The sequence below is a fragment of the Maylandia zebra genome, linkage group LG9, assembly GCF_041146795.1.
Source record: "Maylandia zebra isolate NMK-2024a linkage group LG9, Mzebra_GT3a, whole genome shotgun sequence".
NCBI classification, from domain to species: Eukaryota; Metazoa; Chordata; class Actinopteri; order Cichliformes; family Cichlidae; genus Maylandia; species Maylandia zebra.
In genome coordinates, this window is record NC_135175.1 from 29053907 (window position 1) to 29558539 (window position 504633).

At 39.7% G+C, this 504633-nt stretch overlaps 2 protein-coding genes across 5 annotated transcripts; both read right to left on the reverse strand.

The window, feature by feature from the left end:
• Positions 1 to 8346: 8346 nt before the first annotated feature.
• Positions 8347 to 474497, reverse strand: LOC143420332 (uncharacterized). Its single transcript, XM_076888313.1, has 3 exons — positions 473486 to 474497; positions 9397 to 10055; positions 8347 to 9320 (listed from the first exon to the last, which is right to left on the reverse strand). The coding sequence occupies exon 1, from the start codon at positions 474285 to 474287 to the stop codon at positions 473748 to 473750; it is 540 nt and encodes a 179-aa protein (XP_076744428.1). The 5' UTR covers positions 474288 to 474497; the 3' UTR covers positions 8347 to 9320; positions 9397 to 10055; positions 473486 to 473747.
• On the reverse strand, positions 202669 to 394690 carry LOC101477649 (cadherin-18). 4 transcript variants are annotated; one of them, XM_076888311.1, is made up of 12 exons: positions 394670 to 394690; positions 274999 to 275531; positions 255990 to 256284; positions 251726 to 251845; positions 241126 to 241293; positions 239914 to 240101; positions 239024 to 239277; positions 228019 to 228155; positions 224930 to 225051; positions 222337 to 222454; positions 209930 to 210181; positions 202669 to 203501 (listed from the first exon to the last, which is right to left on the reverse strand). In XM_076888311.1, the coding sequence occupies exons 2-12, from the start codon at positions 275227 to 275229 to the stop codon at positions 202996 to 202998; spliced, it is 2391 nt and encodes a 796-aa protein (XP_076744426.1). In that variant the 5' UTR covers positions 275230 to 275531; positions 394670 to 394690; the 3' UTR covers positions 202669 to 202995. The 4 variants fall into 4 exon arrangements, with proteins under 4 accessions (XP_076744426.1, XP_076744425.1, XP_076744427.1 ...); XM_076888310.1 differs by lacking the exon at positions 394670 to 394690 and adding an exon at positions 327219 to 327284; XM_076888312.1 differs by lacking the exon at positions 394670 to 394690 and adding an exon at positions 301159 to 301179.
• Positions 474498 to 504633: the final 30136 nt, after the last annotated feature.

Sequence of the window (504633 nt, forward strand, 5' to 3'; positions counted from 1 at the left end):
TGGACTGCTGACTGACTCAAAGATGACTTGAACACAGGCCGTGGGCTTAATGCATGTTATCCTACAAGGAGTGGTGCCACCCGCTCCCGTCTGATACAGCTGAAGCATGTCGTACTGCGGCGCTGTGAGAATTTAATAGAGGGAAAATTGTTAGGTTGTGTCTGTGCAACACAAAACTGGCTGAACATACAAAAAGTCATGTCAAAATGCAGTTACCCGTGAGGTAAAAGCCAGCCCCTGTACTCCCACCACTGGCAGCTGAAGTGGAGTTTGAAATCGTTATTACAGTTTTTCTTTTTTTTTGCCTTTGCATCATTGCAAATGTTATACAGGAAGAAGAAGAGGAAAACATAGCTATTTATTAACATGCCAGCATTATTGTATTATTTAGTATTATTATTTAGATACACATGAGAACAACCATCTCTAGCGCTGTAAGAGAAAAAGAGAAAATTTCCAGTGAGGAGCAGTTCTCTGGGAGAAAATACTGCTGTCTGAGGACAGACAAGAAGAATGGCCAGTCTGCTTCAAGCTGGCCATCAAATAATCATCAAATAACCACTTGTTACATCAGCTAGGAGCTAAACGCAGGAAACTGAGGCTACAATTCACGTGTTCACCAAAATTGGACAATAGAAGATTGTTAAAATGTTGCCTGGTCAGCTGAGTCTCAATTTAATGCTAAATTTCAAATTGTTGGGTCAGAATTTGGTATGAAAGCCTTCTATTACCAGCTCAGACTTTAGACATGGTGGTATAATGGTACAGGGGACTAACTGAATATTATTGCTGATCACACTCACCCCTTTATGACCTGCATATAATCCAGGATAACACGCCATGCCACAAAGCTTGAACAGGACAATAAGTGCACTGTACTCAAACGGCCTCCACGGTCACCAGATATCAAACCAAAAGAGCACCTTCAGGGTTGTTACATTGATAGATGTGGTGAATTCAACATCATGCATGTGCAGCAGTACAAATCAAAATCTGAGAATGTTTCAGCACCTTGTTGAATCTGTGCCTGAAAACCTAAAAGCAGTTCTGAAGGCAAAAAGACAGTCAAATCCAGTGGTGCATTTAACTTTTATTTTTTGACTTTTTCATGTGAAAATGAAAATACAAGGTGAGTTGCTTTTCCACACTTCTGTTGCCCAAATCATTGCTTAATTCTCCTGGATGTACTCCATAAATGCAGTGCAATTGCTGAGTATTAGGAAGTCAGGAGATCATATTTGATTGATGTTTTCTTGTAGACAGCATGTCTGTCTACCAATATAACATCAATATACTCCTGGCGAACATTCCTGTCTGCTTTCACAGTCTGAATTTAGTATACATGAATTCTGAAGAACACTAAGCATAACACGCTGACTGAAGTGCTAAAATAATTACTAAAAAAATAACCATCTGCTGCCCAAGCCCTATCAGATAAGACTGCACACACATGGACACACATACACTCTTCCTTGGCTGTAATCCTCCGTCTACAGTGAACTCCCAGGGAGAGGTTACTAACAGACGTGCTGCTTGGATCTACGGTGTATTAGCCTTGATGAGGATGCAGTGGTGTTTAGCAACGAGGGGCTTCTGCCGTGGAGTTTGTACACTACATTAGCATCTGCTGGGCCATACGATAGGAGATAAACCTGAAGCAGGCGCGATGCATCTTCATTAAAGTCACCACCTCGCAAAAACACTGCCAAACACTCTCTGTGGCCAGATGCCACCTTTAAGCTTGGTTTGTTTGTTGTTGTTGTGGTTTTTAGAAACGGGTTTGACATGGACAAGCGAGAGAGCCTCAATTTGGGAGAGCGCTTTGTGCTGCTGCCAGGTAAATTTAGACATCAGTCTTAGTTAAACAATTACATGCTAAGATGGGAATTTACATAGTTTAATGGCAGCAGGGTACAACTATGGAACAGGCTTCTTTTCCTGCAGCTGTAATGCGTTAGTCAACCATTCAGACAATTTCTTCCCAGTATTACTCTGTCAAACTAAGTTTGTATACTCTGGTGGAAATAATGTGTTTCTCTTTCAGAGGAAGACACGACTATGGACCATGTCTTATGTGATAGCTGGTTTAAATGAAGCTTTTCCATTACAGAAGCTCAATACACTATGGCAAGTTATAAGATTAGTGATATGCTCCGTTCCCATCAGCTTGTCATTATTTGGCCAGTTTGCAATTTCCATTAGCTCTTTGTTGTAGTTGTACTAGCAGATCATCACTGGTTTACATTTCTAGCAGTCTTAGTAATGATGCTGGATGAATTATGTTTGAATTATGTGACTTTAGTGGACCCACAAATTGATTATTGATTATCAATTCACAAGCAGGTAAGGACCTAAATTTAGTTCATGAATATTCCGATAATGTTCAGGATGTGTAAAACATTTAGAAGTTAAACTGGTGACAATAGCTATGAATAAGTTAAGCTGTTTTGATGTGCTTGTTATAGCAATGGTGTCATGATCCTGGGTCTGCTGACCCAGCGTTTTGTGTTTAGTTTATGTAGCCTTCAGGTTTCCTAAGTTTATCATTATCATGCCTAGGTGTTACTAGTTATTTTCCCCTCGTGTTTCCACTATGTTAAGTCTCCCCTGCTTTCATGCATTTTATGTCTGTGGCGTATGTTGTCAGTCCGGGTTGTCATGTTTATATCTCACTGTTTCCTGTCTTATTGTGAAGAGGTCTGGTGTGTCTGTGTTCATCGTGTTCAGTTTTACTCTCCCATTGTCACGTCGTTATGTTCATGTGTGTCAGCTGGTTCCCCATGTGTTGCCACTTCCCTCATTATCCTCCTGTGTCCATTTAGTCTGTGTGCTCTCAGCCATTCTTTGTCAGGTCGTCTGCTCATCCATGTCTCATCTCCAGGTACCCATGTCAGTTCACTATGGTTAAGGTTTTTCATGTTTTGTTATTAGTTCACCCAGTTTAGGTTATTGTTTAGTTTTCAACGATGCCCTATTATTTTGTACCCTCATTACTAGTCTCATTAAACGGCTTGTTTTGTTAATCCACACCACGTTTCGGTCTGCGCTTGAGTCCTCCTCTGCAACACATACGGCCTGCCCCAGCCAGACTGTGACAGTACGACCTGACCACTATGGACTCAGCAGACCGCGAGCTTTACGAGCGTCGGGAGGCAGCCTTCGCCCAGCTGGAGGAGGAGCTCCGCTGGAAGCCGTGGCGTACCCCCGACTACGAGCGCATTTTCCACGGGACTCGGCTAGCTCTCGGAGGTCCCAAGAGCTGCCAAAAGTCCCCGCCTGTTGCGCTGCCTGCATCTAAGCCTCGCTCGCTTCAGGTGGGAGTCCTCCGTGTGGCTTCAGGCGCTCACGCTCCAGCCTCGGTGTCTCCGTTCTGTGCACCAGGGGCTCAGTCGCTCGCTCCGCCGGCTTCCTCCGCTCGAAGGAAGCGGCGCGCCCGTCGCCACAAACTGGACAATGCCGAGCTCACGGTGGTGAGTGAAAATGACTTTTATTCTCACGTCCCGTCTGACATTAAAAACAATCGGCTCACTTCCGATCCATGGGGAATTTCCCTTATGGATGACTACGTGGACTGGGAGGATCCGTTTTGTTTTACTCCCTCTACACAGGGAGGGATGAAAAGCAATTCCCGCTCGCCTAAGCCTGCACATAGGGTTAAAGGACAGACTGTTAATTACGTTACCAGGACAAACACACTCAGTTCCACTTCCGTCTGTTCAGGTTCTGTCAGGTCCGGTTCAGTCATCCCCGAGTCAACCCGCTCTGCAACTGTTAACTCAAGGATTTTGAAAACCGTTAAAACTAAGACTGCTAAGGCTAAGACTGCTAAACATGAAGTGGACAGCGGGTTTATTTTTGATAGATCCGTGTTTGTCGAACCTGTATATGTTGACCCTGAGCCTACTCCCGTTCCTGCTCGTGTTTCTCCTCCCGGGGCAGCTCGGGCCCAGCGTACCTCTGCACCCGTGTCTGTTCCTCGGGTGGGGGAGACTGAGGCCCAGTTGGCTCCCGCTCTGGTTTCCAGGCCAGCTGAGGCTCTGACCCTTTCTGCACCCGTACCTGCTCCTCGGGTGGGAAGGGCAGTTGCCCAGCCGTTGCCCGTACCTGTTCCGGTCCCCAGGGTGAGGGCAGCCAGGATACAGCCCGTCTCCGCACCCGTACCTACTCCTCGGGTGGGAGTGGCTAGTGTCCGGCATGCTCCTGCACCCGTCCCTGTCTCTACTGAGGGCTCAGGAGAATTCGGTCTGCAATCCACGCTGCCATTGCTACTGCATGCCTTTCAGTCGTTAGCCCAGTCGTTAGCTCTGTTAGCAGCCCGGTCCATAGTTCACTTTCCTGTGCTTCCGTTAGCTCAGCCCTTAGCCCACTGTGCAGCTCAGCCAGCTCCCCATTGTTCAGCTCAGTTATTTGCTCAATCACCTGCTCAGCCTTTTGTTCAGCCAGTAGTCTCGGCACCTACTGGTCCTGCCACTGCTTCTGCTGGTGGGCCCGAGGAGCCCGTCCAGCCTCATGCCTCGTCTGCTGGAGGGCCCAAGGAGCCCGTCCAGCCTCATGCCTCGTCGGCTGGAGGGCCCGAGGAGCCCGTCCAGCCTCATGCCACGTCAGCTGGGGGTTCAGGAGAACCGCACCAGCCTCATGCCACGTCAGCTGGGGGTTCAGGAGAACCGCACCAGCCTCAAGCCACGTCAGCTGGAGGGCCCGAGGAGCCCGTCCAGCCTCAAGCCACGTCAGCTGGAGGGCCCGAGGAGCCCGTCCAGCCTCAAGCCACGTCAGCTGGAGGGCCCGAGGAGCCCGTTCAGCCGCCTTCAGATTCTGCTTCTGTTTCACCTGGTCCAGCTTCAGCCTGTGCTTCGCCTGGTCCAGCTCCAGCCTGTGCTTCGTCTGCTGCAGCTCCAGCCTGTGCTTCGTCTGCTGCAGCTCCAGCCTGTGCTTCGTCTGCTGCAGCCTCCGAGTCTTCGTCCTCGTCTGGTGCAGCCTCCGAGTCTTCGTCCTCGCCTGGTGCGGCTTCATCAGAGCCTTCGTCCTCGCCTGGTGCGGCTTCATCAGAGCCTTCGTCCTCGCCTGGTGCGGCTTCATCAGAGCCTTCGTCCTCGCCTGGTGCGGCTTCATCGGAGCCTTCGTCTTCACCTGGTGCGGCTTCATCGGAGCCTTCGTCTTCACCTGGTGCGGCTTCATCGGAGCCTTCGTCTTCACCTGGTGCGGCTTCATCGGAGCCTTCGTCTTCGCCTGGTCTGGCTTCATCAGAGTGTTCGTCTTCGCCTGGTCCGGCTTCTGCTTCTGCCTTGTCTGGTCCAGCCTCGGCCTCAGCTCCTGCTTCGCCGTCGCCTGGTCAAGCTTCAGCCACTGCTTCTGTGTCGGCCTCGCCTGGTCCTGCGGCTGTGTTGCCGCCGCCCAAGCCGCGTTTTGCCCCTTGGAATCGCCGGCCGCTTTCCGGGCCGTTAGCTGGACATCGTTACCATCGGGGTCGGCCCCCTGAACCTTCGAACTATGACTTGCTATGCCGTCGGCCCCCGGGCCGGCCCCCTGATCACATGGACTATGACTTTCTGGACCGTCACCCTCCGGGTCGGCCCCCTGAGGAGTCGTGAACTGTTCCCTGCACTCCTTTGCTTTTGGTGGACATTTTGGTTTTGTGGCCTTGTTTCTGGCCCTCCGTCCTGGGCCCCCGCCGCCCGCCCTTGGTGGGTTGTCTTTTTGTTTTGTCTTTTCGGGGTTTTGGGCGTCTGGAATCCGCCCTTGAAGGGGGGGCTCTGTCATGATCCTGGGTCTGCTGACCCAGCGTTTTGTGTTTAGTTTATGTAGCCTTCAGGTTTCCTAAGTTTATCATTATCATGCCTAGGTGTTACTAGTTATTTTCCCCTCGTGTTTCCACTATGTTAAGTCTCCCCTGCTTTCATGTATTTTATGTCTGTGGCGTATGTTGTCAGTCCAGGTTGTCATGTTTATATCTCACTGTTTCCTGTCTTATTGTGAAGAGGTCTGGTGTGTCTGTGTTCATCGTGTTCAGTTTTACTCTCCCATTGTCACGTCGTTATGTTCATGTGTGTCAGCTGGTTCCCCATGTGTTGCCACTTCCCTCATTATCCTCCTGTGTCCATTTAGTCTGTGTGCTCTCAGCCATTCTTTGTCAGGTCGTCTGCTCATCCATGTCTCATCTCCAGGTACCCATGTCAGTTCACTATGGTTAAGGTTTTTCATGTTTTGTTATTAGTTCACCCAGTTTAGGTTATTGTTTAGTTTTCAACGATGCCCTATTATTTTGTACCCTCATTACTAGTCTCATTAAACGGCTTGTTTTGTTAATCCACACCACGTTTCGGTCTGCGCTTGAGTCCTCCTCTGCAACACATACGGCCTGCCCCAGCCAGACCGTGACAAATGGTGCATTTGCGCTGTAGCTAAATACAAACTTGAAGTATTTTTACACAACCATTTCCACCACATTCTGCTTTCTTATACCACAGGCAAATATTTACTAATACTTTTAACTGTTATGTATGTTTTTGTAAAATGTTCATTATAGACAAGAAAAATATATGTTGAGATTATTTCCACCATTCAAAACTGTTCAAATTTGTCACAGACTGACCAGTTATGGTTGTTAAATATCAATCACATATTATTGTACATGTCACACAGTAAAATTTAAAGCTATATTTAACTTTGATGATGGCATGCATTCAGTATTCATGCAATGTCATAATTATTTCCATCCAGTTTTTATTCTGGGAGTGTCACTAAAGTCCTCTCCAGTACTTCCCAAAGACATCCCAAAGATTCTCCGTGTATTAATGTGTGGACTCTGTGGAGGCCAAGCCATGTGGGAGCATCATGTCGTGACTTCTGAGCCTCTCTCTGTTATAATGTCTGTAAATAAACTGCTGAACTGTTTCTGGTCTGAGTCCTGCGCTTATGTCCATATTTACTAAGAACTTCAGAGTCACAGATTGAGCACTTCTGAACAGGTGAGTAAACAAGTAGGCTGAATTTTGCCACAGAAGTGTATGTGTGGGTAGATTTGGCAGAAGTAAAGATAACTGTGATTGGTTGAGGTTGTTTTAAGTCCTGGGCCCTGTTTCAGGAAGCCGGTTTAGAAAACTCAGAGTGAAAAACGATACGCAGGGTTGAGTAACCCTGAACTGTCCAACTCGGAATATTCGGTTTCAGAAAGGCTGATAACAAGTAGTTCAGTCAACGCGGAGTTGCTTTAACCCCAAGTGAAGCGCGCGGACGAGGATACATAAAGCCCTGATCAGTGGAGCACAGATTAAGCGAGTCACCATGGAGACGGAGGGAAAGAAGGCGCGGTCAATGTATTTTACAGCGCTTGAGGCCGAAATTCTGATGGCAGCATATGCCGATAACATGCAAATTCCGCGGAAAAAAGTAACACAGCGACAGCTGCAAAAGAAAGTGAGCATGCATGGCAAAACATAGCCGACAGAGTCAATGCGTGAGTGTTAATTTAAACATTGATCTAGGGATTTCCACCCATTTAACACGTTATTTTATCATATGTTATTTTATTTGTTATTTTATACATTTTATTTTGTGATGTGATGTGAGCGCAGGTGCAACCCAACAGGCCCCAAACGTTCCTGGCAGCAAGTAAAAATGAAATATAAAAATATAGTCCAAACAGGTGAGGTGTAATTGTATTATGAGCCATAGTGCTTGGTCTGTTTGTCCCATGTAAATCAATTGCAGTTAGAGGCTACATTAATTTTCTGTCTGTAAGCACTTATTGAAATTATCTGAGCACATTACAAGTACATATTTGCTTACTCTGTATGCTCAAATGTGACCCGTTATAGCCAACAGAAAAAAAGCGGAGGCCCGAAAAACAGGTGGGGGTCCTCCACCACCACCACTCACAGAGGCTGAGCAGTTGGCCCTCAGCCAAAACAGTGGGCGCCCTGTGGCTGAAGGCATCTCTGTGGGGACATCCTCTGAGTCAATAACCCCGCAAGACACAAGTGCCTACATAGGGGGTAAATTCAAAATAATACATGATGTGCATACATCCTTTCTCCACAGTCACCTTTGCAGTGCCACTCATTCATCTGATAAACTCTTAACCATAATGGATTATTTTGTAGTGAAGTTATTTTCCTACTGATTTTGCCTTCCCTCAGTCTTGGTTGTCTTTGAGAGCATAATGACAATGAAGTGTAAGGTGATTGGTATGTTTGTTAATTGCCATTTGGTCCCTTGTAAGTTATAAGTGACCTGTATAAACCTCATATTCTATCAGTTGATGGTGGTGGTGTACTGCATCTGGTGCAGCCTCCTGTTGAGCCAGACCAACATGCAGTTGTGAGTAATACTCCACAGATTATATGAGTTTACAGTAGAACAGCAATGTTGTTTATTTCTTTACTACAGGAAAATAATGAAGAAACATTGACAGCTGTTACAGAGGAGGAAGCAACAGAGACACTTTATGAGGTTTACATCTTTTAATACTTTGTGTACAGGAAACACAGGTGACCAATAAAGCCAGTTGAACAAAAAATCTGTTTATTCTTCTTTCAACATGTTGAGGTGATGGGTCAAAAGAAATGATTGTGACATATGGTGTCTCTGACTGCTCTTCCATCTTGTATGTCCGTGGGAGGGTCAGGATGTTCATGGTTTGGATCACTGCTGTTTGGTTCAGAAGGACAGTGTTCTCCTCTAATTGTGGCAATGTTGTGAAGAATCACACATGCCACAATAATGTCACATGCCCTTTCTGGGGTGACCCTGAGTCTTTGCAGGCACTGGAACCGGGCCTTAAGCATTCCGATAGTCATTTCAACTCTGGCTCTTGTCCTGCAATTAGCCAGATTATATCGCTGCTGTGGGCCCGGTTCAGGGTCAGAGTAAGGGGTAAGCAAATAGGGTACATGGATACCCCCTATCACCAAGCAAGTAGCCAGTGAACTCTCCTAAGACAGAAGGATACACTTCAGTTCAAATGTCCCTGAAGCAATTGGTCTTTATATATTTTAAAGTATTTTCAACTCACCATGTCCAAATTTTGTGCTCAGTGTACATTCACGGAATATTTGTGAGTCATGGACAGAGCCTGGCCACTTGGCTTCCACATTTGTGATAATGTTGGCAGCATCACATATGATCTTCACAGTGCAGAGAACACAAATTAGCATCCATTACTATAATGAAATAATTTGTTAGTTTGAAATGCTACAGGGAACTATGTACCTGTACATTGATGCTGTGGAAAGACTTCCTGTTCACATAGTCTCCTTCATTTACTGAAGGAGCAATGATTGGAATGTGAGTACCATCTATACAGCCAATCACGCCTGGGAACCCTGAAAATAAATGTACAATTTAAGTAGTAGTTCAAATATCACCACATCATAAATTAAGTTTTGGTCATCCTGATACCTGCAATTTTGTGGCATCCCTCTTTGATGAATCTTGTGGGTCTATGACCGGGGAACACCACAAACGTGTACAGGAGACGTTTCAGTGCAACTGTAACATTCCTGACTGCCCGACAGACGGTAGCCTTGGAAACGTGCTCAGCTTCACCAATATTATACAGAAAGCTCCCGTTTGCAAAAAACCGAAGTGCAATACAAATAATATGTACAGAACTGAGAGGATGTCCACGATGTGTCACATGCGTAATATATGGCCTGAGGATGTTATCCAAATAAATTATAGATTGTGCTGAGAAACGGTAACGTTCGCACAGACAATCATCAGGAAATGATAAAATGTCCAAACGCGCTCTAATCACTCTCTCCCAGCGGAGAGCTCTGCGGAGAATTTGGGCTTCACGATCTACTGGCTCTTCAAGGAAGGGACACGCCATGTCCGACACTTCCTACTGTCAGGTTTCCGACAAAGGGGCGGAGACAGTCAGGGTTAGTTGTAGTAAACCTGCTAGGGGGCAGGTTAGCTTCACGGCGTGTGTCGTCATAGTGACTCACTCAGGCTTCAGCTGAACTCGCTTTGTGAAACCGAAAACCCAGAGTTTTCGTTAACTCAGGGTATACTTACTCAGTTTTTCCACTAAACCGGCTTCCTGAAACAGGGCCCTGGTTTGATTGCTTACTTGTTTACTTTGTTATGGCAGGCTGCAGGGAGGCAAGCAGGCAGGCCAGAGGTGCTAAGGGGAGGTGGAGGTGAGCAATTGGTAAGTGTTTCTCTTTTGAGTAGAAGTAGACTGGCTCCAGGATACAGTTGAGTTGGATTTGCAGGAGTCAACTTGAATTTCCCCACAGGGAAGCATTTCTAGCCGTCAAAACACCAAATGATTACTATGAGACACACAAGAAAGTGGAGTTAGAAAATTCCGAAGGCAAGAACAGAGGGGGAAACATTGGTAGCCTAATTACTACCACTGAGGAGGCAACAATCTGGCAGATTGTGGAGGCTCAATCGGCTCTTTAAATACTGGTTTGATGAGTCGATGACAAGAGCCTGTGAAAACTGGAGGGCCCGCCTGCAGATGAGCAAATCTAAAGCGCCAGCCTACTGCTCCACCTGAGAGGAGAAAGAAAGAGAAAAAAGAAGGAAAACAAACGTATCTTGCCGGGACCATGACACTTTCACAACTGAATGCTGCTATTGCCATTTTGGAATAACTAACAGGAAAAAACCTGGTTGTTGTGAATTTTTAGGCAGGCAGCTCACCTCATTGTTTGTTCACATTGCTCAACCTAAACATCCAATGTAATGGATGATGTAATGATGTAATGTAATGATGCTGCTCTACTCTAAGTCTTTTTTTGTACTGAACTTTTGTTCTAAGCAAATATACAAGTTCTTTTATGTCAAAGCGACTTGTATTTTGAATGTTGGTATAATGTCACCTATTAATATTTGTCATCTAAGAATCTGGACAATAAGTGACATTTATAAGGAGAAGGAAAAACCAAAGCCAAAGTTCAAGGACCACTAAAACCAGAAAACTATTCAGACCTCCCCTTTTCACGGGTTTCATGATGATAAGACTGCTGTAACTTTTCATTCACCTGAGATTCTGTAACCAGCCATCAATTCGCCCACCTGCTGAGCATCCCAGTATGATAATTTTTGGGAACAAGAGTAGGTGTGTGGGGATAAAACACAGTACGTCTGATGAAAGCAAAGCCTTGTGGACTGCATTAGACAGATTAAAGAAGCTGAGATCACCTGGTGAGTCTTGTCACAGTTTGAACTGATCAAGGAAAATTCTACTAGTCCAGATGATTTACTTCAGAGGGAGAGACATCTTCCCGAGAAACACTGATCGGTCACCCTGCGTCTTGCAACTGACATTTCATCTGTGCTTTGGGATGATTGTACTTTGGCATTCATTTCATTCAAACAGAGAAGGTCATTGTTGTTTGTTCCTAAACTCAGTGCTGAAACACAAAAACAAAAACACAAAGCAGGTTACTTTCACAAAAGAAGACAGTCATAGATCATAGCTTATCTCTTTACAAGAGGAGTTCAAAAAGAGATAATCCATATAGTTGATTGCCATTACTGCTGATGTGCAATCCTTTCTTGCTCCTATGCTGATTTGGGCCACACACACTGGAAATTGTACTGCGAATCCACAACAAAGTCTTAACAAACACTTACATGGTTCAGATCATGAAATAACTTTTAACATAAGGGGAAAAATACCTGAGAAAATACAAAGTGAGGAGTGCATTCTCAGAAAGCTATCTAAACCTAACTGATCTCTGTGAAAAAGTAGCTGCCCTCCTCCATTGTTAAATCGTGGATCAGATGTGATTAACCATATTTTTTGGAAAGCTCAGTTCATGTTCACTGGCCACATCCAGGCCTGATCACTGCCAGACCTGTTTAATCAAGGAAACATTTAAAAATAACCTGTACGATAAAGTGAAGTAGGTTAAAATCTCAAGAACCAACACATTACTCCACAATCTAAAGAAACTCAAAAACAGCTGAGAAATGAAGTCATTGACATCGATCGGTCTGGAAAGCCATTTCTAAGGCTTTGGAAGTCCACCGAGCTATGGTGGGATTATCATCCACAAATGGAGAAAAATTGGAATTGGTAAACCTTCTCAGGAGTGTCCAACCAAACCTACCAACGCTACCTCATCTATTACTTAACAAGAAGGTCATAAAAGATCCCAGGACCGTATCTAAAGAACTGCAGGCCTCACTTGCCTCAGTTAAGGACAGAGTTCATGATTCAAGATGACCATAAATGGCATCCACGACACGAGTTTCAAGGCAAAAAACATTGCTGACCGAAAAGAACACAAAGGCTTGTCTCACATTTGTAAAAAAACATAAAAAGTTTCTAAAATTGACGGCGTCTTCATTAATCCCATGCAAACGTACACCTATCTGGAACAACCCTGACATATTACAAAACAATAATATGATAAACTTTTCAGATTGGAGTGATAAAGGAATCAAATATTTAGAACATATACTAGAAGGAACAGAATTTATTTCATTTGACGGACTAGTTACACAATATGGGATCAACAAGAAAAGATTTTTAGAATATCAACAAATTAAATCCATAGTAAAAAAGAAATTTAAACCGGGTCAAGTTGAACTACAAACACCACCAAGTGTGGTTCAATTTCTTACTCTTAAACCCCCCAAATTACTATCCAAAATATACAGAATGCTTTCTAAAACAGATGAATCAATATCACTTCCTATTGCAAAATGGGAAGCGGATTTATCAGTTAACTTAGACCTAAACTTCTGGTCTCAGATTTGCTTAAAAACCTTTCATCTAATTAGAAATCCCAGTCTTCAATTAATTCAATACAAAATATTACATAGAGTACACTATACAGGTCATCGGATGTTCAAGATGGGCTTTACGTCTACCAACAACTGCTCACACTGCCAAACCAATTCACCGGACAATTATATCCACGCTCTTTGGTTCTGTCCACCAGTTCAGAAGTTTTGGCGCAAGATATGTGAAGACTTATCGAAGTGTCTGAAATGTAACATTCCAACTTCCCCCTTAGTGTGTTTGTTGGGCAGCTTAGATAATGTCACTTCAGAAAAGAATATCGCCCATATGGTTTTCACTGCCCTATGCATAGCCAAGAAAACAGTCCTCATGAACTGGAAAAATAAAAATAATCTTAATTCTAACCAATATAGAAATTATCTATTAGATTACATTAGTCTTGATACAGCCTCTGCCACCACATCAGATCAATTGCTCTGGGCTCCTTTGATCAGCTCCATCACCTAGTGGGGGTGGGGGGTCATAGTTTGGTCCCGCCTTCACTGTTGTGATTGGTGTGGGGGTAGGGACAGGCTTAGGGCGTCGGGGGGTTCCCCGGAGGCATCTTCCTTGGGGGGCTCAACCCGGGGTAGCGGTCATGTCCGGTTAGGGGCTCTGTTGGCTCTCCGGTGACTGTTTCCTCGCAGCTGCGTGCAGCGGGGCTAGGGGAGGGTCTGTGCTGACAGACGTGGGTTACTGACCTGGTAGCCTGGCTGGCCCTGGGTGGGTCCGGGATGGGCGTGAGGTTCTGGGGGCGCTCCGTCTCTGGGCTGGGACCCGGACTGGGCCTCGGGGGCTTGGGTCCTGGTTGGTGTGTTGCCGGGGTTGTGGGCGGGTGGGTGCATGGGGGCCCAGCCCTGGAGCAGGGTGCCGCCGGTGCGTCGAGCCACCTGGGGGGCTCTTCAACTGGTGGGGGAGATTGTCACATCTTGCAGGAGCTTTCCTCTCCTCAGGAGCTCCCTCTGCAGGAGGGGGAGATACAGGAGAGGTGGAGGAAGATCTCAGCCTGGGTGTTTATTGTCTTATGTAGTCTGGAAGATGAGTGGATGGTGGGGTGGGTGCAGTTTTCTCTGTGGTGGGGTTGGGTGGACTGTCCCGGGCTCTGTGGGGCCGGGCGGCGCTGCTGCACTGGGCCCGGTCTGGATGGGCCTGGGCCCCCTTTCCCTGGCGGGTCGCGGAGTATGGGGGTGCCTACTGGGGTCAGCGGGGGAGCTGGCCCCAGGGAGGGGTCACTTGCCCCTCCCTTCCTTCCCTCCCCATCTCCAGCTGCCTCCCTCTTCCCGCTCCACCACAACCACCCACACATGCAGGGCCTTGGAGTAGGGGTATGTCACCAGGGTGCAGAGGAGGCTACCCCCCTCTGTCCCCTTCTGGCTGCCTCTGCCTCAATTTTATCCCACAACTTAGACATTCACATTACTCACACTCTCATTACACATACATATAGGATCTTGGGGGTGGGCACGATACACGGAGTCCAAAGTACCATCAGGGTGTACACCCCACCCCTGGCATCGTTGCCCACCTCTCAATTTTAAATACACGTAGACATTGAGGGCTAGCAGGAGGGACCATGCGCTTACCTGCTGCTCTCTGGCAGGTAGCTCCAAGCCCTCCTGGGTTTTAAATGCACCTTAGAACACACATGCATCAACATTACAATGAGCGGGTGGAGGGAGGTTTGGAGTCTTCTCTCACCCCCGTTCTCTGCGACCTGCTGGAGCAGGGGGGCTAGGAGGAGGAGTTGGCCGTCCGACTGCGGTCTGGAGTGTGGAGCCTTCCTGCTGCTGCGGAGTCGGGGCGGTCTGCCTCCCCCCACCGCAGGGAAAAGGGAAACACCACCTGGGTCTGGGTGCAGTTCCCCCCTCCAGGGGCGAGGGCACCTAGACCCGGTTTGTAGAGTACGCTTGGGGAGTGTGATCGTGTGTACAACGTCTCTTTATGTCTGTCTCCACGTTGGTTGAGTGTGGAGTAAGTGCATATGAGAGCATGAGGGTGGGAATGGATGTTTGTATCTGTGTGTGCCTGTATGTCTGTGTCTATATGTCAGGTTGGGTGTCAGGCGCCACCTCTCTGGGGACATCTCAGGCCCTCCAAGGTTTGGAGGCCTATCTCCCCCTACCACCACTTCCCCTGCCAGTGGCGGACCCCCTCAGACATCGGTGCGTTGGTGGTTCTTTGTGTCCGGGGATGGGCGTCCAGGTACACACCGGCTCACTCCTTGGCGGCCGCTTATCGGGGCCTGGAGCCTGGGGCTCGCTCGGGCCACTTCGGAGGTGGGGTGCCCCCGGCCTCTCGGCCTGGGGCTCGGTCACTCAGGCGCAGCTGGCTGCCGGCGGAGCTCACGGGCGCGTCACTGCAACTCCCCCTGGCTTCTGCTCCGCAGCTGCTGAGTGAGCCCTCATCTGGGACTCTCCTCAGCTCTTTCCGGGACAGTGGCGCAGCTGCCCCTCTGTTGGTCTTCCTTGGTCTCTTGTGTTCTGGGGGCCTCTGGATGTCTGGAGTTTTGATCTCCTCCACACCTGCTTCACGCCCTGGAGGACGGGGCTGTGGCCCCCCCACACCCTCTAGCAGATTATTACATGAAGGAACCTTTTAAAAAAAACAAAAAACAAGCGCGTCCATGCTCACAGGTGTACACACGGGTGATCACACCCACAAACTACACCCTTTTTGGCTCCTACCTCAAAGCACACTGTGTTCTGTTGATCTTATGTGCTGCACAATAATGTTTAACATTTAGTATTTACTGTCATATTCCCATATATCATTGTGATGTTGTTACTCTTGTTCTCTTCTGCTTGCTTTCTTTTTTCTTTCTCAGCAGGTGATCCAGGTGATTGATATATGCATTTTTTTTTCTCTGCCCGTTCTGTTGGTTTTTGTCTTTTGCCCTTCTCCCCCGTCCCTCTTCTCAGCTGTTTCTCTTTCCCTCTTTCTTTCTCCCCTTCTTTCCCCCAGTCAAGTCTGTCCCGTATTCAGTAAGTGAAAATAAAATAAACAATAAAAGGTGAATCAAATGGACCATTACGGCAAGGCTGGGATGGTCAGTTTGGTAAAGTAAATCCGTTGGGCATCTTTCTTTGCCTTTAGACAACAATTCTGATGGCAAAAGAGCCAAACGGGACAGGCCAAAAGAAAAAAAAAAAAAAAAACATAAAAAATGCTGACTTTTGGAAAAATATTCTGTGGACTGATCAGGCATCAGGCATAAAACTAACACAGTATTTCATAAAAAGAACATCAGAGCAACAGTCAAACATGGTAGTGGTAGTGTGATGGTCTGGGGCTGGTTTGCTATTTCAGTCATTCTACTTCTGGATGACTTGCCCCAATTTGTGGAACCGTGAATTTTGCTACATCAAGAAAATCCTGAAGGAGAAGGTCGAGCCATCAGCCGGTGCCCAGAACATCAAGCGTACTTAGGTTATGCAGCAGGACAATGATCAGAAATCAGCAAATCCATCTCGGAATGGCAATTTTGGAGTGGCCTTATCAAAGTGAGGTGCATTTGCATGACTTGTAACAGTTTCATGTCACTGAATCAAAACAATTCTGCAAAGAAAAGTAGACTAAAATTCTTCCACAGTGATGTGAAAGACCACTTGATCACCGTTTTTGCTACCAAATGTGGAACAAGCAGTTAATAGGTCTAGCATACAATTACATTTTATACATTTCTCTTCTTTAGTAGAGGCTGTTGTTTACATGACTAATGCTTTACAAATGTTTACGTAGGTTTTCTAAAATGACAGTTGCTTGTGCTCATTCACGTTCATTCTTGTGCTGGGAGCAAAACTACGCTGAAGTAGAAGCTAATACAGACCCTGAAATCAGAAGCTCTACGAATCTGTCCCCAGGCCCTGCAGATACCTCCTCAAATAATTCGCACCATTTTCAGCAGAATTATGAGAAAAGTTCCTCCAGGTCCAAAAATGCGCCTATTATTTACACACATCTCAGCACAGCGAAGGAGAGCTTGGCATCATGTCCACTTCACACGCACTTCAACATATCAATAAAGCATATGGGAAATTATTTTACAAATCAATAACCACACACATAATGCTCCAGTGTGAGAGATTGAGCTGATGTATGCCCACAGTGAACAAGGTCACATACCCCCTCAGACTTGCTCAAACACACTTCAAATCCATCAAATTAAATTCGATAAAAAGCCTTTGCAATTTAGCAGTATTCTCAAATGAGGTTCTGAGAGACCAGAAAAGGGGCAAGTACAGTTCAAGTTCAAAGCCAAAGGCTCATCTTTCATGCTGTGGCACTGAGGGACACGTTTGTTCGCTGCTGCAACAATGATCTGTCAGTGTTAATGAGTGATGAGTGGAGATTTATTTTTGCTGCAGTGCTGCGTTAAACAAATCACTTCATAATCCAGTCCTATAATATCCCCTATTATAACAAGGATGCTTATATCAGTATGAATGAGTGGGAGAGACACACTTGCAACCAAATTATTATTTGGGCGCTCGAGGGTGGATGATTTTGAGGAATTTACAGAATACATTTTTAAAGAAAAAAATGACAAGAAAATGTTAAGATCTCATTCTAGAGGTCATAGGGTGAGAAGGATGGTACACCCTGCATCTGTGCCGTAGGTACGTCGTAACAATAAACCCACATGACTTGATTGAATGACTGTAATTGGTCCATTCACTACTGTAATGTTCTCCTATGCATTTCCAGCAAATCTCTGGTCTCATAGGGCTCCCAGGATGCCTGCCATCGAGCCCTGTTGTGCTAGTGTCAGCAACATATGCACAACAACTTGAAAATGTGGAGGAATATTAAGTTCAGCAATGAGTCCCGATTCTACCTACCACAACTGGATCATAGGGTCAAAGTGTAGAGAGGACACAGAGCATGCTGTGCTGATTGCTGCACCAATAAGTTAACAGCTTTTGGTGAAAACAGTGTGATTGTGTGGGACGGCATCTATCAAGATGCAATTCTGCAACCAGTGGCAGTCCCATATCTTCACAGTCTGGGACTGAACTCAACATTTAGGAATGGAGAGGATTGAATGGCCTGCCTGCAGCCCTAACTGCAACCCCATTGAAAACTTTGGAATCAGCTTGGGCGAACTGTTCCTGCCAGAGTGAACAACACAACCACACTGGCTCACTTACAACAAATGCTTGTTGAAGAATGGGATGCCATTCCACAGCAGTGTGTGACCAAGCTGGTGAGGAGGAGGTGCCAGGCTTTTATGGATGTGTATAGTTCTTCCAGATGTTTCCGAGGCACCTTTGTTTATTAATTGAGTAAGTGGTTAAGATGCCAATATGCTTTGTATCTTCAGACTTCAATAATCTAATCCAATCAACGATACTATGATAGTATGATCAACAGCAGAAAAAGCTTTTTTCAAGATTGGACGAGTTTTTTTTCATCGGGACAACCAACATTCCCAACTCTGCTGCTTAACCCAGAAATGCATTTTCCTTATAAATATGGGATAATTGAAGGTGAAATAAACAGGCTTTCCCATTCTATTACCGAGAAGCATTGTTTCAACCAAACATATATGTCATAGTCTGGCTGAAGCAGACTGTGTGAGGTGAGGAGGTGGACCCAAGTGCAGACACTCAAAACTAAACTTGGTTTTAACAAAGGGTGAGCCATTTATTGGAGGCTGATAAAACAGTACAAGAACAAAGATGAAGGTGAAACCAAGCAATAACCGTAATTGGGAGAACCAAGTTTAAACATAAAAAACCCTGGAACGTGAACATAAAAATAGAAATCTGACATGAGAAACCCGAAACATGAAGACTTGGCATGACATGGTAGCAAAGCAGGACGAACGGACGAGGGATTGAGTGAAAACACAGAGACTAAATACTCACATGAGGTGATCAGGGGAAGTGGAAACACCTAATTGAATGACACAATGACGCCATAGGGGAAGTGAAACTAAACACACTGAGCATGGAACACCAGACCTCTTCAAAATAAAACAGGAAACCTAACGGGACACAAACATGACAAAACAAGCTTGATGACATAGCACGTGCAGACATGACACACATAACAGACTAAGACATGCTGACTTAACATGGCGAAGTGATGAGGAACACGTACACTATAAATGCACAGAGAGTAAAAAGGGAACTGGAGATGAGACAGACATCACAGAAACACATGAAGGGCAAGAGAGACTTAAACACAAGGGGTGATGACGCAAAGGGGATCTAAAAATCATTGAACTAACACGGCAACCTTGGCGAAATAGAATGAGCTGAACTTAAACATAAACCATAAGCCATAAAAATATGAGGCAACTCAAACAATGGGTCACACGACCCAGGATCGTGACAATAAATGTCCTTACTTTTTGTGGTAATTGTATATAAAATTAGCAGAACATTGGTTCTACTTACCGCCTTAATTGCTGTGAAAGCAGTAAGGATATACTTAGCTTTTCGCACACTCCTTCTGCATATCCACCCAACACCTTCTCTGTCTACCAGTGCTCTGTGCCTTATTCCTTGTAATGTTTCTAAAAATATAAATAAATAAAAGAATGGCTAGAGTCTGAAAAGAAAAATCCCCCCAAAAAGAACTGCTGAAAGACTACTGCAGGAATAAACATGTTCAAATCAAACAGTCCCTGACATTTAGAGCAGATGCAGGCAGCCTCATACTCCTTGCACCATAGAACATGGGCTGCAGTGACATCTCTATCTTTGATGACAGTCATTTCCACTGCAACTATTGTTATTCCAAAGTCAGTGATAGGGTGCTGGTTAAATGGGAAAAAAAGCTTGAATTCAGTCCCATTTTTCACTGTTCTTTTTGCTATTTGTGCAGGGTGAAGAGGAGAGAACAGATAAACAAGCAGTGTTGTTTTGCTATTCTTGGAAACCGACTGTATCCACCTGTATCATGTTTTTATTCAAAACCAATTTCTAGAAAATGCCAAACAAGAAGCCAGACAATGAAAATGTTCTGTCTGCATAATTATGAAGATAGCTCTGCAAAGGTTAACAAGACTTGATTCAACAGCCATCAATGCATAACACAGACTCTGCATTTATTAGGAGAATACTTACTTTATCTTACCAGAAATACATTTGTATGACTTGTGAGAGTTCATAACAGTAAGCAAAAGTGACCTTCAAGCATCTCCTGGGGCAAATTAAGCTTGATATTTTTTTTCCAGATAAAGTTGTAAATGTGGTAAGTAACTCCAGGTGTTAAAATTCAGACGATGTTTCAACGCAATTTGCTCAAATAGTTTTGCCATTCAGACACAGCTCAAGTGGCAATCATAGGCATGTTTTCTCTTTGTCAACATGTTTCTTGAAAAGCGGGGGTGCTGTCCAATTTCTGTGAATCCACACAATTCCCAGTGATCATTTGTCAATCAGACATTGTGCATTTGTGTTCTGTCTTTTTAGTTGGCTTTCTTTTGAAACGGCATTCAATCCAGCCCCCTTCACCAGAAAGCAGCCAGGCTGCTGCTCTTGTTTGTTTATTGTGGTTCCATACTTGATGCATTTTCCAGTGAAAGTTGCTCATCTGACGAAGGATGCTGAAGACAGTTTGATTATTATAGCTATAAGCTTAAAAAGAAGAAGAAAATTACATCGAATTTTCATAATTGTGTTTCTGGTGGTTTTGTTAATAATTATTTCAAAGAGAAGACCTTTATTTGCACTTTGCCAAAATAAGCTCCCAGCCTTCCAGTCTCTCGCTCTCATTTTTTTTTATTAAAGATTTGGTGGCCTGTGCATCCTGCATATAAACAAGTAATGATAATTTACCAATTATACTTTAAGCCAGGTTTGAAAATTTGTACAAGAGTTAGGATGTTTATGAAACAGAGGCTGCCTCATAGTGTGAGGTGTTTCTCCACCCAGCTTAGGCAATGAAACATGTTTACAGTCTGCCGGTCCAAAATAAAATGATAGGGATGGCTATTCTGCAGCTGCACACCATCCCAAAAGGTTTGTACTTTAGTTATAGTGAAGTTTTTGTGCTTTTATTTGCCTTAAGCACTCACTAGAGGGTATTCATCTCTACAATGTACCCGTTAAAGTCTATTAATCGTTTCTAGCATCAGCGCATAAGTCAGCACCTCACCCTCTTCTTCAAATATGGTCATTTACTGTCCCCCCCCCCACACACGCACACACACAAAAAAAACCCAGACTGAAACAATATGTAAATCTGACTCTTCTCCCTCCTACTTATCGTGGTAGAGCTGTTCAGGCCTTTTGCTATGTTTTAATGTCAACACACCTTCAACTTGTACTCACCTGCCTTGTTCTCTTTCTTCCTAGGGAAATTACCTGCCAGCTTGCCTGTCAGTGCTGTTCACTGCCTCCTTGTTGGAGGAAAACACACGCGCAAAACCAGCAAGATTGAGTTGAGTTACCAGTTTAGCTGTTTTGGAACTCTCTCATCTGTTTTGTACTTCAGGAAAGTTGGACTTGGGTTTGAGCAGACCTTTTTGTCCATATCTTCATTAAAAACCTTTGAACTTCCATTTGAACGATCTGCATGTGAACCCCTCTTGCTAAACTGCAACAAATTAAGTTTGATTTCAAATTTCAAAAACAAAAAACCCCCAAATAAAACAAAAAAAGTTACTTGGTCTTGCTGAGCCTCTTCCATGTTTTGGTAGCAGTCTGGGTGTGAGCACAGAGCAGCTGCAGGGTGTCCTGTTCAAAGTGATGCTTGTTAGAAGATCATCTTCCCGACAGATGACAGATAATTTATCCCATTATTCATCCTTTTGCACCCAAACAAATGTTCTCACTCTCTCATCTTTGCAACAGAGAGAAAAAGAATTCATATGTGAAGTGCCATCATCCTCATTAACTTCAGTTGAAACTTGACTGGAAAAGCATGTCATCCAGAAAGACTGGATGACATGAAGAAAAACCCCTTTTCCCCTCTAACTAAAAGAGTCTTTATTAGCTCTTTTAGTTTGTTTTTAGATTAAAACAATCTAGTTTCAGTAATTTACTTCAAAAGTAAAACCATTCACAAACTTTATAAAGTGCTATTCTAATCCCGTGGATGAAGAGTAGCCATGCAAAATGAATTTAGTGCATGGAAAATACAAAAAAAAATCCTTCCCTCCCTCATCTGTTTTGTTTGAAAGCCTATTTTACGATTGGTTTAGTTCAATTTAATTAAATTTAGTTGAAATAGCAGCAAATCACAACAATAGTTGCCTCAAGGGACTTTATACTGTAAGGTAAAGACTCTGCAATAATACAAGGAAAGTAGAAAAACACAAATATCATATGACCCACTATGAGCAAGCTTTTTGGTGGCAGTGGGAAGGAAAAATTCCCTTCTAGCAGGAAGAAGCCTTGAACAGAACCAGGCTCTGGAACAGGCGGCCACAGGGTATTCTAGAGGCTACTTTTTTAAAAGCATTTTTGTCAAGTCAGTGTAGAGAATGGATAGAAAAGAGGGGTGTAGACTGAGGGTAAGTAACATACGCTCTGGGGTTGACCTAAGTGGAGGTCCCTCAGTGGGACTCAAAGCTGTAAAACGTGAGCTGTAAAACTGCTCAGCCAGGTTAGAGGCTCCTGAATCACAGACACATCTGTCAAGAATACCTACCTGTGGATGCTTGCTTATTTCTCTAACCTTTTGCACATTTATGGGGTTAAGAACTGTTGTAAATCTGCAGAGAAAATTGAGCTAGTTAATTCTGCAAGGTCACAAAATCAAACTACAAGTCCAACAGGTCAGCTGACCTCAACACCAGACCACATGAAGTGCTGGCTCAGCCAAAATCCTTTTTTGAAAAATCACATAGCAAGTAGTCTTTTTAAGTTGCTTTGCACCTGCAAACCCCTTGGCAACCCATTTACACCTGCCTCCATTCATGCTACATGTGACTTGGGGTGTTTTGACACCTGCACCGTTTGGCAGTTTAAATCAAACTCTGTTTTGCGGAGACATGAACAGTCTAATTGAACCCTGGTGAGGACCCCCACCCCCTAGACTCCTCAGACTACTGTAGATAGAAACATACATTTTTCTTTCACTATATTGATCTAACTGAAAGGTATTTGCTCAACAGGCCAAAATTAAAACGAACACAGTGAAATGAAGCCAAACAGAAAAGTTAGCTTTTCTTGACATGATGTGAAAACTAAATTTCTCAATATTACTTTTTCTTGCCTTTTAAAAAACTATATTCCATATATATATTATTATCGGAATATCATATGAATATAGAAGTATGCTGTTTTCTGGGGTGACTCTGGTATATGGTAACAATATGTTGATAAACCTGAGCTATAAATCACTACATGGTAGCATACATCTTTTGAAGTGTCCTCAGTTTACTATCTCATCCTTTTCTTGGTTCTGCCTTTTTGTGTTTTGAATAAACAGCACAATACTTAAACTCAGGCCCTTTTCCCTTATCTTGACTTCCATACCGTCCTTGCTTATTGAAGTCCAGGGTTTACAACTTCATAAAGCTCAAACACTTTATAAAGATAACTATCCGTGCAAATATTCAGGGTTTTTTAGACCTCACTTGTCCTACAGCCGTGGGACTATGGGATATCACACTCTGGGAATAATGACTTACACTCCAAAGCATAACACTTACATCCATATGGGCTTGTTGGTTTTCTGGATGACCACGTTTATATTGTGGATGTCTTCAAGGCATGTACGCTTGAGTCAATAGGTGTTGCTGTGCTTCTCTTATTTCTTTAAGACCTCGTATCAATAGAAACACTGTTCAAAGCTGCCATTTATGGAAAATGAATAAGTGTATGTCCTCACCACTTAAATATAGGTGTAGGGTATGTGCAAGAAGAACATTGCAGGAGGAAAAAAAGCTTAATGAGGTCAAAATAAACATAATAAAGTCAACACCACATCTTACAACTCACAGAAAAGCTTCTACGTAGAAGGCCACTACATAAAAGAGTCAGCTGGTTGATGTAAGTTTGAATCTTTTTAAATAAACAAAAATGAAAATGACTTGAAATTTAAATTAGATTTAAATATTAAAAGATCTATTTGTATAATGAGGTTGGCTAGTCATTTAGTAACTACATACTTTCTCCTTAGACATGATTACAGTTACACATTTACATTTAATTTGTTTCTACCTTTCATATTGATTATAGTTTGGGCAAATACTCTCCACAGAATTCTTGTCCTTCAGAAACCTTTTTCTTTTTAGATTTGTTGCCCACTCACATTCATTTATGCCATCTGCTCCTTTATTTCAGAAACTGAAGATTCTTACTATTTATAATATCAGTATCTATCAGATATGTGTCTTTATTTGAGACATATATTTAATATATATTCTAGCGAGGAAATATCGCTGAGCAGCTTAAGACTTACTTTAATGTTAACTCACAGCTACAGTCTTACTGAACTCTTTATTTGACTATATTTCTCACTTGTGGAGGTGAATTTTCTATAAGATTTAATGGTTATAAATAATGGAATGGTTTTTCCATTTGTTAAAAGTCAGTTCCTCTATAAAGAGCTAAAAAAGGTGTGTGAAATACAATCTAATCCATGTCCACTGTGAGCGACCATCTTTGAACAGAGGCGGGGGTTTACGACACCAACTCTCTGCCATCTATAATCCAGTTTTGAGATCCCTTCCCAGACGCCTTAACGCCCACTCACATCCTGGGCCATCTGACCTCAGGAATTCGCATGATAGGGTGGGGCCAGGTTTCACAATGAACACACCCGAAACTCTGGCTGATTGGGACCCACACCCAGTTTCACACCTTGGCTCAGGCGATTAGAGGATCATCAGGGGGTCCTTTTGTCCCTCTGTGGGGGGAAACTCCCACTAGGTTTATATCTGGGACTCTCCACCATTTGACCTTAGAACTGAAGAAGCTTCTCGGATGAGAGGTGAAACGTCTTCAAGCAACTTAAAGAAGTCCAGACGCTTTTCTTTGCAAGCTCCTTTGACAATCTAATCGATGCTTTGTAACTGCTTTTCAAAAATATTGTTGCTCATGTTTCACTCATAGAGATGTGTATCACTTCTACCGCACAGCTATGAACAAAAAAATCCTTTTTTTCTTTCTGCCGTGTCACCTTAAAATACATTGCGAACCTTGAGCACCACTTATTAAAAGATTTAAGTGAGTGTCTAAATATTTAAGCGTGCATCTTTACTTTTGACCTTAGATTAGAGACAAAATAAATGCAAGCTTGTGCAATTATTGTTTTTTTTAAGTAATTAAAGATGTATGCTGTAAATTTATTGTATTCTTGCATACTTCTTGTACTCCTCCCGCACTGTATGTTATTAATTTTTTTAAATCTTTATCATTTTTTGGTGATTTTTTAAGTTATGCAAAGCAATTTGCTGAAGTCAAAATTAAAGGAAAGCCATGGAAACATGCTAGCAACCAATGCAACCAGCAAGGTGTTTTTTGTTTTAGCAGCTCTTTGCAAACAGTTTCACTTTACGACTGCCAGCAATAACTTGCCTACTGGTTGGAGAATACACATTTTTCCCTTAACCACCGGTTGCTGCCTCAGGATCGTTGATCAGCCATTAGACTTGTGTCGCTTTTGCCTAACAGATTTGAACCAGAAAATCATCAGAAATACAAGATGCATCACCCCCCGCAGATGCTATATCAGGCTGTTTATTCTGATTGAAGTGTTTACATGGAGCCTTTTCTATTCTGTTTGAGCTCTTAAATCAAGCATAATCAAAACATCAGGATCTAGTGTTTGTAATTTGCACACGTATATATCAACTAGGGTTGCCAACCGTCCCTTAAAATACGGAATCGTCCCGTATTTCGAAACAAAAGTACACGTCCCGTATTGAGCTAATAAGGGACGCACTTTGTCCCGTAATACAATGAGAATCAAAAGTAGTCTATAAATGTTAATGGAATTAACACTTTGTTTGAAAACATAATTCCCAGCCCCTCTCCTGCTTTGTGACCAATGAGCTGACAGCACACTTATGACAATTCGAGTATGACAATTCAGATTACCGCTCATCTCATTGGTCGAGGAAAGGTCGCTTGCGGAGAAAATACCGGAAGACAACAGATGACCACAACAAGAAGCATGGCCAACAGGGGAACAAACGCCGACTCTGCGGTGCAAGTCTCGGATGACAGTACACCTAAAGCTGGGCAAACACTGTGCGATTTTTTTCAGTCACGTTATTCAGCTCCTGCTCAAACTGCACGATTGACTCGCAGGGGTTAGAAGTTCGTATGTCACGATGTACTCTCACACTATACCGCCTGGTGCTCTGATGCGACCTGAGTGCTCACACTGTGCCTCCATAACATGAAGGTTATAACAGAAAATCTGTCGCTCGCTCTCTCTGTCTTTCACTCACACAGACACACCACTACAATCAACTTTGCTAAATTGCTAATGAAAAACATTGATCAGGCAGCTGTGATTGAGCAGCAGTATAAATCCAACTATTTTCACGGTTGTTGTGGTCGTGATAATTTTGTGAGGCCACATCGAAAAGGCTCGGATGAGCTTTCCAAAGTTCTACAAGTTGTGCCTCCATCGCTTGTGTCCAGATCACACGCTGCACAGCCTTGCTGCTCCATCTTTTTCACCAACGTTTACGTTTGCGCGTGAGCAGTGTGAGCGCCTGTGGTGACACCCTCACGAGCGATTGATGATCAGGAGCTGGTCGTGAGGTGTTAATCACTTCTCGTTACCCCACGTATACTACACGACGCACGATGAAGGCCAAAATCGGTCCGATCACTCAAAAATCGGCTCAAAATGGGCCAAAAATCGCACAGTGTGAGCCCAGCATTAGAGCAGCAATGTTTGTTCCCCTCAGAGAAAGGGAAGAATGGGAAAAGGAAAACACCTGGCTGGAAAACGTTAATATGGGCATGTGCAATGAATATCAGCGCTATGTGGCCAGAAGTGTGATAATATAATTTATTTTGTGTAATAAACAACTGCAAGGATAGATGATTACAACAAATTGATGACTAATACATAAAAGTAATACATAGATGAATAATGATGATGAGTTAAGATGCGTAATCATGGGAACAAGCGGGATTACAAACAGGAGCAGCTGATTAGCATTAGAAAAGCTGAAATAATACCTCATTTGAAGCCAATTGTACTAAATGCACTAAATGTGCACTGTTACAAGACTATTTTTCTTTCTATTGTTTTCTATTATTTTAAGTTAAGCAGGACAGAGTTCTTTTAAAGAAAGATTTACTTATATTCTCAAAAATTAAGCATGACAGGCTTCTGTTTAAGAAAGAGACCTGTTTTACTGTGTTAATGTTGTCATTTTGAGCTAAAAATAAATGGCTAAATGATCATTTGTTTCACATGTGTTCACAAAGAATATGCATCTACTTAAATCAACTTCAAGTCAAATGGTTAAAAAAATAATTTCACACACAAAAAAAGAGCTAGAAAATTCACCACACTGGGAAGGGTGAAGACAACTGGGTCGCCCGGCCCTGGCCACGAGGTGTCCCTTATTTATTTTTCAGGGAGTTGGCAACCCTAATATCAACACAGGAATGTCCTCTACTTTATGCAGCTATATATGATTGAGGTCTAGTCAGGGGCAGAATGAAGGACTGGCAGGTGTGTATAAATGCTGCAACTGATCATTTCTATCATATCATCCTCTGGTTGTAGGTCTGGGAACGAGTGACATGCCTCTGCTTCGCTGGATATGCGCCATTCCGGGCTAAACGAATGATGAAATGAAGCCAGATGGGAAAAGAACAAAACAGCTTCCTGAGAAAAAAAGGCAAAGGAGTGACGGAAAAAAAAAACTATGAATGTCAGCCAAAGTCACAGGAGAGTGCACCATTTCATACAATAGTGAGCTCAATCCTACAAAAAAAAAAAAAAAGAAACAGCAGAGAGAAAAGTTACACTCCAATGGCCATGAAACTATTGATTTCATAGAAAAAGACTGCTGGAAAAGCAAGCACAACTTCTCTCGGTCCTGACAAGTCTTGTGCCTGATCATTGTTTTCAGGGCTGCGGCTGAATTCATCCTGTTGTCTTTATATTTGTGTGACACTTCACATCAGCTTGCAAAAAATAAAAAAACATAAAAACAACTCTACATCGTGCTCGACAGTTTCTCGAGTGTGAAAACATTAACATAGCAAAGCTGTTGGAACGCTTATTCATTTCCTGCTTGTTTTCTGTATTCAACTAAATCCCTGTCCATTACAGTATGGTTTAGCACGATCAATGACATTAGCCGTCAGGGGTCACTTTAGCCTTGCATGTGCTGTGATTGCTATGTAGATCAACCAGGAAGCTGTCTGTGACATTATATCTGTCTCATCAGATTGTGATTGATGAAACTGGTTGACCAAGGTTAGGATCATGATATTTGACCTCCACTGTTAATGTGCGAGAGGGAGAAAGCGAGATTAATGCACTTTAATAAACCAGTCACAGCAGTGCTGTTATGGAGTCTGACATACGGTTTCATAAATGGCAGAGGTTAACATGCATCTTTGCAAAGCTTTGCCCCCGATGTTCATCAAACAGTAGGGTTAGTTGAGCAGAGCACACTAAAACGATATTGTGTGACAGAACTTCATGAGCATACAAGGACACGTTCATTCTAAATCGTGCCTTCTGGTCCTTCAAACGCCATAAAGAATAAGCCACTGATTCCCATGTGATTCATGCTGTCACCAGCTCTCCTTAGCATGGATACTATTGCCCTTTTTCAGCACAGCCTGACACACAGCACAGCCCTACAAACTCAGAAATAAGGGAGGGATGCACAAAGGTCACCGACTGACAGGACTAAGACATATTGTGCCCCGAGGAGATCCTCTGAGAGGCAAGCATCTTACTGGCTGCCTTATATTCATGAAAATCGCCATTAGTATTCCAGGACAACAGTCATGCTTCACAAGTCATTTAAATACGCTAAGATTTCTTTTTCTTTCAGGTGTCATTAATGGGAATAGCTGCAGGCGGACAGCATATTATGAGTTTTTTGCTATATAAGAAAAAGACTGCAGGCCATTGAGCATTGTTGCCTGTGCATCGATCTGAGCAAGAGGACATTCAGCGAAATCAATACGAGTGTGTGGAAAAGGATCAGCCACCTTTTCAAGCAAATGCATTGATTTACAATGAATGGCAACAAGGAAGCTCTCCTGGGGTGAAAGAAGTGTCCAGATCTTATAGTAGTAATGTAGTAGTAATGACATATCTATTATGAATTCATGATTTGCTGTTAATGACAAATCCAAAGAAAGTTTTTATCCAGCTCCTAACTCAGTGATGCAGAAGCAATTCAGTCAAATTTATTTTAATGTTGAAATTGAATAAATTGCAGAGGATTAGTTGGCCTGTAATTAGATGCAATAGAATTAGTCATGATAATCATGGCTAACTCATTCCATGATTTTGGGTTTCTCTTTCCCTGTTGTCAGATTGTCTTGGACTGTTTACAGTCCGATGTTTCAGCCATTTCCAGTGCTCCTCATGTGTTCATTTTCTTGTGTATGACCTTTTGGAGTGTTTAGCGGCTTTGCCTTTTTCCCGTGCCCTCTTGGATTGTTTGCTTTACTATCTTTACCACTGCCTGTTGGATTAGAGATTTGAATGTACTCGTCTTGCCTCCTGTGAGTGCTGCATTCATGTCCTCCTACAACTCAGGCCATTTTGAGCAGTAATATATATGTAGCAGAGGAGAAATAATACAAATTAAAACAAAAGAACTAACGGATAACAACACTAAGCATTACTGTTTAACATACAGTATCTAGATGACTGGAAGTGGTCCTCAGATTCTTTTAGGAATGACGCTAACTGTATGAGAACCACTGTGTCACAGTCTGGCGGAGACAGACTGTATGGAGTGACGAAAAGAACCCAAAATGCAGACACAAAGGAACGTGGAAAAAAACTTGAATATTAACAAGGCAAGCCGTTTATTAAGGCTGGTAAATGATTACAAAACAAAAGGCAGAGGTGAAGCTAAACAATAACTTAAACTGGGGAAACTAAAGACAAACATACAAAAAACCAAAACATGAAACCTGACGTGGATACAAAGATACCTGGACCCTGGAACATGGAAAGGTGGCACAAAGGACCTCGGACAACCTGACAATGAATGAACAGAAACACACAGACTAAATACACACAAGGCTGATTATGAAAAGTGGAAACACATGAGGAAACGGCTGACACTAATCTGACATAGTAAGACAAAGGAAGCAAAGCCAACTGCACTGACATAGGACGCAGACCTTCAAAATAAAACAGGAAACATGAGACAGACATGGGAATATAAACTTGACAACATAAGACGTGTAGGATGAAACACATAAAGGGTGAGGGAAACTTTAATACAGGGGTAGAAAACAAAGAGGAATCTAATAAACAAATGAACTTAGCTAACTCAATGAACTTAAACATCAACATCAAAAATAAACTAAAACTTAAAATGTTGGTCAACAGACCCAGGAACATAACACACTGGTCTTCTGAATGAGTGTTGTCAGTCGTGAAGAATGCACCAGAAGATCTCCTATGCTATTATGACCACATTTCAACCATTCCTACTGTAGTGAAAAGACTATTATTTCCATTTTTAGATATCTGATGTCATGGCGCTGATCACTGGCCTCCTCACACTTGCAAACCTATATGTGGAAAAAATGAGATGGGAAATGCAACAGGAGATACCAACAAGAGATATGAAAGGGGGAGCTGGGGTACAGACGGGTTGCCAAGTGGCTTGCAGATGCATAAGAATTGTGGGCAAGTTCAAACAGTTTAAGCAGTTTTGGGTTTGTTTAGTTTAGCTTTTGGTATTTCTTGTTTCCTCAGTGTTTCTGCATTAAAACTACTGCTTGGTAATTTTAGAAGTCATTTGGATTTAAAAGAAGAGATGCTCTTAAAACATGACTTAAGAAAGCTTAAGGTAATAATAGTGAAGACTTCGACCACACACATTTTCCATGTACTTCTTCACATAAGGGACAATCGTCTTACATAATTTACATTTCTTTCTGTTTCTGTTTTTGATAGCAACCTATGTGAAGGTTCAAGAAGGTCGCTACTGGCAATATCTATAGGCTATTCATTCAATAGACTATTCAGTGGAATGATGACATTTTTATAAATACATATTTTTTCTCAGGAAATGTAGCTGACAATTTAGTAATTTAAATAATTACATTTACTACACAATTTAATTACAACTTCAAAAGTAACTACTTACTCCCAGTATTGACTACACCTTTGCATTTCCTTTTTTTGGCCAAGAATGAACCTTAAATGTGGTCAAGTTCAAAGTATGTTATTAAAGTAATATAAAACAGAAATACTCAAGTACAGTTCTATCTCTAAAACACAAAAACAAAACGAAAAAAATCTTCCTTTATCCAATGTTTTGTTTTTATAATTACTTGTCTGTGTTTGTTTTTATAGTATTTAGCCTCCAGCCTAAAGCTCTAAATGCACTTTAAATGAAGCTCGAAATACACTTCCCATTATATACTATGCTCAAAAGATTGGTAAAAGTTTGAGACAGAAACATGTTTCAGTGCTAATTCCCCCCACACTGCAATAATTTCATGATTCATAAGCCCTAGCTGACTATCAAGAAACCAGACGTGTATTGAGAAAGAGCTTTTAGTTTCATCAGAACCGCACTCACTGTCCCTCAGCATCTGTGTGGATGCTTTGTGTCAGGGAGCCTGAGGGGGGAGCAAATGAGATGAGACTCTGATGCTGGCGGTTAACTCAATGTCTGTGGGGAAAAGGGAGGAGGCGAAAGATGAGACAGAGAAAATGAGAGGCAAGAGAGATGCGAGAGAAGACAGGAAAGAGGGGGAGATGAGAGAAGGTGAGGTGGTAATAAAGAGAAGAGACTAATACAGCAGAAAAAAAAGATGAAAGAAAAAAAAAGAGCCAACTGCGTGGGACAGACAGGCTGAGGCTAAGTTTAGAGAGTGCAGTGCATGCACTATGCACACGACATTAAGAGTTTTAAATGCAGAGCAGCTTTTTGCTCAGCCAAATAGCTTTTACAAAAAGTCTCTTTCCATGTTTGCAGTACTTGGGATTCGGTGCTGCACATTTCCTGCCTGTGGACATTAGAAGAAGATATTTATAACTTGGTAAAGGTGCAGACTGAGTGAAATAAGGACTGGGATATTTTACAGTTTAATGCCACAGTATTTTGCCAAAAGTATTTTCCTATGATTGTATTTTCTTTATTTATTTTCATTATTGCATGTGTTTGCTCTGTGTTGCAGGATCTGTGTCGTGTACTGTCAGTCTCTTCTAGCAGGATACATGTCCTGGAATCCCTGAAGTACTTTCTGTAGATTAAACAAGGGAATGGCCAAGCATCTAATGGACGAGATGCAATAGGAAGTGCATGCAAGCAGTTTACATAACCATGGGCCAGTGCTTCCTTTAGAATGACTACTTCATTTATATAATTCTTACCTTCTTTGCAGTTGCAGTAGCAAACTATAAATACTTCATTAGCAACCTCTGATATAATAACTGTCAGAGTTATACTGCTGCACCATTGTTATTGATGTAATAGTTTAGCTAGAGAGACAAGAATAATATTTCCCTCGAAAATGCCATGCATTGAATATACCAGATAAAAATAATTTTTACATAGGTCAAGTAAGGGTAGTTTCTTCCACTATAACAGTGTTTCGCAAATGGGTGGATTGTATAGGGAGGTTAGATATATAGTACCTTAGAGGTACTTTGGAAGTGCATAAGCCATTTCTTTTTATGCTAAGTCTAAGAACATTACTTGAATGCAATTCCTAAAATACCTAAACAAAAATTGGTTAAAACATTTGAGTTTATTTCCGTTTTTAGTTTGCCCATTTGTTGAAGTAACCTCTCAGCTGCTGTAAAACCACGAAAGCAAAAATACATTCGCAGACAGTTTTTGATAGTTAATGAGAGAGAAAATTGCTTTTCGTTTTTGGTTGAAATATAGAATCAATACAGCGAAAAACACACATTCCACTTCCTTTCCTGTGATGACTCAGTTTCTTTGCTTCATTTTGTATTAGACTGCCTGGAAAACAGTCTGCTCACTGAAGTTACCGCTCTCGTTTTCCCTTTGTTTTGCCCAAATTTGCTCCACTCCCACTATTCTTAACCGCATAGCTTTTCGTCACATGCCAGGTGTTCAGCTCTTTTTCATCTCCGTGCTCTTTAAAAGAAACACAGCAGCAGGGAATAGTGATGGGGGAACATTCTCTCTCTGATAAAATGAAAAACATGCTAAACTTAGCACTTTAAATTTGAGTTTGCTTCCCTAATTTACATGTACTTTCTGGAATTTATCTTCTATATGCAGATGAAGTGTTTTGTAACATCTGGGGGAATGGCATTGCAGCAAGAGTAATAATGATTTAAAAACAACTCAGACTGCTGTTTGTAGAGTTTAGCTTTTAACACCTGCTAGTCTTAATGTTGGTGGAGTGCTTGCTGGCTGTATCTTGGACTTCCTCACTAAAAAATAATCTTAGTCTTGGCTCAGCTAACTACCTTCAAATCTCCATCTCCCCTTTGGGACTTTGTCACTTCTCTTGTATTATGTGCACTAATTAATGCAGAAGACAGACTGAAAAGCTTTTCAAAGCAAATATGTTAGTATGCCTGCTAAAGAAGGAAGAAACAAACACACGATCTGGTTACAGACCATATTGTATGTTGTTTTCATGAAACCTTTTTTGGTTATATACGTGAAAAACAACGATGGATATTGATTTTAAGCGTCATGACTCCAACCCTGACAAAACTTAAATTAAAGGTCAGGATATAGAAGTCATTGAGCTGTACACGTACTTGGGCCTATAATTGATAAAAGGCTGACCTTTCAGTGTAACACCAATATTATGTGTGTGGGGAAAAACAAAAGACAACAGTGGCTTTTTTTCTTCTTTTTTTTGGTCTGAGGAAACACTAAGTTCAGTGTTGGCAGGTCCCAGATGGCTCTCTTCTATCTTTTACTGAGTCGATTTTTTTACTTTGTGTTTTATCTGCCAGTATACCTGAATCAATACAAAACAGAAAAACGCACTAACAAAAGGTGATAAAGGTCTGTAGAAGAATCACAGATACTTGACAGAAATGTCTGTCTAAATTGAAATCAGCCTCACAGCAATGTGTAATAATTACATCGCTGAACAGTACTTTTATAGCTGAACAATAAAAGCTGTGAAAAATGTGAGACAGAGTGTTTGTAGGCATAATCTTAGACTTTGTCTTTCCAACCAAATGACAAATTGAGCTTCTTGAAATGGTCTGCCTTTGTCATAGCCCTTGCATATTTGTTGGTTTTATTGTTCTACTTTGTTTTTTCTGGCTTTTCTGTTTATTTCTGCCTTTTGCATTCTCCATGATTCTCAGTATTTGTCATTTCTCCTTTATTTGCTTCCGATTAAAATGTTCAACTTACTTTCTGCGCTTGTCACTTATGGGTTTACTTCCTGTCTTTGTCATCCCACCTCTGATTTGCTGATTGTCTCTACTTGTGTCAAGTTTCCCTCATTGGTTTCACAAATGTCCAATCTGCCCTTTGTGTTTATGAAATTTCATCTCACTATGTTAGTGGCAGCATACAGGTTGCCAGGAAACGTTGCCAAACCAGTTGTGAAGCAGGTCGGAAACTGGCTGGAGAGCATCACATTGCAGCACTACAGGGCTCCTTTCACACAACAGACTTAGGCATGTTTAAGTAGGTAGCCACTTATAACCAACAAACAAACGTAAATATATGGAGACTGTCACTGCCTACATTATTGTATCACCACATTGGCAAATGATAGCTGACGAGAGCAGTCCACGAGGTGCTTAAACCTTTCAGAGGCGGTGATGCAGCCAGCCTGAGAGCAGCTGGAGCAACCTGTCCCATGGAAGTTTAAGATATCAATATACCACAAACAGTGGGGACACAAGTCTGTGGCAGGCTGTTGAGACAATAAAAGGCTGTGTCCCAATTCAGGGTCTGCACGCTTGAAGTACACGCACTACGCGTACTACGTACGGTGCGTACTATAAGTACGAGAAGTGCGGAAGTGGGAGGCTTGTGAAATGGGACGGTATACGCTTCGTCGTGCTGTTCAGGTTGCCTAGCAACCATGATACTAACCGCGAGACACGTTACATACAGCATTGTGTGACAGAAATGAAGGAGAAAAATGTTTTGTTAGTCATTCATTTTTGTCATGACATCACTTTGATTAGTTGAGTATCTGAGGCTGTAAAACATGATTGTTGGGCTTCATTTCTGTACTGAACAGTCATTTAAGATTAGTTAGTAAATAACAATTAGTTAATGTTGTTCATGAGACTAAAGTCATCTCACTGTGGTAATGTAAATATAATATGGCCAATATTATAGTATATATATATATATATATATCCAATATTGCCACTAGGTGTGAATGTGCGAGTGAATGTGAGCGCGAATGGTTGTCTGTCCCTGTGTGTTGGCCCTGCGACAGACTGGCGACCTGTCCAGGGTGTACCCCACCTCTCGCCCTATGACAGCTGGGATAGGCTCCAGCGCCCCCGCGACCCTGAAAAGGATAAGCGGAAGCGAATGGATGGATGGATGGATGGATGGATGGATGGATATATATATATATATATATATATATATATATATATATGCAAGATGTGCAAGATGCTAGCAGGCAAGGCACACATGGAACGCCATAACCAAGTGGCCGGCATAGTGTACAGGAACATCTGTGCCGAGTATAACCTGGAAGTCCCGAGGTCAAAGTGGGAGATGCCCCCAAGGGTGGTGGAGAATGACCGAGCTAAGATCCTGTGGGACTTCCAGATACAGACGGACAAAATGGTGGTGGCTAACCAACCGGACATAGTGGTGGTAGACAAACAGAAGAAGACGGCCGTAGTGATCGATGTAGCGGTTCCGAATGACAGCAATATCAGGAAGAAGGAACACGAGAAGCTGGAGAAATACCCAGGGCTCAGAGAAGAGCTCGAGAGGATGTGGAGGGTGAAGGTAACGGTGGTCCCCGTGGTAATCGGAGCACTAGGTGCGGTGACTCCCAAGCTAGGCGAGTGGCTCCAGCAGATCCCGGGAATAACATCGGAGATCTCTGTCCAGAAGAGCGCAGTCCTGGGAACAGCTAAGATACTGCGCAGGACCCTCAAGCTCCCAGGCCTCTGGTAGAGGACCCGAGCTTGAAGGATAAACCGCCCGCAGGGGTGTGCTGGGTGTTTTTTTTATGTGTGTATATATATACATATATATATATACACACATATACATATATCACTGACTTTCAGCTTGTTGTGTTTGTGGATATGTGACTGACTTTAATTATTACACATTCGCACATAAAGAAGTGACGTCATATTCAGTACTTTTGACAGTTCACTCTTCGGCCGCTCCATCTTGTTAGGGAAATTCCACATACATAAATGTAAATTTCAAAACTCAACCCCATTATTTAATTTGTTTTTGATTGAAATTGAATATTACTTAAACTCTCTTAAATTAACTTCCAATAAAAAAGGTTTATCATTGATTGAAATTCATTCAGAAATGTTTAAGGAATGAGCTGTCACAACTTTCAAATACAAAGTTGTTATGAAGTCTGTCACATTCCCCCCTTTTTTTTCTTTTTTTCTTTTTTTATCCTTTATTTATTTATCCTTCTTATTTCATTGTACTGTATATTGTTACTCTTATTTGCCTTGTATGTCTACTGCACAAACTGAACTGGAATGACTGACTGTTCGCTTTATAAGTTCAATAAAGTTAAAAAAAAAACAAAACAACCTCTTCGGCCGCTCCCTTCTACCGTATTTTGCGGCAAAATTATCCACACCCACCGCCGCGCTATGAATTGTGGGATATATGGGACCACGAAGCGTGCACTGGACCACGCTTGATATTTGGGGAAATCGACGGCGCATTTGGAGTATGCATTTGAAGTACACTTCGAATTGGGACAGCCGTCGTCGCGTAGCGGTGACGTAACCGCACTTGAAATGCGTACTTCAAGTGTGCAGACCCTGAATTGGGACACAGCCAAAGACTACAAACCCCTGCCACAAATCGCAACAGTGACTCCTCCCCTGCATAACATCAAAATCTTCTGAGCAAACTACAGAAGGCCAAAACACCAAACTTGCACACAAGACTCCACTCCATAGTAAATGAGCAGATTTGGTATCTGCCACCAGCCAGCACTAAGAAATCTTTTGCCAACTCTGTAGTTGTGTGTTGAAAATCTGCAGACGAGTTTAGAGATGCCCTCACACACATTTTCAACACCTCTTTGAGCCATCCAGCTGTCCCTACATGCTTGTAGCTACCAGCCTGTTCCACTGACTCCCACCCTCCCTCCCACTGGACCCCTTTCAGTTTGCGTATCGTGCCAACCAGTCGACTGACAATGCAATTTCCACCGTTTTCCACTCAGCTCCCACTCACCTAAAAAGATGTGTGTGTGCTAATACTGTTCATAGGTTTCAGCTCAGGATTCAACATCCCCCAGCAGCTGATACACCAACATTGTCAGACGGCCCTGAAAGCCTCTTTTTGTAATTGGCTGTAGAACTTCCTTAATGGGAGACTGCAAGCAGTTTAGGTCAGCAACATTGCATCCAGCACCATCACGCTGAGCACTGAGCCACTCCACGGGTGTGTGCTCTTTCCGCTGCTGTTCACCCTGCTGACTTATGACTGCTCCTCAAACTACAGCACCACCATCACCAGTGGTGGGTCTTATTAACAGTAATGATGAGACCAACTAGAGAAGTGACCATCAGCGGGAGAGCACATCAGAGAGGACCATCCCTGGGTGAACATCACTGCCAGGAAAGTAAAGCAACACCTCTACTTCCTCCACAAACTGATGAGAGTCAGAGCCCCATTACCCATCATGTGTTCCTTCTAATGATGAGCTAATAAAAGCATCTTGACCAGCTGCATCAGTATGTGGTTTGGAAACTCCATCGCCTCCAACCTCAAAACCCTGCAGCGCATAGCAAATGCAGCAGGAAAGATCACTTTTGCCTCATTCCGCTTCCATTTACCACACCCGCCCAGCCTGCAAAGCAATCAGCACTGGGGGCGTCTACACCCAACCCTCACACAGCTTCTTCAGTCTTCAGTACCTTCCCCCTTGGGGAGAAGACACTGGAGGCTCAGTATATCCTGCATCAGACTGCACAACAGCTTCATCCAACAGGCTGTCAGGAGGCTGAACTCTCTCCGGTCCCTACCCCCTCTCCTCTTCTGCCCCCTAGAAAGACTGGACTACACACAGACACACCCTTATTTTCAGTGCCAGCAGATTTACAAAAAAAGTACTGCTGCTGTTTACAAAAGATTACACTGTTGCTTTTTTATATATCCAATCTCACAGTATTTTTTTCTTTGTATTATAATGCATATAGACATCACTACTATATTTAGGCTTTAATTATTTTTGCTACACAAACATAAGTCCTTGACTGTGCCTTGTTTTTGTCCTCCCTAGCTCCCAGGGGGACCGTGTATTTCTCTGTCTTTTTATTTATTCTTACTTTGTATCGTGTTTAGTCAGGGGGGATAATATTTTGATCCTGTGTATATCCTGTACACATGGCAGAATTGACAATAAAGCTGAGTTTAACTTTCACCTGTCAGTTCATCTGTTCTCCTCCTGTTTTACCTGTTTGTGCATCATATGCTCTTAAGGCTGATGTTGTTTGTATCTGCCCTGAGGACTTTTTTTGATTTTGTAAGTTCTTACTGCAACCTGGGTCTCAAAATTAAGAGCACACAGCAGATTGGAGAGCAACATACTTACCTATTGTATAAAAAATGTGCCTACAACAACTGTGATAATGAAAAAAAACTTTATGAAAGAGAAACAGCACCTTAACACTAAAAACAAAGAAAAAAACTAAGAGCAGGATGGAAGTCTGCCAAGCTTGAACACATGAAGAACAACTTGCTTCAGTTAAAAAGAAAAACACCAAAACTTAACTTGGTCTGTAGAGTTGGCATTTGAGTTCTTCTTTTGGTAAAATAAAGCAATTTTAACCCAAACTGTAACCATTTAATAAAACTAATTAAGTGCTCTTGATACCCAAATCTAACAAGTTAGTGACTGAAAATGAGAATGAATAATAGTAATACAAAACGTTTGTGGGGGGGGTTAGTGGTGCCGTGCAGGGAAGGCGGACACACCTTCCCGGGAATCACAATAGTGGCTATAAGGAGGGGAATTAATGTTATGCGTTTGTTGGTTCTCTCTGACAGCTGAGAGCTGCAGCAGAACTTATAAAGTTGGCCCAAAACCTTGATCTGTTGACTTGCTGTGTCTCATCCACACCACAACGTTTTCACAATGTCGAATTTTAATATGACGATTTGTGGTTAAAATAACTTACAATGATCACATTACCATACCTATTAAATAACGGGAATAAAATAACAATAATGTCATCAGTTAAATTAATCAGTAATTCAGTTATGTTGTTGTTTTAATCAAATAAACCAATAAATCAATCCAAAACCATACAAAAAAATTACCACAATTAACTTTATTATCACAGGCACATTATAAACACTGTATTCCATTTTTAAATATTATTTTTGACAGTACATGGTTACTTAGATCTTCAGCTGAGTCTGTGTACATTTGCTTCATGTGATATAACGTCTGACAGGAGAATGCTATTGATTTATTCTGGCACAAAAGCAATGTTGACACAACATTAGGAAACATACTCGTGATTCAGTTGTATTCAAATCACAGCTGAAAGACAGAGGCCGTCATTTACCAGCACTTGAATGCATTTGTGCAAACATCGTGTTCCTGTCCTCATATACACCCTGGCTATCTGGGATATTTACTGGCTCTGTGTTGGTGATTGTGCTTTCATTCTGTGGCCGTCCTGCAGTCACAACTGTTTTCTCTCACACCGTGTGAGCCAAGCCCCGCTGCGACAGTGATTTCCAAAATAGTGTTTGTGTCACAGTTCCTGGGAGTCCTGTCCCTCCTCAGAAACAGACATGATTCTCTTTTCCAAAAGCTCTAATGGGTCCCCTGTTTTTTCCTTGTTGCAGCACCAGCAGCAGCCTTTACAAGTTCATCTTTGGGGAATTTTTTATTTCATTTTTTTCTTTCGAGCTGCTCTTGCGGTGGGGATATGGAGATGTTCAGAGTTTCTGCATCTCAGACCACAAACCCAGGCTTTGATGGATGTCATGTTTCCTCCAGAGGTTTTTGCTTATGGTAGTCACTATCCATTTGAGCTCATACCGCCATTGCACATTGTGCTGTTATGTAATGGGCTTGTTGTTTTATGCAGAATTGACTTATACACTTATTGTGGGGATAGGTTAATTGATTAATCCAAATTGTCACTAGGTGTGAATGTGCGAGTGAATGTGAGTGTGAATGGTTGTCTGTCCCTGTGTGTTAGCCCTGCGACAGACTGGCGACCTGTCCAGGGTGTACCCCGCCTTTCGCCCTATGACAGCTGGGATAGGCTCCAGCGCCCCCCGCGACCCTGAAAAGGATAAGCAGAAGCGAATGGATGGATGGATGGATGGATGACTTATACACCATATTGTAATGGAATTTCTGTGTGTGTTTTGTTTCGTTTGGGGCCTCGCTTGTTTTCTCGTCTTACCTCAGGTCCTAATGCAGAAAGCAATGCTATCCTGGAACGTAATTAAGTGCCTCTAACAGCTTGCCAACCTGCGATGTGTCTGCACTGACATTTGTTGTGGGTTTACCCCTCTGGCACAGAAAGCCACTGTGAGGAAAGGCTCATATGTCCCAGTGTTTGGAAGCATTATTAAACACAGAAGCACCTCATTCACCAGCATAACTATCCAGTTTTAGCAGGCTGTTAATGTTTATATATGTTTATATATGCCCAAGAATTCATTCATTCTTAGCCAGAAAAATAAAACATATCCTCATTAATTTCCAGATGGTACTTGATCACAGTGACCAATGCAATCACTTTATTTTTTTGTTTAACAAAGATGGACTTTGTTTATTAAAGTAACACCAGCTGCATACAATGAAACAGGGAGAATGATTGGCAGCTCTTTGGAATACAGGCTGCTAATATAGTCTTAAATTTTTTTTTAAACGTGGAACACTTAAAACAATAATTTTCAGGCACACTAAAGTAGCTGCAGGGGAGCCAAAATCTTGATATAATGACAGTTGTAATGGTAGTGCTGTCTCAATGAGAAAGCGCTATCATGGGAAGCAATTATCATTTTAAATGTGAAACAGTTTAAACTCGTTGAATGAAGTAATTAATAGATTATATATTTATAGTGTGTAGAATTGCCATTGCTGTTTTGGTACAAGACCACCTTTTCAGAAGGTTTACTTACCTTTCGAACAGTGTAAACAATGTAATACGTCTCTTCAAAGCAGTTGCATACAAAAGAGAGGAAAAAATATGAAAGCACTTCATCACTGCTATAACTGAAATTTAGTCTAGGGTATTTGGACTTCTGATTGTTGGTTAATGTATTTCAGATGAGGTTTTTGTCCGGTGTGTGAGCTAAGGTGAGGGTTAGTGGTAGAGTCTGTGTTAACCTCCTTCCAATTTAATAAAATGTTTGCTTATTTGGAAAAAAACAACTGGGACACTGAAAAACGCACAACAACCTTAGCTGATAGTTATAGTTGAAGGTTATACAGAATATGCACTCCTATATAACAGCCATAATAAAAATACACTCCAAATCAAATAAAGCCAGGATACTCTGATCAACTAGACCTGAAATTCAACAAGAGCCAGTAGGTTTTTTTAAAGTGTTTTCAAATATTTGTGAGACTTGGGAGCACTGTTTACTTAGCCTGGCAAGGCAAAGGGCACTGTCTCAGCTGAACTATGGACACGCACACACATACATATACTGATACTGATAAGCACTCACTCACGCATCACCCTCCCTACCCCGGATCCAACGCCACCTCCAACGCTTACCTCCCCTCTGATGTGGACATCGGGTCAGTTGGAGGCGCGGTCGAAAGATTGCAGCGGTCCCAGATCAGATGTACACACTGGAACTCTTTCCCATGTTGCTGTCTGTGTTTATTGTGCTATGGTGTGTTGACATCTGTGCATTCCTGTATTATCCTTCTGTGTTACACATTTCGATGTTTTTTTTCCTCGCTACCTAGCCTGACCTGTCTCCCCAATGTGATGTTTGTGTATTGTATGTACGGTCGGCAAGGTCTGTCATCTCGGTTGTGGGCAAAAGACCACAACTGACAAATAAAGGCTATCTCATCTCTCATCACTTATGTAAAAAAACACTACGTTGTTCCAAAGATTAGGAGCCAACACAAGCAGCTGGTTCACAGACCACAGTTTTATTTCAGGTAAGCTACGCTGTCAAGCTCTAATCTCATGCAGTTCAACTAATTTCAGTGCAAGTCATCATGAGCTAATGGCTCATTTGATACCCTTCAGTGCATCCAAAGCATGGTAAAGCATACAGAAAGCACTTGTTAGGTTGCTTTAGCCTGCTTATAGTTGATAAGCCACTTTGTAACCCACCTCCACCTTTGTTTTTCAGCCCAAATCAAAGCTCCCAGCCACACAGCCCTGAAGACCTAAAGAACATTGAAACATCTTCTTGAAAATAATCTGTATTTGCAAACTAAATGAGTAGTTGCTGAAGTTGATGAGTGAAATCAGTTCCAAAGAGGGTACTGTAGCAAAAACCTTTTTGTGAATGCTTTGGTTGCTAGCAGATAGCCAGGGTTGCCTGTAGAGCACTCACATAATACTCACTTAAATATGAACTTAAACTTGAAAAGTGTGACACAAACTTGAAATAGAGAACGTAAAAAGTTCTGTCTTAACTATGCAACCATCACATTTCAAACTTTTACTGTTTCTGGTTTGCGTTGCACTTTTCAGAGTTTTACTACTGCTTAGCAAATAATTTGTAAGAAAGTTGGAGCAGCCATGCAAACTACAAGCAACTGAAGCAATTTGCTAATGACGAAATGAAATGGAAGGTTTTTGGTCCTCTAGCACTGTATACCTCTTTGCAACTTCCAGCAACCTTCAGCCTACCACAACCACCTTCCAAATGGTCGAGGAGTATATATTCTTCCCTAGTGACTGGTGGTTGCCAGGGGGTCTCTAGAACTGTTTGACTTGGGCCTAGCTTCATGTCAAATTGTCACTAAGCCTTTTGTTATTCCGTTTGAGGGGCTTCTGCTGCTCCCCTGCCTTGTGCTTTCCATATATGTGTGTGGAAGGGAGGGGAGGTCCCAAATCTGAGCCATGCTGCCAAATATAAATGACTACAGATGGAAATAACAATCTTCTTTTTTACTGTAGTGGTCCTGACTGAAATATATCTTTTGTACTTTTCACTGTGAAAGCATTTCACACTAGCCAAGCAATTTAACACCTGGATAACTGGGCACTGAGTGTAAGCTAATTACAAAATGCTCTCTTTACTGTGCCAACACAAAAAGGTCTACTTGTGTTCATGTCATCAGAGGAGCAACAGGATCTCCGTGCTACTGCTTTGAGCATGCACTTGTTTCAAGCGCATGCTGAGGGGAAAACAATAAATAATGGAGACTATTGCCACTGAGATACAGGGTGGGAAGGTGTCACATCAAACATTAGCTGTAGGTGGAGGGGGGCAATTACAGAGCAGTGCCCTGATGAATATTCCCAGGACCGCTTGTGAATTAGAGTCTAAGAAACGACAATAATCTGTTCCCTTGGCCTGCCTAGACAAACGGCTGTTTCCCTCTAGCAGCCTTGCTGTCGCACGAAAAGAATAAGACCTACCTACCTATTGAACCCATATATCCACGACGGCCTCTTCAGACTCTAGGAGAATAAGCTGATGGAGTTGTCAGTCTCTACCACATCACACTTGATATGGCCTGAATGCAGATGAGCCATTGACAAATTGCTTTTTGCCAGGAAGTTCACCTAGAGGTAAAAGCCCCAGGTTCACTCCACACAAGCATGGGGGGAGTGATTTATAAAGAGGCAAAGACATGTCTTTGCATTGACAGGCGCTTCATCAGTCCAGATAGGGTTTCATGGTCAAGTAGAAGGCACTGATGCATTGAGAGGAGATTGCCATCCTCTATTTTCAGGGCCTTTGCATTGCAAACACCACCAAAATAATATAAGAGGTCATGCCAGGTGACCCATTTAGGTATATCATCAATGGCAAGACTGGTATTAAATCTTTAGAAAAACGAAACAAAAAATCCAATTAAAACAGCTCAACTAAATAAAAGATCTTTCAGTTTGCTATATGAATGCTTTGCATCATGGCAAAGAACTAACTAATCACCAAAATGCTACTAAAAGCATACAGTGCCAGTATGCTGCTGCATTTGATGACACGCTCCTTTACCTTAAAGTCAATCCATATATATGCTCTTTTAAAATATTGAACTTTACATCATAAATAATCACTCAATTAAACTGCAATAAGCACTAAAGTTTGCCAACACATGCTGAGGTAGCCACTGTCCATCTGGTAGGCTTCACCTCAGGTTACTCAGCTAAGATGGTTTACTGTAAAACGTTATTTAATAACCTTTATTTAATATCACCTATGATGAGTGATTGAGACCATCAACTGAACAGGAAAGTGTTTTCCCAACAAATTCTATAGAACAAGACCACCGGAGTGGATTGGACCCATTCAAGACATAATATGTCCTTCCAGATTCACCAAAGCATGTTTCAGAATCATTCCAGAAACCGTTCTTCAACTTCCTATGTAAGGTGGAACAGGAAAAGCACAGAAAACTACTTTTAATTTTCAAAATAAAAGACCCTGGAAGACTGCGCGCAAAGATGAAGCAAATCTAGCTTTGAGACGTCACAGACATGAAGATGGTGTATTTGAGTTGACTAAGGAAAAATGTGCACAAATGTTTCAGTGCTTGATTTCACTCTTGGTTGTGTGAATGTGGCATTTTCTTTCATCACTCTATTCTATAAAGCATATTTGTGTAGTACAAGAAAAAACGAGCAAATTTATGAGGAAATTTTGAAATATAAAATAATGAGATATATATGTATTAAAGATAATAAACACATAATAAATATGAATATTAAAGAATAACACATATCTAACAAAGAAAAGCTCCAGTCTGAATTTAATTTTGTTTGTTTTCTGTGAAATGCTTTCACATTTTTTAAAATCTCAGTTTCCATTTTCTTCCGTCCTCCTGTTATATTCTTCTTCGCTCATGTCTTCGATGCTGTCTTTGCAGACCATACAGACGATACTGCCCCCATAGATTCCTGTGTGTATTGCAGTTACAAAACAAATTTAGGTGGTTTGAGAATATGACACGTCTGCGAATTTTTATAGTCAATGTTACTGATTTTGGTGATGAATCATTGCAGTTCTACGTTACAGACAGCCATGTTTTACCAGCCATTGCAATAAACTGTCACAGCTGGGCAGGGACTTAAGGCATTACTGAAGACTACTGTTGATGTGATGTGTGACAAATTTTTCAAATTATCCTCAGATGGAACATTGGCTAATGAAATTAATGGGTAACTAATTACTTCTCATGTTAAGTAATCAGCATTGAAATGTAAATACCCTTTCAGTTAGTAAATAGTATATCATGAGTAATTGATACATTATTCGTTTTAGTTGTCCAACATGAAACATTTGTCTTTTGCACACAAAAAGGAAGTTTGTAATTATTTTCTTATCCTGTTAGCCCAAGGAACTGAATAAAAAAATACCTGGATTAGAAGTTAAAATTGAATATGTTCAGAAAGGGTTTGATCTGCCCGTGGTGCTAAATCAAATGCAAAACAAATTAAGGTTCAGTATAATTAAGATGTGCGTTATGGGACTTTTATGTTTTTATACTTGGGTACCTTCATGACATGGAAGCATAAGTAACATCAGACTAATAATACGTGTTACTTTAATAAATTAGTTGTAGGTCTTGATATTTTCACGGGCTTTTTACTTATTTTACATTTTTAAAGCTTTTCTAATCCTTTTGAAACCAAGGATTAGAAAAAATAGATCAATATCGAAGAGAAGTTAAGCACAATGTGAGTGACACTTAGCGCCCGCGGTGCAAACCTTGCTGTTCATCTAAATAATCTACTTTCATTAGAAGAGAAAGAGAACCACAGAGGGGAGGGAAACTAACTAGCCTGCTGTGCTGTGGTTGTACAACTGTGTTTCCCTGCTGGTGTTTTTGAGCCATGTGATTGACTGGGATCTGAAGCGGGAGTGAAAGTGGTTTTGAATCGGCATGAAAAGAGATAATGACAACAGAGATGGGGGTGATATTCAGACTGAGTTTTCATTTGTCACTTATCATGTCTTCCTCCTGCTGTGAGTCTCGAGGTAACGTGGTGAAAGAGCCACTTTAGGGATACACAAAAACGTACATCTCCACACACTGGAGGAGGATATTAGACTTCTTTTTAATGAACAAAGGGAAAATAATGATTATCATTAATGGGCTTGGGGGAGGAGGGCAAGTCAATGGGAATGCTTTTCATTCTCCTCTTTAGAGTCACTGAAGAGTGATGCGTCTCTCAGTAGACTGTTGTTAATGTGCCATCAGGGGCTTCAGCAAAGCTACTAGCAATGAATAATAAGTTTAATGATGTTTGTTCTCTGTGATGACACATCTACAGCGCTGGATAACCACTTAGTATTAAACCACCTCTCAAATGCTGGCACCAAACCACTTACATCGCTCTCCTCATTTTGTTATTTATTGTGGTGCATCGGAATATATCTCATGCTATAATATTTCTGTCAAAAATTGATTCTTCTTTCTGCAAAATTATGCACAATTATGACCCTCCCCAGTCCCGTACCCCCCTCCCTTTTTACTGTCAGGAATCAGGCAGCGTGTGAGTAAATGGTTTCTCATTTCATTCAAACTGCCTTGAATTTCAAATAATATGACCTTTTAAATATGCCCTCCCATTCCACAGCTATATGATGGTCCAGCAGGTATTTGAAAGGTTCAATTGACAGGTGGGCACAATATGACTCAGTCTGCATGGGCATTTTTATTGAAATACCCTTTTGAATGACAATGAGCATATGACCCCAAACGTTTTTTTTCTAATTTACACCAAGTGATAAAATGATAATAGCCATTAATTAATATTTCCCCCCCACGATTGTTGCACTTGACTCCATTCGAGACTTTCATCTGACTGCGTGCATTATACCCACCTACACATAAAAGCACTCATTCAAACTCATTCGAAAGTACAATTTCCTGTGGCAATTGTAAAATATATATACTCTCTCACACATACACTGAAAAAGTAACCGAGGACACAAAATGCAGAGATGTGAGATCCAATAACAATAAAAAATGCACTTAATATCAGAAAACGGAATATTAGAAACAGCAAACATTTGTATCCGTGACCACACAATCCACTTATATATTAAAAGATCTTTTATTATTGCTTGTGGCAATGTTAATAAAACATCATTGATTATGCACTTTAGCTGATTGTGCACTCAACCACAAGGTCAGTTCTATACAAGAAAGAAGCACAGCGAGTAAACCTTGACAAAAAGTAACCCCGTAAGTTTGCCTCACTTTAAATTATTATCTAAATATAACAGGTAAATGTTAAATAAATTTGCAAATGACTGATGAAATCATTAATTATGATGTTTTATATTGAAATATCTACATTGATGTACAAAGGTCCCTTCACACCAACCATTACTCCTGCGTTGAAACGGCAAATTGGAACTCATGCAAGTTTAACGTGTTAAAGTGTTAACTGATCATTCGAATGGGCCCTTTTCCAATTATGTTAGCATAGCTAAAAACTCTTGTGCTGATTAACTGAAATTATTGCTGACCAAAGCAATAAATTTGGTTAGTTGAGTGTCTGAATTATCAGCCTCTGTGGATTTGATCATCTCAGAAATGACAAAAAGAGGATTTCTTACAAGATAATGCCTTACTCCTTCCGCAGAAGGGCAGCAGTTTTCATTTTACATGATGAACTTGCATTAGGTAGTATAATGTGAAGAGATGCAGGAGTGATGGTTACCAAAATATGGGCATTTTACAACTTAACATACAGTCCATGAAAAAATGTCACAAATGGACGACTTCAATTATATTTACAACATTTCTGTTAAATCGAATGTGATATTTTCATGTTTAGCAGAAGAAAAGAAAATTGGATATTACTTAAAAAAAAATAAAAGCATTATTCTACAATAACAAAAATGTGCTACTGGACAAGGAAAGTTCTACAGGAGATCTAATAACAAAACACACATTTTTAAATTAAGACCCAGTTAGTTCATTTCAGTAACAACCAAAGCAAACCTCCAAGAGCAGCACAGGTTAGTGGGTCAAAAATAAGTGCTTACACATGACCTTCTCTTCGGACAGCGTGTCAGTTCTGATTAATGAGAAGCAACCGAATCTCTATGTTTCTGTGGGAACTTTGCATGATGCATCTTTAACTGCGTGTATTGTTTTCTGGTATTCTGGCTTATCTCAAAATCCAATAATATGCATGATGGGGTAGTTTGAAATGATCAGTTGGCTTCTTATGTTAATGTAAGCATGAATGACCTGTAACTCATCTAGGGTGTGACCCACCTCTCAAACCAATGACAGCTGGAATTGGCTTCAACCCTCCTGAGACTCTAAAGCGATTGGATGTATGGAGGGTGAACGCCTCATTTTCAAATTTCTGGGGACTGTATGTAATCTTGGAGTTTGGGGCAGCTATTCTGTAGATAAATCTGACACTTAAAGAGGGCTGCTTTACTACACATTACTACAAATATAGAATCTGTGTAACAGCTGACATGATCTGCTATGTCTAAAAGGACACAAAACCTTACAACAGATCCATGTTAATGAAGTTATGCCACTTATCTAAACACATATTTCTTAAAGCTACTCTTCCTTATTGTAAGATTCAGTTGTTAATCTAGCACAGACAATTTAATGTGGCATTTAAGAGAAGAAAAAAGAAGAAGAAAAACACAAAGTCTACTTTGCCTGTAATTTCCAGTACAAGATGCTAACAAGGATGCAAGAATAACAAGGATATTCCATGTTCAGTTAAGCTCAGTTCAGTTTAATTCTGCTTTCTAACATCAATATAGAAACACTGTTGAGGAACAATAACGTCTGTGGCTCAGCTCTAATCATTAATGTAAGAATGTCTAAAGTCAGAGAAGAAGAGCTGCAGGACAGACCTGAAATTTTGGTGGCATCCTGACAGCCCTGAGCCACCCACCATGCAGAAAACAGAAACACTAGCAACAACTACCACAGCAACATCAGACACAAAACAATATTTTGGTGCCAAATCTGATGCAATTTGCAGTAAATTGGCTGCAGCAAACCTAAGTAAATCCCATTTGTGTGATTAATTTAGACACTCTCTGCACAAAATTTCATCTGCAATTATAACAGTGTGCATTTCAATAACAAAACTGATAATGCACCTCTTTAACAAATCCTGAGAGCAGTGGGTTTTATGCTGATGCAGATATTTAGGATACAATGGCCCAAAAGCTTAAAATGTAAACTTACATTGGGGAAATGTTTAATCTTATAATGTTTAGTGTGCTAAGAGGCATCAATTGAGATTTGAAGACATCACGCACACTTTCTCCAACACTATTTCTCATGCCGCATGTAACTGCATTAACGTCAACGCTACAGGTGATCAAAAATTAATGAGCTGCCCATTTAGCAGCAGCAGCAGCAAAAACATTATTGTTATGCAGCATAAAGTGGTGTTGGTGAGGAGCTTTAGCTAAAGACTATTTCCCTTTTAGCTCACATTGACTAATCACACAAGAGATCAGTGGTTAGAAGAAGGAAAGGACAACAAGAGAGAAAATGAAGGGTCAGTGCAATTAACCTCATAGATGTGTTTACCATGCTGGAGTTTCTATAGATACCATGCTGGCTGCTGGCTTTAATTGATCATGGCAAGGGGTTGTATATAATATGCTCATTTTAAAAGCTTAAAGGGGTACAGCAGTAGCACTGTGTAAACATGGAATTATATGCTAATTAAGAGTTTGTTTTAATTTAATTATATGCATAAACTGGACAGAGTTTCTCTTTGCAATGTCTACATTTGAAAACAGTACGGAAACAAGTTTATCCTCATGTACACAAGAGGGTTAGCTGCACATCAACAATGGTCTTTCATGATATGAGAAATTCTTATTTCCATCTAATGGATTTAAAATCCAATCAAAATAGATTTTCATTTTATTTTATTGTATTTTACTTATTGTTTTGATGAAAGGAAAATGGTGCTGAAGTCCAGTTTGTGTTGGCACTCTCTCTGCTTTCTATTACAAGTGTGACCACCCCCAGCGGCTTTCATGTTGACAGAGAAATCTACACTCCCGCTTGTCTCCTGCTCAGAAAACCTGTCACACAGTGTACCAGTATGTATCAACTGTGCGGTTTATGAAGCAGAACTTACAACAACCCAGCTCAGGGAGTCAGCATGTTTACATGGCTGTTAGGAAAATTTGCTCATCGTGTATGGCTACAAGCACTGGATGGTAAAATGTTAACACTTTGTCAGTTTCAAGTATTGACAAAAATTAACATCCCAAAAGGCACTGGCATGATGTCAAACCCCCATGGGAGGTGTGGTAATTGAATTTAGTTATTTTGCCTTTGTTAGAATGACACGCTTTCAGTACCGTGTTCATGTTAGAATACTGACAGATGCCTCGATGATGTTTGAAGTACAGAAGACACTGAACAATACAGGTGGGAGTGAAATTGTTAAGACATTGCTTGTTTAACCCAATTTCAAGTGGATGATTGGAAATGTATAAATAACAAATATATTTTCATTTCTATTTTTTATGGCAAGGAAAAAAGATAATAGCATCTATATTAGTTAACATAGATTGTCATATTGTCGTTGCATTTGCATGTACTCATATTCGCATGGTGACACAGAAAAGGTATAATTTTTTCTGTTTGGCTCTAATCTGCTGCCAAGTCTTTTTTAGCATTAACACTGCTGGAACTGCAGATACTTGAAGAGATTTGAAATTTGATCAGCTAGGCTGTGTAAGCCTTTTATCATCAAGAGTACCTATTCAATTAGTAAAATTAATTTTACTTTGATCTTGTGACAAACTAAGACATCATGCACTCCATCATAGGAGGGGTGTACCTTCTCCACCCCATTGCAGGCAAATGTTTTTTCCTGTATTTTTTTTCCTGTTTCAGAGGCATCTGCTTGTGTTTATTCTTGTTTCCAAGTTTGAGGGGGGGGAATGTATTTTTAAAAATGCAATATGGCTTCAGTGTGGGATCCAAAACCAAAGGGTGGACCCAGGGTCCATTCCAAAGTAGAAGAGATCCACAATAAAATATATCTAAAGAAAGATACCCGATTGGTATATGTCAGGTATAGCCTAACTGTCCTTGCTAGGCTTCTGTGAGAAATGTACATCTAATTTACATCTAACTAACTCCTTTTATCCCTGGACTGCAACCTTCCACACCATTCAAGTCCACACCATTTGTGGTATACGTCGACCTGACATAGGTTATGTAGAAGGTTGCGGCAGAGGCTTGAAATGGGTTCTGGTTTGACATGGATCTGACCCAGAAGTATAATACATGTTATAATCTAAAACCAGTGCTACAAAACGCCTGCATTTTTCCATTATCTGGACTAACTTACCCTAAGATCAGCAATCAGGATAAGCAGTCACGTGAAGCTGGTCATCAGCTCACTCAATAAACCCAGGGTTTGCCACGGTGGCCCTGAGAGGTTAAACTGACTCTAACTTAAGAAAAATCCAGCAAAAACACATAAATCAAAATGGAAGTTGAATAAAACACAATGGGAAAAAAATACACTGAAAAAATGATAATAAAATGGAAACGTTTTTGGGGGCACAATAACTTGATGGACCAGCTGCGGGAGTGACAGACACAAAACATTGCGCCGAGACACACTCAAAAGAAGCAAAGGGCAAATCAGTGTTTCTTAATTGGATGATTCACATAATACTGTAGATACATGTTTGCTATTAGCTGTTTACACTTAGCTGTCACTTCCGCAGCTGGTCTGTCACATTATTGTCTTCCCAAAAGCACTTCAGTTATCTTTCATTACTTTTTTCCTTAGGTTTTTTTTTGTGGCCTTTTTTCTATCTCCGTTGTGTTTTATTTTCAACAGATCAACAGTTTGGTGCTTTTGTAGCGTTTTTCTATTTGCTGATATTCTTAAGCTGCAGTTTCCCGTGTGCGTTCACATGCATGGGATGGAGTTGGTAGGATCGGACCAATTGCAAATATGGATATTAATATTAGATAAAAATTCTAATATTAGAAACATATGAAGAGGTCCATAGAGGAAAGAAGAAATAAAGTTGTGTATAAGAATCAGGGAATCAGGGAAATACAAAAACACTAGACACTATTAAACTCTACTGTCTGCCCCTGTGGGGCATCATAGGTTACCATGACGATGTACGTGATCCACCTTTGGAGAGCAGAGCACCTAGTGTTAGCTCTGCAGTTACCTGGATGAAACAAAATCCTGCTTTGTTGTGGAGGCCTTAGAAGACTGGTGGTACAGCACCACCAATTAACAATCAACCTTGCTTTAAAGGAATCACAAGATCTTTTTTCCCAATCCAAATAAAATCTGGACACAGCCTGTCTTTTGCTTTGGGTTTACAAAAACTGAATTTCAAAAATTTTAATGGTACAACGACGTTAAATTGTTGTTTAGCTCCTTCTTGATAAAATGGATAGCATGGATCGCTGTGTCTAACAAAATGTACTGAATGCAGTCTTGTAAAAGTAAAGTGCCATGTGTGAATATATACAACAATGTATTTTGTATACATGTGGAGACTCACAGCTTTATTGCACTCATTAAAAGAGAAGAACAGCCTTTGTACAGTTGGCTGCTGCTGCTCTCTCGAGTATTGTATTTGCGCTAGCCTAATCTTCTAGAGAATGATAATGGCTGCTGGCTGCTTTTAATCCTGCAGAGATTAGTCAGGTTTGATTTTCCATCATCATGAACCAAGCTGGACGTGGCTTTGCGAATGCTCACATGTGATGACTACGTCTAGACCCTGCTTTTTCCACGAAAGCGAGTTCAAGTGAGCTCACAAAAATCCCATCTGGTATGCCCTTTATAATATATCAAATAGATACAAACACTTGTTTTATGTTTGATATTCAGGCTGCATGGAAATGCCTTGGAGCTTCCTTGTCTGCAGCCTTGTACACAGAGGTAGGACATCTGAAATGCATGATGTGTTTAATCAGAGCATGCAGACACAGAGATAAGGCTGTCAGCCAACATGCAGGCTCTGTTGTAGTCTGACAAACATCCTATAAACTCACATTTCGAGAATAATACCTTCTGTTTACACCTTACACCATAAGTTACAACAAAATCAATTTTCACATATATGCAAGGTTACATAATTAGTGACCTTACTTTGACAGAGAAACTGAAATATTTCAATGGAAACAAGAAGAGGATCCCTTGTAACGGCAACAACGTCATGACGAGTATACCTTGCTTCTGTTTTTTTTTGTTTTTTTTGTACAAAACCCAAACTCACAATATTGTAATTTGTGTTCTTGCAAGCGTATGGGTTTCATACATAATCATAACTGTTATGCATTTCCTTCTGCTATTCTTCCGTGTCAGCTGTCAAAGTTCAAAGGCTTTGAAATATTTGCCAGAGTCTCTTTGAAGAAATTTAAATTTTACATGCCCTGTTGATTTAAATACAATCAGGCAGAATATGGCTGCGTTTGCACAACAAAGGGAGAACTGTTATATGCCAAATAAATACAGCATACGTTCATAAAACAGGAGAAGCACTTTTGAATTATTTCACTTGAATTATTCATGATTTAGTAACACCTTGCACACTCTCGTGGCCAGTGGTAAAACCAGGAGCATTTTTGGGTGCATGCTGTTGTTGTTGTTGTCGTTGATTTCAGCTCTGAGCTGAAAGGCTGAGCACTGACAGCTCAAGTATGATTGTTATTCCTCCAAATTGGTGCAGTAACATTTAGTCTCTTCTTCAACGTGAGCCCCAAATTTGCCAAAAGTAATAATTATCTTGTTCCAGTGGTACCATGGGCGATGACATTGCGGATCTGGGCTTAATTTGCCGCGTGGAGATATCAAAACGGGTGAAGGGAGCATTTCAGGGTTTTTACATGTGCAACCAACATGTGCGCAGTGCAGGGCCTCAAGCGTGCTTGTATGGTCTTCATTTAATGTCTGTGATCAAAGTATGTTAGAGCTACATGCTACCGACGGCTACAGATGGAGTGTGAACCTCTCACTCCGTAGTGCCGCTGGCAACTCTATCCAAACTCATAATATTGTGAAAGAAAGAAATACACACACACACACACACACACACACACACACACACACACACACACACACACACACACACACACACACACACACACACACACACACACACATACATATCAAAGACCTGCACACAACCTTCAAACAGACACACACATACTGCAATATCTGCCTTTACCCATGCTGCTGTTGTTTTTCTCCTCAGTTTTCAGGGGTCTAAATCTTTGGGTATGTGTTGACAGCAGATTGGGGGGCACAGCTGGTGTTCCCCTGTGCCACACATAGTGCCAGTGGAGATGGATGCTGAAGCCTAATGTATGCGGGCAAAAAGAAATATCGAATTGTAGAGGAAAATGGTAGAATGAATTTTCAGACTTGTCTCTGGTGCTTTTTGGCTTTGTGTGTGTGTGTGTATTTCTTTCTTTTTAAATTCATTCCTATTTTGTTCAGAACTGTGTTTAATGAACAAAAGACCTACAGGAACACGTGTCCTCTCTGTTAGGACTGTGTTTTTCTTAACCTAAAGCATATGCTCAACCATTTTATATAATGCTACTACCGAATAAACTTACAGGTCTTTCTAGAAAATGCACAAGGTCTTGGCCGAGTAGAGGCACTTGTTAAGGCTGATAAGCTTCGTTGGATTAGAATCTTACTAATGATTTTATGGGAATTTCTATGAGTTTGAGCAGTTGTTATCAGGACTTCGATCCACAGCTTCTTTCTGGGTGAAAATCTTCAAAGGGCTCAAGAGGCAGAGGTGGTCCTTAAATCAGAGGCTTCATAATTTGATCCCCGTTTTCTCCTGTCTGCTAGCTGAAGTGTCCTTGGCCAAAATATTGAACCACAAATTGCTTCTGATACATCCATCCACACATATTAGATAAAAAGCACTGTTAGAATAAAGCACTACACAAATATTGTGTGTCTATGTGACACATGCTGAAAGTGGGTTGTAAAATATTGTAGAGTGGTCTCAGCGCCATATAAATGCTGTAGTAGTAAAACCAACACTGTGGAGATACATGATTTTATAGGCTTTTTCTTTCATGACTTAGTGTAATAGATGGGTGAAGTGAATAGCACTGATCACCCTAATATGCTGCAATGTTCTGCTGGGATTCTTTGGGTCCTGCCAATCATTTGGCTTGCCATAACATTTCATAATGCTTTTACACGTACCACCCACCTAAACTTTGCAGTCCCAGCTGACTACACAGAGGCAACATCAGACCCAGAAAGCATGTCCTGAACAACATACTCCCTAGATCTCATTCCAGCTGATCATCTGTGTCCCACAAGCATTCCCCACAGAACCTGAAGAATATGCTCCTGACATCCCAGTGGCAGAACATCTTGGAGGTACTAGCTACATACCTTGACAGCTTAGAGCTGTTTTGGCAGCTATATTTTGGGATTGTAACCATTCCAATGCTACTTTTTAGTGGAATGTAGAAGAGCTGGCCAGATGGTGGGCTAATCAGTGTCTCTACAGAGGAAAAATATCTACGAAAGAAAAAAAAAAAGATTCTGATTGCACTGAGTAACTCACAGAGGAAACATTGTGGCTAAAATGATGTGCGTTTATGTGGCGTAATATCCTAGTAACAAAAGATAGGAAATGGGAGGCACTTTTACTACTTGTATTTAATACATAAATACAAGTTTTACTTTTTGTTTTTCCAACTGTTCAGTCAACCTTTCCCAGAGTGGCGGAGCTACACCTTCCTAATGAGAGGGACACCGGTGTGCCAGCCTTGGCTGATGAAACGCCTGTGCTAAGTGTCCAGGTGAAATCTCACCCTTTATAGCATGTGTGACCAGCTGGTGCCCTGCATTGCTGCCATTTCCCCTGGCGTCACTCCCAGCCTCTCAGACCAGGATGAGGCTGCTGCTGGGTGTTTGCACCCACAGCCCCTCCTCGTAATGGCTGATGAGGCAAATCACCTTTTCCTCTTTGATCGCGGCAAAGCCCAGCTGCCTCTCATCCACCGAAACTGCCCAATTAATGTTAATCAGTTAATCGACACTGTGAACCGATAGGCCAGGTTGACAGAGATTCAGTGTGACAGTATGTAAATGTAGGGAAACAACAGATTAGACACAAGATGTCATAGGGTATTAGCGATAAATAAGTGGCATCAGGGTATTGGGATTAATGCTATCAGTGCCTGGAAGCATTCGTTTTGACAGAAGAAAACGTGAATATAAGGTTTGTGGCCTTACTCTCTGTTTAGTTGGATAGTTTTCTTAAATGGTTTGAAGTGTTTAGGGTTATGTAGAGGTTCTGCTTTGTTAGAGTCATGTTTTTTTAGGTCATGCATAATTTAAGTCCCAAGTTTTCTCACATGACTCATATTAAGTATATATCGACAATAATTAATTACTATTATTGTATTCTTTTTTTAAGGAGTTTTACAAGGTGAACTTTTTTATTGCCTTTCAATATTTTTCTTTTAAAACACTGACAAAAATCCAAGACTCATCTTTACAGCTTTGGTTGTAGGATAGAGAAAATTAAGCTTGCACAGCTACACATAGAAAATTAAGTTTGTTGTCTTTGTAACGCAGTCACTGACTTCTGTGAGTTCGATCACTTTGTTGGATTGTTTTTCAAGTAAACTCGGTTATTAACTGAAACCCAATCTGAGGATTTATGCATTTTTCTAAAAACTGATCCTCTGACAGCAACTAGTAGTAACTACACACAAACATGTATTAACAAGTTTTATTACCTTTAGTGTTTTCAGCAGAGAATTCAGGGGTCAGTTTGGCCAGGATAATGGCAGTTTGATAAAATAGTGTAATCATTACGGCAAAACCTTAGTTTTCAGTAATATCTTGTCTCTAGCTTTAATGTTGCAATGGAAGCTTGTGTGTAATTTTAATAGGAAGGATCTGTATTCATTCCTGTTTGGGCTGCTAGTCTATTCATTACATCAGTTTCACGTTCCCATGCTGTCAATTCTGATATCATTACTCTGTTTCAATCATGTTCTTGTCTGCCTTCTTTGAGCTAATCGGCCTCTGTTCTGTATCCGTTAAATCTCAGTCTCTTCTGTCATTCTGCCTTTCATTCGAGAACCCATCTTCTTCCTCCATCCAAACTTACTTCTCCATCATCAAGTACATGGACCCCCACGGTAGTCCTGTCCTAATTTATATCATGCTTGGACTCTATTCTGCTGTGTTATTTATCAGAGTCTAATAGAGATAATACATAGCTTATTAATCAAATCCTTTATCTCAATAAATCATGTTCAGTTTCTTCTAAACAATCTCATTTTCTGACTGTGTGAAGCACCAAAACTCATGAAAAATAAAAAAAAGCTGACTTGTATATTATTATTATATACTTCAGTTGTACTTTGTGTTCTGACTTCTATTGACTGTTGGCTGACCTTTTGACTTCCTAAACTAATTTAACTAATGTATTCTCTTCAGTGAGTCAAAGAATCAAAGAAGAGTTTTATCATCATCATCACATGCAGACACCTTGGACACTTGTACTTGTTCCTTTTATACAGTCTTGAAGTCTGCTTGGAAGATGCATTTGTATGGCGACTTTGTAGTCTAGGTCACAACAAATTGTTGCAAAAGTGGATGTCGGCACGGAGCCAGATGGAGCCATGCATACTTATTGGTGTGAGGTTCAGCTCACATCTACAATGTCAGGGAAGGCGGTGTAAGTGCATATGGTAGATTTGAGACAAGGTAACATCAAGTGACACATCACCATCCTATGCCTTCAAAGTGTGGTTCAGGTCAGGTTTGACCCAGCAGAAGAATTCCCTCTTAATGAGTGTCTAGACTAAATTTTGAACTACATTTTTTAGAAAATATACAATTAGAAAAAAAAAATCTACTATCACAGAATATATCTTGCTTTAACTAAAACATGAAAACATAACTGACACACTGACTTATAGATATTTAATCGAAAGTGAAAATGACATTCTGGTGCTGCTGGATTTTATCATATAGCCATGTAAAAACTGTTAAACACTTTTACTATGTGTCAGCGATATGTCAATGAGTTGGCAAGTGCATGCCGTTTGTTGTATATGCAAAAACTGTTGGATTCACACCAACTGTGCTGGAATAAGATATAAATAGTAGACGGCAAGAATAAATAGCAAACAGGATAAATATATACAATAAAGAGGGACATATACAAAACAAGAGAAATATATATACAAAAATAAGAGAAAGGCACACATTAGAGAACAAAATAGTTGCAAAATGCTCAGAAGTAGTTCAAAGAAAAGACTTGGTCTGAGTGTGTAAGTGGCCTGAATGATGAGGGTTACTGAGAACATGGCTCAGATCATTGAGGTGTGTGGGCACGGGTGGGGTGTGGAGGGATAGCGTTTGTTGACACTCTGAATGGCCCAGGGGAAGAAGATATTTGTGAGCCTGGAGGTGTGGGACCTGATTGACCTGAGATGCCGACCGGAGGGCAGCGGGTCAAACAGGTGGTGGGCAGGGTGCAAGGGGCCACCTATTATGGCTCTGGTTTTCCTGATACAGGAGCATCTGGCGATGGCCTCCAGGGGTGGCAGTAGGCAATGAGTTTTTGTGGCCATGTTTATTACCCTGTGCGCAGCCTTCCTGTTCTCACTTGTGACCCCCCAAACACCCAGGCAGTAGGAGAACACACTCTCCACTGAGAAGTGATAGAAGGTCAGCAGAACCAAGCAAAGAAGGTGTTGAGCTCCTCTGCGAGTTTGAGGCTGGTGTCGGGGGTTGTGGGGCTCTGGCCTTTAGAGGTGGTGAGGGCTTAGATGCCTCTCCATACCTGGCGGGGGTTGTTATCAGTGAGGGAAGCCTCTATTCTCCTCCTGTAGGCTTCTTTGACCTGTTTGATGCCCCTCCTCAGGTTGGCTCTGGCAGTGCTGTTCAAAGAACTTCACTCGTCATTCAAGGTTTTTGATTAGAAAAAACCTGGATGGTTTTGGTCACTGTCACATTTTCTACACAGCACTTGATGTAGAAAAAGACAGACTGAGTGATGGTCTTCAGGTCCTGGTGTTCAAAGATCACCAGTCTGTTAGATCAAAACAGTCCTGTAGCTGGAGGAGAATATCATCTGGCCATGTTTTAATGACAGTGACTTATATAGTGACTTGAGTGACTTAAACAAAAATGAATGCCCCGAAATGGACCAGAACAATAGTGGTAGTTGAGAGCGGTAAGACCTAACAAGGCAGAGTTTTAACCTTCTTATTATGTTTAGGGTCAATTTGACCCATTCCAGTTTTTTGTGTTGACCAAAGTACTGGTCATCCTTTCTTTTTCTTCATGAAAGTTTATGACTTTTCCTTATCTGGGGTCATGAACTGGTGTGTAAAATATGGACACATTGATGTTGTGGGTCAAAATGACCCACAACATTATCTTTGTATACAAACACTGCAGAGACATTCCACAACACATCAAAGATGATGTTGCGGGTCATTTTGACCCGCACACTTTTATGTAAGTAAAAAGTTGTTCAGATCCAAAATAAACATTTCTCTTTGATGTACTTTGTTTTGACTGCTTCTGAAGACCCTGATGTATATGCGAGAAACTTTCCCCTTTTCTTGTCACTGTTCTCATCTCATTTCAACACACCAAAAATGAGCTCCAGAAGGTTGACGACTGAAGAGGCTTTATCACTGCTTTTCAACTGGGATAGTGATGAAGAAGAAGATGTTTCAGAGACTGAGGATCTTTCACCTTTGTTGTATAACCCTGTTCCCCACATTACTGTTGATGAGCGCCTTGTCCCATTCAGGGGTCGATGTCCTTTCTGACAGTATATGCCAAACAAGCCGGCCAAGTATGGCATCAAAATATGGGCAGCCTGTGATGCAAAATCTAGCTATGCATGGAATATGCAAGTGTACACTGGAAAGCTACCTGGAGGAGCATCTGAGAAGAATCAGGGGATGCGTGTGGTGCTGCAGATGAGTGAAGGGCTGCAAGGGCATAACATCACCTGTGACAATTTCTTTACATCCTACTGGCTTGGAGAGGAACTTCAGAAGAGAAAGCTGACTATGTTGGGAACATTCAGAAGAAATAAGCCAGACCTTCCCAGTGAAATTTTGAAGATGCAGGGAAGATCTCTGCATTCCTCAATATTTGTTTTCACTGAGAAAGCAACAGTTGTTTCATATTGTCCAAAGAAAAACAAGAATGTTCTTGTCATGAGTACAATGCACACAGATGCATCTCTGAGCACAAGAGATGACAAAAAACCACAAATGATCTTAGACTACAGCTCCACCAAAGGAGGAGTAGACAATCTTGACAAAGTCACAGCGACATACAGCTGCCAGTGCAAGACAGCTTGTTGGCCCTTGGTAATTTTCTACAACATTTTGGATGTGTTTGCTTACAATGCCTATGTCCTGTGGACTGAAATCAACCAACATTGGAATGCTGGTAAATTGTACCGACCTCGCCTTTTCCTGGAAGAACTGGGAAAAAGTCTTGTCACTCCCAAGATCCAGATGCGAGTCAGACCAGCTCGATCCCCAGCAGTAGCTGTTATTGAAAAGGTCAAGTGTGCACCAGCCAACCAATCTGCAGTGGATTCAGTGGATACAGGTGTAAAGAAACGGAAAAGATGCCAGGTCTGTCCCTCATGAGAAGACATGCAAAAAAATGAATGAAATGCAAAAAGTACATCTGCAGAAAACACACAGTTACTTTCTGTCCATCATGTGGACAACATTGAAAATGTTGAACACTGAAAAACGGAGAAAATCGGGCAAGTTGAAAAGAAATGTGTTTGTAAAGAAGGAAAAACTTTTACTAAATTGTTTTTTAAAATAGCTATGGAAAATCAAACCGTGTTGTATGTCTGTGTTCTAAATGTTTTTCTAATGGAAAACAAAGTTGTTTCGTCCCCAGCAGGGCCTCCTCCTGAAGGTGCCTGTGTGGGTGTGTCCTTCATTCTCTTCTGCCTGAGGTGCCACCTTTTCTTTTACACAGCTGACTCTCATCAGTAATTAAAGGGATTTAAGCCCAGGGACAGGTGAGCTCTGGGCCCGAGTGTCATGTGAATGGTTACAGCTAGGTGTTTGCAGCTAGTGAGCTGCGTGTCTGTGTTTGCAGCTAGTGAGCTGCTCTCTCCTTTTGACTTATGTTTTTGCTTATTGAACAACGCTTGAGTTTTGTTTGTTTCCTTAAATAGTGATAGCGGCTTGTCTGTCTCTTTTAGTTGAATATTCATAGAAACTTTAATAAAACTCTTTAATTTAACTATTTTGCCTCTGTCTCCTTTTTCTGACCCGGACACATTTTGTTACTTCCCCCCTCATCGCCTAGACCCCTTTTAGGGGGCACGTAACAAAGTTGCTATTGTTTTATTCCAGTTTTTTGACAATTCTGAGTGGATTTACACAGTACGGGTCAAAATGACCCGCAACATAATCAATGTGATTTTTTTTTTCAACATAATACAAGGGTTAAGAGCCATATGGAATACTGGCCAGGGGTTCTGAATTTTCAGTCATCTCCTAGGAGGGAGGGGATTCCTGCAACACACACACACACACAGCTCTTGCTTGCCCACCAATTTTTTGGGCCATGGAGTCATTTTAAATGAAATCTTCCACTGTGAATCTGCCTGCAACTTGATGTGGAAGTACCTCAAAGTTATCTTCATCAGAGGGGCTGTAATCAGAGATTTTCTCCACGTTGTCTTCTTGCTCTGAAACATTCTCTCCGAAATGACTTTTTGCTTCCTTATCTTGGAAGATCAGATCATCGGGGTCTTGCACAGTAAGGCTTGCTGCCATAACCTCAGTCACTGAAATAGCAGCTCAGGTGTTTTTATAATCTTATACTCTTTTGATCTGATTTTTTTTTTTAATTTTTTTTATCTCAGGTTAAAATAAATTAATCCTGATTTAATTTTTAGATTATTAAATGACATTGCAGATGCTTGCACTTGTAGAGTCTCATGTCTGCATCAAGAAACCCTCTCACCTCTGTTCCTCATGTGGACTATATCATGGACTTCCCATGATCCTTGGAAAACCAGGTGCCACTCTCTGCTGATATATGTTCAAATGGGAACACAGACAGCACTTGGGACAGCGTCAGGGTCCCCTTTGAAATTTTCCTTAATTTGACCCTCACTGGTTGATCTAAAAGCCATCTGAATGGATACAGGTAAAACTTGATCAGGGGCAGCCTCATTTGTATCACTTGTGCAACAGTATCAGATATTTTCATTCTTTGTGTATTCTGGCTCACTTTTAAAAAGCTGTTACTTCAGGTTTTTGCCAGTGACTTTGGTCGTTTCTGTTTGTGCATAGATGTCATCACCATGTTTGCAGTTTTCATTTCCCGTCTTTTATTTTTGCATGATTTCATTTCATCAGAAAAAAGAAATCATTTAGGATAGATAATCTTTCATAATGACCATGAAAGCCTTTATTTGGTTTTGTCACGGTTTCTGTTTTATTGTCTTTTTTCTGTGCACATAATTTTTTTTTCTAACAGTGCACAGATTTTGTTTTACTCTGCTTACTGTCAATCATTTCACACCCACTGTGGACTAAAAAAAAAGAGAGACAAAAGGTCTTCACCAGAAAATAATTCCTTCACAACTTATTAAAAACAAAACAAAAAAACAACTGTTTGTTCGTGCCATATTTGACAGCTGCTTGATTTGCCTGAACAATCTAATAAAAATGACAATACAAAATTCTATTTTCAAATACTTTGAATGACAAAAAATTAAAATAGGTCAAACAAATAGAAAACACTAAGCAGACAGCAAGTCTAAATGGCACATGATCTTCCTTTTTCTCCTTTGTTTTTGTAAACTTGCCTTGAACTCAACTGGACCCAGAGTTGAAAAGTACGACTGATCCGCAGTTCACAGCAGGTGTCCTGATGCCATCTTTTAGATTTCCCCCCTTTAAGTGCCACGGGACAAAATAAGTCTGTGGGTGTTTATACCAAAAGACAGTGGGGGAATTTAATCAGTCCTAAACATACTTTCTGCTATACAACTTGTAAACTAATACCAGCTTACGAGTGTATTCCCATTATTATAGTAATATTTTTTCGCCCATGCTCACTTTGAAGTCGACTCTGTGAAAGCCACTCTAATCTCCACTGATTTTTAGCAAAGCATGTTTTACTGTGAGAAATAGCTATGAAAAGGGGGATATAGAAAGCCTTTGAAGCTCCACTGACTAACACTTGGATTTAGACCTAAATAAAAAAAAGTATGATTTATTTTTCTCTTTTAATCTTTTGCTTTCTGCCAGTCTGTCTTCACTTTGCAAAAGCTTTAAGTGGTGATTCTTTATCTAGTAGAAAGCCAGATGAATGTGGGACCAGACAACACATGTGAGCAAGAATGGGATTGCTGGGCAGTTCAATATATTTCCCAGAAAAAGAGCAAGATATGTTTGTGGATTAAAACATCAAAATCCAGGTACAGCAAGACAAAAGTATAAAAGGAAGGCTTAGAAAACAAATATAAGGAAAATCATACAATCCTTAAAGCTTCCTGACACTTTGTGAGGAGTTCTTTGGAAGTATTCAGGAGGGCTTTTCTCATAAAAACACAAAAAAGGCTGCATTTCACTGAGATATAATGTCTGTTTTTGTGCTCTGTGTCTTGTTTTGTGAGAGCGTACACTGGAACTGTGGTAATTGGGCCAGAGAGTCGATCAGCGTGAGGTTTTTTTCTGTGGGGTGCCTGGTAAAGAGATCCCTACTAAAATATTCAGAAGAGAAGAGATCTTGCAAAGAATTATAAACTGACTGTAGCTTTTAGTTTGGAGTGCGAGTTAAAATACGAGTCATTTGGGGGGGTAAAAAATGTGGTGAAGACCAGCTGGCTCACTGGAAGGAAGCTGTGGTGGTTTTTGGCAGCTCACAGGTGTGGATGATGAAATCTACCCACACAGGTGTGTTTTAACTCGCACAGTTGTTATAGCATACTGGCAAATTAGAGCTCTTTACGGGACTGTGTGGGCTCCCACAGACTGACTGACTGACATCTTTCCTATATTCTTTCTTCTTTTCAGATCTGTATAAACACCTTATGTAACAATAGACCATATAAAAGACACCCTAATGTGAAAACGCATGCAGACCTGTACCTTCTATCTCTGTGGGCGGCATAAAAAAAAGTTTTTATTTTTTCTCATATCTTGTCATTGGTGTACTGAACATCTTTTAAAAATAAGTTTCTAATTAGGTAGATCAAAAACAGGGTCAAATGCTGGGCAGCACCACAGGAAGCCTGGTAGAAAACATGCAGAGAGCCAAACTAAACTGCTCTGCACTTATATGCCACTTTGATCATTTTTTCTGAGTTCTGAATAGGTGATGGAGACTAAAAATACAGAAGTGATGGTTAACCATAACAACCCAGTATTAAGACTATAATATACTGTTCAAGTCAGGTAAATTAAAAGACACAGTTCAGTTTTCTCCTTTTGTGCATTCCTATGTATGACTTCAAAATTACACCGTTCAAAATAACTAAAGAAGACTTAGAATACATATATATATATATATATATATATATATATATATATATATATATATATATATATATATATATATATATAACAGTCATGCTATCTATACTAATATGGACTGGGTAATGACTTAGGAATGAACGGATGTCACATCACTTGATGGAGATGAAAATGATCGACTTACAAAATGTTGAATTCAAAGACACCCTGAAAATCGAAGCGAAAAAAATGATAAGGCAGTCCATTTTAATGAAAATTCACTGCAACAACTTAAAATGGTACTAACTGACACAATTTTTTAGCCTTGGAAAATTAACTAAAATAAAATCAAAATATTGAGTAACATGATTAGTATAAGTATCTGTTAGGTAAAAATAAAAATGAATAATAGGTACTTACCTGATGAAACTTTGATCCTTCTGTGAGTATGCTCCTGCATATTCACGTGTCATGTGTACTAGAACGGGCGGATCAATCCAACTACTGATATCCGATCAATAATTTGTTTCTATCCTCTAAGTTCAGCATGTAGCCCCCGAATTGTGTTAAGTAAATTACTTTTTAGGAAATGAAAACATATGTGTGCTAATTTATATATGGAAGAGAATTAGGGCCACTGAAAAAAAAAATCTGACTTTAAAGTCAGAATTCTGAGAAAAAAGTCAGAATTCTGACTTTAATCTCAGAATTCTGGAAAAAAAAATATTTTTTTTCCCCAGTGGCCCTAATCCTCTTCCATATTTATATCCTATTGCACATTTAAACAACAGAAGTTGAACCAAAGTGCTCTACAAACAGGCACAAACATTCCTATTATCAAAGAACCCTGTTTTAAAAATACAGAAAAAGCTGAAAGGTGTGTTTTTTTGTGATAAGCAATTATTGTGGAAATTTAAAAAAAAAATCACAGTTATAAAATTTGCTTATGTAGGGAAGAGCAATATCTGATTTTAACTACCACTTAATAAGTTAAAAGTATCGGTAAAAGTATTGGGCATGGCCCTGTATTTATTTGGTATCTGATCGATATCAAAATTTTGCAGTATTGTGCACCACTCACATGTGTATTGCGCAGGTAGAAGCATCCGTCACTGTTATTCTGACACATCATCTACTCAGCTTTGCTCTCCTTGAAAATATAGTTGAAATTGCTAAAAATATTTTGCAGTAGTTTCAGTTTGAAAACACTTATGTGGAGGCTGGAGGAGATTAAAGGATGCAGGTCTGTAATTGTGGTTCAAAATATGAGATTTTTTTCAGTTGAAAAAATTGACAAAATGGATTAACTGCATGCAAACTGACTTGCAATAATGAGCTGTTAGTTAGTCTGAGAAACCTGTTAAAATGAACAAGGCCAAACCAGGATCTTGTTCATTTTTACAGTCTGATCAGACTCCCTCTGGTCAGTATGATTATTTTTTATGCTGCTTACAGCAAATAAAACAAATATGCCCATTGTCTTTGTTTTTCCCCTGTTCCATCTTATATTTACTAGCAAATACATAGTTCACACTCACATCAAACATAAAATTATTTTTCCATTGTTGTTGAAATCTAACAGACCAGGGGATGTTTTTCTACTTTATGTAGATTAGAAGCAATTTTCACATTTTATTTTTAAATGTCTGCCATTTTTAACTGCATTAATAGATTACAGTACATAGTCTTATGTTATATGATTTCGTCACATTAAATTGAATCAAGGGAATATTTAAGCTTAAGCTAACTCTAATAATCAACTCCTGTGTGGACTGTAGGCATAAAAAAAATCATCATATTTATACGTTTTTCCTTTGATAATTTTATTGGGAGCACTGGGCTTTAACACACAAATGAGCTTAGCTCAGCAGACTGACGAGGCAGATTACAGATGCTGAAGAAAACAGAAAAAAGGCATCTGTGATTTATAGCTGTGGTCTCAACAAGGCCAGGCACGGAGTGAAGTTGTTTACTACATGCCACCCTCTCCAGATCTAATTCTCTGTCACTCATATAGAGTTCATGCAGGTTCGGGTGTGTTGGGGATGCTCGCTCTGCAAAAGAATTTGCATTTTAACCAGTAATTTAATCTTGCATTGAATTCGAAAATCTTAAGGGAGGAATGCCTTTGATAAAGTGGAAGTGGTCTCTCACTCTCACACTCAGCAGCATCCCGCACACCAAGCCACGTAGTTATGACAGGCTCCATTTTTCATAATTCTGCCGTTTGATTACAACTGCATGATGATTGATGACGCCCACTCGTTGACTTTAACGCATCATGCTGGGTCTTGAGGTGGTATGGCAGGTTGTCATGGGGAAGTGGGAAAAATCTGAGTAAGTCGCTCTAGTATGGTGGTGAATAACAACAAGTTATTTAATTATTTATGTGTTTATATCAGATTTTTTTTAAGTTGTATAAAACATTTTTTTTATTACTACTCGCACTTTGAAAATGAAATGGTTATGGATTTTTGACCAGAATACATATAAAAATGTATATATAAGCACCCATTGAGGTGTCTTCCAGGCATATATTGGCTCAAGAGTTTGCAGTTTGTCTTGTAATTGGAAGGTTGCTGGTTCGAGCCGGGGCTTGGGCAGTCTCGGTCGTTGTGTTCTTGGGCAAGACACTTCAGCCGTTGCCTACTGGTGGTGGTCACAGGGCCCGGTGGCGCCAGTGTCTGGCAGCCTCGCCTCTGTCAGTGTGCCCCAGGGTGGCTGTGGCTACAATGTAGCTGCCATCACCAGTGTGTGAATGTGTGTGTGAATGGGTGGATGACTGAATGTAGTGTAAAGTGCTTTGGGGTCCTTAAGGACTAAGTAAAGCGCTATACAAATACAGGCCATTTACCATATATTTTCCTGTACAAAGTACATAGATAACTCCTGACTAGTTTTAAGTAGCCTATTGCAGAGACTGCTTTGATGGCCTGTTAGTTCATTAAACAGCACATCTTTTGTGTCAGATAATTGCACAAGAAATGCTTCAAAAAGACTCAAATGCAAGCACAAGGTCCAGATCAGTCACTTGTGAAACAGCTACCTGTTATAGCCACCGTCCACCTGCAACCTTTGCACCTTAATACAAAACCACATCAACATACTCTTCACATGGATGATCTGATATCCTCGTGTTGGTGTTGTTCCCAGACCATCATGAAAATGTTGTCCCAGGTTCAACATTGCAAGTGACCAATCACATTGTTGTGACGTTATTCTTTTGCGCGCCAAGCCATTCGTGCATTTATGAAATTCCAATGTTGCAAGGACAATATCAGTTCTGCTTACTGTTTATTAAAGGGTTACGGTTAGGGTTAGGGTCAGGGTCCGTTGATCGGCAGACAGAGGCGGTTTCACGCAGCTTTAGTACAGTTTTTTGTTTTACGGCGGTTTTTCCCGAAGTCGCAAAAGTATGACGTCACAACATTCTGATTGGTCACTTGCAATGTTGATCCTGGAACAACATTTAGTATGATGATCTGGGAACAACACCAACACGAGGATATCAGATCAACCCCCTTCAAATACAAGTCCAGAGAACTGAGTCATGGAAACAGCCTCAAGTGGTGACTTGCAGAACTGCAGTTTTATTCATATTTTCCTATTTATACATATACCCTTTATTTAGATTTCAATTTGGAAATAAGAGGAACTTCACACGCTTATACTGTATTATACTATAACTTATTTTTGCAAGCTGTTCCTTAACTACATTCATTTCATCTCTGGATTTTGTCCATCAAAGCCCTGTTATCAAAAGTCACAGACTGTTCCTTTTTGGTAGCACTTTTTTCTTGCTGATCTGAACCTCTTTTTTAGGGGGAGAGTACAGACTGGTGCACGTCTGGGCGAAAATATATGCCTGGAAGCTTGCTTTTAAATAATTTTCATTTTATCCCACAGGAAAGAAAGTGTTTGACAGGCACACAGAAGGAAGAAAAGCAGAGGCAGGTATAAATTATCTTATATTTGGGGAGACAAAAGGTAAACTCTCATTTTAAGAAAAAAATATGTGTAGTCACAACAGGCTTCTATTAAATTTATGGGTGCCCATATTTTCAGTATTGGTGCTGCTTTGCTTCAAATCTGACAAATAAAGCCAGGCTTGCTGTCTCAGTTAATATTTTAAAAAAAGTCATCGCTGAATTTCATTTTAGAAATTGCCATTGTGGACCTCTCTGTTTTTTTATTAGTTAGAATAGTAATTGAGGCATAAAATAAATCAAGATGTCTGATTGTAAATGGGAAAAAGTAATAATAGTGTAAGTAAATTCAGTGGTGTCTAAGGGTGTAATCATGAGTCAGAGGTTTTGGTGTGTGACAAAATAAAAATTACAGCTGAGTGTTAGACTTTTTTGGAGAAGCCCTTTTATTAGCTGTCTTGGTAACTGTTTTATGTTTGTGTGTCAGTTTTGGATTTGGAAGTCGGGTAAAAATACTGGCAATTGTCAGTGCTGCTCTTCAGCCTCCTAGCAGCACCTGTGGTAAAACTTCACAATCCCATGTCACCTTACTCTTAAGTTATTGCATTAACAAGATTTTCAGAAAAGTTGACCTCCAACCTTCGACCTTTAGGTTACTAATTTGAATTTGTCTAATAGTTTTACTAGATACACCTACAGTATCATTTTGAAGTTCCAATGTCACCTTCTTCTCATATCATATTCACAAACTTAGATGTCCACGCTACCAACCTGTCCACCAAGTGGCATGACGACAGTACCCCAGCAGTTGTTTTCAGCAGGGGGGTAAAAACCGGGCTGTGTCGCTCCCTGTGGTGCCTTTACCAAAATTAAACTTAAGTAAAGGAGCTAAGTCCAAAATTCAAGGTTTAGACCTGAAAATTAAAATGCCACATTTCCATTAATAATAAGTGGTTGCGCTCATCATATGGGAATGTTACATTTTTGCTTTTCTGCATTGTTTCTCCTCAGTGAAATGTTTTGTACTGTGTTGAAGATTTCCATAACAATTGTGTTATGTTGTGATGTTAAACAAAAGTTTTTTCCCCATATGAAGATATACAAAAAAAAAACTTTTCTATTTTCAAGATGATGCATAGGTTTTATGTTTACCAAATCCAAGTAATCCAAACATCTAGGCTCTCATGAGGTTCGAGTCTGGTAATGATCTTCGTAACTATTCCTTTATCACACAGTCTGACTTGCTCTGAGGGAAGTCTCTCCAGGGTGTACCCTGCCTCCACCCTGTGACAGGTAAGCACCTCCCCCACCAGCAACCCTCATTTGGAAACATGGAAGAAAATGAATGATAGACCTAACTTGGTCAGGAATCCCTTTCTGGTCATAATATCCAACAACCATTACCCAGTTAACTGTTATCTTTTAACAGGAGAAAGAACAAAACTTTACAATGAACTTTACTTTGGTGCGGCAGATGTGACACTTACATTATTCAAACCAGAATAGAAGTCTGAGACCTGTCTAGGGATTTTTTTTAGTACTCATTTTACCTTAATAAACATTTTTCTTTTCACTTGCACTTTGTCTAGGTTTAGTCACTAAAAGTGTTTCAGTAGATCTAATAAAAAAAGTGTTTTGAATACACTTTCACAAAAATGAATGCATTTTTAGCAGAAGACTTGTGCATCCTTGGCTACCACTGTTGTACGTCCCATGACCGTGCGGTTTATTTCAGAAGCTGAGATACTCCTATTGACGGCATTCAACCATCCTGCATAATAAGAAATTACCCTAAAGACATACCCATGTGGGATCCCACAGCTCCTGACCAAGCATCATTAAGTGAGCATTCACACTGACGACGGAGAAAGATGGCAAAAAATGTTACTGCTCCTGCGTTGATGTTCAACTTGCTCTGTTGTACTTTTTCAGCTGCTCTCAGCTCGTGATTTCTTAGTTCTAACCACTTCCTTCCAGTCTTTCAGATATTCATATTTTCACTGAAATAGCAGAATTATTTCTGCAGAATGTTACAATCTGTGGCCGCTGCACCCATACTTTTTACTACTGCTTGTTTTCAGTGCTGCACACTTAATCTTCTTTTTTTGAATACTCACTACTAATGAAAGAAATACTGCTTTCAAAATGATGCAAGTTTATTACAAAGATATGGCATATGAATGCTGTATAGCTGGTTATAAAGAATTGCATTCTCATAGCACTTCAACCTTTCCTCTACAGAAAGGTAGAGACCATGACCATGCAGAGAAATATCAGCCTCAACAGTGTTCAGTCTCCCTGTCTGTGCTTATCAACTTACCCTTTTCCCATTTCCACCTTATCAAAAATAATTATCTCTATTCTTGGTGCCTCTCGCACTCTGATTTTTTATTTTTTTAAAATCCAACTATAACCTGTTATCGCATGTTGACTTGCACACAGGATTTATGTCATTTGTCACCTTCCTAACATGCAACCCGCTATAGTTTATTTCTCAACCTCTCCACACCTTCGTGATCCCCGTCTCCTTTTTTGTGCTCTCCTGGGTACTTGAAAGATACTGCGGGAGGTTTGCTGCAGTTTAAGGCTAAGAAGCAGAAGGGAGTCATCTTGTGGCCTCCACATGACCTGCTTCTGCTGGATAAAAAGCCACCGACTGGCCTTTTGATCTAATGTAACAGGCAGAGAGTAAAAATGATGGTTTTACTGTCACCCTGTGTGCAATTTATTTTTCTTGTTTGCTCAGACCTTTGACATATGCATAGAAATGGCAAATCAGCTGCAGGACAAATAATTATAATACAAGATCAAAGAGGAAACATATCAAATTGAAACACCTATAAAAACCTGTGATGATGTGTTAGAGATTTGGTTTTCGCCTTGATAAATACACTGAAGGACGCCGGGCCCTTATGACACTGTGGCTGTGTCCCAATTAAGAGACCACATGCTTGAAGTACGCATTTTGAGTGCGATTACGTCACCGCCACGTGACGACGGCTGTCCCAATTCGAAGTGTACTCCAAATTTCCCCAAATATCACGTGTGGTCCGGTGCACGCTTCGTGGTCCCATATATCCCACAATTCATAGCGCGGCGGTGGGTGTGGATAATTTTGCTGCAAAATACGGCAGAAGGGAGCGGCCGAAGAGCGAACTGTCAACAGTAAATACTGAATAGGATGTCACTTATTTATGTGCGAATGTTTAATGATGAAGAACATTAAAACATTACTGTTGGCCACATGTCGGCAAAGTTATGTGACATTACAGGGAGTGCAGAATTATTAGGCAAATGAGTATTTTGTCCACATCATCCTCTTCATGCATGTTGTCTTACTCCAAGCTGTATAGGCTCGAAAGCCTACTACCAATTAAGCATATTAGGTGATGTGCATAGCTGTAATGAGAAGGGGTGTGGTCTAATGACATCAACACCCTATATCAGGTGTGCATAATTATTAGGCAACGTCCTTTCCTTTGGCAAAATGGGTCAAAAAAGGACTTGACAGGCTCAGAAAAGTCAAAAATAGTGAGATATCTTGCAGAGGGATGCAGCAGTCTCAAAACTGCAAAGCTTCTGAAGCGTGATCATCGAACAATCAAGCATTTCATTCAAAATAGTCAACAGGGTCGCAAGAAGCGTGTGGAAAAACCAAGGCGCAAAATAACTGCCCATGAACTGAGAAAAGTCAAGCGTACAGCTGCCAAGATGCCACTTGCCACCAGTTTGGCCATATTTCAGAGCTGCAACATCACTGGAGTGCCCAAAAGCACAAGGTGTGCAATACTCAGAGACATGGCCAAGGTAAGAAAGGCTGAAAGACGACCACCACTGAACAAGACACACGAGCTGAAACGTCAAGACTGGGCCAAGAAATATCTCAAGACTGGTTTTTCTAAGGTTTTATGGACTGATGAAATGAGAGTGAGTCTTGATGGGCCAGATGGATGGGCCCGTGGCTGGATTGGTAAAGGGCAGAGAGCTCCAGTCCGACTCAGACGCCAGCAAGGTGGAGGTGGAGTACTGGTTTGGGCTGGTATCATCAAAGATGAGCTTGTGGGGCCTTTTCGGGTTGAGGATGGAGTCAAGCTCAACTCCCAGTCCTACTGCCAGTTTCTGGAAGACACCTTCTTCAAGCAGTGGTACAGGAAGAAGTCTGCATCCTTCAAGAAAAACATGATTTCCATGCAGGACAATGCTCCATCACACGCGTCCAAGTACTCCACAGCGTGGCTGGCAAGAAAGGGTATAAAAGAAGAAAAACTAATGACATGGCCACCTTGTTCACCTGATCTGAACCCCATTGAGAACCTGTGGTCCATCATCAAATGTGAGATTTACAAGGAGGGAAAACAGTACACCTCTCTGAACAGTGTCTGGGAGGCTGTGGTTGCTGCTGCACGCAATGTTGATGATGAACAGATCAAAACACTGACAGAATCCATGGATGGCAGGCTTTTGAGTGTCCTTGCAAAGAAAGGTGCCTATATTGGTCGCTGATTTGTTTTTGTTTTGTTTTTGAATGTCAGAAATGTATATTTGTAAATGTGGAGATGTTATATTGGTTTCACTGGTAAAAATAAATAACAAAAAACAAATATATACCCATTTCAATTAAGTTGCCTAATAATTATGCACAGTAATAGTCACCTGCACACACAGATATCCCCCTTAAAATAGCTAAAACTAAAAACAAACTAAAAACTACTTCCAAAAACATTCAGCTTTGATATTAATGAGTTTTTTGGGTTCATTGAGAAGATGGTTGTTGTTCAATAATAAAATTATTCCTCAAAAATACAACTTGCCTGATAATTCTGCACTCCCTGTAGTAATGTGTGTACTTTCAGCGTTAACTTGGTTTTAGAGCCTCTACTTCAAAATATATATATATAGTTGATCTTAATCTTACAGAGAATGTGATGATTTTATGGATAATTAAAGTCAGTCATATATCCACAAACACAACAAGCTGAAAGTCAGTGATGCTGCTCGGTTTGCAGTCCTGAATATCACACAAGCAGGATTCACTGCACTGTTAATGTTAGTTATGTTATATTGCTGCCTCTGTTCGGTGGTGTCGAGCCAAACGGACTTTAAAGTGTGTTTGAACGAGCTGACGGTTCACTCGTTAAGCTGTAAGAAAGATGCTTTAATCACAGGAGTCGCACATGTGTCCACTGAACCATCTGGGAACTCTTCTTGTGTAGCACTCGTAATAACACAAACACTAAATCCTCCGTCTCTTGTGCTGTTTTGTAGCAGTGTGTACACCTGAGACTGTCACCTGTCTGTCCTGCACTCTCTCTCTGTTTCTTACTCTCTGATTGTGGAATAAAAGTATGAACATGTATTTAGAAGTTACACTTGTGTTTGAATCCTGCAGCTTATCACACATTTGATTTCAAGTTACATATAAGTTATATATATATATATATATATATATATATATATATATATATATATATATATATATATATATATATATATATATATATATAAAAAAAAACACCCAGCACGCCCCTGCGGGCGGTTTATCCTTCAAGCTCGGGTCCTCTACCAGAGGCCTGGGAGCTTGAGGGTCCTGCGCAGTATCTTAGCTGTTCCCAGGACTGCGCTCTTCTGGACAGAGATCTCCGATGTTATTCCCGGGATCTGCTGGAGCCACTCGCCTAGCTTGGGAGTCACCGCACCTAGTGCTCCGATTACCACGGGGACCACCGTTACCTTCACCCTCCACATCCTCTCGAGCTCTTCTCTGAGCCCTTGGTATTTCTCCAGCTTCTCGTGTTCCTTCTTCCTGATATTGCTGTCATTCGGAACCGCTACATCGATCACTACGGCCGTCTTCTTCTGTTTGTCTACCACCACTATGTCCGGTTGGTTAGCCACCACCATTTTGTCCGTCTGTATCTGGAAGTCCCACAGGATCTTAGCTCGGTCATTCTCCACCACCCTTGGGGGCATCTCCCATTTTGACCTCGGGACTTCCAGGTTATACTCGGCACAGATGTTCCTGTACACTATGCCGGCCACTTGGTTATGGCGTTCCATGTATGCCTTGCCTGCTAGCATCTTGCACCCTGCTGTTATGTGCTGGATTGTCTCTGGGGCATCTTTACACAGCCTGCACCTGGGGTCTTGCCTGGTGTGATAGACCCCAGCCTCTATGGATCTTGTGCTCAGAGCTTGTTCTTGTGCTGCCATGATTAGTGCCTCTGTGCTGTCTTTCAGTCCAGCTTTGTCCAGCCACTGGTAGGATTTCTGGATATCAGCCACCTCCTCTATCTGCCGGTGGTACATACCGTGCAGGGCTCTGTCCTTCCATGATGGTTCCTCGTCTCCCTCCTCTTTCTTGGGTTTCTGCTGCCTGAGGTATTCACTGAGCACTCGGTCAGTTGGGGCCATCTTCCCAATGTATTCTTGGATGTTCGTTGTCTCATCCTGGACTGTGGTGCTGACACTCACCAGTCCCCGGCCCCCTTCCTTCCGCTTAGCGTACAGCCTCAGGGTGCTGGACTTGGGGTGAAACCCTCCATGCATGGTAAGGAGCTTTCTTGTCTTTATGTCAGTGGCTTCTATCTCCTCCTTTGGCCAGCCTATTACCCCAGCAGGGTACCTGATCACGGGCAGGGCGTACGTGTTGATGGCCCGGATCTTGTTCTTACCATTCAGCTGACTCCTCAGGACTTGCCTGACCCTCTGCAGGTACTTGGTGGTTGCAGCTTTTCTAGCGGCCTCTTCATGGTTCCCATTCGCCTGCGGGATCCCCAAGTACTTGTAACTGTCCTCTATGTCTGCAATGTTGCCTTCTGGCATATATATATATATATATATATATATATATATATATATATATATATATATATATATATATATATATATATATATATATATATCATAATCTGATCTGACAATACATATAATATTGTCCATATTATATTTACATTACCACATTACCACAACTAGATGATTTTAGTCTCATGACCAACATTAGCTAATTGTTATTTACTAACTAATCTTGAAATGACTGTTCAGTACAGAAATGAAGCCCAACAATCATGTTTTACAGTCCTGTGGTCTCAGCCTCAGATACTCAACTGATCAAAGTGATGTCATGAGAAAAATGAATGACCAACAAAACACTTTTCTCCTTCATTTCTGTCACACAATGCTGTATGAAACATTTTTCGCAGTTAGTATCATGGTTGCTAGGCAATCTAAACAGCGCGACGAAGGCTAGATCCCATTTCACAAGCCTCTCACTTCCGCACTTCTCGTACTTATAGTACGCACCGTACATAGTACGTGTAGTGCACGTACTTGAAGCGTGCAGACCCTGAATTGGGACACAGCCTGTGTCTGATGAGTGAGAAAGATGCACAAGTAGGTGCTGGGTTGATACCCTTCCAGCTCTCCAGCCACAGTTTCATCTCCACACATTTGAGGCTGTGAAACATAACAAATTTTCTTGTGACAGCATGTATGGATGTGCCATTCTGGAAAGGCTGAACTCCCTTTAAAACCTAAATAGGCTTCAGGAACTGTCTTGTGGTACTAAGAAGGTTTTAGAGATAACTGAGGTCCAGAATGTTTTCTCTTGTATCATTTAAGCTTTTGTGCTCCAGTGACCAGTGGAAAAGGCTGCACTTTTTAAAGAGACGCAAGGCTTTCACACACTGGATGAGTGAAATCCGTTCAGATGTTTAATGCTTTAAAAACAGAATTGAGACTCACCTATTTGTAAAGCAGCCAATTACACTGCCCGTGTAAATTCGCAAGACAAATTTGCTGAATTAAGTTTTTTGCACTAAGCTCAATTTTTGCAGATTTTCAAGTCCAAATAAACAGATCTGACCAATCAGACCACTGCATTTGCAAGCGCACTCGCTCAAGATGCTGGTGCTGAATATACAAATAGTAAAATAATACCTGTCACGTCTGAATGGAGAGATTGTGGACTCAAAAGCAGACACTGACAAATGGACTTAAATTGAAAGTGTATTCTTAATTGTGGCAGGAACAGAACACAAACAAAAGCAGAAAGCAATTAAGAACTAAGAACTAAACCTAAACTAGGAGCAACTACAAAAACAATCGAGAACATGAACCCCTGAGCCGAGGAACCTGGACCATGGAGAAATGCAGAGGGTGATACACAGACAATCCAGCAACAAAGAAAGCAAGACAAAGGGCCTAAATATACACGGGCACAACAAGGGAATGAGACACAGGAGGATAGCACAGCTGGGAGAAATCATACACAACAAGACCGGGGAAAGCAAAACTGGAAAAAAACGCTAATATAGCACACGAGACTGTCAAAGTAAAACAGGAAATACAAGACCATAGAAACCAGGATCACTAGACGTAGCACAGAACACAGGGGAGGCACATTAACAAAACCTAAAGACTTGAAATCACCAAAAATACTAAGGAATAACTAAAGGAAGTAGAAATACAACAGACTAGACCATGAGAAACCACCTAATCACAGAACATGAAATAATCAAAAACATCAACACAACAGACCCAGGACCATGACAAATACCATTTTTGCCCCAGACACACAGTTAGATGCTTCTCTGGGTCAGTCAGCTTTTCAAAATTATTTATCTTCCTCCTGAGCTGTGGTCTCAGTTCTGCAAACAAGAATTCAAACCTCCCGCCCTGACACGTGCATGAAAGCTGCCGGGATTCAGCTTCGCTGTCCTTTTTTTCCTTTTCTTATTAAAAACAAGACCTCAGGACCAGATCATCACTTAATGCTTACTTCCTTTTGTCACAGTGTGTTTTTTGAGGACAAATTTGTGTTACGTGGTAAGTTCAGATCCAAATTCTTTGTCACTTTTTCACAATGCTTTAAGCCTGAAGCCTAGAGCTGCATTACAATAAACCCAGAAATGTAGAAAAATGTAAAAGCCTTTCCAGAAGCAACTATGCATTTCAAAATATGCAAGATGAGTGTTGTGTCTATGTTTGTGTAAAACAATGAAAAAGGCAGATATAAATAGTTTATTCCTTCGCTTGAAATGAAAATAGCACAAGGTAAACAGTTATGTACTCAATGGCTCAGGCACTCCTGTGTCTGTGATTCACTCCTCCTTTCTACACCAGGTAATTATCTTTATCTTTTCCACTGTCTTATCAATTGTCCTTTCAACATAAAAGCAATCTTGAGTCATTGATTTGTGTCAGTTTTTACTACCTTAGTTAAAAAAAAGATAAGGAAAAGACAAAAAACTGATTACTGAGGTCCAGACTTTGGTTACTTCTTGCTACCATCAGTGACAAGCACACTGAGAAAATGCGAAAAAATTAATAAATAAAACTGTTGTCACTTTTATTTGCATCAAAGCAGGTGAAATGAAGTCACAATGGTTTACCTTTCCAACTGAACAGACTCATAGCAGATATCCCTGAAATGCTAATGGATTTGTGTTATACTGTAATGATTGAGTTAATTATTTGGAGCTCTGTTTATTCACATAGTTCAGAGATGAAAAAAAAACACAACAACAAAAAAAAAAAACGTGGCCGCAGCTGCTGTATGGAGAACTTAATTTAGATTTGAAATTCATGCTCAGAATGCATTATCTCTTTATGAGTCAGAATACTGGGGACGTTTGAGTATTATTCAATACTAAAAAAAAAAGCATAACTGGACAGGATGATTTTTTAAATTCACTAAAATAACTTTAAACTTGGGGTTTTATACAATTATCTGACAGAGCACGGGGACATTGAAATTTAAGCTATTTATTGCGTTTTGCACATTTTTGAAGGATCTTGGGGCTTGTACTGTATAGATGTAGAAAAATGGCCATGCATACAAAGCACACTACCTTGACACCTTAAGTGGGCGATCGGCGTCAAGTATTTGGTTTGTTTTAAGTTATGGACGAAAAGATTTTAGAATCCATCGACTGACCTGCTAATGTAGCCTGCGGGAAATACAGCAGTCTAAGACTTGCTCTTCTGTCCTTAAGCTTTATGGATCCAGTTACATGTAAAGAGCATATAAAAAGGTACATTTTCTTCAAAAACAAGACAATATTTTAAGTCCTGTTTTTGATCTTCATATAAACTGTTTACCATTTCATCAGATCCTGTTTAAGTATGAGTGGTCAATACTGAAACCCATTGGTACCAAAAGTCTTGTCCTTTTGCTACATAGGCTGCATATCGGTGTACTTTCCTGTGAATGTTCTCGCTCAGCTTGTTGCAGTAGAACATCCCACTGACCATCTCACCCCGAGAGAAATATTTTCTTCTTGTTGCTCACTGCTTGTTTGTAGACCCAGCTCTCGTCACCAGTGGTACAAAATTAGGATCAATTTATAGCAAGAGTTGATATTTCTCCCCAAGTTTGAAGTCAGCAGACAGTGTAAGTTATAAGGGGACTTACAGAGAAATATCAGCCTCTGTGGGAGCTGTCTGGACATGTCCGGGATTGGTCTGTAACTCTTCACCATGTGCACTGAAGCATCAAATGTCAGCACAAACTCAACAGATCCCAAGCAGGCCTCCATTTTTTTTTCATTAAGCAAACGGCGAGCTGCAGGCTGACATCCACAGAAGGATCCTAATGATCTACTTGTGGTTTTTCAAAGTGGCAAACGCCATTAACTAGTTTCCCAACTTGCATCATCCTTGTATGGAGACAGATATATTAAAAAAGTGGACAATATCTGCTTAAATAAATTATGGATGTGATTTTGACATCAGCATTTAACCATATTGATAATCTCTCTTTAACCCAAACCAAGTTCTGTGATTAACACCTCTTAGATGAAAATGACAGTTAAAGTGTTAAATCACAGGGGGGGGATAAAAAAAACAACAACAACATTTTGTTGATTAATAGTATAATCAAGGCTAATGTTTATTTATTTTTTCCGTGCATTTTCAAGAAATCACATTTCACATTTCATTTAGCAAGTCAGACAAAATGTGTTATAATCATGATGAAAATGACTGAAACAACTCCGAGTTTGTTTCTAGACAACTTAAAAAATTTAGCTTTTTTTAAGTTCTCATTTTATAGTAATGTAAAATGTTACCACACGGTCTCAAAGTGATATGTTGGTACAAGTTCGTTTAACAGATAATGCATCATTGAACATAAAATTACTTTTTTTTTGTCACATAAAAAAATGTCCGTCTTCAGGATGATGAATCCAAAGATTGTCCCTTCACCCACACACACCACAACCACCACCACCACCACCACCACCATATCCTGTAGATATAGTACAATTTGACATATAGCTTCCTTTCCCGCCTGACAAAAATCTGTCCAGGAAGCATACCATTACTATTGTCAAATTGGGACTGCAGTTTATAGCTCCATAATACAGTCATCACTCATGCTGTCAGCGACCATCACATGTTTCATATTAGCTCTTTTTTTGACACTGATTTATTCCACCGCTTTTTCAGCTGCAGAGGGGCAAAAAATAAACATCCAGTCAGCATCTGTTGTGCCAAACTGTCTTTGGCCAGCACAGTTTTCTTTTAATCTTTATGCTTATGGTCACACAAAACTTGAGCTTTTGTGTACCAGGTCTTCCTTTGTATACTTTCTCATGCATTTCTCTCCATACTTAGTTTCCCTCTTCTAGACTTGCTCCTGTTTTGACCCATCCTGAAAAATGCCATTTGGCAGAGAGGGAACTGCCTTGTATCCTTATATCAACTGTATAGCCCAGGCTTTTGCTGTACCCATCTGCTGTGGAATACCCATAAATAATGTGTGACAAAAGGCTGCGTGGGACAATCCTCAGCCTGCTCATTTGACCTTTCGACAAAGAGAAACTCGCTGAAAACAAACAACTCCCCTTGACACAAGGACGCAATCTAATTTGGTGCAGAGAGGCTGAAACAAGGCTTTCCATTTCAAAGTCTTTTGGGGGAACTGATTCCAGCTCAGCACACCCACATCAGGACTGGCACATTGAGCCTGAAAAGAAATCAATGGCAATGGGTTTAAACAGTCTAACCATAATTGGGCTTATAGTCTAGAACCAGTGTGGTCTTTGGAAGTTTTGTAAATACCAACAGAGAATAACAATCTGAGTGAAAATGGCTTGTGCATGTCTCGTTGTGGCTCATTGATTTTTTTTTGTCTGGTTTTATTATTTATTTATCCGCTGTTTTGTGCATGCTTCACAGAAGCCTGCAGGAGGAAGGCAAAAGAGAGAGCGAGAGAGGGGCTCTGTGAGTACATCATCCCTTGACATATGAACATGTTTAGGGGTTTTGTCCTGTTCACGTGAACTAATGATCAGCACTACAGCAGCACTGAGCAGACACCTTGATGTACAACATAAGAAGTACTGCACTGACCATGTGATCATCATCTGGTACATCACTGAAGCGAGTGTTAGGTAAAGAATTAAAACTAGGAATGAAAAGGCAGAAAAGAGGCCATTTGTCTTGAGGTGCTTAGCAGCGTCTGAGACTTGCTTCCACTTAAGTTTAGCCTGACAGTTACACCGCACCAAAGGGACACAATGCAGAACAGAGGAGACTTTAAATATTGGATCGTACAAACACATCTGAGTGGAAGCAAGAGGAGGCTGGCAACTTCATTTGAGTCACTTGAATGGTAGACTCCTTTACTAAGGGAATTTGGCAATCAAGGGACCCATCACCTAATTTTTTTTTTCTTCCTCTCTCCAGCGGGATCTGATTAAAATGACCTCTGGTTTCAAATAGAGTACAATCAGATGGGATAGATGCTAAAGAAAAGCAGATTCATATATATATATATATATATATATATATATATATATATATATATATATATATATATATATATATATATATATATATATATATATAGGCTATATAACAAAGATGTTATTATGTTTACAACAACACACACACACACGCATATATACACACATATAATCGAGAGTGACATGACCATATATATCATAATATTTTGAGGAGGTACAATAGATGTGATAAGTGCACACATTCAAAATGTTCTAGGTATAATGGTAACATCAAATTGGATATAGATAAGAGAACTTGATATTCAAAATATGTGGATCAAATGATATGTTGCTTTTATAAGACGTTATAGACGTATAACATATGGCTCAGTTTAGCCCATTGGTTGCTAGGTCACGTGATAACGTGATAAGGCCAGAATCTCGAGGGACCCAAAGATGTGTCCACACAGGAAACAATTAGCTCACTATTGACCAACCATCACCTTTAAAGCAATGCATGCCCAGTGAATTGCTTCCTGTATAAATGCACCCTGAGCTGTACCTATGTACCCCTTTGGTTACTTAACTCCTGACCATGTAGGACGGCTTTGCAAACAGACAGACAGATATTTTATGTGTTATTAAAAGATAATTTCCACCTTTTTGTGGACTTTTGGTCTCTGGAGGTTTTTGGGTTTTTTTGCTCCACAGAATTGAATTCTTAATACTAGAACATACACTGATTTTTCTTCTGTGTGTTTTCATCTTTATAGCAATCATTTGTATCTTGCAGTGAAGGGAGAAACTGGAACTTCCATACAGGCCAGACCTTTTCACTCAACATCAGTGGCTGATCTTAGTTATTTAGCTATTGTTAAAAAATGGAAGCAGTCTGCTTTCCCCTTAGCAACAGCCTTGTATATTGCGTTGGTTATTAATGTGATGAGTCCTGCGAGACTTTGACTATTTCAGACACTGGGGGATATCCTTTGAGTCTATTAGAGTGATATCCAGTGCATTAAAATATGATGCAGTCGTCCATATTTGACAATATAGGAGTGAGACTGCCCTGTTATTTGCAGCAGGATACTCGCAGTTTTTGAGTGGACTGTTAAAGCAGTTGCATCCGTGTTGTTGTGTGTATGCATATGGAAATGTGGAAATCTTTTAACTTAACACCAATCCTCATGAAAGTGTTTTAGCGAAAATTAAGGAACAAGATGTAAGATTGATTGTCTTCAGGTTTATTTCACCGTGATTTCACATCATTACACATTACAGGTGTGTAATAGCAAGCAGAATCTGTAATTGTATGCAGTGTCAGAATCGTGGCATGTGGGTGTTTTGACTTGTCTTAAATTAAAGGAATATTAATCTAAATAATGTGACAAACAGCTGAAAATGGCATATGCAATTTTACATAATCCAGTTTCTAGGTGTGAAAAGGACTCTTAGCATAACCACATCCACAGCAGATAAGCTGAATTTCAGAGTTTGTTCTCATTTCACAAAATGCCATGAGGTTGCCTTACATCTTATAACATTTTGCATATTCACACTAAATTTAATAGAAGTGTTTTCTTCATGCCACGCGGGTCTGTTAAATGTGCCATGTGGGATTCTGTGGCATTCACATTGTGATAGGTAATGAATCATGCTGAAAAATGTTTTCACTAGCTGTGGGGTCTGAAAGATATTTGTAACCTGTGGCCCAGCCAAGCACAACAAAAATGTTAACAATTGCATAAGGCCTGGAATAAAAAATGGGTTTGATTTTATTCAATGCAGGGTAATTGGAGCCGAATCTTGTTGTTCTGTTTTCTACGTTTTCGCTGTGGCTCCTGCTGTTTCCTGAGTTTCAGGAGACCCAACATCCTCATAGACAGAGTATATTAAAGCCTGATGGAGAGTAGAAGCACAAGATGAGTTTCATGAGCATATTAAAGGGGGAATTCACTTATAATTTTTTATATGAAAAAATATTTTAAAAGGTGTTTTTGGATGTGATCTTTGGCCCTCTTCTGTGGAACCAGCTCCCATTTTGGATTCAGGAGAAAGCCAACTTTCTAGTCTTAAAATTAGACCCAAAACTTTCCTTTTTGATAAAGTTTATAGTTAGGGCTGAATTTGGTGTTCCTGAACCATCCCTTAGTTATGCTGCTGTAGGCTCGGGCTGCAGTGGGATTTCATGTGATGCACTGAGCACTTCTTCTCTACTCACCTCTTTTCACTCCCCGTGTGTTTTATATGCCACTGCTGCATGTCATTACACTCTTACTCTGTGTCCTGTCTCTATATGCTCTAATTTTTCTCTCCTTTTCCCCCTCATCCCCTCAACCGGTCTCGGCAGATCGCAACCCCTCCCCGAGCCTGGTTCTGCTGGAAGTTTCTGCCCATCAGGCCTGATTTAGACTTCTGCGGTGAATCTTTGTAGAGGCTACAATGTAACCTATGTAAGTTGCTGACGATGTTGCCAGCATTTATGCTCCTGCTGGTGCATTATCTGTTAATTACAGTGTGATCATGTCCCAGTGTGGTAGCATACAGAAACAAATAAAATGCAAGGACTTCTTCCTTCCTCACATTCTTTGTTTTTGGGGCTTTCCTCTTCTTTTTACATTTCCTCATATCTATTACGATTATTTCACAAATCTCCTTCCAGAAAGTTATGGGAATTGTGAGTCCTTATACTATATTCAAAACTGCAGTGAAAAAATAGCAGGAAATGCAAAGGAAGAATCAACGGTGCTAAACAGGCCTGTCACAATAGCATAAATCCCCTGTTATAATGTTTTACTTCTCACTGTCACAGTCACTTGATTGTTGTGGTTTTCCCCAGTGCTGTAGGATCTTTACATAAAGTGTCTTGAGACGACTGTTGTTGCGAACCTATGCTATGTAAATAAGCTTGAACAGAATTGAATTGAATTAATTTTGTGTTTTGTATAGCAATTTTTAGTCTTTTTACACTGTTGGGAGTTTCACTACCCGTCTTTGTCTCTGCCCTCATTAGTGTCGCCTGTGTTTAGTCTGCCTCACCTGTTTTCCATCAGCTAATTACCCATGAACATGTGTGCATATAAAGGCTACATGTAATATATACACTCTCAGTTTCCTTTAATGTGCTGCCAGGTTTTCTTGTGTATTTTGTATTTAAACCTTAGAATCATTTCCTAGTGTTGTGCCTTTGGTCCTTTCCTTATTAATGACATCTGGCATGGTCTGTGGACTTTGCATTTCGCCTGCTTTTCACATAGTTTTGTTTGATTCACCATGTATGATCTCTGGTTGTCTTTTGGATTAAAGATTTTTAGACATATTTTGCTTTGTGTGGTGCTTGTTAAAATCCTAAATGTTGGAGAAAGGTCATAGTTAACTGCCTTTAAACCAACATTAAAAACAACAACAGCAGCAGCAACATAAACAAAACTATTTCCTCATCATAGAGAATTCTTTTTTTTAGGAATTACTAATGAAATGCTTTGGCTAAAATAGCAGCATCCCATTCTCTGCAGCATGTTTAGAATCTGGAGTCTCTTATAATTCCCAGCCAAAGCTCCAGTGCAGTCAGTTTTCAGCCCAGCAGTTTCATGCTTGAGACCAGCATTTTCTTTTGGTAGGTTAATTGGAACAGAACTGTCAGTCCATCTAATTAATCTCCTCTGTTATTTAATTATTGACACATTCCTTATCAGTTTTCTCAGCAACACTAACATCTGTTGTGGCTTAGGGATCTTCTTCTATCACTGTTCCCTTTTTCTTTTTGCCTTCACTCACCATCACACTCACAACACTAAAAACAACATTAAAAGAGTCAAAAAGCTGTAGGCACTGTAATTTCATGGAGACAGACCAGCTACTTATTAAATGGCTTAAACATATTATTTAGTCCATACATTTATTTAAAAGCAGTTTAATATGCAGAAGATTGAGTTTGTGCACGAAAGCTTGTGAGCATCTGCATTTCATGTAGTTTTCTTGTAAATGTCTAGTTCTGTGGTTTGTATACTGTATGTGATGCAGCATCCCAAAACTTTTATTTATTTATTTTGCTTTTTTATTTTCTAAGAACTTCTGCAAAACAATTAATTCCATTTATCTTTGTTTATTTCCATGAATTTTCAACTTGGATATATTGAACTTTGTCTGTTCTTGGAATTTTTGTGATTTAGTAGTAGTAGTAGTAGTACTACTACTACTACTAGTAATGATGCAAGTAGAGTAGAGTAGCGACTTGTAGCGGGTTTGTAAATGATTAAACTTCAGATAAAAATTCCACTTGCTTTACAAAAAACGTCTGATCAGTCACAGTCCACACGGCGTCATTGCCACAGGCTAAGGACAAGAAGTTATCCGCATCATTAAAGCTGCATCTACACTGGAAGTGATGCTTAGCTCATCTCTTTGAAGCTGACAGCTGGTTGCTTGCAGACTTGTAACATTTGCTACCAGTGGATATGTCAGTCAATAGCATCCTATGCTCTCATCGGTATTGTCTTCATTTGCTCACCTAGAAGTTTAGAAAAGTTTATCTCAGGAGTCCAAGATAAACTTGGTTATTTTGCTTGTAGTTGCTTGAAGTCAATATCATTCACTTTCTGTGGTGTCTAGGGTGCATTTCTCTGGTCAGGTTCCACCCCTAGACATGTGTAGTTATGCTGAGAGGGCTTTTTCCTTTTACATGTGAGAGGTTTGTGGGACTAGGATTTAGGGGATACATCATGCATTATTTATTTTCAATTTATGTATCAGAAACTGTACAGTACCTACATTTGATCAAATGTAGCTTGAGAGATATCTACAGACAGATACCTTAAGATAAGAAATTGTGGACATACTGGAAAGTCTAGTTATTCTTGATTGTCTCATTGCTTGTCAGTTTTTCTGTGTAGCTGGGATTCTCATTTGAGTCTTTGGTCAGCTTTTCATGTGCTTACATGCTCATAAGTCACATATGTTGTTCTGGTATTGTCTTTGTTATCAGTTTTTTGGCTGAGACTAGAAGAAATTATATAGTTTCTGCGTTTTGGGATTTGAAGCTTATTTTGCATGATTTAGGCTATGCAAATAAACTGCTAATCTTTTTTTGCTCATTGCCTTTAAAAAATAAATAGAAAGTTGGGAAGCTAAAGCAACTTTTTTAATGATTATGGAAGAGGGCTATTCCCACAGGTAATCTGATCTATTCGTATCCAGATGCAACGATATCACAACTGTTTAGAATGTAATGTGTAGCCTACTTTAGAACAGATTAACTAACATAATAGTCCATTTATTCTGCCTATTTTGTTTACAACTGCAGCACCGACCCACCATGAATATTCCCAAAGCACCCCAGTGCTTCTTGCTTCTGTTGTTGTACATGCTTTTAATAACTTTTTGTTGTTGTTATTGTTTTTTGTATTAAGCTAAATCATACTATACTACACATATCACATTGTTGGCTATTTCCCCCCCTGTAGTTATGTGATTAAAACAGTCACAGAAAGCTGCACTGTGGGTAAATAATTAGAAACATATTGTATCAAAATATGCTTCCCTTCTTTCTACTTTCTTCATTTTATCTTCAAAGTAATATTAGTAACAGATGTACAAAAACTATTCATGTCACTGGTTCAGTGACACCAATGCAGTCATTCGCTGTCCATCACTAATTACTGTCACCACAATTGCTTGTTTGCTTAATGAAATATTTATGTAGACGCTCTTCCTATTTTTGTTTGGGATCACTTTAACAAGCATGAATTTATAATGAATTGCCTCAGAGTGGCTCAGGAGACAGCTCAAGTGATCACACAATAATTTGCTGTTGCAATTACAAACCATTGTTCACCTAATAAGATGATGGGAAAATAGAATTTTTGCGAACTCCCACAATGTACCGTGGCACATTGTTAATTATGGTGTCGACTGGCAAATTAGATATATAGGTCACTGCTCTTGTCACTGACCAGACAATTGACCGGCGGTTCATCAACAAATTTATGTCAGACTGTCTTTAAACGCACCTTGAGCTTGCAAACAATAAGCCTGATGAAACATCAATGATGAGTTTGTGCAGTAATTACAGTTCTACGTGGCATCGTTTTAATTACATTAATGGTAATGTAAACTGGGGTAAAACTTCTTGCTTGCAGTTGCTGCTCACAGACAAATGTCTTTGGAGAGAGCTAAATTTAAGTCCAGCAGTGTGCGAGATCCCGGTTGTACTGCTAATCAGTGTTTGGAGACAAAACCCAGGAGGAGAAATGTGTTGTTAGCCTCAACATATACACTGGTGCTTAAAAAAGATATTAAATGATGACACGAAGGGGCACGCAATCTTCAGATGACTCGCCTTTTAAAGCTTCACGCTGACTGAGAATAGCTGCCTGACATGTGGTTCATGTGGGCATCAGGGCTCTCCAAGTCATCGCTCCTTGCAGAGCACACAGGGCAGCAAATGAGAGCGCGGGGAGTGATCAATGCAAATTACTGACGAGGCCACACGAGTCCGTAGGTGGGGGTGGAGGCGGTAGTGGAAGAGAAGGAAAAGGCATGCAGGGCGATGGTTCATCAGCAGTGTTGGCGGCAATAAAATAGTCACAGTTGACATCACAGGTGATAACAGACTGTTACAAAAGAGATTGGAAGATATCCTTAGACAGTGATGACAGCTCGAGTTGTCTTTCTCAAATTGGCTTGCAGTTTTGGTTTTGTTTACAAAATGCATAAGAGCTCCACTGTGTAGGCATCACACCAGTTGGAGGGAGCAATCAATCACACCTGTAATTAGTTTACAATGACTGAAAAATGATAAAATCCATTAAATCACTAATAACAGGCTTGCATAACTGAGAGACAAAAGACATTTGTCAATGCATTGCAAGCTCCCATGAGTGTTACAATTGTGTGGCACACCCAACACAGGGACAAAAATGTATCAGTCAGCAATAGTTTAACTCTTCAAAGAAATGAGTTGAGTTCAACTTGGACAATTAAAATATGTGTCCAAGGCAATTAGGGTACATGATTAGGTTAAAATTGTATTCATCTTAAGATGAATCAATGTGGGCAAGTTCCAGATTCAAATTAGATCATCCTGACTCATTGAGCTGCTTTTATGATGTTAAAAGATGTTCCTCCACAAATAAATGCAATTGTAGGGCATTTTGTGATATTTAGGCACCAAAATGTTTTTTAAAGGTTAAAATACACTACTGCTCAAAAGTCTTTATGTTTTTCTATGAAAATCCAAATAGGTCCAGTGATGTATTTAAATATGTGCAAGAATACATGGAAATATGTTCTTCTAATGCAAAAGAAGAGTTTATATAACTCTAAACAGTTTGAAAGACAATATTTGTTATGGCCACCTTTATTCTTTAACACTGCCTGAACTCTCTCCAGCAGGCTTTACTGGAATTTCTTTAATTAGTTCTCCGGGATTCTTGAGGACATTCCATTCCATTCTTTGTCATAAGATCCCACACTGCTTCAGGAATGTTATGCTCCAGGGTCTGAGGGCAATTAATAGTTTTCCATTGTTTGTTTGTTTGCTTGTTTTTTTTGCCTGTCCCGTTTGGTTCTTTTGGCATCAGAATTATTGTCTAAAGGCAAAGAAAGATGCCCAACGGATTTACTTTACCAAATGGACCATCCCAGCCTTGCCGTAATGGTCTATTTGATTCACCTTTGTTTTTATTGTTTATTTTGTTTTATTTTCACTTGCTAAATACGGGACAGACTTGACTGGGGAAAAGAAAGGGGAGAAAGAAAGATGGAATCACCTGGATCACCTGTTGAGAAAGGAAAAAAAGAGAAAACAAGCAAAAAAAAGAGAGCAATATAATAAACAACATCATCGCGATAATCTATGTGAATATAACAGTAAATACTAAATAGTGAATATTATTGTGCAGCACGTAAGATCGACAGCACACAGTGTGCTTTGAGGTTGGAGCCAAAAAGGGTGTAGTTTGTGTGTGTGAGCACGCGTGTGTACACCTGTGAGCGCTTGTATTTAAAAGATTCCTTCATGTAATGATCTGCTAGAGGGTGTGGGGAGCCACTGCCCCGTCCTCGAGGGCATGAAGCAGGTGTGGAGGAGATCCAGGCTCCAGACATCCAGAGGCCCTCAGAGCACAAGAGACCAAGGAAGACCAACTGAGGGGCAGCCGCGCCACTGTCCCAGAAAGAGCTGAGGAGAGTCCCAGATGAGGGCTCACTCAGCAGCCGCGGAGCAGAAGCCAGGGGGGGTTGCAGTGACGTGCCCATGAGCTCTGCCGGCAGCCAGCTGTGCCAGAGTGACCGAGCCCCAGGCCGAGAGGCCGAGGGCACCCCACCCCCAAAGGCACCCGAGCGATTCCCAGGCTCCAGGCCCCAACAAGCAGCCACCAGGAGTGCGTACCTGGACGCCCATCCCCGGACACAAAGAACCACCAATGCACCGATGTCTGAGGGCGTCTACCACTGGCAGGGGGAGTGATGGGGGAGATAGGCCTCCATACCTTGGAGGGCCTGAGATGTCCCCAGAGAGGTGGCGTCTGATACCCAACCTGACACATAGGCACAAAAATACAGGCACACACAGATACAAACATCCATTCCCAGCCTCATGCTCTCATATGCAATTACTCAGCACTCACGCAACGTGGAGACAGACATAACTAGACACTGTACACACAATCACACTTCCCAAGCGTACTCTATACCCCAGGTCTAGGTACCCCTGCCCCTGGAGGGGGAAACTGCACCCAGACCCAAGTAGTGTTACCCTCTTCCCTGGGGTGGAGAGAAGCAGCATTGTTTGTTTTTAAAACCAAGTGTGCTTTTACTGCATTGGCAGTGTGTTTAGGATCATTGTCTCACTGAAAAATGAAGCCTTTGCCAATGTGGCTCAGATCTGACAGTATGTTTCTGCATTCACAGTTCAATTCTGAAAGATCCCCAACAACACTTTCTGAAAAACAATGTAAAACCGTAGCAGAGCCTTCACTGCTCACCTCACAGCCACAAAAAAATTAAAATTTACATTCATCACTCCAAATTTTACTAACAGGTTCTTTACAGCCACCCTTCCATTGAATTCTTTTCTGATGAGGCTGTAAAGAAACATAGATTGATCAACTGAAGGGCCAGGAACTGTGTCTAATCTTTACTCGATTGTTTCTTTAAATACTGTATGACTTTTGTGGAGCAGATTTTAGGCCTGCAACTTCTGTCCAAAAGAAAAATTCTAAAACACCTTCAGAGTACGATTGCTCAAGACCATTTTTAAAAAATTCCAAGAAAGTGTGCAAGAAAAATATACAGATACAATCAGTGGCTCAGGACTTCTGTATATAAGTAGGATACTGTCATTTGTTACATTGTCCAAATTCATTTCATCCCTTAAATGATACCTTAAAGTTTGACCTTCTTTTTCTCCACCCAATGTTTACTTTAAATGCAGTCTTTATTTGCCTGATCCACAATTTAGTTTTACTTTATCATCTTTACTTTTAAACATCCAAACATTTTGTCATCATTTACTAAAGCCCCACTAATGGTTGACTTGTGCAGTCATCCAATAAAAATAAAATAAGGTGATGGTTGATCCAAATGGACAATGCATCAGTGGCTAGTCATGCTATATATGAGTAAAAACACATGCAGCTGAACAGTTAATGTGCAGAAGCTGAAAAGCTATCTCATTGCATTAAATGAAAAGCTGCACATGCAACACTTTATCCTCATTTTCAGGCATTCTGTTGTTCAACATTACATTTAAAATCGTTTTGACATTTGTCTTTTTAACTGCTGTCTCGAGTTGGATTTATCGCTTGGATTGGATTGATGTTTTTTAAATCATTATAAGTCAGCCCAGTGGTTCTGCAGTCACCATGGCTCAGTTCTGTATGCATCGTTCTCTATGATTTTTGAGGACATAATCAAATCATGTATTATAGACTGGAGATCAGATGGAAGAGGGCATGTGTCATAATAATTTGAGGATAGGAAAGTGATCTTTTCTTAGTTTGTGCTGGCATTGCGTGCCTGTCTATGAGTCATAAATCAGACGACTGTCAACTGAAATTTGTGGAGTTTTCATGAAAATCCATACACAATAACTAGTGTGGTAGATAAGTGAACCGCAGCTTAACACTCTGTTCACAAACCTTTTATTCCCCCTGTTACGTCTAACAGGTGCCACGTGTAGTTTTTAATTCCCACCTGTAGGACACCCTGCTGAGGACACATCATCATCATTGAGCACAATGAGCCTGACTGCTTCGATATGCTAAATCATGCAGATAGTTAACAATGCATAGCAGCAGTTCTCTTTTGTTTTTGTTTTTGGCAGGTGTGAAGGCTCACCTTACTGACTTCCTGCTCTGCCTTTCTCTCTCTTTTTTTTGGACAACAGCCTGCTTGGGTCATCAGAATAGCAGCTGCACTTGAAAGGTGAGACTGGTTAAGGTTACAAAGGACTTTTTTAAGCAACTCTGATTCAATACTTTTCATGTTCCCACATTTTCTGACTCATCAGCAATATATGCTGCTATGAAATACATATGTATTAAGAGTAATTCATCCATTTTGGGGTTGTTATGGCGTTGGAGCCTATCGAAAGTGACTCAGTGTGAGACGTAGGGTACACCCTGGACAGTTTGCCCGCCTGTTGCAGAGCTACACAGAGAGACAACCCACCATTCATATCTACGGCCATTGTAAAATTACCAGTAAACCTAACTTCAAAAACAGTCCCAATTTCTTTGGACTGTGGTAGCAAACTGGAGTACCTGCTGCGAAAATACAAAGTCTACAGAGAAACGTCTATTCAAGACAAAAAAACTGGCGCTGCACCTTTATAAGTGTGTAGTTATTAAACCTGCTTCGATACAGACTCGATATTGGAGGGCGGATTGGAATTAGGTCTCTGACATTTTCTGGGCAGCCATCCACTTTCCTATGGTTCATTGGGGGGCTGGTCCAAGGGTTGGCACAGCGGTTTCTCTCTGTCACCTAACAGCAAGAAAACACATGCTGGAACATGATACTGAAGTTCCTTTATACCCGTGTCGAGGTTTTCTTCACAGAAGTTTTAACCGTGAAGTCATTTTTGCAAAGTTATGAGATCTACAGCAACACATACGGTCAGCTTGACCCATAGTGAATCTGACCATGTGTGAATTTGCCGAGGTCACTGAGAATGGAAAGTTCTGTAGGAAATTCTGTTCTGTAGCTGCACCTCTTACAAGTGCTTTCAGCTCCAAAAATGAGTTTCAGTGAACACCTGTTTGTCAGAAAGCTTTTGAGGAGGTTAAGGCCTTAATTTATTCCCCAGAAGTTTTGATTGTCTCCTGAATAGATATGCCTAAGCAAGTGGATACTAACGTGGGAGCTCAACTCTTTCCAGTTGAATGAGTTAGTTGTTGACTAAAGGGTAGAACATTTCCTTGCCTTTTCTTAGTCCATGTAGGGACATTGGGTTGGAAAAGATGATGCTATGACCTGAAATCACCTGTCATTGCATTGTCTTTTTGGACCACTTCTTCTTCTTGTTGCCCCAGTTTATTCTGGCAACATCTTGGGTGAGTCATCAGAAGCCGCTACACCTCTGAAAGGTGGGGGTGAATAAGGTTGCAGAAACCTGCTGTTTTAGGTCATGCTCTCTCTCTTTCTGCACAGCCCTCCACTTTTTCTGGGCCTCGGTCGGATTTCTACTTTATTTTTAAACCATTATCTAACACTTTTACATTCATGTTAAATCACCTGGCAGTACTCATGCCTTAGACTTTCAGACCCCACTGTAAGTTTGAGAAATGGTGAAATAAACTGATTGGATAATTCAATCATTTTTGTGTGCGTCTGTTTGGGCTCTCACATGGCAAGACACTTCATTACTGGCAATGTGGAATACTGCGAGTGTTGAGCCGTGTGGAGCACAGAGGTTTGTATACAGCTGTAAGCCACTAGTGAAGTATGAAATAAAACATCAGCTCCTCAGAGTGGACTATTCATTCCGAATGCTGAGATTATCACCTCTCTTTCTCGACTGAAATGCAATTTGTTTCCTGTCGGGAAAAAAGTATGAAAGAAGAAAAAAAAAAAAAGGACAAGAATGGAGAACTGGAAGTTTGTAGCTTATTAGAATGCAAATGTGCTCCGGGGTGAGGTTTTGCCAGCCGTTATCAGTTGACATCACAGGGAGAAAGTCACCGCTGTGACTCATTCAGGGAAACATGACATTTAGGAGATAATCGGTCTGTCTTGCTACAATTGTTCTTCAACTTTTCTGCGGTGTGAAACCTTCACACGCTTTTTCAGAGGCTATCTGAGCTGCATAACACCCTTTGTCCTGTCCTCTGGCAAGGTTTTGCTGAAAGGAGAGAAAACTGTGGAATATGAGCATCTGATAGTGATCCATATGAAAGTGGTTTAAATTTCAAATGTACAGAGTGTGGATCCTCAGCTGTTTTTGTTCTGTGTCTCTATTTTTGAAATGAGGAAGCGTACAATATCATCAAGCCCCCAAAAATCAGCTAATTTTGAAAAACAGCGAGATGCGGAAATGAGCAGAGGTTAAAGTTAAAAAAGAAAATGTTTTATTCTTTTACAGCCGATAGTGTATTTAGTTTATCACTGTGCCAAATACGTCTCCAAGATGATTTTCCTGCCCAGCTGCAAAGTGTGAATTGCTCTCCCATCACAAATGAAAGAGAGAGAGATCCGTACACCCCCTCACTCTGTGAACATTATAGACAGTTTGTGCTGCATAATTTAACTCCATCTGTGAAGAAATGTGAAGCTTGAGGAGGGGGAAAAAAAGCCGTGAAAAATATGGTCTCCCGTGTTCTCTAAGCCACTTTTCTTGCTGTAGATGGGTGGTATAATAACATTTTCTATCAGTGACAGATAGACATTTAAGGTAAAGAAATGTATGGAGGCGTACAAAGAAGCAATTTGCAAACTTAGGAAGTCCTTTTTTTGAACTTTTTTTTATTCTTAAGACTTCATTTAAGATTTATTCCTCTGATGACTCATCAGAGTTCCTCAATATTCTTTATGCAGCTTACCTTTATCCTCTCATCTATAAACCAACTAGAATAACAAATACATCTGCAGCAACATATTTCCTGACTCTTTAAATTATTGTACAGTGTTTCAGACTCAGTGTAACTAATACTGGCTTCCACCATAAAGAGAGGATTAGAGGAGCGAATGTCATAGGTTTAATAACAGAAATCAAGACTCTTGATGAAGGAGATCCAGTGGGTCAAATTGCTCAATAATCAGGTGCATCTCAAATTTATTAATATATTCAAATACATATTTGAAAATTTTATAAGCCGCTAAACTTTAAGCCCTGGATCCCTCCAGACTTACAGAGACAGTCTATTAAAAATAAATAAGCTGTATATAAAAAACATTGTTAGCCCAGTACCATTCAATATTGTAGTATATAAAACTATAAGAATAATTTATTTACAAACTGAAAAAATAAAACCAACAAAGACTTCTCTAAAAAGTTATACTTATACTATGTTTTCTAATATTTTGAAGAAGAATAGTATATACCACAGCACAGCACCTTCATAGCATAATAAAATGTTATGTAAATCATTGAGACTGGTACCTGCATTTAAATGTAGCACAAAGCAAGGCCAGAGGAGACAGCATAAATTGAGAAATAGACTAGGCTCATCTATGTTGATACTGTTATTTCCATTGTGGGTAATTACAGATCATAGAGCTGATCAGTTGTGTTTGCATCCAAAAAATCAACACGCTTGTTTGTTTGTTTTTTTGCCTTGAAAGCATGAGTACTATATGAGAAATGAGGGATGGATTCAGGAGGAAACGACACCATTGCGTGCTCCCTCAAAACTCTTCATAAAATCCAATCGTCAGCGATCCGCGGTTTGCACGCAACAGCTCCGAAAGCCACGTGTTCTGTGGGGAGCTCTCTTCTCATCAGGTCGGCTAGCTCTGATCTGTGAGAGAGGTGTGTTTCAGTTCATTACAGCTTTGTCTTGCTAATTTGATTCTCAGTTCAAATGCACAGTGTGATGCAGCTAATCAATAAATCAATCAAAAGTAATAAATCAGAGCTCTACTGGAACAGTTGGGAGGTAACTCACTCGATCCACAGTGGACACAAGCAGATACACTTCTGAGAAGATCTTCAGTTTAAGTTTTGCTTCACGAAACTCGGGAATATGGAAAGTGAGACCAAAATCAATCATAAATAAAAATAAATAAATATAATTGAAACCGAATCCACTTGTTAAGGATTTTTGATGGCCAAAGTCCACTGTGCATGTCATGATTAAACAACACAAGCAGGCCCGCTCTATCCAGAGCACTAATTGCTGCAGTAATTAAAGAGGCCTCAATCATCCTCACCTTCAGTTAGGCATGTGTATAAAAGCCGGGGTTGTATCTGAGGTTGAAGCCGAGTTAATGAGGTTCACAACACTACAGAGCGATGTTGTTTCTCTTGTTTTTTGCCCAGTGCTTCCACTCCACTGACCTCAGCTCATTACCACACATGAGAAAAGGTGTCAGTGGCGATGTGACCCCTGTGGTCCGATTCATTACCCCACATCCTGCCGCCTGCCTCCCCCAGGAACAAGCCGCACATTCAAGATGATGGTGAGAGATAGCAAAGGAAGTGGAAGAGTGATAAAATCAGAAGGAGAGGGAAAGAGAAATGAGAACACACAATGTCCAGAAGGAGGTGTCTCACTTTGGTGAAGGGGCTGATTAACAAATGCCCCTAATTTATGATCCGTTCATGATGTATTGCCACATTTGGGATTCTGCACAAGTTGCGGAGGACAAACAAACTTGGAGAACTAAGACTTTGTCATCAGAGCATCAGCAGTCGATGCAAAATATCCACAACGTGTTCTGACCAAAGAATAATCAAGTGTGAAATTCAGCGTTGACAGGGCTATGTTTAAAAACCTTTCAACACAAAGGATTACACCAATTCCAAAAAAAAAAGAGAAAAATCGTGCTGCAGGCTTTGAGCTGTCCTGTATGGAAGTGTAATTACATCAGTGTCTCCATACGAATCAGCACAGTGAGGTGCAGAAAGCCCGACACATCATCTCTCAGCGGTGCTAAATTAGCTTTTGGAAGTGTCATGTCAGAGTTGTTGGACTCATCCTCAGCAGGAATCCTTCCTTCCTTCCTTATTTTCATTCTTATTTCTCCCCCTCGACCTGTCAGCTCTCATATCGCTGCTGCAGTGTTAGACGAGGCCTCTCACCCTACAGAGCATTGCTGAAACCCTGTTCTTCTTTCCCTGTGGCAGCCTGTCACCCACATGCACCCCATCCCATCACTCCTCCCTCTCCTGTCTCTTTATTTCCCATTTGCCTATCATTTCTTGGAGTGTTTGCAAGCAAGCTGAAGGAGCAAGCAGATGACCTACGCGTGCTAGCCTATAACTTGCTCAAACAGCTCTTGATTCCTCTATTTACCATTCCCCCCTCCTTCTCTCTCTTTACCTCGCTCTCCTCCCTTCTTGTCTGTTTCGGTTGATCCCACAGTCTGTTTCCTTGTCTACATTGTGGTATCGTCCTCGCTTCGAGGTCACAGAGTGAGACACCGCCAATCCTCCAAGAAAGCTTAGTCTAATCACCCTTCCTATGCCCCTGTTAACTCTGTGAGATTGAGGAAACAGTTGAAGGTGCACTACTAATGAGGATATGCTGTGTTTCCTCTCAAGGTAAAATTGGCATATATGGGGGTAGTTCTGATTTAGTATACAGTAACTTGGATTATACTGCAGCAATAAGAATTGCTGAGAAGTGGGAATGCAGTGAAATAACTCAAAACAAGTCAGATGGAGCACGAAACACAAGCAAAACCTTCATGATCAGAAATGCTATAAATAAACCACTACTTTATAATGAACAAGCTTTTGAGCTCTGAGAAGCAGGGGAGAAGGTCTAAGGAGCTAAACATTTTCAGGCAATATTTTATCCTAAAATACTTTAAAAACTAAGTATATTTCTACAGGTTATCTAAACAATGCATGTGAATAGGCAATGCCATTGTGGGTATTTATGCTGATATGTCCAAAATGCTTGCTGGTGGAGTTTCTGCCTCAAGTTTCTTTGTGTACAAAGCAAACTAAAAGAGCATCAGCGAAAAAAAAATGAAGAAAAAAATTGCAACACAGAGCTAAAAAAAGATTTTCGAACCAAACGAGTCTATATTGGTAAAATTCAGATGATTATGAGTAAGTCAGATATGATCATTAGCCTAGTAATATTGAAGCTGTAACGACAATTTGCTGTTACCTTAAAATCAAACTAATAATGTGAGTAATTTCAGACTTGCAGTTCTTTAGATGTTGTTCTGGGTTCTTTTTTGACTTCCTGGATGAGTCGTCACTGCACTCTCTGAGTAATTTTGGTTGGTCGGCCACTATGGCGAAGGTTCACCACTGTTCCAAATTTTCTTGTTTTTTGGATATTGATTCTCACTGTGGTTTGCTGGAGGCTTTGTAACCCTTTCCAGACAGACAGATGTCAGTGGCTTTCTTAGATTGTGGCATGATGTGTTGCTATTTGTGATTTTTTTTTTTTTTTTTTTTTTAAGCCTATTTCACAACTCATGTGCATGGTAGTTAACCATGTTATCTTGCTTTTCATTCATAATGAATACCCATGCATTTAATGGCATCCCAATGGGGGTCTTCGGTAATGAATTCCATCACATGTGTGAGGCTAACAGTTGTGAGCACGAACCATCTGAGCCCTGCGTTACATTTTCTCTCATGGAAGAGTTACATTTAAATTTCCAGTTGTTTACACAGTACATTTATATATAACTGACCAGTTATAGCTCTTGGAGTCCATGTTGCAACAGCATAAAGCTACATTTGTGGGAAGATTTATATAATTACAGTACACCATAGGGTATGTGTCTTGTATTTAAAAAGCACAAAGTAATGTACTATCTAAAGCTTTATTTAAACAACGGTTCTGTGTGGCTGCTTGAAATTTCTCCCGATTAAGTATTGTTACTGTTGTTGTTTTGGTGCTTGGTCGCTGTAATGTTTTTTGCTTTATCAGTCTTCTTTTATGCAGCTTAAATAAGTTAGTGCTGTAAGTTTTAGGGGGTTCTTGGTCCCAGGAAACAGTGCAAGCCATGGAGCCACTGTGGTTCATATGTTTGACGGTAAAATATGCCGGGTACTTTCTAAGAGTGTGTCAAACTCATCAAAAGTTTGATATTTAGCCAAGTGACTTCATCTTTGCACTTGATCTGAATTGAGGCATCTAAACGGAACCACTGCTGTGAAGACAATAGAAAGGGTTTGACTTCTTTCGCTTTCCTTTGAATTCTGCTCTCCCTTATGCTTGCACTGCCCTGTTTCCCCCTTGTTTGTCACTCCTATAAACAGTTCTTGATCGCTACAGACAGAGAAGGCAGCCCCATATGCAAAGAGTGCAAGCAGCAGGAGCAGCATGGAGTGCTAAATAAGACTTCTTTACCAGGTCTCACTAATGGGAAGGCAGTATGAATTCTACAGCTTCTCCTACCATAGTATTTCACTTCCCCTTTCTCTAATGGGCTGGTGCATGCCAGACAAATGAGCGTGCCCTGACTGGCCAGGGTCCAGTTCCTCCCCTTCTACTGGAATGACCATGCTCATTATCTCATTTTGCTCCGTGGTCAATGCAAACAACACAATCCACACTTTTCTTCTGAACTTCTCCTTCTTCTTTTTCTCTTTCTAGGGATTCTGAGCCATCTGGTTCTGTCAGTAGTGGTGAAATGTGAAGGTTGGGTGTGGGAGGATGAATGCTATCAAAGGGGCCTGTCCTGCACTTGATCAAGGGAGAAATCCTGCAGGTGGCTGGCTGCTTGTCTCAGGAGTAACATGGCCAGAGGCAAGAGATCCACACAGGAGAGGTGAGACGATGATTTCTGGGTGGAGTCGCGCACAATATGTGGATTTTTGAGCTCAGTTTGAGTTGTTTTTATTAATGTGTTTATTAATGAGCAGAAGAAAGAGAGGAGGACTTTTGTTTTGATTTTTAGATGTTGTGATATTTCCCCTGTGTAGGCTCTCACATCAATTACCTGAAGTCCCTGGCAGCCAGTGCAACAAATGGAGATCCCAGTCGCTCTTTATCATAGCTCTGACATTCAATATTAAAAATATATTCAAGCATGATTGTATGTTTGATGGTGTTATTCTATGACTGTGTCTGTGGGCTGCATATCATTTGGTGCATTTGCAGAGGCAAACATGAAATGTTATCCCTTCCAGCGTTCACTACTCTTGAAGATTTTTTAGCTGCTTTTCATCCTCACTGTTGTATCTTTGCAAACAAGGCGATTTGGCTTGTGTGTTGAATTGTTGTTTGCACAGAAAATGTGCGAGACACGAGTCAGAGTGTGGTGTAAATCACACATCTTGTCCGGCAAACTCGCATTAATCTCGTTTGTTCCTTTCCATTATCTCTGCATCTAGCTGTCTAATCATAGACTCCAGGGGCAGAACTGCATTCCTCCATATCAAACAAGATAACTGCACATTGACAGTCAGAAAATAAAGTGCTGATGGCCCCTGACAAAAAACTTGATAGGGGGCATCACTCATCCAGCACTTAATCCCAACTGTGATCTAGAGTACCAATTAACTATGCTGTAAAATGGCTTCAGCACTTTAGAAATGGCCACCACCAGTGAAATGGAGTTTTCTGAGGGTACAGGCAACAATCTCTCTGGGGGATTTAGCTCCTTTTTCAGAGTCCAGATCAAATGAAAAAGGAATCATTCTGCAGAGGGAAGAATATGACGCATGACTAAAGGGGATGAGGGAGCCGGTGGTGGGGATTTAAAAAAGGCCAAAGGGAAGTACTGTAATGAAAACTGTAACAGTTGGAGGCTGGCTCTGGACCAACATGGACTGTACGAGGAAGCAAATATTTTAATTGAATTGTATTCTCAAAGTCCGAATGACCACGTCCAATAACAACTCAAGGGTTCATCAAGAAAGAAAGGTGGATTTTATTTGCATTAAAATGGTCTCTGTTTCAGAAGTTATGTAAGTTATGTTTTCATCTCTTTGCAATGCCGGAGAAAAGTGCTGACACACAAAAGAATGTCGCCAGTGAACTATTTGCACAATCTGTCACTGTGGTGAAGAATTAAGCTTATTTGGTGTTCACCTCAAACTCACAAGTGGTTCTCTAACCATCATCTAAATCAAACGGTGAATTCATCCATTTTTCTTTTTCATTCAGCGAGTTTGCCACCTGTCATAACTACAGCCTACTCTCTGGTTTTGAAGAGCTTAAAATGCATCTTATATTCTTCATCAGTGGAAGACTGAAGAGTGAAGATGCTGAAAACCATAGAAGTAAAAAAAAACAAAACAAAAGTAGAAAGTTTAACGTAGAATACAAAAACATGAGGCCTCCTTGCTACATAAACTTGCATTAGAATATGTGGCTCCCCCTTAACAATACAGTGGCCACACTGAAGCAGAAGACAGCGGGGCCGAGAAATAATGGTTACAAGTGTTGCACAAGAGTAGAATATTCCACAAGTATAGAAAAAAAATGTGTATTAATGTGTGTGTGTGTGTGTGTGTGTGTGTGTGTGTGTGTGTGTGTGTGTGTTGTTGTTGCAACATGTCTAAATGCATTGAATTGCTGCTACTTGATTGGTTGCTTAGATACTTGCAGTTAAACGGGCATAGCTAATAAAGTCTCCAACACTGATTTTGCCTATGGTGCCACACCAGGTCCCTGCTTTAGCCATGCCATTGATGAGAATTCTATTTTATGTTTTCCATCCTGCATTTAATGAACGCTGAAAAGTTAAGTTGACCTCACTTTGTTTCGCAGCAATTAAAATTTAGAAAAATAAAGATAAAAAACCCTCAAAAGCAACATTCTTACCCAAGTGTAGAAGAACTCTTTTTAAACAAAATTAGCCCAACCACAAGCTTTCATTTCTTTCATTTCCCGAGAAATTCATCACATAAATTTGATTTATGAGAAATTATGAAGTTTATCAGAGGGTACAAGATATGTATGTCCTTGGTAATAAAAGTTTTTTTTTCCTGACATTTACTTCGACGTGAACTATTCTGTACTCTCTGTATCAGATATTTTAATGTGGCATTAATATTTAAAACAGAATGAATTATTATTATGTGGATTTCAGCAGATTATCTGAGGAAAAACTTGGGTCGCTCATATTTATTCCTCTGACTCTTTCCTTTAATTTCTCTGAGTCCCATTTTAAATTTGCATCCAGTGTTGGCTTTTCTTTAAAACTATTAGCAGTGATTGGGGTTGGGAGTTAATTGCATAAGGTAAGATTTCTAAACAATAAACAACTTATTTGAATCGTTGAGACAAAAAAAAATAAAAAAAATTAAAAAACAGAAATTCACGCGACCTTGTGAATTATTTACTAAAAAACAAAGACAGTGTAGCATAATATTTTTGATTAATATTTTAGCCTTTCATGGGTGCATCATTTATAACATAGTCCAGGGATGTTTTCCCATGTTTCATTCCAGGTATGGTGCCATTATAATGACCACACTTGTACGTAGCTGATGTTGTTGCCTCTACCTCTGGCAGCCGCTGGAATAATGAGCCACTGATGAGTCACACCATGACAGCAGTGCAACTCAATTACCCAGCAACAACAAACACAGACCTGAAGAAGTGCAGTCTAATGGTCCTAAGGAGAAACAAAGCGTCTTGTTGGGCTGTCTAGTAGCTTCGAGATTTGTTTGAACGCCCTTCCTCATCAACTCCACTAAAGCACCTAAAGCAGCGCAGAGGTAGCGACGCCGTTCATTTTATATTAATGCAAATTTGTAGAGTTAATGACTCAGACATAGAGTCAGACATAGGCACCGGCATCCCACACTACCACACATCAAACATTTTGTAAACTTGTAATATCTTTCTGTTCTTCTGGGAAAAAAGCACTAGCGTTGGTCCTAAAGGTAACTTTACAAAGCATCATTCATTCACATCACGTGGACCAAAAGTTTATTGAAATCATACAAATTTCATTTGAATATTTTTTATCCGCAAAGTCATAGACTCACTATTATTGCTACAAACAAGATCATATGCACGCTCTCACTCTTTCTGGTTATTTACTATTGAAGAGGGCGAGGGTGGCTCTCATTCACACAGAAAGTATGGTGGGTGTTGATTAATACAGGGCATCAAATTCAAGTTGGCAGCCCCGGAAAAATAAACAGTCCACACTTTAATTAACTCTGCAGAAGAAAGAGTATGACTAAGTCAATATTTATCACGTCTGGCAATGGAGGCCCACGCTGGCGTCCCCCGCTAGGCCCAGCGCTAATTACCTGGAGGCCAACAGGAGCGCCGCGCAAAAATGATGAGATGTACGCCGGATTGTTTCTTAAATTTCCCCCAAGTGCCAGGGGTAACACAAAGCAATCACATCAAGGAAAACACAAACACAGGCATACACACCTACTATTTTGGTAATTGGCTCGAGAATGTGGGCAGATGAAGAGATGCATGTTTAAAGACTGTGTTACGAGAAAGAGGTGGTGCGGTAACGTAGGACAACTTCCGCATGTGCTTCCAACTGATGAGAAGGACTCGATTAGGAGCAAAACCTCAAATTGTTAGTCAGAAAAAAAAAACAGTCAGGGAAAATCCTGGTTGTTTTGCTTGCTGCTGCAGTTTAAAATGTACATGCAAACACAGAAATTGAAGGTAGGTTGAGCTGCGCGCTTTATAATAAACGAGTCTGCAAATAGCTGGCGGTGGGTAACAGAAAACAAAATACTGGGAAGCATTTGTTTTCCAAGCTCCCAAGTTTGTACGTCGATAGTGAGTGTGCTGTGAGGACAGCGAACCAAAAAGAAGATATCATATTCCCTCCGCACAGCATGATGAGTTGTCTTATCTACCACTGGGGAAAACATGCGTCTTTGAGGGAATAATTTTAATTAACTCCTCATTTAGGCATTTTGTCTTCAGTATCTCTTGCTTCCTTTGCCCCCGCTCTCTTCTTCCTTTCTTTTTCCCTCTGATATGAAATGGTTTCAGGCTCAACTTGCTGGTGTAATTGTCTCCAAAATGGCGCTATGAAGGTCGAAGCCGAGTAAGGGTCATTTGAATAATTTGATTATGGTAAATTTTTTTAACCTGCAAAGCTCTTAATCCTGTGGCGAACAGGGAATGTTAATGAGTCACCTGCCTTGTTGTGCTCACTGATAACAGAAAGGGAAGAAACATTCAGATTTTCTTTCTTTTTTCGGGGCGGGAGGGGGAAGCAAACTACACAACATCCAAACACACGACTTCTAAATGGCGTGCTGAGCTCTTTGGGGTATTATTTCCAACAAAATCATAATTGCCCCCAGCTGTCACACATATGTAGCGCAATAATTCATAAGCAATTAATGAGACAATGTGACCTCAGCAGATAGAACAGGGCTTCGCTCTCATCAGTTATCTACTTGCCAGCGCCACTGAAATAGCTGAAATGGAGCTTAACACACACTGGGGTATCCAATTTACACTTTTGAACATATCAGAACCTCAAACGGAGGAACTCCCTCAAAAACGGGAGAGAAAAAATGCTTTTCAGAGGGAAATTGCCTTTTTGGTAAAGGCACAAAGTGCACTCCTTCCAGATGTAAAATTGGGCCAAGACCATTTTTAAGAAGTAGAAGATAGGCCTATTGAATATCACTGTAAGTGCTAGTCAATCTTACACTATGAGCCTTGCTGTGAAACCTTCGTTCTTTTTTTCCCCAGTCTTTTTTTTCCAGTCATTCTTGTGTTGTAGAGCTCACTAACAGTAATTGAAGAATTTCCATCATATGGATGATATTCTTAAGAAAGAACTGACAAAACATTATCAGGGCAGGGTGAGAAATTTTGTCAAAATGCCTGAACAGTTATCATCATCCAGAGGTAAATTTCTGCTAACAGAACAGATGGACAGCACAGCATTTTGAAAAGGCATCATTTCGTAATTTAAGTAGGCAGCAGGATTTCACACTTTGTTAATTTGTATTCATTGTGAAGCTGACAGACAGACCGGCACAGGAATTTTTTACTGAAATATTCATTAGAATCCCGCAGGGCTTGTACCACTAAGACACTGGCATAACAGAGAAAGCAAATAACATCCCAACTAAATTCATTCAGGGTAAACATTTTGCCCTTCCAAACAAGTCACAATTACAGTGACTTAAGAGCTGTTCTCCCTTGGTGTTTATTTTCTCACCAGGAGAGGAAGGGAAACCGAATTCTTTCCGCTCTTTTCAATTTGAAAACAGTTTTTATGACAGTCTGGCATGATTAAATGCATGCTAATGTCTACTGCTAATGCAAATGCATACTAATAGTCTCAACCCCCATTTAACAATTCAAGATTGAGTGCTTCGTTCTTATCTCAGCAAACGTGGAAGAAAAGTACACAGTGTGCTCAAGATAAAAAGACACTTCTTTTGACTAACACGACTCAAATTGTTAAAAAACAAAACAAAAAAGGGGGGGAAAAGTACATTCAAGACGAGCAGTTTGATATCACACACACAACAAGTGCAGGTTTTGGAGTTCACTGTCTCACTCAAGGACAAGGAGCTTCAATATGCAGAGTGGCAACACATTCTCATTCCCATCACTTCCATTCTTTCAGATGCCTCTAGCAAAGATACAGCAAAAGAACAGCTTGTGTTCTTTATTTTTTGTGCCCTCGTGCACTGGCCACTGCAGTATTAGAGACCAGGAGATAAAAATGATATCAATGATAAGGTTCGTGTCCTGTTTAGTAGACATTACATTACTAAAGTTTTAGGGTTTTGTGTGCTTTATTTCGACTCGCTGATTAGCTTCAGTTTTATCTGCTTTCTACTTTCACTTTTACTTGCTGCTCTGTTAGGTTTAGGCCCTGGAAATGAGAACAGCCTGGGGCTGACCTCATTTCAAATCACTGACCTTCCGATTAGTGGAAGACCAGTCTACTGAGCCACAGCCAGCCCATACTGAGGGCAGTGAATGCTCATCACTGGCTTAAGACCTAGGATTGTCAGCAGAATTCATCCGGAGCCACGAGTAGCTCTGAAACACAGGTTTTCAGGCAGTTTTTCTTTCTGTCATTAAGTAAGTCTCCATCAGTACTCTGGCATGAGCACAGCAGCTGGTAGTGTGTTTACCACAGAGTCTTTGGAGTTGCGATGCCTCTGGGTGTTCTGGTCCAAAAGGGACTTTCCATTGCTGGAGGGCAGTCTCCAAGAGGCCTCACTGGTTTCTGTTCATACCAAAACTGATGAATTTCAATTGGATGTATGAATATGCATGTGTTTTGACTGTGTTTCTTATCTCCATGTTGAATAGTGAAAATCGATGTAACTATGGCTACACACTGATGCAGCAATTGAAAGAGTCCCAATTCTGATGTGTAATGTCACCTGTGGCACAGATCTGATGTACAAGAGAAACATAACAATGCATGGAGACACATTTGTTTTCCATTCTGAGCTGCACTAGGGGTACAAAAATTGGACCCCTAGGCATGCAAATCTGCAAGTGTCTCCATGACGTTACATAAATATTACATGATTAACCTGAAAAAAATGTCATGATTTTTCAAGCCCATGGCAGCTTGGCTGTTAAAGTGTTGGCATAGATGCCGGGAAGACAAATGATGGAAGGAAACCCAACAAAAAAAAGAAAGAAAAAAACCCTAAAATAATTGGTATTTTGGGAGATGGCTCCCAGACTCGGATCTTAAAAGCAAAGAACACATCAGAATGTGTTAAAAACAGGAAACAGGAAAATTGTGCCTGCCAGACATAATTTTCTTGACAGTTAAGTTGAACTTGTTTACTTTTTTTTAGAATCAATTTATGACATACTGAGGTAGATGGAAGCTGTACAAACCAATTATTTAATGCAAATTGAGTAAATGCAAATGCGTCTGCATGTTTTCATTTATTTATTTACTCCCTTTTCACAAAGAGAATGCATATTAAAAATCATCTTTGTTTTTGATATATACAAAATACAAGGTTCATCCATGTGCTTTTTGAATGTATGTTTGTGAGGGGCAGCCAATCAGAGGAAAGTTAGGGAAAACAGTGCTTTGAGACTGTGGCATAACTAAAATTACTGCGGCCATGTGCAATGATTGCTTTATCTTTGGAAATATTTGCTGTAATTATCTGTGATTGCAGTGATTAACTGTGATCTGTTTTTGATAATATGGCAACTATTTTTGATACATTTCAAATCTTTTGCTGTCTGTTGCCAACTACAGTGTCCAACAAATTTATTAGGCCAACTGTCATAAAACATGAAAACACAAATATTTTAGAAATCTGTCAAAATCTTGTTAAAACTAGAAATTACACTGTAATTTATTAGGAATATAACAGACTGCATTCATGTTTTTGTTCTTAAATCTGAGCCAGCACACTGAACTTCTGAAAGTCAGAAATTAATCAAGCATAACAATGAACCATTAAAACTAATTTTTCTGTTCAGGCATGCACATAAAGCAATTTAGCATCCTCATCAAAAAGTAATAATGTAGTAAGAACTATTCTTCTGAATTTTCTTGTTAAACAGTAAATGTAAAATTTCATGGATAACAACAATAAATATATTTTAGCATTGTATATATAATTTTGATTACAGACCTTGTGCATACAGGCATTGCATAAACATAAATTAACAGTACCAATACATCATACAATGCATCATGTATACAGTAATGTCCATCGCTCCACCAATGATTCCACTGGCCCCTGTACTGTGGAAATGATAAATATTTCTCTTCATACTGGCTCAGTTCCCAGCTTCTTTAAACAAGCTGTTGTTGAGCCATTATTAAAGAAACCTCACCTGGATCCATCTCTTCCTAACAGTTATAGGCCAATATCCAAATTGCCTTTTATATCGAAGATTTTAGAAAAAGTAGCAGTAGAACAACTTAACTATTTCCTGGATAAAAATGCTGTTATGGATACTTTCCAGTCTGGTTCTCGTAAATTGCATTCCACTGAAACGACTCTGGAGAGTACACAGTATGGACTCCACTGATTTTTTTAAAAAACAGCTGACGACATTTTTATTTAGAAAAGCATTTGATTAGTTTCCTCTTATGTTCTTTTTATTGTTTTACATTGCTGTTTTATTTACTGTTATATTGTTTTATATTTCCATTTCTTGCACTTTGTGGTTACTATCTGTGAAAAGCGCTATAAAAATAAATTTTACTTACTTAAAGTAACTGAAATCAGCCAATCACGAAGCAAGCGTGCAGGAAGAAAAACCAACTTTGTTTGACTTTTTTTTCTTTCTATCCACCTGGTGTGCAGATGACTATTGAGCCTTTGTAACACAAGTAATAATATAACTGTAGCTGTGAGAGTAATGTCCTGTAATTATTAAATTTAGTAAAAAAATGTGTAAAATTACTGTGTTACTGAAAAATATACTGTGTTTACAGTGACACGTCACTTTGGAACATCCAACACTGGTCTCTAAACAAAACAATGCCACGAGACAATACTTACTTAAAACATACAGTATATCAATAATCAAATTAAGCAAATGTAATCCTTAACTTACTGAGAGGATAAAAAGCAAGTAAAATTACATATTAACACACTTACTTTTTTCACAGAAACAAAGCGTGTTAAAGTGTGATAAACATCTGGCTGCAGCATAATGACATGCTTATAATGAATGCTTCACTGTTATCAATGACCAACCCTGATGTGTGGGTGTCAAAGCCCTGCAGGCCACTTTGCGTTGAAAAATGATCCAGGACATGACAGTACATCTCCATATATACAATCTCATTTGTTTACTGTTCTAATAATTGGGAAAACTGTGTTGTGGTTGTGTTGAGATAAGCTCTCGCTAACCTAATGCATAATTTGTGGAGGTGAATTTTGCTCAGCATTCTGCTCAGTAAATTGCTCAGCGGGTTTCTGGCAATGTGTGAAGAAGAATAAAAGAGCACTGCTGCCGAACATCAGCTCTAGCTGGCGAGCTGTATCACAGCCATGCTGTTAAAACGTGTCTGCACTTCCTGGCCAGAATTTAAAAAGATGTAACATGTAAAGTAAGACATTTATTTTTATTTTAAAACAACGTAGGAAACTCGTACCGTAGTTCTTGTCAAGTATTTAACTGTGTCTGGGTTTGGTCTGTTTAGAAAGCCTGTATCTATATATTTGATATTGTTTGGTTTTTTTGTAAATATACAGAAAAGCACAGATGCAGAGGTAATATAATGTATTTATGTATTCAATCCATTTCCAATACTAGTCATTTGGTGCGTATTTACACATGTAATTACTTAGGATTTCACTACATATAATAATAGTTGTAGGTTTTAGGTATGTGTTTCTATTTTTGATATAAAACAAGTAAGAAAATGAGCCTGTAAAGCAACCAAAAGAAAACAAAGCAGTCATATTTATATAGGAACTACCAAAGTGAGTTAATTGTACCTGTACTGCATCCAATGTTGCCTCCAGCTGATGCAATGGAGATGCACAGACACTCGTGAAATTGTGAAGAAATGTTACCCCACGGTCTTTCTGCACATTCATCCTTCCTTCCCTTTTATCTTTGACAGGTATTCATGGATGCAGATGTCAATAAAGGCAGCACGATGACATAAAAAGGAGCGCAAGTTTGAGCAAGCATGAACAGAGTTCCTCTTTTAAGTGGCAGGTAATTCAACATTTCAAACAGCTCAACAAATATCAGCAGACCAGACTGTTTTTGTGCAGTTTGACACACAATCTGTTATGTCAGCTAAAGGTACAGTGGCTTTATTTTTCACAGAGGAAACAAAACATTAATGTGTGGCATCTTCACTCAGAGGACAAGAGAACAAAAAAGATGATTTTTCAAAAGGAAGTACTGTTCAGAAACTGACATTTGTTAAACTGGAAATGTAAAGGTTGGATCTTATGTTCTATCTTTATCTGTCTATCTATTCTGATCTGTAGATCATCTGTTTTGAAATTATGTCGTTATTTCATAATGTGAAATGCTTTCCTGGGTGTTCAGCTGCTAGTCTGTTCTCGGGGTGGCTGTAGCTCAGGTGGCAGAGCAGGTCACTAACTAATCGGAAGGTTGGTGGTTTGATCCCCGTCTGCTCCAGCCCAGTCTGCATACCAAATATCCTTGGGCAAGATACTAACCCCAAGTTGTTCTCTAGTGCATCCATCGGCATATGAATGAATGTTAGACAGCAAGCACATCCATAGGAAGAGCATAGAAAAAAAGTGCAAATGGGTGAATGAGGCAAGTTGTGTAAACCGCTTTGAGTGCTCAGAGTAGAAAAGTGCTATATAAGAACCAGTCCATTTACATCATTTCCTCCGTCCTAAGCTGTCAACCTTAATGCTGACATCATTGCTCTAATCCAATCATCTTCTTATCGCTTCAAACAATCAGCTTCCATTCTGCTATATTATATTGAAATTAATTATTTTTCCCCACTTCACCGCTCCACTGGCTTTTAGAGATCCCTCACCTGCCAAAACCCACTGTACACAACTACAACAGTTAACAAGAGTTAATGTTATGATTGCAGGCTAGATTTAGATAAAATATCTACCTCTGCAGTTTCCCTCTCATACAATTTACTGTTCAGTAACTAGTTGCAAAGTGTTAAAAACTGGTGATGCTAGATGAATGAAGTGATAAATAAGTGCCAGGTTGAGGTAATTTATTAAATTATCAACAGAAAAGAAAATTCTGCGCTTTTTAGATATCACAGTGATGAACTCCCTTTTTTCATGAGCAGAACTTTGATCATCTGATGATATTGATATAAATGGTTTAATAACAGAAGCCTGAGAGGTAATAAAGTATGAAAGAGGAGAGACAATCATAACTTGCATAAGCAATGACTCTGTGATAGTAATCAGTGTCTGATTTGACTGAAGGTTTGTCCCTAAGAGTTCTGAGTGGTTGGATGGTAAAAGTAGCATAACTATTTTGAAGACTCCCATCAAATGTCTGTGCTGAACTATTGGTTTCCACGCTGTAAACTGAATCTCTGCTATAGAAGCTGGTGTGCTAGTGTGTGTGATTACTGGGAACAGATGGAGATCCACTTCTGATTCTCTATTACCTGAATCTAGACTTTAGTGCCTCCTCTTTTAATTAGCTTGACAGTCATGATGTACTTTTTTAGCTTTTATGAAAAACTACCCAGCAGCACCTGGTGTCTCATTCATTTCTCTTACCGCTGAGCTGAGCTGCTTAGAAATACCACAGTCTAATGTTTGCATCTGAACTGAGGCACACACTGGGTTAAGTGTCATACCCAATTTCTCCAGGATTCACCAAATCTTCACTCGCTCTCACTTTCATTTTTCTAGATACTGAGCTGCTGTCACCCACCATACTTCCAATACCTAAGAGTCAGCATATCATACTCAGCACCTAGGGATAAAAAAACTCCATCTTCAAGCAGAGACTGAACTGAGACTTCTTATTCGATGTGTGTACGAAAAATGTTGGCAGTGTTGTCACCTAAGCTAAGGTTTTCTCCATTCCTTGCATCTTTTGCCCTTCCCGTGTTGAAATCAGGCCAGAAATTTCACCTTTTTATGACTTATTGTTTTTGCTGAGCTGTTACAAACGTTCCTTTAATTGTACCTTTAATTCACTCTGGTGGTGGCCTGTTCTTGCTTGTACCTTGGCAGTGCCTGACGTTAGCCCTATTAGCACGGGACCGGTATTATGCAGGGATCTCACTTGATTAATGAATTGCTCGCCAACCTCTGTGTTTCGCAAAACACTGGTGATAGTATAATCCGGTGAAATACCTTAAGCGTGTACATTTATTAACACTACAGGATGGTATAAATTAATGAAGTGTAAAAGTAAGTGAGACTGTCAACCAGTCACGAGTTCAGGTATTCTCAGGAGGCCTTTGCCTTCGAAGCAGGGAACTGTGGCTGCAACTACAAGCACAGCTGATTTTATACCAGATTAAAACCTCCAACAATCTCAGCAGTTTTTATAAGTCACCACATGTTCCCAGGTAGTTTATAATTGGTCCTGTGTGATTAGAGCTTATGTTAAATAAGCCTACAGTAGCAGAAGTCTCCAAATATTCCCGCTGCCAACTCCTGGATTCAGTTGCTTGCTCCCTCGGTGTGGCCAAATATGATCTGAGCGGCAGCGCTGGCTCCAGCCTGCAATGTCAACATGCGCTTTACCAGGATAAGTGAGAGAATTTTCCACAGCGGGCAGCTAAAGTTAGTTATTTCTGACTCATCTATGCAATCGGACCAATTTTAATTCTGTTTATTTTTTCCTCACATTCCAATAAAATAAAAGGAAAAGGCTAAAAAGGGCGGCACGATAAAATCAGACGAGATCAAGAATGTTATCAGGGCAAATCCTCTAGTAATTATGTAGAATAATGAGTTCCAATGCACTTCAACAATCTAATAAAAGACATCAATGGCATTTCCATTTTCAGATTTTAACTGGTAATTATAGCAGACCGAATAGGCTAAAAGCTGGTAACGGATTTCTCAAGAGTCTCGGCTCTCCAGTTTATCCACAGAAATCTTGATGACTTGTTAAGATGGAAATGTCTCCCGACACAGAAGTAGAATTATCCAGTCTTACTCTCTGTGTGTTCAGTGAAGTCAAAAAGGTCTGTCAGTGTGAAGCAAATTTCAGATGTTTTAACATAGACTCAGACTTTAGTGAAACACGTCACTGAGTCTACCCTCAGCAATGTCCACACTGAAGATAATGAGGATGGCCATCTTGTCCTGCTTGTTACCCTCAGCTCTGAATGTGCAGACTCATACAGAGAGACAGTGACCGCTACTGAGGCCTGAGATACTGCCTGTGCTGTATTTCATGTACTCAGCTTTCAACCCAACCACACAAAAAAGGGCTTCATTCAGAAACATTTGTATGGCTGCTTTATGGAAAAAAAAAAGCTTGCCTGTGGCTTACTTTAAAAAAGCATATTATTAATGGAACCTAAATAGAAGCTAGACCAAGACTTGGGTACACGTAATCTGTGTACAAGGTTAAAACTGGGTCACATTTGATGGAAAATGTTTGCCTACAAAGGTCACATAGTATCCACTACTATATTTTAGTATAATTACACATAACCTTGAATTTCTGGCAAAACAGCCCTTTATATCTCTTCTTAAACATTTAGCTTTTCCATATTTAAGCGCATAACACAACGAGGAGCAGTTACGAAACTCAAAGCTCATTAATTCTAAGCTTTAATAACTCTAACCACATGATAAATAACAGAGGATACACATACACAAATAATTAACACCTTATTCCTTTGTTTAAAAGGTCACCATAGTCACTTGTTTTAGATCATTAATGTGGCTTGGAGCTTTCCTGTTTTCCTTCACTATCATTATGTTTTTTTTTCCAGATTCATAAAGTGGCAGAGTTCAGCAAAAAAGTCTCTAAAATCATACCAAAAAACCAAATCAGAACGTTTGTCTTGTAGTGACTGACTAGACTGTAAATAGAGTGAAATGTTCAGCAGCTAAAACCCCAAACGTTTCCGTTCATTTCCTTTCCAAACCAGACCTGAATGTTGGAGTTACATTTAGGTGCTCAGACTCTAAATGAATGCTAATGCTGTGCTGTGCCTGCTGAATGGGTAAATGAGCAGTAGTTGTCATAGCACCCTTATGAGGTGATATGTCAATACTGCAATCCCCCAAAAGCCCCTCACCCTCAACCATCCACACATGCTTAAACAAAAACACCACAAACAAATAAGTTCATATCAAGACTAGCAGGCTCTGAAATCAATGTGGTTTGTGTACTTATTTACATTTCAGCTTTTCCTGGATGCTTAACTCAATAAGTCTTCAATTCATCCCATCAACCAATCAGCCTTTGGCTGTCACTTCAGTGTGCAGTCGATGGAACCAGCTTCCACTTTCATTCAGAATCCTTCTACTTGACGCGCTCTTTCCTCACTCAGTCTTTGTTGGCGTATCTTTTTGTGGACACCCCTGCAAAAATTTCAGGTATCTCTTGGATGTTTTTCCTACCAGGCACACTGTAGAAAACGATTCAATTTTAAATAACTTCATACGGCTGCTTTCTGTCAGCATCTCTTGAAAGCAATAATCTTGTCCAAATCTAGCGTCCAGTTGAAAGTCACAAATACCAAACCAATTCGTAGAGTCCTGACTCTGCAACTATTCATGTCGTTATGCTTTCTTCTGCTGAGCCACTAGGCAGCACGTTCAGCTAGAAGGGGCATAAAAAACAACGCAGGCAGACAGACAGCAGCGTGTTGCCACAGCAGGACTCCATCTAGGAAAGGGACTGTTGAAAGCACATTGCCCCCATTCTGTTATAGGCAGTGAGGGATACATGCTGTTGGCATTTGAATGGGAATTCAAACCTGGGCAGCATGGATCTCTCTCTCAATATCGCTCTCTTTCCCAAGGCATCCTTTGATGATAAATCATTTGCGTCTTTTTTAACCGTGATTTCTGTCATGAGCTTATATTACTTGTGCTGCAAAACATCTGTGGCAGGTGAACCCCAGATGCAGATTGCACAACGACATGTAAAATGTCACAGTTGACTCGTGGATGGTCTTAACGCACCAAAGCTGGTGCAGCCCGGGCACTGTGCCGTAGCTGTCATACATGGCACGTTGGACAAATGATGCCATTTATTAAATGTCAGAAGATAAAATGATTCAGAGGCATTTAAAGGGTACTTTATCAGGAGTTACTGATCTGGGGCGATTGTAATGTTCTTCTCTTTTCCCATTTTCTGCTTTGAGGTGACAATAAGACCATGTTAATGAATTCCTCCTATGTGCTGCTATAATGTGGTGTCATCTGTTCAGTAATATTGCCTCTTTGACAACGGGGCCATCAGGCCGTGGACAAATCTCCCTGACGTACCACAAGGAACTAATGATGTTCCACTTTCTAATCAGCTGTCATATCCCATTCTCTTGTTGAACACATGACTGGTTTTTATAATTTTTGCAGGTTCAAATGAGTATTTAAAGGTCGAATTGTATTTTGTGAAGGATAGAAATAGCAGAAATCACTGTTAAATGTCAAAGTCAAGCTATCAGACTTTCTAATCAGCCAATATGGATCTTGATTGCTCAACCCATTTTTCTGGCTTAATGAAATATTTTTGGTTAAACACAGTCTTCACTCTTCCCCCCTGATTCATCTGACCATACACTATACATGTATTAAAATCTTTATTAATAATAGATGTCAGTTGTGGTTATATTGCACTGCTCCTGCACTGTGAAGAGTAGCCAATCAGAAGAAGGCTGGGGCTGAAATGAGGGTGGAGGGTGGCATGTTTCGGAACGAATGAACTGAGTGCATCAACAACCAGTTTAATCTATCTAAAGATTTTTTTGAACTATGATTAATGCAAACTTATAGTAGTATTAGCCTTTCGGTTTTTCACACCCCCACCCCCTGACTTAAGTATTTCCGGTCAAAATTGAGCAGTCAGTTTTAACAGCTCTTAAATCAGCATAACAAACACATTTTTCACCACTAAATCCAGTTCAGTGGGCAGATCAATGGGTCATTCAATGGGTGGGTGGGTGGGTGGGGGGGGGGGGGGGATTTGCATTCATTTCCTATGGATATTGACCGGCAACACCACAGATGTAACAAGGCTGATTAAAACGCTCACAATTCATTGAAAAAGGTGCTCATCACTTTTATATATTCAAGTCCGCAGTGTGGAGGATGTCATAAAGCCTTGAGGCAACCAGATGTAAAACACAATATTAATGATCTTGTAAATTGGGGTGATTTGACCCAATCACGACAGGAAGGGTAGTGGTAATAGTAGTTATAGTGGAGTCCAAGAAATGAAATATTCCAGCTACAGTAGGGCAAGACTTGGGACACACCCAGGTCACCACGTGTGTCACAGGGGTAACCGCGGGAGACGAACCATCCACACTCACATTCACACCTATGGGCAGGTTAGAATCAACAGTTAACCTAACCCCACTAACTGAATGCCTTGGGAGTGTATAAGAAAAGGCAGAGTACCCAAAGACAGAACCCGCACAGGCATGTGGAAAAAATGCAAAATCTATACTGAAAGGTCCCGGCTGAATGTAAAGGTGCTAACAGAACAGTGCTAACCACTGCGCCATAATATATTTTTACAATTTTTTACATTATGAAGTGGCACACAAAGCCATAACAAAATGGAATACAAGATTCTTCTGTCCAAGTGCTTACAACATACTGTACTGTACTTAACTTAATAGTGCTTTATGAGGCAATAGTCCAAGCATGCACTGTATTGCATTTTACATTGCATTCACAAAAAAAGTTCACTCATAAAACTTTTTAGTCCTCCAAGTTTTTATTGTTTACTAACAACATCTTGCATCTCAAATAAGACATTAAAATGCCACACATGGTTCCACCTCTTTAAAGCTGGTAAAGTCTGCAAGCTATATTTTTTATTTTATTTAAAGAAGTTTAAAAAAAAGTAAAAGAGAGAAAATACGATCTCATAAATGCAGATGGCAGCAAGACGGTAGAAAAGCATTGCTGTTAGCCTGTGGAAATCCCTAAGAACAAAAGCATGAGCATCCATCAGGCTGCCGTTGAATAGAGCTCCCTCTGGGGAGCCAGGGCAAACAGGCCTCTCTTCTCTCTGTCTCTGCTGCAGCACTTGATACATAATAAGGATCAGCCCTCCTAGCTATCCGACTGTGCACAAAGAGTAAACAATTACATCTCTTTTTCATGCTAGGGAAAGAGCTGGAAAGCTTCAGTTAGTATTCGGCTCCCACCTGGTATTTCCGTGTTGAGAGAGAGAGAGTGAGAATATTGGAACATCGCCTTGACCTTGCTGGCAGAGATCTCGAGAGATCTTTCATGTTACACGACAGGGGGAGTAACTATATCCACTGCACAAAGTCGTAGGCTAATTGTAGATTTGAATCTTGAGCCTGACCAAATGACACTTGGAGGAAGGAATACAAATTAAGTGCAGAGTGAGTGCTGCAAAAGGAGCTGGTGCAGGACGTGTTTGAAGAGCATCTGCTGTTCAGAATTTTGTTTGTTTATACAATGAATAAGTCTTGAACGTTAAGGGGACAGTACACCCCCAAAATTAGCATATTTTTTCCCTTTGGCCTTTAGCACTATTTATTCATCTAGACTTTTTTGCTCTAAATTGCCCCATTCTGGCTCCTCAAATGTCTGCCTTCTGTTGACTATATTGGAATTAAAGATCACTTGGCAATAAATAAATACATAAACAAATAAATGGAGTAGCACAGTAGCAGTGACTCTTTCTAGAAATCATACCCAGGTTACTCAAAGAAATCCATATACCTTGCTGTGAGCAGTTTCATGTAGCAATATTTTCTTTTTGTTGCCTACATCTTCCAACCAAAGGGGACTCAATTAATGTTTCCATTGTGTCACACTGTTAAGAGTGTGAGCATCAAGTAATTGGTAGATGCTGTCTTCATTCTGCACAGTGTTACCACTGGCAAATGCAAAGGTTCCTATGGGAAATTGCTATAAATAAGGTGAAATATACACACTGTAGAGTTTGTTTTCACATGACCCGATGCATGACCTGTAAAAAATCCCCCCATTATTCAGTAACTTGCACAGCCACCTTTAGCAGCAGTAATAGGAAAAAAAAAATCTATATCATGTTATCAATCTCTCACATTGTTGTGGAGGAAATTTGGTCCACTCTTCTTTGCAACATTGCTTCGGTTCATTGTGATTTGCATGCATTCAGACACTCCCCACAAAGTTCTGCCACAACATTTCAATCAGGTTCAAGTCTAGACTTTGACTGGGCCATTGCAACAACTTGATTCTTTTGTTTTTCAGTCATTCTCTTGCAGATTTGCTGGTGCACTTGTGATTATTGGCCCTGTTGCATGACCCAGTTTGTGCTTTAGCAATTCTCACGGGCTGCCCCACAGGCACAGCTGGTGTGGAGCACCCAGAATTTTGTTGTACATGTACAGTGACAATAAAGGGCATGACTTTTCTTTTTATTGCACAAAAGAACAGGAGTGAGATGGTGCAAACTGCATCCAGAACAGAAATAACTGCATTATACTTCTAACAAAATTCTGACTGTTTGCAAGCACATGCAACAACAACACACTAACTCTAAGCTAGCCAAGAACCCAGAGTGATCTTAAAGCTGAGTCAATGCAGACCCCAGCTCAGCAGCTGGACCCTAAACTTCAACAGGTAACAAAAGCATTCATTTGCAATCAGGCTGCAGCCTATGCTTCTACCTGTTCACGTTTCTACAGCAGCATCACCATGGCATTCACTTTGAAGTCTCTTTGTGCTGATTTTCATCTTTCCTCTGTGCTGTCAACTTTCTGTTCATACATAAATGCTAAGAAAAAGATTATGTGTTTCCTAATATGGATTTGTGTTGGTGTGTGGGGCTGTAGCCTATAGGTTTATATTGTTAAATACTAATTATGAGACAATGCAGGTCATTTTATGTAGAAATGCAAAAGTGATGTGTTCTCCGTAATACGTGTAATACAGATTTTTGGAGAAATCCTAACACCAATCACAACAAACAGAGGACATACCTGCAACATGCAGAAACATTTGACCACACAGGATCCAATTCATTTGCATGAACGTAATTTCTTTGGTATACAGCTTGCAGATGGTGGAGAATCAAAGCGGAGCCAATGAAAACCCGATGAGAATCGATATGAAAATTGATCATGGAATTGCTAAATTCTTATTAATTCCCATCCCTACTCACATTTTACTCAAGAAAACCTGTATATAGTGGAGTTTATGGTCAGCTCAATGACTGCAATGTCCCACATCCACATTATTGCCCTATGCAAAAATATTACTTTGCACTCAAAATGACTGTTAAATTTAAAAAAACAAGCATTTTGATCTATTTTTGTTCTCCCAACCCTGCTTATGCGAGTAAATCAGAGTAGTTTGGAAGCAATGGCCCTGTACAATCACCATACAGTTTGGATACAATCTGCAAAATTGCCCCAACCCAATGTTTCTCTGTAAGGAAACATGTGAACTTCCAGGTAAGTAAGTGTGGGAAGACAGAAGCCTGTACCTCTAAGGCAAGAAATGTGTAGAAATTCTGACTCCTTATAGAAAATGAAATAAATCCTCTGTGAGGTCCAAGGAGGAAGCCAGAAGAGGAAAATGTTTAAATTAACAGTTTAAAATAGATTGGGGCCACAGCTGCAGTGATGCAGACATTGCATCAGTCCATCTTGCTGGAAAGTGTAAAAGTAAAGCGGTCGATTTACTGGTCGATCTACGTCTCCATCCTCACCTACAGTTACGAGATCTGGGTAGTGACAGAAAGAATGAAATTGTGCAAGCAGCAGAAATGAGCTTTTTGGCTAATGGTCATTATGAAAACTGTAAATAACCACCAAAATGCAACAATAATAATTGTAATTCTAATAGTTCTTAGCTGCTACCTTCCAAAGAAGTCAAATTTCAGTCTCTTTTGAGTTGTATTGAATTTTAACAATTAACATGGTAACTGAGGCCTCTAAAATCTGATATGTAGCTCTTGGGTTTCTTGCTTTTTCTCTCAGGGTTGTATGGTTAGCATGTTAACATGCTAACTTCCAAACTGGCAAAACTTCTGCTTTTATAGAGGTGCTCCCACCTGCAAACTTTTCTTTTCTCGACACAATAATAACTGAGTGAGTGGGAACTGAAATAACCGTGCAAGTTTGATGTTAAGGAGCCTCCGTTGGGTTTTATGAGTGAAGGTGGGAATGATATCAACAGCTGAACAGGTTTAGCTATAAGCCCTACTTCTTAACTCATCCCTCTGCAGGGTGCTTCACTGTTCAGAGAGGCCATCTCATGACCAAAGGTAGCAGGTTCAAGCTCTATGGGAGAAGGCCTATATGCAGTCATTTAGCAATAGTGTGCTTGAGTAATACATAGAACCCCTACCTACTCCATCTAATTGTAATTCACCCATCGGGGAAGAGCTGAATCTAAGAGCTTAAAAGGAAAAGAATCCCCCATGGATACCTTTACACCAGTAGAGTAAGCCTAGTGAAAGTTCAATCAGGAAGATGACTTCATTGACAAATTATTCATGTTTTAATTTGGAAGAAGAAGACACAACTCCCTTAGCTTGCATCATCCAATCAGCTCAGGATTCTAGACTCACAAATCAATGCGGTTTTTATTACTTTGTACAGATCTACACCATCACACTATTGTCAAGGTGAGGGAAAACCATGATTTCCTACATGATCTGTATTGTATCTGTATCTGTATTATAGAGGACATAAAACAGAATCTGCCATTAGCAGTCATTGGAACTTGATCTGAAATGTTATATTTGTACAGAAAATGCCTGCTATTTTATGTAAGTTACATTTGACATTTCATATAGGTAAAATACAATATCCTCTTTGCTTCCTCATGAGAAAAAACATTGGTGTACAGTTGCCTCCAAGATTTGGCTGCAAGATAGGCAGAGAATTGTTGTCAAGCGTCTCTTTTCTGATGCCTTTCTTCGATGGCCTTCGAGTTCAGCTGAGAAGATAAAAGAACAGCATATGTGCATTCTCACAAAAGGTTGACAGTCAACATTGTCTTCCGGCTTCAGCAGGACTCCCATGGGTTTCCTATTATCTTCCCTGAGATGATGATTTCAAACTCAGTCAGTCCACCAGCTCAAACTAGGCTGCAGAATGCTGCAGCAAGACTTTTGACGAAAGCTTCTAAATTTTCACATATAACACCGTTGCTCATGCAGTTACATTGGCTTCCTGTTGAATTTAGAGTCCAGTTTAAGATTTTGGTTTTAACTTTCAAGGCTCTTCAACAACAAGCACCACCATATATCATTGAACTTTTACAGCCCTATGCCCCTAGTAGGTCTCTGAGGTCGAGTAGTCAGGGCCTACTTGTCATTCAGTATACGAGACTGAAAACTAGGGGTGATAGAGCTTTTGCTACTGTGGCCGCCAGACTGTGGAATTCCCTTCCTCAGGACTTACGATCCGCTGATTCATTGATTACTTTTAAAAAACAGCTAAAAACACATCTTTTTAAAACTGCCTTTTGCTAACTTTGTTTGTATTTTGTCTTTTTAATCTGTTATATCTTGTAAAGCACTTTGTGATCTCTATCTAGAAATGTGCTATATAAATAAAATTTTACTTACTTACTTACTTACTATAAGGAAGAAAAATAACACAGTGTAAGAGGAGATAGAGCAGCTGAAACGTGATGCCTTTAAGAATTTTTCCTTCATTGTGAATTGAACGCAGTGACCATTTTGACCTTGCCAGATATCAGTTGTTTAAAATGTTCTTTCCATGACTCCTGACTACAGAGGGAATTTGGTGTTCTATAGAAATGTTATCTTAGATGTGTAATGCTGAAAGACAGAGAGAATTGTGTGCTATTCTTGCTCTTTATATACAAGGAAAGAGATGACTGTTTTCTGGCTTTGAAAGTCATCTTGTGCACTCAAATCAGCAAGGTTGGTTTAGCTCTGTCAAAATAACAAGGCCTCAGGCCCCAGGCTGCATGTTTCCATGTTAAAAAAAGGAGAAAAAAAAATGTGTTGTAGGTGTTTCTACTCAGACCTTGACATCAGAGTGTTGTTACTGCACACAGACCATGCTGGGAGACAGGGTGTATTTGTCTGTATGCAGCCACTGCAACAAGCTAACCTGCCATCAGGAAAATGATCTTATAGGTATTATCTGAGATCAAGCCAAATGTCTGGGTTCATCCCAGTGGAATGAAAACCTGAACAACCTGGCACTGGGTCATTTTTGTGCAGATTGCTGTGAATGCAAACAGGTAGTCAAGCTAATGCAGTGTCATACAGGGTGGCATTAACTAAAATTAATGTGGATAATTAGAGAATAATTGAATCTGAGGAATGTGAGGTGACCTTTACTGTTGGAAGATGCTTTATTGCCTGCCCCAGTGAGGCATGTTCTTTTGAAACAAACAGTGTGACATAATTTACAGGTTATGGGCCATCCTAATTTACTTGGACCATCCTAATGTCACGAGTATACTTGGTTACATCCAGGTAATTACTGTGAGTCTACCCTCACATAAATGTGTGAATAATGACATTAGCCTCCAAGCTGCAGGCTTTTACATTTTTCTTACTTTTTGTTAATGTTTGGTGTGTTTGAAAAAGAACTTTAGTCCACTGTTTTCACTCATTCTTTTTCCTACCAGCTTTCTTTTAACTATAATCAGTACAAAGGTTTAAAACGAACCTATGTTTTTGATTTAAAGAACTCTGGGAAGGTTGTTTAAGAAATTGTAAATGTATGTGCTTGTTAAACAGCCCTAAAACAATGTAAAGCATATGAAGAGTTACTGTTTACTGCTTCCAAGATCCTGGTCTCTGGGTGCTTTGCTTTCCTCTTACTATTTCCTGATGTTCCCGCCTTTTATGTCATTTGCTGATGTCTGAGTCCTGCAGCTAAGGGATAACCTTCTAGGTCCTCCATGAGCTGGTTGGTTGAAGCTGCAATTCAGAGTGCTCTGTCTTTTCTCTATGATATGTTTATTTAGGTTTTATGTGTTCTTTTTAATTCATTACTCTTGATTGATGCATTCTTTGTTTCATTGTTTTGTGCTAAAAAAAAAACCTTGTAGGGGAACATTGCGTTTTTAGTTTGATCCTGGAATTATTAGAGAGTTGAGTCGTGCTTTCCTTTTGTCAAAGTTAGTTAGCTGATGACATTTTGTTTTAGGTCATGACTGTTTTGCTTGCTACATTGGTCTTGGTTCTCTTTGACATTAATTGATTTTTAGTTGATTGTTTTTCAACTGAGTTTTATGCTACTCCCCTTATGCCCAGATCAATTTAGGGATGTACAGTGGGGCAAAAAAGTATTTAGTCAGCCACCGATTGTGCAAGTTCCCCCACCTAAAATGATGACAGAGGTCAGTAATTTGCACCAGAGGTACACTTCAACTGTGAGAGACAGAATGAGAAAAAAAAATCCATGAATCCACATGGTAGGATTTGTAAAGAATTTATTCGTAAATCAGGGTGGAAAATAAGTATTTGGTCAATAACAAAAATACAACTCAATACTTTGTAACATAACCTTTGTTGGCAATAACAGAGGTCAAACGTTTACTATAGGTCTTTACCAGGTTTGCACACACAGTAGCTGGTATTTTGGCCCATTCCTCCATGCAGATCTTCTCGAGAGCAGTGATGTTTTGGGGCTGTCGCCGAGCAACACGGACTTTCAACTCCCGCCACAGATTTTCTATGGGGTTGAGGTCTGGAGACTGGCTAGGCCACTCCAGGACTTTCAAATGCTTCTTACGGAGCCACTCCTTTGTTGCCCGGGCGGTGTGTTTTGGATCATTGTCATGTTGGAAGACCCAGCCTCGTTTCATCTTCAAAGTTCTCACTGATGGAAGGAGGTTTTGGCTCAAAATCTCACGATACATGGCCCCATTCATTCTGTCCTTAACACGGACCAAATACTTATTTTCCACCCTAATTTACGAATAAATTCTTTACAAATCCTACCATGTGGATTCATGGATTTTTTTTTTCACATTCTGTCTCTCACAGTTGAAGTGTACCTCTGGTGCAAATTACTGACCTCTGTCATCATTTTAAGTGGGGGAACTTGCACAATCGGTGGCTGACTAAATACTTTTTTGCCCCACTGTAACAGTGCTAAAGAAGTTATTTGAGTTCCCATATCACTTGCAGCCATTCTGCTTTTCTCATTTTCCCTATTAGTATCCTCTAAGGACATGTCCTTCCTGAGACTTCTGACATTGAAATTTATTTTCTTACTATAACCATCTAACCAACTAAGGATGGCCTCGGTCACGCTGGCCAAGAGAATACTTGGCAACCCTCGGCAACCACTGGGAAAAGTGCCATCAATTTCAAATAGATGCTGGAGGTTTTTGACAGTATTTGATTGGTAAAGCCTGATTCTAATAGTTCTCGAGATCAATTACTGACTCCCTGGTAACCACTGGTTACTAGACGAAAGTCTATATTCTGCTACTGGTTGGGAAAGGGTAGCTGGAAGTTTTGGGCAGTAGCCAGCATGAAAACTAATTGCAAAGAGAAATACTGCAGTTGCATAAATAAAACTTTGGTCATTTAGAGGTTGCTGCAGTCGCCAATAGTTTGCATGGAAGATGCCAGTTTGTCCGAAAACACAAACTACTTGCTGAGGAGTAGAAATACTCCAAAAAGGGTGCCAGAAATGGAAAACTAAGGCTATTTGACAAAGTAAAAGTTGACTCTTTTGAAGCATGTGGGATTGTAGGTACAACACTGAAGGCAAACATTCTCCATTTCCAGTTTGTGTCCAAGTTTTTCAAGTTTCACTACAGAGAGTAAATGGTGGGTGTTTGGAAGTTATCATTTTCCATGTAAACTTTGCCATCTGCTACCAGATTTCACCTGGTAACAGCCAGCTATCATCTGCCAACCAATTGGCAAATACCTATTATCCCCTAGTGGTCAAATGTTGCCTCATCATGTTTATGGCACACCAGTCTGTAGGTCTGTGTGACTAAGGCCTAAGACCAGTGATAACTAGCCAGTAAACAGTGATCACAACACTAACCTTAACCAAGTAGTTTGTTTCCTTAGCTTGAGCAAGTCTGAAATATCATGTCAAAGGTGAGAAAGGGCTTGACTATAAACAGTAGTGCCAAGAAGAATCATTACTGTTAAGCATATTCATGGTATCATAATTTGTCTTCTCTCTACAGCTATGGAAAATTCTATTTTCTGATTATGGGAATATCCTCCACATGTACATCACCAGAAGAAAGACAGCGCCCACATTCAACACTTCAATAAGTTAACACAACACTTAGAAGCCAGTTTTGCCTGAAGATAAGCAGCATCTACATGAATGTGGGATTTAAAAAATATTGTGTGTAGTCTATAGACAGGCTAATCAGTCAGTTGCCACTAAATATCATTAATCTGCAAACAGCATGAGGAACTGTGAGAGTCACGGGTAATAGACAAGTCTGACGTGTTGGTGTGTCTGCCTGCAGGTTAGAATATGATCAAAATTTAATTGTAGCCAAAGCTATGCTTCACAGCAGGCATTTCTATGGGGTTCCTATTACAAAACTGTTTGACATAATTGTGTTTACGTTATTATAATAAAGGCATTAGAGAGAGAAGTACTGTCTGTCTGTGTGTGTGTGTGTGTGTGTGTGTGTGTGTGTGTGTGTGTGTGTGTGTGTGTGCGCAGAGAGCTGGTCAGGGGTGCGTGCCTGATCCATAATAATGGGAAACAAATGAATCGGATTAAAATAAATACAGTTATTTCAAAATATGTGCAGAGTTTCTGAATTAGGTTTTAAATGCAATCATACATACTTGAAGGCAGTGCAATGCAGTGCAGTGGACAATGCAAGATCAGTATTTTCATGACCAGTGAGCATTCAGACCTTAATAACACTCTTGAAACAAAATAAAAAAAGTTGCATAATAATGAAGAGGTTGCAGGTAAGTGAGGCGGTAGTTGCAGCACAAGATTGTAAACCATGCGGGTTTTTTCGTGGAAGTGTGGCTGAGAGGATAGAAGCAGACAGAGCAGAGTGCAAACAGAGACAGCTGGTTAGGATGATGAGGAGAGCCCGGTCGAGTCAGAAAAGCAGGCAGGCGGCATGAGAGCGAACCACACAAGTAGGCTAAATGATCCAGCAATGAGTAACTGAGAAGAGGGGGTTTAAATACAGCATGCTGATGGGGTGATGAGGAGTAGGGGACTTGGCAGCGGCAGTCAGGAGCAGGTGAACTGGCTGATGCAAGAGAAGCAGTTTGCTACGCCTGAAGACACATGAAAACAAACAGGAAGCGAGTGAGACAAACACAGGAAACAGAGGAGGCAGGGAGTTGGGAAGGATGGAGAAAGAGGGGAGGAAAACTTGAGGCATCGCCTGACCCATGACATAGCGAGTGCATAAGAATATTTATTGAGGTTAACAACAGCGAAGGACTTTAGACCCTGTGTGAAATGATGAGACCCCAGGTGAGTTCTTTGGAAGAGGACCTGAGGGGTATACTATGAAACGAGATTAATGGGTTAGTGAGGTCTGTTGAGCCCGAAGATAGATTTTATGGGGTTTTTTTGTTTTTTTTTCCAATGTCACAAAGGTGGCTCCCTTTTCTGCTAGCTAGTTCCCCGTGGTCAGTCGCTGAACACATAATCTGCTGCAGGGCACAGTATGTTCAGAAATCCAGTTAAGAATTCACATATGAGGACGTCGTTTCAACTGATTCTTATCCTCGTAGTCTATTAGTCTACGAGTAATGCAGACTCTTAGGTGAGGACTCACAGTTAATGTTAAGGAGCATAGAGTGTAGCACAAAAACAGCACTGCATTAATGCAGGAATTTACTTGCATACATTTCTTTTTATGTTTGGTCCTGGTTTGCTGCCAAGTCTATTTCACACTGCTGGTGTTGCAGCTAATAAAAAATGATTAGTCTGGTAGTATTTGTTAAAACAAAAGAACTGGCAACCTAAGATTAAAAGAAAGAAAGGAAGAAATCAATATAAAGTGCAATGGGTGCTGAGCCTTCCCAGAATCAAGTAATATAAAATAAAATCTTCAATATTCTCAACACAGTTCTCGTAACTCTTAAAGCTTAAAACTTTTAATCTTGTATAGATGCAGAAAGACACATTTTAGCCTTTCCTCAGCAATTTGGTCGATATTTATCACACACGATTAAATAGAAACTGATTTAATTAAAGTACTTCTATGTATTATCCATCATTGCACTAAGTAAGATTTAAATGCACTTCTTGGATGTCGTATACATTATAAATATGTCATTCTTAGCATTTAAAAAGCAAGAGTTTGAATGCACGGCTTACATGTTAGAAATAAACAGCAATGAGTTAATGAGCAATAACATAAAGATATTAGAGTGCTGATTTCCCATAAATGCATTTTTTCTGCAGGATCCTCTTCTGTCTTATAAAAGAAACATTGCTGCTGCATTATTTTATATTCTTCATTGTTCTCCCGCTATAACTTTTCTTGACGGGTGATCTGCACATATTGTAGGGAAGAAGAATCAAATGACTCCCACTTTTAGTTTTACACACAGCCAGAGGGGGGGAAAGCCTTTAGTTAACAAGGCTGATAACCACTAAGCAATACCAATATCTGGGGTTTTAGGTTTTTGTTGAACCAGCTAATGCAAAGAAAAGGCTGGCTATGTCAAACTTGCTTGGTAGTACACTCCTCAGTAAATGTCAGATGAGAAAATCAGGATTATCCAGCAGGAAAATAAGGTTGTGTAGCAGTGAATGGGGCTGCTATGTCTGAATGCTATTCCTGTTCTGTCAGTCCAAACTAGAATTTGAGAGATTTTCAAACAAACACTGAAAGCTCCAAATTCATGGCTGTCAAAATACAACTATATTAGAAATTTATTTTGGTGCTTAAGGACTCATTGTAAGAAGATGGGCCTTGTATCAAGCTGTCATGCTATAACTTGTTTTGACAATCCACCTATCCTGCATGGTGAAATGGCCCTTTAAGTGTTTTGAGGCTCTCCGCAGTGAATTATCAGAAAACAGATAAAACATTTATAGTACCCCTGATACATGTTAATGCAGTTTTGCCGCCGAAAGTTAAAACTGGTTACTGAGAAAACCAAGCTGAACAAAAATGTGATTTTAAAAACTAAGTGATTAAATTGTTTTCTCTGGAGGGATAGAAATCAAGACTTTAGAAACACAGACGCAGGTGCTTCATTCAGTGGGTAGATTGGGTTTATCAGTCCAAAAGTTTTTGAAAATCTTTCAAAATTATTTCTGGGTGTAATGCAAACCAATTTCAAAATCACAAATTTCATTACTCCTGTAGAAAAAGAGGTTGCTTTAGATTTAGTTGTCTGTTATCATGACTGTCAGGTTTATACAAAACTGAAATTGAATATTATCTATAGCTTTTTAATTATGATGGGACATGTTTCTAAAAACTGTAAAGCTAAAAAATAACTCGATCACAATAACTGGCAAGAAAATGAATAAGCAATGAGAGAAGTTGACACCACAAGAAGCAAATAGGGTTTTTTTTCCTGCAGTTACAGGACAGATGCAAAAACACAGTGATTATACCGAAACAGGCAAATATGTACTTAGCAGGCTAAACCTAAGTGATTGCTTGAGCGTAATTAAATGCATCAAGGGTGGTTGCTGCTGACCCATTCTTTTACATGTTTTTTCATGTTTCATATTTACTTCGAAGACTGAGCCCACCACTGCCTAAACACAGGACACAGACATTACCAGCACCAGTTAGAAAGTGGTCAGAAGTCCCTGAAAGTCTCTGACTGCAGCACTTTCCCATCCAGCAAGCGCTCACGTCTCCAAGAGGAAATCTCATAGTATGCGTTCCTTCTGCAAAATGGAGCAGGGTCATAGATTTGCTCCAAGGCCATGATAGAGGATTCTACAATGTATATTTAACGTGAAAGAGACAGACCACCAATGTACTGTTCTTTACAGTGTTGCGCGTGAATTATTTAATGTTACAGCGTTACCGTTCTAATCTGTTGAATTGATGGACAGCCTTCAGATTTTTCCATCATTGTCAGTGATGGAAAATATCTTTTTAATACACTCAGACTACATAAAAAATGAAAAATAAGTATATCTCCATTTCTTACAGCAATGATTGTGAATAAAACTATAACCTTAAAATAAAAAATAAAATAAAATAAAGGCGGTCACAAAAGGAAATGGGTCCCACATTAAGAGTAAATTTTATTTAATGGGATTTTTAATTTAGAGAAGAGAATCTCACACCACAGTATCTGTAGGACAAAACAGGACAAATAAAACTCTACAAATCTTGTTCATGGCCTGAGATGTGTGAGCCAGTGGGAAATATACCAGCAAAGCAAAACAATTTCAGGGAGATCACCTATCTCCAGCCAATTCCCTCACTAAATCTATTCAAGATGAATATGGTAGGATGTGTTTGCCCAGTTGGAAAGGTTGTGTAAACATAGTTTGTCCAAAAAGACATGCAAAAATATGAATTTCCTTGGTTATCTCACCAAACAAATTGGAGTCACAGCCTTCCATTGATTGCCCATGCTATATCAACCAAACTAACAAATGTTGTTTTTAAATTTTTCTCCTCTGTTAAGTTGTTTTGACCAGTCTTTTTGACTTTTCTGCTCTTATCGTCGCAGCTTTCACTGCACTCTATTTACGCTACATAAAAAGTAATAAAAATAAAGTAATGAAAGATGATCGAAAACTTTCTATGCACCCATTTGGAGGCCCTTTACAATATATCATTTCTTAGATTAATGCACTACCATCACTGCTGTATTAAAATGCTGCCCTGTTCTCATCATCATAATTACTCTGCCATGGATAATATATGTGTCCTTTGCCCTTTTACTTTAGAGGAAGATAATATCATGCTTGATGCTCTGACTTTATTGGATCATGAATTTTGAGCTCTAATTGTGCATGCTATTTTTAATTAGCAAGTTATTATAAGGGGTTGCATTGCAGATGTGCGTGGCACTCCTAGTGCGGCACTCTTAGCCCAGAGTTAATGTATTTAGCAGAGACACTGACACCTAGAACACCTATTCTGGTGAATTGGCAAAGATGACACACCCAGTACACAACCACTCAGGCATGTCTGCTAATGCACTGCATGGTAGTGATAAGGCTTTTTGTTGAGCTGCTGAGAGACCATTGGACTGTTCTGGCTCACTAACCCGCTAACTCACATGAACAACTTGAGGGAAGACACTGTGAAGTCTGCTATGATCTCATATCAGACAACTTTCAAATCTGGATATGTTTTCTTTTCTTTTATTTAATTGCTTGCTTTCATTGCTGTTTGTCCCTGAAACATATTTTTTTTCACAGACAGCTCATTCTCAAAAACATTTAATGAAGTGAGCATAAAAGATCAGAAAGTGCTTGTGTGTGGGCACCATTTCAATATAATGAGCTTATACCAGGGAAGAATTTTGTAAGAGTTGTATGAATTATAGACAAGGTTACATTTAGGCAACAAAAAGTCTTCAGATAAACAAACATCTTGGTGCTAATTGCAAAATCTGACATGCACAGCTTGTGCCTTTCTCTTATATCCCTTAAACCCACAACCCATAAAATCCATTCTTTGTCACAGATATCTTCATTCTACCCATTAAAAATCAGAAGACAATTTAATTGGAGCAAAAATTGCAAACTTCTCCCTACGTATACAACAAATAGATTATTTTTAATACCTTATTTAGCCTTTCAAAAGGCATTTCTTCCTCTATCATTGTTGAGAAGAGTGTAGCCAGGAGTGAAATACTAAATATATAGTATTAAACCACATTTAATCGGTTCATTTTGCATATTGTAACCAAAAGACCTGAGTCGTATATCACCTGTGACAGGGAAGCAAAAATTATGGCCATACTTCTTTCCCCTAATTTTACAGTCACGATAGGGAAAACAATGGAGACCACTGCATAATCAAAACTCTGTGCAATAAGCTTCTGAACTTGTTGTCTTTTAAATGGTTGCTTTGAAGACAGAGATCCATTCTGTGGCCCCTCACAGAAAGTTGCTGCCCCAAAGCAACTTTGGGTTATCAGTCAGCACTAAAAGTGCAATGAGAGAGTTTGGAACTAAGTGTGTTCATGCTGATAGTTATAAGCAATCTTTTTGTGATAACTGCAAATCTGTTGCCATCTCCATACGCAGAAAATCACATTAACGACTCATAGATTTATAAAAGACATTTCTCCACAAACCGTATGACAGTTATTTAACTGGAACATATCACTGGGGCGTAGTGACCTTGTTTTTATATAGAAATATAACCAGAATACAAGCAGTTGGCAACCAGCTGAGTTTAATCCCTAAATGCAAAAACACATATTATTTTTCTAATTCTTTGCAAAACGTAGCCAATCTCTGTGATTGGAGGCAGCCTGAGTTGGATAGAGATTGCTCATAAGGCAACCTGTGCAATAGCCCTAAGAGAAAGTGATTGCCCAGAAGTAGAAGGGGTCATACGTGCAACCTGTGGCTCACCAGTTGGTCAGAGCAACTAGTAGCATCATTTTTCCCAGTTGCAGGGAGGTTAGGGCCTGTTTTACTTTAGTGTAACTGAGCCATAATTGTGACATACTGTCAGTGTTGTTACATTAACATTATAGCTCTGTAATGTGGTGCAAACTCTGGTCTTGTGTATGAAAGCTGACAACCTCCATATGCTTAGTTTGTACACTACATACTGTATAATGCACGCAAATAACCCTGCAATGTACACCCTGTTCTCATTCTCAGGCTGTCAAATGCTGCCATCAAAGCCGGTGGCATCTCAGAGATAAGCTTGATGTCCTTTGGCATCAGTACTGTGACTGACCACTGATATGATGATAGTGAGATAGTTCTCACTCTCAATTAGCCAGATATGATGCTTCTTCACAACTCTTTAGTATCAGGCACTAACCAAGTGTCATTTTCCAATGTGCAGGCTTAATGTTGTGACCTGTGACATTTTATCCTAGACTATCATCTTTTCCAAAACATATTTGAGTAGTTTTGGTGACAGAAGCTCACAAATGAAGCAAAAAAGAGAACAACAGAGAGCAAAAAAGAAACAAGAACAAAGTAAACTTGTTAAATACTCGACTATCAGCCCGCCTGCCTCCAAAACTCCAACTTTGTTGCTCTTTAAATCAGGTCTGTTATATTCCTGTGACAGGTGACTCAGTACACCAAGGCCAAAGGACCCCTTATCCTTACCTCTGTGAAAGCAGTTTTTCATTTCGCCTGTCTGAATGGCAGGATTTGACACCCTTGGATGAGAGTATATATAAATATATACGATATGTTCAAAGACAGCCTCTCAGACATATTCAACTTTCAAAGTATGTGCCTAGCAGTTAGTACTGTCTGGTTTCAGCGTAGTTAGAGAAAATTATCAGTCCATATTGCTATATAAATATTCCATCTCTCTATCTGAACAATAATCTAACCCAAACAAGCTGCACAGTACTCCATACAGCATGGTTGGTAAATGAAGAGACATGACTCTCAGCTGCTCAGTAATCATCATTTACCAGTGATGCAGCTACTGATGAGTTGCAATGTAATTCTTGTCCTTGCCTACAATGGTATGCATAAATGGGGCTACCGGTACATTAGGACACACTAGAAATAAAGCAGAAATGAAAGGATTGTTATTTATATGCTGCATGTTGACATTTCGTTTTCCTGTTGAACAGAGATATTCCTGCTGCAGTTCTATTAACACTTAGTGCAGTATGGTGTGCAGCAGAGTCACCTGAATCATGATGTGACACCACAGCAATACCAGCCTAAATGCTGCAGTGCTGTTTGTCAGCTGAAAGCATATGTAAAGAGGCCCGCCACATTGGATTCTTGGAGCCTTTCTTCCATGAAAATCAAGAGGTTATGTTTAAAGATTAGCATAAAATATTAGTGCATTTTCATCCTTCCAAAAATAAAAAAGAGGTCATTTTTAAGAGATATGAAAGTGAGACAGTTTGGATGTTTTTATGGTTACTTTTTAAAAAAATATGGTTATAAACAATGTTAACTGAGATAGTACTTATTATAGTACATACCTCTGAAGTAAGTATAGAAGTATAGTAGAGAATCATTTTTCTTTTTTTAAAAAAGAAAATAGAACATTTTGATTTAAGTGTTATCACGTATGTCTGTCTTTGGGTCACATGTTTAGTTTTCTAATCACAAGGTGACACCTTTGCTCCAGGCTTTCCACCCTCAATTATCACACTGGAAATTGAATTAGCTCTTCCTTCACACACAATGTAACACCAGTAAAAAACATGTGTGATTTCTCAAAGATAGAGCCACAGCCTTTCTTCTTCATTAATTAAATTAACTGTCTATATTTTGCATAAAAAGTTTTGTTCTTCTATACATATATTCACGAGGAATAGATATTAACAATCGTTAAAATCTGATTTTCACTACACACACCCACATTGTGAACTGACACTAAGATGCTGTACTGTCTAACTGATGCATCATAGTGAATTGTAGCATATATACCACCTAACACTGGATGCTCCACCAGTCACTACTGTTGGTAAAGATGAGTCAACCAATATGGAGGAAGCTGTGCTCAAAAAAGATGTGGATATATATCCATTCAGCCCACTGTTGAGCTGGTGTCTATTGCACCAAGAAGTTCTTATAATATAAGGTTAGGTTGTTCCTTAAAGCAAATTTTCCATTTGAGTGAATTGAATCTAAATATAACCTAATTACCCATTAAAACAGTAAGAAACATTTCATGTCAACAGTTCTAGCATCCACTGCAGTCACTAGCAGTTGATGTATTAATTGTACAAGGTAACACAAGTCCAAAATTCATATTCTAAAAGGTTTAAGTGACCAGAGCGTTTGTTGTGAAAGACAGGGTGGAGTATTGCATGCCTAACACAGCCACAGACACTGCTCTCTCACATCCATATGGCCAGTTTAGTCTCATAAATGTATTTATGTAAATGCAGGTCTTTGGACTGTAGGAGGAAGCCAAAGCATCAAGAGGAAACCCCAAATGTGCTAACTGCTGCACCAGCATGCCGCTTGTAATACAAATCCATCACAGCAAACTATATTATTGTTCTGAGCTACTGTATGTGACCCTGTTTACTTCAGCTCAATGTACCTTTTCATTGCCCTTTAAAGCTTGTCAAATGTGCAGCGATCCCTTTGATGGACAAATTAATCTTGACAACTTCCACATCAAAATGTCTTGATTTGGCTGGCTAGCTGGCTCTATGAAGGAGAGAGTGGTTGATGGTTTATATGAAACTCTAATGCTTGTTTGTTCTTGTGAAGGAATTAAACAAAAACCAAGAAAACATAGGCCAGTAATAATTCAGACATGCTTAATTGGTTGATTATGATGGCATACACCCAGATTTGCCTTAATAACATATAGCACTCAAGTGTCTTATAATGAAAGTATTTAGCAAATGGCTGCTTGAAAATCAGCGTAAACATTTTGCTGTTTTCATCCGTGAAATATTCTAATCAACTTGACTTCGCCATATAAATTGTTTGAATTGAACACCTGTTTCTCCTTGAATTAGCATCTGTGCATCTGTTTGACATTGGGCTGCACTTTCAACACTGCAGGGCTGAAATCATCCAAATTGTATATTAGGCAGGGTTTTAACAAGGCTGCACTCAAAGCAAAGAGCATTTTGAAATTAAACATGATGAACGTCAGAGCAATTTCTCTCTTTTACTCAACATCTAAAAACAACAAGTCCATGTATTATTAATCTAGTTGTGTGCCTGTTCTGGGCAATATCCCCAGCCATTGTATGCCTCTGTACAGTCAAACCTAATTCTAAAGCCAGTTCTCATTAAACTCACTTGTTTCTTTTGCACATAGAGGTGTGGACAAAGTGTTTAAGCGCAAAGTGGATCAAAGATTATCATACAGTAATTCTTGACAACAGTATAAAAACTAAACAGTGGTTGAACTTGGTCTTTTTAAAGTTTTTCCCATGTTTCTACTGCAAGTATAAGCCATGATACACTCTCACTGGTCACTTCATTAGGTACACCTTGCAAGTGTGTTAACTTGACACAATAAGCTTACATGACAATTGCTAAGAAAGCACACTGTTTTACGATTATGAAACATAGATCAGCACAGACAGATTTCTTAATTAGCACTGACATGAAAAGGCACTAAAACAGTGAATCTTTAAGCTGGTCTTCTTTCATTAAAAAGAAGGTAAAATGAAACAACCCTTGCCCCCAGCAAACTCTGCACTGTGATATTATGGTAGAAAATTATCTTTTCTCTTCTTTGGTGCTCCATCATTATTTATTATATTTGAGGTCTAGCTGCAAACTTGGCTAATTATGTTCTAAACCTCCTACGTCTTTCCAAGACCTCAGTGACCACCAGAGAAGAAAAATGAAAACATACAAAAAGCCAATATAATGAACCTTTTTTTTTTTTCATTTCAAGTGGAACACAAAATATTTGTCTTTATTTAAGATTAAATGACCTGAAGTGACCCAAATTTAAAGTGATACTCATAATACTTTTAAGACTCTTAAACCTTTGTTTATATACACGCTATCTGTCGCTAGGTCAAGTGGGCAGTTTTTATAAAAAAAAATTTTTTTTTGAAAACTACAAAAAAAGAATGTCACTCCTTCGTTTTATTGACCATTCCACTTCCAATCCCTCCAATATCAGAAGGAAGACTGAGTTCAATGGGCCACTGATTTTCTGGACTCTTGAGACCTACAGTTAGCCTGTCTGCCTTTCGACTCGATCTCTGCCACAGCTTCATTACACATTGGCTGCAAAAGATTTTTTTTCCCTCTGGTGAGTCACATTGTATGATCACTAGCTTTGAGCAGTCAATGTTTGTGTGGTATGTGTCACGGCTTTATTGTCCTCATTGCTCATTAAAGCTCTCCTCTGAGGGATGCAATGGTGATAAACACAAGGCACTGGAACACAAAATATTGCCTTCTCTCTCCCGACCAGGATCGATGGCCTACGTGGCAAGGGTGAGGACCACAGGGTCACTCATCACATCAAGTAGCCAAGAACATAGGAGGATGCAATTGTGGCTGGCTGAATGGGTTTTTAATTCAAGCATTTATTGGAAAGTGCACTTTGGTATTGCCCTCCAGAAAGTACCACTCATTCTGTTTAAGACTGACCTTGGCGGCACGGGGGCTGAAGTTTCTTCATCAAATCTGTTCCAGTTACCACAGAGAAGCTCAAGATGTGCAGTAATTGTTTGCCTCGAGTACTGTGAGTCATAGTCGCAGAATTTAAGTTTTAACAGCAAAATCCACAGGGACAGCATGACAGTATGAGTGAACTAATAAACACATGATCAAAAAGAAGATATTAAAAGCTCTTCTGAGTGACAAAAAAATTGAATGTCATACATATGTAGCAGTTCGTCCTAGAATTAATATGAAAACTGATGTTTAAAGACTGTGATATTCTAGGTTCAAAAGCAAAACATTGGCGAATTAAAAACAAATACACTGTTCTTGGTACCTTAAACAACCATATATATCTATATATATATATATATATATATATATATATATATATATATATATATATAGATATATATATATTAGGGGTGCAACGATATTCGTATCGATATTGAACCGTTCGATACAGTGCTTTCGGTTCGGTACACATATGTATCGAACAATACAACATTTGTAATTTATTTTATCAACTTTCCTTCTGACAATGCTGTCTGTGTGGAGCGCTCAGTGAATCTGCGTTCGACTACTCCGCCTAGGCTGCACTGTCGAGCGCAGATCCACTGAGCGCTCAACACAGACAGCATAGTCAGAAGGAAGAGCAAAAAAAAAAAAAAAAAAGGAAGAGCGCAGGGCAAGCTAGTGACAGAAGTTAAGCTCTCCTTGCAACATGGCAAATTGAACCTCCCCCACCCTCATTCTGATTTTGGTTTTCATGTGACGTATGACCCTGAAGGTAAGCGCTCATGGACTAAAGTAAAACAGTATGTTGGATGTGCCTAGGGTTGCCAACCGTCCCTTAAAATACGGAATCGTCCCGTATTTAGAAACAAAAGTACACGTCCTGTATTGAGCTAATAAGGGACGCACTTTGTCCCGTAATACAGTGAGAATCAAAAGTAGTCTATAACTTTTAATGGAATTAACGCTTTGTTTGAAAACATAATTCCCAGCCCCTCTCCTGCTTTGTGACCAATGAGCTGACAGCACACTTATGACAATTCGAGTATGACAATTCAGATTACCGCTCATCTCATTGGTCGAGGAAAGGTCGCTTACGGAGAAAATACCGGAAGACAACATGACCACAACAAGAAGCATGGCCAACAGGGAAACAAATGCCGACACTGCGGTGCAAGTCTCGGACGACAGTACACCTAATGCTGGGCAGACACTGTGCGATTTTTTCAGTCGCGTTATTCAGCTCCTGCTCAAACTGCACGATTGACTCGCAGGGGTTAGAAGTTCATAGGTCACGATGTACTCTCACACTATACCGCCCGATGCTCTGATGCGACCTGAGAGCTCACCCTGTGCGTCCATAAAATGAAGGTTATAACAGAAAATCTGTCGCGCTCTCTCTCGCTCTCTGTCTTTCACTCACACAGACACACCACCACCATCAACTTTGCTAAATTGCTAATGAAAAACATGATCAGGCAGCTGTGATTGAGCAGCAATGTAAATCCAACTATTTTCACGGTTGTTGTGGTCGTGATAATTTTGTGAGGCCACATTGAAAAGGCTCGGATGAGCTTTCCAAAGTTCTACAAGTTGTGCCTCCATCGCTTGTGTCCAGATCACACGCAGCACTGCCGTGCTGCTCCATCTTTTTCACCGACGTTTACGTGTTTGCGCGTGAGCAGTAAGCAGTGGTGACACCCTCACGAGCGATTGATCAGAATCAGAATCAGAATACTTTATTGATCCCTGGGGGAAATTATTTTTTGTTACAGTGCTCCATTTTAAACCAACATTAAGACAAGACAGACAATACGCTAACTAAGAATAGTACAATATATACATATATATACATACATACATACATAAGTCACTTATAAATAAATATTTGGAAAAGAAACATGTGTAGTTGTAGCAGCAAACAGTGTGTTAAGTGGATGCGTTGTACAGGGAGATGGCCACAGGCAGGAATGATTTCCTGTGTCGTTCAGTGGTGCTTTTCGGTAATCTCAGTCTCTCACTGAACGAGCTCCTGTGACTGACCAACATGATGATCGGGAGCTGGTCGTGAGGTATTAATCACTTCTCGTTACCCCACGTATACTACACGATGCACGATGAAGGCCAAAATCGGTCCGATCACTCAAAAAGCGGCTCAAAATGGGCCAAAAACCGCACAGTGTGAGCCCAGCATTAGAGCAGCAATGTTTGTTCCCCTCAGAGAAAGGGAAGAATGGGAAAAAGAAAACACCTGGCTGGAAAAAGTTAATATGCATGTGCAGTGAATATCAGCGCTATGTGGCCAGAAGTGTGATAATATAATTTATTTTGTGTAATAAACAACTGCAAGGATAGATGATTACAACAAATTGATGACTAATACATAAAAGTAATACATAGATGAATAATGATGATGAGTTATGATGCGTAATCATGGGAACAAGCGGGTTTTCAAACGGGAGCAGCTGATTAGCGTTAGAAAAGCTGAAATAATACCTCAACCGAAGCCAATTGTACTAAATGCACTAAATGTGCACTGTTACAAGAATATTTTTCTTTCTATTGTTTTAAGTTAAGCAGGACAGAGTTCTTTTAAAGAAAGATTTACTCATATTCTCAAAAGTTAAGCATGACAGGCTTCTGTTTAAGAAAGAGACCTGTTTTATTGTGTTAATGTTGTCATTTTGAGCTAAAAATAAATGGCTAAATGATCATTTGTTTCACATGTGTTCACAAAGAATATGCATCTACTTAAATCAACTTCAAGTCAAATGGTTAAAAAAAATAATTTCACACACAAAAAAAGAGCTAGAAAATTCACCACACTGGGAAGGGTGAAGACAACTGGGTCGCCCGGCCCTGGACACGAGGTGTCCCTTATTTATTTTTCAGGGAGTTGGCAACCCTAGATGTGCCACGCAATGCTCAATTACATGGGTGGGAGCTAGCGTGTTAGCGCAGTTAGCTCGTTAACGGAGATTTGCCGTGTTGTGGCGTTAAGGTCATTTTAACGAGGTTAACCTGAAAGCACTAGTGGGAACACAACGAATATGACTGCACATTTACGCCGACATCATCCTAGTGCAAAGACAAAAACAACAAGCATTCATGCTACAAACTTTACCCGAGTCATTTAGACAGCCGTTAGCACAGGATTCTCCTTATGGGGACCTGATATGTTTAATATGCTGCTGAGAATATAGCCCAGAAGAAGCGGATAGTATAGCTTTTATTTTGGAAAGAGCCATTTCTCTGTAATAAACTCTCTTTTCCAAAGATGAGTGATTCCTCAATCAGATACAGGGCTCGCAAAATCGCTAGCCCGACGTCCTGGGGCTAGAGATTTTTCCAGTCGGGCTACCAAAATCTATCTCTGCCCTGCCCGTCGGCCTATCGTAGGAAGGAAAAATATATGTCAATGCTTTTGCATTCTTTCGGAAATGTAGCTGGGTAATTATGTCATTGGCATCGGTGAGCCACTGTCAATATGTGACATATTGAAATCGCGTTTGAATTTGCGCTTGTTTTTTGCTTTCACTTTGCAATCGCGTGAACTGTGTATAGAGAGCGACAGCACTGATTGGTGAGTGATGATAATTTGTGCACCAATTCCTCTGACATTGTCTTATTAATCGTTAGCTTACTACGCAAACATGACAAGTGAAATCTCCCGCAGCAAGCTTAAACATGTGAGAGGTTGATCGCGCAGAGAATCGCTGAGCTTATGTGAGTGCGTGTGTAAAAGCAGCAGGATATATATTTTAGTTCTGCTGAGCCAAATAAGACAGGTCAGGGTGAAGAAGTGACAGCCAAAGAAAAGCTTACCACAAAACGGAAAAGTTATGACAAATCAGACTATAAGGCAAAAAGAAAGTGCAGCTTTATGGTTTCATGGACAAAATAATTTCTGTGGCTGCGATATGATGAGCTAAATAACCAGGGGTGCACATAAGTGGTCCACAGGTGCGCATTCGCTGTCAAAATAAACACGCACAAGGGTTAGGGTTAAATTTAAAAACTGTACTTTTGAGTTAAAATATATATTTATAATTTTAATAAATGACAAATTAAAAAGGCATGAACATTTTATTTTGTATCGAAAAAATATCGAACCGTGACACCAAAGTATCGAACCGAACCGAACCGTGAATTTTGTGTATCGTTGCACCCCTAATATATATATATATATATATATATATTAGGGGTGCAACGATATTCGTATCGATATTGAACCGTTCGATACAGTGCTTTCGGTTCGGTACGCATATGTATCGAACAATACAACATTTGTAATTTATTTTATCAACTTTCCTTCTGACGATGCTGTCTGTGTTGAGCGCTCAGTGAATCTGCGTTCGACTACTCCGCCTAGGCTGCACTGTCGAGCGCAGATCCACTGAGCGCTCAACACAGACAGCATAGTCAGGAGGAAGAGCGCAGGGCAAGCTAGTGAGACAGAAGTTAAGCTCTCCTTGCAAGATGGACCTCCCCCACTCTCATTCAGATCTGGCGTTTGGAATTATTTTGGTTTTCATGTGACGTATGACCCTGAAGGTAAGCGAGTCATGGACTAAAGTAAAACAGTATGTTGGATGTGCCATGCAATGCTTAATTACATTGGTGTGAACTAGTGTGTTAGCGCAGTTAGCTCGTTAACGTGTTGGCCGTCTAGCCCCATGCACGGGGCGATCGGCGGTAGCTCGTTAACGGAGATTTGCCGTGTTGTGGCGTTAAGGTCATTTCAACGAGATTAACCTGAAAGCACTAGTGGGAACACAACGAATATGACTACACATTTACGCCGACATCATCCTAGTGCAAAGACAAAAACAACAAGCATGCTACTAACTTTAGCCGAGTCATTTAGACAGCTGTTAGCACAGGATTCTCCTTATGCTGCTGAGAATATAGCCCAGAAGAAGCGGATAGTATAGCTTTTATTTTGGAAAGAGACATTTCTCTGTAATAAACTCTCTTTTCCAAAGATGAGTGATTCCTCAATCAGATACAGGGCTTGCAAAATCGCTAGCCTGACGTCCTGGAGCTAGCGATCTTTCCAGTCGGGCTACAAAAATCTATCTCTTCCCTGCCCGTCGGGCTATTGTAGGAAAAATATATGTCAATGCTTTTGCATTCTTTCAGAAATGTAGCTGGGTAATTATGTCATTGGCATCGGTGAGCCACTGTCAATATGTGACATATTGAAATCGCGTTTGAATTTGCGCTTGTTTTTTTGCTTTCACTTTGCAATGACAGCACTGATCTGTGAGTGATGATAATTTGTGCACCAATTCCTCTGACATCGTCTTATTAATCGTTAGCTTACTATGCAAACATGACAAGTGAAATCTCCCGCAGCAAGCTTAAACATGTGAGAGGTTGATCGCGCAGAGAATCGCTGAGCTTATGTGAGTCCGTGTGTAAAAGTAGCAGTATATATATTTTAGTTCTGCTGAGCCAAATAAGACAGGTCGGGGTGAAGAAGTGACAGCCAAAGAAAAGCTTACCACAAAACGGAGAAGTTATGACAAATGAGACTATAAGGCAAAAAGAAAGTGCAGCTTTATGGTTTCATGGACAAAATAATTTCTGTGGCTGCAATATGATGAGCTAAATAACCAGGGCTGCACATAAGTGGTCCGCAGGTGCGCATTCGCTGTCAAAATAAAAAACGCGCACAAGGGTTAGGGTTAAATTTAAAAACTGTACTTTTGAGTTAAAATATATATTTATAATTTTAATAAATGACAAATTAAAAAGGCATGAACATTTTTTTGTATCGAAAAAATATCGAACCGTGACACCAAAGTATCGAACCGAACCGAACCGTGAATTTTGTGTATCGTTGCACCCCTAATATATATATATATATATATATATATATATAGATAGATAGATAGATAGATAGATAGATAGATATAGTGTGTATATAGTATATATGTAGTACCTGGATCAAAAAAACATCACCATGGAACATTATCCATCATGGATTGGCTTCCCTAGAGCTTGAACCTCAAATTTTGAGTGTGGGATGATCTTTGTAGGGAATGGAAGAGGACAGGCAACATCCAAAGAAGAGCTTTGAAGGTCCTTTGAAAGTTCAGGCTGTGTTGAAGAATAGTCATACCAAATACTGACTTTCAAGATCATTAGAATTGTTTTTTCTTATATGTTGCATTTCCATATATGCTTGTGTAACATAGTTAAATAGAGTTGAAGTTAAATCCCGCTAAATGGGACATTGGCGCCACCTACTGTCGAAAAAGTCACCCTGCAATATTCACAAAGGGCAAGGGATTCTGGGTAATCCTCAGAATAATGGAGGATTCCTGCGAGGTAAGGAATGCGCAAATGTCGTGGGGAGGAAAAATCATATCGCAGGCTGTTAAAGTAATACAGTCTGACCCGATTATTTTTGTTGTTTATACATCATTTGTTGCGGGTCATTTCTCCAGTCTTTATGTTGAACTGAGTGCACGTTTATGTGAGATTTCTTTATTGGGAGGAGAGGAAACAAAATGGGAGCATAGTTAGCTAACTCTGTTGTTGCTTTCCCGTTTAGATTTTGTGCTGATTGCCCACGACATTAAAAAGAGAGCATTCTAACCATTGCCTTTTTGTTGTGAATGCAGGTATGTGACTGTGCCACACTGTTTAGAGAATTTACATTGTTTCATGTACAGCTTTAAAATATATTTCTATATTCCTTTCATTTGGGAAATTTAACATGCAATGTTAATGGTGTCGAAGTTTTTCTATTTTGGTTGTATAAATTTACCACTATACGATCACACTGCAAGTGGAAATGTAATCCTCAGAATAATGGAGGATTCCTGCGAGATTTTGTGCTGATTGCCCACGACATTAAAAAGAGAGCATTCTAACCATTGCCTTTTTGTTGTGAATGCAGACCAGAGGAGACACTACACAGAGGTCACACTTGCACATTTCAAGGAATAGCTGCACATATTTCCATTTTTCCTAGCAAAATATTAAAACATGATGATGATGAGGTGACTTTTGCACAGTAATCTGCTGTGATTCTGATACTTCAAAGCAACGTACTAGTACAACCCTCAAATGTTGAAGATTCTACTATTTTAATGATGTGTTGCAGGTTATAGATTTCATATTTTCAAAATAATCTAGAAATGCAAAAATTTCAAGGTGATTCCATATTGTCTTCTCAACGCTGAGTGATGTTACATATTTCTTCTTTACTGGATTTTTAAAAATACCATTAACTAAAACAGTTTGAATTTGAATGGCTTTTGTTTCATGAAGCTTGAATATTTAGCCAATAAACAAAATAGTCTTGTGGCGTATCTGTAATTTAATATTTGCTACAAAGTACAAAAGAGTGTGGTGATTCCATAATTTTTGCCAGGGGTCGCAGATATGTTAATATAGAGATACATGACAAGACAAGACTGACATTTTCTTTCCTAGAGCCACCTAGCAATAGCAGTGTAAATAATTTTAAGGCAGACTAAGACTAAGATTATAAATCAGTTAAAAAAATTATAGTCCTTTAACCCTCCTGCCATCCTTTAAAAAACTCACACCCATCACCCTAGGGACCATTCTCAGCCACGCCATAAAAAGACCATATATCCATATTTTATTCCACTTTAAATTAGCCAACCTTGTAAAACTACTTCTCCCTGAAATATTCATGTAAAGTTTTAATTATATTTTCGTTGTTTTAACCCTTCAAATCCCAGTGTTATTACATGAGCGCCCTGTGTTATAAGCCCCAAAAACCAAAAAACGAAACTAAATATTTCCACAAAAAACCAGTTGAAGTAATATGTGATTGTCATTATAAGTAGGCCTTTAGATGGACCAAAGATTGGCACCAACATACATTTTGACCTGCCATTATTTTTTTTGCATTTTTTTTGCAATTTAAAAATTAAAACTTCAAGGCCCTGAGTCTTCATTGACATCCAAGAAAAGAAGAAAAAATAAAATCATATGATGATAATTTGGGGTTGAAAAATAGCGTTTATAATGGAAGTCAATGGGCAGAAAATGGTCCCCAGGGTGATGGGTGTGGGGATTTCTGCTGCTCAGCCATTTTAGGCTGATTTAAGGAATTCACACTGGAATATTAACATTGACAGGTAAAAACTATCCTGTGGCAAGTTTGGTTATATTCCACTGAACACAGTGGAAATGGCAGCCATTTAACACATAGCAGTGGCACAAAAAGGTCCCAAGAAGGCAGGAAGGTTAAGGAAATATTGTAATTTGGTGATTTCACCAGCAAGCACTAAATGAACTACACAGTGAAAGTGCTGTGTGGGATTTTCTGTGTCTTTTACAGTCTAACAAGAACAGCAACCAAGCACATTGTCATTCCTTGAAGTAGGCCTTTTTTTAACCTTGATCATAGATTCAACACTAAACTGCTTCCATCAGAAATCATCAATGGCCAGGAGGAAAAATAATTTTAAAAAAAGACCTGAACTTTGTTGAGACAGCCAAATTGTGACCGCAGTTAGGGACGTCCTGTGTCCTATAAAGACATTTGAAACTTCAGGGCATACTGTCACCTGAAAGTCCACATTAAGATGATTATGCACATAAAAATAGCAGACTAATCACTTTGGGAGTAACTATACATTGCTTTGATGTAAAAAGGCTCTCATGTGAACAGATCAAATGGTAATCAGTGGTTTCACCACCAGAAAGAACTGACAGCTGAAGATCAAAAAGTAACCAAAAAAAGTTTTTTTAAAGAAGTTAATTGATTTAGAATTATGTGTAGTTACAATACTACCTGAAAATAAGAATATTGTTTATTTAGAGATGGGAAGAATTACAAAATGATATCTGAGAATGTGTTTGTATAATTGAGGTGCTGTCTGAAAACTTAAGCATGCAAAATAGGCCTTTTAATCACGGTGAACAAAGTCCTAAATGTGAAAACAGGTGAGACAGAGACATGAAGTAAGAATCTGTCCACACATGCACAGGCATTTTTGTAAAACATAGAAATGGAGCTATTTCTATGAGTTTTAACCTTTCATACACAAATAAATAGTATTTTAGATAATTGAAAATGGAGCTTTAAAAAAAACTCCTTCAAGGCTGAAGATTTTCAGAAAATCAGTTTGAAGGAAAACTTAGCACATGATTGACCTTGCAAGACAAAATCTATCTACTTATTTGATGTCAGACTGTGCACTGCATTATTGTTTGGCATTTCTACACCTGTTGCTCTTGACAGCTCTTGACATTTTTTACAATGTAATGTGGAGATTTCAAGACAAAAATGGGAAACATGCTTTAAAAACGTCCCATGTACTTGTGAACATAGCCTAAAACCAACACAAGATATGAATGAAAACTCTACTTAAAAGTAAGAATAAAAATCATGACATGACCCAAAACAGGATTACAAAAGTGAAACACATCACTAGAATACTTAAGAACCAAGAACTCAATACTTCTAGAACTATGATTGTGAATACTTGAATCAAAAACGAAATCAAAACACGAATCAAGAACTCAACGCAACACTAAGGAAAAAGACTACTGAGTACTAGAGTACTGGAACAACAGTGAAACCAGAAAGAAAACAGCTGATAATTAAATATTAATCCAAAGACTCAAAACTATGGGATGAAAACCAGGGAGCATGATAAGCACTGTTTCTAAAAAAAAAAAAAATTGCCTTCTTGACAAATACGCCGCATTTATAATACTTTTATACTTAAACGCACATATACATAAATATATATTTAAAAAATAAGCAAAGATTTTCAGAGCATTAAAAAAATCATTAAAAATAAACTGAAAATTAAACCCTTTTTTACACCTTGGGTCATGTGATGAGGCACATGGTCAATAATGGGTCAAAAACCCTCTTAAGGGACAACTCCCACTAGGCCTTAACCCTTGTGTGGTGTTCGTATTTTTGTTACTCAGCCAGTGTTCATGGGTCTGGTGGACCCGCTAGAGTTTTGGCTTTCCAAATTAACACTATCAAACAATTTTATGTTAAATTACTCAACAGATGTTTACTTCATCCCAATTACAAGACACATGAACAGCAAACATGGTTAATTTTTTCCCTTTACCTTTGTTAGATCACATTTATGAATTAATGTGCTTCTCGTTTTTCTTTTATATAAAATGTTATAAATAAATCAGTTATAAACAAGTGGAGTGAGTGGAAAGACACAACACATTTACACGTGAAAAAATAATTAATTGTTTAATTTTTCTTTTGAAAAAAAACTGAACACGGGTCTCACAGACCCAAACACCATACAAGGGTTAAATGCTTGGGACTCTCCACCATTTGGTCTTAGAACTAAAGAAGCTTCTCGAATGAGAGGGCAAAGTTCTTCAAAGAAGTCCAGGTCCTTTTCTTTCCAAGCTCCTTAGATTACTGTACCCTGGATGACTGAGAACCTATGCAGACCCTACAATAATAAAGAAAAAAACAAAAACAAATCAGATGACCCCCCTATTAGCAAGTGCTTTGGCGACAGTGGGGAGGAAAAAACTAGATTTTAACAGGAAGAAACCTCCAGCAGAAACAGGCTCAGGGAGGGGCAGCCATCTGGGGATGGGGTTAGGGGAGGAAGACAGGACAAAGACACGCTGTGGAAGAGACCCAGAGATTAATAATAACTAATAATCATCTTGGTGAGAGAGGTAAAAAAAAAGAATCACAGGCACTCCCAGACGGCTACACAATCATACATGTGTTAAGATAAAATCATGACGCAGAAAACTGCTTATCTTTGGTTTTGAGACAAATTTAAAGTTTTATTTGCAAATCTTTGAACAGAACATAAAAAAAATGCATTTTAATTGGATCCAGATTTCTAAAAGATGCAAAAGTCTGAGGGGAGAAAAAAAATCATTTTTTATGTATAGTGTACATACTGTTTGATTATTTCACTATTTTAAAAAAAAAAATCTACCAGTAAAGCAACAGTTACCAGTTTCAAGAATTGTTATGTCTGCTGTTACCATTTCCAGAGTGTAGTCTTAATTATCCAAGGTGATTAAATACTGTGAAAGGCTTCCAAATGCAGCCATTATAGCACATTCAAATTCAATCTAGCAGCAGGCAAAGGCTATTACAGCCAGCATAGATTTTGATTACTGATTATATGCATGGGTGACTTCAGACCTCTCCCTCACATTATTTCACACAACTGGAAGGAAGAAAACCACCTTTCACTGCCATACCTTTGTTGTTACTTCTTGCATTTTTCCTGCTGAAGCAAATATTCCCTCCTGACCTTCAACTTTGTAATAATCTCCTGCAAAGGGGGTTGTGTTTTTGTTTGTTTTTTTATGGATGAGGGGAGTGTGCATCTGTATCCTGTCCAGTAGAATTCCCCTAATGTAGGAGCCATCTTATCATTGCAACTGGAGTGCAAAGGCATGAGGAAACCCGGGTGGATCTGGACACTATCAGGCAGCCCAACAGCTGGACTGTGAAATAGGAAAAAGTATAACAGGAAACACAGACAGAATGTGATGCACTTCCTGATTGACCACTGCTATTCACAAATAATTAACATTTCTTACTTAAGATACTGGGGTGGAAGACCACATAAAGTAAGGATCAGCCACAGACATGCACCATGCACAGCAATAACTGAAAGATAAGTGCTTTTTCATGGTCCACTAGTGTCCGATTTAGATAACTCTCCAGAAGTAATTTTATCAATATGCCTCATCTAAAGTAAGGCTCATTTCCACCTCTCAGTTTATGTGTGTTTGATGAACCCAGCATGAATTACACCACAATATTATTTTAAGAATAAAAATCACATTTTTAAAGTTGGAGACTGCAGCAATTACAGTGCGATCTAATCAAGAAAGAAGTTAGAGACTACCTTTAATTTAAGTTGATAGCCATCCTGGACAACAGAGCTCATATCAGTCAAATCTGCACCACACTCTCTCTGTAATTTAGAAGCCCTGGTTGCCTTTGATGTATCACATGAAATAGGTTTGCAATAAAGGGATTTCATGGTAATTTAAATTTACTCTTGTCCTCATCTGCAGTATGGAAAGGTTATTTGGGGATGGTTTTGATAGTGGGAAGAAAGAGGGACAATGTGACTGCTGTATGCTTCTCTGTAGAGCTGCAACATATACAGACTCCAGCTGTGAAACTGCAGCCTAAGCATAAAAGTGACCTGCTGTGTATTACTGCCATTTTCTCCTGTCAGGACACATACAGTAGTTACTGAATAGCAGTTCTTAAAGATACAATAAATGGCAGTGACAAAAAGCTTGAGAACTCTATTGAAAAAAGCAGTGGATGGTAATTATTTGGAAAATGTGTGTGTTCTAATCTTATGTAATCTGCGCTGCAGTGCACAGCAGTTCTCTTTATCCCTGGCTTTAGCGGGGCCGTATCGTGTTGTTGGAATCACATGGAAACAGGGAATGGAGTGCACCGCGCTAATCCCATTTTTGCATTTAATTACCCACTACTTCAGAATGCTCAGTGCACCCTGGCTGCAGAACTGTTTGCAAAAACTAGGAAGTCGAACACCTCTCCGCAGCACACTCTCCCCAAGGGAGAAGGGCTCGGCTGAGCAATTGTTCATACTCCTCACATGCACGTCACATTAGCATATCTGCCTGCCTGCACAGACATTAAATGCAGGTGAAGCACATCCAGGGTATTATCACTTTGTTTATAACACAAAGGCTGTGTGTACGTGCTCTTCCCTCCACTTCATTTCCCACAGACAACATCAGGCCGCATTCATCGCATGCTCGTGTTTTTAATTGCCAGCTAGGATTCTGAATTCTGACCCACAATCTCCGTTTTCAGCTGCTAGTTGCCATTTTTCTTTTGTAGTGTCCTGTTATATAGATGTGTTGTTTTATTACAGCTCATCAAAGTGTTCACAAAACACCATCTGCACAATGAACACAGATGTTTATGTGCCAGCGTATCATGTTAATTTCACTGCTGAGTCAATGAAATTGAATGAGAGATGAATGAATTGTCTTAAGGCTTTAGTGTGAGTACAAAAACATCTGTAGTCAGAACAGGACTCCGCAGATGGATTTTACTAATGAAAAATAAGTAATACACCTCTGAGGAAATTCACATTTATGATTATTTTTCACTTCTAAAATCTAAATGCGCTGAAATTGCAAAAGCTGTGAACAGTTACTGAAACGATACCCCCCAAAAAAACAAATATTTTGCATAATACCCCCAAAAAGTAAAATATTGGACCTGGCAGTTGGGAAAATTACCCCAAAAAGATAGTGTGGCTTAATAATAAATCTAAGAGAGATAAGAGATAAGATAAGATAGAACTTTATTAATCCCTCGGGTGGGTTCCTCTGGGAAATTCGATTTCCAAAAAAAGCACAGCAACGACCGAAGTTACAGTTACAGAATTGTTATATATATATATATATATACACACACACACACACACACACACACACACACACACACACACACATATATAAATACAGAAACAAATATAAATAAAATATACAAAGGGGATAAATAGAATAAATAGGAATAAAAATAAAAATACAAGTGAATTGCACATTTCAAGTATTGAGTCTATTGCACTGTTGACTATTTACAAAAAGTATTGCACAAGGTATTGTACAGTGAGGTGAAGAGGCACTACAGCTTAGTTGTTCCCCCCTCCTTTGTCCTCCTGTTTCCCCTCCCTCTCCCCTCCAGAGAGGAGTTAAACAGTTTGATGGCGTGTGGGACAAAGGAGTTTTTAAGTCTGTTAGTTCTTGTCTTGGGGAGAAGCAACCTGTCACTGAACAGACTCTTCTGGTTGTTTATGGCCGTGTGCAGAGGATGTCTGGCATTGTCCATAATGTCCATCAGTTTCTTTAATGTCCTTTTCTCTGCCACTGTCACCAGAGTGTCCAGCTTCATGCCGACCACAGAGCTAGCCCTCCTGATCAGTTTCTCCAGCCTGGATGAGTCCTTCTTTGCTGTGCTGCTCCCCCAGCACACCACAGCATAGAAAAGTACTCCAGCAACCACCGACTGGTAAAACATCCTCAGGAGCTTCCTGCAGATGTTAAAAGACCTCAGCCTCCTGAGGAAGTACAGTCGGCTTTGGGCTTTTTTATACAGGTGCTCTGTGTTGCATGACCAGTCCAGTTTATTGTCCACCCACAGCCCGAGGTACTTGTACTTGTTGACCACCTCCACCTCCTCCCCCTCTATCTGAACCGGCAGTGGACCTACTCTGGACCTCCCGAAGTCCACAACCAGTTCCTTAGTCTTTGAGGTGTTGAGTTGCAGGTGGTTTGTGTGACTCCATGCGACAAAGTTCCTCACCAGACTTCTGTACTCCTCTTCCTGATCATCCCAGATACACCCCATGATGGCCGTGTCATCTGCAAACTTCTGAATGTGGCATAATTCAGAGTTGTAGCAGAAGTCAGAGGTGTACAGGGTGAAGAGAAGAGGGGACAGCACAGTTCCCTGTGGTGCTCCTGTGCTGCTGACCACAGTGTCAGACGTGATGTCCTTCAGCCTGACGTACTGTGGTCTGTCGGTGAGGTAGTCGGAGATCCAGGCCACCAGGCAGGGGTCCACCTCCATCCTGTTCAGTTTTTCCTGAAGCATACAGGGCCGGATGGTATTAAAGGCACTGGAAAAGTCAAGAAACAGGATCCTGACCGTGCCTTTTCCCCCATCCAGGTGTGAGTGGGCTCTGTGTAGGAGGTACAGGATGGCATCCTCCACTCCGACACCCGCCTTGTATGCAAACTGTAGTGGGTCCTGGGCATGTTGTACCTGTGGTCGGAGGAGGTTGAGGAAGAGCCGCTCTAGAGTCTTCATAAGATGTGACGTCAGTGCCACCGGTCGGAAGTCATTCAGCTCATTGGGCCGGTTCCTTTTGGGGACCGGGACGATGCAGGATGTCTTCCATAGGGCGGGCACTCTCCCCAGTCGCAGACTGAGGTTGAAGACTCGTTGTAGCGGCTCCCCAAGTTCAGCAGCACACGCCTTAAGCATCCTAGGACACACCTTGTCTGGGCCTGCTGCCTTTCTGGGGCGAAGCTTCCTCAGTTGCCTCCTGACCTGATCCACTGTGACACTGGGAGATGTTTGGGAGGAGGGGAGGGGGGGATTTGTCTTGCTGCTGAGAGAGGGATTGGAGGAGGGGGGTGTCATGGTGTCAGGAAGGGGGGGAAGCGAGGGAGGCAGGAGAGTGGGGAGAGGACTCTGTAGTGAAGGTGAGGGTGAGGGTGGGGGGGTTGTGGGCTGGTCAAACCTGTTGAAGAAGTTGTTGAGTTCGTTTGCCTTCTCCACAGTCTAAAGTGTAGAGAAGTGATAGTTGCATCATGGATAATGTAGCCATCAATGTCATCATCCATTTCTGTGATGAGAGTGTGATTAGACTATTTACAGTTCACATCAGTGGCAGTCAGAATAAACCAACAATTGAAGCTCTAATGGTGAAGCTCTAATTAATGGTGACACCTCTAAACAGACAGGCAGTGTGATAGCATGTTGATAACCGCACCATCAAAATAGTGCAGTCAGGCTTCTCTCCGCCTGCTGTGTTCCCACACTTTGACACTTACCTGATAATGCAGTGAGTCATTCATACATAGAGCTTGCTAACGTGTATAAACAACTACACTATTGCTTGCTCCTTCTTCCCCACTTAGTGGGTTTTCACTCAGGTTAATCCACCAAAGGGTTTTGTTTTTTTTTAACATACAAGCTTGTAATAGGATCTGGAAAAGCATCTGGATGCGCAGTAACACAGTGAGCTCTTAACTTGTATGAAACTGGGCATATCCCAGCAAATCGCCTTAATGGATAATGCTGGCTAAAGAAAGGTGTAACTTTCTCTTTCGACATATTTACCAAAAATGAAAATCAAATTGGATGAGCCACTCTTGGTAATCTTCAAAGTATTACATTAAATGAAATCCAGGAATTACTGTGTTACAAGGTTTCTATTTTATGTGGTTATGAAGCATCTTCGAGGCAAGAAATAAGACAAATAAAAAGAAAGCAAGATGCAATGCGCCGTTCCAAGTTACTTTAATCATATTGCATAATTTTGCCTTTTGCACAATGCCAATAAAAATTCAAGAAGCGACTCTCTTGCACTCAAGGCTTCTGACCTTGTCTTCTTTTGTACAGGCCTGCCTATTCTTCTCTTTTTTCCCCACTTCTATGGAAAAATTAGACTTCAAAATACACATAATATAAAAACTTTAAAGCACAATGTGTGTGTTATCTAACAGTCATTTTTTTTCATAGTGTTACTGTTTCCAATGTGTCAGAAAAACTTCAATAATGTCAACACATTCAAAAGTGTATAATCCACAATCGGTGTAAACACAAAGAGACTTCTCTTCTTTTTACCTGATTCAAAGAAAATAAAAATCGCTGTTGTCCAGAGACTGGTCCCACACCTACAGCAATAAGATCCGATCACTTGGACCACATTCAGAGGTATTCTGGGCCTCATATACATTATTTTAGGCGTGTGTATTCAAAGGACTGTTTCAACTGTGCAAATCTGGCACAGTGCTGTGCTTTTAGACAATGTCATGAGCAAAATTACAAAGCACTTGTGAGTGAATGTGCAGTTTATCTTTTAAGATGTTTGCAGTACTAGAGTGGTTTGGATTTGACTTGTTAAAACTGTGGGCCAACAGGTCGGATATCATGCGGGTGTGGCTTAATAGAGGTTTGCAAAATTGGTCTGTGTAGGCATATGGTCTTTATAAACAGTAATAATGAGCAAATATTTAACTGTCTGTTAAACTGGGAAGTCAGGTCCAGACCATTCTAATGCCAGGGGTGAACTAACATATTTTAAGTATCCACCTGTAATCATATCACCCAACATCCATCCATCCATCCATTTTCTTCCGCTTATCCAGAGCGTTCTCACTCCCGAGGCGTAACATGTCGACGTTTTGTCACGTCCCGCGGCGTTCCTGAGGAACGCGAAAGGAGACCTTCGGCGTTCTTATGGTACGCGGCGGGTTATTGCTGGAATCCAGTGCAATGACGCTCCCGCGGTAGTAGACGTTCCAGCCCTGTATTTCAGCCCTAAACCTAACCTTATCCCTAGCCCTGACCATAACCTTATTCCTGACCTTAACCAGGACTTTAATGATGTTAAATAGCGTGTTTCTAAGCGATTTGAAGAAAAAGAGCGAACATGTGTAGGTTCAGTCCAGACGGTTCTCATATTTCCTCTTTTTCCGAGGTCGTCATTTAGGAACGTGGTGGGTAGCCGAAAACGTAATATGGTGACGATTTGTCACCTAGCGTAAAATGTTACGCTTTGGGAGTGAGAACGGGTTGGCTTATCCGGGGCCAGGTCGCGGGGGCAGCAGCCCTAGCAGAGAAGCCCAGACCTCCCTCTCCCCTGCCACCTCCTCCAGCTTGTCCGGGGGAACACCAAGGCTTTCCCAGGCCAGCCTAGAGATATAATCTCTCCAGCATGTCCTGGGTCTGCCCCGGGGCCTCCTCCCGGTGGGAGATGCCCAGAAACCCTCACCCAGGAGGCGCCCAGGGGGCATCCTTGTCAGGTGCCCAAACCACCTTAAATGGCTCCTTTCGATGTGGAGGAGCAGCAGCTCTACTCTGAGCCCCTCCCAAATGGCCTAACTTCTCACCTTATCTGTAAGGGAGAGGCCAGCCACCCTTCAGAGGAAACTCATTTCTGTCGCTTGTATTCGCGATCTCGTTCTTTCGGTCACTACCCACAGCTCGTGACCATAGGTGAGGGTAGTGACGTAGATCCAACATGCATGCTAATATCCCCACATTACACACAAATAAACACATTCTTGAAAAATTATTAGTACAGCTTATGTTAAACTGTGTTGTTGGCCCAGTCGATAAAAGGATAGCATACAATACAGGCACCAAAAATACTATACCTGTTGTTACAAATTCCTTGAAAGAATTTTCCTGTGCCAGTATATGCATATAATGCATGCTTTGCATAAACTAAAGCTTTTTTTCTTAAAGGGTTATGATGCAAAGTGGAAAAGATACTAAGCTTGGATATGCAAAAATAAAATACCCGAGTGCTTATTAACACAATCAAAGCAAACACAAAAGATAATATATCCTTGACAGTATAACTGATATTATCTGTATGCTCTTTCTTTGAACCTAATAATTATTCAAATACAACCAGAGGTCTATATGCTATGAAAATAATATCCGATGAGTGAAAATAACCTGGTTTGAACTACTGTGGGGTGGGGAGAAAAAAAGGGCCTTGAGGTTAGTGAGAACCACACATTCATGATTGATTTAAGTGTGCAATGAATCAACAGTTTTGTTGTATATTCATTTTATACTGTTCAGACCAAAATTAAGCATTTGTTGGAATCTGATATTCCTGGGAAATATATGTATAAAACCGATAGCTATGTCACCAACTATAACATGTACCCACAACTGTAGCCTTAATTTTCAGCACATAATTTTCGCCACCAGCCGGTTTATCAATTACACCCAGGTACATATAAGGACAGGATTAGTAGGACCCTGCAACAAACTGACATAAATGATATAATTATGCTTTAGATGGATAATGGGTTATTTATAAAACTCAGTCATTGGTGGGGGTCACGTTCATTCCAGATAAAGCAATTTGCTTTGATAGAACCTCAGAAACTGCTTGTGCATGCAAATGGTAGCATTCATTAATATGTGACTGCACTCTGCATGGCATAGGGAGGCTATTACCACCAGACACTGGATGCTATTATCAGACAGAAGAAAGTGAGATGGATAGACCTTCCTCTTCACACTATCCATGCTTGATGTCGTTAATTTGGGTCCTCGCCAGTGGGAGTGGTATGTTTTTCTAACAACCCCCTCCAAGTTGGTAATTGGCAGGGACATCTAGACAACAGTGGACAAGTTCTTCCTCTGGACTGTTTGGACTGTGCAGCCAGTGTAGATGGGGTAATAGTGTGCAGTGTGTGATGAAGAGCACAGGAGCCTTAGCACACACCGCCAGTGTTGTTGACACCAGCTGAGATGACCCCCCTCCTCCTCTCCCCCGACTCAATGACTCATTAATCATGGAGTGTGCTGAATGTGGGATGACAGGCAGCTAAGAGTGTACACATGCAGAATCAACAACATAATGACAGAGAGTCCAGAGGAAAGCCTTGGCACTATGCGTTCTGTTTGATAATGTAGCAGCTGACGTGGAACTGAGCTCACGTCCACTAAATAGCATCAGTGTCTGTCTGAAGTTGACATCGGTATAAGGATGCACTCTAACTAATTATGTAATTGTGTTAACACATGAGGTTGCCTGAATTTGAATCAGCCACACAGCCTAAATCTTGGCTGTGGCACTTTACTTTGGCTGTGTTCTTAGAAACTATTCCATCATATGAACTTGAAATCTACTGAAATAAACTGATATATACAATGTGTAGAACACAAAATATTATTTACCGTCAGATACCAAACCTCAGTGTGTGCTGTGTGAAGTTGTAGGAACTTTTTAACTCAGTATGCACACTGTAAAATGCAGACATTAATGTAACACACATTATTGAGTGCAGTTTGACAGAATTTAAAAATGGTATGCATGCTGTGTAATACGTAATAGCTTTGTTACTACAAATAAAAGAAAGAAAGGAAATAACATGAAAATTGAATGTACTGATCTCAGTGTGACTACAAATTTGAAAGACTGTAAACCACTTTCCTCACAAACTGCTCCCAATACAAGACTTTTATGTGTCCTGTATTGGGATTCAGTTCAGTTCAGTTTTGCATTGTCAGGTGAAGAAATTCAGGACTGGTCTCTAAACATTCAGGGTGAGAATTCAGTCATAAAACTGACACTGCTCCTCTCTACTAAATCCCAACAGTAGCTTTTTAATGCCAAAGAGGCTTTTTGTGCTGGCACAAGCTGATATTAAATCTGGCCCAATGGCACAAAGTGTTTTTGTTTATAAAATATACATATTTTTAAATATGTAGCTGCTGTTTAAGACAATCACCAATTTGCCTAGAAATACTCTCTTTAAAAGCTGTTAAGGTTCAAAAATTGAGGAAGGAGAGTACAAACCACCATGGTCCAGAAGCTCTTGGTCAAACAATTGATTTTAATACACACGTGGGAAGATCGCTACAGACAGCAATTGATCTTCGACTTAATCAAAACATACACAGATTTTTATAGCATCAGGGTTTGATTTACTGACGCCCCTTCATGCGTCACAGACAGGATATATACATACGTCAAATCAACACCACAATGACTTTTAACACAGAACATCATCTTCTATTTTCATGGCTGGCCCTTCCTGTCTACCTTTCAGTTCTTGTCTTGTTCCTCTTTCTTGCCGAGACACCAAGGAACGGTTCCTCTTTCACCTACTAACTGTCTGTGTCTCGTCCTCAAATGCTCTTTCTCAATTCACCTGTTGCACTTCTGACCTTTCACCAGGACAGAGGCTCACTGAGACTATGTGTATGTCTTCTACTAAATAAATGTTCTAATCAAAAACCTCTAATGAAACCTTAATATAAAATAACCTGATATAAGTGTTTTGTAAGCATGAACGCAATTATCCTTCTATGTTCTAGTTTTCCCTCAACATGGATCATCTGAACAGTCACGTCAGTGAAGCTTTAAACCTTTTAAAGAACCTGAACATCAACTCAAATAAGCACAGATATGCAATATGTATAAAATAGTTATAACTGCATCTGAAATACAAAGTTATCATCATCATAAACATCTTAAGGCCATCTTAAAGCTATCTGTTACATTGTTAAAGCCTCGTCTTAGCCTGCTGCTCAAAATAACTTTCTGCTTTCACTTCTGCACACTCTCTGCAACTTCCTGTCAGCCTGCAACTTAGTCTTTCTGAAAGACACACACACTGTTTAAACCTCTGAATACAATATCCATGCTGCAAATTATATTCTTAATGCAATGGTACTGTTGATAATTATTTAACAATAGCAGTAAAATACTTTCCCTGCTCCACATTCCCTCTCTCGACCTCTGGAACACCAGAGGTCGCAATACATTGTGTCCTGGCTCAGCAAATCAGACAACCTCATGTCATCTAATTGGTCCGGTAATAAACACCAGCTCCCCTTCGAGAACACTCCATGTGTAAGCTTAGGTTTTCTCGGTCCCTCTCTTGTGGTTCATGAGGCCTCGAGATCTCCAGGATCCTCGCCCCTCCTGTGGTCGCCGAGATCTTCTGCAAAGGAAACAAAACACCTTTTCCTGCACCTCCCTAACTTATCCTATTTGGGACTCTTTAATCAAAAGCATGATCCTAATTATGTTCTTAACTTATTGACTTGTATTTATATATATTCTTCAACGTTACTCATCACTTTAAAATTCTTTAAGCGCTGCAAGAAAATCATTATAAGCGCCTATTCTACTAAAAGATCCAAAAGAAAACAACCACTTTAATCAATTAAGTTTAAGCATATAAGCAATTACTCCTGCATAAATTTCATCATAGCTAGATGCTGCCTTGAAACAACTCCTGTGTGTTAACACTAACTTCATTTTAACCCTCACATTTCCTATGTTATAACCTGTTTTTAACATAGCCTCTTTATTTCATTTTGCTCCTTTTAATGTAACAATACCTTCTAATTCTAGTTTATCAGACATAACCAAAATATATGCTTTCCTTCCTCTTTGGTCCTTCTTTAAGTTCAGTTAAAAGCTAAATGAATTTGAGGCCTTTTGCCTGGAATCAATACTGTCATGTGTGTTTATGGACTCTGTGTCTGTAAGCGCGTGCAATCCTTCAATAACTCATATCAAAAAATGCAATATGTATAAAAATCATTTCTATTTATAAGCTCTCCCCTTTATCCTAAAAATACCTCCTATGTAATATCTGTATGTGTAAGCCTACATTATAACCACTACTTCTAGAAATCAAAAAAGAAATCAAACCTGTTCTACTCCTTCAACCTTCACTAGTTTTCCCCCTAAGATTTGTACACCGCTTTGAAAAACCCGGCATTGTATCTTCTAAACAGGATTCAGTTCACTTTAATCCTTTAACCTTAACATAAAAATAACAGTTTCAGTTTTACCATACCCAAATGACCCAAAAAAAACCCCAAACATAATCACACATAATAAGAACCAAAAAAGTCCTAAAATGATCCTAAATTATTAAACAATTATTAAACCCTAAATTCCCCCTTTATTTTGACACATTTCATGTATCACAATACTATACAAAACTTAAAATGCTCAGTTTTTCCCACTCATGATCCAATCTATGTTATAAAAATAAACTTAAAACAGAACAATTCTCAGTCATGTGTTTTCTTCAATTAATGGTAACTGAGTTACATCAAAAATGTGTCCCCTTTAACATTTGGCATTCTCCCAACAATATACTATAATCCCATAATCTAACCCCACTTAATAAAACAAAAATTTTCTCTGGTAAAAGCCAATTGTTTGTCCACATTAATTCATCCTCCTTCATCCAGCCACACATTCACTCACATGCATTCACACCATATATTTGCTAATAGTGGAGCGTCCCGCGCAACTTTTCCACCCTCAGCAAAATGAGCTCATTCATTTTTTTCCATAGTCCCCACAGGTAGCTTTCTCCTCGGCCAGTTGTAATCTGGAAAGCCCCCTTATATTTGCTCTTCCCGAAAATTTTCAGCGCTGTTTCAGGCCTGCTTAGAACAGAAATGAGAAAAAATAGAGCTGATTATTAGCTCATAAAAACAAAATCAAAATCACCTGACAGGTTTTCTTTAAGTGCACTGTTACAAAATAATGGGCCCCTCCCAGACATGTCCATGTTTCCAAAAACTCCCTCTATTAAAAACAAAAACAACAACAACAACCTAACTGACAGAATCAACCCCTCACCACAACAACCTCAACAACCTTAAACACACAAGTTCTGCCACCACATAATTTCACCTCCTCAATACACCGAAAGCCTCATTAAAACCACACAATTTGCACACAAAAATCACCCCCTTATGCTCTTTAACATACTTAAATTCAGCATAAGACCCCCTTACGACAACATATAATCACTAAACTATAAATTTCCTACCCAAATCTGTACTTCTCTTGTGTCTGCTATGCTTCCTCTTCTGAAAGTCACTTCCTCAGTCACACACATACAGGAAACTCCTTCGTCACCACTCACTCCAACCAATTTGCATACTGAGTCATCTCTCAATGTGTTGCCGTAACAACAGAAACATATGTTTAAACATTATCTCCTTATTAAATTATTTTATTTCTTTCTACAGTGATCACTGGTTTTGATCACTCAGTACGAGAGAGCACTCACTTTTTTGTTTTCATAACTCACTCCCTTTGTCATATGACTTCTTCTATTCCTCAATTACAAACTCAAATGTATTTTATTAAACATTCACACCATTGTATCATTCATACAAAATAGCAAGCTGTTCTTCATTGCATATGTTTGTGTTCTTAGCCAGGTTAAATCTGTGTCTATGCATTAATCTCCACGAGCTTGTCTTGTCTTTATAAGGTTAATGCATTTTCTGTTTGTGTGTGTGAATTTGCATATGTTGCTTTTGGAGTATTTCAGACTCCTGCACAATCCTCCACTTAAGCCGTCAGTTCTCTTTCCCAAATTTGCTAACCCAAATTCTGATTTCCCACCCTATTAACAGCATTCCTTGTTCTCAGCCAGAAGGTAGGGCTCCACTTGCCACTCTCCCCCTCTGCCTCAGCCCAGCGGCTTTACCCTTGAAGTCCCGTCTTCTTACTGAGGCCGAGTAATCGTGACTGTGCCTGCCTTAGGTTGTCCCAGGGTTTCGAGGTGGGATCTTACCCGTCATGGGCTATCCAGCCTTCCATACTCGCCTGATACGGGGGCCAAGGGGGCAGGGGTGCTATGAGCATAGGGAACACACTGGCTCTGGAAATTAAAGGAGTGTAAGCTGCTTCCTTCATTGCATCTTATATTAAACTATCTCACTTCTGATTCTTTCCTCGAATAATTTCACATATGGCACTTTGTGTATGTATGTTTTCTATTCACTAATGTAATTGTCAGTTATTTTCTCTCTTCATTTTACTTTTTATCTGTTTGTTTGTAACGTTCTACTTTAGTTCTACTAAACCTTGATGTAAAAACAATACCCCCTCTTTCACGCACACACTCTGCAGTTTGCCTACGCACACACTTCTCTCTCAGACTTCCTTTTATGGGCATGTAACTTCCTGTCACACACACACACAGCACGCAGCTTCTTTTCTGTTTCTCCAGGCTAATCAAACTTATTTTGTATTTACAATCTACAAACCCTCTGTAATTCTACTTTTGATCTAAAATGTAACATCATTCACACAATGATTTCATAATCCTCTCACACACACTGCCTTTTAAATAAACTAAACTCTTTGCATTTGTCAGCATTCACATCACAACCTTCAACGTGCTCACTTTCACTCAGTACCAGACACGGAGATGGACATCTCCTTCACCTAACATAAACTAAATTACCATATCAACATACAATTACTGAAATTCAAACTCAAATACACCGTCTGTTTTAATAAAGTCAAAGAGTAAATGGGTGTACCAAGTGTATGTACTTATGTGTTTTTAAACTGAAAGAAGAAACTCAAACTCTTATAACATCACTCATGCATCTCTTAAATTAAAAACACTTTCAAACTTTAAAACATCCTACTTTACATCACCAAAGAAATACCTCTCACACCTTCATTCATCATTCAAAACCTTCTAGTCACCGCATTCACACACTTAAAGTGTGACCAGAGTTGAGGAATATAACTCAAAACACACTTTCCTAAGAGTATTTTAGACATGCTTGTCATAATCAAAAAGAGCAAATAAACAAAAACAAACAAAAATTGAAACCTCTATTAATTCTCACCGCACACACAAGAAATTGAAAAAATAAAACACACCTTCAACAATGTTTGCAGCAGTATTTGTAAAACCAACTGTGGCTTAAACAGTTCACTGCTTACTAATTTGCATTTTCACACTCACACACACCGTCTAAAATAGCAACAGGCAGTCAGTGCATTGCTGACTCGACACACAGCCTCCTCTTACACCAAATATTTTATATTACACAGACGTCTTATATTTACAACTGCACAGATTTTAGGCCTTTTAACACCTACCGAATTTCGACAAATTTAACATAACGGTCCAACCGATAAACTCCCTGAGTTTTTTGCGACCAATTAACCAGTATCTGTCCAACAGTTTCTGGCCTCATCTCTAAAGTCCCTAACTCAATTTAAAAGCGTCAACCAACCCAAACTTTGCCTGAAGCTCTATTTATGGCATTACACAGCCAAGGCTTACCCCGAAGTTTTAAGTTAAAATTACACGCCCGAAGTCCAACTTCTCCTGACCAAAAAAGCGCAGACTACCGTTCCAAACGGTAAGGAGACTCTAACTCCTAGCTTCATTCCAGGATGCCCTGTACCCCACAGTTAAGCCAAACTGAACTAACCCTGTTCGCCGACAGGTCAATGTCGCGCGTCCACGACAAGGAGGGAGCATAACCTCCGGGCTCTGCGCTTCCTAGCAGACTTTAACTGCCGTTCTAGAATAATTTATAATACTTTGAAACAACAATCAACACCCCAACACAAGTGTATGACTGAGGCAGATCGACCCTGATGGACAATGGGGACTCTAACCCACAAAATGACCAACCAAGGTCTGACCTAATGACCAACCGGGACTTTAACCCACAAAATGACCAAATTCCCTACCAAACTACTTGAGACTCTAACTCAATTTCTTTGGGACTTCAACCCAGTATTTAAACTTTTCCTGGCAGACTCTAACTGCTCTCGCAGACTCTAACTGCTTTCATTTCTTCTTAGCAGAAGCCGCTATACAGCTAAACGGGCTGGCCTCGTTTCGCGCCGACAGAAATGCAGCTCTGTGCGGTAAGACTCGCGGTGGCGGCTTGTGTGTTTACATCAACGAGAAATGGTGCAAGAACTCTGTGCTAGTCTCTAGTTATTGCTCATCGCTGGTGGAGTTTGTGACTGTTAGATGCAGACCTTTTTACTTACCACGGGAATTCACCACTGTTTTCATTATCGGAGTGTACATTCCACCTAGCGCTAATGCTAAGGAAGCGCTATGGGAATTGTATACAAAGATCAGTGAACTGCAAAATACACACCCGGATGGACTGTTTATTGTTGCTGGGGACTTCAACCATGCAAATCTCAAGTCAGTGCTTCCTAGATTCCATCAGTATGTGGACTTTGCAACGAGGGGAGAAAACACGCTGGATCTTGTTTACACAAACATCCCCGGCGCATATCGGGCAGAGCCCCGCCCCCACCTCGGCTACTCAGACCACATCTCTGTTATGCTAATTCCAGCATACAGACCACTCGTCAGGCGATCAAAACCGGTTCTGAAGCAGGTGAAAACCTGGCCAGCAGGAGCCATCTCTGCTCTTCAGGACTGTTTTGAGAGCACTGACTGGAACATGTTTAGAGAGGCTGCAACTTACGGCGACTTCACTGACTTGGAGGAGTACACATCATCAGTGTCCAGCTATATCAACAAGTGCACCGATGACGTCACTGTCTCCAAGATCATCATCTCACGACCCAACCAGAAACCGTGGATTACTGCGGAAGTGCGTGCACTTCTAAGGACCCGAGACTCTGCCTTCAAAGAGGGAGATAAGGTGGCGCTTAGAAGAGCGAGGGCTGAACTTTCTCGGGCCATCAGAGAGGCGAAGCGCGCACACGCCCAGAGAATCCACAACCACTTCAAGGACAGCGGCGACACACGACGCATGTGGCAGGGCTTACAAGCCATCGCTAACTACAGGACGACACCACCTGCCTGTGACAGTGACGGCTCCCTCCCAGATGTGCTTAACAACTTCTATGCTCGGTTCGACAGGCAGAACGACGTGGCGGCGAGGAAGACCACCCCTCCTCCGAACGACCAGGTCCTGTGTCTCACTACAGCTGAGGTGAGGAAAACTCTACGCAGAGTCAATCCACGTAAAGCTGCTGGACCAGACAACATCCCAGGCAGAGTGCTCAGAGAATGTGCTGATCAGCTGGCAAATGTTCTCACCGACATCTTCAACATCTCTCTGAGCAGTGCCATTGTCCCCACGTGCTTCAAGGCCACCACCATTGTCCCCGTGCCCAAGAAGTCTTCTGTGTCCTGTCTCAATGACTACCGCCCTATCGCACTTACACCCACCATCATGAAGTGCTTCGAACGGCTCGTCATGAGACACATCAAGACCCTGCTGCCCCCCTCACTGGACCCAATGCAATTTGCATACCGCCATAACCGCTCAACGGACGACGCCATCTCCACTGCACTCCATCTTGCCCTGACACACTTGGACAAGAAGGACTCACACGTCCGAATGCTGTACATAGATTTCAGCTCAGCATTTAACACGATCATCCCCCAACAACTGATCGGAAAGCTGAGCCTGTTAGGCCTGAACACCTCCCTCTGCAACTGGATCCTGGACTTTCTGACCGGAAGGCCTCAGTCAGTACGGATCGGGAACTGCACCTCCAGCACCACCACACTGAGCACTGGGGCCCCACAAGGCTGTGTGCTCAGTCCTCTGCTGTTCACACTGCTGACTCATGACTGTGTAGCAACACACAGTTCAAATCACATCATTAAATTCGCTGATGACACGACCGTGGTGGGTCTCATTAGCAAGAACGACGAGTCAGCGTACAGAGAGGAAGTGCAGAGACTAACGGACTGGTGTAAGGACAACAACCTGTCTCTGAATGTTGACAAGACAAAAGAGATGGTTGTTGACTTTAGGAGGACACGAGGCGACCACTCACCGCTGAGCATCAACGGCTCCTCTGTGGAGATCGTTGACAGCACCAAATTCCTGGGCGTACACCTGGAGAAGGACCTCGGCTGGTCCCTCAACACCAGCTCCCTGCACAAGAAAGCCCAACAGCGTCTCTTCTTTCTGAGAAGACTGAGAAAGGCCCGGCTTCCACCACCGATCCTGACCACCTTCTATAGAGGAACTATTGAGAGCATCCTGAGCGGCTGCATCACTGTCTGGTTTGGGAGCTGTGCCATATCAGACCGCAAGACCCTACAGCGGATAGTGGGAACAGCAGAGAAGATCATCGGGGTCTCTCTACCCTCTATTGAGGACATCTACACCACACGCTGCATTCGCAAAGCCACCAGCATTGTGGCTGATCGGACACACCCCTCTCACACACTCTTTACACTCCTGCCATCTGGAAAAAGGTACCGAAGCATTCGGGCACGCACATCCAGACTGTGCAACACCTTTTTGCACAAGCCACCCGTCTCCTCAGCAAAAAGGGACTGACTGATAAACACGCACACACACACATACACTAACTTTATCACTCAGCTTAACTCAAATACCTCAAAACATTGAGACTGGACTGACTAACCAACACAAGCGCAAACACACTGACCTACACCACCAAACCATCGCACACACCAACCTGTAAATGCTCTTTTGCACAATATTATTACTAGATATATTATATATATATATATTTTTTTGCACTAACTTGTCTTGTAGCACCTTGGTTCCTGGAGGAACGTTGTTTCGCCTCACTGTGTATTTTTAAACTGTATATGGTTGAAGTGACAATAAAGTTGAACTTGAACTTGAGAACTCTAACTGCTTCAACTCATGAGATTTTTCATCAAAATCAAAACAGACATCCACCAGTAATTTCAGTGAGTAGACTTAAATTTTATCATGTCCAATTTGGCACACTTTGGAAATAATTCAACAGGTAGTGCCTTACCTTTGGATAAGCCGGCTTATGCCCACTCACTTCGACCACTGACACTCATGTCTGCCCGTCAGACCACCTCAGACCATAGGAAAATATTTCTCCATCTACACCTTCAATTCTCCCTCCTCAATTACCGGACGAAGCCCCCAAAATGTTAAGGTTCAAAAATTGAGGAAGGAGAGTACAAACCACCATGGTCCAGAAGCTCTTGGTCAAACAATTGATTTTAATACACACGTGGGAAGATCGCTACAGACAGCAATTGATCTTCGACTTAATCAAAACATACACAGATTTTTATAGCATCAGGGTTTGATTTACTGACGCCCCTTCATGCGTCACAGACAGGATATATACATACGTCAAATCAACACCACAATGACTTTTAACACAGAACATCATCTTCTATTTTCATGGCTGGCCCTTCCTGTCTACCTTTCAGTTCTTGTCTTGTTCCTCTTTCTTGCCGAGACACCAAGGAACGGTTCCTCTTTCACCTACTAACTGTCTGTGTCTCGTCCTCAAATGCTCTTTCTCAAATCACCTGTTGCACTTCTGACCTTTCACCAGGACAGACGCTCACTGAGACTATGTGTATGTCTTCTACTAAATAAATGTTCTAATCAAAAACCTCTAATGAAACCTTAATATAAAATAACCTGATATAAGTGTTTTGTAAGCATGTACGCAATTATCCTTCTATGTTCTAGTTTTCCCTCAACATGGATCATCTGAACAGTCACGTCAGTGAAGCTTTAAACCTTTTAAAGAACCTGAACATCAACTCAAATAAGCACAGATATGCAATATGTATAAAATAGTTATAACTGCATCTGAAATACAAAGTTATCATCATCATAAACATCTTAAGGCCATCTTAAAGCTATCTGTTACATTGTTAAAGCCTCGTCTTAGCCTGCTGCTCAAAATAACTTTCTGCTTTCACTTCTGCAAACTCTCTGCAACTTCCTGTCAGCCTGCAACTTAGTCTTTCTGAAAGACACACACACTGTTTAAACCTCTGAATACAATATCCATGCTGCAAATTATATTCTTAATGCAATGGTACTGTTGATAATTATTTAACAATAGCAGTAAAATACTTTCCCTGCTCCACAAAGCACTTGGCAGATACATTGTTCTAAGCATCTAAAAGAGCTGATCTCTTTTGCTCTTTGCTTCTGGTTCTTCTTTAATCCCAGAATGACTCCTTGATGTCGAGAGCAGAGTTCTGCATAGGCATACTATCTGTTGCAGAAATTCTCACTCTTCTTTACCCTAAGGGTACCTCTTTATAGCTTTGACTGTATGTTTTTGGTATATATATATATATATATATATATATATATATATATATATTACACCATAAAATATGTGCAAAAGCATATTCTTGGTGTATTTAATTGAAGCAAACAAAGTAAACAAACCAGTTAAATTTCTACAATTACACTTTACAGCTATCAGAAAATTTAAGATGTCATTATAACTATCCAACACAAAGTCCCAAAAGGAAACTGCAGTAGTTCCAGAAAGAAATCTAACCTGAAATTTTAATAATAAGTTAAAACGAACCTAAAGTAATTTGATAATTTGCCCAGCTACTTTGATGGTGTCTAAGATTAGTTCAGCAGCCTGCAGAAGTTTCTTTTTCCTGGCTTAAAAAGCCAAGAAATATGACAGTGCTCTGTATCACTTGCCAAATGGTAACTGGTTGAACAGGTTGTAAGAATATATTATGTTTTATATCACTAGGGTTCACCAACACCACTGATGTTCAGCAGATGGATGTTGGTGGTGTTCTGCTATTTTTTCCTGCTGCAGAGTTTTTTGGTCATCCACATCCTGTACCAGTTGGTGATGTTTCCAGTTAGGCTGTTTGCTTTTTCTCACCTATAAAAGAAGACAGATATCTGTAACAATAATTTTGCCATAATACATTTCCTTAACAAGTACTCTTAATAAATAAATGTTTATATTAAACATTATATTTTATATTAATATCGTTTTATTTGTGGTCTGACATCCTGACTCTAAAGTTTTCTTTATAGTCACTCCTTGGTTTAACTAGTGATACCCTTAAAGTTATTACCTTACTGGAATTACTTAGCATTTCTCTTTATCTTTCCATATTCAACCCAAAATACTTACTATTTGCTTGAACTAGTCGTTCACAGGGTCACAAAAACACATCCTCATAATGTCACTGCCATGCTTGACTGTTGGGAAAGCATTAATATTGTATGTGATGCTCTGGTTAGCTGGCTGTGTGGTGTCTGGTTTTCATCAGACACACAATTAGGAATTCTAGCTTAATTTCATCAGATTCAAGAATTTTGCTTGTCACAATCAGAAAGTCATTAAGTTCCCAATAGACTGATATGGGTCTTCTCATAAGAAGAGGTTTTAGTGATAGCGTGTGGATGTTCACCACAGAAAGAACTCTTGGATATCTTTTGATTAAATGTCTTCCTGTCCTCTATTAGGACTAAAACTAAGAACCTGTTGGCTGTTTCATATGTCTTCCATTATAAAAACATTAATGCTATCATTGTAGATTGGCACTTTCAGTTACCCTTCCTCAGATCTGTACCTCAAAACAATCCTTTTGTCAGGGTTCCTGGGTGGTTCACCTGGTGTTTTCAGTTCATGTTCAGTTTATGTTCCACATTCATGTCTCCCGTTTCACCGTGCCAGCCCTTTCTCTGTGTCATTAGTTCTACTTCCTGTTTCATTATGTTCAGCTGCGATCTCACCGGTCCCTAATCATCATCATTAGCTAGTGTACTTAACCCCTCAGTTTCTCTCTGTTCAGTGTCATTCATTGATGTTGATGTTGTCTACTCTGTGCGTGTGTTCAGTTCAGCCAGTCATCTTATGTTTAGCCGATCATCTCGTCATAATAAACACCAGCCTTCACCTACCTGTGAGTCCAGCGTTTGGGTCCTCCTTTCCTCGCATCCACAAAAGACACAAGCCCTGACACCTTTGTTGCCGGTCTGTGAGTAATTCTTTTGACTACATGTCATTATTTTGCTCTACTATATAAGATCCCCTGGAAAACTTTATATAGGCAAAAACTGGCATTTTGGGTCTGTGTCAATTACTTCTGTACAATAAATTTAATTATGCATAGGTGAACTCCAATCAAGCTGAAGAAGCATCTCAAGGACCATTGACAGTAGGAGGCACCAGAGTGCAACTGAGAGTGTCTTAACCCAAGGGTCTGAATATTTATGAAAATAGCCAATTTACTTTTGTGTTAATACATTTACAAGACTCTCCATTTCTTCTTATTCATTATTTTTAGACAGATAACAAAAAAAGGAGCATGAACTGAATTTATTTAATAAGTAAATTCCGCCTAGCAAAAAACTGTCATGGTCCCTGTGCCCTGCTGGTCAATCCTCTATTGGGCAATATGTTTGTGGTTTGTTTGCTCTCTCGCCCTCTCTCTCTCACTCTCTCTCTCTCTCTCGCCACAGCGATGCTCACTGCGGGCTCCCGCTGCTGGCCCACACACCTGCTCATCACCACACCGGCCGCTGATCCCAGCTGATTACTGCACTACTTAGATGGCGAGTCTGCACTAGTCTTCGCTGGATCGTTGAGCTATCAGTGTCAGTTAGACTTGTGTTTCGGCTAACCTTCACCTTGAGAATTTCTTATTATTATCTTGCTAACCCGACGTTTTTTGTGTAGGTCGTTTTTGGAACCCGATGCGGAGAGGAGTGATTGAAGGGGGAACTTTTTGTACAGAAAGTGTGGAACACCCTTCTCCCAACCCTGTTTCCCACGGACCCTGGCGACCCGGACCCGTTTCCCCTGCACGTTGTATATAGCCACTTGGTGTATGTGTTCACTGTAAATAAACGCACTGTCCTTCGCTTAAAGGGAAACCCTGGCCTGCGCCTGAGTCTCTTTCGGAACCCTTAACAGAACGATCCAGCCATTATGGACTCAGCAGGACAGGACCCCGTGGGCCGGGCTCTGGCCGCCCAGGAAGCCGCGCTGGTCCGCCATGAACAAATGCTCGGGCAGCTACGGCAGGATGTCGCCGCATTGACCCTGGCAGTGGCGCAGTTAATACCGCTGGGGGGAAATGCGCAACCAGGGAATCCCCAGCCGCCCAGCCCGGCTCCCCAGGCGGCACCGCCCGCCGTAGCGTCAGGTAGCTCACCGCGGGTCGGTACGCCGTCTGACGGACCTTTACCCACACCGGAACCATTCTCGGGTGAGTCTGACAAATGCGCTGGATTTTTGGCTCAGGTGTCTCTGACGTTTCGCGAGCTGCAGCGTTTTCATGGCAACGATGGGGCGAAGATCACTTATTTAGTTCAACTTCTGAGGGGCCGTGCACTAAAGTGGGCCCAGGTTGTGTTAAACTCTGATCCTGTCATCACCTACGCTGACTTTCTCTCCAAGTTTAAGAATGTGTTTAACCCAGGCACCGGGGCAGAGGCCGCTGCTCTCCGTCTCCTCAACTTCAAACAAGGTAGGAGAAGCATGTCTGATTACGCTATCGACTTCTGGATTCTGGCAGAAGAGGCAGGGTGGAATCAGGAGGCGCTACGGAGCACGTTGCTGAACAATGTCAGAGAAGAATTAAGGGACGAGCTAATCATGCGTGATCTCCCTGCCTCCTTTAATGAGCTAATGTCCCTGTGCATTAAGGTGGATGAGCGGTTACGGGCTCGCCGGTCGCAGCGGAACTACAACTTCCATGAGGCTGCGGGAGTCTCTGGCACCGGCGCCATGGCGGATGCCGGCCCCTCCCGGACTCACGAGAGCGGGGACGGAGAGGAACCCATGCAGCTGGGCGGCTCCCATCTCACCGCGGCGGAGCGTCAGCGCCGGATTACCGCCGGTGAGTGCCTCTATTGTGGTCACAGGGGACATGTTGTGGCTACCTGCCCTTCGCAGGCAAAAGGGCGCGCCCGCCAGTGATGGTAGGAGTACTGGTGGGCGAGCTGAGCCAGGAAGAAGCTCCTCCCCGTTTAACACTACCGGCCACGCTTTCCATTCACTCTAAGAGCCGCTCCCTATCGGTGTTAATCGACTCTGGGGCGGAACAAAACTTTATTGACTGTCAGTTAGCCCGGCAACTTGGGTTACTATTGGAGCCCCTGCCTCATGCATTACGTGTTACGGCATTGTCAGGTCAACGCCTTCCAGACATCACTCTGGTGACGGAGCCTGTCGAGCTCACCCTCTCTGGCAATCATTCTGAAGAAATCTGTTTTTTGGTGTTTAAAGCAACTCGCACTCCACTAGTTCTCGGCCATCCTTGGCTACAACAGCACAACCCTCACATAGATTGGCTAAAGGGGCGTGTCACTGGGTGGGGGGAGGACTGCCACATGACCTGCCTTAAAGCAGCCTCGCCTCCAAGCGTTGAAACGCCCTCTTCTGGGGTATTGGAATCAGCTGATTTAACTAATGTGCCCTCTGTTTATCACGACCTAGCTGAGGTGTTTCAAAAGGCCCGCGCCCAGTCACTCCCTCCGCATAGACCCTATGACTGTGCTATCGAACTGCTCCCGGGAGCTCCTTTACCCACCAGTCGGCTATATAGCATCTCACTTCCAGAACGAGACGCTATAGACAAGTACATCACGGAATCCCTGGCTGCCGGCCTCATTCGGGCCTCCACCTCTCCAGTCGCGGCAGGCTTCTTCTTTGTCGAAAAGAAGGATAAAACCCTCCGGCCATGCATTGACTATCGCGGATTAAACAACATCACAGTAAAAAAATAAATACCCTCTGCCGCTCCTCAGTTCTGCCTTCGAGCTCCTCCAGGGGGTTACTGTTTTCACCAAACTGGATTTGCGAAACGCATACCATCTGGTTCGCATCCGTGAGGGCGATCAGTGGAAGACCGCCTTCAACACCCACCTCGGCCACTTCGAGTACCTTGTCATGCCCTTTGGTCTCACTAACGCCCCTGCGGTGTTCCAAGCCCTGGTGAACGACGTGCTCAGAGACTTCATTAACCGTTTTGTTTTTGTCTATCTAGATGACATCCTGATCTTTTCCAGAAACCAATCCGAGCACGAGACCCATGTCAGACAGGTCCTGCAACGACTCCTCGAAAACCGATTGTTCGTCAAAGGAGAAAAGTGTGAGTTCCACGTCTCCACCGTTGCATTCCTGGGGTACATAATCGACCAAGGAAACCTCCGCCCGGACCCTGTGAAGGTAAAAGCCGTTGTTGAGTGGCCGGAACCTCCTAATAGGCACCAACTGCAACGTTTCCTTGGATTTGCCAACTTTTACCGGCGGTTCATTCGGGACTTCAGCCGAGTTGCCTTGCCGCTGACCCAGCTAACCTCTCCCAAGCTTCCTTTTCAGTTGAACAAAGAAGCTCAGGCAGCTTTCCAAGAACTGAAGAAACGATTCGCCTCAGCCCCCATCCTGATCCAACCCGACCTCACGCAGCCATTTGTGGTCGAGGTCGACGCGTCCGACTCAGGGGTTGGAGCGGTTCTGTCGCAACGGAAGGACGGTAAGCTCCACCCTTGTGCCTTCTTCTCCCGCCGTCTGTCCCCTGCAGAGAGAAACTATGACGTCGGGGATCGGGAACTGCTGGCGATAAAACTAGCCCTGGAGGAGTGGCGGCACTGGTTGGAGGGCACGGCTCAGCCTTTCCTCGTCTGGACAGACCACAAGAACCTGGCATACCTACAATCAGCTAAGAGGCTCAACGCTCGACAGGCCAGGTGGGCCCTGTTTTTCACCCGTTTCCACTTCTCCATCTCTTACAGACCCGGTTCCCGGAATGTCAAACCCGATGCCCTGTCCCGTCAGTTCTCAGTCTCGGAGGACACCACTGAGCCCGCTCCCGTTCTCCCCGCCACCTGTGTCGTGGGTGCCATCTCCTGGGGGATCGAAGCAGCCATTCGGGAGGCTCAGGTGTCGGAACCGGATCCGGGAGGTGGGCCAGCCCAACGGCTCTACGTCCCTCAATCAGTACGTTCTCAAGTACTTCAATGGGCCCACACTGCCCGCTTTACGTGCCACCCAGGGGTCCACCGCACTATCAACTTCCTCCAGCGCTACTTCTGGTGGCCCTCTCTGACTAAAGACGCTCGGGAGTACGTCTCCGCCTGCGCGACCTGTGCCCGGAATAAACCATCTCATCAGCCGCCCGCTGGACAGCTCAATCCCCTGCCGACTCCGTCCAGGCCGTGGTCCCATATAGCTTTGGACTTTGTAACCGGACTGCCGCAATCAGCAGGCAACACTGTCATACTTACCATCGTAGACCGTTTTTCTAAAGCTGCCCACTTCATAGCTCTACCCAAGCTTCCCACGGCCATGGAGACCGCACGACTGCTTACCCGTCATGTGTTTCGTTTGCATGGGATCCCGGAAGACATTGTGTCTGACAGAGGCCCCCAGTTCACGTCTGGCGTCTGGAAGGAATTCTGCTCCTCATTAGGAGCAAAGGTCAGTCTGACCTCCGGTTACCATCCCCAAAGCAACGGTCAGTGTGAGCGAGCTAACCAGGAGCTCGAGGCAATGTTGCGGTGCACAGCGTCCTCCAACCAGTCCATCTGGAGTGATGAACTACCCTGGATTGAGTACGCCCATAACAGTCTGACTTCCTCCGCCACTGGTCTGTCTCCCTTCGAGGTCTCACTGGGTTTCCAGCCGCCTCTCTTCCCCTCTGTCGAGGGTGAGTATTCTGTACCATCTGTCCAGGCCCATCTACGGAGGTGCCGACGAGCTTGGCGGGCCGCACGGACGGCGTTGCTGCGCACAAAGGACCGAACCAAACAGACCGCAGATCGCCGCCGCACACCAGCTCCAGCATACAGCGTGGGACAAAAGGTATGGCTGTCCACGCGCTTTGTTCCTCTCAGGACTGAGTCCAAGAAGCTCAACCCAAACTTCATTGGTCCCTTTGAGGTTTCGGCACTGATCAACCCCGTCTCTCTGAAACTCCGGCTGCCGCGCAACATGAGGATTCACAATGTGTTCCACGTCTCCCAAATCAAACCTGTCCAGAATAGCCCTCTGTGCCCTCCTTCCGGGCCCCCTCCGCCCGCCCGGCTTGTGGACGGCTTGCCCGCCTATTCCATCACGCGGATTATGGACTCTCGCCGCCGCGGGCGTGGCTTCCAGTACCTTGTGGACTGGGAGGGCTATGGCATTGAGGAGCGGTCCTGGGTTCCGCGGGCCGCTGTCCTGGACAAGCGTATGCTGCGGGCCTTCCATCTGTCTCATCCTGGTAAGCCTGGTGGGTCGCCGGGGGGCTCCCGTTGAGGGGGGGGTACTGTCATGGTCCCTGTGCCCTGCTGGTCAATCCTCTATTGGGCAATATGTTTGTGGTTTGTTTGCTCTCTCGCCCTCTCTCTCTCACTCTCTCTCTCTCTCTCGCCACGGCGATGCTCACTGCGGGCTCCCGCTGCTGGCCCACACACCTGCTCATCACCACACCGGCCGCTGATCCCAGCTGATTACTGCACTACTTAGATGGCGAGTCTGCACTAGTCTTCGCTGGATCGTTGAGCTATCAGTGTCAGTTAGACTTGTGTTTCGGCTAACCTTCACCTTGAGAATTTCTTATTATTATCTTGCTAACCTGACGTTTTTTGTGTAGGTCGTTTTTGGAACCCGATGCGGAGAGGAGTGATTGAAGGGGGAACTTTTTGTACAGAAAGTGTGGAACACCCTTCTCCCAACCCTGTTTCCCACGGACCCTGGCGACCCGGACCCGTTTCCCCTGCACGTTGTATATAGCCACTTGGTGTATGTGTTCACTGTAAATAAACGCACTGTCCTTCGCTTAAAGGGAAACCCTGGCCTGCGCCTGAGTCTCTTTCGGAACCCTTAACAAAAACAAACATTTCCGGATTCAGAAGTTGCTTGTTGTTTGTTACTTTGAGTCTTATTAATCTGTCATGCTGTCCCAAGTTTTATCAGCTGGGGTGGGTCACAACAAATCTATACTCAATTAATGAGCATAATTGGAATATGCTATCTGCTCCTGGTGTTTGTGGCAATTAAGGACCCATTAATCAAAACATATTTGACCTTGATTTTTCTTTATGTGGCCCTAAGCAGGTGTTCATGGCCTTGTGTGAACATCTGTTTTTCTCTGTTTTCTCTGTATTATAGCAGGTCTTTACCATGAAATGTAAAGTGCCTTGAGGCAACTGTTGTTGTGATTTGTATGCTATATAATTAAACTGAACTGAGTTATTTTTTACATATAAACATAACATCTCATATGAAAAGAGGATTGCATCTCACATGTTGTAGGTATTTTTTGGTTATGTTCTTCCTACTTATTCAATGTGGGTAATTTAATACTTAATTATTCATTCAAAATAATTGTTTAGGTGGAGCTTTATAGGTTTTCTAAGTAATCATAGAATAATCAAAAACCACCATCGGAAACCCATAAGACAAAGACACACAGTGCATGCTGCCTGCACTAAGTATGCATTGTATTTTATAACTTGAAGGTGAATAGATGGAAAAACTGTAACACTGTTACAAGTCTTTCATATTATTCTATAAAAAAATTCCCAATGTTGTGCTCCATGCCAAAACATACTGTATCATATGTAAACATTCATCATTCATCAAGATATATACAGGTGGGGAGCTAGAGATGGAGAACACAGATGTGTATGTGAATGTATGTTGGGTTCAGATTAGATGGAACAGCTATGTTATAGACATGGTTTGGTTACAGGAAAGTCAAAGCCATCAGGGAAGTGGTTGGGGAAAAATAATAAGGGAGAAAATGCTGAGTAATATCAAGTAAGGTTGGTCAAATCGAAATTATATACAGCCTCAAGAGAATGAAAAAGAGCAGAGAGAGAAAAAACAGCGGGTAGAGTTCAGAGAGGCAGGTAAGAAAAAAAAGCTGATTTTTTTTTTTTTGAGTGCCAGACCTTTTCACAAGCAGCCAGTGTGCAGATGTTACAATATACAAAAGGTCCCAGTCGCCAATGATCTCGAACAGCTTGAGTATGGCTGCCGTAGCTCTCCATGGAGTGGTCAGGTGGGCGAGAGACAGATATAATAAGAGGGGCTATTGTGTTTGGATGGGGCTGCGGTGAGCCAGGGCACTAAAGGTCTAATGAGGCATCGTGTTCCTACAATCACACATAAATACAATACAATGTGGCCACCTGATCACCACAGTTCCGCGTCCAGCAGAAATTGAACAGCCTGTTGGAAATAATGGAGTGTGAAAACCTCTGCCCCAGAGATAAATAACAATTTAAAAAGAGATAACTTAATAGTACAAAAAAGACAGGTATAAATACTAGGTATAGTTTCTATCGGTCTGAGTTAAATCTGCATGTCATCACCTTACTGCACCATTTTTGGCAAACCATTTTCATATGTATTAGCCCTTTTACACCAGGGGCATGCAGTGATTTTTACAGAAAGGTGATTTGTGATATGTGATATGTGCTCTAATGAATGATCTTAGTAAATAAATTGTATATATGTCTTGCATTCAGTATTGGGGGTAACGGAATACATGTTATGTATTTAAAATACAAAATATGAGAAACTGTATTCTGTTACAGTTACCCTTTAAAAAGGTGGTATTCAGAATAAAGTTACTTTTGTTTAAATAAATGGATTGCATGGCGGTATTTTCCTGCTTCATAAGGCTATGAACTCTATATTTTTGGTAATTACAAGCTAGAGCTGGGCGATATAAGATTTTTTCATATCACGATATGTTTTTTTCATTTCAGGCGATAACGATATCTATCACGATATAAGCCAAATAACTATATTTGTAAGATTTAAATGTGCCGTTGCTCACAAGTAAAATGTGAAATAATCAGCAGCTTGTTTTTATTTAAATATTTATTTCCCATAATAAGTTCAACAGGGTAGATGTACTTAAGGAACATGAGACTTTTTCAGATAAATAAAGGCAAATATTGCAAACTACACAAAAGGCAGCCGCTAAAGCGTTTAAGTTTCAAAATAGAACAAACGAAACAGACTACTAAATTGTCAATTCCACTTAGAAACAAAATATTAATTCTAAAAATAAATCTTAGTTTGTTTTACAGAAGAACAGACAAAACTGACTAACTTTTGTCAATATCAAATAAACTGAGAACTAAAAGGAAATTCTCAATCTCTCCTTGTTGTATAGCTTAGGTTTTCAAACAGTATTAACAGTTACTTTAGTCTGACAAAAGCCGAATGACGAATTAGCGCTTCCAGTCAGAGACTGAGGCTACGTCCACACGTATTTTTGAAAACGGAGATTTTACGTTTTCGTTTTAAAAAATAATTCCGTCCACACATAAAGGGAGAAATGAAGGAAAACGCTGCTATGAACATGCCAAAGCAGCAGGTGGAGCTAGATTCCTAACCGTGCAGAAATGTTGGCCAATCAGAAGTCTAGAAGCCTCGGTGGGAAAAAGTAAACAAAGCTGGGGCATAGAAGCAGAACCGAGTCGTATGTGTGGAGGGACAGTAACTGTGTGTATATGTAAGCATTTAAACACTGCAGAGAGTAGAATTAACAGTAACAGTATTGTAGAAATTCATTTCACCGAAACAATAATGTGGCGCACAGTGTGACGTCAAAAAATGCGCACACCTTTGACGCTGCGTTTTCTCCGTTTTTCTAGTCCACACGCAAATGCAAAGACGGAGTTTTTAAAAATCTTCGTTTTCAGTGACCAAAAACGCCGTTTACGTGTGGACGAAATGTGCAAACGCATAGAAAAATCTGCGTTTTCAAAAATACCCGGGTACGTGTGGACGTACGCATGCACCAGTTTATTGTATTTCCAGACTTGCTTTCGGCACAATTTACAGTGCACGCTACTCTGTTTTTTGTCAGACTTGAAATAGCCGAAATACCTTCACACTACGGAACTTTTATGGCTCTTCCGTTCGACAATCTCTCCGGCATTGGAACCATCATCTGTTTTCTCTTCGGTAACCTTCGGTCACGCTCGGTTGATTTTTCTAGTCGGCACACTCATTTCCTCCATTACCCGGGCGGCACGGTTGCTGGCTGCTTCCCAAACAAATACACATGTGCGGCTTGGCACTTGTGCTGTACGTAACAAGTCACGTGACGTGACGCTGCGGCTGTGATTGGTTCGGCTCTGCGCTACTTAATTTGGATTGGCTGTTCTTTTTTTTTTTTTTAAGACGACAAGAGCGGCAAGGTCTTTAGTTTAATTTTTCTATCGAGAAAAAGTTATGTCGCGATACATATCATTATCGTTCTATCGCCCAGCTCTATTACAAGCCATTGGAAACCCAAACAAAACACACCCACCATTTGACCTTAGAATTGAAGAAGCTTCTCGGATGAGAGGTGAAACGCCTTCAAGTAACTTAAAGAAGTCCAGACACTATTACTGAAGGTTACTCGCCATACCAATACCAACTAGATTTTTCAATCTTAATATAAAAAGAGTAACAGTAGGGTGGACATTAGGTAAGGCTGCACTTTTTTCAGCGATTTGACTACGAAGACCTGGATGACTGAGAACCTTCACAGACTTCAGTAACAGTAATAAATCACATAGCAATAGTACATTCATGTAGTTGTAAAAAGCATGACAATATATTAAGTATTCAGAATACGTTACTCTCATTGAGTAACGTAATAGAACACGTTACAAAATACATTTTGGGGCATGTATTCTGTAATCTGTAGTGGAATACATTTTAAAAGTAACCTTCCCAACACTGTTTAGATGTTAGGCTATTCCTTCTCTAACTTTGGTAATTCTACTCATTGCCGGAAACCCAAACAAAACATGCAATAAGAAGCTCTAATATAAGTGTCCTGTTAATGTTGGTGGCGTCAGTTACACAATGGACCCGCAGCCAACACAACAGAGCCAGCAATGCACAGGCAGGAATGCATTTCTTACTTGAAAATTCTGACACCACTTCACATTTAAAGAAGAAAGGGACGGGTGAAATCTGACCGTGCAATGCAAGCTCTGCAACCAAGCTTCTCTCAGTGTCAAACAACTTCACCTCCAACCTAAAGAAACATCTGTTCTTTTTTAGTTCTTTTTCTACATTTTTACATTTTAAATCCACTAATTATGCTATATAAACTTTTTTTTAAAAATTTTACTAATATTTATCAAACATTTTTCTATAATTCTTGTTTTTTGTTTTTTCCATTAATTGTACTTCTTATATTATCTTCTTTCCATTTCTTATAAACAGAAGTTCTATTCTAATTCTGTTTTAGTATATAACCAGGTAAAAAGAGCTGTGCTGTCTCTGATGTAAAGGTGTTTCTGATTTATCCAATATATGCTTTACTCAATTTTGAATGTAGTCAAAGTGACAGTCATTTAGCTTTTAATGTTGAAGCCAGATTTTCTCTAACTCTTGCAAAATATTTATTATGTTATGGTGAATGACACAGCCTCTACACTAAACAGTCTATTACATCAGATACTTAACATTGCATTACATCTCTTTATTCAGTCATGGCTCGGTGCTGTTCAGAAATGGGAGGATATCTATAAAGAAAATGGATCCATTAATGACTACAAAAAGAAACACCCTGTCTTTTCTGAGTTCAAACATAGTGGTATGGCACTGGCTTGGAGCTATCCTCTAAAGCACTAATGTGTTAGAAATACCCATGGGCCCTCATTGCAGCAAGAATGAAAATATCAGCAGTAACTCCTACCCAGGCACTTAAAAAGAAAAAAAGCCTATGGTCACACTTTGTGACATATACCATCTTAATGGTGCTGCTGAGAGATCGTTTAAGCAAGACTCATCATAACATGACAGATCACCTACAACCACACTGTACTGTACTGTATGTTGTAAGAGTGGTTTTAAGTAAAATTCTGTATTCATACTGGAATGAAAGGCTTTCATGAATAAAAAGTAGTATTTAGTTATTGAAATGTTACTTGTCTACATCACTTAGTGTGAAAATTTCACATGTTACACAAGTAAATACATTTCTTTTTAGACCTGTTTGCAGTCATTCTTATCACAAACCATGAAGTGACAAGAACTTCTCTGTATTTTATTTATCTGAAAAAGTTTTATTTATGATGCGGAACAGGTGTTGAAATATAAAACTGGCCAAATTTGATTAAATGAAATTTTGTTTTGCTTGGTTTCTTACTTTGAGGTAAAATAAGTAATTGAAATGCTGTTGAATTCAACCAGTTTTTACAACAAATCATTGCTTACTGGACATAAGATGGGTGTCAACGATTCTCTAATGTTATAATATAATCTAGGCAGTGTTTGGAAGGTTACTTTTAAAATGTATTCCACTACAGATTACAGAATACTTCCCCCATAATGTATTTTGTAACCTATTCCGTTATGTTATTCAATGTGAGTAACATATTCTGAATACTTTGGATTACTTAATATATTGTCATGCTTTTCACAACTACATGAATGTACTATTGCTGTGAGATTTATTACTATTACTGACAGCTACTCGCCACCGAGCTAACATTGTTAGCTGGTGTTAGCTGAGGTTAGTTCATAGACTGCTTTCAGAACTGCACATGATTATTTGCAGCTAGCAAAATCTAACAGTCTGCAGTCTTTGAACTAACCTCAGCTAACGCCGGCTAACAATGTTAGCTCGGTGGCAAGTAGCCTTCAGTAATAGTAATAAATCACACAGCAATAGTAAATCGATGATACTGAAGTAGCACATAACCCAGGTAGCTACCACAACTAAAACAAGGTAGTTGCACTAGGCTAACATTAGTTTTTAACAAAGACATACGTGTTTCAGTCTGGATATGCATAGGAAATATAAGTTTTCATACAATTATGCATTTCATGTGTGTTTTAACAGTGATGCAGGTCGTTGTAGGTAGGCAATCTGTGAACAGTCACCATAACTGAAGCAAGGCTCTACAAACATGCTTCTATTATGGGTTTTTGGGGGTTTTAAGTTTGCAAAAATGAAATGTTCTCACCACTCAAATAAAGATGTGACATTCCAACAAAACAGAGCAGGCGAATAAGAATGGCAGATGGCCCTCATGGCATCAGACAAACAAAGGAGAAGGCCAGCCAAAAGTTGTGCACCACCACCAAACTACACAGACAAAAAAAATGGTCAATTTGAATTTGCAAAACCACCACTGTGCAGGAATCCAGTCATTTGCTAACTGTATGGTAAATGTATAAAAACAGATAAATTATATAAAATAAGGAAGAGGTGTTAAACTAATTTATTCATGTTAAATTCCATCTTGAATTTTTTTCCCCCCATTTCCACATCACTGTAACAGGCTCGACTTTCTCAAAAAAAAAAAAAAAATATGTGTATGCAGTGTCTGAAGTGTGAGGCACATACCTCAGATTCTTTATGTGTCGGAAAAGCTTTACACAAGTTTACTGTCTGTAAATTATCACCCCCTGCATGGTTTGGTGTTGTTTTTGCTTTGGTCTGCTTTCTTAGTTTCTATGGTTTAGATTCTGCTTCACTCCAATTTTATTTATATAGCACCAAATCACAACAACAGTTGTTGTTATATTGTAAGTTAAAGACCCTACAGACAGACAAAACAGAGAAAACCCCAACAATCACAATGATCCCCAACTGTTTTGTTTAGAGTGGGAAGGTTAGGGTGAGGGGAGAAAGTTAGGACAAAGAGACGCTTTACTCAAATATAATTTAAGTTTAAATATAGTAAATTTCAAATGTAATATTAAGCAATTTACTTTTGCATATGTAAGAAGTGATGTCATACCATCTGCTACAAGAAATCATATGTGATAAAGCCCAAATTTCCAGCTCAAAACTCCACCTACAAGAACTGTTTCATCGAACTTTTCAAGTGTGTTGTTTGACATTTTAGAATCCCAAGGTGTCTGAAATGCAGTCTAACTAGGAATATGGTATGTGCTGTACCTTGATTTTTATTGACAGTTTCAAGTCAAGCAGCACAGAGAAAGAAAAGAGGTAGGTGATCTGTCACATAAGTATATACACAGCTATAGAGCTCTATACTGTGAAGCACATCTAAAATGTTTCTGCAGTGCTGTTTTTGTTTCTTCTTGGTTCATTTGTTTCTCTTATGTGTTCACCCAAGCAAACATACAGTATAGTTGTCAGTGCTGAACACCAGCTGTGAAATGTGGATGTTATTCACCAAGCACAGATGGCGAGGCAAAGACTGCTACCAGTCTTACTTAATAAATGTTGGCATTACTAATGAGTCAGTTCCTCATATTTTCATCCAAATAGAAGTGTGTCAGTATTCCAAAGAAATACTTTTTTGTTGCATGTCAATACTTGAGTTCAGTCGGATAAAGGCAAATAAACACACACACACACACACACACACACACACACACACACACACACACCAAGTTGGGAATCATGAAATATCCACCAATGACAACAATAGATCAAGATGTTTTTCACAAGGCATTTTATCGTCTTCAGTTTGGCTTCTAGTAACAAAGCAGCAGTAGCAACCACTTAGAGTCCCTCTACTGTCCTGGGGCCCAAAGGATGGACAGACCTTTACCTTTACATACAGTTCATATTTCACAATATATTCCAAATCAATTTTGACCTGGGCCATGAATTCTGTCTATAATAAATCTTGACAGATATAGTTATGGGGGACAGTATGTCTCCTAACTATAAAAAATAAACCGAACCAGAAAAAATAAACCAAAATAAAATATTATGCTACTGTTTAATGTACTTTTTAAAACATTGCTGGCATCTTATTTAAAATGTGTTACAGGAGACAAAACATAACATCTGTTTCAAACACATTGATTAGATTGTGCTTATATTTTTGAAAAACAGATTTTATTTTAGTTGATTTGGTATGTTAGAAAAAACAGATATAGATTCAAGGTAATTTGATTAAATAAACATTTAGGATATTATTCTTCAAACATTGATCATTTTTTAACATTTAAAATCATTTAATCCTACATAACACGTTTCTAAATATAACATTTTTTATGACTTTGTAAATTAAAGAAAACTTTAAAATGAAATTTGAAGATATAATTACAGGTCTTAAAAATAAATATGTCTATATCTGTCAGCTTTAAATTCTACAGAGCCCTGCAAGACACATGGGAGAAAAAAAAAGTACGATGATCTTTTGAGAGATCTCGCAAAAATTCTTGTTGACTCACATTTTCATCTTTTGTTTTTAAATCATGCTTATATACAGATTTAGATCAATATAAAGTGTCAGAAGGTTGTAGAGATTTGCATTGTGACAGTTTCAGATAGATCAGATAAACCAAACCTGGCAGCTCGTTCCAACTGAAAAAAGGAAAAGGAGGCATCAGGAAATGCTTTGCATAGGCATGCAAGAAAAATGATCCTATCCTGATGCATTATTAATTCTGTTCATCTTATCAACCATATGCAAAATGATAAAACATTTAAAAGGCTTACATGTTTAAAGTAAATAAAATATTTGTTTTTAAATCCCATTGAATATTATTTCCTGTTACTTGATATAGGCATGTCTTTTGCTACAGCATAAAGAGGCATTTTCTGCTATTTTAATGGGTCAGTTAGCTTGCAAGTTGTGTTACAGTGACACACACACAAGGAAACTATTGGGGGCTCCCTATGAGTTCGCAGTGGTGGTTCGACAAATATGAGGGTAGACATCTCTTTTTGTGAGATGGTGACCAGGCTATTATCCTTTAACGTTTTGATGAGCGTTGAAGTATTTCACCTCCCTTCCTTCCCTCCCCATCTCCAGCTGCCTCCCTCTTCCCGCTCCACCACAACCACCCACACATGCAGGACTTTGGAGTAGGGGTATGTCACCAGGGCGCAGAGGAGACTACCCCCCCTGTCCCCTTCTGGCTGCCTCTGCCTCAATTTTATCCCACAACTTAGACATTCACATTACTCACACTCTCATTACACATACATATAGGATCTTGGGGGTGGGCACGATACACGGAATCCAAAGTACCATCAGGATGTACACCTCACCCCTGGCGTCGTTGCCCACCTCTCAATTTTAAATACACGTAGACATTGAGGGCTAGCAGGAGGGACCATGCGCTTACCTGCTGCTCCTTGGCAGGTAGCTCCATGCCCTCCTGGGTTTTAAATGCACCTTAGAACACACATGCATCAACACTACAATGAGCGGGTGGAGGGAGGTTTGGAGTCTTCTCTCACCCCCGTTCTCTGCGGCCTGCTGGAGCGGGGGGGCTAGAAGGAGGAGTTGGCCGTCCGACTGCGGTCTGGAGCGTGGGGCCTCCCTGCTGCTGCGGAGTCGGGGCGGTCTGCCTCCCCCCACCGCAGGGAAAAGGGTAACACCACCTGGGTCTGGGTGCAGTTCCCCCCTCCAGGGGCAAGGGTGCCTAGACCCGGTTCGTAGAGTACGCTTGGGGAGTGTGATTGTGTGTACAGCATCTCTTCATGTCTGTCTCCACGTTGGTTGAGTGTGGAGTAAGTGCATATGAGAGCATGAGGGTGGGAATGGATGTTTGTATCTGTGTGCGCCTGTATGTCTGTGTCTATATGTCAGGTTGGGTGTCAGGTGCCACCTCTCTGGGGACATCTCAGGCCCTCCAAGGTTTGGAGGCCTATCTCCCCCTACCACCACTTCCCCTGCCAGTGGCGGACTCCCTCAGACATCGGTGCGTTGGTGGTTCTTTGTGTCTGGGGAGGGGCGTCCAGGTACACACCGGCTCACTCCTTGGTGGCCGCTTATCGGGGCCTGGAGCCTGGGGCTCGCTCGGGCCACTTCGGAGGTGGGGTGCCCCCGGCCTGTCGGCCTGGGGCTCGGTCACTCAGGCACGGCTGGCTGCCGGCAGAGCTCACGGGCGCGTCACTGCAACCCCCCTGGCTTCTGCTCCGCAGCTGCTGAGTGAGCCCTCATCTGGGACTCTCCTCAGCTCTTTCTGGGACAGTGGCGCGGCTGCCCCTCTGTTAGTCTTCCTTGGTCTCTTGTGTTCTGGGGGCCTCTGGATGTCTGGAGTTTTGATCTCCTCCATACCTGCTTCATGCCCTGGAGGATGGGGCTGTGGCCCCCCCACACCCTCTAGCAGATCATTACATGAAGGAACCTTTTAAAAAAACAAGCGCGTCCATGCTCACAGGTGTACACACGGGTGATCACACACACAAACTACACCCTTTTTGGCTCCTACCTCAAAGCACACTGTGTTCTGTTGATCTTATGTGCTGCACAATAATGTTTAATATTTAGTATTTACTGTCATATTCCCATATATCATTGTGATGTTGTTTATTCTATTACTCTTGTTCTCTTCTGCTTGTTTTCTTTTTTCTTTCTCAGCAGGTGATCCAGGTGATTGATAGATGCATTTTTTTCTTTTTCTGCCCGTTCTGTTGGTTTTTGTCTTTTGCCCTTCTCCCCCGTCCCTCTTCTCAGCTGTTTCTCTTTCCCTCTTTCTTTCTCCCCTTCTTTCCCCCAGTCAAGTCTGTCCCGTATTCAGTAAGTGAAAATAAAATAAACAATAAAAGGTGAATCAAATGGACCATTACGGCAAGGCTGGGATGGTCAATTTGGTAAAGTAAATCCGTTGGGCATCTTTCTTTGCCTTTAGACAACAATTCTGATGGCAAAAGAGCCAAACAGGACAGGCAAAAAAATAAAAATAAATAAAAAACAAAGTATTTCACCTGACTTTCAAAGAAAGTTATGCAATATAAGGGTCAGATTTAAGGACATTTGCAAAAGTTAGCACTGATTTGGGGCCCCGAGGTTCATCCCACAGTGTATAGCCGAACTTATTGGATGGTGTAGCTGTTACAGCTCTGTGCATGGCAGTGAAGTTCTTCATCAACAAACTAGGAAAGTTGAAAGTACAGTATTGCTCAAATCATCATTTCTTATGATACTAGTTTACATTTTCTAATTATCTTGAGTAGAACCAAGAAGTCAAGCACATAATATAAAAACATTGAAGTACCAATTGGGATTTGCAACTGTGTTTCATTTTACTTTCAGCTTCTCCACCTTTAGCCCTATTTTCCCTCAATGCTGAATGGACCAACACCCCAGTCCTGTGAGCCAGTAAGATTCCAGCACTTGTCACAGCAGGTACTTTAAAAGGGCTGCCAATTTTTCATTCACATCAACTTTGCAGCATCAGTGTTGTGTTGTTTGTGTATGTTTAACCTAGAAGATACTTATAAATAGTAGTAGTTTTATAGTTTGTATTTGACAACCTTTGTTCCTGCCTCTGGGACAGAAACAAGCATACATAAAGGGAAAACCTCTGTTTTCTCTTTATATATGCCTGGATTTTAGTTCTTTAACCCATTCTGAGTCTGAACTATGAATTAATTTAAGGTTTAAGGATTAGGGCCACGGCATTCTTTTTACTTTTGGTTAGTTAGAAAATGTAATTATGAAGCACATCGGCAATTTTCTTTTCTCTTCACAGGATTAGTTAATGTCTCTAAGTAGCACTTAGCTTATGTATTTTTAGTTTTTAGTTTTTCTCTTTTCCTCCTATGCCATTGCCAATTCTGAAAATTTACCCATTGAAACCTTTAGATGTTGGCTCAACCTTATCCATTTGATTCAGTCTGGCAAAGGCTGACTGTGTAGAGAATGAATAAAGGACCCAAGTGCAGACAAAAAAACAGAACGTGGAACACAACTTGAATGAATTAGTAAACAGCCGTTTATTATGGCTGATAACAGTAGTTCAAAAATATGGCAAGGTGAACACTAAACTAAAACCTGAACTGAGAAACACTAAACTGTGTTACTATGACGAAGACATGAACATGATTCAGGGCAGGTATAAGTGGGAACCTATGAAGGACAAGACCTGAGCTGAGCCTGAGCTGAATCTGACAAGATATGGACAAAGAAACGCAAACAACCTGACACTTAACAAAGGAATACAGAGGAGTTAAATACACACAAGAGCTGATCAGGGGAAGTGGAAACACCTGGGGACACAACTGACTCAAATGAACATAACGATATCACAGGGGAAGAGTAAAACTAAACACACTGAACAAAGAAACAAGACTTTCAAAATAACACTGGAAACAATGAGACATAGACATGACACACAAGCTTGGAAAAACATGAAACATGCAGACAAGAAATACATAACAGGTGACACAGAACACTTATGTGAGAAGAATTCTACATCATTTTCAAAATATAACAAAAGAGATCAAAAAGAACTGAAAATGCAGGGCCACAGACCCAGTCCCTGACAGATAGTTGGGGTGGTAACATGCTATTGCAAAGGATAAAGCCTCTTATTTTCTTTGACAATCATTCATTAGTTGGTATCCTGTTTAAAATGACTCAACTTTTTTTTCAATATTCAATATGGGGTCCTCATGCAATATAGAGACAAAATGAAACATCAGTTCGAAATAGATACATTTTATTATGCTTCTTCTGTGTAATTGACAGATGTATTTCAGCTGTAAAAGTGTAGATGAAGCCCTCCATAAAATGAGATGGTTTATTAGCCACCTTTTTTAGCGGTTACATTAAGCATCAATTAAGTTTTTTTTTGTTTGTTTGTTTGTTTTGTTGGTATTTTTTTTTCTTTTTGGATGAAGGCTACCCATTCGAAAGAGGTTCTCCCTAAATGCTACATCAAAATAGCTCAATCATATTTTCAGACTTTGAAATGATATTTCATTTTTTGCAAATATTCAAACCCATTCCGTTTCAATTTGTCTGTCTTTGATCTGTTAGCAGAGCTGAATGCACTGCCTCAGTGCATTTGATGCTGCTCAATGAGAGATTAGTGTCTCAGACATGTAGGATGGTGATGGATATGAGGCCTTCATCCTTGGGTAAAGGTACCTTATCATGCAGCAGCGGAAATATCTTAGCTTCCTAATGAAGTAATCAGACCAGGCAAGATGTTTATCAGTCCAGTAATCACACACTTTGAAATTCACTGAAAGACAGCCAGATGTATTACACGACACAACCAAGCATATCAACAGTAATTTACTTTTTCCATCAGATTTTATCCCAGGTTGTCAGCATTCTTGTTCTTATAGCTCTGATTTCGATATATGTTTGGTTTTAGGGGAATCATCGAGTCAGTTTGCATAGTTTTTTTTAGTTTCGTCACCAGAGCATTTGCACTTCACCACGCTGTTTCCTGCAGCTGTAGCATATGATTTTCATCAGTTTTCCTAAAAGTTCACACTAGCATTTGGGTGTACTGGCAGCCTAGCCACATAAATAGTCCCAATCCCCAATGTCCTTCAGGGTCCTCCCCAGGCAAGGTAGAGATTAAAACTGGGTTAGATATGTAGCTTGTAATATTTTGTGTTGTGCTGCAGTATGTTTTCCGCTACATTACAATACTTGTACTTTACTGTCCTGTAACATTTTAGTTTTACCATAAGCTTGAAAAAGGCTGCCCTCTATGATCATTAAGTATCATATTAAAGCCTACTAAGCCACCCCCCAGGTGTAACGACAGTGAGCAACTGTGTCTTTAATTATTGAATTTGCTCGATGACCAGACACAAGCCTGTATTATATTTATACATGATATTTCGAAAGAAAATGAGGCGAGTTCACTCTGACTGCTGGAGAGTGAATCTTATTATGGCTGCAGATTTGGCTCAGCATTAACACTGTTGCCGAACAGCAAGAAGCCCCTTCAGTTCATGGTTATTTTTCATCATTGACGGGAGGACTCTTATGGTTAACTGCCAGAAGATTATAACACGACTAACAGAATAATTATTCACATAGTTTCACAGCAATTTGCAGTACATTGCTTGGGAATGAAGAAGTTAGAAGCAAGGTAATGCAAACTTTACTAATGGGTAACAAAAAGCTTTTTAAAATAAATGCTTGCTGTGTTCTTTAGGGGCTGCTGTAGGAAACGACCCCAGACTCTGTCATTTACCTTACTGGGTTGTTTTTATGGGATTTAATTATGTCAGTTATAACCAAAACATAGCACACCAAAAACATTGGTTTGTGGCAACTACAACATTTATCCTGCACAATACTTGGAAAGAAACAGAAGATAGTGTAAGGACTTTTTTTCTGGCAAACTTTACTGTTTGTAATAAACGTAGGAAAAAAGCTTGCATACTTTGTCATGAGATATCTTTTTGAAAGACTGAAAAGTTAAATGCTCACATTTAAGGAGAAAACTATATAGAACAATAGAGAGTAGTATGAAAAAGTGTTTGTCTCCTTCACAATTTCCATTTTTTTGTATACTTGTCGCACTTAAATGTTACAAATCATCAAAAAATGTAAATATTAGACAAAGATAACACAAGTAAACACAAAATGCAGTTTCTAAATGAAGGTGTTTATTATCAAGCGGGGATCCAACCCTGCATTGGCCTGTGTAAAACAGCAGTTGCCCCCTAAACCTAACAACTTATTGGGCTACCATTAGGAGCAACAACTGGAATCAAGTGTTTGCAATAACTGGGAATGAGTCTTTTGCAGCGCTGTGGGGGAATTATGGAATCTATGCAGAATTGTTGTAACTGAGCCACATCAGAGGGTTTTCGAGCATGAACAGCCTTTTTAAGGTCATGTCACAGCATCTTAATTGGATTCAGGTCAGGACTTTGACTAGCCCACTCCAAAGTCTTCATATTGAATTTCTCAAGCCATTCGGTGTGCTTCAGCTTGACAGCACAATCAGATGGCCGGACATTCTCCTTGGAGAAGTTTTGATAGACGGCAGAATTTATTGTTCCACAATATGCTGTGTTACTTTTATGCTAGATGTTATGGGACACACACCATCCAAAAAGTATCAACTTTTGTCTCATCAGTCCTGAGTATTTTCCCAAAAGTCTTAGGAGTCAAGCTGTTTTCTGGCAAAACTGAAACAAGCCTTTATGTTCCTGTCAGCAGTGGTTTTCATCTTGGAACTCTGCCATGCAGGTCATTTTTGCCCCGAACACTCAATTGTTTCTGAATTTCCTTGGCTTGATGCATGATGTCTGGCTTTTGAGGATCTTTGGTCTTGTCTGCGTTGTCAGGCGGGTCCTGTTTAAGCAATTTTTTGATCGAGACAGGTGTGGCAGTAATCAGGCCTGGGAGTGGCTAGCGAAATTGAACTCAACGTTTGAAACATGTGATACACCATAGATAATTTATGTTATAATGGGGGTACGATTACTTTCTCACACAGGGCCATGCAGGTTTGGATTTTTCCCCTCTTAATCATAAATGCCTTAATTTAAAAACTGCATTTTGTGTTTGCTTGTTTTTATCTTTGTCTGATATTTAAACTTGCTTGTTGTTGTGAAACATTTAAGTGTGACAAACAGAAACACAGGCAAACACTTTTTCACATCACTGTAGATAGAGAGAGAGCCACAGTGAGAGATATCATTTCAAAGACAATTTGGAAAGTATGGATGCTCCTACCACCAATTGGCTCCTTCTTATGTCCTTTTTATTTGTATTTTTGTATCAAACATAGCCAACGCAGAGGGAATACAGTCAGAGAAATAATAAAACTCTTGTGTTGCAGGGTTTCATTTATTTGTTTATTCCTTCTCAAGCATCATATTAAATAAACTTCCCTTGGAGATTTGTCTAGTCAGCTGGGACACAACTACACTATGAGGCAGCCACCATGCAGGATCCACATATTAGCTTATGAGTAACTGGGACAAGATTCAACACAGCTGTATGATTTCAATATGTCATCCACACATATGGGTTGCAAATATTTCCCCGGAGCCTGGAGCTGAAACTGGAGTCTGGAGAATCAATTGTGTTCCTCACACAACACACACTTCATAAAAAATGATTTTACCAAGTTCTCAGCAGGGAAATCTCCTGAGATAAGAAAACTTACTGTCCACGTTTGTTCATGTCTGCTTTTGTAGTTTTTAACTGTTTTCCTGTCTTAGTTTTGCAAAATACTGATGTGAGAGGATTTTTCTTTGATGTTCCCATGAAGGATGCCTCAAGCAAAAGAAGAAACAGCCCTCTGAAAAAATTCCTCAAATCAGTTTTGCAAACAATTTTTCAAACAACAACTACAGTCACCGCCCAGTTTCTACCTGTTTGATGTTCCTTCTTAATCTGCCTGCAAGTTCTGCTTTTCATCTTTCTCCTTATTTTGGAAGCAATGAGACGTTATTTAGCTCAAAGATGAGTAAGTTCCTAGCTTCAGGTAAAAACACACGCGTATGAAACAAGCAGAAATACATCACACACACAAACACACACACACACACACACACACACACACACACACACACACACACATATATATATATAGCTTGTCAGCAGGGATTATATATAGCTTATATATAGCTTGGAATAGCTTGTGCTTTGTTTATGATTCCACGCTGCTATGAATGTTGCTCTTTTGTTAAACACTATAAACATTATCCGATGTTGTCATGACTTTGAATTCTCCTTTATTATTTGTTGCTTACTGTTTATAATATTCCTTATACTTAATTTTCTCGCTCTTTAGGATTTTGAGCCTTAGTTGCTTATTCGAGTTCCTGTTGATTTTCCATTAGGGTTTAATTTGTATTAATCCTTATTGTTATGATTGTTTTTATAACCTTGTGTCCTTCTATTTCAAGTTTGAGTGTTTTAGGTTCTTGCCAGTGTTTTATTATAATAGTTGTTTGTTTTCTGCGTCTTTGTACTTTTAATTGTGCTGTCTTGTTTATCTTGATTCGTTTCCTCTGCTTTGTGTTGGCCATCTTTTCCCACTTCCCTTGGCAACTTTCAGTGTGTCCCAGTATAAACAGCCATGTCTTTTCATCTCTTTTTTGTGTTGCATCATATCGTGTTCTGCCGGCTTGTTTGCCTTGTGTGTTTACTTGCATGTTTCTGGGATTGCATTTCTTATCTTTCTGGAAATTTACATGATTTTGTTTTTTGGACTTTCAAAAACAGATATTATAAAAGCTTATAAATAAATGGCTCTACCTCTCAGAATGTTTGCATTTAAGCCTAACCTGTGCATTGTCTATGACAAATGTTAGTTTCTACAGTACTCATAATGTGTCCAGTTCCATTCCCTACACTGCAAACATTATTTTGTAGGAAGTAGCAATTTTTTCTCCACCCATTTCAAAATATTTGATGTAGTTTCAGCCTCAGGTGTCCTTCCAGAAGTCTCTGGGGTCTTTTAAGCATATCTCAGTTACACCAATAAAATGCAATGTAGCTGCACTAGAAGGAGTACTGAAAACCACATAAATATTTTTTCACACCCTGGAACAAAAGCAAAACAAGCCAGAAACAAAAAATCTCAATTTTTGCTTCTTTTTTTTTTTTTTTAGGCTAGACGACTCTCATTTATTATTAAAAAATAAATCATTAGAATTTGTCAAAAGGACTCAAGTGTATTATTTTAACAACCGTTCAACCAGGGTATTTAATGCTGCTAAAAGAGAAAATGGTCCATTGTGCACTGTATAACTTGACAGTTACTTTCTGTTATCCTTAATGATTGTTAACAGAAGTGAAATAGTGCCGTGGCCTTCCTTTCACAGACAGGAGTTTGAGAAAGCTCAGTGGTTTTGTCTCTTATGAAGGCAAATCAAAGTGTTTTATATATTCTGTCCCTCATTCAGCTGAATGTCAGACACACTCATCGGCGTCTCCCTGAAGACCTCATTATCCTCTTAATTTCCAATAATTTCAAAGACAAATGAGTACACCTGGCCTCCCAAGCAATCCTGTCAATGAAGAACACAGGAGACTGTATCATCCTCGCCTCTCCCACCATAGATAAATGGGCTGATGATCAAAACCTATTTTTCTCCCCCTACTCTAAGTAGAACTTCATTCTCATACTAGCAATTTCCTTTTCTTTCACATTCACAGGCAGGGTTTCATGCAGTCTGCAATGCATCTGATTTGCTGCTGGGGTGTAGCTAATTTGGTTAACACTGACATACAATCTGACATAGAACTCAACAGTTTGCAGCTTTTATACTGTGTTTGGCTTTGACATGACCAGGCCCCAGTGCAAGATAGTCAGCAGGGCAAAGCATCAATAAAGTTCCTTTCTCTACTCAATGTATTCAATCTCTTGCCTCTGCTCCTTAGAGCATGCCACAACTGTTATTATTATACACACTGATTAAAACAAAAATTGGCCATTAGTGGCCATATGCACTCCACAGAGGCAGCTCGCTCAGTCTTGCAATATCACATTTAGACACACCATTATATACTGGCAATGGCAAATGAAAGAAATAAAGGCATCTAGCATGTAATGGCATATAAAACATCCAGCAACAGTGAAATGCACTGCGTGGAAGACAATTATGAATAAAGTGAATTCTATAAAACAGGCATCTGTGCTCTACATCACAAAACCAAGTGTTAGAGCATCATAATAGGTGAAAAGAATCAGCGACAGTGTTCCAGCTTATTAACAACATAGCTCATGGCTGCACATTTGTATTATAAAGACAAAACAAAAATGTGAAGGCTGATTATTACCTCACTTTCACCTTCACATGCTGGTGCATTTGTGTGAACTTTAGCACGTACAAGTTGTGTGCTGTTGCACTGCTAGTGTGTGATCCAGCCATATTGTCATACTCTTCTCTTCTCCTCTCTTCAAAGGAGTGACCATTTTTCACAGCTTTGCTGTCTTTTTCCAGTTGCTTCTGTTAGTTTTCTCCCAAAAGGTTGATTTTGTTCATCTGGACGTTTTGGGACTTACTTACCTGGATGATTGAGCATGCATCAACACTGTTAGTTTTCTGTTTTGTAACTGGCTTTTCTGTTTATTACTGTCTGTCGTGCTGTCTGCATGTGGATTTGCCGCCTTCTTTCAGCAGTTCTCTTTAGGGGTCATCACAGTGGACCATCTGCCTCCATCTCACCTTATTCTAGCATCCTCCTCTGTCACACCAACCTTCTGGATGTCTCCCTTCACTACATCCGTGTGTCTTCTCTGTGGTGTTCCTGTTTTCCTCCTTCCTGAAAGCTCCATATTCAAAATCCTTCATGCAGTATATTCACTATCCCTCTTTTGCAGATGTCCAACATGTCAGCATCTCTACCTTTTTTTCCAAACTGCTCGACCTTAGCTGTCCTTCTGATACACTAATTCTTAATTGTGCCTGTCCTGGCCAAAAATCAATCTTGTCATCTTGCTCAGCCTCTTCTTTCTTTTTTTTGTTAGTGCCACCATCTCCAAACGAGACTTCATATGAGATCTCACTGACATTTTGTAAACATTTCCTTAATTCTTGTGGGTATCCTTTTATGAGAATCATCCCTGGCAATTATCTCCACCGACTGCATCTTGCCTGCAGTCTTCTACATGTCTCTTATGCACTGTGCGCTGATTTAGATGGTTGACCACAGGATTTTAAACTCATCTACCTTCATAAACTTCTCTATATGTTCACATTTCAGCCTGTGTCCTTCTCATTTGCACACATGTTAACTCAACTTACTATTTTCTATATCTTCATTGTATAGCTAATCAACGTTATGCACCCGTAGTTGTCATGGCTCTGCACATCACCCATATAATTGAAAATTGGCAATAGTGCACGTAGTCCCCATTCACATGGGTTTTTCTACTTCTGTAAAGACCCTATAGTAAAACATGTGAACAAATTTAACAACATGGGATTCATCTGTTAATCCTTATTCTAATTTGAAATGTAATTTAGGAGTATGTGCTAATAAACCACCCATATCTGTGTTTTTAATGTACAAACTGTTTGATTATTTTCCTGCTTAATAAAGAATTGAGCTTGGCAACCAGACTAATGTATGTACTTTCTTCTTATCATTAACATTTCTTTAGCACTTTTTTGTAATGGAAAGAAGGTTCCCCAGCTGAACCTGCCATTCAGCTACAGTTTTTCTGTGTGGAGTTGAATGTTTTCCATGTGCCTTGTGACGTCTTACCAGGCACTTGGGGTTCCACCCACCATCCCAAGGCGGGATACTTGAGATGTTATTTCAGTTGGAGAAATTGAAATAGCATCTCAAGCATGGCTCTCTGACTTTGTGTTAGCCCTGTGACACTGGTAGCTTGTCCAGGGTGTTTTCTCCTTCTCATCCATTGTCAGCAGGGATAGATTCCTGTCCTCTGATGACCCTGAATTGGACAAGACGTTATGAAAATGGATAGGATGAAGAAAGACTTGTCTCTGCACACCCTGAGTCTTCAGAGGCTCTAGCCCTAGTAGCCAAGTAGTATAATGTACCTGTCTTTATAAACATTTTACTGGCTTTAAAAATTTAAGAGCAATTGAATTTGCACATAGCATAGTTGATTTCCTTGGTCAAGTCAGTACAAATATTTTATTAAGTTCTGATCAGACCGCCTGTATGTTTTCCCCTTTATCTCTGTCTGTGCATAAAGTTGCTATAGACCACCTCAAATAAATAAATTAACACCAAATACCTACAAAAAATATGTTAATAATATCACAAATTTTCTATTTGTGTATCTTTTTCATATTTTGACTCTTAGAGGTAAATTTTGCCAAGTAGGCTCATAGACTTGAATAAATTTTAAGGAATTTGTGAATGCTGGCATGTGTAGTAATTGTGGGTATCACAGATGTTAAAACAGTATGTTGAATTAAGCCTGTGAACTCTGATGAGACCTGAACTCACTCATACGGTGCTGACAGCACACAGGCTTACATTAATCCCACAAGAGACCAAAATTACCAAGTTAAAAACACCTAATTTTAATTTGATGCAGGAAAGTGTGATTCTCCCAAATGAGCTCAAGGAATACATTAGTTATGCCATGTGTGCAGTACATATGGCTTATTTAACACTTAATCATTTAGACTGGTGTGATTTCCAACTGTCAGAGTGGTGGGGGGGAGACCAGAGAACCTTGATGAATTGTTAATGCTTGTAATACAACTGCAGTAATCACTTGTTTTGTTTATGGGGCTGTTGACAGTTGGGAAGGTATCAGGAGCTGTTCACAGCAAGGAAGGGATCACTTCTCTATTATTAGTGAAGGGCTGTACAAATTGCTTGCAGCTGTCTTGACTCACATATTAGCAGTCTTCAAATCTAACACATGTTCTCAGAAGATGAAAAACTTTGTGAGTGTTTGTTCTTTAGTTATAGATTCTTACTGGACATCTAATTCCTTACTTTAACATTATGTAAATTTTATGGCAAGATAACTACAATGTAGACTGGAAGTGTAAACAAACACAAACAAATCAACAACCAAATGCAACTTTAAAAGAAGAGTAGAAATAGAGGGAGTAGAACTTGTTCAAAGTTAAAACATCACTTTTTTATGTAAATGATTTCACATAAGCTGTCCAACGAAAACTTTCCTGTTTCAGTAGGAAAGCTTATGTGGGAAAAGAGCCACATCAGGGACTAATTAGTGCATGGAACCCTGACGTTGGAGCAAAGATTTGATATGAGGATGTTTTGCCTAAACTTACACAGCATTGGTTTGTCACTCCAAAGAGATCTAATGCATCATTCTGGCGTGGTTCATTATCCCCTGTGTGTTAACTTAATATATTCCTTCTCCATTTATAGTCACTATAAACTTACAATACAAACACAATGTAAAGGCCCAACCCCATTTTTTCTAAACAGCCTATGACAAGTAAACTTTTTTAACATTAAGATAAGCCAGTGGAGACAAGACAGGGGACTTGAGAGAGAGCAAGGAAAAGACACAAGTTTGAGCACTTTGAACCTGACAGTATAACGCATTATTTGCTCTCATTTCTTTAATTTTATGTATGAAAAATGAACATAATCACAGTTTAACTGACATAAAATTATATTTTTGCACAAAAAAGGCAATTTCCAAAATCTTAGCATATTTAACATGGCATTATGTGCAATAATTCCTTGAAAACTTGGAAACTGGTTACCTAAAGTGGAGGGCAAAAGACAAAATGGCAGTGCTAAGAAAAATATCTACAGTAGGTAAACAGTATCTGAAGGTCATGTCCTTAAGAAACAGGAAAAAGAAAATCAACAAAGATTTGACATAGAGCTGATCCATCCATTTCTCACCAAAGCCTCATCAGAAAGTGTGTACACGAGGAAAATTGTCAAGAAGTCATTCTTAATCAAGAGAAACGGGTAGAGAAGGCTGAAGTATGCCAAATTAGACAGGAAGTGGACTGAAAACCAGGGGAAAAGTTGTTATAGTGATAAATCCAAACTTGATTTTTCTGTTCGCTATTGTAAGCTGTATGTAGAGGCGATTAGGAGAGAGGTATAATACTGAATGTCTACAGCCATCTGTAAAACCTGTTGGAAATGGAGGTGAAGACTAAGAAAGTGTGAGCTTGCCTAACAGAGTTCATGTTGTGCTGAAGAATAAATGTGGTCATACCAAATACTGACTTCCAAGCTTAATAAAATTATACAAACTCTTTGATGTTTTGGGGGGTTTTTTTACCTTAAATACTGCATTTCACTATATTTCGTTTGAGTGTTTCAATTCACTAAAACCATTTCCAAACTAAATGTGGAAATTTGGAAGAAAACAAAAAATAAATAAGAGGTGGCTCAAAACCTTTTTAGAGTACTTAAATGAAATTTTTACAGTGACATTTGTACCTGTAACCTGTTACATTTTTTTGTCTATTGTACACTTAAATAATATTAATTAGCCTCTGAGTGCTAATATACTGGTATTTAAAACTGTACTAATCAGAACTAAACTAACAAAAAACAAAAAAAAAATAATTAAATAAATAACATTATTTTTACATGTAACACTATTTTCTAACTAATTAATCTTACTGTGCAGTTCAGACTACTGATTGAGTTCCACCTTAACACAAGCAATTTGCAATCACGGTTTGCTCAATGTGCATTAAAAAGAATGTTAATTTTTCTCTTGTTCGTGAAGAGGTTTCAATTTCATGATGTAGCTTTATATTAGTCACACAGTAGTGAAGGAAGTCAGCAGCAGCCTGTCCCCATTCCCCTCCTGCACAACTTTTCAAGGCTATCTAGGTCAGCTGTCTCCATGATGGTGCTGTTGTAAGCCATGAGTTTAGGTCCTTCATTGTTTATTCTATCATGTCACTGGAAATTATCTGTTACTGCAGAAGTGAAGTATTAGGAAGACAAAGCTCTCTGGGGACACCTCAGGCCCTCCAAGGTTTGGAGGCCTATCTCCACCCATCACCACTTCCCCTGCCGGTGGCGGACTCCCTCAGGTGTCGGTGTGTTGGTGGTTCTTTGTGTCTGGGGGTGGGCGTCCGGGTACACACCGGCTCACTCCTTGGCGGCCGCTTGTCGGGGCCTGGGACCTGGGGCTCGCTTGGGCCCCTTTGGAGGTGGGGTGCCCCCGGCCTCTCGGCCTGGGGCTCGGTCACTCAGGCACAGCTGGGGGCCGGCGGAGCTCACGGGCGCGTCACTGCAACTCCCCCTGACTTCTGCTCCGCGGCTGCTGGGCGAGCCCTCATCTGGGACTCTCCTCAGCTCTTACTGGAACAGTGGCGCGGCTGCCCCTCTGTTGGTCTTCCATGGTCTCTTGTGTTCTGGGGGCCTCTGGATGTCTGGAGTTTTGATCTCCTCCATACCCGCTTCACACCCTGGAGGACGGGGCTGTGGCCCCCCCACACTCCCTAGCAGATCATTACATGGAGAAACCTTTGGAATGCAAGCATGCTGATCCACACAGGTATGCACACATGGGTATTCACAGACGCGGACTAAAGCTTTCTTGGCTGCTACCTCAAAGCACACTGTGCGCTGTCTATCTTGCGTGCTGCACAATATCGTTTATTATTTAGTAAATATTGATATCTATGACTAGCTAGTTTATTGTGATGGTGCTTTGTTTTCTCTATTATTATGTTGCTCTTTGTTGTTTGCTGTCTCCTCTGTTTGTTTTTTTTGTTTGTTTGTTTTTTTCTCCATACAGGTGACCCAGGAGTTCTTTTTTTTTTCTCTCTCTTCCCCCCCTTCTCACCGTCTCTTCTCCCCTTTGGTTTTCTTTCTTTCTCTCCCCCTCTTTCTCTCATTCATTCCCCCTGTCCTATTTATTAAAAAAAAAAAAAAAATGACAAAGGATGAACTGAAGCTCTGCCATCACGTAATGTCGCATACTGCTGTTTCTGATGTCATTTAAAAAAAAAAAAAAAAAAAGGAAGACAAAGCTAAAAAAAAATAATTAAAAAAATCCGTCTGTATTCCCTGAAAACAGTAAAAGCTACATAAATCAGTTATATAATTGTGTTTTCTAAAAAGACTCATTTTTAAAGACTGAACTCAGAGGCACACAGTTTTCCCATTATAACCTCTCAACAGTTATAAACATCAGTGGGATAAGTGACACTGATAAGTCATTTTGCATCTTATAAGATGATATTCCAACTTCTACAAAGTACTTTTTAAAAATCAAACAAACCTCTGCAGCACAGACTTTGGGTAAAACAACTTTAATGATCATGAGCTTGAATTTGAAAGGATTTTTGCTCTCTTTGATCGTTTATTTCCAGTTCACCTTCACATACTCCAGAGTCATGAACATTTATAATATGCAAAGTATTCTCCATTAAACCATAATCCATGTGAAAGCTTCATACCTGCTTGGCACCTTCTGACCTCAAATGCTATGAAAAGCAGCACTGGTTGGGTCTACTGGTCCTTAGTAAAAATATAATTTAAAAAAAAGGGAGAGAAACACCTTAAAGTGCAATTAAAGCTGTTTTAGTATGCAATTTGCACTGTAAACAAACTCTACTATAAAATGCATGGTTCCATCCCCAAAACATATGAAGGTGTTATAGGTGAAGGAGGCAGTAAAATATAACCCTTTGCAAAAGGACTAGTATTAGATAATCCATTCTGCTTCTTTTGACAAAAGATAAAAACCTGGGGAGCTTTTTCCCCAACAAATATCCTCATATGGTTGAGATATTACCCCTGCCTTATCGCAGAAACATAGGGACAGTGCTTTGATAGATTGTGGCTCTGTAAGAAATCTTTATTCAGGGAGTGATGGTTTAATCCATGTAAACCTCTGTCTGTGTCTAACACTTATCTTACCATTCACTTTTTACAAAAGCCCAATTTAGCACTCTTCTGGAAACTTTACACCACTTTTTAATTAGTTGCCATTTGATTTCATTTTTCAGCTAGAACTCGTTCTGTAAGTGTCATGTATGCTTAATTTCCTAACAAGTAACTAATTGCCTCGAGATTAGTTTTTCCAGTCATGGATGAAAAAATCTCTTTCCCTTAAAAAGCTTCACTCTCCACAAGACTTATCTTTTGCACAAATTGCATGCCTATGGACGTGATAAGAACATGCTGTGCACAATAGAATGATATTACATCAGCTTGGGAAATTATGTTCATTTCATGTCATTAGGCTCGTGAGGAGAGGCCGCAGTGTAGCATAAAGATCACACTATCCATTAGGGGTCAAACTCAATGCCTTCAAATGAAATAGGATCCTTAATTACATATAGTAAAATTGGCTAATTGTGCAGCTAAATCATTTAGAGAAAGTAAAATGATTTCCTCCCCTGAGGCTGTTTATTGACTTCGACATCATCAACTATAGGAAAGTTTAAACTTGATTAACCAAAATCAGTTGCATCCACTTAATGGATGGATTGGTCAAAGGAGATTTCCTTCATTGGATGGAGGAGATTGAGAGAGCCATCACAAGCACAAGTAGAAGGCAAGGCAAGCGTCACCTCTCATCTTAGAGCCTTTTTGTCAGATGGGACCTCTCGTATGAGAGTTGAAACATCTCCAAGAACCTAAAATGAAGTCCAGTTTCCTTTAACTCAAGTGCTTAATACTACAGTGACCTGGAGGACTCAGAGCCTACACATGGAGCCTCCAGCTTCTTCACAGTGGACCTCAAATTGCCCTCAAATTCCCCCACTTAAAGTGCTACATACTGTATGTCAATTTAAGAAACACTGGACGGCTGCGTGAAAGTGGCAACATTCAGTAACACTAATGAAAAGACTTTGTGAAAGTTGTATATCATAGTTATTTTGATTAGGCAGTAATAGATGAAGTGTGCATAGTCCAAACATCCCACAGTCTACATTCCAGGTTCATGTTGATCGCTAATAAAACTGAATGCTCATTAGCGCATATGCTCATTAGAGAATGTTTCTGACTGACAAAGAAAACGCATGCTTAATTGGTGATGGAAACATTGTTTCTAAACTAATCAACATATCATTTTTGCTACATAGATGGACCTTGCAACAATTTGCCACAGAGATTGAATCAAAATACGTTTTGGCTGAAAGAGGAAAATGTGGTAAAGTACATTTTGACCCTACCTGCTTTGTAAATGCATACCGCTTTCAATCTTCAACCAGCAGATAATTCAACCATTTAGGTTGAGGCCAACATCGTCCGGAGTATGACTCCATGTTTTCTGTACTTTAAATTTTCACTTGTTTACTCATACAACCCTATTGCTTGAGGAAAGACATTTAGATGATTTAGAAGCCTATGAGTCATCAGAAATTTGCAGATTTGTACGATATAGTTCCCTTGGCAGTCACACCAGTAAAGAATGATTTTATGAAGGATGGGGGGGACATGTAAAGGATTATGGCAATTAAGATTTGACTACCTGTTGCTGTTTTTCCCTGATAGTCAAATGATTTTGATTCAAAACACCTCAAATAGAAGAAACGGAAAAGTAGCCGCTGCATGTCAGTTTCAGGAAGTTCTCTGCTTGGCTCTCAGTGACCCTTGCTTGGGGGCCAGCCTCGGGCTCCTCAAACATGCTAGAAAAATTTCTGTGCCTGTCTCTCTGTTTCAATCAAATTGTGAAAAATGACAAAAGCAAGTCAAGTCTGTTCTGTTAGCAGAGGGAAATGTTGAGCAAGGAAACATGGAGGCAGAAAGAATGAGGCAGACGATTTTTATAGTCATGAGTGGTGGGGGTCTGAAATATTCATTATGTTCCCTTTGTCTTTCTCGAGAGCATCGTCAGCATTTCTGAGGCAACCAACATTGAACAAGAGCATGTCAGAAAAAAGTAGTTAGGGCTGGGTAGTGCTATAACATTTCTACAGGTTCTGATATGTGTTTAATAGGTTTTGCTTCCTGTAATGACCTAAATGAAAGCACATTGTGCTTTTTATCAAAGAGCTGTGGAAAAGCTAGTTATGTTAATTTCTATGTGAAGGCATTTGACAAAACTGGCAAAATCCAGAAACCACAGCAAAATTGTGTGGACTGTTTTGGGGATTGAATATGCCCCTGGATATTTTATCCCTGTTTGAGCCCGACAAAGGTGTGCCTGTAATACACTAATTGCTCTCTCTACCTTGCTTGCAGGAGAAAATCAAGCAGTGAGAGCAAGAAAGAGTTGGGCAGTTATAATATATGAATGTGAAAAGCTAGAGAAATCAAAAATTGACTTCATCACCTTTTTGACTTTGAGTTGTGCTTTCAGAAATGTCCGGTCTGTAGTAAACAGCTTCTGAAGAAAGGCTCCACAACAACCATTAAAATTGAAAAGTCAACCATGAAGTGACTCCAGTGGATATTAAGGATATCGAGGTTGCATCTTTTTTGTCTGTGTTCTCTTTCTAAAAAAAATAAAAATAAAAAATCTTGAAAGGAAAAATATTAATGGAAACACTCCCCCCCCCACACACACACACACACACATTTTGCCATGTAATGGCCAAAACTGTTTAAATTAATCTTTCACCTCATAATTCTACCCATAATGCACCATAATGAAAAAGTGAAAACAGTTTACTTGAAATTATTGCAAATTTAGTAAAAATCAAAAGCAAAAAATTTTTACTTACAAAAGCATACACAGCCTTTGCTTAATACTTTGTTGAAGCACTTTTGGCAGCAATTATAGCTTTTAGTCTTTTTGGGTAAGATGCTACAAGCTTGGCTCAACTATTTTGGAGCAATTTCTTCCATTCTTCTTTGCAGTTCCTCCCAAACTCTACCAGTTTGGATGGTCATTCTCCAATATTTCCAGAGATGTTCAGTTGGGTTCAAGTCTGGGCTCGAGCTGGGTCACTCAGAGACATTCACAGAGTGCTCACAAAGCCACTCCTTTGTTATCTTGGCTCTCTTCTTAGGGTTGTTGTCCTATTGGAAGATAATCCTTCCAAGGTCCAGAGTGCTTTGGAGCAGGTTATCATCAAGGATGTCTCTGTACATTGCTGCATTCATCTTTCCATCGACCCTGACTAGTCTCACAGGTCTTCCTGCTGAAAAACATCCCCACTGCCATGCTTCACTGTACGGATGTATTAGCCAGATGATGAGTGGTGCCTGGTTTTCTCCAGATATAACACTTGGCATTCAGACCAAAGAGTTCAATCTTTGTTTGATCAGACCAGGGTATTTAGGTGAGCTGTCATGTAGTGGCTTCCATCTGGCCATTATGCCATACAGGCTTGATTGGTGAAGGGCTGCAGAAATATTTGTGGAGAGGGGGGAACCTTCGAAAAGGCCAGAGTAACACTGGAAATTGTAGAAACATCTCACAGATGAACGCAAGTGAGTTTGACTTTCATGGAAAAGGCTGTGAATATCTGTGGATTATTATTTTATTTTTTAATAATCTTTGTAATTATGGTATGTGTAGAATTTTAAGGTGAGAAATGAATTTCATCCATTTTGGAATTAGACTGTAACATGACAAAATATGGAACAAGTAAAGCACTGTGAATACATGCAGACGCACTGTACATTTATTCTTTGCAAATATATATACCTCAGCCCTCTGCACCCCTTTATGGCCGCATGTGCTCTGTTTCCCTATAACTGCTGTGGATGGCCAGCAATTTTCTACAAGCAACTATGAAATCATTTTTGAGACCTTATATTTAAATTTACTTGAATAACACCAACACAGAAAAAATAGATATGCCAATGAAATATTCTGTAGTGTTTTACATTTGTACCCGAGATACTTTAAATGTTCTGGTCAGTGTTTCACCTCAGATGTGAAGCGTCGACATATGTTTGCTCTGGATGAGGCTGTTAAACTTTGTAAAATGAGTCCGATACAGGTCGACGAGTCAGTTCACTTTTAACCAATATGAATGATGATTTGCTGAGAATATCCTTAACTTTTCTATTGGTTTCAATGCTGTGTCAGTGTTAGTGAACCTTCTAACATTGTCAGACTCAGGGAATTAGCAAATAAACTCTTACAAAGTGGGAATTTAATCAATCTGCTTATTACAGGAAAGTGTGATTTTTAGGATACTTGAGCCTAACATTAGCTAGCATAAAGGTTCATCATCAGTTGATATTTAGCCACCTTGTTGTCAGCTGTCCAGAGCAAGAAGGGTCATAAGCATGTTTAAGCATGCTGATGCCTGTTTTCTGACTTCAGTTCAGGAAATGAGGCTACAGGTAAGGAGGAAGAGGATAAGGGAATACATAGTGCAGTCAGACGAACAATAGGATGAGAAAGAGATGAAAGTCTAAAATTATAAATCTTAAATAGAGAGGTGTTTAGTGTTCACCAGATTTCCCATTTCTTTCTTTCTTTGGGAATTCTCACGACTCTCGAACATTATTGGGGTATAGATGGTTAACTGGATAAGTAAGTACTTTCCTTTTTCTTAGTTAACAAGTGAGAAGTCAGCCTAACAACCACATAAAATAAACAAAACACATTGTAAGCTCATTTTGCTGGAGGTTTCATTGTTGCGCATATGGCTGCCTCAGCACCATCCTCTGTGTGTTGAATCATGAATAGCTTTGGTAATGCCTCCCACCATGATAATTCCATGCTGTGCTGTTATATCCATGCTTGGAGGAAGAAGACAAATGTACAAATTTTCACATATCCACTTATATGGATTTCAGGACTTTATTGAGCATTAAAAAATATACAACAAGGAAAATATCATTTTCCTTTCCCCATATTTATGTTTTTCCTTTTCAAAATCTGATTTAATGCTTCCAGATGAACGACCCATGATCCAAAGGGACAAAATGAAAAACAAAATAAATAAAAATAGAGCAGTCCTTTTTAGTTCAACAGTATAAGTTGGAAACCACTGAAACAGTTAGCATATCTGTTTGTTGATATCCTTCACTGAAAATCTGAAAAACGGATTTCAAACAGATTTGGTTTGAACAAGACTGAAATCACAGACTAGGTCGTCACATCTGACTCTGGATCTCCGTAGAGTTCTGCTAGTTTCTGGAACTGGGGTCCCCAGTTATCCAGATAGTTAAAATCCTGCTCCGAATGTGTGCCGGGTGAGTCTAAAGGACTGATGGATCCTGTAGGTGAGCCCTGACCCTCGTAAGCGTAGGTCTGAAGTGAATCGTACGGCGGCACGCTAGTGTCCATGTCGGCCTCCACTAGTTTCTGCTTGATGAATTGATGCACATCCACCTCATCCAGCTCCACAGACGGGCTGCGATGGATGCGGGGCGGGCCGCAATGTTTCCTCCCCTCTGGGCGAATGTCCCGTCGGAACTTGAGCTCCTCTGCGGCAGCCGGGTTACGAAGAGCGATGATGTCGAAAGCCTCCGTGTCCTCCTCGCCACCGCCCTCATCATCATAGGTGACCACATTCTCTCTAATGTCTTCTTCAGAGATGATAAGGGGCTCTTTCTTGCTCCGCCTTAGAGTAATAAACAGGACTACAATTGCTGCAACACAGAAAAAAGATGGTTTGCAGTGTTAGTGCTAATAACGGTGAGGACAGTTAAAAGATGCTAATGTGCTATGTGCTAATATCGGGCCTGTTAAATGTGTTTGTTTCTTAAAAAAAAAAAATCACTGCACCAAAGCTGGGTTTTTTGGCATATATACAGTATATAATTTCCACCAGGATGCTTAAAATAACACGGGGCTAAAAAGCTGGATACCAGTAAGAAGCATTAGAAATCATTAGCAATGAATCCCTGATTATTATTTGAATGCTAACGATTGACACGGTGGCGATGTGCACATCAGAGTCATTGCTGGAGCCAATTCAACCTCATATTCAATCAAAATGTCCAACATTTCAAATACTTTTCTCATGCAATGACTTCTAAGTTTTATGTGAATAGAAAGAATGTGCCTGCTCATCTACATTAAAGGAAATACGGCCTGATGTTGCCAAATGTCTGTACTGACAAGTAGCTTACAGTGTAAAATATATTTTCCAACTCTTAATGAAGTCATGAAGTCAAGTAATACTTGATAAGGTGCTAGAGTTTGAAACTTGTTACTGCAGCTAATGAGAGTTATGCTTCTTTGGGTTAATGATGACCTCTTAGCAATATGTTAACGTGAACATTTATTTAATAAAATGGCTTCAGTGAGAGAAGAAAATTTTTACAGCAGTGCAATATCTAAAAGGAGTTCATTAAGTTACATTAGCACAGACAAGTGAGATATATCAGTATTACTGCAGAGCCGACTGGGCTTCACACTGAAGCTGCATTGCAAGCTACCAGGAGAAAAAACTGTGCATTTTGGCATTGCACATCTAACTGTTATATTCTATATTCACCTAAAAGCAACACACTGTTGTGTTAGATCGGCCTGTAATGATGAGGCACCTAACGCATACAAGGTGAGAGATAGGAAGGTGATGTGTTGGATAAAGAGTAACAGGATTCAGCTTTCATAACCTCAGGGATGCACCGATGCATTTACCTGATCTATTCAAGCAAAATATTTTTTGTATACATATTGCAGTAGATTCGGCATGCTGTAACTGACTATAAAGCAGTTCTGTTGTCAGTGTACCTCAAAACATCCTCTCTTCAAACTTGAGTTAGTCAACCACTGGAGACTTTATTCCAGTAGTTCAATTTTGTAGGTAAGAAAAAAGTAAAACCAAAGTGCAGAGTTTCAACTGAATTAAAAAATCTATACATTACACAAAACACCCTTTTATTTTTGCAACTTTGTAACACTGCTTGGCTTCTTATTAGATCAGATCTATGGATCTGAATTAAACTAGCCTCCTTAAGTTAAGCATGAGGACTCAAATAGTGAAATGTATAAAGAGACATTTTTTCATGTCTTTAATATTTGATTTTTTTTTTAATGGCAAGATAACAACTTTGATGCAGTGAGACACACACACACACACACACACACACACACACACACACACACACACACACACACACACAAAACTGTCTCACTATACCCTCATACACCTGATGAATAAAGTGATTACACTCAAATTCATTAAAAGTTTCACCACTGAGTGTGTTTCCATGCTTGTGTTTTAAAATTTATTTTTAAAAAAGGGTGATTAATCTGTACAACCCCCCCTAAACTTTATTCCACCTGGTGCTTTGCCCAAGTGGGGTTATAGAGGGTGAAAAATGCAATTTGTCTGGGACAGTGCTTATCACTCAGCTTGTTTAAAGCAACCAATTACACAAAGCCACCATGTGACTGTGTGAGGCAACTTGGGAAAATCACTGAGCAGAAAAAGGAAACAATTTATTTTTTGATTATTTATTTAACTTTGTCATGCACGTGTTGTAGCTGATACGGTTAAAACTGTTTTGCACCACGTCTCTCTTGCGCTATCTGCAGTTTAATGCCTCGCTGTGATTTGGAGGTAAACAACCTTAGCATACAGTAAAAATGTTACTGAGACTCTGAGAAAACGCACCTTTATTACTTGCTGGCATTTCATACACCAGACAGCAGTTTCCACAGTTCATGATCTACTTGCATTTAAAGTATATTCCTGTCCACTGTGCAAACTATATTGGAATACACTTTCTCCATTAAAGCTTCATAATGGGCTATTCAGGTCATTCCATGTGGCTAGCCTATACCAGCTATAGGGTATATGTGTTGCTCAGTATAACACTCATGGCACTGGAAGCACTATTTGAGTCTACAGATTTGTGTCAGTTACAGTAGAGACTGTTGCACAAGTCACATTTATTATGTGATTATAGGAGATGTGACTGTGTTGTATTATAAAATTAGGTTTCTACAGTAGTGTGCGAAAGTCTTTAGCTGTTGCTCATTTCCTAATATTTTGCTAGAAAAATGGGAACTAGGTAGAGCAATATGGAAATACAACATATAAGGCAAAAAAAGGATTTGTACAATTCTAACAAGCTTGAAAGTCAATATTTGGTATGAACACCTTTATTCTTCAACATAGAATAGAATAGAATAGAATAGCGTTTATTTTCATTGTACAAGGTACAACGAAATTGGAGTGCCACTCCCTTGGTGCAAAATGCAATAATAAATATAAGTATAAAATATAAAAAGTACAATAAAACAACCAAAGTACTCAAACAATAATAAGTACGATATATACAGAATAGCAAAATTCATATAATGATAATATGAGTAGCAGCATAATATAGTGACAGTGGCAAGTATGGTATAGTTAAGCAGGTTCAATTGTTTTGTGCTTATTTACTACGGTGATAGCTCTGGGAAAGAAGCTATCCCTGAATCTGTTTGTCCTGGTTTTATGTGACCTGTACCGTCGGCCTGACGGTAATAGTTCAAACAGTTGATTACTGGGGTGAGAGTAGTCCTTAATGATATTGCCAGCTCTGCTGAGGTACCGAGAGTTTGCAATGGCCTCCAGGCTGGGCAGAGAGCAGCCAGTGATCTTCTGGGCTGTGTTGATGACCCTCTGCAGTACTTTCCTGTCTGCAACTGAGCACCCTGCATACCATGTTGTATGCAGGACATGAACCGTCTTAGACAATCTTACTTGAAATGTCTTTAACTAGTCCTCAGGAATAGTTCTCCAGGCTTCCTGAAGGACATCCCAAAGCTCTTTTTACTCTGTTCTCTGTCAAGATGATCCCAGAATGGTTCACTAATTTTGAGGTCCAGACTCTGGGGAGGTAAATCCATGACTTCTGCACAGCAGCCTTTCTGTTATCCTCCAGTTAGTTAACCAGTTTCCTTAACGTTTTAATGACATGCTGGACAACATGCCAAGACATTCTGAACCTTTGGCTAATTGGTCTTTGGAAATCACATTGTTGTGAGATACTATGTTACGCCTGTTAAACTGTGTTATCTGTGGACTTTTTCATAGATTTAACTAAAGCACAAATAGTTTGCTTTTGTTTGTTTTCCTTTTTTGTGTGATCCCTCCTAAAATGATCAGGTACAAGGACTGGACTGAAAATGAGTGAAATAGTAGCAGTCAGTGTCCATAGAGAAACTTTCAGAAAGCCTATTGCTCAAGACCAATGGACCATGTGTCTGGCTCCTTGGAAGCAAGACTAAAGAAATGAGTAGTAGCTTAGAACTTTTGCCCTGTGTGATATAATAAGTAACTGGAAACTCATAAGCATCAAACCAAAGGTCAAAGAGAGCAAAACTTGGTTAACTGGAACATTGCTACAGAACTTCTATTATTTTTATGGATCAATATGCAAGCCATGGAGTTCATTATTTATATTTCAAATATGCAAGACAGGCTTTAAAATCATTATTAGAAAAAAAAAACGCGGTTTGTAAATAAGAGATGGAGTCCTGAGGGAAAAGAATGAGTCAATCAGACTAACACTGACACTTTGACTAGTAGCCATTTTATTTGTACTAAAACGAAAGGCAAGTTTCAAGGCTTATTACATAAAATAAGATGCTAAAATGAACTTAAATCTTACCCTTGAAATGATATTTATGGTAATCTGTGTCAGTACAAACTCATAAGGGTTTAGATATCAAGGAGGCTGTAGAGATTATTCTAAAATTCCTCATTTAACCCAGCTAGTAAAGTAATAGTGTACTATTTCCTCCATAGTGAGTTAATATTAGTATTGGAAACTACATCCAAACAATGATGGGCTTATGAATATTTTAAGCTATTTAAGGCATGCGTAAAGGTCATTATCAGCTGAATCATTAGTTTGCATCCCTTTCTGGTTTGCTGCAGGCCTAATTAAATGGCTTATTAGAGGGCACAGAGATAAAGCACGGACATTAATCGGACAAACAGAAAACAATCAGCCACAGACAAGTCACACTGACAAGCAAAGATGAGCAAGAACTGAAACTGCGTGCGCTGTGTGTTTAGGCGATACACTGATTTGGTAGCACTTCTCTTTACTAAACAGCTAGCTATAGTTTACATGTTTTTAAAAAAAGATTTTTGTATTTTCTGGTCCAAGGTTTATAGCATATTCATTATTGCACATTAATTAGCTTAAGCAAACTCTCAAAGGCTGCAAAGAGTTTCAAAATAATCAGTGCATGCACATTGTGTTGCTTTCTTTGACTTAGGATACTCCATGTGTGCATAAGCTCTTCCTAATTTGCACTGAGGTCTGATCACAATGACAGCAATATAATGGAAGATGATTAAAGGCCTGTAAGTTTAACGTCATTATGCGGTAAATGTCGAGATACATGTTGGTTGCATGCTAGTACCAAAGCCTAAACACACTGAGATGCTTAGCCTGACAGTACTGAGGGACAGGAGTGTATGACATGCAAAAGAAGTCTCCCAGGGGAATTAAAAAAATGAGCATATCATGTTTAGAGAACGCGCACCATCATTTCAATCCGACATTAAGCTACTTCTTCATTATATTTGGTAAAAGAATGGTGCAGAGGTGCCAAATTTTGAGGAATGGTGAAAAGATGTTGAATTATGAAAAACGACACAGGCAAGAAAAATGGAATGTATTTATTTATTTTTTGACTGGGACACACTGACAAAATCTCAAATTTCTTCGGGTGACCCTCTGTCGAGAGGCGCTACGTGAGAGACAAAGAACCTGAGACTAGAAAGTGTGAAAGCAAAATACAACACAGGTGAAACACAAAAAGAAAGCAGGTGTGATATTTTGTGTCTCTTCCTTGTTCTCTTTGCTTCTCTGTTCAAAACAGGCTCTTTCTTGTGCTGATGATTAGTGATTCAGCATGTGTCTCTCACTCAAGGGTTTGCACCAAACAGTGGTGATGGCCTTTTGTTCGTCTCAGCCAGAGGCTGGCATAGAGGACGAAGAAAGCTGGTATGAATATGCATAACCTTCATGCACTAATGTCCACAGACAATCAGTAAAGAGAGGAGGGGAGAGGAGCATTGATGAACCTTTGTTATTACATAGTTTTTCCTAATCATGTTCTGATGTACTTTGGTTTGCAGCAATCCTCACACCTTTAGTAAATTTAACAATTTTCATTCAATCTTCTGTTTGAATTTTCAAAATATGTCAAAGATTTATTTATTTTTTGGTCTGACCTCTGATGCTTGCTGTCCAATGTTCTAAATTCATGCGGCCAGATCATATTTCCAAGTTTACATATAATCACTTACTGTCACTGCAAAGAGGGGTTGCCATAGTAACAAGGCATGCATTTTCATTGAAGACATGTTTTCTCGGTGCTGTGACAAGCTGGCAACACCAAATAAGCCCTGTGTATTTTCAATGTATTTCTGATGGTCTTTTATATTCGTGGCGCGTAACACATCCTTCACACATGAAATCAGCAGAGTGGTATCTATGTTGGCTGTCACCATATCCTTCCAAGCTTGTCCTATGCTCTTCTAGTCACAACATGCAATGTCAAACACTTTCCCTGCAGGGAGTGATGGAAGGATTAAAAAAAAAGAGATTTGATTGTAAGTAAGACAGAAGACTCAAACTAAATTCCCAATTTTAAAGAAATTGATTGGATTCACATTTCTTTCTGAATCGAGTTGCCTCAGACTAAAAAAGTTCCCGTCTTCAAGTGGCGCAGCGTCATTCATAATAGCCTGTCAGTTGTACACACCGCCTCTCTCTTCTCGTATTGACCCTACAATCATCATTCCTCTCACCTTTTACTGTCTTTGTCCTTCCCATCTCCTTTTTAGTCACCTTCCTTCTAAACTCTTCTTTGTGTGCTCTCCTTCTCTTCTGTCCTTCACATGCTCTTCCTTTTCTTCTAACTCTTTCTACCCTCATTCCAGATTCTACCTGTGTCCTCACATGCCTTTTCATCCTCTGCCCTTGTCATAGCTTTTCAAAACCTCCCACTCTTCCTTGCACTTCTATGGTCCATCTCCTCCATCCATGGCCTCCATATATTTGCCCCCGGGCAGCGCACCCCTGCCGAAATCCCCACAGTGGCTGTCCCAACTTACCCAGCAGGATAACGATGCACAGCAGGATGGCAATCAAGGCCCCCGTGCTGAGACCTGCTGATGATAGGAATGCTTCGCCTTGGCACATCCGGATCCTGCCATGGCGCTGGCATGGGCACACCCGCAGGGTCAAGGTGCTGGTTCCGCTCAACGAAGGCTCCCCACCGTCCCACACTACAATGGGCAGCTCGTAGAGCTCCTGTGTCAGGTGGTTGAAACGGCGTCGTCTTGCAATAATGCTGGCTGTACTGTCTGTAAAAGAAAAGCAAAAGTAAAGAGTTAATAAAAATGGTGTCCTTGGTTAAAAAGACTTATTCTCTGGTTCCTCATTTTAGTCAGATGTCTTTTTAGTCAGATGTCTCTTCCTGTGAAGTATATAATTTCCTGTTTATGTATAAGTGTCATTAGCTAAATACATCAAAAAAAGCATTCACTGGGTATTGTGAATGCTATTTTTTCTTCTTCTTTTGAAGTATTCGAAGCTGGTCGATTTCTTACAAACTCTACAGCTTTCCTGTGTGCCAAAGCTAATTCATTTCAAAGGTATTCATTTACTATTTTAATGTGCTGCAAAAGAGCAGATCACCTTGGCCCTTGCAGAAACATTTCTGTCAATGAAACATGTTACTTAGATAAACAAAAGTAAAAAGGCTGGGGAAAAAAGGAAATGAGGTAGACTTCTAGTAGGTTCTATAGCAAGGCTGAGCAATAAAACTGAAGCAAATGACAAGACACACAAAATCACCGAAAAATCATCTTTGGAAATTACATTAATATTTTACTAACCTTTACCCTGAATGTACCATTTTATAATCGTGTGCACTCACCACATCTATTGGACAGACTGGGGAGTATAGTAGCAAATATTTATTTTAATAATGAAATTACAGATATATAAAATCTAAGGGCTGGATTTACAAAGCAAAGTAAATTAGCAGGACACAAAAATTCAAACAACATCTTCCAAGAGTACAATCATCTTTAAACAAAGTTTACTTTCAATGAGTCAACACCATCAAAGTAGTGGGCCAAAATATAAGAAGAACCACTGAGAAAGCAAGTCATCTAATAAGAAAAATACATATACAATATAATGTAAGCTCAGGTTTACTTGGTGTATTTCTCCACTGGAAGAGTTTAGCAATTCAGATCAATGAAAGGTAATTGAAGGAAATTCAATATGAATTTGATAGAGAGCAAATTCTTCTCAAAGAAATTGTATTTGAGCTGTGTGTGATCTTGAGGGTTTAAAAAGTAATTCTCTGGATAATACTGGAAGCTCTGATAAAGATTCATATGCGAGGCTTGGTTTTCAAACATTCAGGATGACTAAGTGAAGAGCAACAGGACGGGATTCACCCATGCCAATAAAACACTTGTTTTGATGCCTCTGGCATTCCAAAAACAATAAAATTGCCGTAAACTGCCTACAACAAAGGATAGTAAATCAGGTTTGCATGACCAATTGGAAAACTCTCCTTCCAAGATTTTGAGCTCCAAAAAGGAAACTCCCAAAACGGCCAGCTGCATAAATACTTGTGTCTATGCCTTTAATCTGCAAAATTGACACAGTGCCTTATTAGTAAATTCCATTAATAGATTTTTAATGGGAACAGAGGGTTTTGAGGTGGCATCAGTTGCAGATTATTATGCAGATATATAATTATATGCTGCAGCTTCACCAAGCTTTAGAGATCTTTTATTTTTAATTCCTTTGGGATATTAATGACAACTTAGCTGCTGCTGGTATAGGTGTGTGCATAACGACAAATACATATTTAAAATATGAGCTACACATAAAACTGGATAGTTGTATTGTATATTCGATTTGGAAAAGGAATTTCCCCTCTTCCAGTGTAAGAGATGCATTGCAGGTTTAAGTAACAACTTAAGTGCGATACATACTAGTGCAAATCTTAATATTTGGCGGTAGATTTATGAATTTGAAGACAAACGTGCATCGGTGTGCAAAATCTGGAAACGTTAACAGATGTAACATGAACACTAGGACAGCAGCATAAGCAGGACTTTTAAGGTATTGCACATAACTGGACGTAAGACATGTAGGTGTATAGTAACATAAAGATAATGATGATGATGTATCAAAGTACTATCCTTGAACAGAACCAGCTTTGCCATCCCTGTTCATTTTAGCTATAAGCATGGGTGAATCAGCTACCTGGATGAATAACTTGGGCCTCACATGACTGGCTACCCAGAAACTAGCAGATGACACATTGCATGCTGATACATATTCGTGAAGTATTTCAGGTTTCAAAAATGCTGAATCGTGCACAAGGGCAACCTTTTCTCTGCACTCAGTGAAAACACCTCCGCCATGCTGTACTATCGCTCTGCTGCTCAGAGACCTCGCCTCCCACTCCAATCTCTGCTCCATCTATGAATAATTATAATGATCGACAGTTGGAATGACAACACGTACTTCAAGCTTTATTAAGTCAGACTCGCAGTATCACTGTATCAGCAAGCAGATGGGTGGGGGTTTTGAGAGAGTGCAGTGTGAGAGATGCAAATAACAAGAGAGAAAGATGGGGAGGTGGAAGATGAGAGCAGAAGAGGGCGATGCATGGGGATGAATGGAGGAGGAATGTATGTATGTGTGAGCCAAAGGAAGGAGTATTGAGGATGGAGAAGGAGGCTAAAGCACACAGAGACAAACAAGCTCTGTGTAAGTGATGTTCTCCAACAGAGCTTGTGCACTTTGAAGCACAGTTCCACAGCAGCATAGGTCCTTGTACAGACCACAGCGAGGAAGTTCGCATCAATTATGTCATGCTAATTTCACATTAAACCTCCTGTCATCACAGGTGGGTGGAGGAGAGCTCTGTGCTTGTTGATTAATACTGCAGCGAGAAGGGCCATCTGCAAGCACACTGAATCCACGTGAGAGGAAACACAGTACTCTTTCGTAAAGTCTCAGTTTAACCATGTGGCATCTCCAATACCATGTGGCATTTCTTGCAGTACATGACAGGTAATCAAACAGCAAATGAGAGAAGATCTGGTTTTTAGGAAAGTATTAGGAAAGTTATATTTTGGCAATCACTAGAAAAAATGCTCCTTTTTTTCTGGTGTCTGCTACAGCATGGTGAAAGCCTCCTTACACTGGGTTTTAAAATGGCCTATTTTTTTTTTTTTACTTTACCAGAAGCATTAGCATGATGTTGGTTATCACTTACATAACTTTGTGCCACTTATTCATTCCAGTCTCTCCTTTTTTGAGATAAGGCATTTATTATACAGTGCATCAGAAATTTTACAGCAGAAAAAAGTAAGTTTCATAAAATGTGGTTATGATAAAATTTAAATAGCCAGTTATTTAAACTTTATTATTGCCTTATTTTGCTCTTAACCATGAAATGACAAATAACAGCATTAATATTAATCATTAGTTATGACACTGCTGCCATGACATTCTGATGGTATCAATACACACACACAATATTTTATGATGCACTTGTAATTGTTTAGAAATTGCCAGTGTCAGTTTGTACCAAGGTCACCATTTGTGCTGTTGTTCTGTGAGAGATGTTGTGTTTGACATCTAAGGGTTAATAATGATTAATAACAAAATAAAAGAGAGTGAAACTGCTCTCTATTCAAACAGATGAAAACTGCAGTTTAATTCACTACAATGTTGCAGTTTATTAATCATGGTTATTATAAAGACCTATCAAATAAGTTTGGTAGACATGCAGAGATGATCAGGATAGTTAATGGCAATGTCTTTACTCAATAATGAGTCAATTATGAACTCAATTGTGTGCTCAGGGTTGTATTTTCCTATTGGTAATGTTCATAGTGTGAATAGGGAATCCTTGTTCTGATGCTCTATAGAACATATGAAGTGTGCCTGAAAAAATAAAACAGAGCTAAAATAAACCAACAATAGACACATGAGACGCAACCACATCTCTGCAGACTTCACACTTGCCTACACATGCACTTACTTGGATTCCTTGTGAACTTTGGTGGGTGTGTGTAGGTGCCGCTGATGGGATTCAGCACGAACTTTCTTCTTAGCTGCCACTTGAAATTTAACATTGTTCTATAGTTCCACTATTTTGGGAAAAATATATTCTGGGTCACAGAGCAAACGTGGGTACTTAAAGTTAATGATTACAGTCATTGCAGATGTTTGTACAGGCTTATACATACAAACAATAAGAAAATATGTTTATTTAGGTGTTACAGACTCAGCAATACTTTTATTAATTAATTTAAGGGTAAGTATGATGTGTCAGTATATTGAATTTGTGGCTACAATCTCACAGTTAATTCATAAGACAATAATATGAGACTCAGATAACAGTTTAATTTACAATATCAAAGAGTATTAAAAACACTTTCTGATAAGGTTCAGTAAAGAAGTGTGTCAAAGTGTAAGGCGTGGAATCAAATCGGACAATTTTGGCACAAGGCACCAATCCCTGTGTCACCTTATAAATCACTCAATGCTGCTGAAACTTCTTTTACTTTGGATGCTGAGACTGTATCATTTATCACAGATGAATGGCACTGGCTAGTTTCCAAAGAAAGGCAGAAAAAATAACTTTTTTAATGTGGTATGGTAGCACATCATAAGCACAATGTCTTATGACCTATTTAAACAAAATAGGTGCTTTTTCTTTTTTCCAAATAAGCTTTTATCAGAGAAAATAAGGTCACTTGAAATTGAGTGAATAATGCAGAAACACAGTTTTCTGCCAATTCAATTAAGGTTATAATTCACTGTGAAACTATAATGCTACCAAATATTTAATATTGTGGGAGGGCTTATATGCTCTGGCGTACTATATGAACATACTAAAACTGTGAGGATTTTCATGTAGTGTAGCTCAAGCTAACTAGGTTAATGTCTGCTGGCAAGCAGTTTAACAACCAAACTACTGTCTGTGAAGGTTCTCAGTCATCCAGGTCATCGTAGTCAAAGGAGCTTGCAAAGAAAAGCGTCTGGACTTCTTTAAGTTGCTTGAAGACGTTTCACCTCTCATCCGAGAAGCTTCTTCAGTTCTAAGGTCAAATGGTGGAGAGTCCCAGATATAAACCTAGTGGGAGTGACCCCCCACAGAGGGACAAAAGGACCCCCTGATGATCCTCTAATCGCCTGAGCCAAGGTGTGAAACTGGGTGTGGGTCCCAATCAGCCAGAGTTTCGGGTGTGTTCATTGTGAAACCTGGCCCCACCTTATCATGCGAATTCCTGAGGTCAGATGGGCCAGGATGTGAGTGGGCGTTAAGGCGTCTGGGAAGGGATCTCAAAACTGGATTATAGATGGCAGAGAGTTGGTGTTGTAAACCCCCTCGCTGGTGTCTGGTCTTCTTTTCTGTGCCTCTTTGCTGACTTTAAGAACGCCCATTTAGGATAGCCGCACGTTTTGAGTGCTTCCTTTACATGTGTGTGTTCCTTCTTTTTTCCTTCAGGCTTAGAGGGAACATGTTCTGCCCGGTGGTGTAGGGTCCTAATTACTCCAAGTTTGTGTTCCAAAGGGTGATGGGAGTCAAAGAGGAGGTACTGGTCCGTGTGTGTGGGCTTCCGGTAAACTTCGATGTTGCTAAAGGTTACTGGGTTGAGAAACTGTACAATGAGACTAATCAGACTAAATATATAGGTTAGGTTAGATTTCAATCACACGCTCCTAGAGACATCTTTGTGACCTTCTGATAGCCACTGGTTGTAAGGGGAAAATGCTTGTTTGACAACTAAGTGCAAGGTTTCTGTCAGTTGTTGTGAAATTGATTTCAAAGTCCCATTCACACAGGCCTGGAGACTAAGTCAGGGGAAAGTGTTGTAAAGGAAAAATGTGCTTTGTATGACTGATTGGTGAGTGGAAATGACATTGATTGATAAGAGGTATACAATGGTGCACTTTTTGATTGGTAGCAGGTTACCAAAGTAACCCGTGGTTCGCAAGGATGACACTGGCAGACTACTCGCTGAGTGACAGTGAAGTCCAGTGAAAATGGACAAGGCTTGCTTTCAAAGTAAAAGTTGTAGGTAACTACAAACATTTATTTTGGAGGTGATTGTTCTGTATCCACTTTGTATTGCACTTTTTGAAGTTTCACTGTAGTTTGGAGAATAAAAGGCAAGTGTTTTCAGACAGGTTGGCATCTTCCAAACTATGGGCGACCATGGGAATTTTGCAGAGGAATTCCAAGTAATCGCAAGGAGGATTTGCTGCACTGCCCTCTTTGTCATCCAGTCATCCAGGGGGATCATCGACTTGTGTCTAGGCTTATGTGACTGTGCCCTAACATATCTTTCTTGAGAAAATATAAGACATTTCATGCACAATCAACACTTCTTTCCATTGTTTCACATGACTCCTCATTATATTGAACAAAGATTAATGGGACTCAACTTAATTTATGACAATATGTTCAGTGACAACAGATAGCAGTTTGTGTTTGAGTTTACGGTTATCATGTGTGATGAAGGGTTGTGTTTTGCATGTTTAGTTAATTATGGGTTCATCTTTTTACTTTTGCAGGATGCCGTTGTGCACCTCTTTGTTACTGCATCACATTTGTTCAATTATAAAACGTGACTGCTGTGGCCTTTCATGATAACATAAGCTTATGCATATGAGTTTTTGCCCCCGTGATTTTGTGTTAAGTTTAAAAAATGGACCCAGTTGCAAACAAAAAAGCTAGACTGACTGGCAGGAGGTATGACTAAAAGGAACTCTAATCTCAACATTGTGAAACAACAAAAGAGCCTGCAGCAGGGTTGCAGGGGGAAAGAAATCCACAAGGAAAAAGCAAATTTTCAACAGGGGAAAAAGACTAACTCAGGAAACACACAAAGGGTGCACAAGTGCTTGACAAAGACCTACAGTAGGAAAGACACACAGAGAAACTACACACTGGGGAGAAGAGCGATAAGACACAGATAACCTTAAACAGACACTGGTGAGGTTGGGAAGAGAAGAACATGAGGAATTAAAAACCTGAGGGATCAGCCTTCGAAATAAAAGAATGGAAGTAGTTAGGAGAGTTAAGAAAATATAGATGAAAAAAACAAAACAAAAAACTCACAGACACAAGGGCAAAGCCAAGAAAATGTTACGACTGATCATTTAGAAAACCAATTGAACTTCAAATGAATAAAAGGAAAACTAATCAAATCTTTCAGTGTGAGTTTGTGACAGCGTTTAGTTGTTTGCTATAGGTTTTGACAAAGCAGCACATGACAGGTCTACACAAACAATGCTGTTTCAGCAGATACTAGGTGCTTGGGAATCTAGCAGCGTGACACCAATTGCAAGTGAAGTGTGAATGACATAAAAGCTAATTAAACGTCCCATATTGCTGTGGCGTGACAGCGTTACTTTCAGAACGGCTGATTAACTGAAATATTATAACGGCTTCTGTATAGTGGAAGAAGATGCTTTCAGAAATCGATTGATCTATTTACGTATGTGGCTTATTCAGAGATGATAGCCTTAGTTTAATTGCCTTTTTAGAAGAAAATGCCATCACAATGTGAAAGATAACAAGATCAAAGAGGCATTCAATTTTCAGTCATTGTAATGTAGGCACAGTCAAGTTGATTATATTTAAAGGGCTTTTAACAGAATAGGTTTGTCACAAAGTGCTTTCCCAGAGCAGCTGAGCAGAAGCATCCCCTTGCTTTTCAGCTTTAATGGTGCCTAATACGCTGTAGGAGTTTGACCTGCAGTTATTGTAGTGCATCCACCACTTCAGCTGCATCAACACGTCTGCATGACAGCTCAGTATTTCAGGTGTCCTGGCTTCAGCTCCACTGCAAGCAGAAGGCACTGATCTAATTTTAAGACTAAATCTGTGTTTTCCTTTTTAGCTAAAAATCCTCACTCAACCTCTTTGCTGATGTGATTTTGTGAAACAGAGCCAGTGCTGTTGCACATCTCTGCAGGAAGCGCACTAGCAGTAACATGATATTAGATGTGATATGGTGAAGTAAAGAAATAGCTTGATGGAAAAAAACCCCCAAAACACACACAGAACTTTAGCTGTCATCTTCTTTTCAAGTGAATACTAAATATCAGGAATGAAAGGGTGGATTCTAATTGGTTAATTAGTTAAAAATATATCAGTGAGTCCAGCTGAACCTGTTTTTCTCACACAAAAATCTGGGCACAAAGCCACCATAATTCACGTTTCATGGCGATCCATTGTGCAAATGGTAACTGAGACGGAAAGGAGGTCACGAGAGAGTTAGCCGTGTGAGTGACTGAGAGGGATTTTCATCAGTTGCACAACAACAGAGGGGGGTATTAGGCCTTGGCAGAGAGCTGCTACCAACTGTTGGTCTGCTACAACAGAAATGAAAGAAGCTGCTTTGAGTGTGAAGAGCTTACTTTAATTATCAGACAGTGGAGTCAACAGTATAGCTCACTGTGCCTCGCTCTCACTCTCACTCATATATCGTGAGCAGGCAGATACCTTCTAACACAGAGCGCAAGCAAAAAGCTACGCATATGTTTTTTACACCATTTTCTGAGTGCAGCATATGTAGGCTCTAATATTTGAGCGAACTGAAACCACATGAATTCTGAGTCCAGCAGCTTAACATTTCAGAGAGCGATTTATGCAGATGAGAGACAACTTTAGAATAAAAGGTGATATGAATCATTCTAAGTGGACAAGGAATTGTAGTATAAATGAGTAGGCAAGCGAATTAAAAGATCAGAAAGTGCCAAATGGTAAGCTCAATGCTATGTGGGAATAGAAGCACATGTGCTTCCGAGAGAACTTGGAGGTGTCAATCCTTCATCTGGACAACTGCACATCTTGAGTTAAGATAGTCATTAGTACTTCTATGCTAACATAATGGGGAAATACTAGGAGGTTTGAAAGTTACAAATTATGATTATTGTATAACGTGTAATGTGATTTTCTTCCTTTTAGTATAATGTATCTCTAAAAAACTCTTTCCATGCCATAACACATAATTGGGTGATCCTTTATGGGATTATATAAAAGATCTACTATGTCAAAAACCAAGAGCCTCTGAGATGGTATGCACTCAAATCTCAACGAAATCTAAAATGAAAAGCACTATTACTCAAACAGCATGAAAAAAACCCTAACTCTTGCCATCGATCCTTCAAGAATGAAGAGCTCCTTTTATTTAATGCTTTGGGAATATTTTACTGCAGACGGTTCTGTTATAATAAATCTAAGAACTTTTGAAAGAATCATTTTGCAAGAGTGAGAAATATTTTCAAATGATGGGTATGTGGACTGGACGTGTAGATTTTCAAAAGCTTTAAAAACTTGAATGATGCAGTCCTCGCCAATCTTAATAGTCACAGGCATGCATTACCCATGAAGCACTAGCCTCTAACACCTGGCTCCAGGAAGATGCCCTGGTTTCCCTAATACAAGCAGATCTTTCAAAAGACTCAGATCCAAGAAGGGCTGTGAATCACTCTTATCTGTAACGTGAAACCAATTTACCCTGTTATACCCTATAAGGAGCTTTTATCCCTACACAGAAAAGCTGCCAGGACCAAAGGTCTGTAAATCACTGGATTAAACTTTTACAGTGAAGCAGGCACCAAAGAAAATGTTGACTGCCCCTTTCACCTCACTATGCATTTACACTTTGATACTGTCTGCTGTGAAGAGCATCATTTTATTTCTAAAGTTCAAAACCATAAAATACCCCTGTCACAATAAAAAAAACAAAAGCAAAGAGCAAAGCAAAGAATTACTGTCTCACTGTGACAGCTTGATGTTGTCCCTTTTCTTAGCTTTGCATTAATAAATAATGTTAACAATAACAATATTAATAATAATGAATTGTTTAAAGAGACACCCTCCCACTGTGTTTGGCATATTCCAGGTAATACACTCAAGACAAAAACACTTCCACAAAGAAATTTAATAATAGCTCCTTTGGCAAGTGTCCTTTCTCCTCTGTCTCCCAGGTGCATCTCAGGAACATCAATTGACCAGACTCAACTGATTTCCAGTGTTTAAAGCTCGGATTAGTGACTGGCTGGTCATCCTTTCATACAAGCGACCCAATACATGGAAAATGTGCACTGTGACAGAGGTAAACAGTCGCACAAACCCTCACAGCTCCATGCTACGCTGTTAGCACGAAAGTGAACGAAGAAACAAAGTTTGCAAATGCACATGGACAGTTTAATCAAGCTAACAAAGGAAAAGTGGCTAACACTAAAGCTATCGAGAGCTCAGAATCAGCCACAAGCCAGCAGCGAACAGTAAAAGATGAAAGCTGCCACGAATAAAAATTCTAGAGTCAAGAGAAGAACTTAGCTTTGAAGCATTTAGAATAAAAAGTGAAGAGAAAGTTATAAACATATTGGAAAATGATGTGTGACAGAATCTGGTTTTTGTTGTATAAATCTGATGCACCTGCTTTTGATCGGTAAGGTAAAATATGTCAGGTAAAGGCAGGTGTACAGCAATTCATTTTCAGATCCTTATTTATGTTGCTTTTCAGTAGGATAACAATATATTGTCAGTTGTGAGAGTGAGAGAGGATCCTGTAAGTTATTTGGGGGAAATTGTTAATTTTAATAATGTCTTTGTTATGAAAAAGTTTCCACAGAGAAAAAGTTGAGTTTTGTTCATATATGCTGTCAGTTACTGTTTCTTAGAAATAAAACTGAAATCAGCGAAATTGGTATAGGCAAGTCACACTAAGAGTATATTTGAAATCAGCCAAGAACATTTTGTAATCAGTGCATGTTTAGTACAACTCCAAGAGCTAAGTTTAATCCTTTGTTCCAAACAGGAACTGGCCCAAACACAAGACTACTAAACAACCAAGCCACATGTCATAAAACTCTGTAGAGAGAAGCAACATGGCCCAAAGCAGAACCTATATAGTTCTGTTGTAGTTCTAGATCACTTTCTTTCAATTTTGTTTAGGTATGGGCATAAAATTTCAGCTTATACTTTAACCACATTAACCGCACAAGGTGCCAACACTGAAGAGTGCCATCAAAAATAAAATTAATCCACTGCGCATTTCAGTAACTCAGATGCCAAGAGTGAAGCCAGGAAAACTTGTTTGCTCACAACATTTGGAAGAAGAAAATTATATACTCCTAATGAAGCCCTGCAGGCAGTTTGTCTGCACTGCTTTCTCCCTTTGCCGAAAACGTTGGGCTTTATTACCTGGCAGGCTTTTAATGTGCACAAAAAAGGAATGTAACACCCTAAGGTAAAACCCAAAAACGCTAAATATGGTCACTTCAACACAGCATATGGCAAATCAGCAAGAGATGTTTTTGTGACAGTGGAGGTGTATGTCTTCATACCCTTTAAAGTGACAAAAATAAGAACTATATTTAACAAGTGTTTTTCCAGGACAGTTACTTACACACACACACACACACACACACACACACACACACACACACACACACACACACACACACACACACACACACACACCGACATATCTAAAACAGTTGTAGGATTTATAGCAAACTCAAACTTTCTGGCTTCCTCTGAAAAACTCTTGCACCACACCACTATCTGGAGGTTCAATAGCTGACTGCAGAGCTGCTCTGTATGCATGTCATGTGTAAAACTGCTAAAAAAAAACAGGAGCCAAATTAACTACTTATACTGTGTATCCACTGAAATGTTTTTTGGAGCAGTGCTAAAGTCGATCTTTGCCCTGTTTGATTTATGTACCCCTTAGGTGTGGAGGTGGGCAGGGAGTGAGGGATGTCTTTGAGTGCCACTTACATGAATGCAGCAAAACTTCCCTCTGCACTTTAATGTAGTTGAAGTAGGCAAGGGAATTCTTGTGGTGGGAAGTAACTGGACCAAGGGCTAAACAGACTCATCTCTGGTTATCACATTGATTTTTTTGATCTCTCTCATACTACCTTCCTCTCTGTTTTTATGCCCCTCTCTGGCTCAGAGATTCTTCTGGAGTGCTGTGAACTCCTCTTCTCAGTGGGAAACTGTGAGATCTTCAGGCTGAGAGCTTTTAAAAGCCCTGTGATTGCAGACCAACCCAGGGCTAGGTATTCCCCTAAGACTGAAATTGTTGCCATGGAAACACCCACTGTTGGCCCTGGGCTGGAACAAAATAATGCACACATGAGGTGGAAAGAGAGTGCCTGAGCAAGTAATCCATTTGACAACACAATGCTCAAACATGCCAACCCTCTATGATGCTTATGTTTCATGCAAACCTGACTCGCAGTAGGTACTACTGGCAGCATTTGAGTCTTCAGATGCTTACCATACCCAGCTGACAGAGAGAATATTTTTATTGCACCTCCAAGGTGCTGGAATATCAGTGCAGCTTATTGGATCTCGAAGCGTGAGCAACGAGGATATCTCTGTAGGCAGAGTGCAAAACTCATAAGGAATGCAAACAAACATATTGATCACTTTGATTACCTTCATTGTCCTTAAGGGTAAAGTTGGGATTAACTGGTAGCTGGCTTGGTGAAGCAAAGGAAAACCGCTGTCCGTTGGCAAAGTCATCCTTATCCACTGCTGTGACAGTCTGGATCACCTGTTGTTCACAAGACAAAGGATAAATCACGTTCCAGCGACGACACCTGCAACATTTAATTATCTGCCACACACTAACTCTGATTGCACAGAGGACAAGGAGCTGATTTAGTTTCTCTAGCATGTCTTGTGATTTGTTGATCATAATTAGTCACAGTCAATAGTGCCTCTGACCTCCAGCCAAATGCTCATGTAACTATTTTTTCTTTACTTGTGTGCGGTGCTCGAAGGAGACTATCTAGTTGTGACACTTGCATCTGAGAGCTTTTGGCTTGTGCAAGGGGGAGCTGGAATCTAACAATGAAAGACGTGCTCTCGGGGCAACCTTACTGCCACTTCTGTCAGATTACTACGCTTAATTGGTAAAAGACATAGTGAGAGCGAGGAGAGATTGTGAGGAGAGAAAACAATGACCTGATACCCTCTGTCACCGAGAAAAAGTTTAAATGTGAGATTAGGGGCATTTTTTTTCTTCTTCTCCTGGTGCACTTGCTCAAGCCTCTGTCCTTTGTGTCTATTTGTACATATGTGGATGTCATGCTTGACAGAGTGGCTGAGTGGAGCAGAGCTCTCTTTCTTCTAAGGGCTCAAAAGCTAAGTTCTAATTGTTGTCGTTTTAATCAGTGTGAGAAAAAACAGACACATGCTAAAAAGATCATTCTTAAAACTCAGTGGGATGTTAGCAAACAAGATGGAGCTATACAATTTGCTGTCAGCATGAAAATGTCTGCATGGTTTGATAGCGGGTGCAAATTTGTCTTCCATTAATCCATTGTTTGGCAGATAGTGACAATCAGCTCTTATTGTAGGCATCTTTTGGGCTGAACATGCCCAGTGATCTTTGATCTAATTAGTAAATTAGTTTAGTGTAAATAAATAAATAAATCCTACATGTCACAATGTCAAATTATACACCAGAACAGCCCAGTGACTGCTGAAGTGAGAATTCACACTGAATTTGTTGCATTGAAAGAGTCACCTATAAAACTAAACAGCCCATCTTGAAAAGTGTTATCATCCCTACTTTTAAAAGTTGTACATGTACACTGCTTGACCACCACCTAATGTAAGGTTTATGCCACAGCTGCACTAAATTAAAAGTACTTCTAATTACTAAACTCGTGCTTCATGTTTATGTAATGATTAATCCACCAGTACGTGCAAGCTCTTTAATTTAAATTACATTTCTAATGCTAAGATGTAATTATTGTTGCCATTCATGAATTTTCAAATATACAGTTTTACAAAAAAAGCCAAAAAATAGTAAAGAACATTATTACATTTTCAATTATTATTGCTATAATCCCTAAACAGAAAACAAGTGTCTTAATAGCTGAATGTAATTTTTAATTTTCAACATGTTTCTAAAATATTTGTGTTTTGTTATTGGTCTAATAAATGTGTTAAACACACGAGGTCACTTATACAAAAGTCAAGCATTTTTACTCCTTTAGCAATTGGCCAGTATTGCTGTAACAGTAACTCATTTTTTTATTCTAACCATGGGACACCTCAAGCTTTAAAAAAAATCAGCTTAAACTTAAATGTACCGTAAAAGGCAAAAACGTGCTCAGTTAGTAAAAAAGAACTATATAAGAACCAGTTCCCAACCATTTAGTGTGTACCACTAAATATAACGTATATATATAACTAAATATAGGTGTGATAAAATGTTACTTCTTTATTGGCAAGAGGTATTGTGTCAAAATTTTGATTGTCATCTTCCAACAAATTAAAAAGAAAAAAATCTAATTGCTGTGGTATTAAAAAGAAATACAAACATATTCTAAAACATTAATGAGAAGCTCAGTTTTTAAATGCATTGTCTTCTGAATAGTGGTATCCTGCTGTCTCATTCGGTGCATTATAATACTTACCAGTTAATCCCCTGAGCCAAGAACCCTCAGGCAACAATGTAACCTTAATACAAATTTAATACAAACTTTCATTCGAACTTTTCTTCAAACTTTTCTTCCAACAGCTCAAAACTATTAAAAATGTATTTAGTTGTGTCTTCCTAGTCTTTACTTCATCATCCTTTGCCGAACCAGCCTTTCAGCCATTTTCCATGCTGCTGATCGCGCTGTATCTCAAAAACCTTCTTAATTTGAATGAATCAAAGACTACTGAGCGCAAATTGGAATGAGCTTCGATTTAGAGCTGTCATGGTTTGCTGCTGAGATACTCATTTTGAATGAGGGATGATTAAGCAGCTCTCTCCAGTGCCTTCGCAGTCTCTTATTGCTCAGCTCTCGGTGAGCAACCTGAACTGCTGAGGGAAACAACAGTTCGGTGCAGAATTCATGTAGCCAGGGAAATGACTGTGCTTAATGGACAGCGCTCAACACTTTACTTCTGAGGTGTTTTTGACTTGAAGGAATGTTTTAATGTTTGAAGTCAGAGATGTAGAGGGAAAAAAACCAAAAAACGGAAATAGGTGTTTTTGTGTTTTTCTAGGCGAGTCCCTGACACTTACCTGTCCCGGTCTTGAGCTCTCACAGACAATAACTTCCTCATCTGTTGCTATTTCTGGTGGATTGTCATTCACATCGAGGACCTGAACAGTTACAGGAACGTGACTGAGAAGGCTGGGATTGTCTGAAGCAGAGAAAGAAAAGAAAAAGAGACAAAAAAGATAAAAGCCAAGCGTGAACCTTAATAGCAAAGTGAAACATTCAACATTTCAAACTAGGGCATGGTGTGCTCTTCCTGTTAGATTGTTTATGGGTTTTGTCTGTCGGTTTGTCCTTATAAAAGCACTGAGGAGTGCAATGCTGCACAAATCAACTTTGTTTATTAAAATTGATATAATCATGGCATTTTTTTCAGTTGTAGTTCTTGGTTATAATACATAACCCATCTTACATGCAAAATATTCACTTTGAAAGATTAAAAAAATATACTCAATGGTTAATTTTTAAAGTCAATTTAGTGAAACATTTTTTTACTATCTGTGTAATGTGAAGAACATTAGTATTTACAGGATGTTACAGGTCCAAGACTGCAACATTGTCTAAGAAAAAGGCTTTTATGACCTACGAAGACCACCTGAAACAGCATCAGTACTAAGCAAAAAAAAAAAAAAAAAAAGCAGGGCTAAATGTACTGTTATAATGCAAGTGTCTGAAAATGGCAGATTGAGCTACTCTTATGACTGGGAGTATACAGGTCACATGTAATTTTTCTCTGGCCCCACAGCAAGGGCCCTTGAGCAATCTAGTTAACCTCAGCAGCCTGCAGCCCCTCTGTCACTGACAGAAGAGTTGTTTTGTAGCTTCCAGGTGCGAGTATGTTTTACATAATGAGTGTACCAGAACAGTGCTGAAAAATAGCATTTTCTTTACTTGTGTGCGGTGCTCGAAGGAGACTATCTAGTTGTGACACTTGCATCTGAGAGCTTTTGGCTTGTGCAAGGGGGAGCTGGAATCTAACAATGAAAGACGTGCTCTCGGGGCAACCTTACTGCCACTTCTGTCAGATTACTACGCTTAATTGGTAAAAGACACAGTGAGTAAATGTAAATGATTGTGAGGAGAGAAAACAATGACCTGAATAGTTAAAATAGTGCTGAAAAATAGCATGCTTCCTCAGCAGAACCTTCAGTGAAAGAAAAAGATATATATATATGTATACACACACACAAAGTTAACGCAGGTGTTCATGTCTTTGATTTAAATGAATGCTCCTACATCTTTACTTACTTTATCTTGTGCAGCATTTTTTTCACCACTAATTAAAGATTTGACTTTGCACCAATGGTATTCCAAGACAATATTTCCACCATAAACTACCAATTTAAACCCCCAAACACTAAAATGTTATTTTATCATACGTTCATCCTCTAATTCACTTTCTCAGTTTGGACAGTCCATCTATTCCCACGCCTTTTCAGGATAAAATCTCTACAGGATGGTTCGCAGTGAACTGTTTGGTGCTTTGTCTCGATGACACTGTGTCCTTGCTCATTCAAAGAGGTAAAAATTTATCATTCTGCCTTTTGACAGTGTCTTGGCATGTAACTGTATCCTTGAATACTAAAGAGAAGTTAAAAGAAACATTAGCATTCAGAATCCCACTCGCCTGGCAAGAGATTTGCCTAATTGTGATTACAAATTATCCAAGTTACCTGATAGCAATTGGAGTTAGAGGGGCATGTATTGATTTAATTAATTTTCACTGCAGGAAAGGACACTGAAACAATTGAGACTAATTTGATTTTTTTAGTTAATTATAAGAAAAAATTATACTGCACATTCTAATCAATATGCAAATATTATCCTTCACTGTTGTTTTCTCAAGTCTTCAGACTGTTAATTCCATTACTTACACTGGACTGTTTAAATCTGTTGATTATTTTTGTATTGCTGTTAATAATCCCATTTAGGCATCTTGGTGCACTGAGTTAAACGTGGATAAAATATAAACAGTCCACAGACTGCACACCTTTTTTGGTTAACTACAAAACTTTAATTACTTGACTTTAAGCAGTTTTCTTAATAATGATTAGAAAAATATTTTCCCTTTTTATTTACCATTCAAATTACATTAGATTTTTGCAGCATAGCTCAAATAACACACATTTATGGTCTGTATTTCAAAATAAGAGGAATATAAGATTTTATATATTTAGAAGTTGGTACACCTGTGAGCCATAATATGATTTTATTAACTAGTTTTCAATCGAAGACCTGGGTAGACCTGGGTAGAACAAGTATATTTGTTTGTATTCCAAACATTTAATATAGAAAATTAAATAACTGCTACAAATCTGCAGCAATGAAAGTGTCCATTAACATACACTGTACTGATGCACCTTCAAATATGATTATCTACATGCATTTTTTGCTCAGTAGATAAATGGAAACTGTTCAGTGCAGATTCATGTGCTCATTCCTTTTGGAACCTTTTATTTTGGTGATATTGATTTGGACTCCAATTTTACCCTCTGTCTGAGTATATGATCCCCGCAGGGTGTCTTGTTATCTGGTGGGAGAGCATTTAAGAAAAAAACAAACTCGGGGTAGAACTACAGCACACACCTATTTTGTAATTTCTGCTTTTTGAATCATCTTGCTGTCATGACACAGAACTCAACCATAGTTTGAATGTGATTCTGATTTATAATGTCTCTTATTAGCTTGAGGCAAAACAAAACAAGAGTGGAAAGATTGATCAATCTCTTGAGTGCCTCTTTCAACCGAATGCATTACAGCATTTTCAAGTGTTTATGACTGTTCAGTTCATTATGTGCAGTGCATCTCCCAATTTGCTTATTTACATTTAACAAACAGTACATTTAATTTTTATGGATTTATAAAACAAAAAAAATCCACTTTGTTAAATACTATAACTGTAAAATTAAAGTTTAATTAACTACCTGAAATTGTAGGGCTACAAGAAAAGGCAAGTTGTTACTTCATATAAGCTTTGTTAAGATGAAGCACAGCTGGTATCACCACTACCCACTCATGAACATTCACATAAGAGTAAACAGATGTACCAGTGGCATTACATTTACTTACTCTTGTAAACATTTTGTATACGGAAAGCAACCTGGATACCTACCAACCTCCGAGGCCATAACAGTGATGTTGTGCCAAGGCATATCTTCCCTGTCCAGTGGCAGTGTTGTATATATAACTCCACTGTATTCGTCGACTCTGAAATAATTTATACCTTCCTCTTTTCTGTCCAAGAAGTATCTATTGAAAGAAAAACAAGATTGCATTTGATGTTATGTATACATTTGGAATGTGCAGTACAAACCCACAGCGAAACCCTCTGTTAGAGATGTCAGTGTTGTCAGGATAAGGATATCTACACACTGTTCTTTACATTGAGATGTCAGAAAGTTTTTGAAATGCTAATATCTTATTGTATTCTAGGAAATTCAAAATGCTAAACAGACTTGAGCATAAATGACAATCACTCTTCACATGGCCAAAAGTCTGAACGCACCCCTCACTTTTATTTTGCCAGTAAAAAGGTGAATAAGAACAGCAATTTATTTATTGTGCATTCATACATAGAAATACATTGAATAAGGCAAAACCCAGAGTTTGTCCAATTCTACAAGTCTCCCAGTTCTACCAAGCTTGAAGTAAATATTTGGTACGACCACCTTTATATTTCATGTTTGTTCGTTTTTTTCTATCCAGGTATGTTTGTTTAGAACCATTGTTGTGTTGAGAAATGACACCATTGCCAGTCAAATCTTCTGCATGGAAGATCAAAATCTGAAAGTATATGTTTTCATTGATTCCATCAATTCTGACAAGACCCCCAACATCACAGGCTGAAAGACAGGCCCAAACCATGACAGAACCTCTCCCGTGTAAAAGGAGGTCACCGTTGAGCCTCTGTCCTTACCTCAGTCTATTCTTCCTGTTTCCCTTGTCTCTTTGGAAAGCCTTTTCCTATTTCTTGAGCCTAGAGAACTATTGGTCAAGATCACTTTAAAAAATTATAAACATTACAAGAAAGTCTTGGAAACAAAGCATAAAGAAATAAACACTAATTTGTTAAACACTAATCTAACATTTCAGTATTTCATTAACACTACGCCACAGCAACGTGTTTATCAACAACCTAAAATCTCTAAAAGTGCCATTCTGTACTAATTTTGTTCTTCGTTTCCTATTTTGTGTGTAGAATACTTTTAATGTATAATAAAGAATTATAAAACTTTAAGTATTTACTTAACTTACCTAAATTGCATAAATTTAAATGGCTCGTAAGAAACATTAAAACAAAACAAAAATATATGAGGTCAAATCACAAAAATCAAAACTGCATCTGTTTTTAATAGGTAGTCTTGTTTTCCATCCCTTTACCATTCTCTGTGCTGCTGCTACTTTTAGATAATTCTTATTTAGTCCTGTCCTGACCACTTGCACATTTGAGAAGCTTGCTGGATCTCACCCAATGTGACAAGACAGCAATTCTTCAACTTTAATGCCACATTGAGGAAGAGGACAAACTTGCAGGGAGCCTAATCTGGTGAGTACAGCAGGTGGCATGGAAAGATTGTTTCGGCAAGGCCGAAAAGCTCTTGTATTTTCATTGCCTTCTGCTATGGTAAACAATGGCCCACACCGCATGTTGTGCTCTTCCCAGATGCCTTAGGACATTACAGCTGTACCCTGTTTTAACAATCTGACCTCAGGGGATGAATTCCCTGTGCACAACTCTGTATTTGGAAGAAATAATGATGCTCATGGTCAGTTCCTGACCTTGTGTGCCACCTTTAGGCTTAGCCTCCACATTCATTCATGGAAAACAAATAAAAAAGAAAAACAAGAAAAGAAACAAGTCTGGTGTCAGAGTCCTGGAGCTTTTATTACCAGTGATTATTCTAGAATCGTGACATTAAGGGGTTAGTCTCACACACTGTTTGCTCTAGATGTTCATTGAGGTGAAATTGCAAATGCACAAGGGTAAGTGGCTAGAAAAATCTAAAATCTGCAGGAACATGTGAAGCGGTCCAGAGTTGCACAAGGAACAGACATTTCATAAAGAGGAGATCAGCAAAATTTTAATTAATTGATACCAAACCTGATGGAATTTCTCCGGTCATACAAAAAATAACTAAAATAAGACGACATAAATAAACTCTTTTAAAGTTGGTTCCTCAAGTTTGCATCATTTTTCCAACACAATCTTGATAATGTGATTAGGAGATTAAAAAAACAAAACAAAACTCTTGGAAGCTCCTTTAGACCCACAGATGACAATACACAACCACCATCACTGAGCGATACTGGTCAAGCGTACACCAATCCATCCATCTATTTTCTGGTTATCCAATTCAAAATCACCAGGGCGTGGAGTCTATCCCTGCTGCATATTTGTATGTAATTCTTTTAGTATCCTTTTCAGTACCAAGTTATAGAAGCCTCAGGATATTATGCAAGGGCATTGTGTTTTGACCCTGGCTTAAAGTTTACCAAGCCAGAGTCAAAACACTATGCAATAAATATCTATTTGTTTTTGTTTATGTCCATTTTATGGACAAAAAAACCAAAAAAAAAAAAAAAGAAGTAAAACAAAACCCCGAATTAATAAGATTTAGTAAAGCACAACAAGAACAAACTGACACACTGACGTGACTGAAGTGGAGAGGCAGCGTGAGCCAAAGGAGACATATTTATGCTCCTGTGATTTTCAAAGCCTGGTACCTCCACTAAAGCACATGAATAGAATAATCCCTACAGCTTTTAAATGGACTTTAGGTCTTGACAGAATGTTCTGAAAATACACATTTCTAAGTCAAGAGCAATTATCTTCAATATTTAATAATAACAAAAGGCAGTGTTCTCCTGGCAATGTTTACACTCTTGTAATGGCTTTCTAGCGACAGTGTTATCAAACTGAATGCAAAGGAGTCTGTGGAATACAAAGCAGAAATGAGCTCCAGTGCTTCTCAAGAGTTCAAGCACAAAGTGAGCATTGACTACGTATTCCCTAATTTATCTCTTAATGACCTATTTATACCTTTAATCCAGCATTCATTCTCCTGTGCAATATACCCTTAAGTCGACAATTTTCAATCGACATGAGAGGTAGAAATGCAGTGGGTTTACTGATGCCAGGATTGCATTTATTGAATATTTGAGCTCAGATTGCCAGTGTTCCTGGAACCTGCATGTTGTCATGATTTATTTAATATTTTCAGGCTCATAAGAGCATGACATCCTTTCAGCTGTAAAAGTAAAGGTCTTCAGAAGAAAAACCTATAGTTTGATGGCATGTCAGATAACCACAGTGAAACGTACACAATGCACAACACTAAAAATATGTTTTGTTCTACTTTTTTTTATTATAAACTGCCAATTGTTTAACTAAGCATTTAACCTAAGATTTTAATTTATACACAGTGTTTAAAATGGTAAAACACTATAATAATTATAATGGTAGACTTTAGTGGTATTTCACTGTTTCCCGTCTTACTTTAATGAGTCTGTTTGATACTACAATTGATGCAGTCAGTTAATACTGGCTGAAGATGGGAGTCTGTGCTGTGAGTAATGGTAACTAGGCCAAAAAACTTTTCAAAACTATTCCTAATAAATATGATAATGTATAAGAGCAATCAGAGGTAAAGACCTCTGGAAAACTCATTTGATTATTCAGATGTCAATTTCAAACCATTTCCCAACATTTCAAATGTCACTTCAATCACATATTTATTTCATTGCATGCATGGGCAGACTTCTGATGATCAAAGAGAGGCAAACACTGCTGAATTTTACATTCTGATGCAGACACAAGAAGCAGAGGCACACTTGTTTAGCTTTCAGTGTTCAAGTGGATGTTATCAAAATACTTCCTGCTGCCTTCTTCTTTACGTGATGAACAGCGCAAGTAATGTACTGCGGGAATGGACCAGGTATTCCTCTAGGAACGCAAGGAAAAGTCTTTCATATGTAGATTACCTTTTTGTTTACTACACATCTTTCACAGCTTGTCAAGATTAATACATGAATCAGAAAAACAAATCTTCACCCTATGTTTTCCAGACATTTCAAACTGTACAACATTCATCAAGGACGACGAAGCTCACCTCATGCAAAACAGACTTAATTAGAGATGCTGTGATAGGGGGTTTTATGGCTGATTAAGTTAACGGGTGTCATATCTGTGTGGTGCGACTGACACCAATACAACAAGTCATAATATTATCCAAAAGAAACGTTGAAAAATGAATAGAATAATGGACAGAAAGAAATCTTTTTTTTTACCACTCCAATGTGAAAAGGAATTTAGTATCCCAATTAAAACCATAATGCTGTTTGAAACCAACTCCAAAATGTAAGTTTAAAAAACAATATATAGTTTCTTTTCTACAATAGACCAGCTTCACAGCTTTGAAAATACTCTTCAAACCTGGACTTGATTATTTTTGGTATTTTTAAGACCCTCTTGATCATATAACCATCATTTATATGTAGAGTTGTGAAATCTGAACTAACAAGGAGAAAAGTAAAGACTAATGATTGCATACTTTTAAATTCGTGAAACCTTTACTTTGTCTGTGACAACAAAAATGCCAAACAGTTGATTAATTAGTCTTGGTTTGATTAATCTTGACCTGTGTGCTTTGGTCTAGATGTGAAAAATAAGGCAGAATAATGATTAATGAGCTGAATCATATAATATATTTCATATATTATGTTGAGCTCCGGATACAATGCCAGGTACCTCAAACAAACCTCTGCATACAGTTGGTTTTGATATTATTCCAAAAAAAAAACTTCTGACTGGTAATTCATCTTTGCTGGAAAAGAAGCAGAAAAATCCCAACATAGACTTAATAAAATGGAAAGAAATCCAAACTGTTTCTAAATTAAATAACCTTTCTGGCATTAAAATTCTGAGTGAAGTTTCAAAGGTATGAAGAACACAGCCTGCCTAAATAGACAGTGTAGCTTGAGCAGCACATTAGCAGGGCAGCAGCTGTCATGTACCTTGCACTCACAATTATAGCAACATCTCTGGTGCTCCATCTAAGTCAACACAGGAAGCATTCAGGCAGAGTATGAAAGGAAAAATCCTGTATTTTTAAACCTCCACCCTCCATTTCTTAACTTTTGGCTTCTGCATTATTAAAAGCGACAAAAATATTTAGAATTTTTTCAGTATTGGCAACTACAAAACAGTCGTGATACAATGCCATGGGCCAACTGTCCACTTAGTAAAAATGGTTATAGCTGCCAACAATAGGTTTTGATTGTAATATAACAAAAGTCTCACTAAGAGAGACATGCCAACCTAAAACTAAGGTGAGTGCGAGTTAGAGAGAGCAGACAATGTGGCGTAACAATACTGTACATAGTAAATATATGCTTTCTATATATAAATATAGAAAGGTTAGATTAAAACAATAATAATAATAATGGCTTGAGGTTTGGGCAGCAGAGTGATCTAGTGGTTTGGATTTATGTCTCAAAGCAAGAAGGGACATTTGCACATCCTCCCAGTGTCTGGGTGGATTCTCTCCAGGTACTCCAGCTTTCTCCCACAGACATGACTGTTAGGTTAAATGATTATTCTAAACTGGCCATAGTTGTGAATGTGAGAGTGATTGGTGACCAGTCCAGGGTGTATCCAGTGCCATGCCCTACAGCAGCTTCAGCCCAACCATGACCCTGAACTGGATAAGTGGATGAAGACTGATGGGCTTGGGGTTTAAGCATTTCCACATTGTAAGTGCCTTTTAGGGAGCAGTAACTTATTGAATTTACGTGTATGTAAATGCTCTGGTATGTGCACATTTCATTGCAGTTAATTAGAAGGAATAAATAAAAATGCATGAAAATGTCAGAAGTAAACCTGTTGTGATTTTAGTGTTTTCTTTCATATTCGTATTTCTGTCATGTTATTGATGTGATTAGAGTCAGTGCACGTAATTTCTTGCTTCTGACAGTTTTTTCTACTCTTGGGTGTATGATGTCAGTGTGTATTTATATCTAATATTGTCACAACTTGGCCACCTGCTTTTCAAGCCTTTCATTTGCTAGGACCAGCCAGTGAGAAGGTTTTTAAAGGGCCACTGTCCTTATTGGAAGAACAGCTTGTTTTAGATAGTGTATAAACATCATAAATTCCTTTTCAAATTACCATCCAAGCAAGTGAGTAGTAAAGATAAAGAGATGGACAAACAATTCGTGGCTTTCTTTGCTCAGTAGTGGACTCATTCCAAGCATTTTTGCCCCTTTGATTAATTTTAAACGGAAAAATAGATCCCAGGATGTATGTAGATATAAATAAGCCTCAAGCATAATGTGGCTCCTGTGAGGTAATAAAAATACATAATAAAGTCTTTGGCTCATGTTTACAGTTGTTATAGCATGAGTAAAAGTTTTCATTAGCTTTGTCCTTGAAGTTGATGCGTTGAGCATCATTTGAAGCCGGCCACAATGGATATGGAAATGGAAAGTACACTTGCTATTGGTCACTGTCCTGCAGAAAAAAAGGTGTGTAATAAATTCTGTGGCCTTCACCACCTCCACCCATTTCCATGGGACACCTTATAGACATCAACTACATACCTGCAGCTGTACATTTACTGAAATTCTCCTGCTGGTTATTTGCTAGACTGCTCCTTCAGTAGCTGTTGGAGTGTGACACCCTGACCAATGTGCAAATAAGACTCTTCTTGTGCCCAAGTTTCCACTCATCTATTAGTCAAACTTTAAAATCCACACACCCTAAAAACCTTGCTATGTTAAATGAAAACAAATAAATAAATAAAGCTCTCCATGGTTAAAGGACCTTAATATTAAACAGAGATGTTTGCTGCTGTAAGATTCAGAAAGCATCATACCCCAACTGGGCCTAAAATGCCTGCAAAAAGGAACATGTATTTTAATTTGTTGAAGTGAAAGGTCAAATCGATGTTGACTGATAAAATTTGCTTCTGCTTCGGGGAAAGCTGTGACATACTTCAACATTTGAGGTCACCACTTTCGTTTGCTTAAGCTGTGTAGGAGGTGACTAGCAGAGAGATGATTTCAACCAGTGGCTTACTGTAACTGTTTGCTGCTGCAACAGTACAGTATCAAGAACCCAAACAATCTTGTGCTTATGACATGCGCCACTGCAGCTCCCATCAGGCTCCAGCATTAATGGAAGAGTCTTTAGGCACTGCATGATGCCCTGGATAAACAAATTACTGGGAGAGATTACAATTCAGAGTTCTGGGTATATATATTCCCCCCCATGTAACCCCTTTATATTACCTTAGGGTATGTACTAATGAAAATAAACCTTCAGTGCCAGTCCACATTTTTTTTTCTTTTGCACTTCATGAGCCAATATGTTCCAGTTTGAGTCCAGCTGATGCTGATAATGGCTGACACAGCTTTTCCCATACATCCTTAACTGCAACTCTCTTACAAACCTCTGGAGCATGCCTTGTCATGTACCAGTCTCAGATCTTTAGTTTGTTAAAATGTGTGTCCTACACTCTCTCTAGACTTTTCTACAGTCAATTTCTGTGGTTTTTAGAGTATTTTAGTGTTAATAACTAAATAAAATTGTCATTAAGAACTGGGATTTGCGTATCGTACCTTGCCTGCATCCATGCCCCCATTTTAACTCATAATCTTTGAATAATAATGTAATTTTCTTGCTCACCTACTATTCCCACTACGTGTAGTATCAACCAAAACTGTAAAGTGCCATGCTGCTGTTTAAAAAAACCCATTGCTCTGTGGTCCACGGCATAAGGGGTTAACAGCAATATAGGATTGCTTCTTATTGATATAACAGCAATACTTCATCTCAAGAGGAGTATCATGTTTACAGCTGGTCCGCCATTTACATCAAGGCTATAAAGAGAATTCAAATGATTACAAGCAGGACAGTTGCTTGAGTGTAATGTCATGAAATGAGATACCTGTTCAGAGAGACAACCTAGGATTAGTCCACAGCCTAAGGCTAATACCAATCTTCTTTCAACAGTGCAAAACCATGTGTTTATAGTGCATACAAATGTGCTAAGCAGTTGCATTGCCTCAGGTTACTTCATAAGCGTAGAGACAAAATAACCAGCCGTCTGATGCCAAAAAATTCAGATTCACTAGGCTCACAATCTACACTGCAGTTGTTTTTTTGTGTTTGTGTTTATCTACAATTCTAGTATCAGGATAAGACAAGAGTCTATTTGAAATGTTGCAGGGCATCTATAAAACATGATGTTGTACAGCACCATGGAAAAACCCTTTAGACACTGAGAATATAAAGAACATAGAGGAATGATAATTTTCTTGGAAAGAGACAGACATTCTTGCATTTTTAAAGTGGCATTGAGTGATAGTTCTCCAGGCTTTCTAAATGTCTTCCAAGGCCTTTTTTGGACACTGGTAGCTTTTTCACTCTTTGCTTATTTTCTTTTATTTGTTTATTTTTACACAGGACCTGAGAAACGCATCTGCCCCTGAAGATGATCCACGTACTGTTTACTGAAACCTCATCATATGACTCAGTATCACAGCAAAATGTGTAATAAACAAGCTGGTCCACTGTGTCCATTTGACGCTTTGCCTCTCCAAACCGTCAAATGGACACACGTGCTGAAATTACAAGCACGGGGAGATGATATATTCAAAGCCAGGAAGTCAGCAGTGAGCAAAAAAAAATATTAAATGCACACCAGGGTCTAACATGTATGGACATGTAAATGTGTTAATAATTTCTGCTTAAATGTTTTCCCCATGATTATTTTCATGCTGGCTTGAAATAAAATATCCCCCTCAGCTGTTACTGCAACTTCTGCATGCGTGTACACTTCAAGTTTTGGAGAGCTAAAGCGTGAAATGGACACGGTGGACTGGCGTATCTATTACACGCTTTGTCATGATATCGGGTTAAATCAGATATGGTCTTGAGGTCTTGATTGTTACTAAAGGGAAACAGGGAGAAAAGGCTGGGGTGTGCCAGATTACACTAAACTACACCAGAAATCCCACCAACGGGTCTTATGGGGTGATGAATGCAAATTTGAAAATTTTGGTTCAAACTATTATTATATACAGAGGGAGTCAGGAGACTATAATAGTGAGTGTCTGAGGCCATGTGTAAAACATAGTGGAGGATCTGTCATGATTTTGGGGTGCATTTCAACCAGTGGTGAATTGATGGAATTTTGACACAGAGAAGTATCATCAGATTTGGATCCACCATGGAATACCATCTGCAGAGCATCTGACAATGGTAATAGTTTCATTTTTTAGCATGACAATGATCCCAAACACAATACTAGTAAAAGCATATCTGGATGTAAAAACACACAATAGAACACAGAGTCTCCCCAGAGCCCAAATCTTAACATAAAATGGAACAAAAGGCAACCAAATTCCAGGGAAAAGCTTTGAAATCATCTGGACATTTGTGAGGAACTCTAACCAAGAAAGCAACGTCACACAGATCCAACAGACAGTTTCCATGACTGCAAGTGTTGAGTGGAAAAATGCTACATTGCATTATTGCATCCTCTCACCACAGGAGGCGCTGTTGGCACCACTGATTGCTGATCAGCTGTTCTCTGATGATCTGATTGATACTGTGAATAACGGGACTCACTGAACTCTGTGACACAGTGAAGATTACAGAGTTGAACTTCACCCTTTAAGACCTACCATAGAACCAAGTCCGCCAGAGCTTATATTATATTTTTACATGCTGTGGAGCCATTTTTGGGAGCATTTCAAGTTGCTATACATCAATACAACCATTATAGCCCAGATTTTAATAATATGTATTCATTAAGTGCATAGTAATTACATAAATTGCAAAAAAGTGCAATAAACTACAAAAAAATTGAAAATCGTTTTTGATTTTTTTAACATATATTTGTAGTTAGAGAAATTTAAGAGGCTTATCCCTCAAAACTGTAAATACAAAAAAGTTGCACAAAATAGTTTCCCACCACAGGAAATTTATTTTGAGTGTCTTCATAGTTTTATTTTTGAAATACACCAATTTTTATACACTGCAGGAAAAATGAAAATAAATATTATAGTGCAAATTTGCAAAAAAGCAGCATGTGCATCAAAATAAACTATTTCCAGCAGTGCAATATGAGTCCTAAGCATCCCAGAAACGACACAGAAAGTCATAAAGTCAAAGATAACTTTTAAAAAGAGCAGTATAGGCGCTGAGGCCCTGATCGCAAAAAAGACTACATTTCCGCGAAAATGACGTCACTTCCGGTTTCGGGCAGGTAATGGCGGAAATGCAAAAGTTCGCGCTGACGTCTATTCCAACGTAGGAAGTGTTATGGACAGCTGATCGGATCGGTAAAGCGTGTTTCTGGAATATTATGTTTTTGTTCCTGCAAGTGCTTTTTATGCAGTTTTTGCAAAGCTTTATGTGGAAGGAAACCGTGACCTAGGACAAGCTGATGGCATAAGATGTAAGTACAACTCCTCCGGTTTCATATGCAAAAAAAATTTTTGCGCTAGCTTACGTGGTTGCAGTGCTACTGGGATTTAAAAATAGTTACGCATAACAGAGCGTTCCCGCTCCGATCGGCTCTAAAGGGTTAACAGTGTTAGATAACTATTCCTCAAGACTACTTAAATACAATAAATAAAATCTGGCTAATAGTTCAGCAGACTCTATTGAAGAATAAGGGTAGTCATACCAAATATTGACTTTCAAGCTCAGAATTGTAAAAACTCTGCTTTTGCCTTATGTACTGTGTACCTTGGATGTTTACACTACATGTGTTATGATACATAACTCCACTTATTTCCAATTTTCCCAAAAGATATGATTAAATGAGGGGTTGCTCGAGACTTACGGACTGTAAGTCTTCTAAATAATGCACAGCTTTTAACATTTCACACGTGTTGCTTAAAGATACTATCCATGGGCTACATCACTTGTTATGCTTTATTCCCAGCTGATTTTGCTTGGCAAACTTATGTTTTATCAACTGAAAAAAGTCTAACTAAAGTCTAAAAGTGTTTAAGTGTCCAGTGTTTAAGGACTGCCCTTCTTCTGAAATGTCTATAATTCTTACAGCAGATTGTATATGTTGGTAAATGTAATAAGAGTATCTCACCTGACATGACTGTTCCTGCTGTCAGGATCTCGAGCTGTTACAGCCCCCACCTCCGTGCCACTTGGTGAGTTTTCATAAACATCCATGATATAATAATCCATAGAAAACACAGGGGCTTCGTCCACATCCCCAACTGTAATTTTAAGGGTGGCAGTGTCTTTGAAAGAGCCAAGATAGGAAAAACGAGGATCCACATGTGTATTCACCCCCTCGATGTTGAGCGTGTAGGTCTTCTTCCTCTCGAAGTTCAGAGGCTGTTGGGGAAAAAGCCCCACAGGGGCCACATGATTAGCATGCTCATAGTACAACTAATTTAATCGCACCCACTATTTCTTTTCGTTTTTTAAAGCGGGGTAGTGAGGAACTTATACCTGTGGTCAGGGCCTAGTGTGTATGGGAGTAGGCGTGCCCCCAGTTTTTAGCAACATAAAAAGAGACTGTAAAGGATTATGGCTTTATCTTGCCATAATTTCTATCAAGAAAGTGAGACTGTTATAGCAGAAGGGATTATTTTACCTCACAGACCAAAGGAGTTTCTAGTTTATTGCTTCCTCAGTTGGTTGTTTTCTGCTGGGTAAAATAACCTTCTAGTGGTTTTGAAGAGATTCATATAACAACTTCATTTACCTGCTGGTAAATAGTACAAGCCCACTTTAAAAAATCCTAAAGCTGACCCATTAATTCCAAACAACAACACACTTTCTGGACCAACTCCACAAACACAACTGTGTGTACTTTGTGGTGAAATTAGTGCATAAATCAATTGCTCCTATATGCTATTACAACACTGCATGTGATAGATCTGTGATATGAGGATTTTATCCTAATGGTCTATGTTCCAACGACATTTTAAGCAAATGTTCCAAGCACTAAAGTGAGAATGCACTTACCTTTTTTAGGCTGATGATTCCTTCCCTCGTGTCTCTGTCTGCAGAAATTGAGAACATGTTGGCCCCCTCTGAATTGATGATGCTGTACCGAATGTCCGCATTGACGCCAAGGTCCTCATCATTGGCTTTGATCTTTCCTACAGGTTTCCCTACTTGAGCTGATTCAGGAACGTAGAGCTGGTAGTTTTCTGTGGATGAACATTGATGTTAGAGACAGCAGAACAATTTTAAACACATAATCTGCCTCCTCTGCCTCATACACTTGTCTGAGTATTCTCCTAAAAAGCCTTAGCTAAGCAATTCTAATGTGTAACCACTTGTTCCTCGGGGAATGTAATTAAAAATATTTTGCTGTGTTTCAATTGTCATTAAATGAGAAACTTAGGTTGATAGCGCTGCAGTGGAGCACATCAAACTCAGAGGCAGATGATTATTCAGAAAATGTTGATGGTCTTGAAATAGTTTTTTTTTTTTCATTGCAGCACAAATGGAAAAAACTCAGAGCCGAGGGGGATTATACTTGATGAGGCGCTTCCAAAGACAAAGAATCACAACTTTGTCATTACTTAAATTTATCATTATAATTGAGAAAATTCAGACTGCAAAACACAGGGTTTTGATGAAATGCTCATTTAATTTAAACAGCTAATTATGGAAAATTTGACTCCAATGTGAGGATACACAGTTACAAAACAAGTATCATTCATCACAGTGACGACTGCTGAGTTGGTGAAATTTATAGTATGAAATGACAATATATGCTGCAGAAAAACAGCCCCATGTTTCCTGTGCAAACGCATTAGGACTTTTAGAAACACCTTCCCTTTAACGTAACACACTTAAAATACAGTAGAAACTTCCTCTTATAAATGCATCTTTAATGTAACTGCCTCAGGCAGGTGTGTTGTAAGTCTTCTGCCCAAGGCCAAGCCTGCATGGTCATGCAATGCAGCAGAAGCTAATGTATTCAGATAAGCAAACTAAGATGTCAACATTGGCACTGGTTATTTAACTACTGTACATTCACCTTGTGGCTAGTTTGCCAGTTTAAAATGCGCTGCCATACAATCTCCCAAATGGAATTGCACGATATTCCAGCACAAATGCAATTGGAGGAGGTCAGTTCTGCAGCATAATAATTTACTATAATGCCCCTTAAAATAGCACTAAACTTTGTTAGGTCAAACATCGTCTTCAGGTGCATGTACATACTCTGGGGAAACTTGGGCGGGTTGTCATTGACATCTGTCAGTGTGATGTTGATGGTGGTGGAACCAGAAAGGCCTCCAACTTGACCTGCCATGTCTTTGGCTTGGATGACAACAGTGTAATGTTCCCTGGCTTCTCGATCCATGTTAGCTAAGGCAGTCCTGATGATTCCTGTGCGACATTTGAGAGGGAAAAAATAAACACAAAACATAAACTAGGTTAATAACTTTGCAGTTAACACGTTTTTTATTTATTAGTTTTTATCTAGAGGACAGATAGAATATACTTTTTTCACTGTTACATTGCTATATTTTTTTTCTTACCAACACCTCTTGTACCACTGACACAGCGCTGTGTCACTCTTCTTCTTAAAGGCTAACACTATAATACCGTGCCTCTTTATCTTTGATTTTCCTCATCTCTCACTGTCAAGGTTAGCTTTTCCTTAATATTCATTATGTTATAAGAAATGACTATGCAACCTTGGATTAAGGCAGAATGCAACTTTCTGGGGGACCCAATTTGTCACATTTATTACTACAATAACACAGCAAACACTGCCATGAACTTTCACAATACTAACTCGGTGATATATGACCGGAACTCTTCCCACTATTAGAAACTGTACACAGGTGAATCACAGCACAATAACGAGCTAAAAAGATGGAAGCAGTATTAGCTTCCTGTGTTGCCATTAGTAGGTGATTTATTGAATGTAATAGGTTCATGGGAATGTGTTTGTGCGTGCGAGTGTGTGTTTGACTGCAACTGTATCTTATTTGTTAGCCTATATAGCTTTGTGTGCGTGTATGTCTTTATCTGTGCTCGGGGCTTAATTCGCCATCTTTGGTCCTGAAACCACAGCAGCACATGGAGCCTGATCTAATATGTTCTGTTACATGAGCGTTGATTGTAAATTGTGCTTTTCCCCACAGCAGAGACCCTCTGGCAACCACTGAACTCGTGTTCTTTTGAACTTCTGAACCCTGCCATAATTCACAGGGGTTGTCCCGGTGCAGTGCAGTGACACCTGCGGGTTGGTGTTGATCACAGGGTGAAATCCACATTGCTGCTGTCGATTCCTGTTGTGATTCAACAATCAACATGAGAGAATTAATCGAGGCATTTCTAAGGTCTCGGAAAAACCTAACCTGGCTTTTTACAGGTTTCCCATCAACTGTGTTGCATGATAAAACCACGTTTTTCCTCATTGTTTGGCTATTTTATTCATTTCTATATGAAGTTGCCCTGACATAAAGGGGGTTGTGTGTCCCTCACCTGCTGCTTACATTCTACAAAAAAATCAAATCACCTTCATGAGCCTATTTAAAAAAACATCCCTTTTGTATCTTAATTTTGCTCTATTATAAGGTCACCTTCCTTACAGTTATCTTCAAACTTTAACTCACAAAAAAGAATTACAGTATTGTATTTCTATCATAGGAAGACTACGTTTAGATATTATTATATTTGATGTAAAACACTTGCATTTGGAAAATTTAACAGGGGTTAAACTGTGATATGTGAGCAGTGGGATGGGGGCTGTGTCACAGTATAGTGAATTGTTTTCATTACTGGGTCAACTGTCTGTCTGTTGACCCCCTTTTTTTTTTTAATTCACAGAGTGGTTAGATCAATTTCATGCATCCAGCCGTGCCACTACTGCAAGCAAGCTGCTTTTAAGCAGCAAAACTAAACTATCTGCAATAATCCACTTGATATGGTAGAGGAAAAAATGTGAGGATTCTCCAGAGGAAACAATATTTGGATTTAGCTGAAATTAAAAATGTAACTCTAGTGCCATTGGATTCATCCTGAGTGGGAGTTTTGTTCAGAATGATTTCACTGCAGAAACTGTGAGTCTGAAGCAGTGAAGCAATTTGCTATAGAGAGAGAGGGATGTAATAAGGCTACATAAGATCACAATGGAAAGTCAGAATATTAAAATAATAAATGAAATTACTACTCCTGTGTTATGTTCATAAAATGCTCACAGCACCTATTGCAATATGGGGACAGTATAGATGCTGTTGCTGCAGGTGTGTGATGCTATAGCTCTTTAATGAAGTGGAGGAAAATACAGCATTTTACATTTGATTGTTCGCTGCTACGCAATGTCTGAAAGTTGAGGGGCCAAGTAAGTTATCAACATCTGATTTGTGTTCTAAACTCAGCATTTAAAAAAAAATTGAGTTAAGTGAATTAAGGCAGGGCTATGATTTCCAAAATTCCCCAAAAGAGGCAGCTATATACCTGAGTTATACGATGGGCCATTTTCCTCTTTCTTTTCTCCTGGACTATAGACAGAAACTAATCCACTTGCCTCAGGCTGAATAATCATTAAAAGTGGGTCAAGGAGTAAGGCAGCCAATAGTATTAAGATCCAGGGGATCTTAGGTTAAACATCACCTGTCACACAGAGCAGTGGCTGAAGTCCCACAGAGTGCTAGTGAATTGGGATTCATTAGTAGTGAATCAACAAAAGCCTTGCCACACTTTAAATATCAAGACCAGAGTGGACAAGTACTATCTAAATATAAAGGCAGGCTTTATGAGGAAAAGGAATTTACTAAAAAAGGCATCCAGGATTTCCCCCAATGTGACTGTGTAATCTTAATGCAAGCTTTAACTTCCTAGGACCTGGCGTCCACATATGTGGACATCACATTTTGGGATGTCTAGACCAAAATAATACATTTTGCTCCACAAGGGCCTGATATCCAGTAACAAGGACATTATACTTTACTTTTTTTTACTAAACTTTTAAGCAGTTTTTTGGTGACATGCTTTCAAGCATAATAATAATAATGGATTGCACTTAGCGCTTTTCGAGACCTCCAAAGCACTTTACAATTCCGCTATTCATTCACACACTGGTGGAGGCAAGCTAGCTACAGCTTCCCTGGGACAGACCGACAGAAGCAAGGCTACCATATTGCGCCATCGGCCCCTCTGGCCATCACCAGTAGGCAGTAGGGTGAAGTGTCTTGCCCAAGGACACAACAACCAAGACAGACAGAACTGGGGATCGAACCGGCAACCTTCCAGTTACAAGATGGGCTTCCCAACCCCCTGAACCATGGTCGCCCGTGGTATTCTGCCAAATGCAGTCGTTGGAAGATGGCTGTGAAATTTAAACAATTCTCATGTTTCAATGTATGCCAAGAAAGAACACCCCATACCATTAAACTGCCAGTGTTGGCAATCTGAGCCATTGATACCCTATCATCTGATTATTGCAGCATAAATTGACACTCATTAGACCAGGCAACATTTTTCCAAACTTCTATTGTCCAACTTTGGCGAGCCAATGAGAATTTCCTGTGCTAAGCTAACAGGTTTGGACATATTTAGCATTCAGAAATGCTCTTCTGCATACCTTGGTTGTAATAAGTTGTTATTTGATTTACTCTTGACTTCCTATATGCCTGAAGCCAATCTCCTCTGACCTCAGGCATCAACAAGGCATTTTGCCCAGCAAACTGCCACTAACTGGATGTTTTGTCTTTTTTGTCTTGCAGGTAAGTCCCAGTAGAACAGCAGTTTCTGTCTGTCTGGCACCAACAACTATGTAACACTCAAAGTCACTTAAATCACCTACCTTCCCCATTCTGATGCTGGGTCATCTGGACCATAGCTGCATGCATCAGTGCATTGAGTTGTTACCATGTTACCAAGTGATTAGATATTTGAGTCAACAAGCAGTCATTGTACATAATTAATAACCATTCTATGGAATGTTTAAATTGGGCATATGTTTTACATTATTATTATTATAAAATAATAAAAAAGACATTAAATAATTAAATATAATGACTAACATATTTCACATATAAAATATATTATCAGAGAGGGTAGAAACACAATGTTTGTCTTTTAAGCCTCTCCAGGAGATGAAAATACTCCAGATTTTTATTGAAAAGCTTTCATTAGATCACAAGCATTTTATTCTTGTCACAGTGTTCTTTTCAAATGCCAGATCTCAGCATGGCTCTGCTGCTTTTCTTAGTTTTAAAACTAATCAAAGCGCTTGCAGCCATTTTCATGTAATGATGCGAGCTTTGCAAACTCTATTGGAAGGCCTTTGTTATTAACTGCAGTCTTGGCATTACTTAACCTGGGGTCCTTGAGACACACAGACCTTGGCAAGTGGCCATGCTTTCCATTAAAACCACACCAAGACAGACGATCTGACCTTTCAAGTCTCTTATTACCCCTTTACTCATGAGGGTGCATCGCTCCTCAGCAATATTTCACGGCAGTGGTTTTAAGAACAATGAGCAAACACGAAAGTATGAGGTTTTCTTCTTTTACTATGGGAATTCCACTGGTATTCACAATAATGAGGATGGACAACTATCAGACATTTAAAATCAAACAAGCAAATGACATAACACCTTCTGCAACGTGTGACCATTCTTTCACAGCTGTTGCAATGCATTTATTGTAGTAATGTACAATCAGTGAACTGCATTCAGTATTAAATAAAAGTCCCATAACAATACAGAAAAGGCGATGAGGGTATTCTTCAGAAAGTGCAAGTACCTGAAAGGTATGTCAGTACTTTGACACAAAGATCGCACCCCTGAACTCCCTATCCTGACCATTTCTGAGCTGTAATACCCAGAAAGTCTCTGCTAAATCTCAGTGGAGCTCGTCAGTTAATTTAGAAAATAATTGAGAAAGAGCTGACTTCCTTCAACCTAGGCCCATTTGACACAGTGAGGTGGTTAGCCTTTTCCTCAACCTCCCCAGTCTATTAGAGTTGATACCATCATACTATCCACCTCTTTGTCTGGCTGGAAACTTCTAAAGGAGGACAATCTCCTGGGTGAACAAAAAGGATTATAGGAGATTACTAAAGCGCTCTTCAATCTCCAGCTTCAGGAATCTTGGTTTTTTGCCCTTCCAATACGATGTTATCCCTGTGTGTCTGAACTCGAAGAGCATTTCCCGGAAAAAAAAAGGTAGATAACTTCAGCAAAAGCCACTTGAATAATCAAAGATATCGCACAAAAACACGGCTTCTTGTTACTTTACAAACTTTTCTCTCTGTTTATATATCAGTCCATCTATCTAACTGTGAAAAACTGATTGGGCTGCTCAAGCCTACATCACAAATGACTTTCCCTGATTCAAGAGGTAAGACTTAATCCGTTAACGGTGAAAATGTCTTGATCTGTGTCAGCTCCATCAGTAAACTCGAACAGTCACAAATCCCAGATCAGCAGAGAAATTAGCCTATTTAAGATGCAAAGGGGACTTAGTGGGCCTGTACTGTGGTTTGTCTTTCTGTGTGTGTGTGTGTGTGTGTGTGTGTGTGTGTGTGTGTGTGTGTGTGTGTGTGTGTGTGTGTGTGTGTGTGTGTGTGTGTGTAAAAGTGAAGAAGGGTTAAGGGGCAAGACTCAAAAGGAACCACTTTGATGCCTCTGTGACAGATGCACTGTAGTAAAAACAGGAGTTACAACCCAACCACAGCATTAAAAGGATAAATGCTGTCACCATCTTTTGCTGACTTTTTGCTTACTAAATTTGCTGGCTTGCAGTTTTGTGATTTCCAAACCATGCAATCAAGCAAATCCATTGCAGTGAATGTTCTTAACAGAGTTAGCAAGTCGCTAAGCTTCCAACATCAGACTATCAATATTTCTTAAAAAGTTCAACAGCACTCGGATAAAAAGGGACAGAGCCATCACAGAGAAATATGTGTCAGATGCACACCCATGCAGCATTTTGGACTCTTTCTCTGCAGTGATTAACATTCACTCAGCAGAAAGCGGTTCAGTCTGTCTGTCTAATTCTCTGTTGTCCTTGTGCTTCATCTCTTCTGTTTGACCCAAATCCCCAGACAAGTCACAACAAACGCAGCAGGTAGGGGTTTCCAGGTCCTTCCTCAAAGGGCACCTTGACATGATTTGTGACTCGTATTGGAAACTTTTAACCGCCAAATGTTTTTAAAATGTTAGTTTTACAGATGTCCATATAATGCATCACTTCTGTAAATGTTATCTAACTCTATAGCCTTCAGTAGATAGTCCAGTGTCAAGGCTGGAATTAAGATAAAACATCTAGCCTGCCTTTGCTCAAGGGTAAAATCCACTTACCGGCAACTGTAAAGTTCAGTTAATAATATGGTACTCTCCAGAAAAAGTGTAGGCGACAAGCAGAGACAGCATGAAAGCTGCTGTAGTTTGAAGTGGAAAAGAGGAAAGAAGAAAATAATAAGAATAATCCAGTGAATTGGTGAGTTTAAAAGTGCCGGTAGACAATTTGCATGTTTCCCCCTGCAGAAGTTGTAGTCTTCTCATTTACCTCTTGGCAACAATTTAATATGTTTCGAAAAATGTCAAATATCAAAGCACTTCTTTTTTGTTAAATCCATTTCTAGGAAAATGCTATATACAATAATTCCATGCACACACACAAAAAAAGTCGCATTGTTTTAAGAGTGTTGAAGTTAGCAACGCACGGGGTAATCACTGATAAGCTTGTGTACACTTCTAGAATATGTGATGCTGTTGTAGCGTGCTGCTGCAGAGTCTCCGTGCATCAATTTCTGACAAGTGAATAATATAACACACCTCTAAATTACATTTGCTTTGTATAATACCAGGGACACCGTGTACATTTGGCTCTGCATAAATACTATTTACATTATTCGCACATTTATTGGCAAAGTTTAAGCTAGCATGCAATCATATTTCTAGCAGCAGTCTGTTTAAAGTACACATTTGGTAGCAATGTCAGTGTTACTTTAATATACATACATATACGTCTTTTGATTATCTGTGAAACTGTTATTTAAGACAATTCATAACATGTCTTGGAAACGCTTGGTTTCACAGTAAATAATGTTAAAATCATGACAGTGTCCACGGGCTAATTCAGTCATTACCTTTTTTCTTTTTCTGCTTTAGCAATCTCCTCTTTACTTACTCTTTTATTAAACCGGTATCATCGTAATTAATTATATCAGTAAGACAGACTGCCGGGCACCTTTAACCATTAAATCTGGTTCTCCTGTTCTGATTCTTCAAGCTTACAAGGACTTAATGAGCTTTATCCAGATGTCAGATCCTAAATATTGCACATACTGGTGAATTGAAATGGTTGTGATAGAAATATTATTCTGTCAAACACTGTCATTATCTGCACTGACAAATCAGAGCATTTAAATTGCACATCATATCGCTAGAGTAGGCAAAAACCCTATTATGTTATATACAGTATGTGCCTGCATACAAATTTACTATTTTCTATGCAACATGGGAAAAATTACAAATGAAAATGGATTCTGTGGCCTCGTTTTTTGTTTTTTTTCCTGCACACACTGTCCCCTCTGGCCTTCCATCATTACCAGTTGTATCAGTATTATTTATAGGCAAATTTACAACCTAGGAACTGTTCATTCTTTTACTTGAAGTACCTTCTCTTCTGTTTCTACACTGCAGAGACTGTGGACAATTTTAGCTCCTTTTGTCAGGGTAAGTCCCAGCACAAAGGAACCTTTGAGTGACCCAAATGTACGGGCGCTTCAGCACATCTGTCTCATCAGTCTGTGACTGACCTTGAAATGCACAGTGTAAAACAGAATTGGACCACGGTTAGGTAAATATCTCAGATGTTTATTTGTGTTTTAATATCTGGTATGTACGAAACTCTAGAAAGAACAAAACATCAGTTTGACACCACGTCCTTCACCAAATGCTTTGATATACTGGTTTCTTGATACCAATGTTTTATGTGTTGTATCCACAATTTTAAATGCATCACACTCTTAGAATCAGTGACCTACAGCTGTAGGATTAAAACGGTTAAAGAAAGCCTTTTTTCATATTATAACTATGTGTGTTAACCTTTTTAAAAATGGTGAAGTAACAAACATAAATGTAAACCAATGTCAAGCTTGACTGTTTCAGGAAGTGTTTAAAGCTTTATGGGATGTTATAAATTAAGCTAACACTTAATTTGCAGTTAGCACTGCGACAGACGGGCAACCTGTCTGAAGTGTACCCCGCCTCTCACCCTCTGGTAGCTGCGATAGGCTCCAGCCCCTCCGTAACCCTAATAAGGTTAGGCGGAAACAAATGGATGGACTTAATTTGCAAATTAGATCAAGTAATCCTTTTTGAATAGCTGAAAGATTTCTTTTTTCACTTAAAAAGCTTACATAAACTAAATAATACATCCAGGAATGGTTGGTTTGTTTGTTACTTGAGGGTTTTTTGGGAAATCCGAGTCCTAAAATATAAATGTTTTGGCAGTATATACATGATATTTCTGATTACTGAAAGGCATAAAGTACCCCACAGCAACAACCGCAGGTGCCCTTTAGTTTGATCAGGGACATTAAGGTAAAGTAATTTTATTTAATCAGGCAGCTGCAAGACATTAAAAATTACTTAATTGGATACATAAATGCTTCAGGAGCTGAAACAACAATTTTTGAATGCTTTGCTAAGACAACCTGTAATGTCAGCATTTTGTCCTCCTCTGAGGTTGAAAAGAGTAATGCACTGTAATTGTGGTCAATTTAGCATTTAACACAATTCATCCATCTCATAACACAAGTGGTTGGGATGATAATGTTAAAACCACTGTGCTCGGGAGAAAGCACAGGTAAAACTGTTCACTTTGTTTCTTAGTGAGGATTTGGGTCAAGTCTGAGAAAATCCTTTGGGTATTCCCTCAATGCCATATGTGCAGGCCAAATGCTATTATTCCCCTGTCCTTAAGTGATCTTTCTGTCTACCTCATGAGTCTTGTAAAATCTATCACTGCTGTATCAGGCCACCAGACCAAGGTCAAATGGGAAGAGGTGCGTGTGTGTATGTGTGTGTCTGTTTGTCTTTGTCTGTATGTTCTTGTAATCTTGCTACTAATATGTGTTTCCCATGACAGCATCTCTGCACTTTAAGCATAGTGGGAGCCAGGTACATGAGGCTAGGAGAGGGTGTAAGCAATCTAATGCACTGTGAGACAGATGCAGAAGCAGCTTCATTTCCCCATTGTGGCACTCAAACGTGGCAGCATGCCAACTCCAACAGCTTTAAGACTTGGACTTGGCATATTAAAGACCACATGCAAGAGTAACCTGCACATTTTCCACTGACCGCTGAAGGCCCTTGTCCTAATTTGAGGGAGGAGAGCGGTTTGCTAGTGGCAAAATCAAAAGCCAACTCGTATAGATTAATACGTGTAGGTGGAACAGCGCTGTGCAGAGTGTGCAGCTGGAAAAGCCTTCGATCGCATCCCCACCTCCTCCTCTGCACCCTATGCTGAATTACAATGAAGACAAGATGCCTAGTCAGCTCAAGCAAAACAAGCCATCTGATGTGTCAAAAACACTCTGCATATGGAAAAAGGAAAAGGAAATCACTGGTGATTAATCATTGTTATGCCTCCAAGCTGGCGGCAATCATGCCTAAAGAGAGCTTTTTTTTGTACACTTGTCCATACATATGTTGATCTGTACATCCCATTTTCGTGAACATGTTGTCTCAGGAATGGTTAAGAGAAAATCCTTATGCTTTATGCCATGTGGACTCAAGGGTGAACTAATTATGGGTAAAGTTCACTGTGATCCCATCAAATGTTATTTTGGTGGCAAATAATGTCACAATTTTACAAAAGCTGTGACAAAATTTCAAAATCGCAAAAGTTAGTTCTGTAGACATATGAATTTAAAGTGCCAGTGTCTATCTGGCAGAGGCATACCTCAAAAACGTGACTTAAATAGAAAGCTACGAATCCAGTAGCTGGGAGGATCAAATATGCTACATTGCACGAGAGAGCCAATTTTCATTCAAAAATCGGCATTGCTTCTGAATCACCACACCCTTGTGAAATTGCTCCATCAATCCCCACTGCCTTTTCCCTCGAGGCAAATCCAAAATATTCAGCAATTTATTTGTGTTGCTAATTCAGCAAAGAATTCATGTTTTACATGGGCGGTATGGTCTCACAGGGACCAATACTTGTTCCAGACAGCAATGAATCAATTCCTACAAGTAGAGTGTTGTTCATGTTAACCAACAGCAGCAGGAGCAACAGAGGCAAGCGTGCAAAACGTCAGACATGTATGCACATGCACAGTCCTCTGTGCTTTTTTACATTATATAAAAGTTATATATGTCTTGCACTTTAGATGCTTTATTAACATTTAATAGATTCTATTAGCCTCCCTGGACAAAAAATAGATTTTAAAAAACACTGAGCGCTGCCTGCTGTGCGGCCCCCACCAACCCCTTTCAAAAAAGTTAAGAAACAATGGCTTCTGAAGGCATCTCAACAAATGCCTCCTTTGACCCCTGAGGAGTCAGTTATTGCTCACAAAAAGTGGATCGCATGCTCAACAATACAGCAGTTGCACTGTATGAGCAGTCCATAACTCTGCTGTGGCTGCTTTAGCTTTTACGATATGAGACGTGCTGCAATAACAGAACAGGATGTTCCACTGTGAGAAGCAAAGACTTCACAGCATGACGCACACATCATTTTAGGAGATCGACATCAAAGTTATACCTCCCATTTATAACTCATTGTTACCATGCTTTCAAGAGCATGGATGCATTTTTTCCCCAAGCATGCAGTTATACCATACCTGTTTTGGGGTCAACAGAGAAATATGGCTGTCCTTGTAGGATACTGTAGACTATTCTGGCACTGTTTCCATAGGTGGGGTCGTCCGCATCGGTTGCTGTGACTTGCAACACAGATGTGCCTTAAAAAACAAACAAACAAACAAAAATCCAGCACATTAGTCTTGTTGTTTCTTTAAAAGGTTTACAAATGTTAATGCAACTATGAGTTATGGCTACTTTCAGCTGCTTCTTTGCCACAAGAGGTCACCACAGCGGGCAGCTCCACATGTTTGATTTGGCAGTTTTATCCTTGATGACCTTCCTGCCACAACCCAAGCTATAACTGTGCAATTGTTTTTTTTAACAAATAGATTCATGTAAAAAAATTATTTCCATGTAAAATAATAATAATAGTAATTTGAATATGGGATAACAGTGCTAGATTCAGAATGATATGATATGATATTTAAAATGCTGGGCATTTCTTAACTTATCCATAAATTCTGAACTATTGTTGCAATAAATAAAGAAATGAATCTAAATTTAAAAAAAATCTTGCCTGCAGAATGTCATGAGCTATGTCATGTCATGTAAAAAGATCATTTGTGTTTCCGATTACGCTTGAATGGGAAATTTTATTTTATTTTTTTGTTATTTAGAAATTAAACACTTGGAGTGTTACTCATTACAAGGTTCATTAACTCATTATAATTACTTGATGAGTAGACTGTAATTGGACTACAGGCTAAAACATTATTTAATGTATATGTATGTGTATTTAGAGGTAGATCTAGAGGCATGCAGATAGATAAAGTATAAATATCTTAAGGCATCTGGACACTTGCTTTCTTGTGCTCCTTAGAGAATTAAACTATATTAAACAAGAAAACTGAAAAAGGGAAACTCACTCTACTGTGTCCCACCAAATATGATTTATTTTTTCCTTGGAATCCTGCTGGAGCAGAGGAAAATGCCAGCCATAATGAAGCGTGTACCTCACAGTATGCTTGTGTACTCTCAGCCTCGCAGCGGAAATTGTGCCGGGAATTATTTGGACTTCATCACCTCTGGGATTGCTCTGGAAACTCAACTGGTTCTAAATCATCTGTCAATTAAAACTTATTAGAACATGATTTAACTGACAGACCTTAGCTTGTTCCGTGTTACAGGCATAAGCAACGTCTCTATAAATCGTAGCAGAAACGACAAAACAGCTTTACTCTGCTTTCTATTTGGTGTTTGCGTGTATGTGTGTGGGTAATGTTTTGCTGTAATATCCCAGTAGAGACTTTAAACTGACTGCAAACGGAGCCATGCAGACTGGACCAGACTGCGTTTTTTGAGGGTAAAGACTTCATTTCAGGATTACGTTTAGAATTAATGTTCAGGTTAGATTCTAATTTATGGTGGTTAAGGTAGGGTTAAGGGGCTAAAGGCTGCATTATATGAGGGAGTGTCCCCACAGGAATAGCATATATAATGTTTTTGTGTGTACGGCTGCTGGAAGAGGCGGTAACGGGTTCGTGTTAACGCATATTCTGAGTGATAATGCACTCATTATGCTGCCCTAATACACTGTACAGTGTGCTTGGCTTTGCTCACAACGCACTTCAACTCAAGTGTTCAAGTACTCAGTGTATATATGTACCGTATATTTACAGTTATTAACTTGATGAGTTCTGATTGTACTCAGCAGAAAATGAACACTTAAATCTCATTTCTAAAAGAACAGAGAAGTTAAATGGAAATCTGTTTTTTTTTTCAGGACTTTTAAGGTCACTGTGCCTTCATTTCATGTTACAGTCTTCCAAGGGATTAACACTTTTACACCACAAATAGCTGGTGGCTGCTTGACCATCATGTCTTACACAACCACTCTAACTAAAGTGGAGGCTGGAAACTTTTACCAGCTGAACTATGGAAAACATTGCTTAACCTAAACCCTGTTTACAATTTTTACATCTAATTTCATTACCTTATTTAAAGATTTTAGCAATATTTCTGTCATACGGGACAACAAATTAACTTTAAAGGGATAAAGGCTCGTCTGACTGTGAAACTGGATAATGAGGTTACCAGTAGATTATTCTCACAACCTGAGTCACGTCTCTTGTGTTAGCTTCTTTCCTAGTTTGGGATAAATTAACTTGAAATGTGAAAGCAAAAACAACATGTGCTACAAGTACATTAGAACAAAATGTATCTGTGCTTTCTCATAGATAACAGCATCTACTGGAAATAGCAAGAGATAAAAAAAAAAAAATAAGTCAAATGCGTGCAAGCATTACATTTTATTATGCTCATTAAGAGTTTAAGACTTACCTGATTGTGAGATTCTGCTTAACATTCTTATCAATAAGATTTATATTCCCAATAACACGCATTTAATCTAAACTATTCATTTAAACAGGGGGCTATCCAAGCCTTTGGGTTTTGAAACCACTAACTTTTCCCTTTAAAGAAAAGAGCAACTATAACTCCATCTCAAGTGGGAAAGATAAAGCAGGAAATTGATACTCCTTTCATCTTGTACTCAAAATATAACTGTTCAATTAAATAAAAGGAATGAAACAGTTGGACAACCTGGAGCATGCCCAGCTGATCAATTTAGACAGGAAAAAGAACATCACAACCAATTAGTTGCTATACTCCAAGACAGCCCTTTCCCACACTTGGGAGCTCCGGTATTGACAAATGCAGGGGGATTAGCGCTTTAGAGTGTGATGACAGTTGATTGTTACAGCCGATTTGATGCTGCAGATGCCAAACCAAAGAGGAATTACTTTAATGGACATGAGCAAAAGAGAGGGTGGGGGGGAAAAAAGGCTAATTATTTTCCTCTTCACAGTCCTTGATTTCCTCCCTTGGGTCATCAATGGTGATTGATTCTTATTGTGTAACCGATGACGAAGTTTGCAGCGAACATGGGAACTTTAGAATAAGAAGTCTTGTTAGAACTAAACTAAGGATGCCAATACAGAAATTAGTGCTGTTTTCATTAACCTATAATGAATTAATTTGTGCTGACGATTACAGCAACTGCTGAATTTTTTTTAATTACGACCGTTTCATGTGGAGTTTAAAACATGTGTAAGGGGAAGACTCTCCCTTTAATGTACTTAAAACTGGACCCAAAAACCTAATGATAGTCTGTAAACAAGGTATCACAGCATAGAGTGCTAAAGCACACTCTCAAAAGAGATTAAGGCATGCGCCTGACACTTCTGAGAAAGAAATATACTGACTAGAAATATATGTTCATGAGGCCTGCCATGAATAATCATGAACACAACCAGGAAGATATTGACTGTTTATAAAGAGGGAGCGTACAGGTCTGCTGGGGTTTGCATATTTAATTTCTTTTATCACATTTCCGTCTCGCTCCTGCATGGAGCTGATGAAGTTATTAATTTTCTGTTTAAAGAATTTTCCAGTAACTCAGGAGATTCCTTTAGACAGATGGATAGAAATGGAATGTTTTCAACAAACTGTCAGCGCCAAGAATTTATTATCACATTGTATACCGAGTAAAATTGCTCTGACAGCAGTTTGTCTACCATTTGGACAACCTACATATTTTGAAAGAGTGTTGTGAAATATTAGAGTAACGTTTTTGAGCTATTGTGTCTTGAGGCAGAATCCACTGGACTGAGAAAATGGTGGCTATTGTTCACACAACCTAAAAACAGAACAAGAGAGTAAAGACATACAACATCGATGTTCGCCACAAGATGCTATGCGTATGGGACGCTGTCTCGGTGGAGGTGGATAGAGGCTTTACTTTTCTCCGTGATATGGAAGACTTCACTGTCTCAATGGCGGGGATTGCTGCAGAGCCACTATTGAGTGCTTTGTAAAGACCTGCCCACCAGGGACGGAAACCATCGCAGCAACCAGAAAACAAAGATGAGAAAGAGGACTTTGCTGGCTTACAGAACATCAAACATTCTGGAGAACATTATCGCAGAGGACAAACCAGAATGCTGCATGGGGTAATGACATATTTGATAGTGGTTCTTCACACTTATATCTTTAAATCCATCTTGTTGGAGCTTTGGGTTGTACTTTAGTGTGTAAAGGCAAAGATCTAACTGTAATTTATTGTTTTGTTTTACGTTTTTTTCTTTTTTTAAGATGATGGATTAAAAAGGATTATAAACATGAAGAAGATTTGAAAAGCAACAAAAGTTTTTCATCTCTCAAACCATTCAAATGGAGGCTTACTGCTATTGGCAGTAGAGAACAATCACTTGAAGGTCCAGTATATTTTGAAGAGCTACTCACCCACTTCAGACATCTCAGGGACCGAAGCTACAAAGGGTCCATCTGGAAATTTGGGTGCATTGTCATTGATGTCTTGTACTTTGATGATGAATTCTGACTTTGGTTCCAGGGCCTCCTCTGTGTTACGGTCCAATGCTTGCGCATGGAGGACATAATGTGTTTTCCGCTCCCGATCCAAGCTCTTAGTGGCATGAATATCCCCTGTCACCTCATCGATGATAAATATAGTCCCAGCTCCTTCGCCGCTCAGAATGTACCTGACAGATCCATCACCTTTGTCTGAGTTTGAGTGAAGCTGGAATGAAAAACAGACAAAGTGTGTGTGAATATGGAGAAAAAAACAGTGCAAAGTCAAATTTCTTCTTAACAACTGCAAAATACCTGCAAGATAAAATTACTAAGGCACACTTAAAGTCTGTTTTAAGCTTTTCTCATTTTAATTACAACTTCATCATGAAATTAATTGGAATATCTGCAGATTTTGGTCTTAGTAACATGAAGGCTTTGGAGTCTTGGAAATGATCTGTAGAAAAACTGATAAAATACTGTTGAAAAATATTAAAATTAGTATTAGAATTGTAACATCTAACTTGAAAATCCTTTCTCTGGCTCGTGCTAAAGTAATGCATCCTTGGAGATTGAAGTTTTTGGGGGACAATCCTTCCAAAGCTGCTCTTCTTTCTCACCAGGGGAGAGAAGAAGAGAAAACCAAGCCACTTATTAAGCCATAATTGTTACCAAAAGGGTTAAGATTTTTATCCCCACAGCTCAGCAGGCGGTTAGATATGAATAACATTTTACTATTTTACAGAATGTCAAAAGAAGGATATAATGGTATTAAGATTCAGATTTGAACAATTTAATTTTTTCATCTTTAAGCAATAAAAAAGCATCTGGTTTGAGGGAAGATTTAGTCTATGGAGACACATAGATGTAGGCACGTATGCACTAGATAAATAATTTATATTAGTTGTAAAGACTAAATAGTAAGCAGCACAACACAAAAGGTGAAAGAACATAAACTCATACAAACTGATATTTTCAGTGGATCAGTGGAAAAGATTTCTCACATTAACTATTTTTAGCTGAGAAGTAATAAATCACAGTCACATTTCTGTTCAATGACAATTAGCAGCATCTGTCATAGCACTAAATTTTCACAGTCACCAACAGTTCCTAACAGAGGACCACAGAGGGTAAATCATAGACACGCTAAAGAAAAAACATAAAAAAAAATCAGTATTTATTAAAAAATTGCAAACACAGACAAGAAACAAGCTGGGACTTGTTTGATTTGCAGGGGTGCAGCAGCAGTGTTTCCAGGGAGACACAAGTCAAAGCCTTAGATGCCTAAACTAGTTTGTCAACAAATAACCTTCTCCACTGACATATCGAGTTTGGGCTCAGCGATATGAAACTTAAAAACACTGAACGCAATAAAGAATTTCCTCAGTGCTTTGTCAGCTTAAGAATATCAACCTTTTTGTCCTTGAGATGGAACACACTCTCCCAAATTCAGTTTGACAAGGACCAAATGATGATAATGTACAGTATATGCAGTATTATAATACAAACCTAAACCAAATAAGATAGAAAACCCTCTGCATAGCACACCCTCTCAAACCACAGCAATTAGACCCATTTCCTAGATGAGATAAAGAAGCAGTAAGGCTCTCATAGAAACACTGGAGCAACATTACTGTGAAGCAGTTGCTTTTGTATTAGCACAAGACATTAATGAGAACTTTAAACCAATGGAACATAACTGGTACAAGTATTTAGCTTTCTGGCTGTATCATTTTACAAAGTAAGAGTCACAAAGGCTTATACTGAAAATCATTTGACAAAGAATTGTTTATTTCTATAAATAATTAAAGTGATTATTTTTAGTGTATATGAAAGTGTTGGTAATGTGCTATCAAGGATTTTTAATAAGTGGCCAGCTAGCAGCTTTGATTTTATTGTGGGGGGGGAAGAAAAAGGACTGGTGCAGCGTCTGAATTAGGACACAGCTAAAATGTTTTGAAGTGCAGAACTGAAGACAAGACAGCCCATTTTCAAAGTAACCTAAATATAGTAGCAATTCATCTTACCATTCAATTCATTGAGCGCATTTAGGAGTGCACTCGTTATTGACTAAGACTCATCATATTGTGTCTTTTTTGGGTTTGCTTTTTGCACCACAAGAAAAGCTGTATAACCTCCCTGTAACATGCAATAGGACATGTGATGTTAAAGCGCTGCTCTATTTTCACTTTCATGTGAGTAAAAGAAAAGCTGAATTAAAATAGCAAAGAAGGACACATAGTCTAAAATGTACAATCGTTATAGAATACACAGAGTTATTTAACATGTCCTCAGCAGAGGTCCTCTGGCCACATCTAATCAAAACCTGGACTAGCAAATAAATGACTAATTAGAAAGCTGCAGCTGGTTGCAGCCTGACTCTTGATGAGAGCTGACTGTCCTTTCTGTGGTAAATATCAAGCCTGTAATTAGATAAGCAGTCAAAGATCCTGTTGAATTAGGTGGTTAATCAGCTTCTTGATTGTACTAATATGAACCTACAAAGCAAGAAATCAGGATGTGTCCACATACTAGTGGACACAAGTTACTTTTCAGATATGATTTGACCCACTTTTAATTCAGTTCCAGCAATTTAGAAATATTAGCTTCAAGTGTTGGCTGTAGAAGGATAATCGAATCACCCAATATATTAAATAATTCAAACATAGAGAATTACAGATATTACTTAACAGTTCAATTCTATATCTTCAACATGCACGTATTCGCTTCTATCAAGCAGCACTCTGCTCCAGCTCATAAACAATTTTGCCTCCAGTCAGACTGCTAATTTAGCCATTGACTTGTTTTGAAGGAGTTAATATATTATGCTTGGCAAAAGCACAAACCAATGATGCACATGGTGATGATTGCCTTCCAAAATCTATGGATGACGAATGATTGTTAACAGGTTGCGGGTCGTTACATAAACACCATAGGCTCAAAGTACAGCAGCTGAGAATAAAACAATAAGACAATGAACGTTTAAATCAAAGGAGTTTAATGAGCAATAAGGATGCCTGCTCAGTATGGTAAGTGGTCTTGACTCATCTTCATGATAGACATGTAGCACATGCAATGCCTTTGATAAATAGTCTGTCCATTTTGATCATCAACATGTTCAAGCTCCCCAACCTTCTCTGCTAACAAATATGGTCTCTTCAGCATTTTTAGAGTTTCTCTAGTCCATTTACCTTGCTGCCTTAGAAGACACGGTTCTGCTATAAAAAGTAAATCACAACCATAGGTGTTCAGCAAAATATAACTGAGGTAAATTTTCCCTTCATTACATTTAATATTTCAGAGTTTATAACATTTACTCATCGGCCACTTTTTGCATCTGTACAACTGCTTGTTAATGCAAGTTGATTTCCAGCTTGGCAGCAATTCAGTGCATTTAAGAATGTAGACATAGTCAACACGATGTGCTAAAGTTCAAACTGAGCATCAGAATAAGGGAAACAGTGGATTTACATGACTTTGAATGTGGCATGGTTGTTTGTGCCAGTGTTTATGGAGAATGATCTGAAAAAGAGAACGTATCCAGTGTATGGCAGTTTTTTGTTGATGCCAGAGGTCACAGCTGATAGAAAGGCAACAGTGAATAATACACAACTTGTTAAACTAAAGTATGCAGAAACGCTTCTCTGAATGTAGAGCAATGGGAAATGGAAGCACAGGGAGCTACAGTTGTAGAAAACCACACCATGCGCCACTCCTGTCAAATGAGAACTGCTAACAATTTGCAAAGATTGAAAAAAAAAATGTCGCCTGGTCTGACGAGTCTTGATTTCTGCTGCAACTTTTGGATGGCAGGGTCAGAACTTGGCACGACATGAAAGGATGGATCCATCCTTCTGGGCATCAACAGTTCAGGCTAACAGTGGTGGTATAATGGTGCAGGGGATAATTTCTTGGCACACTCTGGGCTCCCTATTCCCTCCTTATTCCCTCCCTAAACAATATTTTAAACACCTCAGCCTACCTGAGTATTGTTGCTGACCGTGTCAGCATTCTGACAGCTGCTTCTAACGAGATAAAAAACCATGTCCCAAAGCTCAAATCTTCTCAAACTTGTTTGTTGAACATGACAATGAGTTCACAAATGCCTTCCACAGTCATCAGCTCTCACTCCAGTAGAGCACCTTTGGGATGTGGTGGAACAGTAGACTTGCATTATGGATGTTCAGCTAACAAATCTGCAGCAACTGCATGACACAGTCACAATAGACCAAAATCTCTAAAAAATGTTTCCAGCACCTTGTTGAATCTGTACCAAAAAGAATGAAAACAGTTCAAAAGATGACCTGGAATTAGCAAGGTGTATGTATTAAAGTGAGAGGGTGTGAGTGGACTTGATCCTCATGTGAAAAGATCAGCTTTTCAAATGTATTCATGTTCAAAAAATAGCCCCGTCCCTTCATTTTTGTCCCTTCATTTTGTTGATTTGGATGAATTCTGGGTGAATCATAACATTGCTGTAGGTAACCATCCATTATACCATAAACAGAAATAAATAGTTTCTAAACATAGAGGTGGACTTTCAAACTTTTTTCCCCTAGATATTATTTTCCCTTCCAGGCCACAGGTGATCCAAATCACCCAAATGTCGAGTAATTTTACAAAATCTGCCTACTTTGGGGTTTAAATCAACATTATTTTAAAAAGTCTGATAACCTATTTAATCGTAAATACCGTGAAACTTAATAGACTTTACCCAGGACGGTACCCTGACTTTACCACTGTCCCTTTATGGTCCCCATCACTGCTATTAAGGGGGACATTTATACTTCACATATTTCCTCCCCTAACTGTACCAAAACAAGCTTGTGGCAATTTGCTGTCACACTATTTTGAAAACTAGGCTTTATTTCTCTGCAGTGGGTGCTTCCACTACATTCCGCCTTCAGTGTTGGAATATTTTATTTATACTTCATTAATTTTGATCACACGGAAAATTTCATGACATCCTGCCTTAATGCAATTAGTGTCAATTTTGTTAAACCACAGAGCGGGCTTGATGTGAACTTAGCATACATCAAGACCATGTGTGGCAATCCAGATGATGGGGGATTGAAAATGATGGCAATGTCCAAGTCTTGCAGTAAATAATAAATGAAAATGCATGACAATCTTTCACAAATGCTGCCAGGAAAGGTCCAAGAATTTATGAGGAAGGTGAAATATAACCTCTAAACCTTGTTGTTTTGATATCTCTGCACAAAATCTTTGAGGAATTCTTTTCATCCACAGGCCATCAAAACAGGATTGTGTTTATCTCTCTGCCTCCACTGGTGACTATATTAAAGACTAGTCGAATAGATGATTGGCATGTGGCTGGCAGCTGGAAATGCATTTCTGAGGAGTTTAAAGAGATCAACAGAGTCTGGAGCTCTAAAGCTGCATAGCGAAAACACTCCAATGTCAAAGAAAACCAACCTTGTGCTTTCATCATATGCCCACAGGAGCAACCCGGTATCTATAGCGTATCTTCACTTTCTTTTGTCAACATGCTGTATATTTTCACAGTTTGGGCTACGTAGACTCATTCTTGAGAGTGGCTTGCAACTGTTTGTGTTCACAAGCTAATTGGTACTCAGAGCCAACCAGTTTACTTTTGGTACTGTCAAGCCAATTACAGGAAGAGAAGAGATTTGAGGAAGAGAGGGATCCTCCAACCTGAAAGAAATCTGCAGCTAGAACATAAGTTCTGCAACATTAAACATGGATTTTACTCATTGTAGTCATGCTGGAAAGCATAATAAAGTTAATGGGTCAGACATAATCAAACTAAAGCTGTAACTTATGATTACAGTAACAGAATCACCCATTTAGTCTGTCAGAGTTGATGACAAATAGAAATTCTCAAATTACAAATTATGAGTTACTAAAGCATGATGTGAAAAATTGCACCCGCAAATTACAATAACTGAGCAGCACACGAACAATTTCTTCTACACCTGCATATAACATTTAACCAGGAAACATATTTGAAATGTGTTTTCCGCGAGTGTCTTGGGATGAGACAGGCAGCATAATCTTGGCACATTTTTTGATGGTGGGAGAAACCACGGCGCCCTGTGTAACTCATGCAATCCTGGGTAGCATATAAATGCTCCACACTGACGAGCCCTGTCAGATTACCAGCTGACTACCAGCCTTTGAAAGGGTTCACATTAACAACTGATCAAAATAATCAAATAGTATAGTATTTGCAGTATTTTTCTTTTCTTTTGCTTATTTTTGATTTGTTTTTGTTGTAATATAAGATTGCTGTATTGAGTTATAGCTGGTTTAATTATATTTATTGTTGCTAATCTTGCACTATGTGCAATTGGTAAATGGCCTGTATTTATATAGCGCTTTACTAGTCCCTAAGGACCCCAAAGCACTTTACACATCCAGTCATCCACCCATTCACACACACACATTCACACACTCACACACTTTTCACTTTTCACACAATTCTTCTGGTGTATTTATTAAATCTTTACAAGTAGAATTAATTAATAAGAGGGTCACACAGTTATGTAGCCTTACAAATGTGGTTTCATACTTTACCCTCCCTTTAAAAGGACCCTGTCTAACAAACCCTGTCTAAATATGTGGACAGCACCTGTCTTTCTATGTAGATGTCCCTGAACACACCATGGCAAAGCTCAGCTGAAGTAATCAGCTGATTTGGCATATCTGGTCTGGGGAGCCAGGATAAAAGCCACTCCAGCTCATTTAGCCTTCTCTCTCCCTCTGTGGCTTTCCATCTGCGACTGTTCATTCTTTGGTGATTTAATTTAGTTCATGCTCCAAAATGCCCCACATGCTCACATACATACACTTAATGGTAGCAATATTTCTGATGAGTACGTGCCACATTTAAACAGATTTTTATCGTTAGGTTCAAAGAAATTGTGTACCCAAAAATGTTACTACAACAACAAAACTAATTTGTAACATTTATTATTATTATTATTATTATTATTATTATTATTATTATTATTATTATCATCTGCTATAATAATTAAGTTACTGGACCCATCCATCCATCCATTCGCTTCCGCTTATCCTTTTCAGGGTCGCGGGGGGCGCTGGAGCCTATCCCAGCTGTCATAGGGCGAAAGGCAGGGTACACCCTGGACAGGTCGCCAGGCTGTCGCAGGGCCAACACACAGGGACAGACAACCATTCGCGCTCACATTCACTCGCACATTCACACCTAGTGGCAATTTGGATTAATCAATTAACCTATCCCCACAAGCTGCATGTCTTTGGATGGTGGGAGGAAGCCGGAGTACCCGGAGGGAACCCACGTAAACACGGGGAGAACATGCAAACTCCACACAGAAAGACCCCGGCCTGATGGTGGAATTGAACTCAGGACCTTCTTGCTGTGCGGCAACGGTGCTAACCACCGTCCCACCGTGCTGCCTGTTACTGGACCCTCTCATCATATCTAATTTAAAATGGCTGAAAAAAAAAGAGTTAAGTGTAAAAAGTTTCATAACTTCATATAAATTAACGGGAGAGCTTTAAAAATTCACTTAGTAACACTGGCACCAGGGCCTTGGTATTTACAGTCAATAAATAAAACCACTGCTGTGTTTAAACTGTGCAAAGAAATATTTCATACACAAATATGTGATCCCTCAATAATTTCTTACCTGATTTTACTTATAGTCTGAAAACCAACAACAATAAAAAAGCTCATAAAATAAACACAATTTTAAAAGAATACAACATCTTAGCTGAAAGGCTTAAGTGTACATTTTTCTTTTAAAATATTCTGATAGAGAACTCTCCGCACTTCATGAGAGACTCATAATATTAGCTGTCCCACAACTGCAACATTTCTACAAAATAGTGATTATGCCCTAGTTTAATATTTGTTATACAACAGCAGTCGCTTTCTACTCAAAGCGCCTTGAGGCAACTGTTGTGATTTGGCACTATACAAATGAAAATTGAATTGAATTGAATTGAATTGAATCTTAGGCTAACAGCTCCTTGTCCTCCACTTGGTGCTTTTATTTTTTCACATCCACTTTGGTGTCAAACTTTTTGGACTTGAGCCACGGTCCATGTCTCAGGGGCTATGGCATCCAATACCTTGGTTATTGCAGCCAAAGCCTTGCTTTTTGTCCCTAAAAAAATTGAAGAAAAACATCGGCTCTCCAAAGGAAATTTGTGACTTTTGAAGGTCCTGACACTATAGATTAATTTTCTTCAAACAGCAGTTCTCCTCTTTTTTGGTATAGTTCTCAGGGTTGTCTCTTATGAGAAGATTATAACTTTCTCTATGAAAAACCTTCATGTTTTGTATTCTCTAACGTTTCAATGGTGGTAAGAACAAAAATGGCTGGTGTGCATTCTCCATCTGAAGGTAATTTTCCGTGTACTTTTTCAATTCGAACAATTTTCTGCACGTTATAGTGACTGACCCAATCAGTGTCAATGCAGTGTCAAGTCCCAGTCTGTGTCTGTGCTGCTGATTAAAACTCAGTATAAGTATCAATCTGCAGTTGGTGTGAAAAATGTGAATGAAATCGACATTGTCTGCCCAGTCATCAAGCCTAACCTGGCAAGCATGCTCTGTCAAAACTTTCGGGTGAAGGTTGTGCTTTAGAAATGTAATTTCAAAGGTACAAGTAAGTAGACATGAAAGACTTCGAAGACTAGCTGACTCACAGGGTACAGTGAGCCAATGAATCTTTACACCAAACGGATGTGAATACAAATTTGACAGATTCAGATTTCACAACTGAAAAATATTAAATCCTTTGTTTTATAATGAGAAAGAAACACATCAAAACCACATATCCCTAAGCTTGACCCATCAAATATTGAATTAGCAATTTTCTGCCAACTGATCATCCAATGTATTAACAGATTTTACTACTAAAAGGGACATTATCTAGGAGCTGTTTAGTCCCCCTACATAGCTATTTTTCAACCAACAACATACAGAGAACAAACAGTTCTAAATGCAATGGCAAAAAAATTATAGGTAAAGATTAAAAGTCTTAATTTATGAAATATTGGAACATGAACTATTAAGGCATTAAGTTGTGGCTTAGACATAACCACCATGCCAACAATTCTCTTCCTTCCATTCTTCTCTGCTGAAGAAAGAGAGCTGAATGACTGCCTGGTTCTGCAGCAATCAGGCAAACGGCTTAGAAGCTGTGTGCAAATCAAACCAGAATAACTCTTCTCCCATTACAGGTGGAGACGGGAAAATTACTTAAAGCCTGCCTGTGAACTTAAATGGAGTGTGCAAATATCAACTTCCTAAAATAAAACAGTAACAGAATCTTAACAATTAGGGCTGTGCGATATGACCAAAATCTCATATAAGAATTCTATCATCCCGATAACGATATAAATCACAAAAATGTAACATTTTCTGTAAATTCTGTGAATCTCGGGCAGCTCGACTTGCAGGAAGTGTTTCAAGCTGCGCGTCATGTAGCTGGAGTCGAGTGTTTTAACCGATGCATGAAACTATACATTTTTAGACATAAGTTGTAACGGCTGCCGTTTTCTTTGTGAGTATTTAATACACGGCGTGCTGCCGGGAAAAGCCTCTTCTAACGTTTGAGTCTAAGGTTTATTTTTTAGCACCTGACGGCTCTTTTTTTTTTTTACTTCTCATCCGTAAATAATCTGCTCTTTCAAGTGATTCAGTTTATTTTGAAAAGTCTCAACAGGATCTTGAGCTTTATTGTGAAAGGTTTGTGGAACATAAACAAGCGGACACGCGATGGTGTTACTGTCGTTGTTGCTAACCACAACGCATAACAACAGTATTAAATATAAGAGAAAGAGAGAACTTTAAGAAATGAATATAGCCACTACAGTGACCATCAGGACGATGAAAAAATATTGCCGGAAACAGTTTATTTTGCGACACCACGAAACAAACGATAGCGTAAAATGAAACGATAGACCCAGGCCCTCCAGGGTTTGGAGGCCTATCTCCCCCTACCACCACTTTCCCTGCCAGTGGCGGACCCCCTCAGACATCGGTGCGTTGGTGGTTCTTTGTGTCCGGGGATGGGCGTCCAGGTACACGCCGGCTCACTCCTTGGCGGCCGCTTATCGGGGCCTGGAGCCTGGGGCTCGCTCGGGCCACTTCGGAGGTGGGGTGCCCCCGGCCTCTCGGCCTGGGGCTCGGTCACTCAGGCGCAGCTGGCTGCCGGCGGAGCTCATGGGCGCGTCACTGCAACTCCCCCTGGCTTCTGCTCCGCGGCTGCTGAGTGAGCCCTCATCTGGGACTCTCCTCAGCTCTTTCCGGGACAGTGGCGCAGCTGCCCCTCTGTTGGTCTTCCTTGGTCTCTTGTGTTCTGGGGGCCTCTGGATGTCTGGAGTTTTGATCTCCTCCACACCTGCTTCACGCCCTGGAGGACGGGGCTGTGGCCCCCCCACACCCTCTAACAGATTATTACATGAAGGAACCTTTTAAAAAAAACAAAAAACAAGCGCGTCCATGCTCACAGGTGTACACACTGGTGATCACACCCACAAACTACACCCTTTTTGGCTCCTACCTCAAAGCACACTGTGTTCTGTTGATCTTATGTGCTGCACAATAATGTTTAACATTTAGTATTTACTGTCATATTCCCATATATCATTGTGATGTTGTCACTCTTGTTCTCTTCTGCTTGCTTTCTTTTTTCTTTCTCAGCAGGTGATCCAGGTGATTGATATATGCATTTTTTTTTCTCTGCCCGTTCTGTTGGTTTTTGTCTTTTGCCCTTCTCCCCCGTCCCTCTTCTCAGCTGTTTCTCTTTCCCTCTTTCTTTCTCCCCTTCTTTCCCCCAGTCAAGTCTGTCCCGTATTCAGTAAGTGAAAATAAAATAAACAATAAAAGGTGAATCAAATGGACCATTACGGCAAGGCTGGGATGGTCAGTTTGGTAAAGTAAATCCGTTGGGCATCTTTCTTTGCCTTTAGACAACAATTCTGATGGCAAAAGAGCCAAACGGGACAGGCCAAAAAAAAAAAGAAAAAAGAAAAAGAAACGATAGACGTTTTTATATCGTCATCCAATATATATCGTTATATCGAACAGCCCTATTAACAATTACATCACACTAGCTGCAATACACTCTACTGAGTGCCATCCTGATACATTATTAGTGGCTACGCAGTTTGACCTTCATCTGTTTCCCCCCTTATACTTCTTTTCTCTCCTTCACTAGATCTATCCCATTCATTGTACAAAGCCTGATAATGTATGTGTCTCGTTGGATTGCATTATTGGTGAATGCCCTTTCTAATGACTTTGTAGTATTCAGTGTAGAGATCTACATAATGTATGTGCCTAGCTTCTCTTGTTTTCTCTATGTTTGTTTAAAGGAAGCCACTGTGGAGCTGATATGTCCAATCAATATCAACTGAGTGAAGAAGAATGTTCTCCATGCAGACAGAAAACGAAGTACATAAAATTCTCGATCAGATTTCATACTACATGTCAAATACAACCTTTTTCCAGAAATGAATCTTATCCTATTTCTAACTGGTTTTCCAGAAAGCTAATGTTCAGTCGCATGTTAATTTTATGACCAGTTAAATCAGCCTGGGGACTAGTGGGACACAAAGCAGCGAGTCCATAATTCTAGGTCAACATCTTTGTTTACCAGTGCATGTGCACTGTCGTAGTTTCACAACTCTGTTAATCAGAAAAGCACTAGACAAAGAATAGACACATTTAGTTCATGCTGTTTCTGAAACATTGCTTTGATGTTGAAAGAAGGTCTTTCTAAAGCATGCACAGGAGTTGAAGGTGAGAGTCACACCGAAGAACATTTATTTCATCAACAATGTGCATGGCAAGTGGGGTGAGGGTGGGGGCTTGGAAAGGAAAGAGAAATGAGGAGGCTATGCACCCTTGCTGATAATCAATGTCTTGGCTTCATATTTGCAATTAGTGAAGGGGATGGGTTTGTTTTTGATTAAATCGCGGCTCTTATGCTCCACTCAAGAGGACTTAATCACTTTTTATGTGGGTGTGCTTGATTGTCTGATTATCACCACATTTTGACCATGCTCCCTCCCAATCAACTCTTCTGAGCACCCCCTTCTATTAAATTGATTTGTAACAGTCACAGTAAACCCTGATGATGAAGCACCCGCCTAATGACCATACATCAAGAGGTGGTGATGAGGGGCGTGCTGAAGACATGCCGTCGATGCACATCGCGGATCCGCCCTGATAGTTGTCCTCTATTTTGACATCTGGGGGGAAACGGAATGAGTCGTTGTCTTCGCAGAAGGATGGTTTACTTCTTGATATACAGTAATAAGATTATCACTGTCCCGGAAGCAACTCTGACACTAATTTAACAGCTCTGCCTCTAACCGCTGCTAAATTTGATATTTGAATGAGAGAAATGAAAATGTGAGCACATCAGCTTTTGAAAACTTGAAGCCTCTGCCTCATAGTCAGTCATAGTGAGTGAAGGCAAATGGTTGAGGCTCCAAGTATCTAAATTGTGCTAATATTGTTGAGTGCTTCAGCAAAAAGAGGAGGGAGTGCACCTTGGAAATAAGGCTTGTCTACATAGTTGTATAATTTTCTGAAGTGTAATTTACTTAACCCAGCTTCCGCTTGTTAATTGTTCTCTTTTGTCAAAGAGTAATTGCGTTGCGTTTAGAATATATAAAAACATATTGATCAGCTTTTACAAATGAAGACTGATTATAATAAATCATTTGGTTTCTTTAAACTTAATTTTGTGATCATACAATATGGTCATCATGCAAAAGTTGGTTGTATATTCATACCCAAAGCTTTTTAATAAGGTTTTAATCTTATTTTGATTTGACTTTTTCTTTTCAATTTAGTTTAGTTTGTGTTAGTTTCAATCTTAATGTATGGAGGATATATGCCAGCATTTAAGGACATGTGCACAGGTATGACAATCAGAACACACATTTTGAAAGCAGCTGAGTCTTACTCTTGTAGACATCCAATGTCTCTGCGAACACATCCACCAGCTAAATTAGAATAACATTTATTTATTTATTTTTTTACAAATATTACAGGGTTTTTTTTAGGTGTTTCAATTTGTTTTAACCTTTAAATATCTTTTTTTTTTCTACATGCCATTTTAGTCAATAACCTTGCTAATAGCTAACCTAATTGATACTGAAATTCATTAATCATTATTATTTTATTATAATAATAAAAAGTACACAAATTATCCAAACCGTTTGGGTTTCATTCTTAATCATTTTTTGTGTCTGAAATCAAAGTTAAAATTTTTTCTTCCATATGATTATGGGCTCTCCCATTGCTAGTTTTTTTTTTTTTGTTGTGATTCTGTGTTTTTTTATTTATTACTTTTAAAATCGAATACGTCTTATTTATTTATTAATGTCAGTTTAAGTTCCCTCACTGTTTCTTTGTCTGTTGCCATTTTTTTCTCATTTTCCATCTACTTCTAATTACTTCCCATTTTAAAGGTTAGCTCTCTTTTGTATCCTGCGATTCCTCCCCTGAATTTCTTTTTCACCTGCGTTAATTGCTTTCACCTGTGTCTCATTCCCCTCCTGTTTGTCATCCCCCAATCTGCCCTGAGAGTATAAATAGTCTTGTCTTCCTCTTTGTCAGCTCATTTGTCTGTGCTCCCTGTTGTGCTAAATCTGTTTTGTGCAGCCCTCTTTGTTCCTTTTTTTTTTTTTTTAAATTCCAAGACTTTTGTTTTTCCGGATTCCTATTTTATCTAATCATTTGGACTTTGATAATTTTGGATGTTTTACTAACTGTGTTTTTGTTTTCCTGGACTTTTAGTTTTTTAGACTCTAAATTGGCCAATAAAGAGCTTGCTTTTGTTTATCGTCTGCCTTTATGTCCTGCATTTGGATCCTCTCTCGTTTGCAATCCTCATGCTATGACACTACCTGCCAGTCAGTGTTTACAAACTCTGATAAATTTAAAAAACAAACCTCATAAAGTGAAATCATTGTCAGACTATAGCGAGTTGTTTAGAATGGATTTTGACAAATGTCTTTACCATTTTGCTCTTCGCATGTTTACCTGCAGAGAAGCCAAACCTGAGGCCTGCGCTGGAAAGCAATTTCAACATACCCACAGAATCTGTATGATTTCTATATTCACTTACCCTGATGCCTGCAGTCAGAATAAGCCGTGACATGAATCTAAGTCAGCCCAGGCTTTAACGTGTGTGTGTGTGTGTGTGTGTGTGTGTGTGTGTGTGTGTGTGTGTGTGTGTGTGTGTGTGTGTGTGTGTGTGTGTGTGTGTGTGTGTGCTAATAAAGCTAAACCTATTCGAAGCCAGGAAGCAAAACTGGTAAAAATGCAGACACTGTAAGCGACAGACTTATCATAATTGACTATTTTATAAAATTTTATTAAAAAAGTTACCTGCTCGGGGTGAAATATTGCCTTTATAGTACAGGCTTCTGCTCAAACATTGGTAAATAAAACCAGCAAATTGTTCAACAAGGAGTCTAACTTAAGATGCTGCATTAACCAGATTTGGTTCAAAAAGCTGTGAATGTGTTCGACCGGAGTTAAGTGCATCCATGACTAATGGGGGGGGAAGGATCGTTATCAATGGAACTTATTGCCTATATTCACCATGGCAACTTGTAAATAAAAAGCAACACCTTAATTTTTAATCCAGTGGAGAGAGGAATATGAATCCATGTCTGTGTGGATGATGATGATGTCCTTTTATTCAGTGCCATGCAGTCATCATTTATCAACTTTACATTTATTATAGTTAATAAATGTAGCTGTAATCCCAGTTTACTGTGGGATTAACCAGTTTACTTACAGGTCTGTGACTTTCAGAACCAGTAAGACTCATTTAGTTTATTTCCTGGAGATGTGGAGGTTCAAACTTCAGACAACATATATTTAAAAATGTTGCCCAGCATTTTACTGTATTTCATCGTGCCAGCATGTTTTTAAGATGAAACATTAAAACTCTGCTTTTAATCCAATTTTAGAAACATGACTCATGTTCACATCATCCAATCTGTGAGTGTTGCTGATCACAAAAAAAAAAAAGATTCCTACAATAGGAAACAGTAAATGTTTCAGTGTAGAGGAACTGATGTTAGGCCAGCTGCTGATTCTAAACGGACTTGAGGTGTGAATGTGAGCGTGAACGGTTGTCTCTGTGTGTTAGCCCTGCGACAGATTGGAGACCTGTCCAGGGTGCACCCTGGCTCTCGCCCTGTGACCGCTGGCATAGGCTGTCACATTGCAACCCTTAACTGTATAGGCAGAGGGAACACAAATGGACGAATGAAAATAACAAGCTAATGTCTAACCTGAGCATAAACGGATGCAAATTAATGCGCTCTGAAGAATGATGAAATGACTCCAAATATCAATCGCTTAGCTTAGGTGCATCAGGAGGGGAGGAGTCAAGGTTTTTTTGTTGTTGTTGTTGTTGTTGTTGTTTTTGAAGAAAGCTTGCCAGCGAGCAGGTTAGGTTGACCTGGTCTGTTGCTTCATTAAGGGAATCAAAGTTTAAGTTTTTCTTTTTAAAGGAAAACTCAGAGTTTCCCTCATCTCAGGGTTAATACACTCTTCAGTAAACCTGCTTCCTGGAACACGGCCCAGAAAGCTTCAGATAAGTTTCTACTTGATTTGTAAATAAATCAAGTAGGACTATAAATATGATGCTGCTGTTCTAAATTATTCACTGTGCAGCTCCTAAAAATCTATTTGATGTGCATATGGATGGAAAATATTTCAGTTTTGAATTAACAGGCACATCAAAGACGAAGGTATTTCAGCTTTTAACATGTCATTAATAGCGCACTATCAGCTCTGCAAGTTTGGTGTCACAGATCAGGCTGAAAGCAAACCCAGCTGACATTTATACCTACATCAACTCAAGGTGGCCAGTCAATCCGTGCATGTTTTATCAACATCTGAACAGTAATTTTAGTGCAATCAATACTGAAAAGTGCATCTTTAGCGCTCTTGCATGCATACAGACACACATCCTCGCTCTTGCGGATGACTGTGTCCCTAAATATTTCTCAGTGGTTGCTGAATATTTTTCTGCCCTTTTTAGAAAGTTTCCAACAGCGCAGCTTAATGGTGAGATGTTGGCTGTGAAATTTCTCTTGTTACTTCATGTAACGCTTCAATGGTTTAATGCTGAAAACATCTGAACGCCCTTGTGAAGAATGATGATGAAAAGAAATGTTATGTAAAAACTTTACTTTGCTATTTTTCTTCTTCTTCGCACTGTTGCGCTATTACTATACATACAACAAGACAGTTGCCTGATTCTGTCAAAGCACAATCCATTTTTAGATGCATGAATAAAACATTTAGCCATCTTAGAGGTTGCCACTTTGCTCTGCAAATGAACGCAGGATAAGACAACTGGTGCTCCCTCTAGTTTGGGCTGGAGCTCCCACTCCGTCAAATATCGCATTATTTAAGGTATAATTTAGCGGCAGGCGCATACCCAGTGAAACTCATTTGAAGTTTTTTATTTCCTGACTAGGGGATCTGGTTCCAACAGCTTCCACTACGTCACAGTAGTCAGTGAAGCTTCACTCATATACTGTATTCAGGGTTTGGGGATTTCCATCATTTTCAAAAAATTACGGTCCAATCTGTACCCGTCTTACGACTTCAAAGCAGCCTGCTGAGCTGACTGACATGGATACATTTGCACCTCCCATTGGGAGAATGGGTTGTCTCCTGTCTACTCTCTGGACAAGCCCTGTCCCCTGCCAAGCATTTGCGTCTCACTCATGCACGAAGCTGTCATTTTCCAAATGCATCAACCCCCCCAGAAAGGTGTCACTGGGGATTATAGGATACCTCGGGGGATTAAAATGTTCTTGACAGACTGGCTGTTTCACTTATTCCCAGGCGTCTCTCTATGCTGTCGTATGTGAAAGTATTGATAAAAAGTTCACCTGAGGTATCTGACTGTCAAAGGCCAAATCTTATAATGCGATAGACACGTATGTTTGACTGTGTAGATGTCCTAGCACAAAGCGGCGGGTTTTTTTTTTTTTTTTTTTTTTTTTTTTTTTGGTTTTTTTCTTTGTTTTGTTTTGGGGGTTTTTGACCATGCAATGACTTTATCTGAATTTTTTAATGATCACGGAACGTCTGTTTCAAATTTTACATTTTTAGATGAGTGTTGGCAATTCCCTGCAGTGGAGCTGCTCATTTGCTGCTTGCTAACGTCCAGAGTTTTTTTTAATCAAGCAAAGGGGGAAAAAGAAGAAAAAAAAAAAAAAAAAATTTGCCAAGTGCATTCATCCTCCTCCTCCTCCTCCTCCTCCTCCTCCTCCTCCTCCTCCTCCTCCTCCTCCTCCTCCTCTCCTGTCTTTGTCTAATTAAGGGTCATTCTGTCTCCTGGCCACATTAGGACACTGCACACTTGTCTCAACCCACATAATTAAATGTTTTTGTGCTTACCATCTGGAGACCTCATCTCTTTAAACATGCATGTCAAATTGACTCCTTAATAATGTTTATGTTTCTTCTCAGTGCTTTATTATCATCCAGGATTAGCTGTTTGTGTTTACTTTGCTTTCATCAGCATCACCCTCCACACACACATATACAAACACTCACACAAACACAGAGTGAACACGCAGAACAAGAGTACCCTTAAGGTAGCAGCAGATCTAGCACAGAGCAGTCAGCAAACTTAACAATCGTGAACTTCAAAGCAGTGGACAAATTTAATATAAAAGTAACCATGTTTATGCAGTAAGTGCATCAACAAACCGGTGCCCCAGATATGGTGCAGCTATTGTTTATTACTGCTTCTACTAAGGATGCGATGCCTCATCGATGATAAGGATTATATATTTTTGGTTTTCTGGGAGTGCCGATGTGGGATTTTACAATATATTAGGGAAAAAAGAAAACTTTTCAACAATAAAGATCCCAGATTGGCACGAATAGCAGACATTTAAGGTTGAAAGAGATATTTGCTGATGCTTTTTTTTTCCCATCTCACCCTTTGTCCAAGCATGTCATCCCTCTTTCCTTTCTTTCCCCCTTCAAATAGTACCATTGTTGAAATACAGACATATGTGGAGTCAGAAGCGTTCTGCCTTTCTCATTCCCTTTTTCTCAGAGTGCAGTTGAGGATTAGTCTGTGCCTGAGTGCCTAGAATAATGATCACTGCAGCGGAGAAACACATTTTCACATTTCAGGAGATAAGGGCAGGCAATCTGCAAGCAGAGGACTTAACCAGCTCCCTGTGGCTTATTGTGGAGCTGACAGAAAAGTCACAACCAAACGCCAACACTAGGCTGCATCATACCTTGCACAACCAGGAAGAACACCCACTACTATGTTTTCCACTGTGAGGGATATCAGTCACTCTGACACTCCGGTGGCACTTGTAACATTTCCAACGACGAGGCATCCCAGCTTACTGTGCCAGTGTCCAATTTCTTACTGAAGTGGTTAATTTCCCACCATCTGATCAAATCTGGGTTTATTTCCCACAGAGAAACCAAATCTAATATTTCACTTCAAAGATGGCTTGATGTAGAGGGCTACTCTCACTTTCAGCCTTAATCCACTCTTGCGCATAGCTGGCTTCCCAGAGTTGTAGGCATGCTGAGAGGCACTCATTAACTCCAGAGAAGAGCACATTTTTGGACATTATCATGACAGAATTGGTTGGACATCATAATGTCAGAACTACACACCTTTACAAATGAGACCTGAATATTTCACATCAGAAGACAAGGGATTTGGTGTAGTGGGGGGCACATGTATAATGCCAACACAGCAATTAAACAGCTTGCTCCTTTTGTAAACTGTTATAAAATAATAAAGAAAATGGGGGAGGGGGGGGGAGAAAAATGTCAAGTAAGCATTTAAAAGCAAGTTCCCTGAGATAAAAATAGTGTTTTTTTTCCCTTTTTTTTTCCTCCACGTTTCAGTCAATTGAATAAAAACCCTACCTTTCCCACATACTGTGCATCTGGTCCCATGTGTTCTTCTAAAACAAAGAATTGGTTCCAGATCCATCCACGCTTAGGCCTGTGGTGCACCTCCGTCTCCCCATTAGCCAGTTTGGTCTGGTTCTTGGAGGGCACTTTGGTAGGAACGTGATGGCTCGCCCCAGAGCACCTCTGGATGAAACAGAGGCAGACCAGAAAGGGACACAGACAAGAGGTGGTGGATATCCTCATGGTGGCGTGTGCTTTTGTAAAGTTATCCCCGCGTTTCGAGGTGGCAAGGTCCTCCCGCCGCCGCTGCAGCTGCCACCTACAGCCACCGCTGCAGACCTGTGCAGTAGTCCCAGCAAAAGAGGAATCTAAATCCAAACTATAGATGGGATGGTCCGGGAGGATCCTCTAAGGTTCATGACCCAAAGCGATATACATTTACATTATGGAATTTCCCCGACTAAGAAAGGCTGTACACATGGACGTGAACTTCTGGGTAGATCTATGAAGAGCAGAGGTTAATCCCGGAAGCCATTCTGGATTTCCTGGGAGAGGGAGAAGAGGGAAGAGAAACACAGAGTTAGAGATTAATTTGATGGATATTAGAAGCTAAATGTTCACTAATTCCCTCCAATTAAATTGCAGCTCGTAAATCCTTACAGATGAGGATGCCCACTTCAAACTGGCTGACTGTGATAAACAAAAACAAAAAAAGCAGCAAGAAATCCTGCTTAGTATTGCAGCCAATTTTGCCATTATGCAGATAACAAAACAACTTCTGACTTCTTGAGTAACAGTGCTGTTAATAAGGTTGTCCGTGCCTATGAGGTCAGAGCGCTTGGTGACTGATCCTGCCCTGTAAGGTCTGATTCATGGATCGCAACAGTGTGACCCAAACAAGGACTTTAAAACCTTTTATTAAAACCTTTATTAGCTTTATTTTTTTTTAATGTGGATGTTTTAAATACAGCTAAGGCGTACTGTGAGGCTGAAGACTGTGCCACATGCACAGTGAATAATAAATGTGGCAGGAAGAAACACATTTATAATGAAAAGGACAGACATCAAGCCACTCAGACGTAAGGCAGAAGGTGATTTTCAGATGGCAGTGGAATGGAAAAAAGGGAGAAGGAATATTTTTCCTGAATCAAAATTATATACAGTATCGAAGATGGAATTAAAGTAGTAAAAAATAACTGCAAACACTGCTGGATTTCTCTTAGTGTGCATTCAAGTGAAGCGCAGTCAGTCCCTGAATTCCCTTTAAAAAGAATGTGCATTACAGGCGCACCTGCAACTCAGCGGCCTTTAAGGAGGAGGTATGAGTGAGTGAACTGTCTGATTTCTGGGGTGTATTTTAAAGCTAGATGTGCTATTTAACTGCTGCTGAAGCATGACATCAGTATTCACTGCTCATTTTCCTTTTTGTTTTTTTCTTTTTGTTTTTTGTTTTTTTTTTTTGGCTGAGGAAATTTTTCAATGTGACCTTGCTATTCTGAAATGCCCTTCAGTTTGATGCCACAACTAAAGAAAAATGTCCAACTTCAGTGTCTGATATGTGATTCTACTGCAAGGGGACACAGGAGGAGGAAAAATTGTGCATTAGTAGTAGGTATAACTGTAAAGACACAGAGACGCATAATGAGTTTTGTTGGGTTTTTTCTTTTCCTTGTAATGCGCAAAGCTAAAAGTACTTAGCTGGAGAGCTGTCCGCTGTTACCAACTTAAATGAACACAAATGTTGAAATTACCTTAGGCCAAAACAAAACACCTTGTCATGGACAAGTTTGCACCATTTTTGTAAATCATGTTTAGAGTAGAGATGGCACGATAACACTTATGTCCGATACCGATATCATAAATTTGGATATCTGCCGATACCAATATGAATCCGATAGTGTTTTTTTAATATCTTGCTGCATTTTGTATAAGTTCATACTCAATTTTAAATAAACAACAACACTAAAGCTATTCTGTTATACCTGTATGTAAAACAATACACTGCACCCAAAATATTTCATAGTTCAGCAATACTGATCAATCTAATAAACTTAAACCTACTCCATCCTTCCTATTCTGGTATTGTAAAGATTACTTAGGTTGCTTTATATTTCTAACTATTATGGTTGCAAACTCCCAGCAAAAAAAAAAATAAATAGGGAACCACCTCATGATGCTTAATCGACATAATCAACTTTAATTTGATGCAGTGTGAAAAAAAATTGCACAGAATTAAATTATTTTTCAAGAATAATTAAATAGATTCATCATCTTTCTTCTACAGAATTGCAGACTGCACAGATGGTATCTTTCCAAAGGAAAAAGTACTATAGCTTACTAGGGTATATTAGACTTAACAGTTACTATATACAGTAATGGACGTCTATACATTTTACATCAGATTAAAACTTTGGGTGTAAGATTCAGATAATTATTTATTAAAAGCTCGACATTTTAAATGAGAATAAGAAAGAAAAGTCTGTCTTTGTGCCCCCCTCTTCCCTGTTAATGCCCCACCTGGCCCCCTGTCAAAACTTTGCTAGATCCGCCCCTGCCCAGTTACCAGCCGTCGGCTGCGTAGAAAAAGATCCTGGTATATAAAGTAATACTAAAAAATCTAACAACAGCTTATCAAGGTTAAATGTGCTGCTGTTGTTCAGCCGCTGGTTTCCTCTCTCTAGTGCAAAGTGGGCGAAAAACAAACAAGAGAGAGCAAGTGTTGTGAGGAGCTTTTTGTGATATTAATCACGCATACTAGGTATCTGACAGGATACATGTCCGCTCCATATTTACAGAAAGCATCTGTAATGCATGTTGACTGCATCCAGACGTAGAATTGGAACATACTGACTGACTTTTCAATTCAACTCTGTTGGGTTTTTCTCTTGTTGTGATTTGGTGCTTTATAAACAATCATATGGACCCATATGAGCAAGCACTTTGGCGACAGTGGGAGGGGAAAAACTCCCTTTTATGAGGAAGAAACCTCCGGCAGAAACTGACTCAGGGAGGGGCGGCCACCTGCCGTGACCAGTGGTGAGAGAAGACAGGAAGTTAAAAAAAATGCTTATGACAAAAAACCATGTTTGAAGCAAGTAATAATGTCAAATATTATACTAAACTATTTATAATGCATGGATTTTTTTTTTTTAATTAAAAACCTCTCCCCATGTCTTTTGCTTTTAAATTAAAACTTAAGTTCTCCATTTGAACATGAAATGATAAATGAAGTGTGAATAAACACAAATACAGTACAAGAATACAAAAAAAGTTTAAAAAAAAAAGGAAATAAATACAAGGAGGAAAAACGTGTTTGTACTTTGTTTCCCTTCTCTTCCCCCCATAATAAAATGTTCCACAGTCTTGAATACTAACGTACAGCAGAGAGTTGGTCTAGCATTCAAGTGTTACAGCAGAATAACTGCTTCACAGGGATTATCAAGAGGACAAATACTTGCATTTGATATATAACAGGATAAAGGAGCTGACAGACTTCAAAGTGTGCTTCTATGCATGTGTCAACATTAGAGAGAAATGCTGAAACAGGATATTAATGCAACTTACCACTGTCACATACTTTGAAGGATAATCACTGAATTATTTTTTTAGAAATATTTTTTTTCTCCATGTGGATTAAGATGTGCTCAGAACTCCTTGGCTAATCCCCATGTATTAAATATCTTTACACACAAATTATTGAGCTAAACTATAGTTGTTGGTCATGTTCACTAAGTGCAGTGGTTGTAATGTGAAATACTGAATGTCAGCCCGTGCAGTCAAAGGAAAGGAAAAGTGGTGTGGTACAAAGTCTTGGATTAAAGCTGAGCAGGATAAATACTCAACCACACACTAAACCTGCAATCTTGGAAATGATTTTCATCTCTATAGGTAGCTACGCCCAAATCCTGCTTCTCCTGCTCTCCACCTATATCTGAGAAAATTATACCAAACCCTGCAGAAAATTGTAAAGCAATATCATAAATAAAGTGTTTTAGAGATTTTAAGGTTTGTTTCTTGGATCACAATAATTTTTCTGACTCAATAATACAATTCAGTGACAGTGTAAAACATTTTCCTACATGGGAAAGCACTGGTGAACCATTTGAGGTACCTGAGCAAGTCAGACTGGGTGTCAGAATATCTTTTCCAGTAGTTTCACTTTCACCTCCTGGGGCTCACTTCAATCAGCCTCCTAATTGTCTGATTATCGTGCTGATTCTAAGCAAAATACATTTCAGGGAGCCATGAAATCAACAGCATCTGGCTCCATCAATGGAAATAATTTCCCCCCTTTTATGATGATTATATTGTTTTGAGCAGCCTTCAGCCCACGGCATGTTTAAATATGTGCAGCGCTTAACAGGATGGGTTATGCAGCACAGGCAACCGCAACGATTTTGGCAGAATGTTTGCTAGACTGTCTACATTTATAAGCGCGTCAGTTGTATTTCAATATGATTTTGTACATGAACTTAACTGGGATAATATAATGAAAAGTACTGCATTGACAAAGTATGCCAAACCAAATGTTTCTACAATAGTTTTAAAGGATAAAGATATCAACAATCACCAAATATTTGATATTTTTCTATAACAAATCCAATGTGGGTTAACTGGTTTTAATGGATTTGATCCAACTACTGTACAGTAGTAGGACAGCTTTTTTCTATAGCCAAAGGCCCATATGAGCAAGAACATTTAAATACAACAATACAAACAAAATAAATAGTACAGAAAGATGTATTACATTACAAATATCTGTATCTGCAAACAAAAGCATATTGGCATAAAAGCTCCTTCTGCAAATATTTCTGATTTTTCCTAGTGGCAACCTCAAGGGCTGAAAAATGAAGCCAATCCCAAAGTGCCAGAAACGACATCTCTAGAGGCCACTTAAGGCTGGCTCCAAAAGGGAGTCAATCCCCTACACTGCCATATTAAAATCCTGAACTAGGCAGCACTGAGAAGAATATTGAGAACCCTATGCAAAATAAATAAATAAATGTGTATGTGTGTGTATACACAAAACAAAAACCACCAGAAAACTTTGTGTGTGTTGCTATTGTCCAGAATTTAGCAGTCTGTTGGCTGTGTGGAAGAAGCTGGTTTGGGATTGGAGCCTGTACCACCTCCCAGAGGGAAACACAGTGAATTGTTTGTGGTTTGGAAAGGAGTCATTTATGATGTCGTGGGCCTTCTTCACACTGCTCTTCCAGGATCCCAGGGTTTGTTTGTTTGTTTGTTTGTTTGTTTGTTTGTTTATTATACATACAGGCATGAATATCAGCTATGGGATATTTTGTTAAATATCCCTTAGCACAGCGGTCGCCAACCTTTTTTGCGCCACGGAACGGTTTATGCCCGACAATATTTTCACGGACCGGCCTTTAAGGTGTCGCGGATAAATACAACAAAATAAAACTAGTACCGGTACCGAAAAAAAGATTTATTCATAACACACGTGAAAAGACTCAGGAAAACCGAGTTAACAATAAAAACAATAACAAAAAAACCCTGAAAACCGATAAAAACCCTGAAAACCATACATTTCAGACCTGGGCCTCAACTCTTGCGGCCCGGTACCAAACGACTCACGGACCGGTACCGGTCCAAGGCCCGGAGGTTGGGGACCGCTGCCTTAGCAGGTTGCACCTTGACCAGATGCCTTTGGTGCCCATCAACAAGCTTCTGTCTTCTAGTTTTGACAAGACATTTTCAGAATCAGAATCAGAATGGGGTTTATTGCCAAATGTTGAGCAGGTTTACAACATTAGGAAATTGCTGCGGTGCTTCAGTGCAAACATTTTAACACTCTGCTTATGAGTATGCCTCTTGCCAAAAAACCAACCAATTTAAAATAACTCTACCAATTTGGCCAAGAAAAGGCCATTCAAGAACCTTAATGTTAGCCTGTTTTATTCATTCCAAAACCAATGGTGATGTGTGTTTGATATCACTGTCCTGTTGTTCGGGGATGGGGAAGAACGATCAGCCACCTTGACTTCTCCCACAATTGGTGGTACTTCAATCTTTACATACTTTTTCTTCTACTTTTGTTCTCTCTAAACATCAAACAACTTAAAAAAATATATCTCTGTCTCCTCTTTTATTCATGGGAACTGGAAAACTCAATCGCAGTGACTCGACTGGTCCTGTAAACAACTTGAATTTAATAAGACCTCGGCAGAGCCAATCGTTTTTGCACGTAATCACACCCGCTGATGACACTGCAGGAGATGAAACACTTTAAAACGCAGAAAGATAAAACAAAATGACGGACCAATATGGTGGAAGAGATGTTGGAAAACGCAGAAGAGATGCACCTCAATTCAGTATGGCAGAGATGGAGAACAGGCGTCTGTCGCCTGCTGCTAATAGCTAATGTTTTGGCCTCCTGCTGAGAGCTCACCCACTGCATTCGATTTCACAGCATCGGCTTTCTGTCTATGTCAAACACCAGACAGCAGAACACAGGGCGGGTCAAAACACATATCAGTGAACTACTGTTCTATCCTCAGAACAAAAAGGGCCAGCTAGAGAGCGACGGCCACAGCAAAAGAGACTCTTGACTTGTCACCTCACAGAGGAGAGAAATACAAACATTTTCCACCAGTTTATAGGGCCTGTTTGTTGCCTGTAGTCTCAGGCAATGTTACACTGAGCTGAAGAAGGTAAACAAGAGGGCTGAAGTGAGTACAGGGAAACAAGCAACAAAGAAAAATTAGTGACACAGCAATACGTGATTATGTGAAATCAGACTGAAACACTGCTGTGAAATGTTCCTGAGGCCTGAACATAATTTTATGTTTCTGGTGTTTCTGTTGATTCAGAAAGGGCTCTCAATAAACTTGTTTTAATGGATGCTTAAAAGAAGCCAATTTAATGGCATATTTTTCACTAATAGGTCCGTTGAGTCATTTAGTCTCCTCTTTAAAAAACAAACATTTTCTGAAAAGAGGAGAAAGACAACAATTTAGTTGCCAAGTGTCACAATAGAAGCAGCCAGACAACATAGATAAATCTATCTTCTAGTGGTTTATTATTCTAATTATGATGTTCTAGTCTTTTAAAATCCCCCCGCTACAGTTTTGTACTTCTGTCTTCTGTAAGGTCAATAAGGAGTCCCTAATCTTTTTGGTCATATGTGCTAATCTTGCTGCTCAGTTGTCTTCATCACTTTTGTTCTCCCATGCTGTCAACACCACTCTCTTTTCCAATAATCTATCTGCCCATGTGCTTCACTTTACCTTTTGACCATCTATTGCACATCCTTCCTCCTGCCCATCTCCGCCTTATCCATAAAGACCCTGGGGGTGTAAAACCACTATTTCTTACCTTCATCTGAGATTCTCTTCTCTGATGTTGCTTCTCAGCTGATTTTAACTGCCTAAAGGGTTTTTTGGTTATTCGGCAAGCAAATTTTAGCAATAAATGCTGCTGATCTGTCCTCATTATATTGTTGTTCTGGTCAATGCTGCAAATCAATGCAAAGGATTTGCCAAACCTTTGAAGTCTTTAACTACTTTGCTTTGTCAGACTCCTTGTCCTGTCATTGTCCTAAAACAATCCTATTTAAAACAAATATGTAAAACTTAACATACTATAAGAGATATTTATCCTTAAAACCACACCTGAGGCAAGTGTTGGATTTATAGAGATCAGTGGCGTGTGGTGACTCTTACAGAAAGGCAAGCGGAGACAATTTATGGATCATTTTTTCTTCACAAAGTTTTTAACTATTCTTTGCTCAGTTCTCTGTAACTGAGGACTAACGGTAAGACGCCCTGCTGTTTGGAATTTGTCTAATGACTCCCTGTTAACACAATTTACCTATTTACTACAATACAGAATTGAAAAGTTACTTTTATGAGAACTGTAAAAATCACATTTGATTGATCTGTACCTGTTCTAAAAATAACCACTGTTTAGCTAGAGTCTGTTGGGTCATTCGACCCAGCTCATTGTTGATGAAAGAAAGGAGATTAGTCTGATCAGCTTCACAAGCAGGGCAATCCTCTGAATGTGTGGCAAACCCTGGAGGTTCCATGAAATTGGAGACAAATAGGCTGTAGAGAGATGCCAGGAATTCAGAGGTTTACCCAAGCGGTAATATTTCCACAATGAAATCTTATTAGAGTATGCAGGAAATCATGTCTGAATGGACTGCTTTAGTGGTTAGTTTATTGACCCAAATGCCTGATCTTACAACTCTGGCATAAGCTTTCTAAGATGCAATCTGGCTTTAGTTGGTGGTGATTTCCCAAAAAAAACCCTTCCAGTCTTGATGCATTAGAGGTCCAAACAGCTTTAAGAAAATGACTCTTACAGATGAAAGCTACCCTACAATAATACAGTTTTTGTGTTACAGCAAGTGGTGCTCAGGTGTTGGTCTTCCTCAAGAGAATATTGCAAGTTTTTAAACCAGAAATATGTCCTGCAGTTCAGACAGGCAACCCACATTGCAAATCACACACTTGTCTCTCTAACATCCCAAAATTCCAGGACCCCTAAAGACAAAACACCAACATTAACAGTACACTGGAAAGGCTCTAACATCCTACTGCTCTACACTGCTGCTTTTAATAGAACTTCCCAAACTTTTTTCGTGTGTGTGTGTGTGTGTGTGTGTGTGTGTGTGTGTGTGTGTGTGTGTGTGTGTGTGTGTGTGTGTGTGTGTGTGTGTGTGTGTGTGTGTGTGTGTGTGTGTGTGTGTGTACTTTCACTGTTTTCTTCTCCAAGTTACTATGAGCATATATTCCAGTACCTGCAAGAATCAACTTTGATCACATTGCATACCCCAAGGATGGTCGGCACAAAACAGCCTCGGGATCATATATTAATCATGAGTAAGTTCTATAGATAACATTTCCCTCATCTTGTCAAACCAAGATCTAAAGAAGTGAGAATCTGCCCTCATCATTTTAGGCAAGAAGAAAGAGCGAGCTGAGTGTTTTAACTTGACTGACTGACTAACATTTTAAATGAATGTGTATTTTGTGGGATAAAAAAAAAAAACAGAATACTGGGCTGTCAAAAACACTTGTGCTGCAGAGAATGAGGGAAGTAAAAGCCTTCAATCGACAGAGTGCAGGAGACTCCAAACTTCACAGTACCTACAACTAGGCGTGAGAAGCTTGAAAAGGTGGCATATTGTAAACATTCCTGCATATATTCTCTCTCTCTCATGCACATGGCAAATGCAGAAACACAAGAGACAAATGCTCCAGCCTTGCATTTCAATCTTCTTCCAACACTTGTGGGTAATTAAAAGCAATAAGCAGCAGGTTTTTAAACACAGATTAGGCCTGAAGGTAATTAGGCCCATTGCAGTAATGACTCCCACTGAGTCATGTAGGCAGGATGGTGTGTCAGTCACCCCCTCCCACCATTTCTCCCAAAGTCAACAGCAACTTGTCCTTCTAGTAAACAGCCCTCCAAACACCATCTGTCCTAACCCTTAGCTTTGATTACCTCAGACCTAAAATGCACCATTTCTCACTTGACTTGGCAAAGCAAAGATTGGCAAAATGAGAGCGAGAATTAGATTAGCCTTTGTTGTCTCCCTTAACAGAAGTTTGTCTTTGGCACTCGAGTGAACACAGTGAGCATAGCTGCACATATGTACAATCAAACTCCGGTTAACACTAAGTGTCCCAACAAGAATAGTAAACACTGAAACATGCGTACAACGCTATTCCACCAATGATCTGCATTAGGGCGATATGGCCTAAAATCCATATTGCAGTAAAATTTGAAGCATGTGCAGTAATGATATATATCGCGATATATTATTTCTTCTGTATGTCAAAATGACTGAACAGTATATCATGCCATTTTAAGAAGATTTATTGTGCAAAACTTTTCTTGTTTTCAATGTGACACAAAATTCTTAAATAACAAAAATGAAGACAAATGCGCAAAAATCTTTTTGAGTAAAAAGATACAAGTAAAATATCGATAAAACACAAAATTCTAAATGGTTTAAAATAAAGTGCAAAATGTGCCTTTGGAAAAGGCTTGGAGAATATCAGTCTATTAGTGTGTAGGGCCACCTTTTTTCTTTCCACCTGACTGACTGGGCGTTGTGAAAGGCGCAGTTTTTGGCTTTCCTCATATTCCAAAACATGCTTCATTTTCAGGTGATAAAACAAATTACTTGTACTCCTTCTCTTGGCTATTACTGTCGCCCGGCATAATTTGCAGATGATATTTTTCTGCTCAACTTCCGACTGCCTAAACCCAAACCAGGTCCATATGACCGATGTTTATGAGCACCTACTCACACATAGCGCTGACCATCTTAAAAAGTTATTATGGTACGTCTAGTATTAGATAACTAAAACTGGTGCTTTACACAGTCTGTCATTCAATACCCCACATTACATTACAGGTTTCTCTCAATATGATCCATAGCACACACACAAAACGTGTAGTTCTTCAAAACCTCTAATGGTTTCATCTCCCCATGTTGACAAGTTAAACAACCTTAATTATATCTGTGAAGCAGGACTCCTTCCCAGACTTTTTTTTCCCCTTCTTGGTGTCAAATTAGAAAACATGCCTGCACTCGTCAGCCACACTATATGTTGTTTGGCTGCTTAATGAGAGCTGGGCGGAAGATGGAAAATGTCCCATCTGTTGTGTGTTTAATGGTTGGATTTCTTGAGCTCTCCTCATACAGGAGGATTGCCAGGATGGAGTAGACAGCACCCATCTGCTGGCCACTGCAGGGAAAAAACAGTTTTTCAGCTCGCATCATCATCATGTCTCTTCACTTTGAGTGCAGCAAAACACTCCAGCAGAGGTCCATCAAAATTATGCAGACAGACTACAGCACACTGCCAAATGCCTAAATGTAGGAGCTTATTATTTATCTTTTTTTGTTTGTTTGTTTTTTGTAATCAAGGAAAAACATAAAATGAGCCGGTTCAACAGGCGCACCATTTTGTGTCGCTATTTAATCACTTTCTATGAAATGATCAGTTCATTGTTACTCTGGTTTTTTTCCATTCCTATAAGAGATTGTATAGCTGCACTGAAAAATGCTCCAAAAGGTCACCTGCAGTCTTTTTTTTGGTTCTTTGTTTTTTTGTTTTTTCTTTACTTTTGGTAGCGTTAGAGATTAGGGGAAGAAAACTATATATTGCCACTTGATTATATACTAATTTACAACAGTATCAATACCAGCAGTAGTGTTGTAGTTCACACAGCGCCACTGCAGACAGGCTCACAGCCTCCCTCACTAGCAGCTGAAGTAGTTGACATTCACGGCACTGAGTAACACTTTAAGAGGAATTTTGAGAGGCCAGTAAAGCTCAAATCTCACCAACGCTGAGGTTTAAAACATGTAAAACTGTAAAGTATCATGTATGTGAACCTGGCCGTCACACTTGTTTCTTTTAAATATTAATATTTATTACAACGTGTTTATTGGCAGTTGTCTGAGAGCCATATTCTGCTAACTTATCATTAAGGTAGTGACAAGAAGCTATGGATAATTAAAATATGACTGTAATACTGGAGCTGGGCACCAAACAACATCAATATTGCCCATCTGTAATATTAAGATACAGTTCTAATTTAAAGCATAGCACGATTATTAATGTCTTAAGAAGTGTTGTGTTTTTCTTAAAATCCCAGATTGATGGTGAGAAAAATCTACTGGTAACTACACAGAAAGAGTGGCAGCCTACTTTAACATCTCTCTTTGATCAGCAACAAAAATATGGCCTCAAACAACCTAAAAACACTGTCTTCTTTGTGTTTTTGTTTTGTTTCTTTGCACTGCCTAAAGGAAACTGATCATATACACCTTACAGTTAAATTACCTTTTCAGCTGTTTTTGTTAGATAACTAGTAATAAATTTTTTATTTAAAAAAATAATGCCATTTCTTGGGTATCTAGTATCGTGACAGGCCTACACATTATTAGTTTTCAGTGGTAATTCAGCACTATAAGTCCAAATGCAGGGGAAAAGGGGGCTGAGAAGAATTTTAAATCTACACTGTTTTCATCCATATTTCCTTGATAGCAATGTCAACTAAATAAGGATGAAATGAATTTGAGATGGAAATAATGAATGTTATAAATCCTATAATGAATCTTCAAAATGATGAATTTATTTTTTTATCAAAACAAACAAACAAAAAAGGCATTGATGATCACATTTAATAGCTAGGAGGTGGTTCAAGAAATATTGGCCATACTGCATTAATAAATGACTAATTGCTCAGAGAATTTGTTGAATAATTTTCCACCAATTGGCTGGTCATTGAACTGACTACTCATTGTAGCACTACTTGAATGAACACCATGCTTTTTGGGATTTAAGTCAAACAGAACAAGAGAAAAAGGCACAAGGTGGATTCAGACTGGAAACATATTCATATCACCTACAGCACTCGGTTCTCTTCATGTCTGAGGAGTCTAAATTCAAGCTGAAGCTACTGGAGTTTGGCAGGCTTCACTGTTTCACACATGCTAAAACACAGAGAGCAGGTGGGTTTTACAACAAGGAGGGTGTCTGTGCTCTCATCCACAAAGTAGGGCTGAGGCTATTCACATTAGCATTTCATACACAGATAAGCTTGCTTTCTTGCTGCCAGGTAGATTCCCTCATGAGAGGATGAAGTGCGAGAGATTTGGGGGTTTCGCAGATGCTTGCCGCACTGCTTTTCAAGTGCCCACAGAGACTAGCAGGGAGGGTGTTAGGAGCATCAACAGACAAATATGCCACCTCATCATCCAAATAAAGAATAAGCTGGTGATGCAGACGGCAGAGGCAGTGAGAGGAGAGAATAGTCATAGAAACGTGTAAGGAGGTATACGTACAGCGGACTGTGGGCAGACGAGGGCAGTAAAGGTTTCATTTTTTTTTTTTTATATGTACATAACTTTCAGGACTGTCAAAAACTAAAATAACTGTAATATCGTTAACGTAATCTAGCCCTATTTATTATGAATTTGAGAATCTGATTTATGTTCTCTGAATCACCACTGGGGTTTCCTAGATTTCGATTCCTTCAGTTTTCTGTTTATCGTTCCTCCAACAATTACTTTTTCAGTAATTAGAGTGAGACCTGACACATGGTACGTTTTCTTTCACCACCCTGGCTTAATGCAGGTTTCCATGTCTTGATGCAATCTACATTCCTTTTTGTTGAGTTTTATACATTTCTGACTATGGTCTTTAGCTCCTTGGTGTGATGGTTAGCTCTGTTGCCTCATTGCAAAAAAAGATCCTGGGTTCAAATATACCCACTGGGACAGTTTTATGTTGAGTTTGCATGTGCCTGTGCTGCTTCTCTATGCAACTCTAAAGTGGCTGGAGGTTTGATTGTAGTCTTTAATAGTCTGGCAACCTGTCCAGGGGGTACCACACCTTTTTCCCTATGACCGCTGGGATACTCTCTAGCCCTGAATTGCATGGAATGAGTGGAAGAAAATGGATGGATGTATAGAGTTCAGTGTATTCTGTGCTAGGAGATTTGAGTAATACAAGATTATCACTGCTACAATCAACTTTACCCAGGCCCCGTGTTGATGTCTTCAGATCTTATTGTGTACTCAAAAATATTGCAAATTAGATTTCTCGTGATTTATAATCCAGTCGACAAATCTGAAAATGTCTAATGTTGCCTCATGCTCCAAAAGCAAATGTCAGTTTCTCACAAACCTTTTTATTTTCCAGATTCTGGATTTAGTTTTTAATGCATTCTTGCAAAAGAATATCAAATTGGCCTTTTTGGTTTGCTCGTTACAGAGAAATTGGTGGTACTTGGTGCAATGCCACAAATAAAATGCAATGCAAAAAAACAAAAATAATCAAACATCAACTGGATGTCAAGGTTATCGAGCTTAAGATTTGTTCTTGGCATGTTTGGCAACAAAGTGTCTCTCCATGCATTGAAATTAATTTAATGTGCGTGAGTAAGTCAAACTGTCAAACCATGTGCCAGTTTACAAGCTCACACGTACAGTCTTTGTGCTGTGGTAGCAGGCAGATGTTACAAAATGGATGGTTCAATCATGAGTCTTAAAACTACAGGCTGATTACACGCCACGCAACTTGGCTCGAGAACTAACAGTAATGGCAGTGAGTCAGTACAGTCAGTGTTGTGACAGGATAAATTATATTTTTGTTATTTCAGAAATATTACGTATGAATACTTGGGTATAAATACAATTCAAAGTCTAAAATTTAAACTAGGATAAGGAAAAGAGCAAGCATGGCACCATTCTTGCTATGTGGGAACAGTAATGTTAAACTCCTCTAAAAGGTGATGTTGGAGTAGAATTGAAGTTTCAATAGCTTGTTAGACTATTTTCTAACTTTAACAATTACCAGGAGTAACTCAAGGGGTGTTAAAATTCCATGTGTTGTCTAACTCTATTGGACAGCCTCCCATGCTTCTCTCGTGTTCCTCAGGCCTGTGAATCAGTATGGATACCCTATCCATCCCCCATCTTGCCCTCTCACTCTCATAAAGCATTGACATGGCCCAATTAACATCTCTTTCGCATGCCAGAAATGCACGTGAAGGGTGAACAGGTCTGACAGACTCAGAGCACACTAATGTTTTATCAGCACCACACACCAGGGTTTCTCCGCTCTGTGACACAGACAACTTACCGACTTGACTCTGTCAGCTCACTACATGACTTCTGAATTAGTCTGCATTCCACCCATCAAGCCATCCCTCCATTTTCTGCCTCTTATTCAAGTCTAGGTCTTGGGGGGTGCAGTCAGAGCAGACCCACTGAGAGTTCAGTCTCCCCTGCCATCTCCTCTAGCTCTTCCTTAGAGACACAAAAGGGTCCCCAAGCCAGTTAAGACACATCTTTTTTCTGTTTCTTGGGTCTGATCTGAGGTCTCATGCCAGTTGGGCATGCCAAACACACCTCACCTTGCAGGGTATGCTTGTGTTGTGTTTATTTTTTTATTTTTTATTTTTAAATTTTTTTTTGGTGATGAAGAACATTAGCTGTACTTTGGGCCCCTCTATAATGATTTAGCTCGTCTTCCTTGATTAAAGGACGAGTCCATACAGCCTTCAAACACATATCATAGGTATAAGGAGTAGAGATGGACCGATCCGATATTACGTATCGGTATCGGTCCGATACTGACCTAAATTACTGGATCGGATATCGGAGAAAAATAAAAAATGTAATCCGATCCATTAAATATCACGAAAGCACCTCGCAAAACTTGCAACACGCTGTAACTCACCTCAGAACGTTAGCACGTCGGAGCAGTATGCATCACGTGATAGAGCGGCTGTGGGCATGCGGGACCTGTCGGTGGTCTGGATAGCATGTGGAGCTTCGCTAGCAACCTGGCATTTCATCTCCGACAAAGTTATCCCCGAGAGAAGTAAAGCAAGTGTGTAAGTCCATCTCTGAATGTTTGTAAAGCATTCCTGCGTTAAGCTTAACAAGCGACTGCCTCTCGCTCTCCGGCTGCTACTTCAATCGTGAAACTGCTTAATGATCAGCTGATCGGCTTTTCTGTCGCGAGTCCGTCTGTCTTGTTTGTTTTTGGCCCACTTTGCACCAGAAAGAGGAAACCAGCGGCTGAACAACAGCAGCACGTTTAAGCTTGATAAGCTGTTGTTAGAATTTATTTAATATTACTTTCTACTCGAGGATCTTTTTCTATGTAGCTGACGTAACTGTGCAGGGGCGGATCTAGCAAAGTTTAGCCAGGGGGGCCGATAGGGCATGAACAGGGAAAAGGGGGCACAAAGACATACTTTTCTTTCTTACTCTCATTTAAAATGTCGAGCTTTTAATAAATAATTATCTGACACCCAAAGTTTTAATTTGATGTAAAATGAATAGAAGTCAATTACTGTATATAGTGACTATTAAGTCTAATATATATACCCTAGTAAGCTATAGTACTTTTTACTTTGGGATGGTACCATCTGTGCTGTCTGCAATTTTGTTGAAGAAAGATGCTGAATCTATTTAATATTTCTTGAAAAATAATTGATTTCTGTGCATTTTTTTCACACTTCATCAAATTAAGGTTGATTACGTCGATTAAGCATCATAAGGTGGAGCGTGAGGGGTGGTTCCCTATTTTTTATTTATTTATTTTTGTTGTTGCTGGGAGTTGGAACCCTATTAGTTAGGTTGCTTAATATTTACGCTAAGTACTCTTTAAAATACCAGAATAGTGAGGATGGTGTAGGTTTAAGTTTATTAGATTGATCAGTATTGCTGAACTATGAAATATTTTTTTTTGTATACAGGTATAACAGAATAGCTTTAGTGTAGTTGTTGTTTTAAACTTGAGTATGAACTTGCAGACTTGCAAAATGCAGCAAGATATTTTAAAAAACAGTTTTGTTGATTAAAAAACACTATATCGGATTCATATCGGTATCGGCAGATATCCAAATTTATGATATCGGTATCGGTATCGGACATAAAAAAGTGGTATCGTGCCATCTCTAATAAGGAGCACACCACTTCAAGGACTTCAAATGTAAACTTGACATATTTTAAACTTTTTGTACCAACTCATTTCATTTTATTACCTAAAACTAAAAAAAGTTTTTCTTTTTTTTTTTCCTTCCTCAGTGAGAGTAAAACGGATGTGACGAAACACCTAAACATTGGTAAATGCAATCTTATTTGATTAAAGGCTGAAGGCAGTCAACATAGTACTACTAATAATAATACTCCTCTTTACACGACATATTGATGCATTTCTAATTTCATGGTTGTAAATGAAACAACAAGGTTAGAACTATGATTTAGGTCACAGTTAGGGTTTTATACATTGTTAAAAATACACAAAAGAACAAAAGTGCATACTGGTAATACAAAAACATTGATTTTATGATATCAGTCTGTCAACAGGGGCTGATATCTATAATCTTTTTGTTTTGGTCACTCAAATCAAATCAAATCACTTTTTATTGTCACATCACATGTGCAGGCACACTGGCACAGCACATGTGAGTGAAATTCTTGTGTGCGAGCCCCACAAGCAACAGAGATGTGCAAACACAACAACACAAACGAGCAAAATACAAGAATGGCCAACCTGAAACTAATAAATATATGTACAATATATAATAGTGTATGCATTTCTGGATGTGTATACTAAATATTTTCCTGTGTGTGTGTGTGTGTGTGTGTGTGTGTGTGTGTGTGTGTGTGTGTGTGTGTGTGTGTGTACACATTTTTACAAATTAAATAGTAAAAAAATAAAATAATAATAATAATAATAAAATATATAAAATATACAGAGTTGAATATGTGCAAAACAAGTGGCATTTATATACAGTGTGGAGTGCATAATGTTGAAGTTCCAGTAGTGAAGCTGAGGTGTCTATGACGTGTTCAGCAGTCTGATGGCCTGATGGAAAAAGCTGTCTCTCAGTCTGCTGGTACGGGACCGGATGCTGCAGAACCTCCTTCCTGATGGAAGCAGTCTGAACAGTTTATGGCTGGGGTGACTGGAGTCCTTGATGATCCTCCCCGCTTTCCTCAGGCACCGCTTCCTGTAGATGTCTTGGAGGGAGGGAAGCTCACCTCCAATTATCCGTTCAGAGCACCGCACTACTCGCTGGAGAGCTTTGCAGTTGTAGGCGGTGCTGTTGCCATACCAGGTGGTGATGCATCCAGTGAGGATGCTCTCAATGGCACAGCGATAGAAGGTCCTGAGGATGCGGGGACTCATGCCGAATCTTTTCAGTCTCCTGAGAAAGAAGAGGCGCTGCTGCGCCTTCTTCACTGTTTTGTTTGTGTGTACTGACCACGTAAGATCCTCAGCCAGGTGTACGCCAAGGAACCGGAAGCTGCTCACTCTCTCCACAGCAGCGCCGCTGATGGTGATGGGGGTGTGTACTTCTCTGCACCTCCGGAAGTCCACTATCAACTCCTTTGTCTTTGCGACGTTGAGGGTGAGATGGTTGTCTTGACACCAGTGGGTCAGGGCGCTGACCTCCTCCCTGTAAGCCGTCTCATCACCGTTGGTGATAAGACCCACCACTGTAGTGTCGTCCGCAAACTTCACAATGATGTTGGAGCTGTTAGTGGCCGTGCAGTCGTAGGTGTAGAGTGAGTACAGGAGAGGGCTCAGTACACACCCCTGTGGAGCACCAGTGTTCAGTGTGATGGGGGATGAGGTGATGCTGCCCAGTCTGACCACCTGGCGTCTGTCAGACAGGAAGCTAAGGATCCAGCTGCAGAGGGAGCTGCTCAGTCCTAGATCCTGCAGTTTCCTGTCCAGCTTCGAGGGAACGATGGTATTGAATGCTGAGCTGTAATCTACAAACAGCATCCTCACATACGTGTCTCTCTTCTCCAGGTGTGACAGGGCAGTGTGTAGTGTCAGGGCTATGGCATCATCAGTGGACCTGTTGTGGCAGTATGCAAACTGTAGAGGGTCCAGTGAGTCGGGTAGTGCAGAGCAGATGAAGTCCCTGACCAGCTTCTCGAAGCATTTGCTTACGATGGGGGTCAGGGCTACAGGTCGCCAGTCGTTCAATGAGGAGATGGTGGAGGATTTGGGTACAGGGACGATGGTGGCCATTTTGAAGCAGGCTGGGACTACAGACAGAGAGAGGGAAAGGTTGAAGATGTGCGTGAACACTCCAGCCAGCTGAGCCGCGCATGACCTGAGGACGCGGCCGGGAATCCCGTCCGGACCAGTAGCTTTGCGTGCGTTCACCTTCCTGAAGCACCTCCGCACATCCTCCTCAGACACAGTGTGCGCACTGACGTCATCCGCGGTGCGCACACTGTCCGGTCTCATGGTGTTCGCTGTGTCGAATCTAGCGTAGAATACGTTTAGATCCTCACACAGAGAGGCCGTGGTCTGCGGTGTGCTGGTTTTCCCTCTAAAGTCTGTGATCGTGTTTAGTCCCTGCCACATACTCCGAGGGTTGTCAAACTGTTGTTCCACCCTGTCCCTGTACTCACTCATAGCTCGTGGCGATGGGGTCATGGGTAGAAATGTAGATAAATCATCAGTTTTTGCCTCTTGGCATCGCTCTCCTTTCAACAGAACAAAAGTACATTATCTACATTACTACAAACTGCACAGATCCATCTGTGAATCTTTCAGCCTACTCTTCCCCTGTATGCTCATGAACAGGACCCTGAGGTATTTACCCTGAGTTGTTACTTCCACCTGAGTTTGTGGATGCAATGCCCCTCAAGTTTGAATGTATAGTATGACAAACATTTTACCAACCAATTCTGAGGATGATCTGATATCCTCGTGTTGGTCTTGTTCCCAGACCATCATGAAAATGTTGTTCCAGGTTCAACATTGCAAGTGACCAATCACATTGTTGTGACGTTATTCTTTTGCCATTCGTGCATTTATGAAATTCCAATGTTGCAAGGACAATATCAGTTCTGCTTACTGTTTATTAAAGGGTTACGGTTAGGGTTAGGGTCAGGGTCCGTTGATCGGCGGACAGAGGCGGTTTCACGCAGCTTTAGTACAGTTTTTTGTTTTACGCCGGTTTTTCCCGAAGTCGCAAAAGTATGACGTCACAACATTCTGATTGGTCACTTGCAATGTTGATCCTGGAACAACATTTAGTATGATGATCTGGGAACAACACCAACACGAGGATATCAGATCAACCCAATTCTGATGAGGTTTCCACAAACAGCAGATGGATACACTGAAGTTCCAGATGCATCTCTCAGGTTTCATTTCAAGTCTTTGCTGGATTTATTTTCCCTGTTTCTTAAGGAGATGACTTTCAAATTCTGTTCACTGGTTCTCCATTTGTCCACTCCTAAAATCTTTTAAGAACAGACTGTGACACACACCATGCTGAGAGATGCTAAATTTTCAACTAATAGCTCTTTAGGTATTCCACTTGTTGGTGCAGAAAATTTTATTCCTGTGAAACTGTTATCTTTATTACTAGCAGCCTGTCACAAAACCATATAATTTGTTTCCATTTTCAACACATTTTCCTAAAGTTGCAACTTAAAATGGGTTCTTTGCTAAACTGTCTGCTATGTGTAGACACAACACTGGTTTATTTCTTGAGCCATTTCTTGAGCCTCGTTTGTGCTTGAATGAGTCATAAGCCGATGTTAAGTGGTTCAACAAACTAAAAAAATCTTTCGACCTTCAGAAAGCCTGAAGATCTATTGCGGAAGACAACTTTAAAAATTACCAGGAAGTCTGAGTGCCTTGTAGAAACATATGAAGAAATGTGGATTGACTCCAGACTTTTACACACTACTGTAGATGGACTGTATTCTTTAAAGTTCTATTAACGCTAAAAAACACTATGTCTTCAGATGTCTCCTGTTAATGAAAAGAATGTGTTTCGTTCACCGGAGGTTTAATCCCATTTTGGATATAATGAAATGAATAAATGTGCATAAACAGTGTTGAACTGTTCTTGAGCATAATGCTAAATATCAGCCACATTACTCTAGATTTACATTCTGACGTTCTAGAATTTTTGTACTTGGGACTACGTATAATAAAAGATGTAACCAGGTGAATATGGTGAGTGTGACCAAAAAGGCGTATCCACAACACACTCAAGCAAAGAAGAAAATAAAATACTGTGAGGCAGCCTTCAGGATCCCAGTCACAAATGCACAGTGATTACATAATGACAGTTCACCCGTAAGAGCTATGTAATAAAAAGAAAAAAAAAAAAGGAAAGTCTCTGAACAAACCCTAACAAATGTGAAATGGAAATCCAACCCCTCTAATAGTACATTAAGTATTCATGCAGCACATTGGCAATCAAATGGCTCTGTTTTCATGGCTGGCAAAGTCATTCTTCCAATAAAACACTGAACAAATATTCAGACAAAATGCTCTCATATACTTTCCTTTTTTCTCTCTTTTACAGGACACCTATATTTTCATTCATTTATATTTCACTTCATACACTTTTGTCTTCATTTAAATAAAGCATTGTGCAAAAACTGATTTTTAGATGCATTGTTTTTATGTAATTCTCCTTAATGGCACTATACTCATTCTGACAGAACACAAAGTCTGTCTCCTGTACAAGAGACCAGTGTTTCAACTAAATCCTTAAAAGGCATTTTTCAGTGCTTAGAGAGCTGTGAGCTGGGGCTTTTGTCTGCTGAAAGTTAGCAGATGCTGGAGACGGGGAGAAGACGGGGCTCCTGTTAAGATTGGACGAGTCATTTTAAGGATCCTAAAGTTTAAAAGAAGCCAAAAGAATTCCTCCAAAATCGTTCAACGAAAAACTCTGGTTATGGATTCATTCTTTAGCCAAATAGGAACAGGTTTATCATTCACTTTGTGTTACTGAGAAACCACAAAGCAATGGCCTACAGGCTTGCCAATGATCACACTTCCATTTATAGTGGTGAGTGCTCTATAAGGAAATGCTTTACTGCTCTTTCGTCACTGACAGTGAGAGTAGGAGATGAATCATTCTAATGTTGCTCTCCCCCATACAGAAGACACCCATAGTGCAATAATGTCAGGGTGATGCAGACTGCTCGGAGTTCCACTGTAAGCAGTGGAACCCTAAATCAAAATATAGGAAACGCTAGATGCCAACTGACCTGAAATGGCGAGTTAAAAGTAGAAGAAATGATTCAGGCTCTTACTGGTGGGTATTAATGAGCCAGCTTTGTGTTATTGGGTTTTGCTGAATCACTGATTTTTCTTTGCCTTTCTTCTAAGAAAAGGAAGACCAAGGCTCCTCCAGGATTATTTGATCTGAGCCACTGCCACGTATCAGTTAAGCAGTGTGGGCCAAGACCTGATCAACTAACTGTCCATAATTGCAACTTTAATAGCGTGAACAGGAGAGCACAGAAACTTTAGCAAAAGGTGCCTGTTAAGGAATGCTAATGACTATCTTATAACTATCTCACAATGGATGATAGTAAGCACCGATCCTGATTAACTAAACTGGTTAACAAGTGTACAGTAGGCACCTACCATAGGACAATGGATTATATACCAAAATATCAGGAATATGTGATAAAATATGAACTCCAGACAGTATGATATCAGTGAATCCAACAGACTTCACCCCATTTAAATGATTTTCTACAAATCTTAAAACTATTTTTACTAAAAAAGCAGTGATGAAACCAGAATGGGTTACAATTCAGCTTGAAAGATGTCTATATTTTATTTTATTTTTTAACTTTGTTCTGCACCTCATTTGCAACAATCATTTTCAATTATATCCTGGTAAAGGTGTCCCCTGGATTCTCTCAGTTCCTTAATTTTTATTAGGGCTGCTTTTTCTCCCTCCATCAGCTGTTCAAATTAGCTATTTCTTTCTTTTTTTTTCTTACTTGTTTCAAATTAATGACTGCTGCCCCTGCCGGGAATTTAAAATACAGTGTTTAGTGCATGATTAACTCTCAATTTGAGAACTCATTTTTGCGTGTATGAATACATTCCCATCAAGGTGTCATGTCGCAGAAGTTTAACAACAAAATCCCATACATCATTTAACACTGCAAGCCACACAATACAGTCACACTGCTGCATTACAAGCAGGGGATTATTTCACCATCCTGGATTTAGAAGAAGATTGCAGTGCTGACAAGACTCGTCAACACTTGCTTTTCCGAATCTATTATTCTTCCTTGAATTATGTTCTTATGTTTTATGTGCTATTGAGCACACATAGGGCGAGTATGACCACCTTTGCTCTCTGGGAAGAGATTGTTTGGAGGCATGATTCATCTTTTAAATGACCTTTTTGAATGTGCTGTTGGAGCAATAACAATCCACTGTTCTTATTGCTGTCTAGTCTCCTAGAGATATGACAGAACCTTGGTGTTCAGTTAGACAAACTTATCAAAGAAACGATCAAAACATTGCCTTTCAGAGTTCTTTGGCACAGTTTTTTTGTGGCTAGCAGGGGGTAGCTGAGTGTAGCTTTCCTATAATTTGAATGCCTTCTCTGAAATTGCACCTAGTTTGACAAACTGTTATTTTGTAGCTGCCATGCTGAGTGTTTAAGATGCCTGCTCTGTTACAAACACACTGATAATTGCTAAATTTTTCACACTTCAGTTGACACTTGACTTTATGGTAATGTTTGCATAACTCGCATCAAACAAGGATTTCAGTGATTAACATGTTCACTTTGGCCTTGATGCATTTATCACACTATGAACCACATGCATTATATATCAGCGTGATATTCAAACACTTACAGATGATTTTAAATGCAGCTTGCTTAAAATCAAATTTGACTGAATGGTGCAATTAGCTCTGGACACTTTGGAGAAAATAAAAATCTTCCATATCAACCAAGAGTGTCTAATGAAGTCAAGTCAGGCTACTTTAGTACATCTGCATTTCACCTTGGATTATTACCAGGCAGGTAATGATCTCTAATGTGCCACTCCATCTTATTGGATAGATGCATCCTACATGATCATCTGGTCTGTTAAATGCTGGAATTACATGATTTGCTCGTGTGTGTGTGTGTGTGTGCGTGTGTGCGCGTGTGTGTGTACACGTTTTTAGAAAATGAATTTAACTCCAATCATTCACTCATTATTTCACAGAAGTTCATTATAATTTGTAAAACTTACTATCTGGGCCATGTTACCAGGTTAAAAAAAAATAGATGTGTGCAGGTTCATGTCAACATCGTAGATTTAACACATCTTACTCAGATGAACATGAAACTGAGGCTGATCACCTAAAACTGCGAAGTCAGTCTATCTGCTCCTCTTTAGCTCTTATTTTTTTAGGTATTTTATTTTTGCTAGTGCAGCTGGTGGGTTATGTTTTGCATATGTTGCCATGCTATTCCAGACTCTTCCACTTGCCAGATTAAATTGGGCAGATGACCAGTACATTTCAGATTCAAGCACCAACTCTTAAGGCCTCTTTAGAACCCAGTCAGCTGCCTCATTTTTGCTTCAACAACATGCATAGAAATGATGATAAAGTTAACACTTGCTGTGTTATGTTCCTGCTATCATTATAACTGGACTTTAAAGGCTGTGATAATTAATTCAAAGCTTAGGTCAGTAATCGTGTGGTGCTCCTGTAACATCTTCTGAAAAATATTCGAAAAATAGGCGATAATGGCTTATCCAGGCAAACACAGAAAGATAAGACTGGCAATTTGTAGCACAGTTCTGCAGAGGGCCTTTCCTTCATGAAATGAATGCAAGTATGTGATGCCTTTTACATACAGATGGTCACTGTTGTCACCAAACTACTGGTCTTCAGTCTGGCTCTGAAACTAATCAATGATGTTTGATTGATTGATTAATTATTGGAGCCACCTATAATGCAGAAGTACGAAGTGAGTGTTGGTAAAAGCTTTCCAAATGTGGGCCTTTAGTGATTTTTGCACCATGGAATACTCTTATGGCCATTTTAAGTCATCTTTCACCATCCTATCAACTAAACCCTTGGCCAAGTATCTGGCAAATGTTTGACAAATTAACTGATACTAAACTACTAAAATAAAGTTGTTTTTCCTCTAATTATATCTAAATTGGCAATTGGAATAGTATCCACTGTGAGTATTCCCAGGGCCCCAAATAAAGAAAAGGAACATTCGTACACAGAACCTTTTTCATAAGAAACAGGATTTGCATTTCTGTCTACATCAATGTCAGAACTCCAACAGTAACAACCAGATGGTTTCTAATAAAGCCATTCAGTATTCAGCTATGAAGCAAATATCATCCTTTTCCCAGACACTGCAGCCCAAAACATGCCACTGAATTGCATGACACTTGGCATCTTTTTTCTCAAACATTTGCAAACACATCAAAGAGGTGAGGATCCCTGAAAGATGCAGCGCAAGACTGGCAGCTATACAATCCACCCTGTGCTTACCAGGAGCCAATCAACGCAACATTAACAGGGACAGCTAAACAACTGACACTTGCCTTAGGCATTTTTACATTTTTACACACACACACACACACACACACACACACACACACACACACACACACACACACACACACACACGACTGTCAAAGCATCTCCCAGAATTCAGATAACTGAGGCATTCACTCTAAATGCGCCTTTATTTCTGTCTCCCTACAGAGAGACGGGGTCTGGTGCGGAGAGAGAAAGCTCTACTTAGAGAAGCTGCAGTCAATGAGTGGACTCTTGTTTCCTGCAGTGCGCGTAAAATTCAGTCTGGCTACACTGGTGCGGCACACACATCAGAGGTATCGGATAGCCTCCAACTCCCACTCTGTTAGAGCAGCCTGTCCATCATTCATAACTCCACCGAGCCGATGTGTGAAACAACACCCCGGGAGAAAAGACCGAAACGCCTCAGAGCCAAATACACTTCTGATAACCCCAAAAAATGACGTGTGCGCACTCTTTTACTTTTTTCCCCCCACCTTCTTATGTCCGTTTCTTTCCGCCTAATGCTCAATTTCATGCGGGGTGAAAACGCAAACGTGCGCACGGTCAAACTCGGCTTAGAAGCGCGTACTCACACGCGCAAGACCCCCAGGCAATTTATTTACCAGGTCTATGAAGCACAGCAGCGTATACGCGGAGGCACAAGCACGCCACCGAGAGTTAAACGCACACATACAAATGGCAACTTAAAATAGGTTAGACAGCGAAAAAAGCCAGACAAACTTATTTTTCTCTTACCTGTCCACGCGCACCCCCCTGAACCCACATGACAGCTGATTAAGGGCGAAAAGAATGCTCGCGTTTGAGTTTTTTCCCCATCCTCTGCTTTTCTGCGTCTCTTTCAATTCCCTTCCTCTACCACTGTCAACCTCTCCAGTGCAAAGCTTCACAGCGCGGCTTGCAGAGAGCCGACACTCTCCCTTCCTTCCCGTGTGCGTGTGCGCGTATGTGCGAGCGACCGGACGAGAGCCGAGTCGGTGCGTGTGTGCGCATCTCTCCGCCAATGAATCCACCAATCGTGCCCGGTTACTGAGGCGGCTCAAGTCGAGGAAGGCGCGGGATTGGTCGGTTTTCAGATCAATCCACGGCTCTGAAACTCGCCTCGCAGCGCCCCCCCCCCTCCCCCCTCCGCTCCCCCACCTCTCTCCATTATCTCCCTCTCTTCCTCTTCTCCTGTCTTTCTCTGTTAACACGTGATTATGTAAGATAGTGATCAGGAAGCGATACGTTATCCCATTCTCATTTTCTTACACACTCACACATACACACACACACACACAGAGCACCAGACACAGCCTACCTTCCTAGAGCGTCCCAGCAGAATACAGAACACAACGAACACTACTTCATGGCAAGAGAAGGGGTGTACTTGAAACTGGAAAAAAAATGGCAAATTGAAAGTTTAAAGGCTTTAAAAAGTTACTAAGGGTGTTTTACCGTTTTCTAAATATCATTATTATTATGTTCATGTGCAAATCATCTAAAAAAGTTACTTCCATTGAACATTTCATTAATTACACCTTGCTACCACTGGATTGGACCCTTCTTTTGCCTTCAGAAGTGCCTTAGTTATTTGTGGCATATACAGCATTGCAACACCACCACCAGCAGTAGCCTGAATCATTGATACAAGGCAGGATGGAGCCATACTTTCATGTTGTTTACACCAAATTCTGACTGTAGCGTTCGAATGTTACAGCAGAAATTGAAACTTATCAGACATGATGGTGTTTAACAATTTTTCTGTCGTCTAGTTGTAATGAGCCTGGTTGAATTGTGCAGTTTTCTCTGCTTAGCTCACCGGAGTAGCACTTAGTGTGGTCTTCTGCTGCCGTAGCCCATCTGTTTCAAGTTGGATGTGTTATGCTGAAGAGCATCTCTGAATGCAGAAGCTGGTTGGATAAAGCATTTATTTGAGCTACTGTTACCTTCCCGTTAGCTCAAAACAGTCTGTGTCTTTCTCCTCAGACCTCTGGTATCAGCAAGGCATTTTCTCCTAGAGAACTGTCACTCACTGGATACTTTGTCTGTTTTGGACCATTCTTTGTAAACCCTAGAGATGGTTGTGTGGGGAAAATCCCAGTAGACCTGCAGATTCTAAAATCCTCAGACCAGCCCATCTGGCATCAACCACCATGCCACATTCAAATTCACTTAAATCACCTTTTTCCCCCATCCTGGTGTTTGGATTGAATTACAGCAGGTTATCATGACTCCATACCATATGATTAGATATTTCCATTAACGAGCACCTGAACAGGTATACCTAATAAAGTGGTTGGTGAGTGTATATGTGTTCTAGTCTGTTTTTCACTTGAAGCTAGAGTTTCATTTTAAAAGCACAAGAGACTATAAATCAAATTGGTGTTTAGAACAGTGGGAGCAACAGACTTAATATTAAGTTCTCATTTTAAGTGTTTAAAACTAATTCAGTTCCAAATTGTCTTTGTTTTCTTTTACCCTTCCCACACTGAGTTTTCCAATTGTTAAAATAAAAAAATATATTTTTTAAATCAAAAGTTTGTGATTAAGATTTATGAATTCATAGCACATTACTGTTAGCAATTCTGACTCAAAGCATTGAAATGAATAGTAAACAAAAGCATTAAACCACATAAATGGACAATAGAAGAAAGTAAATGCTGATGCCCTCGAGGGGGGAAATTATAAACAGCAAGCTACAGTTCAGTCATAAATTACAGCATAACAGAAATTCTTATAGTTAAATCAGACCTCAGTGTAACTCAGTTGCTCAAGCCCAGACATGATTCATCATCAACATAAAGAAATGAAAAAGCAGAAAAGTAGGCATAAAATGTCATATATTGTACTGGCCGGCAAAAAGACTCACATGAATGTGTGTGTTTAAGTTCAAACTGCTAATTTAGTTGTGATGTATTGGTTGTTTGTCATGTTGAGTTTTGAATGTGATTGTTGTGAAAATGGGATTTCCAGTGTTTTGTATGGCTGACAAAATTATGAAGGTTCAGCCAGCAAATAGCTACCATTGTCAAGATTTCTGTAGCAAATGAGAATGTCTGGCCAGTGCTCATCTTCGGGGGGGGGGGGGGGGGGTGTTAAAATTTTCAGAAGCAGTATTTCATCAGCTGTGTTATAACTGTAAGTTGCAAATAGTAGGAGAATCATGAGAGAAGCTGATTTAAGTTGATATCTTGCCAGAATTCATCAAACAAGGTACACAGGTGATGGCATGCAAGTTGAGTCCCAGTTTAGCATGAGGGATGATGCATATATATGCATTTTACGCATATAGATGTGTAGTACTTTATTATATCAATAAAATGTGAGATTGCACCAGTAACACTAAATTAATGCTTGATTTATAGTGCTGCATTAAATCTACACTGTTGCTCTGGCGTGTCCTATGCCGCAACTGTAACAAGTATGCTTGGAAGTAATATGAGATGTAAACACAGTATATTGATTGACATATGGATAATGTCTTTGTGAAAGAAAACAAAATAGACTGTAATTGTATTTATGTTTCACATTATGCTAATTCAGTACCTTGTATTTTATCAATGTAGACATTTTTTGTTTTGCTTTTTTGTTTTCATGGCCCTGACTATACATGCATTGACTCACTTGGCTCTGAAGTTGTTTCTTTTCTTTAGCTTATGATATCTTAGCTCAAAATCCAACATAAACAGTTCAGTTTCACTCGTGCAAAGCTGACACGCCAGCACCAAAATATAAATGCAAACAGCGATGTCGCCCACAATGACAAAGTTTCTACAGGGATTCAACTCAGTGCTAAATTTAAACTTAACAGATTAATAATGCCAAACAACTGGTAGTGATACACTGTAAAGCTTCCATGCAACACAAGACTATAATATAATTTTTTATATTGCAAAACTGTTTCTGTAGGCTACAATAATAATCATAATAATCATAATAATAATAATAATAATAATAATAATAATTATTATTATTATTATTATTATTATTATTATTATTATTATTATTATTATTATTATTATTATTATTACGAACATGCCTGACCAAATAATTGGTCTGCGATTTGGAGGGATAAAAGCTACACTTCTGAGGTTGATCTTTGCCCAGTGCAGTGCTAGCAGGAGGGTCTGTTTCTGATTTTTTTTTTTCCTCATAAAAAATTTTCTGATGGGGAAAAAAACCCATTTATATGTGATATAATATTTCAAAAGCTTTCAACCCAATCAAACATACTTAGCTTTAAAATGGAGCACTCGTTAAAAACATGTAGCATCCGTTAGATTCTCTGGTTGAGATTTCTGAACCACTAGGAGTTGAGCACTTTCATCCTCCAGAATCTCAATAGTGCCATAAGCGAAGCATGGCTAGCAATTACTCCGGTGAGTTCAGAAGGCTTGAGGGAGTGAGGTCAACATCTAAGCAGTGGTATTCAAGTAAAACATGGTGAAGATTTATAAAGTTTAATTTGCTTCTCTGGCATTTTCTAAGACGAAAATGTATAGATTTCAAAATTTGAAATTTCTTCTACTAGCTTATCTTTTATGTCTCAAAGAAATGAAAACATATATCCCTCCTGGGTTTACTATATACATTAGTTTCTGCTCCAGCAAACTGTTGTCTGCAGTGTCTTTAAGCACTCAAAAGTTTTACACATTAACCTCATTGTTACAAATATAGACTCCAGGCATAAGGAGTGTGGTTTTCCACACTTTGTGCAAAAGTCTTGGGCCATCTTTTGCTAGGAAAATGCTAGGATGCAGTAGTTTAATGAGCTACAGTACAATCAGCTTCTTGTTCTGTTGTACATCTTTCAACCTCCTCCAAATATATTAACAACATTTGGTCTCTTCACTTCATAAGACCAGTTACCACTTTTTTCAGTCCAGTTCTTGAGTAATAACTCGTTGCTTTCTTACTTTTCCCCTTCTCTAAGAATGGCTTCTTGACAACCATCCTTCCACTGAAACCATTTCTAACAAGGTTTCAGTGAACAGGTTCAATTGAAGGGCCAAAGGATGCATTTCTAAGACCTCGTGTCAGGTCTTTGTTGGATTTATTAGATATTTCTTAAGGATGTGACTTTTTTCAGGACACACTACACGCTTTCTGTTCCTCCTTAAAAGCTGTTTCTAAATCACCTTTTTAGTGCCTATCAAATTGTGTTATCATTGGCATTTTTCATTGATTCAGCTAAAGAAATGGGAACAAATTATGTGATTTTTGTGACATGCTGCTAGCAATAAAGTGCCCTAAAAGCAGTTTAAAACAGGTAATTTGCCAAGTTGTTTTTATGTAGACACAACACTGGTTGATATTTTAAATTATGTAGGTGTGTTTTTAATACTTAACATTGACTTATAAGTCATTTATGTAGCTTATCAAACAAAAACAACATTTATGATAAATTAAGATCCATGAACTGAGTCCAGCTGTCCCATGTATTCATACCAACTGAATTTTTATTTTTCTGTACAGAATAGATTCCTTTGTGAAAAAACAGAAATGTATTGGTCAGTTCTGGCCTTGCTGTGCATATGTAATGTACTGAGCCACTGAATCAAGGTCTATGTTTTATTTTGAATCTGTCCTTGTATTGCTTTACAATGCTCTATGAAATTTGAAGCTGCATCTTCAGCCACATGTGCATCCATAAAGAAAAACTTTCCTACTCAAGTGTCAGCACATCTCATGTCACTGTCAGGCTGTCACAGTGTCTGTCCCTTGGGGCTTTTAGATGTTGTTTGTCTGGCCACAACTTGACCCAAGAATAAATGCACAGACTCACAGCATGAACAAACAGCGTCACAGAATATGCAAAACTTATTTTTAATATATTCAACAGCTGGTCAAATATTAATTCTCTAATCCCCAGTACACAAAAGTAAACCACTAAACAATCTTTTAGCCTGTTAGTGAGAATGGATTAAATTAGCTAAATGTGTTAGATGTTATTATCTGAGTAAATCCATAAATCCATAGAATTCCAATATAATAACAATAATAATAGGTGAGTGAAATGGCAGTATAAATTGATTTAAAGTTAACCATGTAAAATTATACTCTGCCATGTCCTTAATTATTCTTTTATTCTTCTAGCTTGCTGTGCATCCTGTTGGCATCCTCTACTGCAGGTGTTTCTTTCAAGCTTTCTCACTATTTCCCACTATCCTGAGTTCTGTCGCTTGACTTTCCATTTAATTTTGAGAGTCACTTTTCTTGTGCATCTTGCTTTAGTTATTTAATATATGTCTTTGTTGCCAGCTGTGTAGCTCCCTAGTATTTTTATGCATTGCCATACACAAGTTTTTGTTCTTTTGTTTATTTTATTTTTTGATTTATGTATATGCCATTCATTATTATCATTTTTAATGATGAGTTGACGGTGCAGTGATGATATCATTAATAATAATGATGTACTACAACTTTGTCCTGATTTAGCATTTCACTTCAGAAGAAAAATAGGATCTAAATGCAAACACAAAAACTAACAGAGGCAGAATACAAGGAACAAAAGTGTTCTTTCATGAATCTGTTGGAGGTAACATTGGTACAATGGGGCAACAAATGAAACATAGCGAATACCAAGGAATTAACAGATGAGTCCAACAAAGAATAATCCAAAATGTAAACAAGAGTGAATCCAATAGGTGACCAAGAACATGGGAAATAAAGCTGAGACAGGTTCACAGCAGCGACACAACTGACAAGAAACACTTGGCACTGTATGGGGAGCTGACAGGAAATGAGCCACAAGTGGAAACGATTAGGGCGAAAGGAAGAAAACAAAGGTAGCAAACCAACCAAAGAGACACCAAATAAATTGAATACTAAAATAAAGCATGAGGTGACTTCAGACTAAAACAAAAACAAAACAATGAACACTGACAGGGTGAACTGGAGACAAAGGCAAAAAAGAGCCATTAGACGAACAAGAAAAAACCAAACAGATGAAAAACTCTAAGGGCATTGCAGTTATTCAGTGTAGGAAACACCAGGAAGTCCAGTTGTTTAATGATTACTAGGGCAAACGGCAAACAATATGTCTTGAAATTATACTGATATTCTATAGAACTGTTCTGCTAAAACAACACACAAAATAAGTCTGCTTTTTATCCCGAGTCCATGAGTGCATTCCGCCTCTTACCTTAACGACAGTCCTTTTTTCGTTTCAAAATACAATCATCTCCTATAACCAGCACTTCTCAGCTTGGCTGCACTGTGTTTCATGGGTTCAGAGGCCAATTACACTGTTTGGAAACTCTTTTTCAGCACGGTGCTCTGCATTATTTGACTTTCACTCTTTCCTTTCTATCAGTCAACCACTCTTTACCGCTCTCTTCTGCACACACACATTCACATCACTCAGCTACCCTTGGGCCAGCTGTTGAGTTCGCCTATGAATCCAGCTATGCTATTGCTCTCTCTGGATCCAAAGGGAAACTTAATGAATAATGAACACAGCGGTGAAATGGGAGAGTGGGGGTGGAGGATGAGTACAGGAGTGGGGGAGAGAGAAGCCCTTCAAGAGCAGGATACGTTGGAGAGATTGAGGGAGGGCAACTTGTTAGTGTTCTGCCATCAATTAGGCCACAGAGGAGACATGAAGAGAATGGAGGCTGATGCATCACGGGGTTCTGTAAACCAGAGTGTGCTTGCTGAGGAGACAGATTAGGCGTCAGAGACGAGGAGGAGAACAGCAAGATGAGAGACAGAAGGAAGTGGACATGGAGAGACAGGGGTCTCGAAGGCATCGGTTCCTCAGCACACTGCCTCCAGCTTCATCTATCATCCAAGCCTAGTTTTTCCTGCCAAGACAACTGTGTTTCTGGTCTGGATCCAGAGTTGGCATACAGCTTCAAAAACATTCTAAAAAGGATGTGCTCAGTATATTAAACAAAGTAATGACTCTCCTTGAAACGGCAGGCAGGTGTTTTTAGTCTTAGCACTTAAACCAAAAAAAAAACAAAAAAACCCTCTCACACTTCATGAGGATCTGACTTTTCCATTACTGCCAGATGTTCAGGCTGTATTTTACACTTTCACAGGCATTTGTGCAGTACAAGTAGCTGGTTTAAATCATAATCCTGGTGTTACTTTTGGTCCTTCATATGTCGTCCTAAATTATTGCTGTTTGTGTTTCTAAAAAAATTAGAGCATGCAGCTTTCTGGTTTTAGTTAGTTGCAAAATATCATCCCAATTATTTTAAGTTTAAGAATTGTATTTATAACCACTGGCAATGCTTTGCAGCAATATCAGTACAGGTAGTCAGGGCTGTCTCCTACAGATTAAATATTAATACACAACTAATTTTAAAAGCCTTTGTTGACTCTGCCGTGTAATATATGCATCACTTGTAGACGTTATAGCTGATTTTTCTGGATTAGGTTTAGAAGAGAATCGTTTGTAATGTTATATCAGGCAAACCACATTGTTGACATCAGCTAGTCTGAGTGCCAAGCCACAATTCCTTGTGTCCAATTGGCAAATTCCAAATAGTGTGAGATATTTAAGTTGCATTGGTCACTTTTTAGTTGCTGCACATATGCAAACCTCTTTGCAACCCACCTCCATCCAATCTCCTCCTTTTACTTAATTACTGTGTCACTTTTGTCACTGATGTCTGCTCTGTTCTGTACAAAACAAAAACCTCTGACTTTCAACTCATGTGTCTGGCAAATACAAAATAATGCTCCTGAGATTTTGTATTGTTAGTCTTGTGTTTTGGTTTGACTTTAAGTTTGGTTACTTTCCTTGTGCCTCTAGTTTTCCTGCCTCATGTTTTCCCCAGTCTTTGTCGTCATCTTTAGTGTTAAATGCCATGTCTCTGTGTCAGTTGGGGTTACTCCTTGTTTTACTTTGAATGTTTGGGTAAGGTGAAATACCCAGAAATACTGCCTCCTATCTCCTTTTCCTAATTGATTTTCCTAGACCTTGGTGGAAACCATCATGATGTCGAGGAAAGTTGCAAAGGAGAATTGATAAACACTCAGGAAAAGAGAATGGTTAATGCACTTACACTAGAATCTGTAACAATGTGGCAGCTGATATCTGCTGTTTTGAAACTACAATATCAAGCAGATGCAGTTAAAATGCACAGCTTAGTTCACCCCTAATGTGCTCTTACTGTGAAAAACAATAAATGTTTTGTGTATTTTCCTGCTGGAGACTATAATTCCTTATGAGTGTAACTCCTTTCCTGCTCCTTTTTTATGATTTGTTTCAGAATGAGGTAGTATTCTGTCCATTAATACTGATCCAGATTGAAGCTAAACCCAAAGTAAAAAATGAATTCATGATCATACAAAAAGCTGACAATGCAAAAATTGTCTCTCATTGCATTTTGATCATTGACTATACCTCACAATCTGGAATAAGGGAGTTTATATCCTGTTTATACTGAATTTAGGAGGCTACGGACATGCAACCAGTACTTATAGTTAACATTTATATGGTCTGCAGCACTTTGTCAATATTGTTGATCGTTTCCATGAATGGTCGAATGTTGCATCGCTATGAATAGTGTGACAGAATTACTACTTCTCTACTCTTCAGTCATTAAGGAGGCCAGGATTCCAGTTCACTTGAAAGTATTGTAAAATCTTTGGTGGAATAAGTGAGATGAGGACATGTTATTCTGGCAGACTGATATAAAGCAATCCATACATTCTGGTTTCTCAGAAACTTCAGTCACTGGTTACTGTCCATAAAGTTATAATTGCTTGTGGTAACCAGCACTTAAATTATAGCTGATTAATTATTTTCTCCCTCTAAACTCCACTTTAAGCTATTAGGTGACAACTTCCTGATTCTATTTAAGACTGCATGTGTTTAAGGGATCAAATGTTTATTATGACATAAAATACACCAGGTTCAAGTTTTAAAAAAGTGTATGAAGTTCACAATATGGTAAAATGTAAAGTTTCATCAAAGAGTAGCAAATAGCCAGTAAACCTGTATGAAGGTGACAAGAAGTGAATGATTTCAACGATGGTTCAATAATGAAGGCCTAAATAACTTCCTTGAAATTATGAGTATGAAACTGTAAACACGAATGCTTCTTCCTTATGACAAGCTACACATTGCTTCAGAGGTTACTTGGGTATCGATCTGCAGGGCCATTTCTCTGCATGATGTCTATTTCCCTGACGGGTTTTTAATGACGTGTCAGTAAATCATTTTGCCAGGGGGGCTAAACGGGGAAGAGCTTTTAACGATACTCTGAGATTACAGTGTGCTCCTTGGACAAGTTTGTAAGCGATTAACTTGTGAGGACGTTGTGTTGTACAAGATAGCCCGTTTATTTATTTCTTTATTTTAATTGTGAACGGTTCTGTGGACACTTCATATATAAGAGATATTTGGTCAATTAATCACAGCTAAGCAGAACTGAGGGATTATGCACTTGAGTGAATCTCATTTCAAGCTGCTGGTTTGGGCGGGTGTGTGCACTGGAACTGTTGTGGACACAGACAAATGGCAGAGGCAGCCGGCTATACTGAAGCTGGGAGACACATATCAGCAGAGTAGGACTGGGAATTTGTTTTCCTTCCACAGCACATTTAATTTATATGTTGCTGACGAGCATCAAGGTTACACACTGCCCTAACATTTAAAATACATGTACCACTTTTCCCTCTGTGGAGAATACTTGGAGTACTGTTACACATGAGCACTTAACCAGCCAAAACAAATTGCTGCTCAGGAATCAAACAAATCGCTGTTTTTTCTGCCGACTATGGAAACATTGTTTCCTCATTAGAATGCATCAAACGTCTTGCTGAAGAGCACGCTGCCTCTAAAGGGCTGCAACACTACAGTATCTCATGCACAATGGTTTGTGAATATCTGAGTGTCTACAGTTAATGTTTTAGAAAATCTGCTGAGTAGCTAACTAAAGGATTTAGAGAACTTTTAAAAGAATACATGATATTAGTTGAAATTATTACAATAAAATATGCTTTTGGAAAATGGTATAACTAAGTTTTGAAGGGCCTTTGAAAGTAGCCTGATTTTATAAATTTGCCTAATTACAGAAACACAATGGATTTGAAATAATAACAGTTAAAATGTGATTAAAATGTAGACTTTTAGCTCTGTTTTTAGGCTTAGTTGCAAAGGTCATTGACCTGCAAAGGCTGTTGGAGAAATGACTGACCGGAAGTTAAATTGCTAAATTATATGATCTTGTTTCCTTATTCTTTTATGAGACACTAAGAAGACTCCAAGCGTTGGATTTGCATTACAAGATGCACAAGATAGGAAGTCTAAGTGGCCGTCACTGGCTGTAACTTTAACAAAAGCCTACGACAGAAAAAGCTTTACGAGTGACAAAATACGTCCTCCACCTCAGCAAGGTGGTCACTGATAATAACCCACTAATCGTGACTGGGTTTCCATGGTAAACGTGCATCCCTTTACAATGACTTCTGATTTATGCACAAATAAACAAACAAATAAAGAACGACAAAAAGGAAAATAGTGGTGCAAATGAAGGTAGATCATATTTCACATCCCTATGACTGTCAGAAGATGTTTTCATATCCCAAAGTTTTTGCAACATGAACACATTCCAAATGAGCACATATTTCTTTAAAAAACTCAAACCAAACGAAACAGTTTGAGCATTTGATGTGCTGTCTTTGTGCCATGATGGATTACACATAGGGTGTAAATGATTTTAAAACTGCACTTGATGTGTCACAGATTTTTTGGGAAGTTTAAGCATCTAGCCTAGACACTCATTGGAAACACTTAGTACCCTCAAGTCACATCTTTCTTGAATTATCAGCTGTAAAGGCAAACTGTAATAACTGTAACATCTGACAAACAGCAAACATTACATCTGAAAAGAAACGCATCAACCCTATAACAGAACAAAGTCATCAACTTTCAAACCTCTTGTTCGTACTTTTGAGTGACATCATGTAGCTGAGCTCCATTTTCGTAAATGATGACTAAACTCAAGAAATTATGTTTCTGAAAAGAGACACTGGCAAGGCTTATAAATCCTAGTGGGAGAGTTTATAAAATATTTAAATGGCAAAGAAAAAAGGAACTTTGATTAGTGATGTCGTGTCAGAATGCTTGTCTTTCTCTGTGTAAGCAGGATAAATACTTTAAATTAGTGGCTAATTGTATATGTCAACAAATATGTTCAAAACACTCAGTTGCAAAATATTCTATTTTCCATTAGTTACTATTAATGCAGCAACTAAACATTTTTCTATACCTATTGTTAGGATTTCTTTTGGGATGCAAGGTTGGAAAATGCACTGTAATTTGCAAGAAAGTAGGAAAATTCTCCATTTCCTTCAAATTAGTATTTCAGCTATTTTCGTTCCAACTTTGGCGCCTGAGAAAGAACTTTGATGGGTGAAAAAATGACAACAAACCAGTTAAAGCTGAGAACCTGTCAGTTCAAAGGAAGAATATAACTAAAGGAAATTAGTCTAGTCTGCAGTCCTATAGGACTAGATTACACACTTTTAAAATGTAAGATTCCTAAAATCCACTTGAGTTTGGGCATTATACAAGCAATATTTTAGCAAATACAAATTGCCATTGAGAGAGTACAGGGAGTGCAGAATTATTAGGCAAGTTGTATTTTTGAGGAATAATTTTATTATTGAACAACAACCATGTTCTCAATGAACCCAAAAAACTCATTAATATCAAAGCTGAATGTTTGTGGAAGTAGTTTTTAGTTTGTTTTTAGTTTTAGCTATTTTAGGGGGATATCTGTGTGTGCAGGTGACTATTACTGTGCATAATTATTAGGCAACTTAACAAAAAACAAATATATACCCATTTCAATTATTTATTTTTACCAGTGAAACCAATATAACATCTCCACATTCACAAATATACATTTCTGACATTCAAAAACAAAACAAAAACAAATCAGTGACCAATATAGCCACCTTTCTTTGCAAGGACACTCAAAAGCCTGCCATCCATGGATTCTGTCAGTGTTTTGATCTGTTCACCATCAACATTGCGTGCAGCAGCAACCACAGCCTCCCAGACACTGTTCAGAGAGGTGTACTGTTTTCCCTCCTTGTAAATCTCACATTTGATGATGGACCACAGGTTCTCAATGGGGTTCAGATCAGGTGAACAAGGTGGCCATGTCATTAGTTTTTCTTCTTTTATACCCTTTCTTGCCAGCCACGCTGTGGATACTTGGACGCGTGTGATGGAGCATTGTCCTGCATGAAAATCATGTTTTTCTTGAAGGATGCAGACTTCTTCCTGTACCACTGCTTGAAGAAGGTGTCTTCCAGAAACTGGCAGTAGGACTGGGAGTTGAGCTTGACTCCATCCTCAACCCGAAAAGGCCCCACAAGCTCATCTTTGATGATACCAGCCCAAACCAGTACTCCACCTCCACCTTGCTGGCGTCTGAGTCGGACTGGAGCTCTCTGCCCTTTACCAATCCAGCCACGGGCCCATCCATCTGGCCCATCAAGACTCACTCTCATTTCATCAGTCCATAAAACCTTAGAAAAACCAGTCTTGAGATATTTCTTGGCCCAGTCTTGACGTTTCAGCTTGTGTGTCTTGTTCAGTGGTGGTCGTCTTTCAGCCTTTCTTACCTTGGCCATGTCTCTGAGTATTGCACACCTTGTGCTTTTGGGCACTCCAGTGATGTTGCAGCTCTGAAATATGGCCAAACTGGTGGCAAGTGGCATCTTGCACACTTGACTTTTCTCAGTTCATGGGCAGTTATTTTGCGCCTTGGTTTTTCCACACGCTTCTTGCGACCCTGTTGACTATTTTGAATGAAACGCTTGATTGTTCGATGATCACGCTTCAGAAGCTTTGCAATTTTGAGACTGCTGCATCCCTCTGCAAGATATCTCACTATTTTAGACTTTTCTGAGCCTGTCAAGTCCTTCTTTTGACCCATTTTGTCAAAGGAAAGGACGTTGCCTAATAATTATGCACACCTGATATAGGGTGTTGATGTCATTAGACCACACCCCGTCTCATTACAGAGATGCACATCACCTAATATGCTTAATTGGTAGTAGGCTTTCGAGCCTATACAGCTTGGAGTAAGACAACATGCATGAAGAGGATGATGTGGACAAAATACTCATTTGCCTAATAATTCTGCACTCCCTGTATAACCAAAACACCCAAAACAGAAAAGAAAAAGATAAACTGTTGGTTTGTAGTGACCCCGCTAATATCAGGGATGAGTCAAGTCCCAGCTGTCATATCTTAAAGCTTAACTGGGGGCTCCAAGGTAACCTGTTGAAAAATAGTAGATATTTCTGTAATCCTGCTTTTTGTCCTCTGTTCAGTTATTCAGCTGTGAGGGAGGTACAGCATGCCAGATCTATCAAACCCTCCAGTGAGACAATCATCTGCTATTTGTTCCTGCCATCTTAAATGTTCCTGAAATAACACGTGCTTTAACTGTTTTCTAAAATATCTATAAAGTCTGCATAGACAGAGTAGTAGTGGTGCAAATACTTTTAGTTAATGTTTGAACAGGAGAGACCAGGAACTGAATCTCACATAATGATATTTTCAATTTTTCAGTTTATAGCTTTTAAGTTACTGTAAGGTTAAGATCAAGATATGTACTAATATACATCACTTTTACAATAATAAATGGATTTTAAAATCTTACATTTAAATTGCTACAGCTATTCAAAACGAGTAGATGATACGTCTATATTGAAAGAATACTGGTCTATCTAACTGTAGGCCACCCTCTCACACAACTGATCGTCATCTCTTTTGGGAAGACGAATCAGATCTTGCTATTAAGCTGCAGATAGCCAAGCTTTATACAAAGAAAATGGTTGTGCATCTTCTTCAGGTGTCCACCTTCTTTAGTGTCTTGACAATCCCATCTGTAAAAGTTACAATTGAGACTGGAAATCATGTGGAAATTAAAAATTAAGTAGCATTTTTTAGCTTTCACCTTGTGGTAATTAATTCCGCTGTTATTGAGTGAAATTTTATTCTGCTTTAAAGGTGTCTCATTGTTTTGAAGTGTGAAAACCTTTCTATTCCATTTTTAAATGGCAGTGCTAAAATGTAGTTGTGAATGAATTACTTAACATCACGTATGGCGCGGTTTACACCATCAGATACTGTATGTGTGATTGTGAAGCGTGTTTCTATGCCATTGTAGGTGGGTGCCTTTCTTTCTTGCAGTCACACTTACATGAGACTGAATTTTATGTGTGTAGATTATAAAATTATATCAGTAATTCAAAAACCATAGAATATTTGGAGGTTAATGTTGGAAACCCTCCACAGCTGTGTGTCCTGCCTCTTACTAGCCCAATGATCTCTGTCCTCCCATGCACAGAGACGTTAGCTATAGCCAGTGTAACCAATCAGGACTCGCTCAAAGACTTTTAGTTCACACTGAGGCACTCAGCATAATTAAAGTTGTAGAGCATAGTTCTTAATGTTTCAAGTATTTTATCATACTTTTTGTACATTTTTGTACATGGGGGCGATCGTGGCTCAAGAGTTGGCAGTTGGCCTTGTAATTGGAAGGTTGCCAGTTCGAACCCCGGCTCCGACAGTCTCGGTGGTTGTGTCCTTGAGCAAGACACTTCATCCTTTGCCTACTGGTGGTGGTCAGAGAGCCCGGTGGCACCAGTGTCTGGCAGCCCCGCCTCTGTCAGTGCGCCCCGGGGCAGCTGTGGCTACAATGTAGCTTGCCATCACCAGTGTGTGAATGGGTGGATGACTGAATGTAGTGTAAAGCGCTTTGGGGTCCATAGGGACTAAGTAAAGCGCTATACAAATACATGCCATTTACCATTTACATACATCAGAAGCTCAGTCTATTGTAATAAGGATTCAGTGAAAATATATAATACATAAGTGGGTATTCTTTCTACTGTAAAACAAAACTTCACCCCAGTCTGAGTTCAAGAGCACTATGGAGTCGGTTATCATCATCAAGGATGTCTCTGTACATTGCTGCATCTATCTGTCTCTTGACAATGACTAGTCTTTCAGTTCCTGCAGCTGAAAACCATTCCCACAGCATGATGCTGCCACCACCATGCTTCACTACAGGGGTGGTGTTGTTCATTTCCTGGTTTCCTCCAGCATAATCTGAGTCCAGTTGCCTTTAGTCAAACTTTGCCTTTTACTTAGAAATGTTCTGAACACTACATGCCTGATTAGCAAAATCCTGCAAAAATGGTTGTCCTTCTAGAAGATTCTGCTCTCTGTAAAGAGCAATGCTGGAACTCTGTCAGAGGGATCATCTGGTTCTTGGTCATCTCGTTGATTAAATGTTTTCTACCCCAATCACTCAGATTGGCTGGGGTGCCAGCTCTAGGAAGAGTCCTGGTGTTTCCAAATTTCTTCGATGTATTATGTGGACCTTCAGTGCTGCGTTATATATGTTATATAATCAGGCATGTGTCTATGTGTTAGCCCTGCGACAGACTGGCGACCTGTCCAGGGTGTACTCTGCCTCTTGCCCTAAGACAGCTTGGATAGGCAATCTGATGATGTACTGTTTACAACTAAGTAGGATATGTATGTACCTGAATCTTTTGAAATGCTGTGAGTTTTTTTAATTTTTTTTATTATTCCATTCAAATACACATAAGGAACATAGCTGAGCTGTTGCAATGTTCGTACAAAGAAGCTGGACAATCGCTTTCCTTGGAAGCCACAGGCTTAACATACACCACTGATTCACTTTATGCCACTTAATTAATCCTTTAATTCAATAAAGACAAATCATACGTATTTTGTCTTATCTGACAGCTGCAAATAAAAATAAAACGATGCTCTAAATTTAAATACTATCAGTGATGGCATATTTGTTTATTATTGTCATTTGTCTGCTGCTTGTGACTCCCTTTACCCTTTGAATCATTGATGTGATCAATACTGCGTCTGAGTACTGCAGCTGTGGATGAAATCCAAGTTGGAACGTTAATATCAGGTCAGGCACAGCGACCACAAGGCATTGAATCATCTGTCCTAATAGCTGGATGAGAGACTGCATGGCGAATAACAGTTAGCAGCAAATGCATTAAGAGCAATGCACCAGAAGAGGCTGAAAACATGGATTCATTTCATCTTTTGGTTTGACAAACCTCATGGGACAGATAATAATAGTACATATCTATGACTACATGACTCCACGTTGTGAAAATGAAATGAAAGGTGACTCCAAGGGGTACATCACTGTATTGAATAGCTCCTTAATATAGCCTGCCTTGTACTTTTCGTGATGATATGGGTTCTGTTCCCTTAACAAATACCAGCATCAGTTCACTGCTACCCAGTAAGCAAGGTTGAAAAGAGGATTTTGGGACAAATAAGCAATCAACAACGACTCGCTCATTAGGTTGAGAAGATTGTGTGAGAGGATTGATATGAGACACCATGAACTCTCCCCTATTGATGCAATGAGTGTGAAGGTGACTGATTTGTAAACCAGAATTGCTTTAACAAAGTTCTGCCAAGGTTGTACTCTGAACCTGGAAAATTGAGCTATATGTCATTTGAATAACACTTGTGTAAGTGTGGGAGAAATGGGTGTCAGCATAGTTCAGATGAACTTGATCATTTAAAGGCATTAATAAGAGTAGTTTCTGAAAATGTTTAACCATGATCTAGTTTAACAAGGTATTGCTATTATTATTATTTTTAAATAAGAGAATATATATATTCTTTTAAATATGTTTCATTACAATGAGTCACATTCTGTCTGAATTCTGTCACGTTGTTATTCAATTTCTGTTTTTATTGCTGTTTTATTTTTCTTTTGCAGACTTTTCCTATTGGTGTTTTCTTAAGCTGCAGTCCATCATAGTATTGCCTTTACTTTGTGATTTTGTTTGAACAGTTCAAAAACTGAGCAAATAACAACTGATCAAATTGAGATAAAAACAACAACAACAACTTCAATTTATAGTCTGACCATCTGTATTGCCAGTCTTCTGTCTGCAAAATGTTCATGGTATGAATTGTGTGCAATATCCCTATCTATTTCCTTTTAAATAAATTCTAACTTTTGAGTGGGCAGTGTGCATACCCCCTTTCAGCTGTTTTATGTTTAAGTTAGGCATGTTTATAACATATATAAAGTACTTTACTGCTGATTGTTACTTATTTTGCCACCTTTAGCTATATGTCCAGCAATTGCTCTAGGGTGTATTGGTTTACACATTTTCAAAATAAGTAAAAGGTCCCTGGTTCAATCTTGGGATGAAACACAAATCCCCTTGGAGTTGCGTTTAGGGGGGGGGGGGCTAAAATGTGAAGCCACCTCCACATTTCCTTTTCTTCAGTGGGCCACTTGTGCAAAAGTTATCTGTAGACATTACAGATGTTACAGCAGGTAGCAGCAGATGCACATGCTTTGCAAACCTTCCATAAACTTATTCCTCTTTGTGATAAGCTGCCTGTTCATGGTAGGCCAAAATAACCCTCAGGCCACTGGGATATATCTCAGTGCAGCTGACAGAGAGTCAACTACCACTGAGTGAGCTGTGCATCATGTCATAGTTGAAGCAAATATGGTATAAATGTTAAAAAAACAAACAAACAACAAAACTATTTTACTCATATTGTTGCAATGCAAAAAGCATAGACCAATCGAGATGCCATGCTAGCAGACATCAACATCATCAGCAAGCCAGGAGAAATATTGTTCCAGAAATCAGCTTTCCATGTTTATATTAATTTGAGTGCTTACATGGCATATTGCTATTAAAATAAACAACCGCTTGTGGTCTGCCTAACAACAACATGTTGTCACATTTTGTGCGTGTCAGGCTGCGGTGCCGGCTATTTTGATGGGCTCAAAATGCAATACATCCAAGACTGATTCGGGTATCAGAATCTGGTCAGGGTATTGCTTCAACACAGCAGTGGAACATCTTTTATGTCACACTGTCATTTGGGATCCTATCTGTAGAAATGGTGTTGTCACTTAAACTGCTTATGTGATATCTAAGTCAGTAAATGGATCAAGACATAATTTAAAGTTGATTTAATAATATGCTTCCATACAATGTATTTTGTAAGAGAATCTGACAATATTGCATGTGACCATTCTGATTACACTGTATTTCAAATTCTTTGCAATATTGACATAAAATATATTTTAAGTAGCTCCTAAAACCCAGCGGGGTGGGTGCATTGTTTAGCCATTATTATTTTTCATTTTCTATCAGCTTTTGCTGCACTATAGTCAATTATAGTTCATTATTGCATGTATTAATACAAAGCAAACAGGCCATGTAAAAACGACTTTAAATTGCCTTTAAAATGTCAGCCTACAGCTTCCAGACTTTTAGTTGTTAAAAAACAAATGATCTTTAGTAATCTATGTAAAGAAATACCCAGTAATTTATGGATGGATGCAGAAAGTCATAGGTCAAAATGTTCAATCACACACTTTGCACTTTACTTAACTATGCTAATTTCTAACCCTTAACCCTCAACTTGATAAATACATTAGCTTAGTGGAGTAATGCAATAATTAACTATTAATCAATAATAATATAAATATTACAAAAAGCTGAAATTTGCATGCAAAACTTACTACTGTAAATTGCCTTTTACATTTACCTTCTGTGTTATTATTCTAGGAGAAAGTATTGCTTACAAAATACTGTGGTTTCTTGAAGGATACTCGTCTGCTAAACAAGCTCTCTGAAGCTTTTAGATGGTGCTGTGCACATATAAAATGAAGGTAATATTTTGTGACAAGTGAAATTGCAATCTTTTCTTATAATGGCAGGGATACATGGGGATTGTAACATTCAAGGGACCAATTAGAATAATGTCCTTTTAGTGCTGAAGTCCCAGTCAGCCTCTGTCTCATCTTGTGTTTCATTCACAGCAAAAAAGCTATACTAACACTAATAAGCCTGTGGATCATTTCCAATATCTTTTACACCCTTTCGGATGGTTAAACACAGTTAGTTCAAAGGCATCACTGGCATGGATACAAGTTACAATTTGGTTGTGGCTTTAAGAGGTTCTCACTCATTGCTGAGTCAAGAGCATGTGATAAAACATGAAGTGACAGGCGTGTTTTCTACAGCAACACCACCTAAATGTCTGGAAGGGATTTGCTGCAGATGAGACAAGCTGAAAGGTGCCTGAAGCCTGGGAGGGAAAAAAATATTCAGGGGAAATCCACACTGTCAGATGTCATTCAGATTAAGAGGAAGCAATGTGGAAACACCTGTGTCACTCAAATAGTCTTACACTGTAGACAGGAAATGATTACAGAAAGTTAAAATATGTGAAGTTTTAGTTATATATAATTTTTTGGTAGTGAATGTTAGACTGAAGTAAAAAAACCCCAAAAAAAACATAACTAATAAAAATAATATTATAGAGACTTAAACACTAATTACCAACATTTTTTTTTCTCATGATATGATTTGTTGTCATTGGCCACGAAGGAATAAACGTACACTCATACCCATTTTGATTTTTTATTACTATGTTATGAAGTCTTTTGTTTTTAATTGGGCAAGTACAAGTGTAAGTAATGAGATTTATGTCCTCCTACTCAAAACTTGGTCCACAATTTGGACGTCAAACCATGACCCGACCTGGACATTAATATGACGCTGAACATTTGAACTTTACAGGGCAATGTTTTTGACCGCCATGTGGACGTCTATGACAGGTGCAGGGAATTTACATGATTAATAAATGTAATAATTAATTTACAAATATAAACATTGTTGTTATCAACATGATACATATGAATAGCGATTTATTATATGTTAGCGATTTTTTTGTTTGTTATTTTGCATTTTCCTGTTTTTCTTTAACTGGTGTATTTGTTTGTAACCAGGTAAAACTGCCATTTATTAAAATGTGTTAACATGGATTTCATTGTTTTTCATATGTTAAGGTATGAAATAATGTAGGCACACAAAACAGACTCTTGATTAAATCTTAAACAAGCCCTCATTTCTTTATTCATTAATTTGCTTCTAGTGAACCAGAACATTTAAACTTTTCCTGAAGTGGTTCTGGGCCGTAGTTCTCCAGGTTTTCTTAAGGTCTTTCAAAATTTTAACTGACAATTTTCAGAGGACCGTTTGGAAGCCATTCAATAGTTGTGTCTACACATAACAGAGGACGAAAGCCATTCTTAAGGAAGGGAATGGAGTGATGAATCCAAACAATTTTTTTTGTTGAAATTGTAGGTAAAGAGGAGGTCAGGAAAGAGGTACAATAGTGAGTGTCTTGGTTTGGGGCTGCATTTCAGATAGTGGTGTTGGGGATTTTGTCTAAACTGATGGAATTATGAAGGCAGAAAACTATGACCGGATTTTAATCCACCATGCAATACCATCTGGAAAGCATCTGCTTGGCAACAGCTTAATTGTTCAGTATGACAATAATCCAGAACATACTGCCAATGAAGTGAAAGCATAGATGGAAAAAAAAACAGTAATTTATAGATTGGCTTCTTCAAAGCCCATGTTTCAACATTATTAAAGCAGTGTGGGATGATCTTGACAGCGACTGGAACAAAAGCAAACAGCATCCAAAGAGTCATTTGAAATGTCTTTCAAGAAAATACTTAAAGAAATTAAAAGAAAGACATTTTTCTACCTTGATATTTTCCTAGCAAAAAAAGCTGAAATGAGGAGTGGCTCAGAACTTTTGCAAAGTACTGTACAAAACAAAAATACTGATGTTAGTGTCTCAAAAATAATGATGCCATGTACTGTGGTGGCTAGCTCTGTCACATCACAGAAAGAAGATCCCAGTTTCAAACCTCTTTGTGGAGCTTTCATGCTCTCTCTGTGTGCCTTGATGTCATGTACTCTGGATTCTCCCACAGTCCAAAGTCATGAATATTAGGTTAACTGGTAATATTAAATTGGTAATAGGTGTGAACAAAAGCATGCATAGTTGTCTGTCTCTGTCTCCCCTACAGCAGACAGACACCCTGTTCAGAGTGTACACCCCCAGCCTCCCCCCACACCTACCCTAAGATTGTGAAGCTGTGAACCCCCTTTCACTCTGAATTTGACAAGTGGAAAAGGATGGATGGAAAAACAATGGTGTGCCCACCATCGGCATTCAAGACAATCATGACAAGTGTTGTGGTCGTTACTACAAAAAAATTAATGCATTTCACCCAATCATTACTTTTCAATACCTTACTTAATTAATCGCTGGAGAAAGGAGAAAGTAATTTATTGCACCACTCATTATATTACTTTCTCATTACTCAGTTACAGTCCCACACACTAACGCCAATCCCTTTCCTAATGAAGACACGCATACAATCCTTCTTTAAAGTTTACATGTGAACAAAAAGCAACCCCCCCCCAAAAAAAATACAAAAATAGAAAGAAACAAAAAAAAAAACATAATAGCTCATAGAGAATTCAAAGCTATCGCCTGATTGATTCTACTGTAGAAACACGAGCTTGAAAAACGAAGACTGTTCATCAGTTTGCTACTTGTTAAAGATCGGGATCTGGTCGCTGGGCTGGCATCTGCATTCATAGCTTTATCATCACTGTGGATTCTTGGCTGTCTTTCTGTTAGTATGCTGTCTGTGCAGATATTTGCAAAAACACAAAGCGTTTCTGGACGCAGTTTGCACTTTCATATCATGCTTTTTCCTTTTGTGGAATAAAAATAAAAGTAATAAGATAAGATAAGATAACCTTTATTAGTCCCACACGTGGGAAATTTGTTTTGTCACAGCAGGAAGTGGACAGTGCAAAAGTTATGAGGCAAAAATTAGGATACAATAAGAATAAATACAGTACACAACTGTACAGAATAGAATAAAATAAAATACTATATACAGTAGAATAAAATAAAATAAATATACAATAAGATAAAAATAGAATACAAATACAAATGCTATATACAACTGAGTAAAAATACAACGATGACAGAAAGGATTATTGCACTTAGTATTATTGCATATGTATGGATGTGTGTGTTTGATCAGTTAAAGTCTTTATTATGGAGTCTGACAGCAGTGGGGAGGAAAGACCTGCGAAATCTCTCCGTCCCACACCGTGGGTGCCGCAGTCTCCCACTGAAGGAGCTGCTCAGTGCTGTCACAGTCTGCTGCATGGGGTGGGAGATGTTGTCCAACAGTGATGACAGCTTAGCCACCATTCTCCTGTCACTCACCACCTCCACTGGGTCCAGAGGACATCCTAGAACCTCCACTCCAAATGACCTGAGTCTCCGCAGCAGGTACAGCCTGCTCTGCCCTTTCCTGTAGAGGGCGTCTGAGTTATGAGTCCAGTCCAGTCTATTGTTCAGATGAACACCAAGGTATCTGTAGCTGTCCACAGCCTCAATGTCCATACCTTGGATGTTCAGTGGTTGCAGTGGAGAATGCTTGTGCCTGCGGAAGTCTACCACCAGTTCCTTGGTTTTACTGGCGTTGATCTGGAGGTAGTTCAGCTGGCACCAGTCCACAAAGTCTTGGGTCAGACCTCTGTACTCCTTGTCGTCCCCATCAGTGATGAGGCCGACTATTGCAGAGTCATCAGAGAACTTCTGCAGGAAGCACTGGGTGGAATTGTGGGAGAAGTCTGCAGTGTAGATGGTGTCCATATCCCTGCTTCTGAAAAGCTGCATCGCTGTTTTGCTCCACCATTTTTCATTTCCAATTTTACATCAGCTAAAATCAGCTTGTTGTCGTGGAAGTGGACAGGAAGACAAAAGCGTGTTTGTTCAATGTTTGTGAAAACACACAGCGTTTATTTTGGTGTGGCAAGTTTCAAGCTAACATATCTCAGCCTGGTGGCGACCACCCTCCTCTGGGTACCGGCATCACTAAAATAGTTATAGCCTGATTACCTGAGTGGCCCCAGCTGCGCTGCCCGCTGCACCAGCCCTGCAGACCACACCTCCACTACTTTTGTATTCTTTCTATCCACCCGACATGCAGATAACTGAAACACCTTTGTAAATAAAGTAACAACATAATTGTAAATGTAATCTGATTACTGAATTTAGCACATTAACGCTTTACAGTGCTGCGTTACTGTAAACATAATTACATGTTTTCTAATCTTGAGCCTACTATGTGTTTTTTAAACACATGGGTTGCAACAGAAACAAAGTGGGCGAGCTGGCTTTGCTGACCTGTAACCATGAGCTGAGTTTGCTAAGCACAATATTATCAAAAGGCACACGGCCACACAGACAGTTTCAGATTATATAAGCCATATTTCTCAGCAGAACAAACACTGTCTTACGATAGCATGGAGTAACACCATTTAGGAAGAAAAAAATTACACTTCTTTTGCACTCTAGGTATCATACTGTCATGTCAAACTTTTGTTTTATTCATAAAATCATATTCAAACTAAAGCAATAAACCTCTGTCCTTATTCAGTGCAGGTAAAAAAGCATTTTGAGGAAAACTCTGGATCCAAGAAGACATGATGCAAAAAAAAAAAAAAAAAGATGATCATAATCAGGCATGCTTTAAATCTTCTACAGAGAAAGAATAGTTCTCTCATTCAGTCATGGCTGCTTTGGCAAATTACACTATCTTTTCCTTTGAGAATAAGGCTCCATAATCTTGGAGCAACAAGATGCTCTCCCACTGAGAAGTGAGACTGTTCACAAATGTTGCAAGCGTCTCGATTTGTATGCAGGCCTTGTTTCAGCTTCTTTTCTCCAACACAGAGTGTTCCATGGGAGGCACTCATTATGTTCCATAACACCAAAGTAGACATTAAATTCAAAGACCATGTGTCTCGGATACAGCAGAATTCAGCTGTTTACACCTTAGCTCCAAGTATTTTCTGGGAAATAATAAAAAAAAGCTATAAAATCTTAACAATATTAAAAATACATATCATGTCTATACAATTCCTGAAACTACTTTCTAGCGATATATAAAGATGTGAATTGTCATGAGAATTTGCATATTAATGGGGATTGACCTCACAGCGCATGCTCATTCAGTGGTGCTAGTTTCTGTCATTATGCAAATGTTTCTATGGTTTCTAAGTTTATAAGGTCGGGGAAACCTGCTGTCAGCTGAGACTGAAGAAGTCACTTGGATGAGTGACGAAACGTTTCTCCCATTGAAAACGTTACGTCAACAGAATCAACCTTTTGGGATAAAGAGTTAGTTTTATTCCATTCTCTGTCGAGATGATCTGGCACTGCTTCAGTAATGTTGACATCAGGGCTATGGGGAGGCCAATCCATGAGTATTCTATTGTGTGTTTCTCTACACAGATACGACTTTACTACACTGTCACTGTGTTGCCAAATGTGTTCCAGCATTGCATGGTTGATAGAAATCTGCTTCTCAAAGATCTCCAACTCCACTGGCTGGAATAAAGCCCTTAACAATGACAGAGCCTCCACTGTTTTTTACAGATGGCTGTTGTACCCCTCTCCTGACATTCTCTGTACATATTGACATAAATTTGAATAAAAAAAATTTCAAATTTAAATTCATCACACCAATAGCTCTTTAGAAATTTCTTGGGGACCTCCCTCTGTTGTGGGAATCACTTTTTATCTCTGTCAGACTGTTATCCTTCGCCTTTTTTTTCCATAGATGTAAATTAAGAATTTAACTCTGACAACAATCCTCAAGAAATGCTAAGCATTGTTCAAATGAACATTTGATATAATATTTACTAATTAAAACATTTCTTTTAATTAAAGTACTACCGTTATTTTTTTAAATTTTCTTTTCAAGTTACTGTAGAGCAAATTATTTCATCCGGGCATAGTTTGTCTGAAGTGAAAATGTAAAAATGACAAGTCTACTGTGTTTTTGTTCTGATGAAACCCAACAAACAACTTCCTCCTTCTCCTGCTTGTGGGAAAAATCATTATCTAATGAGAGCAATGTTTGGGGAAGCTGGAATTAGCTCAATTAATATTTTAAAACCACTTGCACCAGCAGCTATTTACTAAGAGCTACTTGCAGAGCGGCTCAAGAAGAAAGAAAAAAAAAAGTGGTGGGGTGCACTGTGGGGAGTTGAGGCGTGTCACTTCTCAGTCTCATGTAAAGTTGATTTCCTTAGCACTAATCTTTGAGAGACAGATCTGGGATTAGAGAATCAGGACCATATCACCAGGTAATCCAGCTTGCGTCTCAATGGCAGAGGTCACGCAAGTCAGCGTCTGCTGCTAAATACGGCCTCCAGCTGGTGTTCTGCAGAATGGCAGAAAGAATCCGGTGAGATAATCGTCTCACCTACTCTAACAAGCTGTGTTTGTAGGTCAACTCACTGGAACAGGTCGCTGAGTTATGAATACTCTGAAAGTTAAAATACTGCTTTGTAGTCTCTTTTTAGATTACCAGAAGGTAAAATAATTGTGAGATAACGCTGCGTTTATTTTTCTATGCTTGTTGATTTATTTTTTTTATTTAAGACAAAAAGTAAGTATTTTAAAAGCATATAAATAACGAGAGAAGTAAGGTTCCTTTTACACTGCCCAAAAGAACCATGTCTTACCATAGGGTCAGAAGGAATTGTGTCCCTACCACCATATTTAACAAATTCAGACCTCCAGACATCACACTTACAAACTAGAGGCTCTCTACAGAGTGCATCCAAGATTGGAGAATCACATAATCTTTACTGTGAACTCCCATGTCAGTTGCTGTTACACCTAGCCCAATCAATACTATCCACCCATAACAGCCCTCCAGCGTTGCATGCTGACCCATGGAGGCAGAGGCAGTTACCTCTGAGGTTGATATAGAAGTTGAAATACATCTTTTGTTCATACCATATCCTCAACTATGAAAGAGCCTTTCAAATGTAACACTTCCTCATTTTCACCTTTTAAGTGTGACATGAGAAGTCTTAGAGAAGATTTACTTTGTCGCAACGAATCTATGAAAGGAAGTAAATTATTCTACTTTCTGTGGTGTCCATTTCAGTCTTTTTCCTTTTCATAGTTTCATAGTAAAGTTTCAGAGAATTTGACATAATTTTCATTTAAGTTGTTTTTGAATTGTGGTTCTTCAAATATCAATGCAACCCAGTAAACTTGTATCATAAGTATGATAGGAATCTAGCAGAGGAACTGCAAACTCCTGTTAGATATGAATAATAATGCCATTATGTTCATGCTTCTTATTTTAAATAAACCTCTGTTTATCTGTGCAAGAATCAGCACATTATTCAACCTCTGTCTCGAATTGTCCAGTCAACCTAAGAGGCCATAAGAAATCCCCGTCTACCAACTCCAAATTCCACCCCTAGAATTTACATTCAAATTACAGATTTGTTGAGTAATCAGAATCCACTCCATGACTCTCGCCCCAAACAATGCAATGAGAGGTAACTGCTGAGCAGAGTCATTTGGAGTCCAGTGTGCCAATACAGCCTTTGCAATGCAAGGGCAACATCTTAATCTCTTACCTCATTAAGTTGTATAATGTGGAATAAAATTCTCATTCCAAGCACAGGAGAGAAGAGTTTAGACTCCAGAGTCCAGTGTTATTTCCAGTCACTGTGGTGGAAAAATCCCACATGGACATCAGCAGGTGCATTGTGTGAAAAGCAACACACAGCAAGTGTAAGACACTTTTATCCAGGCTTGACGTTATTAGCTGATTAATCCTTTCTTATTAACTCAGGGAAATAAACAGATAAAGAGATTGCTGTTGCATGATTGATTTGTAACAAATCATTATTATCTTGTTTTTTTATCGTTTTGTTTGTTTATTTTTTTGGTACAGATCTCTGAACTTTCAAAATGTCATCACTGTAATCTTTCTAACCAGGTGGCAGCATTAAAAAAAAGAAAAAGAAGGAACAAATACATCCACTGGAGAAATACAAACAGTGAGTTTGTTTGTGAACATAATTTAGTTCTGTAAAATACAAAGCCAAATTGGAAAAAAAATGTAGCTAACATAACATTACTTTCCATTAGTAGGTTACATGATAAATAAATAATAATAATAATAAATATATATGTAGGTACATTACTATCCAGCTCTTTTCTTAACCACCTGTCGAGCTTGTGGTCAAGTGTGGGCAGGGGTGTAGCATGGCACCTGGCCCATGAAATATGATTGCCTCCCTCTTTGGTGTTTAACTGCAAGTATTTTAAAAACTTTGTACTTTGTTGAAATATTTCAATGTCATCTGCTTCTACACCACTTTATTTTGGGTGTAGTTGTTCTTCTTTGTACTCCATGCTACTTACTTTAAAACTTTAGTTAGATGGTGCTGATCAATTGCATTATTATAGATCAAGCTACCGAGCAATATACAAGTAATTAAAAACATCAACGGCTGCAGCATTAAAGTAATATGAATGTCAGTGAATCAATAATTATGATTCAATTTTGATTCTGGTGAGTATCATGATATCAGGAGTACAGTGTGTCATTCCATTTAATAATTGTTACTTCAAATATACTCGTTCACTATGAATCAGTAATAAATCTACTTAAGTAAAAGGTTGAAATACTTTAACAGTTTGCAAACCAAATATCCAACACAAGATCGTGTTTAAATTCTTATGTAGATCCACCAGGTACCGGTCTTGTACGTTTATTATATTTTTGATAAATATTCAGATTTCTTGGGTACCTCCCTCTGTTGTGCTCTTGCCACCCCCTGCAGGGCGCACCTTAAAAGGACCTTTACAGCCAGTTTAAAATGACCAGTTAACATGGTCATACACATGAACTGTGGGAGGAAACCCATATATGTTCAGGGAGAACCTGCAAAGAAAAAAAAAATCATACCAGGTAATTCAATTTTCTTGCTATGAAGAAAAAAAAAGTAATTTCTATTAACATACACTGACAGCGCAATGTCAGCTGTATTTAAACTTTTCTTCTGTAATGGGATCCCATCAAACTACACTCAGGCTTCAGTGACAATTCATCCTGAGATATAGAATCTCTTGTCAAATATAATGGATTAGGACACAAATGGGCCATCTCATCGATCCAGTCTCAAGGGTGCTTTAAATTGTTTCACTACCACTTAAACACTATGGCAGTGAAAGCAAGAGAGAGCCTCCACTCACCCTAATATAGCCCAGCGATGGTAATTAACAAACTAGATTTTAAATCTCAGAGAGACCGTTTAGGATACTCCAGACAGCCTTTAGTCCAGACGCCTTAGATTTTTCCTGCTTGCATCGCCAACACTCTCTCCGGGGCTTTGCCTGCTCCAGAAATTTCTGTAGGAATGCCTACGCTTCGGCTCTGTCAGTCCCAGTGATCTTCAGGAGGAATGGCCCTGAAGAGATAAGGCAGTCGGACAATGAGCATGTCCACCTGGAAAAGCGAGATTCTCCATCACAGGGCCCAGGGTTACTAAGGTGTCAGTAGCTCTCCCACTGTGCTACAGTGAAGAAGTGCCATATCGTCAGTGGTCCTTGGCAGATACAGAAGACCTCCTGGCACAGCTATTGCCACTGACTGCAGTGTCTGATTTTATTCTAAAGCGAGAATCCAAAATTAAAGCTGCACTAAGCAGGAATGTTACATAAAAGGACAAAGTGTCACCAGTGGGCAGCACTCAAAATGAGACCCAGGAGAGGAGCAGTGCTAGCACTTTTTACTTTGTCTGGACCTGCTGTTTATGGTCAAAGCACTGCTACCTAAAGGCAATGCAAGTAAAAGCAAGCAAACTTTGTCAGTGGGTTTCATCTGGAGGAAAGACAGTTTATTTACTCTGCTGACAGATACATGGAAGAAAAGCTGTGATTATCCCCTTGCTAATCTGTAACATGTCTATTTTTTTTCATATAATTTGTGAACATGTGCCCTTACATATATTCTAATGGTATATTTCTTTCAGCAAGTTTAAAAAATATCCTCTTCCTTTCCATAGCAACCCCAACCAAGCACATTCTATTGTGGCACGGTGATGTTATAATTTGTCCAAGCATACTGAAAGCATACTGAAAATTTAAACTGCAGGCCTTTTAAATAAATAAAAAATAATAATAATAACAACATAACTAGTGTGTGGTCCTTTGATCATGTCAGCAAACCAGCAGGACAGCTGAATGAGCCAAGACACCTAGACATAACTGGAGGAGAGGAAAGAAAAGGGAAAAGACTCAGATATAACATAAACAGAGTTATGAGATTGTATTGTGGGCCACTGATTGCAACACTTATGGTGGTAAAGAAATTGTTATCCAAGTGCTCTCCAAATGGCTTAGGTAGCGCCACTGTTAGCTAATGTTAGTTTACAACTGTTCTGACAATAACTGAACTCTGTGATTTAGCCATGCTGGTTTAAAGGATTTTGCACCTTATGGATTATGCTCATAATCCACATACCTAATTATATACTAGAGTGTTGTTGTGTCTTTCCTTGAAAACAAAAGTGTCCTGAACCATGATAAAATTCTTGAGCGAGGTACAAACCAGGCGAACTGAAAATGAAAGAGTGAAGTGCAAACTTCACTAAATGGCCTCAACTGATAAGATTTTATTTTTTCCTCCGGCTGACATTCAAGCTGACATTTAACACTTTTTATTTCTTTAATTTCTTACAGAATGTGACAGGTGTCTCGCTCAACACCTAGAAACTCACTAGATGGGAAAAACTTCCAGCTAGTGCGCAGAAAGTTATCGCTACAGACAGAAGATTAGATACCAGTGTATGTCAAGCAAGCATTAATGGTTATTTGATATAAATCCGTTATTTTTTATTCTTGAATGTATTGGCTCAACATCAGACTGTGCACTGGAGCTTGGGAGAAGTTTTATTTGACACTTCAGCAGTATATAAATGGACTGTTCAAATATTAGTCTTCTAAAGTTTTGGCTGAACTTTAACCTCCTAAGACCTGAACTTTTCCACGGCATTTTTAATTTCTCTTTGATATTTGGGCTGATTGGGACCTGATGAATGTAAAAACAAAGAAATAATAGATTTTTTATTTTACAGAATTTTTGTTTCTAAGAAAAATGAGAGCCACATATGAGGATATTCGTTTAAAATGTCGATAGAACAGTAGCAGTATAACGTCCTCGTAAGTGGATATCAGGCCCTTGTAGAGCAAAATTGAGTATTTTGGTCTAAATAACCCAAAATGTGATGTCCACATATGTGGACGCCAGGTCCCAGGAGGTTAAAAAAAACTGAAAAATAAGGGAATCAGTTACATTTTTCAAATTGCACCCTTAGAACAATTAACCAAAAAAAGAACAAAAAGAATAATAAATCAGTAGATACATCATGTTTGATCACTCATCAAGTGATTTCTATAAATGCACATGAATAAACATATGGGAAAATGAAAGAAAAATCATTATTGCTCACAGGAAGTCCCTTTTTTAGACAATCTTGACAACTTGTGATCAATGCCCAGGTGGAACGGTCGCTCAAAACTCTGGCTTTTGCTACAGTCACACTAGGGAAAATAGTGTTTGGAGACCATCTAAAAACCAAGATTATTGCTAATGTGTGCAGTGAATTTGGATGTTGTTGCCTTTGAAATGGTTGCTTCACAGACAGGGACCAGGTTTGTGAGAGCCAGTTCACTTTTGTAAGATTTCTTTGAGCCAAGATGGTGATAAAATGGTAAAAATCTCAGGCTGCTACCAGTTTGTGACTGATTTACAAACCGAAAAAACTCTGAATGCAAGTAATGAATGTGAATTTCTGTGCATGCAGATAGCAACAGAGTTTAGTCAGAATCTTGTATAGTTGAAACAGAAAGTCCGTCACAAAGAATGACGTAGTTGCTATAGATATTTGCAATCGGTTACTGAATGTGGAAAAGCGAGGAGTCTGCTGCCCTGTTTTTTAGTCTTGTAAGACAGAGCCATTAGACACCACAGGTAATTCTAGTTACCGGTGTTCCAGTGAAGCATTCACAGTTCAACATTCAGAGAAAAATTAAATAGGACATGAGAAATGGTTTATCTGGGGAAAAATACAAAACTAAAAGACAGCATGCAGCTGCCTCTGGAGCAATGTCCCCGATCAAGCGAGGATCCAGTTTAAGTTAATTTAGTTCATATTTGCCTGTTTAGGCACAATAGCTGTGGTGTGTCAGTGGTCCCTGAGGTTATTATGGGGGAAAATAATTATCTCCTATTTGGGGTGCTGACATAAAAAGTGACCACACGAGCAGTGCCACTGTTCATCTTTTGCCCTCAAATGCATACTGCATACTGTGTCGTAAACTAGATATTATTGTGATAAAGTTATATTTAAAATGATCTGCCATAATATTTGCATCATTATCATAACAAAAGACAATTAAAATGACAGGTAATTAATAGATTACATAATTTGTTATGGCCTTGTCAATCAAAATGACAATGCGACCCTCTAAGGGCGTATCAGAATACTTACAGATGGGAGGTCTCAGAACTCAATTTCCTAAATCACACCTTCATTGATTTATTATAAGATACACTAAGAATTGTCATTTGTCATCTCTTGACAATTCCTGAGATTGCTAAATTATGAGACTCTTCAAAAGTTGTAATAACTGTCAACAACTAAGAGCTCTGAAAAGAAGCTAATTTATGAATCCAGAACAGGAATATACCTCGTATATATGAGCAAATGTTCTTTTCCCTTTTCCTGGGACTATCTCACCTAATGGAAAAAGGACACTGCTTTAAACTTAAGCAGTTAAGAGCAACAAGAGACAAAAATAATACAAAAACAAATAAATACATAGAATAAGATTAAAAAGATAAGTTTTATATTGCATACTGCATAGGAGCTTTCATTCCTTCAGACCTTCTCACAGCAACAAAAAGAAACCTTGACTTCAGCCTCAAAGGCTGATAGAGAAAGATCATTAATTATTTTAGAGAAGCAGTTGTTGCTGACCATCAGTGTGGGAGGAGTTATAAAGCCATTTCCAAACTATCTGAAGTCCATCATTCTACAGTGAAAATAATTATTCACCAGTGGAAAACATCTCAGCTTCATCTCAGACCCAGCGGGCCTCAGTTAGCATGTTAAATGTTAAAGTTCATTACAGTACAATTAGAAACTAGAATTACAAGAATGTATGAGTATTGCTTATTTGGAGGAGTTACCTTTACTTCCTAAAAAGAACATAAGAGCACAGCTTTGGTTTGCAAAAGCTGTATCTGAATGAATCACAAGACTTCTAGGCGATTTTAGCCCATATAGTTGCATTCAGAGAAAACATAGCACTGTTACACCTCACACCAACTGTCAACTATGGTGGTTGAAAGATGACAATTTGGGTTTGTTTTGAAGCCACAGGGCCTGGGAAACTTTCAGTCAGTGAGTCAGCCATGAAGTCATCTATATACCAAATCATCCTACAGTCAAATGTGATCTGTCTGACAGTTAAAGCTAATTTCATCATGCAATAGGAGAATGATCCCAAGCACATGAGCAACAGAATGACTGAAAAAGAAAAGAATCAAGGTATTGTAAAGGCCCAATCAAAGTTCTGAGCTCAACCAGTTTGAAGTGCTGTGGGGGGAAAACTTAAGAGAGATGTGCTGAAACACATCCCCAAAAACCTCAATGAACAGACAGTGCTGTGAAGAGATGTGTGAGAGACTGATAGTCATATGAAAAACAACTACTTAAAATCATAAAAGTTGTTCTACAAGCTATTGAATCATAGGGGGTATTTAGTTGTTTACATACATGTTTTTGCTTTTCGCCTCATTGCCTCATTAAGTCCTGGTATGATTCGGACTATGTTCTGATATGTAAAACATATCAATTGGAAGGGGTACTTTCTTTTTACCATGACTGTACTACAAAATCATCCATGAACCAATGAACTACATAAGGCAGTGTAAGTAGGAACACTTTTCACAATGTCCTTGACTGAACATTATTATGAGCGCAAAATAGCCTTAAAACCTAAAGTAATCTGACGTTAGAAGGGCTGAAAAGAAAATCCAAATTAAGATGAGAAAACCTCACTAGCTTCAAAGAGTGTGTCATCTTCCCACTGACTTAGCTGGGTGTCCAAACATTTACTCACTCCACAACTATGACTTCTTTTTCTTTTTATGTTCATAAAATACAACAATGTATTATCATAATGTATTGTTGCATTAGGTTGCAATTTTAACTTTAAAAGTCAACTGCACTGTCCAAACAGCTTCATCGGTATCATTTCCATATCACCTGTTTGAGTAACAGCAATTAACAAAGTGCAATTAGACAGCAAACTCTTTTACTTCCTTATATTTTGTTTTCCAAGGAATCATAAAAAGAACATAAAAGACAAATTCTGCAGCAAAATGTAATTTAAAGCAGATTCCTTCTGAGCAGCAAGAGTTCAAATGTTAATTCAAAACACACAAAAATACAAATAAGCAAAAAGAAAAATCTTGGGAGCATGCTGAATCACTAATAGCTTTAAGCTCTTTTTTTAATTGTCTGAAGTTGTGGCCAAGTAATTTCTAAGCAGTTACCATCTTTCTCTTTGGTCAGAAACGGGCTGGAGTTAAAAACAACAACAACAACAACAAAGACACTGTTGCCTGCTGCTTAAATCACACCAGATGGCGCAAGATGCGACACAAGAAGTAGGTAATCTGGATTTATGACCTTGGACATGTGCTGAGTGCAGGGGCATCTGTTGTGATGAAAATGGCAGCTATTTTAATGAAAGCTGGAACTATGTGCTTAGATCTCATAGAGGGGAAGCTGTAAAATTACAGCACATTACACCAAGGTTACTCCTGAAATAACCCCGTGTTTGGCCTTGCAGACATAGAGCAGCTTTGAATCATATTCAAAAGTTGTCAAACTGCACCACGATGCTTCTCTGACACCTTTCAAAAACATCCGAGTTCTGGAAAGAGCCAGCTATAATAACAAAAATCATCACCATCACCATCATTAAAGTCTTCGACTCTATTCATATGGCAGAACTGGAATGCTCTTTGTGCCTGGTGTTGCATGCCTTACACCTACCGCTTTCTCCCTCACTGGTATCTTCTTTAACTGGGCATGGTTAAACAACAGTCAAATTCTGGAGAGCAAAATGATACAAAATGAGACAAATGTGTTCTGTTGAGTCTGTTAAAAACAAATGACATCTCTTTTATTAAAAATAAATAAATACACTCCCTTCTTTTGTAATCACGATTAAAAAAGAAACTTCCTGGCCATGCACAGATGTCTCTTAGCAATTTGCTTCACAAAAGAAAGACTTTTAAAAAAGCCAACAAACCAAACATAACTGATAGGATCGCTTGCTTGACTCCGATTTTACTGTAATGTTCTTGTTTTAAGGGTTATTTCTACCTTTTCAGATAATGATGGTCCGGTTAAACACCTAAAATATTTTCCTGAGCTGCTGCTGCTACCAGAGAGATGACCTGATTTGTCTCTTCATACTTTTTTGCGATGCAACATTGCATTTCAGCATGTCAGCCTTAAACACATTATCCTCGTTCTGACGTGATGAGGAAGGATTTAACTAGACAATGAATCAGAGGCTCCCTAATGAAGGTCTTGCATGAAGAATAACAACCTGTAGCAGGGAGATGACAACTATGTTGACAACTAATAATTCAAGATGGCGCCGAGTATGGCAGCCTCGTCACGAGCTCCCCCAAGCAACGGCTTTCTTCTGTGTTTAATTTTACTTTTCCTTTATTTTTTCACGAGCAGCACTTGTCTCCTTGTGTACGACCGACAAACCTTACTGGACATAAAAGACGGTCTTTCTAATAACTTTCCGGAGTTCAAGTTTTGCAACACAGACGCTCCATTTGCAGACCCCCCATTCATCTCACCTGAGACGCCTTTGTTCTCTGGCCCTGGAGGCCGCAAACGCCGACGCAGAGGGAGAAGATCTGGCGTTCTGGTTCGACTGAGACGGCGCACTTACAGACCACCGCTACCCAGTTTATTACTGGCTAATATGCAGTCTCTGGAGAACAAGCTGTGCGAGCTTCGGGCACGGATCTCATTCCAGCGAGAGATGCGGGACTGCTGCGTGATATGCCTCACAGAAACCTGGCTATTGGACAAAGTACCGGACTCCGCAATACAACTGCCGGGGTTCTCTGTGCACCGCGCGGACAGGTCACAGGATCTTACTGGGAAAAGCAGAGGCGGTGGTGTGTGTTTCATGATCAACAACAGCTGGTGTGATTATGCGAACGTGCACCCGGTCAAATCCTTCTGCTCACCGGACCTGGAGTACCTGATGATTAAGTGCCGGCCATTCTGGCTACCGAGGGAATTTACAGCAGTGATTATTACGGCTGTTTACATTCCCCCACAAGCCGACACTGCCCGTGCACTCAGGGAACTGTACAGCGCGATCAGCAGCGAGGAAACCGCACACCCAGAGGCAGCGTTTATCACAGCCGGAGACTTTAATAAGGGAGACCTGAAGAAAGTCTCACCAAAACTCCATCAACACATCCTTTTCAACACACGTGGAAACCGGCTACTCGACCACTGTTACACCTCTTTCCGGGATGCGTACAAAGCCCTCCCCCGCGCCCCATTCGGCCAATCAGATCACTGCTCCATCCTGCTCCTGCCCGCCTACAGGCAGAAGCTGAAACAGGAAGCTCCAACCCGGAGGGCGGTGCACTGTTGGACGGACCAATCGGAGTCTGCGCTGCGGGACTGTTTTGATCATGCGGACTGGGAAATGTTTCATGTGGCCGCCAGAGACATTGATGAATACACAGACTCAGTCTGTGGATTTATCAGGAAATGCGTGGAAGATGTCGTCCCATCCAGAACAGTCAAATCCTTCCCAAATCAAAAACCCTGGATTAACGGAGATGTTCGCGCGGCACGGAACACCGCCTTTGCCTCCGCGAACACATCGGACTACAAACACGCACATTACCAACTCCGGAAGACGATCAAAGCAGCCAAACGTGAGTACAGGGACAGGGTGGAACAACAGTTTGACAACCCTCGGAGTATGTGGCAGGGACTAAACACGATCACAGACTTTAGAGGGAAAACCAGCACACCGCAGACCACGGCCTCCCTGTGTGAGGATCTAAACGTATTCTACGCTAGATTCGACACAGCGAACACCATGAGACCGGACAGTGTGCGCACCGCGGATGACGTCAGTGCGCACACTGTGTCTGAGGAGGATGTGCGGAAGTGCTTCAGGAAGGTGAACGCACGCAAAGCTACTGGTCCGGACGGGATTCCCGGCCGCGTCCTCAGGTCATGCGCGGCTCAGCTGGCTGGAGTGTTCACGCACATCTTCAACCTTTCCCTCTCTCTGTCTGTAGTCCCAGCCTGCTTCAAAATGGCCACCATCGTCCCTGTACCCAAATCCTCCACCATCTCCTCATTGAACGACTGGCGACCTGTAGCCCTGACCCCCATCGTAAGCAAATGCTTCGAGAAGCTGGTCAGGGACTTCATCTGCTCTGCACTACCCGACTCACTGGACCCTCTACAGTTTGCATACCGCCACAACAGGTCCACTGATGATGCCATAGCCCTGACACTACACACTGCCCTGTCACACCTGGAGAAGAGAGACACGTATGTGAGGATGCTGTTTGTAGATTACAGCTCAGCATTCAACACCATCGTTCCCTCGAAGCTGGACAGGAAACTGCAGGATCTAGGACTGAGCAGCTCCCTCTGCAGCTGGATCCTTAGCTTCCTGTCTGACAGATGCCAGGTGGTCAGACTGGGCAGCATCACCTCATCCCCCATCACACTGAACACTGGTGCTCCACAGGGGTGTGTACTGAGCCCTCTCCTGTACTCACTCTACACCTACGACTGCACAGCCACTAACAGCTTCAACATCATTGTGAAGTTTGCGGACGACACTACAGTGGTGGGTCTTATCACCAACGGTGATGAGACGGCTTACAGGGAGGAGGTCAGCGCCCTGACCCACTGGTGTCAAGACAACCATCTCACCCTCAACGTCGCAAAGACAAAGGAGTTGATAGTGGACTTCCGGAGGTGCAGAGAAGTACACACCCCCATCACCATCAACGGCGCTGCTGTGGAGAGAGTGAGCAGCTTCCGGTTCCTTGGAGTACATCTGGCTGAGGATCTTACGTGGTCAGTACACACAAACAAAACAGTGAAGAAGGCGCAGCAGCACCTCTTCTTTCTCAGGAGACTGAAAAGATTCGGCATGAGCCCCCGCATCCTCAGGACCTTCTATCACTGTGCCATTGAGAGCATCCTCACCACCTGGTATGGCAACAGCACCGCCTACAACCGCAAAGCTCTCCAGCGAGTAGTGCGGTGCTCTGAACTTCCCTCCCTCCAAGACATCTACAGGAAGCGGTGCCTGAGGAAAGCGGGGAGGATCATCAAGGACTCCAGTCACCCCAGCCATAAACTGTTCAGACTGCTTCCATCAGGAAGGAGGTTCTGCAGCATCTGGTCCCGTACCAGCAGACTGAGAGACAGCTTTTTCCATCAGGCCATCAGACTGCTGAACACGTCATAGACACCTCAGCTTCACTACTGGAACTTTAACATTATGCACTCCACACTGTATATAAATGCCACTTGTTTTGCACATATTCAACTCTGTATATTTTATATATTTTATTATTATTATTATTATTATTATTATTATTATTATTATTTATTTATTTATTTTAATTTTTTTTAACTATTTAATTTGTAAAAATGTGCATACACACACACACCACACACACACACGTAGGAAAATATTTAGTATACACATCCAGAAATGCATACACTATTATATATTGTACATATATTTATTAGTTTCAGGTTGGCCATTCTTGTATTTTGCTCGTTTGTGTTGTTGTGTTTGCACATCTCTGTTGCTTGTGGGGCTCGCACACAAGAATTTCACTCGCATGTGCTGTGCCAGTGTGCCTGCACATGTGATGTGACAATAAAAAGTGATTTGATTTGATTTGATGCTGGTTGTGATACTGCATGTGCACCGCTGATAATGGCCTCTTTGCTCCTATGGGAGGACTTTTCTGTCTTAAAAAAAAGAAAGAAAATGTGTTAATATTGTTTTGGCATGAAAAAAATAGGCTTATAAGTTAGAAAGCACTTTTAATTCCACATAGTGGGGAATGTGAATTCTCATTTTGTCCAGTTGAGTTGTGCTTAAAGCTTAAGCTTTATGACTAATTGGTTGTTAAACGAGTCGAACACAAACAGATTCTGTTGTTTTCCTGCCCCCTCATCAAGGGAAGCGACAAATGCAAACAACATCATTCATTTGATGTGTGATTGTTTGATTCAGAATGGGGTGCCTCAATCAGAACAAAGCCAAATCCTCATTAGTGATCTGAGCTGTCAGCTCCAACAAAGTCATTTCCCACATTAACTTGTAAAACAGTCTGTTAAGTCAAGGCTGCTAGGTGAATAAGAAAAAAAAGCCTTTTTCGACCCACAGTCGCACAATCCAACATGACATATTTGTTAAGGATTCACTGCAAATATATAACTAAAACTCCTCCTGTGTGAAATGTTGCACATTATCACATAGGCGCTAGGTAAACTAATCCAATTTAGAGCTGACACGGGAAATGATGAATAAATGTTGGTGATAAGATGCCCGGCATGATTTCCTGAGAATAGATAACATTTAAACAGTTTTTTTATTCTGTGATAACACTGCAAAACTAAAGGATGACTGACACATTTAAATGTTGCTACAAAAATGTCAGATTACCTAATCCATATGGATAAAAGTACTGAGCAACCTGCAGATTAAATGCCATATAACAAAGCTAGTGGTGCACATTGTTCTTTATTTTTTATTTAACTGCAAGAGAAGATTTGCAGTTCTGCAGTTATTGAGTCAGCAGAGCATTGGTGACTCTTATGCATTATACACCTCAGCCTTTGTGACCCTGAAGGCCTTTACACACAGTGTGAAATTTGTGCAAATGTTTTGAGGGTTAAAAATATTTTTTAGATTCAACTATTAATGCAGCCCATGAATCAGACCGTGTGATTTTGAAGGGCGAACTTACAGAATTTGTTTTATTTTAGTTTTTGATCAAGTTAGACTTTTCTGATTGTATGAATAAACATACCTGACCAATCAGACAACAGCATTTTGCAACAAGTGCCCTCGTAGCTCAAAACTGGTACTGAATATACAGTTATATGGAAATAGTGAAATTATTCTCCAGTAGTTTATCTCAGACACTCAACTAGATGTTGCTCCAGGTCAATCGACTCGCTGAAATTATTTCTCTGCCTCCTCAGATCTGGTCCCAACTCTGCCAACAGGAGCTCAAACTGCCCCACTGACATCTGATATATGTATGAAAGTGGTCGTGATACAGCTTCAACTACTGGGTCAAACTATGAAATTCTTCCTGCTGCTGCCAGTGTGTCTTTTGAGGATACCATTTTGATAAAAATGCAGAACTTTTGGTGTGTGTATATACAACAAGATTGGGTCCAAAATATTCAGAATTGTTTCCTAAACCGAAGTTAAAAGATGTTTTGTCATTTCGTGCACCTCTGAGACTAAGATCATCTTTATGCTTCCTCACTCCAAAAGCTTCACAAAGCTACAAATTTTGTTGTTGTCCGTCTGGATAAGTGTGGACCACACACTTAGGAACTTTCAACACATCAAGATTATCGGTTACATTTCTCTGCTGCAACACAGGGTCTTGATAATGTGTAACTCAAAGGTACTGAGTCCAGTGCAAGTGACAACACTTTTACTCAGAAGAAAATGATCTAAAGATGGCAGGTCATGGATCCTGACAGATTAATGCCCTTGGATCTATCAAGTCACTATCAGCCGTCCCAAGTGAGATATGAAGCTTTTATGCAATCAACAAACTTGAATAGAAAACAGTTTTCCTGACACAGAGCAAAAAAAACCCCATTGTCATCCCGTCAAATTGAATCATAAAGCTCGTTGATACGGCCATCCATCTTTTACTGTAGAGCTCTAGAGTTTAAGTGCAACTATCCTAATTCACTATGTCCAAATGGTAGCCAAGTGTTTTACCATTTTGTAATTTTTCCAAAGGCTGGCTTGTTAAGATTGCTTTAACCACTTAGAGCCTGTCACATATGCCTCTTTCTCTCTCTGATGATGATGAACGTGAGCAAGTGTGAAAACTAATTTTTTGCTCTATCTTGTAACCAAGCAGGGTATATTTTCCATTTCTCTCCCCACTACTGTATTCTGGATACATACCTACTACCCATGTCCTGAGCTGTCACAGCAGATCCCTCAATCTTTTTACCCTCTTTGAAGAGCAATTAGTGTTGATGAAGATCCAATGCACGCAGTGGAACTGAAAATCAAACCGGAGCAAAGTCAATTTGATTTAATTTGTAAAAATGTAACTGCAAAAGCAGCAGCATCTCAAGTCATCCTAGCTTTAATTGTGACATTTCTTCTTCTAGCAAAGGAACCACATTGATTATGGAACATTCACTGTCATGAGCATCTAGTAGGATTTTCAGAATGTGTTTGCCAGCTGAATAGAGGGATAATGATACCTATTTCATAATATCTGGACAGTGACGACACCACTGTTTGACATATGCTTGAAATTACTTTTAAAAGGGCAAACAAACTCGCATATGCATGCTATCTGGTGCACATCCTGCTACAAGCTGCAGTGGTTACCAGACAGCTAAATTAGTGCTTGATGCAACTTAATGTAGCCTCCCTAAAGAGGCTGAGTTTATATTGACAATTTGTTAATCAAATTAGAAAATGGATTATGCGCAGAACATCTGGTCTTTGTAATAACACTCATTATTAAGCTCCACTGTGGGCACGCTGTTCAAGCACTTACATTGCTGGTGTCCATATCTCAGTGCCAACATATGAGCTCAGTGGTTGTGATGCTCAACATTCTTGTCACTTCACCTTGTCTTTACTCTGTCATGAGATTTCCTTTTATATATACGTTTCGAAAAGGAAAAAGAAAATCAATTGAATATTTCATTTTTTTCCCCTCATATAGTGAGAGATGGCACATTTCAATCTTATGGCTGGCCCCTCTGAGAGCTTATCATCGCTGATGTATAAACTTTAGTGTAATTTAATGAAAGCCATTTTTTCTCTCTACTGTGTGGCACATAGCTCAAGTGCATTATGTTTCACCCAGTCTGAGAATCACAATCTCCATGCAAGTCTGATTGTTTCTCCCAGGGGAAAGAAGGCATCTCGTAATAATGCATCAAAATGCCCCTTCTTGCAAGTAGCTGCTGACCTGTATGCCTCTATGTTCTTTGTAGACCAGTTTTTGTATTTATTAACATCATTTACCATCATTAAAAACCACTCATCTGTGTTTTTTTTTTTTCACTTAAAAATGTAAAAGCAGCAAACCTGTCCAAGGGCAATACGGCACATTTTTAAAAACCATACTGTATTTACGTTGCTCTGTAGAGGTAGCACTGGCATTTATATAAAATCTGAAAAACTCGTAATGTTTTGTGGTTAGCAGGCCCTCCCAAAACCATGACTGTACAGTTAATATTACTTCAGATCGTTGGCATGAATGGAAATCTTCCCAAGATTGTAGCGTTGCATTGCTAATTGCATCCAAACAAAATAAAGATTTAAAGTAATTACATTTTGTACCGCTCTCTTCTCTTATTTAGCATCAGCGGTGCACACTGACAGTCATAAGGGGACTTACAGCTGGGATTACCAAAGTAAATCAGAAAGCTTCTTAGCCCCAGGACTTCTGTGACAGTGGTAGCACTCTGAAAATTTGTCTTCTGTTGTGTGTAGTGTATGTGCCAATGTGGAATTGTTTGTGCTGCAGAGACTCAGTTGTATTCTGTTTTCACTCAGTTTTCTTCTTTTTTTAACTATTTGTGTTCTATTACTTCATAATAGAACCTTCAAATTTGACGGCTATGTCTTCCCAGCTAACGTCGCAAGACTAAATGTAACAACCAATGTAACTATTGTATACCTGTAATTTTATATGCACAATAAATTACCCAGTTTATTTAGAAAAGAGTATTTCCAACTGCAGCCTTTTTTTCTTTTTTTAATACATACTACCCCAAAAAACCAAAACAACACCAGCTGCTGTTCCAGTGGAAAACAGATTGTTACATGGAATTTCACATTAATACGTGCAGTGTAAAATGCTCATCTATTTTGGGTTTGTTCATATACAGATGAAGCCCAATATTTAAAGCAAAAAAAAGGAACAAAAGAAGAAGTGTCATCTAACAATTTAGTTGTCCAGCAGCTTCTCTACACCCGTTGAATTATTAATCATTAAACATCTATGCCCAATAAGGAGCAAACTTATATTTCTAAATCAGCAAACTCCCATCTCATACTGGGAAGGCTAGAATACATATCATCAGTTCACGGTTGTTTGGAGCCCATGAGATTCTGAGTGAAAAATGAGAAAATGAGTAGGCGATGTGGCCGATGCGACCCTGACTGGGTTTGTGTGGCATACCAGATGATCCCCATCATCATTCTCCTGTTAGTGTAATTGGAGTCGGTGAGTAGCTCTGGATCGATTTGGTCTTTTCTGAGCTGTGTCTGCATTGTAAACAGACCTGCAGGGCAAACAGGCCTTCTGTCTTTCTGATTGTTAACTTAAATCACCAATCCCACCCTTTAAATCATCCCATTGACCACCAGTTTGATATTATTTTGTAGCAATTAATAATTTAATTCTGTTGGACCACCCTGGTTCAGTAAGCCTTTGGAATCACTGGAATCTGTGTTTTTGCACAAAAACCACAGGACCACTGAGGGACTCAAAACCAGAATGCATTTGCATGAACTGCTGAGGTTTTTGTTAGTCCTACTGCGAGCTGATGAGACTTAGGCTCTGACAGCCTAGGGTCTTGAAGCTGAGCTGAGGTCTTATTGACATGGAGCACGCAGCTTTGCTGTGACCGCCACCGCGGCGGCCGAGCTGATCCACCGACCCTGCCGCAGAGACACAGATGCCAATGTTTAAGAACACAGCGGGAAGCAGTGGAAAGAGGGGGGAAGCTAAACTAGTGCCAGAGAGCAAACAAGCAGACACAGGGAGAGAAGAGTTCTTAATTCCCCCTCTCAGGAATTTGAATTCAAAAACCAGTCAGAAGCTACTAGTGAAACAAAACTTCCCAAGAAATCTTTAAACACCGATCAGACTTTTGCCACACATAAATGAAAGGTTGTGTGGAATCTGAGGTTTTTAGCCCACAATAAGGCCACATTTGCAGGTTAAGACATGCTATGGATTTTCAACTCACCCGCAAAAACACATTTAATGTCACTTGCAGGAGCAAACACGATGGGGAGAAAACAGGAGAAAAAGAAGAGAAATTCTGGTGCCTGCACAAAGAAAAGTGTTTCAGTTCTTGACAGCATGCCAATTTTTTTCAGCCGTCTTCATCACTGATGTTTTCCTTGCACAACAAATGTATTCTGCATTGTGAGTACAAAACGCCACTTTGAAAGGAACACAAGCACCGATGAAACATTATGGTGAGTAATTGGACAAAAATGTAAACATGGCACCATCAATGTTTTCTATTCAGTTTCTGTGGCATCCTTTAATGTGATGTCCGTCACTGGGCATAAAGTTTAGAAACATGTTTGAGGTTCTACTGTGTATGCAGAAATTACTTTTTCTATGATCAACAATTTGCTGGAGATTGTGGAGTGGAAACACATGTCAAAGGCATGACCACGTGATGAAGAGAAAAGGTTTGTCAGCATCCTTCAATTCATTTTATTCTTAACTTAACTGAATATCTAAATAGTGGTACACTGCTGCAGGCGAATGAGATTGTAAAAGTCATTGCCACTTTAAAAAAATGTAGTCAGATTGATTGTTGCTTAGCAGGGTACTATAATCAGCCTCAGGTTCACTGTAATTTATTGTTATTATTCTTCACAAAGATAATTCCCACGCTTGATTAATTGCTTTGTTAATTTGATTTTTATCTAAACAATTACAGTCACAGTTGCCGTCTACCTTTCTGTCAGTGCAAACTGCATTAGTACTGACCCATGCTGACAGTGAGAAACATCGACATAAGTCAACTAACTGACCTCATGTCTGGGCTTTGTTTTGTGTGTTTATGTTTCCATCTTACACTTGAAAACACTCCAGCTCACTTTCTGAATGAATGTAATTAGGTCCTTTCTTGTCATGTGAAGAAACAAAGGACAGACACTTGAAAAATAGCTACCGGCATTGTTCATAACAAAGAGCAATCATTTCTTTGTACTGAAGACCCCCAAAATGCTTTTGAGCTACAAATAAAAAGAGGAAAATTGGTTACAGTGCCATTTTCACCACAGTCAAACGCATCAAGAAGCTAAATGAGGATAGGCATGAAAGACATGTTGTAATAAACTCCAGATGTCCAGCACCTTCTTGTTTAATGGTGTAAAAAGCTGCTGTTCTGTCTGTTGCTGCTGGGGTGACAGAAATACTCACAAAGTGTCCTTTAGTACTCGTGCCTTGGCACAGTGGAAGCGGCAATATTGGACCCAATCACATGAAGTGTGTGTGTGTGTGCGCATGATGTAATAAGTATGTGGTTGATGATGCGAATGACCCATCATGGTATAATTGAATACCAGTAGTGATAGAATTCAGGACAGGCACCCTGGACGTTGGTGGTGAAGATGAAGATTGAAGCTTGTATGGAGCTCTGAGTGGTTTGGGTGAGGTGGAGATAGGGAGTAGGTGGATTCCACGAATGAGAGCCTGAAAGGGAGCACGACGGAGAGCACAGATTTAAACAACGCAGCGTCGAGGCTGATTGGCTCAAAGAAGGTGGGCAAGAAAGTGACTGGACTAGAATAAAGATGTCAGTATTGAGAATGACACAGTGGGAAAGTGGTAGTGATGTAATGAGCTGATGATATGTAATCTTCAAGGTGCTTTTAATTTAAATGTAAAGACCCTATAATAAGAGCGAAAACCCCAGCAAAACACCAATCCCTTTGAGCAAGCAGTTAGCAACAGTGAGAAGGAAAAATTCCCTTTTAACAGGAAGAACTCTCCAGCGGAACCAGACTCATGGGAGGTCAGCCATCTGCTGCAACCGGTTTGACAGGGAGCCAATGAAAATAACCTTATATGCTCATTACATCACCAAATGCACAAAAATGAAGAAAGTCACTAACAGAGAGAAGAACTGCACACAAAACAACTTCACCCGATAAAAAAAAAAAATTAATTAAAAAAGAAATCCCAGAAATAATTCTTCCTCTTATACTCGCTAAGTACGATCAAAGTAGACAAAAGGCTACATTTGTTCCCGTATGGCCTTCATATTCTCTTTTAATTGCCCAACAACCAAAAACATCTGAAATAATCTAAAGGATGCTGTGAACTCTAATTCTTGTCTTATAAATAGATTGATGTTAATAGCCTTTTTTAAAATAAAATAAAAAAAAACAAAAACATTTGCATTGTTTGGATTTTTAGCTCGGATTGAGCAGCTGAATGAAAATTTTTGTCATACAGGAGACTCTGATGTCCTACAGTGATAGAGCTGGATTTCCTATTACGTTGTGCTGGCTCTGTTTCACTTGAATTGATTCAATATGCAAAGGCCCTTTGAGAAATCAGACAGCCTGTAGGGTGTGTGCCATGGTAATGTGGCCCTGAATGAAAAGCATGAAAAGCATGATTATGAAGCTGGTAATGCAGAGCACACAGAAAATGACTGTCTACTGTATCTGACCGTCAGTGTATCCACTGTATTTGCCTCCCTGTCCTTCTCTCATTTCTCTCACCTTCACCCTTTCCCTTTCATACATCTCATATATTAATTGCACTTTTAGGTGGGACATTGACCTCAAGTCACCATCCTTGAAAAAGCTGTGTCTACAGAGTCCCGCTTTTTTAGTCGCTACCAATACATTGTGTGTGGGAAGGGATGGTTATGGCTCTTCTAGTCCTTGCCACCATATTTATTAAAATATGCTAAAACCCATGAGAATAAGTGATAGTCTTTAATACTGCTAAGCAGATGTCTTGGTTTTTATGCTTTAAAAGGTATACTCTATAAATTACAGTACTGCTTTGGATCAGCTGATCCAATCCTCATTCTGGTCCATCAGAAGGAGGATTTTTCATTCTTTATTCCCATTTGAGTCAAATGTGTAGCTACAGACAAATTGCCTATTGTAGGATATGTGTGTGTGCTAATATAGAGTTTTCAGTTTCAGAATTATTCTGTAAAATATGTTCTAATTATTTCAGTGTGGAAGTTATCACATACATAATAGTCCAAATATGAATTGGATTGATTTGGAGTGGCTATAATTTCTACTTCACAAAGGTGTGAGGAGTTTCTCACATCTTTGTTTGACCAGTGGTGCAACCTGTACACTTAGCTTCCAGGGATAAGTCACAATTGTTTTTTGTTACACAGTGGTAGTTACCCTAAGAAAGCTAATAGTCTGGTACAGTAGTCATCTAATGTCAGTGAAATCATGTAGGGCCAAACTTGAAATTAGGAACACATTTCTAGAGTCTTTCATTTTAACTAAAAATGCATTATTGATCGGACCTGAGCCCTCGTAATGTTTAAAGATGCTTTTAGTGGACAGGGTGTATTAACATTATACTTTTAAAAGTTTCTAAACAAGTTTTAGTCTTTTATGATGGTTTGCTGTAGTGTTTCACCCATCTATGAAATTTGGGGAATGTATCGTCATAACTGACATTCTGTAGTAGGAGCAGGGAGCTGACAGAAAATAACCTGGAGAAGCAGAGTTATATGCACCAAAGAGAAGCAGAAGTCAGTAGAAGCAAGATAGAATACTTGTGTGTGAATGAGAGGGACTGGAATTCCAAGGAGTAGAGATTGTAAAGATGGACGTGTTTAAATACCTGGGGTCAACCATCTAACGCAACAGACAGAAGATATGAGGGATGGAGAGGAGAGTGGAGGCAGGGTGGAGATAAGTGTCAGGGGTGATCTGCGACAGAAGGATAGCAGCAAAGTGCAAGAAGTAAGATGGCAGCGAGACCTGCTGTACTGTGTGATTTGGAGATGGTGGCACTAACAAAATGATAGGAGGCTGAGCTGAAAACTGCAAGATTTTTACTACGAGTGACCCAGATGGAAAAGATTAGAAATTAGTATATCAGAGGGACAGCTCCCGTGGAGTTTTTTGGGGACAAAGACAGGAGAGGCAATGCTGAGATGGTTTGGACATGTGCAGAGAAGAGATAATGGATATACTAGACAAAGGATGCTAAAGATGCACCTGCCAGGCAGGAGGAAAAAAAAGAGTAATATGACCACAGAAAAGGTTTGGGGATGCAGTGAAGAACATGCAGAGGATTGGTGTGACAGAGGTGGATAGGGTGAGATGGAAGTGGGCACCGTTGTGCTCCCTGAAAAGGGACAAGATCCTCACAACTAAAAATTTTGGGGGAAAAACAAATTCCTTCTACAGATGGGGAAACACAGTAACAGAGATAAAAGGTATCTAAACTTTATTTCAGTATTCATAATTCAGTACATATCGAATAACTGCACACACTCCAACTGCTATTATAAAGTTGCATAAACAGTGAACAGGATGCATGGCTAATAGAATAGACAAATATATTAAATAGCCAAAGTAAAAGGAGAATGGTATGATTTTAATCATACTTTCAACTGGAGAACAATGTCATGGAAAACATAATAAGAATAGCAACTACAGCACACATTTTTGTTGTTACTAGCTTCTTCAAACAGACATATGCATTCTCATTGTGGAAACGACAACAAAGATACACAGTTGAAACCCACAAACCTAATCAGGTCACTTGTTAAACACAATGTGGGCCATAAATATCAGATTTGACCAAACAAATTGCATTCGATGAGAGTGTGAGCATCCCTCTCTCTCCCTCCGTCTGCATAGAATCTCAACAACAGTCCTCCTCTTCCACTCAAAATAAGAGGGAAATGAAGCCAACACTGTAAAGCAGGCATCCCAGCGGGCCCTTAAACTGTAAATGTTTTCACACTACGCCAGCTGAACCAGTGGTGTGCAGCCAAAGCGTGACATGCATCCTTACACAGTCACACTCGTGTTACACTGCAATCGGTGATATGTGGTGGTCAGGTGAGCAGGTCCTTAACCTTCAGACCGGCAGAAGATGAATGGTGTTGTGAGAAAAGGCTATGACTTAGCAAGCCAGCACATGTGCAAGTGGAAAATGGTGGGTCAAAAAACAAACTGTTCTTATATGGCATGAAAAACATATAGTTGTTGCATCTGATGAAATCAAAGGGAACATTGCACAACGCCTTATACCACAGATGTTCCACTGACTGCAGGTTTCCCCGTGCATCCTTTTGTATTTAAAAGTTGGTTTCATGTACCTGTCAGGGTGACTTTCCTTTGTCTTTGCTGGTAAACTGATAAATAAAGTGAGATAAATGACTCATATGCACATCTGTTAATGTCAATTCAAACAGGCAAGCAGTGAATGTCTCAGGTGCCGAACACCAATTGTAGGAATTTAGATGAAATAAGTCATAAAGTGGATTTTGTCTACTGCCTGTTACCTGGTGAGTTTAGCCTTGTTACACCTTGATTCCTTTTGGTTTCACAGGATCCTTCTGTATCTTTAGCGCCTTGAAAACTTGAATGTGGCGAGTTATCGCACCTGGACAGAACCCCTGACACACCCCTGCAAACATTTCGGAGATATTTTGTAGAAAATCCAATAGTACATCAAAGATCTTGTCCATCCTATAATCTGCCTAACACCAAGTAAAATGTAGTTTTAGTATGGAAAATTGCTGCAGTAAATACTACTGTGCTGCTGAGTACATGGAGCTCACAGGGAATAGCATGATGGCTGCTCCGCAATTTCTGTGTTTTCCGGTCACCTCACCTGGTAAACACACTTGGGGATAGTGTAAATCTGGAGTCTGGAAATGAAGCCAGTGACAGCTCTCCACTGATTTCACTGAATATTCTGAGTTGCAGTCATAATGCAGGCAAAATTCACCACAAAAAAACAAAAACAAATAGGATTATGTTAACCTAGTTTCACTTTAAGTTTCACTTAGTCAAGCTGCATTGCCAGCTACACCACATTTCTAAAAGCACAGCTAAGTAGTTAGTCAGAACACCTTCAATTCATGTTGCTTTGCTATGTATGTTGTCACTGTTCACTAATTAGATTGTCTTGTTGTGATGATACTTTGACTCTGTGCGCAGCAATCTACACATCCCTCTGATTAGCTTAGAAGCATTTGCTGTGCTAATTACAGTTCCTCTTTCGACTGCTGACCTCCTATGGACTTCTGTGATAAACCTTTTTTTGTTAGGATTCTCTTTTATTTATATTTATTTCTTTGCTACATGTTTCAATTGTTTTTTGTTGTATGGTAATATGACTGGTGCTTCAATAGTGCTTTTGTAACTGAGAATTCAGAGTACTTATGCTATCATTAATGTCTTGCTTAATTCATCGTTTTTATCTGGTGATACTCCCCTGCTTCCATAGCGAGTGGGGGGGTTCACAACAGTATTACATTTTAAGGTCCCGGTGTTGCTTGACGGTTGCATGATTAGAAGAACCACTGAACTATAAGTTCATTTCTAACCATCAACATTCAAGTGGTCCTTTTCTTTGACAATTTATGGTTGAATGTAAGCTTTACAGACAAAAGATACCAGGCCCAACCCAGTGAGCACTTTTCCCAATGCACTGATTTCTGGAACTGATTATTTATTTATTTTGGCCCTTTAATTTTCACCTTTGGTAGGGATCCTGGACATTATTTTAATAAAATGAGCCACCAAGGACGTATTTTGAACATACTTTGGGAAATTCTGACAGTGTGATAATTGAAAGCTATTATCATTACTTAATTATAGGGTTTTATTAACAATTGAATTTAAATCATTTTAAATAGAGTTATAGATGGCTGTACAGATCGGACTAATATGGCTTATGAATTATATGAATTTTTAAGGGTGAAAGCTTAAAGAAAAGAAATGAGCAAAAGGCAGGTCATATTTCTCAAATGATGAAACTGACAACCAGCTAAATATCATATTTCTTTGTTCTTTGTAAACAGAATTTTAAATTAAATTATTTTTCCCATTTTATAATACTGATATGGATTTCACAGTCAGGTCTCTCATCTATAATTATATACAACTGCAATAGCTTTAGTCTCAAAATGACTGCAATGGTAATTTTTACAAATTTCATCCATTTGATATGAAGCACACTCTGGCCAAAATGTTCTCTGTTTCCATCAACAAACTCAAATATGGAACTAAAGGCAATTCACGAGACATGAAAAATTAAATTAAAGTAAACTGCGACTGCTGCAAGCTTATTCCCCCGCCCGTCTCTTTCCACCAAATAAAATGCTATTCACCATCTGCTCCCTCAGGCTACTTTAAGACATCACTTCAGAAATTCTCTCATGAGTGTGAAATTTGGATTACTAAACTTGCTTTAATCACTCATTTATTTCCTAAGACTGTCATAGTAAGCTTGCTAATGTCTTGTGAATCTACAAGAACAGAAGTGTCAAGGCTTAAGTTTATGCAGACGGGGTGTTTTTGTTTGTTTGATGGGGTTTTTTTTGAGAAATGCATGAGCTTCTCTCTTTTGGAAGGCTACATGTTTGAGGGGATTTCATTAGAGACATACATAGAAGGGATTGGTTGATCCAGCTCATATTGCTACCTTGGCTGTGGCTATCTATCTATGTTAAATTAATAATATCTATCCTTGAGTATGAGGGAGAAACTGGTAATAATTTTTTTATGTGTAACAAAACTTCAAGCTTGACTTAAAGCAGTTTTGTAAATTAAAAATGTATACAAGTTATGTATCTAAGCCCTACATTTACTTAATTGTAGGGGTTTATTAGTGAAATAATAAATTTTTAAAAATGAATTGTAAAAATATTTAAAAAAACATGTATTAATGCTATTTTTTTGACCTGCTCTAACTTCAGAAGCTGCTAAATGCTGTCATTTAGAGTCCCAGTAATTTCTCCTCGCACACAGGTGTTGACCGGACAGACGACAGCTGGAATGATATTTAAATGCCTTGAGACACTGACAACACGTTATATTACCATAAGTATGATAAAAGTAGTACACTGACTCAACGTCCTTTTTGTTGAGTGAAAGTATTGTCGTCTCAGATCTTCATTGAAGTTCACTTACCTTGACCATATTGTCCAGTTAAAAAAATACTGTCAGCATTAATCTCATCAATGCGTTAGCGCGGTTAGTCTGTGAATGCCTTAGCACCGTGCAGCCCCTTGCACGGGGTGATCCGTGTTAATTCGCTAACAGAGATTTGCCATGTTAATGTGGTTATGGCGTTAACGTCATTTTAATGAGATTAATGCTAACAGCACTAGTAAAAATCTAATTAATAGATAAAATAACAGTTAAAAAAAAACCTTTGCAACTTGTACATGTAGCAACATGGAATACCTCTAAACTGCTGTTAGCTTCCAGCATGCTATATTAGCTAGCTGCCACTAGCATGTAGTTGTCGAACAGCTCATTGTTACTGATATATGATCTGTTTTTGGGGGTGAGTATTGGGCAGATATCTGATGTAAATATAGGAACAATACAGACAAAAATCACAGTCAAAAAAAAAAAAAATCAAAGTATTAGCAATCAGATTTGTGTGTGTGGGCAGTGTACTTTGAATAATGTGCATGCGACTCCAGTGACTGTATTTTAATTAGTTTTGTTCTGTCTCAACAATTAAACAAAATTGATTTCTAAAAGAAAAAACAAAGGGCATTGGCATTTCTGTATACCTGGCAGTGTTAAGCATGGTAAGTTACTGTACAAACATGCTTGTTGAGAGGATCAACACCCATGTAGCGCTTCACACCACGGGACTTTTTCTTTTTAAGTGTTGCCTTTGTTTGCTAATTCATGAAAATGGTGCTCCCTCTTCAATAATTAAGAGCTTTTCTCCTTGCAGAGGAAAATGTGTGCGTGTGGATTTGTTTTCGTGAACGGCTGCATCGCATGTAACATGATACTTCAAAACATCCCTACTGTGAGCAAATCAGCATATGCCCAGCACACATTACACAGACAAATGCTCACACTCTCTCACATGCAGTGCACTCATCATCACATGCTGTATGACACGCTAGCATACTCATAATGAAACACTGCAAGTACACAAACAGCCAAGGGACTCGTACGTCCATACAAACAGATTCTGTAAATTCACACACTCACACTGCGGATAAAACTGTGTTTGTACATTCTTATATTCTCATCTGAAAGCAGCACAAATCTCTCAGAGGATACACAGATAAACAATGTGTGCATTTAAGACTGTTTGGCAACACAGCCATTCTGTTCTATGGGCAAATAAACCTTAGTTTGCCTTGGTTTGCAGAGAACCTTCGCTTGGATCCATAAAACTGTCAGCAGCTGGCTTTCCGGTGGTCTGCAATGTGCAGCCACAGCAGTGAAATAAAGACTGTCTTTCCCCCTGCCGTACAATGCTATCATGTATCTTGGAAGCAACCAATACAAGCAGAGGCACAAGGAGACGGCTTCACAATTCTGCAGATTTATATCTTCTTAAACATATGGAGGCAAAACACTTTTCTTACATATCCCATTTGAAGCTTCCTGCAGCTGTTTGTTATTTGTGACATCACTTTGCATCTCATCATTCTTTTAAATTGGCAATGTCTATATGTAAAATTGATTAACACAGACATGATTTTTGTGCACACTTTCTTGTCTGCTAAGCAGCATTGTTTACTCACTTAGGATGGATATCTTACACTGAGCTTTGTAATTATATAACCTTAGTCAGAAAACTCAGTGGTCAAAGCACATTAATTTGCATCATCAGTGCACGTATAGTTTATGCATTGCTAAATATAGAAATGGGAAACCTAATTAGAGTTTTTTTGAATTTTCTAAACCCCCATGTTTTTTGCAAAACAAGTCATTTCATATGAGATCATGCAAAATGAGGCAGATTAATTCACAGAGATAGATAGCTTGCACTTGCTCTTCCTTCTTTAACTGCACTTATTGTCGGTGGCTTACAGTAAATTGTCTTCCCTCCTGGCAGCCTCACAGTTTTTTTTGACTTTTTCTGGGAGCTGGGGATCATCCAAATAAAATGCTTTGAAACCTGGCATCATCTTGTTTCTTAAAAAAAATATGTTGACATAGGCCTAGGCACCCCAAAACATTGCCAGTTGCACAGGAATCTTAGCAGCCTTCAGTGATGCCTCTCTGTCTCTCCTTTCTCCTTTTAATTTGGATAAGAATCAATGAGTATTTTCTTTGCTTTCTTTCTTTGTCTCTTCATTTTGGACCTGGACAGTAGTTAATGTTGTGACAGATGGCAAACTCTAGATTTGTTTTCATAGTTGAGCTCTTGCTGCTAGTGATGTTACCAAGATTTCAAAGAAGTGGCATTAATCTGCCTCCTGTCTCATAGTGAGCCAAGAAACCAGTTCAAGGTGGAACCAGTACAAGACAAAAGTCCCAGAAATTGACAAACCAGCACAGGGCACTTTAACATTCATCAAAGAACACACACACACACATACACACACTGGCTTTGTTGGATGCTAAAGCAGAATATTGGATGATGAGAATGCTGTGTATCTATTTTTATTCATTTGATTTTGTTACACATGACAAAACTAAATGGATAAAAATGTTGTGTTTTGACATTCAGGCAAGCTAAAAAATATCTGTTGATCTTCCTCTTTAAGTGTGTACATTTTTCTTAATTGTGTACATCTCAAATGTACTCTGCCTAACATCAAAACAAGATGTTGGGATTTCTAATGACAGGAAATCTGTGCATGAAGTGGGCTAATATTCCCCGAGGTGATCAAGTGATTTATAATAATCATGAGGAGTTGATTAATATAATCCCGTAAGGTGCTGTAATTTATAAACCTATCACGCTTTTTTTTTTAAGGAGGACAGATGCCCCCCTGATAATACTAATCCCATGAATATCAAGTTCTTGATCATTTTCTGCTTTTATTTAAAGCCATGATAATTTTTTTTTCCTTTTGGTGGTTTGTTGTTTTTGTGAATTTCTCATCAAAATAAAGGCAGAAGGGAAATCTCAAAAGAAAGAAAAAAGCAAAATAAACAAACAAGCTAAATTTGATTTATTTTCTTGAATCAGAATGTGGCATCTATCCTGAGGTGCCCTCATAAAATTAATTACACCAAAACAAGACTAATGCGGACACAAAACAATAAATTCTGGTTTTCATTACTATTCATAAGGCTGTGACAATGTTATAAATTCAGATGAATAAAAAGCAGCATATACAACGATCAGTTGAATGTGGAATCGCACCAGTGTGATGGCTTTAATAAGCTCTAATTGACTGGTTTGTGAAATTGCCAACCTCCACATGATGAAAGGCAGATAAAAGCCTTTGATGTTGTTTTTTTCTAGCTGTATTTTTTTTACTTGAAGTCTGAGGTGGAGGGAGAGTCACAGACATCACTCAGTAGCCAGGAATCTCCTCTGAAATGCCTGATCCAGGCCTTCATCTGATCCTAATGAGCCACACTAATGAAATATGATAAAATAGGCTCCTACTGAACATGAGGCAGTTAGCCATTACCCAGCTTAAATGTCAACAGTAAACAAAACATAAATAGATTTTTTTTTTTTCACTGTGATCCCTTTCACTGGATGGATGACATCGGAATATTCCATCCTACACTACTGTGATACATTTACTCTGCAAGATTCTCACAGACAGTAAATATAACCTTGAAAGTTTTCTTTATGTGGATATTTTAATAGCTTGTGTGGATGTAAATCTCTGTGTGAAAGTCTGAAAGATGTCCCTTGTTCAAAATAAGCAGGGCATGGTGTTCCCTGCCACTTTCACTTAGACTTGTCTGTTCCTCCACACAATGATTTGAGACACCTGAGTGAGACATTCAAAATTCAAGCATCCTTTGGCAAAACCTTGGGGCCAACACTGATGTAGCCTTTGCTGACCATGATGGATGCAGCCATCAAGGAGACTGACATGGTAGGCTAAATTACATTACTTTCAAACTATTTTTTTCAGTTCTTTTCAAGGCTGACGCTGCAATGAGATGAGGCACATGTCGTGGGAATATTCACATCTCAAAGAAAGAAGGTGACAGCAGTAGAGGTATACAGTTTGGGACTTTGCACTTTGATGTTATATAACTGACTCTTAATAATGAAATGTAATTGTTGTTTGCTTAAGTATTTATGATGAAGCTAATGTCTGATGGCTTACATCGACCTCACTGTCTGTTCCCACAGATTTCCAGCTCAGGATTGAAGCATTAGACTCAGTTTTTATAAAATAAATACACTTAGATCCATAATCTGCTGGACAAAGATACTTATTTTTTTCTTTTTTAGATTTGCCACTGTACCCTTAAAGAGGCTTTAAAATAAAATAATATGTAGATAAAGTATAGACTTTCAGCTTTAGTTCAATGAGTTTTACAAACATACTTCATTAACTGTTTAGAATTTACAGCCATTTTTTTCAGTTCTCTATTTCCATAGGCTCAAAGTTAATTGGACAATTGGGTGAAAAGCCTTTTCTTGGCCAGCTGAGACTTGTTCCCTTTAGTTTTATGACAAATGAAGCAGACATAATATCTGAAGTTGTTTCAGTGAACTTGTATCTTAGAGCTTTTTTGCTGTTATTTTAAATATGAGGCCCAGGGCGCCAGTTTAGACCATATGCCACAAGGCTCAATGTTTGACTCTACCCCAGGACCCTTGTTGGGTGTCTTTCACCACTTTCTTCCTCTATGTTCCTTTCTTTTTTAGTCTTTACTGTTTTATAAATGATTGGCTCCAAAAAAAATATTACCAAGAGTTGTCACTGAAAAAGGCCATGACTAGGCTGAAAAAAATAAAATGAAACTAATGGAGAGATAGCAAAAGCTTTACGAGTTACCCAATCAAGAGTCAATAACACCGAAAGGACTGAAAGACCACAGATGACAACTAAAATGTTTGATCCTTTTTTCATGATTTAGAAAAACAGCATCAGAACATCTAACCAAGTTGACAACACTTAAAGTCGTTGTCAAGTGGCACCTTAACACAGAGGGTTTACACCAAAGTGCAAGTCACTGGTGACACTCTGAAATAGTGTAATTCTTTTATTTAAAGTTATGTTAGTTGGTCTGACCAACTTTAACTTCTGAAAATTAGGGATTATGTTTAAAAAGGATTATAAATTAATGTTGAACTTTTGTAAAACCACTTAAATTAAAGTTGAAATTATTGAGTGCTTGATTTAAAATCCACCGTGGTGGTGTACAAAGGCAAAAATGGTATCTTCAGCCAACAAATTATGAGTCTAACTCTCTGACTGACTCTACTGAAACTGCATTAGTAAATTAGTTCATTGCATGCTTGCATAAGTAACTATCCTCAATGCTAATTACTTCTTATACCACGCTATTTGTACATAAAGTTCCAGAACAGAGAAGCTATATTAGCGAATCACAAGGTGATGCTTCAGTTCACAATCATAGTTCCTAAGTTTTGCTCATTCCTTGTCTAATTACTAACTAATATAACATCCCACAGTCAGCAAATAATCATTTTCTAATTTAGATTCCCCGGAACTAAACTTATTAGCGATGTGCTTGTGAAAGACGCATTAACAACAAGGTTATTCATGATTAATTTAGCTGCTTCAACACAGTTGTGTTTCATCTTTTGCATGACTTTAAATCACAGGGGCATTTTAGAAGCAGAGTATGTAGTCTTTACAGGGTTTTATATTTTGGAAAGTGAACAGATTCTCGGTGCCATTCCTGTATCTAGTTGTCTACCCTTCTTACCTGCTCTGTGCAGCTTGACATGACTTCTGTAAAAAGTAGACCAGGTGCTATTTTAAGCGACGCAGAGAGCTGAGAGCTGCTTATGGGAGATTCTGGGACTGGCTGAGCCACGTCTGATTAAATTGAAAGCATTGTCTTGAGTGGGTGCAATCAGATCCAGATGTGTCACTGCAGCCAGAATGGGTAAGAATAGTAAGTGCGTGAGTGTCTGTGTGAGTGTAGAGTAAATTAAGCTGATTTTTATGTGTTTTTATTTGTTCATTATCGGTGCTATTACACATCACGGCAGCAAAGTCAAAGTTGTGTATCTGTGAGGCATCGGTGGTTTTGGTAAGACAACAGTGTTTGATGTTTTGGAAAAATAATTGGGTTGGGTACACCCCTTCACTCTAAGCAGCATCACTGGCATTAAGGTAATATTTCATTTTCCTTTATTAATACAGAATTTCAAATGTCCAATCAGCCAGCTCGTGCCTCAGAGGGAAGACTCCACAGTCGGTATTGCTCCCATGCAGGCAAGTGTACAGGCTGTTTAACAGGCTGCAAAGTTGTGCATGGTCACTACATTTCATTAAACAAGACAAGGTCAGCAGCCTGGGCAGAGGGATGTGTTTTACTGGCATTCAAGTAATGCTGTGCTGCTAAGCGGCAGTTGACCTTGTTGTTGTATCCTGACAGGCAGTAGCTCCTATTCCCACCACTCCGCTCCATTGAGGGTGGGGCTGACATGCTGCTTAGCCACGATAGGAGTGTGCCCCCACTGTGCATGCATAATGTTACGCTTTTGCCACTTTATTACAATATTATTAATTCATCCACTCAGGCTCTTTTTCAGTCAGAGCCTCTAACTGCCCAGAGGAGTTCATCCCCCTTCTTCGATGTCCACATGGTCATGTCAAGGGTCTACGCCTGGGTGGCTAATACGGACAATTATGGAAGGTCATGTGTTAGCTTGTCCGTTAATCATGTGGTACTGAGGACTGTGTCAAGTGTGCAGTACAAGAATTTTGAAGGTGCAGCTGACTTTAAGGAGCCTTCGAGGATAGACTGCAAAATGACAAGGCACTGTAAATTTTTACCTTTGCTAAATTATTTGCTTTGTATTTACTGTATATCTCAAAAGGTGTATAAAATATGATGATGAAAAAATTAAGATGGTAAGAATAGTGCTAACATAAAACACTTTACAGTGATGTGCAGTACATTATCCTGGATTTGATAGTTCATCCACTATTTTTTTTTTCAACAGAGCTATAGATTTATCAAGATTAAATGAAAAAAACATATGTAGAAGAGAATATGTTATGGCAATGAGTCACTGATGCAACAAATTGTGCACTGACCTGTATGTTGCATAGTTCATCCTTATAGAAATGTCCCCAAGTTTAGGTTTCCTTTTTGAGTTTGATCATTCTTGCCCTCGGAAATGTCAGATGACAAAACGTCCTTAACTCGTTTTTCACTGGTCTTGTGCAGTCTGTATCTGATCCTCAGTAATAAGCAGGGTGATCGTCAATGTTGATTACTTTGTCACTAGCTGATAATCATCTATTTTATTGTATATAATAAAATATTCTATTAAATATAACAAATTTAGTTATGCTTTAGTTATTTTGCTAGGTGCTCTTTTATTTCTCCCTACCAGAGCCCCTTTTCCTCTCTTATCTACTCTCCTCTTCCTATGACTTATACTCACTGCCAGCAGCATGAGACTCAAGGTTCATAGCCCGACTCGTCTTCTCATTTGAAAATAGTGCAGCTGAACATTCATTACTTCTGGTTCACGTGAGGGGATTAATAACCTTATTACTCATATTGGACATGCATAAAATAGAGGCCTGACCTTCTTTTAACCCGCCTTCAGCAATAGATGGAGGGTGTCCATTAATTAATATAAAAGATCTTCAGTGTACTCTAGGCTCCTGAATTTACTTTGGCTTTGCTGTAACTGTTACTGTAGATCCCCACTTGGTAAAAAAAAAAAAAAGAAAGAAAGAAAGAAAAAGAAAGAGAAATTGCTTTGCTTTTTGTGAGGGAACCAATTTATTTATGTTCCCCAAGTACAAGCTTCAATATGGGCCTTGTGATGATAAAAGCCACCAGATTCTGTCTACTATTGAACCTGCACGTTCACAGTTTTAGCCCAAAATGATGGATCCCACTTGAAGAATGGGAATCTCACACTCACAAAATAATTGCTGGCAAGAATATAGAAACTTATCAAAAACACACTCTGATTTCCATCCCACTTGGCTCTGTTTGAATTATCAGTTATCTTGAAATGTTTACACAGAACAGTGACAGTTCAGAGAATAATGTGATCTGTAAGAATATGGAATATCTTGACAGGAAATGTGATTTTATACAGTTTTTCAGAAGGACACTCCTTATACACAGACCCTATGAATAAAATAAAGCTAAATGCTGATTTAGATTTATTTTGCTTTCTGAACTCCATGTTTTTCCTTTACTTCACTCTGCCTCTAAAATGTTATGGTTACTTTCCTCCACTGCTTTCCCCTCTTTCAGTAGAGGTTATATTTTATCCACAAGAGAGCCATTATTTAGGGTCTCCATCTCTGCTGTCCTCCTCCTTGCAGCTCTCCTGACTCAGTGCCATTCTCCTTTGTCATTCTAATCTTTTCCTCTGGCATCAGTACTTTGTTTTGACCTCCGGCCTGCATATCTGTGTATTTGTGTGAGTGCATGCAAGTCTCGTTTGTGGAACCTGCTTTCATGGTTAAAGGTATAGGATAATGAAGGACAGTCTAGGCAAGACTCTTCCTCATAGAATCTTCCTTTCTTTATCTATATGAAAAAAAAAGGATTTTTAATAATGTCTTTCTGATATGGGGCAAAATGACACCCTGTCTGAAACACAAATTAATCAAAATAGACAAAGAGACTATACCTTGTTGAAATAATTATAACACATTTTTAATACTAATGCACAAATATCAGTTTTCTGAGATAAAGTCATTAAAATTTTTGAATAGCTTCTGGGCATTAGTGCTATAGGCCAGTTAAATTTCAATAGCTTAGTTATGATTAGGGCCACTACTATCTAAAGTAGTGGATTTTTGTATCTGTGGTGAATTTTGAATGTTTTCAGGCACAAAAGGTCTATAAAAGCGCTTGGCAAGCAAAGATTTATAAACTACAGCGATGTCAAAGAGGTTCAAGAATAATTTAATAGAGCCAAGGTGATGTCTTGAGACCACAATTCCTATTTTAGGACTCTAATAATAACTCACAAGACTGAATAAACTCAAAATGCAACTTTATTTAGAAGGAGGATAAACAGACTCTGCAAAAAAGCCAATTTAAGGGAAGGCAAACATACTGCAAAGTACTAAACAACTGGATGGGAGAACATGCGGAAGAACTGACAGGAGACAACAGAAAATAAGCTGTGCGACACAAAACACACACACACACACACACACACACATATATATATATATATATATATATATATATATATATATATATATATATTTATTTATTTTTCCTTGATTGTAAAGTTGAAAGACTGTTAAGCAGTACTTAAGATACCATATCAGCCATCAGGTTGTGTGGCAAAGACCCAACATTTATGGTAAACATCATCTCTGGTGACAGTGAATATTAAGCTCAAATGACCTGAACTTAGGTGTGTTTGAGGTGATATTGTGAAAGGGGTAAGACCTTGACCTACTTATCAGATTTCACTTTTTTCTTTACTCTAAAATTCAATTTAGATTTAAATTTTTTTGACACAATGGAGGGGAACTAAGTGGAAATGCATATTTGTAAGTGATCAAAAAAAGAAGCTTCCAGGCAGGACTTACCACCCAGATTTAAATTCACTATTGGTTTGGTCTTATACTGTCTTCAATCATAATTTTCATGTACAAACTAAAATTATGTACAAACTAATTTGTAATTTGTTATACATTTCTACTAAATTACACTGGCACTTTGGATTTTTGTAATATATTTTCCACATCTAAGTGCTCAGTTTTTAATACACACTGAACATGTGACCAAATGTTCACTGTGACCAACTAGTGCGTCCACCAAGCTGCAAAATATTAAACTAGTGTTTAGGTTAGGGAAATAGGCACTAAAATATGTGAGTTCAGGTGTGGCAGGGTGTGGTTTGTGGCTCAGCTGCAGGAGAACACCACGTACATATCCTTTGTCCTTTGTGTGCTTCAACAACGAAATATCTGGGGGGTTTGACAGAGTTTGTATCGCTCACTGTATTTGGCAATACAGGAATGCAATGAATAACTTAAATAGTTGCATTTACTGTACATTGAAATAAAACAGTACCATTATTAGTTTACTTTGCATACCTTGCCCCGGGGTAGAAATGAAAGGTAATTACAAACAAACAAACAAAACTAAAAAAAAAATGCCACAATGAAGTGGGTGTCAGTAGACTTAAGACAAAAAATAACAACATGTGATATTAATGAAATAATTTTGGGTGTACAGTCTTTGATTACATTAGATAACATTCCACTCAATGGTTATTTTGTATGGAAAATGAGAAAAGTTTAGTCAGTACTGCTTCTCTGAGCTGTGAAGTATTTAGTCAAGTCATCTAGGGTCGTCTAGTTTCTTCGTGTTGCACTCAATACTAATAGTAAAACAACAGTTAGTCTTACCACATTAGCGCATGTCACCAATGAAGGAGAAGGAATAGGAGGATTTCTTCTATAATAGATCGAAAGATCTTGTCCTTGGGCACCTCACCACCTCCTAGGCCAAGGGGGAAATCAAAGCTCCAACTCAAGAGAATTTCAAAAGGTCTATCCATCCATTTTCTTCTGCTTATCCTTATCAGGGTGACGGAGGGGCTGGAGCCTATCCCATATACCATAGGGCGAGAGTAGGGGGTATACCCTGAGCAGGTTGCCAGTCTGTTGTAGGATTAATGCAGAGAGACAAACAACTATTCTCACTAACAGCCTAACAATCACAAATATGGGCAATTTAGAATCACCAATTAATCTAACCCCACTAATCGCATGTCTTTGGATTGTGGGAGGAAGCTGGAGTATCGGGAGAGAACTCACGCAAACACGGAGAACATGCAAACAGAAAGTCGACCTTGGGACCTTCTTGCTGTGAGGCAAGAGTGCTAACCACCGTGCCAGCAGTTAAAAGGTATCCAAGAAAACCCCAGCCAACATTAGAACCTTATTGTCATGGTATTACAATCATCTGTGGCCATATTTCACTTAACATAATGTAATAACAACTTCATGTATGACCTTTCTTTTTTAAACACTACAAAGGTAGCTTACCTTTTCATCAGACAGTGAAAAGGCAATGCTTTAAACAAAGTTTTAAATCCTTTCTGCCTTAGTTATGAAATATTTTAAATATTAAGTCAAAATTTCTTTTAGCAGTTTTTAAATCATGAATTATGATATGATATGATATGAGTGCACATAACCTCTCATACACAACCAAAAACACTAAACACCTCTACAAAGCACAAACAATGCAGTGGTACAGCAATACCCAATTACACACACAACCAAGCAGAGCTACAGCTCACACTTGTGACCCAAGTTTCCTGTGTAAAGAACAAAATATGCTCCCCTCTACAAAAAAGTAATAAAGATACATCTACACCACCAAGTTGCACCTGGTAAAAAGGCACTTACTTCAGCAACATGTCATACTGGCTGACATGCCAACACTATAGTTAGCTACATTAGCTTAGATAAAATCTCACGTGATTATTCACTCACCAAGGAAAGTAGTTCAGCTTTATGAAGCTTGTTGCCTGTCGCCTTGGTTACTTCTACTTTAAATTGTAAAGACAAAAGGTTTTAGCTTCTGCTTTAGCTGACATTGCATTCTAATAGAGAGCAAGTCAAATCTTCTCCCTCCAATAGGATTCCCATAAAGCCATGTAAACCAAGAAATTGAAAACTTTTCAAAATGAACTTAAAAAAATCCATAAATTAACCAAATAACTAAGTCTTTAATCCAAATGTGTTAAATAAAGATAAAAAAAAAAAGCAGAATAAAATATGAATGCACTGCTTCAACTGGGTTCCAAACACCAAGGTTAAAAAAATAAATAAATAAAAGAGCTAGATATTCTCAGAGCAACAACAGGTACAAAATTAAAGAGCATTGCCACGTAATAAAGAGAAAACAGGACGGAAATTACAAAGCAGCACAACACCACCCGCATCTTAACTGACATGTGATTCTCACACATGTACCACAGCATGAGTAAAAAAGGGATCCACCTCTTTCCTTTGCAGATGACCACTATAATATTGATTAGAGTAAGTGGTATTACACAGACACCCACCTTCTCAGTGAGGCCACCAGCATGTGAGATAATTCCCATCAATATTTCACTGGGAGAGTGACAGTAGGGCATGAACTGATGCAGCTCAGGAAAAATCAAAATTTCTTGCCTTTGACAGATCATAACTCAGCTGCTACAATCCATCAAAGTAAAAGGTGAGGCCCACAAGGAAAGTTACTGACAGGGATTTGACTTACCGCTGTTTGCACGGTAGCTTGTTGAGTTTGAACTATTAGAAAAAGGAAGCTTTATATTCTGGTCCAATGTGTTTTGTGTTATTCAGCATCTTTGGTGCAAGATTCCAGACTTGTTTCAATTGCCATTTCAAAGAGACAAGTTTTAGTGAAATGATCCAATCTCCTGAACTTGCTCGTAAAGACTTCAGAAGCCTAATCTAGAATGTGAGGACTCCTCAAAGGTGTAAGGACTTGGCATCTACATATGCACCTCACAATATACTTGCACTACTGGTCATCTAACTACTAACTAGTCATCCAATCCGTGGCGGGTTTACTAAAATATGCCTGATTAACAATGTTCCGCTTACCTTTCAGCGGTGTCCATTAATGGTTACCATTTATTTCTTCTGTGTGTGCATTCTAAGCCATCATCACACATGCACTGCAGCCTATTTAGACAATACCCAGTGGGTGCTAAACAGTCATTAAACAGTCTTTAACTCACCAGCTATTGAGGCAATTTGAGCCACTGTAAGAATAGCACAGTTAATGGTCCAGTGAACTTACAGTTAACACATGGTCATCATGTCCTTGCGTGTTGCACACTATACACCGTCAGCATTGTCACCTAAATAAAACAGTATTCCCAGTAGTGACAACACAGCTAGTGCAAAATATTTCTGCTTTATTTTAAATGTGACAAACCATGTTTCTGGACGATGCCCCAGCCTGATTTCTGTAGCAGCTGTGTTCTTTCAGTAGATTGTTCATTCAGTATTGTCATAGCTGTGATGTGATTTGTTCTGTTGTCAAAGCCTTCCTTTGCAGAGCTGCTGCACAGTTTACTATACGCTTATACAAAAGATGATGTGTACATTAATGCAGGATTCAGAATACAGAGCAAGATGCATTAAATTTGAGGTCAAACTGTGCTCTGTGTATTTTATATCCATCTCTTTTCTTCTCGTTATTCAGTTCAGGGAGACCTAGTGGCAGGAACCTATCCCAACAGTCCTAGAGCAAGAGGCAGAGTACACCCTGGACAGGTCGGCAGTCTGTCACAGGGCTGACACAAACGGAGACAGACAACAATTCATGTTCACACATACAGCCAATTCAGCATCAGCAATGGAGAGAACCCACACATACACAGCGAGAACATGCAAACTCCACACAGAACGGCCCCAGGTGGCCAATTTGAACTCAGAACGTTCTTGTTGTGAGGCAACAGCGCTAACCACTGCACCACCATGCTGCCTGATATGGTTCACAGTATTTCTTTATCATTAGTAAATACAGAAGCTGGAAGACTGACTTATTGCCATTCAGTGCATATTGACTCTCGACAGTCAAAATGACCCAGGTGGAGTGAATCACCAAACAGTACAATTATTCATGCAAATAAATCTACTTTTATCACTTATTTAAATATATATTTTTCCCCACAATGCTTTGTGATTTTTTGCTCCTAGGTCATCCACTATGTGGAAATATATTGGTAATGGCTAGTATATGTTGGAATCAGCATTTGCAAAGCTGCACAAGGGCAAGATGGTGAAACAGCTGCAGAAAAAACTGAAGTCACGAATTTAATAATCAGTGAAGTAGATAATATGCAACATTAATTTTTCCTACTTGTTTTTTTTAAACATTTTCTTTGTAGATGTAATCATACTCCGTGAAAATACCTTTTTTATCACTCAGTAGCAGTACTTTGTGGTGTTAGGGTGGATTTGAGTTGGCATTTAAGTGTGGCTACATGAACTTAAGGACTTAAGCCTGAACCAGAATAGAAAATTGTATTTGAAAAGAAGTCATAGTTACTAATCATTCTGTTAATATTATATACTTCTCTTTAGGCAGCTGAGATTGCCTATTAGAGACAGAGGTTTGTGCACAGGTGGAAATCAATGGCACTGAAGCTCACTGTGGGTGTTCCCTATTGTGTGTGCCACCAAAGACTGAGGCACAATCAGACATATAGTTCCCGCAAGAGCAGGAAAAAAAACAAGTTTGCACACTTCAGAGTCTGAGCCAGAAATATATTCAATGCAATGTAGCCATGGGAGGTTTGCACATAATAGACCCTGCTGTCACACTCACAGCTGCAATAAAATGTGATTTATATTTTTATATCAAAGGTAAAGTTAGTGTGGACTTTAGTTCTATTATAATGTATGATGAATCAGCTTAAATAAAGTGAAGCGGTTAGACTCTAATAACTGTCCAAAGTCATATTATTCTAATGGCTTTTTTTTTTAAAGTAAACATATTCTGAAGTTAACTAGAATATAATCTATCACAAATTAATTCACAGTGTGATTTATCCTATATGGACATTCAGAAAGTGTGATATACAGAATGTTAACAAAGGCAAGACTGTTTTAAAATGTGCTGTCTACCAGTATGCAAACGAGAAGGCTGTGGTTCATTCGAAATATCCCTTATTGTTCGGTAATCATAAAAGTCAAGTCCAGCTGCAAGCTGTGAACTGAAAAGGAAAGAGACATCATCTTCTGAATTGCTACTGAAAAGAAGCTAAGATAGATTGAATGTTTTACTACCTCTGCAGTTCCAGCAGCTGCAGGGTCTGTATTTTCCAAACACAAACGACAGTCACCTTCTCAAATGTGTGAAGTAGCATATCTTTTTCTTTACAAAATGCATTTTGTCATTTTTGCTTTTAGTTCTTTGGAAGCCAGCAGGGAGATGGCCATCTGTAAACCCTTCTTCTCCGAATTCCTCGAAACCACTAAATGTAAATCAAAATATAATAAATTTAAACATAGTGAAATAATAAAGCACTGTTTCTGCCTCAGAGCATGTGAAATGATTTACCATGTTGCCATTTCCCTCTTCTGTAGTACTTAAGTGATGCATGAATCATGGAAAGGGAAAAAGAAAACATGCACTTTATTCAAAAGGAATTACAATCCAGGAAGAAATACAGACTCTCCAGTGTCTTTACAAAAATATTGCAATGATGAAAAATATAAATAAATAAATGTGACTATTACAATATTAATCTGATTTGCTTCTACACTACAATTAATATTTTAGAAGCATGATTTGTGCTTAATCTATAATTCCATTGTCCTTGACTGAAACTGATGGTCGGTGTTATATTTATCCAGTCTTGATTTTCTTGGATATTAATTATTTTAATATTCGTAGGCAAGAGGTTTTGTCACAGACACAAAAGTGATTGATTATTCAGTGTAACCATATAAAAACAGATGAAATTATCACATTTGTGGCAGTTTTTCTTTCTCTCAGAGTCCCTGGTCTCTGGCTGGCGCACCTGCATTTCATTATCTGATCATCATCTTCAGTATATCAACTCTATCGTGAACGTTCGCCCCTCGCCAGATCCTATCAAGAGCTCAAGTGATCCTCCTTTGGCTGACATCTAACTACTCGTCTGATCACTGCCAAGCAGTAACTTCCTGTATGAATAATGAAGATGACAAGGAAATGTAATAAAAAGTTTATTGGATTTACATGAATAGCACAAAGTTGATTCTGCTCATCTGGACGTTGTGTTTTCAGTGGGACAAATGCTTTATTTAAATGACTGAAGTTGATTTCATTTATTCCTCTGTCAAATCATCTGTCTACTCATTCCAAAATGTGAACACTGGCATCCTCAAGAGTCTCTCTTGTCTTTTAAGTATAGGTGTAACCTGCACTTAACCCTTTAAGACCTACCATAGAACCAAGTCTGCCAGAGCTTATATTATATTTTTACATGTTGTAGTGCCATTTTTGGGAGCATTTCAAGTTGATATACATCAATACAACCATTATAGCCCAAATTTTAATAATATGTATAAATTAAGTGCATAGTAATTACATAAATTGCAAAAAAGTGCAATAAACTACAAAAAAATTGAAAATCGTTTTTGATTTTTTTAACATATATTTCTAGTTAGAGAAATTTAAGAGGCTTATCCCTCAAAACTGTAAATACAAAAAAGTTGCAAAAAATAGTTTCCCACCACGGGAAATTTATTTTAAGTGTCTTCATAGTTTTATTTTTGAAATACACCAATCCTCATGTACTGCAGGAAAAATGAAAATAAATATTATAATGCAAATTTGCAAAATAACAGCATGTGCATCAAAAGAAACTATTTCCAGCAGTGCAATACGAGTCCTAAGCATCCCAGAAACGACACAGAAAGTCCTAAAGTCAAACATAACTTTTAAAAACACAATTATAGGCTCATAAGGCCCTGATGGTAAAAAACTACATTTCCGCAAAATGACGTCACTTCCGGTTTCGGGCAGGTCATGGCGGACATGCGATAGTTCACGCTGATGGACGTAGGAAGTGTTATGAACAGCTGATCGGGTCGGCAAAGCGTGTTTCTGGAATATTATGTTTTTGTTCCTGCAAGTGCTTTTTATGCAGTTTTTGAAAAGTTGTATTTGGAAGGAAACTGTGACCTAGGACAAGCTGATGGCACAAGATGTAAGTACAACTCCACCGGTTTCATATACAAAAGAAATTATTGCGCTAGCTTATGTGGTTGCAGTGCTACCGGGATTTAAAAATAGTTATGCAAAATGGAGCGTGTCCGCTCCGACCCGCTTTAAAGGGTTAAACTGCCTGTCTGCAGGAAATATAGAATGTTCTTACAGTGGTGGTCAAATATTTGCATACACTCATCACAGGCGTGAATATCACGGTAATTTGGGGGGTTTTAATGATTTATTTTAACTGTTCTTTTTCCAGGGTGGAACAATTGTGCATACATCTTTGATAAGGATTGGGTGCACAACACATACAGGCTGAAATATAATATATATATACACTCACTATGTGTATTTATGTATACACTATATATACTCACTATACTACTCTTCGATGTCTGGAATGTCTTTTATAGAATCTTGACAAGACCAGGGCCTGTAAAGTTCTTGTCATTTATCATGACTGTCAACAACTACAATAATAATAATATAATATATGGTAAATGGTAAATGGCCTGTATTTGTATAGCGCTTTACTAGTCCCTAAGGACCCCAAAACGCTTTACATATCCAGTCATCCACCCATTCACACACCCATTCACACACTGGTGATGGCAAGCTACGTTGTAGCCACAGCCACCCTGGGGTGCACTGACAATGGCGCCACCGGGCCCTCTGACCACCACCAGTAGGCAACGGGTGAAGTGTCTTGCCCAAAGACACATCGACCGAGACTATCCAAGCCGGGGCTCGAACTTGCAACCTTCCGATTACAAGGCGAACTCCCAACTCTTGAGCCACAATCGCCACGATTAATATAATAATAACAGTAATGACTTAATTTGAAACGGAGCTTTACAACAGTTGTTGATGTCACAAGGGCTACGTCCATTTGTTATATACAGTCTATGATCCCTGCCTACCCACTTCACACAACACCACCTACACCCTTCTGCCAGCCACAGATGTCTGCCAACCCTAACTTTAGCTTCAACTTTTTTTAATGAATTTATTTAACTCTCTCAATGGACTGCGTCTACATTTCAGTTCATTTGTTGCCAGATTCACCTCACCTTGATTTGCACTGCTTGATAAAACTAAAAATGTAAGCACCTTTTATTTTCAAGACATTACATGTTGAATTTGCAAATTTTGCTTAACAATAAAATATAAACTATTGGAATCACTTATACAATGTAAAATAAATCAATCAATAAATAAAAAATTAGCTCAAGCCCAGCCAAAGTACAAAACAGCCCTCTGTGGAGGTTAGCCATGATGAGCCACAGGCTGTTTAAAAATTCCTTGTAAAAAATGGTAAGGTAGTATTTTATTTCCAGAATCTTAGCATAGATAACATGGATTTATAACTAAATATTGTGTTAACTGTAATGAAAGCGAACTGCACTTTTAAATTGAGCACTTATGGCAATTTTCATTTATTACAAATTTATCAAGACACAGCAGGAAACTATCAGTACTGCTGGGCAAGATTCACTGCTTCCTAAAGTAGAACAATTTCTTTTTCTCTGTAATGGAACCACAAGCATGAGCCTGGGGTTATGTGCGGTACCTAGGAAGGGATAAGAAATGGTCTAAATCCTAAAGCGCAGGCTTTTTAGACAGATTACTACCAATAGTTTTCTATACATGTTTGGAAACATGTATTGGATTTGCAAGCACTAGCCTGTATCAGACTGCAGTACCATCAGGAATAACTGTTCAACACACAACTGAAGTAAATCAAAGCTCCAGAAAGCTTTCATTTACTGTTCTAACCACCCACTGTCTGCTGGGTTTTTCAGGGGAAGAAATCCTCTGGCACACAGGAAATAAACATTTTCTGCTTCCAGCAGCAGATGAACTGGATTGTTACTGAACTGCCAAATCTCAGCAAAGACTAAATGACTACAATTTCATCACCAAATATCATCATTTGTAATATAAAAAAAAAGATTCTGTAGTATTGGCCTAAAAATGTTCAATGGAAACTGCAGCGAGTTGTCCAATGGTTATATAACTGCCAGCAAGATAAACAAAGTGATAAGAAAATATGGAACTTGGGACCCACTGCAAGAATTTGAATGCATTAAATATGGAATATGCTTCACAGAGCAACAAAAAAAAAGTTTGATATATAAATTCGAAGCACGGTCAGATCAAACCTGTGTTCACAAACCGTTTTGCAGAACTTTAAATGTCACCACTGTAAAACCTGCAACCCTCCACAACTTTCAGTTTTTTCAGCAGCACAAGTTTAAAACACACAAACAAACCAGTTATTAGGAGCTACTTTTGGCTGCTCCCTTATTCACAAGTGGTCTGCACAGCGGGTAGCTCCACGTATTTGATTTGGCAGATCTGAATATAATATGAAAGTAATAGGGGTGCAACGATATTCGTATCGATATTGAACCGTTCGATACAGTGCTTTCGGTTCGGTACGCGTATGTATCGAACAATACAACATTTGTAATTTATTTTATCAACTTTTCTTCTGACGATGCTGTCTGTGTTGAGCGCTCAGTGAATCTGCGTTCGACTACTCCGCCTAGGCTGCACTGTCAAGCGCAGATCCACTGAGCGCTCAACACAGACAGCATAGTCAGAAGTAAGAGCGCAGGGCAAGCTAGCAAGACAGAAGTTAAGCTCTCCTTGCAACATTCAGATCTGGCGTTTGGAATTATTTTGGTTTTCATGTGACGTATGACCCTGAAGGTAAGCGAGTCATGGACTAAAGTAAAACAGTATGTTGGATGTGCCACGCAATGCTCAATTACATGGGTGGGAACTAGTGTGTTAGCGCAGTTAGCTCGTTAACGTGTTGGCCGTCTAGCCCCATGCACGGGGCGATCGGCGGTAGCTCGTTAACGGAGATTTGCCGTGTTGTGGCGTTAAGGTCATTTCAACGAGATCAACCTGAAAGCACTAGTGGGAACACAACGAATATGACTGCACATTTACGCCGACATCATCCTAGTGCAAAGACAAAAACAACAAGCATGCTACTAACTTTAGCCGAGTCATTTAGACAGCTGTTAGCACATGATTCTCCTTATGCTGCTGAGAATATAGCCCAGAAGAAGCGGATAGTATAGCTTTTATTTTGGAAAGAGACATTTCTCTGTAATAAACTCTCTTTTCCAAAGATGAGTGATTCCTCAATCAGATACAGGGCTTGCAATATCGTTAGCCCGACGTCCTGGGGCTAGCGATTTTTTTTCAGTCGGGCTACCAAAATCTATCTCTGCCCTGCCCGTCGGGCTATTGTAGGAAGGAAAAATATATGTCAATGCTTTTGCATTCTTTCAGAAATGTAGCTGGGTAATTATGTCATTGGCATCGGTGAGCCACTGTCAATATGTGACATATTGAAATCACGTTTGAATTAGCGCTTGTTTTTTTGCTTTCACTTTGCAATCGTGCTAACTGTGTATAGAGAGCGACAGCACTGATCTGTGAGTGATGATAATTTGTGCACCAATTCCTCTGACATCGTCTTATTAATCGTTAGCTTACTATGCAAACATGACAAGTGAAATCTCCCGCAGCAAGCTTAAACATGTGAGAGGTTGATCGCGCAGAGAATCGCTGAGCTTATGTGAGTGTGTGTGTAAAAGCAGCAGGATATATATTTGACTACGATGACCTGGATGACTGAGAACCTTCACAGACAGATATATATTTTAGTTCTGCTGAGCCAAATAAGACAGGTCAGGGTGAAGAAGTGACAGCCAAAGAAAAGCTTACCACAAAACGGAGAAGTTATGACAAATCAGACTATAAGGCAAAAAGAAAGTGCAGCTTTATGGTTTCATGGACAAAAGAATTTCTGTGGTTGCAATATGACGAGCTAAATAACCAGGGCTGCACATAAGTGGTCCGCAGGTGCGCATTCGCTGTCAAAATAAAAAACACCCACAAGGGTTAGGGTTAAATTAAAAAACTGTACTTTTGAGTTAAAATATATATTTATAATTTTAATAAATGACAAATTAAAAAGGCATGAACATTTTTTTGTATCGAAAAAATATCGAACCGTGACACCAAAGTATCGAACCGAACCGAACCGTGAATTTTGTGTATCGTTGCACCCCTAGAAAGTAAATAGACTCTATACGTATATATTTAATTTCCCTGACTACAGCTTAGTAAACAATTTAGACAGCCAAATTAAGTTTCACATTCTTTTGAGATGCTCTAGAGTAACTTCACATGAATAAGTTAACTTTGAGCTCATACACCCTGCTATACTGGCTTCTTTCAGAAGACAAAAAAAATTAAACAAACGTTTTAAATTTCGTTGTCAGTCTTTTCAAACAAAGTCAAAATGAACTCATGTGGTGCAGTGAACATTTGTTCAAATCTACTGATTTCATTTATTCATTATTGATTATTTCAAAGATAACAGAGACTGAAGAAATACTGTATGTCAGCTAAAATATTTAATGAAACATTCATCAAATAAGGGACAACACACAAAGGATACCAGCTTCATAGAAGAGCGATTTCATTAAAAAAAAAAAGTGTTTCAGTACCTCACTTTAAAGAAATTAGACAAAGAGTTTGGGATAAGTTAGTATAAATGTAGGTTATATATGATACTTGTGAGACAATGTGCAAGTGAGGAAAGTGGACATTATAAGGTGTCATGATCCAGCAGTTATGACAATAACATGCAAATGGTCATGGTCCCTGTGTCTTCCTGGCCGGCCCAATGAGGCTACATGTTTTGTTTTGTTTGTTTTTTTTTTGCTCTTTCTCTCTTCTGTCTTTGCTCTGCCTGGGCGGAGCTCACTGTGGCTCCCACTCACCTGCCAGTAATCACGCACCTGTGGCTCATTATCCTGCCTTCCCTGGCCACTACTTAAGGCGGTGGCTCACAGCTTCTCGCTGCTGGACCGTTGTTTAGACACACGTTAGCGCCCATCATCTCTCATGTTTTCCCCAGTGGTTTCCTGGTTCTGCTTGTTTGTACATAGACTTCCTGGACCCGTCCTGTAACCCTCTTCCCTGATTCCTGGGCGTAAGTGTTTGGTAGTTTGGTGTCGGGTGTTAGTACAGAGCAAGTGTGCGGAGATTGGGACGAGTGGAGCGTGGATCCGCGAGCGAGTGTGGAGCACCTTTCCCCTTCCTGCCTGTGGATGTCTGGAGCCCTGATCTTTCCACTCACTTTGTATATAGCTCACTTGGTGTTGTAAATAAGAACTGTTTGATTTAATCCCAGAGTCTGCACTCGAGTCCGTTCCTTCAGCCTTGACACAGAAAGAAACACACAGAAAGAGCCCAGCTGGCTGACTAATTCAAATCCGGGGCTTGCTGTGCCACCCACCCCTTTAGTAAACTTCCCATCATGAGAATAACTGAGAAAAAAATGCATTATAATATATGATAACAGTGTCTCTATGACAACCAGACACAGAACACCTTTTCTTTTGCTTAGGATCCTTTAAAGATCGATAATCTGTTTGGTAGCCATACAAATGCCACTGAAAATTCATCTGACAGATTTTCAATCCTGAAATGTTCCTTAAAACAACTCTGCAACATCTTCCTGGTTGGATGAATAAGAATTCATTGATTTGTCAGAGTAAAATCAATCAGCCCGTCTTTCTAGTTTAAGGCGACACAAGGTGATGGAAAAATACAGCTTCATTGTACTTTATGTACCCAGAAGGAAGTAGTAAAGACCTAAGGACACTAGTTGTCAGATATTGGTTGTCAGTGTTCAATTGAAAAATTTGTGAAAATAACAGATTTTTTGTTTTCACTGTGATATGCCCTATTGGTGTCGGTGTGATTATTTAGTAACAGAGTATATGGCAAATGTCATAAAGAAGCAATAAAATAAAACATTTCATTAAAGAAAATGAAAACAAGTGCTGTGTAAGAATGCTTCACAGTATTTACCCTTTTAAATGTTAAAAAAAAAACATTGTAAAGTTTTTATATCTACAATTGTCTGGTAATAGCAACCCACAATCTCTATATACAGTAAGTAGTAAATTGGCCTGCACATTAAACTGCAGTCTAGAATATACATTTTTAGCTTTCTCTTCACAGTCATTTGTGATACTGAGTGCATTTTTAGGATAAAAATACTTGCTTCTTTCTTCACCCAGTGAGGGCCGGAGTTACCTTAATTGCGCTAGGGTTGTACAGTAATGTGGCCGTTTGATATATATATATATATATATATATATATATATATATATGAGCACAGGATGGCGTGCAAACAAATGAGGCTTTCTGACAGTTTTTAAAATGCCAAATATCTGCCTGGCAGCAAAGACAAGTTGCTATCCTAAGGGACATTTAGCATGGCAGCCTTTCAGCCATCTGTGAATAGGGGGATTGGTTTATTTATTTATTTGCTAATTAGGTCCTTTCTCCTTGTTCTCAGCCAGCACTTTTTTTTCAACTGTCCAAACTATACAGACTGTCTGAATCTTCTATAATAGTTCCAATGCAACGCCTACATAGTATGTGACATGCAGAAAGGATAACTGAATAGTTATAGACTGAAATTCATGTAAGGCCAGCATATATATTCCTAAAGTGTAATGTGATGTAAAGAGGTTTGAATGTAAAACAACCATAGGCATGTTTGCACTGCACCCAGACTGAGAGGAACACTTATTCTGAGGATATAACATGTCTATTTGAAGAATACATTTAATACAGAAGATCCCAGTAAAATCCCTGTAAAATGCTCTCTGAGATGTTTTAAATCCAGGAAGGGTTTGCTGAGGAGGCACATTCCTTTTCAGCAATGGCCAATTTTAGATGCAGACTAACACTTAACAAAATATCCAGTAAAACCACTGCAGCTTTGTAAGACTTCTGCTTTGCTCAATAGCACAATATTTGATGAGTTACAGCAGGCAAAGAGCATGTGATCTCTGCAACCTTCACTATTTTTACCTGGATGAAATTAAATTTCTGTCTTTTGAAGATCTGTAGGGAATGTTTTCATCTTCAGTGAATTCCTGGCAGTAGAAAGGTGACAGGAAATTAGAAAATGACAAAGATGGGGAATGATATGCTACAGAGGTTCCCAACCAGATGCAAACTGGGAAAATTTTGGCTGAAGGGTGAAGAGATCAAATGTGTAAGTATTCAGTTTTACTTCTTTATTATCATAGAGTGTATTAGTAATTTGTACAGTACATGTTTTAGCCAAGGTCTGAAAATCTAATAAATCTCAGCTTGTTTCTATTTGGACTTTTTGCAATTCTACATGAAAACAGTCATTCTGAGCTTTGGAAAGTTGAACACATGAGACAGCTGATTTAGGCACATTTTGGATAACTAGAAATTAAAATAGAACCTTAGAAGGTGTGCCCTACACTACCTACACTACATACTTACAGTAACATTCACAGATGAAAAACTGCAAGCACTTGCAAGTGGTTACTCTAAAGTGGTAATAAAAACAAAATATGCACATTTAATGGGAGACAGACCGCTACCATCACAGCTCATAATAACCATTCCGTGGATGGTCAGTAATGACACTTGATATGAGAATACACAACATCCTGTTGAGAATAATCCATTACACACCACAAATGACTTTCAGGTATACCATTTGTCTCTACAACTGGGATTGCAGATGCAGACTTTAAGGGGGAGGGTCAAGAAGTCATTACTATGATAATGCAATGCAAAGACCGGAGGCAAGGAGCCAACAATTGATCTTGAAATTGGCATGCTGTCACCATGACTGGTCTCAACTCCATTGAGATAAACAAATGTGCAGCCTAAAAAAAGAACAATCAATCCTGCATCCTCGGGCTCCAAAGCTGGTAAAATGATTATTTTCCGTGACGTTATCAGATTAAAATGTAAGTACCTTAAAAATGCCAGGACTATTCAAGCTACAGTGAGGTTTTAAATTTGTAACTGTCAGCGCCTGAGTACTGGGATGAGACCATATCATGATCGCTGAAAAATACAAACCATAATGTATTCATTTTATTTAAGGTCAAGTTGGATGGAATTTACAACAGCACACAATAAAAACTGTATTATTTGTTTTATGCTTATTCATGGTTAGTTTGTGGTGATCACAGATTTTTTCTACGATTTGTCTGATATCAAACCGTTTCAAGGTCAGAGTGATGGGGCTGCATCTCGAGAGATAGAACATGAATTCAAAATAGACAATTGCATCTAAATAAACTGGTTCTTGGATTAGAATGAATGGTGCCGTGTTCTGGTTTCCCTTCTATGACTACCCATTGCTGTGGCTCTTTGACTTTGGTAATAACAACCGATTTACTGTTTTTGTCTTTGACAAGAGCCTTTACAGCTGTCACAAAAGTCATATTTAATCCATCCACCCGACACTAAAATATTTTTAGAATCCCAGAATTGACCACAACGATTAGGTTTCGCCACTCTTAGCAAACAAGTGCAGGGTGAACACTCAAGCATTTAAAGCCCATTTCATTTAAAGGAATATCCAACAAATGTTGTCTACAGAAGACATCAGACTGCAGATACGTACTGTACATAACATTGCTGAAGCTTATCCAATTAAGACATAACCTTTGCGCTCAGTGTGGAGGTCAGTGGAGAAGCGGCTACTGAGGGTTCACACAGTGCTGACTTAATCCCTGCATCAGATGTGCTGAATCTTAACTCACATTGCTACATAGTTGCATCATGTTGAAGAATAATGTCAGGTCACCGCTGTCTATTAGATTAGATTTAGGTTCTGGATTTCTACGTTTGCATAATACATTTAAAGAATTCAGCCAGTGCTCTTTACCAAATCAGCTGAGTCTAATAAGCTTGAATTTTTCCTCATCAGTGATAAGCAAATAGTTAAATGGATATGGTTTGAATGCATTATTCCTCTTTTCTTAGGATAAATGATAGAAAAGTGCTTTATAATGAATGATAGCTGTTTGGGAGCTTGGGGATTGCATCCAGCAATCCACAGCTAGGAATAAATCAGGCATAAATATTATATCAACCGAATATGTGCTGTAAAGCATATACTCATTTGTTATGGGAGGATCTGGAATGGTGCAACACTTGGCTTTATTTCTTTCATTTTTTTAAGGCAAAGAAGTAACAAAAATACAGTGACCCAGATCTACAGGTGTAAACAAACAAGTCAAGTTGATGCAAATAAATTTTCTGCTAAGAGTTATTTTATTTATAACGAAAAATAACAGAAGTACATCTTTAAAGCATGTGTAATGACTATAAAAACAAACAAACATGACAAAACATATCAAGAGCAAATGCCTAAATCTTTCTTCCAAAAAGGTTGCTGTAATCATTATTTGTATACACAACACAACCAGTTTTTTTAACTTCTCTTGTTATTCTAATTAAACTGAATCTAATTGCACTCTTGCCTAACCTTTTATTTTTTGTGTTCAACAAACCAAACATGACCCACTGGCAAGTAATACACCGAGTCACTGCTTGAAACATTTCAATTTCTGTTGTCAACTTTTTCCCATTAAGGACTTTGTCTTGATGGAACTTAATCAGAAATTACTGACTTGGGTCAAAACCTGCCACCTTTAGTCATTTAATATGTCTGGGCATTGGACTCATTTATTGGCCGTGGCATGCAAAATTAAGGTAGCTCACAGCAAGGGTTTTGGTAAAAATGGAGATTCATTAAAGTTCATTCTAATGCCTCAAGGGAAATCAACAGTGATAGAGTCAAAGGGCTTTACCGTAATCCAGTCTGCCCAGATGTGAGTAATACAATCAGCAGTGCATTATGAGTAATAAAGTGGAGAATATTTAGGCTGCTCAAAGACTTGAGGGGGCAATCATTCAACAGGGAAATGATTCACATAGACAAAGACCCTCTGTCTCTGAGTCGTCATGCACATCCTGAAGTCCCTGAAGTCAAGCTTCAGTTTTACTCAGGTGGCTAAGTTGGATTTTGAAGTAACAACCACTTCACTGCATATATTTATGAATAATTTACCATCAATAATACGATTCTGTGTAATGGCTTTGATTAGTTAGATATGGTCAATGTAACATTCATGCAACTCTAGTATTAATAAAAACATGTCCTTAAAGCCAACACATCCTTGTGCCTGACAGTGGCAGTTTATTATAGGCATATCTATGTTTGACGTCCATGTTCATATACTTGTCACAGGCATTAGTCTGAGGCACAGACCGCTTCCAATGACTCCACTTTATGCCCAAATAATTAAAGTTTTGGTCATCAAATTCATTTTCCACCCCACGTCCCAAGACCTCAGCGGAATCGTTTCAGAGTGGGAAAATGCAGTATCAGCATTTAAAGGCAATGGCCGTGATTTATAATGTTTTGTCAAGATTTCACTTGGAAAGAAGCTATAAAGCTTCATTTAGTTTTATTCTGCACTGTGCTCAGCACTTATTAAAAGGTTGGCTTTTTTATTATTATTAAGAACTTTTGCATTTTGTTATTTTACCAGTGGCAATGATTTGAGTTTCATTGTATTAATATTATTTTTGTAAAGGTTTTGTAAAGGAATAATTATCTATGAAACCCATATTGGGTTTCATAGATAATTATTCATTTAAGTGAATGCAGTGCTCAGTCTTGTGTGGTATTGTGCCTGTCAAGAGGTTTTTGCTTCATTAAGGCTAAGCTATCATTGAAAGGGTTTTTCAAGTGGATGCTGCTGTCTTTTATGTGAATTTAGGTTATTCTTTGTCATTCAGGAGTGGATTTAGCTTAGACAGAAGGGACTTATGAACTATTAGTTTGGAAGCCACTTTGGATTTGTGCTTGTTTTTTGTGTTGCTTATAATATCTGACACATTTCTGTGCAAAACATAGACCTGCTTAACATTCATTCATGTTAGTAAGGTATATAATGCACATAATCCACAGTATACAATGCACCATTTACAGTTTAGGTGAGTGACATTAAGATGTTACAATGCAATGTGGCATTCTTTCTACTTGTACCACCCACCTAAACATTAATCTAGAACAAGTACCCGTACTCATAACAACACTTTTTGATTATAGAGGCTCACACTACAATGGGCCCACACTACAACAACAGCTTATTAGCAGCTTAAGGAACATGACATAGAGTCCAAGGTACTGGCAGAGCCTCCAAACTCCACAAATCTCAATCCATTAAGGGATTTACAAAAACAAACAAAATCCATTGAAGCCCCTCCCCACAACTCACAGGACCCAGAGGATCTGCTGTGAGAGTATTTTTGCCAGACACCACTGGACATCTCCAGATGCCCCATGTTGAAGCCAAAGGGTCAGAGTAAAGCAGAAGAAGGGACCAGTACATTATTAGGTAGCTGGTTTTAGTGTTGTTTCTGACTGGTGTAAATCCCAGTACAGCCCGTAGAATATGTTTTCTTTGTCCTACATCTGTCAAAGAAGAGACTTTTCTGTCAGCTGACATCCATAATTATTAAATTGTGACCAACAAAGATTCTACATCATTCCCTGACAGCATCGTTTGCTGTCATACATCAGTAGTTTCGGTGAGTCTTTGATCAGTAAACCACCAATGTTGGTAGGCTTTTCCCCAAAGAAGTGCACAGGCTGCCAAACACATCAAGTCTTTTTAATTTTTTTTAATTTTTTATTTATGACTGATTTCCTGGAGGCATGTGGAACTTGCAGATTTTCTTTAAAGTCCCACATGGTTGCAGAGGATGCCCCGTGCACAGTGGCAGTTTTCTTATAGCTGGGAGTATTATTAGACTGGTATCAAGCTCTGAAAAGCAGCAAATCTTTTATGTTTGCTTCATGTCCTAAATGGCTCATATCCTAAATCATCACTACATTAAAACCAATAAATGAAGTATAATGAAGTATATGCTCTTTCTTTTCTTGGAATTATGAGATTTATTAAGCAAAGAGACTGAACTAGCACGTTTCAGTACCATGGATAGAGACAGATGAAGCAACTCTGATCAACACTTTCATTCACACACACACAGTGAGCAAGAGGGCTTTGAGTGTTTCAGCACCATGGGTGGATACACAGAGAAACTTGGTTTTGAATGTTTCATAACTGTGGACAGAAACAGAGGAAACAAGACTTGAGTGGTGCCCAAGTCAATTGCTAGATACAGAACACATCCCAGACGGGTTTTTGTTGTAGAGCTTCAGATTGGGGGGGAACCTCCCCCCACTGCAACCCAATGCAAACATGTAGCCCAGACGTAAAAAAAAAAAAGTATCAAAATTACCAGAGATTGCATGTTTAGACTGAAAGGTAAAGACTCCTTATATATTTGTATATATGTGAGCATTTTACATATATTGAAATTAAGAGCTTTTAGCCAGTTTGATGCTTAATTTCAATCTTGCTGCAGGCTTGTGGGTTCAAATGAGAACAAAACAGACTAATTCAATTACAGATTGTACTGAACGGGAAAGCGCTCTGAGGTTAAAACACTTCTAAAATCTCCATCAATACACGATCTGAATCTTGATTGCCTGTTTCATATCACAGAGAAGCTGCTGAACAAATAATTCAAGGCAGCCTGGAGGGATTCATTGATGAAACCGCAAGACCCTCTGATATGTTGCATTTACCAAATGCTTTATGGAGTGTCTCTGCTTTTGAGCATCCAGACATTAAAGCCTGACCATATGAAGCAAAGCTTGTGCTTCTATTTGTGTTTGCTTGTGCTTGTTAAGCAACTCTCTGATGACCCCCACCCCCACATGCCTCTATAATTAACCTAAAGATAATTCCTGTTACAAACACCACAGTGGCCCTCATTAGGGCTCTGTTGTCCATTAGATGCGACTTTTATGCATTTCATGTTGCTCTCATTTCTTCCCACAGACAGGTGCAGAACACTATAAATTCCAAATTAAATTCAGTCCATAGGTTCTCATTTGAGCTTGTTTTTCTGTAAATGCCTTGTGCTAGACATGCAATCTGTCCTTAGTGTAGTGTAGCAAAAAGTTGAGAAAATATGCAAATAGCTTTTGATGAAGATAGGTTATAAAGAAAAAAATAAGGTTTTTCATTACTTTGCCTGAGTTCCTTACGTATTCACATTTCTGAGATATGTGATTTCTTATCTGCTGTTACCCTATAGCATGCAGCTGTTCACACAGTAGATCATAGCATGATTTAGCAGGGTATCGTGAAGATCCTTTATGGTATATTACAATACTTTCATGTATACATTTTACATAATGAACATGTTTCCCCAAATGAACGTTAACACAGATATGATCAGACTATGATCATAGAGGCGGTTACAGGCTTAACAGGCCATGTAATGTGATTAAAATAAACACACCATGGGAAAGATCGACTGGGAGTTCCTTTACATTAGAGCTACATGCTTCTTTTTCTTCGTTTCCACATCAGTGAGCTTCACATTACATATGTTAAGCACACAATGTGTTCAAATGTACCTATATGTAGAAATCAGTGGTGCATGGGGTATGATTTAACCACTGCATTACAGAGGGGGTCATTTAAAGGAGCGACAAGTTACGGTATGCATGTGTGCACTGCTAAAAGGATGTTTAGTTGGACTTAAGCAGTTATATAAAACCTTTATTCAATGCAGAAATCATCTTGCATGATTTAAAAAAATATTCACTCATGAAAATAGCTTCTGTGCAATACATTTGATAAAGTGCTAATTGTCACAAATTTCTGTTCACTCAGCAGTTTGTCTGTTACAGTTTTTCGGTGATTGCTTATAGTACATTGTGCTGAAACTGCATTTTTTGTTCGCCAAAGCCATAAAGCTTTGTACGCGTTTAAAGTAACCATATATGCTACATTAACTCTGACTGGTGTGAATATGAATTCCATCATTTGAGCCCAGCTTTGATTTCACCTACACTTTTGTTCGGCAGGTTTAATCTGCTTTGTGAGAAACGTGACTCAGAGGATCACTGACTGAATCGAGCATGAACACGAGCTCAAGAATTAAACACCCCAGCACAATAATATTTATTAATCTGGCGAAGGTTTGCTGAATCTGCATTCTTGTTCTGAAGAATGATCCCGTTTCACAACATATACACTTTATTTCTCAGCCCTTTAGTAAAACTACATATTTCAACGACACTCGAGGCCACAGAGCATTTCCGCTGCAGTGCCTGGGGACGTGTTCTTTGCACAAAAGCATATGATTCACTCCTCCCAGTGCAAGGATTTCAGCCAGGGAACCCTTATCTTTTTAATCTTCAGTCTAAACACCCCCCCCCAACTGTCTTGTCTGAGCCATTCAGCTGGGGGGCACTATTAGAATATTTTTGCTCAAGGCACTGAGATATTTCAAAGAAATAACAGCAGGGTACAGTGAAACTTTGGCATAGGAGTAAGGGTGAGACCACAGCTTGGAGCTTCACACTGAATGCATAGTGGCAGCAAACTTCCCCAGTGCCCCAGTGGCTCTGCAACATATAAACCTAATGCTGAGCTGTTGCAGTGGGAACCCTGGCAGCAGTACATGAGCTGCCAATCATTAAAGAAATGACTGAGTCTGCACGGAAATGGGTATGGAAGAAGTGACACATTTCATTCCTCTGTGTCCTGGTTGCAGCACCTCAGGTGTACTGCGTGCTTTGAAGAATCGATTTGATACAGGAAAATGGTGTTTATATGGTTGATAAGGCATTTACAAAATGATCCCCCAAAAATCTATATTTCTAATAATTGTTTATAATCTAATCATTGACAAACGAAAGCAGCAGCAAAGCCTTGTTGCTTAAATGTCAATATAGTAAAATCTCTGTCCAACCTCAGTATGTTGAGTTGTTAGTTTTGTCCTTTTTTGCAAGATCATGAAAAAATATGCATGCCAGCATCAGATATCTCAAAAGACCGACATGTTTAGTTTTTTTTTTTTTTTTTAAGCTAAAATAGTCAGTCAAGGGCTTTGAGAGAAAGGGCTGCTGTTTGTCCATAAAAAGTGCAGCTGCACTTCAAGTCAATTTCAAAGGCAATATAGCGCCAGTCTAAAGTTTTTTAAACTTCTATAACAAAGATTTTAAGGTTCCACAGTGCAAAAAATGACTGCAATATATCTCCAGGGTTTGATAAGGTTGTTGATCATTACCAGTGAGGCAGCCACTACTGAGCCAAGAACCCAGCTTTTCTCACTTTCAAAAATCTCTGTACTGTTGGAATGACCTCAGCAGTTCTCATATTTTCAGCTGCTCAGTGATGGATGGCAGTGCAGGAGCCACAAGAAATTTTGCTCTAAAGCCAAAAAAAGCAAATGGAAGATTATTAGACTACTTAGCATTTGATAGACTTCTTCTTCACTTGATGTTTCTGTTACCCCCCTCTAATTAATGTGACTTTAATATTTATGTCAGTTGCAGTTTGCCACGAACTGTGCTGTAAAAGCTTTTGATGCTGGTGAAATTCTGGTAGCGGTTGATCAATGACAAGCCTTCATGCCCCTGTCAATATCCATGCTCATTTATACTATAGACAAATAATATGACCCTGGTTTCCTCCTCAACAGTTCACTTGATATAGGATATAGTCACTTATTATAGCTTAATGAGTAAGTAAGTCGAAATGGCAACAACAACCTAGTTGATATTTATCAAAAAAAGGGCCAAATAAATCATCAAGGGAAATGTCACACGCAGCTGTAACCTTTTAGAGCGGCTAACCTTTGAGGTTTAGTGACACGATGGAGAATCATTTGGTGGAGGTGGAGTGTTGCTGAGTTGTAATGAGGGCCACTGTGGTATTTGTAGCACGAATTATCTTTAGGTTAATGATTTGGGAGCATCATCTGGTATCTCCTTAGCACACAAGTGCTGCAGAAACAAGGACAAACAAAACCACAAGCTCCAGCATATGCACAGGTTGTAATGCCTGACTGAACGCACAAACGCATGACAGGATTGGTAAATGCAAAGACTATCTTTTGGTTTCATCAGTGAATCCCTCCTGGCTCAGTGGATTCTTTTGATCTGCAGTTTCTTCACGATATGAGGCAGCGAGTGAAGACTTGGGTCCTGCATTGATGGGAATTTTAGAAGTGTTTTAAACCACAAAGCACTTTCCCACTCACTACAATTTGTAATTGAATTAGTCTTTTTTTTTTCCTTCTTTGTTTTGAACCCACAAGCACAGAGCAAAATAGAAGCGTAGCTTCCCACTGGCTGCAAACTCTTGATGCCGATTTAGGTAAACATCATCATAAATGTACATGTAATAATCCACAGGAGTCTTTACCTTTTAGGTCAAACACATGACTGTAAACAATTCATCAGTGATATGTTTGGTCATCATCACACATCATTTCTGTAGCCTATGCACTTTGTGCAGCTTTGCCTGCATGATGAAACATCTTGCCCCAGGTTTAAGTCATAAAAGTGAAGCTGCTGGGCCAGAAAACCACATTTTCTGAGTAGGTAATCATGACCATTAATCATGCCGGCACACTTCTCTTTCCCATTGGCCAAAAAGAATAGGTCATGGCTAAAGACTGTACCTCCACACTGGAATACTCAACCCCCTCCTCCCTCATTTCACCTACTCAAGGCCATTTGTGCCACAGTCCCATGAAATACCTGATGGGTGGTTGACAAAAAATAAATAATGAAATATTAAAAGCTATCTATATAAATATCACATCTTTCCTAGCATCCTAACATTTTTCAGTAACTGACAATAGCAGCTAATTTAATGCCCTATGTTAATAGATCTTGCTAAGAGCCTTAGCATATTGATTTTATGTGAGTTTATCTTTCAGCTGTCAGGAGATATCTCTTATGGTAAATCTATTTGGGATTTTTTTTCTGTTGCACTGAATCCATTTTAAGAGTTAAAAATAGATCTATGGATATTTACCTTATAGACCTTTCTTGAATGTAATTTAGCTGGTTTGCAGAGGTTCCCCTAAATCCTTGAAGCAATAAAAATTAAAGCAAATCGCTCAACCTCAGTAAGATAAAAAGTGTGTTCTTGAGTGAAATCAGTTTTACTACTTTAAAAATGCAATGATTTGTTTGTTATGTCAATATCTTGAAATAAGGTAGGCCGCTCATCTAGTTTCAAGAGTCAAATCGATCTGCAAGAGCTCTTTACACAAGTTAAATTGCCTTAGCAGCAAGTGACATTCACTCCTTGTTGAGTAATGTTGCAAGACAAGACAAAGTGACTTGTTAAAATGAGCAGTTTTAACAAGTCACACAGTCATTGCACGTTCGTTTCAATGGCCTTTGATGCGCTTAAATGTTGTCATTCCGTGTCACCCATTGAGATCTGACTCAGCTGAGGCCAGATTATGATTGTATTAGTTCACATGCATAATATGATTGCTGTTTGTTGCAAACTGCCATATTTTTGAGACAGAATCAGGTTTGTCATTTACCCTGTAGGTCCATTGAATTCTTAAACAAAGACTGTCAAAGCCTGTGACCTGATACATAGCAGCTTTATTGCTGTTGCTGAGAATATTGCTGTCATACTGTGCTGATACTGGATAACGACTTTTTTCACGTGGGGAAAAACTCATAAAAGTAGTTATTAGACCTACCGCTAATTTAGAATCGGAAGCGATTAAAACTGAGACTTTATCTTGTCAGCGCAGCATTTGCAATGCCGACTGTGAAGGTAAAACCACCTAATGCTACAGAGGTCTATCATAGCAGCTTTTATGTCTCTGAGGCAAGGTTAAATATTACATGCTCAACCTCTTCATCTTTTTGGTATATTTAAAATAAATACTATATTTGTGTGCTTTCCAGTGAGTAGGTTTACCAAAGTCAATTCTGCAAGAATTTCACATGTTCTCCCATAATCTCCCATATTAGCCTCTCTTCACTGGCTCCTTGTTAAAACCAGATTGACTTTAATATCCTTCTCCTCACATACAAGCTCTTGTATAATCATGCCCCATCATCAAATTTTGCAAAAACAAGGCATCGGTAGAGCTATAAGGCAGAAACATGATATATCTCAGCAGGTTGTGCAGTTTGCCTTTATGCAAATTTGAGGAAATCAGACACATTCGGTCTTAAGAAGGAAGTATGGAAAAAAGGCTGAGGTATACCAAATTATGCAAGGACTGGACTGAAAATCTGCAGCAGATCTTAAGACATGGTAAAAGCTTTGTCATAGGGATACCTTCAGCCAATTGTGTTTTCAGTGGAATTAAAAGTACCGTGAGATTGAGATTCATCATGCAATATAATCTGGAATTACTATAAATCATAGATTGACCTTCCTAGAGCCTGGACCTTGAATTTATTGAAGCAGTGTGGGATTAACTTAACAGAGAATGGAACAAAGAGGCAGTTAACATACAAAGAAGAGCTTTTAATGGCCTCCAAGAAGTCTGGAGAACTAAGTTTGAAGATTACTTAAAAAAAACACTTTCGTATGAGAGTTGAGACTTTGTTGAAGATCAAAGGTGATCATACCAAATATTTACTTTTAAGATCATTAAAACTGTTCAAACTCTTTTATTGTGTCTATATGTATGTTTTCATGTTATAGACATAATATAAAGAACAGATAAATATAAAGAACAATGGCTATAGACTTTTGCACAGTATTGTATATGTAAGGTTGTCTTACATTTTTCATATGTTAACATGCTGCCATCATTGTAAAGGATGTAAAGGATCTCATAGAAGCATAAAATCCCAATAGAGCACTTCAGTGTCAGATTGCACTCTCTCTCCCATGGAACCAGCTCCCACTTAGGAGTTCTCAGAAATAGGTATCCTGTTAACTTTTAAGATTTGGCATAAAATTTTCCAATTTGATAGAGCTTATACTGTAATTAGGGCTGGATCTGGTGGCCCTGAACCACGTCTTCGTTATTCTGCTACAGGTTTCTGGGACACTTCCCATGATGCACCCAGAATGAGTATTTCTTATCCACTCCGATCGTTTCACTCACATGTCATGCATCAGTGAACAGATGGAATGTCATTAAATTTCTCCCACAGTCTGTGTTTTGTCCTTTCTCCATATCTGATCATCATTTTTCTCTTTCCCACCCCCCCCCCCACCCCCCCCAGTTGGTTGTGGGTGATCACTGCCCCTCCCTGAGCCCAATTCTGCCAGAGTTTCTTCCTGAAAGATTTCCTTGCCACTGTCCCCAAGAGTTTGCTCTCAGGTAGTCGGCTGATTGTTGGAGTTTCTATCCAACACTATAAGGTCTTTATCTTTCAATACAAAAGGCAACTGTTTTTGTGAATTAACCCTAAATTTTGGATAATAAATGACATTATTTTTATTGTGAAAGTTCCATTTGTCAAGATATTAATTGAAGTATTTTAGAGAGGGAAGGTTACAATAACTTCCTGCATTATTACAAACAGACCTTGTTTGTCATCATTTTATAATAATAAAGAAGTATTTACATTGATCCAACTTCTCAAGGATTTCATTAAAGTCTGATATTAGGCTTTGAAACCTGAGTCTATGTTAAAACCGTCACTTTGAGTGGAATCCCCACAGTGAATTGAAGCAGGCACTTAGATACTCCAAAAACAGAGCACAACTTTGACAGATTGGGCGCATCCACAAACGTATGCACCACAATGTTTGAATGCCTGTGTGTGTGTGTGTGTGTATGAGTGAGAGAGAGAGTGCGTGATGTTAATTACTTAAACTGGCTTGGATCAAATATATTGTCATCCTATTATGTTGACACACTCGAAACAACAACATTTGTCTTTCTCTGGTATGTATCATATATATATATAGATATATCACTTTCTGTTTTTTGTTTGATTTTCTTTCCCTAACACAACAGTGGAGTTTGCTTTGAGCAATCTCTCTGCAGATCAGCTGTGGAAAAACTGGACCTTTTCAAAACAACATCCACTTCACTGGCCACATGAAGGTATTTCTGCCTCTTGAGGCTTTAAACTGTGATTTTGATCTTCCATTTTTGAACCATTTTTGCTTTACTGCATTCCAGTTTTCTCTTAAATTTGTGAGAGAATAATTTTCATTTCAAAAAGAAAGAAAGAAAGAAAGACTTTTCCTCTGTTCTTTGTTGATCAGTATCTTTGCAAAATATTAACAACACCTGAACGTACAAGGAGATTAGTATGGACGCAGGGAAAAGATAGCAGACATTTGTATTTACCCACTGGACCCATTGATCAAAGTAAACACATGGCTGGTAGAATGAATGTGCCCCATGTGGAATGAATCACTGGGGATCAATGAAATGAGACCAAACAGGTTACAGCCTGTATCGCAACTAGGTCTCACTTTCTTGTCACATTCAGTAGGTTGGTTGGGAGTCCTTGGAGTCACATGTTAATGCACTTTATCATTTTGTGGAGGGCTATCATTGTGAAACGGGGCATTTTAATCCAAAAGACATTACTTCTTAATTCTATCTGAGTTGTCACACAGGGGACAACATTCCTAGCCTTCTTGGGAAAAGTGATACAAATAGTGTGAACAGATCTTTCAGTCCTTAAAAGGGACACATTTCTTACATAAGTATTGTAGACATGTAGTAATTTAGGGGGGTATATGTAGAGCTATAAGCCAGAAACTTTATATATCTCACAATATTGTGAAGTTTGTCTTGAAAGTTGGGGAAATTGGAAAAATCCCTTCTTAAGAAGGGGAAGCACTGAAAAAAGGCTAAGGCATACCAAAGTATGCAAGAACTGGACTAAAAAGCAGTGGCAGCAGATCTAAAGACATGGTGGAGACTGTCATAGGGATGCCTTTCAGCCAATGGTGTTGTCAAAATTAATGGAAACAAAAGTACTGTCAGATTTGGATTCACCATGCAATACAATCTGGAAATACTATTAGTCATTTGTTGGCCTCCCCAGAGCTCGGACCTCAACATTACTGAATCATCTCAACACAGAATGGAACTTATATTTATATTTAGATATTTGTGAATGTTTGGTACCTGTTGCAGATAGCAAAGAAAGAATGTAATTCTACAGTGACACAAGTTTCTTTATTGTCTTTATACACAACTTAAAGTTCATCCCAAAAGGTTGATTCTATTCATCTGGACATAGTGTTTTCAGTGGGAGAAATGTTTCGTCACTCATCCAAGTGACTTCTTCGAAGTACAAATATACCGTTTATATGGTTGGGGAAACCTGCAGTCAGCTGAGACTGAAGAAGTCACTTGGATGAGTGACGAAATGTTTCTCCTGCTGAAAGCGCTACGTCCAGATGAACAGAATCAACCTTTTGGGATTTACTTACCTGGATTTTTGAGCATGCATCAAGACAACTTTTAAAGTTTAAACCTAAACAATGTGTAGTTCAACATTTCAATCCTTATTTTCAGTGCTGCCTTGAAATTCTGAGCACTGTAATATGTTCCTGTGGACTTTTATTATACTGTAACCATATTGGTTGTCTGTATGACAAGAAATAACCATTTCAAACAATTTGCTCTCAGTGTCTAATATTGCCTTGACCCATGTGGCACAGATGAAAAGAACACGTTATGCATATCTCACATATGCGATCCTATTTGGTGCCTTGGAAATGAGAATGTGTTGGTAAATTAGTAAAGGTAAGTTTGCACGGCCAAAAATACAAAACGATACACAGAAGAAAAATAAGGTGAAGGTCATAAAAAACTGGAAAAGTTCCAGATGTGAAAAGTTTGTTATAAAACCAAATACCTTTGTTCTCATTGCTAAGCAGATAATTCTAGCTTCTAAAATAGAGACAAACAGATGTATGAATCACAGACGCTCAGCTGGTGAAGGTGTTTTCAAACTAGAGGAAGCATCTCGGATTTGCCCAGAACTGTTGTTGCTTTGTTAGACCCCCTCTCAAACAGCTTTTCTATCTTTTCACTTCCAGCTGAGTAATGATGAAGAAATGCCATCAAAGTAATCTTTTAAAGGGCACTTCCCTAGACACACAAAGAGGATCTGGAGCCATGATGCTCCCCCAGGGACACATTCAAAAAAAAAAAAAAACTCTTAAAGTGAGCAAAACCTCAAAGGTGGAAAACATTTACAAAGCCGCTTACTTTCCTAACTTTGTTCTTTTCATTTTCCCCCTCAAAGTTCCAGCTTTATTAAATTGTCTTACTCTCTGCACTACATTTTGTCTTCTCCCCTCCATTACTTTGAATATAAAAGTTTTTATGTGAAATACTGAAACGCTTCTTTTTAATTGGTAAAATGCAAATAAAGAGAACGTTCTTTTGTATCGTGCTCGCAGAGTGTGAAGTTCCCTCTCGTATTCACAACTTCCTCACTCTTAAAGCAAGACAGTGATCAATCATCCATTTGGCTTTAACACTAGGCTTCTTAAAGTACAGCCACTTGGAGATTCATTTTCTTGATGGTTCGGAGTGTTATTTTCTAAAAGAGGCAGATGTCAGCTAGGGGTTAGAATAAAGGTTTGAGTTTCTTCTGAATGCAGTTTGACATGTCAGTAGAAAGACATTTTGGCAGCTTTTCCATCTGAAGGAAATCTATCGCGCACAGACTGAAGACAGACAAAGAAGGCAGAGCTTTATGATTGTATAGAGAAGATAAACATCAGCGTTGCCTACACTGCTGACTAAATATAGCTATTGCATCACTGAAAGTTAATGTTTATTTTTAAGCAGCAAATATAAAAATATGTTGCAGCCTTAAAATTGGAAGGATCTTTCAACCCTGTATTTCAAGCTATTTGAGAAGTGTAAAATTCTTGTTCTCATTTAAAGTTTCATGTCGTTCATGTCAAGCAGAGTTCAGTCTGTGGCATGAAAGTAATTTAGCACTGGCACCATTATACTTATTGTATTCCAGTATCAGGTAGCAGCTGGGTAATTCCACCTATCTGCTGGAGGCATTTTTAATCAACAGCTATACGGAAAGTGCAACAATGGAATCCTGTTAGCTCTGAAACCCAGATGCAGACCATCCGTTGCTAATAGCCCTATTCAAACAAGAGGAGCATTATGTTCATTATTAATGAATTATGCCTCAGCTTCTATGTTTCATGATTTCATTCGCATAATGAAATTTCCTGAACCTCTGCTGGGCTGTACACAATCGTGCACAGTCACAATTTTATAATTGTTAATGTCTGATTAGGTAATGCAGCTCATGTTTTTTGACAATAAGACATATTTGTTCTATATATTGTATTAGTAATCCTCAAACAGTATCTATTTTACTGATCTGACATAAATTTAGTTCCCCCTTTGTTCGGTTGTATTGTATGGACTTCCTAAGACTGAGGCTATTTTGATAAATGTAAACACACAGTTTCATAACAGTGTCTGTGAATGTCTTTTGCGTTATATGTGGAAAATCTAAAGATGGCCACCAAAAGTTCAATAGTGCTCTGTTCACTAAGAGTAACTTTGGGTAAGTTGGTAGGAAGAATACATGAAATCAAGCATATGCTGACAGCTGAATAGATAGCCTGACCTGAAGAGCAGACCAGAGTCTGCGCATGCCTACAAATAAGAGGACAATTGATGCTTTATGAACTCTTCTTCTGAACAAAATGGATTGATCTTGAGCTGCCTAGAATGAGTCAGGGGAGCAAGTGATGCAGATATATGAAAAATATATAATAATAATAATAAAAGAACCCAGTACTGTAGCACAGATGTTACCATAGAAATCTAGCACGGTAAAAACAGAATTGCCCTTATGATGCTGAAACTCTGACTTTAGGTTCAACACACTTTGCCAAGTACGGCCCTCAGGAGTCCTGTCAGGAGCCAAGTTTTAAAAGGATACAGTTGACACAAGATGTCATTAATTAGAAAAATGTCAGCAGAACTTGTTCTAATGTTATCACACTACCAACGGGTGGGTTGCCTTTGTTTGTCTTGCTGTTGTTCCCCCCACCCCTATACAGTTTCATGAAAACTGCCTGATATCACGGCTGAACACGGTCACTGCGGAATTGCTGTAATCGAAAAAACAGGTTGATCGCAATCTCTTGTAGTCAATGCAATGACTTAGGGAGCGCCAGTGAACTCAAAATAGAACAATTTGGTAAACATACTGCTCTTTATCATACTGCACACCCAATATAGATTTAAATAAATCTTGGTTTCTAATATGTTCATGCCGCAGCTATTGCTCCATTGAAAACAATATGGTTGTTCTATTTCTGGAAAATTAAGATTAATCACGATGTATAATTGCATTCAGGACTCATTCAAAAACAAAAAACTAAACAAAACAAGAAAAAACGAACACTCCCGCAGGAATTTATATTGATATTCAAAATCTACAAGGTGCAACATTAGCTTTGACATCAGTGGCAGAAAGACTTAAAGGTGAACTCTTAGAAGTGCACAGCATGAACACCTCTTTAAAGACAGATTAGCAGGAGAGTTGTGACATCGCTAAAAATGTTGCTTGAGAGAAAAAACAACAACAAAATTTGCATTGGCTAAATCAATGTAAATACAGCCAATCTGATATAAAACTGATGATGCTCTGTTTTTGATTCTTTTAACTACTACAAAATTTTTACGATACCATTTTAAGACAAATATAACTGTTCACATAAACTGTTTACCATTTCATTTATACATTTACAAAATACTGGATTTTTTTTAAACCACAGTGCTGCTGGTGCCCCATTCAAATGAGAATCTTTAACAATGCTGTTAGCCAGAAGTGGAAAAACATGACCGCGTACGGCACACTAAGCCTTGACATGACAAATATCACAAAAAATAATAATAATAAAAAAATGAATCTGTTTGATGACATAAAACCAACACTAGAAAGAGTCCAAATCAATTACGGTGAACAAGCGGTGAAATCTGCTTTCTCACGGGTTGTTTTACTCAGTAAACATCACTGCTGAGTGTTGAGGGTGTTGTCTTACTCGATTGAAAAAAAATCTCAACAGTATCACACTCGGAGCCAGACTCTTTGAAATCCAGCTGTGTTGACAATCTTGCGTCAGACTTCAGCTTCAGTGCACCTCAATACTTTCTCATGTAGGAGCACATCAACAGCCAGCCTCACTGAGATGTTACACATTCTTTGTCTGTTCCCTTTTGCTCTTTCCAGCAGCTTGTCTTACACCGGCTGCATTATAAAACAGAGAGTCAACATGAAATCAACTTAAAGCTATGCCACAGAGTATCAAATCAATTCCCTTCCCTCGGGCTGGGGTTGCATATCAACCTCTCGCCACATTTTGCTGTGTGTGTGTGTGTGTGTGTGTGTGTGTGTGTGTGTGTGTGTGTGTGTGTGTGTGTGTGTGTGTGTGTGTGTGTATAATAGAGAAGAATGCACTAAAAAAATCTGTCATGCAGTACAACAGTTAACTTCATAAAAATCTTTGTTTTTCACCCCCACCCCCGCCCTACCACCCCCCATTCTGAAGGAAAACAACCAGCAAGAAGGACAATAAGTAACTGAGTGCCTTCAGCAGCATATTTCAACACATTTATACAAAAGCTCCATTTTAAAAGTTAGAAACTCTGATGCATTTTTCCACAGTTCCTGTGATCAACAGTTGGTATATGGCTACAATGTAGCTTGCCATCGCCAGTGTGTGAATGTGTGTGTGAATGGGTGAATGACTGAATGTAGTGTAAAGCGCTTTGGGGTCCTATGGACTAGAAAAGCGCTATACAAATGCAGGCCATATATGCCAAGTCCCACTGAAGCAGGATGTACCATAAAATACCGAGAAGTGGGTTTCAGCCAGCAAGTGTGCTTCTGTTTGGCAGAGCAACACAGTGCAGTTTCCTTTGAGCTCCACCAAGAGTTCACTAACTGAATTCACATGTCTCAATATCTCAATGTTTCTCTTTATGAGACACAGTGCGCCTGCAGACTGTGGGAACCATGATTGCGTTTGGTTGTCTGTGGTGGGGTTTGGGATTAGTAACTTGCAAGGGGACATTAAACTTTATTGTATGCCATCAAGTAATGCTCCAGAAATGTCTAATGTAGCCCCCACCCCCGATGTGTTAAAGACCATTACATAGTTAGCTTTTGGCTGGTTTACTAAGCTACCATAGCAACAGTGTCACCAAATCCTTCCTGAAGAAAAAAAGATCTAATTGCTACTAAATGTGAATTAAACAATAAATTGGGAAGCGACTCATCCACAAGACTTTGAAAGATGCATTCAGCCAGCATACATTTCATACACCACAAACTCTGAAGCTTATGAAGGCAATGCGCTTTGTTTTGCTCTCACCTTACCTGTGCAGCTTGAGTTCCAGATGGGCGGTTTACAGATGACTGATACTTCAGCTTGTGGATGGTGTACAGGAGGAAACACGTTTAGCAGCAGCAATAGCAGTCAGAGGAGAGGAAAGGAGAAGAAAAATAGGGGAGGAAGAGGAAGAAAGCGCAAATGCTGAATTATGGATGTGGAGGGGAGGTGGTGAGGAGGGGGGCGAGGGAGGGATTCCTCCGCCGCCCTTACTTCCCAGATCGCAAAGCGTGAATCATCTTCTGCATGGATCAAATGGCACAGTCCACTGAAGGGCTGGATCTGCGCAGTGAACAGAGCAGAGGGTATCTGCTGAGGCTGGAATGGGACGCAATGGGGGAGGCGGGGGAGGTGATGGTGGTGGTGATGTGTGCGTGTGTGTGTGTGTGTGTGTATAACAGGGGTGGGGGGTAGTTATGCTATATGAGAAACAGCCCAGCATAGGAGTGTTACATGTAGTATGGAGAACCATTCGTCAGCTCAAATATGCACCAGCTGTTAACTAGCTTCTCTCTCTTTCTTCCTCTCGCCTCACTTCACATTCAGAGTTCAGCTCGCCTCTGTTCACGCAGTTTATACTTCAGGTAATCAACCTGGGATTCTTTATGGCAACTGCCTTTCAAACAATATACGTTCTTTCTTAACCCAGACTTTCTAAATACCTTAGCTTGTTTCAACATAGTTCCAAACAACTTTCTTTAGCATCAGATTATATTCTACAAAAGGATGCGGTCCCTGAGCTTTTCCTCTTTGTTTTCTGGCTACACTATTTGCATCACACTGCAGTTTGTTCCTATTTATTTATTTATTTTGGCTATGAAAGGCGAAATTAAAAGAATATCTGGCTCCTGGGAAGCAATATATAAAGAAATGAGAGGTATAATTTAAGTCTGTTTTATCTTGCAGCAAATCTACCAGACAGCATCTCCTCAACCCATTTGAATTTAAGAAAGTAACCCTCAAGTCCCTCACAGACTTTCTGTAGACGCACAATGTTAGGTTTTGTATTGTTGATTGTCATTTATGCTTAGAAATATTTAATCATATATGCTTAGAGGTGTATAATCAATTGTGTAGTGATAGTCTGCAAACTTTGTGTGTATTAGAGAGCACTCTGGGAGCACGAGAGAGGTCGTACCTTGTCTTATTGTTTTATGGTAGGATTAACGTAGCTATGTTTGTTTTAGTCTAAGTGCCTTTTGTTTAGATGAACTGCAGGACTTCCTCACCGTGTTATCTAGGGTGAACCATTTAGGGTGAGGGGGAGGCTACCCTCTTCCTGACCAAGGATGTTAGTTTGTGTGCTTTTATGTTATATGACCCTTTGATCAGCAACACACACACACACACACACACACACACACGGTACTCTTTGTTTGTATGTGGACGTCATATGTTAATGAACCTATGCATATTCATGTAGCCTCAATAAAAGAACAGTGTTACGGGAGAACGAACGAGAGCAACTGGGGTCAAGCGAAGGAACGGCGTCTGTCCGGTTCTCTCCCGTGCACGAGAAACATGAAGAACTTTGCCTACTTCGTGTCTTGCTTGCGGTGTAATTATATTGTCTTCAATGTTCCAGCGAATAGGTTCAAGCTACAAACCTATCACACACTATAACATTTTAAGTGTATAAATTATATAATGATACATTACAGCCCTATGGTGATGTGTGTTCCCATGATCTATGAGTGGACAAACAGTAGAACATATACTGTTTTCCAGCAGTATCACGCGTAAATTCAAATGATATGGTTTCCTTATAAATCTAGAATGTTCGATTTGTTCAGGAAGAGCTAGTTCATTAAACATCTAGCACATATGAACAACATTAACATATTCATTTATATCTGTCTCTCTGGCCACACAGCAAGTTTTGTACCCACTAACTAATAAGTAAAAAGTCTGTCTGTACCACAGCTAAATGCTCCACTAAGTTGGTCAGCTAACTTTATTCATTTGAGCTTTTTGAACTGGAAAGTCTATCCCTCATTAAACAACTTCATTTTTGGCTGGGAATGCTGTTAATGAGAATGGTGGAAAGCCCAATGAAGCAGTGTGTTGTACACTCTAAAACGAAAAGCACTGAGCCAAAGTATGTTTAAAATAAAATATATATTTTTTTAAAGAACTGTCAGCTGATAATTCTCTGTGGGTGCACCATTATGAGCCTTAAGGTGCTTTCAAATAACACACACTTCACTGAAACTATGGAGGGCAAAAAGTGGAGTAAAAACTTGATACTCTTTCTGAATGAATTATACAACAAAGTACATCCGAGTTTGTATTGAGAGTGCATCAAGAAAACCCTTTCTTGGAAACAGGTTTCCATCTAAGTAGTGGTGTGTGTTTTAACAGTTGAATGGCGTGTAGTACACAGCTTGGAATATGTGTTCCCCCGGTAGCTTTATAGATCTATTAAGGCTTTTGGAGTAATGAGGAAAAGAGGTTTAGAAAACAGACTGAAATTTGCTGGTTGTTTTGAAAATTCTTTCTATTTTGGGGATCCTCTGCTTTCTTGACTAGTGAGCTGAACCAAGCAGCAAGCCCATTTTCCCTTTCATATTACAAAAAATAAAACCCTCAAAAAACACTAAGTACTGCAACTTAAATTGGCTGGATGAAATTTCTTCTACTGCTCATCTTTTTAAACAATGCGAAGAGGATTCTAGCTGCACCACTTTCTCCTGTGATATGTGTTCTCAGCCAGTGAGAAAAAACATTCAGTTGCTCCAAACACTAAGTGAATTTCCATTAAAAGCTCCTTAAACGTCACCTCCTTCAAAGTAGATCCACAGTCTTGAAAACTGTAAGCTGAGTCTCACTGAAAAACTTCTGTTTGAGCTATATTTCACCTTGTTTAGCAGCATCTACTTATACTTCATCAACCTCAGACTTTATGAAAATAAACCAGAGGTAATAATGCATCTCCGCTATACTGCGAGACAAAAGGCAGGGGTCTGCAACTCGAAGCCTCTCTCGTCTACCATTTGAGAGTTAGTTACATCTCATTACATTATCTTACAGCTTTACTGCTTCCATTCTGCACAGTGTGAAAGCTATCATTTACAGTAGAATATAATAAACTGGTTCAAGTGATCATTTCCTGCATTGATTGAATGCTCCGGCAAACTCAGCCCTGTGTTATAGCAGTGCATTTTGAGGCTCTCTGTCTTCCATCCCAGTGCAATATTCAGCTCTGAGAGCATAATATTTTATGGGTGATGGACAAGTGATCACTAGAAAGTGCAGTTCAAGGACACTGCAGCACTGAGCAAGGGTGAGAAAGACTGAAACATTTTGATCTAGCTGCCACTTGAATTCCGTTTGTCTGCTTCTGCATTACAAATGAATATACTTTGGTGTATATCATCCATAATACTGAAATCTCAGATTTAAAAATCTTAAACTTGATTTTAAGGTATTGGGTTTTTATTTTCTTTTTGCTGACTTTTCATACTTAACTGTCGGCCTGTCAAAAAGCTGGCCAGAGGCTTTGTGGAGCAGGCTTTTAGACATAAAAGCCTACTCCAAAAGCTCACAGGGCCACTGAGGACCAAGCTGAGCTGCGTTCTCCATCTCAACCACTGCATGCACAGCCTCAAATGCATGTTGTTCAACCTGCTCCAGTGCAGAGAGCAGAAATACACCGTGGAGGTGAGCCAAGAATACCTGACTTCAGGGAAGGTGAGGATCCTGAAAGTTTCTTTGTACGATTTGAACGCATAGCTAAAATGTGGGGATGGCCACAAGTTGAATGGGCAGCTAGAGTGGTCAAATGTTGAAAAAGTTTATTGATGATACTGGCAAAGATTGGGATAAATGGTTGCCTTTTCTGTTGTTTGCATACAGAGAAGTACCACAGGCTTCAACTGGTTTCTCTCCTTTTGAGCTGCTCTATGGAAGGCAAGTTAGAGGCCCCCTGGACATGCTGAAGGTGAACTGGGTGGCTGGAGTGGCACCGGGGTCTACTGAAGTGGCTTTCGACGATAAACATCGTTTCCTACATATTGCAGATGAGATACAAACTGGAAACATACAGAAAAAAGGTTAGAGACCATATGCAGAAAGCACAGCAAAAGCAAAAGGTATGGTATGACAAGCATGCCTGTGAGAGAGAACTAAAGACTGGTCAAAAAGTTTTAGTACTTTTGCCTACTGGACCAAGTAAGTTGCTGGCTAAGTGGCAAGGACCTTATACTGTGGCCAGAAAAACTGGCCCAGTGACATATGAGGTCATCTGTCCAGACAAACACAAATCGAAGCAGCTGCTACATGTAAACTTGTTAAAAGAGTATCATGACAGAAATGCCCCAGAACCAGGTGTGAAGCAAATCCTGATGGTACAAGATGTTCAGCCTGAAGACAGTTGCGTTTTGGAGGTTGGAGAAGCTGAGATGAGTCCATTCAGAGACATGCCCAAATCTGAAGACCCTCCTGAACATCTGACTGAAGATCAGTGGCATCAGTTGAATGAGGTGAGGCAATCTTTTCCATCTTTGTCCTCAGACACACCGGGGGCGAACAGATGTCATAACACACAACATCATCTTGAAAGACACAAAACCTGTTCATCTTACAGGATACCAGAATGGATGGTGGGACCGTTGAGGAAGGAGGTTCAGATGATGCTGGAACTGGGAGTGATTGAGCCATCAAGGAGTGAGTGGTCAAACCCCATTGTACTTGTTCCAAAGAAAGACTCACCTCAACTACGATTTTGTTCAGACATGAGAAAGCTAAATAGTATTTCCTGTTTTGGTTCTTATCCAATGCCACGCATTGATGAGCTACTGGAACATTTAGGAAAGGCTAGATACATTACAAACTTAGATTTGTGTAAGGTTTACTGGCAAGTGCCTTTAGAGCCATCCTGTAAAAAATACACAGCCTTCCAAATTCCAGGAATGGGCTTATTTCAGTACACTGTGTTGCCCTTTGGTCTTCATGGGGCACCTGCAACTTTTCAAATGTTGATGGACATTATCTTTAATGGTTGTTCCAAGTTTGCAGCTGCCTACCTGGATGATGTGGTGATTTACAGTGAGTCTTGGGAGGAACACCTGCAGTATCTAAAGGTTGTGATGGCAAAGATCCAGAAGGCTGGTTTGACTGTGAGCAAGTGTGCCTGGGCACAAGAAGAAGTGAAGTATCTAGGATACATTGTTGGCCATGGGCTACTGGAACAAGAAGGCATCGGTGGGCAAGGGACGAAAACAGGGCGTTGTTGGAATGCTACTACGCAAGTAACCCCGGCGGAAGGGGCTACATGAATAGGATGAGGGACCTATGGATTCTTCGATACCCAACATCCACAATGACGGCGAAACAACTAGTAGCTCAGTGTTCCAACATTCGAAAGAAGGGACTGCTCTCACAGCTAGAGATTGACGAGGTACAACACAAATGCTACGGCAAGGACGAGTCAGGACGCCAGGTCAGGGGGGAGATATCATCACCCCCACCCGAGATTGGGTACATAGCCCCAAGTGCGATAGGAGAAGGATCGTTGAGTGCGAGAGGAACTGACCTGAAAAATAGGATCATGGCCAAGCTTGAAACCTGGATCCCCCGTAGCCGGTTACCAAGATTACGTGAAGTACCCTCAGAAGGTCTGCTAGATGATGTTAATGCAGCACTACGGGCAATACCTACAACCACGATTACCGACACTAACAAGCTGATCTACAATACGGCAGCAGTGATCAGTGAGATGCTTGGCTACAAGTTGAACAGCGACAAGGGGCAGTACCCTCCATGGAGAAGGAGGCTAGAGGGCAAGATCAAAGTAGCACGGAGGGAGGTTAGCCAACTAACGGAGTTGCAGAAAGGTGCGACAAATAAGGTGCCTAAGAAATACAGCAAGCTGTCCATACCTGAGGCCTTGGAAACTGCCAAGCAAAGACTTGGCCAGCCGCTTGAGGAGGTACACCAGAGAGATAGAAGGCAGGAGAATAAACCAGCTGTTCTCCACAGAACCAGCAAAGGTGTACTCTCAGTGGCAAGGGAACAATAAGAGAACAGCACCACCAAGGCTGGAGACAGAGCAATACTGGAAGAGCATATGGGAGAAGGATGCAACCCATAACGGCAATGCTCAGTGGCTAGAGGATCTGAGGGCAGACCACAGCGACCTCCCTGAACAGGGTCCAGTAACCATCACAGTGGCAGATATCCAAGAAAGGGTCTCCAGTATGAAGAGGTGGACAGCACCAGGGCCCGACATGGTTCACGCCTACTGGCTGAAGAAGCTGACTGCACTCCACGAGCGTCTGGCAGCACAAATGAACCAGCTGCTAGTTAACGAGAGACACCCGGAATGGCTAACTGAAGGCCGGACGGTCCTGATCCCCAAGGACCCCAAGAAGGGACCGGTCCCCTCCAACTACCGACCAATAACCTGCCTCAGTACTACATGGAAGCTCCTGTCAGGCATCATATCGGCTAAGATGAACAGGCACATGGGTCAATACATGAGCGGGACACAGAAAGGAATTGGCAAGAATACCAGAGGCGCAAAACACCAGCTACTGGTAGACAGAACAATCAGCCGAGACTGCAAGACCAGACTGACCAACCTGTGCACTGCCTGGATTGATTACAAGAAGGCCTATGTCTCAATGCCCCACAGCTGGATACTGGAATGCCTAGAATTGTACAAGATCAATGGGACCCTAAGAGCCTTCATCGGGAACTCAATGGGGATGTGGCGTACAACACTAGAGGCCAACTCCAAGCCCATAGCACAAGTCACCATCAAGTGCGGGATCTACCAAGGAGATGCTCTGTCCCCACTGCTGTTCTGCATAGGCCTGAACCCCCTCAGTGAGATCATTAACAAGACTGGCTACGGATACCGACTACGGCCACCTCCTGTACATGGATGACATCAAGCTGTATGCCAAGAGTGAACGAGACATCGATTCACTGATCCACACTACCAGGCTATACAGCAATGACATTGGAATGTCGTTCGGACTGGAGAAGTGTAGTCGGATGGTAACAAAGAGAGGGAAGGTAGTCAGAACTGAGGGGATTGAACTACCAGAAGGCAACATTGCAGACATAGAGGACAGTTACAAGTACTTGGGGATCCCGCAGGCGAATGGGAACCATGAAGAGGCCGCTAGAAAAGCTGCAACCACCAAGTACCTGCAGAGGGTCAGGCAAGTCCTGAGGAGTCAGCTGAATGGTAAGAACAAGATCCGGGCCATCAACACATACGCCCTGCCCGTGATCAGGTACCCTGCTGGGGTAATAGGCTGGCCAAAGGAGGAGATAGAAGCCACTGACATAAAGACAAGAAAGCTCCTTACCATGCATGGAGGGTTTCACCCCAAGTCCAGCACCCTGCGGACGGTTTATCCTTCAGGATAAACCGCCCACATGGGCGTGCTGGGTGTTTTTATAAAAAACACCCAGCACGCCCCTGCGGACGGTTTATCCTTCAAGCTCGGGTCCTCTACCAGAGACCTGGGAGCTTGAGGGTCCTGCGCAGTATCTTAACTGTTCCCAGGACCGCGCTCTTCTGGACAGAGATCTCCGATGTTATTCCCGGGATCTGCTGGAGCCACTCGCCTAGCTTGGGAGTCACCGCACCTAGTGCTCCGATTACCACGGGGACCACCGTTACCTTCACCCTCCACATCCTCTTGAGCTCTTCTCTGAGCCCTTGGTATTTCTCCAGCTTCTCGTGTTCCTTCTTCCTGATATTGCTGTCATCCGGAACCGCTACATCGATCACTACGGCCGTGTTCTCATGTTTGTCTACCACCACTTTGTCCGGTTGGTTAGCCACCACCATTTTGTCCGTCTGTATCTGGAAGTCCCACAGGATCTTAGCTCGATCATTCTCCACCAGCCTTGGGGGCATCTCCCATTTTGACCTCGGGACTTCCAGGTTATACTCGGCACAGATGTTCCTGTATACTATGCCGGCCACTTGGTTATGGCGTTCCATGTATGCCTTGCCTGCTAGCATCTTGCACCCTGCTGTTATGTGCTGGATTGTCTCTGGGGCATCTTTACACAGCCTGCACCTGGGGTCTTGCCTGGTGTGATAGACCCCAGCCTCTATGGATCTTGTGCTCAGAGCTTGTTCTTGTGCTGCCATGATTAGTGCCTCTGTGCTGTCTTTCAGTCCAGCTTTGTCCAGCCACTGGTAGGATTTCTGGATATCAGCCACCTCCTCTATCTGCCGGTGGTACATACCGTGCAGGGGCCTGTCCTTCCATGATGGTTCCTCGTCTCCCTCCTCTTTCTTGGGTTTCTGCTGCCTGAGGTATTCACTGAGCACTCGGTCAGTTGGGGCCATCTTCCCAATGTATTCTTGGATGTTCGTTGTCTCATCCTGGACTGTGGTGCTGACACTCACCAGTCCCCGGCCCCCTTCCTTCCGCTTAGCGTACAGCCTCAGGGTGCTGGACTTGGGGTGAAACCCTCCATGCATGGTAGGAGATCTATCTATCTCTATATCGATATCTATATATCTATATATCTCTATATCTCTATATCTCTATATATCTCTATATCTCTATATCGATAGATAGATAGATAGATAGATAGATAGATAGATATATAGATAGATATATAGATAGATATATATCTAGAGATAGATAGATATCTCTATACACTGAACAAAAATATAAACGCAACACTTTTGTTTTTGCTCCCATTCCCCATGGGATGGACGTAGAGACCTAAAATTCATTCCAGATACACAATATAACCATCCCTCCCAAACAGTGGTCACAAATCAGTCCAAATGTGTGGTAGTGGGCACATCTGCCATATTGAGATAATCCATCCCACCTCACAGGTGTGCCACATCAGGATGCTGATCTGACATCATGAGTAGTGCACAGGTGTACCTCAGACTGCCCACAACAAAAGGCCACCCTGGAATGTGCAGTTTTGTCTCACAGCAAAATGCCACAGATGCCACAAGCAATGAGGGAGTGTGCAATTGGCATGCTGACAGCAGGAATGTCAACCAGATCTGTCGCCCGTGCATTGAATGTTCATTTCTCAACCATAAGCCGTCTCCACAGGCGTTTCAGAGAATATGGCAGCACATCCAACCGGCCTCACAACCGCAGACCTCGTGTAACCACACCAGCCCAGGACCTCCACATCCAGCAGGTTCACCTCCAAGATCGTCTGAGACCAGCCACCCAGACAGCTGCTGGAACAATTGGTTTGCACAACCAAACAATTTCTGCACAAACTGTCAGAAACCGTCTCAGGGACGCTCAACTGCATGCCCGTCGTCCTCATCGGGGTCTTGACCTGACTCCAGCTCGTCGCTGTAACAGACTTGTGTGGGCAAATGCTCACATTCGATGGCGTCTGGCACGTTGGAGAGGTGTGCGCTTCACGGATGAATCATGGTTCACATTGTTCAGGGCAGATGGCAGCTGAGAATGTCCCAGTTCTTGCATGGCTAGCATACTCACCGGACATGTCACCCATTGAGCATGTTCGGGATGTGCTTGACCGGCGTATACGACAGCGTGTACCAGTTCCCACGAATATCCAACAACCTCGCACAGCCATTGAAGTGGAGTGGACCAACATTCCACAGGCCACAATTGACAATCTGATAGACTCCATGCGACGATGTGTTGCACTGCATGAGGCAAATGGTGGTCACACCAGATACTGACCGGTTCTGGGTCCCCAGACCCCCAATAGCGCAAAAAACTGCACATTCCAGCGTGGCCTTTTGTTGTGGGCAGTCTGAGGTACACCTGTGCACTACTCATGATGTCAGATCAGCATCCTGATGTGGCACACCTGTGAGGTGGGATGGATTATCTCAATATGGCAGATGTGCCCACTACCACACATTTGGACTGATTTGTGACCACTGTTTGGGAGGGATGGTTATATTGTGTATCTGGAATGAATTTTAGGTCTCTACGTCCATCCCATGGGGAATGGGAGCAGTAACAAAGGTGTTGCGTTTATATTTTTGTTGAGTATAGATAGATAGATAGATAGATATGTAGAGAGAGAGAGAGATTTATTTATATAGATAGATATATTGAAGTAGAGAGTCTACAACCAAGTTAACGCTGAAAGTGCAAACATCACTAATGTCACATAACTTTGCCGACATTTGGCCAACAGTAATGTAATTCATCATTGAACAGTCGCACATATATAAGTGACATCATATTCACTACTTACTTTTGACAGTTCACTCTTCGGCCGCTCCCTTCTGCCGTATTTTGCAGCAAAATTATCCACACCCACCGCCGCGCTATGAATTGTGGGATATATGGGACCATGAAGCGTGCACCGGACCACGCTTGATATTTCGGGAAATCGACGGCGCATTTGGAGTACACATAATCGCACTCAAAATGCGTACTTCAAGCGTGCGGTCTCTTAGGACACAGCCAAAGTGTTCTGCAGGTTACCTCTGTGGCAGCCATATTGTTTTCCCAGTAAAGAGGAGGCCTGCCTCAATTGCAGCTCTTTTATAGGCCAGTTGAATTGAGAAGGTGTGGTCTTTAGAGTATTTAAAGTGGGCAGGAATTGGATTGGGGGCCATTTTGAGAAGTTGCTGTCTGTATGTGCATGATATTGGCAAGAGACAATAAAGCAATTACTTCAGTTAAGACAGAGTGAAGTCTGATGTTTCCCTCACCACACCTCTCTGTGTAACAGTCATATAAGAAAGAAACATTACATTTACAAACAGTTACATTTGCTAAGCTGTAAATCTGTTTTCTGTTATTCCCAGGGAGAGGCAGGTCATTAAGCTGATTACAGTTTGTAGTTTAAGAGAGCTGGACGTGTGCCAATTAAATACCAATTAGTGGAAACAGTCATTCTCCATTTCAGCAGAAGCCACTGATACAATCCTTTTATCTGTAACTCTATCTATACAATCAGCTGAAATGTCTTTGTAGGTGTATGTCATTACATTGACGCCACTGAGAAGCATTTATCTCCCTTGGAGCATGCCCTCGGCTCTGTGATTGAGCTTTACAACTGGGTTTTCATCCCTGTTAGGTTTCTGCCTTGTTGAACCTATCCCCAGCTTCTGCTGGATTTCCAACTGCAGCGCCTTCCCCTATCAGTGTCAGGCTGTCAGAGTAGAAGGGAGTCGGTGATGGCTCCTCTGCTACTCGGCCCAGCCATGCGTCTGTAATCAGTCTGGCTGTTGCAGCGCTGCCCTGCTGTAGGTGAGTGATCAGCTGTTCTGCACAAGTCTGCTGTTGATCAATTGCCCCATTAATCCGGCAGCAGAATGGATAATATGCAGCTAGCGGGGATACACACATCACAGACACAGGCACGTGTTCTCTCTTTGCACCCCTTGTAAAACAACCCCTTAGGTTATTTGAGCAAAAGAGACTTACATGGATGACATTCTCTCTACCTGTTTGCATAATGTGGGCACCTATTTTAGCGCTGCATATTACCTCGCTGGGAAAAAAAAAAGAGCAAAGGTCTTACTCAAATGATACGCTGACTTATAATGCAGTAGTCAGGTTGATGAAACAATCATTCAGTCCATCTGGGAAATGATCACCTTGGAACCAAATTAATTTCCACAGGGGGTTTTGGAAAGGTGGTCAAAACATAGCCTGCAATTACCAACCGCCAATTCAGTTGTTGTGTTTGTGTAAACAACAGAGACATAAGAGATGAATATGATAGTACTTCAGGCTGCAAATAATTTTTTTCTCCCCATTCTTCTACTTTGAGCAGGTAGGTTGCCTGACTGGACTACAGCTCTAACACTGCACTTACACGTGGATTTAAAAGTGGCACGTTGAAGGAAACTGTTTCCAGGGCCTACTCCGTGGATCGGCTTCCTCCGAGGCGTGGACGTCTATCAGCAGAGAATGTACCTTCACCTATCAGCAGAGAATGTCCCTTAGTCTGTAACACAGTCAAATATATTCTCAAGTAATATTCAAGCATGCCATTCAGCGTGTTAGTACGAGCAGCTCGGGAGCAGCTTGGGAGAACAAGAAAACAGAGACTGCTTTAGATTGTCTTCCCAAAGTGACTCAACTTTATTCACAAGTACAACAGTTTATATAGAGGGTAAAATTCATGAGACAGCAGATTTATCAGTTTAAACCAGTACAGACCAAGATAAGGCAGCGTCTTCCTGCCCTTGGGTGAAGAAGCATCCTTTGTGTAGTTTATTAGTTCAGCTACAATTGTGATTATCTCAGCGACATATTTTCAAGGCACAAAACGAAGAGTTCTTACATTAGTGAAATCTGAAACAAACCATTTGGCCTTCAACAGGCGTCTAAAAGATTAAGAAACTAATGTAGCTGAGGGAGTGATCTCTGTGGTATTTCAACCTTGTACCAGCCTGTGATTCTCACACATCAATTCTTGGGTCAAAGAGAAAAACACTGAAACAAAGGGGCCTTATTGAATGACAGAGTTTTCCTGCATAATGTCACTATAAAACAATATCCAGTAAATGCTACCATGGTACTAAAATACCTAACACACGTATTTCTTACTTCCTAAGTCTTTCATGAATGGCTGTTTACGTCCTTTACTGTCATGGTCCTGGGTCGGTGACCCAGTGTTTTTGGTTATGTACTTTTGATAGTTTTGTATTTTCTAGGGCTTAGTGGTGTTCCCTCTGGTTGGTGTCTTCCCTGCTTGTGCATTCCCTTAGTGTAGTAGGTCTCTGTGTTTAGTCCACGTCTCTGAGTCTGTGTCATTACGTGTATGTGTTTCCTGTTTTACTTTGAAGGGCTCTGTCTTATGTCAGTGTGTTCTATTTACGTTTCCCCTGCCTCGTCAGTTCTCATGTATTCCAGGTGTGTTCTCCTCCTGTTTCACATCCCCTGATTCCTGGCATGTGTATTTATAGTGTGGGTTACCTTGTCCTCGTTCCTAGTTCGTCTGTGTTGTTTCCCCTCGGTCTCCCAGTGTCTCTCCGTATGTATTTCCCCGGCCCTCCCTGCATCTTCGTTTCTGGTTTGTTTTGTTAGTTTTACCCAGTTTAGGTTCTAGTTTTATGTTCCCAGTGCCATTGTTGTTTGCATTTCCTTTTGTTTAATAAATACTCACCTGCACCTGAGCTGCTGCATTTTGGGTCCTAATATATTCCACACGTCTGTCACACTGGACGTGACATTTACTGTAATTTGATATAACGAGTGCAGTGCTAACAATACTCTATTTAAGTTGCTCATTTACCTATAAATATAGCTACACTCAGTGTCCACTTATTTCTTTTAGTACAACTTTGCTGCTGCTTGCCAACACAAATATCTAATTAGCCTTTTGGCAGCAATTCAATGCATTTATGAATGTAGACATGGTGGAGATGACCCAAATATAGCATCAGAATGGGGATGAAGGGTGACTTAATTGACTTTGAACTTGACATTGTTGTTGGTGCCAGACTGGATGATCTATTTTAGCAGCTGCTGATCTATTGAAACATCACTTCACAACCACGTCTGGGATTTACAGAAAATGGTCCGAAAGTGAGAAAATACCACCTAAAATGGACAATAGAAAATTGGACGATAGCTTCTTGATCTAATAAGTCCACTAATTCCCACTAATCATTCAATGGTATGGTCAAAATTCGGCATTAACAAAATAAAAGCATTTATCCATCCTGCCTTGTGTGGTAGTAAGGATAATGAAGTGTGCCAAGAAAATGTCTCCCACACCATTACACCACCACCAACCTCAACCCATTAACCATGTTAATCCCTTCATGACCACAGCACCTTGTTGAATGTACACCACAAAGAATTAGAGTGGTTGCAAAAGTAGGTCCAACACCTGATAAAGGTATAAAGTGGCCAGCGTTTATAGTTTAAACATTTAGAAGTAGGTCAGACTGAAATACATTATTTTGCAATGTTGGGCAACAGCGGATTATTATTATGTCTGGCTGATGGCAGTATGAAAAGTTCACAAAACCAGTCATCCTGTGTCTTTTCTTTTGTCTCTTTTTAAGTCTGGCGAGAAAAACATAATCAAGAATGCAGGATAGTTGTGTGAGAAACGTAATTCATAAGGGGACAGGGCCTCTTAAATTAGACAAATAAAGAAAGAATCATAAATTGGCATCTATAGCTACAGCATTTATCTGATAAATTAATTCTCTCCAGCACCTTTCAACATCGATCCAAAACAATATAATTATGTAATATTAGTTTATCCTCATGACTCGTTTTAAAAAGATTTTTCCTTTGTGCAGACTTGTCTCTTCAAAACAAAATAAAGAAATCCTGCCTGACAGTAAAAGCTGCTCCATCAATACAAGTTATAAACTGGCTCACATTTGCTTTTAGAAAGGCTGCTCAACTTTAGGAAGTGATAATGGCAACATGAATGTACTGCAGTTGGGTGAAGTGAGCTATAGATGGTGGGCAGGGGATATTTATTCAATTTGATTCAATTCTGTTGACATGCGACTAATGTGCAATATTTCTATTTTATTTTATGACATCGTCTCAATATGACAGCTGATAGCCATCAAACCACAATTTATACCGCCCTCCTCTGTTAGTCAAATATAAATTCTCAGATTATACATTTTTAGTTCCAGATTTTAATCTGTACCCATCCCAATAAATATGCAGGGCTCATAATGATATATTTAAATTCACTGTTGGGAAGAGAAAAGTTCTAAAAGAAATTTTCAGCACAGCAGCAACGTAAAGATGAAAGACGATACTTGAGTCAAGAGTCAAGTGGCTGTGCCGACTCTTTGCCTTAATCACAGTACTCACTGGGTTTCCCAGGGTTTTGGTGCCTCAGTGCTCTAAAATTAAGGACTGTAACTCAACACTTACTTTCCCCGCAATGCAACTGTTTATACAGCAATCTGCTTTTATTTGATTTCTGCTAATCATCCACTGTCTTGTTCAGGACAACAAATATCATATAGTACAAGCTACATAGTAAATAGGTATATCTACCATTTTGAAATTAATGTGCATTCATATTTTTTGCTAACAGAAATTGAATTTAAAAGTTTTCCTGGCTGTATTTTGATGAGAAGCGAACAGGGGGTCTTACAGAGTAATCAAATAGGTTTATCTGACTGTCTGAACAATAGGGTAAGCCAAAGAAATATATGAGGAGTCTTTGATTATTAGAACCCATTATGAAGTCATTTTAAAGGGATGAGGTGTACAGGGATATTCAACGCCTTGGGGGTGGAGAAGGAATAAAGAGCAGCCCCTGATGGATGTGATGTAGAGCAACACAACTGATGAGATCAGTGAGAGCAGAGTTTTTGATGAAAACTGGAGTTGAACAGGGTGGCAGTCTGGCATCAATCTGAAACTGAAATGGCAGCTGACAACAGCAGAGAAAGGAACAGTTTTAAAATCTGACAGCAGCAAAATCATAGGCTCGCACTGTGGCTCCAAAGCACTCTTGTCAAATGACCTTTTTTTGTAAGCTTTATGTAGGTGATACATATGAGTGTGCATTACTATAAACTCACACTCAAAAACCATGCAAATTTACTCAGCTTTGTGATATGTGTTAGGGATTAATTTTGGAATGGTTTAGCGTGAAATGCTGAAAATCCCCCCAGAGCTAATTTGTACCACTGAACAGGAAAAAGTAAGAGTTTCTTTACAAATTGAACAGTCAGACCTGCTGACATTGAACTCGCTGTTGCCTCCTTTGAATTAAGGAAATGCTGAAACAGAAGCGCGGTTCGAATATGTGGCAAAGTCAGTTTTGCCTGCGTCTGCACAGCTTTTTATGCATTACTTGTAAAGCAACAGGTCATAAGACAGTGTAGAATGTGATGTTCTTGAGAGCATAACAATGAGTCCTTACCAGTGTGCACCTGACATCAAATACAGTTCCTAAGCATCATGATTCTCTATTTGATATATATTTTAATATATAACTACATACACTGGTCAGTCATTACGAACACATTTCTACTGATACTTTCAGAACTGCATTGATTTTTTTTGTGCCATAAATTCAAAAAGGTGCTCAGAGATTTTACTCCATGTTGACATGAAGCAGCACACAGTTCCTGTAGATTTATCAGTTGCACATCTACAATGAGAGTGACCTGTTAAACCACATCCCAAAGGTGCTCTATTAAATTGAGATATGGTGACTGTGGAGGCCATTTGAGTAAAAAAAATAAAGTAAGTAAAAAAATCCATTTGAGATGTTTTAAGCTTTGTGACATGGTACCAGAAGATGGGTATGCTGTGGTCATAAAGAGATAGACGTGGTCAGCAGAAATATTCAGGTAGGCTGAGGTGTTTTAATAACGCTCTGTTAGTATTAGGGGGCCCAAAGTGTGCCAAGAAAATTTTCCCTACATCACTACACTATGACCACCAAGCCGGATTATTGATACATTGCAGGTCGGACCTATGCTATTATGTTGTTGATGCCAAATTCTGACCCTATCATTCGAATTTCACCATTTTACAGACATCATGCAAATTCTAGCCTTAGTTCAAGTTCAAGTTCAAGTTCAACTTTATTGTCACTTCAACCATATACAGTTTAAAAATACACAGTGAGGCGAAACAACGTTCCTCCAGGAACCAAGGTGCTACAAGACAAGTTAGTGCAAAAAAAATAATAATATATAATATATCTAGTAATAATATTGTGCAAAAGAGCATTTACAGGTTGGTGTGTGCGATGGTTTGGTGGTGTAGGTCAGTGTGTTTGCGCTTGTGTTGGTTAGTCAGTCCAGTCTCAATGTTTTGAGGTATTTGAGTTAAGCTGAGTGATAATGTTAGTGTATGTGTGTGTGTGCGTGTTTATCAGTCAGTCCCTTTTTGCTGAGGAGACGGATGGCTTGTGGAAAAAAGCTGTTGCACAGTCTGGATGTGCGTGCCCGAATGCTTCGGTACCTTTTTCCAGATGGCAGGAGTGTAAAGAGTGTGTGAGAGGGGTGTGTCCGATCAGCCACAATGCTGGTGGCTTTGCGAATGCAGCGTGTGGTGTAGATGTCCTCAATAGAGGGTAGAGAGACCCCGATGATCTTCTCTGCTGTTCCCACTATCCGCTGTAGGGTCTTGCGGTCTGATATGGCACAGCTCCCAAACCAGACAGTGATGCAGCCGCTCAGGATGCTCTCAATAGTTCCTCTATAGAAGGTGGTCAGGATCGGTGGTGGAAGCCGGGCCTTTCTCAGTCTTCTCAGAAAGAAGAGACGCTGTTGGGCTTTCTTGTGCAGGGAGCTGGTGTTGAGGGACCAGCCGAGGTCCTTCTCCAGGTGTACGCCCAGGAATTTGGTGCTGTCAACGATCTCCACAGAGGAGCCGTTGATGCTCAGCGGTGAGTGGTCGCCTAGTTATCCATTCTTTGCTGACCAGAGTGACACCAGGTGTCAAGTGGTCACTTGAATTACTCTTGCCTTCTTATCAACTTGAAGTAATCTGGAAATTCTCCTTTGATATTTTTTTTTTTTTTTTGAACTATTTTCTATAAACATAGAGATGGTCATGCCAGAAAGTCCCAGCAGATCAGCAGTTTCTAAAATACTCCGACCAACCACAAACAACTCTATCAAGTCACTTAAACTATCTTACTTCCCCACTGTGATTCTCAGTTGGAACTTCAGCAGATTGCCTTGACCATGTCTAATGTGATTATCTGCCATGTCATTGGCTGATATATATTTGCAAATACAAGCAAGCGAACAGGTGTGCTTGTTTATAATCATTCTTTACATGATCTGGGGACAGACCAGTTACGTGTGTAAATACAGTGGGGCAAAAAAGTATTTAGTCAGCCACCGATTGTGCAAGTTCCCCCACCTAAAATGATGACAGAGGTCAGTAATTCGCACCAGAGGTACACTTCAACTGTGAGAGACAGAATGTGAAAAAAAAAAATCCATGAATCCACATGGTAGGATTTGTAAAGAATTTATTCGTAAATCAGGGTGGAAAATAAGTATTTGGTCAATAACAAAAATACAACTCAATACTTTGTAACATAACCTTTGTTGGCAATAACAGAGGTCAAACGTTTACTATAGGTCTTTACCAGGTTTGCACACACAGTAGCTGGTATTTTGGCCCATTCCTCCATGCAGATCTTCTCGAGAGCAGTGATGTTTTGGGGCTGTCGCCGAGCAACACGGACTTTCAACTCCTGCCACAGATTTTCTATGGGGTTGAGGTCTGGAGACTGGCTAGGCCACTCCAGGACTTTCAAATGCTTCTTACGGAGCCACTCCTTTGTTGCCCGGGCGGTGTGTTTTGGATCATTGTCATGTTGGAAGACCCAGCCTCGTTTCATCTTCAAAGTTCTCACTGATGGAAGGAGGTTTTGGCTCAAAATCTCATGATACATGGCCCCATTCATTCTGTCCTTAACACGGATCAGTCGTCCTGCCCCCTTGGCAGAAAAATAGCCCCATAGCATGATGTTTCCACCCCCATGCTTCACAGTAGGTATGGTGTTCTTGGGATGCAACTCAGTATTCTTCTTCCGCCAAACACTACGAGTTGCGTTTATACCAAAAAGTTCTACTTTGGTTTCATCTGACCACATGACATTCTCCCAATCCTCTGCTGTATCATCCATGTGCTCTCTGGCAAACTTCAGACGGGCCTGGACATGCACTGGCTTCAGCAGCGGAACACGTCTGGCACTGCGGGATTTGATTCCCTGCCGTTGTAGTGTGTTACTGATGGTGACCTTTGTTACTTTGGTCCCAGCTCTCTGCAGGTCATTCACCAGGTCCCCCCGTGTGGTTCTGGGATCTTTGCTCACCGTTCTCATCATCATTTTGACCCCACGGGATGAGATCTTGCGTGGAGCCCCAGATCGAGGGAGATAATCAGTGGTCTTGTATGTCTTCCATTTTCTGATGATTGCTCCCACAGTTGATTTCTTCACACCAAGCTGCTTGCCTATTGTAGATTCACTCTTCCCAGTCTGGTGCAGGTCTACAATACTTTTCCTGGTGTCCTTCGAAAGCTCTTTGGTCTTGGCCATGGCGGAATTTGGAGTCTGGCTGTTTGAGGCTGTGGACAGGTGTCTTTTATACAGATGATGAGTTCAAACAGGTGCCATTCATACAGGTAACGAGTGGGGGACAGAAAAGCTTCTTGCAGAGGACGTTACAGGTCTGTGAGAGCCAGAGATTTTCCTTGTTTGAGGTGACCAAATACTTATTTTCCACCCTAATTTATGAATAAATTCTTTACAAATCCTACCATGTGAATTCATGGATTTTTTTTTTTTTTCACATTCTGTCTCTCACAGTTGAAGTGTACCTCTGGTGCAAATTACTGACCTCTGTCATCATTTTAAGTGGGGGAACTTTCACAAACGGTGGCTGACTAAATACTTTTTTGCCCCACTGTATGCAACTGCAGAGAAAATAATCAAGCATTAGAGTAGACTCCTTATCATTACTGGAACCACTCTGTCTTGTTTGTGAATCTTCTAGATGAGGTTCTGCCATTTTCCTCCCATGAATTCAACAGGACTTTGTGCTCATGATCTGGCAAGGTAAAGACCATTTACTGGCTGATCCAGCTGAATTGGACATTTACATTCTCACACACAGCTCTGCCAGCGGGCAGCGCTGAATGTTTGACAGCAGTAGTGCATGTGTAAAATTGGTCTATACTACTATCATTGTGTACTATCAGGCAACTAATAAGGCAAATATAGAAATAAATAAATAATCCAGCTCCTGGGAAAAGACATGAAAAAACATTCAAAGATCATGTCATGACCCTTCCAGAAGGCTCAACCACATGAATGGAGAGCACTCAAGAACCCAGCTTACATAACGCATATGGTTTATCAGTAACATTTTTAATAACTTAACACTATTACGCATTAATAAGGTATTAATTAATACTTAATTCATCCTTTATAAAGCATTATTTTAGTATGTCATTTATAAATATGGTTGTAAATGTGTAGTCTTGCTTAATAAGCTACTATATAACATGTTTAATGGCAGCATTTTATCCTTTATACATGATGGGTTTTAACATAAATTATTACTTTAAGTACAACCCAGTTATTATGAGCTGTTAATGGTTCATGGTTGGTGGTTGGTTCATGGAATCAGAATGCAGCTTTGATAACACATATGGTTTATTTATTTATGACATCCTAGTCTTGTCATTTTGACGACTTGAACTCAGCATTCACACCTTCAGCTTAGTTTGTAATGGCTACCCAGATGACTTTTACAACAAAGTCTTAGAATAATTCACAATCTCTTTTCTATTCTCGTTAGGAAACCAACAAGAAGTTAATAGCGTGTTTTTATAGCTGTTATTTTGATATGTCATTGCAAGCTAAACACAGGTATAATTACTCACATTAATAAAGCCCTCCATTTATATGAGCCAGGGAAGTGGTATAGTCACAATGATTCACTGGAATGATAATGACAGAATGAAATGAATGGGCCCATAATCAATTAGATCAATTACACATGTGTTTAGCCTGCTATGTGTCAAAATAGCTGTTGTAAACAAGGCCAGTTAATGGCAGGAATTTTACCGTCTTTAATCAGCAGCCAGAACTAGATTTGCTCTGAATCCCCTGGTGTTCAGACCTAATTCTAGATTAATAGTTGTTAATAAATAAGATCCTTGTTCAGTCCATGTGACGTTTGTTTACAAGCGCTGCTTCTCCTGCGATTGGGATATGCAAACCTTAATGAACTAAATACAAAGATGCAAATATTGTGCCCACACAATATTAATGAACTCACAAATTTGCACTTCAGTGGGGAAATATTTTTACACATCACAAACTCTCACCTGGTAATTGTTTTTGCTTCCAACTTACAATCCCACTACTGTTTGAGCTGGTACTCTTCCATTCCCAGGGAGTTGACATGCATAAATCCACACGAGGACCTGACAAGACATGTCTCAATCATTAATTAGGAAGATAAGGCTGAGCAACGCACTCTCTCATTAGCTGTGGAGTGACTGGGTGTGTTGTGTATTCTGCTCGATGCAGCTCTCTCCCTGGTAAGTACCAAGGTCACTGTCTGTGCTAGTTCTGTTCTGTTAGCAACATTTTGTGTACTGATTGTATTCCATTAGGCATGCGACCACCTTGTTCTACAAAATTAGGCAATCATTACAGAACATAATGTTTAAAATGTGGTGCGCATTCAGGTTACTGGGGTTGCCATGCACAGTAAATTCACTTTCTCTTGTCATTTTAGCTTTGTTACTCTTCTCAGTATTGACAAGACACTTAGACTACACTGCAGTGATATTACAAAATGCAAACTAAATTGCTTTTTGTACACCTGCATTTATACATCCATTCAGCCTACTCAGAACGCTGAATGTCCCTGACACATACAAATGAATCTGGAGGAACGATGAGTGGAGAAGGAGCAGGACTCTCTGCTGCAAGCTCTCCATCATCCTGTCTCCCAATCACCCTCGATGATTGAGGCCAATAAGTGGCATCAGACCCTACCTCTTTGCTCTTCCCTCCCATCTATTTGTGACCAACTGTAAAAAGCATTAGCTTTCCTCCAGAAATGCAATTCTCCCCACGGAATCCTCCCACAATACACCCGCGCCTAATTGAGGTTTTTTAAATCCTCCTTACCTATGGCTCAATCATGCCGAGATTGTATCATCCATAAACATTTTGGCTTTTATCTGTGTGTGTTTGTGTGCATGTGTGTATGTGTCAGTCTTTGCAGGAATGTGCCCCTTTTACCAAGAGGAGGTATATATATATACATACATATATATTTATTTATTTATTTTTACATTAGAGATGACATGAGATGTAAAAAAGAAAAACCTGGGCAAACTAAGGCTGAACTTTAAGGTTTTTTAGTTAATTGAATTTCATGGCATTTTCATACAAATGAATGTCCTTTTTTTTTTTTATGCTTATCCCATAATTCATATCCAAGAAGTCAACATAACACAATCCTGTACAGCCTCAAAGTTAACAGCATGCATGCTTCAGAAGGTCAGGAAATTATGTCTGTTTCTCTTCCTGCATGAGCCAGCCAGATATTAATCTATCATTGTTTGTTTGTAGTAGTACTTAACAAGATAAGTAAACATTCATCTTCTGCAGTGGATGTACCATGTGCAAGTCTAGATTCATATGAATATATGAAATCCTGTAAATATTTCTCTATATACATTTTCCTTACACAGATAGAAAAGCATGAAAATATATGGCTTACAGTTGATACCATTAGATTCACTAGCTATTTGTTATTTTTGTTTACTACTTATTTATATTTTGGTGCAAACGCAAGATTTTAGAGTTGAAAGTTAATATATAAAGTCTGTTTATGGTTCACACAGTTGTGGCAAAAATCTAAATTGTTGCTGTGTAGGATTAATTACAGTTCTCATTGTCATGGTCCCTGAGTTTGGTTATGTTTTCTCAAAGAGGTTGTTTTGTATTTCTGTACTTCAGTCCAGGGCCCTGTTTCAGGAAGCCGGTTAAGTGGAAAAACTGAGTAAGTATACCCTGAGTTAACGAAAACTCTGGGTTTTCGGTTTCACAAAGCGAGTTCAGATGAAGCCTCAGTGAGTCACTATGACGACACACTCCGTGAAGCTAACCTGCCCCCTAGCAGGTTTACTACAACTAACCCTGACTGTCTCCGCCCCTTTGTCGGAAACCTGACAGTAGAAAGTGTCGGACATGGCGTGCCACTTCCTTGAAGAGCCAGTAGATCGTGAAGCCCAAATTCTCCGCAGAGCTCTCCGCCGGGAGAGAGTGATCAGAGCGCGTTTGGACATTTTATCATTTCCTGATGATTTTCTGTGTGAACGTTACCGTTTCTCAGCACAATCTATAATTTATTTGGATAACATCCTCAGGCCATATATTACGCATGTGACACATCGCGGACATTCTCTCAGTTCTGTACATATTATTTGTATTGCACTTCGGTTTTTTGCAAACGGGAGCTTTCTGTATAATATTGGTGACGCTGAGCACGTTTCCAAGGCTACCGTCTGTCGGGCAGTCAGGAATGTTACAGTTGCACTGAAACGTCTCCTGTACCCGTTTGTGGTGTTCCCCGGTCATAGACCCACAAGATTTATCAAAGAGGGATGCCACAAAATTGCAGGTATCAGGATGACCAAAACTTAATTTATGATGTGGTGATACTTGGACTACTACTTAAATTTTACATTTATTTTCACGGTTCCCAGGCGTGATTGGCTGTATAGATGGCACTCACATTCCAATCATTGTTCCTTCACTAAATGAAGGAGACTATGTGAACAGGAAGTCTTTCCACAGCATCAATGTACAGGTACATAGTTCCCTGTAGCATTTCAAACTAACAAATTATTTCATTATAGTAATGGATGCTAATTTGTGTTCTCTGCACTGTGAAGATCATATGTGATGCTGCCAACATTATCACAAATGTGGAAGCCAAGTGGCCAGGCTCTGTCCATGACTCACAAATATTCCGTGAATGTACACTGAGCACAAAATTTGGACATGGTGAGTTGAGAATACTTTAAAATATATAAAGACCAATTGCTTCAGGGACATTTGAACTGAAGTGTATCCTTCTGTCTTAGGAGAGTTCACTGGCTACTTGCTTGGTGATAGGGGGTATCCATGTTTACCCTATTTGCTTACCCCTTACCCTGACCCTGAACCGGGCCCACAGCAGCGATATAATCTGGCTAATTGCAGGACAAGAGCCAGAATTGAAATGACTATCGGAATGCTTAAGGCCCGGTTCCAGTGCCTGCAAAGACTCAGGGTCACCCCAGAAAGGGCATGTGACATTATTGTGGCATGTGTGATTCTTCACAACATTGCCACAATTAGAGGAGAACACTGTCCTTCTGAACCAAACATCAGCAGTGATCCAAACCATGAACATCCTGACCCTCGCACGGACATACAAGATGGAAGAGCAGTCAGAGACACCATATGTCACAATCATTTCTTTTGACCCATCACCTCAACATGTTGAAAGAAGAATAAACAGATTTTTTGTTCAACTGGCTTTATTGGTCGCCTGTGTTTCCTGTACACAAAGTATTAAAAGATGTAAACCTCATAAAGTGTCTCTGTTGCTTCCTCCTCTGTAACAGCTGTCAATGTTTCTTCATTATTTTCCTGTAGTAAAGAAGTTAACAACATTGCTGTTCTACTGTAAACTCATATAATCTGTGGAGTATTACTCACAACTGCATGTTGGTCTGGCTCAACAGGAGGCTGCACCAGATGCAGTACACCATCACCATCAACTGATAGAATATGAGGTTTATACAGGTCACTTATAACTTACAAGGGACCAAATGGCAATTAACAAACATACCAATCACCTTACACTTCATTGTCATTATGCTCTCAAAGACAACCAAGACTGAGGGAAGGCAAAATCAGTAGGAAAATAACTTCACTACAAAATAATCCATTATGGTAAAGAGTTTATCAAATGAATGAGTAGCACTGCAAAGGTGACTGTGAAGAAAGGATGTATGCACATCATGTATTATTTTGAATTTACTCCCTATGTAGGCACTTGTGTCTTGCGGGGTTATTGACTCAGAGGATGTCCCCGCAGAGATGCCTTCGGCCACAGGGCGCCCACTGTTTTGGCTGAGGGCCAACTGCTCAGCCTCTGTGAGTGGTGGAGGACCCCCACCTGTTTTTCGGGCCTCCGCTTTTTTTCTGTTGGCTATAACGGGGTCACATTTGAGCATACAGAGTAAGCAAATATGTACTTGTAATGTGCTCAGATAATTTCAATAATTTCAATAATTACAGAAAGAAAATTAATGTAGCCTCTAACTGCAATTGATTTACATCGGACAAACAGACCAAGCACTATGGCTCATAATACAATTACACCTCACCTGTTTGGACTATATTTTTATATTTCATTTTTACTTGCTGCCAGGAACGTTTGGGGCCTGTTGGGTTGCACCTGCGCTCACATCACATCACAAAATAAAATGTATAAAATAACAAATAAAATAACATATGATAAAATAACATATGATAAAATAACGTGTTAAATGGGTGGAAATCCCTAGATCAATGTTTATATTAACACTCACGCATTGACTCTGTCGGCTATGTTTTGCCATGCATGCTCCCTTTGTTTTGCAGCTGAGGCTGTGTTACTTTTTTTCTGAGAAATTTGCATGTTATCGGCATATGCTGCCATCAGAATTTCGGCCTCAAGCGCTGTGAAATACATTGACCGCGCCTTCTTTCCCTCCGTCTCCATGGTGACTCGCTTAATCTGTGCTCCGCTTATCAGGGCTTTATGTATCCTCGTCCGCGCGCTTCACTTGGGGTTAAAGCAACTCCGCGTTGATTGAACTAATTGTTATCAGCCTTTCTGAAACCGAATATTCCGAGTTGGACAGTTCAGGGTTACTCAACCCTGAGTATCGTTTTTCACTCTGAGTTTTCTAAACCGGCTTCCTGAAATAGGGCCCAGAGGAAGAAGTGATGTGGAAGTTTTGAAATTTCATTTGCTGTCATTTATTTTTGTTTGTCATATTTCCTTTTTTTTCATAATATAAGCAATTAAAAACACTACAGCAGATGTGGTCACAAGCAGAAGACAAAGAGTCGTTATTATTACTGTAGATATTAAACTGCAGTAATAACTACTTATTGTACTGCAAGAATTGTCTTGATCAAAATTACATACACATTAAACACAAAATTTGCTCCAACATGCATACATTTGCTCTTTTGAAGTAGGTGACACACTTATGCACAGGAAATAGTGAAGCTAAAAGTATTATTCACCACACAGAAGTGTCAGAGCCATATTTTAGCTGTCTGCCTCTTCTCAGCCTGCAGGGAGTCATCAGGTCCTAATGGCAGAAAGGTGTGAGCTTGTAGACATTAACAGCTTCACCTGTGACCCTTGAGTTCCTTCAGCAGCTTGTCGGTTGTGAACAACATTTTTATTTCTCACTGTCCATTAGCCAAAGTGGCTGTAAAATACATGGATATACTTGTTGTTCTACTGACTTATAGCCTGATGCCAACTTTGCATGTTATTTCAGGTGAATGGAGTGGAAATGAATTTGATTTTTTTCTTGTTCATTTTTTTATTTGTTTGTTTTTAGAGCACAAAAATCCATGGCTGCTAAAACAAAAACAAGTAAAATAGTTACTATGACTTACAAAAGTGGAGTAGTCTATTTTAATACTACGACTACTACTGCCCATCACCCCTCCCAGGGTATGGGCCGCAAAAGGTAGATCTCTAGAGATTTCAGTATTCTATTAGTTAGTCATAAAATAAAGCAAACCCACTGTGTAATAGCTGTCAATGATGGATTTGATCAAACAGCCTGGAGGCTACAATAATACAGAGAAAGCGACCTCATTTGAGCATGTACTTGACAACAGTGGGAAGGAAAATCTCTCTTTTAACAGGAAAAAGCCTCCAGCAGAGCTAGGGCCAGGGAAAGGCAGACATCTGCTGTGACCAGTTGGGGGTGATAAGAGGACCACAGGGGAAAAAAGAGTCGGAGATTATCCATCCATCCATCTTCTGTCCAAGATAAAGACAATGTTGGATAACACCTCCCACCCACTCCATGACATGTTGGTCAGTCACAGGAGCTCGTTCAGTGAGAGACTGAGATTACCGAAAAGCACCACTGAACGACACAGGAAATCATTCCTGCCTGTGGCCATCTCCCTGTACAACGCATCCACTTAACACACTGTTTGCTGCTACAACTACACATGTTTCTTTTCCAAATATTTATTTATAAGTGACTTATGTATGTATGTATGTATATATATGTATATATTGTACTATTCTTAGTTAGCGTATTGTCTGTCTTGTCTTAATGTTGGTTTAAAATGGAGCACTGTAACAAAAAATAATTTCCCCCAGGGATCAATAAAGTATTCTGATTCTGATTCTGATTCTGATTCATCCGCTTTGTCTGGGGCCGGGTCGCGGGGGCAGCAGCCTAAGCAAAGAGGCCCAGACCTCCCTCTCCCCAGCCACCTCCTCCAGCTTATCCGGGGGAATACCAAGGCGTTCCCAGGCCAGCCGAGAGATATAATCTCTCCAGCGTGTCCTGGGTCTGCCCCGGGGCCTCCTCCCGGTGGGACATGCCTGGAATACCTCACCCAGGAGGCGCCCAGGGGGCATCCTTGTCAGATGCCCGAACCACCTCAGCTGGCTCCTTTCGATGTGGAGCAGCAGCTGCTCTACTCTGAGCCCCTCCCGGATGGCCGAACTTCTCACCCTATCTCTAAGGGAGAGGCCAGCCACCCTTCGGAGGAAGCTCATTTCTGCCGCTTGTATCCGCGATCTCGTTCTTTCGGTCACTACCCACAGCTCGTGGCCATAGGTGAGGGTAGGGACGTAGATCGACCGGTAAATTGAGAGCTTCGCTTTTACACTCAGCTCCCTCTTCACCACGACGGACCGGTGCAGCGTCCGCATTACTGCAGCTGCAGCCCCAATCCGTCTGTCGATCTCCGGCTCCCTTCTCCCATCACTCGCGAACAAGACCCCGAGATACTTGAACTCCTCCACTTGGGGCAGGAACTCCTCCCCGACCCGGAGTGGGCACTCCACCCTTTTTCGGCTGAGAACCATGGCCTCAGATTTGGAGGTGCTGATCCTCATTCCTGCTGCTTCACACTCGGCTGCGAACCGTTCCAGTGCGAGCTGGAGGCCCTCACCCGATGAAGCCAACAGAACCACATCATCTGCAAAAATCAGAGATGAGATTCTGAGGCCACCAAAGCGAAAGCCCTCCGCCACTTGGCTGCGCCTAGAAATCCTGCCCATAAAAATTATGAACAGAACCAGAGACAAAGGGCAGCCCTGGCGGAGCCCATCACCCACCAGGAACGAGTCCGACTTATTGCCGCCAATGCGAACCAAGCTCTTGCAACGGTTGTATAGGGATCGAATGGCCCGTAGCAATGGGCCAGACACCCCATATTCCCGCAACACCTCCCACAGGACACCCCGAGGGACACGGTCGAATGCCTTCTCCAAGTCCACAAAACACATGTAGACTGGTTGGGCAAACTCCCATGCACCCTCAAGTATCCTGGAGAGGATAAAGAGCTGGTCCAGTGTTCCGCGACCAGGACGAAAACCGCATTGTTCCTCCTGTATCCGAGGTTCGACTAACGGACGAACTCTCCTTTCCAGCACCCTGGCATAGACTTTCCCAGGGAGGCTGAGGAGTGTGATCCCCCTGTAGTTGGAACACACCCTCCGGTCCCCTTTCTTAAAGATGGGGACCACCACCCCGGTCTGCCAGTCCACAGGTACTGCCCCTGATCTCCACGCAACATTGCAGAGGCGTGTCAGGACAGCCCTACAACGTCCAGAGCCTTCAGGAATGAGTCGGAGATTAATAGAGATTAATAATATAGTTAAATACAGAGTGGTATGTAAGCACATATTCAGGGAAAAAGTGATTAAAGAAGAAACAGAAGCCCTTCAAGAGCCTAGGCCTATTGCAGCAATAAACTAAGGATGTAAAAGTAAACCAAATTATGCCCATATTATTATATTCCACACCATCCTATTCAGTTCAGTGCCAACTAGTAGTGCCATTGCATGCTTGGAGAATCAATGCAGTAAGGAAAAATGTGTGTAGCATTTAATTTGGTATGCACCCTTACTGCACATCTCAATTTTTATTATTCTTCACCGTTCCTTAACTGTTCCTGTGCATCAATATTTTTAAAACAATAACAGGTGACATTTTTGGGAGAACACCCCAAATAGCAATATGTTTGCTGCATCCAAACTGGCTTGGTAGAGAACTCTATGCCTGTCAATCTGAAGTTATGTTGGAGCTGCACATGTATTTTATTTGAGCATTCTTAAAAAAATAAAATTCAAACGCAATATGTATAGATCATAGAATTAAACATGGTCGCTTGGGGCTTTGACTTGTATGTACTTGGGACTGTCAACTCAGTTGAACTGTTGCACCTGAACAAATGGGTCCTCGGGCACAGCTGCCACTTCAGCGAGCTGTGAGAGGCTTTCACCGTGTGCTGCATTTTGTATCTAAATGATTTTATGCTCAGTAATCTCGCATTTAAACCACTATTCTGGCTAATTTCTACATCTCAAATTACATTTATACTTTAAATGGTTTATTTGTATTGTTTTAGAGGCCAGTTGCAACTGTATGATGATATAGGGTGGCATGTTTTTCATTCCTTAAAGTGAATTATATAGATGACATTGCTCTCGAAGGGGTTCCTGAGTGATTGGCCACTTCAGTGCACAAGCAATGCTAGTTTATTTTTAACTTTAACCTCTATGGCACATTGCCTGTTGCAGAAACTGACATGTAGAGTAAAGCCACTGATGCTAAGGGCCAAAGAATCAGACATCAAAAGTTATGTGCAAAGAAGCATAGGCAATGAAAGGGGTCCTAAGTTGAAAACATCCTAACCAATCACGGGCCTGTACTATTTAACACTGGGAATCCATTTAGGTGGTCATATAAAGCCGCCTATCAAGCCACTGAGTTAACCAAGAAAGAACTGGAACCAATCCAAGTCAATCAAACCAGTCATAAATAAGCATAAGTATACTGCCAGCAGAACAGTTTACAAAGGAAGATGTCATGGTCCTGGGTCGTGCGACCCAGTGTTTTGAGTTTTAGTCTATTTTGATGTTTATTGTTTGTTTAGGTTCATTAAGTTATTCTAGCTCATTTGTTATTATATTACCCTTGTGTTAAGTCTCCCTTGACCTTCATGTGTTTATGTCTGTGTGTCTTATGTTGTCAAGTTCATGTTGTCGTTTCTGTCATCTTCCCCTGTACTCGGTCTCCCTGGTTCGTGTGCCTACCCATTATGTGTCATGTTTGTGTGGATCTTGTTGTCTAGTTCGTTTCATGTCTGTCTCTGTGTTTCCTGTTTTATTTTGTAAAAGTCTGTTCTTTGTTCACTGCATTTAGATTACTCTTTCCTTTGCATCATTATGTACAGGGAGTGCAGAATTATTAGGCAAGTTGTATTTTTGAGGAATAATTTTATTATTGAACAACAACCATGTTCTCAATGAACCCAAAAAACTCATTAATATCAAAGCTGAATGTTTTTGGAAGTCGTTTTAGCTATTTTAGGGGGATATCTGTGTGTGCAGGTGACTATTACTGTGCATAATTATTAGGCAACTTAACAAAAAACAAATATATACCCATTTCAATTATTTATTTTTACCAGTGAAACCAATATAACATCTCCACATTCACAAATATACATTTCTGACATTCAAAAACAAAACAAAAACAAATCAGCGACCAATATAGCCACCTTTCTTTGCAAGGACACTCAAAAGCCTGCCATCCATGGATTCTGTCAGTGTTTTGATCTGTTCATCATCAACATTGCGTGCAGCAGCAACCACAGCCTCCCAGACACTGTTCAGAGAGGTGTACTGTTTTCTCTCCTTGTAAATCTCACATTTGATGATGGACCACAGGTTCTCAATGGGGTTCAGATCAGGTGAACAAGGAGGCCATGTCATTAGTTTTTCTTCTTTTATACGCTTTCTTGCCAGCCACGCTGTGGAGTACTTGGACGCGTGTGATGGAGCATTGTCCTGCATGGAAATCATGTTTTTCTTGAAGGATGCAGACTTCTTCCTGTACCACTGCTTGAAGAAGGTGTCTTCCAGAAACTGGCAGTAGGACTGGGAGTTGAGCTTGACTCCATCCTCAACCCGAAAAGGCCCCACAAGCTCATCTTTGATGATACCAGCCCAAACCAGTACTCCACCTCCACCTTGCTGGCGTCTGAGTCGGACTGGAGCTCTCTGCCCTTTACCAATCCAGCCACGGGCCCATCCATCTGGCCCATCAAGACTCACTCTCATTTCATCAGTCCATAAAACCTTAGAAAAACCAGTCTTGAGATATTTCTTGGCCCAGTCTTGACGTTTCAGCTTGTGTGTCTTGTTCAGTGGTGGTCGTCTTTCAGCCTTTCTTACCTTGGCCATGTCTCTGAGTATTGCACACCTTGTGCTTTTGGGCACTCCAGTGATGTTGCAGCTCTGAAATATGGCCAAACTGGCAGCAAGTGGCATCTTGGCAGCTGTACGCTTGACTTTTCTCAGTTCATGGGCAGTTATTTTGCGCCCTGGTTTTTCCACACGCTTCTTGCGACCCTGTTGACTATTTTGAATGAAACGCTTGATTGTTCGATGATCACGCTTCAGAAACTTTGCAATTTTGAGACTGCTGCATCCCTCTGCAAGATATCTCACTATTTTTGACTTTTCTGAGCCTGTCAACTCCTTCTTTTGACCCATTTTGCCAAAGGAAAGGACGTTGCCTAATAATTATGCACACCTGATATAGGGTGTTGATGTCATTAGACCACACCCCGTCTCATTACAGAGATTCACATCACCTAATATGCTTAATTGGTAGTAGGCTTTCGAGCCTATACAGCTTGGAGTAAGACAAGATGCATGAAGAGGATGATGTGGACAAAATACTCATTTGCCTAATAATTCTGCACTCCCTGTATATCCAAGTCAGCTGTTTCCTCATGTGTCTCCACTTCCCCTGATCACCTCACGTGTGTATTTAAGTCCTCTGTTTTCTGAATGTCATTGTCAGGTCATCTGTTATCCCCACCATAGTCTTAGTCATAGAACTTCATAGTGTTTGTTTCTTAGTGTTTTTAGTTTGCTTAGGGTTCCATGTTTAACTCCTGCTATCATCCAAATAAAGGATCACTTTCTCTTTAAACCTGCAACTCCTCGTCCACATCTGCTTTTGGGTCCTGTTTCAAAAAACACACTGGCACACCCCGCCGTGACAGAAGAAAACTATAATAAAAAAAAAAAGAAGAGGTTAAACACATATAATGCCACAAATTAACGGTAAGAAAGTGTGTGTGTGTGTGTGAGGGGAAGCAGTAGTAATTCAAAATTATAAGCACTTTTATGAATGTGTGTGCACTAATATGAAAATGTTTTTATAAAATTTTGTCTATTTCAAGAATAGAAGAATTCACTAGAGGTGAAAACATATCTGTATAAAAAGAATGCCCTCTAGAGGGACAAAGTGGTATTACACAAACAATGTGCAGGTTGGCACTAGCTAATTAGCATATAGATTAGGGGTGGAGAAAGATTAAGAAAGGCACAAATAATGTGTTTTTTACGAATATTTTGAATAAATACTTTAAAAAATATTTGTATTCGGAAACAAGAAAAACTTCATATCAAAAAGCTGAGTTTCCTTATGAGGCCGCTGTGCATGACTGGATGAGTGAGTGATGTGTAAAAGAGGTGACTGACACGGGCTGCTGCACACAGCAACAGAGAAGGCTTGGCTAAGCGAAAAAAGGCTGAACTGTATCACTATTTTTGTTGAATAGATTATTTTGTACCATAACTGGGTTTCGGAGGCAGTTTATAACTTTCACGAAAATCGGGAGATTATTCCATTATGCTGCATTAGTGAGGACTACAGTCGGGTGTTCTCATGTTCGTTTTATTTACGTAGCTCTGTTAGCTCGGTAATTTACAAATAGGCTATTGACAGAGTAACGTTAACGTTCGGTTTAAAAGGTTAAAACGATGCTTGTGTAGTTGTGTCAAATTTTATGCACTTGTGGGAATTATATGGTACGTTTAAGTTAGTTTTGCAGACAGCAAGATGAAGGCTATAGACTAATTAACTTTAGCATTGCTTCCCGTCACTCATTAACTTAGCTGAAACTCCCCACATGGATTTGGGCAACCAAATAGAAAGGAGCGTTGCTGTGTGGAAGCATTTTACAGTCAGTATTGCAGATGAAGCCAAAGTGATATTTAATGTGTGCAAAGTCAAATCAGCAGAGGCACATATATCTAACATCTGCTATGCATAATCACATACACGTAAAGCATCCTCTCCTGGTACTGTCTGCCAACCACTGAAGGAAGAATGGGCTGGGAGGTCAGTTCCTTAATCATAATTAAGCAAATTCTCATGACCATTGATCAACAACCACTGAACAAGGCCCACTGATCAATGGCCATGAGTACCATTCACAGAGAGTTGGGGAATGGCTGCAATCACAGCATTGTATGATGGTGAAAGATGTACCCTTAGGCCCCCTCCTCAATTCAGAGATGGTCTTTACCATTGCACGTAAATGGCCTCCTTGACTCCGCGCTCAAACCAGTGTTCCTCCCTGTCCAGGATGTGTACATCCTCATCATTGAAAGAGTGTCCACTGGCCTGTAGGTGTAAATAGACTGCAGAGTCCTGGCCTGACGAGGCAGCTCTTCTGTGTTGTGCCATCTGCTTCGCCAGAGGTTGTTTGGTTTCCCTGATGTATAAATCCTGGCAATCCTCCTGGCACTTAACAGCGTACACTATGTTACTCTGTTTGTCTCGGGGGACCCGATCCTTGGGGTGGACCAATTTTTGGCGCAGTCTTGATGCATGCTCAATCATCCATCATACAAAGCTGTGATTGCAGCCATTTCCCAACTCTCTGTGAATGGTACTCATGGCCATTGATCAGTGGGCCTTGTTCATTGGTTGTTGATCAATGGTCATGAGAATTTGCATAATTATGATTAAGGAACTGACCTCCCAGCCCATTGTTCCTTCAGTGGGCTGGTTTCAGTCAATATGCAAATGACATGTGTGACGAAATAGAGATGACGAAACGTTGCTCCCACTGAAAACTCTACATCAAGATAAACGGAATCAACTTTTGGAGATTCAAAATTCATTATTTTTAGGATATAAAAAATTCTACGTAACAATCGTCCATACTGAATGGACGATTGTTAACTATACTTTCTCTTGCATCGCATTTTTCAGCTCTTGTGTTCTGTTCTTTGCCTTCAACCAGCAAACCTTAATAATAGTAGTTACCCCTCTAGCTACCACTTTTCAGGCCACTCACCATTCACAAATCACCTGCTGATTAGATTTTTCTGCTTCTGCCTATTTGAAGTCATGCTTGATATGGTGATTTGTTTGCTGTGTGTGTGTGTGTGTGTGTGTGTGTGTGTGTGTGTGTGTGTGTGTGTGTGTGTGTGTGTGTGTGTGTTTTTCAGGAATCTTTGAAAACTTAAACTATTTAGAGTGAGATTTTTTTAAGAAAAAATAACAAAGTCTGTCTCCAAGGTGGAGAGCATCCAAGATTTGTATCACGTTCTGAAAAACCTGTGAACCATGGTAATAATAACATATTAACATAATCTTTTTAGAGCACAATTGTTTGACAGTTTTAACATTCTAACACCATTATTGGAAATATGAATGTTGAATATAATTTGAAGCTGATTCTACTGGTCCTAGAAAATGATTTAACACAAACGAAATTAGTGTTACTAGGTACGGAGCCCAGCAGGGGACATGGGAGAAAAAAAAATTAAGACGGACTTTTGCGAGATCTCGCAAAACTATCTCGGGATCTTGCAAAACAAACTCGGGATCTCGCAAAAATTTATGAAGCCAAACCAATGTTGGGTGTACAAACAATAAAATGATTGTCCATATCATAAATCTGACACTAATAGTTGCAGTTTGAGTAAATGGAATGATAACTAAGTGATATTCAAGAAAATACCACAAAGTATTAAAGAAAAACTTCATGAGCATTGGTTTTAGCACATTTTCTGTCCAACCAAGCACTTGATTAGAGCTAATTACTTTCACCTTGAACCCTGAGAGCAAATTAGTGCCTGATTAGAATGTTTGACAACTTTTGCATGGAACTGTGACGAGCTATTATCAAAGCAAACCCATCTAAGGGTTCCAGCTTGACATAAATGTATTTTTCAAAAAGACTAACATAATGAATTTTTTTTTCAAGCATTTCCATGTTGCAGCGTTTGCTTTTCTTTATTCCAATATGTCAGAAAGGTGGAACACTTACTCACAGGTACCATTAATTAGAAGACAGAATTTTGTCCTGTAGTTTAGATAAATTTAATGAGCTTCTCTTCATTCATCTCTAGCATTCAGAGGAGCTGTTTTATTGAATTTCATTTTCAACACTGCATTACTTGTCTGCATTGTATAGTATAGCCAAAAGGTGTTCAATTATGTACCGGTAAATAGAGGTAATATCATACATTATTATTCTGCCTTTTTGTGCACAGAGAGCTAAAATGGCTCTGAGAGACTTTGCATATGAACTGTACTGTGGTTAATTCAACCTTGCCCCTTAATCTCCTTACCAATAATCTAATCACCATTTTGTTACATGATGTGCTGATCCTGATTATTTATTTATTTAATTTTATTTTATATTTCTCCACCAAAGCAGGATGTGAGGACTCCCTGTCTTGGTACGCTAAAATACTGGTTATAGTATAATTTTAAGCCAAAAACATGTTTTCCAGATTTTACCCAAGTATGATGTATCTAATCCCCACTAATTAGATACATCATACTTGGGTACTTAGTGGGGATAGGTTAATTGGTTAATCCAAATTGCCCATAGGTGTGAATGTGCGAGTGAATGTGAGTGCGAATGGTTGTCTGTCCCTGTGTGTTGGCCCTGCGACAGACTGGCGACCTGTCCAGGGTGTACCCCGCCTCTCGCCCTATGACAGCTGGGATAGGCTCCAGCGCCCCCCGCGCCCCTGAAAAGGATAAGCGGACGCGAATGGATGGATGGATGGATGGATGGATGATGTATCTAGTTATCTTTCAGTGACTTTGAGCCATGGTCAGAGGCTTAGTATATCATCTTTGTATCATCTATTCTGCCGTCTTTTGTGAGCCCTTTGCTGGCTAGCTAAGTAAAATATTCGCAGGAATAAGATCAAGCATAATCCCTACCAGTCAAGTTTGGACTCACCTTCTCATTTAATCCTTTAAGACCTAAGTCCGCCAGAACTTACCTTTATATTTTTCTATGTTGTAGTGCCATTTTTGGGAGTATTTCAAGTTTCTATACATCAATACAACTGTAATATTCCACATTTTAATAATAAGTATGCACTAAGTCCATAGTAACTACAAAAAATGGAAAATCCTTTTTTATAACACATTTCTAGTTAGAGAAATTTTAGAGGGATATCCCTCAAAACTGAAAATGCAAAACAGTTGCACAAAATAGTTTCCAACCATGTACTTTGAGTGTCTTCATAGGTTTTTTTTTTTTAATTTTTTTATCTGATACCTGACAACTTTTACGCATTTTTGCAAAGCCATATGTGGAAGGAAGCTGTGACCTAGGACAAGCTGAATGCATAAGATCTAAGTACAACTACTCCGATTTTATATAAAAAAATTATTGTGCTAGTTTATGTGGTTGCAAATCTACCGGGCTTTAAAATAGTTACGCAAAACGGAGCGTGCCCTCTCCCATCAGGCATAAAGGGTTAATGATTTTTCTTTATTTTTACGACTTTCTACTTTGCAGATACATACTAAAGACATCAAATAAATGAGGGAAGATGAATGGAATTTTTATTTAAAATGTTAAAATTTTAAATGTTATTATTTTAAATTCCTCAAAGTAGCCACTCTTTGTTTTGTTTACAACACTGCAAACCCTTGGCTTTCTCTCAATGACCTTCGTGATGTAGTCACCTGAAATGGTTTAAAGTTCACAAGTGGCCTAGTAAGGGTTCATTTGTGGAACTTCTTGCCTTCTTAATGGGATTGGGACCATCAGTTGTATGGTGGATTTTTGTGTGACATGTATACCCATGTAACTATATACACTATATATCTATCCGCACTGAACATATATACTGGAACTTTAACGTCTTTAGCACATGACATTTTGCTTCACCATGGTTTATTAAGGTGGTACAGTAACATGGCAGTTAATGCTGCTGAGAGTTCTCCTGAATAACTCACACTCCAACTCTGGTAACTAACCTCCCCCAATATATACTCAACATCTTGCAGCACAACCAAAACAGTAAAACTGTAACAGAGATTCTGAACACATCAAGATAAAATATCATGCAATATAATCACACACACACACACACACACACACACACACACACACACACACACACGTATACTTTGCTGAAGTGTTTTTATATATGAGAATCACCATGTTAAGCATGTAACCTATGTAGTTATAAGATTGTGTCACTTACGGTGTAAGATTTAATAATTAGGATTAATGTTCAGTGTTTGACAGGGTTGTGACCTATTAGTGATGGGATTTCCGGCTCTTTTTAGAGAACCGGCTCTTTCGGCTCTGAACCGGATCTTCAGGTTGTTTTGTTGCTTTAATTAATGTAATATTAACAATAATATAAAATTATGCACAAAAGGAATTACTAATGTAAAAAAAAGTGGTTTTATTTATGTTTATATATATAAATATATGCGGTGGCTCCTAGAGACAAAGCATGTACAAACTCCAAAAAGCATGTACAAACTGAACTTCAAAAACAGCTACCTAGATCACTTAAATTACACAATTGAAAGCATATGTGTATTGTTTGTGTATTTATACACAAGCACTCATATATATTCAAATAATTAAAAAAAAGAAAAAAAGAAAAAAGGTTCATTTACCTGTTACTACCACACACCAAATCCGGTCGTTGGTACTTGCTGGCTTGTGTAGCCACTAGGTAACAAAAGCTCAACACTGCCCCTAGCATCCGGGAGCACTTCTGTTGTGTTTTGTACGTGCTTTGGAGTTTTTACGTGTTTTGGAGTTTGTACGTGCTTTGTCTCAAGGGGCCACCATAAATATACTTTTACTTATTCACTCCACATAAAATGTAATAAATAAATCATATAATTCAAAAACCAACTATTCACATTTCAACTTTTAACTATTAAAATTTTCAGCTTTTTCCTTTTAAACAAATTCAAAGTGAAACAGCACAAAACACTACAAACCACAACACAATTAAATATAAATGAAAATATGAAAACAAAAATAAGATGCATATTCTCTGTCATATGGGCCTGCATGAATAAACTTTCTGAATCCTGTTTCATCCGCAACTGAAAATAGTTGTGGATGATTACTATACCTTTGTTATGTGACACTGTTGTCCCTGGCTCTCTTTCTCTCTCTCTCCCTCCCGCTCTGTTCCTGTGCTACTGCGAGTGTAACTACCGCCCCTCTTTCCAGCGCAAAGCACAAGGCTCGCGAGCGGAGCGAAGCGGAAAAAAAGTGCGAGAGAGAGGGTGAGAAAAAGAAGAAGAAAAAAACACGGCTCCCAATAAGGAGCCGGCTCGCATCGTTCACTTCAAAGATCCGGCTCTAAGAGCCGTTTCGTTTGCGACCGACACATCACTATGACATATTGTGATAAGCCAAAGCAAAGGGTAGTCAGAGTCCGGACTGGCCTTTGACCAAGACCTTGGCTGCTACCTGACCCATGCAGCTGTGTTTGGCTGGAGGACGGGTGGGAAATTCTGCTCTTTTCCAGAGGATCTTTTTGAGTGCATTGATTTTAAGTGGATCTGAACCGCTGGATCTCCACATTGTTGGTGGGAGAAGGTTATCAGGATGGCTTCAAAATTTGCTACCACAGTTGTGCTGTGCAGAAGTTAGGTTGGTCCCTAGCTGATTGACAGCTGTTAAAATTCATATTATGGCAAGAACCAATCAGTTAAGAGAAACTACAGTCCATCATTACTTTAAGAAGTAAAGGTCAGTCAGTCCAAAAAATTGCTAAAACCTTGTGACTGTGTCCCCAAGTGCAGTCGCAAAAACCAACAGGCACTACAACGAAACTGTCTCACTTCAAGACCGCCCCAGAAAAGGAAGACGAAGAGTCACCTCTGCTGCTGAGGATAAATTCCTTCGAGTTACCAGCCTCAGAAACTGCAAGTTAACAGAACCTCAGATTAGAGCCCAGATAAATGGCACACAGAGTTCCAATAGCAGACACATCTCTACATTAACTGTTCAGGAATCAGGACTTTATGGTCAAATAGCTGCTAAGAAAGAATATCTGTGCTTTGGTCTGATGAGTCCAAATTTGAGATCTTTGGTTCCACCTGCTGTGTCTTTTTACGATGCAGAAAAGGTGAACAGATGGTCTCTACAAGCATGGTTCCCACCATGAAGCACAGAAGAGGAGGTGTGATGGCGTAGGGGTTCTTTGCTGGTGACACTGTTGGGGATTTATTCAAAACTGAAGGCACACTGAACCAGCATGGCTATCAAAGTATCCTGCAGTGACATGCCATCCCATGTTGTTTGATTTCAGTTGGGCCATCATTCATTTTTCAACAGGACAATGATCACAAACACTCTTCCAGGCTGATATAAACCCAGTCGGATGGTTTGGGATGAGATGGATGGTGAAGGCAAAAGGGCCAAAGAGTGCTCGACATCTCTGGGAGCTCCTTTAAGACCATTGAAAAACTATTTCAGGTGACTACCTCATGAAGCTCATCGAAGATCATCTCATTACTACATAATTCTGTATGTAACCATTCATAGTTTTGATGCCTTCAGTGAGAATCTACACTGTGAATTGTCATGAAAATAAAGAAAAAACATTGAAGTGAGTCCCATGTAACTATCTTGGGAGACTTAGCATGTGATTTACATTAGCTTATCATAATTCTTTTCTAACTACATGCTGGTTAGGATAAGAGGAGTAAGGTCATGTGGAACAAAAATCGACACTTTTAAAATAATTAGATCAAGTTGAAGTCTACTACATTTCTTAAAATTTTCCACCATGTTTTATAAAGGGGAGCCAATGATTTTTGGGGAATTTTGTTCTGTCTCTCCAGTTACATTATTTATAAGTGTGGATGTGAGTGCAACTGGTTGTCTGTCTTATCCCTGCATCAGATTGGCAAGCTGTCCTGGGTGTACCATGCCTCTCGCCCTATGGTAGCTGGGATAGGCTCCAGCCCCCCAACCCCACGTGCAACCATGATAAGGATAAATGGAAGAGAATCTCTATTAAGATAGTAGTTTTAGAGGCATTTGTGTATTGTCGATAAGAATAAGTCAACTTGAACTAAAACAGAGGGAGGCTGTGGGATGCTGAGGCCCCTGGACAGTTCTCCCACAAACCCTGGCCAGAATTGTTCTACTGGAATACAAAGCCAGAATGCATAAAATAATGCATTTTGGCAGGAGTAGTATTACTAAAGCCCCATTATGGACATTTTGAGTGTTGATGTGTATTCTGTGCATTACCTTTAACTAAATTTGAATTTTTGTGTTGCAGGCCATGGAAAAACCTTTATGCATATAGTTTGCCAGTTGATGTGATTGCTCGCTATTTAGATCTGTTCATTTATCTGTGGGAAAAGCAATTGTGCCTTCCTATGAAAAATGATTTTGGGGGGTTGAAGCTGAATAAAAGATTGAAGAGATGTCAATTCAGTTGTATACACACTGGTGGTAAGGTATGCTTTATAAGTGGTTCATTTAGTCTTGTAAATTTCGAACACTGGATTATGCTAGGCAGATGTAAGAGGGGAGAGCCATATTTCAAAGTCAAGGAGCGAGTTTGCTGTTGACCATGCTGACAGAGTGGTGCAGAGTGGATCATTTTGGATTTTAAGCAGTGAGCAACTATAACTGATCAGTCAGTGAAAACAGTGTATTGAATTCAAAGTTCCTTATGTTACAGGTACCGGGTGGCAGCACCCGTAGACAGCTATATATGTGTCCTGTAAACAGGAATGAAATGATCAGACAGGGAGACGTGGCTTGTCGTTCCTGAATACTCCACCATTATTTATTCAAATACACAATTATGCACTCCTTTTGTTACTTTTACAGTATTGCAACTGTGTATTTACTCGTTCCCAAACATAGCTCACACATTCTCCACACGTGTTCTGTTATCAATGAGACAAAAGGGAATTAACATATTCCAATGTCATAAACATGACCAATTTTCTTATAAGGCTTGCTTCAAAATGAATTCCAAAAAGGCAAATCCATAAATCTCAAATAGTTTGAAAGAATGGTGTAATCAGCACCATCTTGACATGTGCACTGAATTCACGGAAACACTTTATGGCAGAAAACAAGGGACCAAAATAATACACAATAACGGTGGAGCCGATCAATAACATCACAGAGCGTTGGAGGTGTGTGACCCAAACTAATATGCTAACCATAGCATGCTGCTAAAGCCATAAACAAATATTTACAAAAGTCTAATTTACTGTACTACACAACATTGTGCGCTTTCAGTTTCCGACTGTAATGGTTAATCTATGCCATATATTGGATGTGACTGCTGTTATTTTCCATTTCAGGCACGATACTAACCTGTAAACTGGAAAGAAATGATCAGACAGGGAAACGTGGTTTGTCGTTCCTGAATACTCCGCCATTATGAGAAAACAGCACAGAGCATGCGCTTCTGACTGCTAACAACAGGCCAAACCATTGTCTCACACTGCCACCTACTGGTACAAAAATGGAGCGTCAGCTGCAAATATCCCAGGCTAGTTACCAGGTCTCCTGCTAAAACTACTGTAGTTATTTTAGGGCATTCCCCAATGAAAATATCACTTAGATAGAAAGTAAAAGTAGTTAAACATAAATTAATTCACATAAATGTGATCACACATTAGTGGGTATCACACTTACATAGAGTCTGTTCAGTGTCAAGCCATCAATCCAATAAGGTTTAGGTTGTTGAACAAAAAGAAAATAATAATTATAATAATATGAGTAGATGGTGCAATACTTTTCACTCACATGTCCAGATGTTGCAGAGAGCATCCCTCATGACTGAGGGCCCTCGTCTGTGTGGTAATGATTGGATTTTTCAACAGGACAACACTACAGTATACAATGCCTGCAGGACAAGGGACTTTTTCCAGAAGAATAGCATCACATTTTTGGACCATCCTGCGTATTTCCCTGATCCAAATCCAATTGAGAACCTTTGGGGATGAATGGCAAGTGAAGTTTACAAAAAACAATTCCAGACAGTAGATGCCCCTCATGCAGCCGTCCTCACCACTTAGAGAAATGTTCCCACTCACCTCATGGAAACGCTTCCATCAAGCATGCCACAATGAATTTTTGAAGTGATTGGTGGAGCTACTTATTACTGAGTTCATGTTTGGAACTTAGATTTCTGGGGGTGTTTTTGTTTTTGTTTTTTGGGGGGGGGGCTATGGGTTTTTTTGGAGGTTTAGTGTTACGTGCCTGTGTTGGAGGGTTATCTGTTTCTCAATGTGTGTATGCAAATTCACCTGTGCAGGGGCTCGGCTGTGATTGGTGGACCTAAGGAGCGGCCTGATGCACTTGCCTCAGGTCCAGGCGGAGCAGCCGTAGCAATAGCTGTTTGGTTAAAAGTCGGGCATGTGTGTGAAGTGCGGGGTGAGCTGCCGATTATTTTGGGAAGCCTTCTTTTCTCCTGTGTTTGTAGACCAGGGAGGTCAGACTGTGTTGTTTCTTTCTTTTCTTTTCCGTAAACAGGTCAGAGGGGAACCGAAGCCTAGGTTGAGTTTTGTTTGTTGTGTTGGCCTTAGCTCACCCCGAAATTATACACTCCCACTACTGTGAGTGCCATTGTTGTCAATAAACTATTGTTAAAAGTCCGATGCTGTGGCTGTGTCTGTTTGGGCGTGGGAAGTCACGGGACACCCCGCTCTTGTTACGATCATTTTGAGCCGGGTCGTAACATTTAGTCTGAAACTATTAGCTGTTCATCTGTTTCAGTTCAAGCATTGTTTTCAATAAATTGCATACTCAAAAAAACTGTTTTGTCTCACTCCCATTTCTTATTGTTGCATGTTGAATCCTTGTTAAGATCCAACCACGCAAAATATGATTTTTTTTTGCCATCTTTCAAGTGGTCTTAAACTTTTGATCGGGACTCTACATGTGTCCCAGTGCTTTCAATAATAGGCATGTGTGGAGAGGAGAGCTCAACAAGAGTGCCTAGCCTCCCAATTAAGTAGAGCTCTGCCTATTAAAAGAAAGGAAAAAGAGGACAACTTAGTTAAAAATCTAGAACCACTTGAGGTTAATAAGTTAATATTTAATTTAACTAAAATACAATCAAACAAGCCTACGCAAGACAGCCACAGTTCAGACCACCATTCAATCAAATTACAACTACAACAGAAATGAAGGCACCAAATGTACTCTAACAGCTAATCTAAACACATTAATAACTGAAATTTTCACATACCTGTGCCCGTCATTGTCATGCAGAACCAAGATGAGAGCCAAATACAAGGGGAGATTAAGCAATACGCTACAGGTGCCCCTTATACTCAAAATTTGATTGGAGAGCTGGGGGAAGAGTCAGTGTTCATGCTGCTTTCTTAAACACTATACAGGAGTGGAATTTTTCCCTTCAAGGCTTCCCCATTAAATAAGCATAGGAAATGATTGTGCTGCGATTAGCATGTGCCATGGGAGTCTTAAAATACAGTCAAACAGGGTTTAATGAACAAAAAACAAAAGAAACCAAGGAACTTTAAAAGCCTGATGTTAAACACTGGTAGCAATATTTTCTCATGAGCACTTAAATCTTATAGAGTGCTTTATTAAAGCAGAATACCTAACTTGGGTGATAACATGCAATCAAAATAGGAAGGTCATCTTCAGTCTTTAATCACTGGCACCGATTGAAGATAGGAAACTGGTAAGTTCCATTAACAAAGCTACCAGTTTATAACTTGCCCTGTACAAAGAATACAGTGTGTGCACCTTTAACACTGCAAGTTAGCCCAGTGACAAAAGAACCCTGTTTCCAGTTTGGTAGATTGAAACCATCCCTTTTTTTTCCCAGTTCTACTACTATTTGTAGGTGCTGTAGGCTGCATGTCATTTATGTACAACGCAGCATTGTACTTACAATATAACCTGGCTTTCAGCTGAATAAATTTTCCTAACTTCATGTTTTTCTTTTTTTTTCTGCATGAGGATGTTTTGTGTTGAAATACAAAAGAACTTGCTTGGTATCTGTGTCCATCATTTTTCATGAGAATGTGCTCATTTTCATAGCTGAAGAGAAAAAAAAGATAATTCATTGAAATAGTAATTTCCCAATTGAGTTTACACGTATGCACTCTTATCCTTCAATAAAATGTTTCAGTCTAGTTTGGAGAGCTAAATGCATCCTGCAGAGCTACATATTCACAAGTCAAGTCAAATTGGGTCAAATCCATTCTCAAAACACTTTAAAAAAGATTTGTCAAGAAGTGTTTTAAAGGAAACAAAAGATGAAGAGAAAAGATAATGGATAATAAAACGGGGCTTAAATAGTAGACGCCGAATAAATGCATTACAATGTCAGAGAAAAAATGGGTCGAGGGATTTAATAGCACTGAAATACAAATTGGAAACCATAAACTAAAATGCTTTGTTGTTTTTGTTTGTTTCCAAAGCCAAAAGATAGCAGGGTGACCCCCACTGCAGTTTAGTGTTTGCTTGGCAGAACACATGTTTTACCCTAGTGCATACAATGTAAGAAGAGACATTTAATATATAACCCATATGATTTACAGTATCCTAACTGTCACATCCGTGGTGCAAGCACTGCACAGTTTCTGTTTGATGTATCAATAAATTTGAAAGGGATTTTGTCCTGCAGCACTATAGCACATATATCAGCCTAAGCATAGAAAAAATTGATGTTTGGGTGATGAATAATATTGCACTTTATTCTTGTTCCAATTTTCTCTTTACTGTATATCAAGAGAGGATAATTAATTTAACACTGTGCAAAGTTGGCTAGATTATACTGAACATAAATCTTTCTTTTTTATTTTCCAAAGGAGGTTTGCACATCAGCAGATTTTGAGATGTGTTTCATACATAGATAAATTAAATTGACTACAATCTTTGTCAAATACAAATTATGTCAAATAATTTTCTTTCTTTTTTTTCTACTTAAAATAACAAACCATTAAAAAATATGGTTCTTTAATGCTTTATGTGCTTAATTCATGTCTTTGCTATGTGGATTTTTTTAATGTGCTTCATTGAGTCTAAAAACAACTCCTCCCCAGTAAATGAGGAATCGCATGTACCCTTTTCTTTCCAACAGTCACTCTGTTCCATCCAGCATGTGTCGTTTTGTTCACTTTACTGACAGAGAATAACAAGTAATCTGAATTGAAATCAGAGGTGGTTGATTAGACACTTTCTATCCACCATACTGACCTCTACCCTCTACTCTTATTTAAAAGAAAAAAGATATACTGATTTTAATATTAGACTGTTTTACACCACAAAATAGTTCAAAATGAATAATGGTTCTCCAGCCCAGAAAAATGCAAGTTCAGTAGTCTAGCCCCTGCACTGTCCTTGTTGTGTCTTTATCTCTGTTCTCCATCCATTACTGCCTTTCTGTTTACCTCTTGTCACATTGTCCATAATGTATTCTCTGTGTCTGTGGCTTATTTTTATATGAGTTGCTAGTTCTTTCCATCTGTAATATTAAAGGTGTTTTGCTTTGGGTTTTTTTTTTTGTTGTTGTTGTTGTTTTTAAAGGTAGGCGTGTGTGTGTGTGTGTGTGTGTGTGTGTGTGTGTGGGGGGGGGGGGGGGGTTAGTTTGAATAAAGAGTTTGAATTTGGGTCTTCAATCTTTGACAGGACCAGGTCTGATATGGCTGTCAAACTATTTTAGTCTTAAAAATGTAGGATAATAGAAAATAGACATTGATCCCTAAACATGAAGGTCTAGACTTTTATTGATATCTTAATGGTTTGATGTAAAAGGTTTATTGCCCACGTCCTTATTTCCTATTTTTTGTATGTTTGTCCCAAATAAATGTTTTACATCGTCAAACATTTAAATATTTCATCAATTTAATTATCAGACAAAGATAACGCAAGTAAACAGCATAGCGTAGTTCAGCAGTTCAGATGATTTTTTTGTTAATTTGTTTTAGTTTAGTTTTTTGGAGGTTTTTTTGTGCCACAGTGACCCAGTTGACCCAGAATATGAAGACACATATTCCTGTCCAACCTCATTTTCTGAAGGACATTCCCTACTTGCTCAGTAATTAAATATTTCTGTACAAACAGCCAAAGAAAAAGATTAAAGAGTCTTGAGTCTTGTTTCCAGCCAGTACATGGGAACATGGGGCAATACTTACCTTTGTGTTTAATGGTTTTATGAATTGGAGATATTCAAATAGTAATGTCAGTCAATTTATATATAGATTGGTGCTTTTTTAATTTAAAAATAGAATGATTTATTCAGTTAATGTTTGCCATGGATCAAAAATTAAAGTATCACATTAAGCAGGCTAGGGTTACTCTGTCATTTAAAGAAGAAAAACTGAGATGCCATCACTACATTTGTCATCTAGATGTGGAAGTACCCAGACAGTACCCAGTTATCAGAATGTTGGAGAAGTCAGTGGATCTACCTGAAACAGACAGACACCCTGGTCATGCCAGACATGAAAAGAGAGCTGATGCTGCTATAATGTAAGCCCCAGTCTGAGCAGCAATGACTCTCTTGGGAGTGAGGAAAACTCCCCCTGCTGATGTGACTGTGCAACGCTTCGATGGACAATCCTCTTGAAAAAAGTGTTACCTTTGCTCCCGAACCACAGATAGGAAAGTTTGCTCCTCCTGTCACATGCCAGGAGGCATTGCCTCATATTCTGCCCAGCATGCCCTGAGCAAACCATGAGGCAAATTGTTTGTTATAACTGCCTGTAGTGTGTGTTGTCCTTTAGTTTTTACCTGTTTTCAGTTCGTGCACAACCGTAGTGAGAGTTGTTTCACATTGTCAGCAATAGGTCAGACTCGTTCTTGGTGGATGTTGGTCTTTGCCAGGGCAGCCATTTGTCACTGATTCTGCTCATAATATTTCTGGACAGAATTTCTAGGCACAGCCAGTGGGCGGTGGGGCCTTGTCTTTGTTTTTCCAGATGATGTGGTTTTGTTGGCTTCATTCAATCATGACCTCCAGCTCAAACTGAGGCATGTTTGCAGTTTAAACTGGCTGGGATGAGAAAATCTGAAACCTTCAAGTCTGAGGCGATGGTTCTCAGTCAGAAAAGGGTAGAGATCCTACCTGTAGTTTGGAACAAGTTGCTGCCCAAAGTGGAAGAGTTTAAGTATTTTGGTGTTTGGTGTTTATAATCGGAAGGTTGCCGGTTCGAGCCCCGGCTTGGACAGTCTCGTTGTTGTGTCCTTGGGCAAGACACTTCACCCGTTGCCTACTGGTGGTGGTCAGAGGGCCCGGTGGCGCCAGTGTCCGGCAGCCTCGCCTCTGTCAGTGCGCCCCAGGGTGGCTGTGGCTACAATGTAGCTTGCCATCACCAGTGTGTGAATGTGTGTGTGAATGGGTGGATGACTGGATATGTAAAGCGCTTTGGGGTCCTTAGGGACTAGTAAAGCGCTATATAAATACAGGCCATTTACCATTTATGAGTGGGGGGATGGTGGAGGAGGAGATTGACAGGCAGATTAGTGTGGACTTGGCAGTGATGCAGACACTGTACCAATTTGTTGTGGTGAAGAGAAAGCCGAGTGTAAAAGCAAACCAGTTGATCTTCCTGCTGATCTACAGTGGGTACGGAAAGTATTCAGACCCCGTTAATTTTTACACTATTTGTTATATTGCAGCCATTTACCAAAATCATTTAAGTTCATTTTTTTCCTCATTAATGTACACACAGCACGCCATATTGACAGAAAAACACAGAATTGTTGACATTGAAGAGTGTCTGTGCTGAACCTTAGAGATAGGGTGAAGAACTTGATCAGTTGGAAGGAGTTAAGAGTAGAGCTGCCACCATGTCTTTGGCCTTAGACCAGGATACCTCCTGGGCGACTCCAAGGTGAGGTGTTTTGGGCACGCAATGGAGGCCCCAGGACAGACCCAGGACATCTTGGAGAGATTACATCACTGGGCTGGCTGTGTGTTGATTGTGTTTATTTTATATTCGAGATAAAATGTCCACAATTGATTTCATCATATACATACAACACAAAAATTTTTTACTTAACATTATTGAAAAGGTTTATCAAAATAAAGAGATGGTAAGTAATCTTCTAAATAATATTTAGATTGTACTTTAGATAAAAGTTGGAAGTTGTATTGCAGTAGACATTGGTTATTTACAAAATATGAAAATAAACTCTTTATTTCTTCTTATAGTTGCATTCATTACAACTAATAATGGTTTAACAAGAAATATGGTTTAGTATTAGTAATATTTTGTTGGACCCCAGCTAGTCATCCATGTATGATGAGGGTTAAACGTTTAATATCTTTTACAGTAAGAGCATGCGGTGATATGTCTGTGTAGGATCTCAGCAGCATGTAGTGATATACTTAAAATAGCTTTAACTTGTGGTCCTACCTAAACCAAATAAGTGAAGCATGTCAATTTGTTAAAACAAACATACACACACACACACACACACACACACGAAAATTCCTCTCGACTGGGTGAGATTCTTTCAATAAATGTATTATATGAGAAAGAAAATCACAATTGTCACCTTCGTCTGTAAATTAACAGGGTGTACGCTGTTATTCATTCTTGATTTATGAAGCAATTATAGTATTTTACTTTTGCCTAAAACAAAATTTATAAGACCATTTTGTTCCTAATAGAATTTGATTTAACAGTTAATGGGAGCCATCTGTGGAGGCTATATTTATGTTCAATGAGGTGGTCTGTGTATTACTGCAGCTTATATGGGAGGGTCTAGAAAACTATAAAGATTTGGTTATAGCTTTTATTTGTTTTTTTAACTGTGTAAAATAATATTTGGGATATTTTATGTGACTTTTTCCTTTTAAAAAAAATGATCCTAGATATTTACTCTTGGAATAAATAACAAAACTCAACGGGACAGTGAAAAACAGGAGTAGCTGTGAACAGTATGAATGCTTATGACTTGTTTACCTTTTTGAATGTAGTTTTGGAAGGGTGGAGAAACTGCATGAATATTTGCCACTACTGGAATGATTGTATTATGTTTGGCTTGGGTGGCAGGAGTTCAGGGGGGAATCAAGGGCATCCATGTTTTTCTCCTGATTTTTCCAAGTTGGACCGCTGTAATGCAGGGAGGCTGTAAATACCATCTGTGAATGTCTGACGTGAAGCCGGCACTCCAATGGAAATAAGTTCAAATGTAAATAAGACTGTGTTGTTGAAATATTAACAATAGGCCAATGCATTCTGGAAAGTATTATTTTTTCTTGTTGAGAATATCCTAATTTTCACATTTCGAATGCTTTGTACAATTCGGCCACATTTGCAAAGAATGTTTCCTTTCAAATTCCCAATAAAAGCTCTGTAACTCTGTTTGAAAATGCTCATGGTGGACACAGACTAACTGTGTGAAACAGAGATGACAGCGGGTCATCTTTTGAGTTGGAACTTGTTTTTTCTTTCCTTTTTTCCCCAATTGAATGACAAAATGTCATTGTAATTGCCATGTAATATATCCCCTGTCATTACAATACAGGTCTGATTTTTAATATCATAAGTCAACAAAGCATGAGTAAAAAAATAGGTCTTTTTTTTTCTCTATAGGGAATAGAGAAGAGAAACACGAACATTTTCTGTTATTGTAATCTGTTACAATAAAATCTTTTCTAAAATGTTCTTTTGTCAAGATTTTGAAAACGAAACTTTGGTTTAGATTGTACTAGACTGTTTCAGATAGCTTGAAATTATATCGTACTGCTCTTCTGTATTATTCAAGTTTCATCTGGAAGTGTGCAGCACAATAGCAAACATATGATTTGCATTATTTTTGAACCTTGTGAACTTTGTTGGGTTCTTGTTGTTCTTTTCCACAGAGAGTTGAGACCCTTCAGAACCAAAGACATTGATATCTCCTCTTAGGGATTTAGTGTACTGCTCAAGGACAATCCAGTAGGTGGCTTTGCTGTCATGGGCACTCGAATCTGGGCCATCCAGTTGAAGAATGGTTGCACTAATTTCCAGCACCTCTCTCTGTCTCTCTTCCTTTTCTTTTTTTTTTTTCTTTTTTTTTTTTTTTAGGGGGGGGGGGTTCTTTCTAGTCCCAACAGTGTTCCTGTTTCTCTGTCCCCAGGTATAAAAACATTGTACTTTTTCGTTTTTGGAGCAACTTATGAAAGACACACAACTGCCAAAAGGGTTTAACAGAGGGGCAAAGCATAGGAGAGTTTTATTCTTTGAAAGATATTCACACTTTCTTTCCCTTTTTTTTTTTCCAGAATAACAGTTTGTACGTTTTTATATTCTTGTTTCACTTCAACACCAAACCCCACACCTAATCGTGACCATGTTCAGAGTTGGCCTTGATTGTCAACAAGAATACAATATATCGAAAACAGTGATGTCTAAATAAGACATATCTCAAAAGATTATTCTGCATAACAATAATAAGTAAATGAGAAAGGCCTACTTAAATCAATACTTAGATGAGAGCAAAGAAAGGACATTAGGGCTAAATGAGTGGTCCACTCTTTGATACTCCTTAAGTCTTCCAAATCTTGTGACTCTGTGTTTTTAATTAACTGGATAAAACTTTAAATATGATTATGTCCTTCTCTCTCTCTCTCTCATTTCAACTAAAAAAGAATTCTTAAATATACAGGTCATATACTGTCATCAGTCTCGTATTGTAACTAGTTTAGTATATTTCTTAACCATGGTCTCAATAATATGGATGAAGTCCAATAGAAGCATTATATTACCTTAAATTGATTGACATATACCCTCACATCCTTTGACATTATTTCAATAGACTATCCCTTTCTATTCCATGTTGAAATCCCTTTTGACACGTTTTCTTCAGGGCTAAGGAAACCCCTCCATGAAACTTCCATCATAGAATTATGCACATGTCTCATAATAGTGTCATGACTATTCCCAAAGCTCAACAGAAATTTCTCATAACTCTGCAATTTCAGGAGCCAGTGTACGAAATCCAAAGATTCCTACTGGCAGACCTGGGTATTGTATGACCCACAGGCTACATCTGACACTTTGGTTGTCCCATATCATTTAAAACATATTCATAATTAAACAAAAGGTATAAATGCAACTTTGAAGTCTTACTACATATTGGTAAAAACATTAAAGCCAGAAGAAATTCACACTATGAAAAAGCCTTAAAAATATAGAAGATATTGTTCTTTTTTCCCCTCTCCATCTTTATATTTTTGCATCGTCATTGTTGTTTTGAGAATCATTCTCTAGATGTGCATTCATTAAACATTTAGATACTTCAGCCTTCAATCTCTTAATACCATAAAATGCATAACCATTTATGTGATATGGCTTTTTAATCAATTGATAAGGCTGCTGTCAGCTTTGTTTCCACAATATTGTATCATGTGATCATCAATATCCAACTTGGCTTAAGTGCCCGCTCTTATTTCAGTTCATCGGGGTCATCAAATAAACATAAACCTGTTGAATGTCTGTAGAGAACACAGGACATTTAATTTTTTTATGATATTTAAATACGATTAACATTTAACACGGCCCTTCTCAAACTACTGGCAGGAACTCGGGGAGATTTTACTAAAAGCAAAATCCAACAGGCATGATGAGTTTTCAGATATGGCTTTTACATGTTTCAACAAAACTCAACTTCATTATGAGAGAGAATATTAAAAATATATATATATATAATGGCACCAGCATTACTCCAAGCCAGGACTGAGCCCCTTTTAGATGTGCTAGTAAAGACAAATCTAACGACCTCTAAATATTTGAGCTCAAGCAAGTTCTGCAGCTGATGTCTGTCCTTTATCACTCTGCAGAAAAGGCCACAAGCTTCTCTTTCACTTCCAGAAAAGGATACAGCAACTATATACTGCATGACTTTAAAATGTTATGCTCCTACTTCATTATGCCCCTTCTATTGTGAAGCCTTTGTTAATTAAGCTACGTGAGCGTGTCATGTGTTGATTAAATAGTAAATGAAAATAACGGATTTCTCTTTGTGTTGGGCTGCTTAACCTAAACTAGTGTAGGATTAAAGTGTTTTGAAAACCCAACGGACATATGTTGGTTTTGTAGAGTATATATTGTTGTTTGTTGGTGATTTCTTTTCCTGATCTGAGCTTGAGACATTTCGTACACAGTTGATGTCCCATAGCAGAAAAAATCCTGTGGTCATAAAGATCAACAGTGGGTGTCTGGTTTTGATGGCTCCCTGGAGACATTTTCTCCAATTCATGATTTCACAGAAGAGTGCATCCAGAACAAATGTGATCAGACAGACTCCCACTCTAACCTCCATCCATAACAATCCCAATCTAAATGCATGAAAAATACATGTATAAGCAACCACTGACATATCACAGTAGCTTATGATCGTATAGTAACAAAATCATTTTAAAGAAGAAAACTTATAGCTTTGTTTACTAGATATTACAAGAGCAGGACATCAGCTCTTAGTGGAAGGAATGCATTGTGAACATAAGAAAGATATTTGCTACTGTTGTTTGTCTTACCTGGAAAACAAAAGCTGGGTGCACATATTCCAATATAAAACAGTAACAAAATAGAAAATACTGGTAATTTGTTACATTGAAAGCATATTTGAGCACTTAAAAAGATAACTAAACTGGGGTTCTGACATGTTAAGGTGGTAAATTAGAATGCATATGAGACCCATCAGTGTTGGTAGGATCAGGGTGCAGTCCTTATTTGTATGTTTTCAAGTTGGTTGTAATCCAAGTGACTGCCACACTCCAACCACAAGGCAGACAGTTGAGCCGTCTGTTAGAGGGCAATGGAGATCTGGAGATCTGGATTTTTGGAAACCAAACTGGAAGGCTCGCCATTTAATTGTTGGATCTTCTTATCAGCCAGATATGAAAACCTGACCTGCATTTTAAAACAGGCTTATAGCTTCTGTTTTGCTTCATTTTACATGTATTTTCATATGGTACTGTGCAAATGAAAAACATAAGAGAAGCATGAAATTATAACACCAAGTTAGGCACTGACTCAGTGCAATTACCTTACAAAGTAAAAGTTAATAATTCATCAAAACTAACATTTTCTGTTGAAAAACATTATGTTTTATGTTTTTTTTAAAGGGACAACAGTATCAACAAAATGAATGCAGTAGAATTTAATCTTAAGATTAACAAACTTAATAAAACTTGACAAAAATACATTTTATTAAAACAATAATTCTTAGCCATCTTTAGTGATAAATACCGTGACTTACTGGTGTATAGAAGTTGTACTTAAGGCAAATATGTTTTGCTTCCAAAACTTAACATGAAGTGGTTGTGCATAATAATTCTAATGCTATTCTCTTATGAAGATGATTTCCCTACAGCTCTAGTTTGGCAGGTCTTTTGACATAGTGCTTATTTTTTTCGACAGTTACGCAAAAGCAGCAACTGCAAGCCAAACATGCGGAACCTCTAACCTTATATCTCTTGTTTTCCAGTCTACTCCTTTCCCTCTAAAACTTCTCTTAACTCTTGTAGTACTGAAAAATTTCCTGCTGAATTTAGCAATTGAGTTAAGGAAACCAAAGATTTGGTTACCACAACTGTATTGTATCATAAATGAAATACAAAAGAATTAACCCAATGTTTGAGAGAGTAATTCAGGTTTTCATTTTTATTCATTTGAACTTTCCAGCTATTTACAACTCCCTGAGGAATCGTAGCCTTGTCAGCCAGATAAAAAAAAATGACTAAGTGCATGCCGTTACTTTAGTGCATGTGGGCCATGTCATTTATTATACGTTGCAGATTATCTTAGCAGGCAGGTGGAGGCAGCAGGGCATTTCCAAAAGAAGATCATTGGCCAGGTGGTACAGGACCCTAATGGCTGGCTGGTCCACTGCGTGTTGTAGCCATGGGCAAGTAACAAGTCATTCATCTAAACCAGGGGTGCCCAATCCCAGTCCTCGAGATCTACTATCCTGCAGCTTTTAGATGCATCCCTACTCCAACACAGCTGAATCAAATGGTGTGATTACCTCTTCAGCATGCCATCAAGTTTGGCAAAGGCCTGATAACAAGGCATTCAGTTGATTCAGGTGTGTCAGAAGAAGGATGCGTCTAAAAGCTGCAGGACAGTAGCTCTCGAGGACTGGGATTGGGCACCCCTGATCTAAACCTCCAGCCACTGTTGACTTCAAAGCAATCCATGGTTGCTTGGTGCTTATATAGATGCTTACTTATTTATTTACCAGATGGGGAATTTTATTCGGTTTCATCTGAATCTTACCACCTCTTTTTTCCAGACTAGACATTACAGTCTCTACAAAAATGTGGGTCAATTTGTCACAACCGACTCTTTAGGACACGGCAGTTGAGTAAAAGTCTATTAAAATAGGTGGATATTAACGGAATACATTCATTTTAAAAAAAGCATTTCTCATTGGGGAAAAAAACAAAACAAACTAATTACCAAACTTTGCTAGCTAGGTAACAGCAAATAAATGTGTCACATTACTTAATACCGCATATAGTCTGTTGCTCACACATTAAATCTTTGCTTTAAAAATGAGATGAGGTAGCCTTGATATCAGCATGTAGCTCAAAAACATCCATCCATCTATTTATCCATCCATCCATCCTCTTCTGGATGTGCTTATAACAAATTTTCTGTAGCAGACTTCTACTTCCTAGCTACATGCAGTCTCTTGACGAATGGCATTCTTTTGTCCTGTTTGGATGTTTGGATGAGCAGAACAAAATGGATAGATGGATGATTCTCCAACTCCTATGATTTATTCTGTAAATCACTTTGTAGTATATGTTTGTAATGCACATTTAGACACAAAAGGGGTCTGTGTTTGTATGCCAAAGAATTGACAGAGAACAAGCCATGCCATCATACTGTGGCTTTTTGAGTATGCAACTTACAGTATCCTGATGCAATATTGGCTGTTGTTCAGCAACTGTTTTTTTTTTTGTTTGTTTGTTTTATCATCCCCCAGGTTACAATCCTAAATATGACTTTAGTAGAGGACTCTGAAGACTTGTTTCCACCCCTGCCACATGGCTCAAGGGATTGAAATGTCAGTTTATTAGTCCATTGGGTTGTCAATGTAACATTTTGTTCCAGAGTGAAATGTTTCAACAAAAATATGGATTAACACTCAATTTTTTAAAACGTTGGTGCAGTTGGTATTGCAGCATTTTCCAAAAACATTGACGAAGTGCCAGTCTGTTGTAGTCTGTAGACTAGCATAACTAGTGACATATTTCCAAACAATGTTTTACAATTATGTATAATGCTTTTTGAAAGAACAAAGGAAGTTAGCTGGCTAGATTGTACCCAGTTGTTATTGGTGTGCTATATTAGATATCAGGCTTTTGATCTGTCCTGAACATAGGCCTTTCTATCTCCAACTGTATTACACTGACTGGCGTATTCTTTTTGAAAAATAGAGCAGAAATAAAAGAATACAGAGGAATACATTTTCTGAACCTATATAAATACATAAAAATAGGGTCAAAGGTTTCCCTTACTGTTTCTGGTTTAATGCATTTCTGTGTACAAACACTACTATGCTTGAGCCAATTTCATGTACTGTAGGTCTTTACAACAGGTACAAATGGAATAGTTGGTTTTTACACTCATTAAAGTATCTTAACACATAACAAAACTTCCTGTTCGCAACTTTGCACTTAGAAAGGCACATATTCCATCAGCAGTTTTCACTATGGGCCAATGTGACCTTATTTTTGAATATTTTGAAGCATAATTTACTGGAATAATTTTGTGTGTGATTTATTTTACAGCATTTACACCATTCTGTGTCAACATAATGACTATTCACCTATTATATACAGCTGAAGTGTCAAATCACAAGCACAATTAAGCCTCATGAATAAGAAAGAATGGTGCAACTTTAGATTGTCCCCATTTTCTTAAAAAAGAAATGTTCTTTCGGACTCATGGAATCTTTCCTTTTGTGCTTAAAGAGGTTCACAGACAATAATCAATTATCTTATAGTTACACTGGCTGAAGAAAACGTGTCTTTCTAATTGTCAGCACAGCAGGACTCCTCTGGTTGCAAATAATGCACGGAAGTCTTCATGAAAAGGACTCTGCTGTTTACTGATAATTTATTAATTTCAGTAAACACCTTCCTAATGAATTCATGGTCTTACTGAATACAACTTTAGATTTAATGTGCAAATTATGGTTCGATCAAGAATCCAATAAAATATTTACACCAGGTGCAGATGACAATTGGGTTTGGCTTGGGTACTTAGCCACTTCAGTGTTATTCACTGGTTTGTCCGTATTGTAAGGGATGTTACAACACCTTTATGTGTGATTTACATATGAACAAGTAGAGTGTGAATATGATTTCATATATTGCAAGATTGCATTTTGCAAGCAACTGTCTGTCAGTGAAAAGTGCAGGATGGACACTCAGTTCATATTTATTCACTGAGACAGGTACTGGATGCAGGTGGAAAATCACGAATATATTTCCCAATTCCATCCCCTCAACTCCACATTCTGCTTGGATGATATTCCCTGCGATCTCTTTTTTGATTACTGTGTAACATGGGATGTCCTCTGAAGCACCTAAGTCACACTGCAGATTCCATGCTCAGCACTGATGATCCGCTGTATAAGATAACCCCCCAAAGTGAATGATGCACCCACACGAAGGAGTCCCTATTCTGTGTTTATTCATCATTGGTATCTCGTAAATATCTATTCTCTGTCTCAAATTCTATTCCAGCGTGGGATTTCTCATCTGGTGGAAACTAACAAGTCTAAATATTTTTTTAATGAGAATTTCAGGAATCTAGGAGGATATATGGTACACAACAACACCGTGATATGAGTATGTGAGGATAATAGGCTTTAACGGTAAGCTTCCCCATCAGTGGCAAATGGTCAGGTGTCAAAGTAGGTGTAGTCTTGCTTTTGCCTTTCTCTAAAATGACCTTGACCTCTCACTTGGTAGCCGAGCCACAAGAGCATCTTTCCATTTTTTATTTATTCATTTTTGTATTTATTTTTCTCCCCAGACCTGCAGCATTTTCAAAGAAATTGCTTATTAATGACATGCAGCCATGGATACAGTGGGGCAAAAAAGTATTTAGTCAGCCACCGATTGTGCAAGTTCCCCCACCTAAAATGATGACAGAGGTCAGTAATTTGCACCAGAGGTACACTTCAACTGTGAGAGACAGAATGTGAAAAAAAAATCCATGAATCCACATGGTAGGATTTGTAAAGAATTTATTCGTAAATCAGGGTGGAAAATAAGTATTTGGTCAATAACAGAAATACAACTCAATACTTTGTAACATAACCTTTGTTGGCAACAACAGAGGTCAAACGTTTACTATAGGTCTTTACCAGGGGTCCGTTCTTCGTACCTCGCTTACTACATCCAAGATCAAATGACACATCCAAGATCAAATCATCGCGCTAACTTTGAGCTCGCTATCCGGGTTCTCCGAACACACCTGTTGTTGACGATTAGTATAGCTGGATGAAGTAATGTGAGATCACCGGGTGGCTTAACAGGGGCTACGCATCGATAGTAGAAACATTGATCGGCAACCCTTTGATTGGTCGGCGAAAATGTCGAAGGAGCGCGCTCAGTATTTTTCGGCAGCAGAGCAAGAACTCTTGATTGAGGGATTTCAGGAGTTTCAGAGTTTAATTAAAACGCAAGGGAACACTGCAAAGGCTGCAAAAGCAAGGAGAGAGGGCTGGCAGAAAGTTGCTGACAAATTAAACTAGTAAGTAATTTAATAATAATAATAATAATAATGGATTGGATTTATACAGCGCTTTTCAAGGCACCCAAAGCGCTTTACAATGCCACTATTCATTCACTCTCACATTCACACACTGGTGGAGGCAGCTACGGTTGTAGCCACAGCTGCCCTGGGGCAGACTGGCAGAAGCGAGGCTGCCATATCGCGCCATCGGCCCCTCTGGCCAACGCCAGTAGGCGGTAGGGTAAATTTATTATATCATATTACATTTTATCCTCTTTCACATTAGAGCCACGACAGGACCCACTAGAACATGGGAACAAGTAAAAGTGAAATATAAGAATATGCTACAGAATGGTAATATTTATCACTTATATTGCTTTTAGTCTCTTGAAAAGAGACCCTGAAATAATCTGTTTGTTTGTTTATAATAGCAACCAAGAAAAGGGCAGAGCAAAAAAAGACAGGTGGTGGTCCTGCACCCCCTCGTCAACAAGTTGGTTAAGTAAATAATACCCTCACGGGAAAATCGATATCTCTCTATGAGCACACTGTCGCGCTGAGCTAAAGGATCCTGTCTATCCCGCAATATACGCGGAATTCTGAAAACTCTCCTTGTCAATCTCGCACCTTCCGCAATGGGTTGCTCGCGTATACGGACAGGACATGGCTGCGACAGACTTCCCAAATCCACCTTCGCTTTTATAGCCGTGGTCTCTCATCTTGATTACATGAAGTAATTTACAATTACTACTCTAAAATATGAATTACATCTGAAATAATCAAATACATGAAATAGAATGATTAATAGTACATTTCCCTTTTTTTAGGAAATGACCTGTATGTATCTGTATGGAATCAATAAAAGAATCAAATACTGCATTATCTTTAGTTACATTGATAATATTTATTTATGGTAAAACAGTGGTAAAATATTGCTGTTGCTTTCGTATAAATGAAGCGGACATACCTGAGTGGCCGCGATCTAATCCTGTTTACATAAAGTAAGCCTGCTCCCGAGCAGGTTTGTTGTGATGTTTTGGGGCTGTCGCCGAGCAACACGGACTTTCAACTCCCGCCACAGATTTTCTATGGGGTTGAGGTCTGGAGACTGGCTAGGCCACTCCAGGACTTTCAAATGCTTCTTACGGAGCCACTCCTTTGTTGCCCGGGCGGTGTGTTTTGGATCATTGTCATGTTGGAAGACCCAGCCTCGTTTCATCTTCAAAGTTCTCACTGATGGAAGGAGGTTTTGGCTCAAAATCTCACGATACATGGCCCCATTCATTCTGTCCTTAACACGGATCAGTCGTCCTGTCCCCTTGGCAGAAAAACAGCCCCATAGCATGATGTTTCCACCCCCATGCTTCACAGTAGGTATGGTGTTCTTGGGATGCAACTCAGTATTCTTCTTCCTCCAAACACGACGAGTTGAGTTTATACCAAAAAGTTCTACTTTGGTTTCATCTGACCACATGACATTCTCCCAATCCTCTGCTGTATCATCCATGTGTTCTCTGGCAAACTTCAGACGGGCCTGGACATGCACTGGCTTCAGCAGCGGAACACGTCTGGCACTGCGGGATTTGATTCCCTGCCGTTGTAGTGTGTTACTGATGGTGACCTTTGTTACTTTGGTCCCAGCCCTCTGCAGGTCATTCACCAGGTCCCCCCGTGTGGTTCTGGGATCTTTGCTCACCGTTCTCATGATCATTTTGACCCCACGGGATGAGATCTTGCGTGGAGCCCCAGATCGAGGGAGATTATCAGTGGTCTTGTATGTCTTCCATTTTCTGATGATTGCTCCCACAGTTGATTTTTTTCACACCAAGCTGCTTGCCTATTGTATTTTTTTTTTTATTTTTTTTTTTTTGCCTGTCCCGTTTGGCTCTTTTGCCATCAGAATTGTTGTCTAAAGGCAAAGAAAGATGCCCAACGGATTTGCTTTACCAAATTGACCATCCCAGCCTTGCCGTAATGGTCCGTTTGATTCACCTTTTATTGTTTATTTTATTTTCATTTACTGAATACGGGTTAGACTTGACTGGGTGAAAGAAGGGGAGAAAGAAAGAGGGAAAGAGAAACAGCTGAGAAGAGGGACGGGGGAGAAGGTCAAAAAACAAAAACCAACAGAATGAGCAGAAAAAAAAAAAAGAAAGAAAAAATCCATATATCAATCACCTGGATCACCTGCTGAGAAAGAAAAAAGAAAACAAGCAAAAGAGAACAAGAGTAATAGAATAAACAACATCACAATGATATATGGGAATATGACAGTAAATACTAAATATTAAACATTATTGTGCAGCACATAAGATCAACAGAACACAGTGTGCTTTGAGGTAGAAGCCAAAAAGGGTGTAGTTTGTGGGTGTGATCACCCGTGTGTACACCTGTGAGCATGGACGCGCTTGTTTTTTGTTTTTTTAAAAGGTTCCTTCATGTAATGATCTGCTAGAGGGTGTGGGGGGGGGGGGCACAGCCCCGTCCTCCAGGGCATGAAGCAGGTATGGAGGAGATCAAAACTCCAGACATCCAGAGGCCCCCAGAACACAACAGACCAAGGAAGACCAACAGAGGGGCAGCTGCGCCACTGTCCCAGAAAGAGCTGAGGAGAGTCCCAGATGAGGGCTCACTCAGCAGCCGCGGAGCAGAAGCCAGGGGGAGTTGCAGTGACGCGCCCGTGAGCTCCGCCGGCAGCCAGCCGTGCCTGAGTGACCGAGCCCCAGGCCGACAGGCCGGGGGCACCCCACCTCCGAAGTGGCCCGAGCGAGCCCCAGGCTCCAGGCCCCAATAAGCGGCCGCCAAGGAGTGAGCCGGTGTGTACCCGGACGCCCATCCCCGGACACAAAGAACCACCAACGCACCGATGTCTGAGGGGGTCCGCCACTGGCAGGGGAAGTGGTGGTAGGGGGAGATAGGCCTCCAAACCTTGGAGGGCCTAAGATGTCCCCAGAGAGGTGGCGCCTGACACCCAACCTGACATATAGACACAGACATACAGGCACACACATATACAAACATCCATTCCCCCCCTCATGCTCTCATATGCACTTACTCCACACTCAACCAACATGGAGACAGACATAAAGAGACGCTGTACACACGATCACACTCCCCAAGCTTACTCTACAAACCGGGTCTAGGTACCCTTGCCCCTGGAGGGGGAACTGCACCCAGACCCAGGTGGTGTTACCCTTTTCCCTGCGGTGGGGGGAGGCAGACCGCCCCGACTCCGCAGCAGCAGGGAGGCCCCACACTCCAGACCGCAGTCGGACGGCCAACTCCTCCTCCTAGCCCCCCCGCTCCAGCAGGCCGCAGAGAATGGGGGTGAGAGAAGACTCCAAACCTCCCTCCACCCGCTCATTGTAGTGTTGATGCATGTGTGTTCTAAGGTGCATTTAAAACCCAGGAGGGCATGGAGCTACCTGCCAGAGAGCAGCAGGTAAGCGCATGGTCCCTCCTGCTAGCCCTCAATGTCTACGTGTATTTAAAATTGAGAGGTGGGCAACGACGCCAGGGGTGGGGTGTACACCCTGATGGTACTTTGGATTCCGTGTATCGTGCCCACCCCTAAGATCCTATATGTATGTGTAATGAGAGTGTGAGTAATGTAAATGTCTAAGTTGTGGGATAAAATTGAGGCAGAGGCAGCCAGAAGGGGACGGGGGGGGGGGGGGTAGCCTCCTCTGCACCCTGGTGACATACCCCTACTCTAGAATTCGCAATTTACAGTTTACAGGTGAAGATTTTTCCGCAATTTTTGTGAATCGCCTGTTTTTAACTTAAATCCTGCGTGTGTGGGTGGTTGTGGTGGAGCGGGAAGAGGGAGGCAGCTGGAGATGGGGAGGGAAGGAAGGGAGGGGCAAGTGACCCCTCCCTGGGGCCAGCTCCCCCGCTGACCCCAGTAGGCACCCCCATACTCCGCGACCCGCCAGGGAAAGGGGGCCCAGGCCCATCCAGACCGGGGGCCACCAAGCTGCTTGCCTATTGTAGTCTGGTGCAGGTCTACAATACTTTTCCTGGTGTCCTTCGAAAGCTCTTTGGTCTTGGCCATGGCGGAGTTTGGAGTCTGACTGTTTGAGGCTGTGGACAGGTGTCTTTTATACAGATGATGAGTTCAAACAGGTGCCATTCATACAGGTAACGAGTGGGGGACAGAAAAGCTTCTTACAGAAGACGTTACAGGTCTGTGAGAGCCAGAGATTTTCCTTGTTTGAGGTGACCAAATACTTATTTTCCACCCTATTTTCCGAATAAGTTCTTTACAAATCCTACCATGTGGATGTCATAATATTACATATGATATAATGTAATATAATATAATAAATTTACCCTACCGCCTACTGGTGATGGCCAGAGGGGCCGATCGTGCGATATGGCAGCCTCGCTTCTGCCAGTCTGCCCCAGGGCAGCTGTGGCTACAACCGTAGCTGCCTCCACCAGTGTGTGAATGTGAGAGTGAATGAATAGTGGCATTGTAAAGCGCTTTGGGTGCCTTGAAAAACGCTATATAAATCCAATCCATTATTATTATTATTATTATTATTAAATTACTTACTAGTTTAATTTGTCAGCAACTTTTTGCCAGTATCTTTCATTAAATTGTTGAAATTCAAATTGGTACTTTATTAGCTAACACCATTGTGTTTGTTGTTTGTTTGTTTGTTTGTTTGTCATGGCTAAATCTTTTGTGAACTTCATTATGAACTAGAGATGGACCAATCCGATATTATGTATCAGTATCGGTCCGATACTGACCTAAATTACTGGATTGGATATCGGAGAAAAATAAAAAATGTAATCCGATCCATTAAATATCACGAAAGCACCTCACAAAACTTGAAACACGCCGTAACTCGCCTCAGAACGTTAGCACGTCGGAGCAGTATGCATCACGTGATAGAGCGGCTGTGGCATGCGGGACCTGTGGTGGTCTGGATAGCATGTGGAGCTTCGCTAGCAACCCGGCATTTCATCTCCGACAAAGTTATCCCCGAGAGAAGTAAAGCAAGTGTGTAAGTCCATCTCTGAATGTTTGTAAAGCATTCCTGCGTTAAGCTTAACAAGCGACTGCCTCTTCTTGCTGCTACTTCAATCATGAAACTGCTTAATGATCAGCTGATCGGCTTTTCTGTCGCGACTCTGTCTCTCTTCTTTGTTTTTGGCCCACTTTGCACCAGAAAGAGGAAACCGGCGGCTGAACAACAGCAGCACGTTTAAGCTTGATAAGCTGTTGTTAGAATTTATTTAATATTACTTTCTACACCAGGATCCTTTTCTACGCAGTTGAAGGCTGTAACTGCGCAGGGGTGGATCTAGCAAAGTTTAGCCAGGGGGGCCGATAGGGCATGAACAGGGAAAAGGGGAGCACAAAGACATACTTTTCTTTCTTATTCTCATTTAAAATGTCTGGCTGTTATTAAATAATTATCCTAATCTTACACCCAAAGTTTTAATCTGATGTAAAATGTATAGAAGTCCATTACTGTATATAGTAACTGTTAAGTCTAATATACCCTAGTAAGCTATAGTACATTTTCCTTTGGGAAGGTACCATCTGTGCAGTCTACAATTTTGTTGAAGAAAGATGTTGAATCTATTTAATATGTTAATATATTGAAAAATAATTGATTTCTGTGCATTTTATTTCACACTGCATCAAATTAAGGTTGATTATGTCGATTAAGCATCATGAGGTGGAGCGTGAGGGGTGGTTCCCTATTTTTTATTTATTTATTTTTGTTGTTGCTGGGAGTTGGAACCCTATTAGTTAGGTTGCTTAATATTTACGCCAAATACTCTTTAAAATACCAGAATAGGGAGGATGGTGTAGGTTTAAGTTTATTAGATTGATCAGTATTGCTGAACTATGAAATTTATTTTTTTTTGCATACAGGTATAACAGAATAGCTTTAGTGTAGTTGTTGTTTTAAACTTGAGTATGAACTTATACAAAATGCAGCAAGATATTTAAAAAAACAGTTTTTCTGATTAAAAAACATGGTAATAGTACACTAGTATGAGGATCTTCCAGTATTAGATTATTATTATCAGGTTACCACCACTTTAAAGTCAGTACATAACAATTCTAATGGCCAGATAGTCACATTTTATTGGAAGTGGTCATCATATTCTTATTTATATATTATCCTAATAGTACAAATTGTTTTTGCATCTTAGATATACCTTCGTATTCACGTCATTATCCCTACTTTTCGGTCTGTTATTACCCAAGTACCTACATTTCAGTTAATTGGTTATAACCACTTGGTCTTTAGTAATTACATCATAATATTTTTTCTCCATGTTCTGATCTTCTTGTTCACACTTTCTTACCCCACTACTATCACCTTATTACTAAGCTGTAATAGAAAGTGTGACCAGTTTTTATTTTTTCATCAGCATCTTTAAAAAATAATAATAATTAAGAATTTTTTTAAGTTTAAAAATAATACCGAGGTGTACAGTTTGTTCCAGTTGGTGAGAGGATACAATTCCTGACATAGCTGAGGTAAAGAGCTATATATAATGTTAGACATATGCAAAATCTACATTTTTTACTTTCCTGACAATTCTAGATGCAAGCATAGAGTGTTGGTATAGTACTGACTGTGAAATGAGGTCATGTTAGTCTGAAAGCTGATAACACTGTTGCCACTTTCCTTTTAGTAGAATAAAGTGACACACAGGATATAGCCTGACAAGGGCGAGCGTTTAACACTCTGAAGTCATGCAACAGAAAGCACTTTGTTCTTGCACTTTTTAAAGTAAGTCCTACTTCAGATCCTGACAATCACTGTATGGATTAACTGTTAAAGGTCCGTTTCTGGTTGTCACTGTTATCAAGGAAGCTTCCAATGTAAATTCACACTCATAAAATTCCTTTACAAAACACCTGAAACAAATCTATTCAGACAGGCTTTTGGGGAATGGTTGTGGGTTTTGTGGTGTTTTGCTTGATGGAGGTGTGTTTATTTGACCATGGTTTTAATACCTTTGTAAAGCACTTCATGGCAGGTTCTTCCCTTAAAAGCTTATACCGGATTACGTAAACCTTACATGTTTTACAGGTAGTTTCAGTTTGATCCACCCTCAAGTCAGTGGTTTTGAACACACACCTTAATACCTTATTATTGTCGTTGTTTGTTTTTATTTCGACATTTCACACACCTGTTCACATGCTAAAATATCATTGATTGATTTTTTTCACTAAATGGAAGACTGGTTGTTTCTGGTCAGTGCTGTGCAACTCTAAAACTTAATACCACCGACCAATTAAATGTCTGTTTTTGTTATTAATTGCACTTTTTATTAAGTAGAAGCAGGAAACCAGAATAGAAGCAGCTTTAGCTTCACAAACTGAGGTGTATAAAAAGTTCCCTTTGAAAGAGAGTAATTTGTTTTATTTAGACAACATGCTGCTGCAGGAAAAATGAATCATATGAAAAATGTATGGACCTTAGGTCTCTTAGAATTACCTGCCAAAATGTTTCATGACTCATAATATGCAAACAGCTGAAGGGTAGGTATATTCGTATTGAGGTGCTCCTTAGCATATACTAGCTAAAATAAAACTAGAAAACAAGTATTAGTCAATCAGTCACTCAATCAATCACGAGCTGCACGTGAAGCTATCAGTGTCTTGGTGTTCTGTCCTGAACAAACTCTCAATATGTGGTTCACTCGTATTTCTTATCCACTATTCATCAATATGTTCGTGTGCTTTTGTCGTACTGCTGTGCAAACAATAATCACTGATTTCTGAGTTCATTCTTGAGGTTAGTAAACAGATCAGACTTTTACCATCCATCCATCAATTCGCTACCGCTTATCCTTTTCAGGGTCGCGGGGGGTGCTGGAGCCAATCCCAGCTGTCATAGGGCGAGAGGCAGGGTACACCCTGGACAGGTCGCCAGTCTGTCGCAGGGCCAACACACAAGGACAAACAACCATTCACACTCACATTCACTCGCACATTCACACCTAGTGGCAATTTGGATTATCCAATTAACCTATCCCTATTTGTGGGGACTTTTAACAACAGTAAAATAAAAATGTTCTGACAAAGGAACTGAAGGGAGAGGGTTGTGTGCTTAAATGTAGATAAATGGTGACTCTGACTTTGACAGCTTCCCATGTGATATCTGGAGAAATAAATTTTGAGATTTACTGTTACTACCTAACCTGTCTTTGTAAATGCATAACTCCGACAATAAACACAACTTCAGCCCCTGTTAATATTTTGTGGAGTCCAGATTGCAGTAATTTGCAGGCAGACTTGCAAATAACAGTTTTACTGCTTTTGTAACAGCCTGTGACTGCAGACTAAGTATGTATTTTGTACTCATTGTGAAGCAAACATCTGGATCCTGACTTCCTTGTTTGTCTGCTTTAGGCTTTCATGGTCATTCATTATGTACTTTCTCTTTTGGTCTCCTACATGACCAAAATTGAAGACACAAATATCATGATTTATCATATATATATATATATATATATATATATATATATATATCTCAGTTACCTGGTCACTTATTCAAACTAATCCCGTAGTTAGCAAAAGCTTTAAAAAAAATATTTGTGAGAGTCACTGCTATACAGGTCTATCCCACAGTCTGTCTGCAGTGCCCTCCCTGTGTACTGTGCATTGGTTTTTATCAGTGTATGGGATGCAGACCTTAAAGACAATCCTAAAAGAAGATCAGGGAAAAGAAAAGGGTTTTTTTTTGTTCTCTCTTCTCATCTTTGCCACCCATTCATCTACAGCCGGGGAACCCTCCTTAGACTACTTACTCCTTAGATTACTCCTTAAACTACTGATCACAAGTTGCTATGCTCTCCAGCTACCAGCAGTCTAGATTTTGAATAGTACAACTGAAAATGTTTTGTTTTTGTTAGAAATATATAAACTATTGAAGATATAGTCAGGTTGAGCATCCAGCTATGACACTGAATAATAATTGTGACAACACTGGTCTGGTTTGATACCTGGTTGTTACCATTTTGTTCAGAGTAAGTCTACGTTTATTAGATTAGAGAAATTAGATTAAAACAGAAGGATCACAAAAAACATGATCACAATTACAAAGGACCAAGTAGAAAGGAGGACAGACAAGAAATTGGTTTCTAGCTAAATTGACCTAAACGACATAGTTTTAAAAGTTTATGATGAACGGACAAATTTTACATTTGTTTTATTGTTAATTATCAGTGTAGATTTTGAGTCCATAACCTCTGCAACCCATGCTTGACACAGTAGGAAAGAAAGTAAGAGTACATGTACAAACACCTAATCATCTAGAGAGAGATCTCTTTACAGTAATTTGGAAGAGAAATCAATATCTAATCTAATGGGAAGTGCTTGAGTTTAATTTCACTATGTGCATTTATTTATTTATTTCAAAACAATTGTTTCAATAGTTGGAGCAAGCTTTAGCCAACTTTCTTTTCACTGCAAGAGAAGGAACATCTTGTGGCCTTTCAGGTAAAGCGAGAAAAACATCTGAGGGGGAGATTCTACTTTGATGTCAAGTTGCCAGCTCTGACATTCTTCCTTTCTTTAAGCTGATTCTTGGGGTTATGCAGCTTGAGACCTATCTGATCTGCTCCCTGAGATTTATCTTATAACTCCCGACTACAGCATATCAACCTCGCTGAGTTTTCTGATATCTCATTGCAGCACCTTGATGTTGCTGAACTCCACCACCTTCCCTGCAGTTGTCTGCAAAATTGTTTGCTGCATCCCTTGCCAGGTCAACAAGAATAGGGCAGTGGAAAGATGACTACAAATGTAGAAGAGATTGCCAACAAAACCTTGTTATCGTTCATTTCAAGGATGACAGTGATTAAAGCGGAGACTCAACTCTGGAGAATTCCAATTTCATGAGGGCATTTAGGTTGCAATACTTCTTGAATTTGGGAGCAAGCACAAGCAGATCTGAAACACAAATCCAAAGAAGTGCTGATTCTCAGCAATTATAAAGTTGATAATCTCTCATATTATTAAAACAGCAGAATATCAACAGGCCAACATGTGGCGTAGAGCTAAAGAGAGACTTGGCTGGGCATCTTTAGCTACAGGCAAGCTTGAGGAGATTTTCATTAGCTTGCGCTTCAGTGTTAAGGTGCCACTTAACAAGAATAATAACACACACACACACACATGCAGCCCAGATCGAAATACAATTACCAGTATTGCCTTGCTCTTAATGCTAAGCAAGTGTGTATTTATTTTTTTTTTTTAGCCCAAGTTGAGTTTATTTTGCCGTTTATCAAGTACTTTCTGCTACAATGATTAATTAATGATTTCAACATTGAAGGTTAGCGATTTGGCAATTTTCTGTCCAAATTATACAAATTGGCTATGACTGTTTGAGCACCAATTTACTGTGGACCACAGACCACAAATTGATCATTTCAGCTGGCACCTTTATTTCCCCAAGAGAAGCATCATGGGAAGATATCCTCCTTTAGCTGCCCTGTAGGGGATTACACAAGTAAACTGCAGCTTTACAGGGACAGAAAAGATCACCCCAGCAACCCCCTTCCTCCCTCTTGCCACCATCCTTTCCGATACCTCTCATTCCTTCGTGCTTCATCACTGTATTGCACAATGCATGCTACTGCCGCAGGTCCCATGTAGGGTTTGTATGTGACCTTTGCCTCACTGTCTTAATGTGCAAGGAGAGGACAGAGAAAGTGCCTGCAGCCTTAACAAAACCAACAAGGAATGATGTCCTACATGGAAAAAAAACGCAATTGTGTCTATGTAGATTTAATCATGCTGGTTGTCAGGTGTGAAGAAGCCTAAACTAAAGCCACTAGAATCAAGCCTGGCTCGATCACTGAGTACATATACAAGTCAAAAACACAAATCCCTCCTTCCTGTTAATAACACTTTTCTTTTTTTTTAATTTTGAGGGGAAAGTATATCAAATCACATTTTTTTATAATAGAGAAGGTAGGCAAGAAGGACAAGTCCTGTACCCTTAATAGTCACATAAGAAAAGGTGAGAAAAGACTGTTGGCCTACGTCACGGAGGCTTTGTCAAACCTGTAGACAATGAAGCAAATGAGGTGAACAGCTGACCGCAACTGAGGATATACGTTGACAGAAGAGAGAATCAGTCTCCTTTCACAAGGAGAATCAGAGTCTCCTTGTGAAAGGGGGATATTTTAACCTACCAAAAAACTCAACAAATCAACCAAAAGTGAAACAAAAAGCAAAACACAACATTACCAAACAGAACAAGGAATGTGATCTTCTGTCTGAAAAAGCTGTGATTTAAGCCACCACCACCTCTTCCTTCCTCCTAATGAAGACTTTGTCACTGCTTTGAAATAGCATGTGAGCTCCTGGTGACAGTATTTCAGTGAACACCTAATGTCTATCTGTGTGACACCAGGAGATTCTGACAAAACAACAGTGTTGGACACCCTAGTAATAAAAATGAAGTGGACTTAGAGACCTCAAGCACACAGTATTTATTGACAATAACTCATTAAGGAAAGACAGTTGTTACTGGGGTAACAACTGTGCATAAAGCAATATATAAGTCTGGAGGCATCCCTTATTTCTTTATATTTTGCTTTCAAATAGCTTTTAAGTAGTCTTGAGCAATACTTCTCCAGGCTTTCTAAAGCTTTTTAAAAGTTTTTCTTTGGAAATTGGCTACTTTTTCACTCATTTCCTGATGTCTCGTTCACCACTCCTGGCTTACAGCTTGGTGTTATCCATGCAAAGCAGGTGGCTGACAATTCTTCCATTCTGTAATCGGTATCCGTAGCGAGTCTTGCCAGGGATCTCACTGATGCCATTCAGACCTATGCAGAACAGCAGCATCTGAACCCCTGTAGTGTAGTTTGCCACATCCTCACTGAGTCTGCCCAATGTGATGTTTGTGTAAAGTTGGTCAGAAGGTTCCTTTGTGAGTGCGCATGCGCCATTAGCGTGCTGCCTGCTGTAACCCCTAATTTCCCTCGGGATGAATAAAGTATTCTGATTCTGATTCTGAGTTCCATATGAGAATGTTTAATATTGTGATTTTTAGGGACACTTGAGCCTTTTTAGGATGCTTAAGCTGAAGTAATTGCAAGCATTTTAGTATGTTTAATGAATTTTACGTTTATGACAGTCATCCAGTTGTTGGAAGACATAATTACAAACTAATCAGTTTTAAATAACCTCAAACAATTACTCACTGTACCTTTAAGTAAAAGTGAAAAACGGCACGCTGTGAAATATACTCAAAGAATGATAATTAAACGTAAATCTTTTATGGTTCTTTTTAACTCCACTTGTCACATGTAATATAATAAAATAATATTATATACAAGGGAATAAAAGCTGTATTTCAACTTAAATTCTAATGAATTCACCCAGTTTTAAGATCTGTTATGTAGAACGTAAGGAGAAAAAAAACTGAATTAAAAATTTTAGACTTTTTAGTTCCTGTTAAAATTTAATCTTAGATTTAGAGTTTAATTTGTTCCCTCAGTGTTTCCTGTCCTATCGTCATTGTCAGTTCCTCCAGGCTAAGTTCTTTTATATGTCTGTGCATCCCCATTAAGTTACAGTTCTCACTCCTTTATTTTGATAGTTACTTGTCTCTAGTGTTATGTTTAGTTTCACTTCCCCTCGTGGCTCACTTCTCTTAATTACCCTCATCCTTTTAGTCTTTGTCTCAGTGTCCGTTTTCTTTTTCCTTTCTAACTCTTCCCAGTTGGTGTAGTGCTCTGTTTATTTTCTCAGTGGATTTTTGGACATTTCATTGCTGGAATAAAGATCTGTCTTTTGTTCATCTGCAAATTTGTCTGATTTTTCACATCTGCTTTTGTCATGTTTTATGACAGGTTTGTGTGTTTGCTGATATTTGTTGAGCTGTTAGAAATGTTGCATTTCAAATTATCTGCCAATTTAAGTGTTACTCCCTTGATGTTCTCTCATATTCAGTAGTGCTTACCATGCTGAAGTACGGCAACCACAGTGTATTTACAACTGCATCAAAATCTGCTGTTCTCGGTCACTTTGGCCCACGTTAATTTTTGGGTATAATGCAATAAATGATGCATAGATTATATATATATTTTGCCCATTTCCCCTTTTCATGTGCAATAAGCATCTGTGATGGAGATGCCGTAGGGACTGTCTTTATTATTATTCCCTCCGTTTAGGTTTAGATTGTTTTGGGATCTTGAAGGTGTGCAGGGATATGAAATAATAATTCATCTCAGCTTCAACTTTGTTAAAACTAAAGTAACAAGCCTGTTTAAAAAATGTAAGGAGTACGAAATACAGATACACTATATTGCCAAAAGTATTCACTCACCTATCCTAATGATTTAATTCAGGTGTTCCAATCACTGCCATGGCCACAGGTGTATAAAATCAAGCACAAAGGCATTCAGCCTGCTTCTGCAAACATTTGTGAAAGAATGGGTTGCTGTCCAGATCTCACTGAATTCTAACATCATATTATAATCTATGGATTAAGAATGACAAATCACTCAAGTTCACATACATGTGAAGGCAGACGAGGAAATACTTTTGACAACACAGTGTATTTGTGTAAAAGTGGGAAAAAATGTAGGGAGCAAAAGTAAAAAGTTGACAGAAAATGACATACCGAAATAATTACAAAAACCTGAAAATTCTACTTAAGTACAGTAACAAAGTGCATTTTGTTACTTCCCACCTCAGCTAACCAGCCAGTAAAAGAAAAAAATAAAATAAGGGGGAAAAGACATGTAATGCACAAAGTTACAAAAGGCCACCACCATCTCTTGCCCTAATGCAAACTATTTAAAAAAACCCACACACACATCATCCTTCGTAATGTAACATCTTCACAATCAATGTGCCTAGACATCCGAACCAAAGGATACCTTTTGCATGTCTCCCCGTGTGAACACGTTGATTATTTGGAAAGTTGGTGCCAGACAATTTTCTATTTAGTTTGCAAAATGTGTCAACGTGCCATGCTCTGCACTTTCACTGTGCACTGTTTCTTTGGCTGGCGGCTTTTTTGTGTTTCAAATTTTGTGTTTCATAAGTCCTTTTTACAAAATCTCCATATTAATCTAATTTACTGTCTGAACATTGTAATTTTCCTTGGGGCCATAAGTAGATGATTAAAAATATAAATAAAGTTAGTGGCTGCTTGTTAATTCTTCCTTTAAAGATTCACAAACTATATTTTCACACAACTGTTCTCTGGAGAAGCTGGCTATCTGGGAGGGGTCTGGGCTGGTGGGCTTCTCTTCGGCCTCATGTCTCTACCTTCTCTAGAGTGAAGGGGACCATCTCCTGTGTCTGGGGCCCCATTGCCCATCTGGGGGTATTGGTGCCTACACTTGGGAGTATAAAGTCTGTATGTGGAGAGTGAGTGTGTGCACGACGTGTGTCTCCGTGTGTGGTGTATGTGTGTATGAGGGTGGAAATGCTTGTTTGTCTGTGTGGGCCTGTTTGTCTATGTCTATGTGTTAGGTCAAGTCTTAGACTCCATCTCTCTGTTAGAACATCTCAGGCTTCCCCATGTACGGGGCCTATTTCTCCCCACCACACTGGCTGGTTCCCCCACGTGCCTGGTGCATTGGTAGTTCTCAGTGTCCAGGGCTGGGTACTTGGGTGTGGCTGGGGCATGGTTGTGGCTCCCCACACCTTCTATTAGACACTAACATGGAGAAGCCTTATGAACACGAGTGCTCACACACACACACACGTACTTACAGACACACACTATCTTATTCGGCTGCTGCCTCTAAAAATATCGTGTATTATTAGTACTGTGTGCTGTTCAGTAACATTGTCACTGTTCATGCATATGTTGGTTGCTGCTGTGGTTTTCTCAGCAGGTGTTGAATCAGATTCCCAGTCCCCCACCCCCACTCTATCTCTCCTGCTGTTAACTTTCTCCCAACTCTTCACTTTCTTTCTTCTTTTTCTTTCACGTCCCCCAGTCTTGTCCAGTGTGGGTTTAATAACTAAAAATAACAAACCCTAATGAAGTCCTAATAAAATATGACTATCAAGTGGACCATTATATCAAATGCTGTAATGCGCCACTTGTGAAAGTAAATCTTTTTGGCCTTCAGACAACAATTTTGCTACCGGACAGAGAAAAAAAAAAAAAAGATTAATAAACTACATCAAAAATGCAATTCTTCTACAAAGTATTTGACATTGCTATTCAAACAAAACAAATACTCTGCCAAGCTGTAATATGCGCTGGGGATTGGAGGTTATGGGCTGTGCTATGACTATGAGTTAAACATCCATTAAAATAGACGGATTTCCTGCAATTTTCCAGGGACCAGAAAAGCAGTTCGTTAAGTAGACAGCTCGGAGAGTAGAGTGTCGGCTCGTGACTGACTGCAGTGGATCCTCGCTCTCCGTGTGCCGTGCATCACTCTGTTTGATGTAGAGAACAAGCTTCATTCAGCAGTTTGCTAAATAATTAAAGGTGCATTTCATTTCTCAGCCTACCCCTTTTTCATTAAGTCAGACTGAAAGAGAAGCTGAAATCTGTGACAATTTACTAGTTTATATTAAAAATGTAAAGCCTGCAAACTAAATTACTTTTGAAATATAATTACTTTTGTATAATCACATTGCTGCACATATTTTAAACTGTTTGTTACTGCAAATTTTAATTACGTCCTAATTATATTTATTTAAAATTTGCATTTTAATCTGTCTGTAGAATGTAGGTAAAAGTGACTTTGCATTGTTGCAGAAATATTGTTATTTTGTGCACAAATAATTCAAATAACAGTCGAAATGCGGAGGAGTATTTCATGTGTATTCCGTAAAATGCTTTGGATGAAAGAAGCTGGTTGTACTTTGTCCCATGGTCTAGACACAAACATTTGTCCCCTTCAAAATGCACTTTTGAATCAGTTCAATCAGCAGCTCAGCCATCTATCAAACCAGCAGTAAACTGATGTAGCCACAACACCGGCTCATTTCAAGAGGTCTGGAGAAAATCAAGTTAGAGACCACTGAATAGGTGGGCTTTGTGGGGCATGAGGCTCTATTTGGATTGGCTGCAAGTTTTGGAAAAGTTTCTGGGAAACACTTGCAAAGGATTCTTCTTTGGTTTGGTATTGGACTGGACAGGGCAAGTTCTCAATTATTACAATGCAATCTGCAGTACTGTACACAGTCTGCCAATGCCAATGTGACTCAAAAAGCAGGTGAAAACTTTAAATCAAGGCTGGATTTCTTCAGCTTGTAGTTTGCTTGTTACAGCACATGCAGAGCAGCCCGTGTCACCTTCACACAGAAAATCAAAAGCTTTGTTTTCCAAGCATAGTTGACAGTGGTAATTATGTTTTATAACCAGATTTTTAATGATAAGAATTTACAATCAGGCCATCATAACAAAAATGATGGGATACAATATTAATGAGGAGCTGAAAATAAATTAAATTAATAATTCTTTAAATCACATTGGGGAAACAGGGAAAAAAAAGCTGTGCTAAGATCTCAGTCATGAGAAATGAATCATTGCAGATCAAGTGCATAAGAAGGCTTTATGCAATATTAATGACCAGCTCAACACCTGAAAATATTAAAACACCTGTAATATAAGCTCAGCTATAGAGTGAAGAGCTAGTTTCTCTCCATACTCAACCTATCAAAATCTTTTCAACTTCTTATGCTTCTTATGGAGTTGTGTCTAAATTTGATGGACATATCAAATATTGACTTTTAACAACTACTGTTTATTTATAGTTCTTACAACTAAAAAGTACAAAACAAGAAAGACCTGATGAAAAACCTGATTTGTCACATCTAGCACATATGGGTTGCATAATGCACTTGGGTAATCATGTTTAGACAAAGTGTAAAAAGTGACAACCATGAGAGCAATGAGAATGATGTCGCTTTCATCAAAGCGATTGCTGAATTATTCAATCAACTTAATGAAAGTTCATTAAAAATGCAGGTCTTTGACATAGTGCCGCCTTTTGACAGACGTAGCTCAGCCAAATTAACCGTGAAAAGGTCCTTTGAAATAGTGAGAGGTCCTTCATTATTCAGGATCTCTAGGGTTGCTATTTGAAGAAAAAAAAATTAAAAAAAGAATTACCAAGTTTAAGTGAGGAACATATTAAGTCATGTCATGGTCTAATCTTAAAAATACTAAAGAAAATCAAATCTGCTCTAGGGCATTTTGTCATGACATTTGAAAACAAGCTCAAACAAGACACGGATAATGCCTTTATACTTTTTTGTCTGTAAGATGCGTTTTGAAATATAATTCAACCTTGTTTTAAAATTGACTTATTATGGACTTAATTTTACAGTCCAAATGAACATTTCCTACTCAAGAGTAAATTTGATTTACTAAGAAACAACCAATGACCCATATCCTAGACATGGAAACATAAAGTTTTAAATATCTTTATTTATTCCATCAATTTGGAATCACAACTTAGACTGAACTAAAGCCATAACATAAAGCAGACCTTCCAATGCACTATTATGTCTTTGGGAAATTAGCAATGGGCGGACAAATTGCAGATAGATTCAATGGGGGTGGAACTGATGCTAGAAGCATTACAAATACAGGCTTATCTTGCTGGACTTTTAGCATCGTTTTAGCAACCTGTCACAAAGACATAAAACATCTTTTTTTGGTTGAATCTATGAACAGTTGAGTTATTAAAAAGTAGAAAAAAATCCAGCAAAGACCTGTCCCAGGGCCTAAGAGACGCATCGGGTCATTCCGATGATCTATCTACTGTTTGCCAAAGCCTCATCAAGAATGGCCTTAATGGGAGGATTGTCACGGCTTGTGTGTTTGTGGTGTGGACCCAAAAGCAGACACAGGAGAGGGAATAAGGTATAGCAAAAGTCAACCCTTTTATTGAGATTGATATCCAAAACAGAAAACAAGGCAAGTTGGGGGGAAAAACGAAACCAAAACCTAAACTCAAATAACCTAAACGCAACATGAAAACTATGATATGGAACGTGACGTGAATCTGAACAGGCACATGCAAAAACTATAACCAGAAACATTGACATCAACATGGACATGGACCTGAACAGAAGCATGAAAATGATCCTGAGACAATCCAGTAATAAACAGAGAGAGACAGAGGACTTAAATACAGAGAAGGGAAGTAGAAACACCTGGAGGAAACACAGCTGACACAAATGAACCTGAACACCACAGGGGAAGCAAAACAAAACATACTGAACATGGAACATGAGACTCTTCAAAATAAAGCAGGAAAGATAATGGGATGTAGACCAATGTTCCCTCTAAGCTGCACGTGTGCACAAATGCGCACTGCTGGCACGGTCTCTGCGCACAGAAAATCTGCGTTGCGCACAAAAAAAAGAAATCTAACCTGAATTGAAATTAAAATTAATACTTTAACAATTCTGTTTTGCAGTGTTAGTCAGTAAGTGACTGGCTGATCCCGTAGAACGATTCCACCTTATCCCATAGTCCAGCCAATGATGCGATTCACATTTGTATATACGCAGCTAATCAACGTCGTTGACAGGCTATGACAGCGTCCTTAGCATTTCAGCTAGCAAATTTTCAAAATTGGAGTTCATGTTATTTTTACTTCCAATAGTGTTAACATACTACACAGGTCATGAACAAGATTTTTTTTTCAATTTTCATTGAAAGTGGGCTAAAGCAGTTATTTAAAAGTAGTCTAACATAAATGTAAATGCTGTAATTTGATTATTTTAATAAACCATGTAACTTTGATGGATTCGATGCTGGCGTGACCACAGTGCACACGTCTACTGTTGCTCAAAGTGGTCCAAGGGACCGCTCAGGGAGTTTGTGTGTTCACTCAGACACATGAAAAATTAGAGGGAACATCGATGTAGACATGACAACACAGAACACAAAGACATAGACACATGACATATTGGAAAAACATGGAACACAAGGAGAACCTACATAGACAAAGAGGCATAGAAGAAATGTAAACCAGATTTAAAACTCAACCAAGACAAACTAATAACAATACTAGAACTTAACATATCTCAAGTAATACAAAATAACTCAATTACACCCTTAACTTAAGAATAACACCTGAATTTAACATTAATTTTAATATAGGAAAACGACCATACAAGATAAACTCAAAAACACTGAGTCACCGACCCAGCCCCTGACAAGGGTAGATGTCAAGAAGTAATTCTTAGGGAAGGAAAACAGGGAGAACATGGATAGGTATTACAAATGTTTATTAAAAAAATGACTTAAAAAAAACAAACAAGAAAGGTCTTATTTAGTGATTAATGCAAATACATTTTCATCAGTATGCCTGGAGGAGGTCAGGAGAGTGCTACAAATTTGAGTGCCTACAGATATCTGCAAAACACAGTGGATGATATGTCTGGTTGGGGCCGATTTTCACTCTGTGGTGTTGGGGATTTTGTCAAAAATTGATGAACACAGAAGTACTGTCAGATTCCATCTTTAAAGTGTTTAATTACTAATGTCACCATGATGATCCCAAACATAATGCCAATTTACTCAAAGTACCTGGATAGAGAAAAAACAAACAAACATAAACTGTCACGCTAACTGGCCATGCAATTTGACAATGACCCCAAGGACGTGAACAAATCTACAATTGGTTGGCTGAAAAAAAGAATCAGGCAGTTCCAATGGACCAGCCAAAGCCCGACCCAACTGAAATGTTTCGTATAAACAAATGCCTACAAACCTTGATGAACAACATCATAAAGAAGAAGGGACCAACATTTGTACACAACAATGACCGAGATTGATAAAGCTGTCCATAAAATGTTTTAGTTTTGCAAACTACTGCATCATTGGGCATACTTAAGTTTTCACAGGACAGCACAGAGTCCTACAGAAACTTTTTCACATGACTCTATAGATGTTTTCAACCTGTGTTACTCTGTCTAATGACCATACAAGTAACCAACATTCAACATGCATTTCCTGGGAAAAGAGAGATTTATGGAGTTAATTTGCAGCTGCTGCTGAACCTCAAGGAACCCTGCTGCACCATACTGTCGATCCAATTAAAAAGTTGTAATTATGATGACCAACATATGGGTTCAAAAGAATGCATAAGCCCATGTGGTGTAAGTGTTGATGTGTGAGCACAGAGTCTCTGGGAGTCTTGTGGAGTTCCAAACCTTGAGGCAATGCAGGTAATATCTCAGTTTTTTGCACTGAAGGTAATATCTTAGTTGTAGTCTGATATCAGTATCTCAATGCTTTCTTCATCAACTGAGCAGACAAACACATGGCTTGTGAAATTATTTATACTAAAAAATAAGCAGTTTACGACTGCACATTGTCTAAATAATTATATAACAACAAAATGAACTTGACTCTTTCTCATCTCATCTTGTAGATTGTTCACTGTCAGAAAACTGAATGCTAAGCTCTGAACCTGTGACCTGGTTACATCAGTCTATCCAACTGAAATGTAAAGAATGACACTTGAACAGTCTTTCAATATGTTAAATATGTGTCTGAAAAAAAATGCACTTCTTGGACTATAGTGTGACACCTCAACAAAATAATCCCACACATGTTGTTATGCCTTGAATGTCATAATTGTCACGGTTTGCGGGGGCAAGCCGTGTGGAATATATATAGGACCAAAAGGCGGCAGCTCTGGTGCAGGTGAGTGTTTATTAACAACAAAATGCAAACAACAAAGGCGCTAGGAACATGAAACTGAAACCTAAACTGGGTAAACTAACAACACAAACCAGAACCGAAGATGCAGGGAGATCCGGAGAACTATACACGGAGAGACGCAGGGAGACCGAGGGGAAACAACACAGACGAACCAGCAACTACTATGACAGAAGACACAACTTAAATACACTCAGAGAACACAGGGGAATACATACAGGTGGGGACACAGCTGGGAGTAATTAACATGACGAGACTAGGGAGGCAAACTGAAAACACTCACATAAGACACAGACCTTCACAATAAAACAGGAACTTACACATGAAAGGACACAAACTAAGAACGCGGACTAGATACAGGAACACACAGGCAGAACAGAGTAAACACTAACCAGAGGAAGAACAGAACCAAAATCGCGAAGAGAAAACACAAAACGCTGGGTCAAAAGGACCCAGGATCATGACAGTACCCCCCCCCCCCCCCCTCAAAGGCTGGCTCCAGACAGCCCAACAAGAAACAAAACAGCCAGAAAAAACAGAAAACAACCCGACCAGGGCGGGCGGCGGGGGTCCAGGACGGAGGGCTCGAAGCAAAACAAAACCGGAGCACCAGAAGGCCAAAAGACAAAAACAAAAAACGAGCCCAAAACCAAAAGAAACGAAGCACACCAGAACACAGGAAAAAACAGAGTCCAAAACAGAAGAGTTCAGGGGGCCGACAGCACAGGAGTCCAAAACAGTTCGGGGGGCCGGCCAGGGGGCCGACAGCACAGGAGTCCAAAACAGTTCGGGGGGCCGACCGTGCGGACGGCAACGGCGGCGACGTGGATACAGTTCGGGAGGCCGGCCGTGCGGACGGCAACGGCGGCCACTCAGGCGATGGCGGTCCGGGGGCCGGCCGTGCGGAAGGCAACGGCGGCGACGAAGGAGACCACGGAGCAGTTCAGGGGACCGACCCCGACGGCGGTGACGTCCAGCAGGTGGCCCGGAAAATGGCCGGCGATATCGAGGTGCAGAACGAGGCTTGGGCGGCGGCTTAACAGCCGCAGGACCAGGCGTAGCAGAAGCAGAGGCCGGACCAGGCGTAGCAGAAGCAGAGGCCGGACCAGGCGTAGCAGAAGCAGAGGCCGGACCAGACGAGGATGAAGACTCTGATGAGGCCGGACCAGACGAGGATGAAGACTCTGATGAGGCCGGACCAGACGAGGATGAAGACTCTGATGAGGCCGGACCAGACGAGGATGAAGACTCTGATGAAGCTGGACCAGGCGACGACGAGGCGGCCGCAGGTGGCGGCTGGACAGGCTCCTCGGACCCTCCAGCGGAGACAGGCGGCTGAACGGGCCCCTCGGACCCTCCAGCGGAGACAGGCGGCTGAACGGGCCCCTCGGACCCTCCAGCCGACGAGGCATGAGGCTGGTGTGGTTCTCCGGAACCACCAGCTGACGAGGAAGGCTGCTGGACGGGCTCCTCGGGCCCCCCAGCTGAAACAGGAAACAAAGACCGGAGCGGTCCGTCGGACCCTCCAGCGGAGACACGAGACGAAGACCGGAGCGGTCCCTCGGATCCTCCAGCGGAGACACGAGACGAAGGCTGGACGGGCCCCTTGGACCCTCCAGCAGAAGCCATCACAAAGCCAGCAGGCATGGAGTCCACTGGCAGACATGAAGGAAATGGGTGCTGTGCTGAGCACTGGCCCTGCTCAGACAGCACTGACACGGGGCACTTCCCAGGTGGCTGCTTAAACTCCAGGGGTCCAGAATCAGCTGAGGACTGGGACCTAGCCTCTGGGGAAGCCCTGGAGCGGCAAACAGTGCCAATGGCAGCTGAACCAGGAAAAGCACCTTGAGGTGAAATTAAACTTTCTCCCTGCACGGAGTGAATGAGTGAAGCCGATGATACTGGAGCCAGAGCTACTGGGGCCTGCGCTACAGGCGGCACTGGAGCTACTGGGGCCTGCGCTACAGGCGGCACTGGAGCTACTGGGGCCTGCGCTACAGGCGGCACTGGAGCTACTGGGGCCTGCGCTACAGGCGGCACTGGAGCTACTGGGGCCTGCGCTACAGGCGGCACTGGAGCTACTGGGGCCTGCGCTACAGGCGGCACTGGAGCTACTGGGGCCTGCGCTACAGGCGGCACTGGAGCTACTGGGGCCTGCGCTACAGGCGGCACTGGAGCTACTGGGGCCTGCGCTACAGGCGGCACTGGAGCTACTGGGGCCTGCGCTACAGGCGGCACTGGAGCTACTGGGGCCTGCGCTACAGGCGGCACTGGAGCTACTGGGGCCTGCGCTACAGGCGGCACTGGAGCTACTGGGGCCTGCGCTACAGGCGGCACTGGAGCTACTGGGGCCTGCGCTACAGGCGGCACTGGAGCTACTGGGGCCTGCGCTACAGGCGGCACTGGAGCTACTGGGGCCTGCGCTACAGGCGGCACTGGAGCTACTGGGGCCTGCGCTACAGGCGGCACTGGAGCTACTGGGGCCTGCGCTACAGGCGGCACTGGAGCTACTGGGGCCTGCGCTACAGGCGGCACTGGAGCTACTGGGGCCTGCGCTACAGGCGGCACTGGAGACTGAACTGAGGGAGACGCTGGAAACTGAACTGAGGGAGACGCTGGAAACTGAACTGAGGGAGACGCTGGAAACTGAACTGAGGGAGACGCTGGAAACTGAACTGAGGGAGACGCTGGAAACTGAACTGAGGGAGACGCTGGAAACTGAACTGAGGGAGACGCTGGAAACTGAACTGAGGGAGACGCTGGAAACTGAACTGAGGGAGACGCTGGAAACTGAGCTGTGAAGGACTGCGGGGGAGCTAACTGAGCTGGGAGTAGCTGCGGGGGAGCTAACTGAACTTGCTGGGCAGAGTGTGTCTGCGGGGCGGCTAACTGGGCTGCTGGTAGCTGCACAGGCGATAAGCAGCTCGCGTTGACATCCGCCACACAAAACACAGCCCCCGAATGAACAGTCACAACGTCTGGAAAAGACACGGAGTCCTCACTCACCACAGCCAGCAAATTAGAAGTCCGAACGTCCGGCTGTGGGGCAGCGCGGCAGCGCGGCAGGAGTGGCTGAGAGAAGGTGCGGTGTGAGCCGGAGAAAAGCCTGCATGGTCGGAGGAAGCGAGTCCAATAGCCATGGCAGGCCGGAAAAGAGCCGTTGCAGCCGGTCTTCTGCTGCGCGGCGAAGCTCTTCCGGGGGATGTTCCAGCCATAGGCTAAGAAGGATCTCCACATTGTATGTGATGTCGTCCTGGAGCTCCTCGGACGGATTTACTGCCGCTGGGTCCATGGTGGCTGGTTCGTTCTGTCACGGTTTGCGGGGGCAAGCCGTGTGGAATATATATAGGACCAAAAGGCGGCAGCTCTGGTGCAGGTGAGTGTTTATTAACAACAAAATGCAAACAACAAAGGCGCTAGGAACATGAAACTGAAACCTAAACTGGGTAAACTAACAACACAAACCAGAACCGAAGATGCAGGGAGATCCGGAGAACTATACACGGAGAGACGCAGGGAGACCGAGGGGAAACAACACAGACGAACCAGCAACTACTATGACAGAAGACACAACTTAAATACACTCAGAGAACACAGGGGAATACATACAGGTGGGGACACAGCTGGGAGTAATTAACATGACGAGACTAGGGAGGCAAACTGAAAACACTCACATAAGACACAGACCTTCACAATAAAACAGGAACTTACACATGAAAGGACACAAACTAAGAACGCGGACTAGATACAGGAACACACAGGCAGAACAGAGTAAACACTAACCAGAGGAAGAACAGAACCAAAATCGCGAAGAGAAAACGCAAAACGCTGGGTCAAAAGGACCCAGGATCATGACAATAATAAGTTTCATGTAAGGTGAATTTGGTGTAGCAAATCCACAGACATCAGACAGGTTTAAAGCATGCATGCATAAAAGGGTTATATTTTCACTTTCTGTCTTAAAATACATGCAACCCAATGCACTGCATGACTTTTTATTTTACTTTACTGTTTTTCAGAGTAAAATCAAGCATCCTGTTACCCTTTAAATGTAGGTGTTATTAACATATTTTTCCCCTTTCTAATCTGTTTTTTATTAGATTACTGGGTCAACAGCCTATTTATGACCTTTTTACATTACAATAACATTTAGTCACATGGACCAAAACAATAGTGTCTACTCTTCCTAATGAAAATCTCAGTATATGAATCAACCCACGTTGATTAACCTTAGAGCTGTCCATTTGTGTGCCAATGACATTTCACATGTTTCTTTGAGATTTACTCTTCATCTGGTTCAAGAAGTGCCCATATTCTGGCACCTTCTGCACTCTTTTCTGCAGAACCCATATGCTCTAGTACAGTCTATCCTGTCTGAATGATAATTAAGCATCTTTACACATCTGAGAAGAGGTTGTTGGAAGCTAACCTCTTCTGTGACAAGGTCCAAGGCTGTATGCTTATTTTTCCAATCTGCAGTCCACCTACAGTGGATGGCCAAAATAACAGGAAAAAGCTTGCAATAAAATGCAATCCCAAGCAATGCTATAAGCTATGGCCACAAAAATCTCATCACATTTTTCTGACACAGTCTCAATAAAATCTAAAACCTGCTTGTTATTGTAATGCTGCTGTATGTGCTAAATGTTAAGCCTGTTTTCCACCTTGTGGTCGAATCCTCTTCCATATATCTTACAAATGTTCTTAGACATATTTACGTAAGCACGGGAGACTGGTTTTATTCTAGTGTTTCATCTGGACTTGAATTCATGCCGATATGCGGTGGCTGGCATTCTGAAAAAGCCCCTCAGTGAATGATTATTGTCCATAGTGAGGCGAATTTTAATTTAGTTTGCTTTGCAAAACAGCACCAGAGAGATTTCCACTGTTCAATTAGATACTTCACACCTCTCAAAGAAAAGGAAGGATTCAGGAAACAAGGGACCTAAATTGTAAAGGGAAGATTTCAGATTTATTTTGTGATTTATGCAGCGTAGCGGGATACCGGCAGGTTTATGTGGTTTACATATTAATGAAAGATTTTCCAGATTGTAAGGCTTATGAGCACCGGGTGTATCTCCTCACAACTTCTAGACATTTTTAGTGTTACCAGATTATGTCAGAGTTTCAATATTTGTAGAAGTTTGTCTTTTGTTTTGTTTTGTTTTAATATAGATATATTTAAATAAGGAGAGATTACTTGGAAGAACTGAACATGATTTATTGAGGTAGAGAAAATAATGTATTTGTCGATTACACTCCGATGAACCAGAAGAGAGTCCCGGCAGTGACTAGATTTAGGACAGGACCCCCCAGAATCTAGAAACAGGTGGTGGTGAAGATGAAGGCTGAGGCTTGAATAGAGCTCTGTCTGAGGTGTCTAAAGGTTGAAATGGGGTGAAGGTGGATTGCATGAAAGAAGTTTGAAAGTGGGAATGACAGAGAGCACAGATTTAACCATGTGAAGCAGAGGCTGATTGGCTCAAAGAAGGCATGTATGAAGAGGACTGGAGTAGAGTAATGAAGTCAGTATTGAGATTAAGGGGAAAGTGGTATTCATGTAAAGAACAGAAAAGCACTCAAACTCCCAGGAAGGCCGGCAGATGAGATCTTCCTTACTACTCTTACACATGAGCTTCATATAAACCAGCCATGTGAATTGGTCTTGAAAATAGGCGGGGAAATATAAAGCTAATGAACATTTGTCATGCAAAAAATAAATAAATAAATAAATAAATAATAATGCTGTCATAAAATTAGATGTCAATGAAACCAAAGACAGCAGACTTGATGTTTAGGCTATCTAAAAAGTAACTTCACCTGAGGTGTCATGTATTTCAGAGAAATCGGTGTAAATAGCAATTGAGAGATCACACACAAAATATGCGTGGCATCTCTTTTATGTGAGATTTATAGCCGACACTCCTTCAAGTATAACATGACATGAAACACCACTTTCAGTTTAAATAAATCCAAAAATGCTTTTCTGTTATCAATATTCAGACACCAAACAAGCCATACCTGTCAACGCACAAAACAAGTGACAAGTCTTCACAACAAGCAACAATTGTGCAGAAGACTGGAGATCATAAAGGTGCTCTGTTCCCTTGGAGGAATTTATAGCTCAATAGGGCAGGGAGCTTGCAGCAAGGCAATTTCCTGGCTCCACCAAAATGGTTCGAGACACGGGTGTTAAAGCGCCTGTGGGGGGAAATTCGGCCCATCACCAAAATCTCATTAGCTACAGCACTGCATGTTGGCATTACAATGAAATGGCAGATACTTCCATTTTAATTATTCAGTGTTTGCAATAAAGTTCTTTAGTATGTCCAGCGAGGAAGATCATAGAGCTTAAATGAGCTGAGCAAGTATTGAAAGAAAGTGTATTGCAATAGCATGGTTACTTTTTATTTTGTGTAAAACGCTCAGTACAGCAAGGTTGAGCAATAAAGTAATATACCTAATGATTGATGTGGGGGCTGTGGTGTATTTTGTTATTATTTTGCTGATACACAATAGATTTTATAGATATGATCAATTTTCTTTTTCATTCAATTCACTTCAAAAGTAGCTGAAAACGTATCTAGTATATCATATATTATTAATTTACTGTCATTGTCTTTTGACATTTTGCGGGTTGAGAGGTCACATAAATTGCAGTGTTTTTGTTTATAGGTTGACCACCTCACCTTTTTGGTCCAAACTCAGCTTAAACTTCACTTATCTGAACAACAACTTAGTTGTGATTCTCCTTGTGCTCCAACATAGCCTTTAAGGAACTTTGCAACTCCTGAGTTTTGTTGGTAAAATCTCTAAACTCAGTTTCAGTGTTGGGGTCCTGAATTTTTGAGTCTTCCTCTTTCTCATTGATGACCTTTAACCACCCAACATCTATGAAAAGAATAAAAAGGAATAAAGAATAAAAGAGATGCTTACACCATTGCCAAACCCCAGTCAGTCTTTTTTTTTTTAAATAAAAAAAAATGTATTCATATAAATTGCTGCTATAATAATTAAGAGGATTAATTTGATTTAATTAAATTGCAATTTTTTTTGTTTTGTTTTGTTTGAGGTTTTTTTGTTTTTTATTCAGGAATAATAATAATAATAATAATAATAATATATATTATATATATTATTATTATTATTTAATGACAACAGTGCACTGAAAGCAACTAAAAACATTTAGAATATGTATAAATAAGTGGACTTTCTTTGGACACAGGCTGGTACACGAGTTGAGTGTGTTGAGTAGAGGATGCACCCTACTCCTTCATTGTGGTTGTTGGAAATCCAAAATAACAAAGGTCACACAAAATTTCAAATGAAATCCAAAGCATGAGGTAAATCCAGGAACACTAGGCAATAAATAGGAATTAATCGAAGGCAGAAGCATGCAGGAGTAGACACGATAACACAGCAAAAAACAAAGGAATATAGAGCTACTATAGTGGTAATATGGAAAGTACTTGTAAGATTTAAAAATAATACACAAACTCAAGGAAGAGACTTAAATATAATCCAATGACATGGGGGAAAGCAAACACAAAAGAAAACCCAGAAGCATCCAAATATAACAACAACACTACATCATTGCAAAGGCAAAAAAAAACCTCATGCACAAATCAAATATAGGACAGCACAAGAAAATAAAAATACATGAGCGATCATTACAAGACTTATGAACACTGTCTTTGTTTGTGATTAATAATGCTGAAATCTTTGAGTTTTAGGATTGGGCAAAGATTTTCACGGACACTTTCAGATCTGCTTACTGTAGGTGATTACATACATCTTTTCAAACAGTATGAACAAAAGCCCAAGATGCTTGTGTAGTTGGAGGACTTTTTTTTTTTTTTACATCTAATTATTGCATCTTCACTCTGAGAGTGTAGTCGGTAGTCATAATACATAAATTATAAATAATAAAACTTGCAACACCTAAAAAGTTTTTAGCCAAGGAAAGTGGAAAAAAGAAAGGAAAAATATTTGTTGAGTAACCTGAGGCCTTTTCTATTTTGAGAACTTTGTTCCTGACCTGAAATCCAACACTTTCAGTCAGCCCATATAAAATAACTTCATCCTAACTTATTATTACTATGAGAAGCACAATTAAGAAGTACTACCTTAGGATTTTGCAGTAACTACAAGAAGCAGTGACTGTGTCACCTTTTTTTGTGTCCTAAGAGGGATAGTGTGCCTCTCTATATCTTTTTTTTTACAAACATCTCTCTGTTAAAAAACCAAAGACATAACATTGTGAAAACTTGTAACACGTGTTACATGGATAACAGCATATTTCACATGGTGATATAATTGGAAAAAAGACTTTATATTTACAACATTCATCAAACAGCAAACACAATCGACTTGTTTTCAGCTGTTTCGCCAAAACCACTGAAACACTTTGCTTTCCTTTATTTTTTTCTTACCATTCAAGTGTTGCATAAGAAGAACCCACTCGGGTCACCATGCTCCAGCCTCTGCAGCCTTCACACAGAGAGGCTGCTGCCCTTGGCTCACACCTCCATCAATAATTACTCGGCTTTAAAGCTTACTTTTGGAAAGCTGTGGTCTGTTGTTAATTTCCTTCTGCATGAGAAGCATGTCAGTGGGTACCCTGTGGTGTAATTCACTGCAATGAGGTGATTTTCAGACTAAGACTAATATGGGGTTGGGCAGGGTGAAGGTTTAGGAGAGGACAGTGATGACACATCAAAAAAGGGCTTTACAGTACAGGCTAAGTCAGCTGTATTTGCTTTCAATTAGTTCCAAAACTTTTATTTGTATCCCTCACCAAGTCTGGATGTTAGGAAGTCTGACTTAAAATAATAGCGCAGTTTAAATAGCCACCGACAGAGAAGGAAAGGAGCCTAGCTTTCAGAGATTGTCGGTTGAGTGAAAGGATCCCTTCTTGACGTCTAAACTTTATTGAGGCTCAATCTTGTAGTGTGGTAAGTGAATCTACTTTAGCACACTCACAACTAACAAAAAGACAGTACTGAGAGTATCTCCACAGCGGATCATTGTTTTTGAGAAGAATACTGCTCCCTTGCCTGTCTTGTCACTAAAATAGGGCAGCATCAGCCTGAGATGCTTTGAACACTCTGACATGATTTCAGGAGGCATCTTAAGGGAACAGAAATATAAGAAATTATCTCTCAAAGGTGTCGGAACAAAGACAAAAAAGTTGAGGACTGTTGAAAGTTTATTGCTCTGAAGCCAGTGTATAACTATTTTCAGCTGCACAACAGCTGAACGTTGTCAGTGGCTAACTGAGATATACAAACCTGCCCACAAGCATAAACATAACATGATCGTCATTACAGAGAGAAACTAGATCCCATCTCCACAGAGAAATATATTGATGGGGAACTGTGGAAGATAGCAGCTAGCATTTTCCCAGATTCATACGTCCCAGACATACAGTATTTGGAATACTAAAGTTTTGTAGACACATGTTGATTCATCTTTTTTTTCTTCTCCTTCAACAAAATAAGATGCCATAATCTGCACTTCTGAACAGGCTTGATTTTTGCATCGTGCAATCTCTCATTCTGCTCTCTTCATTATCACCATTCACAAAATCTGCATATCTCGGGGAATTAAAAATAATTTCAAAGAAACACAAACTCAGGACCTTCTTGCTGTGAGCCAATGGTGTTAACATCCATGCCCAATATTACAAGAACAAAACATAGCAGCCAATATGTCACTCTCAACAGATTGCATAATAAGGTAATCATATGACTTTCATCGAGAATGTGAGAGTTCAAGCATCATCTGTCTTTTGCACTTTTCGAGGTTCTTTATTTGTCACATGCATAATTACACAAGTATAACACACAGTGAAATGTAACCTGACACGCTCCTCGACATGTGCAAAAATGGGGGGGTAGAGGAAGAACATTATTTTTATATATATATATATATATATATATATATATATATATATATATACGGAAGAACATCTGTCAAGCATCATCTGTCTTTTGCACTTTTCGTTTACTTTCTCCTCTCTCTTGCTGTTTAGTCACTAAAATCTCTGCTTAGGTTTAGGTAACAAAACCCATGGGTTGGGTAAAAATACTCCTTTTCAGTACAATAAACACGCTTTAAATGGCAAGCCTTTCCCATCTACAAACAGACCTCACTGACATTTCCATTGGGAGCATCAACACAGATTCATCGTGTCTATTTCAGACGTTGCGGTCTCCTATTGAACTGTGTCTGACTACTACACTCTGAAAAATTACACCAAAGGGGTACTCAGTGCATTACAATGTTAGGCTGATGGGTCCTGACCACGAAATCATGTGACAACTAAGTCATAAGAGTAGGTTGTAGCAAGTTCTTTCTTTGAAGAATGGAAAGAAAAAGTAACAATCATTCATGCACCCACTGTATCTGTGGCAATAACTAGAATACTATTACTGAATTCAGCCTGTTTCATCATGCCATATGCACCAGATTGACCTTTTTAGTCAAATATAGCAAGCGCACAGCACAGCAAAGCTCTGCAGTCTTGAGCATTTTTTTACCATCAGACTTTTCTGACTCACATTTTTGGCCATCAGACATTTCTGACTCACAAAACTCCAACTGCAATATGACTAATACGAACTTGTTATAAATGTAGAGCAAACAGGTCTTAATGTGTTTTTTGGTACAGTAGATAATTCATTCTCAGTGGAATTTAAACCATGATTATAATCTGGAATGAGTCTCACTTCATTAAGCAAATAACCATCTGCTTATGAACACAGCGTCTTAGAAAAAAAAAACAAGACAAGACTTTGTGGGGAATGCAAAGCAAACCATACAAAATGTAGCAGTTAGACTGCAATTGTTAAAAAAGGAGGTGTAAAAAGTTGGAGACTGGCAGTCATGGATGACCACACTGATCTCCATATCTTCCAAACACAGCCTTGTTCTCTGGGGTCACCTTGTCTGACTGCTCTGGTGCAAGGGGCTTCATGCATAATCCACCATTTACTCCCATGCTCTAAAAACACAAGGCTTATAGACACACAAAGCTTGAGTTACGCCAGCAAAGCTCATGTTCCTGTGTTGATTCACAACTAAAACACCCAGGTGGCAAGTTGAACACATGAGGGATAGACACAGATAAAGCTGGAATTACTTGTGTTCTTACAATGTGTGATGGATGCATGCAACCACACAACTGAGATACTTAGGTAATATTCATGTGGTCTTTTGTATTATGTTTACGTTATGCTCTAAAGCTTCTGTGATCATAAGTTAACTAATTTGATATTTTGAGTTACCTGTAATGCATGACAGCACTAGCTATAGCCCAAATGGTGGCATAGACTTTGCTTTGCATTGTTTGTTATTTTATATAGGTATATATTATATTGATTATATTTCTGCTCTTTCTGAGTTACCTGACCTCCGCTCCAGTCCTTCCTGGTTTGGCTGAAAGAGGAGGCTGAGGGTGGAGCTGGTTTAAATGCAGAAGCCAATAAAGTGCACTCTAAAAAAAGATCTGCTGGCTTAACGTAAAAAAATTAAGGTAACAATTTGCATGGATCTTTTTAAGTTACTTCAGCTTAGCCACTATAGCGTAAATGCCACAAGAGTTCTCTAGTTAGGCAAACTCTATTCCTTACGTACAAACAACATGATTTGCTTTGTCCTCTACAAGCTTAATTAAGTTGAACCAACTTAATTTTAATTGTTTAAAAAATTACTCCATTTAGTTATTAAAACTTATTTTTTTACTTTTATTCTACTCAGAAATATCCATGCAAATTGTTACCTTAATTTTTTTGAGTACTAATAACTTACAATAACTTATAACTTACAATTATACAATAAATTACACATTGAAATTCCAGTTTTATGATCAAACTGTTTATTAGAACACCAGTCCACCATTCCAGACTCATTGACATTTCAATAGCAGACAAAATTGTTGCCTCCATAAAATAAATGACATAAAACACCCCTGTAAATCTGTCTCAAAAAGACTGAACATTTTGACAGTCATGCTCTGATTCAAGTTTGTTTGTGTTAAAGTGATAGTTTAGGTTTTTTTAAGTATGAAGTACATTGTGAGTGTATTACACACAGTAGACAGCAGTCAGCACATTCCTGCCACCAACACGCACGATAGGCTCAGTTTGTTTGTGTGACTTTGGTAAATCTGAACTAACCCGAACTAACACCAAAGTCACCAAATAACACAATTACACTTACTGATCAAGGCAGCAGGAGACCAGCAACTCCTGTGTGCTGTCAGGTAAAATTGCTGTTTTTGTCCATGGACGCTGGTGGGCCAGAGCGATTGAAACAACAAGCAGTAGAACTTCTCTTTCCTCACAGAAAAGGCTGTCTGATAGCAAAATAAAGCAGTAAACATATTCTTGATATAATGTACATTTAAACTGACATCAGTTTTATTAGGATGGAGGCTCATCTTGCGTGCCGGTGGCCCCGTCTGCTTCTCCGTAGGTGGAGCTTACTGACTGCCATCTACTGTGTGTATGTACCTCATATACAGCCTCACTTCAAAAGACCTGAGCTATCCTTTTAAAGTGCATTATTTTTAACTAGGTGTACTTAATGCTCAACGCTCAACTTTACACCTACTGCCTACTGTACAGTATGTAACACAACACATTGCAAACAACAGTGGAACATTTCCCGTTTAATTTGAGGATAGCCTCACTCTTCACATTTTTTAGTACAACAGTTTACTTTTTAGTGACATTACCTTAGGACTGGCTTTCAGATCATCCAGCTCGAGGAATATCTTTTGAAACACTTCAAAAGTGTTTTTCAAAAGTGTTTTTCAGTTCTTTTGGGTAGCTGAGGTTGAGTGCATATATCAGCCCCATTAGCAAGGCACAGGCTCTGGGTACATCCAGGTCTGCTAGGACTTCTGTTCCTTCAAGTATGATCCTTGCGCTGGCTGGATCAGACGTTGTGGCACCTCTGGTTACAATCTTCATCACTTCATTGGTAATATCGCCGCCACCATCCTGGTAGATCAGAATCAATATAAATGTTTTAAGTAATCATACTTATACATGAGAGTAACACAAAATAGGGCTGCAACTAACAATTTTAGTTATCTGATTATGTCTGTGAAGGTTCTCTTTGCAAGCTCCTTTGACGATTATCTGATTAGTTGTTTGGTCCAGAAAATGTCAGAAAATGGTGAAAAATGTCAATGTTTCTCAGAGCCCAATATGATGACCTCAAATGTCAAACATATTCAGTTTGCTGTCATAGAGGAGTAAAGAAACCAGAAACGATTCACATTTATGAAGCTGAAACCAGAGAATTTGGACTTCTTTTTCTAAAATAATTACTTAAACCGATCAATCAATTATCAAAATAGTTGCCGATTAATTTAGAAATCAATTAATAATAGATTAGATCGTAGCTCTAATACAAAGTATAGTCATGTCTGATTTACCTGCTCTTTGAAGAGATCCTCCTCCTTTTCCCTGAGATACACCACTAAGCCACGGATAGCGACCTCTCGCCTTCTCTCCACAGAATCGTCCTGTGAATAAGAAAAAGAATGTCGAACTGCTCTTCGAGGAGGATGGGTTTTTGATAATTACATCCAAAAAAAAAAAAAAAAAGGATTGACTTTATATGGCCTGAACTGTACCAATTATAGATTTCCAGTGATAATCAAAATAATGAATTGATCATTTCAAAGAGCCATTTCTCTGAAATGATCAATTCATGAACTTGAAAAATCCAGGTAACAAATAGAAAAACTGCAAAATCTTGCAAATTACTCTGCCAATCATGATCCACATCACCTATAATTTGTTTTATTATTAAGTATTTATAGTTTTAATTGATATTTGTGCCTCAAGCTCTAAACAATAATTTGACATAGTTGAGTTGTAAACAGCTACCTTTTAAGACTCAATATCACCTATTGGAAAAAAAAAGTGGATTATCCTATTTGAAATAAACTACATTTCATTCATTCATACCTCTAGCAGCATGTTCTGGATGCGCCGAATGCGCATTTTTGCAGCCCCTCCTCTTGAGGACAGCAAGGACATTATTTTCTGAGAGTACTGGTCCAGCTTTGCCATGAATGTTGTCTCCAGGTTAACAGTGGTGATCCTTCTGAATTCTTGGTTTATCTGTATAAAAAAAAGGCACAAATAGGCACAACATGTTAATGTATACAATTTACTTTAAAAGAATACATACTGCAAATTATCTTATGGAAAAATATTTACCTGAACTGCATCAAAAAGAGCAGGCCATCTTTCTTTCAGGTCATTGATTTTTGGTGCTTGATTGACAACTTCCTGCCTGCGAATGGAGAATGTTATGTTATGTTTCCAAATCAAAGATATTTTTTCTTAAGTGATACAACTGCGCTTATGTATCTGCAGTTAACACCCAAAAGAGCAAAATTATATTTTATGTGCTAATGCACACTCAATGTAATGTCATTAAAACAACTAGTTTATGAATGTTACTTAAGATCTTTCCTGTGGCGTTTCTACAACATGGCGTTCGCTTCCTCGCCCGCGTTTTTTGACTGAACTTTGACACAGGCTGTTCTTCAGCTAGGGCTCAATTAACAAACTTCAATCTCACATAAAAATAACTCTAGGACTTAAACATCAAAATGCATCGATGTTAAACCGAATGTATACTCAGTAACCTACATTTGTTTAGTCATGAATGTAAAATGGCCCAGCCTTTTGCTGGTCAAACCTTCATCAACGCTGCAACGATTTCAAAGTAGAAAGAAGAAAAACATGTATTACCCTGTCTTTGCAGAGTTAAAACTACTGCTACAGAAGCTCAGTGTCAATTAACACCATTTGGCTGCCACCGTAAAACAAAACTTAACAAAGACTAATGTTACGGTATTACTTCACAAGTTAGCCAGAAGTGTAACGTTACTAGCTTATCACCACCACTCGCCGAGGAAGAGTTTAGTGTTGTGTAAAAAGGATTTCTTGCAGTGCGTGTTGATAGAGTTAAAGTTAGAGTTATTAGCTGCTGTGAATAAAACAAGGCAAAAAATTGTACTCACCACAAAGCTTTAACGTTTGATAATGTTCCGTACAAAATGCCGCTTCTCTGCTTTCTCTCTTTGCCTCCGTTTCTTTCGATCAGTGGTCTGAGAGCACAATATGTCTGGGCAAGTCAGCCTTGTACTCAGCTTTTAAAGGACGCTTACGAGATTTTTAAGTTGTATTAACTGAATACACTTTCATGTTAAGTTAACACAGAAATGTCTGTTCAAAATCGATATATTACTGAGCTAAGACTGTTTTCTTTATTTTCATTTCGACCAACTCATTAAATTAAGTTATCAACTGATTACAATGTGTACATGCAACAAACTAAATTTTTTATGCAGAAAAAGCTATTAATTTTAAGCTTTACTTACTAACCCCATGAATCATTTTTTAGAGTGTGGACTGAACCATCTATTGTGATCATGCAGGGGGAATGGGGTTCTTCTTGAATGATGGTTGGCTGTTATCTCTTTAGTTTTCACCTTTGGTGTATATAATGGTTTATTCATTTGCTATATAACTGGAGCTGTTTCTCATTTGAGCAGGTCAGTTTGTTGAGTTATGTTTTTGTTAAGTGACTTTTGAGTAGCATTATGTTATGTTAACCTCTTTTACGGGCCCACTTGGTTCTTAAAAACTTTATTTTTGATATCTTGAATTTTTGTAATCATCTTGTCCTTTTTGGGGGTATAATAAAACCCATTTTTTGAAGATTACATTTGTGCCTGTGTGTTCCTGGCTGCTTGGATCATGACACAATGACATGATTTGCATGAAGCCTTGGAGAAGAGAAAACTGAACAACCTGATTATACTTTATTTATTTCTTGTTTTATAAAAGGGTTTAGCACGAGCTGACAGAAATCCAACCAGAATTGTTTGTTGATGTAACTTGTTATGCAAGTAAACAAGATTCAGGTGCTTGAAAAATTAGTTAGATCTCAAGATTGAGTCATTTTTTTCATAACTGCGGTATAGCTTCAAAATGGTAAGGGGAAAAAAGAAATGCAACCTTGGGCTTTGTTGGTAAGAGACAATCGAGAGACTTTTGGAAAAACAATAAGTCCCCTCATCCTTCACCGGTCTACAGTGACAATGGGGAAAAATACTTATTTTATGATCAAAACTGTGAAGTTGAGAGTGAATGACAGCTTCATAATGCCTGAGTGTCAGTGGTCTTATTGAACCTGTTCTAGAGATTTCTCCAGGGCAACTCTACCAAATTCATGCACAGCAAATCCTACATTTCTTTTAGTCACAACAGTACCAAAAGGCCTCTTTGGTAAATTTCTCATGCTTAGAAAACCTTCATAAAAAAAAGCCAGTCATGTCTGTATATTAAATACAACCTGATCCTGATACAGGCATCTCTGCAGTGGATGAGGTTAACAGGCTTTAGTAGTGAGGTGACAGATACTTAAGAGAACATTAGCTAACTTTTTTTTTTTTTTTTTTTTTGGCCTGTCCCGTTTGGCTCTTTTGCCATCAGAATTGTTGTCTAAAGGCAAAGAAAGATGCCCAACGGATTTACTTTACCAAACTGACCATCCCAGCCTTGCCTTAATGGTCCATTTGATTCACCTTTTATTGTTTATTTTATTTTCACTTACTGAATACGGGACAGACTTGACTGGGGGAAAGAAGGGGAGAAAGAAAGAGGGAAAGAGAAACAGCTGAGAAGAGGGACGGGGGAGAAGGGCAAAAGACAAAAACCAACAGAACGGGCAGAGAAAAAAAAATGCATATATCAATCACCTGGATCACCTGCTGAGAAAGAAAAAAGAAAGCAAGCAGAAGAGAACAAGAGTAATAGAATAAACAACATCACAATGATATATGGGAATATGACAGTAAATACTAAATGTTAAACATTATTGTGCAGCACATAAGATCAACAGAACACAGTGTGCTTTGAGGTAGGAGCCAAAAAGGGTGTAGTTTGTGGGTGTGATCACCCGTGTGTACACCTGTGAGCATGGACGCGCTTGTTTTTTGTTTTTTAAAAGGTTCCTTCATGTAATAATCTGCTAGAGGGTGTGGGGGGGCCACAGCCCCGTCCTCCAGGGCGTGAAGCAGGTGACAGATACTTAAGAGAACATTAGCTAACTTAAAAAATGCATAGCACCATATATACAGCACAAAGGCAATGGCTTCCAATATCAGCAGCAATTTAAATCCAATATTCCGGTATATCCAGGAATACTTAAATTGGTTATTATGGACATGATGGCATATATTTATATATTCAGTGTTTTGAGGTACATCAAGTGCTTGTTCCTGTCTTGGCAGTTCTCTGGAGATCATTGTCATGTGTGAGCACTTTATATTAAAAGGACTGTTTGTGCTACTGTTATAAATGTGTGTTTAATCAACTCATGAAATAGATTCTGCACAAAATTCAAAATAAGCAGGCCAATGAACATAAGGAAAACACTGGGAATGATAACAGGCAAATAAGAAGACAGGATGACAAACAGCTATGATCATGGCAGAACTACACCAGCAGGTTCTCATGACTAAACCATCATACCATTCATTCGTTCCTAGGGTTTCAATGTCACCTATACAAGAGTTTTTGAAATGTTTATCTCTGAGTGTATCCACTGTTGGTGATGGAGAAAGTCTGTATTAGCAGGTAGGAGGCCTTGATTGTTGGCTAGGTAAGTGGAGTGCAATTCTTTTCTACTATTAAGGTTCACTTTGTCTCAGTTTTTATTCACGTTTCCAAATATGGCTCGACCAGGATAACAAAACGGCCTGGTTAGAAAGCAGTTTTGTTATCAATATGGGAAAAGATCAATAGTTGTTTTAAATGATACCACATTGACATAGACAGACAATCTTTTGAGTTCATTTTTGATGAGGATCATATCATGGATACGCAAACAATACACAATTCCATGGAGGGTCACACAGACACAAAGGAGGGAAACGGTAAAAAGCAGAGGGTGAAAGAAAAACTAAACTATAAACCTAGCACCATGGCCCTGTTTTGATATTCATCTGCTTTTGCCCAAAGTTAGATGTTTGTCTAAAGTAACTCTGGTCTAAATCCAGTGAAATGAATAATTTCTAGGCCATAACAATAATACATGCTGAAATAGTCAGTCGAATCCACGGAAAGCACTAAGCATGTCTTGTAGGAGTTTGTAAACTTAAAACTGGCCCACAAACGCAACTGGCAAAAGTCATTATGCCACAACCGACTGCTATAGTTGTTTATCAATTTCTATTGATGAATTATCCAAAAAAAGAGTCTTCTGATGCTTTGGATGTTCTAGTGATAGAAGGCAGGCAGAGTTCTGTATTTGTCAAATCTGATTGAATTTCATACTCAACCGATGCATTAAGACCATGGAGAATCGAGTTATTTGATATCACTGTGAAATAACTGTCTAATTTTGGAAACCCAGTTTTATCACCATTTTTCTTTTCAGTTTAAAAGGCTGAATAAACATCAAAATGACCAGTTATTTCTAGAGGCACTGACCAAGGAAAGAGTGCTCAAAGCTCGATCTTTTTGGCACGTTTACTCAGAGTGATTCATCCACATGTTTCATCAGTCTGAGAGAATACTTGCACCATTATCTTAATCGCTATTCAACACAGGTGGTCTAGTAGCTCACACTGTGCATCCATAAATACAAAGCCAAACATGTTCTTAAAATTCAAGGGTGTGAACAAATCATGTGATTTTCTTCTCATGCTTCATCCCCTGTATTATTCCATGTTATACCATTAGTTTTGTTTTTACAGTCCACATCCAACCATAAGTATTGTGTTTTTATGGTACGGTATAGCTCATATAATATTTAGCATCTATAAATTCTGAAAAACAGGCCGAACAGTGTCACATTTTACAGTTGCCAAAAGTGCATCTCAAGGGTGCAGGCGTGTGAAACAACCTAAAGCTTTATTTTTATCTTTTGTTTTTGATAGTGAGACGGGTTCTTTTATTACAGCACAGCCAGCATTCAAGGACAGAGGATCTGTCTCCATACAGTGTTTTCTTTTTTTTTTGTTTTCTGAGAGTGGTTTATACGTTTATACTAAGTATGGCACTGTGATGATATGCTGTCACTCTTGTTTCCTTTGTCCCGATCAAATCAAGTTTCACTCAGCCTTCTTTTTTCTTTTCTTTTGGTTTGTTTGCTGTTTTTTTGCTGTTGTTTCTTCACAGAGTGCTTTAGATTTTCTGTATATGCACTTACTATGTTTAAGAAATTTGAGGTGTCTATGTGTTTGAAGAATGACAAATTGAAAAGAGACTGGGGAACTAATCATAACCGAGCACCAATAGCTGCTTAAAATCTTTGCAATAACAGCTTTTGATAAAAGTCCTTCAGACATTTAGACAAATGCTACAATTCAGTCCTAAGCAAAATTTGTAAAACATCTTTTTTCCAACACCAGTGTTTGATATGTTTACCTCTATTCTTCTCCATAATTTACTGGCTAGTTCTCTATCATTGAATTGGAGATTTAACCTTGTTTGTTACCACTTTAATCTGCAGATTCCACTTCACCATTAAGAGAACTGCTTTATTTATGCTGCCTGTGGGATGCATGAGATTCGAGCCATAACTAAACTCCCGTTTTCCTCTTTGAAGTTGATATTCAGGGTCGACCAACTGTGCACAACAAATTTATGCCTGGTTTGCTTTGAAAGGCACCCTGTTGTTCTTTCTCATTTTAGAAAGGTGTTCAATGCATATTTCCTCCCTTTTTATTCCTTTCATTTACTGAAGAGGGAAAATTAGTTCGCTGATATTAACACATTTAAATGTAAACACAAGTATAACATTCAGGCTCTCTGAAAAATAGTTGTGATTTAATGTTTTGAATGAAACTTAAATAAAATCTTCTGTCCTCATCACATTCTTCTTTGCACCTAATTAATTGTTGAAAGTCTATAAATGCTCATCCTACCATCTCAGAACATTTACATGACCGTATCCTTGAAATGTTCAGTTTAGTTCCATCACATCTGAAACTTGATGGAAATGTGCAGTTAGACTATTAATAAAAATAAAAATGAAAAAAACAAACAAACATGTATGTTCCCTTTATTTCTTAGTTTTCTGTACATTTGTCAGCTATGTCACACTTAAATGTCAAAATCATCAAACAAATGTTCATTTTAGACAATGGTAACAACTGAGCTTCTGTGTTATTAGTATTTATACAGTAAATATACTTCAGAATGACTCACAAGGTAAAACTAATGTTATATATGAAATGCTGCATAAATCTTTTTTTTTTTTTCAAAATTAGACAGAGGTGTTATTTATATGCAAGACCTCTTTAGACACATGGTTGCAACCACAACATCCGAGTAAATCACCTGCTTATTACACCCCCATTTGACACAAAAAGAGATAAACTGGCATTTTGCAGAGCAGCATTTCACTCTGTCTGAACCCTGACACAAACCACATCTCTTTCAAACAGCAAATATCAGTGAGACAGGGACTGCTTAACAAAATGCTGCCAACCACAATAATTTCAGGTTTGTTTGTTTTTTAATTTTTCTTCGTTTTTTTTTTGGGGGGGGGCACACCTTAAAATTGTTTACCTTGTACTTGACTTAAAAGACTTAAATGAACTCTGTAATTACAGTGCAAACCTTGCATAAACATTGGCTTTTTCATTCATTATAGAGTGAGGCAGTTTGCATAGGATACACGGTTTGTTGAGTTTGATTACATTCTTTGTAAAGCAATAAAAATTAGTTTCATCCTTTTTTTTTTCTTCTTGAACTGGTAATGAGAGTCTCATCATGCAGAACAGAGTTACACTGCAAACATCTGCACTTATACCTGAACGAGGTGGCCGGTTTCGAGGTTACTCTAGTCTTCCATTCCCTCTTTCTCCCCCTGGCAGTTAGTTGGTAGTAGTAGTGTGCATCTCATCAGTGAACAAAACTGACATGGGTAATGAGTTTCCTCATTCCCCCTTGGCGAGTATCTATTTCAGCAACGAAGGTGCTTTTGGCAAAGTCGAAGTCATGTCTCTTTGTGCTCTCTGTATCATTGTCTCCAAACAATTGAGCCAAACTAATTTTCAATTATCCCAACCTAAATAGAAATATAGAATACCCGTAGTAATGACTCATAAACCCTGATAAATGCTTTGTTTCTATACTTAACACGAGGCTTGGGGTGTTTTATGTGGTCTTATTTTCATTTTATTCCTAATAGGACCAATCAGTATTGGTATGCTGCACACACAGGACAGCTTCCTCCTAAAAGGTAGTACCTGCAATTGCTGACAAAATCTCATATAAATGATTATGACTATGATTATGTATGATGCATACTGCTGCTAGAGAGATTAAATTAATTAATAAACAGAAGTAGCCTGTATAGAAAGACTTTCTGGGAGTATGTTTGATGCCAGGTCAAGAACCTAAAGCTCAAATCTAACCACACCACGCTGTCCATCTCCAACGATCAAGGTCAAATAGATATTACACCTTGAGCGTTTTAACGTGGAATCATATAGATCAAAATCTGCAACATGTTCACCTCAAAACTATCTTAACTTTTAGAAGCAGACACACTTGAATGAGAATAAATGTTTAAGTTATCTTCCATATCTATGTACAGATTTTTAAGTTACCTCACATGAATACAAGATAACTTCTTAGAAACATTACAGATGATTCCTGGTACTAAAAACTGACACAATTCAAAAAGGAAAAGAAAGAAAAACACAAACAATAGTTAATTAAATAAATAAAATACAAAATAGATGACACACTAGACATCACAATAGTCGTCATGTCATCTGAGACACTTTATTATATACTCCTTCTGTTATCAGTCCTTATTTCCTTCATAAATGCCTTAGTTCTTGGTGCTGGAAACATGCGTAGAGATTTTGCTCCATATTGATACAATGGCATCACAAAGTGAACATGACAGCGAGTGAGCTCATTGTCATGTTCAAGAAACCAGGTTAAGCCTTATGACAGGGTGTGTTATCCTCCTGGAAACAGCCATCAGAAGATGGGTACATTGTGGTCAGCAAGATTACTCAAGTAAGCGGTGATGTTTAAACATTGATTATCTCATATAAAGCTTCCCAGTGGGTGTCGCGAAAATCCCCCCCACACACACACACACACACACACACACACACCGTTTTTACCACCACGGTCAGCTTGAACCTTTGATATGGAGCAGGATGGAACTTGCTTTAATGTTGTTCATGTCAAATTCAGAGTCTACCATCTGAATGTTGCAGCAGAAATCAAGACTCATAAGACCAGGCAGCACGTTCCTATCATCTGCTGTCAAACTTTGACAAGCCTGTGGGAAATACAGTCTCAGTTCCTGTTCTTAGCTGAGAGAAGCAACACCCAGTGTGGTCCTACGCTGCTGTAGGCCATCTTCTTCAAGGTCAGTGGTATCATGTTCTTCAGTATACATTAATCTAAAAAGTGGAAAGACAAGAGGATGTTGCCTTCCTATTAGCTTGAGGTAGTCTAGGCATTTTCCTCTGATTTTGTTTTTTTTAGAACTGCTGCTCACTGGATAACCTGAAAGCTATGACATCTTCAAAGTCACTCAAATCACCTTTCTTCCCCATTCCAATGTTTGATTTGAATTATGTCTTGATTATCTCTACATCCCTAAATTTTGCATGCGATTGGCTGATTAGATATTTGTGTAAACGAGCAGTTGAACAGCTTGAACGAGTTTGCCTAACAAAGTGCTCAGTGATGGTATATAAATTCTTGCATTTTGTTGTCCATAAATTAACTAAACTAAATGATCTTTTTTACTAAAATATGAAATATTAAATTGTCAAAGTGTGACAAAAAGATACATGTATTCAACGATGAAAACATAATTACTATTATCAAGCTGTCTGAAAAGCATTGACAGTGAATGTCATTTTTCCCAGCAGCAACTGCAGAAAAGCAAACACGCCATGTCTTTGTGCGGTAGCTGGGAAAGGCAGCTATTAGCAAAATAATGAAACAAGGTAAATTAACATCACTTAGTTTCTTTACATAGCTTTTATTATCAGATATTTCAATAATTATCGTAAAATTTCTCTCACAAGCAATGTTCAAAAGATTCCTAGTGTCTTGCAGCACATTCAGAGAGATAGTAAAATAAACACAAGGAGAGAAATGTGGTGAAAATAATCAAATAAAATGAATGCAAACACATTGTTTCACAATTCACAGAAACACAACATCTAAAAATGCTATGGAAGTGATTAAACACATTTCTTTGATGAGACACAATGGGGAAAACTGAATTTTAGGCGAATAACAAGCTCAATAGATTCTAAAAACATGCACAGTGGCAGAGGAAGATAATTAGTAAATTTGATGCACCTATTGTTAAGGTTTTCCCCATAACATTTATTTAATCCTCGATGTAGGAACCAGGACTTTGGTTAGAAGAGCAAAGGCCTTTGAAGCTAATATATCCAAACAGGCATTTGTGATGTAAGAATTTTAAATTAAATTATTTGGCCTGAAGCGATAAGAGGAACTGACAGACTCTCTTTTGAGCTTTTCAAAACTTGTTTTGCAGAATTCTGAAACATTCAAAGACAAGATAAAAAGACTGAGTCATGCCAAAGTATAACAAGTTGTCCAGAAGGATATGAAACCAAGGATTAGTTTCTCTGTTGCACTTTGTTGCATAGAGTTTTACTGCAAATACCCTGAATGCTACTCTTCAGCGATGTTACATAATGTGGAAATAATAAGCTTACAAATGAATTACTTTATTCACAGTTCTTCATCAGAAATGTTATTTTGCTCCTGAACTGGTCATGATCTCTAAGTGGTCCCAGGGTTTTGATATTGTTGGATTTAGGATTACTTTTTTTATTATTTGTTTTTTGTGATTTCTACTTGGGTCTTAGATCTGTTTAGTTTAGGTTTGTTTAGGTTTGTGTTAAGCATTTAAGTCTTGGAGTATTTTTAGTTCTATTTGCTCTTTGTATTTGTTGAGTTTAATTAGTCCCCTTAGTTTTTCCTTCAGTGTCATCCTCTTATAGATTCACTTTCTTAAGGTCGTTCATGTTTCTGGGTTTTGGTTTGGTTGTCACGCAGTCATGTTTTACTTGGTACTCTTGGCCTCTGTCTCCTTGTTTAGATTTAATTTAGTAATCCTCCCTGCTTCCACTTCTCTGATTACTACATGTGTATAAATAGTCCAGTCCTCCTCAGTTTTTCCTTGCCAATGTGTTTCCTACTATTTGCTCCTGCAAGACTTGTGTTGCTTTGATTATGGACTTTACTGACTTTGTGATTTTTGTTTTGGACTTTAAATGTCCTTTTTGTAATCTGATCACATTTTATGTATTTTTTAAATTCAAATTCAGATTTTATTCGCCACATACACAATCATACACGGTATGACATGCAGTGAAATGCTTGTTGCTGTGGAATGCCCGACCATACGGTAAAAATTTACAGAAAAAAGAAATAAGAGTTACATAACAAGATTTAAAGAATAAATTAGGAATTGAACCCAAGAAGTAAAGTCTGAACTAAGAATTAAAGTTACATTTTAAAAAAATGTTCAAATAAGCAACTTGAAGATTTTTTTAAAATATACGGTGTGCAAAGTAATAGTTTACAGTAAAATAACAAGTTACTGAGGTATAGTAATAAGCTACATTATTGTTATTAGAGTGCATGTGCAGTGGTGTGATGTATGTCCTACACCTGGTTCAGAGACCAAGTAGCCTGAGGGAAGAAGCTCCTCCTCATTTTCTCTGTTTTGGCCATACGGGAGCGCACCACTCTTTCAAGAGCTCATCTGTCTTGCTTGGTGCTGTTCCCACACCAGGTGCAGATGTTTCCCATCAGGATGCTCTCAGTGGTGCAGGAGTAAATGCGACAGGTAGAAGTCTTGAAGTCTTCTGAGGAAGAAGAGATGCTGACAGGCTTTCTCGACCAGGGTGTTATTGTGACAGGCGCATGACAGGTCCTGGGTAATGTGGACATCCAGGTACCGGAAGCTGTCCACTCTCTCCACTGGCATGCCACTGATGTTTAGGGGCTCATAATTCCTCGCCTGCTTTGTACTGAAGTTCACAATCAGCTCCTTAGTCTTGCTGACGTTTAGGAGGAGGTTGTTCTCCTGGCACCAGTTCTCCAGGTTCCTAATCTCCTCCAGGTAGGCCTTCTCGATGTTGTCAAACTTGACAGTGGAGGTGGTATGTGATGTGGCTACACAGTCATAAGTGTACAGTGAGTACAGCAGGGGGCTTAAAACACAGCCCTGAGGTGCTCCAGTACTGAGTGAGATCAGGAGGGAGACATGTCTTCCCACCCTTATTGATTGGGGTCTGCCTGTGAGGAAGTTCAGGATCCACTGACACAGTGATGAGCTGAGTCCTAGGTCCTTCAACTTGGTGAAAAGCTTTGAGGGAATTATTGTGTTGAATGCTGAACTGTAGTCTAGGAACAGGACTTTGATTTATGTGGGACATAAATCAAATAATATAACACAACACTGAAGCTGGAAATACTTTATCTAGAAACTTATACACTTTAGATATAAATTAATAATAAATGTAATAATAAGGATAAATAAATGTTTTGCTTTGTCGTAGTATCCTCAAAGAGCTGAACAAAACCCACTGCCATCTAAACTTGTTTACATTCCCAAACTAGATTAGCTTGAAGCTTTACTGACCAGTAGCATCTCATGTGTTAAACAGATGTAGCTGGGGGAATTTCATTGAGCACAGGGGTAATCACAGAGATTGTGTAATCCAGTGTATATTATGTGGCTAATATAATCATTTGGTTGTTTTTCATTAGACCGCCGTGTTTTCGAATTTTGTGCACTGACCTCAGTGGGTGTTGTGGGAAATCAGCAGACCACTCAAAATATATAAAGCAAGGGTCATCACTATAATAATTCAAGATCAGTCTTCCTTCATTCTTCTACATCATATGCGCCATATCTTTAACATTGATTCAATCTGTCTCCATTTCATTTTCTCTATCCGCTGTGAGCCTGCTATACCTACAGTAGATGTAAATAAAGTGTTATTTCACACTTCTTTTTTTTTTGTTTTCAATCTGTCAGAGTTTTTTAATTTAAATCAACATCAGATAGGAACTGTCAGACAAGATCTATGCTTATCAACATGAAGAAAACTGTCAAACGTGGGAAATAAAATGTCTATCTTATAAGAATCTGGATAATATCACAACACATACTGATGATGCAATGTCAGTGCTGTAGTTTTGAAATACAAACAGAATAAAGTGTTACTAGACAATTAGAGCACTAAAATGAACAATTCTCTCCTAAGCAACAACCAAATCTGACACAATCCACAGAAGACTGAGGAGAGACCATTGAAAATAAGTGTCTCAACACTCTATTCCACTTTATTCCAGTGCCACAAGGCTTTAGGTGCACGGTAACACATAAGTGCATAGCCAATGGTATTTGTTTTGGCAGAGCTGTAACCAGAGAGTATGAGAAAACAGTCTCACAAGAGGTACAGTAAGTCTTCAAGCAATTTGTGAGGAGAGACTCTTCTGACTCTACAGAGGCTGATGACTTGTTCCACCACCAGGAAATCAAAAAAGTCTTGCAGAGATGGCATTAGTAGTCCTTCTTCATCTACAGACTTTATTAAACTAGAGGCAATGGATTCATAAATGCTAAATAACATTTTTAAACCAATAGGAATGTGTATAATTTTAATGAGGGCATGATAGTTGCTTCTGGGAATTACAGGTATGATATCATTATTGTTTGTTTCTGTGTGTTTTTAATTAAATTGCATTTGAAATGAGAGGTTCATCTACACACACACACACACACACACACACACACACACACACATACATATATATATATATATATATATATATATATATATATATATATATATAAAATCCCAATAGAATGTTTTATTAAAAAAAAAAAAAAAACTTAGAGGTTTGCACAGCCTTGACACAGTCATGTGCTCTTGGAGTGCTCTCTGGTATTAATCAGTAATCTGTTTAATTTCACAGATCTCTGGTCAAATCTCTTCAAGGAGTCTGAGTCTTCCACACATTTACTATATCAGCGGTGCATAGAAGGAAGGCTTCAGGCAGGATGCTCTGCAAAATTCAATACTTTTGGAGCTCTCACTGTCAGCAGACCCACATCCAAACTGAGTGTCATGGTAAAAAGGTTAAATGCAGATTATTTGTACTTAAATACCACAAGCACCTCTGTGGTTGAAGAAGAAGTGAGAAGTGCATTTTTAAAGCATCTTGGCCCAGTTCTTTGGAAGCTCCACGACTTGGAACAGTATAGAGGAGACATGTCTACAAAGTTGGAATAAACTCCTTCGAGCATGCAAAATGCGCGCATCCCTACCATAATCCTGTACTTTATCAAGCAATGTCAGGTTTTTGCACAGGGAACCAACTTCAGTCCCTCCCTCTTGCAAAAGACACAAATGAAAATGTATTTATTTTTATCAACATTATGCAAACATTCTAAGAAAAGGATGACAGTAGACACAAATCTGTGGGCAATGTTGTTTTATTTGATACACATTACATGGGGACAGCTTTGTAGTAGCTGGCTTGGTAATAACATGCACATTTGGCTCTCACCAGCCTAACCTGTTTTGTATTGGCTTTAAAAATAGCAAGCACTCCACTCCCTTGGGGCAGATACCATGTAGAAAATGGTCTGTGTCTGTTAGTGTTAGTAACGCACACAAGGAGCCGACTAAATGAATATGAGTTCAAGCAATGTGTACTCTACGTTCTAAGACTGAACAGAGCACAGAGTATATGGCCCTTAAGTCATTCAGTGGTGAAATGAGAAGGTGCTTCTCCTTAGTTAATGAAGTAGCAAAGACAATGGGGACTGAAATATTGCTATTTAGGGATTCCTGGTTGTAACAATTACATTCTGTGCCTCAATTATATGAGAACGTATTAAAACACTGACACAATAACTTTCCCTTTTAAATCCAAGCCTATTTAACTTTGTATTTCTTATTGTTTTTGGATTGTCTTTTTTTATGCTTTTTATTGTGTTTCTGTCATTTGTGAGGTAATGTCAAACAGTATTTTCTGTTTGTCAAAACATGGGCAAGAAAGACAACCATTTGCAAGAAGAGGTAAAAGGTATGTGTTACTGGCCTAAAAGTTGACCTTTTTAGGTTGCGTTGTACCATATTGACCTGCATTAGAGATACACGGCCTTTTTTTCTATTTATATATAGTGTCACTGCCTTGAAAGAATGAGTCAGGGCTGGAGTAAAGTACTAGCTGTGTGCTGAGTCATGGTGGCATTTAATGTTTAATGCATTTGTTTCCATTCTTGTTTATCGCCGAGAGCAGTAATATCCAGGACCTTCAGAAATCAAGAGTAGTCATTGAAGATTGAGCTGAAGATCAAAAATAGAAATGGAACAAACTTTGATATGCTGGTTGTCAGATTACAGAAAATCACTGAAAACAGCTTTCGATGTAATATATTTGTTTTTATACGGGAGATGTGAGAGTGCTTTCTCATTTTATTCAATTTGATTCTCCTTTAATTGTTTTTATTTCCCTTGCCATTGTTCTAATGTACTTTGTAGCCTCTGCATAGCACTTCAATTTGGCTCTGTGCTTATTTTATCGTATTGGATGTCTGTTTATCTTAGACTCAGTCTATTCATTTTCATTTCACACTAAGTAAGCAGCAGTGGGATTACAGGGACAAGACAAAGTTTAGTAGAAGGGACTGTATACTACTCCATAAATACATGCAATCGTGCCATATTTAGCTCCCCGGGTTAGAAATTGAATTATCAGAAATTTTTTCGATCAAAGTCGCCACAGAATTAATCCTGATTTTTTTTATTTAGGTTTTTAATTTTCTTGGCTTTGGTGCAGTCACGCTGCCATTTTCACAGAGTAGAACATGTAACACACAGAGAGAGACGATTTAGTTCGACTTCTTATGAATCACACCACAGGTGGAGAACAGTGACAAGCTGGAAAATAAAGATACTCCATACAACAAAAGAATTCAGGTTATTTTACACATGGTTTTGAAATTTGTGGATGGGTTCAAAAAGTTACTTTGTGGCTTAGTTTTATAAAACCATCAAAGGAAAAAATTACTGTGGTCTTTGTTTCTATTCACTGGCTGACTTTTTCACCCAGTTCTTTTCAACCCTGGTGTCTGGTGTAATACTAAAGATAGGAAGCCTCAAACACATCCCTATGTTAATTCCAAGTAGATGATCTGTACATATGCCTAGAATTTATAGTGTCATTTATGGTGCAGTCTGTCATGATTCGGGATAAAAATAAGAGCCGTTTTTCACCCTTTTGAAGTAAATGGGATTTGATACCCATGCAGTACAATACAATTAAGCATAAGGTCTGAACCTTTAGACAGCAATTCTCCAACATCATGTCAATAATCATTTTCTATTTGGCTGCGATCAGCTTCACTTTCTTAGTTGTGCCATATATCTGGTACATCCGGGTGTAAACTGCCTATTTAAAAAGTTATTTCTGTTTCATCATTATGTCTTAATTATTCCATAACAAAAGCTAAAAATGTTCTTAGAGTGCAATAATGACTGCTGTGTTTACCTATATTCCTCTGTCTCAAGGTTAGCAGCAGCTGTCACTGCATAATTAATAGGGTTAACAAAAGTAAGTGGCCAAAGACGCGCAGCTTTGCACACTAAGATCAGCAAATTCCTGTAAAGCAAACCTGTCAGCTTAGTGAGAACTCAGTGGCAGTAGTGACAGGCTTTTTTTGCCATGTACATATGAAATCCACTTTCTAAAAGCATCCTACATGCAGAATAATACAAAGTGACTGGTATTAATTAGCGCACGTGCATCTTTGAGCCTTATAATCCCTGAGGGGTTCTTTAGTAACCGAGGCATATTTCCATAGCCAACTCCAAAGTAATAACAGTACTCTTGGTGATGTGTATTCATTTATTTCGTCTAAGCAAATAGTTTAGTGCCTACAACAATAGGGGAGTTGATTTAAAAGGTGTCTTGACAACTCATGATTGTTGAATCATGACAGCTATGCTCTCACAGGCTAATATGACTCAGAAAGTGAATGCTGCACAAACATCTTAGTTCAGAGCCAAACAATGGTCCCAGAGCATGAATGTCCCGTATATTGTGATATTTCTCTATGTTCCAGAGTTACAGTTTTGTTATTGAAGTATTGACAAGTAACTTGCAACCAAGGGGACATTTTCATTTTATGGAGTTACTTAACTCATTGTGGAGTACTGGCAGTAAAAAGAAAAGAGGAGCAAGAACAATGGGACTGGACAGTGTTCTTCACCGGGGCACAGAAGGCTGAACCCAGTCCAACATAAACAGTATCAATGCCATCACTTTTTTTTGTTGGCGGTAGTAATGGCCGCTTTCCCCTGAGCTATAGCATAGATTGTGCCAGTTCTCTCATGTTTATGCAGGGGATGGCATCCCCCTCATTCCCACACCCCCCTGTTAGTCCTGATGTCTCTGTTTGGTACACAGACTGTGCCACAAGACAGAGTGAGTCACAAGCAGTGTTGGAAATGCCGTCCTTTGAGAACAGCCACACAGGGGAATGGGGTGTTTATTGATCACAGTTGGTTACTGTATCCGCTCAAATACTGTGTCACCAAACTGGGGTTGTAGCAAAGATTTGTTTTCATTACTGGGTTTTTTTTTCAGTTATCCATTCATTATCCATTCATTTCCTTTTACTTTTCTGATTCAGGTTTGCGGTGGAGGTGGAGCTTCTCCCAGCTGTCACTGGATGACAGGCAGGATACATCCCAGACTGGTCATTCGTCTGTCACAAGGCTAACACAGAGACAGACAAGAATTCACACATATTTGTCATGGCTCGGCTGTGTGGCAAGCAGGATGAGGACCCAATCGCAAAACTCAGACTCAGGAGATGAACTCAAAAGGCAGCTTTATTGCTGAAGAGGCAGAACATAGGAAATACAAAACTAAACTGGGAAAAGTAAACTAACACTCGGAGAGAGAGACACAGGGAAATCCACGCAGCATGAGGGAGAACGCGACACAGAACTGAGGGAGACGCAGACATAAATACACAGAGGGTTAACGAGGAAAGTGGGAACACACGGGGAACACAGCTGGCACAGATAACCATAACGAGACAGGGCGGGGTGAACATGACGTATACAGGCGCGAGAGTCACAAAGTAAAACAGGAAGTACACGGGGGTTCAGACAGGAGGAGAGAGAGAGCACAGGGAGAACATAGACATAACGGGCAGGGGAAACATGGAATAAAACATAAGGAGAGACGAGGGCTCACAGATACACAGAGGGGCACACAGTGGGGTAAGAGCCACAAAGGGAAAACACTTAGGGAACACCACAACAGGGCAACTCAGGAAACATGGCCTAAATAAGGAACAAAATACAAAAATACAAGGAACTAAGAATACTGGGCCCACATGGCCCAGGACCATGACATCACCCCCTCCTTAAGGGCTGGCACCAGACAGCCCAAACACAGAAAAACAAAACCAAACAGAAATACCCCAGGGCGGGTGGCGGGGGCCCAGGACGGAGGGCTCGGAACAGAAAACAAAAGAGCACAGCAAACACTGGAGCCCAAGAAAAACAACCCAAAAACACAGTGCAGTTCAGGGGGCCGACCATGCGGACGGCAACGGTGGAGACGTGGAAACAGTTCAGGGGGCCGACCGTGT

What these genes read in the sequence shown, in the direction of transcription:
- LOC101477649 (XM_076888311.1), bottom strand. Translation starts at nt 275,229, where the DNA reads ATGAGGATATCCACCACCTCTTGTCTGTGTCCCTTTCTGGTCTGCCTC. An exon ending in CTCTGTTGACCCCAAAACAG is followed by an intron (nt 241,294 to 251,725) that starts GTATGGTATAAC and finishes AATGTCGCACAG; the next exon opens with GAATCATCAGGACTGCCTTA. An exon ending in TACCCTTAAGGACAATGAAG is followed by an intron (nt 210,182 to 222,336) that starts GTAATCAAAGTG and finishes TTTCTTTTACAG; the next exon opens with ACAGTACAGCCAGCATTATT.
- LOC143420332 (XM_076888313.1), bottom strand. Translation starts at nt 474,287, where the DNA reads ATGCCTCGTCGGCTGGAGGGTCCGAGGGGCCCGTTCAGCCGCCTGTCT.